The 570,709-nt window shown below is 39.3% G+C and overlaps 4 protein-coding genes across 5 annotated transcripts; 2 read left to right on the top strand and 2 right to left on the bottom strand.

Moving 5' to 3' along the window:
• Positions 1–39,124: 39,124 nt before the first annotated feature.
• On the bottom strand, positions 39,125–67,288 carry SLC15A4 (solute carrier family 15 member 4). The gene is made up of 8 exons (XM_009813056.2): positions 66,719–67,288; positions 58,229–58,524; positions 57,207–57,375; positions 56,024–56,101; positions 53,938–54,106; positions 49,483–49,638; positions 43,929–44,087; positions 39,125–40,542 (listed from the first exon to the last, which is right to left on the bottom strand). Exons 1-8 carry the CDS (start codon positions 67,286–67,288, stop codon positions 40,394–40,396), a joined length of 1,746 nt encoding a protein of 581 aa, XP_009811358.2. The 3' UTR covers positions 39,125–40,393.
• A 4,547-nt stretch (positions 67,289–71,835) lies between these two features.
• On the top strand, positions 71,836–125,147 carry GLT1D1 (glycosyltransferase 1 domain containing 1). 2 transcript variants are annotated; one of them, XM_059827462.1, is made up of 12 exons: positions 71,836–71,903; positions 79,640–79,788; positions 83,052–83,157; positions 87,069–87,120; positions 92,011–92,047; positions 93,261–93,317; positions 102,626–102,721; positions 103,796–103,845; positions 110,073–110,116; positions 111,618–111,738; positions 117,930–118,028; positions 124,978–125,147. In XM_059827462.1, exons 1-12 carry the CDS (start codon positions 71,836–71,838, stop codon positions 125,122–125,124), a joined length of 1,026 nt encoding a protein of 341 aa, XP_059683445.1. In that variant the 3' UTR covers positions 125,125–125,147. The 2 variants fall into 2 exon arrangements, with proteins under 2 accessions (XP_059683445.1, XP_059683446.1); XM_059827463.1 differs by lacking the exons at positions 92,011–92,047; positions 93,261–93,317; positions 102,626–102,721; positions 103,796–103,845.
• Positions 125,148–152,920: 27,773 nt separating this feature from the next.
• On the bottom strand, positions 152,921–417,723 carry LOC104260665 (transmembrane protein 132D). The gene is made up of 9 exons (XM_009816453.2): positions 417,645–417,723; positions 354,713–355,601; positions 309,114–309,260; positions 249,077–249,260; positions 194,643–194,786; positions 160,327–160,532; positions 158,931–159,204; positions 156,995–157,186; positions 152,921–154,102 (listed from the first exon to the last, which is right to left on the bottom strand). The coding sequence occupies exons 1-9, from the start codon at positions 417,721–417,723 to the stop codon at positions 152,921–152,923; spliced, it is 3,297 nt and encodes a 1,098-aa protein (XP_009814755.1).
• Positions 417,724–539,295: 121,572 nt separating this feature from the next.
• Positions 539,296–541,053, top strand: FZD10 (frizzled class receptor 10). The gene has a single exon (XM_009817997.2). The coding sequence runs from the start codon at positions 539,296–539,298 to the stop codon at positions 541,051–541,053; it is 1,758 nt and encodes a 585-aa protein (XP_009816299.2).
• The last annotated feature ends 29,656 nt before the right edge of the window (positions 541,054–570,709 follow it).

Below are 570,709 nucleotides of genomic sequence, written 5' to 3'. Positions count from 1 at the left end.
AAGTTCCCATGTTTCACCAAGGGAAGAAGGTGCTGTTTTGTGTTAGCTTTTAGAAGTAACAACCGATGGGAGTGCCCCACGGGTGCGTTTTAAGTGTACCTGGAACTAAGACCGTCACAGGCCAAATATGTACAGCCTGGGTTTGGGGTTTTTTTGCCAAGTCCATGAATTCATAATTTCGTTCTGTAATTTTCTGTTTATTCTAATGTCACCAGCTCTCATCAAGCTCTGAAAGCTAGAAGAAGAATGGACAGAAAGACACTGATTGTCCCCAAACTTTTATTTCCTTGTACTGGAAGAGCTGGCCTCTGGACAACTGTTGGAAGGGAGGGAAATATTGCTGAAGCAAGATCAAGAAATATCTGGAGCTATTTTATAGATTCTTTTTGCCATTGGACCAGCTGAGACTGAAAATTTTAGACTAGATTGTAAAGCTGATGTTTTGAATAAAAAAATACAAAACCAGTAATAAATCTGAAGCAAATACAAAATAGAGTCGCAGATTCGTTATGTAAACTGGCTGAACTGTGTTGACTCAGTGCCAGTTATGCTAAGGGAGGACGCAGATCAAAATCCGTACAATGAGGAAACCACTGTCATCTAAAACCTTTTGTAACTGAAAGGAAGGTGGTATATCCAGCCTTTTGGAAAGCAGTATTATGTCCTGACTGTTAGCCAGAAGCACTTGCATTGTCCTGTCTTTACCCATGTATTTCTTTTTTTTTATTACTAAACTCAGTAGTTTGGTTTTTTCACTTGGACAAAATCAATCCTGCCACCCAGTAACATAGATGGACGTTTTAACAAGATATGCCTAGTATGCATTGTAGACTGAAAGAATGTAATATTTATTTATACATGTTATACGAATTGTAATTAAAATGCTTTACATGGCTTGACAAATTAACCTCTCTTTTCTGAGGAGCGGGGGCTCCTTCTGTCATTTCTGCGTTGGAGTACTGCATCCACTGCCTAACAGCTGAAACAAAATTTAAGCTGCTTTCTGAAGAGAGGAGAATAGAGTTGTATGAAAGTTTTTCACTGCTCTGACCCTTCTTTTGTGAACCGCTTCCCCTTCCCACCCAACATGTGGTGATGATGATGGATGGCAGGAGAAGACAGCAGTCAGGCACAGTTCATGGCAGTGTCGCTATTCATCTTGTTCATCTTCATGCCTACCATCAGCACGAACAACTCCAGCACTTTTGCTTCTGATGTGTGCAACTTTTGTGCAGCCCAGTCATAATTAATTATGTTGCTTCTCTGATTGATACAGTAGGTTCAGATGGAAGCAAGTTTCGCTGAATCACAACTGACATATACAAAGCACCCTGTATCCCAGAGGACCCCAAGCTACTTTACAAGCTAAGCACAGTGATGCATCAGCCACACCTCAGGGATCAGTATATCTTCCTGGGAAAACACAGGTGTCTCTGAGGTGAAAAAGGCATTCACAGCACAGAGCTGCAAAATACAACAGCAGAGGAACAAGAAAGATAGGATGGAGTAAAAATAATCCACCATGGTAGCACAGAATATAATTGTTCAAAGTGAATTTTTAAGAAGGCTGTTAATGTGCTGAACAGCTCCTGTTCCAGCACATATGAAGAATGGCATCTCCAGTAACCCAGTGCTCCCGAGCACTTGCTGGTGTACTGGTACAGCACTGCCTGGAGAGGAAAGGGCTAATTACTAAATCACTGTTTCTAGTCCAGGCACCCTGACTTTGCTCTTTGCTTTTGGCAGCCGAGGCTTTATAGGATCAGAAAAGGGTATCTCCATCTAACATAAACAGTTGGCTAATGAGAGAAAACCTTGTGAGGAGAATTCATCTTGCTCTGTATTTTCATGATGACATGTGCGTGTCTTTGCTGGTCTTGCTATCTCACCACGTTGTCTAAGAAAAGTACTCCACAGTGAATGAAAACATTATTCCTAATTCGCCTCCTCTCCAAAAGCTCAAGTCCTTTTTTCCAGAAAGAAAAACATGTCTTCATTGAAATTAAAAGGGGGGGGGAATCAAAGTTTCTCATGAGAAGCTATTCTGCAATTCCTTTTCAAAAACAGTGATGCAAATTTTTTTTGAAAGACGCACTCCTGTATTAATGCAACTCAGATTTGATTCAACATTCCCAAAGAGGAGCAGAGCTCTTCTGTTATGAATAGGAAAATTATAGCTTATTCATTGTTTCAGTATTCATTGAAATAATCACCATATTTTGCTTTTTGTTTATTGACGGCATGTATAGTTCTCTGTTGTCTGTAGATTCAGACTTAGGCAGTTTGTTTGAAATAATTACCCTTTGGAAAAATTATTTTTAGTATACAGTGATGATCATGTGGCATTGGCCAATACACATTTGATGCCTCCTTGGGAGCAAGATTTCACTGACGATTAGCCATGTGTCAGGTTTCAGTGACAGTATTTTGTCATTATATTTAAATTAGAAATAATAGTCTCTGTACAGAGTCCCTCAGAGGCTTGCACACATAGAGTCCATTGACTGCAGCCTGTAACACTGGGTTGGATGCTTGCCATTCACAAATACAACATTTTACACACGCTGCAGATTACCATGGGCATTTGTTACAGTTCTGACTTACTCTTTATCTTGTCTGTGCTATAATAATCACTTTGCGAATCCTGGTAATCACGTACAACTGCCAACAGGAGCACGTGCATGGCCAAAGGGAGAGGCTTAAGCAGCAGTTTCTTAAGTGCTGCAAGACTCGGGCAGTCACTGCAGCCACTTTCCCAAAGCAAATTAAATGGCAATGTAACATACCTGAAGCACATAAAATGGTTTTCGCTGGTGTTTTTTTTTACTAATACATGCCTGTTGTTGATGTCTTTTAGTTCCTGAGTTATCAACTAATGGACTTCAGCTAACCTCCACATTGGCAGCATGGTGGGGTTTTAAAGCTGTAAGAGGAAGACACCTGACGTACTGCCTATCGTAATATGACATCGTACTATAGTGAAGAAGAAGAACCACTGCTGCAGGTTCTGTACCATGTATATGATAGTAGTTGAAATCTGGAAAATACATTCAGACAGGGCATGATGTGTTTAGCAACAGGCCCACCTGACGCAAGGCCTGTGATGGTTGGGGGGAAGAGGACTCAGGAAGCCTCTCCAGTCCCAAGCTCCTGTTTCAACTATTTTGTTAGTGACAACTACAGCATTTCTGTCTAGATCCACACCTGTAAACCTGTGCGTTGCCATTGAAGCCATCTGGTAGAGCCATGCTAATTGATAGCAGCTAGGAGCCTGGACTTTTGTTTTAATATATATGAGAAGTCCCTGACTGTTTAGGAAGAGTTTTAAAGCTGCTTTGCCACGTGATAGAACTGAATTTGTGTGCTTCCCAGGATAAGGGGTTTGTTTTCCCCTGCTGTGAAAGTGGGAAGAGAGAAGGCTACCAGGAGTGCTCTGGAGACTTGGGCAGATGGGGCAATGCTTGCCTCTCCTGGCACAGCCTGCTCTCTTCCTCAGCAGCGGGAATTGTTTCGTTTGTCTTGATATTTCCTTTACCAACACCTGCCAGCCTGGCTCTTCAGAGTGTTGCTTCGAAAAGAGCAGGGAGCGCGTCTCCTGCTGCTCGCAGCAGCCTGCTGCTGTACGTACCTGCTGCTGTACGTACCTGCTGCCGTACGTAGCTGCTGCCTAGGTCTGGGCTGGCTGAGCTGCAGGGGGGCTTGCTTGCTTTCCTGGAAATCTTGGCACTGTGCTTCTCCCTACTCTTTGTAGGTCTTAAGCCCAGAGGAAGCTTAGAAGAAGCCATTGATTTTGGCTCCTGTAACTCGTGGCTGAACAGGAGCATGTCTTCAAAATCGCATGGTCTTTGCAAAGGAAGACAGGCTGTATTTGAAGAGACAACAGAGGGAATTAGAAAAAGGGAAAAACTCAAACTCAGCCCTGCCCTCACATTTAATTTTTCTGAAGCTACAGAACATGGTGCTTCAGAGACAGAGGCAGATACTGAAATTTTTCAATTTATCTTCCACTGACCAAAAATTCCGTCAAAGCCCAATTCTGAGTGAGCCACCATAAATGATCATCTCAGTGGGGAGGAAACCACTGGGCTGTGAAATATCATTTATTTGAGAAATTCACATTGGGTCAAATGCTAGGATTTACATTTCTTAAGCTTTGCTGTGCTGCAGTTACAAAGGCACTGGGATCGGGCGCAGAGAGCTGCTCTGAACATCACTCTTGGCAACGTGCCTTACTTGCCAGATGAGGGAATCCATGAGTGCCAGGGGTGCGTGGCTGCAAAGATAACACGCTGCAAGGTACATTTTTCTGTCAAGGAGCCAAGATGGAAATTCATTAATAATAATTTGCACTTAGAGGAGAGCCTTTCATCTGAGAAGCTCAGTGACTTCCAGTTGTTGGTAAAGGATAGAAACGTGAGCAGGCTGAAGGGGCTCTGTTTTCTCAAATGAGACCGTGCCGGGTGAACACGTTCCCCTTCCCGAGGCCCAGGAGCCCAGCTGTACCTGTGCGAGGGCTGGGCCTGTCTGCTGGAGGGGGGTAATTAGTGAAATCACCTGGTGCAGTCAGTAACGAGGAGCCCAGCCCGCCGGGGGAGAGGAGAGCATTCGGGTTGTTGCAGAAGAAGGTCGAGCACTGCGTGAAAGCCGTGCTGCGGGTGGGGTGGTGCTCTGTGTGGTGAGAGGCAGCTGTGGGATGGGAGAACAGCGCTTGCAAGAGAAGGGAGCGGGTGAAGGTGAGAGAAGAAGTGAAGCTCTCCTGTTGCTGTGAGGCTGCTGGCACAGAATGGACCTTGGTGGAAAAAGTGAGTCCTGCTTTGGTTTTGGTGGGTTTTGCTTGGGTTTTTTGGTATTTTATTACTGGATTGTGTTTGGGGGGAAGGAGAAAACTTATTACTTCCTTAGGTGTCCCAGGTTTGGGAATCAACAAGAGAAACTGTGTTGTTCATGCCTTACCTTTGGCAAGAGGAAGGCCACTGCTGGTGGAATAAGATGCAGTTTGTCTGCTACATGTGCATGGGAACACCTCATAGTGCAAAGTCAACATGGTACATCCTGGATCAGATGCTGGATCCTGAATCCTTGTGGTATGGCTTAACTGCTAGGAAGTCCATATTCCTTCAACCAGCGAGCACGCTGGCTTGTCCTCAGCTTCTAGAAATACTTTGACGTTGATTAAATTTGAAAGATGACCTGAAAAAAGCTCTCGCTTTTGGAAAGCAGGGATGCAATTAGTTCATGGTGCTACACCCAGCTTGCTGGGCTGGAAATAGGACAGTGACCCCCAATGCTTGCACATATATTTCTTCTTTCCTTCTTGCCAAGCTCCAAGACCAAGTAGCTGTAGCAGCAGGAGTGTTGCTCTGTTTTTAAAGACTCGTAAGCTGCATTTCAGTGCTTAAAAATAAGCTGTCAGCAAAGAGGCAGCAGCAGACAGGCGTAGTGATGCAAATTACCAAGTAACTCCTGCTCTTGATTACTTACTTTTGGACAAACTCACACCCATTCTTCTTATGTTTATGCTAGGGAGGGGTTAAAGCTCTGTGTGAAGCGAAGGTGTCAAAGCCAGCCATGAGCACCCTGGAGACAGTATGTCTGATGCTCAGCTGAGCCATATCAAGTTGCAAAGAGACCCTGTACAAATCATCCCCTTGGCTGCTATCGGGCACGTTGCAGCCAATCGTGCATCTTTCTGGAGGTGCAGTAGCATGTTTGGAGATAGTTGGTAATGTTGGGGGTGTCCCTTTATTTTCTCCTCACGCCTGTATCTGAAAGTTTTTCAGCTAGGCAGTTTCCAGCATGCTGTATGGCTGTTTAGGGTGGTGAGCACAGGGGACACTGAAGTACCTCTGCTCTGGCTGCTGGAGCAGCTTCTCAACCCTCCTGAGCCTTGTGCTGCGAGGGTCAAATTTGATCCCCTGAATTCAAATAATGTGAGTAGCAACTGAATTCCTGGAAGCCACAATTTAGGTTGGAATACTTCATAAACAGATTGCAGCACTGTAATTACCTGGACGCTTCTGTCTGGCTACGAACGCAGGGTAGGAGGGAAGTCTTACAGAAGGCTTTTGGTAGCTTTGCCACTGTCTCGCACGTGGCCTAATGGAAGAGGCACCTGGCTGAGAAATGCCTGTTCTGCCATCGGCCGTATCAAACTCTGCTCATTCACTGCTTGTTTCTTTTGCTGTTGGATATTTTAAGCTGCCATCTAGCTTCCTGGCAGAGCTGATTTAACTTTCAGCAATGAAAAGCCACTGGCACAAATTCACGTTATTCAGGTGGACTGTGAGGAGAGGGAAGGTGGAAAGAGATGTGGACAGTTTATGTTGCAGAACTGAAGAATGAGACCAAAGTCCCATGAGAGAAAAGATAAAGACTTAAGTCATAAGAAAGCAATCCTAGCCTTCATAGTTTGCTTTCTGTGGTGTATGTATGGAGCACAAGTCTTATGAGGAGCAGCTGAGGGAGCTGGGGTTGTTCAGTCTGCAGAAGAGGAGGCTGAGGGGAGACCTCATCGCTCTCTACAACTGCCTGAAAGGGGGTTGCAGAGAGGTGGGTGTTGGTCTCTTCTCCCAAGTGACTAGTGGTAGAACAAGAGGAAATGGCCTCAAGTTGCGCCAGGGGAGGTTCAGACTGGATATTAGGAAAATTTCTTTCCTGAGAGAGTGGTGAAGCATTGGAAGAGGCTGCCCAGGGAGGTGGTGGAGTCACCATCACTGGAGGTGTTCAAGGAACGTGTGGACGAGGCATTGTGGGACATGGTTTAATGGGCATGGTGGTTTTAGTTGATGGTTGGGCTTGATGATCTTACAGGTCTTTTCCAACCTTAGTGATTCTGTGATTCTGTATAATATCCCTGACTGTTGTAGTCTTTCCTGGTTTTGGGGTGATAATTTTCCTGGTTTGGGGCTAAGATCGATGCAATCCCCCTAAGGCTTAGGATGGCTACGTTGCCTGGCTCTCATTACATGGAGTGGGAGCAGCACAGCAGGTACCAGAGCCTCCACTCTGACAATCTGTGCTAACACCTGAGCAACTGTGTGATGAACAGTACTGTTGGTAAGGGCTGTCCATATAATTGATAATCTGGCTCTATGTGATAGTGACTTATTCTGGGGGCAGGTCATAATTGTATGTTTTCTGATGGTGGGGAAGACTTTGGTTCCCAAACAGCGTTGTGCAGCTTATAAGGCTGCGGGTGGACAGCTGCACAGCAGGCAGAAAGCCCCATTCGAGACAGACAGGCACCCAAAATGCTGTGTAGCTAATGATTGTCACTTCAGTGTCATCTAGTAACAATTGCTATAGGAGCAGAATTATCTGGAGACTCTTCTTTGGTTATGATGACACTATACATCTTATAAAACTGAGCTGAGGTTACCATAATGATGAGACTCTATTAATTTAACATGATATTGCTACAGGGCCTTTTCATGGGTTGTCTGAGAAGATTAATATTCTTTAACAGAATCACTTTGGCAAATCAAGTCACCATTTCCCATTCTTCTACTCCACCCCTGCGTTTTGGAATCTGCCATGTACTTTTTCCATAGTGCCTCTAGGTTCGTCAGACCACATCCATCAGCATGGCATGAGTTTTACACGCTTTTTTAAAGCACCCCAGTGATGTCATCTTTGATTTGTAGGGCATTGCGTCTTACTGTTTCAAAGCCTACTATTACAAAAATAAAATGCAAGATCATGTTGGGGAAGAGGGAAATGAGCAGATAACTGACAACTTCAGGGCTTTTTGGAAACTCACCAAGCAGACTAAAATGGAAGTTTCCCCTAAATGCAGAGCAAAAGGGGTTTTTTCCCAACTGGGAAGAAACAACCGTTACAAATCCAGACGCCTTTGCCATACAGGGAGTGCTGTTCTTCACGGCCCTACCCGTGACTACCAGAACTGTGCAGCATTATTTGTAGACCTGCACTTTCCCTCGGGTAGTGCCGATGGGACCCAGGTAGCTACAGTCGGGTACGTGTGAGTGAGGGTTTTGTTGCTGCGTGAGTTGCAGGTGGCTCTGAGGAGATAAGGGAACCTGGGTGTCTGTGCCCTGACTTCAGCTCCCCACGAGGCTGCCCTGGTTCCTGCTCTCTGAACAAAAGCCTGTGGACTCTGGTGATACAAGGTGGCATTGGCCTGACACTTGTGACTGAAGGGAAGATTCCTAGACATGTGCTAATGAGATAGCCAGTTCATCTCAAGTGGGAAGGAATTAAACATTTATGAGAATGAGTGTGTCACTCTGTAGAAGTGGCTGGAGCAAATTATCACCTGTGATAATGTGCGATTGTGAGTGAGTGCTGTGGTTCGTCGTAGCAATGAATAGTTACAAAGTCTAGCGTTTCCCATTAAGTTTCGCAGCTTCATGTTTGCACGGATGTCTGAGTACAGACCTCTTGTAATACAGGTCTTTGGAGAGCCCCCCATGTTTCGGGTTCCTTCCTGGCAGTCCTTCAGTAGCATCATCTGTCCATGAAGTAATTGCTGTAGTAGCGCTTGTATTTATTCAGCTGCTACCTGTAAAGGGAGCAGATCAAAACATAACTCTTCTGTTTAGAAAAGGCTAAAGACACAGAGGCTTTTTGTTTTTCCCTCCCTCTCTACCTCCAATGTGAACAAGCTGGACTAAAAAAATCTAGTCTCGTTAAACTGAGGTAGCTGGAAGTGCAAGGCTAAAAATGCAGATGTCCAGGGCCTCTTCTCAGCGCCATTCTGTTCACCAGAGCAGGTGTGGGGATGTCCCACAGTTTTTCAGTGACCCAAGGATTGCCATGGTGAGCTCTTCCGGCTACTGCAGCTTCTGGGATGCAGGACCTGTGGAGCTCCCATGCCGTTGCCTCAGCCCACATGTAGGCCATGGCCATCTGCCCAGTATTTAAATATTCCTGTAGTCATCTGGTCCCTAAGTAGGTTGACATACATTGCGTGGACCTGTAGCAACTTAATATTCCCAGTTGCATAAGCTACTGGGGAGTGGTGGGGAGGAGAAAGTGAAAGTGTGTGTGGAAAGGGCAGAAGGAGGAGAGAAAGCCTGTATGTATTCCCAGCTTTTGGTGTGTCTTATTTTAGTTCAGTATTTTTAATACCCTAGTTTAAATTGCCCTTAGCTTTGGATTTATGAACCAGGTTATGCTTTGATAAAATAACCAGTCCTATGTACTTACAGGTTTTATTAAAAAGATGAGCAAATAAATACAAAATGAAACAGGCATATTGCTAAACTAATCCAGTACAATTTCACTAAACTACCAGAATAATATAATGCAGCAATCAAAGGCTGTGATTAAAACTGAATCCATAAATCAGTGGATTCAAATGAACAATTCACCAAATTAAACCAGCAGGTAATCAAATTCGATGATAGGGTTGATGCTAAGAGGAATTGCTCTGTGTTGGTCTCATCAGAAAAACATATGGAGAAGCCAAATCCTTTCAACAGATGATATAAACCAGTGCTTTGGCCAGTACAGTCCTTCAGCTGGTGAAGGGCATAAGCACATGGGAAGTAAGTGCAGATGGGATGTTAAATTAAATCCTACCCAGGGATGCACCTCAGTGCAGACAAATGCAGAAAATAGATTTGCATGTATATCTTGCATGAAATTCTCAGCACCTGCAGCAAATGCATGGCCTCTTTGGGTCTTGTTCTCTTTTCCCAGTCCTGCTCTTTTACCTTCAGTACCACTGAATCTTCCAGCAGACTTGCTCTGGAGACAGTGACTGCGTTGCAGGCAACCCTGTTTCTCTTTAGACCTCTTGGTGGCTGAGAAAGGGGGAATTTCACAGCCTGGTGTTCCCTTCTGAGGTACTGCTACTAAACATGTGAATGCCAATCTCTACTACGGACCCATTTGTAGCAGAAAGGGGTGTATATGGGGGAGGGAGGAGAGCCCGAGACCATTATGCTCTGTGGCGTCTTGAGGTATCACGATAATGCTTGGAGAAGTTTGGGGAGAGATGAGGTGGCTATTTCCCACCTCCCCTGCTTCTAGACGGGTGTCTGTGTGAAGCAGTATCCTGCATTGCCAGCGTGATCCTTCGGTGGCACAGCGAAGGCAATAATAAATGACCCTTTTACTCCACAAAACCTGCTCAGTTAGCAGTAGGCATATGTTCTCTCAGAAATACTCTGATAGCAGCATGAGGGCAGAGAGGGGGAGGCCAGCCAGGAAGCTTGATGACAGCCTTCTAGCTGAGGTAATGGACATAAAAATCTCCATATGCTGAGAAGTCGTTTTAAGAAAAAGTATTAATCTAATTAGCCCATTTGTCTCTTCTCCCATCAAGCATCTTTCTAACGACAGTAATTTCCTGCCTTAAATTAGGGAACTAATACAGGTAATGTCATAACTTGTGTTTTGGTGTTATTAGAACAAGTTGTCTTGCTCTTTAGAATAAATTCACTTCAAATTCTGTCTGCAAATTTGTCCACTTTCTGTCTGTATGGGCTAGGGAATTTTATTGCGCTAAGCTGGCGTAGTGAACGCTAGATTCAGAAACAAATCTATGGCCCTTTAGTAGGAAGGTCAAAATAATAACCAAAATAATCATTAATTTCAAAACAGAACCTTCATTGGAAAGCAGGAATTCACTTACAGGTAATGCAGGAATGGCCCCAGGGAAAAGCAGTCGCATGGCGGTGGCACACAAGCAGCTGCATTTGTATGTTTAAATGAAAATGGATGGCTGAACAAGGCTTGATGTGATGTTGGTTCTAAAAAGGCCTCCAAGTATCCTTGCTAGCAATTTCCCATCAGAGCCCCGTGGCTTAATTAGACAAATTTAATTAGTTCAGTTTCATGCAGCATTGCTAATCTGCAAGAACTGGAAATTCCTGAATCTCTCTTGGATATTGGTGACACAATGGTTAAAAATGCAATTTGAAGGCTTTTGGAGATCCCTCATTAATGTGGAGCTGTAGAAAATGCCTCTCTTCAGCCTTGGGCTGTTAGTCAAAATTTGGGTGCATTAGGAACGCTGCTGAACACTACAGAAGAGCAAGGGTTATTTTAGATGTGAAGTCTTTCACTTACAAGTGCCTGAATCCTTTGGTTTAAATGAGAACTTGGTGTTCCTGGATTCAAGGATGTGATCTAGTAGAAGATGGTTAAAATCATGCCAAGTATCCCATTCTGAGTCAGTAAAATTCAGCTCCAGAAAATCTTGATCCTTTAGCTTGTCTCTTTGAGGTCTCCATCTAGCAGAAATATTAGCAATTACCGGCAGAAAATCTTCAAGCCGAAAGAGATGGACTCATTTGGCATTGTGCAGTGCCCCTTAGGACTAGGCACTGTCTGTCCTGGGCTTCCATCCAGAGGTTTCGTCATTATGATGTTTATGAAGAAAAATTCTAATGCATCTATTAAAAGAAAAAGATAGCTCTAAGATTTCAAGGTTAAATAAAACCGAGCTGATAGTGAGGAAGACCAGGAGGTGGTGTATTCCTAAATAGCTAAGAAGAAATTTCTCAGGAACGTACGTGCTAACCTGATATCGTAAAGGGAAGCTACCTGGGCAGAAATCTTGGCCAGGATTGCAAGAGGTGATGAGCTGCTTAACCAGATGTCACCAGCACTGTGAGACTGCTCTGTACATAAATGCAGGCATGCAGTACCATCTGCCAGAAGATGGCACTCCAAGTATGGCATGCTACATATTTTGGAGTCCTATCTGCTTGCTCCTAATCTATTGGGTAATAGCTTATGCACATGCAGACCTGGAGCTGAGGCATTCTGTAAAATCAACACAGCCTAAGGTTTTGTAAGCAGCTACATCCTTATGCCTAAAAGGGGTCTGTGGTCCAGGAAAAGAGGGTGGTTTTCTTTCTGCAAACAAGAAGTCACTGCTGAAACCCTTATCTTGGTGAGCTGCAAGCTCTCTTGAGAGACTCCAGGTTTTGTTGCACAATTCTAGCATCGCTATGTATCTCTTGGGGTGAGGGATCTGCCCTTGGATAGCACAGTTCCACTGCAGTGGAATTCCTCTGGCTGCAAATACAGATACGGTTTTGTCCATCTTTATAGCTGCACCTTGACTATAACAAGCATACCAGCTTTGGGACCTCCTGGAATAACTGAGTGTGTGGGGGCAGAAATAGAGTGTTTTTCTGAATGAATAACATCTTAAAAAAGAAGAAGGAAAGTGTAATTATGATGGAGGTGTGTCACACTTAAGGTGGAGCTGATGCTCTTAGCAGCAAGAAAACATTACCAACTTCACAATGTGTCTTGTCAGTAGAAAAATTACTTTTAAGGAGGGGGCAGGTAGGCAGAAACCTGCAGAAGTGTTCTCTCTGCTTCTGTATCACTGTTTGATGTAAAGAACATCAGAAAAGCTTCTGTTAGTTGCTAATGATCTCTGTAGAGTGCAAATAGTTTTGTGAAAGTAGCAGTTTTCAGGCTGTGGACTCTCTGTGTGTCCATACCTGACTGAGAACGTGAGTTGTGAACAAGGAGAGAAATAGGGCAGGGACTAACAGCAGGTGAGGTCCTCAGGGAGTTACTGGTGGCCATGTGGGTCCTGTTGCCCCAGGGTTACCATGCTGCTGCTCCTCACGCTTACGATGTGGCATAGGCTATTCTGCATGACACCCCATTGTAAATTGGGTCTCTTCAATCATATTTCTATCCACAGATAAAGCTATAGCAAAGTCAGCTAACGCTGAGGAAATGCCACCCCCCCACCTTCTTTCTTTATTCTTCCATTGGGCTGCTCGCGTCCCTTCCCAGGAGTGCACTCCTCTCGCCCTGCTCCGGTTGTGCTTCTACCTATGAGCATGACCTAAGGGAACTTTAACTATAGCGGAAGAGGAGGCTGCAGGGTGTCTCCTCCCTCTTGTACACCCCAAGTGTTTGAATAAATAGTGCACAGCTGTGGTGTACCTTGCTGCACTGTGAGCACTCCTGTCAGACAAAGGCAGCTCTGTAGCATCCTGCTAGGGCAGGGCTGAGGGTAAGCAGTTAAGGGAAAACATTATGTAGCGCTTGGGAGATGAGGATTGGGTATTGTGCATAGATTTCCGTACAAAATCTCCTATTGCTATGTTTTAAACATGCGATGGAGTGGAGCCTGAAGTGGTGGCTGGGGCATGACTGTATCAGTGGGTGTTTTTCAATGACAATAGAAATCAGAATGTGAAGGACGTACACCCCACTCAGCAGCAGAGCATCAGTTCCCCTCCTTGATCCATGGCTGTGAGCAATCTAGGAGATGGGGTACCAACTTTCATACCAAATGTTTTCCTGGGGAATGCTCCAGGAGTAACTGATCCTTTCAGCTGCCATCTTGCAGAGTAAGCAATAAAAGGTTCTAACACAGATGCCTCTTCCCTCCTCAGCAACCCCCCCCCACGTTGTTATTCCTTTCCTGTCTTGCATTGTGGTCTATTCACGCAGAATTTCCTTAAGCTAAAAGCACATAAAGTTTGTGAGCAGTGGAAGAGTTACTTTTGCTTTGCAAGTACAATAAAATCTTTCTCTTTTCCCCTCAGCATCAGAGTTGTAGTTAAGGGGAATAAGTTAATCTTTTCATACCAGGGCGATAAAGGAACTGTGAGGTCCTTCCAGAGCTCATCTTTGGTCACTTGGGTGAGCACAGCCGTGCAGTATTTACAACCCAGAAAATGCCACATCTGCACTTCTCTCCCTCATCATTTACCAGCAGATGCTTCCATTGTGCTTAAGCCCAAATATTAATTATTCTTTTTTTCCTTCTGTCCTTCCTTCAGCACTTGGGGAAATAATCCCATTGCTATGATGTTGGCATGCTTTAATTTTCCTATCTGGAAACCATTCTTCTGGGGCTGAAGTTAAGAAAACAAAATGACAACCTGTGGCCTCAGATTTAGTATTGCTAATACTGATTCCACAGATATCCTTTTATCACGCTATTGAGCTAAATGAAATTACAGAAGGCTAGTGAGCAGCCTTGGTTCATTCTGATTCCCATGCTCTGCTCTTGATTATGGATTAAAGACAGGTCAAGTGGCTCATTTAAATGAGTAGCTGGTGAGGCTGGGACCTGTGAAGGACAAAGGAGGTTGGCTTAAGCCAGAAAAAGCATTAAGTTCCCCAATTATGATTCTGGAAGTCCTCTCCAGATCCAGGCACACCCACTGAAGAATCCCAAGAGGGGTAATCCATCCAAGTAACTGATTCAGCCTACTGCAAAGTTAATGTGGGTCTGTGAACGTCAATATTTTTTTTTTTATCTCTGCTTGGTTTAGCTAAATGCTGCCAGAGTCCAGATTTCTGCCTTGGATTATACCAAGGGTAAGATGGTCTTGTGTGCTAGTGGATGGGGAACAGCCTTGGACTATAAATGCATACGTATAAACACATGCCTCAACACAAATCCACCCATTGCCCTCTCAGGAGTGCTAAGAGGCAGCATTGAAGAGCCCCGGCAGACTGAAATACCTCCCCAAGCTTGTGAGAGAGCCCAGTTGCTATTTGGGGGATCCTGATGTGGCTGAGTCCCCAGGAATCCCTGGCTGCTCTCCAAGCCACTGCACCAGGATGACAGCCGAAATGTAGGTATCATTGCCTCTTAATTCATCAACGAGTCTACCTCTGATCATAGACCTCGGGCTTCCCCTTATGCTTATGCACTTCCTACAACTTATTAAGGTCTTAATGGATTGCATGGTCATCAAGCTGCAATGTGCCACCTTATTGGAGTGGCTTGTGTTGGCTTCTCTTACTGTGTTTTTGGGTGGATCTGGGATAGTTCTGCTGCCTCTGGTGAGGGTTTGGGAGTAGGGAGCTCTTCTGTGGTCCTTGAGGAGAAATAGTCGTTCTTAGGCTCCATGAAAGTAACGCTGATATCAATTATATCTGGATGCTCCTGAGCTGGAGGAGTAAGGTAGAAACAGTTCCTTCCCCAGTTAGCTCTTTCCACTCAAAATTGAGCAGATTGAAGTACAACTTAAACTGAAGTAATGGTAAAAACACACCCCTGGGTTATCAAGGATTTGTCAGATTTAAGCTAGAGAAGAGCATGAGCTTCTGCTAGTTTTCTGCTTGGTAGAAGGACAAAAGTGATCAAAGGCAGAGAGCTCTGCTCTGTCATTACAGCTGAAGCTTTATCTGTGTCACTGATGACCCATGACTTCCCTGCAGGTTCACAGCCCCTTAGTCCTCCTTAAACAACCATTTGGTCTAATGGATGGCTTTATTTTAAGAGCATATGTGACTGTGTATTCTGAACTCTGTGTGATGATTTTCCTACAAATAATCCAAGTATCTGGGTGGGCTTTTTCTTTTGGTACTGGGCCTCTAGCAGCATTCCAGCCCTCATGTTCCATACAGAACAAACCTTGGAAAAAGCAAAGTGAGATGCTGTGTTACAGAGAAAGGTAAGGGAAGATCTGAAAAAGAGGCAAATAAGAAGTGGGGGGTGGGGGGGAACAAACAAATGTAAAAGAAATACCATGACCTTTTCAGAAAGACTGATTTGTGATCAGTCTTCTGAAGTTTGATTGCCACTTTTGATACTCCTCAGTTGCATTTCCTATTCTTAACTTGATGTATGTCCATCATCTGATCTCTGCCCCAGCTGCTAAGGTATCTTTTCTCCTTTTTCCTGACTCTGCTCTGAATAATTTTAGATATTTATTCTCTTTAAAAACTTCTGGGATTTGGTTTTTGAATATAGATGTTGGCCAAAACATTCAGATCCTGAATGCCATTTGGGTGGAAGTCTCACTGGTGCCAGTGCTGTCTGCAGCCTCTCTGACACATCCCCCATGAAACCAGCCTCGGGGACAGTTCTTGTGATGTTCAGTCACTTTGTGAAGCTCATTATGCCACTTTATCCCCATACTCAGCTCTTAGTTTGATCTTGTCCACAGCATCTCTTGGGGCATTTCAAAGGGCCTCATTGCAGGCAGGATTATTCAGCCAGTGCCTGTAGATAATGGAACATGAAGGCTGGGGCCTGAGCACTGATGCATTTGTCTGGCTCCTTCCTTCTGCTCTCACCTCACCAGGCTCTCTTCGATTGCCTTTGTCGCTGTGTCGGTCTCTTCTGTGTACCTCTGCGCTGGACACTGCCTATCATTACTTTCACAGAGGGTCATAACTCTCCATCTCTGCTGTGTTCAGAAAGCTTGCAGCAGTGTAAAGAAAACCTGTCTACTTCTTCTAGTGCCCCGTCACATGCACGCTTAACTCAGCTGAGCTCAAAGGGTGGCATATGCTAAGTACATCTGCAGTGGACGTACAACAAGATCTATTAGGCCCAGGAGAAAGCCATGCATCATGTAAGAGATGAGGTAATAAATTTAAAGTGATCCAGGGGCCCACGTAGCAAAAAAAACCCAATGCTTTTTAGAAATTTTTTAAATTCCATAATTTTCCCAGGAATGATTTGAAATCTTGCTCTGTCCTTATTGTTGTATACAAAGTATTATTAGAACATGGTTTCAATCACTCTTGCAAGCAGAAATTAGAGTCCTAAATCACCCATCACTTCCATATTTTACTTGGAAATATGAGAAACCTCTCTTTCCAACTTGAGAATTGTTACAACTACAAAGCTGCCTTGTGCCATTAATATGGTGTTTTGGTGAACCTGCAGAGTTTTCCTTAAGTCTTGCATATGACTTTTATGGACGTATACTATCACTTATTTAATTGGGCAATGTTTTTTATCATCATGTACAATAAATACCAAACTTTGCTATTGTCTTCACTGCTCAGGCTATCAAAGGGAAGCCTTAACCTGAACATGCAGTAAGTGTAGTGGGGTTCCCTCTTTCCTCACTCATAAAAGCAGAAAACTTGGCAAAGCTTAGTAGCAGAGCACAGTAGGTGTAGAGGGAGGGCTGCTTTTGGAGAATGATTCTATTGCATTTAGTAATCAAGACAGAAAGGGAAGAGTCAAATACTCAGTCCCTCAAATCCCCAGGGTAAATCTCCTGCTGAAAGCTTTGTTCTACTGTTTGTTGCCACAACTCTGTGCGTACACAAATATTATACTGGGGTTTGTTTCATTTTATGTTATAAATACTTGCAAAGTGAAAATGGAAAATATTGGCAGCTAAAGGGGAAACAACTTTATGGATAAAATAGATGGTGTGTTGTTCATCATGTAGGTATTAGCTTAATTATTGTGCAAGTGCGTCTGAAAAGAATTGTAGAACAATCTGCTGTCGTAAAGTAGATTAATTTCTGTACTGGAAGTTCCATACTGTCTTTTTTAAATCACTTGCGGTGAATTAGGTAATAGAAGTAAAGCAACAGTTTGTCTAAAGGTATAATTCTCCTTGATGAAGCTTCGTCAGTAAGTGCCTTCTTGAATCTGGTTTGGCTTGCATTTAAAATATTTGTGAATGAAAAATGCCTGCCTCAAACCAAAGCTTTGAATAAGACAACAACTGTTTGGGAAGAGTTCTGGTTTTTCTAAAACTGGAGGTTTTGAAACTCTTTAATGTGTAGCAAGGGGCTAGAATGACAGCGTAAGTTTCTGGAGAGGTTCCATGCAGCAGGTGAATGCTTTAGGGTTGATTCTGGTTTTATTGTTCTATGTTATTTTCTTATTTTTTGTTTAGTCTTTAGGGATCTCTGATGGTTCAGGCAGTGGATGCGCTTGTAGAGTCCTTGGGCAGCTCCGGCTCGTGCTGTTCTAGTCTAGCATGACTGCTGTACCTGGGAGCCATCTCCTTGGAAAGGATGCCGGTGGATGCCTAGGGGTACGCACGGGAGGAAAGCTTTTCCCAGAGAGGTTGTTGCAGAAGCAGGAAAGCTCGAGGGGAGGCAGGCAGCTCCCCTGCTGCTTCTAATAATAAGACAAAGCACAGAGGAGAAGAAAGGGGTTTTGATCATGTTTTCTGCCTCTGCAGGATTTGAAGGTCTTTAACAAGTTGACAGATATCCGTGGAAGTCACTTTCCTGTGGCTTCAGGAAGAATCTGGACCTCCCTGTGAAGTCTTAATCACAGGACTGACCTTCTCAGAGGAAAACAGATACCACAGAGGGCAGGCGGGGGTATGGGTCTGCCAACTCTGACCCTCCTTCAGTTTGGTCTCATACTTGGTATCAAAGAGTGTCTGTATAATGCTCAGCCAGCCAAAGATGCAAAAGTCTTATAATTAGATGGGCAGAAAACATCCTCTGTTAAGAGACTGCCACCTCACCTGGCGTGAGCTGCTGTGCTCTCGAGCTGAAAATGGAGCAGCCAACACCGCACATCTGAACTGTGGTGGTGACAAGGGAGAGCATTAAACACTGAGCATCGGTCCGGGTCTGTGCCTGCCCGCTGCCCTCCGAACACAGCCCGTGCCTGGCTGTGCGGGATGTTTGTGCAAATAGGGCAGAGCTGCGGGGGGGTTACTTTGGCTCAATCCCCCCGAGGTCAGGAGAGTTTTGATTTGGCTGATGTGACCCACTACTGACTCCCAGCCTTGCTCGTGCTCAGCTCCCTCTCGGCAGTTGTGAGAGCTCTGCCCCAGCGAAGGGACGGCAGATGCGATATCTGCGACCAGGCTTTGCCTTCACTGTGGACTTCTGTATCTCCAGGTAGCCTTGTGTCATGCTCAGCCTAGTCTGAGTTTCAATTTCGGCTAGCCAGAAACACTTGTATTAGGTGCTTTAAAACACTGAAAAAGTTCATTAAATAGCATAAAAAGCTGACTGTTTGCTCCCTTTAAAACGAAGGGAAACCGAGGCTAAGGTACAAAATTACTTTCCTCGGCAGCAGATGGTCCAGAGCTCCTCCAGGGTAAGGGGGCATGCCTGGTCCCTGTGCCATCTCCATATGCCTTGAGCAACACTGCCTCTTGGTGTGAAAACATGTTTGGGTTCCTGTGGCTGACCTAGAGCAAAATGACTTTACAGAATGTGCAGCAGTACCTACCGAACGTATTTTTACTGCGAAATACTCCCAGGTTCAGCCACTGAACAACTCCATCTAATCAGAAGACCTCTCCTTTCTCCTCCCCACCTGAGAGTGTCTTCTGAAAGTTTACTGCCACAATAATTCTGCTTTCTGTCACAGAGGGTTCACTGTGCCATAAAAATGACTGCTTCCATTGTACGTGTGTATTTCTCCGACACAGATACTTACTCAGCCCCGCAGGGCCAGCCTCGTTTCCCAGCTTTGAAGCATCGTCTTCTGTCTCCTTCATACATCATCACCAGCAATGCACAGATATTAATAAAATTCAGACGGAGAGAATTATTATTGTTGGTTATGTCAAGTAAATTTAAATGGTTTTCCCTCTTTGGTAAATCACACCCGGCAGTCTTATTTCATAAGTTATGCTGACTCCCTGGGACGGGAAGGTTGTGACTAACAGCTGTTGTTTTTACAAAGTGACTTGCCTTGGCTGGAGGAAAACAAAGATAAACATAATGTGATTTGCGGAGGCTTGTCAAATGGGGCCATCTAAATCCCAGTGATAAACGCGGGCCCTTTACTGGTTTGTGACCAACAGGAGCTTTTTGTACTGTCAAGTTCAGCTCCTGCTTTGGAGAAAGCAGCTTCCTCTCATCCGAGAGCCCCTGTAAGTGGCATCAGATGCATGTATTGAATTAAATCCCAAGGCTTTGATTTTGGAGGTAGCTCCATCTTTTAGGAGATGGAAAGCAGATTGCGAGTGGCTTGCAGGAGGGTGCCTGGTACCGAGCGAAGCAAAGCCTTGTTTGGAACTCGTCTAGGGCCCTGGGGAGGACGAGGAGAGGAGAGCTGCTGCTTGGTGCTCTCTGAGACCGTGGGGGGGGCAGCCTCCCCAGGCGTGGCGGCTCCACAGTTTTCTGTCGGGTGGGCTGTTTGAATTTCAATTCAAGTCTAGGCTGTGTCTTTAAAAGAACATCTGGTGGGCATCTAGGGCCACCGAAGGTAAGACAACCTTATTCGTTCAAATACACTGCCTGGCCCTGAGTTGTACTGAATTCCCAGGAGGTTATTTCTGTCGTAAAGTATTTAACAAAAGAAAATGCAAATTACAACAAAAGCAGCAATAGGAGCTTCCAGGCACTTCTCTCAAACAATCATTTCACCTGTTGTCTGGGTGTTCCACAAAGCACCGTTTCCACCCAGCAGACTCCTGCCCTTCCCCATTCCCTCTCACAGCCTTTCTTGTATGCACCAACCCTTGCAATGCCCAGCCGCTGGTTGGGTTTTTCCCTCTGCGTGCCTAGCATAATGTACAACAGTCTTCACTGAGATCTGATGCTGACAAGCCCAGAGCACCTTTTGGCCTCTGAACTCAAGGGAGCTCTCGTGGCCGGCTGCCTGCTCGCTGTCCAGAGAATGCTGCCAGCATCGGGAAGTGCAGACCTGGGTGCTCATCTCGCTGTCGGTGCTTCGGGCTCCCGTGAGGTCTGGAGAAGCTGGTGATCCGTGCTCCTCGCCCAAGGCCTCTCTCTTTCACGCCTATTTGCCTCAAGCAGCTCTAACAGCACCTTTTGCTCTGCCACCATCGTTTCATTAGGTAGTAACAAGCCATCCAGGCACTTGAGCTGGAGACTTTGACACTCAAATTGTTTCAATGGTAAACTTGTTCCTGCACAAGAGCTTGTTGCCATCAAAGCTTCTTGTAAACAGTCTTGGTAATTACAGCTCTCTACAGCTGACTGAATTTTCTGCTTGACATGCTGATGGCCTTAAAAATTAGGAAAGAAAACAACTGCTAGAAAGCTAAAAAGCTGCTTTCTAAAGCTCCAGCATGTCCTACAGCTTGTTGGTAGGGTTGTATTAGTAATTCAGTTTTGTTTGTCACTCGCTGACCAAACCGAATAGTTAGGTGGCTGGCCAAGGGGATTTTACCTGGGGTGAGTCAAAAACTACTTCATCCTCCCCTCATCCATCCCACTAAAACAAGTCCACTGTTCGTTGTTTGGTTTGCCTTTTCTGATGTGAAATAAACTATTAAATTTCCTCTTCTTTAAACTAAGACCATTCCTAAGCACACCTATTGTTTTGATACAGATTTTTATCCCCCAGGCCCTAGTTCAAATGGCTTTAGATTATTTTTTTTAACCGTATCCTTTGGATGGTGGCTCTTCAGAAGAGATGTCTCAAACCACCTGAACAGAGGTTGATTTGCAGAATGTGACCAGGCAGATTTCTAGCTTGTGCAAGACTATTCTCCATTTGTTTCCCAAGCGAAGCTGGACTTACCCTTTTGCTTAAAAAGAAAAAAAAAATCCCCTTCCTCTCCCAAATCTGCACTTAAAATCACATTGTGTTGTTTGGTCTCAGCAAGTTGGCCCATCTCAAGCTTTGTGCCTTTTAACGTAGGGTTAAGTTGGTTTGCGGGAAGGAAATTTCATGATGTAGAGCACGGTGTGTTTAGACGGTGCATAGAGTCGTAGCTGCTCTCCTCGAGCACTCACACTCCAGCGTGTGACACTGCTAACCTTGGAGAGGGATTACATTAAGGCATGTTGCTTTTGTGCTGAATACTGTTTTGACAAAAGCGTCCCCCAAAAGCAGACAATAGCTGTGTTAAATATTCAGGCTTGTAAAGTGGAAGAGAAGATAGAGAACTCATAAATCTTGTGACTGGGGTGAGAGGGAAAGGCATGCGCCTGAGGACTGCTCCTGATTAACAGCTCAAACCCGAAGTACCCACTCAAAATGTTATGGTGACTCCCCTTTTATTTCAGCACCTGCTCTGAGCAGCAGCAATGCAGTCAGCCAAGTGGAAGACTTAACTGAGCTTCATTTCTGAACTGTTCCCCAAGAGGAGGGGAAACTCTCAGCAAGGTGACAGCAGAGTGGGAGCTCGTAGTGCTGCTGCACATCTCCGTGATTAATAGTGCACTGCAATTTCAAGAGCTGTCAAGCAAGCACCTCTTGCCTCCACTAAAAACCAGTGTTTAAATAGGGCTTCTTGCTGTCAGTGTTCCTGAGCTTATTTGGTATTCAAGGATGCAAAGAGGACCATAAATAATTTGATATTCATACTGACAACTCTAGGCACTGCCATAGCCCCAATTTCAACAATGTAATGGACAGTATGTTATCTCATAATGTGTTTTGAGATCAGAGCTGATTTAAAGGTTATTCATCCTGGGAGAAATTATGCTGTAATTGAATTTATCTTGCATTTATCTATTCAAGGAAACATAACTGCAGTTTAAGGGAGAAAAATACATCAAAGAGCTAAATTTTTATTATCAGTTTGTATAAAAGATACAAATTATTCCAACAACCTTCCTCCACTGAGCTGTGTTATTTGCTGCATAATCGAAGTCCAGACTGGAAAATAGAGACTTTTTTCAGCAGATAAAGCTCTACACCTTTAACTCAAAGGATAGCTGAAGATGATAGTGGGGCAAAGCAGCACAGAGCATGGAAATAATCAGGTTTATGTAAAATGAATTAGAAAGTAGCTGTCTAGGGTTTAAGGGAAAAAGAAACGTTCAGCTGTGAAACATGGAAACAGAGCTATAGCATCCCCACCTTGTGAAGCAGGAGCTAATGCGCTTGTTGGGGGAAATGGGTAGATGGTAACTCCTGTCCCTGTTAGTTGGCCAGGACTGGAAGAAGTCCTTATTCAGGTTAACAGATGGGGAAAGAGCATGTGAGAGGCCACTGACTTCTGAGAGTCGTGTCCCAGGGCTGCTGGTAACCAGTCTGTGCTCCCTCCAGGGCATGCACAGTCTCCCAAGCGTGGTGGCCCAGAAATGGAGCAAGAAGTGATGCTCGAGTATGTCGTCCACTCTTGGCAAGCACAGCAGCATGTGGCAGCAGTGGAGCAAAGCTCTCCTTCTAGGGCATCTCTGAGTACTTGACCGAAGTCAATGCAACGAGCGTAGTGGAGTGAGAAGGGTGAAGCGACAGGACCAAGGACACACAGCAAACTTGGGGCAAAGCTGAAGCTGGAAGGCAGGAACAGGCAGCGCGTGCAGTGCCAGGCTGCACGCCGCTTCAGTAGCTTTGAGTTGTTGGATTTGCACAGAGGTGCCTATGGCACACGTCTTTCCAGAAGCTCCCCAAGCCCTGGCTCTGCTGTTTTCCCACAGTGGCCAAACCTGGGCTTTTGCTTGGGAGCCCTGGCAAGTGGCTCGGGGGAAACGGGAGGGTGCCCTTCGGGGTACGGCACTGTCCTGGCAGTTTCTCGGGGGCTGTTTCAGCGCATCTAGCTTTAAGGCTTCACACACGGGACTTTCAGAGCACATACAGACAATGTTGAAAAATACTGCGGAAGAATTAGACATCGTTCCCATGACCAGATTATCCCAACAAGCTATTTTTAAAGGGAAGATTGCCTTTAACTGATCAAAACACTCCTGAATGTGGGTCTCTATATCTTGGCTTCCTTGCGCAAATACTGCATTTTGATAAAGGGAAAAGAATTAATTTATCTCTGAGATATCAAATTTTATGCTAAATTTCAGCCAGATGGTACAGAAAACGGCTGAGAGATTATAGCCCCCAAACCAGGCTTTAAATAGAAATGATAAGTTGCTATAAAGCTGCCACTAGCACTGTTCTAACAATGGAAGAGTTATTTCCCTCATTCACTTTCCTGTTCCTTATTATTTATCTTCCTGTTCTTCATTATCCATGTCGTTTCACCTCTTTGCTCGTTACATCAGAGGGAAGGACTCTAGCCTTAGAGAGCCTCAAGAGCAGCAGAATTTCATGCTTTGCTTTAAAGTTTTCTTCAAAGCTTATCTTTTACTTAACAAAAATATTCTGGAAGATGCAGCAACCTGGGACGTTGTGCATCAGATTTGCTCCGGTACCAGGGAAAAAGCTGCTTGGATGGTCTTGGTGGCACTAGCCCTGCCCGTTGCATCGAAGTTGCTTGTTTCTGGAAACCTGCAGCCTTTTGGGTTTGCTCTGGCCTTTGAAATTCTCCCTGCTTGGGAGACTGGCCGTGAGCTGCTGGACACAGAGCAGGCAGGGACTGCAGCCCCTGGGCAGGGCATCTGGTTTTGGGTGCTCCCTCTTCTCCTTTCCCCTCATGCTCCCTTTAATCCAGACTCTTTTCAGGACCGCACATGAGCGCAGTCTGTATGACACCCTGCCCTTCTGGGAGCCTCTTCTGTCCTGGCCCCATCCTGCTGCTCCTGCCAGGGAACCAGCTACTCACATTGTTCAGTCTGGAGAAGAGGAGGCTGAGGGGAGACCTCATCGTTCTCTATAATTACCTGAAAGGGGGTTGCAGAGAGGTGGGTGTTGGTCTCTTCTCCCAAGTGACTAGTGGTAGAACAAGAGCAAATGGCCTCAAGTTGCGCCAGGGGAGGTTCAGGCTGGATATTAGGAAAATTTCTTTCCTGAGAGAGTGGTGAAGCATTGGAACAGGCTGCCCAGGGAGGTGGTGGAGTCACCATCACTGGAGGTGTTCAAGGAACGTGTGGACGAGGCATTGTGGGACATGGCTTAATGGGCATGGTGGTTTTAGTTGATGGTTGGGCTTGATGATCTTACAGGTCTTTTGCAACCTTAGTGATTCTGTGATTTAGCTCTCCGTGGGTGTCCCCTGCCCCAGTGCAGGCTGCTCAGCCCCTCTGAGAGGCCAAGCTATTGTGCTGTGGGGTTCCTCACTTGCTTCCCTCCTTTCCTTCATCCTACTGAGGATTATTTGTAGGCCAGCCTGTGCTTCATGTGTTCAAGTCCCACTCTAAAACTGACTGTGGGACAGTAACACTCTTCTCAAAGTATTTTTTTTTTTTTTTTAAAGCAGCCCTCCAGCAAAATATTTATTCTCTCGGAGAGCTTCCACAGCCTGAAGTGTTTGCACAAGCACTGAATGTTATTTTAGTGGCACTTGAGCACAGTCATTGTTTGGACAGTACCAAAAAAAACCCAGCAGCCTGAGTGATGCTTACACACAGAGCGGGCAGAGCAAGCCCGCTGTTTGTCCTCTGTATTCAGGGATGCTCCCTGGTGAGGCTTTTACCTTTGTTAAGACAGACACTATGAAAATGAAGTGTCCTGAAAAATCCCAGCTTTGGGAGGTTTTCTGCTCCTCAGAGATAATAAAGCAAATAGATGGCGGAGCAGCCAGCAGTCCTATGAGTAACCTGCCCCTCCTTCAGCGTTCGTTCGTGGGGCTGAGCACCGAGAGGTGTATTCAGAGTTAAGGAGTCCCCCGGGCACAGGCTTGGGGATGTGCGGGGAGAGGAGGAAGGGCAGGGAGCACTAGGCAGAGGTCTAGGAGAGCTGGCTTGAATTGCCTATCTTCCTCCAAGCTTTCTAGGTGATCTGGGCAAATTATTTACCCCCTTGGGTTCTTCACATGGGATGTAGCTATGGTATGTGCTGTCTGACGTGCCTGTTTGGATGAAAAGTGACTGATTAGGTTATGGGCTTGTACAAGGTCAAGCACAACGGGACCCTTTATTCCCAGTCTTAGGCTTGAAGCTGGGGGGGGGGGTAGGTGGTGGAGCTGAGTCTTGCCAAACTGCCCGACCAAGCCCTGTTGCCTGCTTGGAGGTCGTGGTACTCTGCTAATACATGGTTTTCCTTGCCAGCTTAGGTTACCCCATGCTCATGTCCTCACTTCTGCTCTTGAGCCTTGCCCCTCTTAGCGCAGAGAAAGGAGCAATAGGGAGGATGAAATGCAGAGAAGATCTGACCTCATGTTAGCAGGAGCGTAGGCTGATCCTTTTGAATGTTTAAATTAATTTCTTCCCAAAAGAGAGCAGTTTAGGTCTCCACTTCGGAAGGTCTGCCCCTGTTCCCTGGGGGATAATTGACAGAGACAGGAACGTGCCCACCCAGGTTTCCTGGAGGGAGCAAAACGGGATCCTGTGTAAATCTGGGGACCACAGGCTTCCCCGAATCAGGCTGCTTGTCTCTGTTTTCCTTGTGATACAGTCTGTGATTGCTGTGTCACGGCTATGAATGGTGCAAGTGGAGTATGCACAGGTGAAGTCTAGGCTTTGTTTTAACTGGGAGAAAAACATTCATCTAGCTCTTTACTTGTACGCATTGGATCAGTTAAAAATTCCAGGATACTGGGAGTTAAGGAATTGGCTGAACTGTACTTGTGCCGCCGGTGGAGCTCAATAGTCCCCCAACCTTTATGTTTTGCGAACAACCTTTCCAATATTATTCAATAAAATAGCTTTCAAATTTAATGCATCTTTGCTTCTAGATGACCATAAACTCTAAAAGCACGCCCAAAGCCCAGATGATTTTTAATATTTTAAACACATGCATTTTCATGTCTTAGTTCCACGAGTTTCTGCCTTGTCTGTTGTGTCCCTTCAGGTGACAGCAGCACTCAGCTTTGCTTCATGGTTCTCGCACCTTCACATGAAGCACAGCGTAGCATAGCTGACAAGCAAGAAATAGAGAAGCAAATGCATTGGCTGATACAGAGTAGAGCTGGAAAATCAGTTTGATGGAAAACAAAAGGAGAAAACCTCTCGGTATAATAAAATTTACTAGTGGCTAAGCAGTTATCACCTGAGCTGCCCTGGGGGAAAACAAAGTTTGATTTCCCAGCTGGAAAATTTCACTATGATGTTAGTGAAGGGTTTAGGTGGAAACAACTGGGGGGAGGGAGAACATATTTCCTTCAAATGCTTCCTAATATACAGATAGTGGACTGATAGCAGTGCCTCACTCAGATTTTTTTCTTGAATTTCATGAAGTCTGGAAAGACCCCTCCTGGGAGCAGAAGCTGCCTTTGCTCGTTGAATGGTGCAGCTGTGCAGAAAGTGGTGTTCTGGCCCTGGGAATGGAATAGCAAATGGAATAGGTAGGACAGCGTAATCGGTGCAAGTCTGTAATTTAAGTATGACCCTTAAGGGAAAGCTGGATCCCCTCCTTATGACTGAAAAAAGGCAAGGAGAGGAGGATTGAACTACTCAGGAGCAGTTCAGGAGGCCCCTGAAGACGCTGCACTTCCCATGGCAGTTGATCCATTCTGGCCACCTACAAGTGGGGTGCTGCTCCCCCAAGTGTGTAAATGAGAGGTGTTCATAGCACACAGGATTGAAGTCCAAAGAAAGCCTTGCCACAAACAAACAAAACCAGAAGATGTCTTATAGCTGGTTTTTCTGGAGGGCCTGAAGCATCCAAAATACAGACAGGGTTCCCTGGCAAAAGCCAGCAGACACCACTGTGGCTGGCACTGGGAGAGGGTGGGCTCACCTAACCTGGTTAAGTGCCTGGAGCTGGATCCGTGCAGGCTCAGAAGGCAGTTAACGTGCCAGGAGGGTGAGCGCTAAACGTGAGCAGGATGGCAGTCGCTGTCTCTGCGTGGTGGCTGGCTCCTCGGAGTGCGTCAGTGGTCCCAGGCTTGGTGTTTGGCTGGGGAGACGGCACAAATGCAGATCGTCACACAGGGTGTACTGGAGTGGCACCTGAAGGGTAACAGGAAAATGCGATTCGCAAGGGGGAAAGCAAACTGAGTGTCAGGAGAAGATAACACCAGGCCAGGCTTTGACTTACGTTCATTCACAGAGGGGAGGCTTTTCCCCCTGCCAAATCTGGCTAAGGACCATTGTCGCGTGGGCTACGGGGAGGGTTTTGGGCTGGATTCCCTGGCACAAAGAAAGTTATTCAGAGCACGTATGCTCTGGACTTGGCTGTTTGGTGTGGAAATCCTATAAAGTCATGTGTGCTGCCACACCATGGCCTTATCCCTATTTCTAATCTACTAAACCATGCAATACCCTAGTACTATATGCTCAGTCTTGCCTCTTTGCAGCTGAAGGTTGAAATTCTCACGGCTGAGACACATCTGATACACAACTGATGGTGCTGAGTGTACGTAACGTGTGTGGTGTAATATGCAGTTGTAAGCTGTGGGCTGGAGAGTGCAGAGACTTCTGTACTCTAGTTTTGGATGAGAAGAGAGTGTAAAAGAGGTTTCGGCGGCTAGTGAGGTGCTGCGGTCCATGGTTAGGCTTCGGTTTCCAGCAGGGTATGAAAAAGCTTTAATTGCTATAAGAATTTCGCATGTGGTATGCTAATTATTTATTTGTCTCTTATTTTGCTACACTTAGAAAAGAAACACAATAATTACCTAAGCCTGTGATTAGCGTTTACATGAAGAAGTCTTGAATCTGACAAGACGTTGATTCTATTCTAATTCTTAGTTTAATCCCTTAAAATGAAGACTCTCAAGGTGCATTAACATGTTAATGAATTGAAGAGAGCCTCAAAATGCCCCGTCAGGTAAATCAGAATCATTACACTCATTATACAAATGGGGGGAGCTGAGGCACAGATAATTGCCACGGATTTGTTATTTGACCTCGAAAAAGTAATGTCAGGGACTGAATTGAGGTCATCCCCACCCCTCCCGCTCCCCGGAGGCGCAGCGGTGACCTCCAGACGATGCTGCACTGCGAGGGCCCCTCCGCGCAGCTTGTGTTTTCATGCCTTGGCAGGTAAACCTCTCGATGGGTTGTGGAGTGACTTCCCCAATCCATGCTAATAACACAAAGTCACTAATTTCTGTAGTTACAGCGCTATTTCCATGGTGACAGCAAGAGGAACTGTAGAAGGGAGCAAAAAGTTGGGCTGAACAAAGGTTTGAGACTCTTCCATCAGCGCTACTATTGTTTTGAGGAGATCTCTAACAGACGAGTCAGGAACGTGCTAAGCACTGAACAAGCAGAAATCCTGAAGTGTCTTTTATTTCTCCCTGGACATGCATTTGGCTTACAGAATGATGAGAGAGTGCTGGCGGAGAGGGAAGCAATGCCACTTAACACAAAAGACAGCTGAACTGTTTGCCAGTTTTGTTTTTGTAGGCATCACCGCAATAAAGGGTGAGCTCGCAGAGGGGCTGATCCCTGAGAAAGGCTATAAATATGAGTTACCTTTTAATTGTGAGCAACTGTGGTGGACCCGAAAGAGAGGGGATGGATGGGGGAAAGGGCAACAGTTCCCTTCTGTCCTGAAACGCTTCATCCCTCAGTGCCGCTTGGAACGGGCTGGAAGCAAAGGCTGGGGTACGGCTGCAGGCAGCCTGGGCCGGTTTTCCCGCGTAGCGGTAAGAGCTCTGAAGCAGCAGCCTGCTGGGTCACAACGTCAGGTTCAAATCCAGCCGATAGGAATTGGTGGCAGTAAGTTAAACCTCTCTCGCACCCTGGTGAAGGCCCACAGGGTGCCGGCTGCGTGCAGACCTCGGACCCATTCTCCTCCGGCGCTGGGAGCCTGAGCTTGGAAGAGTGCCACTGCTGGCAGCAGAAGGGGAGTTCAGAGGTGGATTTGCCCAATGACAAGGTGTTGGCCTGAAGAGGTGTTACTTTATCTCAGTTCATGCATGACCAGAATTCAGTTGATTTTATTTAAGAAAAAGCAGTAGTGGAATGAGTGGGCATTTTCTAATACCATTTGAACCTGCCGTCTATTTTAGTTTGTATCTCATGCCAACAACGATGGCTCAGTTGTAACTGTCAGCCTCTCAGTAGATAGTCGCTTTACTAGGCTCACTATAAACAAATCGATTTTAAATCCTGGCGACCAGGGGCAAATCTCTATAAAATATCTGGAGCTGGGCAAATGCCTCAGCCAGTCTTTTCCTCCCCTCTGTAAATTGCACTTGAGCACAGCTCTGGCTGTGCTCACATCACTTTTGTGTTCTCTTCCCACGGATGCTCTAGTTTTGTTTTTTTGCTGGCACATACAGGGCTCTTAAGTGGGCGTAAGGAAATGTTAATATGAAGTGAAGTGTTTTTCTTTCATGCCTGTCCCTGAGCTCCCAGCCTCCATCAGAACTGGATGAAAAATGACTAAAAATGTTCATCTGCCTGCCTGCTCCCCATGCGCTTCCCCGCGGTGGATATGAAGCATTACCAAAACTGCTGTGATTTCAACAAAGCTTAAGGGAAAGCAAATCACTGTATTTCTCCAACACTACCTCATTTCCCACAGTAAAAAAAAAAAAAAAAAACCACCACAAACCCAAACCCACCCTAAAACAGCTTCCTCATCCCAAAACTTTTTATTTTTCCTCCCCCCCCCCTCCCCATATGTTGAGGAGACCCGGGAGTTCTGACTACCGCAGCAGCAGCCAACTGCAGGGACTGCAAGCTGAACTCCGGTGCCTGAGATGGTGCCTCTGCTCCTTATGGTCTGGCATTTGACATCTGGAAGGGTTTCAGCAGTAATAACCTTTTTTTTTGTGAGCAGACCTTTTGCTTTTCAGGTACATGAGCAGTCAGGCAGTTTCAGTCTCAGTTTCCCATCTGCAAAAAAACCCTTTTAAACAAAGAATCTGTCTCTACTGCATAAACCTGAGTTGTACAAAAGAAGACTTAATACGATGTGCCTCTCGCTTAAAATAGCTGGTAGCATCCTACTCCTACTAGAGATGGAAGGACTAAGAAAGAGCAGGTCTGGCGCTCTGTTAATCTAGACTTGCTTTAAACATCCCAGGCACGTGGATCTCTTGGGAGCCCACGCCATCCTGGCAGAGGCATGGGCAAGTCCTGTCTCCGTGCTCTGCCTCACCGCATGCCATTACCCAGATGTCATTCTGTGGCCAGATGCTCTCTCTTGCTAGAGTTGCCCCGTGCTTAGCACACACATTAAAAGTTCCTTTCTCGGCGAGCCCTTAGCTGATCTCTGCGGGTGGAGCGGAATAAACTCTAAGCAAACCCACAAGGTACGCCCCTTGTACGCAGCGCTGCTGCTCTCTCTGCGTGGAGGGTTGCTAACACTGGGTCTGCTCAAAGCACTGGTGCTGGTTGCAGTGGCTGAGGGCTGTGTCCCCTTCTCCCACACTGCTGTTCACTCCTCTTCCTTTGCAAGGTGCAATTTCCAGGTGCCCTTTCACAGAATGGGGAGCAGGGAGGACTCAGGAGGTGGGTGGGCACACGCAGGACAGCCAGGGACTGTTAATACCACCTGTCCTTGACTGCTTGTACCTGCAGCCAGTCTGTATCTCTAAATTTTATTTCACAGGCACATTTTAAATTGCTACATGTATTTGAAAAGCGGACAATAGGGTTCTTTGCCTGCCAGGGACACGAATCAGGTCAGGGAAGTGAGGATAATGAAATATTGTTTAATATACTGCAATAGACACAGCAGATGTTTAACTTTCTTTCAATAAAAATCACTTTATCATTTTATTAAGTTCAGGGATGAATTAGTCTCTTCTTCAGAAGGCAGAAGAAAATACATCTATTGTACCAAAAATTAAAGAGGAAATTGAAGGAGGATGTTATCATGGCATATTTTCCCACTACATAGTCTGTCGGACTGAGTGATGTAGTAGCACAATTTTAATTAGAGGCAGCTCCTGCCGAGTCTTACTCATATGCGCAAAACTAAACAAAATTAATTTGAACCCCAAATTAGTAATCATTTCCAAGAAACATGAAGAGCAGGCTCCTGGATTTAGCATATATTAACTGCTGAGAAGTCATGTAAGGTTTTTTAGAACTTTTCTGGCGTACACACAGGCAGGCAGGCAGGCACGCTACATGTATGGACGTACGTAGGTAAGACCACTTATTTTGGTGATAGTTAAGAGTAGATAAACTCCCATTGATAGCCAGCTGCTGTCTTGGGTATGGAAATTTCTAAGAATGAGGGCAATGTAGAATCTGCAGATTATGTCATATTTTCTTTCACTACGGCAGAAGGAGACACCAGACTGCATTGTTTGGTGCTTGGGAGCACTTTTTCTTCCTTGCTCAGTTGGGTTCACTGTGTTGGTCAGATAATGCTGACTGTGAACATGAACCCCCACTAACCTCAACTTTCCATGGCTTGTTCAAAGAACTGATTAGGATGGCAGCCTCTAGGAAGCCACAAAACATGCTGGGCTTTGGGGTCACAAGTACCCTACTATAAAAAATGAAGCAAACCCTTGTTTACAGGATCAGGACCCAAACTCTGGAACACATCCATAAGGGACAAATCTCTTGCTTTAACTGCATCAACATACAGAGTTTTGCTTCAGAAAGCTGCAAGCTGGAGATGAGCTGAAACTATTATATTTTCAAGATGCTCCAAGTGCTTTTCTCACTCTGTGGAGTGTGTTTTGAAGCCTTCCGCTTTTACTTCAAAAGGCTATTTGACCACATTCCAGTTTGACATCCTTATAAAAAAAAATATTTGAAGTGTTCCAGCAATATGAGAGTGCTTTGCAAAGCACACAGCTATTTTAAATTATTGTAGTACTTTATGCTTTAGTAAGTACTTGAATTTGGACAGTTTTGTATCATGTAGAACAATTTTATAACATTAGAGATCATAAAATTTGATGAGTTGGAATTTAGAAATGATGATTGTGGACATGCACAATATAATTTTTGAAATTATTAAACTTTTGAGAACCTGTAACAGCGTCACTGACAGGCTTTACCCACCCTCCTCCGTGGTTCCTGGGCTCAGTTAACAGCTGTAAATGATATTAGACCACTACACAACTGAAGTGTAGGCTGCCATGAGACAGTAAAGAGGGGAAGAATTGTAAAGGTTCAACTACCAAGATTCAAGTCTGTTGAAACAGGACTTAAGTGCTTCTCTAGACTTTTAGTATCTGTTTGGCTTCTCTACACTGCAAAAATGCTTTAAAATTCCCAGTTCTCCTTATTTTATGGTGTAATCACTTGTCTGTGCTGACTTGCTGTGTTGACCCTTTAGGCTCAGAGACAAGACTGAATTGCAGCACTTAAACAAGTTACGGCATGTCTGTTGAGCTCTTGTCAGTAGTTACAGGAGGGCTCTCAGCCTGCCCTCCGTGCGATCTGATACAATGAAAAGGATACTTGCAGTACAGGGGAGAGGTCTGGGTTTGGTTATGTTGCTTCACAACTGGGAGAGTAAAATTACGTGCAATTAGCAGGGGCTCAGCTGGTGACCACTGAATTGTCAGAGGTGACTCAAATATGTCTCTAAGCTCTTCTTTGTACTGTGACTGCTTTTCTCATTTAAATTAATCCAGATAAAAACCGCTAAAACTGGTAAGACTGGTAGTCCATACAGAATAAGTATCAATATGAGGAGTGAACACAGAACAGCTATTGACAGACTAATAGTCTAGATACGCTCCTAGATATCTGCCATTGTAGACAATCCTCAGCATAAGCTATTTAGACCTTTACTTTATGACTACTCCCTCTACTTCTTTCTTGAGCACAGTGCAGATTTACTACTTCAAGCATTGATTTTATCAATGCTAAATCACAGCAGAGACCTTCTGCACCATCATATCCAAACAACCTCCTAAGGAATTTTTTTCATTCTAGCTTCACGTTTGATGGATGAGACAGACCAGAGGTGTAGCCCAATGGCCTGTGATTCCCATCACTATTTAACTTACAAATCTAAGGTTTTGTATTTGAATAAAAGTTATTTTTATAATCTGTGTAGCTCATGCTGTACACTAATAATTACCATAACAAGGGGTTGTGTAATCTACAGCGGTAAGAGAAGGCAGGTATAACTAATCATGTAACATGACCATTACTGGGTTATACCTCATTGTAGGGAAAAAAAGCCTAACTATTATCTGTATTATCTGTTAGCACCAATGTTAAAGTAAACCAAAGCATGGCCAGTAATTTGTGCATCTTCTGCAGTGCAGCTCTGACAGCCCTGTGGAAGTATCTCTGTAGGATTTTCATGTAGCAACAGTGAAGAAATTAAAAGATGCGGTAATAATGCATTAATTTTAAAGCTACTCACCTTTTAACTATATACGACATTGTAAAAGCTTGGGTTACAGCAGAGATCTCTTCTGCTGCTTTTATTCTACTTTTTTCTGCCATTTTAAGTAACTTAATTCTTACAGTGCTTGTGCTGTGCCTACAAGCAGAGAACACCTGGTTCATGTTTCCGAGTTCTGCCTTTGAGGTGAAATGTCTGCTGTTTCAGAGTAATCATCTGCCTCCCTTCAGTCCTTCAGGCTTTTACCTAGAAATATTTAGGTTGTTACTAATTCATTTTGGGAAGAATCAAGATGAAATTTATCAACTCTTAAATTGCAGGCTGCAGCATCTAGAAGGATCTTTTTCATGCCAAACAGGTGTAAAAGATACACAACCAGCTTATTTCAGCCAGGCTAGTCTGCAGGGTTTCAGACCTTCAGAAATCCAACCTTTTGAAACACCTTCTTCAGGCTTTTATGCCTCAAGACCTATTTGCACAAGATAGAAGTGGAAGGCATTTCTCTGCCGTGAGCTGGAATGACATGGTCCCATCCCTCAGCTCTTGTTCCACCTAAACCTACAAACAGAGCCCCCACAGAGGATCACTTGTCTGTTTCTTTAATTACTTGGAAGCGAAGGTGAAGGGCACATTCCCTCTCCTACCCCAAGAACTCTAATCTCAGACCCAGACTATCACCTCTCATCATAAACTGTCTGCCATAACATTGCACTGCTTCTAGTGTCTTCTGTGCCAGCTGGGGGACAGAGGCAGCAGAGACAGCAAAAACGACCACCACCAATGATTTTTGTAAAGTAACAGTTAATTGAATCCCTTCCATCAGTGACATCTAACACAATACTCAATTCTGCATTAAAAATCTAGGAAATTTTGGGACACCTACCAAAACCCACATTATTTCTTTTAATTTGTGATGAGCTGACAGATATTTAGATGGTACAGAGGTTATCAATCAGTAATGGCTTAGGAAACAAGCAGAACAATTCCTGGTGTTTAACATAAGAGCAATACTGGAATTTGCTGAAGTCAATGAGGGCACTCACATTTATCCAGCCAAGAGCTCAATGTTGGGGTATGATTGTTATTGTGAAATCATACAGAGTCATCAAGCTGTTGAGTACTTTACTGACAATATGTTACACTGGAATAAAAAAAAAAAAAGATAAAATGTCTAACTTCACTATTAGAAATGCTTTATTAGCATGGCTTTACCTTTTAAACCTCCAAATAAGATAGTCATCCCTAGTCTTCAGACAATTTTCTAACGTGACAGAAAAAAATGCACCTCCTCCAAATATATGGACAAAGCTAGAAAGAGAAGTGATCGTATCTGTTGTAACATCACATGAAGGTGTGCATCTGTACATCTGCTTTATACCATCCGTTGCCTGACTGCTTTCCATTTTCTATCTATTACCCTTCTCCCTAGAGGTGGCAGGGTGTCAGGAATTGAGGGGATAAAGCTTATCAAATGCTTGGGACATCTTTCAAAGGCAAGAATAAGAACTTAAATGTAAAGTTGCACTTCACAGGCGTCACTAGGATCTCGCTCATGTTCCTTGGCTCCAGAATTACTGCAATTGTATTATCCTCCACCTAGCTGCGAGCGGGATGAAACTCACTTCAAAGTCTGCCAACGTGTCCTCTTAATTATTTCACTCTAGGACATTAATCCAGATTTTCCTATGCAGGATATTAAATTGCCGCACAACATTAGGAAGTTGTGCTTTAACTCTGGATGACTTGGACAAAGTTCTAAAATGTGAAATTAATTAATGGAACCCTTCCCCACATTTTAATTATTGCAGCATCTGCATAGCAATCTGCCTAAAACTTGGAACTATACACCAGCCCTTAGCATCATCTCCCTCAAGCCCCTTCATGCTAACTCTGAGCAGAACATTGCTCTTCACAGATGTTTAGTTTGCAGACTAGTAGTTTATAGCATCTTGCCTGACAGTAAAGCTATTTGTCATTATGATCAAGTTAATAGTTATAATTACTTAAATATGCTGTAGTAATTTTCGCGTTGATACACAGTATTAACCAGTTTCCATAGCTACAGCAGACAGAACAATTCAAGACCTTAGGGTCTCCTGAGAGTTCACGCCAAGAGAAAACTACTCTTGAAAAGGTGATGGGAAGAGAGTGTGATGTGCAGCATTAGATGTGCAGAGATAGTCAAGTATATTTCACAGCTTTCAGAAAGCGTGTTATCTGTTTGAAGTTCCATCTTCAAAAGCCTTAGCAATATTTACCTTGTTTTCCCTTGTTCATTAAAGTGGTCTATTTCCTGTCAAAAGTGATTTATGGACTCTGTTGTATCACTAAATCTCATTACTGACTAACACTTCCAAGTAAGGGAGATCAGAAGTCTTATCAGTAAAATACTGTACGGTAGCTATGCACCAAAGGAGGAATACAGTATTGGAGTATGTCTACACTGCAGTCGCAGTGTGCCTGCAGTTTGTGTGGCCTAGAGCTAAGACTGCTGGTTGGACCTGCTGACATGTACTGTCATCTGCTCTGAGGCAGCAGAGCCAGCCAAGGATCACCCACACCAACCTGTGCCGTAGTTCTTCCAATCGGTATCTAGCGAGCTCAGGACCGTCTACAGAAAAGGCAGTCACAGCTCAGCTGAGCATAGACAGTCCTTCCACTAAAGGACATCCATTAATGTTACGTACGTATTTTGAACTTACTCGCTGTAGGAGAATGTCCTGATAAAGGAAACAGGTTTAAGAAAGATAATAAAAAATACATATAAGGGAATAAAGAATTAAGCAAAGAATGGAAAGAAAAGTAAGCTTTCACCCTTCAGGGTATAAATTATCCACTTACACTTCCCAGTTCTTTCTGTTCTGATCATTCCTCAATACGCTAGGTTATTTTACCTCCTTTTTCAAGCATTACTACAGCCACTGGCAGACTGAAGTTAGGGGGATGGATTGTAATTAATTCCCAATTCCGTGCTTGTAAAAGTGTAATGTTTTCCATCCTTCTTTATGATCTTTTAAGTCAAGTCCAACAGACTGTAGGTTAGAGATTACTAGTCACGTAGTAAGGCTCATTTGAAAAACACTGTAAGTGGAGCCAATTACTACATAACTAGGTTTTGACAACTATTCTTTCTACTGACTTACGGAACAAAATCTATGCTGTGAATACTGTAATGGAAAAATTAATTCCAAGAGGGAAAGGACTGTTAAACCATATTGTGTACACGACATGAAAAAACAGCCAACAGCCAGATTATATTAACTGTCACTAGGCAGTCTTGACTGAAAATACTGTTCATTGCTATTCTGAACTTCGTGCTACCTGGAGCAAAGTGTCTATTTACATACTTACCGTTTAATAGCTTCTGACTGTAGTTCTCTTCCCTATTCTTTCACTGCAGTTACATCCTTGCTCTGGGGCCAGCGGGTACCATGCTCTCAGGTATCTGCATTATTCCACCAGCAGCATTGGGTGTTGGTCTACAAATTCTCCGCTTCCTCAGAAACGAATCCGCATCTCAAACTATTGACTGTTCAAATAGAAAGCACTGTAATCTGTTTCCCCAGAGGGCTTGTCTGCAGTAACATAACTTGCCCTGCATATAAACAAAATCACTAGGATAACATTTTTCAAAAAGCAATTTCAAATACAAAAAAAAATGTTAAGAACTTCATGCATCTTTTAATACAGGTTTATTGTTAAGCTGAAACCTTGTCTGCCAACTGTCAGCCCTCAGCAACTTCTGTTAAAAAACCAAAAACACCCAAACAAAACAAAAAACTCAGAGCTGACTAGAGACTTAAGGGAAATGCTGATGGATGCCTCAACTACTGTAATTAAACTCACTCTGGAGGTTTAAATAAGCAGAATAAATGAAAAGACAACCCCCTTTTCTGAGCAGGGATATTCAGTACAGACTATAGACACAAAGGCATGAGAAAACAGGTCATGCTGTACTCTTGAAAGATCCACAATTATATGACCAATGCATCCACTTAGAATCTCAAAGGAAACACAGGGTCCCAGGCAGCTATTCTTCATAGATGATAGGAGTATAGCTTGCATTGGCATTATAAGGTAGATGCTTATTCTTTTCATGATTCTTTATGAGTAAAAGTAATGAATTTTAATCAGATACCTGCTCTCGTGGTGAACAAGTTCTTACTTTTCAATGTTGTGCTTTGATTGTAAGACACCTGGAAAGTCAGAGGCTTTGAAACGTCCATTGGGGTGACCCCTGTCAGATCTTTCTATTGCAATGGAACAATCTAAGAAGTGAACGTAACTAAATTCAAACTGTACACTTCAAGGCATTTCATTAATGAGGTGCAGTGCTCAGTCACAAAGTTAATTGATTAGTCTTATTTCTGTGACTGGAGAGGAAACACTGAAAGATAAGATGGGGAAGAAGAATCAGCTAAGCCTTTGAGTCACAAAAAGGCCTCATCCCTTTGATGAGAAGTGTCAGATTAATCTTCATAAATGGTCATAATTACTTGTGCCTGGAGCTCAGCCAAGTCATTCCAAATAAAAATTAAATTATACAACTGATTGCGTGTTCAGTCTCATCTCCAGAGTGTTAGAACCACCACAGCCCTACAGAAACATGCAGACATTTACTGTATGCTTGTAACAGGGTAAAAGACATTTGCCTAAATATTGAGTAGGCTAGCCTAGTATTTATTGATTATCTTTTTCTTTAAATAATAGTTTCACTAAAGCTTGCCTGCACAGACTGTCACAGTTACTGTTAGACACCTAGTTTCTTTGGTAATCTGCAGATTACTTTCATTAAACTCAGTTTTAACTATAATCAGCAGACCCATATCAGATGGGGAATTTATGCAGGTCATTGAAAAATTTTAGATCTTGGGGAAAAAATAGTGCAATTAATGAAGTTCACTTACCAGAAAATGGATAAGTACACAGACGCCAAAGCTGATGTCATCTAACACCACAAGCAAGACTCCTCTTGGAGGTTCTGAGAATAGTACTAGTCCTTCAGAAGAAGGAACACTTCAGAAAGCAAAATCTTCATAAATCTAGTAGAATACTACTTACTCAGCACAACCCAGTTATCTCCTGTGATTATATATGCTTTGGAAATGAATGAAATGAAATAAACATGAAACACTACAGATTCATCCCCATGTCAGAAGTGCGTAAGTGAAACAGCATACATTCAAGAAAAGAAAGAAAATATTTGGTCCCTATATGTTCCTTATGCAGCTTATACCATCTTAATATTAAGCTTTTTTAGCTGGTTATTCCAGAAACACAGCATATGGAGCTTTTAAAACAAAGTTAGAAAAGGAAACTAGCTTTTCCTCGTATGAGATGTTGCTTACTTCTTTTCTTTAGTTATTCCAATTTTAAATCATACTAAGTAATGCAATAGCTGAAGCATCTACACTGATTTATCTTGGCAAAGACAGGACAGCTTGCATACTGCTATATTATCTGACAAACTCATAGGATGCCAGTGTGCATTTAGAAATCTAATAAATATCATGCTACTGTATATTTAGGAAATAAAGGCTAAAGAACAAAAGTATTTGTTGTATAATTTTATTCACCTAGAAACAAAGGGTCAAAAGTCACAGCATGGAAGTTCATTTTATTTTGTAAACTCATTAAAAAGATGTCCATGTACAAAAGAAGGACATTTTAACAACGTAAATGCAGACAAAGGAAACTATAAAAATTCAACACATTAATAAAAAGTTGAGTTTTAATTTTCCTTCTGCATAATTGCTTGCATCTTCCATACCAGTCTGCACACAATCTTAAGTACAATTGTTAGAATCATTAAAATTCAAGAGGCTGAACATAAAACCATTTGCTCTGCTATAGGAATGTGTTGCTGAAAGATACAAACCCTGTAGCATGTTAGCTAGAAGTAAGACACAAGACTGAAGAAACTGGCTGAAAGGCTTCTAAATTGTTATTGCGCATTCATCTTCTGAGAATTCAATCTGTTTTCTTTCTGCAAATATTTAGAATATTCCTTAGGGAAGTAACAGCGCTGGACTGAACAGTGCTTTGTCAAAAGATGTATGTTTCCATATTGCCCCAATACATCTAATGCAGATTCAAAAATAAAAACATTTCTGAAGTAAAACTGTTTCAGTCCCAACAAGTGTTCACTGTGCACCAAAAATTACAGCAGCTGTATGACAAGCTACTGTGACGTATAATTCAGTCTTCAGTATTGGATATTCTTGACTGCAAGTTTGGACTTGAATCCTTGAGACATTGCCAGTAAAAGGTCAATTATAAAACTACATTTCTTTTTAATCTGAGCTAATCTGCAACTTAATTCGTCCCTGTTTCTCCCTCAAAAATGACTCTCAGGACTGAAAATTTATTCTTCTAACCACTACTTGAGGTTTCTGTAACATGTTTTCTTTCCTGTGTCCTCAGCGTAGGCTTGAGACTGTTGAGTGTCCTCTAGACCCACTGTTCTTCACCAAGCGGAGTTTTTCAGTCAGGAACAAGCCATGTCACATGTGACTTGTTATACTCAATTTCCAAATGTAAGCATCCCAACTTTCGAAAGGTAAGTAAACATCTCACGATTAACAAAGAGCAACTTGAATGCCTAGAGTTAATACACTTCCAAGATTTGTGTTTGTCCTCTGCCAGGACGTAGTGCAAGAAATGAGCCCCGCCAACATAAGGCACTTACCTACGTTACACGGGAGGGGGCAGGGGCAAGAACTCTTGTAACATGCAACTCTACTAAGAGTCTCACTGGCGAAAACATATGATCTCGCAGACTCAGGATGCACTGCCACTTCATTGTGTGCTGCTATAATAAAGTCTGCTCTTTAACAGATATCATATCCTCCCATTGGCAGCCACTTCATTAATCTTCGATTTTTGATGATCATATTTCACAGAAACAATAAGGAAAAGCAAGAGGGTTGCTCCTTGGATAGCAGCCAGCAAAAAAAAATAATAGTTTAATTGGCAGCCATTAATATTACCTAGAAAGAATTGGGGAGAAAAAAAATAAACATTAATAAAGATTATACAAATAAAAATGTCAATCCCTTCAAGCTTAAGTAGTGAAGACTTTTCTGCAAAACATGGGCAAAACCAAACCAAATCACATTTCCATCTGGCAGCATAGTTTCATTTTTAATTATCCAGAACAAAAGATGGAACTTCTGAGGAAAATGCACACAGTACAAGGATTGCTTTCTTTTGTGCTTCAATGCCTTAAACCAAGTAATGTCCCTGCAGAAGCTGATATGCTGTTACTGCATGATTTCTTTCTTACAAAAAACTGCTGGAAGCTCCTCCTACCACTGTAAAGAACTTTGTGCAATCAAAGACTACGTGCATATAGCAGTGGGCATGGTTCGCTAGAGTCAAAACAATTTTTAAAGGCTAATAGCCTAATAATCTTCCTTTCTTCCCTCTGCCCTCTCACCCCCCCCCCCCCTTTTTCTTTTAAGTCTGGTTTCTTATACTGCTAAATTGCAATGCTTTGCTGACTTCAGATAAAACAGCTAAAAACCTCAATGTGTATTTTCATATATGATTTACTTTCTTCATAATGTAAGTAATAGAGACCACTTATCAATTTTTGAGGAGACAACTCATTTCAAAAGCAAAAAAAGAAAACACCCCTATGCTGTGGCTACTAAATGGACTTGAAAAATAAATTTCTGCAAATAAAGCCCTGGACTGTAAACTGTTCACAAACAGCTCCCAATGAAATGCAGCATTCAAGATCGAAGCAAAGCTACACGCAGACAGGCTAGTAACTTAAAGCCTTTACCGTCTTCACTAGATAGGCTTTTAAAGAGCCTGAAGAATACAGTGACATGATAAGGCTTTAGTCAAGGAAAAAAAAAAGTCTTATGTTTTACAGCTTTAATTAAAACAGGTAAAAGTATGATCTTTTTGTACTATATATACTAGAGAGTCCTCTCCAGCAGCCTTTTCAGCCCTGCTTAACGCTATATGGTCTCTCTGCATCTGGAGGCCTGTACCTCCCTTCTCTGCTCAGTCAAAGATAAAATAAAAAGAATCAAAAAATGAATGCTATTAAGGAAAAAGTCTGGCAACTCTGTAGATATAAAGAAAGCAATTACTGAGATTTTCTCTCAGCCTTCTTTTGGAACAAGTTTAGAATTCATGAAACCATACATGGTTTCTTTTTGGTTCAATTCACCTTTGACACTCCCTCAAAGTTGTTATAAATTAGTGATTTGTACCACATTAAATAATGTTAAATTAAGAAAGCTCACTGCTAAAACATTATTCCTCTATTAAGAAATGTGCACTAGCTATTGCTGTACTTCCAAGAACAATATATTGTGGCTCATTTCCAACATGCCACATGAGCCACAGCCAATTGGACCATTATGATTAGCAAAAAGGTTAGAGAGAGTAAAAGTAGTGACGTATACATCGATCCTAACAAGCTGTTCATGCAGCATGCCTATAAATGTTCAGATTAAATTACTTTAATTACTGAAACTTAAGATTCAATTAAATGAACTTATAATAAAAAGCAATAAAATTAAACGGAGTCTTTCCTTGACATTTAAAATACAATATACATGTGAATCTCCATTTCAAGAGCAGACGTGTTTAAAGAGTAGTAATTATCCTTTATGAGATGGGATATTAAACCCATGAAAACTCAGTTTTTGTCAGAGAAATAACAGTCATTTCAACGGCAGCAATCAACACTGAAGTGCCAGCAGAGAGTGAACTTTCTCAGTAGATTTTGGAGGCAGTCAGTTACCTCAAATGATATCATGAGTTAGCATAAATAGCAGAAACTTGGTGCACATCCTTATAGTTATTATACAGCATCTAATGAAAAATTCAGAAGTCATTCATTCATAAAGACTCCTCCTTACAGTTCCTACCTTGGAAGACCTAAGTAAATTTTAGCTGTGAATTTGACAACTTTCAATAATGTTATACCAAATGAAAATTGAGTTATAAACAGTTACTGATATAAACAGTTAAAACAGTAGCTACTATGGATGCTACAAATCAAAATCACCCACTGAGCGCTTCAACCTTGAGCCAGACATATAGCTGCTGAGAAGGCACGATTAAGTATCGAGTCTTTGGACTAAGAAAGGTAGAAATATCCACTTCTGACAGCTGTCCAAAGGACAATCCACTGAGCTGAGCAGCTTATTCAAAACAGATGACCAATGAGTCATTAAAGGTAACATCTTCCAGTTCTAGCCAACTCTGGATATATTTAGCACAACCTAAATATTTTACAGAGAGAATATAAGGCACTGTCTTCTCTTAGGCTGCTTCAGAAAACAAAGGCAAGAGGCTAAAAAAGCGCCACCAAATATCACATACATTAATTTGTATGAAATTATTATCCTCCTATTGAGTCCTTATCAACTGAATTATCGCTATATAGAATTGCAGATGAAGATGCTCTTCTAATTTTGAAATTGACTGGGGAAAAAAAGTCTCATTGTGATTAAATTTTCATTTGGTGAGGACACTTCTATAAAGTTAAGGCTACTTGTCATCTTTTGCAGTTTTTTCAAGAACAACTTCTTATAAACCAAAGATGACAACTTGTGGCATATGTACTGTTCCAGACAACATTACTTTTTGGTAGCATGCAAATCAAGCTTAAATGGCAAATCCTCTCATACCAAATTTAAAGTTAGTTTAGGCTGCACTTTTAAGCCATCCATACACAGTAGGTCTAGCATACGTTTTAAGAACTTTTCATGCTCCTTCTGTTGGAACTAATTAGCCCATTGATGATGGTATGATTTTCTGAAATTCCCAAGGTGCCACCTACTGGTGCCAATAATTATTTTTAACTTCAACTGGCAATACAAAGCAGATGATATGTTGGACTTTTTTAAGAGTATTAATAGCTAGCAGACAGAAACGCAAAATTAACTCATGGTAATTTCGATGAAGTCTCTTGAAACTAGGAAGCTGAATAATCACTAAGAGAGAGATGGGTACATTTTACTCCCCATAACCGCAGAAAGTAATTTCAGTACTTTACACCAAATATATTCTTCTTCCACACATAATTTAAATATTTTTTACTAAAATACAAAAATTTATAAGTAATTTCGAGTGATGAAATGCAGTAACAGCTGAGTAGGTACTTAACAGGCCTTACAGAGGTAAAATACTACATGCGTATTTCCCATGCTTTCCTTAGGGCAATGTATCATTTTGCAGAGTCACATTACTTCAAGATGAACTTTGTCTTTAACAAAACAGTAGGAAATTTTATATTTTTAAAATAACAACTGTGCTAAGACTCAACAGTTCCACATGCTTGATGCTTAACTGCTTCTGAAGGAAGCCTTCTACTTTACAGGCTATGAATACACTGAAAATAACTTACCAAAATCCGTGTGATTACTCATCCAGCCAATTTCTTTAATAGACACCAGTGCCAACAATCCAGAGCCAACAAATGATCCAATCCCCGAAAAGAAAAAAAACAGCCCCATAATAGCACTCTGCATAGATTTGGGAGCAGCTGAATAGGCAAACTCTAGACCTGTATTAAAAGATTTAAAAAAATGCTATTAGAAGACCTAAGAAACAATAGCAGTTAATTCTAGCTTAGTGTTACAGAAGTTACAGATGTATACTACTTCTGGTATGTTGAAGACTTAGAACTAGCCTTGGATTTCAAGAGACAGGGAATTGATGGAGTCAATCCCTATCAGCTCCCAGTTCCCTCTAATTGCTTTATGAACCCTGTTAAAGGTCATCAATATATCAACCCATTAAACGGACAACATTTGAGACACACACTGTGATCTTGTTAATATTACGTCTGTGAAATCAAGACATCTTCTGAGGCAGCATATTCATTTTTCTGTCTAAAATTATCCTCAAAGAAATTTATTAAACTAACTCTAACCTGGTGAGTTCCACGTTCCCCATTTCATTTGTTTCTATATTGCCTATCTGTTGTGCAGTATTTACAAAGCACATGGCATTCCCTGCTGACAAAAAAGTACTCAGGGACTGAAGGTCACTCTTGCATTGACCATGAACATTTATTATTTCTCACAGACTCAGCGTCTGTATCTCTGAATGTGCAGACAGAGAAATTAATTGTAGCTGGGAAGGCAGTAATTAGTTTTAATTTAATTTTGATCTAGAATTCTCCAAACTCATTGCTTGCTGGCCTATTCTTTTTAAGGCTTGTAGAAACGGGACTTCAACATCAAACTATCTTTACTCAAATTTCAACCAAGAAAATCAAGAAAAACATATCAGTGACATCAATTTGAAAATCTGTGCTGCTGAATTTTAGTGCCAGCAGAACACACTGGGTTAGGCTCTGCCTTGCAAAGACTAATGCCCATGATTAACTCTCCTTTTTAGAATAATACTCCCGTCAAAAATCAAATGGGATTATTCACAAGAGACAGTCAAATACATTCTTTGCAGAGCTTTTTCTCTGACAGGTGAAATGCTTGTTTCAAAACAGTCTGCTTCATACTGAAAATTAATGCTACCTCTTCTAACATTTTTCTTGGCAAAGAGAGCATTATAGGCCTGAAAACGGCGCAAATCTTATGTCTTACATAATAAAGGTATTCTTTATTTTCACCATTTGACTTTTGTTACTCCAGACAGAGTTTAATAGAAATACACTGGCATTTCTTTTCAAGAAAAGGCTTAACACTTCAAGCCAGGTAGGTCAATTTGCTTGTTGTGAGGGAGGAACTTCGTTCTTGTACAAGAAACAGAACTATATGTTCTCACTGATCTAATAGCATTCTGTACTGCCACCTGAGAAATCTCGGATAACCAACCCACTGCTTCTCTTCTCCTTTGCAAAACATGTTAGAATGGCCCAAAAGCAACCTGTCTGTGATTCTAGAAGGGAACTGAAACATTCTTCATGCAACTTGGCTGTGTGGGTTCCTGTAAATTCAAACCGTAACAAGAGAATCGCTAGAGAGATGGAGAGACATCTGCAAACGGGGAAGGGGGGGTGGGGTGGGTGGGAATGAAATTATATTTATTTTGCAAATTAAAAGCTCGAAATTTTTTTCTAGGCTTTGCCACTAATATAACAATTCAGATTTTTCAAGGAGTATTTATCTGGCCAATCTCACTTAAAGAAAAAAAAGTAGACTACTCTCGGGATACAGTAGCTTGTTTTTTAACCTCTTGTGAAGTTATCATAGCTGCCACAAGTTTCCAGAGTATCAGTCACATTTTGGTCACCAGGCTACACTCTGTACAAGTTGAGCTCAAGTATATCACATAAAAGGATCTGCCCATTCCTTCTCTTGTTCATTTTACAGATATACTGGATGCCAAGTGTAACTGCTGGAAAAAGATCTCAAGACTCAAACCAAAAACCAAAATGGGTGTAACATGATGCACTTCTTGCAACAAAATAAGGCACGTTTCTAAACTTGAATAATGTTTCCAGCAACCCTAATACTTAATCTGGCATAAAGAATATAAAATCTTTTCTTTGCCTTCAGCAGTATTTTTGCCTGCTGGCAGCCATTGATAACAATTTCATGCTACCTCAAACAAGCAGTTTTGAAATTAAACCCTCTAGTTGGTGTTGTCATGTGAGATTACAATTCCCAGTTAAATAAGGGTGCTTTAAGAGGATTGACAGAATAATACAAAAGATTAAGGCAATGTGTGTCATCTTTTTAAGGGTACCTCAAGTGTAACTGATGTGGCTTATTAAGAATATGCTTAGTTTTACAGTAAAAAAAGCCAAACTTATGTTCCTGTTCTTATGATATTTAGTCCCCTTTTGTTCACAGTAAACATTTCCAAATCATTACAGTTTTGTAGCCATTAACACTTTGCTTATTTTAAAGCTGACTTTCATAGCACAATAGATGCCTTTATCAACTTTTAATATCAAATTGGTAAGTATACTCTATTAAGTCTTGAAAGGCCTTCTTAAAGATACTAAGAATTCAGTTTAGATAACGATCAGACGGCAGGGAAAAAAACTTTGTAAAACAAATCAAATGAAAGTGTAATACACAAAGCAATTAAGATCTGCATAGAATTTCTGGTTCGAAGAGAAACATTTGCATTTTTCCTAACATTGACCATCAGTTTTTTAAGTTATAAAACTGTTGGTACAGATCCAGCAAGTGCAGAACAGGAGGGTATTCACATAAGAACAGTGTAAGCCTTAAAGACTTTACTTCTCATGAAGCCGCCCACTAAAGCAGTTGAAAAAAACAACTCTCAGTTTGGAGTTCAGCAAAAAGAGAATGCATGAAGTCCTTGACCTTTCCACAAGCCGCAGATAGTTTTGTTATTTTTAACTTGCAAACACCTATAAACCAGTAACAGTGACTGACAGAGAAACAAAAACGTGTAAGAGGGAAGAAACTTATTTATTTTTGCACGAACCCTTGCATTTCTGCTAAGTCATCTGTTTATCTGAGCTCAGATTTAATTGGCACAATCCCTAAAGTTGTAACTAAAGGTAAGTAATTAATTTTACACTTTTGATGAAAATGCTAAATACAGCCTTAGGTTTATTAAGTAACTCAATTAAGCAAGACTTCCATCTTCAGATTTTTATGTGTGAGGATTTGTGATGGCTACTATTCACACTTAATTAAATGTACTGTAATATAGGACAGCAGTGAGTATGCAGATATGTCCTCTAGCAAAGAATAAATACTGATTGCACTGCTAATACATACTTTCCTTTTAAGGATCTAAAGTGTTTAGCATCTTGGGTCTTCGTGTGCTTTAAAGATAATGAACCATCCCCACATCTTACCAGTTGTTTATTGAAGAAAATTAGTTCAAGGACTTGCCTATACATCACTGGGGGTGGTGGTGGTGTGTGTGCAGAAACCACACGAGGAACCAGGAATGGGACCCTTATCAGATACCAGACAATGACCTCAGCCCTTCAGCCATTTGACACTTACAGGTGCATTTGCAATACTGACCCCTGCGGTACAAAAAGTGAAGAACTAGGATTTCAGCTGGTGCAATCCAGTAGGCCCTTATGTCCAAATCTTGTGTTTACTGTCATGAGAGTTTGTACCAGGTGCTGGTTTGCAGGTACATGCCGTGCATGCATAGAGCTAACTGTTTGTTGGAGCACCCTGCATTCACACTGCAAATGGGACACTCTCAACAATAACCTGGTGTGAGGCATCAACCTACCACCCACCAGGAAGGAAAGAGTACACTAGTGGTGCATTTGAATGCATACTGCAAAACTACAAATACACACAAGACAAAGCCATATCTAAAAAGAATTCCTCCAACACACTAAATAACTAAGGTAGTGTTTAATACGTGATGGGTATGTCTAATTCTTCCAGTCACATGAAATCCCACGCCAGACAGCAGGAAGAAAAGCTTAGAGCAAATGAGCAGACAGAAAAAAACCAGAAAACAAGCCCCACATTTTCTTTTACTTGCCAAGCAATCCAACCACCTTGTTTTATTTCCTAACAACCGTGATGACAGTAGAACACATGTAATCAGAAACCCGATGGAGTAGAAGTTCTCTGTTCCAGTACAAGGGGAACAAATGGGCCATGTGACAGCTGGGGCTACCACCAGCACGATCTTAGAGAATTAGAGAATCTCATTTTAACACACTGTGCTTGCCCAGCATGAGGAATGAAAGTAACCTCCTACAGGGGAAATGAAACCAGGAAATTCTGTCATAAGGAATCGAAGAAAAAGGGCTGTATGTAATGCCAGTTTGAATGGATGATCTTCAAAGTTCAATACTCTGAAACAGTATTTCAACACATTAATAAGTAACTACAGTTAAGCAAATACTAAATGATTTGTAAAATCAATTCACTGGAGGAGTTCCAATATATTACCATCAGGTAGCTCGGCAATTCTGCTAAAGTAGTACTGGAAAGGTTACTGTTACTGGCAACTAAGCATTGCTCCCAATCACTAGATATGTAACGACTACGCTAAGAGATTCACAACAGCATTTCACTTGTTTAATCATAGTAGACCAGTGTTAGGCATACCACAGTGACAACAGATAAATCGCATGTGCTTTCTTCCTGCTAATGAGCCCTACATGCATATGAAACAGACCAGAAAATAAGCTTTTATAGTCCTATTCACCCTCTCCTCCCACTTCACTTTCAGCTTAAAAATCAATATGATCACACAGCTGTCCACTACATCACACAGAACAGTATTAAGAAGTTTAAGGTCTCTTGCATTTGTTCAAGAAAGGCAAGATTTGAACAGTGTTTCAGTTTGCCAAGTATCATATTGAAGTACTAAAACAACTATAGAAAAACTGATCTATAAATAAAACAGATAAAGCTGTATAAAAAAATAGCTACTTCATTATTAATATTAAAAAACCCTAGTTTAAATTGAGTGTCACATAACTTTTCTTATTTCAGAGATGTAAAAACCCAAGTAACATTAATTTAAACTGGTGATAAATCTTTCTAAAGATGGTTTATTTCTTCCTTTTCCCCTCAGAAAGGTGTTTCCACTTACTAATTGACTCTCTAAACTGCGAGCTCAGTTTTTAAGCCAAAAAAATTACAAGGCACAAATTTTATTTGCAACACAGAGGAATATTCAGAGGAAACAATACTGCATTAATACTATTCTTTAAAATACAATATTGAAAGAGTATATTGTTTTCCATTAAGGCTTGCAAATATCCAGTGCTAACTGGATGACACGCAAATATTTCAATGTTGCTCTGCTTGAAATTCAGTCTTGAAAACATATTCTTATATAGCCAATTTTCAAATGTGAAAGACAATTGTGTGCTTTGCCACTTACATTAAGTTATATTTTATAATATTGTCTTTGGGAACATTAGAGCTTATTTATAATGATTTGAGAAGTAAATATTTCTTTTCTAAGAATCCACCATTTATGATAGATATGAAAGCAGATTCAAAACACACAAAGACTCTTACCTGCTATACTTGCAAATATTTCACTGAATCCAATCAGCACATATTGAGGAATCTGCCACCATATTGGCAAATCTGCAGCATGGTATGTAACATTTCCAATTGTCTGATTAATTGTTTTAACCTTTACAATTTTCAGTCTGTTGCTTTCCAGAATTCCTACATGGAGGGGGTGAAAAAAAGATTGACCTAAGATATAAACACTGTTTCTTCATATTAAGAATTAAATTAGGATTCAGTCCTGCATTGCAATTACAAATTATAGAATAGGAATATGTATTTCCTTATTTCCTAACATAAAGCATTTCAGACTACTGTTGTTATTGTTATTTCAAGACATACAGTTCTTCTGCCATAGAATTAGTGATTATATTCTTATTCAGTAGCAATAATTATACAGATACTTAACCCTTTTCCAGACAGATTAGCTGAGAGCTTTCTCATGAAAACTATGTTGGTTTTTTTGAAAAGACAATCTCGTTTTCACAAACTACTACTTTGCAGTGTTGAACCATTGCATCTGCCTCCATAGTATTATTAAATTAGAAACCATTTTGCTTATTGAAATGGCTACACTAGTCCTGCAGAGCTATGAAAACCCTCTGTGAATACGATCATGACATTTATATGACACTTATCATCCCAAGAGATCCAAAAGCTCATTAGAGCTTGATTTACAAACAATACACTGCATAGAAAGCACTTCATGTATAATGAAAAATAGACATGATAGTGTAAGATATAACAATTTTTAGCTTGCTCAACACAACAGTTTAGAGTAGAAAGTGAATATCAAATAATGCCATAGGGTTTTTGTTGAAGATGCCCAGATTAAAGGATTTGCCTCACTGTTACATAAAATGCACAGAATAGCTAATAGTTAATAAAACTCCCTGCTTCACCTAGAAAGGACCTGTACAAAAGAACTCTCAATATCCTTGGAAATAAGGTGGATTTATTCATCACCAATTCAGAGGAGCAAGGCTGAGTCAATGACACTACTTCCTATAATACATGTTATACACATGGCCTCCCAGTTAGTGCCTGTCCGTTTCGGTCTCTTTCTACTTCTTAAGCCAAGATCTGACCTAATCTCAGGGCACAAAATATCACTCCTGTTACAAAAAAAAAGTTGTACAAGGTTTAGATGACAGATGCAATGCTTCATGGATATCATATCATGTACAAGTGATTACATCTGCTTCCTCACTTCTAGCTTTTTCTTTCCTAGAGGCAGCCAAAGGATGACATGGACATTTAATACGACGTTGACTGAAGCTATTCGCAGCACTTTTCATATAAACAAGCACAAGCAATTTCTAATGCACAATATAATATGTGTTCTCCTGTTTCTTCCCAAATTTGTGACATACAAACCTCGAGGGGGCCAACCAGATCACCATCTCTCTGCTAAGTGACAGGGTTCCAAGGGAAATGACTGATGTCCGCCAAAACCACCTCATACCACAACATGCAGTTTCTTATTGGTCGTGGTCATGGCAAGAGACCCAAGCTGGGCAGAAAGCACGAGGAAAGTTCCCTGTAGTCTATAAGTGAGGCCATAACTAAACAAGAAGTTCTAGAAATCACATGCTTAAGGATAACATTGTATTTCATTATTGTAGGGGGTTAGAGCCAGAGCTCTGAAAACCAGACTGAGGGAACACACATTAACAAGTGACTTACAAAGTGCTTTGAAAAGGATGGAAAGTTGCATTTGTATAGCCCATGTTTATTCATTCATACCAGTTCAGAATCTATTCAAGTACAAAATCTCGCAACAGCTTACAGTCCAATCTTCAGAGACACAAGAGTTGTAGAGGGAAAACAGGTTAGAATTACTCAAGTTTGTTTAAATACTGCCTTGAGGTCCCAAAATATTTCTTAAAAAGAGTGTTTTCCTTCATAACATCTGTTTTTGAGTTAAAGACTGTTCTGAACTTAGTATTTCTTAGTGCTAGGCCACCACATTTTCTCTACCTTCCTCAGTCCTTTTTAGGTGACCACTTCCCCGTCTTATTTTTAAGTATCTCTCCTTAGCTCTTCAGCCACCTCAGTGCCCTCTGAACTATGAAGAGCGGATGTAATTAAAATAAAGCTGGATTTCTTGATGTCTTGGTTTTAATATAGGTGACAAACATTTTAGAGTGGAACTTGATTAAAATGTAAACAAAGCAGTACAGTCAACTAAGAGCTTAGGCATAATTTCATACATATACATTCAACACAAAATTGTTGCACCTCAAAACATCCAGTGATCCTTAATGTGTTTGATACTCTTCTCAACATAAGCAGATTTAGGAGGCATTTAGCCACATAGGAGCATAACTCAATATACCAAACTTTGCCATAAATTTATCTTCAAAGCCGAGTACTTCAGAATCTATCTTTCTTAGACTTTGACAGACAAGCTTCAAGTTTAATCTTGCAGTTTTAGTAGTTAAAAGAATCTTATGTTCTTGCTATAATTGTTTAAACTCTATAAATGAAGTAGACTTTCCAGTTGAATAACCTTAAATACTGCTGCTCAGAATTTACGGTAAAATGCATGAAGCAGAGCAGATGTTCATTAAATCTAATCAGTTGTATTCTCACACAGTTTACAAGATATTTAAAATAATCTAAACAATCTAATAGACAGCCTAAGTAGTGTCCACAACTAATGCCAGTTAGATAAGTAAGTTAAAATAGAAATATGGCACAAACAAATCATTACGATAATATCTTAACTTGCAATCTTGGAAGTAACATCTTCATATGTTTAAGATTTTAATCAGTATCTCTCTCTAAGGCAGAAATGGTTGGAAGCAATGTTGTATTTTAAGAATATTAAAATACGGCTTCTATAAATATAAATTAATGAGAAAATAAAAATTTTATGAAACATATAAACCAACAGAAGCTTTCCACCCTGCTAGAAATAAACAGAGTTTCCTATGCCCTAAATTTGTCACAGCTGAAGGTCTTAAATTCATGTTATGATGAAGAGATGTTAAGTTACTCCAAAAGGTTAAACTTTCCAACCAGACTGCAGAAAACCACACAAAGAATTCACCTTCTCAGTTTCTACTGTGGAAGAGCTAGGGGAGGATCAAACCAACAAAATCATGCATTACATTTGTAGGCGAATAGAAAACAAGAAGGCATTTGAAATTTTTAAGAATTCTGCTATATGAAACCATTCCCCAACTCAGCTATCATACCTCAATATACTTTTTTCCCCCAGTACTAATAAAGACAGATATTGCTGGTTTTGAATTCACTTATATGTGAGCCACCAGGTTCTATTTAAAAAGCTGACATTTAACTGTTTTACATCATCTGCTTTTGCTGGTTGCAGTGTCCTAAAGTAACATGGAATAAGAGAAACATTCCTATTGTAAGTTTAAGTGACTTTGCTTTAAGAACTTTACTTGCCCACATGCAAAGTGACCTTGGCCTACTAAGGTAATTATCTCTCTCACTGAAAGAAATCTTAATAGCCGTATAAAGTGTCCCTCTCTCTAAAATATAGGAGATTACAAGTGCTGAAATTAATTTATTTAATGCTATAATGCTTTATCAATATGTTCATTCCAGTGATACTAGATGAAGGCTATAGGTTCTATGAAGCATTACTCAGAGATGTTCAGTTCCACATCAGCAGTGCTTAACAACTTTAAATCATCTCAAAAGCAGCTGATTTATGGTTCGAACGGAGTTGCCATCTTTTTACTTTCATGCTATAGCTAAGCTATTTTACACTACAGTAATTCCCAAACATTAGGGAATATTAAGATAGGGGAGAAAAAACCCAAAGCGGGAGGAAACTCTTGTTCAACCATAACCTAACTTTATTATTTCAGATAAAGGGAAAGGATTTTAGGTAAAATTTCACTTTTTTAATACTTGGAAGTCAGACTATATGAAGGAACATACTTATTTCTGAACTAGTTTGTTTTTCAGGATAAATAAATTTTCAACTTCAAGATAAATTAATAAATCAGACAACACAGACTTCCACAATACCATAAAGTTTATTTTAGGAGGACTAACAGCCTTATATTCAAACACCGGACACTTTGTTCAGGCAACCCAAACACTGATCATGAAGCTAAGGCATTTGTTGAGAAAATACGGTCAGAAAACAAATAGTTCTCTTCTACCAAGCATACTAGAAAGTAGCACTGTATGTGAAAACCTTAACTAACAAGTTGGTTTTAAAAGGTATACTCGAAGTCTATTTCAGGCAGGAAAAATGGTCTAATTTTATTGCAAATGTTCAAAACAGTTTAGTAAGTTTTTGGATAAAATCTCTTTCATTGTGGGAAATGCATCCATGCAGTTGCATTCTAACTACCCCATGAAAAAGACTTCTGAACAATCTTGAATTAAAGATTCACAAAGTTTTAAAAAAAATGCTGTTCCAAGTAGCTGAATAACTAACTATGTAAGTAGATCTCAAAGTTGTTTTCTTACCTGCAGCAAACGCAGAACACATTACAAAGAACATTCCAACTGCAATCCTCTTCAGTGAGGATGGGAGCAAGCCATTCCTCTTTAAAATTGGGTCCACCAATTTATCTTTTAAGGGTATTAGGATCAGAATAAGCACTGCATCAAACATAGTCAACCAGGCTGCTGGAAACTGAAAGGATAGATGACTTAAGTTAGCAATTTTGTACTTAAGGGTTGATTTTTACTATTATTTTATGAAGGAAAATATATTTTTAATGGAACACTGAGATCCAAAATAAACCACAGTGCACTGAGAGAGACTGTGAAAAGAAAAATAAGAGTGTGTAAAAGTGGAGGAAAACACTCAGCTATTCAAGTTTTCATTTAATTTGGCAGTTTGTAATTCTGTTAGCTCAAAAGCACAAATGATTCCTCATCATAGTAACTCCTAACAGTATTGCATATTCTCACTTTCAAGATGCATCTCCAGCTGTGCTGAGGTGGGTGTTGGGTTTGGGGTTTTTTTGGGGGGTGGGAGCAGGGTGGGGGTGTAGGAGCTTTCCACTGGGACTGAACACCATCAAGTGTTCAAAGCAAAAATGCTCTTTTCACAAAAGCAAATAGTACTGCACATAGTTCCAAAGAAAATGAGGAATAAGAAAATTACTAGGCAGATGAAAAGAGCACTCTAAGAAAACAAAATGTAGAACTCAGCAAATATGTTTTGCAAAGGATTTTTTATAAGGTTTCTAAGTTTCAGAGGGCTCATATTTTAGGTCATTACTCTGAATTAATTTTTGTTAAAACAAAAGTTAACTATCTAACTAAAACTATATGAATTCCTTTTGAAAGATGAGATGGCCATTAGCATTATCGCAACATCTGAGTTTTTCTGCATAGATCCTGAAATACATTTAATGAAAAAAATCACTATCCTGTGGGAGTTTTTCTGCTGTTAAGATTGTTTTAGTCATAGAACACCTGCCTGAGGAATGATTGATTGTGCAACTCAAATCTAGTAAACAAAATTGTGCAGATTATTTAAATGAATACACCCCAAGATATATTTTTAAAAGCATTCGAAGTCAGTATTAATGGCACACAAGTCAGTAAGTGATTTAATGCAAGTAAATAGTCCTTACTATTATGCTTCCAGGGATATACTCTAGTCTGACAGAATTAAACTTTTTTTCTACTTCAGTCATGAAAAATATTTAATAGCCAGGTTCTGTAAATCTTCTATTATTAGGCTTATAACTTTCAGAAATATGCCACAGAACAGTAGAAACAGAGTTTTACTAATGTAATACAAAATTCAATTAAAATTAAGTTACACTTGTTAAATGAACAAAGAGTATGGCGCAATACATGCATTCTTTCTCATTTGCAAGATTCAGTAATTGACAATAAGATTCCTGTCTGGATGAATGAGACAATTTCTACCAATCTTAATAATATTTAGCATCTGTTCTGAGCTAACAAACCAAGACAGTACAGGAAGATTTATAAACATGTTCTGGTTTGGGGATATTTTTTAAAATTGCATTTAGAACAGTGTGATACTGTACCATGCATTGCACTGACTCCGACACAAAATACAAGCACTGCTTGATCTATGTGTTTCTGATGCAGATTCAGGTTTTGATACTAAACTGTTTCTGTGTGTGTGGAAACTCAAGGTTAGAATAGATGAATATTTTTCTAGAGATTATCCAGGATGACCAAGGGGCCTGTGACAATCTAAAGCTACGGCCACAGTAACAGAGGAAGAGAACCGGATTCCCTTAAGGCTACAAATCTCAACCACTGCAAGTATCTCAAAAACCCAAGCCCTCAGCCTCTAACACAGTGTGGGCATGCACCTCTCATTGCAGGTAGAACCCTATTTCACTGATTAGTTGTAATCACTCCAGTATGGCTGAGACGATGACAAACTGCAAAACCAAGAGTTAGCAGAACACGAACCTTTAGTTCTTCGTAATCAAAGCAGCAGTTTGCACCTTCGCAGGCGTTTGTACCAAGAGCACCAAGTCTTTGACTGACATCAAGCCGTTTCCATATTCGGCTTTGTCAAAATCTCCAACTAGCATTAGCGTATGAAGCTTACCGTATGAATTGAGTTGGTGTCATTTGATATTTCAGGAATTTTCAGATGGAGACTTTGCAATACATATGTTGTCTGCATCTAGCATTAGGAAAGATGAGTTGAGATTATTTGGATAAAGAGTACTGAGAGCAAGGTGTTTTTAAATTTTTAATAATTAACAAAGATTATACTAGAGGTAAAGTGCTAATATAGCAAAACAAAAAGAATTACTGTTAGAACATTGCAAGATTTTTTTAACCCTTACATTTATTTTTACTAAAAGCACAAAGAGTGATTAATGTGACTTTAAAAACAATTTCTGCATATTCTTCCCCCAAAACATATTTGCTATCCTAATTCATCTCAGTAAGACCACAAAGGAACCAGAAAGGAGGGGGGTTGGACTAGATGATTTCCAGAGGTCCCTTCCAACCCCTATCATTCTGTGAATTAATTAAAATGAAATCTAGACCACTTACCCTGACCTATCTGAATCAACTGCAAGATGAAACAGAGCACAATATTTAAGATATGTTAATTTGTACAACTGCTAGTGTTAACTATCATTTTAATGATTCTATTTTCTATTATTAAGTCAAAATATTATTTGAAAGTATTCTTAGTAGCCATTTTTCATCTCTCAACTTCAGGCTAAGTTTCATATTTATGAAAGAGCCCCCAGAAAAATGTGAAATTAGATATTTTGGCATACTGGTAAGCTAATACAGCTTTCCACAACAATTTTATCTAGCAAATAAAAAGACTCAGAAGAAGCTACCATCATGCAGTATTATTTTTGCTAACATAATATTAAAATGATTCCTGAGATGCAACCCCAGGTGTGTGAAAGACAAGTAGTTAACATTATTGAACACACGGGTATTAAACAAGTCAACCTGTCAATACCAGAGTTCTGAAAAATCCTCTTCAATATTCCTCTTCTTTAAAAATCACAGCTACTGAATGCTAACTGTAAGTAAAGCTTATAGAACAGTTTCCCCCCAAAAGCTTTTGTGTGTTTGCTCCAGGTGGTAATTTTCAGACAGGAGTTAGGTTTATAACACAGGCTCAGAACTGCAACTTAATGCTAGTGCCCCAAGACCTTTCAAATGCAACTGGGAGAAGAGGAAGTTATGGCCCTTAAATTAGAAATTATGTTTTTTAGACATGTAAAATAAAAATGTAACCATTTGGAACTACTCACTTGAAAATACACTGTCCAGTAAGGTATTAAAGCCAAAAAGACAGGGATAATCTTGACGAGAGCTTTCACATCTTCTACTTTATCTTCTCTGAATGGGCCCCCATGAGACAGCTTGGCCATCTCAAACAGGCTTTGCTTGCGAGGTTGCTGAAGTATGCCCTGGCCTCCGCTTTTGAAAAGAATTTGAAACTTTTAGTTAAACAACAACAAAAACTGACATAACTGGCAATCTTGTGACACTTCCTTTCATTACAAAAAGCTCATGCATTTCCAAAATAAGTTACTCATGTAAGTTACAGCAAAACAACTAGGCCAGAATGGATCACCAGGAGGTGAAAGCACAAGCTGAAAACTTCCATTACAAAGGTTTTCTTATTTCCCATCCTCCCCCCCACGCATAAATAACTGGCACTGCAATATGCAGAACTTAAGAAACAGTATCACAAACCCCATGTTGTTCTAATTCATCAAATTGTTTTGCAATCTGAATACATGAAAACCCATTGCAGAGGAGGTACCTGACATCTCTTACCATCAGTGACTAAATTCAGCCACCAGTATTCCATGGCCATCTCCTAAGAGTGGAATAACCATTTGGAAAGCAAAAAGCCAGTACACATTTTGGCTGCCCATGAAGCCACTTACAATATTAAATGTAGATGATAGTGTTTTTCAAATCAGAAGGCATCCCATAAAGATATCTAAGCAGAGAAGAAAGTTCACTAATGCTTAAAAGCAGCATACTTAGGTTACATTTTCAGAAACTCTGAACTGGCAAAACATAGCATTCAATTGAAAACAGCAGATTTGATCTTGCAGCATGGAGTGATCTCAAAATGTGCCACTCTCATCCCAGAAAATATCTCCAGGACTCCAATTTTCCAGTTCCAGTTCTCAAAGCAAAACTGCATATTCTAGTGTATTCTCTAGTGTGACTTACTGCCAGATAGTTTGAACTAACTACTTCCAACTCTTAGGCTGATTCACTGAATTCAGACTATACAAAAGAGCTCATTACAAACCTATTAGTTGAATGTTCCACATGTCTCTTCCTTGAGCAACAAGAATATGCGAGAATTTTAAACATGTCTGTGAAAGCACTACCATCAGGCGGTTTTGTGATGAAGAAACTCTGACCACATAAGAAAACCATGAATGAAATCCCAATGCAAACTGTTGGGATACTATATCCAATAACAAAGCTCACATTCTGTTGAATGTATGCAATGCCTCCCAGAGAGAGAATAGCTCCCAAATTAATGCTCCAATAAAACCAATTAAAAAATCTTCTTGTGGCTTCTGGACCCCGATCTTTGACCTGGAAAAGATTAAAAACAAGTCATTCAATTTCTGAAGAAAATTAAGCCTGTTTATTAGAATTCAATCAAGTTCAATGCACTGAAGAGTTTAGGTTTAATTCAGAGTCATACTAAAATGATTGAAGTGTTTTGGGTTTAGCATGATATTTGATGAAATGACACCTTACTGAGCTACCCTATTATATCAGTGACCTTCTAGAAGTTCAGCATAGGGATAAAAAAGCCATACAATACTAAACTACATAGCTTCCCCATAGAGGCCGTTATTATTTCTACTGCACTGTCTCTCATTTGGTCATTTCTCTAGACAAAGCTCACTCAGATTAATGTCCCGTAGTCCACAGAAGTTGAAATAACTATCTCTTTAGTCAAAAAGAAGTTAAGCTACCTAAAAATTCATGTATTAGTAGTATTGCAACAATTGCTTCTTCCAACTGTATAGACATAACTGTTAACCATATTCCATTTTCTAAGCCTCAAATGACTACTTGGTAATTAAAGCACAAATTTAAATTTTAACACAGTCCTAATGACTCTCATCAGAACATAAATTGAAGACTTGCCGTTCTGACCTTTAAAAAAAAAATATTAAATTTGGGTTGCCTGAGGTGTCACAAGGCCCCAGTAAACATTTATCCGTCTATTAAGTCAGCACTGTTCCCAGTGCTATTTTTCTGCTTGAAGCTCTCAATGTCTCTCCAGTGAAAGTGAAGACATTCCTGGTTTATAGAATTATCCTGTTCAGTTTTCAACCGTCACTCTTTATTCTGTATTGCCTACCATAAGTAACCCCAGGTTTTGTAATTAAATCACAGGAACCCAGCATTGCTCATAAGATGTGATGTAAGAGAAATTATGCAAGTTAAAATTTGAAACACATTAAAAAGATCAACTAGTCTGTAGAAGAATTCATAATACCATATTTGTCACTGTTTTATGACTGAAAGGCCATTAACAGTGACTAGCAAGATGTGCCATGCACCAGTCTTGCTAAGTCAGTTGTTTTTGATTTCTAATTGCAAGTTTCCCTTCCTCATTTGCCAGATCTTCAAACGATCTGTGTTTAGTTTGCAATATGAAAAGCAAGCTATGTCTTGAAATAAGTCTTTAACATTGTCAGTTCTGATTTACAGATTCAAGTTTCTCAGTGGTGCACAAACCCATCTGTATCACTTAACCAAGCCTAACAAAAGAAATATTAAGGCATCTATACCTATGCACAGTTAATAGCATTGTTAGGCATTCAGGTAGGTCTGTTAGTATGTCAAATACAATCTTGCAGCATAAACCCATGAAATTCTTCCTTTCCAGTTTCAACTTGGTACTCATTTCTTAATTTTAACAGTCATCACCTGCAGTAGTGTATCAAGCTATGAATTCCTTCTAAACCCCAAATGGCAGCAGGATATTAGCAAACAATTACATTGTAAACACCGTGCTCCAACTTATGTAAAGAGTTAGCAATCTATTTTATGAAATTTCCATTTCTTCATCATAAAGTCTCAGTTCTCTTACAATTTCTGCAAGGTAAATGATGTCCCATCCTCCCTCTTACAAATGACCTTGCTTACATCTATTCAAAGAGAAGCTGGGAGATGAAAGCAAACTTTGATACAGGTAAGAACAGGGCAACCACAGCGCGATGCTTCTATCAAGTATTATCCCAGCCTCCAACCATTAGCTCCTGAGAAACTTCCTGAACCAAGGATGGCTTCTATCTATTTAATAAACACAGCAGATGTCCTCTCCATGAACTTGTCCAGCCTGCCTCTGAACCCAGATCAGCTTTTAGAATCCATAATATCCTATGGCAAAGAGCTCCCCAGCTAATTACATGGTGGGAAGAACCACTTCCATTTGTCCATTTTGAACCTGTCCTGTACTAGCCTCACTTGTTTTACCTAGTTCCAGGAAACAGCAGAAGACAGCTGAGCTTTATCCATCCCTGGTCCATTTCTGCCTCTCTTCCCTGATCATTATTTCCACCAACCACTGCCACATCTTCCTTCTAGCTGCCTTTTCAGAGATAGGAAGTTGTAGACTGTTTCATGATTCCTTGCATGGAAACTACTGACCATGTCTGTGGCCCTTCCCTGAAACCTTCTTCTCCATCTCCAGTATCCTTTTTGAAACAGAGTGACCAAAAAGGAATGCAATGCTCAAGGGACAGACTTACAATGAAAAGAATCCATTTTCTGCTTCCTTATCAAAGTATATATACGCACGAAAAATCACATGACAGCCACATCCAAAATGCCACTATGGCATTTTATTGACAAACCTTAATAACTTAATAAAAATCACACTGAACTAGGTGGTGGAATATCTTGTCAAAGTGGAAGAGCTATGAAGATGTCTTACCAAAACCAGAAAACACAGTAGAGTTAAAAGGCAATCCTTGTAGTTCCTTTCAAACATCACACTGCCCAAAATATTAGCTATATTACATTTACAGCAGACTACTCAAAGTTTCCCCCAGCTGGCTATTACTTGAGCTGTGTGACAGCACAAAATAGATTGGTTTATTCTCTTCATAAGTAGATACTATGTTTTAATAAGAAGAAAACCATGTCAGAATTTTATTATTTTTATCAAGGACAAGTATTTTTCACAAAACTGCAAGAATTCTCCTTTTCCCCCTCATTCCTGTATTATTTTCAATCACGCAAGCAGGAAGAAAAATCTATCACTCCCTCTGCTCAATTTCATCTGTGCTCAAGCATAGCAGCACTGTCCTTGTGGTACCAGCACCACCAGCTTCATTATATTCTTAACATCCTACCAGCAACTGCAGCAGGAAAATGATGCACGTAAACGGCACAAGCATGGTGTGGGTCCTGGATCGAATCTGTCCTGTGGGCTAAGGGTTCCACAGCCCTGCACTGAAAGTCAAAATAGGTACGTTTAAAAGATTTTGCCCCCATCACAACAAAACAGCTTAAAAACAGTAGTAGTGCCTAAAAGGTATGAAAAAAGTCACCTTCTTAGATTTACCATGTTTTAGTCAAACTCCTTACAACAGGAAAATGCAAACAATATCAGCGAAATGCCATGGCTAGAGTGCAAGGCTTCCTATCACTGAACAAAAACACTGTAGTAAATCTGTTTCAAAGGTGCCCTGACTCGAATGAACGTTAGCAAGTATCTAATACACACAATTTATTTGCTCTAGGTAACATGTTGCTTTGCAAATGAACTCAGATTCGGACATTTTCCACAGAATATACCAGTATTGGACAGCTGTCACTTATTTAGATCAATTCCCACTGCAAAATATCCAGGTCTGAGTCTCCAGTTCATTGTTCTGCATTCTTCAAACCTTTCACACCTTTTTTCCCTACTAAATGGGATAGCACATCATTCTCCAAGAACACTAAGGAACAATCCAGTAGTGCTTCCACTGCAATAAAAATACAGAATGACCTACTGTACCATACAAGGAGCATTCCAATTGCCCTAAGTTTTCCTCTTTTAAAGTATAGGGCAAATTTTAATTAAAAAAGAAACCCACAAAAAAACCCCACCCACCCTCCAAAAAACAAACAAAAAAACCCACCAAAAAAACCCCACCAACACAGAAATTAAGGAAATGAGCAACTCTAAGTGTTCTGGCCACAGCTGTTTTGTTGGTCATTGCCCACATGTGAATGCTGCCTGCATTCAGGTGTGCCTCTAAAGAGGATATAAAACAATCTTGCTACTTTCAAGACATCTAACATAACTTTTGCAAAAGAAAAATCTAACCTAACACTTGATTTTCCTACAGTCCAAAAGGTGTTTTTCTTGATATATCTGATAACTATCCTTTATATATAGTTAATTCAAAGGCAGAAAGAAAAACACAGTGACTTTCTGAGTTTTCTAACTGGGACCTACACAGCACCGGATTCAAAATAGTAAAGGAGTAGTTCTCAAAATCAAAATTTCTAATACAAAAGACTTGTATCAGACTGACTATGGTCAGATGAGACGTAATTACGACCACAGTTTTCATGATAAAGAATCCTGAGTGCCTGGAACACTACGTTATGTGAATTGTGTAATCATTGGGTTATTTACAGCCACTTTCAGCAGAGGACATATCAGCTGTGTAACTCTGCACTGCAATACTCTAAACTCATTTATACCCTAACTGAGATAAGGTTAACATCTTACAATCCAAACAAAATTTTAAAGGCAACTAAAACAAAGACAGAAAGAGTAACTGAGATCTTTAGTTTACAACACCTGATGAAAAGTCATTACAAATATCTGACCTACAGCAACTTCCACAGCACAGCTGACCTTAATGTTAATACTTAGACCTCATTTTGACTGAGAAGAAAGACGATCACTTGCTGAATTATCCCTCCCCTGGATTTTCCAACACCAACATCTTTCCTAGGAGATGATCTAAATAAATAAACCAAAGCAGTTCGTACAGCTTGAAACCAAAGATATTGCACAGCTCAAATATTAAGATTCTATTAGATTCTCCTGCTTTTTATGTAAAGAGCCAGGAATCTACACAAGCATCATTGCTTCTCCATAGTTCCTGTGTTTAGATGCTTTGCCACAAAGTAATTTCCTAGCTCTCTACAGCTAGGTCAGTTTCAAGGAAATGGTTATCCACAGGATTTCTTATTTTTGCCGCAGCTAGTGCCTGTCTGGTGCCTACCATTGCACTGTGACATCTGATTTCTGACATCATCTGCAAATGATCTCAAGTATTTCCTAAACCCCAACATTTCAGAGTTCCAGTATGTCATAACCTTCCCTCTCCCTCTTCACATCATGATAGAGCCAAAGCTATGACCTCCTATTTGACTCACATAAAGGAAAAAGAAGATTATTTAAAAGTTACTGACATTAGCAGTTTTCATTTGCTCCTGCAATCGACTGATAGTCACAAGCAACAAATGTAACAAAAACCCCCAAACTTATGCCAACTATGTGAGCAGTCACACACCAGAGCAAGGATGAAAACATAGAAGCTTGCCCTTTTCCTTAGCCCACAAAAGAAAGAGCAATGACAACAGTTTTCTGCAGTCAAATTTACTCTTACAGAATTCTGACCTTCTAATCCATCACTACAGGCACCAATTATTCTTTGAGAGCATCTGGAGAGAGCTCAGTACCAGAGCTATACAGTACTACTCAGTTGCTACATAATTTCAAATTTTTATACTAAAATTTGGCCAGTCCACATTTAAAGTCTGCTTCCTCTCACTAGTGTCATATCTATTCTGTTTCTGTTGGAAACAGAAACAAATTAGTACTGCCCATGTGAATGCCACAACTTCAGTTTTCAAACCGTCATCTGCAGAGCCTTAGATGTCCACAGTCTCCTAAGGAGCTCAACAACAACAACAAAGCAACCTGAAGTTAGTGACCTTGAATTCTTTATACATTGTCCCCCACCCTTCCCCAGCGGCTGGAAAATCTAAGTTCTACAAATAAATAAATAAAGGTTGAAAATCACTCTAAAGCCATCTTTAGACCAGCAATTTCCAATAGCGTCCTGCCTCTGGTGATGCTACTGTGACAACAATGGTTTTAGCAAAGCTAGAAGATTTTGGCAGGTTATGGACTGATAGATTTAATGACTACGATGGTAATTCAGAACGAAGATATACTGTAGGTTAAAACTAGCATCTCTAATCACCATAACCCCAAACCAGATTAATCTATAATTAGAATAACGATTATAGCTGATACAGGATCAGCAGTCTACTACTAATGTTGGCTTCAATGTTGAAGCTAAACCAGCTTTCACAATCATGAGGGATAGTCACATTGTGTCCTAACTACAGAAAAGTCACAAACTGCTGCATAGAACGGGAAGTGACTGCAAAACACTCACACTTAAAAAGGGAACTGGAAAGTGCCAGGTTATACGTATCACATGATTATAAACACTATTCTGAGAACCATCAGTTCAGATTTAGACCTGTATGATGAATCAGTCTGCAACTTCTAGAAAAACGGCTCTTATATATAAACACAGTGAAGTAAAGCTGGTCTATACCTAGTTCGCAGGAACTGATTTTTTGCTAAGCTGACTGGCAAAAGTAACTCAATACTAAGTCTACTTATTCACTTGTGACTGTACTTCTAAAAGCATCCATTTAACAGAAATTAAGAAATTACATCTTTTTAACTTCAGAGGAAAATTAATATTGGAATTTAGCTTCCAATTTTCCACAAAGTGATTCTTTTCTTCTAAATAAAAAAATCCTCATGATATTTGGGCTCTTCACCCAAATTATAGATGATATGTTAAAAATGTAATATTTACATGGCAATTTTTAAGAGATCTGCAATGAAATGTAATTAACAATATCTGAAAGGTGGTTCATGTCAGCTAAAGTACACGATATACAATTCATATTTTCCTTTGTTTGGTATTCAAGGGAAAGAGGACAAATCTTATCAGCACACGTCCAGCCAAAACATGTTTGCATTGTATTCGGGCTTCCCAAGAATGCGACTCTGGGAGACAGACTTTATTCTCAGCAATATGTATCCATCCACCCAGCAGTTTGCTACATTCCTATGCAGGGAGAAGGCACCCAAGAGGGCCCAAAACTGCACAACAAGGTAAGTGGCATGCTGTAATGTATTTAACAATAGATAAGCCAGAAAGACAGAGAAAGGGAAAAACGCAGTCCTCGGCAGAGCTCTACTGATTATTATGAACCAGAAAGGAGTATTTCTTTTGCTTCACCCTACATAAATCACTGTGAATTATCTGCAAACCTAGCCAAAAACTGCCTTCCATGAAATCCTGTGGGGAAAGCCTTTAAAAAAATCCAGCTACAGCTAAACAGCTACACTTCCATTGGCAATGGTTCTCCTTTTGCTCTGTTCCTGCCATTATTTATCTCTCATATTTAATGTTCATAAAGTGTTCTGGGGATAAGCAGTCAGTTTTGAAAAACACCTTACAAGATAAAGTCATATTAAAGCTATTTCACTTGATGGGCTCACGCTGGCTTAAACAGAACCAATACACCAGGGAGACACAATCGTAGGCTATAATAATGTTTTACATTTATATACTGCCTTTCACCCAGAACTGCAGAATTTATAATATATGAAATGCCAAAGAATGACAAATGTAAACTGCACAAGAGAGAACAGAGGTATGTTTGGCAAAGATATTGTGGCAGGTCCTACCTCTCACAAAGAATTTCATGGCATTTCTGACACCTGCACTAACCAGAACTCAATGGGCCAGTGAACTGACATGCAATGGGATCAGAGGTATTTTCCTTGCTTTCTCATCAAGAGTGGTTTGGTTAGAAAAGCTGCTCAGTATCTAAGCATCCGCAACTTTCAATTTGTAAAGCAGAAATTATACTCCAATTCAACATCCACAGTCAGCATGCTACCTTAGCATAAGATTGTAAAAAAATACATGCAACAGTGCATTCCAGTTGATACTAAACTACGAGCTGTCTCTGATATTTTCTGTAAAGCCACTTGGTTCTGCAGTGATGATCCAATGAATGATATCACTGAAGTGGATCTGAGTAAGGTCATTCAACAGGACATGTTATGAGAACAGCCCAGGTAATACATTTACCATGTTGAGAACACCCTTCCACCCATTATCTGGCACAACATTAGCCTGCACAAAAATATCACTCAACTCAAGGGCACAGTGCAGCACACAGAGGATACCTAAAGTCTAAAAAAATGTTTGTTCTCGATCCTTCATTTATCACAGCATGATAAAGGCCTCTGACCAGTGCCCTAGAAGGCCCATGCTATCCTTGTCAAAGCTAAAATGTGTATCAGATATTTCACCTGATGAGCTCTGAGGTCAAATTAACTGGGTACAAACTCCACAATGGAGGAAAGTTAACAATCCACTTAATGGCCATTAAGTATTCAAACCAACTCCTCAAGATGCTGATGGCTTAGCCAAATCAGGTACCACACGTAAAGCAGGGCTACCAGGAAACCGAGGGTCAGACACCATACAGACACCAAAATTACATCTAACAGGATACAACTTAGCAGCTTGTGTTACACAGGGAAAAAAGCTGGATGATCTGATTCCCTCTGAGACTTAACACCTACAGCAACGTGAATCAGTAGGTGCACTGTCCATCCCACCAAGGCAAGCCCCCCTGCATGACTGACAACCATCCCCTGGTTCAGATCAGCACCCACAAATGATTCGGCAGCTGCCAAATAATACTTGACCTGGTCCGCCCCAAAAGGAGTGATGTTGGCCTTGACTGACCCGACGCCCAGCCCCACGAGGACCAGTCCGACGAAGGTGGCGGTGGCACAGTAGCGGGTGGCTCCCACCTGGGAGCAAGGCGCCATGGTGGCGTTGGCCGCTGGAGAGGAGCAGTTCTCTACGGGGAACAAGGGGATGTCCCCGCAGAGGCCCTGGCGCGTGTGAGGTGCGGCGATGACAGGGAAGGCCAGCATGCCCAGCAGGTAGAGTGCCATGCTGAGCAGGATGGTGCCAAACTTGCCCAGGAGGGCGTCAGCCAACCAGCCACCGAAAGGCGACACCAGGTAGGTGATGCCCATGAAGAGCAGCAGGGCCTGGCTGGCCTGGGCACCCTCCCAGCCGTAGGGAGGCCCGTTGAGGAACAGCACCAGGTTGGAGGTGATGCCGTAGAAGGCCACTCGCTCCAGCAGCTCGGCCAGCAGCACGGCGGCGCAGGCCAACCGCCGCCCGTGGAAAGCGCTGCTCGCTGCCCGCCCGCGCTCCCCGCTGCTCAGCAAGGGGCTGTGCTCGCTCGGCTGGGCCTCCTCCATGACGGTGCCTCCTTCGCGGACCCGCCGCGCTTCCCGGCCCACCCGGAGGAAACTTCGCCGCTGTCGCGCGGCAGGGCCCGGCCCGGCCCGCCCACGCGGCGGACGACACGTCGCCATTGGCTGAGGGCGCCGTCGCTCCGCCGGCAGCGCCGTCACGTGGGCGGCTGGGACGCAGGGAGAGGCGGCTGAGCCGAGACGGGGCGGGGCTAGCGGGGGCGGGGGACGGGACGGGACATGGCGGACCGGAAGCTGCGGGGTGTGTCCGTTCGGAGGTAGCGGCTGTGAGGGGATCCGGGGCCGGGCGCCCGGGCCGAGCAGGCCGCGGGGCATCTCCTCAGCGCTGAGACTGAGCCGAGCCGGGGGCTGGTCACACCCCCGGGAGCTTCACCGGGGAAGGGAGGTGGCAGCATTCTCCCCGCAGGTTTTCCCTCGCCGCTTTCATTTGGATGCCAGGAGGGGTAAAGAGGGCGAAGGGGGGAGGCTGCATCAGGGAAAATTGATTTTATGGTTATTTCGTGCGTTAGGTCAGGCTGGGAATTACATTTGAGGCATTAACTGGAGCTGTGTGACTTTATTAACCACACAGGTTCAGCGCTGGCTTCCATGAGAGCCCTCATTTTCTCCTTAGGTTTACCCAGCAGTAACGACAGGGAAATAAAAATGCCATTTGTTCCCTGCTTCGCTTCTCAGTCGGAGAAGCAAAAGCGAGGATTGTCCCGGTAAAGTGGCCATCCTGAGAAAAACCATGAATGTGCATTCTAAACGACTGCTTTTGCCCACGTTACGCAGCTACTGGTAATGCAGCAGGAGCTGCGCTGCCATTACGGACCCCGCAGGGTGGGCGAGCGGCGGCTGGGCCTTGGTGTTCGCGGTTAGGTTTATCTGAGGTTACCTGCAGTAATCGTATGTCATAAGTACATGTGGAGAACGGAGGCTCGGATTTGAATGGAACAAAGTGCATGATTAAAATGAGAAAACATAAATTAGTGGTTGCAAGATCGGGGCCCTAAGATGTTCTTTTGTTCCACCATCACGTATGTTGAGGTAAAGGTCATGAAAGTATGTTATTGTCTTCAACAGCAGATCTTAAAGTCATATTTTTTTAGCCACGAGAAAGTGGGGAAGATACTCCTGGTTGTGTGTTTTCAATGCAAAAGGTAAATTGTTTGACATCATATAGTTACACCCAACATCTAGGTGTGACTTAAAGTTTTTGGAACAGCGTTGGTAATTGAGCAAGCAATGCTTGTAAAAGTAAATACATTCATTTAATGATGGGCCTTTGTAAATAACATGCCCTAAAAATGACTCATTAAATATATTTGCTCTCTTAACTAGTTAAATTTCATGACAAAGGACAATGAGGAAAATGCAAGTAGTTGTACAGAGATCTCTTTTCGTGAACTACTGTAACATGACTGATTCTGTAATTTAAAAAAATTACATTTCAGCTTTGCCCAGCTTAATACAGTATATCATATCAATTGTGATTACATTTTCTAAGGGGTCTAGTAGTATTTGCTAGAGACTACAAAGTAATTAAGCAGTCTTTGTGTTATTGTGTGTTTTAATATATGCAGATATCACATTCTGGGCCCTTCATAATTTACCTTTGTGAGCGGGGTGAGATTTTTATCTTGGCCTACCCAACCACTGTTACAAACACCTAGCAATGCTGAATACTATTTGAAATGTACATTTTATAACATTATTTAAATCTTCAGGTATTGAGAAGTAGGTACTCTCGCTAAAATTCAAAAGCTACTGTTACAACCTGAACATTCTCTCTGGAAGTACAGCAGCTTCAGGAAGGTGATTTTTAATTTTCCTCTGAACAAGAATGCTTAGCTACATTATTATTTAAAACTTCATTAAGATACATCCATGACCCTTTCCTCAAATACAATGAATGCATCTATGTATATACAGTGAAACATTAGTTCATGTACATGTTTTCAAAGACACAGCAATACTTAATGCTGCAAAGACTTGCAGATTTTTAATTTTGTCAGTCAAGGCCTATATAGCATAAAAACCAAAGTTACCATAAATAGTAATAAAATGTTAAGACCTCTTTGACTGTTTCCTTTATTTCTTCTTTATTTTCCAGATGACTGGTTAAATTTCCTCGTTTGTTTCATGGAGCAGGCCTTGTCTTACTTGGATGTTTGCATTTTTGTCTTTTTTGTGTTGTTACATGCTAAATGCGCTGGATAGCTATTGTCTGGTTTTAGAGCTAGCAGCAGTGAAAAGTTACAATGGCCAAGCTATTTGTAATTAGGTATCTCATGCAACTACCAAAACCGCAGCTTCCTTTTAACCCAAAACATGACTTCTGAGCATCGTCACATACCCTGCTTTAGGCTGTGCAACTAGGGGATGTCCCCATTCTGGATTACGTAGGCTGTTTTAGGTACAGGGCTGCAGCAACAGGGGAAGGTGTGTTTCTTGGCTGGCACACACGCTGCCAACTTTTTGTGGTGTGATGCAGCTGGATGAGCTGCGTTGTGTGTGGGAGATCTTGGAAGCAGAAGGAGGGTCTGCTGGGAAAGGATATAGAGTAGCAATGTATCAAGAGACTGAAGGGCAGCTGCATAAGCTTCATTCAGTCCGTGGAATACATTACAGGTCTGTTAGACTGATGGCTGGGCAGCAGTGACTAACAGAGATGGCTGGTGCTAGATTTGAGGGTGGTAAATGCTCTCAAAAGCCCAAATATGTTTCATATAGGCCACTTACAGTGAAACAAACTTTAAGGCTAGAATCCTGGCTGGGTTGACAGAAGCCCTCTAAATTTCAGTGGGGCTGGGATTTCATGCCAGAAATGCTTTTTAAAATGGTGATGAAAATAGCTTGGTGCTGCCTACCCTTAAATTAGCATTTATGCTATTTTTAGCATTTATGCAACATTTATTGCTCTTCTAAGTTGTAGCTATCTTTTTTAGTTTAGATGGAGTTTAAAATGGTCTGAATAATGTTGTGCTGAATTATTTCTAAGTGGTTACTCAGTGAGATGCAGACAGTTGAACATAGATCTGCAGCATGAAGACCCATTAGCATAACGCGAGCCAGCCTGCCAAAATGCTTACAATTCACCAGAATACGCTCCAATATATATCTTTATCACTTCTAAATCCTCAGTTCCTGAATACCTGTCATCCTCAGAGATTCACACAAGTTATTTGAAGAACTACTATTTTAACAATTCTTAAATTTAAGAGCATTTCTATGTATGCAGCATATTTTTCTCCCTCTACCTGACATTGAGACTTGAAGAGTAATTTAAGCCACAATAAACAGGCACTGCAGTTTGCAGTCTACCTTTCCCTGTCTCCTACAGCCTTGGGGAAACATAAGCGTCTCTCTGGTGAATTACATCAGGGAACCAGACCATGTTGTAAGTATACAAGCAAAAAAGTGAGTTTTCTGTTAGATCATGCCCTCCTTCTCATCTGTCTCATGGCCACAAATGTCCTGCACATGTGCTCAATGTTTTTACAAAAGATTCAATCAAGTTCAAGGCTGTGAATATCTACAGTCAGCCACCTGACCTCTATCAGTCTCCCAACAGACTGCCTAAACTGGCCTCCCAGTCTTCCTGCCTGCTGCCCCACCCATCTGATCTTAGCTGCTTACTCCCTTTCTGGTTATAATTGAGCTTTATCCTGAAGCCTGGCTTGATACTTTGGGATACAGTTTTCTTGGTCCTGAGTTCAGGCTCTTCCTTTTTCTCTTTTCTGCTTTGTTGTATCTTTGGATTCTGCCTGCTGTGGAGGCTGTGATTTCCCACCAGAGCTTTCCCCTGGTCTTAGAACCCTTTGGCTCTGCTTCATCGTATGGCCGTCCTGACATTTAGTGTGGTCTTTGACCGTCCCGTTGCCTTGTTCTTTGGACTAGCGCATTCCTCTGGCTTTTCTGGTTGTTGGCATCTGATCCACAATTAGTTTTTTCTCCATTCCTGCACTGAATATGAACCACCTTCATCTTGGGAGACACATGGCGACTGTGGTATAGCTGAGGAACTGCCTCAGGAGATGGTAGCTGACACAACCGTTCCCTGATGCTCTTCTCAAGAGGTCTCTTGCGCGACCAACAATGTAAGACTTGGAGTACGTCATCTTTGTGACTGTTCAATGGAAATACGTAGCACTATTTAGAGGTGGGGGGAAGGGACCCAAACCTCCTGGCACGAGACCGGGCGCTTGGCTCTGTAGTCAAGTGCCCTCTGACCAGGGACACCTGGCAGGTGCGCAGCCGTCCCCTCAGCAGACGGGTCCTGCCACCCTGAGGGCCGCGCTCAGCCCTCGCGGGTAGGCCGGAGCCACCCAACGCAGGGCTTCGCGGGGGGCCCGGGGCGGCCCGGGCTGCGCGGCCTTCCCGCCCCCCTGACCGCGGCGGCGGGCGGGCCGGGGCTGCGGCAGGTGGCACACCCGCTCCGCGGCGCTGTTTCCGGGAGGCCGCGGGGCCGCGGCAGGTGAAGAAGGCGGCGGCCGCGGCGCTGCCCCTCAGTGAGGTGGCTCCCGCCCGGGCGGACAGGAGGGGCCGCTATGAGGCTGCTCTTGCTGGCGTGCCTCCGAGCGCAGACTGGCAACGCGACCACCGCGGCCAGGATACAGTAAGTGTCCCCCGGCCCCGCCATGCGAGGGGAGAGGGGATCCCCGCTGCCTGCTATCCTATCCCGCTGCCTGCCTGCTTACCCCTCGGGATCCTCGCCACCGCTCCTGCCTGCGCTCCCCGCTCATCGGCGTGCTGGAGGGGAGGCGGGGTCGGCCCCCCCTCCCCTCACGCTGAGGCCGCCGCAGCCCTCCCCGGCGGGCAGAGGGGGCTCCGCGGCGGGGGCCGGTGCCGCGGACCCATCGCGGGGCTGGGCCAGGGGGCGGCGGGGGCCGTCCGCCATACGCTGCCCCCGTTGGCGCACGGAGGCGGTGTCTCTCCCACCTCAGCCGCGTGGGTGGCTGGCGCCGGGGGTGTGTGAGGGCGACGGCGGCCGAGCGCCGAGGCAGGCCCGCTCTGACAGCGCTGGGGAGGGATCCGCCGCTTGCAGGGGAGCCGGGGCCTGCTGGCTGTGGGGCCGAACCCGGGGCCGGGGGGGGGCGGCCCCCGCTGCGGCTCTGTCTGGGCAACGTGTCCCTCTTTGCCGTACTACTGGGGAGTAAGGGAGAGGGGAGGCTGAGAGGTTCTCCCTCCCAAAAAAACCCCAAACCCAAAAAACCAAACAAAAAGCCTTTCTGCTCAGGGCAGTGCTGGCACAGGAGCAGTTCACACTGCAGGGTGACCCGAGCTCGCAAGCCAAGAGCGGAGGTCCCCTCACCAGCCGCCCCACTGAGCCCTTGCACAACCGGGGTTAGTCAGTGGTGGATTTCCTAAGGGCTCCCTGCTTTGAGAAATACCCAGAATAAGATGAGAAGTCAATGCGAAGAGCAGTAGGCTCTGGGAGCTCTGAAATAAGGGTCCATACAGAAGCTCTCCTAGAGCAGCAGTTCTGCAAGAGCCACTCCAGTTGATGCCCTTGCTGTGGGGATTCAACGGGCAGCTCTCATGGCGGTTATGGACATGAATCTGTAGAGCTTTGAAATTGTTTGGACTAACAGAACTGCATAAATACTTAATATCCTTAATGTCCCTATTTAACTTTTTCTATCACGTGGAAAAAGGATGTGGCTGACAGCATTTCTGAGGGCTTTGCTGTGCATGTGAGCTTTGTTTTTTTTTAAAAAGCCGCTATAAAAATGAAACAATTTCTGAATGGTTTTGTCCATTGAGGCCCGAAATAAGGACTCGCTTGCTTCTTACCTGTCAGTCTCATCCACAGTTTAGTTGTTTTTCTCAGGATGAATCTCTTAGGATAGCCTTCTGCTGTTACAATTTTTCCCTGACCTTGATCTGCATATTACCACACTTTTAATGTTACGCATAGAAATAGTCCTCTGACATGAAGTTTTCACACTAGTTGTGTCATACCAAGTTCAGTCTTAGATTTGTACAGGGCTACTGTATTGTGTAAGATAGCGGTAGAACATACCTGCTGCCTCATGTCAGTCACCCAGGCATTGAAGATGTAAAGCAAGTGGAACGTAAAGACCAGAGGAAGCTGAAGTTTTCCGTATTTTAAAAGAATAATTATTAATAAAATGTTGAGCTAAACCAAATAGGTTCTTATGTTTATAATACACTTTTTTTAACCTGTACATGTCAGCACAGAGTTCATGTATAGTGGTTTTGCTTTTTGCTTTTCCTTTCATCTGTAATCTTTTGCTCTCACTGGATAATATAAAAGTAGTTATGCTTGGGGAGGTCTATGCTCATTCTTTCTCCATAAGATTATTTCTTCAACCTTTTCAAATTAAATACTCACTTAGATTCATATTCCATTGCAAAATGAGGAAAGTCAGACAAACATTTAGACCGTGGAGCTGTTCAGAGGTAATCTAGTGGAAAGCTGGTTTTGCATTATTTCTAGTTAAACTAAGCCTGAATAAGCTGGACAGACAAATGTCCACACATGATTTCAGATTGTCTTTTAACTAAACTGAGATTGATTGTGATCATGTGAATATACTGCATCAAGACACAGGGGGTTAGCAAGGTGCCTTTACGTGAGTCACGGTAACCAGCAATTTTGGTTAGCCTTCTCCAGCTGTGACTCGTGCACGGTGGCCTAAGCTAATGTTTTAGTATGAAAAAGGGCGTAGACTTGGTGAGATGCAACAGCTCAGTTGACAGATGATTTAACATATTACCGTGTTAACGCAATCGTCTGCAGCTATGTGAACACATCTGCAGTGATCTGTGTAGAGTACACCAACTTGCTTTAGCATCCTGTTGCTTTATAGGCATACCTTACACAAAGTGGATGCTGCTTTCTCATGCACAGAGACCTTCAAACAGAAAGAAAATAATAAGTGAAAGCTCAATTTAATTCACATTCACAATAAAGGTGGATAAAGGATCCTAACAGAAATAGCGTTTGAGAGTCAGTAACTTATGTCATGTTCAGTTGCTATCTTATCACCTACCATAAATGTTCTTTATAGTAATAATATAAACAAGCCTGTTTAGGAAAAAAAGTCTGATCAGGAAAAAAGGTAAAGAGAATTAGCTAGCAATTAAATCCGTATTCCCGCCAAAAGGCTAGTCAACGAGACAGCTATCACTAAAACCATCCTACGCAGATACTTCCATCTAATACTGGTTTTCTTAAGACTTTATGCCATTTAGGAAAAAAAAAAAATGTGTACGGCCAAAGGCTTGGGCATGTCACTTCTTGCACTAACTGCCATACCTGAGCTTAAGTGCATACAGTAACCTTTGTAGCGTATGTGTTAATATACAGACAATATATATTCGAATTAATGTTTGGCTTCAGTTGTATCTGCGTTCATGCTTACGAATTTATTCGTTCGGTCTTTTTTTTATATTGAACCATGGCACCTTTGGTTAAGTATAAATGAAACAATGAAGTTGTCTGCAGGTTGGACACTTGCCAGCATAGATTAATTTTATGGCTTAATATCACTGGGTATACTATATTTATGATATTACAGCTGTTCCTATAAGTGCTTCAACTTTTCGTAAATAAGATATTAATTTCCTGAGTTTAAAGTAATTGGTAACAAAGATATCAGAATCTAATTTGGCTAGAAATCAGCTTGCTAAAACAAGTGATACAATGAATGTGCTGTGGGCCTTATTTGTATTGGTGTGCATAATCTTCAATCACCTTAAAAAATATAAGCAATGAGAAGAGAATAAAACACTAAGCAAAAGTCTTTGGTTAGGCTGCTATTCTTCAGCCTTAGAAATGAGATCAAAGAGGGTGTTAGGAAAGAAAATAAATGAATCTTCTCTGCCCCGTGAAACATTCTGTTCATCTTTTATTACTTGGCGTAGTAAGGAGGAATAGAAATCTTGAATTAGTTGGTTAATTAGAAAGATTTAGATATGTCAATATGTAAATATCTTCTGGAGAAGGAGAGATTGTTTCAGTGCTCATTTGAAATGGAACAGTTGAAATAGCTGTTCTGTAAATCTCCAGGTAATCAACTGGAACAGAATTAAAGCCACAAATTCAATAATGCTTATCATTCCTCTTTACAATTACTTTTTCAGCTTAGACATTTATTGGAGTAATTGTGAGCCCCAACTTTTCTTCTATTTGGTCTTACCCTATCTGCCACCATTAAAATCACACAGAAGAGCACTCGTACAGCAGGAGATCCTCTTCTCTTCATGGTAGATCATAAGAGGTCTTTTACCTGCCTGCGTCGGTTTCCACAGGTGCTGGTAAGTTCCTGCTGTTATTTGCATGGCCGTTCCCAGAGCAGGACAGCTGCAAGGCAGGCGTTCATCTTGCACCTTTGGAACTGAGATGCAATCATTTACATGGCCTGCACTTGATGTATGCTGGATCCCAAAATGTTTTGCACAGCTAGACCTATTTATAGGGCAGGATTAGGCTTTGCAGAGTTATTTTGTCCTTCCAAAGGACTGACTTCAGAACATGGAGACAGAAGGATTCTCTTCCCATTTTCGCTCATGTTTTGAATTTCTGTTCTTACTCACAATGGATTTTATTAATATTTCATTCAAGCCAACACAAATTGTCTGTGTTGTTTAAAGGAGAAGTTTGAGAGACAAAATGACAAATACTTTCCTTTATGAAGTATGAAAAAAATTAAGACTATTTACAAAGAAAACAGGGAAGATGAAGCAGGGTTTCAACTCTTGTAATTCCATCAACTTCAGTGAGAATTGCAAATATACAGCTATGGCTTAGTTTCAGAACAGGCAGTGGAAGTGACTCTGCTCTCTCAATAAGCTTTGAGTTGTGCTGTATAGATTTAACAATGGTTGATGCGTAGCTGCTTTACAGAATAGACAGCCTAAGGAAAGACATAATTAATATTTTTGGATGGAGCCTATTTTGTGCAGTTCAAAAAGTGTCCGTGTATCTACCTACCAGGAACTTTTTTGAAATCAAAACATTCTTTGTCTGCAAGTAAGGCCATTGAAATATCAGTAGAGAATTAGAACATAAATGTTTTTGAGTTTGAAAACTATAGCACCTTAGAAGTAAGTGTACTTTTAACTCGCTTGTATCTTAGCTTCAGCCATGCTGTGTTTGGAACTATAAAACTGTTTCTGTATGTGAAGACCTGTGAACTGCTGATTTGAATTGAAGGAGGGAAGACTGCCAGCCTGGATAAGTGAGAAGTAGTGATCAATAATGTAGGAAATAAACATTGTAAAACATCACCTGGTATTTCATAGCATTAGAGAAAAATGTTTTTCTACAGAAATCTTTAATAAAGTGAAAACATGTCAGAAAAGGATTGTACCTTTTAGCAATATCCCTTTGCATACAGTATAGATCCAGAGCAGACGTTTATAAGTTTCACTTATAAGCCTCATGATTTCCAAAGAGTGTAAAAAATATATATAAAAAAAGGTGAATTCCCTGAATACTAAAATTAGTGGGGCTGGGAAATATTTTGTCCAATATTCAGATGTGTATACATATCACAGTGTAAGTAGTGACTTATATAATGTACCCTAAGAAATGGTCTTTCAAACTTAGTAAATGACTGAAGTTTTCCCTGTTTGATTACTTCCTAGCAAAACAGCCAAAATCTGGAATCTGACAGCCAAACTCCATTTTAGAAATATTATGCTCCCCAGATAGCATCATTGGCTTCCATGAGAGTTTTGGTAGAAGGGATAGATGTGGCAGAGCAAGGCAAATTCTGGATGCAAGCAATAATCACTGGTAGTTAAGATAGGTACTTGGAAATTTATCTACCACATACAAAACTGTGATGGAGAGAAAATGTAGCCTTGAGATTTAGCATTTTCAGTGTTGTCTTAGATTCACAGACAGCAGGAGACATGTTCATTTTTATTTTTCATTCAGAAAGTATTTGTTTATGAAATGGCAAAATAATGTGAATACACAGTTGCCAGGAGGAGAAAAGATATGGGTAATGCATCTCTTCTGTCTTGGCTCGATTCAGGGACATCTGTGATTTCATAGACAGATCAGCCTTCAAAAAAATATCTCCTGTAATAGCTTTGCAGCACCCTCTTATCATGTTCCTTGATAACAGCATATGTGTGAAAATCATAGTCTGCTTTTTTTTGGTTATAAAGATGAAAAGTCATTTAGAAAATATAAAAATATCACTGTAAATTTCAGTATTTAAATACTACCCAATAACTCTACTTCTATGCACATGTATTTCCATATATGCATAATCTGAATCTTGTGACTAATCATATTGAATTTAATGGTATGTTTATGGGATTAAGGCCTCTTTACATCTGGGAATTCAAATTATTCTGGGAATAATTTGATAATTTTTCCTTCTTGAGCTGTATGCAAATTTTTTACATGCTCCTGAGTCATTATGTGTAGAAAAAAAATTGGAATAATAGAAGTAATCCACGATTTATGAGCCTTTGGAACACTTGAGGGAGTCCCCCTCTATTTACTGCAGAAACAGCTGTCATTCAGCTGTGAGATTTGGAGGTGTGGAAACTGTGGAGGAAAGAAAAAGTATTAATCCCTAGTATATATATAAAAAAAAAGACAGTTTAGATCGAAATTCCTAGCCGAGTTTCTTGATTCCTGATGTCCTGAGAGAGTTATTTTCACATTAATTGTAATATGCAAACATACTGCTTGTACATGATAGAGATTTATGGTAATTGGAATACTGATGGGAAAAAATTCTTTTAGACTATTTAATGAGCACCTGTGAAATTATGGAATGTATGCACGAGCATCCCGAGTATTTGCCCAAGAGAATTTTCTTTCCACAGCTGTGAGATTTGGGCATCATTATTTAGATATAAATTGAGAACCTCTTTCAAAAGGCAAGCAGGTACTTGGTACAAGTTCATGGGACGACTGATGTAAATAATTGCTCAACAGTGTAAATATGGAGCTTACAATCTGGCTGTATTTTATTATTTATTAGTATTTATTATAATTTATTGGTGTTGTTTCAAACGGTGAAGTTAAAAGTAAAATGAGTTTCTTTTTAGAATAAGGAAGAAATACAGCACCATATGTTGTGCCAATGGAGCTCTGTCTGATATAGTGCTAATACATTCCTTCCAAGGCCTCAAGACATTTTACAACATTTTTAGCACCCATTTCTGCAGTAATGACTAACTTCTGTAGGACAGAAAATTACATTCCTTGGGAGGATATGAAATGATCAGGAAAAGAAAGAGCCAACATTATCCAAGAAGCTATTGAGTTAGCAGGATTTTAATGCCAGAACAATTAATATGCTATGAGAAATAAATCAACTGGAACAATATGTAATAAGCAGAAAACCTTCTTGTGGTCTTTTTGTAACGCTGAAAATGTAAACACAGATATAATATGCTAGTTTCTATCAAAACATGGATTTTCTCTTGCATGTTTTTTGGCTGATGTCATTGGAAACATTGATAACTGATTCTGGTTTTGGTGGGAGGAGTTATGAGCCTAGTGTATGAAAGAAAAGACTAAACCAAAGCTCGTTGAAATGCCTAAAGTAAAGCTCCCTATAATCAATCAGTTTCTCAACTTCGGCAGTCTTTTAATCACTGTTTTAATATGAGGAACCACTGTATATAAAGATGAATGAGTAAGCTGACACTAGAATAGGTGGGTTTTGTTGTTGGGGCTTTTTTTCTTTTTAGCAACTGAGATTTTAAAAAAGACTGTGAAAGTATTTGTGATTACTTTTGTGTAGTTTTTTTCTTATACTTCAATTATGCTATGCCTGTTTTACAAGCGGGTAACTAAACCCACAATCAAACAGAAAGGGAATACTATTTCAACTCTCCAGTTTTATTTAGGTATTCATTTTTTTGCATGTTCTGTATTTTTAATAGCATTGATTAGCTGGACGTATTTTTCTTCACTCTGTGGCCATTCTCCAGAACAAGGATCTGAGAAACTCTAAGACCAAGGTCTAACACACTCAATTCAAAAGGAGTCTTTTCAGCATGTTAAGCTGAAGCTCAGTCAGGAAAGATCCTGATCATACTTCATTTCTGCTGGTTTCTAAAGGTGGTGTTGATACTTTGTAGGCTTGGGCGTTCAAACAGATGCAGATAATGTTGCTTGGCAGTGTGACTGTGGCTTCACAATGGTGAAGGTACCAAATATTTTCCAGGAAAAAAAAGCCCGTTGTAAATAGCTCCATGGTTGTTTGAACAAAATTAGCATAAAGGTGAATGTCGGAGCAAAAATTGTTAAGGAAAAACATTTTGATTAAGCTTATTTAATATACTGGCATGCCTACAACATTAATGGTATCTTTTTTTATTCTTTTTCTATTTGTTCCGATAATGAAGGAATCATCTTCATGCTGCAGGTCATGTCTGTGTTCTTAAAGATGCTTTCATGTATGAAAGTCCAACTGAAATAGCAAATCTAACCTCCACAGAAAAGTTTGATGCAGCCCTGGCCATTCATCTTTATAAAGGAGGCAGACTTCTGCAAGGTAATTCTTTTTCTTTTTTGCAATAAAAATGCCTCTTAAAAAGGCACTGAAAGGGAAGAGAATGAATGCAAACAGTTATAAATGGCTATAAATGTATAAACCCATACGTAATGCAGTTATTCTGTTTATCCACTTCAACAAATTTTCAGAAATGCTGAAAATCTTTCTCTGCGGGAGATCTGATCCAGAGAGGAGAGAACTAAATAAATGTACTTTTAAAGCACATAGTGCATTTCATAATTAAGTACTTTAACTACATTAAGATAAGAGCATTATATTAACATTAAGATACTTTCAGCAAATGTGTTCTTTCAGAGGACAATGGCTTGGCTAAGTATAGCTGAGGTCAAATAGAAGAAAGCAGAGAGGCTAATTTGATTTTTCTGCTCAAAAATGAGTGAGGGTGTTTTGGACATGAAATAACTTTGAGCTGTCGTTCATGCCAGCTAAACTGTAGGAGACAGGATGTTATCAGACCAGTAATAAAATTTTCTATTGTATCTAGCCATGTAGAACAAAATTTAGCCCGCCATTAATGATACACTTGAAGCACTGGGTTTCAAAATTACAGACACTGTCACCTACTGAAATTGCAAGTGTGTATCCATTTTTGAGATCTCATTCGTATTGTACAAGTCTATTCACTTGGACAAAGGTACATAATTTGATACTTTCATCAGATGTCAGTGTAAGTTGTGTTGTGCTAGTTTTCAGACTTTAGAAGTCCCCCCACAATTTGTGTTGGTGGGTTTTCAGAAAGCCTGAATTATTATGTCTGGCATGCCTGTGTATCTTTTGTTACAATGGAGCTCTGATTTCAGTAGGGATCCTAGAATACAAATAAAAAATAATTCTGTAAGATGATCTCTGCTAACATATGTATTAAGACTTCTCTTGGTGGACTATAGACATGATTGTTTTTGTGACAAGACCTAGAATTGTTTTGGAGGAGGCTTATGGAAGGTCTTAGAACTATCTCTTTTTTTGCTAAGGAACAAAAAATACGGTTGGATTTTAAATGTTTACTGTAAAACTTATTGCAGTTTTGACTTGCATAGCATTGCCCGAATGCTGTTGCTATTAGCTTTTCAAAATCCCAAGTGACCTACAAAGCTTGATACTTGAATGATTTACAAAAGCTCAGTAATTTAAATTAGTCAGATTCACACTGTTCCAAAAAGCATCTGCAATAACTGAAAGAAAAATAAAACAGAAATCTGTGAAAAGCAAGACAGTAAGTAGCATGATTGCTGGGATGATCCTAATTGAAGTGTAAAAGTTATTGTAGACTTCTTGGAGGAAAAAAGTGATTCAGAGGACATTCCTGATTCTTGTAACATTTAATCTTTCCATACCCTATAGTAAGAAATACCTTAAAGAAATTTACTGATTACAGTCATACTACCATTAGTACCATGCTACCAATCTTTTGGGCCTCATCCTGGAAACTTTGTTTACATGATTGGGGATGTAGGATCAGCACATGTAATAGATGACATAATATTTACTTTTTTATTTATTAGAAAGGCAATACATATTTTATATTGTATTGCAGAAAGTCAGTCTCTTGAAGATTAGTGCTGTGGTGCTTTGATAGTGCACATTAATTCTCTTCACCTACAAACATTAGAGTATAATATCTAAAAATGCCAAGGAAAGTCTTTAAGTAGATGGAATGGCAATTAGTCTTTCATTCTTTTTGTTTGTTCTTTCATTTAGTAATGAGGAAATTAGCAATGCTAATAAATCCTCATCTTACAGCTCACTTAATTTTCAAATATAAATATGAAACATATAGTATGTTTTCTGTCTTTATCAACATATTTATTTTTTTCCCCATTTGCTTTAAGAGTTCCTTATTTGCTCGGTTTTAACCATGAATTTGAATTATGAGAGTTCACTGAATTTAAGCTTATAGGTTTCCCCCCACCCGCTAAGATACTGTGGGTAGCTGTAGAAAGTGTCACCAATAGTTTTCACAGCCATGAACATTCAAGGTCAGTTATATTGTCTCTCAAAAGGAAGAACCTCCATCAACACAGTAGCCTCTAGCACTCTGCTCATTGGTCCACTGCTGAGGACAGTATTGTCTACTGAGTCCTTGATCCCTCTCCCTTCCCATCCGATAGCAAAAGGGAAAAAACAAAGCATGTTTTCTGCCTTTTTTGATACACAGTGTGTAGTGGCAATACAACCTAACTGCTTATTATTGTTCACAGTCAGAAGGAAACCTTGGCTTCATCTGTTACAGCTAACAGAAATCTGCAAAATCCACAAAATTGGTCACTTAGACAGGTTTTGTAGGCTGTCTTACTGGAGACTGCTTCTTTTGCAAAGCTGCAGTCCCATTTAGAATTTACTATGTTCTGCATGTAGTAATTAGCCACCATGAGGTTGTTATTTGTTAGCTTAATGTGGTGTAAAACTGACCACTTAATCGTTTTCAGTGCTGAAACAATCAACAGCAAACATTACTGTCTGCTATCTTGATTAGTTTAAGAGGAGAACATTACTGGTAACTTATCAGTTACTAAAAATAACCTGACTCCAAGAAAAGAAATACTATTAGAACGGAATCTTACGCTACTATTGGCTTTTGTATTTTCATCTAATTAGTCTTTGGCCTTGTCCATCCATGTAAGTCCAGCCACTGTTAGCATAGAAGCGCTCCTCTACCCTGTTTTGGTGGCTTTACCCTTACGCAAATATGAATTTATTCTGATGCTGTGTATCAAAACTAGGCTTTTACCAGAGTGTGCAGACACCACCAGGATATATATGCTTTTGTTGATACTTTAAAATTTGAATGTTGATAAGGTCTTGTGCACAGACTGTCCCGCAGCCAACAGGTAGGTGCCGGGGACCAAACTTTGCAATACTACATCTTATTAAAATGTGAATAACATTTAAAATATATATGCTGTTTGGTGGGCTGCCAAGTGTAGAAACTAATTGATTGTTTTTACTAAGCATGGAAAAGGCAAAGAAAATCTCATAGCTACACAACAGATTGACATGCTGTGAAAGTGCATAGTTATCGGTTATAGTTATTTTTTAGTTATAGTTATTATTTAGTATAGTTATTGGTTATTTTTTTGGTGCCAAAACCGTAAAAATTCAAGTTCCTTCAGGTTTCTTTTTCAAAGGCTTTTGCTTACATATGTGATACAGTATTACCAATATACTTTTTCACTCTTAATGTCCCCTTCTAGTCATTACCTTGACATGTTGGTCAACTTCTCATCGTAATCATTGCTTTGCAGGTAGCAGAATTCCTTTTGGAATCATCTTTGGTGGGACAGATATAAATGAAGATATCAGATTTGAAGAGAAACATCGGGTAATGGGAGCAGTGCTAGGAGAAGCCAGGTAAAAGCATGTGTGGAAGGTTTATGACAGGAAATGGCATTTTTGTAATGGCAGATCTTTTAGGAACTGTTCCATAAATGCTTGGAATCACTGGGCGATGTGTAGGCCAGTGGACAAAGGATAGACTACTTGAAATCCCTATGATCTCTGCATATTAGGTGAATTGACAAGGGAGTATTTTCAGGGTGTTTTAAAGTTCGGAAAAGTTTCAGTGACATGTCAGTGTAGTCATCAAATGCAGTCCAAGAATTGATCATAAATCAGAGAAAATGACTAAAAACCAAAAAATTTTTGCAGCATTTCTCATTGTCTCAATATCCCCAGAAAAGAAGTTTTCTTCTGCTTGATCCAAAGTTTTGTTGACTTCAGCAGCATTTGATCATGTCCATGGTGGGCCGTTAAGCCCTTTTCTTATTGGAAACGAAAGCATTTTATGTATGTAAAGCTTCCAATGGATGAAATTAATTTAATAGATAGCTTAAGTCTTATCAAGATAGAGGCTAAGGTTGTCCCTTCATGTGTAGCCAGCGTAATAGCTCACTGATGGCAGGGATGGCTCTACTGCTACCTCACTTCCTCTCCTTCTCCTTTCTCTTGCTTGCGGCTGTGTGATCCACCCTTCCTTGTGCCAGGATTGGACTGCTTTCTGAGCAGGTTTAACTTGCTAAATGGCATAAAATTGGCTTTTTTTTTTTTTTTTCCCCTGGGTTAGTTTTCTACCCCTTTAATAAGAAAAGTCAGCTTGTGGAAGGATATGACAAGGGTGTCTTTTTGGTGGCAGTAAGTTGCTACGGCAGGTTACTTAGCCTCATGGAACTATATTTTGCCTGAGCTTCTGGTGACTTGCGTACTCTGAAGAGTCATCCCTCCAGAATTGAGCTCTGCATAAACAAAGGGGTCCGGAGTATATGAGGTGAGATAAAATTTAAGCATCTGGAACATCTTATCGAATCCAGTGCACACTTACTCTAGGAGAGCTTAAATACCTTGCTGAACAGAGCTTGCTCAGGATACTATCTCTGTTCATTCATCACAGCATTCTAGCTAAGACAGGTAACTACCGCAGCTCAGATATGGCAGTATGGATTTTGGTTCATGTTAGCAATGGGGAAATGCATACAGAATCTGCAGCAGGCTTGTATCTAGTGGTTTTATCTTTGCTAATACCACTATATGTTCTGGCTATTATTAGCTAACTTAACACTGGCATAGATACGCTGTTCTGTCTATAGTGCCCTATAAAGTGCGGTAGGTAAACAGATTTTAAAGACAGCACTTAATCACGCTCACTGAAAAATCATTAGGGCGTGTTGTTACATTTTAGTGTGACTTGTAGTTGAAAAGCAGCTTAAAGCCCCATTCAAGACAAAATTTATATACTTGTTTACTCTTGTTATCAAATAATCAGAAGTTATTCTTTAAATAGGTTTGAAGGAAGAGAAAAAAGATATCTAATGTGTCAGTTAAATTTCAGCACTGTGCAAAATGAGAAGTACATAAAAACAATCTCTGAGTGTGTCTGTTTGATCCGGTTCTGTGTTTAAAATATGATCTGTCACAAACATAGCTACTATAGCTTACGCAAAAACTGTGCTTTACTGGATGTTTTTTTAATGATAATTAAGTTAGGAACTTGAAGTATAGTTTAGTAGCTTGGATTTCCTAGGATGTTTCAAAATATATTACTGCATCCTTATGCAGTTCATAATATTTTCTCTGCTACAGGAAAAGTAATTCAGTTTTCTAAAAGTTACTCTGAATGGATCTCTTCTCCAGTATTATCACTAGTATTATTCATTGCATAGTTATTAAAAGAAATATTGATTTTTTTTTCTTTATTGATTTCAGGGTTCTAAGCAGAAAGTATCATGAATTGTAGATTACTTGTCCAGTACAATATACCACCACATTCCAGAAAACAAAGTATTGAACACTGTCTAGCTTTGTAATGAGTGTTTCATTTTTAATCAAATTCCTCTAAATGGTGGTTGTACTCCTCTAGGGTATTTTTTTCTATTGAACAGTATTTTGTAGACTTAGGAGCAACAGTTTTTTCTGCTTGTTAATGTGATGTATTGAAAGTATAATTGCAAAAACTGGAAAGGGAGCATGCGCAACTTGACAAAACAAGCATTTGCGAAGGCTTTAATAACCTTAAAGCTGTCAAGTTGTATGTGTGAAATTAATTCTAGTACCATAAAGCAGATACTACAAAACAGATGTATGGGAATAAGGTTTGTTTCAACAAACAAAAATAGGAGTTATAATTCAGCATTTATGTGACTTCTAATGAATGACTGTGATTTCATGTCCTCAAATTATAACGTCTCCAATGGAAAAGCACTATTCTGGTTGTGACTTAGCAATGTGCTTCGTCTCTAACCACTGAGAAGTCATAGGGTTGTCTCAGGACAGAAACAATACATTAATTTTATGAAAAATAAACACAGAATCATAAGTGTAATATGTGATAACCTCTGTTTTATATTCAATATCTATAAAAGCAATTTAAAAAAAAGGAATTTTGCTGAGCAGACACATTATGTCTCATACAAAGGAGGCCTTCAAACATTTCTGTTCCACAGGACTGATAGTCTTCAGAAATGGTCCCATTTGTGGTTCCAGTTAACACTAATGTTCCATTTAAGAACAGTCAAAGCATGTGTTTATATTTCATCACAACTTAAAAGCTACATTAAAGCACAGCATGTTCTTAAGATCTCTTCTGAACAGGGATGCTTTATTAACTCTGACTCCATAAAAAAATCATATGACTTCTTGGTATTACACCAAGCTCCCAGTAAGAATAACTTGTTTATCTAGTATGTCAGAAATCAGACTTCTGTGGCTGAAGTCTCTCTGTAATGAGACACACAAAAATGAAAACTGTTCATATCAGTGTGGCTTTTAAATGGTCTCTGACATAACTCTTCTGTTACGTCAAATGGTAGTGTACTACATACATTTCTCAAAGGCACATAAGTAGAAGTCCAGATGAGCCATTGTAAACAGCCGTAAGAGAAAAAGTGGAAGTAAGCTTGGGAACAGAATTCTCTTCTCCCTCCCAGATGAAAACCCTAGCCATTAAGTTATTCAAGTACACTTTTGTTTGCTTGTTCTTACTTTGGCACTATGTTTTATATACATTACAGAGGAGTAGTAGATGGTGTTCATATATTGTTCTACAGTTTATTCATTTAAACGCCCTTCTCATAACAAAGAAAATTCTTAACCAGAGAACAGTCAAAATGCCCTTCTGTCAGCATTATGTCTGGCTAGTGTAACGGTCTCTTTGCCTGAAAAGATGACTGTGGTGAATCTCATTTCTGGGCACCCAATTCTTCCCTATTTATTGTAAAAGAATATCAGGTGTCTTAACTCAGCACCGCAAATTTCGTCTCCACTGCAGGCACCTAACATTCAGAGCTACAGAGCTGAGTGTCCCAAGTCTGTGAGATTCCAGAGTTGAAGCCCAGTCACTGGATCACAACAATAGTATGAAACTAACTGGACTTAAGATCCCTACTTACCTAGCTTTCTGGTTGCGAAGAGGGCTATTGCAACTTGCAATGATGTAGAAACAGGAAATGCTAACTCATTACTGCAGCTGTGTATATTAATCTAGACAAACTGTGGGATGTTCCCATTATTTGGGTTTTCTCTTACTTCAGGAAATCTTCACTTTAACTCCCCAAGAGCTCTAAGTTGTAAAGCCTGAAGAGATATCATTTGTTTAATCAGTGTTTTCTGGTAAAACAAATAGAAAGCCTGCTTTCTGTCTTTCCATCTATAATCATTTTTGTAAGCCTCTGCTCTTTGTTCTTACAAAGATTTTTTCTGAAGTGCTTTTCTGTTTTTATGTTTAAACACTTTAAGCAGATGATCCCAACTATTTTTATCCATTTAACTAGGTTTGCAGTGGCTTTCACGGTGAAAATGAAGGAACTGGCAGCAGCAGAGTGGGTATGTTTACATGATGATGGTGATGCTTATAGTATTAGCAACTATGCATCCTTCTAAAATGTTTTCTAAATAGTGCTAGAGAATTGCAATAATCTTCATATTCTCTATTCCTGTTTTTCCTTTCAGAGAAAGCATTTCATATTTATGTACTTTGACAGGTCAAATAGATCTGGCATTTAAAAGCTGTTTAGTATTTGAAAAGGGTGTACAGCAGTCTAGGAAGTGCTCCTCTGTAACATTTAAAACTAATCATTGCTGTTGTTATCGAGTCTCTCCTTATGCCATGTGCATATATTGTTTCTTTTTGCATCATTTAATAAACTTTATGTTGCCAAAATTTCACTGAACAGCTTTCCTTACAATAAAGAATTTGGGAGAATAATTTGAAAATACTTGTTTTGTCAACACTGGAAATAGAATGAACTTCTTAAGGTGAACTGCAGAGGTAAAATTGAAGTTATGCTAAGCCCAGCAATATGTGATATACAGCCCTGTTGATCAGGCCTTGAGGGATATGTAGCATATAAATAGCACTTAACTTTCTTAAAACTCATCTCTCCTTCTGAAAACAAAATGAAACACACTGTGCTGAATAGTACATGGAAAAATACTGAATAAAATTATTTTCATCCAACAGTATAGTGGTTAAATACATTTGGCAATATATATGAAGGAGATCATTTAGCCAGCAAAGAACTGTGAGTAATAGTGGTTCATTCTCTTTCTCTTCATTTAGTAGGTACCATTGCATCTACTGTATTGCAAGTCTACTTCAGACATTCAGTGCAATTATTTTTAGTATCTGATGCTCCTGTTTGAAAATAGACTGGGTCAACATTGTCACCCTTACATGGTTGAGTAGATCGCAGACTGCCAGTGGAGAAAATTGAGACAAATCCTTGAAGCAGACAGTGCTCAATCCTGGTTTCTGAAGAACTGAGGAAGACCATAAAGAGCTGCCAGTCATTTGAGTACAAGGAGTGCTTTTGCATAGTGTCAGACTGCACTGGTGACCTGTGAAAGACTCCACACCAGGCAGCAGGGCTTGCTGATCTAGCTTGTTAGCCCAGATGATGTTCTGTGCAAGGTTAGCTTTCCAACTAACTTGTTGGCTAAAGACTTGTACTGGATCACAGCGAACTGCAATGAGCACCAGATCCAGTGAAGGGTCAGCAGTAACTATTTGGCTGACAGTAAGGGGCAACGCACTGGGATAAAAAGAGCAAGGCAGGACCACCCTCTTCCAGCTGCAGTGAGCTGTTAACTCCACTCATCTCATCTTGTGAAACATCAGCTGAAGCTGAATAATAAATGCAAGAAGTAGAAACTAACTGCTTGGTATCTCTTCAGTTCTCATTTGCATCATAATATAATCATTAATACACCCTTGCCTAAAAAAAATAATCACTTAGAGTGGAGCTTGTACAACAGAACAATTTAATATTCAATACTTTGTTTCAGCATGAATTGATTTATCTATTTGCATTAAAAGACATAGGATCTGGTATTTACATTACAAATAAAACTTGGTTTTAATAGTTACTACAGTGAAGTTCATGATTGATAAACATGAAAGAACACAGCTTCTGTCATAGGTCTTATGCAAGAAAAAGACAAAAGTAACAGAGTATAAGGAGGAGAAACAAACTTGAACTTTGAAATCCTTTTGAAATCAGCACTTCAAATGTTTTTAAGTACTTAACTTTGATTGATTTTACCTAAACACCTTTGTGCTCCGGGCCTGTGAGATTCACTCAGTGTTTTGGAGAAGGTCTGTGGCAGACAGGGAATTGGAGGCAAGTCTGTCAAGTGCTAAACTGAAATACCACCTGCTGACCTGTGTCTTAAATGCTGGGGTTTTGCGTTCTTTTTCTAGGTGTATCTTCATATAAAGGGTGGGAGCAAATGCCACACATTTACTTTCAAACAGTGAAGAATAGGATTACATCTTTCTATACCTGGGTCACAGAATATTAACACTTTTTACAAACTAATTCACACTAATGTGAACTGCATTATTCCTCTAATGTGTGCTTTGTTAGTTAGACAGTCAATTAAGAATTTAAATTACGAACATGTAAGCAATTGCACTGTGGTCAAGGGCTGTATCTTCCAACAAATTCTTTTCTATTACATTGGATAAATTATCTTTAATTATGAAGTACGTAATACAGCATTTGTAATAATCTGTATTGCAAATGAGTTTGAAATACTGTAAAAGATCTTGTGCTTACAGTCAGTGTTTTATTTCAGTAGTGTAAAACTGGTGCATAAGAATTACCTAAGCCAGTTTTATTAGCATTCAATTTCATTTTTCCGTTCTCCTCAAGACCATTTAAAATAAAGAACATAACAGAAAATTGATCTATAAAGTGTGAATACATCTGTAAACCCTGTTAGAAAGTATTCCTGCTATTTTCTTCTTGATGATCCAAGCCCAGGCAGGATTATATTTACTCACTGTAAGCCATTAGAGGTCCAGCAGAGGATGAAACCAGATGCTTAACTTAAGCTTTTTTTTGAAACTTAGTGGTTTTAGGGAACTAAAAACCTATCTCCTTCACCACCAGACTTTGAGGCAGAACTGTCAGCTGTGTCAGCTGTGGAGACAAGGCTGGCTTAAGCTGCCTTCTGCCCCATCTGCTTTTTTCCACCTTCTGTTTTGCTGCATCTATGTCCTAGCACTGAATTTCAGCTATTCCACTTGTCCTGCAGTTTTCAATTCTGAACTTGGCCTACAGCTTGCAATGCCATCTCCATTGTTTGCAAGGCTTTTTTTATGATTGGAAAATCTGATATAACTATAATGCTATTTATTCATAGGTAAGACAAGGACCAAGAAATGTTAAGTAATAAAATAACGTATTAAACCATTTTTTCTTATTTTAAAATGCTTTGAACACAAAAGTTCATATAGCTTTTGAAAGATAAAGTCCATAGAATATCCTTAGTCTTCCACTGTAGCAAAAACTGTGTTATTTTTCCCCCACTTCATTTATGTGTGGATTTGCTGCTTGTTCATGTGGTTTTTGTGACGTCTCATTCTCAGAAACCACCTCCTTCCCATCTGTGAACCGCTTGTTGATTATTCACTTATTTATGACCTCTTTTATGTCCACTTCTTTTTCCAGTTAATTTTTAATAACTAAAATAGGCACTTACAACTGGGCAGTGGACTGGAGGGGCAGTCACATAGGAGTGATAGGGGAAAACCAAAATGTTTGCAAGTAAAAAAAAAAAAATCACTTCCTTGGCTTCTTATTTCCTGAGCTGACTGGTTCAGGAATTGCTTGCTTTACAGTTTATTTCTGCATTAATTCTTTTTCTCCTTATACAAGTTCTCTTCCTGCCTTCAAGTCATTATCCTGCAGGTGTGATTTTACAGTCTGCCAAGGATGAGGTGGGAATGGGAAGGGAGAAGGGAAGACTAATACGCAGCTTGACATGATACACTGGTATACGTGATGCTCTGCCTTGGTTAACTCTGCCTATATTTTTCCAACAACTTTCCACGTTAAGAGGCAAGTCTGCATAGCAATACTTAGCTTGAAGAGTTCAGCAGTGTATCAGCAGTGTATCCCACCATTCAAAAGTGGAATGGTTGGAGGGGCAATCTAGTAGTCCTTTTTCCATCTGCATTTTAGAAAGAGCCATGGCAGGCAAATAGTCAGTGACTCAGAGAGTCACAGCCTGTTAGGACTGTGACTCTCTGACTCTCTACGTAATGAAATTGGCACTGAAAAGGAGGCAAGATTTATTTTCAAGATAGGAAGGACTGCTGCTCTAAAGAAGGTTGTTCATTTCTGGATGCTATGGTGCTAAATTAAGCAATAGCATTAGTGGAACTGCTTGAAAGAATATAATTTCAGACTGAAACGTTCAAGGTAATAGTGAGCAAATCTATTGCAGACTACAGCAGTTGAGTAATACCTTCCTTAGCTTACTCCTTTACAGGCATTGCAACCGGTGTTTGTGAAACAACTAGGAATTGTCTGAACAGAAAGCTTTGCACAAACACTTTGAGCTCAAAAAACTCTGCTTGTTTGCTGGGGAGTGGTGGTGTTTGTTTTTTGGTTTTGGGGGTTTTTTTCAGTGTGGACAGATCCCAAGAATATTTTGATGTTTTTGTGAAGAAAATGTATTCCACAAATTCATGGTTGGAGTTATAGAAAGATACTGAAATAAGAACTTGGTTATTTAATAATCTAAATTAAATAACTAGCATAGTAGCACTTCAAGAGTAACTTTGGAAATGTAGTAATTACCTCTTTTACAATAGCTATTTTAAAATAATTTCTTATGCAATTTTTATTTGGGAATATTCTGCAATAACTACTGCTGGCCACTTTTCCTGTATAGACAAATCTACATATATTTGACAGCAATTTTTGAAAAGGTTGCATGTAAATGGGGTTTGTTCATGCCTGATGTGCTTAAAAATTCTATTGTGAATAAATGTAAACTGTGGTTTCAAAACCAGCTATAATTTTTCTTTCAAGACTAGCATTTTTTGGGAACTAAGGCTGTTCTGTAGCTGAAAATGTTTTTATTATAGGGAAATATTTTACTTTTCTATGCAATAAGCAGATTAATGATTATGAGAAAGGATATAGAGATAAACTAAAAAATATGTTTGTACTAACTTGGTGTTAATTGCAAAATTGATTCATTGATACTGTAAATGTTCATAGTAAATGTAATTTAAATTGCTGACTGTTGGCTTTTGGTGTTACTTAAATGTGTCTTTCTAATAGTCTGGTTTGAATTTTAATAGTCAAAAGAAAATCACACTGATGTGCATTTTGTTATACTAGTTGGGTTTTTTTGAAGATTGAACAGATCTTTTATGGTGAACTATGAAAGTTACTTTTCTTCTCCTTCTTTTTAAAGCCAGATGCTAGGAAGAAAATATATGTCCAAACTCAAGGTGAGAGTTTTGAAATATTGACTAAGGCATTCAATTTATTTGAATCGTGTTTAGTACCTGTATGTTTACGTACCTACCTTCTTTGCCCTGGAAATATTTTGCTGAAGTGGGTGTGGGGTTTGAAGTCCTGGCTCCACTGAAGTTGAGCTTTTTGCCATTGACTGTAATTGAGGCAGTATTTTAGTCTTTTAGCCTAAATTTTCAACTCATTTGGTGGTTTTAAAAAAAATGTTTTCCCACATACCTTACAGCAGGAATCTGAAAGATAAGGTAACATCGAGCTTTCTCCAAAGCATACAGAAGTTAGTAGCCTAGGAGTAGACCCTCAGTCTGATTTTGCACAAGATTCTGAATGATTATTCTCTGAAGCTCCAAATTCCTTTAAATGCTTTAAGTTGAGTTCCCAGAATAATGACACCCAACAAGTATCTAATCCAAAGTGTATGACTTAAGTGAGTAGTCTAGGGAACACTCAACTCAGCATTTTAGATGTGATTACTTTATCTACAGCTCCTGATTTTATTTGGCTAAAAATAACTGTCTACAGATTCCAAAAGTCATTCCATTTTGTACATTTCACTTTCAAAGAAAATAAAACTATTTTCAAAACTGTTATGTTGAAATAACTCATTGTGAGGTCTATTTAGCCCATATTTAGTCTATATTTAAGCCCTTTGTGAGGTAGTAGTTAACTAAGAGATTAAATAAATTAATAAAATAGTTTCATTAGTAAAATAATTACTCTTTAACATAAGACAAACAAAGTAAATTAATATTCAGTTTAGATTAATATTTAATGTTGATATAAATTTAATTTACTTTCTTTGCCTTATGTTAAGGACTTGGTTCTAAACTGACCTGTATCTGTTTTGGAATAATATGCTCCCTCACGTGATATTATCTCATATGTAGATCTTAAAAGGCCAAGTTTAGCATGATGTAAGTGAGCTTAATTCCCTGGGTTGCTAAAGAAGTTCATACACTGTGTGATTGTGCAAAATTTTCAGTTGAATTTCAATCTGATGACTATGGAAGGATTGTGCAGACAACCTGACATTGCTGGGAAGAGAAAAGCTTGTTATGGGAATAGCTGTGTATGGAATTCAGTATGCTTGACAGAAATACTGTTTTCTTAGGGCAAGACTTCTAGAACCATAGTTCAGCCATCCAGGGACCAATCAAACATGTTGTGTTTCCCTTTTTTTCAATACAGGAATTAAGACTACACCCAGTGAAACATTTGACTGGTACAGATTTCTACAAAATGCAGGTAAAAGTCACTTTTTTTTTGTATTCACTATATTTATTCTTAGTAGATGTCAATGATGAAAGAAATTTAGAATGTGAAGGTTAACTGATTATGGAATAAAATGACTTAGTGATATGAAAAATGAAAAACTTTCAGTATTAGATTCAGGCAGAATATTGATCAGATTAGTCTGGTTAGTAAACTATCCAGACTGCCTCCAGATTTCTGGTCTGTCCAGGGCTGAATTGCAACAAAAGATAAAATGGTCATGACATATGGTCAATGTCCCTTAGCAGGTAAGTTAAATCAAAGCACCAATATCTGAGCATGCTGTGCTTTACAGCTGTGCGATAGAAACTGTGGATGTCTCTTGCAGAAGAGCAGGTGAGGTGAAGAAGGGAAGTATGTGTTGATGTTTTATTATTTGGTCTTGATCTAGAGCCTGTCTCTGCTTTCACCAAAGTAATGACATGTAAGGGAGATGACCTAATTTAAAGTCACCTGACCTTGGCAATGCTTTAATTGCTACAGCTGCCTTTCCGCAAAAGAAGAATGTTTAGGCATTTTACTGGGTTAAAAATATTTCAATATTATATTCATCAATCTGATCTCTGATAGTACAGCTGTTCCCTCTGTTACAAATGAATCTTCACTAGTGAACTGCTTTATTACATCAGTAAATGTGTGCCATTATTCAAAACTGGTGTCCAATTTTAAATTGAGAATTGTGAGGTTATTTTGTTCTCAGTAAATCACGGCACACAAGCACAGCATCACTAAGATTAATAATTTTCTGAAGTGAAATGATTTGTCACTTGCTAGCACAGCCTTAGTGTTGATTTGATCTCATGTCCAACCATTTTATGATTAAAAGAGCAGCCAACAGATTGAGGAGGGGGAAGCTCCCCCTAAAGTGCATTTCATCTAATATATTAAAGACAGTTTTTTGCCTAATGCGAACTAATGCAAAAGTGCAAAATAATTCATAATGTACATGAAAAGCAAACTAAAATGTGACTCTAACATCTGTGCCTGTTAAATAATAACTTGAAAACTGGCATCAGATTATTCAGTATTTTTTTTATGACTGTTTCATCTCATTTATCTTATCAGTCTTGTCTCTATGTCTGTCTCTGGTGACAGCTTACAATTTCCACTTCTTTTAATATTACACATGGAGGCAGGTTTTTTGGTTGTACCTTTGCGCCTACCACAGAGTAATGAGGAGTTCCCACTGAATTGCTTTTCTGGGGATTTGCAGTTTCAAAGTGTTTAAAATTCTACTAAACTTGGAGCAATCAGTGGAAAACTATCAAAAATAGAAGGCAGTTTTGCTCAGAAGAATACGATTTTGATAACGTAGGCTTGCACAATGAAGTGCACTTGAAAAGATCCCTAGCTTTTATGCAGATAAAGATGTCCGATCTCGTTCACCTCGTGGCATTTATGATCCTTTTTTTTTTTTTAAAAAAGACTTTTTTCATGAAGTTCTATTCCATATCTAAAAGCATTTCATGATTTTTGTGGGAAATATTTTTCCATGTAACTCTTGCCTGTATCTTTAGCAGTATCCTTGAACATTTGTAAATTCAGGTTTCCCAGGACTGAATGTAAAGAAATAGCACATGCCCTGCGATGCAAATTATAATACATTTGAGGTGTCAATGTTAAACATCCTCGGTGATCAGGCCATACATTGTCAAGTTATTCTTTAAAATGTAATAAACTCTTCAGAATATTTCAAGACTTTTTTTAATAGAACAGACTTCTTATGAATATTCTTTGTACTGATTTTTTTCAGTCATAGAAATGCCTTAACATTTGACTCATGTTGAATATAACACCAGTACCTAAATAGTCTCTTTAAATAAGTGTAATGGCTTCAAAAAGAGTTTAATAGTAGATCTAAATGAATGGCAGAATGCATCAAATAAATTTTACTGTGGGAGACTTCTCCTCACCCCAGCTCCCAGAATGTGAATGGTACTAAACCAAAAGCTAAGGAATCCCAGCTTTTTGTACATTTCATTTGATAGTTTGGGTTACTAACATAAATAGCAATTGCCTAATACAAACTGAAGCAGTGCTGGGAAGGGTTTTTTATTGTTATTATGGGTGCAATACAATCTCAGTACAAAAATCATGGAATTAGTATTTTTTTTGTAGTTTCAGCAGCAGACTTGAGAGTTACAGAGGTGATGTTTGTGTAGTGTTAGTGTGCTAGCTCCTAGCTGCAGTATTTTCAGTGGCTGGCTGTTAAGACATTGGCTAAATCTACAAAAAAAGAGCTTTTAAAGTTAATTTGCATTCTGGTTAACAGTCAGCTTCACAGTGTTTGTCTTACGTGGATGAGAGACTATAAACAACAGTAGCCAAACCAAAAAGCTGAACCAAGTGCAGATTTCAACACAGACTTCAAGAAGACAATGTTTTCAGTATACTTAGTAACTCAGACTATTCAGGGAAGTACTACAGCCTGTGTCAGTCTGGAGGTCAGACCAAATGGTCCAAATGTTTTTCTCTGACCTTATAATACAGGAATCCATATACAGCATAATCACAATTTTAGATGCCTGTCTGTAGACTTGAGAGAAGCAATGAAAGTTCAGGCTTTTGCTGAAAACTGATTAGCAGAAAATGGCACGACAGTCTAAGTAGATGTGAAAACGGAGACTGATACTTTCTAACAAAGTAGCTCAAGGATGGAGCATAGCTACTTAAGATCACAGACAGGCTTGATGTCATCATACCATGATGAAAGGCTCCTTTTGATTTCAGTGGAACATGTCTGAAGCTTGTAAGATGTAAACCCTAATAAACACTTAGACATCATGTGATTAGAAGACACAGATAACTAACAAAGTCTATACTAATGAACTGAGAAAGCTCGTCTACCCAACAGATCAGACTAAAAACTGGTTTCCTGGAAGGTGACAGAGAACCATAGGATCAGATGCTTATTGCACTATCAAATAAAATATGCAATATACTTTTGTAGTTTGATTTTTCTACTCTCAGATAATTTCTGCTTCATAGCATGTCTATTTTCAGAGCTTGAAAAGTTTACATAACCTGTCATGACACAGACAGGGTTTTACAGAGGCATTATATTTTCCTAAAGCTATGCTGGAAAAAAAGCCCCACATAAGAAAAATTAAATAGTAAAAGTTTGTGCAGATATATAGCTTACCATAGAAATAATGATATGATAACAGCAGTAGACTGTATTCCCCCACAGATCTGAAATCATAGAGCTTTTTTGTTCTCTAATCTGTCAGAAACAATGAGAAATGGGAAAAAAGAATTGCTGGAGAATTTTGCAGTCTAATTTTTCTGGATTAGTAGCTTGCCCCTGGAAGATAACAGGTTCATTTAACTTCTGTTGTCTTCACAAACATATCAGCGACTCTAGCAACTATTCACTCTTGAATATGAATAGCTGTATAAACACTTTGAATATAGTTATTACCTCCACTTCCCCTTAATTTCTAAGAAACAAATTGCTTTGTAAAATAAAAGCTCAACTTCATAAAACATTAATAAATGTTTGAGATCTGCAGGTGGTTAAGTATGTTGCTGAAATAAGGCCTAATTGGGATAATAATTGTCAAAGTTCTGTGTCATCAGTGACTTCAATTAAAGAAACTTCAGAGTCAGTATAAAGTAAGACAGCTTCTTGAAGCTGTAATGCAGTAGGAAGCTACCATGTCAAACAAGCTGGAGAACTTGGCTGGTCTGAGCAACTTATTTTTAATAGTTGACTTGTGAAAGAGACACAAAATCAAACTTTTGGTGCCAAGAGACTAAAAGAGCTAATGTATAGTTTTTCTGCTGTGTGTAGGGAGATGAATGTAAAGAGTAACTATGAATTGCAAGATTTAGAGTATCAAAAATACATGCCAGAGTTGGACAAATTTATCTATGCTGCAAACTCAAGAAAATAAAATAACCATCTTAGAGACTGAAATCTCAGGAATAAACCTGTGGATTTCCCTTTCTAGGAGATCAGTTAATACCTTCAGATGCATAGGAGATGGATAGATGAACAATTCTCAAGAGGAGTAAAAGACCTGCTGTGGTTCAAAGTGAACAGAAAGGAAAATGAGAAAGGTCATTCACCCTCACCATCTTGTCATGGCTTAGATTTTGTTTCTGAACAAAACCAAAAATGGATGACTAAGCCCAAATAATATGGACTTGGTATTGTTCTATAAAGGTCTGTAGAACACAACAGTGAACTTGAAATCAGGGATTGGAAAATTAATCTTAAAATCTTTGATCATCCTTGACCTAATATTAATAAGAAATGTTTTGACTGCAGACTGGTTTTTTATGTTACTGGGCAATCTTTGTATGCTAAATTATAACCTATGAGTCCAATATTGATATACTTGATAAAATATACTTAACCTCTAGTACAAATTGGATTTTAAGCTGTGAAGGAATGAAGGCATTTTAAGAACTCTGTCTTTGTGAGGTTGTTGGTTCAGGTCCAGAATAGTAACTTTCAATGAAAAATCGCATTGTTTCTTTTTACATTTTTCTCCTCTCTAGAGATTTCAAAAACACCCTACAAAAGCACAGTAAAGACTTTTAAATAAGAAAAACATTTTTATTTTCTTTATTTGAGCAAGTGGTGAGAAAATTGCTCACTTAAGATGTTCTCAAACTGCTTCTTTACCTCTCAACAAGCTAACACTTGATGTTACTCATTCACTTAAAGGCCTGCAGCTTTTCAGTAAGATTAAAGATTTGCAGTAATGTATTTATTTTTACTGTACAGCTATGATTACTACATTTTTTCCCTGATAGTACCTAGAGGGATGGAGTTAAATGAATCGGTTCTTTCAAAATCTGTTTAGATAACACTTTTACCTATTCTTGCCTTTCTTAGAAAAACAATGTCCTTACTAATGCTTCAGAAATTGTTCACGCTTTTGTGTTAGCTGCCTGTGTTCTGTCTTGCAACTGAAGACCTCAAAACAGTTTACCAAAAGTTAAACCCAGTGCCATTGCTTCATGTCAAGCAATTATTAAACCTGCTTGCAGATGAATGGGTAAGTCTAGATGAATAAGTCTAGATTTGAGAAACTTTCTCACACGGAATCACAGCCAGCAGGAGAAAATGAATCCTGAGTATTAATCACATTTCATCTATTAGCCAATATATTTTGTGCCAGGTTCCAATACTATCAACAAATACACTGGCACAGCAGTTGGGTACCCTTTTGATCGTGCAGTTGCACTCTGAAATTTTAAGTGCCAGTGCTACATTGCTGTATTTCAATTTTGAGCAGCATAATACCACTTCTGCTCCGTCATGAAAAAGGAGTTGCATGACTGTGGGAGTTCCATGTCAGTCTTAATCTTCCTCTGTGTCTGTCTCATTTCAGCTCACCTGTGGTTCATTTGTTACCATCCCCGTGGTCCTGTGTGGCATATCAGGACAGCATACTGTCAAGCTGATGAGAGGAATGAGTTTTCATAATCCTGTCAATCACTGTTCTTGTTTTGACCTCTCACATCTTGCTAAACAGGTGACTGGCTAAGCAGGCTCAAGACTAGCTGGGGCCAATGTGCAGCTGTTTTTTATAGATAAAGCCAATGTAACAGATCAGACTACAGCCGTAGACAAATACTGACAATGCATGTTTAAAGGAGCATCTCTTACTGACATTAAACAATTATTTTTGACACTGAAGGAGACGTTGATTACAGTGGCAAGACTTGACTTGCATTTAGCATATAGTGATTCGGAAGGACGGCTGGAAAACATGTGCCATGCAGGTTTATTTTTACTGCCCGTGATTATGTACAAATCCTTCCATTTTGTGTTTTCTTTGGAAGCAAACAGAAGGATGCATGAGCTAACAGATAATGAAGGACAGTGTGCTGTTTCAAATCTTTGCTTTTGTAACAGTAACAGAAATGGGGAAAAACAGACACAAGCATTTTTTTGTTATTTGGGTGTTTGCATGTCATTCAAACAAGATAGGGACACAGTGAATGTATCAAAAGAGCAGATCAGTTGATTGTGCCATATTGATGTATTTCCATTTCAGAACTGAATCACACACAGCGGTAGTATCTTATTACGGATTAAGTAGCCTATCTGGGAAAGGCAGAATGATAGCAAAAAATTCACGTACTGAAAGTCTTGTTTAAGCTCAAGGAAAAAGAAAAAATGTCTTATTTGAAATACCAGTTTTCACCCAGCTGATGGCTGTAGCTGGTAAAGGCAGCTATTGCAGTTATTCTCTTAATATGTTCCCCTTTTCAGCATTCTTGTGAGGACAAAGCATACTAAAATGATTGCTTTCTTGTACAAATGGCTACCTTTTTTTTTTTTTCCCCACAGCAGGGGTGCTAGCAAGGCTTGAGAAAGCAACAGGTGGGAAAAAACTGTTGCAGGCATTATCTTGATGGGTGAATTTAACCATTTTCGGTGAATGAGCAGAAAGCTAACAACATTCACAAGTGCTGCTGAAGTTTGCACTTAAGTAGACAGGGAATGAGTAAACTCCCAGCACTAAACAGCGGCAGCGATGTGCTGCTAATGCAATCTTCTCAGGAATGTCTATGCTTCTAAGTGGATTGAGTGGGGAAAGTCTGCCTGTAAAAATGAATTAGGTGATGACTAAGATCTACAGCATACAATAAAATAAACCTACAACTGATTCTCACTTCACTAAATTGAATGGCAGGGGCAAATCCTTTTTTGACTAGCCCTTCTATGACAGTTTTTAGAAATGCCATGTAGGATCCAGTCTGTAGTCCAGTGTACCCAATATCTGCTATTTCAGAGAAAAGTGCATAAAATTTCATGATAGACAAGTAAGGCTTTGTAAAGGTGCATGAAGGGGATAGTCTGCAGTGAGAGTTTGAGCTTGTGAATAATAATAAAGGTCAAATAAGTGGGCTGTTTTCATTAATAAATATTATTTTAGGTAATCTCGTTAGTGAAATAATTAGACTGTTATTGATGAGATTCTTGGGAGAAGCACCTTTAAATGCCACAGGAACTGAATGGCAAAATCCAGATTACAAAGTACAGGTACTGTCTGTAGGGCCAGTTTCCTTTTTCTCTTTTAGGTTAAGGTTTTCATCCAGGGAGCAGAATGGCAGTCAGAACTGCGTAGAATCGGTCTATTCGGGCTTTTCATTATCGGAGCACTTTAAACCCTTATCTAATAAAATGGGAAGATTGAAAGCTGTAAGGTAGAAACAAAAAGATGTTAAGAGATAAAAAGAAGCAGTTATTTCAAGCATAGTTAGTGTTGATTAGTGTACTGTCACATCAAAGTGCAATAATTCTATAGTCTCTATGTGAGAACAGGAAGACCTGGTTTCTGACTGAGCTTTCAGCGCTAACTTTAAGTTTATTGCAAAATAGCCAGAGCTGAACATCGATAGGTGGGAGTTCATAATTTAAAATGAATATTTGTGCCATATGGATAGTTAAAATGCAATCTGAATTTTGCTGACACTTTCTAGTAATTTGTTTTCTGTGAGTTTATGTAATGAATTGAAATGACTCCTGCATGTCTTAAAAACAAACAGTATTAATGGCCCATTGCACCAGAAGAATCACTTTTTCAATCCAAATGTTTGTGTATTATAAATTAAAAATTATTTCTTGGTCCAATAACCACTACAATATTACTTACCGTGTCTGCTGCAGCCACTCTTGACAACTCAAGCTGTTTAAGTTAAGTGAAACAGACTCAATAATGAACCCTGTAACAGGGAGCATTAAAAGTCCCTGAACTGGATTTTAATTTCAAAAGCAATAGCATTTGAGTACGTTGTGAATCACCACTCTTTTGATTCTCCCTCTCCCACAAAATAGAGGTTTGATGCAGAGCTCATGTTAATCCAGTTCCTTGACATGAGGGGAGATATTCCTGGCATATTTCTTCCAGGGCCTGGAGCAGACCCTGCAGTTAAGTTATACAACACTGTGAGGAAATGTCAGCTGGTACTAAGGTTGAGTGACCTTAAATTACAGATTGCAGCAATTCAGTGATGCTGTATAAGCAGCTGAGTTGTTCCTGCAACTGGTGGCAAGTGGAAGGGAAAGGGAGGAGGAGGAGGCCTCAGAGAAGGGAGCTCTGCAATGTTCAGCAGCAGCAGACCACCATGCCACCACAGCTGTCCTGCTGCTTTCCTCTGCTAATCATAAATCCCACAGACAGTCATTCTGACCATGCAGCATAGCCCTCCTGGTAGCTATGTGACATAGCTCCCGCGTGGGACCCATGCATTAATGTCCCACAAACAGCCTGCTGCTGAAGAGCAGCAGTTTGATGCTCCTTGTTGAACTGCCTAGTGTTAGATAATACATGTCATCCATCCTTGCCATGAGCTCAATAAATAGGTGAATGGAAGGACAGCAAACTGATTTGTTCAGTATGGTAAATCAAACATGAACATTTCAACCCCTCTAGTGTTTATTAAATTATGTTGTTGTTATGTGTGTTCATTCAGCAATTTGTGAATTATGTTGTTTTATCATAAACACATTTTACCAAAGTTCATCACATAGTGACCCTTCTCCAGAAGTATGTTCTGAATTAATTGTGCTGTCATAGAGCCAATGGCAACTTCAATATCATACATCAGATCTTCTTTTTCTACTATAGCCTACAAAATTATTTTTATGGGTTGTTGCTGTGTATTTGCAAGAGAGATTTTCAATGTTAAAAACTCCCATGTTGAGATTTTTTCCCAAATTATTTTTCATTTGTGTTTCTTAGCAATAAGGTTAAAATAAATGCTTTGCAATAGTTCAACTTCTAGTTAATTATTCTGTAGCAGTGCTGGCATATTAGGGATAGATAACTATGGGACATTTACCTGATCTTTTATAACAAAGAGTGTCAGATCAAAAGCTCTAATCCCTACAGCCTTTGATTAACTAAACCTCACAATATCCTTGAAACAGGTGTTGAGTTATTATATGGATGCAATTTTTTTCTTCTTATGCTTAGAAAAATTGAGAAACGCTCTGATTTGTATAGTTGCCTTGTCAGTCAAAGCTGGGTTCTGGTGTTCAAGAATACTGGCCACCAGCCATTTCTCCAAATCCTGCACATTCACTGCCTCTGGAAATAAACTCCTGTGCCCTATAAAATTATGTGCATGATTAAGTTCTCCACTGAGTTGATTTGAGGATTGATGTGAGAGCAAGAAACAGAGGGAACAATAATGGGAATTATTCAGAAGCCACCCTATTACTGCTTTTACCACTTTATGTGCTCATTCATGAAACAATTTGGAGTATTCAGCTTTTTTATCTGCATTCAGACTTTTCAAATTATTTGTTACAGACGTTCCTACAGATACAGGCAGTTTACATATGTTTCTTTTGATATGCGGACTTCGAAGAGTCAAAGACCCTCTGTATTTAATAGATGCATTTTCAGGTAGGTACCTGCTATTTGAATACCCTTGTTTTGTCCCTGGGTTCAGATGCATTTCTTTTAATGTTTCTAAATGTGGCATAAACTGTTTTATTCATTGCAGAAAACTTCATAATATATTTACATTTAAAAAAAGAAATGCTCATGTAACCATTGATCTGTTCAACACATTATTTCTGTACTGCGTCTTTTCCAGCCTGCTGGGAATAACAGAGCACTAAAATCAAAGCAATATTTGATGATTTTACTTGCTGGGAAAACTATTTTGCTGTTACATACAATATTAATGGAAGACAAAGGAAGAGTTCACCTACTTCAAAATAACTTTTTTATCTTACCGTCCTGTGGCTGTTACACTGATTTGCATGTGTGCTAATTAATATCACTGAAGTTACAAGCAAATTTTACCACCCATTGTTATGGCTCAACACTGTAAACTAGGCTGCAGTTTTCTCGTAGTCACGTAGGTGAATGTTTTGCCAAGTTCTGTTTGTGTCTGTAAAAGGTTCAGGTATTCCAAGCTGGAATTTTAGCCTCCATTGTTCAGCTTACTTTTATAAGCCTTTACCACCTTGTGATGCTTAGTAACAAAGGTAGTTTGTTAAAGTCAAGTAACTGGTTTTGTTCTATTCTGGTATTGAAGGAGCAGCAGATTTCTCTTGTGCATATAACTGAGTATTAATTGCAATGGTTGCAATTGTTTCCACATGTTCCTTTACACTGGAAAAAAATCAAATAATTTTGTCTTAGTGGCCAGAGTCACTTTGTTATATAGAGCATTTTTCTCTTGAGATGATTCAATATCTCATCTTAGTTAAATAACCCTTGAATCATAAGAGGTTGCATGAAGCAGAAATGCTAAATACTAACTTTCAGATATGCTAATCATTTGAATTCTGAGGAGTAATGTGAGGGCTGAGCATGAAATCTGGTACACATTCAGTCTTTTAAGTAGTAATACAATATTTGCCTAATTCTTCTTTATTCATGCAGCTATTTACATTGATTTCAGTGGAAGAATTAAATTAAAAATTATTAATTTTGATTAATAAAAAAGATGTTCCTCTTCTGTTTTAGATTGGCACAGAAAGGATCCCAGTGTCCATCTGGGCATAATTGGACCTGCAGTAAGTTGTTGTTGTACTTTTTATTTTATTTGTATGTTTATTCCTAAATACTTCCGTTTACTTGCATCTGAATATCGCAGTAATTCTTTCCAAACTGAACCTGAGTCAGCGGACTTCTAACTGTTACAGAGATAAGAAGGTACAAGCCTAGAAGTTGTAAAGGCGCTTCACAACAGGTTTAAACTGTGGAACTGGAAGCGATTCCAGTGCTCGGGCTTCCAAAGTTCAGAGTTCTGCTATCAGCTAAAAGGCCTCCTCACTCAGCATGCATTGCAAAATGCATGTTGCATTGCAAAAGGGAAAGCAGCTAAGAGGGTTTTTCTAAGAGGATATGCACTGAGGTAGTCCCACTCTGTTCAGTTAGGTTTTTATTAACGCAGACTGTCATCAATAGCACTAAAATAGTTTACAGCAGCTGTAGATTTGTTTTACATATACTTTTGTTTAGAAGACTTGGGCTAGTTTGATAAAGGATATTTGTAGCTGGATTGCTATAATTTTATGTCTAGCTCAAGCACATGACTTGATAATGCTATTAATCTATTATGGTCCCTTAGAACAAAGCATTTAATGTTTCATTTGACTACAGAAACAACTTTTGAAGATAAAAAGTATCAAAATATTTGGAGTCTAATATTGGCTTCTGTTTTTGTACCTGTGGGATAGTACAAAATTTTTTAGAGAATCAGAAATTACTAAAAATGTGAACTCTTGCAAATAAAATGTTGGACATGCCTATTTCAATGTGAATAATTTATAAATGAACCCATCAAATATTTTGAAAGGCAAGAGTTGCCATCTAGAAGAATTTTTTTTAGCAGGTATTGTTAATGAGGATTTTTAATACTGTGAAGGTGATATCAGATGCTCATTATCCCTGTTCTTACATCTTCTGTTCACGTGGAGGATTGCGTCGTTGTTCCATTCCATTCTGAGTTTGATGCCATTTCTGGTAGTCTCAATTTGTACACAATTAACACTTGTCAGCAGGTGCAAAATGATGTTAGGTTTCTGTCTGACACCAGACAGCAAGGACAGAGTTTGAGCTGACAAAATTGGTGAAGTCTGTTTCACATTTAGAATCTGAGTGCACTAAAGCCTGGGATACAGGTATCTGGGAGGGAAAGTGGGGTTGAATAAAATAAATAAATAATATCAGAAACTGAGTTGTTCTTGTATGTCCATGTCTCACTAGCACAGTATTTGCTGTGGGACAGATCTTCAAAAGTAGCGACTACACTGTAAATTGGTGAGGGAGAGGGGGAAAGATGCCTCTGAGCCACCGAAGTGCTTCTCCTAATTCTGCGCAAAACGAGGTTCATTCCCACAGCTTCCTACAGCCCTGCGTAGGGACGAGGTGGAGCTGCAGGGAGACTCTCCTGCTTCTTCTGCTTCTAGTATGTTGCCTATGTCAAGAGAACATACTTTACGCTAAACTAAGAAAACTAGTTGCAGGACTTTTGAAAAAGAAATCTGCTGTGCTACACATATATCCATAGTAGCAGAAGTCTTGAAAAGGCAGCCTGTAGCCTTAATCTAACCAGTAGAAAAGGTATGAGTAGGCAGCTCTGTCATATGAAACAAACTCTTGCTGATGCTGAAAGGGTATGAAAAGCTTCCCAGTTTCATCTGGGTAATGTGTTTGTGTCCCTCTATAAGTCTCATCTCTGATTCATCTTCACATGAGCCTGAAAACTTGCAGGCAGTCTGTTTTATAAGAAAATAAATAGAATCTGAATGGGCAAATCAGAACTATTTTTCTATTTTCTCATTCAGTTTTGTTCTTTGGGACATAGGATTTTATTTTTTAAAGCTGTTTTTGCATTTTTATTTTATCTGCATTTTTTTTCCACACTAATACACAAAATTATTTGGAAGTGAACTCATGTGGAAGGCAAATCTAGAGCAGGTGTAATGAAGCTGTGCTTTAGAATCAAAAGATGCACTTGCTGCCTCCAGTGAGGATTTGAAACATTTTAGTTGTCTTTTTAAATTTGCTTCATTTTACAGTAAGCAACCAGAAATAACCCTCTGGCAGTGCTTAGGTGGGATCAAGGACCGAACCTCCTTAAAACATTTAAAAACATATTTCTCCCATAATACTAAAATACTACTAAAAGACAAAAATAAATTTCAGGTCTATTGGTATTTAGCTGTACTTTTCTTATTCATGTTACTTCTCAAACCACAAATCTTAAGCAAATCGGAGCCATTAGCTGTGAAGCAAGTGATGTTTATTGTGAATATTAAAAAACCACATATTAAGATTGTGTTAATTAAGAATATAAAGAGCAAAGGCCCCCACACTATTTTCTGCTTTGCTTCCATAAGATTATAACATTTTCCCTGCATTTTCTATGCATGATTGTCTCAAATGGTGCAATCTAATTAATGTTGCAGGATTGGGTTCTGTATAATGTGAAACTTCTAGCATTTATCTCCTCTTCCAGTTTTCCTTTTGTTTGTTTCTATAATGAAATTTGAAACAATAGCTAATTTTTAGTGGCTCTATATTCCAAGAATAGAAGCTTACGAAACTTTTAAAAAGTTAAGACGACAAAACTTGCGTTCAGCTGTTGGGTAACCTGTTGAAGCCCACTTTGTACTCTGTGTGTAATTCTTAACTGTTCTTATAGACAGTACAGAATATTGCTGTGTTTGTAATATGATGATTTTCCATTAACACCTATTTTTCCTCTGTCCAACTTCTTTCCATGCCTATTGAGACAGTTTTAGTTGAATAACTGCCTCCACAGATAGAGGGACCTATCGGGTCATGTAGCCCATCTATTTATAATGGATAGGCTGTTATCTACTCTATGTTTTCTGGGCTACTCCTAAAATGAAGCAGCTGTTGACACAACTAAACTAATGAGCTAGAGGAAGTCTAATAACCTGCTCCAGAATATCCTAGAGCACAGTAATTAGGAAAATCAGATAGGAGACAAAGATACAATTTCACATTCTTTAGCCTGCTGAGAAATATGAAATTCTCCCAGCTACATCCTGAATAAGTGTCCTACTCCCTGAGATATTTTTTAAAAGGTAAGAGCTACTGCTACCATTAAGCTGACAACTCTTTTAAACCTTTATTTGCTTGTTCTTCAAGAAAAACTCCCTGCAAATGAAACTTTTGTTAGTAATGTTGAAATGAGCTGTTCCAAATTTCTTGAAAAGGCTCTATATTTTTTTCTAGACCTTAAGTTTTGTTAATTTAGATCCTGGTTGCCAAATTGTTTCAGCTGAATTAAAACTATATATTTTACAAGTTGTTAATTGTCCCAAATTGCAGTAGTAGAGCTACAGGTTAAGCCAGAAGACATTGAATTTCCTTAAGCATTTCGTATATGGAAAAGATGATGTAGAATGGCCAAGTTTAGTATGTTTGCAAGGATCTTGTATTTCTGGTGCATTTGCTGCAAGCAAATTGAATTGCATTGCAGACAACAGTTGTGTTTTCAGTTGTAGGGGAAGCTCAGTCTTGCTGAAGCCTATTCAACAACTGATCAGATAAAAATTGTAATGTGAGGTCACTGCTGCTGTGAATGAAGCTAATTCCTTTCACAGTGATGCTGCCAAAACCTCACAAACCTGAGCAATTGAGCAAATTCTTCCTATCCATATTGAATATGCTTGCAGATAGAGCTTTTCACTCTTTATTACTCTGGGTCATATTCTGACAGAACTTTAAATGTACTAAGAACTATTTTTCCCTACAAAGTCTAGAGGGACGCAGTAGTCCCAGCATTATAATGAAGGTGTTTCTGGACCATTGCTTCTGTCTGAGTTAATTTTTATATGACAGCGATTTAATATAGTGTGTTTATAGAAGATTTCCTAGATTTTGATCATGCTAGGCCCTGTGCTTAACAGGCACCTTCATCTTTGTGCAGCATTTGATCTGTGACTTTCTGCAGTGTCAAACATGTCTCAGATGTTTCTTTGCCTGTCAGCAGAGTAGAGCTTCCCGAGTAGCATATCTGGTCCTGTGAGGTGTGATTTCTTACTGTGTGCCCACTCCCCTTTCCCTGTGTCGTCTTATCTCATCTGTTCTGATAGAAACTATCCATGCAACGCAAGCTGCCTTCCTGTGATCTCTGCTAAATTGATGAAACGTGCAGCTCTCTGAAGGCTCTTCCTCTGGATGGATGATGTTTTAACAAAAGGTGATAGGTAACTGATGATCGTATTTGCCTGCTACATTGATAGGTAAAAAAATGTGGCAACACTCTACCCGTGGAAGAACTGGATCATGGAGGCATTTTGAGTGGAAGTAACATACTTTTCTTTTCAGTAGCTTTTTCTGAGACTATGCTAAATTGCTAGGCATCCTGCCATAGTCAGTTGGCTTTAGAAGCATTCACATCTTTTAAGTGCATTTCCAATTTACTGAACAGCTTATGTTGTATCTAATTTCTGTTATATTGAGCCTGTGGTTAGATAACTGTGCCCCCTCAAGTTCCTAAATGTAGCTCAGGGGGATCACTTCTCTAAGTCATTGCTACACCCATCCTGAAAGTAATAGTTTAACTGAATTCTCATATTCAGGCCAGGCTTCTTGGAATATCTACCAGTAGAAGAATACAGCTTAAAGGATTGTTCTGTTTATGAGGCAGATGGCAATTTCTTGGCTTCCACAGAAGTAGATGGGATAGAAATTAATATCTTACAAATTTTATGAGTTACAGGTTGTAGTTTTTCTCATCCTTCTAAGGGAAGAAGAGCAAAAGACCATATCCCACTGCTCATTAAATGAGTTGCAAGTACTCCATTGACTTTAACGGAAACAGAGTATAGTTCCTCATGAGAGGAACTCAGCATCAAAATAGTACTTTGTGGAGAAAACTGAAAAGATATGTATATAGAAATAGCAATTGTGAAGTTCAGTATGAAATATCTGAGGAACCTGTGACATGACATACTGGTTTAGTGCATGGATATGTATCATACTCTGTCGCCAGGATCAGGTAGTGCTTCGGGAAAGGGCACTTGATTTTCCCCCATGCTGTTCCCAAAAATACTTTCTTAAGCAGTTATGCAAGCCTTTTATTTCTTGCATTAGTAGGAACTCACTCCTTAGTGCAAAAGTGATTCACTTGAAACTTTTAATTTATGAAGCCCTGTTTTCATGAAATAATTCGTGTTGTGTTCAAAGTACACAATCATAGTTATAAAATAAATTCTGGCTTTTTTCCAAAAGAGTTTTCTAATATGCTTTGTGAGTGTTCTCTGTCTCATAATGTGAAACAAAAAACCTAAAAAAAATATTAACATGCATTAAAAAAAAAGCCATGTTGTTCCCAGTACTTACAACTGCTGCATGCTGTGCAAGCTATCATAAATTAATCTAATATAGTCAGTCAGCCTTAATAAAAAAAGTCTAGTTCTGTTCTTCATGTCTAGTTAAGGATTTCCAAGTTCTGTTTATTTCTTTTAATCATGTTAAATGAAAACAGCAGACATAGTTAAGTTTTGTAAATAAACCTGCTGGAGTTAATTGCCCAGCTTAGACAACTTTTTAATAACTCTAGCATGCCTTCATGTTAGACTATATTTTAGAATTTCATGTTTATTACTTTTCAAACAAATGTTTCTGTCAGTGCCTAACATCTGTCTGACTGTCTCAGTTTACATGTGGATTGCTTCCTGTGTTAACTAAAGCCTGCAAAGTTCCTTTCCTTCCTCACATTGGTTACTCCATACATAAAGGGACAGAGAATTGCTTGGCACATCAGTGCATTGTTCCTCACTTAGGCAGTAAGTTGTCAAATGGGTCATTTGAATCATGTTAGCCTTAGCAGAGTCATCTGAAAACAGTCATTCATGTTAAATAGATCTAGCTCTAATTAGAACCTGCAGCCAGAGGGATGTCAGGGAGAAGAAGTGGAACCTCCCCTTCTGACAGTAGCCCAAAGCTACACTGCATTAGAGTAGTCACTTAAAGGTTTAGAGTGGAGTAGTCAATTCACGCTCTGCTATACTGTGCACTCACCCCCCTAGCTGGATATTCTAAGCGTCAATCACTCACGAGAGCATTTGTCTGAAGAGTCAAATGTAACTACTAAGTTACAGATCTGTGGTATGATTTGAAAGCTCAGCACATTCATACATTTAAATATTTTAGTTAAAAATACACTAAAATTTAATATTCTTTTTCTGGGTATTTCAACCATATGCTATAGTGCTAAAGTAGTGCCGTATACCTGTGTGTGTATATTCTTTTCTAGGTTGATCCACTTTTTACAAATGAAGTTAAGGAAAAAGTTAAAAGGTAAGAAGTTAATGTTAAGCCTTTTATCTGCTCCAAGTGAAAGCAGTTGGCTTACTAGCTTTTTAAATCATGTGTGTAAATGCTCTTTTGTATATACAAGTGAACGTACATGCACAACTGTCTTTATGACAAACAAATGTGTACTGATTATTTGGCATGTAACATTTTCAGACTAGGTATTCTACACAATTTTAGAATAACCAGTAGATCTCTTCATGTTTTGTGTTAAATCACATCTGATTTAGTGTGATTTATATTTATTATTCTTTTGGGTCTTTTCATTCTTTCTTTCATCCTGGCTTCTGCAATATTTTGGATGCTTGCTGTTGGTGGGTAAATGAGTAGATGGACAAGATGACCCTCTATAGCTTTTTTCTGTCCCTAGTTTATATGCTTCCTGATTGAAGGATATAAATGTTAGAGAAACAAGATTTTTTTGTGTGTCTGCAGAACCTAGAGTTGTCTGACTTGAATAGAACAACCATATTACCTCTGATTGATAATATCTGATAATAGAATCTGCATAAAATATGTTTTGCAGTTCCATTTTTGGAGCAAGAGATAATGTTTTTTGTTTCCTATCAGGTTATTCATGGGAAACATGAATCCTGTAATCATGCATTTATACTCCAGTTGGTATAGTTGTTTATCTCTACAGAAGCTGGATGTTACTGCACAATCGAAAAAGCAAAGTTTAACAAAGTCTAGCTGACAGGGAGCTGACCTTCATGTCAAATGCACTTGTGTTTCCATCTGGCTTAGTGATCTCATGTTGAGGTTAGAGAGGCAAGAGCAGGCTCATCAAGGGGAGGAGATGCTGGCTTTTCAAAACTGTTCACCAGTCTTAAAGATCTCATTCACTTCATCTGAGACTGAACACCTAATTACTGTATTTTTCCACCCTTCACCCTTGACTTGATTGACTTTCATTAATCTGAGGAAGACGAGGACAGTAGAAATGTAACCCTTCAGAACAGAAGAGTGCTTATAATAAAAGAGGAAGCGGAAGAGATCTTTCGGAACGACATTCCATCCCCAAATTCAGCATCTGAAAAGTCAGCATCTCCTGCAGTTGACCATTCTGATGATCACGCTCCATTTCCCCAAGTATTTAAACTGTGTGTTTTTCATAAATCTCTGCATGCATCCTCCCTATATTACACAAGTTCTTTAGAGCAAAATTGCACCCCTATCCACTGAACTCAGCTCCTTCATTTATGACACTGAATCTGGTTAACAAAGCATGGTGTTAAGTGATCAACTATATAACTTTGGAACAACAGACAATGAAGTGGCAGATAGCAATGAGTTTATAACTGCATTTATAGATAGAAAGCTAACAAAAACATGGTGAAGTGGCTTGCCCATCGCCAAGCGATTGTTAGCATCAGAACCATGCCTGAATTGCTCTGACCACCTTCCATCATTGTCCTAAGTTTTAGGAAGAATTGTTAGAGCGTGTTCTTAGGAGGTGTCCTATTTGTGTGCATTTTATTTCTAGGGCACCTGGAGTACATTTATTAAAGGAGATGCCACAAGATGACCTTCATGCTGCTATGAAAAGGTGCTTTGCTGTGGTGAACAGCTCCATTTCAGAGGGGATGTCTGCTGCAATTCTGGAGGTAATTGCGTCTTAGCAGTAAGGTTTTTCAGTGAGGTTACAGTGAATCTGAAATCACCTTTTATCACTGGAAATGTGTGTCAACATTTTATGTCCATGTTTCAAAGCTAGTGAAGACAAAACTAAAATATTTCTTTTTGCAAGTGTTAGTAATTAAGGTTTTCTTCCCTTGAACTGACAGTTTTTTATGCTTTGTCTATTTATTTTTTAAAGGACAGAATGTAATTTTATCAATCCTGTTAAATTAACAATACAGACTTGAGATACAAGAATCATTCTGATTTACTGGGGTTGTCACTATTCTTGATTCAACATCCACTTCCTTATAATGTTGCTAGAATAGACTTTCATTTATTTATACATCCTTTCAAAAAGCAATCTAAGAGCTGTATTTGGTTATTTAATTCTGAAATGATTAATGAATGAATGACACGCTCAGTTAATTTTTTCGCCGTCAGTATTGAAAATTAATAACCAGGTTTATTTCATACCTGTCAAAGTAGGGCGCTGCTTAATATCAAATGCTTTCTAGGAAAAATATAAATGTACTTAAAGTGGAAGCTCTTTGGGCAGATGCCTTTTACTATTCCATTTTTTTTGGTGGCTGCTGAATGTTAGTTCATGATGGTCTCAGAAGATCACAGAAACTATTACATGATTTGTGTTAATGAATCTCCTATTTCTGTTTCTAATGAGTAATCACATGCTGCATTTCCAGCATGCTTTTCTTCCACACATCTGAAAATCCTGCATAAGTAAGAACTAAGTGAGCATTGTAAGAATTATGAAAGTTAGGTGATGGTAAGATAGCAAATGTGTATTGCCTTTCTGAAATGCCAACGCTCAGAAGTGGAAGCAGATGCTGTTTCACAGCAACAATACTCTATAAACAACAATTACTACAGACTGTGACATTTCCAAACTTACCAGTGTGGCAGGCTAGACAAATTTTGTATGTTCGGTAGTTGAGATGAAATGGAGTGTACCAGCACAGTACACAGCCACAACTAAGTCAGTGACTTGGAGAAGTAAAAGTTAAGTAACTGTCACCTCCTCCTCACCAGTTACATGTTCCCTTCAGGACTACTCACATAACAGTTGACCAAAACCCAATCTGATTTATTTCCTGAGAGTGTCACTGAGTTAGAGAAAGGGAAGAAAAAGGGGGGAAAAAAGCAAACCAGAAAGACTGCTAAGAGACACAGCATCTGCAACAGAAGTGCAAGTGTGCTTGGCCTGATACAAATTGTTATGCAAACTCAGGACTGATGGGACAATTGGTATAGTTCTCCCCCAAATTTTCCCATCAGATCTTAGCAGTTAAAAGGCATTTTCCTTAGCTTTTATCAGGAGAGCGAGCAATCTTCTAAGTTTAGTGTCTTAACAAATATGTGGTAACTCAAAGCAAAAAGATAATGCCAGTTTAATTCAGAGGTAATGTTGAGCCTGCTTCAGGAATTACTGATTTTTGCTTGGAGTTTATCATGGAAGTCATGTAACAGGGATAAAAAGAGCTGGCATGCTTTCAGAAGCCTGAGCATGCTAGTTCAGGTGCATATTGGTTACAGGCAAATGAGTTACCAATTACAGGTGCAAAGTGAAATCTTGCATTATAGGAAGGAAAGTCCAATAGACGTGGCACAGGTGTTGTGAGACAACAGCTCCGGTCCCAGCTGAGTCAGGATTTTCTACAATCAGAATTAGGTCTTCAGTCATCTCTTGAGAAACTACCTGAAGCTTGCCCTTTTTAGTACCTCAGACCTGTTTGAATTCTTCTTCTAAAGTTATAAGGGGTTTGGTATTGTGTATCTGTTTACTAGACAGTTGTACAGTGGGATTTGATGACATGCTTATAAAATATCCTACTGTAAAAATCTCTCTCAGACGAAGTGTCAATCTAATAAAGTCAAATCCCTGCTTGAGATGGCCAGCAGTAGGAAGGGCCATCTGTTAAGATCTTGTTAAATTAATAAGGCAGAAAACTATGTGTAAAAATCTTTTGGTCCTAGGCTGGAGATAACATCTTGCTTGAATTTGCAAATGCAACTTTCATTCTCTTGAAAGTTCAAAATTTAACAAGGTAATGAATCTGTAAACAGTATTTTAGTATGAGATAACTATATAATAGATAAATGAGATAAATGTATAATCATATCTATTTCAACCTGCCTTAAGCTATGAAAGAACTAGAAGCCATAATGAATTACTTTGTTATCTAGTATTGATATCTCAGAGATTTTGCCATAATTGATCTATTTTCTGTTTGGCATCTAAAGAAGAGAAAACAAGCATTATAGCAAGTGTTTAAAATACATCTCTTCCTCAGAAAGTTCAGGAGTTCTGCGTGTTCCTGGGCACGTGATGGTGAAAAAGGCACTACTACTGGAAAATTTCATAGGTTTTCTATAGAGTTGGTAAGAAAAAGGTTTTGACTCCAGCACCATTTCATCAAGTTACTTTTCCTGTGCTCTCAAGAGTATTCTAACTGTTGTAAAAATCAGTAGATTGTTATGCTTTTTTGAAAAAAAAAAAGCCAATTTAAAAAAAATCATCATAGAAAAGGAAGATGGCCAGACTCTGTTCTGCTGTAAGGCAAAATCCAGTCTTAGACAACATGTGAAGTACAGGCCTAGTAGTTTGGAATATAAGCCATAGCAAACTATAAAAATAAAAAAATAAAAATGAAGGGATGTTGTAGAGCAGTAAAATTGAAGAGGGGCCAACAAAAAGATGCACAGGCTGGGAGGAAGAAAATGAGGGACAATCCAGAAGACAGAATAGTAAATAAAACCTGTGTTTTACTCTATAAGCTTTATACTGCTGGTTAGAAATGCTTATTGTGTAACATACTTCCAAAGCTGAAATTTACACACTGAATCCTTCTGAAATAGCATTAAAACACATTTGCAGTCAGAATAATGTAACAAAACAGATGGCCAATGGACTAAAATGTTATTTTATGCTATTATTTGTGGAACCTAGGTCAGTAAATTATACATATTTTCAACAACGCAAATGATTCTTTTTACTGCTTAAAAATAGACTATCTAAATTAAATTCTAAGCCACTTCATGCAGTAATTATTTACATCCCAATCCATTTGTTTAAGGCTAGCTGGTATAAAGCCAGCCCCTCATCTTACGTATTTGGCCATCTGTTCCGTCTTTCAGTAGCTATAATTCATTGGTACCTATGTGTTTTGGGACCTGAAAGTTTTCTTATGTAGCAGTTACTGCCCTCCCAACTCTATGAGACAGAACAAATGTCTTTCCCTTTAGAGTTTAGAAATTACAGAAAATGAAATATAAACTTAGTGATCAACTTGAATGAATCATCAGCTATGTGGCATTCAGAAATAGAAGTGAATGAACATATCTTGTCACAATTTTTTTTTAAGACTGTGCGCTACAGTCCAATCGAAACTGTGGTACAGCAATACTATGCCAGCCAATGCACCCATACCATTAGGTACAGTCCAACACAGAACTGCCACAGGGCACTCTTATACATGTTGGACGATTACTATCAATGTACAGCCCAACGGCACAGTGTCCACTATTCACAGCATCTGACATGCTCAAATCCAAACTCCCCTCTGTCTTGCAGGTGACTCTTTGTGGTGATAATGGCACTTCCAACAGCCAGTCCTGGGGTAGTTGTGCTGTGTTTTGTGTGTTTTCTTCTTTCATTCTTTCTTTCTTTCTGTTTTTTTTTTTTAATGGTGCTTTTACCCTTGAACTGACAATCGCTTGTTTTGAAAGCAGCCAGACCTGAAATACTCTTACAGTTTTGGTTTTTAAAAGGAGAAATACACTGAGGTGAGGAAAGGGCCTTAGGCAAGTGCCAGTGAACGCTGACACACTTCACTGCCACTATCAACTCTTGGTTTTCAGTTCAGAAGTTCAAGTAAAGTATCTTCATTCCCTGCTCATTGAACGTGTTTGGGTGAGATCAACAGCCAGCAGGCTGCACAGAAGGGCATTTAAGCCTGTCGATAGGAAGGGCTGAAAAAGAGCTGAATCAGAAATTCTGCTTCTCTTTGAGATATTGGTGCTTCTGTGGGAACCCTGTGTTAGGTCTATAGTTGGGTAATTAGAGCCAAAAGTAACTTCCTCGACCTGCAGACTCAAAACCTGTCAGGCAGAGTGGGGCACCAGTATCTCTCATTTCCTGGGTCAACTTCGAAGTTCTATGAACTTTGCTGTACTGATAAGTAGATACCGTTATCGTATGTAAATCTACCTCTGGAAGACAGATTTGTTTTGATTACAGTGAAGTCAGAGCAAATGACAAAATAATTTGTGGATGACCAAAAACTCTATTTCCTCTCACCAAAATGACTTTTTTTTCATTTTTAAAAAAGCTGTATCTCAACAAATTTAGACACTTAGATAAATTCACGAATCTGGTCTGTAGTTTTTATATTTCCCATTTATTTGTCATGGTTTGTATTCACTTCATTAATCTATTTGTCTGAATTACCTCCAGATGACCCAATAGTTTCTGATACACAATGTAGAACAGGTTATTTCATTAAGGGTTATTATTATTTTTAGAGTTAACTGCTGCAAAGCAGATGTTTGTGCCAGAAGGGCTATAGAATTTCTATGTCCAGAGTAAATTCATCTGCAGTGGTGATTTAAACAGTGTTTCTCTTGGATATTTCAAGCTATTAAGACAGTTTGGTAAGTCACAGCAGTCCCTCACTGTTCAAAACTTAATTGGTTCTGTATGTTATCAGCCAGGGTATTTTTGTCTTCAGTTTTGTCCGAACTATAAAAAAAGCATGGTTTTCTCCTTGGAGTTTTGTTTTCTTGCTATGTAGACTGAAGGAAAATTGCTCCCCATCCCGGACTGTAATGACAGTAATTAAAAATGCATTCACTCTGAAGTGACAGGGAATCAGTATGAAACAGATTGAAGATTTGGGGAAGTGAATTTCTTTCTTGTTTGAGACTGTGATAATTATACAATGAGTTTTTCTGGTTTCACAGTCAGTGCATCTCAAGACTTCCAAATTCTTCAAGAGTAATTAAAGCTTCAGGTCAGGATATGCATGAGTAACAGAGTTGAGTGGCCAGGGTTTGCACACTAGTTATTTCAAAATCTAAGCCATATTTTTTAAAGTTGCTGGGCATTTGGTCTCTTGGAAGTGGTTTACTAGCTTTGAACGGATGCTGTGCTGTGTCTCTGCTCCCGATTCTGCAAGCAACCTGCAATGCTACCATGTTGAGACTCCACACTTCCTTTCCTTTTTATATGTATATGCATGCATGCACACATACACATACATAGAAATAAATGAATAAATACATCAAGCAACCAGCCCATAATTTATGTGGAATCAAATCGTACTTCTTCACATGTATTCCTTGGTCTCTGAGGAGTCCCATACCAATAGCTTTGTAGATAATAAGTTTTGAAAGCATAATGTGTTCTGAAAGCATAACCTTTCCTCTACCCTCCTTGGTGTAGTTCAGTCAGAAGCTGCATCACTGCATACTCTGCTGCATTCCCGGAATACTCAAAGTACAAGACACGCTATCGCAACAGATGCTGTCAAAAGGAAAAACTCCTTCCAGAGACCTCCGTGACCAGTAGGAATCAGGACTGAGGAGAAGGAGCCAAGTGATTTCCATGGTCACCTTCACTGTCGTTGAACTGCCTACATCTCTCCAGTTCTGCACATGTTGTAGAAAATCTGTCAAAAGTGTGTTTTAATGGACAAGAGAACAGATACTTTGTTGGGGAGAACTGGCTTTTTGTGCTATGAACTAATCTTCTCATCTATGTACAATAACAGTAGGAGTTACAGTGACAACCTTTGACTTGAACCTTAATTTTATCCTCTTAAAGCCTGCCATATGTGAGGAGCTTCCAATGGGAAACAAACTGCATACTTTGAGGTGGAAAAGAAAAAGGATGAAACAGCTATCCATAGACTTTCTGGATTGATCGCTTCTGATAATATGTTCAAAGTTACAACACTAACAAAAATATAAACAAAATATTTCAGAGAAGTTCCATATAGGAGATCACCTTAGACATGGTGTTTTTCAACTAAAAGATTGGAGAGATGGGAAAGAAGTTTGGTTTCTTGTTTCTGCTTTTCATTTTAAAATTGTCATCATTAACATCTCAAAATCCCTGAATCCTGATAAACTGCTGTTTCCTTTCTCTATATTCCTCTAGGCAATGGATTTAGATATCCCAGTGCTGGCAAGGAACATTCCTGGGAATGCAGCGATAATAAACCATAAGGAAACAGGACTGCTATTTTCAGATCCCCAGGTAAGAAAACAACAGATCCTTAGACCTTTCCCTTCCAAAGGTTAGGTTTATTTTCCATTACATGCTTGTGTCTATCTGGAAACTTGGCTTTTACTTTCAGCAGTTTTTCTCTGATTCTCCTGAAAACCTGGGTATTAGACTGCCTTTCTTGATGCTCGGCTGTTGTCTCGCATTCACTTTGCAGTTCACTAAACTTTTACTAGGTGTCATCCTTGCTGAATGTTTGTCTAGCCTGTGCTGCTTTAGAGCCTGCCATCTGAATGGGGCTCGGTTCTCATCAACTTGTTGCGCTTTGGTTTTGAAGGTTCCATAAGCAAACCCTGGAAGAGTTGCTATGTGTATGTCATATTTCCCTTCAAGTAATAACTGAAATATGAACTCATATCAGACAAGCAGTAGCTAACCGAAAGAGTTAGCTGAAGTTGAGCCTGAAGTTTTAGATAATAGACTATCTATAATTTCTAGCAGTAGGTGTTAATATAAAGCTTTATTAGGTCCAAGATATTGATCGGTCAGAAAATAATTAATGACTCAAATTAAGCAAAGTGTTAGAATGTAGTTTCTGAGAAGATAAGTAAGAATGGGGAGAGAGGGAACACTAGCTATATTTAAATGCTGGAAATGTTTGTTTCAGTATATTTTCCTGCATTATGGCTTTGCTGTTGCGTATTCATATATGTTGTGGAAGATGACTTTCAGACACAGATTCTCTTAGCGTTTTTATCCAAGTCAAGATTAAATAAAACCCTACTAGAATAGTCCATTAGAGTATTCTGCAAAGTAGAAAATGTATCATATTTATTAACTTTGTGGAGTGTGTGACTAATGCATCCTATTAAGTTGTGAGTCAGGAAGGTGAGTTCTCTTGGTTAGTTTTGGAGGGGTTTTTTAATAGAAAAATTCTTGCAGCTCATGGTTTGTTTTTTGGTTTTCTTTTTTTTTTCTGGAATATTCAATATTTCCAATGGTTTCTACAAAAAACCTTCTTTTTTTAACTTCTGGAATTTATTTTGTTGTGGAAGTATTCCCCCTTCTTGCAATATCCCTTGGAAATGAGGTACTTCCAGGCTAGTGGCAACTGAGTTGTAAAGCTCTTTGTAAAATTATTTGTACATGTATTCTCTGCAAAAAGCCCATTGACTTCCATATGCTTCTTCAAAACTTCAAGGGTATATGATCATGTTGAACATACAGACTGATGGCTCTCCTGATATTAATTCTGATACATTCTGTTGTTTCCCCTCAACATGCCGGTTACATTTGGCTTGGAATTCAAATACATTATTCATACCAGACCCAATTAGCTTCATCATACATCTTTGTAAGAAGCCTCTTCTGTGTTCTCTAAGCATCCTACATTCCAAGTGTTCATTTGGAATTCAAGATCAATTAAAAATATGCTATATATTTCCTCACTTAGAGGAAAGTGAAATTTTAAGCACAGAAGTAGTCCCAGTGGCATCAGTGACTCTGTACAAATATCTAAAGACTTTCTTTTAAATCAGAACTAGAGTCACAGGCTGTAAATTGTCTAGAACACTATATTCTTAGTTTATATAAACTCCTTCTGTCTGAGCTCCCTCCTCTGCAATGTGCTGTGCCAAAGATCAGAACCCCCCCTACTCTGCTGCTGCTGCTTGTTGACCCCCTTTTTGCTCTTACTCTATCTCAGTAGTACACAGAATCTCAATTTCAAGTGAAGATGGTAACTTGCATTACCATATTAGCTATCATACTCCTAGGTAATATTTGTACTGGAATCAGTAATGTTTGTGCAGTTACCTTATCTTAAAAAGGAAAGTAATATCCCTGCTTTCTCTGTAAAACAACAATTGTATCTCATTTAATAAAAGCCCTTTTATACTTTCATTGATGTCAAACTACCAAAGTTTGCAAATGGGTCAAGAAAATATTTGTTTGCAGGATAATACTCTAATCCCACTGCAGGGTTGTTGAAAAACTTTTTTCTTGCAGAGATGGGCTTAGAATGCCAATCATCATCACTCATGGTTTCAAAGATAAAGTAACCATTTACTCTTGTTCCTTATCTCCCCAAACCATATCAAATACAGTTTTTAAAACACTGTACACAGTCTGTCAGAGGTTGAGAGTTATATTAGATCAAAGAAATGAGATTAAGTTAGAACACTTACAGTTTCAAGGTATTCCTCATATTTTTATTGATGGAAGAAGGAACAGTCTGCCCATGGCACTTTGAATACTGCCTTAGAAGATTCAGTCTGACAATAGGGATGGGAAAACATGTGTTCTGGTAAGTTTTCTGGGTTTTTGTTACTCTGATTACTTTGACATCTTAAGCATCTGGTAAACTGTTTTCTGCTGTAACCTCAGTTGGATCAGTTTAGTTAGGGAAAATGCTTTTAATCATACAGAAAGATTAGTACTGTATTCAGGTGCTTGGGAAAGTCTGTCTCTGTCTTGAAGAATCTGGGCCACCAAAGATTTTTAAGCAAATGTCAAAGAAATTTTCATTGCTAAGTTTAGTGGATCCTATCTGGTTGTGATGATACAGACTGTATCATAGATCAAGAGTAGAAAGCATTGCTTATTTTCAAGTTGTTACTGATCTGGGGAAGGAAAGCTTTACAGTACGGTTAGTTTAGATAGGAGCAATTGTGTCTGGTCTGTGGACTGTCTTATCTTTTGAAAGCGATATTAGAGGGATATAAATTGACCATTACACAATGAAAATTGTTTTAAATTGTGAGTGCTGTTGCTTTTCTTCTTTTATTCTTGCTGAAAGTGAGCTTTTATGGCTTACAGGAAAGTAGAAAATTTTGTGCATAATTGTAGTCACTGTTAACCATTTGCACATAGGCTGAGGCTTCATGCCTGGAAATAACAAAAGCCTTGCCAATCACTGAAGACAATACTCAGATGGAAACAGTTAATGTAAAAGTGAAAGCTAAGAAACGTTTTGTCCTTGATACTACATCATCTGTGCACATTACTTCTAAATTGTGGTTTGATCCTGCCGCTGCTTGAATTTGCAAGTTTATGGAATATTTGACACTAAGTTAATGGGACCAGAAATAATAAAATAAGTAAGAGGTAAGAATAGCCAGCGGCTTTTGGGCAATAAATAATGCAAAACCATGTTAAAAGGGGAGACACAAAGAGTTACCTAGCATCCTAAGTTCCAAAATTATATGTTCAGCATCTGTAAAAGCTCCCAGAAGGAGCTAAATAATCAGAAGGAGGTAAATAAACTTCAAAGCCAGTAAGGGAGGGGCTAAGCATAAACAGAGTTTGAGAGAGAGCGGGACCTGGAAAGACTACTGTTAGCAGAGACGAATTTTGAAGTGGTAGGAGGGAAATGCAGCTCAGCTGAGTACAGGCAGCAATACACTGAAGGTACATTGGTCTCCTCTGCCAAACGTAGGTCAATGCCATTTGTACCAGGGCTTCAAGCCAGAATATAGCCGAAGTTTTTAGACCTTTGAACCTTCACACTGAAAGACTAATTTGCAATTTTTGGCAGTGCCAGCAACCACTGTTTGTACTCCCCTAGAAATACTGGCCCGTTGCCCTATGAAGTACACAGATGTGCCAGCTAACTTCTGAGCTTTGCCTGCCACTAGGTAGATCTGTCGCTATTCTAAATTTACGTCTGGCGTTTGCCTTCCCTGGGGTGATTCTCTGTTGTTTAAGAATCATGTTCTTTTATCTGCTGAAGCTGATATGAAATGGTTTAATTGCAGACTTGCTTTCATTATATAAATAATGTATTAACCATGCATCTTATTTTCATTATGCGTGAGCTGTGGCACCGGTGTAATTCTCGTAATTGAAGGAATATTCATTCTTTTTACTCAGTGCACTCATTTTCTAGCTTTATCTCCCAGATACCTGGATTTCTGGGTCTCTGAAAAATATTATACAGAATTTCTTTTAGGTACTATATAGAGAAGCTGACATTTTCTTTAAAGATGATTGGTCAATTTACCAGAAAAAATGTATTATAGATGTTGCTGTTGAAAAATGCCTGTGTTTGAAATGAGTACTACCCATAAAAAGGGCACGTGTAATATCAGTTCTGGATGTACATAAGATGATCTTCTCCCCTGTGTTTTCTGGGTTGTGACTAACTACTGAGGTTCAACTTTTACACTGTGTTTTTCTGTGACATGTATAGTAATTATATCCATTTCTGTATGTGGATAAAAGGCTTATGAGAAATATGGATGTTCCCCAAGTAGTAAGTTAGCGTTCATATCACCTTCATTTTGGCTGCTGAAGTGCATACCCTTATGTTTGATAATTGAAAAGTAATTTGTGAATTTTGCCCCTCTCACCAAAAGTGAAGGTTATTTCACATCTACAACAAAATATGAGAGTGCACAAATATTTGTGCAAATATCACTTGCACAAATACAGTATAACAGCTGATAAAGAGACATGTTATCACACCATAAGTAGTTTGTGTATCATAAACTTCTAGAAAAGAAAAATTAAATGCTAGGTTTGCTGAAAGAGCTCTGAGTTCTGAATGTCTGCATTCTGCAAGTGGGAGCCCATGCTTTAGACTTAACACAAAACTACAACTGAAATGCAAGTCAGTTGGAGTTAAGGGAGACACCTGAAAAATGAAGTTATTGCTTTCTAAAGCTGAGCATCCAAAACTGAAAACAAGCTAAGCCAGCTGCTCGAAGGGTGTGAGGCAAAACCCAGATAAGTCATAGTGAATCTTCCCATTGGCTTCCAGTCAGACTCTAAGTGACTTGTAGGCGGTCACATTTGATTAGTAGAAGAAGTAGGGGTAAAGCTGAGAAGTCCTTATTCTCCATCTCCTGGCATTTTTCCGTTTGCTATTTCTCCCTCCTGCAGTTTCTCAACTTTTATGCTTTGGACTCAGTTTGGCATTTTCCTGAAATTATCCCCAGCATTAATTATTGTAACTGTGAGTAAGGATCTCATTTCTTCTATCACTTATGTGTTTCCAAGTTTTTGTCCTCTATAGCCACATTTTAAAAGAACACTAATAGGACTACCTGTCAAGAAATGTTACATTGCAGCTTCTGTTCTTAGGTAATTTACATAAATTATTTTTAAACATTACTTTAACTAAAATCCTCCACAGGAGCATAAAATTAAAGTTGGAATGTAGTTCAGTTGGAACAGTATTTATTACTGTGATTATACAGGCAATTGGATGAAGGCAGTGTAAGTCATGTAAGACTTTCCCACCTTCCCTGTTCTGTATTCTTGGCAGATACGGAGGAAGGAAAAGAACATGTCTCTAAAGTTGGAGTCATTGGCTGTATCTGCAGTGTCTGATAGATGCAGCCTCAGGGTACTCTCTAGACCAGACTCACCTATCTTTAGGGACAGCCTCTCAAGCAGTCAGAAAACACCCTCTTTAGACCACATGGGTCCCAAGTAAGGAACTGAATACACCAGGTAGATTAGCACATACCTGAAGGCAAGGTAGTTGTGGATGGATAACAGGCTGGATGCGAAGCATGTGGCCCTCATGGCTATTCCAGAGGCCCCTCTTTCAGTGCTCTGTGGACAGAGCAAAGATTACAAGCAGTACTGATTTTATGTAAAATAAGAGGTTACTGTTAATATGCATGTATGAAAATCATCTTATTCTATTACCTCGTTGCAAACCTTTCCAAAAGAACTGATAGACTATTTAAATTTCATGGCAGTGATGCATATATTGATAGTTTGTCTTGTCAGTGAGAGTCAAAGCAGTGATTATAACATGTTCAATGTGATTTCACATATCAGTGTTTCCCAGGGGTCACATTATAGTTATGTATTATGCATAGCCATCACTTGCATTACAACAGCAACAGTGATTCTGTGGTAACCAAAGATTTTATATCTGTGTATGTATCCATATACACTGCATACCTAGGTTTTCAAGTATAGTTTGCTAGTTAACCTAGTGTTGATATGAACTCTGGTCTTATTTGAGATATTTCCTTTCATAGCTGACAGACTGTGTAAATAACGTTATCTCCTTCTGCCATCCTTTTTGTCCCCCATGTCCCTATGCGCTGATCTTCACTACCAATTGTGTAGTAATGTATTGTCTTAATTTTCCATTGACACGATAGCTATCTGCTTTTCTGAGCTGAACCAAGACACTATTTTGCAAAGATATGAGTACATGTGTAATCAAACTGAAGTATTGGAAGTTGTCCCTTTATAGAAAATTAGACCAGCTGCTCAGAATAGATTAGTTCAGACATCAAATCTCCTTTCACATGTTTGAAGTTCACAATTTCTTTTCCCTAGAACTATATTAGAGTGGTAGAGGAGCAGACAAAAGAATAGTTGTAATCTGCAAGATCTGATATTTTGCCCAGTGAAGTTAAAGGAAATTCGTATATGGCTTTTTTGCAGAGCTTGTTGAGCTAACACTGCTGTATCTGTAACTGCCCAGGTGCAAGTACTCTGGAAGAGCTTGTTGCTGCATGCCTGCTCGTATCTTTATACTGTGACTATATTTATGTAGTGAGTTTTTTAGTCTTACCATAAAATTAACTAAAGATGTCACAGTAGCAATGAGATATAAGTTTAGCTGAACTGAGATCAATCAATCTGATGCCAGCTGTCCTCCATGCAGGAAACCAGGTGAATTATTTAATTTATAACCAGCCTGGTTTCTAACACTTCGGTAGGCAAACAATGTTGTGTCATTAAATTTGTTGCCTGTATTTGCCCTAACAGTCTTGGGATTTTCTTTGATTTAAAATGTCTTGGTGGGCTGCATAAAATAATATAGAAAGCAATTATTTATTGATCATTGTTTATAAATAAACTATACCTGACCTTGAAAAATGACTGTGAACAGCTTCATATATTGGCTCACAGTTGAAGTGCTTTACCGAAATCAAGATACGGGTACAAGTTATTTCAGTATCATTAGAAGTTCAAGGAACTTTTAATTTATTATTTTCTTTATCTTTTTTAGGAGTTTGTTGTGCTGTCCAAGAGTTTGATGAATGACCCCATTATGGAAAGAGAAATTGTAGCAAGGGCCAAAGACTACGTGAAGAAACATCATTCATGGGAAAGTGAAAGAAAAGCCTATCAGAATTTTGTCCTAAGATTTCAGTGAATTGCAAGAAATACTACCGCTGATACCCAGCAGTCTGTGTAGAGCACTTTAATGATGGATATGTAATTAGATTTGGGTTTCTCTTGGTTTCTTTTTAGAAGAGGTAGTAAGACATGCATTATTATTCTATTCAAACATACCAACATCACAGGAGTTGCCTGCTACTTCAAACTATCAAATTTACCTAATTCAGCACACTGTCTCTAGTGTACCAATTCATCACAGACCAGTATCATTTTGTAAGATCACACAAGAGAAATATACTCCTTGAGCCGACACAAAATTTTTGTTGTTGTACGGTCTCCAAGGGAGGATGATTTCTTGTACACAGTGGAGCACTCCACCACATAGCGCTTACATCAAATGTTCTGATCATGCTGCATCCTAACCAAGCTGCAATAGCAGTTTTCTTTCCAGTTATACAAATCTGAGTGTATTCAGGTACATGTGACATGCACCTATATGTTCATAAAGCCAATATTAGTTATATATACAGAGTATAAAATTATTAAGATGAAAGCTTTCTTAAGACTGAAAGATCAACATGTCTTTTGACTGCATAATGATCAGGGGACCAAAGAGCAAATGTAGTGTTGATGCTTGGGGGAAGTGAGGAGTATAGGTCATGTGTTGTACTGCCCTCTAAGTACTTGAATTGCTTTCACATGAGCTGATATGACCAAACAGTCCTATGCCTGCATTTTCTCTTGGGTCCTGGGACTAGAGCAGGAAGGTTGGCACAGCACCCGACAGCTGTAGATGGCTTCAGATTCCAGAACTGCACAGTGCTGCCCACAGCAGCCAGACATGCTTGCAGACAGAGATGATTTGTTACATAAACTACCTCTTAGTTTGCCAGTCTTTTGGTACCTCTGTGATTTACTTATTTACTAAAAGATTTATGAGAGCTTTAAAAAAGGGTGAAGGGGGGGAAAAAAGGTGTTTTCAATTTACTAGCTATTTTGGTACTGTTCGTTCTCATTTGTGGCTTTCAGGATATATTGCAATATACTGCAGCAGGCTATTTTAAAGTGAGACTTATCTGTGCTAATCATTCCTGCCAGCCCAGTGATTATGGACATATATTTGAATCCACAATTGGTCATCAAAGCACTTGTATTTATAGAAAAAAAAGAGGGTCATATTTTTAACTACTTGTTATTGGGAAACTCTGATTTGTATAGGCTTGATCCTGCCTCCATGAGAACTAGTGAGAGGTTTTCTGTTGATTTGAATGGTTGTTGTATCAGACTTTTCTTTGTAGTAATGAAGTTCGCTGTGTATTTTAAGCTTTCCTCTTTATTTTTGATGTTTTGCAACTGTTGGGACAGTAAACAAGAAAGTAATTTGAATGTCGTATATTGACTTCTCCAAAACTTTCCCCCACTTTTATTGTAATGGGCTGCTGCTCAGCATTGCCTTTGATAACGCAATCCCCGAGGGCAGAACTGGCCTGATTTCAAATACAAGAATTGCTGTGCTCCCTTCTGAGCACATTTTTCCTAAATATTTCTGGTGCATCCTTTGACATGCTGGGATGTAAGTACATCTGCGCTAGTTCTCAGTTTAAAAGCCACCAGCCAACATCTACCACAGAACATTTTCTAAACCTGCAACTGAATCAGCCTGTTGGGTTTTCCCTGCTGTTCTTGAGGACGAGCTGTATTTCTCTGGACATCTCCTTTACCAATGAGTAGTGAGGCTTCTCGTGGGATTGCAGTGTCTCTTTTGGCCACAGCAAAATATATACTAAAGGAGGAGCCCCTACAACATGGATTTTCAGCATGACGTATGTGGTATGGGACCTTTATAGGCAATAGAAAAAAAAAAAAAGACCGTTTATAGCGAACTGAGATGACTGCAGGGAGTCCTGTTCCCTCAAAACATCTTCTCACAGCTCTCCTCTGCCAGTGTGTCTCTGATAATCTGCTTGTTTGGCTTTGATCCTTAGCCATTCCCCCACCCCTCTTCCTATAGTACCAGTTGTCTTCTGAGAAATACAGATTATTAAAAACAAATAAACAAATACATAATCTGGGAGAGAAATCTAAGCATTGAGCTAATGGTAAATGATTAGTAATAGTAATGATTAGAAAGATTTTTCTAAAGCGTGATGTGTTTATTGCCAAGCTTCAAGCAACTAAATACATTGATCTGGAATTTGCACTATTTTCAGCAAAACAAAACATGTGCAAGTGAGAAATTCTGCTAGACCCTCAGAATGTAATTAACATATGATTTTTCAGGCTGTATTTAATCTATAAATATGAAATCTGCATCTGGGAAACAGCATGTTCATTTGCATGTGATAACCACACCGGGGCACAAACAACCCTTCTGCAATATATGCATTAAGCAAAAAAAAAAAGAAAACAACCAAAATAGTGGTGAGATCAGCCCTCAGGACTGTTTTACAGTCATCAAACGAGGCAGCGTTCATCAATCAAGGGCATTCAGCTTTGGTATCATTTATCACGTGGGCTTCTGTTCTGCAACATGAAGCCTGTCTATTAAGGCTAAAAGGTTGGGGCAACAACTGCTAGGGATTTCATCACAATAAATTGCAATTGAATTTATGTTTTAGATTTCATCCAGCCTTATGTTCCAGGCCCATAAATATTCAATGAGTCTTGTAAGTCCTTGTAAAGAAAATACTAGACCCCATGCAAGCAATTTTAGGCATAATTATCTTTCAAGCAACTTCACTCAAAGGTTTTTATATTTAAGAATAATCCTTTTGTTGTCCTGCAGCCCTAATTACAGTATTTATCTTCCCCCTTCAAAGCCCCATTTCTTATCCTAGCAGCTTTTTAAGCAAGGCACACCTCATTGGGATACAGATACAGCTCCAAAAATAGCACTTGTTCTGTTTGCAGGAAAAACCTGCATTGTGCATTTACCCCACGGCTAATTCTGTATTTCAGGACCTTGAAATGTACTGTTAATTAATCCAATTACGTGCATTTAATTTTGCAATTAATTCTGCCATTGAATCCACGGGAACTGAATGAAAGCAGTGGACCTGTAAAAGGGGTACTACTATGTTATATTGTTTCTTGGCATGATTACTTCAGAAGTGGAGACAATTTGGTAGTGTGTGGCAAAACCCAGCTAGAGCCTGTGGTGTGTGGAATGAGAGCTTCCTGAATTAGGATTTCAATTTAAGTAGCCCTAAAGCATACATATTCCAACTTTTAGAGTTAGTTTCTACATTCCCCTTACAGATTTAACCAGTGTATGCCCTAAGAACACTGATCGTCAGTTAAGTCTTCCCATTTTTGTCTGCTCCCAGGCAAAAAGTTACTGTTGGCTTAAACCAGCAAGGATTTACCAGCTCCCACCTCTGCAGTCTTGGCTCTGTTCTTCTCCCCAGCAAGTGGAGCCAACGCTGCACTCCCCTCCTCTGCTTCCGCCCTGCCGGGGGAGCATTGACAGGCAACTGGTCTTACCCCTTACAAAGGGTCTTGGTAGGAAGTAAGGGGGTCTTCTCTTCCTAGAGTGAACACAAAATTTGTCAGACTCTTGTCCTTTGCCAACAGCGCAATCAACAGCTGGCTCTGAACAGCAGCCTTTGGAAAACAGATTGTACTGATCTGGACTAGCTTATCATAGCAATAACCAGAGCGCCTTACAGGTGGACTATACAACGTGTCTGGGGGGAAATAATGTAGTTTGATAGAATTGGGGAAAGGATTTAGATACATATCTCTCAGGATTTAAAGAAAACAAAAGTCAAACTTTTCTCTTTGGACTCATGACAGCTCATTTTAGAAATGACTTCAGAAGACGTGAATGAAACAGAACAGTGGAAGAAGGAACTGGAGTATGGCTATGGCTGTAAGGATATTAGCATATTCTTTCAGTATTTTAGAAAAGGCCATATCTGGGCAGACTTAGCTCCAAAAATAATTAGTGACGTGGCATTCAGAGCATTAACATTTTAAATTCAGCTTTTGCACACGGCAAAAGTTGACTGTTAAAATAGTTATCATCAGGGATGCCAAGGTTTGCAGGACTTCTACATGTTCAGCCATGATCGCTTTGGTACCCTGGCTCAGTCAACGGATTAATTCAGAGCCCTTTGGGATGCCACCTGCAATCTGATGCTGACCATTGTGATTGCAAGGTCTAACAGAACCTCAGAGCTCCAAATTAGCAAAAGGTAGTTACTTGGTGATCTCAGGGAAATTAGTTTTGGTGTTTTGCAATTAACCTACTTGACACATCAGAACTTAAAGACAACCATCAAAAGAAAATGTTAAAGTATACATATTGGAAGATTTTAAAGTATTTGTGTTCCTATATAGTTTATCATCAACTTAGCCTGAATGTTAAGCAATCCAAACTTCTGCACATACTACCTTCATGTTTAACGCATGCACGAGTACTTCAGTCTTCTTTTTCCACGTATTTTCTCCTGTCTATTAGGCTCATAACCTGTTCTGTCCCTTTCTCCCCTCAGTCTTTTTAATCTTTCGGTCAAGAGCTGTTCCCCATGAAAATAAAGAAACAGTTTTGTCAAAGGCTTGTCAGAGGAGATGGGTGCTTCCATGTGGAAATCAATCATTTAATGGCTCAGTGGGATCTGAGCTTTTTTTTTTTTCATTAAGTTGTCCAAAGTGATTTCATGACTCCAGAATTTATTTTGCTTCCACCCTCCTCTGTCTGGTTGGTCCAAGCCCAGTTGCTTTAATGTTTGAAGCTTAAACCCCATATAAGCACAGGTCTCTACAGCCTGAGCTGCAATTGCTTGGTATCTCCTTGCACATGTCCCAGTATTCCTAGGTGCCACGGGTACCTTTAATTCTGCCAGATATAGCCAAAGGAAAGTCTGGATCTTCCAAAGTCTTAATTGCATTTAGAATTTTAGAGTAAAGGATCTGCTATAAAGAAAAGACTTATGGTCACCAACATAAGAGCAAATGCTAAGAGAAAGCCAAGATTTTTGATTTTTTAAAAACAATTACATTTTCTAAAGGGGGTGGAAAATTTTTATGTGCAATTTAATCCCCTTTAAATAAACCATATTTTCATTAAGTAACTCTTCCATGTCATTCCTGTGACATCTAATTTTAGGTATTAAATATTGCGGGCACTTGAAATCTCTCATCCTTTCCAAAAATGTAGACCAGCATTTGTTTTGTCCAGTGCTTAAAAAATTATTTTAGAAATTCATTTCCTCTAGAGCATTACCATTAAGCTAATTTAAAACATTTGTTTAAAATTAAACGATACATTTTAATAAGAACAGCAGAGAACATCTGGTTAGTGAGGAATCAAAGTTGCGAACACCTGACCTGAAACAGCATTTAAAACACTGCTGCAGCACCCTTTAACCCTTCCTACTCCAAAAGCAAGCCATATCACCTCTTTTACACTATATTAGTATGCTTCTTACATTGCAATTTCAATTCTTGTGTACTTCAGCACAAATCTTCTTCAGACATAAGTCCAGCTATAACTATGACCTTGCTAGATAGAGGTCACTTACTTCATTTGTCCAATTCAATCAAGTTATATCAAGCGTTGAAACTAAATGCGCCTGTACTGCTTCAAAAATTAATCCCTGCCATTGAAAAGTTGCGCTGTTATTTTAGGGGCTTTAATGAAGTTAAATGAGTTACGGAATCTTTAATTTAACTTGAGTAATATATCAAAAGCTTATATGCTTGGAGCATGGCCTTCGCCATCCCTTACACCTCCTAGCTTCTTTCCCAGCTTTTTTTTTCCTTCTAAAAATATGTTTAAGGAAGAAGTCACCTGAAATCACATTAAAATATATATATAAATTCCTGCTTAACTTGTACAAGTGTTCACACCTTGCATCTCCCACTGCGGTGCATGCCCGAGTCACCTAAATAATTGTCTTGCTTTCCAGAGGTAGTGCTTACCCGTACCCTTCAGCACTAGGGCTCGGTGCTTTTGAGGAGGGAGGAGGCTGCAGGCTATCTGTCTGGCTTTTAGCACAACCGTGTTCTAGTCTACAGTAGAAATAATAAATACTATTGGCTCTACAATCCCTATTCATGTACCTGCTATAATCCAGCAACAACAGTTATTTGAAGAGCAAGGCAAGGCTGTAAAGGTAACACACTCCAACGAAGTAGTAATGTTCTCAAATATTGGTACGAAATATCAGCACTTCAGTCCCTATTTAGACGTCGACTGCTGCATTCAGAGAGTCAGACTGTGACACTGTCGTGGCATTACCTCTCGCTCCCTAAACAGCATCAGCAGCTGTTGGATTGCAAGGTGCTATCTAATGTGAACAAAGGCATTAAAGGCTGGCTCACACTTTGTAATGTGGTTTTAAAATAAGTTTGTCTTGGCCAAGTATTAGTGACATTATAGCTATTTACAGACTGCACTGCAAGTCAGGAAAAAAGGTTGCATCTTTTTCAGTACGAAATTATAGCAAAGTAAGAGGCAATGGGGAAATTTAATAACCATTTGTTGGAATAGGAGAACATTAGTATTACATGTTCTAAATATCCATCATCTTTTAATACCGTTTCACTCTCTTTTTGATCTCAGTATGACCCTAGTAATGATTCTGTTCTGAACAGGTTTAAAGTCTGTCACAAAGCCTGTAGCTCATCTTCAGTTTTGTATTTACCGTTTCTTACTGATTACATCGCTTACTGTTGTAGCCTTGGGAAACGCTCCAAGGCATCCCTGGAGTATTATGCATCTAGTTACCTAGGGCATCTTCCATCCTTCCATCCTTCTTAGTTACTTTTCTGTAGCTTAATGAGATCATTTTTCTATCCCCTCCACTCTTAAAACTTTTGTCCATGCATGTCATTTGTTTGACTAAAACATCAGGATGTGTTTAAGCTTGCAGGGGGGAAGTCTCCCAGCCATCATTGTTAAGGTAACATTGTTCCACGCTGAAGCTACTTCTGCCCTTTTATCCCACCGCTTGCCAAGCTCGGATTTTGCCAACAGGCAGCTCTACAGCAGGATCCAGTCACCTCACCCAGCTCGGACATGGGATGCCCTTTGCAGCCCGGAGCAGAGGGCACTTTGTACTGCTGAGAAGTGGGAGCTATAGACATGCCCGTGGATGTACAGGGAAAACCATAAATTAAATGGGAAAGTCATCCAAAGCAGAAATAAAAGAAGAGGTGCACCGTCAACCCTTCTCTCTGCTAAGCAGGGGAAGCTTTGAAGGATTATTACTGATATCTTTCAAGAAGTTTGCATTTGTTTTGAGGATAAGGAGAAGACCAATTCTGTGAACTATAATTCCCTTCTCCTGCAGGTTAGACTGCACGCCAAGGACTTTTTTTTGTTTTTCCTTAAAAGAAAAGTGTCTTTTAGACAATTTGTTCTGTGAGGCTAGGATCTCCTGATGACTGATGGCTGCACATGCCTCTACAGGTCGCTCTAGGAGCTCCAGCCTGCTAATATTGTTGTAGCACCCGCTCAATTTTTGCCAGTGCGATGCAACATCGTTCTAAATGTCACGTCAAGAGACAACGGAGCAGGCAGGGGAGTGGAACTATAGTGTGGAAGGGAACATATCACACAGCATGTCATTCACTGGGCTAGAATAAATCCTCCAGTCCTGGACTGTGATCGCTCTGCAGCCCAGTGAACCACAGTGGTGGGATTTTTGTTGGGGCTGAATGCAAATGCTTGTTCATAAGGGCAGGTTGAGACTGCTGAGGCTAACTGCTTTCATCCCATTGAAACAGTTTCATCATACAGCTGACCGCTCTGTGAGATCCCAGCTTCATCAGGCTTTAAATGGAAGGACCAGTCTAACAGACTGAGTCTCTATCGTCACTGCACTCCTACCTCATGCTGCTAACACGTGTAAAGTTAAATCCCATTTTTAAACAGGAAGAATTTATTCTCAGGTCTGTAGCTTTTAAGCAGCAGTCATTAATTCTCGTGGACAGCTCCTATTTATGTGTCTTGTTTAAAGTCTCTAGTCCCAGCCCCAGGCAGTTAATTGAACCAGTACATTAAAAGCCATGTAATGGAGAAGTTCAGCTGGCATATGTAGAGCCAATGGGCAGCGCAGGGGAAAATGGGAAGGTTTCACGCAACGCTGACCTATCTCAGAAGAGGCCAAATTCCTGAATATAAATTTCCGAGGCAAAGACAGTTGAGGGTGATGTGCCTGAGCCAGTCTGGCAAGAAGGGGCAGTGGTAGGTTGCAGTTGGTGCCAGTGATGGACACACACAGCAGCTCAGCTGGAGAGAGAGAACAAGTGCTTATCCTGCCTGCAAAGAAACAAGCGGAGGCAATCTTGGATCCATGGAAGAGAAATGAATCCTCAGCAGGGGAATTTCTGCATGAAGACAAATAGTCGGGAACTGATTTCCTCCTAAGTACTTTATGGCTAGCAAGATTAATCTCACCTTTATGTGAGGATCTCATAAATACAGAAAACTATTTGTCCAGATTTCCTTTATGGTCAGTGGAGAGTCCAGACCTCATCAAAACGATAGTTCATCAAGTCAACCTTAGGTGAGGATGATCCACCCACTGAAGGTATTTGTCTCCATTGAGTGAGACCTTTCCGACACCCACATCTCAGTAAGCTAAATTCCACCCCAAATTCAGGTACCAACTTTCCGACAAGGGTTTGGGACTGGAGGTTATAGACAAACACCTGAAGGAGGAGCCACAAGAAACAGATTCCCTGGAAGCGAGAAAGGTCTCCAAGCCCTTGTGATCTGTGCAGGCGAAAGCAATATCCTGCACGTGTGGTGTGTGCAGGGTCATTGCCATGTGTGCCCCGTTGGGGCAGCAGTGGAACCAGCTGCAAATATCTCTGAGTTTCTCTTGATGTAGACTGGGCAGCTGCGTGGTACAGGGACACAGCCATTCTGATGGCAGATGCAAGAGAAGAGCAGGCAACGCTCTGCGTCCACCCAGTGAACGCAGCTACAGATCACAAACAATAGACGTGTTCCCCAGGCTTTAGCCACAGTCCAACATGCATTTTTCCCATCAACCATACTTTGTTTCTATGTTACTAATTTTTTCTGGTTTTATATACATTTAAAACTATTAATAAATGCATCATTTTTGCTATAACATTTGGGGAAGGAAAGGATTTGATTGGTTTTTAAAAATTAAAAATATGTAACTTTTATTTGAAGAAAAGTTTGTTTCCTGAATCACAGCAAACCAGGTTTCTACTTTAAGCAAAGAAAACATGATGGCTTGTTCTCAAATCCCACAGAAACCTGTATCCATCCTTAGCTTTGCACAGTGCAGGTGTGTAAGAGTCAGTATATATTTACTGGGACCTTCCTAAAGTGTCACACTGGATCATCTGGTGTAAAATGCATTCCTGCTCCACTACAGTTGTCACACAAACAAATAACATGTGCATGCAAGGACTTCCATTAATGTGTCCTGATATTGGAAGATTTCCGGAAAGACAGAAATTTAATCATGGGAAGCGAAAAAAAATGAAAGCCCGGAGATGAAGCAGGCACTTTTGTGATGCTCTTTCAGAAGCTGTCACATAATATAGATGCTATTCACCCCAGCATCTTCTCAGTTTTGCCTGTAAATGCATGTCTCCTTGTTCCCATCTATTTGTGCTAAGGCTAAAAGTCCCCCTGAGCACTATAATTATCTCCATCAGAAATGTCAGAAGAGTTTACAGCTGAAGTAGGTGTCTGCCCACAACAGGAAAATCAGGTACACCCTCATGTATGTTGGGGAGGTATTAAAATCAAGGTGCTGCACACATTTTTCAGAGAAAGATTTGGGAACCTGGCTGTACTAGTGGGAGAGGTTTGTGTAGCATCTCCACTTCAGAAAATAAGAGAAAATAAGTCATATTATCCCTCTAGGCTTTAACTTCAAGCCATTAAAGATTGAGCAGGATGATAAACTTATTTTCAATAAAACCTTGTTGCTTCATCTGTTGGAAGGGAGAAAAGTAGATATAGATGCAATAATGAGGATACGCTGGTGATGCTTTCCCTGCTTTTCCCTTTGTTTCTTGACAGTTTTCCCTGCAACACATTCCAGGGTTAGAACCTCTCTGCCTGGTCGTCTGAAATAAATGAGGTTTTACTTTTAAGGAGAAAAGTCAACTTTTCTTATGCCAGTGTTAAAATTCAATTACATTATGGTTTATGCATGACTGAGTATCCATATACACAAGAAGCGAAAACTACATTTTCAACAACATATGTCACCTGGCAGTATCTTGTCAAGAAATGTAAAAAACCCCATTATTAAAGAGGATAAGCCTTGCAACGACATTTTGGAAGGACACTAATGGTTTAGACCTTGAGTTCAGATTTGGAGAATGCAGAATACCAAATAGATGGCAGGCTACAAGTAGCTTTCATGTGTTTCTTTGCTACGGGGCACTAGGGCCTGATTTTCAGTGACATTCCCATCGCCCACTGAATCTATCAAGAAAATTGGCTGTGCGGTACACCTCTGAAATCAGACCTTCCTGTCATAAACTGGGCGCGCAACACTAACTGCTGCTTTAAAACTGAGGATTTTAAATATTCCATCTCTTTAGTTCCCCTGTATTTTTCAGGCCAACAGAAAATTCAGAGAAAGAAAAGAGCTGTCGTGACGAGTGCATTGTCATTTATTTGTGACAACACTTGGCACGTAACCCCAGAGCGAAAGGCTCCGTCTCTGGCCTCGGATACACCGACTGCCTCCATGGAGTGGGGGATAGCTGTGGGCTGATACAAAAGCTGCAAGTGCCCATTTACAGAGGAAGCAGATTAACACTCTAAGCCACCGAATAATTTCCATTGTATATATATGCAACTGCGTGAGCAAAATACCCATGTTTTGCTGCATATTATGCTCCATTATTTTTGAATACAATAGTTCTCTTGGTAGTAGTACTAAATGAATGGTAAGTTCATTTCATCTGAAAGACTAAACAAACAAACACTAACAATGAGAATAAATCAGATTGCTGCAGTACTTTCAAGTAGCTGGTAAAAATAATATTTTAATCAAATAACTCAGCTGTAACCACCATGAACTACTGAGAAGGTTAGGGCTGGGGCTCAGTATTCTAGAGAGAAAACACACCAAATTATTCAAAACACGGAATTTCATCCCCACTGCTTGACTCACATTAAAAGCAGAAGATGGCAGTCGGAGTTTCTATCCCTACTACCAAGTTGAAGCCACCAACAAAACAAAGGTTAATGGAATATTCTGAAAGACAAGCCATTTATCAAGAAAATGCAATGCTCTATAAAAATAACTATGGCCAGACTGGAGCGGTTTACTCCAAAACAAAGACTTTTTTTTGGGTTTATTTTGGTTTACTCCAAAATGAGGAATAAGCCCACATTTAAGACTCCGGAGTAGTGTTGGTGAGATGTGAGTTCAGTTCTCAGCTGCAGCACGGGCTGCCTGGTGTGGCCAAGCTCGCACAGGAGATGACTGCCCCTATTTCATGGGAATGCTGTGAGGCAAGAGTAATGGGAAAGTCTGAGCTGCTCAAATACAGTGGTGCTGAAAACCAGAGTGAACGCTGCAGGTAACACCATTCGGATGTGCTCTGGGGTAGCTAAAATTAGACTTCAGCGCTGAAGGATTTAGCACTCACTGAAGTCTGTGGGAATCATACTTCAATGAACTCTGTGTCAGGCCTTTTCATGGGCAATGAGCAATATATAGTTTGAAACATATTCTCAGTTAACCTCAGTGAAATGAGAAATAACGTGACTGCAGTCTGTGCACTTGCATCAGATTAAAACCAGTCCTTCACGTGCCTTAGATGTAGCATAGTTCCTGTTCAAAGGAATTAGAGCTCAGTAAGAGCCCACAACATTATTTTTTGCCTTTTCTTCTACACACAGCCTTACCCAGAGACTGCCAGATTACTTTTTTGAGACCAAAAGAAAGCACCATGGTCATCTAATTCAAACTCCTGCAGAGCAGACACCTCCTGACTTCCTACGCCCAGCCTGGTGGCAGCACCTGAACCAGAACATTGCTTCCAGAAAAACATCTAAAGACGCAAGCGATGAACCTGTTGCAATCCTTGGTGACTTGTTCCCTCACCATGAGAAACTTGTTACTGGTCTGCATTTGTACAGCTACAGCTTTATACCCTGATGGTCATGTCTTTGCTGTGGATTAAAGAGTCTGTTGAAATTTGTGTTCACCACGTAAGTACTTAGGGGTTGTGATCAAAGCACCACATAAGCTCCCTTTGATACATGACATGGATTGCGCTCTTTGACACTCTCACTATGAGATGTTTTCCAATGTTTTAATCATTCCCCTCTCTGAATCCTCTCCAGTTTCTGACTCAGCGTGATTGGGAGGCAACGGCTGGAGCAAAGAGGAAGATAAAGTCCTACACTTCTGAAAACGTTTCACCTCTAACTCTCTTTTGCTGCCCAATACCTGCTGGAGGCTGAAAATTCAGCACAGCCATGCAGACTAGAGTGGCCTGTTGAGGACATCAGCTTTAGCAGCTATCCAAGGGTCGGACACCCACTCTGCCTCTGCTTCCCGAGATGCGGTCTGAGCTCCGGCACTACCAGATGGGGCTGTCAGCCAGCTCATAGCTCCATGCACGTTCATCAGCTCCACTTTCCAGGCAGCTACTTGGGACCGAGTTCTCTCTCCAGTTCATCGGTGCTTGGCCACCAACCTGGACATTGCAGCTCCAAAACCAAGAGGGGAATTGGATCCCCAACAGGTTTTAAGAACACAAACCCTTTACGTCTGTGTCCAAGACGCAAAGCCCTGCTCTGCGCCTTTGGAAGCCGGATCCACAGCAGAGGTGGCACACAGGCATGTTGTCAGAGACCTTTTAAGCCTGTTTAGAGACCTGAAATCTTTGCTAATCTGATACTAACTAGACTAAAACCAAACAAAAGGACACAGTAATAAAAGCCAATTTTGATTGTGGATGTCAGCACAGTGTTAGAGGGTACTACTAACAGTGATGATGGCTATAGCTTTAGAGGTAAAAAAGGATAAAACCAGCAACCATCTTGATAGTCATTAAAAAAAAAGACGACAGACTTAATAAAATGGTGTTTGCTGGGCAAGAGACCAGTTGAAAGTGTTGCACTTTGCTGCAGTAATGGAAAGAGCCTATTCCCCAAATCAAACTGCCTTGCAACTGAAACAGGCATTTGTAATTAAAAGAAAAACTAGCAGGAAAAGCTGTTGCCAGTGCTGCATGGCTGCTTTCCCCCCACCATTAGGCTGCTCACGCTCACAGCCTCACTGGAGGGCCCTGCCCTGGGACGGGCTTTGGCTGTGCCCCCCCGCCTGCCCCCAGCCTGGCCCAGCCCGGGGGTGCTGCCCGTGCTCGTCCTGTGTCTCTCACAGCCCGGTCCGGAGAAAAATCAAACCCACTTTCCTCTCTCTGCCTCAACATGCAAAGACGTCGCAGGGGTGCCGGGGCTGCAGGAACAGCTGGTTGCTGCTGTGGTGGCGGCTTGGAGCACTCGGATGAGAGATGCTCCGGGCACAAATCAGCACGATCACAGCTCGGTGAGGATGAAAACAGCGTCTGCAGCTGCACCGGCTCGGGAGAGCCAGGGAGCCCGAGCGAAATGTGTGAGAAAACAGGTTCCTCACTGGGGAACTGACACCTTCCTCGCTGCGCCGGCACGCACCCTGCGCCCCGCTCGGATGGCCTCGGCTCAGGGCTGCGTTACCTGGGGGTTTTGTTGGTTTGTTTGTTTCCTGCAGTGATAAATACTGCTGGGAAGGGTCTATGCCCATGATATTATTGTTTCCCTCCCTTCTGTCCCATGAGGCATCCGTAGGTCTTGCTTAGAAATGGGTGTGCACGTAAGTACGGCCAGTGCCAGGCAGCCTGCGGGAAGGCAGCTGCAAAATGGGGCCAGCCGTGACACAGCTCACAAGGCTTTAAAAAACCAAGTAGTTACCATACAGAAATAGTGTATATACAAAAAATTAGAAAAGACTTCATCTGTCACTAGAGTAATTAAAATGTCACCACAGGAAAAAGCTCTGTGGACTATTACTCTGTATTGACTTTGATGGGAAAGAGTGTTTCTATGACTGATAAATCAGGAGCGGGCTTTTGTCCCATGAACCTCTGCTTTCCGGTAAGATCTTTAATTGACTTCTACATAAAGATTATGAATGACACAAAAACTGGTTTATGCTGCAGCCAGTGAAGTGGTCTTTTTTCTCTTCCACACCAAATACTTAAATGTCAATCTATTAACGTACCAAATTGCCCATGGGAACTCGGGCTGCCTTTGGAGGCTGGGAGTGCAGGCTGGGTTCCTTACTAGCCCCTGCCTGGTCCCTCTAGGGTAATTTAAACTGAAGTAAACTAACATGTGGATGATTAATTCACTTACCAAAAAAGCATAAAATAGTAGTTTTAATCACCCACCTCTATTATTTCCACCAGAAAAAGTTAATTTGACCAGTTGCAAATGAAGCCTTTTGAGTCCAGCTTTACCTAATTAAGCTTATTTAAAAGGCAAAAAAACCCCCAACTATCCAAAATGTTACAGAAAAATTCTCATAAGAAATTCCCCAAAGCAAAGCATTTTATTTTATATTGAATATTCATTTCTATAAGCAAAAAATTAAAACCCAACCAACCACACAGCAAATCAAGACTTCATGAGCTGAAACTTGCCCTGCTTTGCACAGCTGTAACCACACCTGGGCCAGCCTGCCTCTCGCATTTTGCTGCCTCATGCAGCTCAGGAGCTCAGACCTGATAGCAACAGATATGATTAAAGAAAGGACCAAAAACCAGGTGGAAATTATTACTGCCTTGCTCTGTCTTGGCACCACATGTAAAAGCAGCTGGGATCATGTCAGACTCCCCCAAACACATGGCACGAGATGCTGAAACATCTCTATTAAGAGAAGTGAAACGCACCAGCAGCCTCCAAAAAAATGGACAAGAAACCCTGAGATGGTTTCCTGTATTGTATTTATCACATCATAGTAGTTAGAGGTCCAAAGGAGATCAGGGCCCCCTCTCCAGCCCTTGCAGGGAGAGGCTCTCTGTTTTATTGTCAGCGCTGTCCTCCCAGAGCTGTCCCCAGCGAGAGCTGCCAGTGACCACTGAACCAGCGGTGCCAGCCAGGCACAGCTTCCAGGGGACTCTATGAAAAAGGCAAGCCCCAAGCCCCTTCTTCTAGCTAGTGAAAACCTGGCACCACCAAGAAGGCAAATAATTAACAATAACCTTTAAAAGGAATTTGCTGTTAATAACTTGTTTCCAAAAAACTGTCCCAGCCTCTTGACTAAATGCAATCAATGAATCAACACACACGGTTCAGATATCAGCCGCGCTCTGCATTTAGGGGCAAATATAATCTAAACAGCCAAATAATCATGCTACTTTCTCAATACATACAAAATTTATGGTCACTGCAATATTTCAGCAAAGGCACTTTTTGAAGGAGGAACGGGCCGCAGAGCGATTAGGATGAAAAAGAGTTTTGGCTGCCTTTGGCTCAGCGGCTCTCATCTGTCACAGAAGGATATTTATGCTGCTGCAGAAAGCCTGCGTTGAAAGGCTGGGAGGAGAGCACGCACCCCCGGCGATTGGGTGTTGCAGTGGCCAGGAGCGTCTTTGCAGTGCCAAAAATGCACATGTGGAAATGACAAGATTTTATTAGTTCTGCTATCACAGAAAATAATAAATAAACAAGTCTTCACCTCTCCCATCACCACAGTTCGTTCTTTCTGTCTCGTATCTACCATAGTTGGCCCAAAGGTTGTAAGTATATTGCATAAAGCGGTTCCTTTTGGTCTGCCCTAAGGTCTCCTCCGCTCTGTGGCTCCTGCTCGAGACCTACTGGCTTAGTTCCTACAGGAGTTCAGAGTCTGACTCCTCCGCTCCAGCTCTTGACTTCCAGGGACAGGCCAAGAAAGCATATTCTCCAGGAGTAAAATTATAGCTAGTTGTTTCTAATTCATGGAGACCTAGACTTTCCTCCACATTACTGTTTAGTTTCTAGTCCAAACAAGTGCGTAACTCTCCTCGGGTATTTTGGCTTCGGATGATGAACAGCAAAGATAAATATAAGGGCAAATAGGTGAAACCTAATATCTGTTTATGTATGTTGGGTAAACTTAGGACCAGCTCTATTACTCCAATAAGCTTAACTATGTACTTAAAATGAAAAGCATGTGTGGCTGCAGAGCCAGAGGCTAAGCTGGAGGCACAGTTCACTCCTGAGTGTCCCGGCCAAGACAATGCTCAAGGCACCACCACAGCCCCATGGATCCAATATATTTATTTGTTGGTGGTGGTTTTTTATTTATTGCTTTTTATTCAGACAACCACCCACAGAAGTCTAGACTCCAATTCCCAAACGGCCGACACACACTCCATCAACTGTGGACGTCCCCAGAGCCACAATGTTCTGACATTCTAATGTTAAATTGCCAGAAAGCGTTTTCTGTGGCATAATTCGAGGAGCAGGATGAGCTTCTCCGCAGCACAGCTGGGCTTCATGGAGGCTCCTGCCCATCACTCTCTCCTCTTATGTGGACTGAACACTTCTTAGCCCTGAAAAGTTTTGGCTTAATTGACTGCTCTGACCTAATCTTTTCAGAATTATTTTGCTTTTATTTCATCACTTCTCTGAGCTGCTGCTGCTGCTTTACACTACCACGCTGCTGACAACTGCATGGTTTCCAGCGGCCCCCCAGACTGCGGGCAGGACTCCTCGCAGAGTGACAGGAGCTCCAAAAACCTGTGAGATCTGATTACTTGGGTCTTGCCCACACCAGAAGTGATGCCACTTGTGACAGATACGGCCGTGCCATCCCCCCAGTGCGAACACAGACTGGAATAAGGGCACTTCATACCCATACAGGGTTATTCCCATATGGGAAAGGAAATCATTTAGTGGTGTAAGGCCTTATAACCTTATACTTGTTCACAACAGGGACTGAAGAGCTGAGAACACATTGTGCATTCCTCCAAAGCTAAACCAGTGTAGCCAGCACCCCGCAGCTGAGTAAAACGCTGCTGATTAGGCTTGACACTATTAGGTTCCCACGTACCACCATCAGACCCCCAGTCTCTGGAAGATGACGTTGGGTGATGCTTTGCTGCTCCCCAGTGTGTTCAGTCTACACCTATGAAGCCCCTCCAGAAGTCTGCAAGTCTTCGTCCTTTCAGAAGTAAGTGCTGGGGCAGCTGGCGGTGTATGGGGAGGTGTATGGGGAGAGCTTGGAGGAAAGGGAAGGACACAGGTCATCTTGTGAACCTGCTTAAAAGGTAGCCAAACGGCAAGTGCAGGGGAGCCCTTATGCCTTCGCATCTTAAATACCGCGTGGACTATTGTGATGAGGAGGCACCTGTGAAGAATTGCAGTGGCTTCATTTTCTGAGCTCCGTTGTACAAAACTCATTTCTTTAACATCCATCCTGCTCACTGGAGAGTTTGAACTGCTGAGCCAAAGCCTACCCCTTCCCTTGGAGCAATTTGCAAGCCACACCTGGGAGGAAAGCTCCCTGACATCCCTGGCAGCTCTGACAAATTCTGCGGTGCCAGGAAAACAGCAGGCCCTGAGTAAAATGGAGAGGCTGTGTTACACCAGTCCCCCCTCAGATCACAAGCACTTGGAACATTAACAAGTTAAAAAAAGTGTTTCATGAGTCTGGTCTATGAAAACATCTGAAAACACTGAAAAAGGTGAGAGACTGTAGTTCATTTTTCAGTGCCAGTAAACAGGTGTTTATATATCCTGTCTTCTTCTGCATAGCCACACACTGTCTGTGAAGCTGTATGTTTTTTCTTTGTTCAAGACTTAATTGTGCTGATTATTTCCTTCCCATATCTACTACCCACAAATGATGTGTTTCAAGCCAGTTGTACTCTTTTTTGGGGGAGGAAGGAGAAAGGGAGGGAATCCTGAGATCAGTAAGTCAAGTTAAATAATTCATAGCTAGCCCCTTTTATAGAAAACAAGTCTATTGCCCCACTCCCCACACCCCATATTGTTGTTGTTCTATTATCTCTATGAGCCAGGCATTGGCAAGGAGATGGAAAAAGAAATGACAGGACATTGTAAGAGAATTTAATGAAGTGGCTCCAAATATTGTATCAAAATAAATGAAGTGAATAATGCAAGAGCTCATTCCAGGTCCCTTCTACAACAATAACTATTGTGTGAGTAGCACATCTGAGGAGATGGGGATGGATGGATAAATACAAAGGTGCCACTCCAGCACATTACAGGGCAGGGAACAATGGGCAGCCTGAATTGTTATATTTAATTTCAGTAATGTGTTGAGTCTAGACACTTGGGAAGAAAATAGCAGGTAGTAAAAGAGGAGGAGGAGGAATTATCAGCCTTTCTGATCTCACTTAACTATTTTGCTTCTGCTCAGGATGGAGGAAAATGGGCTGATTGCATGCCAGCATCCTTGAACTCCTGCGTGAGCCCACCGTGCGTTTTGAGTACCTTGACGACAGCCATCAGCAAGCAGAGCTGCTGGCCTCCCGCTATGAGGAAGACATTCACTTGGCACTTCCACTCACAAATTAGCTGCCTTTTATTAAAAATATATGCAATAGCATGCAATAGAAATGGCCCCGAGCCAGAACATTCGGGGCTGCCTCTGCAAAGCTCTGACCTGGAGACTGCTGGGGGCCCAGCTCCAGCAGCGGACACACTGGCCTTATCTTCAGCCCTGAACCTGCCGTGGGTTCGGTTCAATGGACCACCGGGTTTGCCAGCACTCACGGCTGCACTCAGCAGAGGCCTCAGAGCTTGGCATGGAAGCAGGGGTCCTTGCTAGGGCTTTTGCAAATGTGGCTGCTTATTCACATCCCCTTGATGACACAGGGGGAATCATCCGCCTTGGTTTGTGCAGTTGCCAGATAGGGACCTTTATTTGGATGCAGAACCAAGCACAAGGATTCAGACATTGACAGGTTACCTATTCTCAAATTACTGTGCTTTCCTGTCACTGTCAATAGCTAGGGGACACTTACTATTCTCTGGCTCTTTGCAAAATACCATTTTATTTCCTCTTTATGAAGAATCATTCACACTAGTACTACCTTTCTGGGAACAGCATTGAGCACTCAGGTAATGCACAGTGCTGTCAACAAAGCTTTTGTTCAAGCGCCTTTTAGCCCTGTCCCTGCACCTTTTAACGTTGGCCCTGTAAGAGACTTCCCAGCTGTTCCCACCTGGGCAGAGGGACACAGCCATTAACACGGCAGCACCTTTCCGCCGAGGCCACTGGCGCAGGAGCACCGCGCTGCTGGCGACCAGGAGTCGGGGCGCAGCGAGTTCCTACCAGCTGTGACAGCCAGAAGCAGTGACGGTGGGGAATCGGCAGCAAAAGCCATTACAACTGTTACCTTTGCTTGTAAACGCTCCGTGTGCCTCTGCCCTGATTTTGTCTGACTACCTGTGTTCCCTGTAGGGCTGGCAGAGAGAAGATGGGCGGTTGGCACCTACTCGTCCCCTCCCAGCTCTGCCACCCACGGCAGGCTCAGCGGGCATCCTTCCCTCCGCGGGAGACGGATCCTGCACCCATCAGTGCTGCCCATCAAGGCCCTCCTAACCCAATTGCAATTCGCTGGCAGCTTTACTTGCAAATTCCCTCTCTGCACAGCTCATGCTAAGAACCTTAATATTCCTGCAGATTCAGAAAGGGGATTTCCAACAAGCATTAGGAAAATTAAACTTCTCAAGAGCTGTCTCAATCTGACAAGCTATTTCTGGCTCTTCAAAGTACGGTAAGTGAAAATATTAAAATGGGGGATGGGAAAGTTGTAAGCAAATGATGAATTAAGGCTAGAAACGAGGCCAGCATGAGTCTACTTTGCATATACATAAGGCATACATATATGTAGATATACACACACAGAGAAATATATGAATATGTATTGTTTAAGACTTCCTGCTGCCTTATAATAGAAAATTATAATCTCCCACCCTTTGCTTCCATCCAAAGCCAAAACAGCAGATAACACTAATGAGTGGGGCATTTCCCTCAGAGACTCGTGCTTTGCAACCGCATTAAACACTCCCAAGCCCCCACCCTCTCGGGTAGCAGATTGGGAGCTCGTGATTAAACCAGCAACTTTTCACCGAGGCCGTTTACTCTGCTGACTCCAGCCCCGGCTCCGCAGAGGCAGGCGGGAGGCGGGTGAGACACCGCCCGGGCCCTTCCCAGGCTGAGCTGGGGACACCGGGCTCACCGCAAACCCTACCAGAGACCGCACCGCTCCTCACAGCTCTGCTTTCAGGGCTAGGCTGGGTGCTCTGCAGTACACAGACAGGCTCTTTACAGCAGAAGGAGCTCACGAAGCCCAGAAATGGCAGTGTCTATGACTGTTCCCCTTCCCAACAGGCCAGGCTACAAAATGCCTGCCGTGTCCCAGCTTAGCTAAGTCCCCCGTCGCTCCTTTCTCCCCCTCGCTGCTGCTTTCTCCTTTTCCATCCCCTACAGCGCTCCCAAGCCTACAGCCCAAATGGAGGAGAGGCTGTTCATAGCCCAGGCCATTGCCGGGGGGTGAGGAGCTGAACCAGGCTGTCAAGACACGAGGGTGTGACTCCGAAGGAGGCGAGGGTGATGCTATTTTTTTAGGAGCAACAGAGTGGCATAATTTAGCTGTTAGCTAAATTTCTGAGCTCTGGCACGGCTCTTGCTCCAAAACCTTGACATTCCCTCTGGTTTAAGGCCTGATTCGAGTAACGGTGCTCGGCTTGTCTGTCTGTCCTCCCTCTCTGCTGCTGCTTTGCAGCAATCACACCCAGTAGCCTCACAAATCATATTAAAATCAGGTTAGAAGAACATCCTCTTCAATTACAGTCCCCCATCACTGGTGCTTTTGGAGTGGGGGACACCAGCTCCGTACTAGACCAGGGGACAAAACAATTAGAAGAGCTTATTAAAATCCTATTCTCTTCAGGGGCCAGTGTGATTGTGTGAGGGCTATGTGGTGCGCTGAAAAAAGTCTTTCTGAGCTTGCACTCGCAGCCTGCCAAAAATGCCTCTTCAGCTGTATGAATTGGTCTTGCAAAAGACACCTTATTGAGTGCTGTATTAAAGCTACAGTCAAGGCTGCGTAGAGAGCTAGGTACAGAGCTAGATCTGATCAATACTTGGGATTTTTCAATATTACGAAATATTTTGCGTTAAGACATGCCAGCCTGATACTATTTATTTAAGGGAGAAATACAAAAGGGGCTGATATGACCTTGGTATCCTGTCTGGCAGAACAGACGGGAATGCCAAACACTAAGAGCAAAGCTATTGATTAGGCCTGAGAGGGAGGGCTGACAAAAGCAAGCTGTAAAAGGTTATTAATGGCAGAGAGGAGCAAAGTGATTTGGGTTTTTGGCTTGATGACAACAGGATGGAAAATAAGTGTCCACAGTCAATCGGACAAAGGATTTGCTGGAGAAACAGGGAGCCACGAGATGCGTTTGTACTGATGGGACAATCCCACCAGGAGCAGAGCATGTGGATACAGATTGTCCTTTCAGGGAGCACCCCAGGAGCATCTGGGGCAGCAGCAACATCGCCTTCCACCAAAGACCATGGCCCTGCTGTGCAGCAGTGCAGGTAGAGCACAGTCCTGCAGACTTTAGTCTGAGCAAACAATCCAGAACGTGCAACAGAGAAAGCAGAGGCACATAGATTATCAGTGCTAGGAGAAGAAGTAAAGCTCCTGGGGACCTAGTCTAGCAGTCTAGCACCTGCTGTTAAGCCCACACTTTTCTATTAATTCCCAGTGAGATCCCTAAGAGCTTGGACAGCCCTGAATGCTCACACAGGCAGAGGTAGGTGGTGATACCTGTCAGTTCTGCAGTGGGGCCTCATGGCATAGCACAAGGGTGGAAGAAGGGGTGGTCTGCTCAGAGGAACTTCTGATTTTGATGGCTCACTGAAAGGAGGTTGCTCTGTGCTTGGCAGCTGACCATTGCCACGCAGGGATGCAGCTGGGCTCCCAGGACCAGCTCCTGGCCTCTGTATAAGCAGGCTGAGATACAAACATGCAGGAGCAGATGGGGGATAAGCTGCAGTGAAAATCCACTGGACCTATGCTTCTGCTGAAGGCGGCTGGACATATCCAGTGTGTGCTAAGCCAAACAGTGCTAATGGAGAGTATAGCCCCCTTACCCTACCCTTATTTCTCTTCCACTCCATTCATCTATGCTTACTGAGCACAGTAAAATGTTGAAAATGGGACTCTCAGTCATCTTTGCAGTCTCCTGTCATCAGGGCTGAGCAATAAAGCTCTTTGGATTGGTTTTTAGGTCATTAATATATTAACTGACTGTAGGAAGCTCTAATTTAATTACGAGGAACAAAGGTCTGAACATGAATAAGCAAAGCCCCTGTTACACATCAAAGCCACAGCTTTCTGGTGCTGGTAATATTGGTTTGAGTTCTGTCAGGTACCACGGAATTCAGCTATCAAATAGCTAATATCCAGCCACCGGCAGCATGCCGGCACAGCATCAGTTGGAGCTAGAGAAGCGTTTGTGCTTGCAGAAGGGGAAAATGCAACAGGAGGCCTCGTCTGCACCCACCGAAACAAGAGAGTTCTGGTAGGTGGTGCAAACAGACACGGTTCAGGCCTGAACGTGTCCCTCCAGGCTCTGGGGGCTGTTTTAAGGAGATAGATGCAGGAATTTGTCGTATGCAATCTACCAGCCATCTTTACAATGTGACAGGAATTTCTTAATGAGCATTGGCAGTACATACAAACAGAGTAGCAGAGCTGCTTCTCTAGCCATTAATATTACATATGCGGGCTGCTTAATTTGCTGTTCCGCACAGAGCCGGAGCAGGAAGCCTGCATAATGAAGGACTTGTTGACAGAGGTCTTCATATCAAATCAGCAAAAAGGTAGAAAACGAGCCAGTTTCAGGCATACTTGCCTGACTCATGTTACCTCGGCCCTTCTAACACTCCTGATTACGGGCACAATGTACCTGGTGCTCTGCTTTTCTCAGGCCCTTACTGCTGCCACTTTTGAACTTCATCTATTAAAGCTTTCACCAAGGAGCCAAACAGCACAATAATACTAATTTCACAGGAAAGAGGCATTACTTATGCATGAGGAAGATGATGGCCGTTGGAGACCAAGCACCCATTCAGAAAGGTGCTTAAACACATGCCTGGTGTTAAGCCCATAAGCAGCTCCTCCTGTGAGTTTTCAAACACTGAGAAATTAACTGGGAGCAGAACACAAAGCCTATCTCCTTAGCACTTTGCAAGTGATATCCTGACTTGGTTTAGAGCTCTCTTGGTCTCCTACCCGACCCCAGGAGGCAGTTCGTTCTGGGGCCAGCCATGCTAGTGAAGAAAGGTTAGTCCTGCTCCCCTGTGCGGGGAGCTCAGGTCGGCACCGTGTAACTCTTCTGCAGGACACAAGCCTCCCCTACTTCAGACAGGTACGTTATCTTGTGTACTTCTGGTAGTGTGGGCTGGTAGTAACATGGAACTGATTTTATGTAGTAGGCATTGTACTATAGGCAATGAGGTGTGTCGCTGCCGTGCTCTAACGCTGGGCATGGTTAGGGTATGGTACTATAATAAACATGTAGAAATATGTGACAGAGTTCCTGGGCTTTCAAGACCTAAATAAATTAATTTCTGAGAGCTTTTCTTAAAATACTTGAGGCATTTTCTAAACGCAACTTTTGGCAGTGATAGCTCCTCGCCCGAGTTAATTCCTCAGTGATGCTTACTGGACTTTACTTGATCAATACATACGTGAGTCCAGCCGACGCTCTCTCCTAAGTGACACATGTGAAAGACTCTTCTAAGTTGTAGTACACGAGTCCTTTAGCTTTTGCTAAGTATCTACCACAAAGAAGCAGCCCCCCAGACCACAGGGGAATGACAGCAGGCAGTCTTGGAGAAGCTGAACATACACAGAGCTGAACTAAAGTGTCTCCAGTGTGCTCATTTCATTTACATCTCATTCATTATGGAAACGAGGTGTGAAAGTAGTTTCTAGAGCTACTTAGTGCAGGCTGCATATCGATTTAATACTTATTCTGGTTTTTCAAGTCACTTACCTCCATAGAACTCTTGTTCCAAACCAATTATTTAGTTGCATTGCTCAGACTTTTAATTCACTGGTGTATTAATGCAGCTTGGTCTAAACCGCTATATATTTAAGACTGCTGAAGAAGAAGCCCTTAAAATGAAAGAAGACAGTAAAGAACCAGCTTACCTGATTTATAGGACCATCAAGTTTCTACTCATTGTATTTATGCATGAAGTGTCTAAAAAAAACTAAACTGCATCAGACACATTTCTTTTGTTAACATGCCTGTTCCAGTCTATCAGTCCAGCTACTCACATGAAAAGAGACTCAAACATGAAAATAAGGAGGCAACTGGGAAAAAAAAAAAGTAATTGGTAACACTCACAGGAGACTACTTGCTCTCAGTTGGGCTCTTTATCAGGCATAAGAGATTGCCAATGGGAGCCGCAGCTGCAAAATGTTATGTGTATGCAGCATCTGAACACCATCACTGCTTTTATGATGGAGAACAGAATTTAGCCCCCTTCATCTGCCAAATGGCATTCTCATCCGATTGCCTGAAACACAAGCTTTCCCCTTGAGATGCTCCATGGTGCAGAAGCTCTCACTTAAAAGTCTGGTCCCTGTGCTGTGAGAAAAGTGAATATACACAAACACCGCCCCCCAGCAGACAGATACATACATACATACAAAAATCTCTACAGGAAATTGATTTATTCTGCTATTAGCAGATTAATTAAGAGCATTTGCTTGCATACAGATGGCCCCAATTCACTCTGGCTTCTCCTTGAGCAGAGCTCAGGATCCTGCCCAGTGCCTGCGATACGTTAAAGGCTGTGTGGGGGAGTGATATCTCTTTCTGGTTTTACCATAGATTTCCTGTGTTACTTTGGGCAAATCACTTAACCTTGGTGTTCTCCATGTCAGGAAGGAATCCACCTAGCTCAGAGCACTTTGAGATCTATGGACATCTATGCTCTATTAGAGCATTCTAAATACTAGGTACTATTTATAGTATTGCCCTATGGATAATAGCAAGCTACAGCTGTTAGAGACAGCAGGGACCTCTGAGCAAGCAGAAAGGCATAAATCTGAATGTCAGTATCCTTAGCATTGTAGCTGGCGGCTGTTTTGTCCTAGGAGAACATTTCAGTGGTTTGTGCTACCAGATGAACTTGCTGTTAGTTCTTCATGTTCCCCGGAGGCAGCTAACACAGAAATCTGGATTCACCATAGCAGCTCATTGGTAAAGCAATTCTGACAGCCTGCTCCCAGCGTGGCTTGTATCTGCTCTTTCCGAAGGAGAAAGATTGGCCATGCAGTGTCACTTTTGCAAGGCAACCTTGCACGCATGCACACATCTGATCTGCACAGACTGCTAGCTGAGATTTGGCCACTTTCACCCTCACCTCCACATTACTAAGGGTAAATCTCTGTGGACACAATGTAGTGATGTGTAAAAAGTACCCAAAATAGCTCCAGAGTTGGAGGCAAGACTGTGGGGGCTAGAAGACTGCTGAACCTGCCAGGAGGCTGCAGTGCTTTGCTACGGCACCAAAGCTGCTCCCCTCACCTGAGCGCTCATCCAGAGCTAGTCTGGGCCCTGCACTGTGCTGTCCTCACTGTTGCGCTTCGTCCTTGACCTTGCATAGGACCGAGTAATCCAGGCCTTGATGAGAGGTGCTGAAAGAAAGCAAAAACCATCTGATGCACAAGTATTGATCCCCAAAGTTTTGGGCGCATTTGCCCTATTTACACCAATTTACTCTCTTAAAATTGTCTTCAAAGGCATTTAGCCAAATGTGGATCTTCCCAAGAGCACCAAAATCAGAAACTCACATATCAGGCTTTCAGGCTAGAAATACGCATGTGGATTTATTTGCAAATAGTTTCAAATCTTAGAAGGGTGACTTGGTGCAAATACATTTGTAGCATAACATGTTGTTGATGTTATATCTTCTCCCCCCAACACTGCACAATGTAAAACTTTGTGACTAGATTGTGCCAAGAGCCTTAATTCACCATTTCATCAAAGGACATGTCTCCATATTGCTGCCAGTCTCTTTTAGGGTAAACATTCTGACAGTGAAAGGAAAGAGGCGTTCAGAGTAGGAAAAAAGATGAAGCCACTAAAATGCAAATTTTATTCACAGTTGGCATGTTTATAAATATATATATTACATTCTTACAATCTACAGTACATTCTAAATATAGAGGGGTTCAATCTAAGTGTTTGTGGGAGGGCGGGCGTGTATTAAACTGAGCAACCTAGATTCAATGACAGAAAGAGACTTAATAATAAAAGGAGGGCAAGGACTCACTCTGGAAAATAAAGGAAAACTTGAAATATAAGCTGGATTTTGGTTAGTGCTTTGGCACTTTGCCACTGGTCATTGGAGACTGCTTTTGGACCTCACAAAAAATGTCATGGTTTTAGGGCTGGAGGGCACATTGGATTCAAAGGGTAATCACTGAAATCCTACCATATGTACATCCTTATCAGAGGAAAACAAAAGATAATCATCACCTCTGGGAGAAACAAATGTTATCTACTGAGTTTAGCTGTTCGGGTTTCAGTGTTGAATGCGCAGCACTTCTCCGTGACCTGCAAGTGCCCTCTAAACGTGCTGACCAGGGATCTAAAGAAGCATCAGCAGAAGGAACTGAACAACCTGACCTCTCCCGGAGAAGGGGACGGACAAAGAGGCAGTTACTGTTGGTGTCTGAGTTCAGCACAAGTTACACTTACCCAAGAGAGAGTGGCCAACTTTGGTAAATGACAGCATATAAAGCAAGTACCAGCATGGTACCAACAGTGTCTGTGCTTGGCAAGAGCACACCGTGGAGATGCGAGTGTGCATGGAAGGGAAAGAAGAAACCACACGCTTCCAAAGTTGACTGATGCTAGTAAGTGCCCTCAGGATCCCAGATGGGGAGCGCTCCAAGGAAATGGCTGGGAATACGATTGTGAAACAGGACAATCAAATAAAGTGGTCTTTTAAAAATAGCTTGTTCTCTCAAACTTTCCAAAACAGACCTTCCTTTATATGAGCGATATTGTCAGTATAGATAATATCTTCTCCTATTTTACAAATTAAGAAATACTGAAAATTGGCTGGCAAAGTTTATTACCTTGGCATCTACTTAAAAAGAGAGTTTCAGTTTTAACTGTATATGTGTATCCATTCTCAGTGCTTGGGAGGCAAACATGCTGGTTTGTAAACAGCCCAGTTACTCCTTTTTCCCCTCGAGATTCTTTGGAAACTCATGACTTTTCAGCTCTGGGAGCTGCTTTGCTCACACTGTTGGTTTTTGTCAGCTTTAAATTAATGTTCTTGGATGGATATTCTCTGCATGTGGCTTGAATGACGTGCTCTCTTCGTGGATCTATTTATTCTGAGACCAATTTTTTGCTTTTAACCAAAGCTTGCAATATTGAACAGAAGAGCTGTGCGAACTTTGTAATATCCAAACTGCACTGGAGTTTGTTATAGTTATTGATTTCCTGGGAAAGCTCAGAGAATGAGACCGTATTGTTTTGCTAAGTTTTTTTTTCATGTTACCATGCATCAAAAAACCACACACATCTCTCACTTCCATCTCTGAGCACAGAGAAGACTTGAATTTTAAGAGCTGTCCAGGATCTCTGCTCTCCCAGCTGCTTTTGGGTGGCTTCTTGGGGCTCCATTGAGTTATCATCCATCATCTGATTCTTGTTATCAATACAACATTTTGCCCCACTACCCAAAATTAAAGGCAGAAGGTGAGTGAAAAACAAATGAACAAAAAAAACAAACAAAAAAGTCTTTTGTGTCTCATTACACATTTTCATGTAATCTCTCCATATAGTTTTTAAGTTCTTTGCACTCCCCCAGGTCCATATCCTGGCAGACCCATTTAATATCATCCTCACTACTCATCAAGATTGAGTTGACAGTTGGACACCCATCATCAGAGGAGATGGTGGTAAAGGTGGTGAATTTAACCCGTTTCCTCTTAGAGGTAGGAGAAGTAGTTGGTTCACTTTTCTGTTCTTTCCCCTCAGTGAATGTGGACTCAGTAGACCTAAAAGATTGTCCATTAGTATTTTTAGCGGCATTTGTGTTGAGGAGATATTTGCTCTCTTCATAGTCCACTCCTCTGTCAATGGCTGTGATACGTTCGTCTTGTTGGGATGAGAAATTTATGTGATTCTCCAGAAGTTCTGTCCTGTTGCTCAGCCCAACCCAGTCATGAGAGTGGCTCATACCTTCTTGCTCTTCAAAGGGAACTTGTTTGTTTCTGTACTTCAAAGCAAAAGTGACACAATTGATAAGGAAGACCAGAATTGCCAGGCAAAAGACTCCCAGAAGAGCATACATTCCTATCTCCAGATCGCTGAGTCCCCTAGGGGTCTGGACTAGGTCATTCTCTTCCAAGTCTCCGTTGCTTCTTGGCAGATCCACCTGTGCAGGGAAGCTCGTGAAGTCTATCGGGATGTTCTGCAGATGACTGTCATCATCCAGGAGGCTTTCCCTGTCTTCTTTTTTACTTAGAATAGACCTTTGAGTGGTGGTTCCTTTGCCTTGCTCATGGCCCATTGAGGAGCTGTAATACTGGCCATCTAGTCCAGCTCTTTCCTGCAAAGTGCTTTTCTGACGCCGGTCACTGGCGTGATTTTCTAGGTGGACACCAGCACCCCTGTGTTTACTGTCACTGATGTTAGGGTTGGCATCACTCTGCCCAAACTTGACTTTAATGCTACCACTTCCAACTGCTAGGATGCTCTTTCTTTTGGATTTCTGGCATGATTCACTGATCACCATCTCCACCTTCACCAGTGTCCCCTGGCCTTCTGTCTCGGCAGCAATCACAGGCCACTTGAATTTGGGGTCATGGTGAATGGAGACCACCTTCTCATCCAGAGATGTAGCTGACAAGGAGAAGTCTTTGGAGTCATAAATATCCAGGGGCATGACAGATCCATCACTGAACTGGATCCAGCAGCTGATGGCTGCTTCCTATAATACATAAAACAAATATACCCACACTCAGAATAAACATCAAGGGAAATATGTTCTGTTCTGGTCTTTTCCCTCCTCCTCACAAGATCCATATACCATTTATAACCAAAAAAGAAATAAAAAGGGATAGCAATAAAATTAATATCTTGCCAAGATGTGAAGAGAAATACTAGTTTAAAACACTCATCGATAATAAGATTTGTTTCCCCAAAGGTGCTTAAAAGAGCTGTATCCCCGGGGCTCTGCAGAATCTACTTCAGCACCATAATAAATTGCATGTCAGAAAGCATTGCCGGTGAGTGAGATCATTTACTGTTGTACATTTAAATGAAAAAAAAAAAAAAATTACATTTTTTCTGAACAGCTTAAAATACAAAGTCTCCTCTTGTTACACACAACACATGTTTAAAAATACCTCATATAACAAGTAGGTCCGTACATGGCTCCATACCATCAGTTCTTGATTTTTGTCTCTCAAATTAAATACGCGTTTTGTACAAGCAGAGGAAAACAATCAGTTGCTTCTTTAGGAAATGGCCAGGGTAATTTTCATACTTGTTAGCAATTAAAAGCAAGACAATAATGAAGTTTAATCTCGTGTCACAGCAATGCAGATTGTATACTTCAGAGTGCATGGAGGCTTCTTGCATGTAAATGGGTCAGACCTGAGTGCTAATTCCGTACTTGCACCTGTGTGATGGTGCAGCATTCCTGGGAACTTTGATGTTTGGCTTCTAACCTGAAACATTTTAAAGTATTCTTAGATTTCAGAAACCCCCATTTCTGAAAATTAGGTCCTCCAAGGGCTCTCAGATGGCTAACAAAAAATGTTGAGCTACCCGAAAAAGTCTTGGCATTCACACACGAATCATTTACAGACAAAATTCAGATTGCTCTCCTGGAATCTAATTCCTGCTTCTGATGGCCTGACTTGCTCTGTTTTGGCTGGGATATTTGCACCTTATTAGACACTGGAGAATCCACACCAGAAGGACTCCTGGCTTGATGAGTAGATTCTTTGGTGTTTAAAATGACGTGAGCTTTTGTCTGGTAAGAGTTGGGATCATCCTGCTCTGGGGGAGCGCTTGACAGACAAACACCCAACCAAAAGATTAATAACCGTACTTGCCGAAAGCGCGATTATAAAAGTCTTGTTTCTTTAAATAAGCAGTTTTTCAAACAGATGGTATTTGCATTCTGACTCAACATATATACAGAGAATAAATATTTATCATTATCTTTTATATTGTTTCTAGTACATAGTCATTCACCTGTTCAGATCATGGAGAATAAGCTTCCAGTCTTTTGGGATTGTATCGTGCATAATCTACTGGCCTGATTCTGAAATCCTTACAGCCATAAAGCTCCCCATGCTTCAGTGGGAGATTTGCTTCTGTCTCTATTTCAGGACAGAGCCCTAAGACTTTGCTGACACTGTCATAAATCCCAGCTTTGTGTTTATTAATCTTTGGATGTTTCTTGAAGACCACATAGAATTTATGTCATCAGCTCTCATCCTCCCACTGTGTTGCTTAAACCTGCATAATCATTTAATAATTTTGCATTGCTTTGCTTGTAGGGATTGTGCTCTGAAAATCATGTAATAAGCAACGGAAGAAATCAGATGCCTTTCAAAACGGAGTCAGTCCTTGAAGGGTGGAAGGTGCACAGCTTCCTCGCTGGTTTAATACTGAGCCAATGTTGTTCTGACTGTACTCCTGCATCCGGAGAGGGACTCATCCAGACTCCATTTCTGGGAACTGAAATGTCAGTGCTGGGCAGCATATTGGGACTAAATGCCATCAGCCCCAGCTTTTGGGCTGGTTTCAAGGTAGTTTGTTTAACTCCCCATGTCAGCACTGGATTAGCTCACTGGCTTTATTTCTAGCTGCCTGGCATTGACTTCTTAACTCCTGGAAGACTATGGGAGCCTGGTTTTTATCACCCTATAAAGACAGCAGTTCTGCATTATTTCTCATCCTGCATCCCAAGGATAAGACCCTATGATGAATTAAAGCATCTCAACAGTTGGCCAGATTTCAAATGTGCATGTCACGATCATTTACCTTTAAAGCCCAGAACTTGTTTAAGCATTAAGGGCCAGTGCATCCTTGGTGTAAGTCCCAGACTGATGGATTTGGGTTGAAAAAAAAGTTTACATTTCAAACGTAGACAGAAGCACAAGGACAAATGTCAAGCAGGGACTGATGGGAACATGGCAAAGTCCAAAAGCCCTTGGTAACTGTTGGTTCCATAATACAGGGACTAAGAATAACAGGGGAAAAAGAGTTCGTTTATGAAATCATGAATCAGGAAATGAGTCAGTGATGCTGATTCATATTCTGGTAATGAATCAGAATGAAAGGGATGTTCCCCAACTTCTTAAAATGCTCACAGAGAGTAACTAAAGGAAGAAGAGTTTGGCATAATGCGAAACACTTTCTTATTTCGAGATGGACTTAAAGGGTTGATTTGGATACCTGTGGTGGGAGGCTGAACTTGGCAACCTAGTTGGCAATATGTCCTGTGACCTAGCAGGTGCTGGATGGGACAGAAAGGGGGGGTGTGTGTCTCTGTGTGTGTGTAAACGGACTTCTGTTGCTTAATTATGACACATCACTGAGTTGCAGGTGTTATTTATGGGATGCAGCCATGACAGATGGGGTATGCCTGTTTGTTGACTGGGGTTGTTTAGACAGTGCCATTTTTGTGACATCTTTGTTTTTCTCTTAGGGCACCTGGTGGCCTTCAGAAAAAAGTGCCCATAAGAAAAATATTTTATTTGCCTATTATTGATAAAAAACTGCTTGACTCCATCAGCTTGTAATGTCGGGTATAGTGAATCAGAGCCATGTCCTTCCACAACCCAGTACATGTGGGCAATAGTACCTGCTTTGGAGACTGGAGCAGCTCTTGTGCTACTGCTGTAGCAAAGATGGCCTTGTTGCTTCCTGGACTGAGCTGCAGAGAAAGTGACAATCCAGTCACCAGCTGCACTCCCAGGTCAGTTATTGTCACCTTCTCATCCAGAACTGTCACTGTCTTCTCGGCCAAGATAGCATCTGAAAGGGGGGACAATATCTGAAAAGAGAAATCAAAGTTAGCAACAACCATTTTGCATAGCACCGAGCAAAATGGTTACACGGAGCTACTGTGATACAGGTAAGTGATATTTATGTTAATGGGCAGAATTACTCTTACAAGACCAACACTATTAAAATATGATTAAAAAATCTCTAGTCACATTTCGTAACTCTTCTGCAATAATAGGGTGCTTATAACATCTTCTACCAATGTAATTGTAATCAGCTATGCCATTCACCTCTGCGATGTTAACCACATCTGTTTCAGATCTATTAACTATTTGTAAATGTAATCTTTATGTGAAATGCAATTATTTTATTAATGATCATGTTTTTAGGTAGCATATATATAATGCAATCTGTAGGTTTATATAAAATCCATTGAATAAATAACATTTATTTCTATCCTATAGAAAGAAAGCTAATAACCATTCATGGTACTGTATACAAAATTGACAGAGAATACTTGTTTTGGTTAAAAAGATGTGCATGGAGGTCAGTGCACTGATACGTGACATCCAAAGATGCTCATTAGCAAGCAAGTTGAATTTAATGATCCATATAGGGTACAAAGCATTTTTGAAGCAGTTTCTAAGAGGTATTCTTTAAATATAACTTGCTCTCAGCTTTTTTCCCCTTGGATTTTTCTTTCCACAGTTTCATATGCATTTGTTGGAGCATTGTAAGTCCCAGAGCTTGGAAAGTCATTCAGAAAATCTTTACAGATTTTACAGAAAGTCAAAAATCTCGAATCCCATTTCTCCAGCCCTGACAACCTGTGTTATCAACAGGGGTGGTTGTTGTTTTCTGGTTTGACAGTTTGGGATGACCAGCATGTTTGGAGAGCTAGATTTTTTTTTTTCCTGTTCCAGTGCTTGTTAACATGTTTTCTACTTTGTAGTACCACTGGATTAATATCTATGTCTCTCTCTCTTTTTTTTTTCTTTTCTTTTCTTCTGGGACCTCATTTTCTAGGCCACTATTTCCCTGCACAGCAGGAAGAACTATATGTGAAAAGCTGCCAATGACATGATGCATAGGTTTAGGTGAGTTACTTCAGAGTGGCGACACTAAGGCACAGCCACATATACAGTGGTATTTATAGGCCCTATTCTTGGCCATGTTGGCTGAAACGATGAAGATAATCTGCACCCCTGGAGAAAATAGCTTAGTTGTCACTAATCAGTCAGTCTCCTAACATCATTCTAGAAGTGCCAATTATTATTATTGCTTTGTACATATTCTGAAATATACCCTAACATTCATATTTTGTTACACACTCCTTGAGCTTTCAAGGCATGCAGGGATTTGATGCCATGGGACTTCTATTCCAGTCTCAGTTCCTCAACCAGCACTAGTTAATTTTTACTTTACCCTTTGGTCTATCAGTGTAGGCTTTGAGAAGACTGAGCTATTTCACCACTTGCATGCGTTGTGATAGCCCATATACTGGCTCCAGGTTCAAAAAAGCCTTAGACAAGAATAATCAGAAACAGCCTTCAAATACAGGTTGGACTAAATTCACTAAAATTGCAATCTACATTACTTTGGGGTGCAAGATAAGAAGAGAAAACCATCTCTTCTGTGTCATCTAGTCCTTGCTGCAATTCTGCTCCATTCAAAAATTCACGGCTCCAATTTCTGTTGCTAATGCAAGAAGCTGCTGTACACCTCATCAGCACCTCAGTTCCCAAGGTGGTGGGTTAATGGAGGAAAAGGAGTAAGTAATTAATTTTCCCTACCTGAATTGTCGTCATTCCAAGCTCCTGCCCAATCAAAACCTGTCCGTCCTGCAGCTTAGCGATTCTTGGCTCCTCCACCTGCATGAAGTCACTCACCAGGTCAGTGATGTCAATCTGCCAGTCAGAACCCAGTAAATAGCTCAGCTGGCCGCCGGGGTCTGAGGCTTCAGCTACAAATTGCGTGAGGACTCGCACCATAGCGTGTTGGTACTGAAGGGCGCAGCCTCTTCCCTTACGTTCATCCTCTTCTTCATCGTCACTGTCCCTGGCTGGTCTGGTAGGACACCAAGAATAAAAAATTAATTTAAACTGGTGCTGGGAGAGCTTGCAGCAGGGGAGCTATTGCTGACATAAGTCTGCAGCCTAGTTGCTGGAACAAGGGGCCTTTGCCCGCTTTCGTTGCTCTGCTGAGGCTGCTTCCTTCAGTGCATTTCTGAAATCAGTCAGATTCCCCCACTTTCATCCTCTTTCCCTTGCTCACAACTGAGACCTCCAGGCTGCCTATGTCTTCAAAGAATCACCAACTGGCCTGCTAGCTTTGCTACCACATTGTCCTCTCCAAATATCTTTCCTTATTTTCCATGTTAAGTCTTTACTTTCAGGACCTTCACACTTTTCTCTTTCTGGATCTTTCCATTAACATCTTTGTGTTGCCATGGAAGTCTCCCCTGTCTGCACCTACATACACATCCCTTTCTGCGTGGCATTCAGGTTGAAATCACATCTCCATCAAAACCCCCATCTCTTTGCTGTGATACGACCAGAAACATGGTGATAAATGATGTCTTCATAGTAGATGGAAATAGCAAGTACCTACTTTACCAATTTGTTCTTCTGGTTCTTAAGAACACTGACAACAGATACAGACAGTCCAGATCTGCCTACATGCATCCTCTGTCCTGTCACTCACATGCCACTGACCTGTGGGCACAGACAGTATCTTTAAAGCCCTAGTGTATCAGTGTCCTGGAACACTGATGAGTGCCACTGGACCCTGCAGTGATATGAAACAAGTATGTACTAATTGCGACCATTAACAATGAATAAATTTACTGGCAGAACCTGTGAACCAGGCTGGAGACTGACCAGCCTTGCAAGAGCTGGTCCTTGTTGGTGTCTTCCTGCTGCCCCATGACTGATCCTGCCTAACTTAATCAGTTGGCTCTTTCCATCTCAATCACCAGCACTATAAAAGGAAATTGATTTCCAATGTAGGATCATGCAACCTGCAGTTTCCATTTCCCTCATACGTCCAGCCTATTGAATAAATATCTGGTGACCTTCAAATTTACACCGGAATTGCATTAAGGCCAAATGAGCATGTTCAGATCCACTGGCCCTGACAGGTCTTTGGCAAGTGCGCAGCCCAGAATGAACATCCTCTAATGAAACCTACCTCTTATTAGAGATGATGGGGACTCTCCACCCCTTGATCTGATTTAGTTCTGTGTCAGAGACCTCTATCTGCAGCGGGAGACGAGGAACCCAGACTGTCATTTCTAAAGGGGCACTCAGATGCTGGTAAGTAAAATTAACTATGACATTCACTTTGCCTTTCATTTCCTTCCCATTGACAAAGACATAGTCACATCTGTCAGAAACCTGAAAAAAGGAGAAAGAAAAAAAAAAAAATTAATGAGTCTCTTCACAAATTGTAAAGTACACCACATGCTGGGAAAGTGAGTGGGAGGAAGAGAAAGGATAGGTTTAAACTAGCTCCAGGTTCAGAAGACAACTAGGAATAACAAGAAAGGTGCCTGGTGTGCCCTTAATAGCCTGTATAATTTGGCATCATTTTAACAGACAGACTCTTTCTTCTATAAACATCTCCAGTATAATCTAAGATAAAAGATGAGCTTCTTTCTGTCCTTAATTCCCACTCCAACACTAGGATAGTCCTAGTATAACGGCACCGAAAGAGGATTCTTCTCTCCCCAAAGCTCAGTCAGACTCTACTATCCTCCTCCTCTACTTTGTGTGCAGCTCGAGGAATACCACACACCTGCAGGGAGGAATATACATAATTGAGCAGGGGACAAATTTTTCTAGTCCACCCCAAACTGGGACAAAGGGTTCTTCAGGAGTCCCGTTACAGGTGCCAGGACATGAGGTGGTCACATCAACCAAAAACTGATCACAGGGAAGAGCTCACTGATGCCCGATGGTGTTCTTTGGGGCTAAACAGCTTCACCTCTGTTGCAAGCCTGATCAAGGTCTTACACAATGTTCTACTCAAGCTAGTCCTGATGTCACTTTATTTATTACCTGCAGCTCTGGACATCAATACTGCTGAGAGTTACTAAATCTCACTCATGCGATTTAGCAGCTATTGCAGGGATCTAGGTGAGCTGACAGGACCTGTTCATTACAGCTAGTTAAAATATATGGGTAAATGTACACGTCAAATAATTTATTAACTACCACTTTACCGTGCTGATGATGTGAAGGAATGATCTATTAAAACCCTGAACTCTTTTCACAATCCATTACCAGCCAGACCTTCTATTCCATTCTGTAGATGTATTTAATATTTCTGACTCCAGAATGCATGGTCTCATCCTCATCTGAATTTAATGCCATTTTCTACTTTTCTGTTTAAATGCTAAATGAATTTATATTGTATTTAAATATCACCAGCTTTTGTAGGATAATTTGCATTCCTAATATTATTATCTTTAAACAACAACAATCCCCCTTACAGACAGATCCATAGCAAATCCATTTCCATCCTTGCTTGTCTGAGCCTAGGTAACGTATCAAAAAAGGTTATCACGCCTCTCGCAATGCCTGTCTTGCAAGCGATGTCTGTTTTAAGGTCAAAATCTTATAGTTGACATTGGTTTCAGCAGGAAAATAAGGAGTTTATTTACAGGCAGAGTTATGTTTTTCGGGATATTCTCCTGTTAGCATGTTTTACACTAGCTCTTAGCGGCTCCTGTGAGGATCCAATCTCATTGTGCTGCACAGCAAAAAAAACCCAGTTGCTGCCAAAAAACCCTCAAAGCACGGGAGTATGCAAGGCAAGGGAAGGACCTTGCAGCAGGCAGCTGAGCACAGATGAGTCCTGGCTCCAGCTGGGGCCTGTGTCACTAATGTAATACCCACTTCACCATAATGCTGATCCAAGCTGGCCTGCGCTGAGGAAGATGAGACTCTGCAAAACTCTGGGAGAAGCTTCATGTGAGCCTGCAGAAATGGCTGTAGGGAAGGCTGGAGGCATAAGCACGTTCCCCATCTGGGAGCAGCATGTCCGGGCAGCAGCAAGAGAGCAGATGTTATTCTTGCATCGTTGCAGAAGGCTCACTAATGTAAGTGTAATATTTTCAGGGTAAGAACGACATCATGCTTCCTACCTGCAACGTCTAATAGCCTGTCCGACAGGCGGGAAGTCAGGAGACCTTCAGGCAGTGCCTGGTACGTCTCCTCCTTCTCCCACCCCATGGGGTACCTTGCTTCTCTAAGTGGAATTTGGCTATTCCTTGCTGGCACTGCACTTATCCCTGTTACCTTTTTGTATTTTAAGTGCTGTTCTCAAACCAGACAACTCTCCTAACGCGCTAAAAAGCTCTGTCTGCTGCTTTTTACCTTTCCTCTTTTCCCTGGGATGCCAGCGAGGAGAAAAAACTGGGCAGAGTCTCAAAGTGCTGATTTCCACCTGAGAGGCAACAGATCAAAGCTGAAGACAAAGTGGCCCCAAGGAAAACATTCAGCCCGGGAGCTGATTGCCCTGAGGTCCTTCACTTGTCTTTGTGCACTGCAGGTTGGACAACACAAGTCAACCACCCCAAGACAAGGATTTTCTGTAGCAGAGCATGGGGCCAGGTAATAGCTTTCAGCACGACTCCCTCACCACCTCTGCTTCCAGCTAGCAACACCTCATGTTCGTGAATCTTAGCTAATTAACGTATTAGGCAATTAAATGTCCCCATGGGTGATCAACCTAGGGCTGAAACCATTTCTCAGTGATTTAAGGTAACAGGTAAACTTCTGTGACTTGCAGCACAGAAATCACAGTTGAGGGATGTTTCCAAACCACCGCAGTGTCCTCTGCAGAGCAGAGTGCTGAGCTGCTGGAGCCCTGCTCCCCAGGAGACCTCTCCTGCCCCCCTGCACGTCCTCTGCTCCGCACTTGCAACAGGGCTTCTAGCTGGGAACCTGCCAAACATCCTTCCACCGGAGGGCTGGAACAAGGCTGAGACTCTCCCAGGCAATAGAGGTAACTGCTGAATTGTGCTAGTAAGAGATGGGAATCAGATTCTCAAATTTTAAATTCATTAATGCTCAAGCAATAGCAAGAGACAGAAAATTTGGCAGCTAAACAGACTTCAGTTCCAACTTTATCAGGGGTTATTAGAGAGAGTTAAAAAAAGAATCCAACCCTAAAAAACTACTATATGAATGACTAAATAAATACCATGACCTTGTGCTTTCAAGACTATGATTTATAAAACAAACTGATGGTCAGGAAAAGAATGACTAGGCTTGGGATACCCGCCTTCTCCTGTTTCCCTTTCTGTAAGTGAAGACGGCAACAACTATGAGCTCATTCAGTTCCCAGCCAGCCCTTCACCGTTTGAATGAATAAGCATCACTGTTCTGCTGCAGTTTGCATGCAGTCCTAACAGAGCAACATCAAAACATGGTGCAAAGTACAGTACATTTTCATAAATCAGGCCAGGACATTCAGAAACAGGTCATCAATAGAAAGGCAGATTAGCCATGCCTGTGTTACTGCAGACACATCCGAACCATTCATCTTCCAGCACAAGAGACAGACTAAAAAGATGTAGAGAAAGAAGAAAAATCAAGCTTCTCTGTCTCTTTTGAGACTGAGTTTTCTAAGCTGTCTGTTGGAAATGAGTGACTATTTTGTGAAATGAGTTTGATGGGACTCAGCTGAGCCTCTGCAGGACATGAGCGAAGAGCCGTCAAACGCAGCTCAGCAGCCGGCAGCCTCCGGGCAGTCCCCGCGGCTGACACAGGCGGAGGGAGCGACCGGGTCCCCCCTCGCACGGCTTCTCCACGGTAATGTTGATGGGGACAGCACAGAGAAGCTTCTGCTGCCACTGCCTTTTCTGAACCTGCATGTCTCCTTTTCAAACTGTAATGGATTTCAATTCCTCAGTCTGTCAAGCAGCTCCTTTTCTTTAGCGTTAATTCATATAAACAGCCTTTAACTACCAATGCTCCTTCCTGTACTACAGTTCTTGCCTTACACGCCTCGCCACACACAAGAGAAATAGCTGTGGTTCAAGTTTATTAAATGCATGAATGGAGCGACTGCACATACCCTCGGATACGTGTGCGTGAGTGTGCGAACGAGAAGGTCTGTACTAAATCAACAAACAGCTTCCTGACTGTTAGTTAGTAAGGGAATGATGAGGTCGCAAAAGCTTTGTCCCAAAGCAGATAGATTTCAGAAAACTATTAAACACATTATAAAATGCAATAGGACCCATAAAGGGGCTGGAGCAAGGTGAGCAATTTGCAGGGAAAACCAATTTGTTGTATTTCCAAAATCCGGGGACTCCCACCCATATCTCTTTTTCCTTTCCTCCTGCCTTTGAGTTTTGCTATCTCAGGGATGGTGACTCCAGTTGTCAGTAAAGGTGACAAGGGCTCAAGAGAGAAAGAGAAGATTTTCTTTTACTGCTAATGTACTGCTGGAATACATCTCTGTGTTGTGGCCACTGTAATTCAAGGACATTATAATGCCATTAAACCCTTCTGGTGCTGTGCTCCCTTGCTAAAGCCTTTCTGGGCTTTGTGTCACAGGAGCTTTTCACACAACTACGCTGAGCTGCCTTCCATTAATTAAGGGAGGCTGTACTTAGTGCTCACAAGATGCTCCAGAAATTCTCTCAATACAGGGGACTTTCATCTCTTGAGGGAACTGGAGTTTGAATGGCTTTTTTGGGCGTGAACTTGGTAGGTTATAAAAGTGCTTTGGGTTTCGTTTCGCCCCTGCAGCTCCACCTCTCTTTCTTACATCGGTGAACAACTAAGACAGCTTCCTCTGAGCCACACATATCTAATCTCCGTGCGCCAGGGCAGCAGAGGTCAGAGGTCCCTTATTGCCAGCACAGCACAGAATTAGAAATTAGATTTCTAAGTGCGCCATGTACATACCAAACACGTGGCTTCTGGCAAGCTGGATGTCGAGTTCAATCACCAGTGCTACAAAATGTGCAGAGTGGAATATTTCAAATGTGCTCAGCATTGCATTTCATTTAAACCCCCAGTCCTATTGTCAGAAATGGGAACAGAGTTAAGGGACTGCTGCTTCCTGCCACAGAATCCTCACTGTAAACATGCATTCCTCAGCCCCACGTACAGCTCTGTACATTGGGTGCCCCAAACCTCTGCCCAAAATTCAGCTGGTAGCCTTGCAACTGTGAAAGTGATGCTGCTGTGTCACTTTAACACAGGACTGTTTCCTTGGCGAACAAATACTGACCAGAAAAGGAGGGGGATATTGTGGGTCCAAGGCACTTCTTTTTTATGTTTACTTTAAAAGCCTGTTTGTGTTATTTGAAAAGAAGTCAGCACTCTCCTTCAAAACACCCCATATTCTGTATGCTCTTCAGGTGTGATCACAAGCAAGGGAAATCAGTTTTTATTAATTTCTCTTATTGTGTTTCACAGTTTGCAAGACTCTCTGTGGAAGAAAACACTAAGCCCTTTGAAGCCTTGTAGCAGCAGGACTTCAGCCAGCCTGGGAGAAACACGGATAGAAGCAATAAGGCCCCTCACAAATCATACGTGATCCCTATTACACTAACCTCCTGCATCCAGTTCTCCAGTGAAAAGGGTTCCCATCCCTTTCCGAAAAGGATTTCACTGCTTTTCCCATTAGCCTTTTGCAGAAGCTGTCTATGGCGGACACAAATTTGTGTGGCTGACTGTTCCTTTGGTCCCATAAACTCCGTGCTAGATTTGGGCTGAAGAGAATCCAAAGATCTAATGGGAGGGAGGGAAAGGGGAATGTACATTATAATTCCCAGAAGAGGTACCCAGCATTTCACTGTTAGCTCTCAGAAGTAGCTGTAACAGTCTGTCCCCACCTCATTATCATTATTAAATTCCCACGGGATAACAGTAAAACCCTCACAGGAAACTGCTTTTCTGCTACAGTAATTCTGTTGGAACACTTACGAAGTCACAGCTAATAAGTCTTTGAAAATAAGATGTACCTAGAGCAGTTCTGGTTTAGACATTTCAAGGGTAGACAATTACGAAAGTAAGTCACTGATATTTCCACATAAAATCTGTGTTTTGGAAACACTCTGGGACACTGTCCCCGATCCATGCTTCTGTAAGTGATCCTTCCCCCATACAAGCACTCTCCATTTATAATACATACTTCAAACACAGCCCTGCCACCTTTGCAAGCTCATGGGATCTCTTCTCATTTAGCACTGCACACATTTGCCTTGGTCTGCCCGCATAAATGGCGATATTCAGTAACGTAAGGTATGTTAATGAGTCCTGCCTAAATCATCGCTGTCAGAAGAAGAATGGGGGAGTCTCTTATAACCATTAAAAATGAATGAGGAGGGAAATAAATAAGCAAAAGCAGCTCATTTGAGCTATAAAAGACTCCAGAACACAAGCTGTGTACCAAGGTACAAAAGGATGAGGCCATTATTAGCTCTGTAAGTCACTTATAAATGACTCGGGGGAGGCGGAGTCACCTTTAATCACCCGCGCTTAACCTGTGGTGTTGGGAGTGAGATTCGTTACTGTGATAACTGAATCCAGCCTGAAATTATTCAAGGCAGAGATAAATGACTATAACGAAGAAGCAGCACCGGGGTAGATGAGCCCTAAGCCCACTATATGTCTAGAGAAGGGACCTGTCCCAGCCTGGGGTTCTGTGAGGACCCTGAGGGTAAGAAAGGACTGTCCTCAGATCTGATGGCAGCAGCAGATCTGTTAATCACCCTGGATGCTGCTGGAGTTAGGAACAACCACTGAACAGCTGCTCATGAGCAATAATTAAAGCACCTCCTGTGCTGCAGAGAAGAGAAAGAGGTTGGTTTTTTTTCCAGAAAGAAACAGTAACGGCAAATGGGTATCACATCAAGTTTAGGGATGCTCTTCCTGTTCCTCAGTTACTCAGAGACTCGCACGTTCAGCAGGGTTAACGTCCCAAGCCAGGCTGCTCTACAGCTGCCGAAAGAAGAATGACTTGGCTTGAACCCTGGCAATTGGATTCCAGACAGATTTTAAATCTAGCATCACCTTGACAGCTTTCCCCATTTGGGGGGATTTACACTGCATAAGGTCTGTGAGTATTGGAATATCTGCCAAAATCTGAAAATACCCTTTCAAAGTTGGTAAATGATGAGCTGTGTTCACAGGGCTTCATACCTCATCATTCCTTTATATCTGGTTCTCCGCTCTGTGCAGTGAGGTTGTGCCTTTTTCAGAGGAGGTGCCAAGTGACACATCTGAGCTCTGCAGATTCGGAAAAACCAGAGGGTTCTCGGAGCTTTGAAGGTCCACACCTTCAAAGTGTCCACACTTTTCTGCAGTGGTTTTCCTATTGATACCAAAAAATACTGCAATCCACAACTTTATCTGCTTTTTTACCCAGAGACAAACATCTTCCTTAGTTTCTAAGGGTCTTAAGAACTTGTTCCCTGCCAGGCATCTCTGTAGTATCATGATAGAAGCACACCTAGCACTGCTCCAGAGGATGTTCAGCAATAAATCGATACTAGCAGATACCTGTGCAAATGAAAAACGTTTTTTACTGCACTAATCCACCCAAAGCACATTATAGAGCATATTGATTAAGAGAACTCTGATACCAATTAATTTCTAAGAAATTTTTTAGTTTGTTCTACAGCTTTGTGGCAAACATCAATATATTATCCTCAGCAAAATATACCTGAGTGAAATATGCAATGGCACATTTTAAAATTCTGGGCAAACATCCAATTCTAGCTGCAAGTTTAATACTTCTGTTATGAACGTTATGGATCTGACACAATGTTTGCAGTGCGTTGGTGTAACTAACTGGAAAATCCCCTCATTAAAAGTCTCTCCTCAGGAATCACCTTTTGGTTTTTTAAATCAAGATTTGACGTGTAAGATTTCGATGGATTTTTCCCTTCAATGTTGCTTTTGCACCCATTTCCACTACTAAGAACAGTCAAATGTATCTCTATGCAGTGGATTTGCACAGAATCTATACGTTTTTCAAGGGCAGAGTGAGAGAAGAGCTGGTGACACACAGTCACCCGCGGACACATTGTGAAACCCCCAGACACACCGTCCTCACCCCTGATTCAGTATCTGCAGTCTGTAAAGCGCTTCTTCCTTGTCCCCGCTGAGCCACTGTGCTCAGGACGGCCAGGAGCCACCCGAGGGTGACGTGTTTCCGGGGCTGAGCAGCCCCTTTCCCACGGGACTGGCAGTGGAGCTGCCTGGAGGATGGATGCTTCATACCAGGAGGGCTTTCAGGACACCTACATTTGGTTTCATTTTTGGGTCATGAAATTCGGTTTCATTTCGATTTCAAATGATTAAAATTATGTAAAAATACTGTCACATGAAGGAAAAAGTTATTTTAAAATGAAAAATCAAAACATTTCATTTTGGAAATGTCAAAACAAGATGTTTCTTTGACACAACGGGAACCTGCTAACGTCCTTTTCTTCCTTTTTCTGTCAGAGATGAAATTCCAGAGAAATTAGCATAATTTCATGAAGCTGTTTTATAGAACTACAAATTCTGACAGAATATATTCTGCCAAATTTTCCCCGATAAACCGTAATCAACTGAGGCCACAAATCAAAACAAAACCATCACAATGAAACTCTGCTCAATTAAAATCCAATCACATGAAATCTGGAGTACCTTTAGCGCAATGAATAGTGCTATTCTCATTTGCAGGAAGGAATGTAAAGGCACAGAACAACCTTTCCGAAAGCCTGGGATTCATTCCCAATTCCATCACACGCTTAGTAGATGACTGTGTAATTTATTGAGATCCATACTCTCAAGGATATTGAAGTGTTAACTCCCACTGAACTCAAGGGGAGCTTGGTGATTAAATCCCTTTAAGAATCTGGGTTTTAATCTCCCTTTGATGTATTTGTAAAATGAGGATACCATCCCCTTGTTTTACAGGGATTTTGCAAAGCTTAATCTATAAGGAACAAGAAAGAGCTCAGGTGCTAGGGTTACACAAGTACATCTTTCTGTTGCTTAAAATTTATCTGTAGTTAGAGGACAGTCCTTCACTTTTTCCCCCCGCACCAGCAGTCCGTCACAGCCACACCGAGGACACGATACAGTTCTGTGGGACGTGGCGTAGGGTGAAACTGTGTCCCTGGCAAGCAGGCAATGGGAAGAGAAATCAAATGGCTTCATTCACTCCTGCTGTTCTCCACTCCTTTTGCTGCTATGGCCATCCCTCATTTGCTGTTGGCTAGGCTGCAATCCCTGCTTTCCAGCTGGAAAAGGAAGGTGGTGACTTCCTGCCCACCTGCTGCTCTTGATATTCAGTGAGCGGCGATCCTGCCAGCACAGGATAAGCAAAAGAATGAGACGGCTTCAGTGTCTGCTCCTCTAAATCAGCAGGACACGGGAATGTCAGCACTGTCACGTAGGAGAGCTTTCGACAGGCAAGTACTGTCTGACAACTAGCCAGAGAGCTGCTGGACTCAGCCCACCACCTCGTGCTTTAGATTTTAGAAGCCACAACTGTTTGTAATGAATGTGACAACACTTTCTTGCCTATGTTAATTAAGTTCCATCTTCCTATTTCTCTCTTGATCTGAAAACCACATGCACTCACTACAGTCATCCAAGTAAAGTGGGAGAAGAATGATAAACACATCCAGTACCCCAAGCTTTTTATTACTAAACTGAGAACGGCATTTCTCCCCTCCTTCCAGTAAAGCTTAAAGAGGAGTAATGACAATAGAACAACTTCGCTTCACACTCATGAGAAGAGACGAGACACAGGCTGCTTGTTCGTCTCCGGGTAATAAATACCTGACTTCCAAGTGAAGCAGAGCTGATGAAAAATGTGACAAATTGGATGGGCTAAAGACTAAAACCACGCTGTAAAGGGGATGGTTGGTCTTCTATGCTGGGGAGAGGAAGATAATCGAGATGCACACAGCCTGAAATAGCCTGTTCTAAGGGCTGCCCATACGGTATGCGAGACCGCCCTCTCCTTTGGGAGCAGCTGAGAGGAAAATGGGCAGAAATGTGGGCAATACAGATCTGACTGAACATACAGGAAGGCAAAGCATTTCAAATAACTCCCATATTCTCCCAGGGCAGCTGAGGGACCTTAGGAGATGCTGAATCTCCCCAAATGCAAAAAGGGCAAGCAAAGGAGCACTGGCAGTGCCGGTGCGGGGCAATCCCACTGCTGCCTGGCTCTCCCAGCAGGCTGGGGCTGGAGCACTCCCGACAGCACACCAACACATTGAGTCAGGCCCAGACTGTGAAACTAAACAACCGACAGCATTAACTTGCGGTCAGTAACTTTGATTTTGTCTATAGTTATCACAACAATAAAACTAAGTGTGCAAAACATCTAATTGGTATATCCAGGATACTTCATACTCCCCTTGCCTGTAGGAAACTAAAATCTCTGCCAACTCCTTTCTGTTCCACAGGCGATCCAGCATACAATTCAGCTGAAGGCATCCAATTTTTTTTCACTGTATTTCTTTCATTCACAAATGGCCAAAAAAATTTCTATTGGCTACCATAATACTTATTGATTTTACACTGCTTTGTACTATATTAAGCAACAAATCTATATTTGGATGAATTTACCAGGTATGTGCTTTATGCCCTCATATGCTGACCACAGAAAGTATGCGTGTCATTCGCAGTTGCCTGCTAGAACAACAAACATATAGCTGGAAGATGAATGCTAAAAGAAATGTTTTACTTGAATGCTGGTTGTTCTATACAAAAGCAAAAGGTCCTTTTAAAAAAAGATTTCCCCACATGGAAAAGAGATTTCTCATCTGTGCCACCCAGGGAGAGCACAGCCTCCCAAAATGTCCCTTCTTTTTGCAGCAAGCTGTGAGCTTGTCGTCCCACAGAGACCAAGGCTCCTCCTTGTCTCATAAGCTGGAGATGTGCTGGTAGAACAGCTGGGCTATAACACCAACTGTTTACTACATCTTTCCTAACTGGGGAAATTTTTCTTACATACACGCTCAAGTCCTTGGTTAGTCCCAAACGAACACCTCTCTGAACCCTCCCTCCCTGTTTGGGGTGAGTGCACCAGGGATCCACCACGGAGGATCCCACATCCTGCTTTGCTGGGCCCTGCAACAGGTTACTCCTCAGGGAGGCATGGTTTGTCTGCAATGTGGAGATCATTCCCCTTCGATAATCACCAAATCCAAACACTTCTTCCTCCTAAAAATGTTTCTTTAACATATTGTAGCAGCACTTCATAGTCACAGAGGAGATGAGACCCCCAATACCCAGCTAGTGATGTTCCCTTCACAAGGCTCTTATGACATCTAACCAAGGCAGGAAAACAGACTTTTATTTACTGTTTGAGGTAAAGAGCTGAATCACACAGAGATCAAACCACATGCCTAAGGCTTCACAGAACATTTGTGATCCAGCCAAGAAATGAATCCGAAAATCCCAGGGCTCTCCTACCACAGTGCCCTGTTATTCAAAGCCAGGGCAGACCCTGGTCTCGCACCCAGGAGTTCCCTCGAACCCCACTCCCTGTGGGAGCACCATGCTATTGCTGTTGGCACACACACTGCTGCCACCTTCACGGCTTCTTGTGGCTTCAGTAGCCATGGCAGCTTTTTTTTTGGAGGGTGATACCCATGCAGTATAAGCACACAGGCAGATGTAGGGATTGGACTGTCTGAATCTCTGCAATATTTGCATAGTACAGTATTTCCAGTGGCTATGTTGAGTGTTCTTTTTTGGCACTGCCATCACATATATTACAATTATGTTAACAAGCCTGTCTTTCTAAAGAACTCCTGGTTTTTTCTTCATTGCCCTGAGACACACTTCCAGTCATTTCTCATCTATCCTTACCAGGTCATTTTTGATATATTGTAGCCGTGCAAAGGAGAGCTTTACTTTACGAGCAAATTCAAATGACTATTGCATATATGCTGCTCTTGAAGGTGTAGGTGAGATGGAAGTGAAGCATGCATGATGTGCTGAGTAGCGTGCATTGCAGCTCCTCCGCACGGCCTGCTGCACAGACAGTGTAAGATCCCACGACTAGGCAAGCTATGTGATTTAGCTCCCCTATTTCAGATTGAGCTCCTAATTCAGGAGGTCCCTAGCGCAATTCTCAAAGTGTCAGCCAAGATGACAGTTGTTACAAATAGGTCTTTTAAACAACCCCTGAAAAGAAATCCCTACCTCTCCAGATGACTAGTTTCTGCCCTGAAATGTGAGCACTAAAGGCCACTGAAAGTCACTGTCCACCTACAAAAAATTCATACTGTATTCTGAGATTTGTATCTGTTACTCAGAACTGAGAACACAGTATGATTCAACACTGCCTCCAATTAAATTTATTTTTTCTCTGTTAGAAAAAATAAGATTGTCTTTTAAAGGGTTTTCATAATTGTATGGAAAATTACTAGAAAACTAAAAAAATTAATAAAATATAAATATTCTTTTGCATCAACTGATGCAAAAGTAATTTTCACCCTTATTATGGCTTTAAGCATGACTGATATGAAACTTGCCTTTGGTTCGGTCCAGTAAAGAGAGAGAAATAGAAAAGCCAGCTTAAAATACATTTTCTTTAAGGCTATAAGAGAAATGTAAATCCTTATAGACCATTTTTGACTTCTAAACTAGTTAGAAAAAGGCACTGGGCTGATACATTCTCTGCCTCCTTGTAATCACTCATCTTTCATCTCCATCACTGCATTGCAGACTGGAAGCATTGCTATTTTTTTGACAACATTCTCATTTTTCCAGCTTCCAAGAAATCTCTAGACAGGGATTGTCAGTTCTAATTATGCAGCTCGTGCTGCAGCGACAGGTGGTTACCAAAGACTCAAAAATGACACTTTGACTTTTGCAAATGGATTACAAAGTTTGGCCCTGTTCTTGACAAAAACAACCATAAAGGAGGGAAGACAGGAGGGTGGTGAAGTCACATGGAACTGGGAAGACCTGGTTATGTTGGCTTCTCTGCCAAGCCTTCCCGAACGCATGTGTGCAAGGTGCACCTGGGCTGACTATGGACATGCCAATCCTCAAGCTGGTAGATCTACAACATATCTACAACAAACAGAAATTTACAACATATCTAACCAGTTGAGCACTAAAAGCAATAGAGTTATGTATGTGTGGTGCTATGCCCACATAAATTAGCTCCATACCTTCCTCCATAGAGTACAGCATTAGGTAGACTCACTAGCTTGGGCGTCTCTGTGCCATAGACCATGGCATACCACAAACATCACAGGCATGTCACATCTCTAGCCCTCCAGCAACAAATTGGATTGGATGCCTAAGGATCCAGTCTTTAGTAGAGCCATTGTCCATCCATTAAGTGGAGACAATAGCACTTTCTACTTCACAGGACAACCTTAATGTTTGGAGCATTAAGGATGCAATATTTCTGCCCAAGGATTTCATCCAATCCTCAGACTTTTCTCTGACTCTGGTAAGCTTTGATCCTATCCTAAAGGACCAGCACTTCTGCCCTCAAACAAGAAGTGTCCTGCTCTTCTAATTTCTTCCCAAAGAAGAAATTGGGATTATACATTATACAATTATGGGTTATACATAAATTTTAATTAGGGACACCACTGAGAACTGATCTGACCTAAGCCAAGTATGAGACCAGACCTCCACAGACTTAAAGGAGGTGAAAGCCGCACAGAAGTGAATGAAAAGACCCTGCAGTGAGAAGAGAATGCCAAGATGAAAGGAGAGGAGTTTGAACTCTTCAGTGCTCTCAGACTTCAGTATCCCAAAAGCACAGATCTGCAGGCATCTCCTTGAGTTACACCATGTCTCAGCTGGTACATAATAGAACAATGACCAAATGCTGCTGAAGTTACTTGTGCAACTTAGACAACATCCTGAGCAAGGGCATTGCATTTCAGTCACTCCAACACAGGGAAAAGGAGATGAAATATGCTTAGCAATGGCAGGCTTTAGAAGTTAGAGCTACAAGGACAGAGATTTCCATCTTGGTAATGGGATGACTTCAAAGAGTCTTAAAGATTCAGTCCTTTTTCTGATAACGAGTTCGCACAGGCAAAGTCTAGTTCTATTCCTCTGGCAAGTATTCAGATATCCAACATCACTACTTAAAATAAAAAGGAAAAGACTGTTACAATATACATACACTCATGCATGCATGCCAGGCTCCCGAAAGTTGGCCAACACCTTGCAGTGACTGAAGAAAAATAATGCAACAGCAAAGCACGAAAAATTTCTCAGAGACCTATGCCTTTTTAAGCCAAAAATCACTTGCAGAGAAGCATATATAAGCAGGATTGTGCTCCATCAGCAAAGCAGCAGCCATAATACACAAGTGCCAGATGAAAGCTGGCATCAGCCAACATGGACAGGCTGAAATGCCAGAGGATGTTTTCCAAACTACACTCTCAGTAAAAGTGACTGCAAAGTTTGTATTGAAACGGAGAGAGCATCCTTCCCCACTAGAGTTGTGGGCTAGGATGCCCAGCAATGAGGGGATTTCTGTCCTCATTTGACCCACTAACACAACCTTCTCTTTCTCCAGTTGCCTATTTCTGGACAACTGAAGAGAAATGAGTTTCCACGCTGGACTGCAAAATGGTATATGGCTGTGAGCTCGTCACCCCTCACATTAGTAAGTTGTGACACACAAAGGTCAGACTGTGACCATGTTTGCATGAGTTGCAGCAGATTGTCATGGCTGGAGGGCTCGCTGCCTGATACACTTGTTTTTAACAAACTCCTCTCTGCAGCTTGCTTGTTATCAACCAACCTCCAGGCAGGGCTGTCTGTCCTTTTCCCCTCTGCTAGGTACGTGCTCTCTTTGCACTCATTTAAGGAAGATGTCAAGCTCATAATGCCTATAGGTTTCCTTTTAATGGGGAAACAGCAATGAACCAAGGGGTGGGTGCATGTGTGCGTGCACGTGCGCACATGCACATGTACACAAGGCCGAAGCTGGGAACAGGACAATAGTGATCCTGGCATTCCCAAGTATTCAACAGACTGCGTAGCAGTGCTGTTTCCATCAGGCTTAAAGGAAAATATCATCATCATTCTAACATGCCTCCCACCATCTGCAAACACCGCTGCTACTAATGCTTACCTTTCATTTTACATCTCTCAACAAGCCCCTTGCGGTGGTGCTGAGCTTAAACCCAGGCTCCTCCAGCATCTCTCTGGGGACAGAAATAATCCAAAACCACTTGCTCCCCACCGTGAACAAAGGTCATTATTTTGACAAATTAGTTAAATCTCTCTCAGTCAGCAACAATGACCCTGAATTATTCAGCATGCATCTGTCTTTTCCCCTTACAAAAATGGCCTGTAAAGCAATAAGTGTATTTCACTCGAACCACTTCTTTAAAGATGTAAGACAGTTTGGGTTTACTCCAATGCCCCTTGAAGTCAATGGGAGCCTTTCATTTAATTTTCATTTAATTAATTTCATTAAATTTGCAGATGATGCCAAGCTGGGAGGGGTTTTAAGTGCTTTGGAGAACAGGATTAGAATTCAAAATGATCTTGATAGTGTAGAAAATTGTCTGAAATAAATAGATGCAATTCAGGAAAGGTAAGAGCAAAGTATAAATTTGGATTAAAACAATCAAATACAGGATGGGGAAAGATTGGCCTGGTGACAGCAGTGAAGAAAAGGATCTGAACTAGAGAGGAACAGAAACTCTCCAACTCTAGGGATCACTGAGGACTGGAACATGACAGAATTACCATCTGCAGTAATTTTTAAGATCTGCTTAGACAAATGACTGTCAGGAATGTTTTTCCTAGCTGGACATGTTGTTCCTTTCAGCTCAGTTTGAAGATTTCAGTGATTTTTAAGCCATATATCCAGATATGTGATGTACAACTTCTTGTTTCTGTTGTCCATGCATACTACCTACCTGAAATGCGGGTTTTCTGGGTAAAAAGGGAGGCAAGTATTTCATCTTTGTTCCTCAGGTTCAATACTGATCACAAAAGCAAAAGCACATCTTGTACTAGAAAATGTATTTTGCACACTAACAGACAGAACAATGCAACTCATGTGAAAGCTACTACTTAAAGCTCTTCTGAACTTCTAGACAGAAGACAAAAGCAGACTGCAGCGTTCAGCACCCTTTCAATGACCTGGAGTGAACTGAAGTCTTTGTAGCAACAGAATTTATGTTGCTAGAATGCAATTAAATAAGTCTGCAGTGCACAAAGTAAATGTTATTTCGTACTTTCTTCTCTCCTTATAAGATGTGATAAAATGCTAAATATGTTATTCTCACCTGTGTTTATATCAATAATGGTGATAACTTACATTACTTCATGAAGCGTTCTGATGAGCAAGACAAGCCATTGCCTGAAAATTGATTGCATTTCATTAAATCAAGAAAATTTAAGGAAAAAGCGTATTAAAACGATGGGAGCAGAGGCATCCTATTTTCCTCATACACTTAAACAAAGCCCTGATTTAGGACCGGTTAAATTACTATGGATCAATATTGTTTCATTTCCATGTCTCTTTCTTTGCACAGTCTAATAAAATAACAACAACAATGGTCATGATGATGAACATTTTATATTCGAACTATTCCTATTATCTAATAGTGTCTCAGCATTTTGCAAAAAAATCTCCCAACAACACTTTGTAAAGCACATCATAGTGAAGTCTCAGTGTTTAGGACACAAGTGTGTGTCTGTGTGTGCATTTTTTCATAGAAATACTTATTTATATAGTATAGATATATATATCGCGCAAATGAAGGAATGAAATGTTTACGTAGCTTCCCCATGGTCACAAAGTGCTGGGGAATGCTATCTGCAAATGCCATCTGGGGCTAGAAATGAAGCCTCATTACTCTAAGGTTTGAGAATAATCAACCAAACCATGAAAATAGCTGTACTTAGCATAAACAGGAAAGCCAGGCCAGAAACTATTTCCTCTCGCAGGCATATTCTAGAAAAATTTATGAAACAAAAACCACACTCATGGAATGGATAGAAGTCCAGGTGAGGACTGAAGAGACACAATTTCTATTTCATCTCTGCCATTTGACCTCATAAAAGGTTTTGTTTTCTGCTCATTTTGTTCACTCCTTAATGTTTTATTCATAGCTGTTCAGATTGTCACAGGACAGTCTCTGATACGGAACTGCAGTTCCTGGTCATTGAGACTCAGTGCTGATGGGAGATGTAGGTGCTATCATAATAAAAATACAAATGTACTGAGACAGTAATAAACACGGTAAGAGCAAATGTCTGTCTCGTGTCTATGGCTCTTGCAACACAGAAGACAAGAGGCCATATATATAGGATTTAGGCTATGATGTGCTTGGGGCTAATAGTCATCAAAGCAAAGATATGCTTAAGATATGCTCAGGGTCAGTATAAGATTAGAAAAACATTGGCTTTTCTCACCATAACCAAAAAGAATGCCAGATTGTGCTCTAGGTCTCAACCTGTCATCCCTATTGCAGCTAATGGCGTTACATGGCAGCGCAGTCAAGGTGCCATTTGGCCTTCAAGTGAAAAGCAGTTGATCTTGCTGCTAACCTGAGCCTACAGTTCCCCTGAGCTTCCTTTCACTTTCAAAGAAATGACAAGAGGAACACTTTCAATAAAATATTTCAGGAGCTGGTTTCAGTGAGGATGGGGAACCGAAGGTGGAGGATAATTTGAAGGCATTTTGTAAGATTTCAGCTGCTTGTTCCCCATTGACTCAGATGGGAGTCATGCTGCTTTGATCTTCCAAATGCTTTCACACTCCTTCCTTCCTGACAAGCACTCATATCATGTATCTATTTACTGTTAAATCAAGTTAAGTCTTGAACCTTGATATCCGAACTATCTTCAGACAACCAGGAAGAAAGAATAGCCAGATTATGGGAAAGAGACTCCATCTGCAAGTATACTACCCTGCCGTATTGACACGTCCTGCATGTTCTCAGTGTTTAGGAATTGATGGTGTTAATAACAAAGTTGCATAACTGATCAAGACGCCCTGGTGAAGCTGTATTTCATGTGAAGGCACCAGGGTGCAGAAGCTACAGGAAGGAGCAGGCGTGGGTCTGTGTACTCAGTAGCTGGAGCTCTTCCAGCAGACTCCTATTTAAAGCCTATGATGAACTCTGGACGCTTAATGGCAGAACTGTGCCAGTTAGCAGCTTGTCTCTCCCAGCACAGGCTGGAAGAAGCAGAGCAGCTCCATGCATGCATTCTAGATACAGGCAACAAAGACACAGAGGAAAACAGATGAAGCCATGAGGAAGTCTCTTAATCTGGATTTGGCCTTGTAATTGGTCTAATTAGTCAGCAAGGATGGTCTAATTAGTCAGCAAAATCTTCCAGATTCACATCGCAGTGCTGGGATTGTTAAGGACACTAGAAGGACTTGGGTGCTGAGGTCCCAAATGATCAGAAGTGAACATCAAATTTTGCTAGTTCATGCTGAAAATCCCTCTGTGGATATCAGGATTACACCACAGACAAAGGATGGGCAACTACTCTTGTGTATCTCTAATTCATTACATGTTTTCAAGTCAGAGGTGTAAGAGAGGGACTTTAGAATACCAGGATTTGCACCAAGTTCTGCAGTATCCTGCAGAGATGTGCATCTCCTTTCAAATACAGGTCTTCCTACCTCCAAAGAAACATTTATGAAAACATATAACAGAATTGTCAAGCAGCAGCTTCACTTGCTCCTGCAGTGCTTAGAGACATGATACACCTTCACTACTCCCTGAAAGAGTAGCTGCTGATACTCACATATGAGCTGGTAGAAATGAGCCTTCTAAAATAAAAGATCTCCCCTTGAAAATAGCACGCATGGTATAAGGGAGCGGAAAGGGGAATTAGCTAAGTTTTACATTCAGTTATTGTTATTTATTTGAACGAGGCAGGTGATGGAGCCTTAGTCCTGGACCATCTCCTCTTCTGCTACAAATCAGACAAATACACGGCCACAAGCCTAAGACCAGTCAATTTTTACAGCAAGCCTGAGGCATTGACTCCTCTTCCTTGACTCACTCATGTCTAAGTAAGCTCAGAATCAGACCAGACACATCAGTGCAGGAGATACAGACTGTTTTCCCAAAAGCAGTGCTTCCACAAGTACTACCACAGCACCCGCTAATCTTTAGCAATTACCTTTGCAGGTACAGCTCAGAGGGGAGGAAGAAAGCTGGCAAGAAAAGTGCATTTCAAGAGGCTGGTGCTTTTTAGCTCGGCTACTACTGCCCACATTTGTGAATTATGTTAGAGAGGTCCGAGTCCCTTGCATACACCTACATGAAAGAGCAGAGCCATTTTCCTTACTTTTTAGCAGAATGCTAGGATGACTTTTTTCCCTAAGCTTAAGAAATTCCCAGGAAGATGAGTGGAGCAGTTTTTATAGGGAGGCTCTTCAGGAACTGCTAGTTCAAGAGTCAGGTGGATATGTGGGTGTCTCACTTCTTTACAGGGCACGCAAGCGATATGACAGCACAGCCTGTCAGATCTTCTCTCGCATTTCACAGATACACTTGCTCTTTTATAAAGACCTCATGGCCAAAACCCAGCAACACTCATGTATTTAGTGTCGATGCTGTGCCAGACATACTCAGCCTTTAGTGCTTCACTTATGCTAATGCACAAGTCCCCCGCATAAGCGTACCCTGGCCTACATTGCAGGCACCTGGAGCGGCTGGGCAGCTGCGCTCTGTCCTCTTGGTTTCCAGACAATGTGAACAAACTGGACAGCTCAACTGTATGCAAAGTTCCCTGGAAAAAAGTAGATATTAATGCCAAGCTCTCAGCAGAGCGAGCTGGCAGGAGCTCACTCTGGTTTTATCCTTCACACTCATCAGTGGGCTGAGCAGACAACTGATGACAAGGGCTAAATATTACTGCAATTGTACCGAGCTTAACATGGTACCGCAATTTCAGCTGCTCATGGACTTACCTTTTTATTTAAAACAGAGCAGGGACTGGGCTCATTCGGTATCCCTGTGCTCGCTAATCATGCACTTGTCATTGTGGCTTCGAAGTGGCAGATTGCAAGGTTTGCTGGTGTCCTGTCCCTCTCCTCCCTTTTCCTGCTGGAAGCCCACCTGTGCCATCACTCAGTTGCGCTCAACTTCAATACGTACTATGAAAAAGGTTGCGTATATCTGATGATTGCCACTCATCCTTTCCTAGGGAGAGCAAGACTGAGAAAGAGGGAGCACTTCTTTGTGTGGGATGGCATTCAGCGGGCTCCACAGAGCCTTCTGAACTTCTCCAAGAAATATTTGCTGCGAGATTTTTAGGTGAGTTATTAAACTCCCCATTTCCCCCTCAGGCGAGTAAGGGTTGTCTGCCTCAGGAAGATGCTATGAGACACTTGCTAATACTATTCAGAATTTTTTTCAGAAGCAGAGGTGATCCTCACCATGCAAAATCATGTCACAAAAAGAGAAAAGCTGATTACAGGATACGTATAGTTCCTCCCTGCGCTCTTCTCTGCTGTGTCTCACCGTATCTCTGAGTACGTATGTGTGTATTTCAGTGGTCTGAGATACAACAGTTAAGAAGAGGTTCCCTAATACTTTTTCTTTGTTTGAAAAGCAGGACTCCATATAATGGAGGGAGGAAGAAAATGAAAGATGTGATATTTACAACAGAACTGCAGAACAGATTGCTGCAAAATCTCAGTGTGTAGATATTCATGCCTATAGGACTGCTGGGGACCAAGCTGCATTTCAAACTTGTTGGCTTCCATGTTTTTCTGCATAAAGCAGTACTAAAAAAGAGTTGTTCTATCACCCTCAGATATTGAGAGGAGATCTTAGCACAGTTTTATCTGGATCTTTGAGCCTTCTTCCCTCAGACATGTGCAGACAAGGGAGATTTTAGTTTCTTTGCACTTATAGATGGATATGTGTGAATCCTGAAAGGCTGTCACAAGCTAAAATAAATCTTTCCATATTAGCAGACACTTAGATGGAGACGTCACTCACATGGCATCTGTGTCTGTCCTACCTGCTTTTTATGTACAAAACACCATCCACAGAAGTAGCCTGGCCAACTCATTTCACCAAGAGTGCTTTCTTCCAAATCCTCACAGCTGGCTAGCATGTAAACATTGCTATTTGGCTCTTTGGATCACAACAATTTCTCATTCCCATATCTACTTGTAAATCTTCCAACAAAGTTTATAAGCAAAGACAGTTTTCCAATGGATCAGTGTAAGCTTCTTCCTCTTTTGCCCAACTTCTTAATAGACTGTGTACAGAAGCAGCATGTTCCCTTGTAATGTTATTTCTCATACAATTTTAAAGTTCATCTACTTTAAGTAAATCTGGCTGTTTCAGCTAAAAGTTGTGTAGCCTTAGGGATTCTTTACCAGATGAGCAGATGATCTGTTTAACACCTTGAGTTTCTGACTTTCATATCTTTCATTAAATCCATCTCCCTTTCATGATTTATATTTATGCCAATGCCCAATTCTATTACAACTCTCTCTTCTGCTTTCTCAATTTCCTCTATTATTCTTTTTTGGGGTCTATAATATAATTTCAGTGGCTAACTCATAGGCTGTCACTTCACATTTATGAACTGAAACATGAATGTGCATTATTACTTTATTTTTATGAAAATCCATGACAACTAATGCACTGATTCAATTTCTACCAAGAATCTTTATGTTTGGTTTCAAGATATCTGGCCTCTAACCTCCATCCTCCAAACAAACTTTTACATATTGGGATCATTACGGTTCTTTTGTCTCCCTGTCCCAATGACTTCAGAAGCTATAATGGATTTAGGCGGGAGTTTAATTAGAAAGTGCTCTTTTCTGTATTTCAGGCTACATTTCGTGTGAATGGCAAAAATATGATTCTAACAAATTAAAGACTTGATGTAACCTCCACAAAGCCCCAGGCTAGCTAGATAAGTGTTTAGTGGAACAGACGATTAGACAGCGGGAGATCATAGTGGTGCCCCATTCCCTAGGAAGCTGGTATTCATTTTATACTGGTTTATATCTTTATAACAAAACCACTCTCAGTAGTTTGCCTCTGTTTTACCATGGTACCAATGCAGGCAGAATCAGATTATTTTCAGCAGTTTTTTTCCTTATTTTCCTTCTTTGATGAGCAGAGCGTATCTCCGAGTATCCTCAGAGATATGCTCAGGTCGGTCTCGGTCCCCCAGCTCTGGCCCACCTGCAGTCCTGTCATGCAGTAAAGAAGCAGGGAAACACATGAGGCTTTTCCACTTACAGATGACAGGACTGGTCACTGCAGTGTCAGCTTCTGACAAAAGAGCCAAGTTGGGGGTGTTCCCTGGAAAAGAAAACATACCAAACTCCAGAAAAGCCTGCCCGAGTGACAGGCTCATTATGATTTAGCTCATTAAAATGTAGGGCAGCCCTGAAGCACCCATGAAATCTGCTAGCAGCAAACTGATCTGCACAGGGACTAGGTTCCAGAAGACATAAATGTGCCTCTTTTAATTCCAACCTGTGCACTGCAGTTACCAGGTGGGTCTGAACAGAGGACTTTGCATTGAAAGCCTTTTCAAAAGGAAAATGTAATGATAGCTGAGTAAGTCTGACAATTCAGCAGACTTTTATATACTTACTTACTAGAGCTGGCTGGTGGATGAGAGTTTTTCTACTTTTGGGTTGGAGGACATCACTTGCTTACTGCCAGACCTTGCCAGGGATAGTTCAGATTTCATCCTCATCATGCACTTAAACCGATCTCTTGAGTTATATTTTCCAACGTGTGCTTGACTCCCATTAGACTATACAAGCTCAGTGACCTTAAATCACATTGAAAACTTCAGCCTTACAATCAAGTTGTTTTTCTAAACCTTCCTTGGATCCTTTCACTAAACAAAAATAGACTAAATGACAGATCAGACAAAGCTAATTATTACCACATCTGGGGATATCCATTGTAAAATAAGGGGCAGTTTCTGGCCCTAAGGGATTGACGTCGTCTTGACATATTATACCACCCTCTGGCAAAAGTATATGATTAAACATAATTGTTTAAACTAGAAGTTTGTAAACAGCTGATCATTTTACCCTTGACAGTGTGTAAAGCCGATAACTCATCCTTTGCTGATGATTGAGTGGGAAAGAGACCAAGACCCTTCCACTGTGGATCTCCTCTCTGCCAGCACAAGAACAGATTATTTCTTTATTTGTTTCCTGTGCTGTTGAGTGAAAGAAGTCCTCTCCCAGCTAATGTGCTTCTGGGATCATCTTCATTCATGTCCCTGAGTAATTTCTGGTTTATCTTTTCTACAATTTTTCTGTGTTGGGCACACTTTATGACATTTAACGTCTCATTTTATGTGCTCTGTTTTCTCAGAGCCTCAACAGCAACAAACCAACCAACCAGCCCATGAAGAAAGCTCTTATCAGTAATTAGCCCTGCTGGAGACCAGACGATAACTGTCGGATCTCGATACTAAAAAGTACAGGATGAGTACAGCTTTCCTAGCAGCCTGAGCTCCAAAGAAATAAATATCAATGAACGCAGCCCACCTGAATCTACTTAGAGGAGAGAGAGCGGGAGATGAGATTAGACACACACATTGTTTAACCTGGGAACAAAGGGCAGAATTTGGAAATCTACTTGTCAAGGTGTCTTCAAAAATTACTATAGTACATAAAACTGCATTGCCAGAGGGGCTGTTTCTTATCCCGTCTGCAGGCCTGTGTGAAATCCTTGTGATGGAATTCTCAGCCCTAGGGTAACAGTTGCTTTCAAGATTTGTTACAAGCCTGAAACTTAGCTCAGCTTCATCAAAATGTGTGAAGAACTTTCAAGGAAACATGGGCTGACTTACGGCTATGGTACTGAAACAGCTAAAATTGGCTTTGGCTGATCTTTGCTTTCAGCATTAAGCTGATGCCAAACTAAACCATCCAGTGATGGTGAGAGCTGTGCTTAGACACAAAAAAATTTCCCAATAAGGACTGGACTTTCTCTTCCCTTCAATCAAATATAGTGCAGAGCAAGCCCGTTAACTACACTGGGCTAACTCTGGATTTTCAGTGGCAGAAATGGGATCCAATCAGAAATTGTACATGCGCCTGTGAGACTGGCCCTGATTTTTTCTTTTAGTGATGGTCAAGTGCAATTAATCTAATGCTTACAGACAATGCATAAAATGTAGTTTAGTACACATCCATTGTGCCTTTAGATGCCTCATCACCAGGGCAAATGATACTTTCCTTCATTACTGAAGTTTCACTTCTCCCTCTCTGGCTTTTAGTAGAATGAAATGGAGCATGTGATGGAACATCAGTTCATAGGTTTCATTTTGGTATCAGCTCCAGGTCTGCACAAAATATCAAACACTACAACAGCTTTTCACATGCTCACAAATGCTAAAAGAAATTGCTGAAGGCACTCAAATCCTGAAGTCTAAAGAACATGCCCTAAATTTACTCAAACAAAAACCCTTTACAGTTGCAAAATAATTACCTGTTTGCAAATTATCAGGTTATTTTAATAGTTATTTTATGGAAGAGATTATATAAGTTGGGATAAAATATCAGCTTTCTGTAATACCCACCTGCTCTAAATACACAGTTATACTTGTAAGTAAAATTGAAGAGCATTTAAGGCCAGTTTTTTGTAGGTGCTTAGGTTTCTAATTCCCAATTAAATTAATTGGATTTGAATGCCTAAATAGCTTCAGAAATCAGGCTTATCATCCAATAACCAGTTAAACAAGGCAATGCTGCAAAATAAGGCTGAAACAGGAAAGCTGTTCAGCATTTCTATGGGTAGCTGATGTTGGGAAAATAATAGCGCTAATGTCTCCTACAAACAAATACAACACCCATGCCACAGTCTTAGAAAAGGCAATAGACCAGATCCTCTCGCATGTGTAAAGTATGAGAACTATTACAGATAATTATTTTTGATAGCAAACTGGACTCAGATAGCTCCTTGTATTCTGACAACTCAAAGCACTTTTCAGATGTGTTTCACTGTTTACCTTCTCATGCTCTTGGAAATCCTTCAGAAGTACTACCTCAATTTTATAAGTAACTGCAAAGAGAACAAGTAAATGGGTAGCCAAAAGTCACAATGGAAAACCAGGAAAGAGCTGAGAGTGCAAGTCAGGACTATACTGCCCTTGACAGAATGAAACAACACAAAACATACTCATTCTAAGCTACTTAAGGATAGCAACATTTTTTATTTGATTATGCCACACCAAAAACATCTCTGGAAAAAGATGAATTGGCCTTTCATAGGATACATGTGCTCTGCCCAAGCTTACCTAGCTCCCTAAGTTGAAGTTGAGCACTTCCGCAAATCTTAAATAAGGAACTGCAGGATCCAGACATGCAGCCAATGGTGCTTATGAGACATTAGGATACCACTAGGTATTTTATTGTCTCGAAGCTTTCAGAAAAGGTTAGCAATGGGACTGATATAAGAAGGCTAAAAACTGACAACCCAAAGGGTAAGTAAGGGCAGAAACACAGAGAAAAATATTTAAGATGCGGCAAGCACAGAAAAATAGCAAAAGCGGCAGCAACAGACAGTATGGAACAGCTGGATAGCCACTACAGAAGAACCGCAGGAGGAGTGAGAGATGAGGCTGAGTTAAGATGATGAGTGGACTGGATATCACGAGCTGAATGTTAGTAACAACAGCAGCTAACAAAGCCAAGCACTGGAGAGAGAAGTCTATCCACAGGTGGACACATCACCTCCCATACATTGTCTTTAGATTCTTTTTCCTGCACATATCTGGAAGGGAAAAGAGACATGAAAAGCTACTCCGTGGATATAGGTGTTTCACCGTTACAGCTGTAGCAAGACATTGATCTGCAAGATTCCTTCCTGAATTTAGAATTGCTCTGACTGTGCTCCGAAATTCAAGTATCGCTGTCCATGGTACCAAAGGGAACTGCTCACCCTCTAGATTGGTGTCTCCATTTCTTCTCTCCTTATTAATCAATCCTTGGTTTGGTAAATAGTGAGCATGATTATCTGCCCAAAACAGAATAGAAAAATAATTTGAAAAGTAACCTATTTCAGTGGATGAGCCACGAAAGTCTGAAACTTACCTTGCCTAAGTCAATTCATTTAGCTAATGGCCTGACGTACATTGTCCTTGCCTTTTAAGCTTCAGGCAAAAAGGGTTACATGCTTGCCTCAACGAGGTCCTAGAAAGTAATGCAAAATGGACCAGACGGTGGACAAAAGGGAAGAAATCTTCAGTCAGCAGACCTGCACAGACTCTGTTACATAAGAAATCTGGAAATATTTCTAAATTCTTACTCAGCCACTAATATTTTATCATGACAGTAATTTTTATGTGCTGTGATTAAGGTAAATTTAACAGGAGTGCTTCCTAAAGAGTCTGTGCTCTGTCCTAGCTAGGGTTATGTATATTATTAACAATCATAATGATGATGCTTAGATATTACATTTTATGCAAAGATCTCAAAGCGTTTTTCAAGGATTTAGTATTAATGCTCTTTATCTGTCAAGGTAATTCAGAACCATTATACATCTTTTGTATGTGTCTATGCTGAGACAGATCAAACAAATGACACGCCAAAGATCACAATAGCACACTGGTGTCACAGCTGAAAACATATCTCAGAGCCCACACTGTAACTAGCACATTTCAGTGCAGCATCTGAAAACCCACCCAATGGGTTATCCAATCTTATTAAGGCAAAGGCAAATTAAATGAAAATCGAAAGTCATACACTGTATGCAGGCTGAGCTCTTATTAGCATCTGTAATGTCTAAAAACCCAACCCAGGTTTAACTACTAGAGCATACTTCTTTTCTTCATTGAAGATGAAGAAGAGCGAACTGAACATGATTACAGGTCCTGGGGTCATTATGTCCTTTTGACCTCTTGGCCTTCCTAACACTTGTAGACTCTTTTTTTTCCTTCATATATGTACATCCTAAATAAGCTCCTTGTTCTTTCAGTTGCCCCTGAGAACTCTAGGAGTCCTCCAAGTACCCCATAGCCAATATTGAAGATAGTTCAGATCTGACCAGCAGTTTCTCTACTAACTCCAGATCACCAGCCTCATCTTCAGCTAATATTAATCAATATAGTACTGATACAGTCACGGGATCTAAGCATATTTAAATCAGCTGAAAATATCTTGTCACGTGTATTTTTATTTTAATAAGACCAATCGCTTTTATAGCTAATACAGTATCTGGACAGTCCTGCAAAGGATCAGCAAAAGCAAAGTCATTTAGTGGCTATGCTGTATCTGATATGTCCAGAAAAATCCTAAATTGGGCTGAGAAGAAAGTCATTTATATGGCATATTGTAACTTTTTACTGTGTGGTATCAAAGCAACACAGAGTTTTGTGTCGTGATCTGGAGGATGGCTTAGAGCAGGCACAAAGAACTATAAATATGACATCTTCTAAAAGAAAGTGGCAGACGGTCACTAGAACTGAAGAACACAAAGAGTTTTAAATCTCAAGGGAACTTTTTAAGAGAAAGAATCACAACTCATAATGATTAATGCAAGTTCCTGTTTTGGAGACAGGTGCTATTGGATGATCTGAGCCCAATTTAGCTTTTGTTTATATCACTGTAACATCACGTGCTTCAGTGTATGCACTGGTGGCTTAGCGAAGTGGAAGAAAGAAGAGAAATCATTTCCCTTTGTCTGTTCCTTACTTCCTCGGCACATTTTTTCTAGAGATGAACCAATCTCTTTTCATTGAGATGATGGAGCACTTCTCAATACTGGGAGAGAGTATACAATGAATTGGGTTTTGAAAGCAGCTAAAAAAAGTAAGGCCCCTAACCCCTTTTGAAAGGCAAGGTGATTTTGACATTCCCATATGGGTATCTTTCGCTGTACAAATCTGACACTCAGAAATAGGTGAGCCACTTGGAAGATGATCTTTACGATAATTCCTGAGCATCTTCACTGGGGGGATTCACAGGCACAGGGCCAGGATAAGCCTTTTAGATGGGTGGTATCAGACTAATTATGTGACAGCATGGGAATGCCTGTGCAAAGCCATAATTTCACATGTCATTTAAGAGAATACACAATAGAAAGAAGCACTCCTGGCCACCTCTCACCCTCAGCTACTGATTCCCACTCTGATGTCACTTCTTTCCCAGTGCTGGCACAAGCATCGTGAGCATCTGAAATGAACTCAGTCAGGGAGCAGAGCAGGCAGACAGTTCGTTCACAAAAAAAAAAAATATTTGATTAATTTTCACTCAGCTGCACTCATGGCCAGCAGAAAGACAGGGATGGCAGCTCAATATTAGTTTTAAACAGTCACAGAATTGCACCTTAGCAATTGTTTAACGCATTAGGGACATTCATTGGCCCCTTTTGGGTTCAGCAAATTATAAATCTGCTCACTCAGATCCCCTTTTGGCATCACTGTTTGGATATTCTTTAGATTTTGCCTCATTCGTTTTAAGGATATAGACATATTCCTCCCAATAAAGGAACAGAAATAGCCACAGAAAGAAAGAGATTATCATCCATGGCTCTGAAAGAACACATATTCTTTCCCATTAAGCACAAAAAGACAGATTTCTGGGTATCTTCTGTAGAATTCTGAGGAAGTCTCAATTCAGGAATTATTTGGACTTTTCCATTACAGACAAGTTTTGTATCTTATAAGCTTACAGCCTTTCATAAATATAAAAAACCTGTAGTCAACAGCAACTGTAGCAATCACACCGGGATTTTCAGTATGGAAGATTACAAAAAGGAAAACAACTCCACAAAAACCTTGTTACTTCTCGAGTTTCACATCAGAATGATGAATTGGCAGAATATGAAAGAGACAAATCCAGTAACTTCAACAGCTTTAGTTCAGTTTCAGATGATTCCTGGGAGATGTGGGACTGTTATATTGGTTCTACATTCAGAACTCATTTTTGCCGTGTCTGCTCTTCATACCAGAGAGAGATTAAAATTGTTCCTGCTCCCTTTATAACCAACATCAACAGCACATGGACTGAACTCAACAGTCATTATCACAACTTTTATTTTTGATAGTGCATTTTTCTGAGTTTGTCCTGTCTCCTGATTACTAGAGCAGATCAGAAAAAGTATTTTCGTTTTCACCGTTGTTTCATCCTAAGGTGAAAAGTTCAGAAAGATTTTGATGTCAGGAATACTGAAACTGAGTTAAAATGACAGGTCATGATTTCGTCATTTTCTATCAAAATGAAATGTTTAGACATTGCAGAAAATAAAAACATCCATTTGCTGACTTAAATCAAATGTTTGTCTCAAGACAGATCAAAATTATTTGGGATGGAATAAGGCAGTTCAGTTGGAGAGAGAAAGCACATTATATTGTGGAAAACCATGGCATGAACTTGATCTCACTGAACCTTCAAGGCAGAGATTTATTTTTCCATTATAAAATTCAGCCCTGAACAACCACATTCCATTCAATCTAGACAAAATCCCATTTGATGATGGGAAAGTATTTTCTTTGATATCATTCAACAAACTATGCTGATTACATCTGTTTTTTTCTTCTCTTTGGGTCCTCTGAGCCCTGAGTGACCAAAACCCATGCGACAACCTGAATGTGATATTGCACATTCTGGTTAGCTAGTTTAACAGATCGCTGCTTCTGAAACAGGGTCTTGCTCTTCCTCACTCTTCCCCCTCTCCCACTTTGCTTTGCCCCCACTGCAGGATGCTTTCTCCTCCCCCTGTCCTTCTCCCTCCACTAATTCACTGGAGCACGCACCAGGAAAGGGTGAATACTTGGCTTCCGCCTTCTGACTAGGTGAGCTGTTAGACTCAATCAAGCCATAACATGCACCTCAAATCACTCTTAGCTTGGCTTAAACTTGAGGGATCACAGGGAAATAGGGATTCTTCATACTCTCTTGTTTTAACTTTTTGCGTATCTTTGCAGTACCTTCATTTTGGGGCCCCATGCCTTTGACCTGCAGGCGCGAGTGTTTTCTTTTCCAGTTGAAAGATGGAACTGGAAACTTGTGTAATCACATGCATCCAAGAATGTGTTGTAAAAAGAATATCAAATGGCCTGCCATAGCAATATGCTTGTGAAATCTGCAGCACTGGAACTGCCAATGCTAAACTAAGGAGCAGATAAAATCCTGGACTCGATCATCTTCTCCCTTTGTTTTTTAACTCTGTCACTCCACTGATTTTAGAAGAATTCAACTTTTCCCTGAAGTGCACCAGTGTAAGGAAGAAAAGAAACAGCTGTTAAAAGTTTAATGTTTTAAAACGTTGTCTGCTCCAGGCTATTTTAAATGCTCTGACACTTCAGTTTTTGTGAAGTCTGTCACTTGAATAAAAAGAAGTTATTTTGCCACTGATAAAACCACACTAAGTGTTATTGAAAGATTTATTAGTCTGCAGTAATATTTTACAAAGTGCCAAGTGCATTGTTCTCCCCTCTAATACAGTCCAAAGCAAACAGAACAAAGCAACTACCAGCCCTTCGCCCGAGCAGCAATAACTCCCGACTATATAGCTGTGGCTGGAGCAGTCTGGCTTTGCAGCCCTACAGTCGCTTGGGAAAGAGCAAGCAGGGATAAAACATTACTGCTTCACTCCTCATGCAAAGCCAGAAAGATGAGACTTTGCCAAGGACAAGCACAAATGCCAGGCAATCATCCCACCAGCCAGACCCGGTTGTAGAGGTTTGGGAAATGGGAATTTAGAGCAAGAGGCACCCTGCAACATCCTGCATAGCCCCTGCACGGGGGACACAGCCCCATGGGTCTGTGGTAGGTCCTAGGTTGTGCAAAGGATATCAGTAGTAACAACCCTCCTTTCACTCCTTCTGCCCCCAGAGTTTGCTTGTAACACAGACAAAAGTTAGCATGCCTGCCCTCCCGTTTGCATCCTTACCTGAGATCTAAGAAAAGTACAAGATGTTCTGGAAGGAAATAAGCTAAAGGTATTTAGTTAGAAAAGCATGTAATTTGGATAACACACAGATTTGGAATGGAGTCTTCTACAAAATAGACAGTGTAGTATAAAAAAGGGCCAAAGAAACTCTATGCTGCTTCCAGTATTAGCACCATTCACTGTATGACTTCTGGCAAGTGGCTTCTGGACAGAGCTGAGAATACATTGCAATTTTTAGTTAACTGATCAGACAAAATGAATCTAAAGGTGTTCTCATTTTAGGGCAACCAAAATGCAGCTTTTCAATTAACTCATCAAATTGAAAACCCAGAGCATTGGAAAGTGTTGCTTTGGAGACTTTTAGGCTTTGTTGAGCCTTGAAAAAATGGTCATTTTGAAATGAAAATGTCTTTTCAAAATGAAAGATTAAAAGATGCTGATTTTACCTCTCTCCTCTCCTCATTCTTGATTTAAACGATTTTGGGAATTGGATCCATATTAACAACTCACCAAAAAAAAGTCTGCTCACAAATCACTCTTTTCCATGAGGGCAGTAGAAGTTTTACCATCTACTTCAATGGTCAGAACTTCTTTACAGCACTTTGCAGTTCTCACCTTAGCTTCCTCATTTGTGAAACAGAGTCTATAACATGCCTCCATTTTTTGGCATGGTTACCTTGTCATGGTGGGCTAAATAATTTCAGACAATCATTTGTCAATAACAATATTGTTTTAATGGACTAAATTCTATCCTGACTCATTCAACCAAGTTCAAGCAGATGCAGTTTTACAGAAAACAAGTCAGTGCAGAATTTGGTCTAGCTCTTTAAAGTTCTTTGAAGTCCCAGATGAAAGAAGTGAGTAATAAATGTGGCCCCTGAAACTAAACGAAGAATGTGGTATCCTCATTCTGCAGGGAAAACGAGCTTAAACTCATCATTAATCAACACAAAAAAAATAGGAATAAAAGCTAAGCCACAAAGACGTAATCAATCTGTTACATGCTACATGACAGATGCATTGAAAAACAGCAGCAGTAAAGACACAAAGAAATGTAATCTTAATCTTTGTATTTCAACGGGCATTTTAAGCAGACTTTTTCTTCCATTTTATATTCACTACTCTAATGCCCAGAGAACAGAAACTCTAATTACTGTTGCATGCTGAAGGCTGGCCAGTAATTATGTATCTTTATCTTCATTAGATAAGATGTCTGTGAATAAGGCTTGGTCTGAAACAGAGCAGGTAAACTGAAAACTCAGAGACACATTTTCAATTAAGAGCTCAGTTTAAACTGGCGACACATTTTAACGCTGCTGAAACCTGCCTCCCTACTGCAGAGGAGTGGACTCTAGTGGGATGTTTGCAGAAGCCCAGAATGTCTTGATCTCTGATGAGTGATCTCCTGTTTTGACACAGGGCCTAACATTAGCATCTTTGTGCAATGGTATATATCTGAATAATATTAAGCACACAAACCTTTATTGGTATATTTATGTACTTACAATTAATGATAGATATACACTTAAGCAGTACTACCACTTCAACCTCTTTGCCAGGGTTAGAGCTGAGCATATTGTATACTATGAACTGTTGCAGATTCATATCAGCCAAAACCATTTCACAAATATCCAATGAGCATGCCAAATCAATCGGATAAATGAAAACTTAGGGAAACAACACTGATTTTTAAAATATCTTATGAATTATATATTTGCTTTCAAATTCTTTTTTCCAGTTCTATGAAAAAAATTAAAAAATTAGTTAGTGAGTGAATTAGTGAGTGAAGACTTAGTCCATTAACTTCCACAACACAAGACAAAGACCACAAACAATTTCCTTCTGTTTTTAAACTTAAATTCAGTCCCACAGTTTGCTATATTTGGCAGATATACCACATTCAAAAGGGCTCCATAGAAGCAAAAAAAAAGTCTCTATTAAGACAGCCAGAAAGGCACATTTAATCAGAAAATAGCAGCATGGTAGCTATTCAGATAAAGAGAAACCCTGAGTAGATTCTAAAAGGGAAACATAAAAAATGCTGGACTTATAAATTGCTTGGGTTCATCTTGTGTATAAGAAATTATCATGAAGAAATTACTTAAAACAAGCCTAATGAGTGTAAACATAGCAATTTTTCAACAACAACAAAAAAATCTGTTTAGAGAAAGCTCAAGAAAGATCATTTAAACCCATACCCAGCTCTATTCTTCAATTACCCTGCTCCAAGTTGTCACTCCCTCCGTGACATGAAGTTACTAAACTTGTAGGTACGTCTCAAACTCCCAACAGTTTCCCATACGACAGTAACAACCAAGTACCTGCACCCATCTTTGCCTATAAAGGCAAAAACTGTCCCCTAGGAAGAGTCTTTTTCAGCTAACGGGGCCCAGGGAGCTTGGCTTTGGAGCTAGCCACCACCCTCAGCTGTTTGAATCCAAATGAAAGTGAACTAAGGTAACGGGGGAATGCTTAGCATTCCAGTCAGCTGTAGGCTAAGGCAAATTTCACAAAGGCCAAGTCCTCAATGTGGTGCAGTTCACAAAAGTTAATGGGATAACAGTGATTTCCAGCAGCTGGAGGGGTGGCCTGTAGTATTTGTAATCATTTTGTGACATGCTGGTTATGTTAAAAAGATCCAATTTTAACTTTTCTTTGTAGCCATGTCTCTCGTTTCCTCTTCTGAAGTGACAACCACGGGTAAGTTTGTGAAAAGATAAATGCTGCTGTAGACAAGCCAACATTTCTGTCACCATGCTCAAATACTTTCCACCATTCCTCCAACAATCACCACTGTTGACTGTGTCCTTCCACTACCACTAATGTGTGTTAACCATTAACCAAGCTGAGCAGGAATATGCAGGACTTCTTACAAGCTTTTAGTAGTAATATTGGTACAAGCTGAAAGCCTTCAAGAAGCAGCAATTTTCTTGAGGGTCCAGTCTGACCCTAAGATTTCAGTAATAAAAAGGCACTTAAAGGCATTCCTGCAAGCTCTCTCCTCACCACTGCCTAGGAAAGTACACACTGTGAGACAAAACCAAGTGTAGCAGTATATTATTGCCTGCCATTTATCTTTCAAGGAAGCTGAGGCTGTAGAGCTGTTGTACAGAGCAAATCCACTAGTCAAGTGTCTTATCCAGTATCTCCCAGTCTGGCAGGCAACATGTTTCCTGTGAGACAGCCTAGTAGCAATTATGACCAAAGAAAATTCCACATTTAAAGCTAATGTTGTTTGCAATACACTACTGGGTCAGTACCAAGACACCTGAACTTTGAGTCATAGAGCTCCTGTTCCAATGTGGCAAACCAACTTCACAGGAATAACCTCCTCCCTCTAGAATATCAGCTGACAACTGCCCTGACCCTGCACAGCCCATGTAGCTGAAAAGCAAAAGGCAAAGGCAGAGTGAACTCTGAGAATACTTCAAAAGTGGGAAGTGACAGACAATTCCAAATATTTGACATGCAGGGTAGAAAATGTGTGATTTTCTGTTTGGTTTATTGCTCTATTGAACCAACCGATACATAGCAGCAATAATAAACCTTTGTCTTTCAGCAGTAGAACAGTTAAGAAGGTGAAAGAACGTGCTATGTTAGAAAACACCACTGTTTTGCAGGGCCTCTGCCTTTGTGCAATGGAGCATTATGGTCCTACCTTAATGACATCTTCATCTGATGATCTGCACTCCACAGATTCCAGAAGATCAGTCACAGTCCCATCATCTTCCACAGAGATCACTTTGACAGGGACAGCCACTGTTTTCCCAGTGAGAATAGCTGTATTCAGGATCTCTGCTTCCTAAGAGACCAAAAAAGTGCGTTTAGTTAATATATTTTGGTATTGCTTCATTAGTACCACCTATATTCAGCTTTAATTTCTAAGATTGTTTCTAAGATTGTTCTAATTCAATATTCTAAGATTGACTATAATTTCTAAGATTATTAATTACTTTTTCTATTCCAAGAACTGTTCCAAGTGCAGTGGGAAGAAAAGACAAATTTCCTCCCTTTAATCCTGGAACCGAACTCCCAGTTCTTATTCAGGGCTGTTAAGACATTTGTCATGCCTTAATTGCTATTTCATGAATGCTCATCAAGTGTCAGAGCAACCTAACACCCGAGGAATGACCCTGCACCACATAAACAAGATGTACCTTCCATCTAGCAATACTGAAATCTCCATCTCGAGGAGCTCACTAGTGATTATGCTGATCACATAAAAATAACGTCTTCAAGTCTTGCTGTTTTACCCAAAAACCCTTTTCCAAGAGGTTTTCTACAAATACCAAAATTCTATGACACTATGGGACAAATGCTGTCAACATTTAGACCAACATATAACTGTTAGGGAACAAGTTTGGACTGAGGACAGTCAGAGATCCGCTTTGCCCCAAATCTCCTGGGTGATCTTTTCTGCAAAAAGCGCACTTTCTAACTGCCAGCCTGTGGACAGCCTGCACGGGGGTAATAACGGCTACAAAAGCCACCTGGTAGCACATTAAACCATCTGGCACGCAGGGTGTGCTCCAGCACGGCCCCTGACTGGGCGTTCGGTTGGACGCTCAGGCTGGCCCTGCGTATGGAAGCAGCTCTAGTCTTAGAGGCAGGCTTCAGGCGGCTCTTCGGGATGCAGTGTTGGCAGAGTCAACAACGCACAGCCTGTAAAATGGGCTAGCAGCACTGTCTCTCATGACAGATAAGATTTGGTTTCCCCTGCTCTGCCTCCTAGGGAATTAAAGAGTGACACCATTCTGGTCCTGCATAAATGACTATATGTACCACAGGACTGTGGGGAATCAGACCCTCGTCAGGTTTTCTAGGATTTACGCTGGCTTTTGTCGGGCAATGGTGGGCAAGCACTTGTTCACATCTGTTTCTTTACCTTCTAATGAGGCTCGTGCAAAACCATCCTCTCCCAAAAAGGAAGGATGCTGAGAAGGGCCTGGGTTCACTGCAAAGTGAGCTCTGCAGTGACCTGTGTCCCTGGTATGTCATTGTTGTGATGATTATTGCAAAATGCATTCCTTCTGTTTGATTTGTCACTTCTAATTTAAAAGTGCTGAGTTCTGATTGTATGAAGAACACGAGACCAAGCAGCACTCTCAGCTACCTGGGTGTCACATCAGTCTCGCACAGCAGCTATCACTGACTTGTGCTAAGAAACACAGAGGGCACAAATTGGTGCCTGAATTCCTCCGCTCCTAATTGCAAGATACTGCTCATTCCTGGAAAGGTCTCTGAGCTTTTCAGAACCGTGCCTGAGAATCATGGACTATGCTGTAGAACAAGAGGCTCTTGGTTTCAGCTGGCTCTTGTGAAATAAAGGCTTCCAAAGCCCCCAAGTGCTGACTTCTCATTATCTAAATAGCACACGCTATGAGCTCTGAGACTGACCTGATTTTACTTGTGGAAGACAACAAAGTGGGAGACTGAAACCAAGTTACCAGAAGATGATGACTCCCCCTATCGCCTTTTGGGCTAAAGAGGAGAAGCTGGGATTTCTCTCGTCTAAAGGATACGGATCAAAAAGACCTTTTCCTATTACTTAAAGAAACAGAGACACTTTATTCAGACTCAAAGCAATATTTAAAGAAAGCAAGAAAAAAACCTCCTGGTCTTTTGATAGCTGCTTTGCTAAAGTTTCCCCATCCTCACCATGATCTTTAGGGGAGGGTGAAATAGGATTTCACAAAAAGAGAACTTAAGAAGAAAATCCTCTCCCTCCCTCAGCACAAAAGCCCTTCAGGTATTTTGAAATTATAATTCACACAGAGGTGAGAATATCTGCCTGTACTGTAAGGCCCTTCTGTCTTGAGTGCACATTTGTTCTCAGTAAAGAATATATTATTCAAGCAACTGGGATCTCAGAAAGATTTGCAATTAGATTTCCAGGTTCTTTTATTTTTTTCAGATCTGGGCTTTGCAGCAAAGTTACTGCATGCAGGTTATTTAGATACTTTTGCCACTCTCCTATAGGCTCCACAGACCTGCAAACAGGGGCAGCTTGACAGAACAAGCGCTATTAAGCATCCACAGTAATTACAGAATCCAGGCATTAGGTCCTAATTTTGCAAACACTTGGGCATGAATCTCATTTCATTGGGACCATTTGAGGCCATACCACATGCCTAGCTACTTGCATCTTGTACCAGGCTGAGAAGACCTGCTCCCCCAAGCAGGGATGGCCTTATTCCTCCAGCTGATACATTACAGTATGACCCTTGCAATTATTTTATAAAGCGAAGGGAAGTTTAATAACCAAGCCTTTGAAACAGTGTGATTAATGAGGTCTGCTTACCAAAGGCAAATGTAATTTCCCCTGGCAAGAGCTAGTAACTGAGAATGATCCTCACAAGCTTCAAGAATTTCTTTCTTTTGAGTTTCTGAATTTTCCAAGTGCTGGTTTTGGATACTCTGAATACAGTCTGCATCCTAATATACCTGGCACCTGCCACTTTATGGAAAGACATGTAAAAACAGGCTGCGTGGTACTCAGCTATTTCACTGTCACTACCCTCTTTTTCTTCTCAGCTACCTTCTAAAAGCATGTCCATAGCACATCTAACCCACAGGGAATTTCTGCACGTCCAGAGTCTCAGCTGGCTTCAAAGCTCAGTGACATGGTCTCAGGTCCCGCCCCGGAGCTTTCTGTCTGAGGCTACAGTCCGACAGATCTGCACTTAACCCAGTTGTGTGAATGATCGCAATGACTTTCATGAAAGTACTTAAATGCAAGGAGATGAGCGTGTTCATACCTGATTCTAAGGTAAGGAAGCAAATTCATATGTTGTCTCTATCCAAAATCAAAGATTCCAGATTCAAAGTTTTGTAGTTTTTGTCTGTATCCATGTTCTAGATCCACGTTCAGAAGCAAAGTGTTTCCAGAACTGTGCATAGTCCGTATCAGTACAATGTGCAGCATGGGACAGTATTGCTGATTCTTAGACAGTCATAAAAATCATAAATCATACAAATCTCCAAAACAATATCTGTCCCCTCCCTCTGCAAAAGAAATGAAGGAGGTTGGGGGGCAAGAAGTAATGCCTGGAGTTCACAGAAATGTCTGTGGCGATCTTCTGACTTTCTATCAACATCTACTTGCCCATTCCCAGGAAAACAAATCCACCCAATACCTCTCTAAAGCAAAAGAAGGGCAAAGCAAGCTGGCAATGGCCCGAAGCTCTGCTAATCTACACTAGAACAACTGAGCTGTATATTCTGTTTGCAGAGTTTTCAGCACCTCTACATGTGTGGACTTGGAGGATGATTTCTTTAGGCACCTGGTTTGCATCTCACCCTTGAAGATAGAGGCATAATAACCATTTACACCAATTTACACAGCAGGGGCAGAGCAAAATGCTTCTTCAAGTCATTTGTTTAATGGCTAGAAAGGGCTTAATGTTCCCCTGGTGAAAGCATATAAAAATTATTTCATTTTGAGGAAACAAATATGATACTTATTTAGCTATACGGAGATTTATGGTTTAGAGTCTCAGCATGTAAAAGCTATAAATCTAAACAGTTACTAATTTAAAAGTGTTACTTTTTGCTGCTTACGTGATAAAGGAATCTTCTGAAGATGTATTATGTTCTTTACCCATAACTAACATAGATTATAGGAGATATGATGTCAGGGCATTGCAAGATGGGGATAGTTATGCTTTTGCAAAGCTATAGCCAAATATTCTAACAGCTAAAAGTTGATTCCCTAAGCAGCTATTAAAAAGATGCTGAACTTTCTCTAACTATTACGTAGCATATCTCTATAATTCACAAACACTGATCCCCCCAAATAATGAAATTAAATAATAAGATTAAATGATAATCAGAGAAAACCATTTTTCTCCATGTAATAGAAATGGAAGACCAGGTAATCTTTATTCTGAAATTGCTACCACATTAAAAAAATAGTAATACTTTTAAAGAAGATTCTGGAGTGAGCGTTCTTTGCCTACTGAAGAGATTCATATTAAATAACTGAGCATATTAAGCCCTCCAGCAGAAACATATTCAGAAGATGTACACAGTAAGCATCTATTTAAGTAGAAATGCAGAAGTGAATACCTATTAGTTTTTTCAATTTTAATTGGTAGCTTCCCTGCCACTTAATTTCCCTTCGGATATCGTTTGCCTTATAATTCCTGAGGTGAAAGAAAGGACTTTAACAATATCTTTATAAATCTTAAGGAATTTTTTTTCTTCCCCTAGTTCTCTCTGTGTACACAATATTTCCTAATGTTTGTATTAATAATGAATTTTAAAATAAATAAATACGTGACTAACTCATGCTTAGCTTTGAGGCTCCATATCAAATTTATGTAACAAAGAAAAATTGGGTACTCACTGTCAGCATTCTTTTCCAAAAGCATTTTAGCATGATTCAACACAGCATTTTAATGCCGAATCCCCGTTACCCTGACAAACCTCACCACACTACAAGCAGCAGTGAGCAAGGCACCAGCTTGTTTTCAAAAAAGACCTGCAGACCTGTTTTTTCAAAATAACTTGGACTGATCTGCAGCTCATACCCTTCAGGAGAAGTACTTGTCCTACTACAATACACAAGGAAAAAAGTATTAAAAAGTCCTCACAACACTAAAATACACGTTCTATAAGCACAGCAGACCTCCAGTTACATTTTTTATTATAGTAGTGGAATATATTTTTGCAGGCTAAATATCTAACTTTTAAAATCAAGCAAGTTCCTTTTTGTTTTCAATAGGTATCTTGGCTTTTGGGTTTACTATGTACAGACTGCGATAGGGAAGAGAATAAAATGATCATTGAAATCTCCTGAAGTCCAGGGCACACCACCCAATGAGAACAAACAGCTGCCTGAAAATCCATCCCATTTGGCACTCATTAATATCCTCCATTTTCCTCTTTTTTTAAATTTTCTATTAACCAGCCTGCAGAGCATTAACCCAGGGTTCCACCTTGAATCTTTTCACCGTCTATTTAAAAGAGGTCTAGATTTTGCTCCTCTTCAGCTAGCAGCCTTCTTATTCATATCAGGGAATCCATGCTTCAGTCATGCATAACTAATTTCAAATCTTATTTAGCATCAAGTCTCAGAATTAAGAAGCTAAGTGACAGCTGTTTAATTAACTCCTTAAGCTGATTAGAAAGCATTACAGAAATCCCCCCAAGGAAGAGTTTATAACTGTCAAGAGAGCCTAAGGCCATGTTAATGCTTCTGTTTAAATTTAGTAAGCTTCTAAACCGATAAAGTCTAAATGCTTAACATCCTCATGGATGTGGTCAAATTCAGCTTTTTTCCTCATGTTACCACTGCAAGGATAGGAAACAAAACCAACAACATAGAAGGGATTTGAAAAGTCAGAAAGCAGCACGCAGTTGAAAAGTCAGAAAGCTGAACAATACGGCAAATAGACGCACCTCTCCAGAGGAGCTGCTGAGAGTTCACACCGTCTGACACTCGATTATACTGGATTAGTACTCAACGCTGGAGCAAAGCTGAGCTTGCACCTTAAGTGCAGAGTCATCTCCCAGCTTCTGGCTGCAAGCACAAAGGTTTGTTCATTCGTTCTTAAAACTTAAATCCACCTTTAACGATAAGATTATGGCAGCTGAAGTACAAGTTTCGGAAGCAGCTGGTGGGGCTAGATACATGATGGCGCAGAGGAACTGAAAATGCTCCAAAGCAAATTTCTTTGGTTGTAGTACATTATTGTCAGCTCTGAGCTGGCAAACAGCTTGAGTTTAGTCCTAAAATATCATAGTACTTGGTCTAAAAGCTTGAAATAAATAAAATACAATCCCAATTTCTTTATTTGCCCTGTGGTTTCCAACCCTTTAGGATGCACTGAAAAAAAAAATTGAAAAATTAGCTGTAATTCTTCTGTGTCCAAAGGAATAAAGGAACTGGGACCAGAAAGAACAGAAAATAATTTGTGAGGCCTTCAATAGAAATGGAAGAGTTGCAAGTACAAGTTGAAATACCACAAGTGTGAGAAACGATGGTGAAACCTGAATGCAAAAATGTGAACAGACTGACATGAACTTCAAAGTTAGCTGTTTGGTTTAACGTGTGCACCTTTTGTGGTGCAGAGTGAAATCCAAAGTCACTGGGAATGGGATAGAGGGGGGGGATATAAAAGAAAATTAATCACATTTAATTTAAGCACTTGCTACTTAATCAGTTTCCTTTTTTCCTCAGTACAGGCAAGAGATCCCCACAATCAAATGTGCTGACACGGGGTTAAAAAGGAGCATAAACAGAAACCCAAATGCATGTTTCTCTGGATATATCTACCTACCTGCTGACTCCGAGTCTTCCACACAGCTGCTAGAGACTGAAAAACGGATTTATTTTTTTTTAATAGCAAAATGTGATTGCAAAACCATTGGTAAGAAAGAAATGGGTGGCACAATCAAAGCCTGAACATATTTTTCATTCCTCCTTTTTCAGTCTGCGATTCCTTGAAAGGGTGGACTGCCATGCAGTGGGGGGTGGCTCTCCTCCAGCCACTCCCTCACTCCTCCTCCACTGGGGCAGGATCAGCGCTCACGGAGTGAGCAGATTTGGCAAGGATGAGCAGTGAAAGAAAGCCGCATACACACATAAAGCACAGCAATCACAATTTTCCAGTTAAAAACAGAGAACAGCCAATGGCTGGATTGTGCTGTAGGGAAAAAACCAACCTGGGATAATCACCGAGACTGTCTGCCCTTCCTACTGTCACACACGAGGCGTTCAGGAAAAATACCTAATGATATTTAACCTGAGAGTTAACTTTTGCAAAGCCTTTTAGCTATTTTATATTCTTACTAACAAACTTTAATCTCTGTATAGATAGCATCTATCCCTGCTAAGTTTGGTGGGGGGGAAGAAAAGCTAAATACATGACAGTGCTGTGGGTAGTAAATAGGGAGAGAAGGAGCAAAGTAACAGGTAGGTGGTTACAAAGGAAAAGTGGCATCATTAATAAGATGACCAGCAGTGAGAGGTCTCTCATTTCACACCCTGTGATGTTCAGTAAAAAGCTCAAGAAGGAAAGAAATGCATCTTAGTCAGGCGCAAAATCCAGGTGCTACTGTACCTGCCTTGGGGAAGCGAAGCGGCCATTCAGGCCGGGAAGTTCCCATGTTTCACATTTGTATGTTGTTACAACTAGGCAATCCCGGCTTGTGGGTGCTGCCTATTACTGCGGGAGGCAATTCCACATCTTTAAGTGATGAAAAAGCCAGGAAATAATTCACCTCACTCCGAGGGAGAGAAAAATGCCTTTGCCTGTTGTGTCCCTTTTCCTTACCTTTGTCTGTCGCATGTGTCTAGACTGGAATCACCTCAAAACAGGGATTTTATTTTTTTTGGTATTGTGCAGCATCCAGTCCACAGTCCAGATCTGAGGACAAGCTGCTGAACCAACTAACAATACGTAACAGTCTTCTTAAAGGTGAAACACGGCAAGCAAGCGCACAACAGATGCAAGAACAAAGTAGGGGTGATAGGACATCGCCTCTGTTTTTGGTGCTGTTAGTTACAGCCCTGCTGCTGCTGGGGTAAAGGCATGCAAGGTTTTAATGTATTTAACAGTGACTTTACAGAGCAGAAGTGTGTCATTTTAAGCCTGCATTTTCTGCTAAGGATTTCTGGGAGCAGGCAGAACTACCTAGAGAGGGCGACGAACTAGTTAGCAACGGGACAGTTTGTGACGTTACCAGTAAGCTACCCAAGCTGTGCTGGATCTCAGAGAGCCGAGGAGTCAAATCCTCCCATGAGGGTTCACTTTTTTCTAGCCATAGAGCAAATGCAACTTTTAATTTGCCTCAGGTTTAAGATGACAAAGTCCCTTTAATGCTTTGATGACTAACAGTCAGGAATTGTGTTAGCTTTCTCTTGGCAAGTCCTCCTTTGGTGGTTTGCAGTGCTAAGTAGGCTACCATGATCCCAGGAATCTGTCATGTACGTTGTCCGTTTGTCAAAGTCAGAGAGCTATGAAGTCTGCGAATTGTCAGGCTGCGGCTCTTCAGAGAAATTGCTAATTAATTCACAGGCTCCAAACTGTAACTCCGTGAAGCCGCGTGTGCATGCTTGATTTTGGTCGCTAGACAGACTGCTTTGGCTGACAATCAACAAGGTTTGCTCTTAAAAGCAAACAAACAAGCAAACTTGGGGAGGATTTCTTCTTTGCTTTTCCTAAGCAGGCTATCAGCCCTTTTAGATGTCGTCGCAGGAGGGAAAGGCATGTCTGATTGTCAAAGGGAGACCTTTCAGAAAAGCCGAGCTGGGAGATCTGGCCTAAGGTACACGAATACACTGTGTCTGATGCCTCTGAATTGCTGAGACCGGGGAGACTGGTAGGGACATGTCATGCGAAATTAGCTAAACCCAATCAAAATTTCACACACGGGGTCAGTATCTCAGCTCCCGGATTGATGTGCCAGCGTGAAGGCTCTTTTGATTCTCAGGCCTGCAGTTAGGAAGCCTAATGCAGAGGTTTGGTGCCTGCAGGGGTTTTGGAGCTCTGTAAGGGGTGGACTATGGGATGTGATGTAGGGATTTCCAGCAACAAAATGAAAGCTCTAGGATATCACTTCAAAGAAAAGACGCCAATGAGACTCTAGCAATGCAATTTAGCAGAGCAAATATTTGGTGCGATGTGTAGCAGAGCCAGAAGGGCTGGGGTGAAACTGGCTGAAACAGCTTCGCTTTCATGGAGGGAAGCATTAAAAATCCCAAAACAAATCACTGGCCTGGTTTAATATTTTTTTCCCTTCTCTTTCAACAGCTTGCTGCTGTCATTCCCAGGCTGTAATCTGAGCTGCACATGAATCCTTCCCATCTTCCACACTGTGCTAACCCCCTGCACTCGGTGGTCTAAAGGGAATACTAAGGGACACGGCCAGGGAGCCCTTTCCCCATCTGCCATACAGATCCTTGGGGCCTGGCCAACAAGAAGCAGATTAGAGCAGCCCTTGGGATGCAGAAATATCCAGCAGACAAATTTGACAGGTCCTTTTCTGTCATTCTCTGCTTTCCAGAGCCAGACAGGGAGGAAATCTGCATACTTCCCTGCCTGCACACTCTGCTCCTCTCCCCCTCCTGCGGCCACTGCTGTCCCCGGGGCGGGTGACCGGGCAGGGACAGGGCTCTGTGCCACCAGGGACTCCCTCCTGCCCCGGTCCTCAGTGCCCGCTCTGGCCACAACCACATTTCTGCCCTGTCACGGCCAGCAAATGACAAGCTGAAAGAGAGCTGAGGCTGGGAAGGGTGGGAGACGGGGAGTGGGAAGGAATCGAGGCAGAGACAGGGGAAGGGGACAGGAAAGGAGGGGGACTCTGACAGTTTCTCCAGCGAAGGCTAGCTGCTGACTAACGAGAAGCACTGTCCCACTTCACTTTGTTAAAGGGTACAGGACTTTGCAAATTTCTATATAATACGGTACACGTAGCAAACGTTGCAATGGATGCTGGGCACAGCCGGTAATTGAAGCTGTTGTTATAGCGGTGAGACCTCCCTGTTCACATACGCTGCTCTCATACTCCATTATCTGTTCTCTCCCTCCTGCATAATCACACGTGGGATGAAGCCTGTTTCTGCACTGACCAGAACTATTGGTACTGTAGATTAGGAATGCATAAACAAGTCAATGATCACAGTAGCTACATCAACTTCCTCAGAAAAATATTTCTAAGTGCTTATCACAGAGGTATAAATGATGTGGCTTTACGCTCCTGGGGAACAAGGTTTCTGTAAAAGGCTTCCCCAGACTCAGGCTGTGCGGGAATCAGGTCCCATCAGAGTCCTCCGAGATACGCAAAACAGATGGAAGAAAAGGAGATTTATTTTCTGAATAAGTTTAGATTTTTCTATTCTTTTATCAATGAACAAATTCACACTTGAAAACAACTTCAGTATCATCTTGTAATGGGTGATGATACATCTGCTGGGGTCTGTCTGTCGGTGCTTTATGCGGAGTTTTGTTGGTACTTTGAAGTGTGAAGCGTTCGATTATTTTCACATACCAAACTATTGCCATGAGATTGCCTTGGTGAGTCACGTTTCCTTTGCCAGCCACATGTTTACACTGACCTACCTGAAGCCTAATTGATGTGGGCAGAGGCGGAGATTCAACCTTCCTTATTATCCCTCCGCTGCTGGCTTGCCAAGCACTGCCTTAATCTCCAGCACCAAACACACAGCATCTACTTAGTCTTTTGAACTTGAGGATCTCCATAACCCAGGCACACAATGCAAATGCCTCATTTCGCCTCAAAGTCTGTGACGTTTTTGCTCCATCTTACCTAGCTGCTCTATTACCGCCTACAATTTTCCCAGCTTTTAATGTCTACCAGTCAGCTCTCTCACCAGCACATCCGTGCTTTTCCCCATGACACCTGCAGAGCTAGTTACTTTACAACCCCTTTACAATTCAGCTGTGCCATAGTGAGTACGGAATGCTGCAAGTGTCAGACATGTTTGTTCCTCTCCTCCCGTCTCTCACAACTTTGGTTTAACTCCGTGAGGTCAAGCAAGACCTGTCAGCAAAACAGGTAAATCAAGGTGCGCATATGGTGTTTATAGATATATAGAGAGATTCAGTTCCCTCCATGTCTACAAAGTACCTTTCAGAGAGGAAAGCCATTTAGCATTTTCTACAGTAACAACAATCCTAACACCTTTATCAACTCTGACTTGATTTTCACATCATTTTAAAAGTTCTGCTACCAGCCTTGCAGTTTTCCAGAGGCGAAAGCTGAGAAGCAATAAGGTTAGGAGAGCTGCCCAAGCCTCCTCACGGAGCCGCTGGCAAAGCCAGGACAATCCCTGGAGCTCTGCCATCCCATTTCCCCTGCTGCACATGGAAAATCCTGATAGCGACATAGATGATGTACAAAGCATGGTGGGAAGACAACGAGAAAAAGAAGCAGTGACAAAGAGAAAAAAGCAGATTTGCAAGGATGAAATCTGCCCCAACATGGCAATTAGTATAAGCTCCCATGGCAGAGCCAGAGAGCAAGGACTGAACTAGCTTTTCACATTTCTAAAGAGAAGAAAGAGGTTTATGTTCTCCTGGTCACTGTGAAAGGGAGAAGTGACTAAGTTGCCTATTCCAAAGTTTCCTTATATGTTGGCCTTGTAGTTTTTGTAGCACATTCATATTTAGGAATGTCAAGCAATAAGCAGCCTGAGCTAAATTGGGACCATCACAGGGGCACTGGAAACCTGCCTCAAAACCAAAAATTCATTCATGAGCAGACTAACGGCAGAGCAGCGGGGAAGCCTGCAGCCAACGGGCTCTGCTGGGTTAGTAATTAGCTCTTCATTTGAACTTGTAACAGAAACACAAAAATAAACAAAAGGGACATTCAGAAAAAATATGCTGTTCCAGCTCCCATATGGCAAATGGGGCCAAAGTCTGCTCTGAGACATGTGACCATGACCTTCATGAGGACACCATGATGCCCAGGGCAGAATTTGGGTCACAGTAAGTCCTTACATAAGGATGCTGGTCCCTGCCTGTAGTGGCTGCAGAGGTTGTACCCTCATGCCATCGTGGGTAAACTCATCCATTCGCTGTGGCACGCCATGTGTTGAGAAGGGCATTAACACTGTATGTCTAGGAACAAAAGTGGGCAAATGCCATTTATTCACATGTACCTTTGGTTATAACACTGCCATCTCTACAGCTGAGGAACCCAAAATTTCATCTCTTCACATTTGCTCTTGGTAAGGAAATTTGGATTAATTTTTTTTTCGTATGCAACAAAAATTTTATTTCCAAAAAACTCCGTAGTCAGAAGTCCTATACCCATAAATATATTTTGGTGCCTGGATTTCAGTGGCACTACTGGTTTAGGACTTCTTCTGTGTGATTAGCCTGTGACAACAACTACTGCCAGATTCTTTGCAGATATAAATGGGTGCAACTTTGTTTATCTGGCAGATATGACAAGAAATTAACCCATACATTTATTTCCCCAGCCATACATGAATTCTATAGTACAGGCCAGCACAAGAATGTGAAGGAAGATAGAATATTTTTAGGGCTGATGAAGTAGGCAGAGAAAGAAAGTAGTGAGCCCGCAAGCTCTGCTTTGATCATTTAGCCTTTGCAGATTTGTGACAAATTGTTTTTTCTGCATGAATCTGAACTGATACAGATTTACATGAGTAGTTAAAAAGTAATACCAGTTGGGAAAGAAAATCCCTAATAGCACCACAGAAAAGCAATAAACTTTAAGAAGCGGTTAGACAGACAGAAGAATGATCAGAAAAGCTTCACAATAGAAAAAAATTAATAACAGAGAAAAAGAGTGGTTGGACACTTGTAAAGCTGGTTGTGGCAGGCTGAAAGCAGGGAATCCAAAAAGCCATTAGAAAAAAAGACATGAAGAGTCTTGTAATAATATCCTGGGGAACATGCATGCTGCCGATTCAATGCCTTTAAGACTATATCGTACATTCTGCAACAATTGTTTAATGTCTAGTCCTTCTGGAATGATTGGTAGAGATCTTACGTTAGTGTCAGCCCAACATCCTCAAGGAAATAAATCTCGACTTGACATCAAATTACATATTTTGTACCCAGGACATCTGAAGTATTTTCCTAATCTGATGTATATAGAGATCTGTATCCAATAATTCTTCTAATGTCAGTGCAAGAGTAACAGCTTCCTTTTCTTCCTTCAGCTTCTTCTCATTTTAAATATGAGAAAAAAAAATCGTATAAATAAAGCACTGTATTAAGAACTAGTCATTCTATAATGATGATGAAGTTGTGAACCTTAGCAGTTCTAGGCTGCAACGCTCACGCTGATAATAAATGCTGTTATTTATAGTGTTACATGACTACATGGGAGGCTGTTTCCAAGGTCAGACATCTAGAAAGGACTGGGACTCATACTGTATCTGATGACTTCAACAGCAAAATTCTCACTGATTTTAATGACTGTAAACCTGATGACTAACAGATCATCTATCTTACTGTGATACGATAGTCCATAACCTTAACCAAACGCAACTAAGTATCTCAAGGTCCTAGCCTTTTTTTGCAAATTTTGAAAATTAAGAACGGTACGCTTGAGGAATGAGTTTTTTCCAGGTAACTCGTTCAGAGGTAAGCTTACAGTTAGGAAGGAAGGGGAAGGTACAGAGCCTTTTATCGATAGTTTATAAAGCACTTGATCTGATAAATAACTGCCTCCAGACGCCAACATTGAGCCTTATGTGACCATTTATCACCTTGTTACCAGCTATACAGACTGCCTCTAGACATTTACTCCTGCAGGAGCCAAGTTGATAAACGGTTGCAGTAGGCTGGGTACTGGTTTGTGACAAGCTTATTTATTGGGTTAAAAAAGAAGAAGAAAATCTTTAGATGACAGCAATAAAAAAAAAATCTTCAAGTTGCCACCAGACACATAGGACTGAAATAATCTGACTTTTGCTTTTCTTTACTTAGGTTTTCCTGTTTGTTCAAAATTTACTACAAGCTAGGGGCCCTGCAGCCAAAAGCTGCACAAAGCTCCCCACCTAACTTGATAAGGTGACAGTTTTGCTCAACAAAAGCCTGTTTTGAAGAACCAGAGTTAGTGTGATGGCTTGCACTGACTTCAGTGAGATCTGGTTTGAGCTGATTTGGTAACTTATCAGTGGTTAGATGGTAAGCACAATCTCCCCATCATTCAATGTTTCTTTTATGCCTTTCTGCTTTCTCCATTAGGAATTTCCCCCAGTGCCCCCAGCATTTCAACTCCCTCTTCACAAAAAGCAAATCATCCTTTTTGCTTTCCCTCTCTAACCTCCTTTGATTATTCGCTCTTCATGGCTAGGACAATTGAGAAGGGCCCCAAAAGGGATAAAAAGGTGATGCAAGAAAAAAAGATGACTGAGAGAGGCTACAAGAGAGACCACGGGATGATCAGTGGTCTCGTGACAGGGAAACAAGACCAGAGATTCATAGTCTCACATAACAAAAGGGAAAACTCTCAGATGGCAGGGCTCAAAACAAACAGAAGATGATGTTTTTCCACATAATGTAGCTGAATCATGAAATTCATTGCCACAGAAAAGAGGACTGTTTGCATGGATTGATCTCCATTGCAATTTAAAGAGCAATTAAATAAATTAAGGGAACAAAGAACTAGATTGCACTTCTAGATCACAAACATGCTGAGTTGCATACCCTTGAAAGCAGTTTGCTCTTATATCATTCCCATGGCATCTGCTATCAGCCACTGTTGGACATGGGGAAATGGATCAGAAAAATCTTTGGCCTTAGCCACTGTGATTCTCTAGATAGAAACAGAACTCTATTTACTGTAACCGTAGTTTAAAAGCAGAATTAAAACCTCGTCCCATATGGTTGTTCATCTATTGTCCTGCTTTCAGGGACTTGTTTTATAGATAGACTTGAAGAATTGTATTGGTTAATGGAATGGATTTTGGCATTAGTGGAAAATATAAGTCCTCAATATCAAATATTACATTATTCCTGATTAATTCTTTTATGGGCTTGGACTTGCAACTGGTTTAATACTCCTGGATAATTACTTCTATTATAGCTATGTCTTTGATTTTTAATTAACTGTTCAAAGTTTCTCTTTCAAATCTAATATTACCTTTGTTAACACTGACAACTCTCTGTTCAGAGATTCTGTTCATATTAAACTCTGATGCTCAGACCTTAAAGTCTGCTTTTTCCACATCTGTGTGAACAGATTCCATATGAGGCTTATTTATTCTACATAATCATCTACAAAAATACTGTCTTCGGTATCCTGAACACTGCTGTCTGCCAAATAACCCCATTCTCTTAGTACTACTGCTCTCACATCACCTCATCTAACTCACATGACTCCCCTGATACTAATTTGGTTGGTCATTTCAGTAATTAGTCTCCTGATTTTCAGCTACTTCACTGAAACTACTGACACGGTTTAAGTTAGGACATGCACAGAGCTTCATCTTTTACTGGGAGTGAGAACTTCATTCCTCTTTCTGACTAATGAAAATCTGGAATACCTATCTCTACAATACTTTATGATTATACTGAGATAATGAATGATACTGATACAATGATATGTGTATGATGACTTTCTTTTTGTTCTCTCTGGCCAGAAAGAAGCCTCTCTTGCAAGAGGCTTTATGAGAAAAAATACCAATAACCTATTGACTATGTCTCTTCGGGAGCAGATGAGTTTTTGACCAGGCTGTGTGCTGGCTGTAGCGGCATCACACATTTGTTGCAAGACCACTGGACAAAACAAATCACAACATTTTCAAACTTGTGTGCCATTACTCACCTAAATCCGTATTTACAGACCTAATTAAATGACTTTACTCCATTAAAATTCAATACAAGTGAGCTGCCTGGGATTTGCATGCTGAGCATTTTCAGTGATCAGGCTCCTTATAATTCAGAGCCTGGATATGAATTTAGGTGCCATACTTGAACCATTCACATTAGAATTTGAACCTAGCTTTGAAAATGTCAGTTCTTCTACTTTAACTTCCTTGTAATTAGATTCACATTTGCCTATGGAAAGAGGATATTGACAGTACTTACAAACTCCCTTGAAATCATTGTTTGGATAAAGGGTGAGACACAGTATGTAAAATGCAAAGTGCCAGCATCACTTTACAAACTATCGCATTGTGACAAATAGATGGAATTTTGCATTTTTAAAACCCATACCCTTTTTATGTTTTAGGGATTCTTTGAAGTCTTCTTTATCTTGCACGTTTTCCTCCTCCAGCCGCCAGTCATCCTGACCATAGCACCTCTGCCACCAATCACTCTTATTTCTAGAGCAGCTGGCAGGGTGACCCAGAGCTCTCCTTTTATCTCGGGGCTCAAGCACACCCCACAGTGCTCCCAGTCACAACCAGCCAGCAACGAGGATCCGAGTCTTGAATAATCATCTGCCATTTGACAACTTGTTTCACTACTGCAGCATGACCAAAGTAGCTTCACATGAGAGGCACATGTCACTCCCTCTAACACAGATGGGTCTGATACCACCCAACACAGCTGCTCTGACACAGGCTGCCATCCTTCCAGCCTGAAGCTGAATAGTCCCTGCAGAATCTCTAAAGCTGTCTTTCAAGGATTTTCTGTTTTTAGCATGTATGCATACCTATTTTGACTCCAAAATATACAAAATCTCCTATTAATTAGTGTGTGGCTTAGTGGATAATGTTGGTAAGGCTACCTATAATAAAATATTTTTTTTTTTTCCGTACCTAACATTTTTACAAAGGTTAATCTTAAAGTATTGGACACTCTCCTGTTTGACCTGCTAGCTAAATGCCAACTGTATGGAGCAAAAGGACCCAACTGGCACCTCATCTTTTGCGTTCATTATATTCAGCTCTACTTAATTTGGAAGGTTTTCCATACTAATTGTTAGGCCTTTCAGAGGACTGGGATTATACTGAAGGTTTTTTGCCTGAATTACATTAAATGGTATAGATTTTGATTTTAGGGAGGATGAATTCACATTTTTTTAATCAATGTCATGTGCTGGGATTTTCCAATCTATTTTGCTGTTTATGACACCATGTCTCTTACAGATGAGACTCAGAAAAAGTTTAAGGAATAGGGCAGCAATTATCAAGCGTGTAACCAGAGGAAGGAAAGGTGACCTAGACTCCTGCTTCAGACACATATGCCCTGAAAGGCCTGAAGAACAGCTATGAAGTCTAACTAAGCTTCTCACATTCCCTGTCTTTAGCAAAAGGATCATCATCCTCTGGCCTTGTAGGGTATTAGGTAACCGTAATGCAATTCACTAACTACTGTGATGAGGCACATCTAAAAAAAAAATACATGAAAAAGTAAGTGTGTGGCTGCTAATGATAGTCAATTCTCACAAAAACTAAAGAATTTCTGAGCGTGCATAAAGAGCTGGCAGAATTTCTAGAGATTTTGAAGCTTTCCACTATTTTTCCATTAGGATTCTCAAAGGAGTTCAACTGAGAATCAAAAACTTTGCAGAAAAACATAAAAAAAATGAAAACACCAGAATGATGTGCTGCTGTTCTACCTCCACTGGTTGGCACCTCAAGGAACTAAGATCAGGAATGTCAGGTCTCAAGCTGTGCCCTGATTCTGCCCAGTCACTGAGCTGCTTCTGCGTCCCAGAGAAAAGGATGCTACAACTTATTCCATGGTTAACAAAACCAAGAAAATAGCGCTTAAGAAAATAATTACATTGTGCTTGAGGAAATATGGAAATAACCATGAGCTGCTGCATTTAACAGATTTTTTGAAATTAAATTATTTGTATTCAAATATGTGCAAAACCAATGATCATTTTCAGTTTTGATCATCTCAGCCTGTTCTTTGGGGAAATTAATTTAATGCTCTGGGTGTAAACATTCTTTCAAAACGCTTACCGTAAAGCAATGTTTTCTTCCTGCTCTCCTCAGCACCAGAGCAATTTTCAAAGCGTTCCCATTGATAACACAAACAAAACAGATAGACCACCTCATCAGGAGGCCCAGAAATTACAATCAGAGAAGTAATACTTAAATACAATTTAATCTATATTCACACCATCACCTGTTTTTTTCCAGGCCATATGGGGTGGTGTGCAGAGACTTGAAGTAGGAATAGATATATTTGTGATTGCTAAAGACTACAAGCAGCCATGCAGCAGCTTTAGACAGAAGGTGGTTTGCAAAGCTACCTTCCCAGACCAAAGTGAAAGCAAAGATCAGTGTCAGAAGCTCATTTACAATCAACTGATGTAATCTATTTCTAATTAAGTCAGAGGGACAAAGCATTTAAAGTCTACTAACACTGGTAACACCCTACCCGAACTTTGTATCAGCTCTAGGTGGAGTATATTTAACGTCCTTTCAGAGAGTGCTGTTCAAAGAGGAGGGGATGTTTGTATTGGAAATGGACGTCTCTGAAAGCTGGCCACAATGAATGCCGGAGCTGAGCTTTGTTTCCTTGCAGGTGGAATGAATCTCACAAAATATCTCCACATGCTACAACGTGCAAAAGTGACAGTTGTAGTTGGAGCAGCATCATGGTAGAGGTTAGATGGGGCATTTTGTTCATGACTCCAGCCCCAGCACACTGACAAGAATATTTCAGCAGGTGCATGGTAATTCAGAGAATGGGGGAATTAAAACCTTGTGGTTTGGGATTTAGACAAGAAGCCATGAATCTGATGTTCCTGCTGGGAAAGGGAGAAACATCAGCCGAGGATGGATGGCAGTGCACAGGCAGAGCTGAAGCCTGGGAGAACTTTCTCCCGTAGAAGCTAGCAGGATCAGAGTTTTATGCTACTAGACTGTGAAATAGGAACACAACACACCTTCCCCAAGGAATGCGAGTGCTGGCTGCCACAGCCCTCCCCCTCTCCTGCTTCTCAGCCCCTGTGCTGACCATTTGGCCCTGCTAAGCCAGCAGAGGTAAGTGCATTTTATTAGGTTAGTTTTCTGCAGACTTAGCTGAAATGGCTCAGCTTTGGGTCTGATGAGTGCTGAGCCACCAGACAGGATGGGATGGGATGGAGATTCCTGACCAAGATGGCCAGGGAGGCACTGAGCAGTTAAATTAGTTTAAGGTGCCTCGGAAGAGCCGCCTGCAGAGAAATAGGAAGAAATACCCAAGCACTGATACATCCTCTGAAGTGCTCACCACCAGCTCAGCACATCTCCACCTCCAAACTAGGTTCATGATTGCCTAGCCCTTCCCTTCGCTAGACGAGGGGTCTAAGGAGGCTGAAACAGGACCTTTGCAGGGAAATAGGGCCAGGCCGTGTCCTGTCCACCTTTGATCTTCAGAAAAGAAGACAGAGAGTGGAAGTTGAACTTCTGCCTTTCCCATGTATCACAGGAGGACTTAATTTCCTTCCTAGCTGGTCTCTGATGTCCAGAATTATCAATATCAATATCCTCATTCATCTTCCTTCATTTTCCTTCAATTCCTTCTGTAATTGCTTGGGGATATCAAGTGCTGCCAACACTGGGGTCATTATTAACCCTAGGCAAAATGTGCATTGGAAGACCACAAATCTTAATTCTTGCCTTGTTACCATAGTTACACCTGACTAAGAGGTGACACCTGAACTCTGCCTTCAAGCTCTAAGTAACTGATGACTGACGAAGAATTAAAGAATCTCAGAAAATGAAATTACAGCATTTGAAGAAGAAAAGGGCAAGCACACTCACGGTAAAAACTTAAAAATTTAAGGTCATGCTATCAATTTCTATAAACACCTTGTCAGCACCCTGCCTATTCAGATCCGATGAGATTCTTGCCAGCTCTTGATCATAGTATCATGATACTGTGTAATTGCATATTGAGAAGTTCTGCCTTTGATCACAATGAGCATAGCTATTAGAGACGTTATATACATTGCACTCCGACTAGTCTTATTCTGATTTTTTTTCCTGTGAAATGAACAGTTCCAAAATATGCATCTCAACTCACGTAACTTTTCCACTATCACAGAATAAACAGAAAATATACATGAATCGATTTTAAATCTGACAGAATGATTAATACTGGTACTTACATCCCCAGATTTCCTCATCTGTCAAAATATTAGTGCAATTCCTATAATACCACAGATGTGTAACTGCTGGGATTGAACACAAAGTTACTGCTAAAAGTTACTTGAAAACTTAAGAGAGCAGTTCTGCGTGTAGATTCACTATTTGGCAGTATAAATGATTGTTACTCTCTTTGACAATAATTTTAAAGTTCTGGCATTTTTAAAAACACATGTTATTATTTGAACATGTTTTAAAGAAGGGTCTACAGTGCATTTGCCTGAAAGCAGTGCTTTTTAAGTAATGTTGGGGCAAGAGGCAGACGGGAAGAAAAAGTTACTTCATGCTTTGCTGGTCTTGTTTGACGGCTATTGTTAGAGAAAACCTACAGACTCTCAAACCAGCAGACTGTGCCCGAAGATGTGCTCAGCTCACTGTGTGTTTCTATCCCAGATGCTGCTCTGAGTGCTAAAAAAAGTGACAGCCCTCATATGTGCTTTATCACCTTTTTATATTCACAGTCCCATTTTAAAGTTAAGATTCCTGGTATGGGCTTTCTGAACCGGTAGAGTAGGATTTTACCTCTGCTAAGGTAAGAGATCTAAGACTTTAGATTAATGAGTAGAACTCGCTTTACAAATCCACAGGTCTTAAATCCTATCTCCAGAAGTCATACAAAGGTATTAATCCTCTTGATTTTCATTAAAATGGCACTAAACCCCAAGGGATGTGTTTTAGTGACAAAACACATAATGTCTGTGTTGTGAAATTTTACAGCTTGTGGAGTAGGATGTTGAGGTTGACAAAGATTTTTTCCTCTATGTTACACAGTTGAATTAAATGAGCGTTAACTAAAGCATGCCAGAAACCAGGATTTAGATTAATCTGAGCACAATCACTGTCTGTCACTCAGTCTCCACTCTCTTTTTAGGTGTGACATATGTTACTTCTCTATTGTCATAGAGTGTTTCAAGCTAGACTAGACCTGAATTTCCCAATTTCTTTGTCTCCTGTCTTTTTCCCACACAAACCAACCAGTCTCCTGGGTTTCTGAGGTGCGTCTCAGTCTCTCACTTTACTATTCTAACGTTCAAGAAGATGAGTAGGAGGAACTTACTCAAGTCCCAGATAAATTAGTCTGGTAGACATGTGACCCTAGCAATTTCAGAGGAGTTCTCCTTGTACACTGTAGGAGGTTAGAGCTGAAACCTAGAAAGTCTATTCTGCACAGATTCACATTCCATTATAGAGCAGGTCTTTTACAACATGCCTTACAGGGCAAACATGGATGCAACAAATCTGAAAAGCCAACATGTCAATCTAGACCCAGGGTGTTCTTTTTTTTTGATAGCTTTCAAGGCCATTTACTATAAATCTGTGAAAAGAGAGCTACTTACAGGTCTGGGATTTATGAACGTGCTGCCTATTTGTGCTCTGTCTTTTGTCAACAGCATTAAGATTTGCAGTTTGCACTGAATTATCCAATGACCTAAATCCTAGCAAGCTATCAAAATCTGTTTCCTAGATAAAGTCATGGTAGAGTTTGATACATTTATCAGTGCCAGGCACACAGCAGTGCTTACAAGCATGGCTATTCCTCAAGTCTTCTTCAAAAGCAGACAAAAGGGAGGTACAAATGAATTACAACCTATTCACTTCAATGGTTTAAAATAATTATCAACCATTGGAAACACAATAATACAATTCCTGCCTCCTGATTTCACACAAACTCCTGAGTAGAATGAGGCACTGTTTATTTAACTAAAGTAAAGCATCCAAGTCTTATGCTGACAGCTCCAGACTGATTTATTGTTCTTCCATTACGCTAAATACTTGGGATAGATCATGCGTCATTATACAAAATATAATCCATTACCATTCAGCTGAGTAAGACTTGATAAGGGAGAGACAGAGGGTTTGCTAATTGTCAATATAGCCTCATGGTGACACACTCTTTCAGCATCAGGGCTCAAATATTTGACATGGGAAACTTCTCTGTCTTCACTTTTCTCCAACATCAGAAGAATCTTGCTGAAGCCACAGAAAGTCAAATGGGAGTTGGAAGGACATGAATTTTTAAATTTATACAGCTCCTTTCTAACCCAGAGTGCTCTGTAGATCGTAGTCCTGATCTCACAGGACATTTTCAAGAAAAACTCCTACCAGTCATGTCTTGCTAGGTCGGCTTGCTAGGTAGGCTGCCTTGCCAGAATAAGGACCAAAGTGTTGTGAATACAGCAAACAGATCAACTGGGCATAGAATTTTTTCATACTCTCCAACTGCGATGTATTCACAGAATCACAACGGTTGGAAATGACCTGTAAGATTAGCAAGTCCAACCATCAGCCAACCCCACCATGCCCATTAAACCATGTCCCACAATGCCTCGTCCACACGTTCCTTGAACACCTCCAGTGATGGTGACTCCACTACTTCCCTGGGCAGCCTGTTCCAGTGTTTCACCACTCTCTCAGTAAAGAAATTTTTCCTAATATCCAGCCTAAACCTCTCCTGGGGCAACTTGAGGCCATTTCCCCTTGTCCTGTCACTAGTCACTTGGGAGAAGAGACCAACACCTGCCTCTCTGCAACCCCCTTTCAGGTAATTGTAGAGACGAATAAGGGATAAGCTTTGCTTTCAGTTATTTTCTAAACTGGCAGAGGAACGTGTGTGAGGGTCACTACAATAACCAACAAAATTGCTACCAAACTACAGATCTCCTACACTAAAAAGTACAGCCATGTTCTCTAACACCAGCACCAACAGACTTATATCATGTATAGGTCAGGCCCAGAAGAAGGCGTCTACTACACATTCACCAGTAGACTGCACAACTGGGTGGAGGACTTGGTTCACCTTGTAGTGATGGCAAGGGAGAATAAAGTCTCCTTTCCTGAACCTCCAGTCTTCAGTCTCTTTGAATTCAACAGGAGCTTGAATCCTGACTCAGACAGTCTACTTGATACCAGCACCTAAGTTTCCCTGATACCATGTCTTCCCCTGATATCCAACTGCTCTCCCATGGCCTGCCCTCAAAATTCAACAGTAAAGACACCTCAGCGGGGTGACAGATTATGGCTTTGGATAGTGAGAAAGGCTCCAACTTTAGAGCTCAGTTTGGAGCTATAGAAGCAAAGAAACAGAAATGGTTCCAGCATGCATGACAAAGGGGAAACCAAAATGAGACAGGCACATCCCTGTAGTGATATTAAGAGACTCCTCATATATTTTTCTCTTTCTGGCCAAATGCAATCTATATTATAAAAGGCTCCCACCATCTGAGACCCTGGGAATGTCCATCTGGTAGCAATGCAGGCACTGCTGAGCAGACAGAGCACTACTAAAGCCTTCAACAGATATAGCCTATTAAAGTAAAGCCACCAAAACTCCACTCAGACTTCCTGAGAGACATCGGACTGAAGGCTGCAGGGTACTTTGGGATTTATGGGTAGAACCTGAGGCTTTCAGAGAGGTCAAAGAGCAAAGCTTCAAGTCATAAAAATATCCCTCTCTCATCAGCCTCAGGGAAGGATTGTCACCCAGGCAGAGGAAATGGAAGGAAAGGAGGAGATTTTATTGAAAAAAATCCTACACTGAGAATTTAAGTTTTTTAAGTGCCTGTGAGAGATTCTGAACAGCATTTGGAGCTTTCTAAACTCTAAAGTCTGCCTTAAGCTAGGTTTATGTTGCATGAACTTTTGCTTTCAAATTCATTATTATTATGAAAGATACAACATGAACATAATAAATTATTGTGGTATTAAAGCACATTTTACAGCATCATCTTGCGTGCTGTTTCCTTTAATGCTCTACTTACATGACATGGAGGGATTTGCCCTGAAACTGCATTAGGATGGATAGAATTCAATAGTATAGCCCAAACCATTTCTTTTTTTTCTTTTATCTCTGACCAATTCCTAAAAGCCAAAATACTGTGAAGGATACAATTTCAGTTCTGAAATACAGAGATGTCAATGTTGGCTTGCTACTTGGTGGAAAGGTGTTTTGAACTGGAGGGAATCTGGTACTAAAGCTCCTGGCTCTGCTTTTATTCCAGGGCCTTTGGTTCATGCTTGAAATAGTGCCCCTACAGAATCAAAGCAGAAGCACAGGTTAAGAAGTGGGCAAAAAGGTACTGAAGAGAAGAAGATGCCTGTACAGTGGAAAGAAACTGATAAATTGGACCTTGGCCAGAACGATCCTTTGGATCCAAGATTTCGTCACCCCTCTGCTTTGTACATTGAGAACAGCGGGAGCTGGGGCTGGCTGAATTCCCTGCTAAGGGGTGTGCTGTCCTTCTCAAGACAATCCCCTGGACGTAACTGCTGTAAGCTATTGAATCTATCAGCTGTCATTTTAGCTGTGATCCCTGTAGCAGCTCATTTAGCACAGAGCCAAAATAGGGCTTATTCTGCACCATTTGTTTAGCAGTCTTATAAACCATAATTAGGCAAACTTCTGAGTGCTCCCGGGATGCAATAAGCATTATGATTTCCCTCCTCAGTACAGGTCTCTTGATTCAAGAGAGAACCTTTATTAAGGTGATCACAGTTAGAGGGAAGAAACCTTCCAGCTCATGTGAACGCAGACTTCAAACTGTATTCAAATGGATACCTCATGGCTCTGGTGCCCAGGTAATGCAGGAACGATGAACTATGTTTTGTATTCAAGCTGCAGTTTAAATGAGATGTCTAAAACCACTGTGACCTGTATGTTTATTGGAAAAAGAAGAAAGGAGGAAGAAACTGAGTGTGAGATTTTCAGACACTTTATTGGTGCCTCAGTGATTATGGTGATCCATATCTAACCAGTAATGCATCCCACTGCAAAGTGGGATGAACAGATGAACAGAGCAGTCCTGAAGCTGACATAAAACTAGTCTGGGGCACTACTCTCTCCACTTAACAGATAATTTTTGAACTCCAGCTTGAAGGGCTGTGCAAAATAATTCAGCTTCTTGAAAGCACCAAGCAGAATTTTGGTGTCCAAAGATATTAAATTTCTTTTGATTCTTAGTGTCCTCTTTTTTTTCTTTTTTAAGAGGGAAATAGAATGTAATTTTCTAGGAATACAATTATGAAATTGTGTAGCATGCCCATAATGTACAATAATAATACACAACATCAGATAACAGAAAGACTGAGCAGTCCATACACATTTTGTAATAAATGTGTTTTGGATCCTAGTTAGTATATGTTGCTACAGACTCCTTGATCCCCCCTGCTACTCCCCATAATTAATCTATCTCTGATTGCTGTAATGGTCCCTATAGACAGCCAAATTGTTTTGGTTAACTTGCAGCATGTACATTATTTTTTCATTTGTGACTGTTTCAATTAGCCATGTCATCTATTTCTGAAAGCGTTTTACTTTTAAATAATTAGGGCTTACCCAAGAGGTTAGCACAAAAAAGTATTTGAAATGCTAATCCAGCATCTCAGTCAAAACTGTTCAGTCAAATTTAAATCCTATTGTTTCTTAAATATATTGTAAAATATGATCGTGTCCACAGCATACTGATAACCTCTGTGCAATACGAAGAAAGAGGCCAATGTATTACATGTGATGGTTATTAAATGGAAATGCTGACAGACCCTTAAATACGCTGAGACTGGGCACACTGATTTAATGACAGCAATAACGGGCAGGTGGGCTGAGCATTCCTGCTGAGATTAGATCCTGAGCAGCAAACAGTCTTTTGAAACTGTTTTTAACACAATCTGTACACAGGACCAGGCTGTGCATTACAGAAAAAAAAGCATCTTTTCATGTTAACTTTATCAGCCAGGCCTCTTACAACCTTGTTACCAACGTATATATATTTTTAATGCCATAATGATTGGATTTTTTTTGGAACATATTTCTTTTTCTGTGTACATTCAAATTCAGAAAAGAGGAAGAAATCTGTTGCTTTGGTGCAACTGTGTCTTATCTCTGGAGTTACATGCTTTTGCTGTTTTTCTTCATAGATTTCATGCATTTGGGCCCAATTCAGTAAAACACATGCTCAGCCTAAACAGCTAGATCCACTGAAAATTTGCTGAAATAAAGCAGCTGTGTTAAAGCTTTATTCTATGCCACATACCTAGTCACTATTGTGCTTTTTGCCAAAATTTAATTAAGAAGTTACACTTTATGGCTCACTCGTTTGGATGGCAGCAAGTCTGTGAATTACTCTTCTACCACTCCCAGGAAGGCACCACGTGGTGCAGGAGCCAATTTCAAAGGCTCGAGCTCGGAACCAGATGGAGACACAACTGTGTGTGTCTGTAATGTTTCCCTGTTTCTGAACCTACAAGTTTTATTTCCACACAGTGAAACCAGCCAGAGAGATTTCATCTCCTCCGTTACACTACTCTTGAAGGGCACAAGATTTGATACCTGTCTTTTACTTGGGCGTGATTTACAATGTCCATTACCCAGTGGTGTTCTTTTTCTCACCTACAGGTTCCTTGGGGTTTTACCTATGGATTCAACCTGAATCCAAGCAGGATCTTGCCTTCATATACACATTTCTCCCTAGCTGTTCTTGCTAGTGATGGGTTAGTACTGTAATCCACTGCTCTTCTGAAACAAGTAGGTCTTAATTTGCCTTTTTTTCTATTTTTTCTCAGCTGCTTTGGAGTCCAGACCTCACTCCCACTCCTCAGCCTCGTGGATCCTCAGAAAGGTTTTCACTCATTCTCAAATTAATTCAATAGACTTTAGAGCAGAACTGCTAGCTGGGACAGACAGTGAAGTGCTCTCCGCTCCCTGGGTCAATTGCTGAGAGTTTACACTCTGCAACATGACTTTGACACAAACATGTCCACTCTATACTGAGAAAGACAGATTTCCAAACTGATATGTAGATCACCGAAGAGACTGGTTTAATCTGGCTGACTCCCATAGCTCTACCTACCACTGCCAAGCCACTGAAGATGCTATCCTTAACCATGGTAGGGACCACACTGAAAGGACAAAACCGCTTAGGCATTCATGCTCCCACACAGCCGGAAAAGAAAGCAACTGAAGAAAAGCACAGCATTAGATTTACTTTTCCTGGCCTTTTCACATTTAATTCAACTACTAATCATTGTTGCACCGATTAGCCTACGATGACCCATCTGCAGCTCACTGTTATGTAAAGCAACCTGCAATCAGACCCTTGGTTGATTACAGCAGGCAATCAGCTGGCCCAAGACTGATCTCTTGGCCTGAATTAAAGTTAACTCATCCTGGAGATTCCAAGCTTTGTTCACTGGGATAATTATCCAAGGCAAAATGCACTTGAAAGCATGTTGAGAAAGAAAAGTTTATCAATAATACGTAGTTTTGCATTCATAATAGCTCTGTGATTATTTTTGGTTTTCTCACCCTAGAGACAGGTGATGGATACAGAACTATTCCTAAATGCCAAAACCAAAGGCACTTTGTAAGTTCACTCTGAATACTGAACTGGTTTCATCCATATTCTGCAGAATCTAGTGCCAAACCCTGCTCTTGGGTACCTAAAAGAATGGCAAAACCCAAAATCACTCATTTTCCATAGGGCAGGAATAATTCCTGTAGTGGGGGCACTCAGCTCTGCAGAAGCAGAGGGCTGGGGAAGGTGACCATTTGGGGCACCTGCTTTATACTCCTCACTCCTGCTTCTGCAGTCTCTGGTGGAAATTGAGGTAAAATTGCTGAGCTTTTCATTGTGGAAAGGTCTGCTCTCTTCTAAAGGCATGTTTTTCTATAAGAACCAGTAGATTCTGCTGTCATAATATAGTACTATTTGAATTTATCTCCCTCCACACACCTGGTATGCCTTCATCCTACCCCACTTATTTTTACAGTGTTACACAGAGAGGTTACTGCTATAAAAAGGTGCTCCCAATAGAGGGCAAAGAAAAACTATAATCACGCTGCAGTCTCTCTTCATCACCATGGTTATTGTTGTTTCAGATTTGCAGGTGCTAAAGGTTTGTCCATGGGGGATATATAAGAACTGAAAAACAGCAGCAGAACATTTGACTTCCACATACATGCTTCAGGGTCAGATTGTTACTTTTGCACTCAGAACAAAAAAATCAGGCATCAAGGAGTCACTTCTGGAAAGGGTGAAGATTTCAGAGGTCTGCTCTATCACTGTGTTTTGGGAGTGTGTTCTTGGGGTGGATTGATTGAAGATGAAGGGAGGTTCTTTATCTCACCGTAATACCATTTACGGTGCAACATGTCCAAGAACTAGCTCAGGATGTGGGTGAACCATTGTCAACAGCAGTAGCAATCAGAAGAGTTGCTAGGAAGAATCTGTAACAGTAATTCAACAGATATGTATTTCTTATTTACATCACAGCATTTTCCATAGCAGGGAACTGGTCTCTTAGCGCTAGACCCAAACAAAGAGGAGGAAAAGAGGTATTGTTTAGGGGCCCAGAGAAGACTATAACTAGGAGCATTAGGATTAAAGTGGGCAATGGAAAACATAAACTAAACGTGGGGAAATGTTTCCTAACAAGCACCTGACTGTAAAACCCCAATGTGAAAGCAGAGAAGTCCCAGCTGTCTCTCGCATGGCAGCATAGACTAGATATTTAAGATCATACAGAATAGAAAAAAATCATTTAAGGCTCTGGTCCACTGCCTGTATTTTCCTTATGGGCTTCTAAAGCACTAAAATATGCCCCAAAATCTATTGCAAATGATTCTGTAATTGTGCCACAAGCATGGAACAAATATTGTCGATATTTTTCAGGCCTAAAAGCTTAGATACAATTACACAGCTGTAGCCTTTGAAGATAACATAGCTCATGGAAAGAAAGTCCACCTAAAAAAGGTTTTCTGGCTACCGTTCACATGTGAAAGGATGTAAACCTCGGCAAGTTTATGAACAGCAGCTGGCTTGGAAATGCTTTTTGCATTCTGTCCTTTTCACAAAGTGCACACATGTAAATATGATCCCATTTATCAAGCACACCCACAACCAAACTGCATGACTTCATAAAGGACACGTTAGAGTTATCTTCTGTCATCAGATCATTTCATTGTATTTGAAGTTAAGTACGTTAATGTATCTTGAATTAATTTTCTTGGTGTTAAAGTGCAAACTGGGCTAATAAAAGTGACACATTGACTTTTTCCAGAGAATGATGTTCAGCTTACGGAGAATGGCAGCATAAATGAAAATTAGCCGCAAGACAATGTTAATTACGTTTTATCCATTAGTAGGAGGGTAATTGAACCACTCATTTTCCCTGCAAAGAAAATCCTTCTGGCTTCATAAAGGGAAAGTATGTATTTAATGTGCTAATTAAAGTCTAAGAATGTAAAAATATGCAATAGAAAGAAAAGCAAAATGCAGGTAATATATATCTATAGTATACTGCAATGACCATCTTGGACATACTACGTGTTATTGCTCTCTTGCTGTGCTTAGAGGGGCTTCAAAACACATGACAGAGAACTCAAACAACTATCTGAAGAAGCAGTCAAGTATTACTGACATGAACATGAAATATCCTTAAAGACATTTATTGAAACTGAAACCAAGTAAACACTATATGCATAGCTGACAGTAATAGTACTATTAGAACTAATACTACTAATAGTCATAATACCAATTACAGAAAGTGGTCTCTGCTAATTTTAAAATCTTCCCATTCATTTCTATGAGATCTGTATGTGGCTGAAAGGTTAGTATTTACTTATTCTTAGATGAAAAATACCCCCCAAACCCTCAAGGGCATATGGGTTAAGTCTGGCCAATCACTTGAAATAAGTAGGGAGCCCATTCTTTTTCAGTAGCTATAATCAAGTGTTCTGATATCTATTAATAATTACATTAATAGTTTGATTTTTGATAAATGAAGGCTACATCAATAAAAGTATGTTTTGATTGCTTGACTGCTGGAAAGTTCTTGCTGTATCGCTATGACATCTTATTGCCTTTGGACCTTCCATGGCTAAATAGAAAGATTTTGAGTTCTGAATATTAAGCTGTTGTATGAAATTTGTGTTCCTCTATCAACAAGCTCTAACTTCTTTCCAGCACTGCCCATTATCTATCCTGGACTTCACTCCACTGAGGTACTGGAGAAAGAGAAACATTTTTGTCTTGGAATTTTTCAAAGGAAAGAAGTACTTTGAAGCTGCTCAGAGTTTGGAAAGATATAATAAGATTTGGGTGACATGTTTCAAGGAGAATTGACAGATAAAGTTATCAAATACTCATGCTAACAGCTAAACGTTACTGCAGTTTATCAGATCTATAATCACTGCACCTACGCATACAGACAGACATGCACATTCCCTATCAGTGTTACAAAGAACATATATTACAAGATACAGAATTTTAGTGTCAGAAAATATAGCTGACAAATTATTTTTCTGTTATCCACACCAGCAGCAATTGGACATCCTTAGTACAGCCTGGGTCAGAATCAGTGAGATGTTGAGTGAAAGTATATGATAAACCAGAACACTTGAACAAGAACCTCATCGTTATTTTGATGTATTGTCATCTTCTCTACTGTTGTTGAAGTCAATAAATTAGATAAGTGCAACCAGTCTTGGGTTGATGAAATCTGCTTGTGTACAAATACCACAAAGGAATCCCACAAGCACCATGCTGTCATTTTCATCAACCAGAACAAGCATAGGTGGGACAAGATGTAGCTGCAGATAATATTATGGAGCATGTGCCCACTGGGCTCAATAGAATCTAGATCAGATCCTTGAACGTACTGACCCCAGGAGCAGCATCTGGGCAGACTTATAGTGAATTCAGAATTCCTTCTTCTGCAAAAGCCAAAAATACATTCCCCTATCCAAAAATAATAATTTTAAAATCAACCTTTATCATAATATTACCATGAGCATTGAAAAGGATTATCTTATTACAAAAATGAAATGACTTAAATTTACCCTCATTATTGTTTCCCAGGGAAAAAAAGAGGCTTTTTTTATTTCATTGTGAATGAAGCTGCTATTTGCATTTAAATTAAGACGTCTGAAGAAGAGCTAGAAAGTTAGGTTTTTCCTTTTGAGGATGAGATTTCATTTCATTTCAGTATTCTCCTATAATGCAAACCTAACTCCACTTTCTGCTTCATTAAATAGTCAATCACAAGCTGCTTTCCAAAAATTGTCATAGAGAGCGAGACACTCTGATTATTCCCAGTTGAGGTTTTCTAATGATGGTAACAATATAGTGTTGGTACCCCCTAAAAATCTGACATCAACAAATAAATGAGGCATTTCGATATTTGCTGTATAGCACGGATTTTTTTTTGATTGACTTATCATAATTGGTGCATTTCAACAATCTACTTTCTTAATACTCCGATCAGAAACAGGCTTGTATCAAAGGAACCGTTTACAAGCTGTTCCAAAAGAAACATTCTGAACAGCATATAGACACATTCCAGTGTTAAAGACACTGTTATGGAAAACAGGTAGAATACCCAACACCACACCACTGACCTCTGCAGGAAATTTGCCTTATACCTAAATAGGAAGGAAGATGCCATGGAATGGGACTTCCGTCCCACATTAAACTTCCATACCAAGTGATATCCGGATTGTATTTCGAGCACTCAAATCTGGCTTCATATATGGGGGGAAAAGGAGACCACTTTCAGACATGGCACCTCTCATAGGCTATAGGCAAAATTTATGTTACTGAGTAACAGGTAGTGAAAAAGCCAAGGACTTGACAATGTCATCCGAAATTTTCATTGTTGCCTACATTCGAGAGCAGAGGTAAGTTTTAGCAAGAAAAGACAAGAAGAGAAAAGTAAAAGGTGAGGTTAAAAGGAAAGTTTACCAGTGAGCAGGGAAGTAGAAAGCAAGGCAAGGGCTGTTTTTATGAACCAGCCTGGATGGGCAAAAATTTAAATCTTCTATGGAAGTATTAAAATATTAGCTGAAACTGGGATGGGAAACATCTCCTTTTCATTTTTCCTCTCCTCACACTGAAAGGGGAGGCAGGACTGATGGCAAAATATTTTTTGTATTAAAGGTCCTTTTAAGTTTAAATGATGCACCTTAGACAGTGGCGATTAGAAATGGTCATCTTTGCAAAAGAAGATTAGCTTATCTCACGCAGTGAGATGAAAATTAACGCAAGACAATACCTTCACAGCCTGATCTGTAATAAGGAAGGCCTCTATTTACCCCATTATACCCTTAATAGAAGAGAAGAACTGGCCAACTCACTTATCTGGCCACCTTACAAAGTAAGAAAGATGGTTTGAGATAGGCAGTGAAACTGGCAGCAGTAGGGCAGCAGTTGTTGATTGAAATGTTCATCAAACTGAACAAATCTAACAAGATCTTGAGCCTTGCTGGAGGTGGGATGGCATCAAATCATACCGGTGGGAGTCAGCGGTTTAAAAAATCGATCTCTTTTAGTCTACCACCTGGCTCCAGCTGATTTGTTTCACTCAAGTCTCAGGCTAGTTCTCATTAGCTCAGTAGAGTCTAATATACAGATCCAGTGGTCAATAAAGATAAAAGGTTGATGCCCAAATTAATATATGGGACACCTGATTATAGTTAGAGATTTTAGGCAGATTATCTATGCTCCATGTCTATGTTCTGAAAAACACAATGTGCCTTTCAGTTGTAACTATACATGGCACAGTTTCTAAAGCTATTTTATCAGCTATTTGCTGAATACACAGTGAATAAAATAAAACCATTTATTTTATTATGGTAGGCATCTCATTTAAATGATTTTCAAGAATAATAATTTTAAACTAAGCAGTAAATGTTCCCAAGAAAATTCCTTTTAATGCAGAAGTGCAGGAATATTTTAGTTAGCTAAACCAAGAGAAAATAAAAACTTAACATAAGAGACAAGCAAGAAGCTGCAGAAAACAAAGGGAATTCTAAGGATGAAATTCTTCTGTCAAATGTATTCACGCACAGCCATCAAAGTCAATGGGAATTCTGCGTGCATATTCAAGGACCGAATTTGGTCTAAAGGGATAATTTTTCAAAGGATGCTGGTTTTTTTGCCTTGCACCCAGCATTTGCATAGGCTCATCACTGTTTGCAAAATGGGTACCTGTGCCCTTAAACAGGTATTGCAGAGTGTAATTACCTGTTCTGCCTGCATAAAATGTAGGATTTTGTTGGTGCAGTCTTTCAATATGGTCCATTTAAGAACATTGAGAGAGAATAGTGTACCTATCAATATACTCTAGAAATGGCTTTCACATGCTCTGAATCCTCCAATCTATTCTCCAGCTATGCTCAAGAGAAACATTCCCCACATTCATTTTTGCTTTTTAAAATAAAGATGCAAAGAGGTATATTTAAACAATAACGATGTTTTCAGGTCACAGTTCATGCCCTCCAAGAGTCTTCAATACATGCATTTGCTTTTGTATATGCCAAACAGCACTGACTGGTTGTACTAAACTCTGCATTGCTTCACTAATCAAATTCTTTGCAGCCAAACTCCATTTGTAACCCTTTAATGACATCCCACAAGTATTGTTACAGAAACCTCATCTACAAAAATGCCAATTCCAGAAGATCTGTTGCCAGTTCTGACTACAAGTACCTGAAAACATAATTAAAGCTGATTATAAAAACTATGCATGCAGTAGGATTTGGTTTATAATTGAAAACAGATATAACGATCCAAATTATTAAAAAAATGAGAAGAAATACTCTGCAAATCAATAACAATATCTACATGTTGAGATATTTAGGAGGTACGAACAGGAGCAGTAAAACTCAAACTCCTATGAGAGGAAGACTCTATTAAATACCTCACTAGTGCACGAATAGCGTATAAGCTTTTTAAGGGACAAGGCACCAGCAACAGTTTTGCCTCTGGTGAGCAATTGCAGCCAGAGCTACCAAGATATAACTTATAAATATCTTTTTATTCCCTTTTCTACTCACTAGCACTCTCTGGATATACCTGGATGAAACTAACAGGTGACTGGAGGTCTTCTCCTTTCGCTGTATCTTCTAGGTCTCTCGGTGTCACTACAGGCAAATGCATTTCTTTCCTTGGCCGTCCCCTTCCCCTCCTCACGTTACCTTTCTCTTTTAGTTGTGACTCAGTAGCAAACCTTTCTCAAGCCAAGGTTGGATTACAGTTTTTGTGCTTTGCAGACATATTCAGAGAAATATTAAGTAGTACTGTTTCTCCTGATTTTTTCTTAGCAATAGTAATAAAAATGCACCAAATATACAGACACTTTTGAAGCTAAATTCATGTTTCCATATGGAATGCCACTGGCAAGAAACAGCATAAAGGACACTCCCAGGAGAAGAAAAATAACTGACTTCAATCTTTTAAAATAATTTTCTTCTTCCATCTAACACATTCAGCCTCTACTAATTATATAGCTACAATTTTCTTGCATACTGAAAACCACATTTTTATCCATTTACTAAGTTTTACAGATAAAGGCAATGGAAAAGCTGTGGTCATTATCTGTCATTCAGATGTCTTTAACAGCAGTTTTCATCAGATTCAGTGATGCTCACTGCAGATAAGTTAGCCATGGTTATAAAAATCAAGCTATGCAATCCTCTTAAAACGCTAAAGTAAAGAACACTTATAGGTAGAAAAAAAGTACCAAATATATTTATAACTTCCATGTTCCGTGCTAAATGCCATGATTCTTAAGTGCTCTTTCTGGTCCTGCTTCTTACCTCGAAAATTTGAATCTTGCAAAACCCAACCATACAAAAGTATAGCCCTTAAACAGATTAGAACAGAACATTTCAGTTGGAAGGGACCTACAACAATCATCTAGTCCAAATTCCTTATTGAGAGCTATAAAGAAGCTTTGCAAAATATTTAATGTGACTTCATAATGTAGTTGTGAATAAGTCAACTTACTTTTTCATAGTGAGGGTCAATGGAAGATGGAGGGAATTTGCCATCCCTTTAGTATAACCGGTTTTCCCAGCAAGACTCCGATGCCATTGATCACTACACCAGGAAATAAGTCATACACACATCCTCCAAAAGCAGAAAATTCACAACTGAACAAACTACAGAGTGGAAGAAGGACAAGCGATCTGTTGAGGGTATGGTAGCTATGCGGGTTTGGTGATTGTGAGGGAGGACCGACTGACCTAGGCTGAGCTGAAATGGGGCTCCGGAGCCCATGGGTGTGGGGGGAGTCCCCAGGAAACACCAGTCAGGGCCATTAAGACCTGTTACTACTACCCCAAGGGTCCTAACAGACAGTCCCATTCAGTTCTTCCAGAGAGTCAAGAGTACCAAGAAATTAAAAAAATAAAGCAACACAAAATAAGGTGGGGCCTCTTTCCCAGGTTTGGCAAGTTCCTTGAAGGCTGTTTATTAAACACCTGTAGCTGTACCTGCAGACAGGCACATCCTTTCTGTGTCCGGCTGGCGCAGAAAGGCAACAAATCACTCGAAACTCTGAAAAGGTGCGAGAGGGAGTTCAGGTAAGTGCTAACCCCTGTCTGTCTGTTCCAATTCATTTCTTCAGCGCAGACAATTTACAAATGGAACATTATTTTTAATTCATTTTGAAGATCACCTGATGATCTTTTCGCATCCTTCTACACCAATATCCAGGACAGAAGTAGCGTATCATTTTCTTCACATAAACACTCATGAAATGGGAATGATTCTGACTCGAGTACAAGTGAGACAAAAAGCAAGCTGATAGCCTGCCTATAGATACGTTCAGGTGGAAGAACAAGTCAGTAGGCCTGTGGCTTAGAGCTCTTATACTGATACCTTTATTAATAAACTCATTTTTGTTTCTTTCCAGTGAATTCTGAAAATCAGTCCTTTTCTCTAATGCCTCGTGAACAGCTTAGAGGAGGGCAGCTGCAAGTAATTTGTGCAGACATAAAGAATTGTAGTCACATAGTAGTACAGCTCCTGTGGATCTCTTCTTACATAAATAATTACATTTGCTCAATGGTGGGGATTTTTCCAACAATATGAACCGTTTACGCAAGCAGAAATGTTCTCTTTGGCTTTCTCTCCTGAGTTTCAACCAAAAGGCAGAGAGTGTATGCGGAAAGAGAATCAGACAGACATAAAAAGAAGCAACAAAACAAAAGCTGCTCTTTGGCCACAAAGAGATCTATCTTTCTTTAAATAAAACCAATTGGAGCCCATTAACAGGAAGTTTTAGCCCGTCACAGCCTTCAAAGGTACAGTGACAAGGTAAAGTGCTCGCTGGACCAACGCTTGTTTTCCACAGCAGTTTTTCTTAGGTTGACATTTGAAGTTCCTTGTCAAATGTCTGAAATGACACGCAAAACTGCAGCCCAAACAAAAGCTGCTGGTCTAATATCTTCCATGGTTTTGGGCAGCATCAGCCTGTATTTAACCACCAGCCACACGTACCCTGAAATCACATAAAGCTTTTTCTACCTATATCCAACAAAATGGGGACAGATTCCTGAAATGTTTTTTGGTCTTAAATAGGAAAGAGGAATGTGAAAGTCTTTTCAAGACCCCCCCACCCTGGGTGGGAATTTGGGGGGGGAGGAGGATGACCAGTGCTACCAGCTGCTTCCCGAGGTGCCAGGCTGGTGCTCTCTCATCCCATCTCCCAAATGGGCTGGTGTTCCCCTGGCAGCTCACTTCTGCGTAGCCACGTTGTACGATATCCAAGCCACGTCTGCCAATATCCAAGTGGAAAGAAAGGAAAGGGTCAGAAAGTGTTTACCGTGTTGGGGAGCTGTGCACATGGCATTAGAGAGAGTCTCCCAGACTAAGAATTCCACCTTGGGATACAATTAAAATACTGCTAGTGTAACCGTCATTAAAATTAGTAAGATGTATCAAAGATTACAGAAGTGCTGTCTGCTGGATAGTTCTTAAGTAAATGTAACATTAGGTTCTGTTAAGTTCCTCTAAGCACTTATTGCAAGCATTCTTCAATGTTTCTTAGTATTAAGGTTTTTAAAAACAGGAAGTAAGTTAAAAGCTTTCTTCGAGCTATTTGTCCATGAAGCAAGTCTTGATTAATCCACTTAAGGAAAAAAGAAAAAAAAAAAAAGAAGAGAGGAGATAAGAGCCCAGTGGCAGATATTTCTAAATGTCAGCTTGTTAACAGAGCATACATCAGCTACTGTCGCATTCCCACCCTTCCTTTTCCTTGCTCCCACCCTAAGTCCTTTCTGTGCATTAATTACCATTACTGAAGGAATTACGCAATACGCACTTTCGAGTGCATGTAGTGACTTTTGACAGGGCATGACCAGGCATCCTTTCCTCTATCAGGAATAGTGCAAAACAGACAAGCAGAAGAAAGCAACAGAGAAGACATTCACAGGTATACTGCAAACGCCGGAGTGGGATGAAGTTACACCCACTGAAGCAAAGGGCAGTGGGAGAACAGCCATGAAGTTAAAACAATTGGGTTGTTCAGCTCATCAGAGCATCCGAATTCTTCTCCCCTGTTTTCAGCATTTGCAAAATTTCCACGAGCGGAATTCTGACTGCTTGACAAATGTTATTTGACTAAAACGGGTATTGCTTCAGAAGAAAGGAACAAAACCCCCACGGTATCCTTGTTACACAAGTGGGGAAGTGGATGCACAGAAGGGTCAGCTGGCTTTAGAACTTCAGAGTTCTTTTCCCTTCCATTTTTTCAATTATCTAATTGGTCTCGTCTAAAACCTGTGACTATCAAAAGTTTCAGGTAGTTTCTCATGTAGACTGAGTACAACCACATGATTGGGTTAATGTCTACATAATGGTGACACTGTTCAATTTACGTTTGATTACTTTTTATGCCTTACTAATCACCAACCTCCAGAGGAGGGATTGATAAAAGGGACTTCAAGGAGACATCTTGTTACAAGGAAGATAACAAGGCTGGCAAGAAGGATGCCACTGGCATGAAGTCAGCAGAATCCACAGTAACTGGGGTAAAGGCAGCAAGGGGAGATCACGACCACTGACTCAATTGAAGGTCTATGCAAATTGCACCCCCCACACTTGACAAGAGCATGCGTGCTGATTTACACGGCAAGCGAAGCTAATTTAAATATAACATACCAATAGCAAGCAATATGGTGATCACTAACCAACGAATGTAAATTTGGGTGGGTTTTCCATTGTTTTTGCTAACCAGGTAACAGGATAAATACGTTATAATTCCTTCGTGTGGTGTGCTAGCTTTGTGGAATTACTCCCTAGCACCCATCTTTGCGCAAACATGAAATAACAAATATCTTGGCTCTGGGTGTAAGATTGGCCTATTGCACACCATGTACTGGACCCCGCTTGTGGGACAACAGTTTCAGAGATAGCATGCTGCTCTTTTTATGCTATTAAATCCATGTCACTTGTAATTTGAGTTTTATATGTTACAGCATTGTTGTGACTGCATATAAATATCCTGGTTATTTTAAGGGTAAATTTGTTGCTACTTTCTCCACGACTGTCCAATGTTAGGATTATGAAGTACAGACCTGCACAACACCCGTCTGCCAGATACACTGCTCAACAGTACAAAAAGTAGCAAGAAGATCCTATTACAGCACTACCAGCAAAAATCACATCACAGAATCACAAAGGTTGGAAAAGACCTGTAAAATCATCAAGTCCAACCATCAACCCAACCCCACCATGCCCACTAAACTATGTCCCACAATGCCACGTCCACACATTCCTTGAACACCTCCAGTGATGGTGACTCCACCACCTCCCTGGGCAGCCTGTTCCAATGCTTCACCACGCCCTCAGAAAAGACATTTTTCCTAATATCCAGCCTAAACCTCCCCTGGGGCAACTTGAGGCCATTTCCTCTTGTCCTGTCACTAGTCACTTGGGAGAAGAGACCATGGCTGTGTCTGTATACAGCCAAACTGCTTTTTAATGACATAGCTGCCTTCTCACCTGGGCAAATAGCAAAAGGAGCCTTTGTTTTGTTAATCTACAAGCATCTATAGACATAAACAAATAGCCCGTGTATCTACAGACATCTTACAACAATGTGCTGCTGATTTACTAACAGTTTGGCTAGTTGTTAAGTCTTTTTTTAGGAGATTCATGACATAAGCAGCAAGAATTCTTACAATTAAGGTCTGCTCAACAAAGTCCTTATTGGAAAGGGAACCAAAACACTATTATAAACTCATAGAAGTTTAAAGTGCCTCCACACTGGACACTCCAGAAAGTAACAAGAAGTTCTGTAAATCCAAAAGGGATATAAATAGAAAATGAGCCCACGATCAGAGCACCACCACCTGCTGCATGCCGGAGATAGCAAGGTGGGCGATCTTGTTCTTGACAGTATTGGATGAAACCCAGCTCACGAAGGAGCAAGGGCACTTCTTGGCCAGCCAGATGTTGCAGAGGTGATGGCTGCCCAGCTGTTTACGCAAGCATGCAGGACCATTCAGTGTAGCAATCATATTAAGGGGTGGATTGCTAGCAATAGAAAAGCAGAAAAAACCTGGCTATCAGGTTGCACAATGCCCAGAGGGAATTTACTACAGTGATGAAATCAGGTCAGCTCTCAAGGTCTCTAGAAGAGTGCTGGCTTCTGTTTTATTCAGACTCTGCTTGTAACAGGGCAGGGAAAGGTGATAGAGCTCCAGAGAGAAACCTCAGTGCCCCTGAAAAATGGCAAATGCAAGAAAAACTATTTCAGTTCTTCCCTTATTCTAGAATTTTCTGCGTTTCTCTGCAGATTACATTCTTCATTGATGTCCCCGTGCAATTTTATCAAGAGAAACAGAAAAGCATATCCTCTTACCTTAATCTTCTGGAGTCTTCTGAACTATGAGAATCCATTAGAGACATGTACAAGGCAGTAAAATCTGCCTCCTCAATCTCCTAAGAGATCCCTGATGATGCTTCCTCCTATTTTGTTAATCTGGATTATTGGGTTGTACAGAAGTGAAAGAAAAGGATTTGCGCAGAGGTTTCCCAATCTTTTCCAGTTATTAGCCCAGTTCTTTATGACTTGCAGTCCCAAATATTAACAAAACCTCAATTTCTATAAGGCTCAACCTCACTGTCAGCTGCTGGGATGCCAGAAATTGGCATCTCGGTCTGCACTACAGAGCCACTGCTTTCCTCTGCCTCCAGTAATTTGGCTGAGTTTATCCTGGAAGAAGAATCACTTCTTCTAGCTGGAAACCCTTTCTCTTTTTTTAACCTTATTGCACTTTTAAATAGAAATGTCACAAAAACAGGCTAACTTGGAAGATCTTCCTCCTAAAATGAAAAAGGTAAAATTCATGCCTGGTGACTAATCGTATTGTTTTCCTTTCATAGTACAGATACTAGCAGACAATACAGAACAGCCTTGTGTTGGACCAGGATAAGGGCAACAAGAGTGATCTGAGCACATGGATTTTTCAAAAGCAAGACAAAAAAAATTGTCAGACTGGATATTGTCACATTTCCATGTCAGACAATGAGAAAAAGTGGAACCTACTTTGAAGGACTGAAGCTTTGGCTTTTTTTTTTCCTCCCATGTAAGTTTATTGCTCAGAATCCTAGTGACATGTTCTGTTCACCAAGTCTCATAATTACAATGTCCTAAATTACTTCCTTCAAGCCCCCTTGCACAAACTGAGCAGGCAGACAATCTCCATTACTTGAGCTTGCTTATATATCATTCTTAGCATTATATTGTAACCCAGCATACCCAACTGAAATCAGAGCCATGCTGTTATGGACACTATACATGAATAATATATTTAAAGCATTCTCTGCCTCAGAAAGCATACTATTTAATAAGGCTGTGGAGACACATGGAAAGGAAAACAGAAGCAAGGAAAGGAAACATCTTTACACTCACAGAATAGTCCATCTATATTCTGGCTAAATAACAACAATACACTTTCTCATTCTTTATGTACATCTTCCCGGTTTAATATGGAAAAGGTACCTTAGAAACAAAGATAACTGGAACTATTTTTTTTCTTTCTCCTAAAGAGCTTCCACTCATTTGATAGAAGCCGGGGGAACACAGACTGGGGCTGGGATGGAGAGAAAGCTGAGAATTGCTTCAGAAAGTCAAGTTAAAAAAATAAATCTAAGTTCTTTACAATAAGAAATTAATGAATGATTTAACAGACCACAGAACAAGACATGCCCCTGAACTACAAAATTTGACACTAGTTTTTACTGCATCTGCTCAACCAAGTCCCCAAAGTAGGATAGCTTTGGTTTTCTTGGATGCCAGCTGCACTACAGATCTATTCTTTCCTGGGTTTGTTTATAACAAAATTAGATGTATACTTTTACATATTTTTACATATGTTCAGGGTTTTTTTGTCTCTGTTATAAATGTTGAAATGCTTTGTTTTTCCCTTCATGTCTAAGCTTTTTACTTTTTTTAGTGGTTCCTGTTAACACCAAATCAGCAAAGAGCTATATACATATATTAGATTGTACCCAGTTATGACAAGGAAACTTAACTCCACTTTCTGACATCTTTTTAAGATCAAAGAGAAAATACATATGTAAAAACAACACACCTTTATTCCACTGAAACAGAGAGAATTATTTTAAAATTCAAAGGTAATTTGCCTCACAAATATTACAAGCAGAATTTGGGATTTTTAGTATGACTTCCAATGAAAAGACTTATCACTATAGTGCATTGCTGTTCTTTATGAAACTGCACTACTTCTCTATACAGTTTAACAATTATTAGTTTTTACCCCTGGTTTGAATATTTGAAAGTCCTGCAATCTATTTCCAAATTGTCAGGACTGATTTTCATGCAAGGTATAGAGTGGTTGAAACACTTCCTTTCACACTGTTTGGAGCTGACGGGTTTAGGAAATGGAGGTTTAGCACTGCAGAAAAAAGTCACTTTGAACTGTAACTACTGTATCTCCAGGGTAGTAATTTTGCAGAATCCTTCTCCAGGGTGGTGATTCTGTTATTTTATGATAGAACTACTAGTAAGTGGTATGAAAAAGAACCTGATTATTTTTTTTATTTCACATTTACATTTCTTATATGCCTTCAATTTAGTCTCTTTAAATGTCAAGCTTTTTTTAAACGAACACTTTTCACATTCTGATGTTGTTGGTTTTTTTGTATTCTCCTCACAATTAGAAATTACATCAGTGATTATAAAATGTTAGGTACTCTGAAATCTCAGCTATACTGATTTCCTATTTTAGTTTTTTTCCCTCATCCCTTCTTTAAAGGTCACAATAAAAATGAAACTAACGTCCCTTTATAAATTTATTTTCTCTGCATTCAGTAAACATTAAATTGTGAGATCTTAATTCTGGGTGATTTGGGTCCATGTCCTCTACCTTCAAGCAAGTCTCTGCCATCCATCTTCCAAGGTGAATAGGAGCACTCTCCTGGAGGCCATGTGTTCACACGGCTCCACCTGAAAATATCCCTCTGCACAGTCCACAGACTAAATTTCTCCCTAGGCACAGTGTAAGGTGCCTTACATCAAGAAGAGCCTCAGGAGGTACGATGTATGACTCAGACATCCATCTGAATCACAGTCTGCTCTGCTTTATCCCTTCCTGTCTAAACAAAATTATTTCCCCCCCTGAGCCCCTCGTTTGCTGTTTGCTATCCCACACAGAAAGCCACTCCAACAGCCAGCGTGAGAGAAAGGAGAAAGAGGAGGTACAAGACCAAAGACCTCCTTGTACATATGCTTTCAGGTTCAGAAACATCCTGCACATCAACCCAGTTTGTCAAATTCATTTTGCACAGCCCCAAAGCAACGCAAAACAAAAATAACAAAATCACCACAAAGGCAACACGTCCACTGCTGCGTGCCCCGGTCCCTGCTCTTGGAGAGGACCGGCCAGAGCAGAGCGTTTTTCCACCCAGCTCAGCCGTCCGTGCCCTGCCCACGTCCGCGCATGGCAAAAGCTTAAGCTTCCCTCCAGACCTTTCAGGCTGTTGCCAATGTTTGTTCCTGAAGCTGTCATTTCAGGAGCCACGCTGCCTGAAGTGGTTTCTGCCTCCACCTTTTTAACCACTCCTTTGATTGTGCCACTGTTGATTTTGTATGGGTAGGTGAGGAAGCAAACTGGGGAATCGAGCTGGGTTCAGAATGACCCAAGGAAAAAGAAGAATGGTTGTTTTTAGCCAAGCTCAGGTCCTCAGCCCAGCTCCGCAGCAGCTGCATAGGCATTTGTACTAACCCCGTTGAGAGTGGCGTGGGGGAGAAGAGGAGTAAGCGTTGCTTGATTTAGCAATGCCACTGAAAAACATTACCCTCAGCTGATCAGGAACCTGTCCTCGGTTTGCTGTCTGCCTCCTGTGAACGCAGCAGCTTTCAGGCCCAATGGATAATCAGTCCCTCACAAGGTGAGTCAAAGCTGCACACAAAGCCAGTGGCCATTTCTTCTGAATCCTGGCCCAGTGTTTAATCCATTGTCCCTCATCCTCTTTCTGGCATCCTGCCTCTGAGGACATCTCACATAGAAAAAAGAATTCTTGTTACCACTGGCTGGTAATTAAAAGAAGGACGGAAAAGTCAGAGAATAATTCTCTTAATTGACTACTCTTCTTAGTACTTGTAATCTAGAGGAAATCTAATTAATTCTACATGAAGAACGACTATTCTGTAGTGAAGTGTAATTCCTGATCTCTGGGGCTTCAGCTTACCAGTTGTCAAATTATCCAATTACACACTTGTTAAAATCCATTTTGGGGAGATTTTCATGGCTCGTAAATAAATAATTTCAAAAGCTATAATTCTCAAAAGAAAAAAAAAAAAAGAAAAAAGGGAGGCCCCCAACTGCCAAGTGGTACCTCAAAATCACAAAACACATCTAAAAATAATGTCAAGAAGCTGAAAAGAGTGATGCCCGCCTGCTTTGCTCAAGCAGCACCACAGTGGCGATGGATCTATTTCAGTAGGGAGAAATTTGCTGCTTCTTTTTCAGCTATGTTTTATTCAAATTACTAATCTGAAGGGAACCAATTAAGGCATCATCCCTTTCATTATGCCAAAAGGGAAAAATCTTTTCATAACCACACCAGTTAAGAGGTGAGATGGCAGCGGAGGCTGTAGCCCAAGCCGAGGATACTGACGCAGTGGAGCGAGGCCAGGGCAGGGCCACCACGCTGGTCGAGGGCTGGAGCACATAATGCACAGAGAGGTGAAGAGACCTGTTCAGCCTTAAGAAGAGAAGAAACAGGAGACCTTACTGCTTTCCACAGCTACCCTGTCAGAGGAACCAGAGAAGATGAAAACAGAGTGTTCTCAGACTTGTATGGCAATAGGGCGAGAGGCACAAGTTAGAACACGGGAAATTCCACTTAGACATGGAAAAACAGATTACCATGAGGGTGATCAAATACTGAAAGAGTTTATCCTGAGAGATTGTGGGCTCTCCATTGTTGGAGGTGTTTAGGATCCAAGTGGACACAGCCCAGAGCAACCAGCTCTCTGAGCAGGGCATTGGACTAGCCAAGGTCTGGAGCTCTCTCCAACCTCAGCTGCTCTGTGATTCTAACAACTCTTCAGAAAGATTCTCTGATTTAAAAGGGGAGGTGGGGGGACGGGGATGACACATGACACTTCAATGAATATATATTTGAAGGAATGTTCTTAAATTGGTGTAAAATCTGGATCCTGGTGTTTTCATAGAATAAAACTTTCTGTGATCTTTGGTATTTCAGTGAAAACAATTTAGCAATCAGAATTAAAGATTGTTTTGCAATATTTACTACCATGCTGTATGGCAGCGTTGTGTTACAAAATCCTGTGAGTGAAACTTGACATGAAACAAAGGAGGAACAGAAGGCAGTAATCTGTTTTCCATAAACCCAATCTGACTGTATTTCAATAAAATTAAGCAAACAACATGCCCGGTTTTTTAAACAAAAAAAATTTTGAATTTTCTTTAATATTAATTGAGTCTGATTAACATAAAGTTATAAAAATATTGGGAAAATAATCCATATTAGGTGGTGCAATATTTTCAGTGATCACTGGTGATTCTGGGCACTCACTGTGAGACCTCTTAAGACATCCTGACTTTAAAATCATTCAAAGCACTTACCTACTGAAAATGAGGTCCCTCTCAGCTGGCTGAAACAGGGGTGTAGAAAAATGATCAAATTATCAAATATTTGTGAGACTTTCCCTCTACAAACTTGATTCACCACCAAATTATTTCTGTTTTAAACTCGTAACATTTTAAATACCAATGGCTTTACAGCAGTGTGAAAATGGGCCAGGACTTCTAAATCCTGTGTCCATCGAAGCAGGGACAAGTTCTGGGTGAAACTTGCTCCAAATTCAGATGTGCCATGTTTTTAGGGTCCTTCTACAATTCATAGCACCACGCAGCTTCAGAGCAACACAGAAAGACTGTCAGGGCTGAAGGATTTCAACCCAGTTCAACTGCAAGCGTCTAATCAAGAAAAACGTATGTAACTCGCACTTAAGAAAGAACAGCAGCAGTTATGCAAAGCTATTTTTCTTAGGCTTTAATTCGTAAGAAAAATATCTTTGTATTTGTTCCTGCTTCTCTAGGGAACCCAATATTCGATGTTCCACATCAAATTGTGTGGCTGTCAGCAGCTTTGCCAGCAGCCAGTCCAAGCCCTCATTACTCATTCCCCCACTCAGACAAAAACTGGGTGACTGTTGCTTTCTATTATTACAGGTGATTGCAGTATTAGTCAGCTAGCAACTGCAGCTCCAGATACAAAACCAAGATTTCTAACCTCTTTTCTTAAACAACAGCAACATCATCAAGATCTTTTTCCATGAGTCTGTAGTAACCTTTGTCAGAAAAAGAATTGGATTAAACTGGAAGACCTGCTTGATGGTTTTCACTGCTTGGGAATTTAAGTAGCAAAACGTCTGCATTGATGTTGCAATGAACACAGTTACTGTTTTATTGCATGCTCGACAGGTCAATGAAATGTCTAATTGTAAAGGGAAAGAGCTATTGCTTGTTATTTCAAGTGTTAAGAACCCCAGGGTTGTCATTAATTCTGGAAGGGAAAAATCCAAAGAATATTGCATTTGTTGGATTCTGGAGAGAAGGCATCTTTGATTGCCAAGTGCTTGTATTATTTTCTCATTTCATTCTCTGTATACAAAACAAAATGCTATGTGCTAGTGACTCACGCGTCTGCCAGTTTGTTGGTAGTTAGACAACAGAAGCCTGCTAGAGCAAGGCCAATGTTTAGCATAACAGTAATAATAATAGCAAGTTGAAGACCAAGCCAAGCCATTTTTAACAGGCAATTCTAATTGGAAAATGAACCCTATACATTAGCCCCCTTGCAACTGAGTATATTCACTTATTGAACACAGTCAAGTAGGAATACCAGAACTGTCACACCCGACGACAGCTGTCAACTACTCAGCTGCCTGGTCCACCCTTTGGGCACAGGTAGGTGTCAATATCACATGCCCTGCAAAAGCATAAATGATTGATATCTACATACGGGAAAAATGTCTTGTAGCTTCAGATACCTGTGATTCAATTAGTTTCTGAAGCATAACAGATTATTATGTGTTTACTGGATGAAACATTTTCTTCCGTTAAATGTACAGGCCTATTACAGTTATTAGAATGTGAAATAGAATCTAATCTGACTCGTGCATCACAAAAAGACTGATTAACAAGCTTTTGAATACAAAGTCCTTCCTGCCAAAGTTGCCTGAACCACAGAGAACCAATCCAGAGAGCGATCCAGGCAAACCTGTGAGACCGACAGTAAGACATCCTGTTCCTCTGAACTCATACAACAATATTCCAGAATTAGCCTAGGGACAGATCTTTTTTTTTATTGTTGTCAATAACGACCCTGAAACAAGATGAAACAGACTACTACTGAAATTTGCTAACGGTATCAGTTTGGGAGCCATTGTCAGTACAGAAGTTTGAACTATTAAATAAGAATGACCAGATAAAAACAAAGATTCAGGAAAAAGAGAAGGAATGAAATGCAGTAACACACAGCACAAAGTTCAATCATGAGGACTGACAGCAAGAATTTCAGCCATCAGGTAAGGGGTCTTCAGCTCAAAACAACAGAGCAAAAGAAAGATCTGGATATAATATTCAAACAAAGGGTCAATGTATACCACTGTACACCCCACCCCCCCAATCAACTCAACAAAAACTAACAACAAGAAGAACCAAACCCATGCATGTATCAGTTGAGATGGAGAAAAACCATTTCCAGGGGATAAACACTTAGACAACAATGACAGGGGACATTACCTGGTATCCTGTAGGCATCTTGGATATCTATTTTCAAGAAAGATCAATTAAAATCTGGACTGGTAGTTGCCAGGAGAGAATGGAAAGTCTGTTTTGTGAGATGAAATTGTAAGACCTTGACCTACCTGATTTTAAGAAGCAATAGTATATACTTATGAAAAGAAAATGGTTGCTTGAAATATCACGATGATCCAAAGGTTTCTCCCTTTCCCATGAGTAGATTTCATCTGTGATTCACTAACGTAATTTTGATTTAAAAGGTTCCTCTTCAGAAATGGGTAACATTTTAATTAAATATTTGAAAACTTGCTGAATATTGTAATTGCAGTTTAAAAGCTATAATTAGAAAGGTAAAAGCTTTTAACTACTATCTAGACATCTTTTTCATAAAGCTGACTGTCAATGTAAGTGTCTAGAAATATTGACTCTTAAAGCTGAGCAAGGCAGCTGATTCTGGCTGATGTGATCCTGCACTTCTTGGCTGCTAGGCAGAACCCAGGTCAGTCAGCCATCAGCAGATCCTCCCTGTAATCAATTTGTTCATCTATATCATACAGACAAGATGGAGACTCACATTTCAGTTCTCCCGCAGAAAAGCATTGATTTCATCCAAAAGCATCCTAATCGTCAGCTGAAGATGGTAGAGAGAAGGCTGTAACAGCCTCCAATATCCTATTCCACCACCCCAGGACGGGCCCCCAGTGTGCTCCTGAGCAGCTCCCAGTAGAAAACAGCAGCACTCTGCCAACATGAGGAGTGGCAAAGCACCAGAGGCACAAGAGGGGACCTGAGGAAGAGGCAGGGACAGCCATGCCATCTTTAGAGCTACATGTGGACTGTAAGCTCCAACAATGACGGCACTTGCACAACTAGGTCTGTGCTCCAGGGACCATGATCCACCCATCACATCTTCTGTAATGGGGAAGAAGAGCCAAGCTGAAACCTTGGTCTAGGAGTAGGCAATCTGGTTGACTTCAGGGGGAAATTCAGCGCACTGCCCACCTCCATCCCTCTTCTGTAAGAAGGGTCCAATATTTTCTTGATGTTTTTATCATTAGTCTTCTCTGCTTGGCTTCTGAGTTCTTCAGGGTGAGGCTATAATTAAATATGTGTTTGTGCAGCACTGAGCACTCTGGTAGCTAAGTCTGAGCTACATAGCCAGTCTCTAACAGAACATAAACAGCACTAGCTAAAAATTAAATGTTTCAGATACATATATTTATAAGGGCATTAATACCCTAAGCATTTTTAAAATCCAGCAGTGACTGGCACTGCCATGACAGCTGATTCCTGTAATTATTAGGAGTAATTTTAATATGGAAAAGCTTCCTATATAATAGATAGCTTCTTTGCTGCAGCAATTTATTTTATTTATTTATTTGGTCTATTTATCCATCTTCTTATGCAGATGGTATGTAGAAAAGTTTACTTCCTGACAACATTTTTGTTAAATTTTTATAAAGAACATCAGGAGCAAGTTGAAACAATAAATTATCTAAAAGGTATAATGTTAAACTGGTGTTCAGGTTTTGGATACAATTTATTTAATATGACTGCCATAAGTATAACTTCTCACAAGCCAAAATGGCTCTAATGGGTCTGAGGACAGGAGCATTTTCATCTGCAATGGGAGAATGGGTTTACAGTCAATGTTGCTTTGGCAACTGTGCTAGGATGTACCAAAACAGACCTTTTAACAAAATATCATCTTAAATATGAAGTTTGTTACATGCTATGCATTATAAAATATTTTTGTTCAAGAAATAAAGACAACATTTACTTTTTACAGCTAGTTTATTAACCTGATCTAATATTCCACTTTGTTTCATACAATAGCAGCTGCGGTGACACAAACATTGCGAAAATGGTTGTGCTGGTTTAAAAGCTTATTTTGCTCCAACACTACCAGTGACCCTCTCCTAGAGATTACTAGCCTCGTAAGTCACCCAAGATGAAGGATAACGTGATCCTTCTCCCTAACAGCTCACCCAAATTTGTTTAAACCACCTTCATTTGCAGCTTAAAAATAGGTCCGTTCAATCTGCAGCTTTCCTCTGCAAGAGCAGACCTGAGTGTGTGTGTGTTTCCAAGAGGAGGGACAGCTTGCCAAGTTGGGACTGCTCGGTAGGGTCAGATGAGTAGAAGTCATTCTTCGCCTTCACTACAACCTGTTTGTTGCAAAGTAATGAGCTGGACTTTGGTCACTGACTCCATTTAAGCCTGTCATAAATCAGGAGTCTCTTCTCAGAATTTTTTTCTACATTTGATTTAAATCTCTCTCTGCCTCACACCTCACTTGACTGTCTTGGAGGCCGATGTTGCAGTGCTTGAGGACAATAAATAATGGGCCAAAACCAGAGAGATAATGGAAGCTCAGCTGCTGACACAAGTCTGTAATTCACTGTTCGCCATCCACCTTTGCCTGCTAAAATAGGGCTGGTAAGGATGGAAGGTTGTCTTAGGAGTTCTTGCCTCTGCCAAGCAGACTGCAACCTCACCACTGTACCATTAATCAAGTTTCAAATCCCATCCCTTCTTCCTGTCCATTTCAATTCTCTAATAATAAGGTTAATTTTTAGGTTGATGCTGCGTAGCTTATAAACATACCTAAGAGTTGTCCCAGTGTATTCAGTAAGAAGGAAAGACAGGCACTCCATGAACATCTGGGCATAAAACTCACCAAGCCCCAGACCGGAGCTGAGTTTGATAAAGACTGAAGGGAGCCTGTCCTGCCAGTCCCTGGTATGGTGAAACCTGCTTATTCAGCCCTAGTGCCGGGCAAGCTGTCCTGCCTGCCAGCAAGTCTGAGATTCTCTGGGCAGCAACAAAGCTGAATTATTGACTCCAAAATATTAATATCATGAGGTAATCCAGGGCTCCTCAGCCACTGTCCCCATGACTCTGCAGTACTCAAGGATTGCTGCTCTAGAAGGCAAAACTTTTCTGCTCTGTCCTAGTTGTACAGATCATGCGAGGCAGTCTATTATAGCTGGCATTAAGATCAGTTCACCTGTAAGGGCTGGGGAGTCTCTCAAGAAAGCAATCCAGATTCACAGACTTTTTCTACACAAGGGTGCTCATCATCCAACTACCTGGCTTCTTTATCAGCTTCATATGTCCTACCACCACCTGAAACATCCATATCTTTAAACCTAATAATGCCTTGAACATCAGGGCAACTACATTTGTGTGAGCCAGGCTGACTCTAATACTGACTTGCTGATTTATAAATTTAACACACGTATGTGGACCACAATTTATCAAAAATTGAAGGTCAGGAACCTGCAACCTTTTCAAGAAATTTCTGAAGGGACATTGTGCATCCTGCATATATTTTTTATGTATTCTAGGAGAAAGTAAAGTTAACACAATATATTTTCTAGTCAAAGGACTACTCTAATAAGGGATTTATCAGCCCTAGGACCAACATCTCCCCCTATGAGATTTATGAAACAGGTGTTTTGCCCTGATTCCTTATCAGATTATTAAATAAAGGAAGGGCACAGATAGAACAGGTTTAGGGCATGTAGGTAGGTAAGACAGGTGATTTACACATTCAGAGCTGGTTCAATTAAGAACCAGCCCAGGTATTCTATTATTCATTATTTTTATTATTTACAAAACACATTTCAACTTATCCATTTACCAGCATGTCATATTTACCCTCTGCCTTTCTCAGTAGGGATTATCTTGTATGTACACAGATGGCTAGAGAGCTCGTCTGTCTCTCATCCTCACCTAATCATTAAGGTTCAACAAAAGGTGAACACCAGAATTATGAAAGAGCTGACAGAATGTTTAAAAAGCAACAATAATCAATAGCAGCAAATGTATTATTTGAATGATTAAACCTGTGCCATTCATCACCTAACAAAATGAGAGTGAAATAAAATAGGGAAGAAACACCAGAAAGAAGTAAAATAGGAATTAGAAGCTGATTCTTTAGGATGCCAATGAAAAATAATGTCATATTCTAGAATATTCAGGCATATTATTCTCACTGGCTGTCACATTGCATCATGGGTCCTCAACTCAAAAAAACCTCAGCAGTTTAGCTTGTTCAAGACAGTTAATGAACAAATGAACCATATGCCTTTTTAATACCGTATTTCAAAGGTCTTAAGAGGTGCTAGGGTTTCTGTCTCAAAGGATACCCTATTACAGGTGAATGTTAAGAGAATGATGTTGAAAGAGAATTAATATGTATGTTAGTTGACAACAAACAGAGAACGCTTTTGCTTCTTCACTATTTACTTGTGGTTTTAGTTTTTTTTTTTTAAGTGCCAAATTGTCAATAATTACCATGGAGTAATCCTCTGGCATTCCTTGTCCAGAATTCTCCATCCAGAATAAAGCACTCTTTGTTTCTATAATTCCTCTACCGATCAACATGTTCTTAAGACCTCACTTCTCCATTTCCCTGGCCACACACTACCTGGAGACACAGCCCTTGCAGTGAGAAAGCTGGCAGGGAAACAGGGAGAGTTTTGAATAGTGCCCATGCAAGAAATGCACCAATTACAGTGGAAACTGTGCTGGTGAAGAACATTATACCATAGAAATATCTGCCTCTTCCATAGGGTTTAGTAGATGTTTTAGTTTCTGTCAACAAGGCAAGACATTGCTATGTGGCTCTAAGAGCCACTGCAAAGCAATCATGGTAAAAGGCCAGTAATTTTTTATAACCCTGGATAAATATCTTTGCCTGTATTTCATCAGGCTTAAGGGAAAGGATCATGCATTGCAAATAGTCAAACAGGTGCTCACAGGTTCTTACAATGTTCTCAAATTAAAAGTCTTCTCCCATGCTATTCCCATTCTGCTACCAAGGGCTGACCGGGGTCCCACGCACAGCTTACCAAGATGGGTTCTGTTATACTTTAAAATTAGAAAAGGTGTTATTAAAGTGTCAGAAATACCAGCCTTTATGGTACCCGTACATCCATAAAATACACCCTACAGCTTTTCTCATCAATATCCTTGAGTGCTCTACTGTGACTTTTGTTGCCATTCCATTATTGGTGTAGAGCCCTGCAGAGGTCTCAAAAGCTGGAATGTTAATATGCCATAGGAAAAAAAAATGCACTGGAGAAAGGTAAGATGACTGCAGCAAGTGTCCTAATAACTTCAGCAGAAGGCAGGCATTTCCAGCGTGTCCTGACACTGATATACACATTTAAGTCTTTCCATTGCAGCATTTTGTAACTGAAGAAAAGGAAAGAGGAAGCTCTAAATTGTCCATTCTTCTGCTTTGCAACTTACAAATCCATAATAGCTAGCAGAAAAGACTACAGAAAACAAAGATGGTGCAGAGGTGCTATGTGCTAATCTACTAGAAAAGCAAAGGTCTGCCTAATGTTAAAGCAGTAAAATTGTTCTTTTAAAAAATGAACCTGTAATTGAAATATTCAACAGCATTTCTGTTTAGTGCTTCTAAACATGAAATTACATGTTTCACTAAGAAGCCCAGCAAAACTCATCCAAATTAACCCCAGTCTCCAGAAACGGAGAAATAATATAACACTTTGTTTTCATTGTGGTTCTTCCTAAATGGAAGAGTAGAATTTATTTATTTTTTAATTTTAAATTTGTAAATTACAAACTGGCTTTGCTAAGATCATGGAAATCTGAAGTACCAAACTAATCTAAGTTACATCTCTTGAAATGTCTGCACCTGAATCATCATTTCCTAAGCACAAAGTGAAGTACTACAAAGATTTGGAGATTTGTGATACCCCAGAGTTTCTTCCCTGACACTCCAGTTAATGCAAAGAAGGTTAAAACTATTCCCAGTCTGTCAGTAATTAGGGGACCCTGCCATTTATCTTTCCTTTTTCTCTTATCCATTATCCCAACACTTGTTGCCTTGTAAAATGCCACCTACTGATAAGTTTATAGCCTTCATGTGACCATGGAGCATAGAACTTTGTGCTTCTGGAAAATGGGCTTTTTTCATCTTTTAATGGAAATGAAGAAAGTGAGTTGATTTGTAGCAACTGCAAGGAGAATCTATCTTTGTTCTTATGAGCTATTTTCTGCCACTATGTCACTTGATACTAAAGTGATCACGGGCGGGCATGTATGAGAAGAACTAGCATTTTCTGCAACCGTTGGAACCACTAGGAAAGAAATCTGTTGTCTTTTCCTTAAGGGATGGAGCGAATAAAACCCCCCACATCTCAGGTTATGTAAATCAGATGATCTCTACAGCCTTAACCCTCCATATTCCAGAACTGTTGTGGCTGCACATCAGGGTCCCATCTGCAGACCTGAAAGCCTCTTACCAACAAACCAGCAGAGATCACCCACCGCTCAACAGCGGGAACTAGCCCATGAAAACAGTCATGCAAAACAAAAGAATTAGATATACAACTCCGATTTGTTAGGTGGCCACAATTCCAGATGGAGAGAGCTGTTTCAACTGGGATATACAACTTGGTAATGAAAGCATGAGCCATTTCAAAAGAAAAGTAATATTTTTTTGTGAAATAAAGAATCACATCATCTGAGTAGTTCTGAAGTTGGTAAATAACAGTAAAAGCCATTATCAGTTCTGTGATAGAGAACACCTTCAGCCTTGAACAATGGCATAATTAACTGGTTATCACTAGGCAATCATCCAGATTACATTTTTTTAAATGCTCTGAGATTGATTTTTGGTTTTCCCTCAGTGCTAAATAATAATGTGTCAATATTTTCTAATAGATTGTCTAAGAATAAAACTGGGGCACAGCCAGACCTTAAACAAGTATATTTCAGCCCTAATGATGAAGAAATGTGAAGGGGAGAGAAGAAGAAACACACAAAATTTCTGTTTGCACTTGGAATTTGGGTATCTAACAGGTTTTTTAGGTGAGACCAAGGCTAAAGAATCAGGTATTTTTCAAGCCCTATAGTTTGCACTGTGAGGGTGAGGCAACCCATTTGAATGCATTTATGTAGAACAGACAGTTAGTTATGTACTGCATTTTGTGTTCCCCAGGTAATTAAAAATTACTCAGAAGTCACACTGTGACTTTTATTTCTCTTCTCACTCTTAAATGAATATGGAGTCAGAATTCAAAAATTGAAAAAATTGTGATTCGGGAAGTCCTTAAACACTAGACCGAATGTAAGAGTACTCGTGATTCAAGTAAGACATATACCACATTGAACTGAGTGTCCAAGTATACCACAACAAGAGGGAGTTCTGAATACTGGAAATGTCATGAACTCAGCTTCTGCCTCCAAGAAGTCAGTGTATTGGTCAAAGACAGCATGACTGGGCCTTCCATGGGAAGCTATGGTTTCCCCTCATGAGGTTTCACTGCTGAATGAAGCAAGCTTCAGAAGTTAGTATCTGTTCCTCAAAGTGCTGAAACTTTCTGTCCCCCTGCCCCTTTCAGCAGATCATTTGCATCTGTCAGACACTAGAGTTGTAGAGCGGTATTAAAAACTTGCAGAATGCCAGAAGATTTCTTACCATAGCCAAAGGGAGAACTCCTACCAGGTCCTTCTGGCTTACGTAGATCTTGGAGATTCCTAGATCAGATGTTGTATCTCCAGGATATTCTACCTGCCATGTGATGAGCTGGGTCCCAGGTAGGTCAGTTAGGTCTTCAATTTCAAAATCAATCTGCATGATTTCAGAAGAAGGACCATCCGCACTGCAAGAAAGAAAAAAGAAAGGTTCCATTCACATGACTGATAAGCCGGCAATATAATTGCTTTTGTATGACTAAAACATTGGATTAAGGCTCTTCCAAAGAGACAATTTGGTGGGATAATGGATTTAATAACAAATTAAACATTTGCACTTGTTTTAAGATTTCAGGGTATTTCCCATACATCCAAGTGGCTTAGTAACACTCTGTGACGTGGATCACTAAGCACCGCTCCATTTTACAGGTGGAGAAACAAAACCAAATCAAGGTAAATCTAGGCTAAAGCTACAGCCTAAAAATCCTCACCCCAAGGCTCTCCCTTTAACAAATACATTGTATTTCCTCCCTGTTAAAGCAACACACAAACAACTCTAAAGGGAATCACTCCTTGAAATGAGAAAGCACTGCATTAAAAGTATTTTCTGCTTTTTAAAAAGGGAGGCGTGGAAGAGAGGTCAAAGCTCAGGATGGGGTCCGTGAACCAGGGCAGCAGGGAGCAGAGGACTGGAAAACTTGGAATTAATTTTTGGCTATACTGCTAGCTTGCTGTGAATGTCTGTCTGAACCACCTTTTGTCCTTTGCTAAACTAGGAATTACACATAATTTAGCTTGTTGCAAGAGAGGAGAATTACAAAATTGGATTATTTAATATTGGCCAATCCTGGCAGGATCGTAGAGTGAAAAACACTAAAAAAGAACAGAGTTACTAAATGTGATTCTCCAGGATACTCTGGCAACATTGGGGTTACTGATTCCTTATCAGTGCTACTTTGTCTTTACGTGCTGTCCTTCATAAGGTTACATGGTTCACATAAGTGAATACCATAAAGCAGAAATGTAAAGAGGGAAAATTAGAAAGGGGCTCATTAGTGCAATTCCTACAAAGCTTGTTAGAAAATCAGCTACTGTATAGAAAGCAATGCAGTGAAGTTTCTATTGTGTATCTTGGCAAGGTGTCCAGTGGCATTTATAGAGACAAGAAAATATTCAATATACTGTAAAGCAGTTGAGGAATGCAGAATTTCTTAGCAGTGCAGAAATCCAGGGGACATTGAGAATGACAGTCCTTTTACTTCTGAAGCACTGAAGGCTGAACAGATCATCATAGTTTGTGCAGAGGTGAAAGGGAAGAGCAGAATTTCTTTCAGTGGGATAGCACTCAAGGAGAGAAAGAATGGCACAGCACTGAAGTGTCACAAGCCACTTACGTTGGAGAATGCAGCTAGAAGAAACAGGAAACATTTTGGCAACTGATTAGAGAGTTGCAGAATGTGCCCAAAACCCAGCAGGTTTTCCTGGCTGATGTGGAAAAGGAGCTAAAACTAGGCGTATTTTTTATGAAGACCAGTTACAACAACCACCCCAGTTTGGGATTCTTCCCAAAATACTCAGAGATTTTTATCATGCTGGCTAAATCCAATGCTTTATCCAAAGCTACTGCTTGAAGAGTTTAATCTGATAATCTTTAAGGTTTGGATTTCAATGGATGCATTGAGCTCTTGCTATCCTAGATGGAATTTAAAAGGAGCCTCTGTGTTTCCAAAATGGAACTCATTGTGTGCAATTTCTCATTTTTTTCATGTCAGGAAAAAAAAAGAGCACAATTTCTAAACTAGCACTGGATGCAGTCTTATTTCATGCTGACCTAGGTAGGATCAGAAAGCTGTTTTATGCAGCTGTGACTATTGAAACTCAGTTACCTTAATTGTACGAGCAGGAACAAGCAATACATTGCCTATAAATACCTGGCACTGATCCTGTTTTGTACAGTATGTTCTATCACAGTTTCTGTGTTTAAAGAACTAATTGAATCTTCATATAATGAACCTTGGTTTTGTGATTCTGTTCAGGGTGCCTTCCTTTATTTTTGCATTGGTGTCTGCTACTACCACTCAGCAGCTTTGCAGAATTGGTGCTGTCACCAGCAATGTGTCCTGTAAGAGCAGTGAGGGACTGCTGCACAGGAGGGGACTGCAGGGCAGAATACCACAGAAAAACCAAATGACTGTCAAAAAAGGCAATCAGCTTAAACTTTTCCAGGTATGTTGGGGATTAGGAGAAAAGGAGAAAAGTGATTAGGATATAGTTTCCCTTCCAAAGGAGCGAGGAAAAGACGTCAAGAGAACTTGAACTACAGCTCCCATATGGCACAACTACAGTAACCCCAAAATAATGGAAATATTTTCTCTTCATTTCTACTTTAAAGCAGGTATTTTAACAAAGTATTTCTTGTAGCAAAAAACCCCCCCACTTTGCTACCAAATGTGATTTTGATAGAAATTATTTGAACTAGTTCCTCTTAAAAATACTAAACACCTCCAAATGATAAGATTACAAAGCACCTCAAAAATCAATAAGAATCTCATTACTGCTACTAAAGATGTAGGAAAAAAAATGTGAAAGTATTGCATGACCTATGATCAGACCCAGGCTGTCAGCACCAGATCAGGAACTTTTGTTTAATTACTTTACTCATCACTTACTATGAGGATTCTTCCATGTGCAAGTCCCATGGATCTGTGTCCCCAATTTACAGCCTTTCTAAGCAGTATTTAGCGATTTAAATCTTTCAATAGAGATGTAAGTGAAAAAGTTACCCTTCAGAAAATACAGTTAAAAAATGTAAAAGGAGAAATTTGGACAAATAGTGTTCATTCACAGAGTTCAGTCACATAAAAATATTTGTGGCTTTTCTTTTAAAGTCAAGGCTGCTTGGTACAATAGGAATATTTCTATTGCTACTTAAAATGATGCACTGCCTAATCCTCCTCAAGGTAGGCATACACTTTATGGTCACTATAATGCAACAGCATGTTGGCAGCTTGTCTTTGCTGCCGCTAAACCCATTATTGCTATCAAGAGTACAGCAACAGTGTCAGTTACAATATGGGAGGCTACACGATTAGAAAGTTTAGGATGGACAACCCCAAAGGTTCACACAGCACTCCAAGCCGAGTTGAAGAGTGGTCAAAGCAAAACAGTTCGTGGTGCTAATTTAAAGTCAAATCCTTCACATGGGGTTTTGCTGTTTAAAGTTGAGAGTTAAACTGTAATGGAATTTGCTGTAGTGCCAATAAACTCTCCTCGTGAACAGAGCCCTGCTGAGCGTGTGCCATGTAGACACATTTTTAAAGGGTCTCAGCCCAATCTGAAGACAAGGAGGACAGGGGGGAAAAAAAAAAAAGAAAACTTCATTGGTCTTTCCTCCTGTCAGCCAGGACAGCACCGGCATGTTTGTACTGTATTTCTTATTCTGACTTTTATTTCCTGTCTAACAAACGATCAAGCAGCTCTGACAAATTAAGAATAATGGGAAACTGTCCTGTCTCTAGGGGAGTATTTCCTCCTCCACAGAGCCATTCTGCACCTGCTTCTTCTGACACATCCCTGACTGAGGCAAAGTTGTTTTTAAAAATCCCTCTTCTGCCCTTTCAACCTGGGAGTCCTTTTAAATCCGAGAGGCTGGTATCAAGGCCCTTGGCCAGTTGCTAACACCGTGCCATTATGCCAAGTTTCTTTAGAGAAAGAACCAGCCACTCTTCTGGGTCTCTAGGGATGGTATGCCCTGCAAGACACAATTTTCAAGAAGAGACCCTGTAAATCCACGAATAGCTACTGGATGCTGGCAGTGTTAGTCAATTCAAGTATCCCATTCCTGATTTCACCAGCTGTGGTATCGGCTTCAATCTTTATATAATGCTTACAAAACAAGATTCATTCTGAACCTACTAAAACAACCAGGCATGTAATGTTTCTCATAATACAACATATAAAGTTTTATCACTGTCTTTAGAAGGCTATAACGGACACAAGAAGCCTAAAGCCACGAATATGCTAAATAAGATGTATCATCAGAATGTTAATGGAAGAGCCTTGGGGAGAAGAGAGAAAGAAGGTAATCTTTATTCTTTTCTAGCCCCACACAGGTACCTAGGTCTCCAGCACATCTCTCACAGGGTATTGAAAGAGTCTGCAGCCTGAAATGCTGGACAGGCCAGGCTGAGATGTGAAACAGCAGTGCTCAGAAAGGAAGAAATGTTCCCAGGGATAACGGAAAAGCTTTCTAGCATGAGAGAAGGGAGACAGCAGCACAACTGACCCCATGAGACCTGAAGGAGTTTGTGAAAACCATTATCTCCATTTAACAGGAGAGAAAATTAAACTGAAATTATTTTCCCATAAAAAGAGGGATAAGATGATTTATATACCACAAAGTGTATCCAATGATTTATACACAGAAATCAGAGAATCGTAGAATCGTATAGGTTGGAAAAGACCTTTAAGATCATCAAGTCCAACTGTAAACCTAACACTGCTAAGTCCACCACTAAACCATGTCCCTCAGCACCTCATCCACACGTCTTTTAAATACCTCCAGGGATGGTGACTCAACCGCTTCCCTGGGCAGCCTGTTCCAATGCCTGACAGCCCTTTCAGTGAAGAAATTTTTCCTAATATCCAGCCTAAACCTCCCCTGGCACAACTTGTGGCCATTTCCCCTTGTCCTGTCACTAGTCACTTGGGAGAAGAGGCCAACACCCACCTCTCTGCAACCCCCTTTCAGGTAGTTGTAGAGAGCGATGAGGTCTCCCCTCAGCCTCCTCTTCTCCAGACTGAACAACCCCAGTTCCCTCAGCCGCTCCTCATCAGACTTGTGCTCCAGACCCCTCACCAGGTCCGTCGCCCTTCTCTGGACATGCTCCAGCACCTCAATGTCCTTCTTGTAGTGAGGGGCCCAAAACTGAACACAGTATTCGAGGTGTGGCCTCACCAGCGCTGAGTACAGAGGCACGATCACCTCCCTGCTCCTGCTGGCCACACTGTTTCTGATACAGGCCAGGATGCCATTGGCCTTCTTGGCCACCTGGGCACACTGCTGGCTCATATTCAGTGGAATAAGGTGACATTTCATGAAGGAAGTGATTTAAAAATAAGTACAAATCTTTGGGCGAAGGTAAGATAATATGCTATGTTGCTGTACCAGATAAAAACACCATGCTAGCTATTTCCAGCTCTATCAGTTGGGTTGCAGAAAGGTTTTAAGGCTTGCTGTCATCTGTCCTGACACTGCACAGAGCTGGCAGTGGCAATATGTGTTATATATAACTTCCTCCTTGTGTGGTAGGAAATAATATAAAACCATATCAGATGTAGAATAAAGGCATAACAAAGAGCAGTGGAAACAAAGCATTGCCATTTTGTAACAAAACTCCACAATTTTCTGAAACAATTGATTTCTGATATAGGTTTTCTTTTAAAAGTTTTTCTATGGTATTTTCTTCAGAACTTAAACAATTTCACTAGATGCAGTTTTACAAACCTTTTTGCCCATCCCTTTTGGAATTGCAAGCCATTACTCCTAATATTATCACTAAAGAGTACTTGTTTCCTAACCAAACATGAGGAGGTCAAAGGCAATTCAAAGGAGCACTAGAGAATCAGCCTTTCCTTCGAGATATTTGCTTTTCTCTACCTCCTCCCCTTCGGCTTAATAATCTCTCCCCAACCCTAGAGTTCCCCTACAGCGCACAAGCGTTACTCTTAGGCTCCTCTATAGCAGCATATCCCTAACAGTGCCAGAAGTCTGTGGACTTTATCCATTTTGCAATGCTACTGAAAGCATGCAGCTGGGTAACATATCGCCTTCCCTCTAAATAGATTTTGGGTGAGGGAAAAAAAGGAAGAGGAAACTAGAAGAAATTAAGAAAAAAAAAAAATCACAGAGAGAAAAATGACTTCTTGCAGAAGAATGTGAGAGATAAAAAAGTAAAAAATGAACCTCTGTGAAATGTAGATAAAAGGAGAATGATAGAAAAATAAACAAGGAGGCTCTGGAGTCCATAGGTGCTTTGCGGGAAACACCTAAAAAATCCAGATGAATGGGAAACAGAGCTAGTGTAGAGAATAGCCAAAAAAAAGAAAACAAAGGTTCAAACTTTCTTCTCAATTGAGTCAATCTTTCCACCAATATTTAAAGTAGTCAGGAAAGGATCCTGATAGTCCTTTAGTTTATCTTCACACCAAGAAAAGATCGCCTGTCTAGTCTTCACTGAATTCTTAACAAATACCTATAACTCTGGTTTCAGAAAAGAGCATAATTTTATTTGTGGGGTTCTTTTTTTTTGTTTTAAGCAACCTTTACATGAGAGTCAAACTGTTGTGGCAGGGGGACACATTTGCATTCCTCTCCATCTTTGCTAGAGAGATAGAGATCACATCTTTTCTGCATAAACAGGTACTTGCAATGCAATAAACCTACTTCTGCTTGGCATGTTTGAAAGCATCCTAGAAATTACATGTACATGATGTGTAAGTAAAAAATGTGGGATCACTGGCAAGGAGACCACAGTACTGACATTTGAGGAATTAAAAGCACAGAAAGAGAAAGAAACACCATGTGTTATGGTAGGCTAATTTATTCGGGCTTTTCTTTGGTGCTCATCACTAGACAATAAGCCATTGCTTTGGAAATGCTGATAACTTCTTCCCATTCAGCCAGTGGTGATTTAAAAATCCCTCTGCAAGAGATGATGATGGGTGTAAACTTCACATCCACATTTAATCTCTTTTTTATGTGTTTTTTGTGTCTTTTATTTTTAACTTCAGCAATCAAACCATGCTACCTTTAGGTTTCCTGTGCAGGTCTACCCTAAAACAATGCACACAAACGTGTTTGCTTCAGGCAAGATTTGAACTCTTCGATACAATATGGGAACACAAAGCTGAGAAAAGGGTTCCACTACTGATGTGTAATCTTTGGAAGCTTTACGTCTCCAGGCTGGGTTCTTTTACCAGTCTCACATGTACAAAAACCGTAAGCTAAAACCCCTTAAAATAATCTTACAGGCAAAGAGACTTTTCTTTATTTTAATCAATCTGATTGTCTTTTCCTTCTGGTTTCTGAGCCAGAGTGCAATCAATGAATATTTTCCAGCTTTTTTGAAAAAGCTTTTATACAGAAAAAAAATTGCAGAATTTCAGTGAACTATTTTATTCCTACAACTAGGATTTAGGTAAAAATCAAATATTACAAGATTTGACATTAAACATAACAAGTTAACAGCATGATATTGCCTTTCACCAGCTGAGGAGCTGGCTCGGCTCCAGAATGGGAGCTCAACATATCCAATGCTTGATCTCCCAAATCCATTCAGTAGGTATGAATCTAGCTGGTGAGGCTAGTAGGATTTCCACCCCTCTTTTGCAGTTGCAAATAAAATGCCTGAGTTTACCCAAAAAAGTTAGAATTTTATTAAAACAAAACTAAATAATATGGTTCAATACCTGCATTGCCTGTTGCCAGCAAACTGGTATATATATACACTATATGCATCAGTCCCTGGTCCCAGTCTAAACAAGTACCAGCAAGAAAGGAAGAAATATTTTAAACAGGGAAGTGAGGCACACGGCTTGGGGCTCTGACCTTCCCAAGGTCAGAGAGGATATTCTACAAAACCAGTATCTGTAGAATCTAGCCTACTGCATTACAGCAAAGATCATTATTCACCATTGATATATCAAGATAAGGTGATACATAGAGCAGTATATCAAAATTTAATTTTATTCATTGTCATCTTACTATTAAAAATTCAGTGATGGGTAAGCTGAAAAGTCATTTTTCTTCAGGAATCAGTGTATGAAGTGAACCAACTAGCAAGAAAAATCACAAAAAAAATAGTCTGCTAATCATGTAATAAAGTTATTTAAAAAAATTGATCCATCTCTCTGGAGCATGACATCAGCAGTGCTGGTTGAGAAATATTTGCTGAATTATTTATTTGACTTTTTTTTGCTATTTCAAATAAATTATTCACTATACAATTTTCCAGCTGTTGATAGCACTTTTCCCAAATAACTCAAACCATTCAAAAGTGGGTAAAAATTAGCAAACCTTTTAATATAATAAAATTTAAAACATAATTTCCCACCAAGCCACAATTTCAGTTCAGAACCATCATTCTGAGCATCTCTTGACATAGTAAATCCAGTAATCATTTACCACATTATGCTAAGGGAATGGTAAATCAACATTGACTTTATTACATCCAGTCTAATAATCATTCAGTAAATTATTCAACACAGTAGTCAGTAAACATCAAGTGCTTTTGAAGTAGCCCAACAGAAAAACCGCGGTTACTATGCAGGTGGGACTGAATTGCAGGGCTAAGAAAACAGTTTTACTGACAGTACAATGTCTAAGAAAACACTGCAAATACATTGTCAATCTGGGCTTCTCTACCTGTTGTTTTTTATTGTCCTCAGTATAAAACCAACAATAAATATAACATAACTCACATATAAGTGTGATAAAACCGCAAAAGAGGAAACCAAGCACAAATGACCATCGTTAATTGGTAAAGTTTCCACAGGATCCATCTAAGGCTCAGACTACACTGTACGAGACAACTGCAGAAAGTGATGATTGTTGTCTTAACTGACAAAAGCAAAAAATAGGAGAAAGATAACATAATAGTCATTTTACACGTCGGAAAACCAAGTACAAAGGCCTCAATTAAATAACACTTCAGTACACATGGAAGTGATGTCTTGACTCGATATCCTCGGTTTGCCCAGGTCTGGCAGCACTATAGGAATTTGGCTTTTACACCATGACCCCCAGACCTAAGCCTTTAGATCAATACTGGTCTTGAGTGCTCCTAAAAAAAGCCTTAGATATTTCATTCACATTACAATTTCCCAGACTGTTAACATTGTCACTATCACCTCGCTATCACTGTCTCCTGAAAATGAAGGAAACCTTTTGCTGAATGAGAGGAGTCGCACAAACCTAACACCGATCAGCAGGGAATGACACCCAGTGTTTTCATACCGAAAAATTACAGGGCCAGTGCTGCAAATATTTGCTGTTGAGTAATCCCAGTGTACTAAATCATGACATCAAGCACTGTGCTCAGTACACTACCCTGCAGCAAAATTCCTTCCTCATCCTACAAATATTTATCCACCTAAAAACCCTTATATACATGAACAGCAAATTTATACTTGTGCATAAAATATATGTGGGATTAGACTCGCTGAATTCAGGTTAAGTCTTTTTTAGTAATTATTTATCACTGAAAGGCAACCATCTAGACCAAGTTATCTGCAAATGTGCTGTACAAGAAAGCTTCCCTTGAGTTCAAGAATTTTGTTTAAAAAAGACAATAGGGCTTTGTTCCTATGATGACCACACACAAGCCCAAGGGAAGTCCTTGGCTCACGTGGATGTATGTGCCCATGCAGGAGGCATATGCTGTGCCTGAGACCTCGCTCAATACCCTGTTGCACAACCAGCCCAATTACAGGTAGGCAAAATTGAGTTGAACAAAGAGATAATCCAGTCATTGACTCGAGTCTTATGAGGTCCACCCCTCCGCAAAAGGGAACACTCAGAATATGTAAAAACAGCCTTAATTCTGTCTTCTACAGAGTGCCTATCACAGGGTCTACAACAGCATTTTCCAGGCCATGATGATAGTCCCGGACAGAAGCAATCAAAGGGTCTGTGAAGTGCTGAAGAGTAAAAATCTTACTCCCCTAACTCCACCTGTTATTTCCTTTCATGATTGCATGCTCTTGCTCATCTTCTGAAATACACACCTAATAAATCTCTTCTATAAACTAACCATGGCTGCCATTGATACAGTGTTTATTTTATTTTTCTAGCAAATGTAATATATTTAAAAGGTTCAAGCAAGGAATCATCAGCCTGAACATGTTGAGAAACTGATCTAAAAGGTACTTCTAGAGCAAGTCTCCCCGAGAAGCGATACTTCACCAGGCTAAGTTACTATTTTCACATTCACATCAAAGATGCAGCATTTTGCTGCTTTATGATCCATGCTTCATACATCAGCAGCTCTCCTTGATGCCCAACTTTGTCATTTAACTTTGGAATCCAAAATTATTTTAAAATTATCTCCCTATCTCCTTTTTGAAATTTAATTGTAGCCTTAAATCCAGAGTCGAAGATCCAGTATCTTAGCACGTAGCTCCATTCATGTCTCCAAGGTGAGATCTATAACATACCTTTTTTCATGCCTTGCTTATTAGTGTCCACACTGGTTCAACAAATGCAATTATATATAAAAGCAGCATTACATTTCACAAGACTCAAGGCCTCAATATATTTCAATATTAGTGGCTGCTTTGGAGGGATCTGCCAAGGCATATCCAATATATAAGATTAGTATCCTCAACTATAGGAACTTCCTCTGCTGTGAACTATTCAGCAAGTATTTCTGCTGAACTCATACATCTTGCAAAAGTGTGAAGTTCTTTTCACCTAAAAAAAAATTATGTTTTCTTTATCCAAAGTTCAGTTTCTGCCAAGTCTAGAATTAAAAAACAAATGCTTTCCAGCTTCCTTAATATTAAAATAAAAGCTTCCAGAATGTCTTTTCTTTCTTATTTTTGAGCAATAACATGAAAAATAAACCTAAGAGAGAATATATACATTGCATCCCCTCCCACTCCCCCCGCTTTTGAAAGAGCTTTATGCTGAAATATATTCTTAAATTAGAAACTTATAGGGTAATCTTGGTTGGAAGGGACCTCTGAAAGCCATCCGGTCTAACGCCTTTCTCAAAGCAGGGCCAATTTCAGTGTTGGATTAAGTTTGAATGGTTTAAATTTGCTCACATGGTTTTCCAAAGAGCCATATTATTTAGAGTCCTTTTTGTGATCTTATGGAAATACTGGGCTAGCCTGAGCGCTTAGACCTGCACTTCATATACTAACACCCATGCGTAAGGGACACAGGAAGGCAGAAGAGCCAAGTCTTTTCTTCCATCAGCTCTTAAAGATTTGAAACTTGGCCATGACCAAGTAACTAGAAGTCATCTTGATGTCTGTTAGGCTTCTGTTCTCTTCCACCACAAGTGATTTTACAAACTATTCTCTCCAAGTTTAATTGAAAGACATTGTTAATATGCAATGATAAGAAAGCTCTTTTCACAAACAAATTCTTATGCTGAAAATAATGAATCTGAAGACATGCTTAGAAAGGTGACGTCAAGAGACTACATTTACTAAAACCTGAAAATTAAATAAGACCATGCTCTGCCAGGCTATTTCCAAGACTGTCTGTCCTACAGCAAAACAGTATCTGATCACCAGCACTAAATGGAAAACTGCCACCTCTGCTTTTCATCCATTCACCTTCACAATCCCATTTGCTAGCTGCACAGCACTTGGCAGCTTCAGCACAACCAAGCGCCTTAAAACACAGCATCTATTTCATCAATGTCATTAGTATCTGCTGTACTATAAGGGGAAACGAGACCCTCACGAAAACAAGCATACAATACAGGAAAGGGCCTAAAGACCTGATTGATAATATAAATATTAAAAGTTTAGTAAATTATATAACTATTTGGGGAACTATATGGACAGACAGAAAGCCATGTTGTTCTCTACCAATTTTTATCAACTGAAGTGCATATGCAAATGTTGATCTCTGTTTTGTGTATTATACATGTTAAAGTTGGCAGTATGGAACAGATATCTGTGGGCATACACTGCAGTATGTACATTTGTTTTGCTTTATCAACATATTTCAACCTTCACCTCGTAGGCTAAGACATACACTCCTTAAAACACTTTGGCTGCAACAATCAAGATGCAGCACCCCTTCCCTGCTCCAGCTATGGCACAGTTTTAGTATTTGAGCAGATGCTGCCCCTCCGTACACCTTGGGATAATCTGATAGCCATGATGAAATCATACAGACAGGATGATGATACAGGTCCGCAGCTGAGTCCTAGACCCTGTCAAATCAAATCATAGTTTTTGATGTACTTGTGACACTAAAAATAGTGTGAGTTCAAAAGCTCACGGAACTCATGTTCTCATTAGCATGAACTGTTCCATTAAGTCAAGCAGTGTCATCATTTTGGGTCTCATTGCATCCAGTGTTGACGCACCTGACTTTTCACCACTTTGAGCCTGAGTCTGATGTGCACCTGAGCTCAGAAGGATTGGCGAGATATAGGGGGAGATTATGTCCTGGCAATCCTTGGATACTCTCTGAGGAATTACAATGAAGAAAACAGTAAGGGCAAGTTATGATTGTGGCTATTATGCTGCAGAGAATTTTCCAATAGAAGGTGTACTGAGACCAGCAAACTATCCCCAAGGTAGATAACAGCAACAATTTGCACTGAGTTATGCATGTGAGTACACTCAGTTACCATCCTTTGGTGAGGTCTACCTTTTCAATCTGACCATCAGCAATCGCTTATCAAGTAATCCTAATCTTATTTATGCAAATGGTCCAGGAGCTGCTAAAGCAAACACAAAGACCAGCTGTCCATGTGAAAGCTATGATCATTCATTCTAGATGAAAAAATTTCAGCACAGGAAGGAAGACAGAGCTGCATTTATGTGCTGGTCTGGACAAGAAGAGACCTTGGTCCATATGGATAGTTTCCTGCTACTGCAACCACATCATATAATCTCTTCATAAACCTATCAAGCTCCATTTTAAAAGCAGTTAGGGATTTTAAATCCCTATTTCCCTGAAAGGCTCTTCCAGAACCTGATTATTCTAATGGTTAAAACAGTCAGAGGAGCCACCCTGGCTGGAACTGAAGCCTTCTATGAGCCATCTTTCTGAGCGACCAGCCCATAGCACACTCCAGACGTTGAAATGGATAGTATGGCCAAATGCAGATCCACTTCCTACAACAAGTGCTCATAGCAAAACATTAAATAACTCTGCAGACCTTCTGGAAACATGTAATGGCTGATAATAGCTCCCTCATTCAAAATTATTCCTTCCACGTTTCTGTGTCCTCAAATCACCTCCAGCCAAACAACTCCTTCTCTACCCTAATACAGCTGTAAACAAAATAATTACATTTCTGCAGATAAACTTAAGTGGACTTTAAATATTCACTGATCTAAGTAGGCAGGCTGAGAAATGGTAGGTTCTCACTACCTTATCTACATTCTGTCAGAATGCGACTTTCCAAAAGTAAAGTACTCTTTCAGTAAAAATAATAATACCATCAACCTAATAACTAGAAAACTGGAGGAGAGAGAAAAACAGACATGGCATGAATTAGGGAAATGCTTCATGAAATAGTAAGGAAATGTGCTGGTATGAATAAGAAATATCACCTAACAAGAGTGAGGATCTCATACCATCAGCTTATGTGATGGACTTATCACATCACATAAGCTTCCTTACTATGTGGCAAACTTCCATCTAATGTAATTTGGGCTTTAAAGCCACTTTTATTCATATGTTTGAAGATACTAATCTTGGATCTTAAAAGAAGATTCTGTGGGAAACAAGCACCAACTGTGGGGGCTGAGCAGCGCACAAATTGCATTGCTTCTACTTGTAAGAATCTCAGGACCGTACTTAGAAATCTTTATCATTGACAACAGAAAGATGTACATCTAGCCCTTTAAAAAGACATATTGATTTTATTGAACTGGAGGCAAGGGAAGAGAGACCCTAATTATTATAATTATGAATTCAGTAATGCTAGTAATCATTAATAGTTTCAACAGGTTCATAAATCATTCACATAATGGGGAAAAGCAGTAAGTGAAAATCAATTTCTACTCAGAGGCATTGCAAAATTTGCCACCCTTATTGAAATTTGTGAATCAGATTTCCCTTCATGAATAGCAGAGCTTCACAAGAAGATGACAATGAGATCGGAGGTGAAAAAGTTGTGTATCAAAACAAAAGTAGGATTTCATTTCACGGCAGACACTTAGATTGCTTGAATTATTGACTCTTGTTTTATACTCTTACTTCTATTGCACTATAGGTTCATGGTCCAATGTTCAGTCTTTAATGTCTTACCTGAATGTAAACTCTCTTTTGTGAAACCATTGTAAATATACACATGCTAACATGAAACCCTTGCAAACATACACACTACTCTTCTTTCACTGCAATGGAAAGTCCTCAGGGGGGTACTAGCTGATACACACAATCACCAAAAAATGTAGACTCAAAATATCTCCTCCAAGCAAGCAAGATGGAAAATTCGGATAGGCAACATACTTCAAACCTCATAACTATCATGATTCTTGGAATATGTATGGAGAAATCCAACAGGCGGCTGTTATGAGTAATAAAAGCAACCAAATGACATGAAGAATTAAAAAGTAGCAGTGCCAAAATTATCTCTACAGTCTATGAATATAAACAGATTTTTAGGCATGGTTTTCCTTTTGCTTTACTCAAGATGCTTGACTTTAGTTATGCTTTCATTGCACAGCAGGATAAGGTACAAATAAGAGCCACAACGATTGAAGGAAATGGACAAGTTTTTCTAAAAACAGTAGAAGAACCAATCTGCCAGATTTTCAGAGGGCCTGAATGTGCAATATTTGAAGTAACATCAAGAAGAGCAGAAGGCAGGTTGGGGATTTTCTGAAAAAAATCAGTAGGTGAGGTTTAAAAGGCAGAAGAAACAGAAAGTGCTAACTTTCCACAAATATTTCAAGGATTTAAGCGTCAAGGAGAGAAAATTGCTAGAGCAGGTAGGCAGGAGAGTATAATTAGAAACAACAGGAAATATAGACCAAACTGAAAGCAAAAGGACAGTGGAAGAGTCTCAAAAGGAAATGGCAAACACAATAACTGGAGGGGTTTAAAATTAGATAGGATAAAATGCTTAGAAAGAAATATTTTTTGCAGTGGCAGATATGGCTGTAACAAGCCTTTTTTGTTTTTTGCCTAGTTCCTTAATAAGGAAAGGATTATGCAATCAGTGTATCTGTGTGTCTGTCATTCCCTCTAGTAACATTAGACCAATTTCAACAAAACTAGGTAGAAGGATAGAAGTTAAGAATTATTAAGCTTTTTGGAAGCAGCCAGATAGCAGAAGAGAAGAGACCAAGTGATTAGCCCCTCTTGACAGAAAAGATGCAGTACACTCCCTAAGAATCCATGTACACACTCATTCCTAAGAAGTAAACATATAGAAACCGGGCTTCTGTCTTTTGGCTGCTCACTGAAATATGCCTTAGCTTTTATGGCTCCCTGATTTTCTTTAAAGTTCCAGTTCAGAAGTTGACCCCTGCTCAGCAAACCACTGAAGCAAGCTCTTTCAGCCTTCTGGGACTCAATCTCATTTTGTAAGTTAAGCATATGTGTAAGTACTCTGCTAAATAGGAATGAATTTAAATACTCTGCTGAGCTAGGCTCTCATTTATCAGCAAAATCACCAGTTCAACTCAGTAAATTCACAAAATTATATGTGGAGAGAATTACTCCTGACCCTTGTTCAATGCTGCATGGAAATGACCCCTACAGGAATACAGAACCCTTGAAACAGGTCTCCCACATAATTAAGAGCATGACCTGCACTTTTGCTCCCAGACATTCTGACTGCATAAGGAAAGCAGCAAACCAAAGTTCATAATGTTATCATGAACAAATGAGTCTTCCTCTCACTACTAAGCTTCTCAGCATAGAGTACGTTTGGTATCCGATGGGTTGCTTATGATCATTAGCACAATTATTTAAAATAAATTTAATTTTACAATAAATTTTTACAATAAATTTATTTACAATAAATTTAAAAGGCAATATGATTATTTTCTATATCACAGCATCCTAGGACACAGAATGAATAGCAGTAACTCTGAAACCTAAGGAAGGGAAAAGAATCAAGTCTTTTTCATGGTAAAACCATGCAGTAATATGAATTAATTATATTTCTCTTTGACAATTACAAAAGAAAAAGAGCTACCAAATATGTCTCTATCTCTTATTTCCTTATCTAATAATTTAGAACTCTTACTGTTTGTTCACAAAAGAAGCATCATGTTCTGCAAACTTTGTGGAGATGTAAAACAAGAAGAAACAAAATCACTTCTAAATCTCTGGTGCACACTTTTCCAACACTAAGGAACAAAACGTTCTCAAATATGAATCAGTCAAAGATCGACACCAAAGTTTTTACATAAATGTGAGAAGTGGCAGATGAATTGTGTGGAGAAAAGACGAAGTAGAAACAACTTGGAAGTCATTTGTGTAAGAAAGGGAAATGAAGAGGATTGAAATAGTTAGCAGTTCCATAGCAGGTACTTCTCCCATAGGTATGAAAATAGTGTCATCTCCTTCAGTATTGATGAGTGCAAATTAAAGTGTGCTCCTATTTTCAGAAAGCTGTATGTTGAAAATATGCTGATCCTTTGGCTCTTCTCATCTACCTCACAAAATACAGCCAAATTCATAGTTGATGGAAAGAGAAACTTCCACTTCTTCTAGACTACTGCTGAAGTTCCAGGTGAAATTCACTATCAGAACTGGACTGAATTAAGTGGATCCCACAGCAGTGGGAACCGTCCCAAGCAGGGATACAACAGGAGCAGCCGCAGAGTCATGAAATATTGCTGTTGACATAAAGCACCGAACTGAGAACACAGGAGACGCCCGGCTCTGTCACTCCTCTTGTGAGTGACCCTGTGCAAGCTACTTCACCACTCTTCGCTATAGTTTTCTGACATTCTGAATATGGGTCAGGGCTTTGAGATTTGTCAGTGAAAATTCTTCATAACAGGCCAGAAAGAAGAGCTCAGGGCTAAATCAGGATTTTCAAAAAAACAAATCTTGATCATCGAGATGCTACAAAAGCAGAACCTCATCCTTTTACATTAATAGATTAGACTTGTTTGCAGTACATCCAGAGTGGAATACCTTGAAGAATGGTCAGTTTTTCTATATCACACCATCCTAGTCTCCATGAGCTGCAAAGCCCTTGGTAGTCCATAAAAGAGTTAGATTTCAAAAACTGAGTTCTTTTCTAGCTACATTATTCCACTCCATTGCATTCAAACGTGTAATATGTCACTGGAAAAATGGCCTTCTTGTCAGTCTTTAAAATAAAGATATTAAGTCCTCCATTAGTTTGTTTTGAAGCCCTTCAAATCTGGGGACTCTTTAGGTGGTAATTCTGGTCTTCACCAATGCAGTGGAGGGGAAGAGAAATGATGAAAAAGAAAAGCAGTAGCTGATGATGCAGTTTTCTAAAGGACCGCAGAGCTAAGTTGTCTATTTAAAGAAGAAAATTTCAGTGGCACATCATTTTATAACTAGATTAGGTTAGTAGCACTGACTTACAGTATCAGCTACACCAGCTCCCCCTAAAACTACAACAGCTGTGCTTCGCATTTGTAGACAATACAAAGCCCCAGTGCTGTGAATGCTGCTGGCTTTATGAAGATATATATCATATTGATCTGGCTGAAGCAAGCCCAGCAAGGAGTCTGTGCCAATTTGATGTCCTTTCCTTCCTTCAGTTAGCATACATCGCTCATGGAGGCACGCCATAATACACAGCGACACACGCAGAACAGACAGAGCAGAAGAAAGCTTTCAAAGCATTTCAGCTCTTCCTTATAAAACACAAATACAGGACACTGAATTCAGTCACAGCACAGTTTCCAATGTTTGACAATACAATCCACTCTCTGCAACTGAAATATTTATTCAGGCACAATTACCATATAAGATTAATATTTAAATCAAGGGTAATTTGTTTTCATTATTACTCTTATTTCTTTTTAAACAGCAGTTAGGATTATAAACTGAATTAGATGATTTATTCTTAAAATGGATCTTTAACATTCTGAGTTTATTAACACCAGTCTGAAATGCTCAGCCATTGATCAAACTCTGTGTTTTCCAGAGTGATGGCTTGAAAAATACCCTAGCCCCTGAGCTCTGGATTTTACAGCCATTACTGTCAATTATACACCCCACTGTGGGAGCAAAAGAAATCTTCATACATGCCAGCTGCAGCCTTATCCCTGAATTTTGCAGAGGCAATTGTTATTTCAAACACTGAAGGGGGGAGAGAGGGAAAGAAGGAAAAAGAACAAGTTAGCCATAATGCAGGCAATTGAGATTCTACCCATATGTTTGAAGACCTTGACATATGATTTTGAGATATTTTTAGACAATACATTTTAATAGTTGTAATAATAACCATAACACTGATGTCTCTCTAGTCTTTTTCATGCAGAGATAAGTATTTTATGAAGATGCAGCTATAGCAATAGGCGTTTCACACGTTACAAAAACTAGAAAACACAGGAGTGCGGTGACTTGAACAAGATGATTTTGGGGACCGCTGCAGCCTGCAGCGGAGCACGGTGCAGCACACAGACCCCTGAGCTGCTGGTGACAGTCTACCTCAGGGGTGGAAGCAGCGTAGGCACACGAGAGCGTGCCTGCCTGGCACCTCACTAGCACCGCTGTGTTACTTTGGAGACAGAAGTTAGTAGCTCCGCATGGTGCTCTGCTGATCTATCAGCTTGACTGCTGCTAGCCTGCACAGCAATTCATTTGATGGAATAGAGGTGCCAGAGCAGATTACTAGAAGAGGGAGGAAAAGAGGTAAATCCCAGTCCCTGGCTGAAACAAATGGGAGTTTTACCATTTCAATGAGGATGCAGTTTCCACTGTAAAAGTCTTGACTCCCTGGACTATTGTCATATCCATCAGACCACGCTGCAGTGGCATTCAGGATGAAGTTTGAACTCACTGTCACCCTAAAGAAAAGCAGGTCTCACACCCTGTGATTCCATCCCAGCTCTTCGTATTCTGACACAATATTCTTGAGTCATTTCCAGACATAAAACACACATCATGGCAATTCCACATAACTCCTCCCTTTGTCTTCTCTCCTCATACCTCAATGCTAATTATCTATTAATTTGCATCACTTCAAACAAGCAAATACTTTTTTGCAAGTTTGCCTGCCTGCTTTAAGTGAGGAAGGGGCTCAACTGGAGATCAGTGGAAATATTCTGGCACGAAGCTGAATAAAGCTCTAGTGGCTTATACCTAAGATTATCCTGTCCCTTGCCACTATCTCTTCTCCCCTTTCCAGCTGTCTTTTCTACCGGAAGGCTTTTCTAAGATTATGCAGTAAGTTTTTGTCCAAGTGGAAGGACAGATAATCAGAAACCTCCTTGGAGCTCCTGAACTCCATCAGGTTTGTGCTAAGTCCAGTCAACACTTCCAAATGCTGCAGGGCTCGCTGCAGCTGCTGGGAAACAATGCAAAAGGCAAAACTGTCAGCCTGACTTTTCATTCTAGAGCCTTAGATGAACGAAGTACCTCAACAACTGGGGTAACATGACAATCTCTGACACAACTTATCTCTAATTATCTACTGAAAGTAAAATAGATACAGCTTGGAAGACTGAAAAAAGAAAAGCAGAAATTAATAGTAGAGGCTGGCTATTAAGGTACTCAGCTGTTATCAGCATGTTATCTCACGTCTCCCGATCTCTTGGTTCATGTACTGACATAGTGACGTTTCTTTCCAATCCTACACAAACATTTCAGAAAAGGCCCTTTATGCCACCTGAGCGAAGAATGGGAATTATCTCTAGCTTTAAAAATTTCTGCAGAATGCATAAACCCCCCCTTGTTCTTCATTCCTACTTGCAATAGCTGACATCAGATCGGGACTGAAACCAGGGGAAAATCAAGATTCACTCCATTTCTATGAAGAACTCAGGTGGCCCAGAGAGTCTGTTTATTTTTCTGTGCTGGTGGCTGGATCACTCATCTATCAAGATGCAAAGCCTCTTAATTTCCACTGAAATGTACAACTCAAGTGTACTTAACACAGCAGATAAATAAGACTTTTTTAAAAGCTTAGATTTTAAGCAAGTCCTCCTATAAATACACTAGCATCAAAGACTTCAGGTTATGAGTTGTATATATAGCTTAATAGATCAACATGCAGGATACTGCTACTGTATAAAATCTACACTCCCTTTCAAGGTGCAATTGATAGTGTATTTACTAACAGCTCATAAAATGAGCAAATATCTTTTCTCCAAATAAGAGGTGGAAAATCTCCTATATCCACTCAGCTCAATTCTAAATACCACAGTCAGCACTGAGTGAACAGCACGTTAGGAATGAGACTGACCTGCTGAGGTGGCACCACTACTTTAAAGGATTATATTCTTTCACAGAGAGAACGCGTGACACTGCACAGGACAGGCAGATGGGAACTCGACTTCCTTTACACCCTCTGCTGATGATGTTAAGAACCTCATATGGGAACTTCCACAAGTTACATGTGCATAGTGTAGAAAAGTTAGTGAAAACAGACAAGAAAATTCCTTTGTGGCTTAAGCAACTGTTTTCTGCTAGCTTCTGCTGAAAAAAGCACAGACACAGCTTAAAGAAAAATAAAAACCAGATAAAGGCACAACCAAGTTATACTTAGGGAAGACTTGACTTTAAATGGACATAAAAAAATTACACTAATAAATGTTGTTTTGATATTTTGACAAAGTGGAATATTGAAAGACGGAAAAAGAAACCTGGTGATGATGAGAAGTCCATAATGTAGCAGAAAATGCTCATATTTGGTCACAGATTTTAGCCAAAGAAGATACCAGCTCCAGCAGGGTTCAACTGCTGTTGTATTCAGCATCAGGAATACATAAAAAGGAGGTCAAAATACATCACATGAGCTGACTGGCTTGCTGAGCATTAGGACCTTCAGAGGGCAATTTTACAACCTTTGACGCTTTCAATTTTAAAGAGCAATTAGCTTCAATTTTAGTCTAGTGCAGTGAGAGATGAGAGAAATTGTTAGACAAGTGTTATGCAACTACCATTTATCTATATGTGAAAAAAGGAAATAAGACAGCGTTAGGAAACCCGAACATTTAGATCAAGATATTGTTTGAAAACATTTTAATGAAACATCATAAGAGTCACCATAATCATTATAGTATTTGCAACTTGTATCTGTTCCTTTTAGTTTATAGCATGAATGTAGGACATGTTTTCAGACCCTGTTTTATGCTGGGATCACCCTGTCCACCAGAGGTTAGTTCCTGCCCCAAGCCTTCCAGTTGGGTGGCCCATCCTCAGAGATAAGCCTAGAGTATGACTGTTCAGTTTTCTGTTATTCTTAGTTCCTTTTACAACAGGTAAAGTGGTAAACCATTGTTCAAAAGCCTAAAAATACCCTGGATTCTTCTGGAATGGTAAAATGTTAGCCCTAGCCTAAGATGCCAAAAGAAACAACATATTCAGAGCTGCAGATGAAAAAGAAAGTTGTTTAAAAAGGATAAATTATATGTAAGAACTTGGATAGATCTTGTGTCTGAGGAGTGGAGGTGACTTAAGCAATCTTATTACATCTAGGACCCAGGTTTACATTTCAACTGAAATTCTAGAAGGTAAGTATTCCATCTGGTAAATATTTCTATCCTCCAAAATGCTTTTGTCTTTAACCCGTGTTGTATTGCACCTTGGGGCAAGCTTAGACCAAGCCTTTGCAAAGTGAATTTCTTCCTTCTGCGTTCAAGGGCACAGAGGGACAGCACACACCCACTGTCCTCTGAGGCTACCACTTTTCTGGATACAGTTGGTACATCCTAAAGCACTGCATTATACAGGTTGCTGATGAATAAGATCTACAGTGTCCAAAATAATTTTCTGCTGTAGTCCTAGCCAGACTGGAGTCTGAAGGGCTGACTGCAAGCTGGAAATGTATAGTTCATGTATATGACCTACTTTTGTAGGGCCACAGCCTGGAAGATGCTCAAGGCATACTGTGCAGTGGCAGTTTCCTTACTGCTTCTTTGTACACTCGTCACAGACTACAAGATCCAATATTGTTGTAAAATGCCAGTTGCTGCACAAAGAGCTTACAGTATAACTAAGATTTTGGACTGTAGCAAGACTGTGGGAGACAGGAATACTAAATTCTGGATTGCTAGTTAGACACAACACAAGAGGCCCTCTACTCACCAGAGTGCATTTGCTCTTAAGAAAGACAGTAGTAGTGCTCTTCAAAATCAAAAAACAACCCAAGGCCTCTCCAGTGATGATGGCAATCTCTTCTACTTAGTGCCATCTCTACTACAGCAGACCAGGTAGCTGAAGGCTGCCCAGGATGTAAAGCCATAAACAGGTAAACGTGATTTGGAGAGTTCTCCTGATACTGCTGTATCCGAAGATTCTCCCTACAGATCGTCAAAGTCCTTCCAGAACTGGCCAGGAAAGTGCTCCTGCCAGGACCAGTATACACAAGTGGTTTCTTTGGCCTCTCGGACACACTCTGCAGCAGCATACGCTGTATTCACGATGCAAAAGCTGCTGAAAGACAGCACTGATTTTTAGTGGCATTGATAGCAAGGATGTGTGGATATATTTGGGATCCAGCTACAACCTTTATTAAAATCTTCTTGCCCCATGCCCACCTCAAATATTTATCTTGACAAAATGGAATCCATCTCCAAGTCATTTCTGCTGTGGGGGCTGGCATAGTTAAACCACAAAACATGCTCATCATACAGCTCTAATGTATACTGACCCATCCTGTCTCAGCAAAGTCTTTTTCAGAGACTGTTCTGCCATGCCGTGAAACAATATGACTCAGCTTGTATATATAAACTCTGTACCCATCCTCCCCTTTCCCATTAAACCCTATTCAGTTGTCTGTTTAGATTTTACTTTGTGACATCCTCATAGTTCAGAATATTTTAAAAGCACCTAATATATTATTGGTATCTCAGAAAGCAAAGAATAATGGTACCTGGAATTGATTTTAAATGATAACCTTAAGGTGAAGCCTCATCCTCTGGTTATCCAACCCCTGAAAGCACGGATTGCACACTCAAGTTTGAAGAATGCACGGCTTTCATACATACATGAACATACACAGGTCTTTGACTTCACTTTTTGATATAACCTCACGCTAAAAAATCCTGTGGAATTTATTAACATTCTTGCCTTCGCTTTTCTATTTTTCTCTCTTCGCTGATTCTAAAACCATTCAGGTATAAGAAACATTATTTGTTTCAGTTTCAAGGCTTGATTTTTGTGTGCTCTTAGCTTCTCAAGAGCTATTGCAAAACTCTTGGAGGCTCTTTAATCCCCTTCAGAGCTGCTGGTAAGAACAGATGAGCGTTAAATCTGAATGCCTTTAAAATATTGCTTGTGGGTTTGCAGAAGGAATTTTGCTGCAGGCCTTGAGGGTCATACGCCTGCCACATGCTTCTGTGTGCTTTTCCCTGTACTTAATATTTTGCTGTTGCCTCACAGAGAATTGGAAGAGGAAAGAAAAAAAAAAAGCCTTATAATTTATAGGAAATGTATATACTACATGTTGCTAGGAGGAAATGTCAAGAGAGAAAAATAAATGCTTTCTGACAATTGCTAGTCATTTTGTGCCAGCAGCTAAACAACATGAGAGCTATGCTTTCCCTCCCTGAATACAAGAGCACACTGTAGATGAATCACTCCACTGAATTATCACTTTCAATAATTTGTGGTGGTAAATTGTCACTGACATCACAAAAACAATGTGTAACCTTCAGATTTTATTAACAGTGAAACATTGCTGAACTGCACTGTGCTAAACAGTACCCTGTGTAAAGCTTATAATGTGCCTGATGTCTTGGCCTCTCAGCATGTGTCAAACTACGAACGCTGAGCTGAAGTCGCAGTCTCTTAAGATTCACTTATTTTTATAAAATGCATGATTTTTTATTACTAGCACAACATGAAATGTCACTCCAAATTATATGAACTAAATGGCAACCGGGAAAGTATCAGCACATGCACGTTTGGTAACCTAGTCAGTTGTTTGCAACAGGCTCTTGCAATATTTGCCCCAGGTATTCATGGGTGCTAAACCTCAGGGAGGCACGGATATCTACAGAGCGCTCCGTGTCTCACCGGTGTATACTCAGCATGGGTCACAGAAGTTCTGGTTCGTTGGATGAAGAAGTCTGTCCCTCTGAAACCTGCAGTGTATCCTGCCACTTCTCCCTCTCAAGAACTGAGAGCAACTGGAAACCTCTCCACAGAGGACAAAGTCCTTAAGTTCAGCTGTCAACTCTTTTGTGAGGCACTCCTATTACATACAGGGGCCTTCAACATCACTGGGCTTCTAAACTTGACCATCCTAGGCACAGCAGATGTGGGGGGGTTTGTTTTCCAAGCATTTTCAGGAGGACTGAAATCAAGGTAAAAGTTCCTGATAGTAAGGTAATTTTATTTACTTACTTACTTATAGGGAAAAACACAGATTCACTGTCAAGTGCCATATCTTAAAAATAGTCTAATAGTTTGACGAATGATAGAAAAGAATTAATATAAAAGCAAAGAGCAACATAACATTTAGGCACGTAAGATGTTCCACAGCATGCTCCACACCGGGATGCTTTTTGCCATATCCTGAAAAAATAAGTGCAATATTTGCCACAGACTAGACTAGAAGCTTCTGTTAGTCCTATGTTGAGCTTCCTTCAAGACATGATCCTTTCCTGGGAGATCCATAGCAGGTATGCCAGCCTGCAGATGGTTTGCTTGTAAATGGATTGGGAACATATCTTTTTTCCTACCTTGTCTCTTTAATAAGCTAAGTTAATAAACATCTTATGTGAAAGGATATGAGCAAGGCAAGTTCAATGCTGAATGACAATTAAGCAGCATGAGCACATCCATGCACACAGAAGGAGTGCAGATTCTTCTATAAGCAATCCTATTGTGGACTTTTCCTTACTTTATAAGAGGAATTACTTCCACCTTGCGGGTGAAGCTCCAGATCAATCTTCCTCAAGCCTCTTTTGAAATAACACCACCACATGTGGCACATTTCCTGCTGTGCAACTATTTTCTTTCCTAGATCCCTGCAAGGAAGCAATGTGATGCTCCCAAACAGACTGCTGAGACTACCCAGAGGGAACATTCTCAGTGCTTAACTGTTGAGAAAAATATCCCCAAAAGAGACACTGCTCTCAGTTAGTCACAGAATGAAACTTATAAAACAGTCACCAGGAGACTGAAACGGACGGTAGAAATCCAGGATGGTCGTAGGTAACACATAACCACCTTTTTACAAACCCTCAATGAATCCTTCTTCTTCATAGCTGGGCTTTTGCAGAGTGTACGTATAATGAGGGCACAGTTAGAAGAGCAGCTCATGCAGCAGCGTGTCTACCTTCTGTCAGAGTTGCACAGACTACAGTCATCAAGCAAGAAATCAGTAAATGATGCAGCCCTTTAAATTACATTCTCATTTTTGTGTCCAAAATGCAATTACACATTAATACCTACTACAATGTGGAATATTAAGACAGATAATTGTAACCTGAGGTCCCTTCTTTCTCATCAACCACAAAAAAAGGTTAACTGGTTGCCAGCTGTCAGCCTTAAAGTTGCAGAGGTATTTTTAAATTTATAGTATTTCCCTCAATAAAGTACACTGGGGTTTTGGGCTTGGTCATGGAGGTTTTTTGTTGTTTTTTGTTTTTACACAGGCACAACAGCCAAGAAATGCCAAATCTACATGAGAAACCACTCTTTTCTTAGCATGGTAATGCCATATGAGACTTGATTTTTGTGACATTTTGTACAAGCAAAGCCTCTACATAAGCACAGTTAAGCTTTCAAAAAATGTTTTTTCAGTACAGCGATTTCATTGTGGGAAGAGTTTTAAGCCATGTGGGACAGAGCAGTCTGTCTGCTTAACCTATATCTACCTCACCACACAGCGGTAGCAGCAAACCTTGGCAGTGCAAAGTGGGCCTCAGGTCCTAATGTCCAGGATCGGTTCAGGTCGGGAACCAAAAGGAAGAGACAAAAAAGAAAGAAGCAAATAGAATTTGCTGCTTCCCAGCAAGACTTCACCACCTGTCAGAGCAAAGTGATGTGTAAGTGCCTACAAGTCTATGCCAATCATTCTTGTTGCTGTAGAAAAAAAGTTTTATTATTAACACTCTCTGGAAGGAGGTCAAGTGTTCACTATTTAGACTTGTTCATGTGCCAGCGAAGGGGAAGCGTAAGCACTCTGCAGTGATGAGGTGCCAAGTTTGCTTTCGCCTCCATAAGGAAGGGGAAATCATGTCTAAGTAGAGGAATGTAAGTCAGCAGAAATGGGTTCTGCTCCAGGTCCCGCCATGGACCTCCTGCATCACCTTCAACAAATTACCTGGTGGCAAATTCTTTCCCACTTGCTATGCAGCGAAGCCCCAAGACAGCAAAGATTTTAAGCAAGTATTTAAGCCACGTAAATAGTTTCAATTTAAGATGACATTAATGCACAAAATAGTTTAAAATTACATGCTTAAACCTATCTCCGCTTAAAAAAGCACATACCTATGATTAAGCACATTTTCATGTTGGAGTTGTGTGTAACAAGCCTAAGAGCGTGACTGCGCTGAAGCTAGGCTGAGCCGACGGAAGTCAAAAAAGACTTACATGACTAGATACAGCAACTAGTGAACTGTCTGCATCTCGGTATTTCTGTGTGCAAAACAGGGCAATGTCTGATGCTACCCCAGAAGAGGAGGTAAGGCACTGGTTGTTGATTGTGATGTAGACTAGGACTGGGAAAACCTAAATGCAACTCCCTGCCTCATCTCAGGGTGACATTACAAGAGACACAATGTTGGGGCTGCCTGTCAACTCAGATCACTGGAATGATCACTATCAGTACCCCTTTTCTTGAGAGTTCCTGTGACTCTCTTCCCAGAGCGGCTGCACGGAGCTGTGCCAGCAGTCTTGACTGCAGCCTGAGAAGAAGCATCAGTGAGAAGAAATTCAGGCCAACCTCCCAGCCAAACCTAGCGTGCCCTGGCTCCTTGCAGCCAAAATCTTTCTGCTCCTGCAAGCCTCTAGGCATTGGTTCATGATACAAGTTTTTACTTTGGGTAGCAAAAATAAAAGTTGCCAAAAATGGGTTATTTTTAACCTGGATCAGTTCACTGACTGGGTGCTCAGCACAGTACCTCCGTGAAATGGGAGTGGGGGAGAGAGGCTGGTCCCAGCACAGTGTGGGTACAAATAGCTGGGTAAGAAGTGGGAATTCCTCAAGCCTACAATGCTGCTGAAGGCTACGTATCATAAAAATACACATCCAAGTCTCTCTTCTAAAGCAAGGACAATAACATTTCTCATTTCCTGGCGTAGAAGAATGCCACAGGGAAACATGCTACAGGTTTGGAGGCATTCAGATCCAATGGTGCATCCTTGTTACCAGGTGAGAAGGTGGAATGATTTATACCAGGGCTTACTACAAATCTTAGCTGTGCTGAAATAATAGTGTGTCATATATACAGTCCTTACCAGAATCTACAGGCAAATTAAAAAGTGCCCCACTGCAATTACCGGGGAGAGAGAAAGGAAGCACTGAAAAATATCTTTCAAACTCGTAAGGGCCAACAGAGGTAGACTGGAGAAAATTTATCCTCACAAGCAGTAAAAAATCACCATGATAGAAAAAGGACATCATCAGAGAAGGCTCCTACCAGCTGATGTACTGAGAGGATAGGATGCTGAAGCCAACTTTTAGAAAATGTAATGAGTACCACATAATCACATTTTCACAAGCAATATGTAGGAAGTCTGCAAAACAGTTTACAGCTCTTACCTCCTGCAGCAGCTGTACACTAGAGGGAACTATGCCTCCTAATTTCCCGTTTGCGATAGCCCATTAAGGATCATGGAAGAACGAGACAAACTGGGCACATAAGATGAAGACTTTAATGGAACATACAACCCTATGATACCCAAAGAGCTTCCTTTAACTAGTCTCTGCTGTCTCCATCACCATAACGATAGCATTACAAGCATATTTTTTCTAGAATGCTGCATTTAAAATAATTTTAAAATCACATGCTTAATTTCTTGTCCACAAGTACAAAATATAATTGGTTAATTTAATCTATTCTATAATTCATTAGATCTGAGTTCTATCTGTGCTGTGGGCCACTGCCTTGCACTTCAGAAACAATTTTTGTCCTTGAAAATGGAGCCAGTAACTGAACAATGAATATGGATTCCTGAAAAGCTAATATTAGAGGCTCAGTATTCAAAGTAGAAGTGTTTTAAAAGGGGCATTAAATCTAGGAATCTGTAGATCAGCAATCTTGGGGTCTGCTTTAAGTCACTACATCATTCTGCTAATAAATCAATAAATCCTAGATTTCCTGTGACAGTGCACAAATCATGGAGTCTTTCTGGGCCTCATCTCCCCATTTCTACTTCCCTACCTGACAAAGACGTTAGGTGTTAACCACACGAAACATTATGCGGTGTTCAGATAATCTGATAACAAGGAACAGACAGGGTGTGTGAAAAAGAAAAACTCCAGTACAGGAAACTCACTCTTTTAACAGAAATGCAAATGTACGATGGGAAATTAGAAAGACTAATTAGCATTGCACTGACACATCTACACTGCTTCTGGACCCGGCATTAACTCATTCAGCACTAACTCAACTACCTTTTTATCTCAAGGGACAGTTATGCCATGTGGGACTGAGCCAGCGTAGTCTCTATTTTCCATAGGCGTCCTTCACAATTAAGTCCCCGGTTGGGCCTCCAAATCCTTATTGCAATGAGAACAACAAGAGTGATGGGGGAAGCTGGATCCTCCTCTGACATTCACATTTCAAAGCTGTTTAAAATCCAATATTCTACCTGAAGAAGGAATATTTTCCATATACCCTTGTCAGCTGTTCTTTAGCATCACTCTGCCGTGGCTGTGATGATGTGTAAAATGCCCTCATGCCCTTCTTTACCTGCTGTCTGGTTTCAATCTTCTTTGGAATTAATAAATATCACTTCTGAGCTCCTTATCTTTTAAAGGATTTATGATAAAAACTGTTTCCATCCACACACAGAAACACAAGAGTAAGTAAAGCCCAGCAAGAAACATTAAAGGAGTATCAGGAGATCAGGAGCTGAAGCAGATGGCTGAGCATAAGCATTTGAATTTCTAGCTAAGACAATGAGAATTTATGTTCGTGGCAAAGGACATGTTTTACAATTTTTTTAATATTTCAAATATTAATACCTCCTTTATCAGGGTCAAGGTCCAAGTGGCGGGGTGGAAAGTATGTATTAGCACAGACACAGTGTTCAAGCTGCTGAAGTTGCAGACAGGAGTCTAGTGCTATTTACAAAAGTAGACCAGCAGACTCCTCACCTAACTCCCGCTGACATGTACCAAGGATGGGAATCAATAGTGCGCAGGGACAACTGTTAAGCCTTTTAAGATAAAGACTATGTACCTGAGAGTTTGACAGTAAAGCAGGAGGAGCAGTAGAGTATTCTCCAGGTGGCTTTGGTGGAGATACCTGGAGTTTCACAGTTAACTTCTAAGCACAGAATTACTACGAATTATATTGGCAGGTGGAATATATTCATCCTTAGGTTTGTTAGCTCTCTCAGGCTCTAGATCAATCTCTCAACAAAGTACATCCATTTGCTTTTCTGTTTAGGTTGATGAGGTATTAGAAGTATGACTTGTAAGGAAAAATACTACAATGGTCTAGAAATGCTCTAAATCAGATGAGATTCATATTTGGTTGTTACTAGTTGCTAAAAGCCAAGTTTTATCTTTGTTCACAAAATCTATTCACATACAGAAAAAAGTTCATAGATAATATAATTATTTAAAATTAAGACTTTTTTCCTTAAACTGATTAAAAACATATTCTTAAAACAATCCTCATAAATACTTCAGCACAGCAGATAAAAATGAATATGCCTGCATGATACCATATAGTAAAAATTCACAAATGAGGCTGCAAAAATAGCAAATAACCACAAAACACATAAACCAGTGATGACTTCATGAAATTCCACTGTCTGAGGTGAACATTTTGCTCTGCAGAAAAGGATTGCAAACTGCTGCAAAAAGCATTCAAAATCACTGCAATATATATGTCAAGAAATAAATTACTCTGAAGTTTGCTGCCCTGCCCTGGTTTAAAGAGTTACATAAATCAGCAGATTTCTCACTTCCACTAAAATACTAATTAAAATAAAGCAAGAAGAACATTATCATTTTCCATGGAAAACTTGCCCTGGCCTCAGAGAGTTGCAATATTTCACAAAGCACAGTGACAATGCATATTGGAATTCACTAAGGCAATAAAACAAGGTATTACAGCTGTTCTCAAATAGAAAAAGCAATCCAGCCTTCAGGGCGCCTGCTCACCGGTGGACATCTCTATGCACTGAGGGGTAAAATACTCTTTCACCACCAAAGAGACACTTTCCCTGACTTTTCCCACATTTTACAGGCAATCTTCCAAGTCTGTTAATAATTTACAGAGATTCCCTATATGATTATTCCTTGCAGTTCCCCTCACAGAGAACTCCTATAGCACAGCACAGCAGCTGGCGTGGCTCAGGTGGCATAAACAGATACAGAAAGGTATGTATGAAGCACATTCAAGCCCACACCAAAGCTGTCCCGAGGAATCGGAGAGCTACCACCACCAAGTCAAAAGTCCATTCCATTGGCTGTGCTGAGCTGGGACTTGTTTTCCAGTTGAAGTACATTACAGGTTTGATCCAAAGTCCTCTGGGTTCAAGGAAAGACACCAGTGGGCTTTTGCTCAGGGTTGTGAAGGTTAACAAGTAATAGAGAAAGGAATGGAAATACCTTACGATTCCTTTGTAGGACTGAAATCTCTTCCTGTGTTACCCGGTAGAGATGTCCCCCTTATGTCATTGCCAGAATGCTCCCATCACCTTTTCCTTTCCTGACTTGCTTTGCATTCCTTTGTGGTTCACCTTTGACTCTCTCAATTAAGTTTATTCCTGTCTATCATCACATTCGTTTGCAAAAATCCGCAAAACGTCAGAAGTCAAGGAAATGTAAAAACATGAACTCGAAGGAGAGGAAGGAAATCGATGCTTTTGTATCAAAAGTCAACTTGCCCATTTCAAAAAGCACTCTGCTGGATTTTATACTTTGAAAGAAGCTATGGCCCTCGGCTCAGATGTGTACTCAGATCTGATATCTCCACTGCTGAAACAGCACAAAATCGACAATGTGGAACATTCAGCTACAGCACTTCTGCTCCGGGGCTCAGGAGCATGTTGGGACCACAGCAAAGATTCCCAGTCTGCAAAAGCTCTCAGTATTTCATACGAAAAAGCTGTTTCTCTAAAATCCCTCTTTAAAGCAGGGCTAAGTACCAAACACAAAAGGGTAGGAAAAACTCAGCAGACATATACATGCAAGCCACTACATCTACATTGAATCTAACCAGGCACAGAAGCTACATATGCTGTGTATGTTCACATTATACACACCGGCTGACCAAAGTTGTACTTTATATATCACATACGAGTAACAGTTGGCAAATCACAGGTGTGCTACAGCATCTGGTGTGTATTTTAACTCATAGGAAGAAGATGGATGATACAATATAAAGGGAATGTATAAAGCCTAAATTCAGTTTGAAGATATGCTATAATGACTATTGTAAAAGTCAGGTATTCTAGCAAACTAGGAATTACAATGAAATATTACAAGAGCTAACCATACTGCTCAATAGCATTAACTCAACACCATGGGCATTTGTAAAGAGACTTGAGGCTCCAGAGTCCCAGTTTGCTAAAATGCTAAACAGAAGAAGCAGCTCTGCTTCTACCAAGACCTCTTTTATTTGTACTGTACCCATTTAATGAAGCATGAATTTTAATTTAGACTGACACTTGTATATATTTTTGGATTTGATTTTTGCATCTTTTGTACACAACTCAATTTCCAAGCTAGGAGATGTGTTACAGGGTGCTAAACCATGCACATTAAAAACCACTTTTTCATGTGAACTGTCACATAGCACATGTACAAAAGTTCATCCAAAGCAAGAGGCCACTAGCACAGAAAACTGGTCTACCTGTGGGTGCAAAGGTTACTTCAAATATAAGATCTGCCAGTTCTTTAAACTTTATTGACATAAGTATTTGCCAAAATAGCAAGATTTTCAAGGTTACTTCTGTCTGTCTGCTGCACACACATCTGAGGTACATAAATCTTTGTAATAAATAAATAGAGTGTTTGGACAGTACAACTTCATTATGAAGTTATCTAGAAATGATTGAAGTACACTTTGATCATAAATATACAGCAGAAGCAGCCAAGCGTTCGCTTGGAAAGTAATAAGTATCATGTGGGAGACAGACTTTTGGAGAATTCATACATACTTTTCCGCATTTCCTTGGTCCCTATGCAGCTTTAAAGGGGAGACAGACGCATGGGATGGAAGGGAAAATAAATACTTCTATAGTTTACAAACCTAGCCTGTCCTCTGCAGCACTTCATTTCCTTGTTATTTATTTTAAGGCAAATAATAACCTAATAAGTGACGGATAAATATGATAAAGCCAAAGCTAAATTTAACACCAAATACTGTCATTCACTACAGCAAGATTAGAAGCAGAGCAAAGCATCTGATGAATGCTGCTGAAAAAAGCTTTCTCATCAACAGGTGCTCCCAGGAGGTTGCCCAAGTGACATAGTTAACTCAGTTCTGCACTACTGGACATACACATACTTAATTATTCATTTTTTCAGCAGAGGTCACACAGAACATGATATAGGCACCAGACTGGTGTGGTAGCAAACACAGTGCAACAGATGGTTTCTGACCCCAGGAGCTTACAATGTGATTATCAAAGAACAGAGCAAGACTGTACACGGACAATTAGGGAAGCACAGGGATGATACAGGGTAGGGCGAGAGGTATGGGTCTGGACAGACCCACAAGCTACATAAGCTGTTGGTGAGCTTAGAGAGTTTTTAAGGTGAGGCTTTAAGGAGAATGAGGATATAACTTTGCAACATTCCCAGGAATTTGTTTAATATCTGAAGAATAATCTAAGAGAAAACCTAAAAACAGCTTCTAAAAACTTAAGTGCTCACAACGAGATGGCCTCATTAGCCAAATAAACAGCAATGGCTCTCCCAAAGTAGGTAACGGTGAAAACAGGTCTGGGAATATCTTTTAAAACTCTGATTTAGCTCTTATAATTAAATGGGTTCTGAGCCCGTTTGAAACTTTAGGTCCTTTAAATACCATCACACTGAATAATGTCCAGTGCTTATAACCGGTTACACTGAATATGGAATTACAACAGAAAAAGTACCTGTTTAGGTATACCGCATCTGCTAGCTGGTTTTTTTTCTCTTCACTTTATTAATGCCATTTAGACTTAAATAAGCGTATGATATCAACTTTTTTCCTGTTCAGAATCTCAACTAGATGCAAGACAGATCCTCTGCCCACAATTCAGAAACACTTTCAGATGCAACACACGGTGACATATCATTTCCTGATCCATTGGAGAGTTACTCAAGTCCTCTGCTATATTATGTGCTCTCTTTGCTATCAAAGCAAACATTTGGGTTTACATCATGACAGTATTAAACCAAAATACACTGGACGACCATGTTATATTGTTAAAGGTTCGTGATTTCTTTTTCTTACAGTAATAAAATACTTGGAAAACCTAAGATGAAAAGTGGTACAAATGGGTTCGGAATTAATATTGCTGTGTAAAATAATAACCTAGTTTTCATTGATAACAATTAATTAAATGACCCCTGTTGTCTAATTTACCTAAAGGTATGGACATAAAGTATCCTTTCACCTCTGGATCGTGAAAGTCCACTCCACAATTCACATCTTGCCTTTCCACTCCCATATTTAGTCACCTCGATTGATACTGGGGTAGTCCAGAGCTCAGCAGCAAGCTCTGAGGTTAGGGACTGGTTTTGTAGAGCCAGTGTGGATCAGGGTTTGCGCAGCACACACTGAGCAGGGGTTTACACAGGAAGTTACACGTGAAGGACCCAAATGATGAAGCTCCCACCGGGAAATATGCAACATGAATAAGACTGGAAAAAATCTAAGTCAATAAGCCAGTTAAGAAAGCCTAGAATAAATTTGTCATAGAATTATTTTATTGCGACCGTGGCACGACACTCTCCATAGACTCTCCATCCTCTTCTTATAACATTATGCATAAGTTAGCCTCTGCACGTTCCTAATTTCCGGGCACTCAAGTAAATGACAAATAATGAATATATTACCAGTATTATTGTTTTATATGTTACAGTGGTGGCAAAAGCTGAGCACTAGTGATTAAATGTAGGAAATTAAAAGCTGCTGTCAACAGTTTCTTTCTCTCTCTAAAGGTTTTATTTCTTCACCATACTTGCTCTTGTTGCTTTAAGCAGGAAAAATGCTGTGGCAGTGATTTCTTTATTAGAAATGTCAATAGGGTCTGCCAAACTTTAATCAGCTCGCTTGGCTGTTAGACCAGACTGGCATAAACTTTCTTTATGAAATAAATGCCTGCCTTATTGAGCTTACTATTAAAATACTGCAAATACCCCCAATATGTTAAATGCAGCATTATCTATCTATCAGTTTGAATCTAAAATATGTTAATCCCCAGAGGTGGAAAACTACTGCTGTCAAAGATTTCAGCCAGTGCTGAAATTTAAACACTCTTCTTGCTCAATTTTTAAATAATTGTGGGCAAGATTTTTTCCCCCCTTCTATGTTTATACATTTAAAACTCCTATGTCCACTAATTCAAAACCAGCTGTAGGTAACCTGCCATGCAGCAGCCTCTGAGAACAGCTGAGAAAGCTGTCACTTCACAACTTTGAAGTTGACTGATCCGCTTTCTTACTGTGATCCCAGAGGTATTAATTCCTCAGTGAGAAAGTCTGCCACAATAGTCTGGTCTAATACTTGACAGATTTATCTCCTATTGGTCACTCCGGAACCAGATAAGAAATAGGGAGAAAATTTTCTTCTCTTTGTTCTGTATTACCACTGCTGAACTGCAGTGAAAGGAGAAACTGGAGAAAGCATGGAAAAAAGGGAGAAAGATTTCAATTCCATTTGGTCAAGATTGTTAAAGAAGCTAAAGATATACATGCCTGACTCGGGACACCGTGACTGAACTTTTTATTCCCCCACCATGCCCCGAAGACAGTCTTCAAGCATTTCTGAAAATCTCAGTTTAGTTTCTAATTTGCAAAATTCCAATTTGATGCAACCAAAAACCCCACTCACCTTAGAATAGCTTTGTCTCATTTCTTATAAAACCCTACATTATTATAGTACTCCAAGGCTGCCTGCTGGCACTAGTCTCAGCAGCAGTACAATCCAAAGCATGTGTAAGTCTAGGGAAGCCTATTGACTTAGCTGGTGTTTTATCCAGCCTTTCTGTAAATTACTGTTATCCTATTAAGCAATAGATGTCCAATGACTTACTTTAGCTAAAGATGCTTAACAGTATCTCTTGACATAAAGTCATCATAGCCATGATTCCATAGCTTGCATTTTATACTTGTTCGTTTTTCAATTTGTCCCCATCTTAACTTGAAACATGCTCTTAAACTCACCCCTCCCATGGATTAATTTTAAATAAATTTTCAAGAAAGTATCATTGCCGGATTTCAAGCAAGTGTTCAAGTCCTCCTGATGCCAGTAAGCATTAAGATTAGACTTAAATACTTCAGTGAATCAGGAGCTAGGGAAGGGATATAATGTGTGTTGTAGGTTGGCCTTATAGAGGTAGGTTATAGCAGTATAGAAGATAGCAGTATAGTAATTACGCAAAATCCACAGTTCTAAAACTTCCTGTGGAGCAAAATGAGGTCTGTCTTCTTGCCTAACCATATCAGTCCGTGATGCTCTGTGAAGGGCATTCACTCTTCTTTCTTTAGCTTTACCATAGTTTTATCTATTGCCTACAAGATGAATATTAGTTACACTGACTGATCTCCCACCTCCTCTTGTGTTGCAGCAAGAGTAATCAAGAGGAGACTAAGTATGTGCATACTAATGAAACGCAACTAAATAAATGGTGCCAATGCTAACTGAAGTGATATGGTTTTCTATCCAAAGCCCCATAAAATATTTCAAAAAAAAAGAACAGAAGCCCCAACACCTTGTGAGGCTTTCAATTTCTTTAAAACAAAACAACAGGGGCAGAGAGAAAGAAGTTGTGAATTTTACCATATAAAATTTATTGTTTGAGACTGGGTTCTTTGAGGTTGAGCTAAAAGAAGGAAATGCCATCTTTCAGCCTTGGTATATTCTTCCTAGCTACTCATTTCCTGCAAGACATTAAGAAGGAATCATGACAGATGACTCCTCTGCACTAACAGTTTGGCCCAGTTTTGCAGCAGAGATCAGAAAATTTATTGGATTTTGCCTGAAAAAGAGACAGCATATAATAACCCTTGTCTAGGAAGGATAAATAACATGCTGAGTGGAGGTAGAAAAGCACCTTATCTGTTAATTGTAAGGAAAACTGTAACATCAATATAGATATAACAGACCAGTCAAAGCAAGGTCCAAATTTCTGTTCAGGTGTGAGCAATGAAACAGTGCCCATTTCCAAGAAAGAGGTTACTCCTGTCATTTAGCATGTGAACAATGCACTGCTGGTTAGTCCTCTCTCCCACATTTTCATTGTGTGGCTGTTTAATTTGTGTAACGACTTTTCTCTATTGTCTGCAGTGGTAGAAGCTAAAGCATCTCATGGAACTCAGGTGTGTTGATTCCTTGTTCCCTGGCATGTGCCAGAGCACTGAGTTACCTACTTCTTTGTACTTGGGTTTTACAGAGAACTACTACCTGTTTCAGGCAGCCAGTTGCAGGGCAGGGTGGGGGAAGAAGGAATAAAAAAATAATCTCAATTCTTGTAAAATCTTACTCTCTTTGTTCGAAGCAACCGAAAGAGTAACATCTCCCTACCTCCACTGTTTCCTCTTCTTTCACTCACTCCCCAAAGAACCTCCAAACTCCAGTGCAGCTGAATAATTGTGTTCCAAAACCCACAAATTCAAGAGCACTGCTTGTCTCCACTGCTTGAGACTCCATTTAGCAATTTTCCACAGCAGAGGAGTAGTTTAGTTCTTCCAATACAACTCTGCTAGCCCTGAAGCAAAGGAACTGCTATTGGTGGCCCCCAGAAAAGAGATGCTCTGAGAGTGAACTGATTGCCCAAGGGATAGGTAGCGTCACATTAAGTCACAACACGCTTTTCATATCATGTTACAAATTGACATTTTATTGTGGCTCATTCAATACTAAGTTCTCTAAACCAAATAGGGAACAGGAGAAAACATGAAGAATATACCACCAGAGCCATCAAAGAGCTTCCAACGCATATAAGAACGTGACAACATAAGTGCCTACATCAGCAGTATATTTGCATTAAGACCTTGCAAAACCTCCTGCAATTTTGGACAGGCAGAAAATGAGCACAAAGCTCCCAGTGAGAATATGCACACTGAATTAATTCATTAAATGTTGTTTCTCTGACCAAAAAATGTTCAAATGTTTTAATCTAATGCATCTAATATAGTTAATTACCTGACAAGGAATTTGGATACTGCCCCGAGAGAAGAGGAAATAGAATGTTCTAAATAAGACATGACTGTAAATGGGGTGGAAATCACAACTTCCCTTACGTATAAAAGATGTTTCCTTCACTAGGATCTATCTAAGAGAAGTGGGAAATTGTATAAATTCTAAATTAACCACTGGAGGCTATTCACACTGTCCTTTAAATAAAATTACACACCCACTCAAAGCTTTGGCAAACAAATTAATGTTACAAGTGAACACAGCAAAGTAGTTTTAGAAGAGCTTTGTGTCTTGATCTACACAGAAGAAGGGGTTTTGGTTGGGTTTTGGGGGAAGGGGGGCAACTTTTTCCTATTCCAAAATCACAATTGGGGGGGGGGGGGAATCAGACTAACTAAGGTTTTCCTGGCGTTTTTAACTTTAACGCCAACATTTAACATTTAGCATTTAAATTAAGTTTAGTAAAAATTGACTGTATGATTAAAGCCACACAAGGAGCTGAATGCATATACATTTTTTCAGGTACATGCTAAATGCAGTTTCCACTTGCAAATTACACTAATCACAAAAATCAAAGCAACTGCACTACCATTGATCCAAAGACTATGTGTGCCAAAACTGAACGGCCATTAATATAGTGACAATGATGATTAAGTAAAGAAAACATTTTAACTATTCTGTTTGTTCAATCATTCTGGGATGTAAAGCTGACCAAAGATAAACCAAATTAATTTAACAATAGCACTAATTACTCTTTTTGAAATGGAAAATTCCTGCATGCACAATAGTCTTCCAAATTTTATGTCTTAATTCCTACTAACTGTGAGGTGGCATGAAATAATTCGTTTGACCCAGCTGCTGTTATTAAATTAATTACACATCTAGTTTCTATTAAAGGGAGTTAGGGAAGAATAAACAGATTCAATATGAATACCCTAACAAATAAAAAGGTATTAAAAAGGTAGGTGCACTTTTTCAGCTTCTGGGAAATAAAGGATCACTTTCCAAAGTGTTGCTTGCAGAACTTGGCCCCTAAGTTTGGGCCATGTCTTGATACCAGTCTATTACAGGGTCAAAGAAATACAGAATAGGATCTGTGACAGACAAAAATGCTTGTTACTAAATTATTCCAAGCAAACAAAGAAACTCAGGGAATCATCTGTTGGTTTGACTCTAGGGAACAAAAATAACAGGCAAGGCAAACCAGTCCATTAGTTAGATTTCCCACACAGAACAAGACAAGAAAAACGCTGCACCGGCTGCTGAGACACATTAACAGTTATCAAAACCATCTGTATTTTTGGCAGTGCCAGCACCTATATCATAAAATGTCCTCTCTCTCATTTCAAGTTTGCATAAAACAAAATTCAACAATGTCATGTTTTTTTAAATTTCGTATTTCATTATGTTACAAGCAATCTTTCATTCATTTGCCTACACTAACATGGCCTTTACTTAAACACTCTCTCCAGATAACAAGCACTAACCATTTTTGTTAGGTAATGTTTTCCCTTCGTTTCAGACCTTTTCCATCTCTTCCATTGTTTATTGACAGAGGAAACCAATTTCAAGGTAGACAGCAATACTGAACTGAATATATTTTTGCATTTTGTGCGTGTTTTTTTTCTTTCGTGTCTTCCCCAAAGTATGTATTTGTCCAGCTATGGTCTAAAGATAGCAAGAGGGCAGGGCCTTTTTTGATTTTTTGAATAACACTAAAAATATACTTTAATACAGAAATCTTGTTGTGGTTATATCTTTGGCAAGACTCCATCACAAAGTAATAAGATTCAGTTTCACAATCCTTGTTCAAGCAAATTCACAATCAGACCCAAAGAGAACAAGACACCAAAGTCTTTCATACTTTATACTTAACTGTGTTTGTTCAATAAACGAGGACTCCCAAGTCAGCAAGGTAGCACCCACATCAATAACAGAGGGCCTTGTCTGCACAAACCTCTCAACCACATTCCTCTCTGAACTCTGCTTTTTCCCTCTTAGTCTACTAAATGCATAGACATCTTCGACTATATTTATAGAACGTATAGCAACAGATCTACATATGTAAAAAATATGATAAACTAACATTGCCCACTCTCAGCTATGGGGGACTCAGTAAACTTTCCTAATCATAAGCAACAAGAACAACCAGATGGTTCTGATCTTTTTTAACCTATTTTTCCCATGAAAATAATCTTCCAGAGGCAAATTGTCAGTCCATTTATCTGTCAGTCCCATCCTGACAGCGTCAGTGTCAATTCAACAAGAGATGTTGCCCACTTGTTTTGCTTCTGATGAGGGAACATGGGAAGGAGCCAGGAATTCTGGAAGGAAGAGGGGAGGGTGCTGGGAATGTATAATACTAGCAGCACTGCAGAAGGGCATGAGAATGAAAAAAACTGTAGGACACAAATCCATAACAAACCAAGTTTCTGAAGTTCTGCTGCTTAGAGAAGGACCAGTTTCCTTTTCAGAGGGACAGTAAGCCACTATGCTGTCACAGTTCTGACCTTAAACATTATGTGTGAATCATTCTACCGGACGTGATTATCTGAGATGGAAAAAGTCAAATTAATGATTTTTCAATCCCAGAACCTACATTAGCATGCATTTTTGCTAATATAATACAAAACATGCTATTTGGATGTCACCAATTTATTACTTCTATATTCACCTGGGAATAAAAAGTTAAAAAGTTCATTCTTTCCTGCTGTCCATTTCTCATTTAACTAGTAATGTGATTCCCCCCCCCAGTAACACTTTATTAGCTATACTTTCCTGTTCTCCAGATGAATGAGAAATAGCACTGAACCAAATTTACTAGCTATCAACAAAACCACATTTTCTATTCCATTTTGGGGAATACTTTTCAACTAGTTCTCTTTCTCACTCTTCCCTTCCTAAGGCAAGTGTTTGGGAAAGTTCGTTTTATAGGCTTCTTTTCCAGTCAGACATATTAATCACGTGGAATGTCTCAATTTCTGCTGGATCTTCTTTTATTTAGTTTTTATGATCCTTTAAAAGAGTTTGAATGTTACCTTGTAAAACAAGAATTCGTTATTGCCAGGATGGCTATTATACTTTCTGGCTCATGTGTTTTGGTAGAAATTTGACAAAGGCACAGACAATATACGACAAGTTCTATTCCAGTAACCCATTAGAACTGGTACAGGAAATTTCCTCTTAATCTCATAGGCAAACTATTTTGCAAAGTATTTGTGCAAAATGCCTTATCATTCAACTTGGCATGTTGACATCTGCACAGCATTTGAACCAGAACAACTTTTGATCTCTGCCTTTCAACCTAAGACTGAAGATATTTTATACTCCCACCCCTTTCAGTATGCTTAGTCTCCATGGAGACTAGAGGACTATCACTTTTTTTTTTTTAATTAACACCATGGCCATATGCCACTTGAGTGCAAATGCAGTGAAATTTTCATGGGCTTTCCACTCCATTTCAGTAGGATTATAGGTCAGTGAACCTTGAACAGGGAAAGCTAAATACAGTGCCCCCGATAGACTATAAAAGCAAAGTTAATATGCCTAAGGAAAAGATTCAGTGAAAACCAATAGTTAAGTGCAGGACTGTTACACTTGGTACAGAACAACGTCCGCTATATCTTATATACGTTTTTCATCAGCCTTCCATCCAAGGTTTTCAAAAGCTTTTTTTTTATACACCAAGCATGCAATGCTTAATATCACCTCAGTCTTAGGAGCTAGACAGTATTATTGTCCCCACTCTTACATGTGAAAAAACCTAAGCCATGAATGTATCATATCACTTATCTAAGGTCACACCGAGTGCGATGCTGCTAACTTCCAGCTGCTGCTGGCAGGGCCCATATCCATTGACCTGCTGTGTTCTCAGCACCCTCACTACTTACTGCAGCTCCTCCTCTCCTTCTGGCACTCACGTAGGATTTTCAGCAAGCCATTTTGGTGAACTAACAGAATATTTCTATAATGTTGGTTTCTTGCAGTTTAGAAGCCTGAAGTAGCTTCCCTGTAAGGTCAGGGCACAAAGGAAAAGCAGGAGGGGAAGGAAGGTGCTCCCCCCTTCAGTAGGCACAGCCATTAGCTCAGCCGAACTGTGACACCACGTCCTCATGGCAGAGCCAAGCTCGGCGTCCAAGTCCCAGCCTCTTTCTACTACTCTTAGCTACTACATCTAGTTCTACAATCCACTGCACTACTCCTATACATCTGACCAGTCATTTTCTTTCCTAAACATTCTGGTTTTCCTCAAGAATTATTATTTAGCTACCTACACACTCACCCATACAGCCAGCCCCAAATGATCAGTGCTATTCTTTAGATGAGAGTCGCACCTACAGAGACCAATCAATCAATAATCTTGTAAGATCCATGTATCACATTATAAGACATCTGTGCCTTGAAGAGCTTGCAATTTTAATATGGCAGACAATGAATAGGCAGATTATCATGCACCACCCCTCCCCTGTTACAAATCTGCAGTTGAGGCACGTAATTTCTTAACTAAAAAAAGCTCTAAATAAGTTGTGGACACTGTGTGACTTGCATCACACACAACCATGTTAAGTTATCTATGTTACAAATACATTAATATTTACATTTGGTAACTGAATATATACAATCAAAATAACATAGCTCAGCCAATACCTCTTTTTTGCATTGGAAATAATTATGTTCAGCAAGCTTTCTGACAACAGTATATACAAGGAATTAATTTTCCTTTAAAACAACCTGCCTTCTCTGACTGATGCAGTGGGAACAGCATACGACACTGACTGCTGTCCCAAAATACCTCACAAGAGTCCACAGTTGCTGTGGGCCAGCAGTCTTTTGTTATCATCTTGCATTCTTCTTTTTCAATATTTTTTTTTTTTCAATAAAAGAACACATGAAAGAGTAAAAGCTAACAGTCTTGGCTCAATACCTTTTGTGAAATGAACTAAGAAAAATTTGGAATTAAAAATCACATTTTAATGAAAGACCCCGACACCAAAACATGTTCCTCCTCTCTGTCCTCCTTAACATGTTAATTGGGGTTCTACTCTCAAGTGCTTGCAGGGATGTGCAGAGGAAAAGCTATTGACTATGTGATTTTGAAGAGGGATGAGGTGATAGAGCTTTGCTTTGTATACAGTATGTGAATCAACCAAGGATCCATACAGAAGAAGCAACGGGGCTGATCAATCTTTATTCCTAGACAATCAAGCAAAGCTGCATCTTCAAGTCCCTTTACTGACAAATCATAAAATGATGGTATTGATCTCAATGCCTAAATTTGTAGTTTTGACAATAAAAGCAATTTGTTTAGGGAGGGAAATAGCTGTATGAGGTGAATGCATGTGGTTTATTAACTTTCAGAAATAATTCTTCTGAGCAATAATGTGAAAGGTTAGACAGAACTTTTTAACCTTGAAGATTTGACTTCCATTTTCCCTACTAAAACATTTTCTTCTTGAGAAAATTTATATTTTAGATTTTGGAGTCAAAGAGAGGCAGTAAGGTGTGCCTCCATGCCACAGCTAAATGCTTGTATGCTCTTCAAAGTGAACACTGTTACGTTCATCGTAGTTCAGGTGGAACCGTGGGGTTCAGACAATATCAGCCTCTGAAGGGCTCATTCTGCCTTATCCAGCCCTTTCCCTTGCTGTAAAGCAGAATCAAGCACTGCTGTTATACCCGACAGGCATGTCACCAACCCCAATGCTTCTCAAACTCCAGATAGATCATCTGCTGTCACGGTCTGAGTCGGCAGCATTTTGCACCCTCCTGAGAAACTGAGGGAGGAGCAAAGCAATTCCCTGAGTGGAGGTGTAAGCAAGAAACTTCCTCACCTCAGAGGAACAGGCGCTGGTAATTACCACTGCTTGTCCTAACGCCGCACAACTCCTCTGCCCTGAACCTCTTCATCCGGGGGCCTCTGGGGTGACCCACTACATGTGCTTTGGCCCATGTCAGCTAAGACCGGTGGCTGTCCTTAAAGCAACGTGCTTTGACTGGACCTGTATCTTTTCACAGTTGGATTGTATTGAACCATGTTTTACCAGCTCTCAGCTTTGAGTGTGCTACAGGGAGAGAGATATTTGTAAGTAAGCCTAATTCATGGAAAAATGAAGAGAGGATAAAAAGAGCAGCTGGACAGAGTACTGAAGGTGTTATCCAGATCAGGATGCAGCTGTAGCTCCTTGTTAAGCAGCCAGGTAGATTCAGCCCTTGGAATTGGGAGCATTAGACTATAGCACTCACATTCTCATGTAGTGGACAATATAGGCCAGCTCTAGTGGAGAAGACAACCCTCTAAACAAACCCGTACTGACACCGAACAGGAGAGCCAAGAGCGATGGAAATGTCTCCCTTGCATTCCAGCGAAAGGGAATTTTTACATCTGGCTTCCAGGGCCACGGTTTTTAGCTTTTTCCCAGCTCCCCATGGTGAACAGTGTACCTCACTGCCTGGCATCATAGGCCTGTGGTCACAGGTCTCAGCTAAGACACAACTCCTCATAAGAAGGGCTACAGTTTGCCATGCCTGCGTGGAGTCTGCCATGACAAGGCAGATCTCTGGACCCACTGTACAACACGCTGTAGCGGCTCCAAAGGCACGTGCCCCCCTGAGCTCCCACAGGCATCTGGTGGTTGCTTCCATGACTGTTCATCTACCCAGTTCCTTGTCTCCAGCCTTCCCAGCTGTGCTTGGGGAAAATAACGCTACTGCAGGATTCCCTAGGACTATTTGCATTCCAGCAGAGCTTACTTGGCTTAGGAAGGGATCCTGGTCATAAAAAGCCTAGAATATTTGGGAGCACTTAAATTAAAACAGAAATGTAATTACTATTATTCTAGGTCATAGGCTACACTCACATAAATGTAAAAGCTAAACCGTAGTTTCTACCCAAGAGCCCAGCTTTACTTTTCTAGCTTCACATCATTCACATTTCGGTTAGGCTTGTGCAGCATTTTAGGCTGATAACTCCCCCTTCCTCCTTTTAGAATACATCAAAGTGGAACCTTTACTGAACTCCAAATCCAGCCTATCTTATTTTTGACAAAGGGCCCTTTCAACATTACAACACACTGTCAATTGTTATGCACTGAAGCCAGGTCTGCACTACAGAGGCAAGATTTTCTGGAAATTACAAAAGCATGAAAAAGAAGCGGCTCCATGAGGATGCAGCAAGTAAAAGGTAGTTTCCTATAGAGCTCTGTCTCACACTTGATTGACTCTCGTGTCTAAGAAAGTGCAAGCTCTTATTGAAGATTTTTCCATAATTGGCTATTGATAAGAATTCAGCTGCCCGGGGGCTCTCTAATGTCTTTTTCCTCTACTGTCTGCCAATTTTCATGAAACATAAGAATATAACCATCTTTGAGTCAGCTATACTGCTGCCGAATTTAAAACACACATGCACAAGCAGCATGGTAGCATAAGGCTCATTTCCTTGGAAAACCTGGCTAAAATCCCCCTTTTTCCCCAAAGAAAAAACAATGACATTCAGGAAAAATTGTCCTAGCTATAGTTACTTGCTTTATTTACTTCATTAAAAATGACAAATGTATTCTTGAGTTAGCACATGTATAGTACTGCTAGCTGTATTTATAACATAAATAAGCATAAATTCTTTACTTTGGAAAAAACCATCATACACCTATTATCAGCAATGGATCTGCACAGCATGCTAAGGTACCTGAATATATATATTCGCCTGTTGACATCTCTCTAAAACAGGAGGAATATTATAATGTTAAAAATAGAAAGCATGAATATTGTTGACATGTAAACAAAAAGGAAAGTAATATCCACAGAATGCAGAAACAGTATTTAAATTAAGACCTAATGTAACTACAGAAAAAATCTCGTATTTTAGGAGAAAAAAGCTTGAAATATTAACTTGACATCTTTATGCACATTCATTGAGATGTGGTTAACACAGGACAAATTTAAGGTGAATTTAATCTATGATATATTGAAATTGCAATCGCCTAATACTGCATAGATAGATGTAACTTAATTTGAATTATTTATTATTCATAGAAATAATTCTTAAGGCTTGATGCGCAGCTGTACTAATTTCTTTCCAAATTTTTACCCAGGCCTCTGGGGGAAAAAAGCCGCAAAAGTTGTATGCACTTCTTGCAAGTATGTCACATTTTTTCCTTGAAAGTTTCTGGACTGTTCCGAATCCTCACATCTCTAGGCTCAAGTTTTGTTGAAGACTGTGGGAATTCAAGCTGCTTATGGTCAGTACCTTCACATCTGCTTAATACCTCTCCGAGCAACCCTTTGCAATGACACTTGCTTCTACTGTAACAAAAAAAGATGCAGATTCTTGCATACCTACAATAATGTTAAATCCTTCCCAAGTACTATCCATAAAAAAATCAAAAGCATTATATTACTGTCTTAATTCTTTTTTCTAGGCCTATACTACATGAAAGATCTCCCTCTGCTTTCCTTTTCTCCAGCAACACCTTCCTCTAAAGTAACAGCACCTCTTAACAGAGCACATGCCTCTGTTAGCTTTAATGTCTTAGTTTTGTGACAATTAAGGAAGAGATATTCAGCAGAATAAATTAAAACTTGACATAGTAGACTGTTTGAAGTGTCCTTTAATCTTCTGGATGATTTTAAAAGTTCAGCTGGTTATTTCATTTAGAGATCAGACCAAAGCAACTCTCTCCTTCCCCTCCTGCTTTTCCTCTTGTAAAATAACTGTGACAGCCTAGAGAAATATTGTCTATCTTGGTTCCAGCCACTGCCCTGAAGGTGTAAAGCTATAGGTGAGTTCAATACAGCTTGTTTCACTGCTAATTTCAGAGGGCATGTAGAGCACCTTGTTCCCCTGGCTTAACAGACAAATTGACTTTCTAATTTTAGAACAGGAGAGTTCTGCACACTCACAGGCAAAAAATGCTACTTTTACGATAGATTTAAATACAGATTTTTGCTTTTTAAAACCATAGCATCCAAGTGACTCAGAATTTGCCTTGAAAAATGGTATTTAGGTATGTTGCCCCACAGCCAGATGTTTAAACAACAATCTTCAGATTGCTCGTTCCTTGACTGTTTCAAATAGCTCTGGTTAACCTTCCTTACAGCACAGCACACTGTAGCTGGTAATTGCCCTGATTTTAGAGGAAGACAGCAGGCAGGTCTTAACAGCCTGTCTACTTTCACTGGAAGATGAGTGCCTCACAGCTTGGCCCGGAGGTTCATGGATGCTGTGGGACTGAACCTGACACCCACCCGCATCATGATGAACTCTCTCTCCTGTACTATCAGGAAAGCAGCGTTCCCTTCCTTCCCACTAACCTACTGCCCAATTTCCCTCTCTGGCAGTGTTCTGGCAACACTTTGTTAGTGCCCACTACACGTTTGCCCTGATAACATCCCACCTGTGACCCAGCTCTGCAGAAAAGGTAAATACAAAAAGAGAGAACCGAACATCGGCTCAAACACACACAATTTTGCTCTGCTCACAGGTGAGTGAACGGCCACATCTCTGCCTTAGTTCCCAGGAATCCCTTTCTTTGGCACCTCAGCTAAAAGGAAGACTCCTAAAGAGGGAGAAAGGCAGATCACCCATAGCTCCAATGCTACGGAACCAGGCAACTCGTCCAAGCAACAGAGTTATCAACATCCATTGGTAAAATATTTCAACTGTTACTACCAGAATTTTTAGCAGGATTTACAGACTAATCTAACTGGCAATTTAGAAAAACAAATGCATTTATTAAAACTCCATTAAAAGAATGTTAGGGTTGCAAATCAAGCAATGTAATTTAGCCCTTCCTGTGTTTGCATTTTAAGGATCTTCATAATACACATAGTGCTTTTTCTCTTTGTCTTCATCTAAACACTTGCTTTCTTTACCCTGCCCCTAGCACAATTCTTCCTTCTCCACTTTCAAAAGTGCCATTTATTGTATTTTTTTTGTTATGGAAAAATAAATACTGAGTCTCTCAAGCGAAAGGGAGACGAGAGCGTCATCTTTCACCCCAGTTGGCCAGCAGATCTATATACACAGGATTGTGCTTGCCAGTAGATAATTCCCCTACCCAAGAGTTGTTTTCACCTGTCTGATAATTGCACATTCTTTATAACTTAATTCTTCTATAATGTCTATGTTTCTGATGGAAGCACCTGGATTATCATTAGCAGTTCATTAGGACTTCCGCAATGTGTTTTCAAGTTGTGATTACAAATTGTAGAGTAAAATCTTATTTGTGGTTTATCCAAGAAGCAAAAGAAACATTTCTTTTCATAAATAAGATTAATCCCTTAAATCCCTGAACAGGAGGTATTTTACTAGAGAGTTACATAAGCATAATGAGAATGCCAAAACTAGAAACCTAAAGTAAAAGAGCAAAAATACTGCCTTTTACGAAACAATTGCCACCATCTCAAAGGTTTGATGGGAAGGCTGCATTTCTGAAACTGTGCATTTATCCCCATGCACTAGAGACAGCTAAATCCTTCATCATTTGCTGCTTAGAGCCACTGCAAACAAAATTTATTTTCATGTCATTTATGAGAACAAAGTCTTGATTTTTGAATAAATAACAATTTTTCATCAAGGCATTGTAATTCTCTTTGAGACTCCTCTTAAGGACTAAGTCAGGGATTTAACTCACTAAAATACATAAAACAAACGTAGAATACACCCAACAACCCCTTTCTTCCACAGAATTCTTGGTATTGAATGGGCCTAAAATCAAACCTGATTCAATCTATTAGAACTGAAAAAGAATTGCAATATAGACAGTACGTATGCACTGAGTGTGTATGTGTATCTCTAACATAAAACAGAGATATCAGTGAGGGTATGGGAATATATTATTTGTGGTTTTGATATCTACAAAAATAATTAAGACCATTCAAAATCATTTGTTGCACAGTCGTCCAATTCAGTAGCTGACAATCTTGCCAAAAATGAAGCTACTGAGATATAAATTTGCATGTCAGGGGTGTGTCTAGATTTAAACTTTTGGGGAAAACCAAGTTAAAATTGTAGCCATTTAGCCACATGCAGTAGAGTTTAGGAGAACAGCATTCTCTGTTCATATTAAAAGATGTTTAGAATTGGAAATAAACATTAAAAAATAGAAGAACATTATGATGGTTTTTATGCTTTCAAGCAAGGACTCAAAAATTAGGAAGGGACGTATCGCTTGCATATTTGGATAAACTTTGGATTTTGCATCCAAAATGCAAAACTGCACTTTGTTTTCCCTATAAAAAAATCTGCCCACATTTTTCCAAACTGTAAGTCTCTGGGTGGGGGGAAGAAGTTATTTTGAAAAACACATCATATAGAGCCTTGTCAGAGTTTGTCTGCCAAATTCTTCTCTGCCCATAATCCTATGGAAAAAGTGCCATGTGTTCATGTAAGTAAAATTGTTTTTAATGAATATGCATGAAAGATTAATCCCAAGATGTCCTAATTTCTGCAACTTTTGAAAGCTTCTCTGTTATGGATGTTGACAAATGCATAATGTATGTACAACATATATAACACAATGTACATACATGATATTTATTAATTCTGTGATAAGCTTAATATTTTATTATAGTCTTTTGTTCTCTTCTATACCTTTTGCTTTCCTTGCCTTAACTACTTCATACAAAGATCTGCATGTGTCTGTAAGAAAATTAATTGCTTCAAAAATTAACAGGAAAATGCATCTCAGCGGAAACACTTCATAATCGATCTGTTTCCAGGTACAATATTTGCCACTTAGGAATAGATTAATTGGATTGAAAATTATTCAAGCTAATTATTCTCTTTCTAGTATAAGATTAAAAGTAAGATTCAAATAAACTGAAAACAAAGAAGTTCTACTCAACACTTTGCATTCTTCTGAGCTCACGGTGATACGCCATGTATGATACGATACAGTCCTATTTTCTAACGTGCTGCTCGTTCTGTGACCAGGGCTTGCTGAATGAGCATGCAGCACTGTGTTGCAGTCAAGCTGGCCCATTTATCTCCACATGGCACTACTCTGTGCCACATAGACATGTATTTCCTGGTCTCTTGGTATGATGGCCTTCATCTTTAATATGGGATAAGAGCACATCTGCACTTGCCAATGTTGCTATAAACAAACCTATGGAGAATCTGGTCCATTACGGTATAGCTGAAATGGGAATTATGTAAATTTCAGAAACAGATGCTTTGCAATTGATTTTACAGTTGATTTAGAAAGGCAGTGTAAGAAATAGAAGATGAAAGTAATATAGTCTCACTTTCAGCAGTATAAATTGAATAGCTATCCTGTTCCACAATGCCCATGCTGAAGTTCACAAAACTAGGATTTAGGAGACCTTCCAGTGAATAAAGACTTTAAAAAAAGATAATATCTTGTCAACATCGAAGGTATTCTACAAGTATTTCAGCTAAAGCTGAGGAAAAGACAGGCATGCATTCTTGCAATAAGCCAGAGAAAAATTTATGTCAAGAAGGGATGGAGACAGTAGTCATCCATTCAGCTAATTGCACATTTGAAAATTAGCTTCAGGTAATCCCTGAAACTAAGAATAATATTAACACATTTACATAAGCACAGGCAATCCCTCAACTACCACCCTGACAATGAATTTCAGCCACAGAGGCATCACAGCCAACTAATCCCTTCATCTTTGTATCGTCAACATAAGTGCAGAATAAGTGGTAGACAGGCTCTTTATCGGATGGTTACATTTGCTGCTGGGTTGTGACTTTGCATCGTGACTAGCCTAGGCTGGTCTCGTATCAGTTGCAGAACAGCAGAGCTGTCAGTTACTCAAATTTTAAAGTGTACCTAATACGAAATCATATTTATACTCCTTGCATGGAAAAGCTCTCAGGGTTCCCGAGTAACAACTGGAAGCACACTCTAATGATTCCTGTACTTTTCCAAAGAATCATGCAACGAGCCAGTCTTCCTGGCTCCTTTATTTGCCATAGAAGCTATAGCCTGGTTCCCCACTCCTACACGCTCTAAAATGTAGTTTAGTCTAACTTCTTATGTAACATCTTTTCTGCGCATTCCTATGCTCAATTTTGTGTCAAACTATCATATATAAAACACATGATTCATAAACTTACACAACGAGGCTGGATTTAAAATTGAAAGATTCAGATTTTAACAGAGGTGCAAATTGAAAGTCTATTGAACATTAAAACAGTTCTATATAACACTAAAGTTTTATATTTCAGATTACACCTTAGGCTGGAAAACATTTGCAGAAGATGGAGTGTGTTGGTAGAGGTGGAAGTACTGCCTGTTGTTGCAGGTTACCATGCAGGGAGAGGAATGAATCACATTACACACTTCTTTCATGCAACCCAAAATATCCAGTGTTCACACAGACAGCTCTGCCTGTGGAATCTTACACCTCAGTTTTCTGTCCTGTTGCTGATTTTTACATATGTGTGTGTGTGTGTATGTATGGTGGAATCAATGATGTTCACAAAGACAAGGCATCTTATTATCCTAACAAAGCCCAATTTCTTCTATTGGTATGGAAGTCAATAGAAACTCTTCAAAAAGAGGTCTAAGACACACTACCGGTTCCAGAGAACTCTATATAAACTCCTGGGAGGGAAGGTTTTTCCTGACCAGAAAAAAAGAAAGCAGCCTTTGGTGCAAGTTGACTCTCAAGGGACTAGCTGACACATGAGGAAAAGATCTCTGCTTAATTCCTGCTCTGTCACACTTCCCACATGACCTGGGGCAAGTTATTAAGGCTTGTGCAGTTACAGGGGATCATAAAACAATGCACCACTGACTTTTGCATTGTCTTAGTGATTAGCTTAGTGCAGCTCCCTGCTCAGTGTATTGCCTTATGTGGAGCTCATCCTAAGCCTAGCTATGTAACCCCATTTCACTGCATGCACATAAACCCTAACAGGTGATGTCGTGTATTAGTGTCAGAACTGCCCTTAAAGTTTATCCCATGTCCTCCAAGCCCTATCTTACCCGATTAGAGGTGGTTAAAAGGCCAAGAGGTGACCAAAGTGAAATAATTAGAGGATGAGTTATAGCTGCATCATCAGTTCATATAAGCCACCCATAAATCTTTACTATTGCAATCCTAGATTGTTCATGTCATCAATAAATCTATACATTAAGAGTTGAAGCCATAAAATAACTCAAATGCCCAGTGAACTTCAGCCTTGTACTTGCAGTTGGAATTTACTTAGGATTAGTTTTACAATTTATATGGATGCTAGATTGTACTACATAATTCTGTTAACCTTCTGATCCACACACTTCACTGTATGTTGACCTATATGTGATAGCTAGATTTAATAACTTTTTTTCATCCAGAAAATGGGAATCCCCATGCCTCAGCAGCAACAGGTATATTTTCAGCCTCAGCTCATATTTTAAGTCATCCACTCACTTTCCAACTCTCCCAGTAATTAGTATTACTTCTTACAAGATTTCCTCCAAGGAAAAGAAAATCAACAGCACCATTAGAGATGCTTTCATAAGACACACTTTCACATTTAGTATTAGATTTTTAATAGACAGGAGATTACTCACTTGCCATCTCTTTTGTAATAGGTAGCAAACTGTTTTTGTCCCACTGGAATTGTTATTTTGAGCTTTGGGGCTACTAAAGGTTTAAGGACTACAGTGCTAAGTACCACAAACAGAGCAAGCATGATGATGATGAATCTTTAAGGTTCTTAAGGGAAATCATTACTCCTCAAGTTTAAAATTATATTTATCACACTGGATAACACAAGGGTAAAAATAAAGACACTAAATATGTATGAGGTTATCCAGACAATTGGAAATGTCCTTTAGCTACTTCAAGACCATACAGAAAGAATCACAGAATGACAGGGGTTGGAAGGGACCCCTGGAGATCATCTAGTCCAACCGCCCCACCAGAGTAGGTTCACCTAGAGCAGACTGCATGGGAATGCATCCAGGCGAGTTTTGAATATCTCCAGAGAAGGAGACTCCACAGGTAGCAGAAATTCCTGTAGAACACCTGCATATCACCCAAGGAGAAAGACAGAAGAAAGGACAAAGAAACCAATGTATCTGTGAATGATTTGCCCTCTCTGTAAATTACTTCTGTCAGCAAATTACTTAGACTTAGACTGTTTCCCTCAAATTATTTGATTCCCAGTTCTGCATGCCAAGAACTCTCAATGAAAGGGGATTAAACACCTAACATTATTTATTGTTTGCAGACTTTACAGAGACAGATCATTTAATCTGAAAAATTACAGTATCTTCAGAAGACTCCCTCTAGACAACTCCTGGCATTTTAGCAAAGTCATGCTGAACATTGTGCTATAGAACCTAATTTTACAGAAGGCACTATATATCAAAGAAAACAAGCCTGATTACCAGCATATCATATACAACTCTGTGTCTTGAGAACTACTTGAAATGCCAAAAATGTAGCTCTGCCTTCTCCCATGTAAGCATCACAATACAGGCTCTAGTTACATGAGCACAGGAATCATCAGAGTTTCTCCCAGGACTTCTCAGGTTCATTCAACGAACCTCCACCTTTTGACCTATCACAATAACTGTTGATGAAGATAGCACACCCTTTTCTCGAATTCCTAGCTAAGCTCATGAACAAGGGAATACTGAGTACGTGTTATACATTAAATTTTGGTATCATCAGGGAATGCCACATATGCAGTACTGAGTGGATCCTTGCTTTCCATTCTTACTTTTGTATGTAAAATAAAAATCAATACAATTTAATCCAAAAATACAAACGGGATAAAACCCCCTGCTTTCAGATGAGCTAGGACAGGAAATTAAATTCATCCCTCCTTACAAGCATGCTTCCTGCAGCCAAAATTCCTTCTGTTCAAAGCTCTACACTGGGGTCACAGCTGACATAAGTTGGGAGAGGTTATCCTGACACTAACATATGTGAAACATGAAACAATTTCTCAGGTTGTCTTCTGCTGTGACATTGTAGAGGATACAGAATTTCTTTCCAGGGTTTGTGGATGTACAGAGGTGGACAGCCTGGAATGGACAGAAGAGTTGGATGAAGCATCTATACTGAAGATGGTGGACAGACAGTGAATGGCACTGGCCTGTGACCAGTTAGGCCATTAGGACACAAGTCTGCAGTCACTACTGTCTGCAATTACTCATTGGACTTATTTTCCACCTGGGATAGACTGTCACAAAAGCAGAGCAAAATAGAATAATGCACTAGAAAATGACCACAGATTCTAAGACAAATTAGACCTAGCACAAAACCCTCTCAAATTAACGTGTCTTTATCAGTTTATTGTATTTTCTCATAATTTTTATTATTATTCCTACACATGTAATGAGAGCTGACAGTTGATAACTCCAGTTCTCCTTGAGGTGTGTAGTGAGCTGGCATAACTGTGACAGTGATCCCAAATCTCTGCTTCAAGAATTCAAGTCCTAGAAAATCTGCAGACTGGGTTGCCACTGAAAAAGGTGGCCCTCTGTCCCTGAGCCCTTTCAACCCCAGTGCAACCTCTAGAAGCTAAGGGTGCGATAAGTACCAGATGAAAGCTTCAGTTACTCTTTTCAGTTACATTTAGCTAGGGCAGGAGTGGTAAAGATCAGGAGAAAACAGTCAACATATCAATGTATTCTGGAAACATGAAGCACTATTTTAAAGGACATTCTTCACCCCTCATTGCTAAAACTATACAAAGCAACGATCAGCTGCACTGCAGTAAATCCTGCCTCTGCCCTAAAACTTTTTGGCATATTCTTATTCTTTGCACTTGACCACAAAGTAGAATAAAAGCCCTTATATTATGTCTGTGCTTATCATGCACCTTTCTAAAGAGGTGGTGTCTGACTTTTTCCCATTCAGCACAAAAAAATCCTACAGGTGATGGAGGGATACCACAGTGATATAAAAAAGTACAGGCACTACTGATAATCTCCTTTATTTTCCTGACTATTCAGTCCTGTTGTGAACTGTTAAGTCATGTCAAGGTACGTTTTAGGGGTACTTCACCTTTACCACTTTCCTTAAGATGCTATGCATGTAGCAATGATGTAGCTCTGAATATCACCAGCTGCATGCCGTCTGGATATGGTAAACGCTATATAACTGTACTTTAGTATTTCAAAAGGATAATCCCTGAATAAGGGAATTTTTTTTTTTTTTTAACTGCTTCAAAAGACGCAGTCAGCAATTCAATGCTAATTGTCACTTTTCTTGGTTCCAATAACATTATGCTTACAAACAAAAGAACACAGGGACAGCCTTCCTTTCTAAAGGAGAACCCTAAAATTCAGCTGAGATTAAAGGGAATCTTCTTCGTAATGACAGCTGAATTGCCCTGTGGTATCTCCTCCTTGTAAATGTCAGAGATATAGCAACAGAGTCCACCTCTAAGATGCCAGAAGACTATCTACATGCCTTTGAAGTGCTTTCCTGGAATCTTTTTGTTTTTAAATGAATGAGTCTCAAACAAACAAACAGGTGAAAAAGTTGGCTAATAATGCCTTTTTCTAATAGTTGTTGGTTAATATTTCATCTCTTTTCTTTTGATTTGCTGCAAGATGATAACCATAAACATTTTTTCTAGTATATTAGCATTGAGTAGGATGATTTAAAGAGAGATCCTGCATTTCTATATAAATAAAATAGTTTTCTTTTTAAAAATGAAAAAAGTGGGGCAGCATGTAAAAGAATGATGCACTGAGGCTTGGTTCATACAAATTTATTTTGCCTCAACATCTCAGAGAGTTTTCTCTCAGAGGACACATTTAAGTTTTAAAATGAGAAATAGAAGTTTGTGACTAATTGCTTTCAAAGAGTGGAATGTAAACATGACTTCTGAGATGTTTAGTACTTTCACATCATCACAACATATAAACTCTTAGAAGCCTAGAGGTTTCAAATAATACAGGAAGGTAAAACAAAACCCGAATGGCACACAGTATGAAACTCTAAATCTACCCAGGATAGACACATTTACAGCTGATCATTACCTATATGCCTCAGAAATATAAATGGAGTTAAACTCATGTTAATTTGATTCTGAAATACCAATTATATCTGCCCAACAATACATATCTTAACGTATTATATCAGCATCAATGATGCTGAGTGAATAGGCAGGTTTTTTTAGGGCTGAATAATTATTCTCAGAAAGTAATTTTGGAATTACATAAAAGATATCTCCCTTCTCCCTTCCCTACTGCTCCCCCCCCCCCCCCCCAAATAAAAATAGTATTAAAAAAGAACAGGAGAAATATTTTTTGCTCAGAATTCACATATCGATTTATCTTTTGAAGAAAAAGAAATATTCATATAATCTCTTGGGTTGCCATAAAAATACTCAAACATACAGACTAACCCAACACTTTGCCTACCCTGCCTGTCCAGCTTTTTTAATATCACACCTGAATATACCCATCTGAAAGCATGTATGATTTCTACAGTCGTCTTCTTGCTTTTGTTTCATCACGATAAACGGAAGCTCATGTGATTCACACACGATGTGATGGGACAAAATACACTGGAAATTATGTTTGCTACATCACTCATCTTTCCTGTAATTCCACTGAGTAGAAAATTTTCTTTCCAAGCAATAATACACCTCTAGTTGATAAAGTCATGTGAGCACATGAACAGCAAGGAAAAAAAAGCAGTGGTGATGTAAAACATAAAACTACTTTTATGAAGCATTTTGATGAACACCAGCAAGAGACATAGTGTAATTATTGTGGCTATTAGGCTGTTATTTATGTCAAATTTGTTGCTTTTGTTGCTTCAGAAGCATTTTAGGATTATAGCACTCTTGAGAGTCTATCAAATGTACTGGTAGATGCAACAAGTAAGAGAATGAGGCAATAGCTCACTGCTGTTACAGCATGAAAACTAAATGTTAAATAACTAGATTTGAAAATGAGAAATATAGGGCACTAAGGAATGGTATAAATGTGATAAAAAGAAAGCATTGTGTAGGAAAATCAAAGGCAACACTGCCATGTGTTTTCCTGTCCCCTGTTATTACCTAGTATCGACTTAATTTCTTGTATTATAAAAGCGTTAAGAAAACTAAGCATCGACATATAGTATGATGAAAAAATGAGACATGCAGGAACAAATGAGGGATGTAGCCCAGAAAATACTGTCATTGTCTCTTACTGTGTCAATATTATCACAGACTGATTCAGTCACTCATAGTTCAAAATGAAAATAACTTTCTCTACCAATAACAAGACCAGCATCTGGTTTCAGGCAGCGTAAGCCCTTAACTCCTTCAATGCTATAGAACTGTAACCCAAAAGTGCCAGCAGAAAAGTATCAAAAGAAATGTTCTCTTTGTAACATTTCCAACAATAAGCATAGGGAAAAGGAAACTGCCGAGGAAGCTTAGGCATGATAGTGTTCAAATACATTTGGAGATAAGGCAGTAAAACGGTCATATCCAGACATTAAGGTTCTATTCAGAGATGGCCAAGCTTTGTCTATAACTATTTTGCACTTGCTTGGATCAATGGCCTCATTCCTGCCATAAGCACAGAGAACAATTATCTATTCTCCCATGGAATAACAAACATTTGTACCCAAAAATATAAACAGGAATAAAATATTTTAAGAGGATCATGACACCTATTAGTATCATATCCTAACATCTTGCTTAATGTCTCTGCAGCAGCTATGGATCCAGGAAAGTGCTATCAATCATGTTTTGCAGAAGAGGAAATTCCAATAAATCTGCATCTTTAACCACCTCAATGATTTTACATACCCATGCTTCCAGTCCAACAGGAAACACAGAACAACAGACAGGAATCCAGATCTTCCACTTTTGGCTATTCTTCTTCTCAATCATCTCTAGCACAGCAGAGATGCTCAATTTCAGGCACGATGAGAAACAGTACTAATCCAAGAAAGCATTCTGAAAAAACAGTACTCCTTTAATCTCATCTTTTTATTCTATTCACATCATTACATGAGGAATTAAGAAAAAGAAGGATCAGCCAACTTCCAAAGGAAATAAGTAAAGGGTGGCACATATTAAGATGTATATCCCTGATTCAATCAGTGTTTAGGTGTTTCCCAAGTCACATTTCTGAGCCACTGGTTAATTCCCGTCACACCATATTCTATTTGGGTTTTTGGTCATCTACATGACAATGGAGGGATGAAAGACAGTTGCTTCACAGAGAGGAACAGAAGTGCTGTACAGATCCTACAAGTAGTAAGCACATCTAATAATCTCATGGGTCAGGATTTAGAGTGTTACAAAATTATTATTACCTGAGGATGAAATCAGAAGAATTAGGGAGAACTTTATAATTGCTTCACCATTAATCTAGAACACTGTAGCAAGCCCATAATAAGCAAGGCACTGAGAACTTCAAATCATATTTGACAGATGGGCTTAATTAGTTATTCTCATACAGAGTCATAATATTTGCTGTTAATATTCATTCTAAAACACCCTGCTGGCTGTGATAATATTTGTATGTTAATCCTGTTACGATAAGCATTCGGTGCCAAAACCTCTCCAAATAAAATGACTGATGTATGTCAAACTTCGATGAAATGCTCAGGCATCCTGGTTAAGTTTGTCACTTGCACAAGTGACTCCTTAATCTGTGAAATTACACCTGTTACAGTAAGTTGGCTTTATTAACACTATTTTCTGATCCGTGTAAAACTATCAGAAACACAAAGGTATTGAATCTTTAGTTAATTAACATTGCCACCTTTGCATTCATGTGATCAGATCTCTGGTTTTTAAGAGTAATTAAACAATATGCAAACAGAGTTTGTTGAATTTCTAAACGAACTACGGAGGCAAACAATTTGGTAAGAGACATCAATATTTAGCTGGTATCCATTGTGCATATTTAGTGACATCAAACGCGTCTAGATAAGGAAAAAATTGTTTCCCCAAAAATATTGAGCACACTCTCTTTCCCCATATAATGTTTGATCTTAGTTCTTAAAATGAATAGCAAAACAGGTAAGACTAAATTTAATGAGGAAAAGAAAATACTGAACAACACATTGCAAATATTTTACATTTGTTTACAAGCAATGAGGAAGAAGTTCTCAAAAGTGAGAAAACCACAAAATCTCAACTGGGAACTCAGATGGAATAAGTCAAACCAGAAGTTATACGAGAGTTACACATATACCTTGCCTTCACTTGATTTCTTTTCCAGTAAAATCTAATATGTATATGAGCTCACACTTCTTTTAATAAACATGAAGCAATGCTTATACTCAGCATGTGAAAGTACACAGAATCCACAACCACTGCATGAAAGGTGACATAATAATTTATTTTTTTGTGTACAAGGGGTCATTTTGAAGGCTTGCCGCTGAATGATGAATAGTGAAGGGAAATAAGTTGCCAAGCTTCAATTCACCCATGAGGTTGCATTATATTTTCCTGATGAGGAAGAGGTATCAGGCAAATGCACTGTATCGACCCAACAAGATAAAGTGTGATGGAAAACTCATCGTTGAAATAATCTTTGGTTTTGATCCAATGCCCATTTCAGTCAATGAAAATATTAACATTGTTTTCAAATAGCTTTGAACTGGGATTTTAAAGAATCTGTCTGACAGATTGTGCTAGACAGTAGGAAGCTCTGACCTTGGCATAAACACACATTGCTTCTTTGACCAATAAAATTCAATCAGGTACGAGACAATATACGGTTTAGATGAGAAAATTCATGATACTATAGCAGAGAAAATATGTAGAATCTAAGTTACAATAAGGAGAAAGTTATTTATGTCATGATTACGAAGGGAAATTCTTCCCTTCCTCTTTTTTCGTATACCCAGATTACAAAGACATGGAATTTCCTAGTTATTAGGCTCAGAGGGTATTTATTTAAAAATTCTAAACCACATAATAAATCCCCAAAGCCTATAAGATTTTGTAAAATTTCAGAAGTAAATCACAGCACAGAACTTCCATGTTATACGGCAAGTTTTCTAACAGCAATGCCAAACACAATACATATGCAAGCAGTCAGATCCTTATAAATATGCACTTGACATACTGTTCCAGAAACAATGAACAAGCAGCAGCAAATGATATAAAAATATATTCATTAAATCTATCAGTTGTGATTAGAAAAGGAACATCCACCTGCCAGATGAAGGCTGTTTAGGACAGGTCAGTGTCCAATCTAAGTTGTTACACAGTGGGAATGGAAAATGGAAAATCTATTCCCTTCTGCTGATGAAAAATTCATATAAATCTCACTAATAAAAATGTGGATGTGATACCAGAGTACATTTTAGTTTCCTCTGGATAAAAAAAAACCTAAAAAAACCCAACCCACCAAAAAAACCCCAAGCAAAAATAAATAAAAAAAAAAAACCAAAAGCCCCATCACAAACAACCCTATAATTACCCCCTGCTATAACGGCTGGCAGCAAATAATTTGAAGAAATTAAACTAGTTGTTAAACTAAACAACCAAATTCTAAGATACGAAATATGTGAAAACAATATTTCCTGCTAGTTTTAACTTTGAGTATTAGGACTGAACAACATTTTGTTCAAAGCGTATGTGGCAGAATTAGCAATGCGCTACAAAATAAAGACAGCCACAGTTTTTCCAAAAGCATTTTCATCGTGCACTATAATAAAACTTATTACAATCATGGCAAAATGCTTTGAAAAGGAAAACCAAACGTTAGTTATTAAAAGATAGACTGCTGGAAATGACCTACCTGTTTTCAGAGGCAGCAGATTTCCTCTGGCAAACAATAACAGCTGGTGCATATTTCCCGGTATAATCCACGCTCTCTCTGATGTCCCATAAGTACGGGCTGCTGGCTCTTACACTGAAAACGTTCACACCTTTCTTCACCTTTGCCCTAGGAGGAACAAGAGGATATTTCACCAATTAGATACAAAATGTCAGCTTGATCTGTTACTTATTTCTTCATTACTTTCTCATTACTGCCCCACAGAAAATGCTACCGCTCATTAGAGTTCAACAGTATTACAAGGAAAAGAGTTGAGAGAATTAATTAAGAATCCCATATTTTGAAGAAATGACATCAGGATAGAAATCTTATTGAAATAATGGTAATTACAGCTTTAGGCATAGCTAAATTGCAGAGTAGATATGTTCTGGAGCACACTCAGTTTTGTCCCAAGAAGTAGTCAGTGGTGTTGTGGCTTATATCTGGAGTGAGGAGCTGACAACCATTGCTAGGTCTCATATTACAAGAAAAATCTACATTTTCTCCCCCCCCGCCCCAATTACTCAAAGACGACAGTTCTTATCTTTGCTCCCATTTTCATCACCTGAGTCCACAACATTTCTTCATTTTCTTTTAATACTGTTAGGTTTAACTGTTCTATCACCTCTGATCCTAAAAATACTTAGAAATATTCTTATTTTTCCAAAAAGCAAGGGGTTTCTTGGGAAGTCTGTTTCTACGTATGAGGTTAAACAACAGGAAAAGCTGGATGACAAAACGTTACAGTCATGACAACTGGACTGGCTCCTTCTGAGAAGTACTTTCTGGTTCCCATGTGTTAGCACTATATTTGTTTTGAATACCCAGTGGAGAAGAGGAACAATGTATATGTATTTTTTACATATCTATTTTACTTCCTCTTAGCAAGTGTTGTAATCCCCAATTTCTTCTCTCCCTTTCTTTAACTAAATAGCTAAATAGGTATCTTAAGGCACTACTGAATTAGTCCGCAGCTACATAACGTTGGCCAATTTACTGAATTTGGATTTTCTGGTCGTGTTAACTTTTGGTTTCTGAACATGTTTACAAAAACCAAAAAGTCCATTGTGGTCAAACAGCCTCATATATGAGCTGTCAGGAAATCACAGTTTAATGATATTTGCTTAAAATCTCATACACAAAATCCATTCAGTGTTATGGGAAGTTCTCAATTCTGGGCAAAAAACCAAAAAGGTATGTGATTTTTTGTATAAACAGCTGCTGCCATGCAGAGATGTTAATATCAGTAAAACAAGCACTACCAGCTCTGCCTCCGCATGAAATTACTTGTGAAATCTTTGAAGGACAACATCCACACAGATGTTTTCAGAATAAAAAGCCAAAGGATTCCTTCAACTGTCTTGGACAAAAAGGGTTAGATCTCATTTGTTCTACCACTAACTCAACAGCAGTGGCTGTAATTTCCTTAGCACACCTGGAAGGATTAATACACAAAGGATGCCAATTTGTGCTCAAGTTCTTCTATGCTAATTTCACAAAATGTATTTTAATAGGTGCAGTTACTGCTCCTAGACCACAAACATACCTCAGGGCAAAAGATCAATGGTCAAAGAGTGGAAATCAAACTGCATTCCTGGCATCTTAGAGATAGAGAGGGAGACACTCAAAGGCCAGACAATCTGGATGAAACATTTTTCAGCATATGTCAGCACTAGCTATTCCTAGTGACCAGCATCTGGTCCCGCCTTTCTGTTCCACCTCAAGAAAGGAAAGCTGCTGGGCGTCAACTAAGACCAAGGAGAGAAAAATTATTCCCACTTCACAGGGAAATAAGGGTGGTTCAGATCTTTCCAAGTTAAGCTGGCTATGATTAGGAAACTCATACCCACCCTTCTAGCTCTCTAATGTGCTAGCTGGCTCTCCAGTAGTTGATCATAGCTGGTGAGAGGGTGCCGATGTGGGATACCTGAGCTCATGGACTTGAAAAGGCAACTGTCTTGATGGAGCCAACCCAACTGTGCTTAGCTCTAACAGCCAGAGACTGCTTGCAAGGCTGCAAGTGAGCAGCTGGCTTAATTTCACAAAGCCACATATGCCTTGAGCTTGTGCTCTAAGGTTGGCCCCTCAGGTTTGCTGCGTAGATGTAATAAACCCCTGGTGCAGCACACAGTATGTTTGATCAGTAACCGATTGCTGCCCCCACAGTCTGCACATGCCAATGAGTATAGCTAAGATTTCTACTTGTCATGGAGCCTCCCTGGGACATGTACAGGAGCACTGATCCTGTTGGGAGACATTTGGGAGTCCTGGACAAAGATATTAAAGCCCTCGAATTCTCCTGGACAACATTTGGGGCGGGGGGCGATGCAGGAAAAGGTACATGTCCTGGAAACCCAAACAGTAGCCTTACATAAAAGCAACCATTTTCCCATGACTGGAGGTTAAGAGCACTTATGTTATAATTGCTACTTAAAAACACACAACAGATGACATTAACTATATAACAGCTATGTTTTTATACGTTTTATTAATGAAACTAGTAGGGGATCAAGAAAAAAGCCTTAGAGCATAGCATATTCTACCTTGCTCTGCTGGCACATACGCAATAGCTTTACCGCAATCGAGAAAGCTGTCCAGGGTCTCAGTACTGTGAAGTAAACAGCCACACACTGAAAACCGAGGAAATTTCTCACTCATATTTTAAAAAGCATTAAAAAACAGATTAGAAGAAGTGTACAAACACAGACATGTAACAGATACCATTGTCTTATTTTCTGTCTGGATTCTTTTAAATGCCAGTCATAAGATAAACCAGAAAAAATGGACACAAAATGAGTAAGACAAGCTGAGTTTGTTTATCCTTGACGTTGACTTTCTCCAGCGACAAACTACCATCCTGCCCTGATTTCTAGTATTTCAAAACAAATGCAGATCCTTGTGTACACTCCTTGGGGTAATTGCAGTCTATGGATCAGGATTTCCTAGAAGAGTTTTTGATAAGGTCTAATTTAGTCATCTATTAAAAGCCCCAAACCCCTAATTTTGCTGAAAATTAACAAGAAGATTGTTGTTTTCTACAGAATTAGAGGTTAGGAACTCTTTTTGAAGAATCAGTTAAGTATACTTCTATAATTAGCACAAAAGCTTCAATTCCACGATCCCAGGAAATGCTTTTTCATCCAGAATGTCTCGATGCTGTGTTTGCCACTGTTGGGGAATTGCAGAATATTATTCACCCGATTTACAATGGCAGTAGCACTTTGCAATTACCAAAGAATGACCTGGATGAAACAGGGCTAATAATAACTGAAGGTATGTTATTTGTCAACAGATAAAACTGAAGATACCTGAGGTGAAAACACTATGACTGCTGTCAGGGCTCAATTACTTTCTTGCAAATCTGCTTTATTGAATTGCCTGGCTGTCACAGGGCAAGCTGGGTCTTCGACCCTTCAGCTGCTCTTGAGACAGCCTCTCGGTTCAGCCACAGTTCAGCCTACTAAGTTTTCTCAAATGCAATACGCAAAAAGGCATTTGACAAAGCTGTTTCACATATTTGCTCACAGGTAACAATCTAAGTGCGACAGATTGTATGTTTGCTTAAAACACTGCGGCTGGGCAGCAGAAAGTAAAGTTGTTTGAGTATTTTGTGCTCATCACTTCACTTTGGGCCAGATTCTACTTTGGAAAAGGAGGGGGAAAGAAAAGACTTATTAAACATTTCAGTCATGGTTCATTTTGTTTGGGGTTTGTTTTTTGGGGTTTTTTTCCAAGCAAGGAACCCATCCAACTAAACACTTTCATAGGTGTTTCTATAGGCTATTATTTACCTCTGGATCACTGCTCACAGTGCAGCACATCGGTTACCGAGACTTGTAAGTAGCTCACCCCTTGCACCAAATCAATCACGGCAAACAAAGCCCTTGGGAGTCCCTCAATGCCTGAAAACCCGTCAGTGCTGACAGGGTACAAATCAAGGGAAGGGAGAAAGAAAAAAAAACATAAAAGGAACTCCCAGAATCAATACATCACACCTGAAATCAAGGAAATACATTTTCTAAGTACATAACAATGGTGATTCCCAATTCTATCTCATGACCCACTAAATACTCTATTTACTCTAGTGATAAAAGAGGCTTCAACTCGACCAATTAAAATGCAGGCAATGTCCTTTCTCCTTTATCGAAGTGTCTGTTTTAGCATCTCCCAGTTTTTGCAGTTTACAACCAGTTAGCACTTAGCTTTCAGCCCATGTCATTACTGCAGGCTGGTAATGGCTGTGAAATTGTTACTTAAGTGTTGTATAAAGTGGAACAGCTGGCTGGTGAGAAATAACAGCATTATATATATAGCACGTGTGCTGCTAAGTGCCGTGGTACAATGTCAACAAAGTGTCTGGTTTGAAGCACCACAGGGAAGGGAAGGGGAAGAGAGGGAGAGCAAGCACACACACAAATTCACCCTCAAGACGTGCAAGAGATGAAAGACAAGGAGCATGCAGAAGCCACAGATATCCTGCCACAGGCAGGACTCCCCTCTCCATATTTTACTCCTGACAGTGTCCCTCATGCAGCATACACATATCACACATCCCTCCATTCCAAAACAAAGTACAAATAAACAGAGAATCTAACCCCTAAACAGCTCTAAAGAAAGATGTTTTAGACCCATGACATTGAATCTAGTTTTCTATTACTGTGAGAGCTCAGGGCAAAGATCTGTGGGAACCTTTCATGCTCCTTCCAAGAAAGTGAACTACTTTCAACATCAAAAGAAGAAAAAGAAAAGGGAGGCTGCTAACACAGGTGCTACCACTGGTTATCATCTTGTTACCAGTGGCGACTAGAAGGTGGCAGATAAATTGTCTGCAGAGGGTACATTTTTGTGAGCTTCTAGGCACCTGACAGACATCGCAGTGGGCTCTGAATTTGCCTTGTCACCATATCTCCCCAAAGCACTTCAGAAATAACTTGAGGGGGTTTCTATTTCTGTTTATCTTTAGTGCTTTTTTTTTTGCCCAGAGCCTAATCTTGACCCAGCAAGAGAGAGAGACCAAAGCAGCATTTAGCTGTGCAGGATGATGGCAGTCTTCACTTTACTAATATGCACCACCTTTTGCACTGTGACAACAGTAATAGGTGTGGGAGAGGCTCTTCCCCCACCCGTCCATTTGAAACCAAAGACAAGCAAAATGTGAGTGGAAACGGACCTGACCATAGCTCCTCACGTCATAAGACAAAGAAATCAGGTCTGTTTCCACTCACTGGAAAGTCTAATGCCCCAATCTAAGAGAGCAGCAAAATTCTCCCTGCAAGAAACCCTGAACGTAAACGTGTAAATACCCAATATATGTCATTGCCCAGAGCCCATTTTTGCTGATGGCTATGCCACAGATTGCTCTTCCCAATGACATCACCTCTTGATTCAACAATTTACAGCTGCTGGAGGTGGAAACATCTAGTTTGTATTTCCTGGGGCTCCACTGATGCTAGCTTCAAAGAGGCTGAAGAACTAAAGTAGCCATCCTCCAGAGTCTAACCATGGGCTGACAGACCTCACCAGGGTCTTTCTGAAGACCAGAGTTAAATGTCATATCTTGAGAATCAGGTAAGTACACGACTGGATGCTACCATGGGATCTAAAACCTAGACAGCAGTTTTGGCATGACTAAGCTGGGGAACTATTCAAACAATTCCCAGGTAGCTGTCTCTTGCTGGCAAGTCAGTAAGAGCAGAAAGGTCACTGTCTCAAAAGCTAACACTGACTACACTAAACGCAGTCATCCTCTACAGTATCTGAGGTCATTCTGTTGCTGCACATTGCATAAATGAGACCATTTTGGTACCAGAACACTTCAGTCTGACATTTCCATCTTGATGTTTCACCTCCTGCAACCAACCTCCTCCCCTCCCAGAGCCTTGGTTCTACTAAGCAATCCCAGGACCACGTCTATTCTCCTTTTCAAGCACAGAAAAAGGAATATGTGTTACCACTCACCATCATTCCTCAGACTATTGCCAATTTTTTTTTTGTTTTGGTTAGTCTCAACAGGTTCAGAGAGATGATCTAGAACCAAGGGAAAAAATATAGTTTATGCTGTCTTCCTGGGATCCTTACACAGCAGTGACCCATTTCTTATCTTACACTGCGTCTGCTGCATCTGCAGCTCTCTGTGCTTAAAGAATCATATTAAAATGCACTGAAACATCAGATAGCAATGGAAAACAGCAACAAGTTTTCTGCCTTTACTTCAGGACAGGCTTCTTTTTCATTTTGGAGTACCAAAATTAAAGACAAGACAGGTAAGACAAGTTTGTGAATACCAGAAAAACTAGTAAGCTAATGAATAGCACTGGAATGAGAATTAAGTATGTTAGTTAGAGAGCACAACAGACATAACAAAAGTAAAAGAGGGTGAAGCATGGAGCCAAGCTTCCCTGTGAAAGCAAAAACCAGAGGTAATTCGGTGGACGGCAGGTCCCTTTGTCTTTCCAGTCTCCCTGAAAATCCGTATTTGGGGCAGAGTCTCCACCTGTTTGAGAAGTCCTCAATAGATTAGAGCTTCTTGGTATCGGAAGCCACCAATTCTTCCACCTCAGCTAGTGCTGGAACTTGTGTTACTCCGGGGGACCTTGTAGCAAATGAGGAATCAGAGTAAACATTTTTAGTGTAAGTGTCCCAGTCACTTCCTTTTGCAAAAGCTTTTTTTTCCTATTGACTTCTAAAGACTGACCCGGACACATTTCTTACATAAACAGAGCTGATCAAATTAACCACTCCACAGTGCAAGGAGGACTGGTTGGAATGTGTGTTCCCAGCATTTCCACTTCTAATTTTATGTACAACATTAGAGTGATGCTAAATTTATACGCTTTAAGGCCATGCTCCTCTTTTGCCTCCCTCTGCAGTTTCATTGCTTTTTATGGCTGAAGCTAATATAGACCAGAATTTGAGCCTGAAAGAGATTCATCTCTTTGAACATCAGTCAAAAATAAAATGTGTCTGTCATTGAGAAAACAGGCAGAACTCAGCCTGTTTTTGTTAGACTTAAGGTTTATTTGTAGTGAGTGGATGAAAACCAGACGTACAAAAGCTTTCTGGATTTGTATCTATCACGAACCCCTGAAGAAAAAAAGACCATTAAAAAAAAAATTTCCCTATCAGGAGCAAGCCTTCATAGTTGAAACTCTTTCAATGGAAGGAACTGTATTTGAGAAGGGTCCATTTAAACAAACTGGTTTAGAACTGACTAAACAAAATTGCAGCTTTCTCAGTGCAAAAGGAATGACATATCACAAAAAGTAGGTTATGTAGTAAGACACTTCATACTACCCATCTGAACATCTAGCTTTTAATTTCATAACCAATTTTGGCATGGCTTATAAAAGGTAGGATTTGGATGCCAGGATTTAATGTACAGAGTTGGCTTCTGTAAGGCTTTTTCTGTTTTGTTTTCCCCATTGAATTCTTCATGTACTAACCAGTGTTGCCAGTTGTTTTCAAAGAAGATGCCTCGAAGTTTCTTCAGATTACACTAATAGTTTCACTGATTGAAAATCCACAGCAGAAGAGAATCGGGAGTCCCTGGGATGCTGATGGAGTTAGAATAATTTATGGAGAGCGGTCTAGCACAACATAAGCTATTTAAAGCTGTATAATATACCCACAAACTCTTATTAAGGTCTGTGGTTTTCAGCCCTGTGAGACAGAAACCAGTTATCATTATGCATCACCACGAAAGCAGATTAAAATTAAATCAATCTGTTTATCTATGGGCTTGCAATGCAGCTTTTCCAAAGCATTACATGTTCTCCATCTAATTAACATTTCAGAAGGAAAAACCATTCTACCCAGACACTAAACCACCCTCATTCAAATAGAGATATTACAAAAATACAGCACAGGTAGATTTATAACAAAATTTAATTAGTGAAAGGACACAAGACCTACTTAGGCTTCAAAAGTTGAATTGTGCTTACCAAGAGTGAAATAAAATAGATCTCTCTGTTATATGTATCTCTTGGACTTGACAAAAATGCCTGTTGCACTTGCACTTTATGTGCATGTACACAGTTACATATATACGTATACATGCATGGATTACACACAGATTTAAATTTTATTCCTCTGGCTTTCAGAATGAAAGTCCTTATTAAAAACATGTTTTGCAAGATGTAAAATGCACAAGTCTCTGGAGAATTAAAATGATAGAACGCATACAAATGAATTTAAAGCAGAAACAAATACAGAGTTTGTATCTCTGACCTCTAGTCACTTACTAAACCGTCCAGGAGAGGGCCCGATCCTCAGTGGGAACCAGAACCCTTCATGCCCTGCAGAACCGGATCTTTCAGTTTTAGAAAGACCCTGAATTAGAGCTCAGGAAGCAAACCTTTGGAGTTATGCAAGTAGTAAGAACAGTACTGCGCCTCCCCAGGGACCCCAGCAGCAGTCATCTTGGGACTCCCAACATGAAGGAGAAGTCAGAAACGGATTTTTCATAAACTCTCTGTCAGCCAGCGGTCTGGCTGGTGCACCCTTCTGCTAATTTCATCTTGTGGACTGTACATGATGTCAAATAAATGGCAAGGCAGTGAGAAAGAGGAAAATAGCAGCATTGTAACCTGAAGCAACACCACAAAAAAGTATGCTACTAGCAGGCAAAATCTCAGTAATACGATAGATAAGACACCACTGTCACAACTGACAATGTTACTGTTAGTGATGTTCTAAGGAGGTATTATCACAGAATCACTAAGGTTGGAAAAGACCCGTAAGATTATCAAGTCCCACCATCAACTAACACTACCATGCCTATTAAACCATGTCCCACAATGCCTCGTCCACACGTTCCTTGAACACCTCCAGTGATGGTGACTCCACCACCTCCCTGGGCAGCGTGTTCCAGTGTTTCACCACTCTCTCAGTAAAGAAATTTTTCCTAATATCCAGTCTTACCATGTTAAGGGACAAGCTGGTACCCCTGCCCATAGCCATATCTCAATACAAATTATGAAACAAGCACAGAGATTTTTAAGAGGAGATACTGTCTTAAGATTGATAGAGGTCAAGGTGAGGAGGTAATCCATGATCTCTTTTTACCCCAAACTACTTAGCAGATGTAGCGTTGCAACATAACACTGACTCACTGTCACCAATTCCAGCTGTATGGCACTGTTTCCTACAGGAATGGATAATTGGGCAATAATGAGCAACAATACTAAACAAAACAAAATATTTATATATTCAAGGGTGTGAAGGAAGGTGTTTGTTTACAGAAATGAAAGACAAGGATAAATAGTGCTGCCTGCTGATTTAAAGTGCTTGGGAACCCTGTGGACTGTTTCCAACTACTGTTTCCAAAATAAATGCAAAAATATGATGTAGGGTCTGAAATATATCTTTCTAAACCGCTTGTAAAAAGAAAACAATGCAATGCATCCCTTCCTTTCCTGGCCAAACATCAGCAAAGCTGCTAACAGCACAGCCTGTGCAACCAACAGTTTTTAAAATTAGACTTAGATTTAAGAAAGGATAAGGAAAAACAAAGCACAGTACGGGGGACTCTGTGCAGTGAAAATAGAGTGCCATTTGCCCCATTTCACAGCTGACAAAAATGGTAGGAAGCAGCTACTATACCACAACAAGCACATGAGTGAAGTTGATTGTGAGCAACCCCCAGAGAACCATCTAGACCACAAGATGAGTGTAACGAAGGATTACCCAGTTATCCATTGCAGGTGGAGCAAAACAGAGCATAGAACAACAAAACATTTTTTTAAGTGCTGTAGGGACATTTATATGTGTGCTTTTATGTACGTGTACATACATTTTTATGCTCAGTGGACAAGCAACACGTGCAGAAATTTTCTGGACTCAGATTGGCTGAGACCATTAGGAGCACAGTGAATAAAGACAACGAGGCTGGTGAACCATGCAGTATGACTCTTCTAAAACAAACAGTTGCAGAAGTAGAAATAGAGCTATATATTCTCCACATAAACCGAGAAGCAATGGGGTTGGTAAGACTATTATTTTGGCTTTATTTGCAAAGCAGTGTCTGGTGCAGGACCTTTTTGTTTTGAAGTCACACAGTAAGACAACTGTTGAGGGATGCAGATACTACTCCAGAGCCATGATCTGGCTAATCACCTTTTTGCAAGGTTTGAATGGAGGGATGCTGCTAGCAATCAAAACTACAAGAATTTTGACTTATCAAGTAGATCAACAGCCACTGCCCAAACTCCCTTCAATGTGACTACTAGCTGCCTGATGTTCAGTGAGAAACAGTGCACACCTTAAAGCAAATGCTTTAAGGCTGAGCCTAAAATGTATCAGCAATCTCAATAATATGAAAAATGCAGATAGCACATTTATCTCAAAAGAATCTCCAAAAATGTTCCTGTCCTCTCCCTTGGACAGACCGAACTGCACAAATGCTTTGTGAGCCTAATGCTCCTCCCAGTGAGAGCTCACCTCCTGCAGCCCCAGTGCTTGACACTCAATCTGCCCTCTCCGTTCTTCGTGGTGACACCTTGAAACTCATGGCAGTCTCGGTGAAGGGTTTGGTCCTTGGAGGTTATCTAAATTAAGTCCTTTATTTGAAAGTTTATTTCAAACTTCATAAGCAGGACAGTTCTGAGGTATTTCCAAATCACATCCTAATGCAAAATGAAACGGCAATATCACTGAGCAACAAAAGAGAAGATTACCTTGATGGTGCTAACGAAGACCGATCAGTGAAAATGAGTTAGCACTGTTCCCTAGCAACTTCTCACAGCTGCAGATAAAATCATTTTCTGGACATCACAGAAACTGTGAATACTTACTTCTCTTATACAGGAATTCTCTGATCCATTGCCTATGCGCAGCCCCCTCTAGGAGGTAAGACAGGAGCAATTTACAGCAAGCTGTACCATTACATTAACTTGTCTGAAAATCTGTAAAAAGACCCATGGATCCATATGTGCTGTGTTTGTCCTTCATTCAATGACATGTATGTCAGATGTTCAAAGAATAGCATCAGAAAGACAGAAACCAGCATATAACGATCCTCACTGCAAAAATCCTCAGCCTGCAAACCCTTTTTCATAAAGGTGTTCCCTCACTCATGGGAGCAATTCCACTGATTCCTGATGACATTACTTAAGGTTTACAGAATCAGGTCTACAGAAAAGAAAATTTAAAGTAAGTGTATAAATAATGGGTTCAGATTCTTTAATAGAGAAAAAAAGCCTGCATTTCTCCGAAAAGTTGCTATTGGCATAAAATAGGTATTCACTAAGCAATTCAATAGGATTTTTTGTTATATACATAGAATCTCAGGCTGAACACTATACATCTATACTGACATATTTAACCACCTTTCAGTTATCTGCACGAGTGGCTACCAAAGCCACATTTGCTAAATAATAGCAAGGAGTTCTGCTGCAGGCAAACCCTAATAGCTCACTGAAGCCACTGATGCAGAAGGGAGTTCAATTAATACAAAAATGACACTGCCCAAAATTATTCCGTGTCCTTAATGTAGGGTACATGCAACGTTGTCTGTATCCAGCTGCAGCAGTTAGCCCTAGTGCATGTCAGAGCACAGCTTCAGTTATGATTTTAATACTGCAAGAGCCATAGAAGAGAGCTTGGCTGATCCAAGCAAGCAGAAGCAGAGATCACTTGGAATTACACAAAACCCTCCCTGTCAATTGCTCTCCAAGACAGAGCTATTTTGCAGGAACACAAAGGCAGCTGGTAATCCTCTCCACATATAAAACCTGAAAAACTAATAATTGCACCTCCTTTCAGCCTCAAATTTCATGCATTTCCTTGGACTGTTTTATTCTATTTGTGCGTTTTAATATAAGAAAGATGAGATGGAGTTAGAGACTTCTCATCACAACATACCATTGTTCTAACAATCCTACTTGTGGAATTCAAATGTGAGAACTCCCAATGTCCACCTATTGGCGCTCGAAGTTAAATGTCATAAAACAGAATATGGGAGCTTAAAACATGGACTGAGCAAGAATTACAGTGCACATACATTTTTATTTTATTTTAAAACTTTGAAGTTTTAGACATCAGGTTTAATGTGTCACACTTTTTGGAAGCAGATTGCTCTTTTGAAAATAGAGGTTTTAAAAAGTTTTCGTGAGCTGACATACAGAAATCTCACTTGTGGCAATGACTGACATTTTTTACTTCTGCAGCAAAAGCCCAGCAGCAATCAGTCAAAAACGTTAACACTCTAAATAATTTGCCACTTTTTAAAATCCTCTAAAGCAGAAGTGACCACGTTGTTTCTGAAAGGAAAAAAGTAGTATCCCTGGCTACCAGCTGGTAGGACAAAATCCGCTAAGAAATACGAGCTGTTTTATCAGGCAACAAAAACATCAACACAATGAATAAAATGGCTAGATGATAAGGTGCTGAGAGTGATGGAATACATGGAGGCTGAGGAAACCATGAGGGAGAGAGAAAAATTGCAGAAAGGGAGCCCAGGAAAATAACTTAAACCATAAGTTTATCAGACATTGACTTTCCCTCATTCTTTAAACTACAAGAAATGTGAGCTATAGTTTCAGAAATCCCCATGCTCCTACTAGACAGTAAGGATTTTACAACACAGTGTAACACTACCATTCAGCATGGGAAACACATATGGTTGTAGTAAGAAGGAAATTAATAGTCTGCCCAGGGATTAAGGCATCGCTCAGACCCAGTAAATCCCAGCACCGGTTTGCTTAGCTTTGCCTCTGATCAGTGAACTCCTGTGCTCCCACCAAGTGGATGCGCACTCATAAACTCAAACCGGTTTGTGGGGGTTTGACAGTTTTGATAGACTTGCGGTCAAAATTCATGTTCAAAAAGGATTCTCAGTTTCAGCCATGTGGAACACCCCTCTCCTGACTGTCCACTGAAGGAAGCCTGGGCCGTGCACTGTCCCCTCCGAGTCTGGGTCTGCAGACCAGACGGGAGCTACGACACACTCCAGCTACACCCCGATCAGACCTCAGAGAGCACGTCATCAGTTTAAACACATTCAGGGCTGGTGTAGACCTGGCACCCAAACTTAAGCCACTTGCCTCTCTGGCGTGGGGCTGCTGCAGCCCTCAAGCACCCTGAGACACTGCAGCTTGCCTATTTAAGTTACAGCAGACCTTCCTGCAGACTTCAGCACAGAGGGTACAATTCACCCCTTTCCCTCGACACATGCCATGCACTGCCTTTACTACCAGAGTTTGTGAGGGAGTCTTGAACTGTCTGTAGTGCAACAGGAGACTATTTATACAGTGAAATGATACTGAGGACACTGTGTCTATGCTATAGGAGATTCAGTGGCTGTACCTGCTGCAGTCCTAGCCTGGTTCTGTGGTTTGATGTTCCTTTAGCTGCTGGAGTGCATTTGGTGACAGCATCTTCTGGTTTAGCTTAATCGGAAAGGAGTTTAACTTGTGTACTTCACAACTGCTCTGTATTATGAATCAAAGCACAGTAGGTGATGATAAATAAGAGACTCACTCTGAAAGTATGCTTAGGATGCAAACTGAACACAAAAGATTATGTGCCAATGGACACCGTAGGAAGGTAAAGAGTTAAAAATCTCTTAGCAAAAACTGGAGGTGACTGAATATTACCCTTAAAAAAAAAAAAATCACTTTTCCAAATAAGATGCCAGTAGCAGCAGAGGCCTCTGAATACCCCAACTCCCCTTTCTGAGCCATGGTCTTTGGTTGAAGATTTGTCTTCATAGTAATTGCTTTGAGACATTCAGTATGTTCCATTCCCATGAAAGTCACTGTAGAAGCCACAACCTAGCTCTGTGACCCACTGAAACATCACAGGCAGTTGAGGTTGACAGGCAGTTGACAGAATACGTGTTGGTATTTCATAACTGGGTTAAAAATCACAGTATTGAAAAACCTGCAAAACCTAATTGAGCTTTCTAACACAATAGACAGAAGTTTACACTAGATTTATATTTGTTTGAGACTCACATAAAAACCCCGCAGATGACAATAGGGCAACGGAGCCACGCTGACTTGAAAGGAAAATATCCTCATCCATGGGATCCCTGATACAACACAGTTCTCTGAAGATTTCTAGTGCAAGAGCAGAGCTGACCCATCCCCACTTAGCTTTTCGATCAAGGTATTTCTAGGCAATTGGTGAAAAGTAAAGTCACAGATACCACTCACCTTTTAGACTGTTTTAGGTGTTTTAATGAGTTTAAGGCAGGGGAAAGGTAGACATCTGTTTCATAAAGAACATTTTTCCAGCTGCAGCCAGAATTTCTCTGGCACAAAATGTACACACAGTGCTATCATTCCGAAAATCACACTATTTTATTCCCAAATTGCAGAGAGGTAAATGATGAATCAATAAACATGGCAATAAAGAATTTGGTCCACAGTTCATTCAACCGCATTGAAATTAGCACTTCACGAGCCATTTTGCACACAGATTCTTTATACAGAAAGTTTTCTTTGAAGACCTATTTCAAGTCCACAATCAAGGTAGCTCTGCGTGCGTTACACTGTACTGCATATTCCTTTGAACAACTGCCTTTGCAACTCGAGGCAGTCTGTAGAGAGACTAATTAAACAACAGTCCCTGCCATCACAGGTTCTACTGTGAGAAAACTGGTGATGAAATGACACACGTGCTGCAAGCAAAGAGCACAATCGAGCCATGAAACGACCATGCATGCCAAAGGGTTAGGGGAGGGAGTGACAATTCAAGCATTTAAATCTATTCCTTATCAGTGTGCTCTAGTGGGGTGTGTAGAAAGAGCCCTGAGACTGGGGACTCCGAGGTGACAGCAGAAGCTCAATGAGGGGCGGGGGAAACAAAGACGTTGTAGCACAGACTGTTATAAAAAGAAAAAGGCAAGTGTCAGTCTCCTCTCTGTGGCTACAAAGGTTCCCTTGGAACTGCCTTTCTAGGTGAGGAAATACGGAAAAAAACAGTATAACATATGTTATTAATAAAACAACCTTTCCTGTTGGCTGAGGTGCTGGCTGCTGCTAACAGATCGATGAAAAATATCTTTTTTTCTGTTGATGTATTGCTTTCACTTAAGAGATAGAAAACAAATGTATTTAAAAAAAGATGCTCAGGGTAAATATTTTGGTAATCTCAGTCACAAACCTGTCGTATTATAAGGATTACAGTCCATTAGGATTGCATAAGATTCATGGCAAAGCTTGTAATTCAGCTATATCTCAATGACAAAACCCTCCTATTGTGTTTTAGGAATCACTATTTGCTAATATCGCAAACATCACCAGGAGCTGCTTGTCGTAACAGAACTAGTTTGGGGAAAGATGGCATAAATCCACTAATCACTACATGTAACACATCCTATTCTTTGCCCAGTCCATGGGGATGGGGAGTCTGTGAGTCGCCTCCTTTGGAGAGGCTGTTTCCTGAGCACAACACCCTGACACCTCATCTTCTTTGTCTTGGAAGTTCCTCACTCAAATGTTGAAAACAAATGTTGGTATCTGCTAGAATAGCAGCCATCATGGGCACACTGGGTCCCTCGTGCAAGATCTGGCACGCAGCACAATTCCCTGCATAGAACAGAGTCAAGCAAGGTATTCCCAAGGGAGGAAGAGAGTTGTGGGTACAAGGGGCAATAAAACAGCCCCAAGGTTTTGCTAAATAAAGAAATTTTTCCTCTTCCAAAAGTATCTGCCTGGAAGTCAGGGAGTGACTGCTAGAGGAGATTTACTAAAACGGTACACACTAAAAAAAAAATATTAATCTGACAGGCCCTTCTGAAGGATAATTTGAAGACCTTCCCTCTAGGAGACCCTGTTTCTGACAGAGCTATCACTATACATATGTATGCACTGCAACAGTGTAGGAGGATACACTAATTAACTTTCACTCCACCTGGCCAAAAAATCCATTCTGAAGAAAAGAAAAGCCATGAACAGCATTAGAGAGTCAAATACTAGGTAGTGCTGTTAGCAAATCCTACTTGTATTAGCAGGTAGGCAATAGCTCTGGTATATACAATTAGAATGAATTATCTGACGTCAAATATTCATTAAGTTTGTCCTTGAAGCAGAGCAAAGTTAGACCGAAATTTGGAAAGTGGGTCACTCAGTATGATACTATGTGTAGGAGGCATTATCATATTTGGTTATGCATTGACTGATCAGTGCCATAACACTGTCTTGAGATGTGCTCTGCTCTGAACAAGGGGTTAATTAAACAGAAGCTAAATGCTACTGATATTGGTGGTGCAGGAAAATACTATTATCTGGTAAAAACCAAAGATGGCTAAATGCAACATTACACAAAACAGAAATTCATAGTGAAATATAATTTAAAGAAAGAGAATCCAATTTAAAATAAGATTTTAGCCCATTATGTCAATAATTCATATTCATCCCCTTCAAAGTTGAAAAGAAACCTGGCCTTCAAAATGTTATTTGCAACATATACTCAAACTAATGATAATACAGCAATAAGGTAGATTCACATTTTCAAATGTTCATTAAATTCCCAACACTGCTGAGAAGCATACCTACTTACCCCATGATATACTAGGATATTTTTAGTTCTGAATAATTGGACTTAAACAAACATGAGAAAGAGACAAAAAAAGAACTAAGAATTCAGAATTTTCTGGATTTTACTCATGCTCAGAGACTGAGGACATGTACTCCATGTGGATTTTAAAAAGCTCTTCTGCACCCCCTCTCCAAATTGCTACGTCTATGCAAATTGCCAGCTCTCATCTACACTGTCTGATTTGAACAAAATTGTGTGTAAGTCAGTTCAGAATTAATTCAAGCAAGATACTGGAAATGTTCCTCTTACCAGTTTCATGTTCTGTGAAGTCACTTAGAAAGCAAAGGAACTTCAAGTCCCATCAGGACATTGTACTTCCAAAGGTCAAAAATGAAGTTTCATCAAGCCAATAGTAAAAGAAAGAAAACTCATCAGCCTTAGGTGGGTATTTAAGAGCTAGGTGGCCTTCCTTTTGACTCACATACACTGGCTCTGCTCCTGGAACCACTTTACCCTGCAGTCATGACACAGTGTTTTTTGAATGGCATCATAGCAGAGACTTTCCCCTCAGCTGGAACAGAAGGAGGAGAGAAAATGAGCTCTGCTATCCTCAGTATGCCATGTTCCTATAACGGTATTATCACTTGCTTTTGGGAGAGAAATGGAGAAACCGGGATCACTTCACCATAGCCCATGGTATGCCAAGTAAGCGATTATTACAGTGCCATAAAGCAGGGTGCCAGCAAGGCTTTAGGAAAGAGAACACTTCTGTACCACTCCTTTGAAAGAAATATCTACAGGAAAAAAAATTATTATCTGTACCATTCTGTGCAAAGCAAGTGCCAAAGAACCTTTGGGTGAGACCACGCCCCAGAAATAGACTAGTTACTAGCAGGTCTCTTCTCTTGCCGCACGCTTGATAGAAAAAAGTGGAGTCCATAAGTTGGACTATAGTGTTGTGGTGTTCAAAATTCAGAAATGGTATTTTCTTCAAAAGATGCTACAAGCTCACTGTTCTTCTCAAAATCGGGTCTTGATTGTCTTTCATAGAAATATACTCCAGAATGAGACACGCAGGATGATCGTTCGCATTTGCAAACGTGTGTCTCTAATTCAGCTTCTCACAGGTAAGATCGCAGAACATAGTTTAGATGAAACCCCTGCACCCACAAAGTTTATTCAGTTTTACACCAACCTTCAAGTTTTGTAATGCATTCCTTGTAGTTTTTCAGGGAGTATCCAAATCCTGTTTCCCTAAACATAGAAAACTACTATTTTTGTGTGTTCTTGCCTGCTCAGACAATTGCAAGCTTCGTTCTCATTTTTATCCCTGAGGAGCTCTCCATACCATCTCCATTCCGCGTTTGTAATTTCTTGTCTCTCTTTTCTGGTCTCTTCCTTTCATCATTCACTGAATAAAAATATGGTATTTATTTATAATCAAGGAACCTCTTAGCCCATTAATTTCTTTCTGGCTTCCTTAGAAATCCCTTCAGAGATTTTGGCTGTTGCCATTGACACAAACCGATGCTGCTTCAGAACTCTGCTAGCTTGCGATGAGAAATAGCCCCTTGCAAAATAAGATCTTAGACCAGAAGAACAGAAAAAGGCTTTTACTCAAGAATACTGTATTGTAAAGCTGACATTGCTGTTGCTAGAAAACTGCCCGTTCTTTTCATTGGCCACTGAAGATAGCTCAGGTTCATTGCATGTAAGTTTATTTTAAGACACTGGTGGAACAGCAGTATATTGCAAAGCTGAATTAAATCACATGGATTTGCTCAGCAAGATGTATTTGGAAATCAAAAGGTGTAATATACATATTTGCTCCTGTTCTGCACAATAAATTATTTATTATGCCTGTTTCTCATTTCAAGATTCCTATACAGGTAGTTAAAAAAATGTGAAATGATTTATTCAAGGTTGGGAACACTCACAGCATCCATAATATATCTCAAAATAAGCCATGTTGCTTCCAAAAGGTACTTCATTTTCACCAGTAGTTTTGAGACATCTATAAAACTTCTGAACAATTTAATAAATCTTCTCAGAAACAGATGTGTATAATTGATCTTATAAGTTTCCCATGGAAACAGGAGGCACCATTCATTTTTTAAACCCTGAGAGGTACCATGTCTATTAGCTTTCCTAAGGGACTAGAGCTTCCAAAAATTCACTCATTTAAATAAAAATTTTGCACTTCGGTTTGCTTTTGCCCAACTACTTTTCCACCCTTAGCTCACCTCCTGAAGACACTGATCTATCCTTGCTGTTTCTGCAGTTCTCTTTTCAGGAGAACGTTTCTGGCAGTTCTGTATCTTCAGAGCTACGGGATGTTTTTAAGGCCTTTGTGTTCAATGAACATGTTCAGAGGCTGTCTCCACTACGTACTCCAGAGAGAAGGACCTGTTCTAATGCTGTTGCCCAAATCTTTCTTGCATTGTTACCAGACCATTAAAGATAGAACTTTACCATGTAGTTACTAATTACTGCTTATTAAAGATAAGTACCATTTTTGACAATGCAAGGTAGTACATAATTTAGATAAGATAAAAAGAAGGGGGCACTTAGTATACACAAAGGAATGTAGAAGAGATGGCACTACATATATTATGAATAAGCATATTATTATCCCAAAATTATTGTCACTGCACTAAGTTAATCTTTCTCATTATAAACTTATTTTTAGGTTCCCTATCACTAAATAGAAAAACTCTAGTTTTGAGTTCTGCCTGAAACAGACTATTTATTAATATCAGAATATGAATAACATCTATGTAAGACTAATTTTAATTCTGCCATATAAGTAGAAGGTTTTTGAAATTCCAAGGATATCTGGTATGTAGTTTCTTTGTGTTACTGCAATGTATTTGATCAGCTTGAGCTCCACCTAGTCTGATTTGTTACTGAGGTTTATACTGCAGTAGCCCACAGACTATAATTATGAAGAGTGCCATTGTTGATAACATTTTCCAGGTTGCCTCTGTTAAATAGTAGACTACACATTCATACATTATTCTAAATTATTTTTGAAATCTTTGAAAATATTTTGCATTTTAAACGGATATATTGAAAGAATGTATTCATTTATGAATACTTTTATAGATTAAAAAAAGGCCAAGGGAATCATCCTTAGGGAATATGTCCTCACATCAGGAATTCATCCCTTTCTGTTTGTTACTTTTGACCCCTGGAAGACATCAGCCACATGGACAAAGGAAACCTAGTGTATGCAGTTCTTCACTGAACGGGGTCCTACAAATGCTGGCTATATGACAACCAGAGTAGTCGGGTTTATGGCTATGCAGTCCTTTGTCGGTAACATTCAAAACCAGAAAGCACCTGTACAAATAACCACTCCCAACTACACAGTCTCCACTCCAAGATGTACCTTTCCCACAACGCAATTTCAGGAGCTTCTAGACACCATGGGAATGCAGCACCATTAGCAAACAGGATCTAGGCTACAAAGTCACTCAGGTGCTGGAAAGCACTCTAAAAGCATTACCCATGAATTAAAAAGAAAAAAGAAGTCCCAAACCTATAATCTAAACAAAACACATTCAGGTGCCAAACCCGTATCATATCCCTTTCTGCATCCAGCTGCAGTCTACCCTAATGACTTTCATTTGCAAAATTTGTGTGACTGGAGCAGAATGAGGTCTCATTTTCTACCTCGGTGCAACACCATTTTTTCTCTTCCTGAGACTGTATTAAGATATGAGACAATCCGTTCTTTTGGCTTAGTAATTTCAGTTATCAGCTTCAAAGAAATACACAGCAATCCTGACGTATCTGAAATGATGTCCATTTTATTAGGATTGGAATAAATATATTAAGTGTCTTCTGCCATTGTTTATTTCTATTTTTTGACTTCAAGCCAACCTTTCCCTATGAACCACAAAGATTTAGTGGTTGCTTGCTGAGTTTTGTATGGCAGCTGGCCAGGTTTTCATTACCCCAATCAGCTGAGAACATATTCTTCAAAGATTAAATCATTGTATCACAGGAGCATTATACCCAGCCTCTGTTTTTATGCAGGCTAAGCCAAAGAGAAGTCCAACATCTGAACAACTCACTTCTGTTTCATCCTATAAAATATTGATTGCCAATAAGAGGAAAGAAGAGACAGTATACTATAAGGTACATGAAAGAATTTTCTGTAAATCTGAAACCTTTAAACTATAATGACTGTAAAGGAAAGGTAATACATCTCTTAAGGATTTTGAATTCTGTCTCCTATACTCTGTTACTGGACAAATCTGAATCTAAACGGCTGTTCTCTTAATACCCACAGGATATGAATGGCCCAGCTGAGTTTACAACAGTAATAAAGAACAGACTTTCAAACTGAGTGTGGACTGATGTATACAGCAGAGTGAAAAATAAACACACTAAAGCTGCTACATAATTGTCAAGCATATGGTTAAGCTATGATTTTATTTAGAAAACAGACTGTAAGAGTGATGACAGATGAGGGTATGTTGGTCAGTCATAAATAAGAGTATTCTAATAGGAACTGGGCTTGTTACTGATCATATGCTGCCACACAGATTTAGTGAGATCTAATCACTTAGAAAATATGGCTTCTTAAATACATGTTGCAGCTCATTTTCAGTGTTAGGTTGCTCAGCTGAAAAGTCCATGAGCACTACTACACCTAGCTTCTAAGACAGTGGTGGTGGAGTTACATTTAGGGACTCAATTTGACATCCTATTTCCTCATAAAAGGATAGAATTACTCCCTTAAGAATGGCTTTCACAGCACCTAGAGCTCTGCATAGAGATGACTAAACCAGACAAAAGGAAATACTGAAGACAATCTGAAATCCTTTTTCTGACCCAGATTGCTCTACGGCACTTAGATAGGCATCAGTAGCTATGTCAAAACCAAGAGACCAGGGAGCACTTTCAACCTCCTACTTCTGGGAGCTCCATCTGCACTTGAATTTCTTCTGGAGAGAAGAAAGATTTAGATACAAAGACCCAGATACATACTAGCTCACTCCGGTGACTGCTTCTGCAAAGAAGGAAAACCAGGTGTGTGATTGGGAAGGAAACCACAGCATGCTCCAGCCAGGATCCTAAACACTCAGTGATGCACATATTGAGATTAGATACAGTTTATGCTGGCAATCCTTTATATACAATGATCCACCTGCAGTGGAGAGGTGCATACATAACCCCCTGGTTCATGCACCCCTTTTACTGGGCAATTGCTCCAGCAACTCTGGTATTTTCTGGGAGCGAGTGGGAACAGCGCCACCATCACTATTGGTGGCTCTGAACACACAGCTTGTCTCACGAACTTTGTGCTGAAACCAGCTTCATCAAAGCATTATTTCTTCTGTTCTGAGTGCATTATCTACCCAAAGACTTTCTTAGACTGTAAATCCCATATCAGGCAGAAAATAACCCAAGAGCAGTTGAGTCAACAGTTCAGGTCTCTTAATAATGATCAGAAATACTGCGACCACAGAACTCAAAACATTTATAGTTTATAATTCCTCCTGCCATTTCATATTGGTTCCAGAAGTTACTGCCAAAAAAATTAAGCTGGATCACTTATTGTGGTTTCCGTGCCCCCCCCCGCAAAATCAAAAAGGTTATAGTTCAGAGCATATGCAAAAGCTGCATGTCATGTGCCAAAGTAACTTTATGTTTTTAAACTCTAGGTAACTATGAACTTGCTGGTAGCTATGAAGTTAAGTAAGGGGATTTTGGATTTCTACCTGAATCTTGGTGCTCATGTATTCCTGAGACCCGGCCAACCCCTCTGTTCAGGATTGCTTTGTTTGTACTTGTTGTAACACAGCTCATTTCCAAAGAGCAGAGAAAATCAAATAATGCTACAGAAGTGGAAATATTCACACATGACTTTATGAGGAGACATAAAAATTAGGCGATTGGAGTGTATGAGCTGTCTAAGAGGACATACAGCAATTTGTGAAGGTAACTTTTTAAGAGCAAAAAGACACTGGTAAAAATGAATCCGCTGCACAACCCTCCTGCATAGCAAAGAAACAATGCCATGAAGCCCCAGACACCTCCTCACCCTTCCCTGCAGCAGTTATTACTCAACCATCAGTAAGTGCCTGCCAAAGCCTTTCACTGCTGAGCCCGACACACCTGCCCCTGCCGTATAATGCTCCATGGGACTTTCATTCATTTCCAGGGTTCAAATTGAAGTGATGTCTGTGACTTTTCTTTTGTATTTTCAAAGCTAGGAAGGAATTTCACACCTTTTAGAATGTCACTCAGCCCCAGGTAGAACACTGCAGTCCCCAGAAATGTCTGCAAAAGCAAATTATAACCTCTCTTTTCCTTAACCCCTCATGGAAGTAGCTTCAAGGTGAGGAAACATGACTTGAAAGTAGTAGCATTGCTGTTTTAGCACCAACTGGCTTGTCATTAAAACCTTAGGCACCTAAAGATGCAAACAAGTCTCAAGAGGAATTTATTTACAAATACTCTGAAGCAAATTATCCATTAAACTGCCTTGGAATATCATGCACAGCCCTAATTATGCTAGATTATATAACCAGGCACGGATGGGTGGCAAAAGAAAACACTACAGTATGAGGACTGCTTGGGGAATAAGCCAAACCACAACTTGTCCAACTGGAAGAGAAGCTACAGCCCAGTGTTGTAAATATGTGCAATGTCAGCGCCATAGCAGCGAGGCATCTCTCAAATATAAAACTCATTTTGACAGCACTGCAATCAACATTGGTCTTTCAGCAGTCACAGACATTGAAAGCTGGTGCTCAGGTTTCAGCCAAATCAGAGTTTCTCTTGCCAGTGGAAGCCCTAATGCTTTTCAGTTGGTGGGGATCCCCCACCCCCCAGCTGCTACGCAGGAGATCCATCCTTCTTACACCAGCTTGCTGTGGGGCCAGGCTTGATGCTAACACATGCACCATCCATGCTTAGTGCAATGAGAAAAAAGATACTCAGGGTTACAAAGTTCTGGGTGGGAATGGGTCCAGCTCTGCCCAGTGTAAGACCCGCTCATGCCTAGCCCCAAACCTACACTAAGGCTAATGCATCCCCCAGGCACAGGGCTGCTTTCGGAAGAAGTCTTCTCTTGGAGAGCATTCCTGAGCCCCACTGTCTGCACATTATAACTCTATCCTTGTTCTCAGGACCACAACCCTAGGAAAAAGCAGTTATTATTCAAATTCACTTTGGAAGAATACATACAGTTGTTAACAGCAGCTTATCGGTTCACATCTGAGCTCTGCTGAAATATTTCAGCCCATGGAAGAAAAACAAAATGTCAAAAAATGGTGGCACTCTTAATGAAAACATATACTATGAAATACAATATATACGGTTGTATTTATTCCCAGCTCCAGCTCAAACCGCTACAGTTAATTGTTCCAAATGGCTTTAACACCAGCAGTCTTGCCTAGCACAGTTAGGGAACCAGACGGCTCACTTCTAGGTTGTCTGTTTGTTGCTGTTCTCTTACCATTTTTTGCCTTTTATCATTGTTATCAAATTTGACACTAATGAACTTTTCTGCATTTTTTTTTCTTGTTTTACATGTTGCTTCTTTTGTGTACAAGCTCAGGGGCTTGTGAGGGTCAGAAACAGATGGTTGCATACTTTCTGTATCAACCAGAAAGCACTGCCTGCTCTTTCAACATTTTTGCCTGTGTGGCACAGATAGTATTAAAAGCCTGTCATTGTTGCGACACATGTTGGATCACAGGTGGATCAAATGCCAAATTTTGGTTATGAACACAGTTATGCATTCAAAGCAGCGTTTTCCAATTGGTATTCGCAGGGTACTGAAAATGGCCGCATAAGTTGCATTTCTTTGTTTGGTTCCACTGTAAGAGCAAGAGAAGCTACACAGAAATCTGTCACTGGCCCACACTAAGATGTCTCAGTGTGTGGTACGTACCTATTACTGAAAACAATTACACAAGAGAGCACACAAACAACTGATAATTACTAGGTTTTAAATGCCCATTAGGTTAAGTATTCTTGAAAGTATATTCATCTGGCATCACATTTGCATTCTGATGGCAGATGAGAGAAATTGGATATTAAATCTATTGGTTCCCTTAGAGGGCAAACAGAGCAAAAGAGTCTATTAAATCACAAAAGGAGAAAAAAATTCCTAGCTATTCCCTACGTATTTTCTGACCTATCTTCAAAACCTGCTAGTGTGTTTAATATACCAAACAGGGATGGATGTTTAAGGCATCCTAGTATCACATAAAAGGAAAATAATCAACTCTCCTGTTGACTTGACACTGGGCAATTTATCCTTACACTTCTTTATTCCTTCAGCTCACCTGACTGCAAAATGGAGTCAGAGATTTTTGTAAAAGACTATGAAACCTGAAGATAAAATGAGTCTTATAAATGTAAAAGTCCTTTTTATCTATTTTTTTTTTTTTGGCTTAGCATTTATTTTTGTTCTAAGCAATACAAGATATCCGATAATCCCACACTACTCATTTCTGGTTCTTCCTAACACATTTAGCAGTGTAATCATTAGGGTCTCGCAAAAAGCATCTTCTAGTTCGACTACCAAGGGCCTAAAAGTTTCTTGTCAGCACCTCTATGAATGAATTATATGCTCCATACACACAGGTCTTTTTTTTCAAGTGACATCCAGATCCATCAGGAGACATCTCTGACATGGTTTCAAAGTTAGTGGTACTTGACTTTCATATGGTATTGCAGTCACCTATGGAAACAAATACCCCATCAGTAACAAGCTTGTGACATGAATGAATTACCAAATCCTCTTCCTCTTCATGGAGATGTCAATCACCCACAGACTGTGACAGTGCCAATGACGCACAAAAGGGCATGCATCACATTTAAGCTGTTTGTTTCAAGCTTGAACAAAATGCCTCACTAGAGCAGATAGCTTTTGTTTTAGCTGAGCTGCCTCTCCAGGCTCCAGCAAATCCACTTCAGCTTCTAGAAAAAGCCAGATCTATTATAATATGTAGTTGAGAATTTTGCCATAATTATGAAAGATTTTGCAAATACTGCCTTAAGAAACAAATGTACAGTCAATCTCACAGTGCCTCTCAGAAAGAGAAACATAAAAAAGCATGTTGCACCCAATAAGGTTCTGTCTTACAAGACCATTGCAAAATATGCGAAGTGCCATGTCTTACATTTTTTTCCTAAGACAACTATAGGGAAAAAACAAAACAAACTAACACTGAGTTTATTCAGAAGCAGTTATTCCAAACAAAGACTGCTGACACGGAGTACATTATAGTGTCTGGCTGGTCTGAAAACACAGAAAAATACATGAATGCAAGCAGAGGGGGCACAAAACATCCAGAAGGATTATCTCCATGTTCAAATGCACTCATTCAAGTTTAAAGGCTAAAGCGAAAGACTGTCCACTAGATAATGACTTAATAAATTGCTTACGGCTTTGAGTAGCCACTGGAAGCATCTTTCACTGCATTTAGATGTAGTTTTGAAATAAATTCTAGAGGGATTCTAGACACCTGTTATGGATAAATGGCTGTAGAAAATTCAGTCTATTCAAAATGGCCAGTACTCCTACACTCCTAATAACAAGCAAGCGCCAGTTACCTGTGCAATCCTACACACTCATGACAGATTTTCAGGTTACACAGCTGAAACATCTGCAAGGTCATCCACGCTACAGTGTTGGAGATGGACAAATATTAGGTGCCAGTGCTGTTAGTTGCAGGCCCTGGAGATAATGTTCTTTTTATGTTCTCAAGATTTATACCAAAGTAACCTTGCTCTATCATAACAACTCCTGACACACACACCACAAGGGTTTCTTCTGGAGATACCTGTAAGTCTGTTATTCTTTGTTGCACTTGCATAATAGACCAGTGCCACAACTGGAGTAAACCAGCTCGTTTTCATTGACTACATAGCAATGGGCACCACACTAAGTCTCAAGAAAACCTTTGTTTTGTTCCCAACTCTCAGACAGCCTGGCTCAGAGACCACAAAGCTCAAGTCAGCCTCCCTATACTTCCAATTCTCCATCTGTAAATACAGATGGTAACATTGACTGTTATATAGGTGCATCAGCATCTGTAAATGAAAGTACTGCATCAGAGCTTATTGTTATAGTTATTGTTGAAGTAGGCTGGTTTACAGCAGGTATTACGTTTTTGGGTTTGTTTTTAATCAAATGGATAAATGATAATACACAGTAAAAAAGAGAACACATTAAGTACATTATAAGTGGAACACAGCAAAGGAGGATGAGATCAGCTCTGAGTAGGCTGCTGTCCTATGTGAACCTTCCATTTGTTTATTATTTATCAAAGAAACAGCACTTAGTCCCATATTCAAAGTGCCTGAGAATACTCAGTACAAAAGCGTTGGTAACTCACTCCTCTTGAAATTATTCTGAGCCACTAGAGTCATAATTACACTGTCATAATGAAGAGGAAAGAAAAACCCTTCTAACAACTAAATTCTTGTTGTAAATTGCATTATGAAAGTGGTAATTCCCTCTGAAGTAGGCATTATCATGTCTTACTGCCCACGTCAGTTCATTATGGTGCCTCTGCTACCCCAGTGCAGCCTTCGCTTAGTAAATGAATGTTTTGGGATGATATTGCCAACTTGGGACTTATTACTTAATTGAATATGGAAACATTTAGGCCATTAGCATACATTTAGAAGTGTCTTATTTCACAGATGTTAATTTATCTTGGGGAATGCCCTTCTTCCCTCCTCCTTTTCTTCTTTCAATTCTTTTCCTGCAGCTAACTTATTTATTCAATTAGGTCCTAGTCCATCCATTTGCAAGCCTGTGGTGAACAGCTTGCTCTTTTAAAACATTCCTGAACTGACATTTGGAGTCTATTTTCAAAAAAACATTGAACAGCCAAGCTCTTCCTATCTTCCATCACAGCTGAAAAGTATCACCAACTCTAGATGACTGAGAAAGTCTAAACCTGTTCAGCTAAATAATGAGATTTTTCAGGTATTCCAAATTGGTTTATTTGCCTAATTATTACAAGATTTCAAAGCCATGCGCAAAGCATTTCTCCACAGATATCTGGCTTAGAGAAATTTTAACTGAAGGCTAATATATTCCCTCTATCAAAAGGGTCAAGAAGCTAGAATAATACGATGAAGGAAATTCCCCCATTCCCTCATTATAAACATATATTGGAAAACCTGCAATAAATTAATGAAACTTGCCAACATGTACAGGATCCTGCACATCCTGAAGTAAGTTCCCAGTCATGACAGATGTGTGAAGTCCTAGGGTTTGGTTTCTTTATCATGTTTCAGCAAAGGTTGAACATCTGTATGGTCACAAACAAGTTGCTAGGAAGCCCCGCTCTCCATTTGACACACTGTGCATGAAAACTATTGAGGGTCTCCAAAAGCCTAAGAGACTGCAGATCACCAGAGCAAGATGTGTTCGATACAATGATTTCCTGGACATATTTCTAGCAGCACAAGCTACCTCAACTGTGTCATCTGTTTAGAGCTCAGACAGCACAAAACTCTCTGACCATTCCTTAGGCAGCAAGTAGTAAAATATTGAATGCTTCAGTAAAACAAAGTTGTTCATGCATCCAGTTCTGCATCAGGCCTGTATCTGTAAAATCTCTTTAAAAAAATAAAGAATATGATGCCAATATTCAAAAGCATGAAGTAATTGAAATGCTTGCACCCTAAGATTTCACGCACCCTGACTCATCCCTGTGCCAGTTCCAAATCACGAAACTTGATTAGTGAGTGTGTATAGATATTTGCACAGGTCATCTCAGTTTGCTTCCATGAATTTATAAGCGTGCAACAAAACCAGCACATTGATGTTGGCACGTGCTATGATATGCTATCCCAAACAAAGTTATTCCTCTGAAACTACCTGCTTTCTATTGATTTCAGGCCACCACTATACTGTGTAGGGAGCAGCATTGCCACCCAGTTTTGAATTCCACCCGTGACTCTGAGGCATAGCAAGTTACAGCTGGTTCCCAAAACATTGTGCTATTGCAAGTCTTCTACAACTCCTGTGAACAGCACTTCTTTGAAGTGAATCTATTTCTGAAAAATGCTAGAAATTGCACTAGTTACAGTCTTTCCAGACTGACACTGGAAAAAGCCTTCCCCTGTAAGGCACCCACTGGCTGTTTGGCCTGGAGGTTGAGCATCCTGTCTTGGCTCCTTCCTTCTCCCTCCCCCCCAGCTCACCTTGGCCCTCAGAACATCACCCTTGTAGTACTGAATTTGGCACTTGTCAGAATACTTGAATGCTTGGCAAAAAGAGCTGCTTTCTGCTTCTCCAGCATCTGCATTAGAGATGGAAATGATGCTGGAGGAGAGACAGTATTATCACAAAAAGGTGTTTTAGTCAAAGGGAGCCAGGATATATGAAAGAGGCAAATACAATAGCTGCTTTTGCTGAAAACCTGTTACAAGTTTATATTGTTCCTTTCAGCATCTTTGATGTTTATTCTCTACATTGTGGCTCCTTTCTCTCTTAGCAATGCACATACCTATAGCTTACCTTCCTCCCCCTTCCATTGTAAGCAGTGGAAGGCCTATTTAAACATCTCTCTGAACTACAGCGGTAATGTTGAAAATTGACTTTCCCCTTCTGGGTTTGAATTTGTCCACAAACTATCGCTTCAGCTGGTGGCAACTGACATTTTTCTTTCAGGTTTTACAGATTGCTCCAACCTACAGACTGGCAAAGCAATTACTGTCTCCACAAAATCTAGATCACAGGCACATTTTAGAAAGGGTATTTTAACATAGAATTTTTTTTTTAATTTTACATTGATAAATCAAAGTCAATTAGCATTTCTAGTTGCAGAGAAAGAAAAAAAAGACTTCATACATGAACTCTAAAAGTTCAGGAACTAGAGGCAAGCAATCCTATGCCTTAAATAAAATAATAAACAAAGTAAGCAAGCAAAAACCCACCAGATGATTTAAAGCCATTTTCAGTATCTGTTAGCTTGAGTAATGAATACTTAAAATAGGCTATTCCTCAAAAAGACGACAATCCTTAAACCCAAACACTTCAGGGCTTTTAGGTATTAGATCCAAAGATTTGTAAGGAGATATCTTTTTGTTGCTAAGCCTTTATAAAGCATGTTGCACCAAAGTCCACAGGACAAAGTTGAGGACGCAATGGGAAGACCACAATTAAAAAAAGTAGGAAAATATAGTTTCCCTACATTACTTAGGCACAGTCATCTTTTCTTCTCACATCAGATAAACGCACACATAGGTAAGTCACAGAGAACCACTGAAGTAGCTACATAATATTTTGTGATCCAGATCCTCAGATTTAACCACAAGAGAACACAGCAATTTGCACAGGCTGAGGATTTTCTGCCCAGTACAGCTGTTATGGTACCAAATCCACTGCATTGTCCTCGTTAGAGCATGGGAAGAATGCCCCTTTGTTTTTGAAGAACATGAGAATGCAGAAGTTTTTACTCAAAGAGCATTTAACAAAAAATAACTAATGCAAACAAAATAATACTCAGATTTGGACACAGGCTCCAAATATGTCTGCTTCTACCAAAATACTGAAAACAAACTCTATACTGACAATAACTCTGTACTTAATGCTATCAAATATATACCCATAAACTTATCACTAATCATATGTTTCAGTAGCGAAGCTTCTAAAAATATCTACAGTGAAGTATATACCGTACTAAGGGTTCAAGAGTTATTAATTTGGGCAATGATGCCAGGTATCTTGTCTCAGGGTGTGCAGTTTTTTAATATCCTAAAGGCCATACTTCCTGTGTTGACAGCCAGTGTTTAGTTTCATCATTTTAAATTAACTGTTACAGATTTAAATCAGATTATATCTATTATAATACACTCCTGATCAATTACTTTGTGCAATGGAATATCTGCCATAGGCTATTATTATTGATATTCTTTGTGATGGAGTTAAGTAAATCAGCCAGCATAGACATTGATTTTGTAATAGTAGCTCCGCTTTCCTCCATCCATTCTCATAGGATTTCCATGCCACAGGAAATAGGCGTTGACATGGCAGCCAGAAAAAAAGACATGGGAAACACATTGCAGAGCAATAGGTTGGGAAAGGCCACTGAAATGTAGACAAGATAGAGAGGTCCAAAGCAAGTATACTGTAAGAGATGCAGTTAGTAAGATGAGTCGTGCTGGGCTCACTGTAGGCTTCAGGGTATTATGCTGTGAAGTGAAATACTACTTAGGCTTGTAAACAGGACAGCAGGATGGGCTCCATGCAGGACTAGGAGACAAACTCTTGCCAGTGCGCAAACTGACTTCAGGAGAAAGGAGTGCTCAGGTCAGCACCGCTCTCCTACTTAGAGCAGCATTCTGGCTACGCTAGTGATAAGAATGAGATAAGGGCCTCAGAGGATACAGTGGAACCATCTCACAACAAAAAGGCAAGAAGGTTAGAGGGGGTTTTTTCTACAAAAAATTACCTTTTTTATTAAGTAAGGCTTTGCTGAATGTGGAAAAGTAGAAACAAAAGCTGTTGACAAGTCTGGGGTTTAGCAGCTTTCAGCTAAAGATGTCAGATTTTTGCTTGCCAAAACACTGATGGGAAATGGTGGGGGGAGGAGGGGGTGGAGAGTGGATCTGCATTTTCTGCTTTTTTTTTAAAACCAAAAATTGAATTTTTTGTTCTGCTGTTGAATTTTTCATCAGGAAAATAATATCTGATTAAGTTTTCCTAGAAGGCCTAGGAACCAATCATGTTCTCAGAACAAAGGAAAATAAAACAACGCGATGAACAGGAAAGGCAATTGCCTCAGGCGTAACATTGGACAAAGCTGGAAAGCACAAAGGAGCAATAGATACTAGCAACAATAAAACTGTATAAATAAGCTCAGGGAGAAAATATACAGGTTATTGGCTTGAAAGTAGTTAACGTTGAGAACACATGAAGATATCATTCCCAGCAGTGGTGGTGGCAGGAATAGTGGAACAGGAAGACATCTTACTGACCCTGCTTGCCTTATGGCTGGCAACACAGCAACAAGGAAAAGGGAGAGAAAACTGATCTGAAAAGCGACTGATGCTGTGGAAACAGGAGAAGGAAGAGGAAGCAGTCCCCCAGGGAGCAGAGCAGGCAGATTGAAATGAAACATCTCTACTTGAGGTCTGCCGGCACAAAGATTGTCCCCAGCTCCCTCAGATCCTGGGGTATTTCAAAGCCAAATGAACACCTGCAGAGGAAGCAGTGCTCTGGGACCACACTGCTGTACCAGGTTAACACCCCACATCCATCTGGTTGAAGAAGTGCTATTGGCAGAGGATGTCCGGGCAGGACGCTTGGGGAGGTGAGCTTCCAACATCGCTAATGGGGAAGAGCTATAGAGGATATGTTAAGCGGATAATCATAGTTTCAAATGGTACTCATTTTTGTTTGATTTTTGCCACTGTTCCTTGTAGAGTGAAGTTGAGGGTTCACTCATGTACTGTATTTTAACAATGAGCAAGAAGAGATGGGTGGATTTTATGATTTTTGCAGACATGAAAGATCTTTTGTTTGGAAAGTTAATAATATCCATGAATAAGTGGAATTTGATAAAGTAACAAGACAATTTCTTAAAATATACCATGGCTTTACATAGATATTACAAGGATGTGTCAGATCTGTTTCTTTAGAAGTAATAAATTCAAAAACTAAAAGGGCTTAGATTTGCCATTAGAAATGTGAAACTAACGTTACATTTATTTGTAATCAAAAATGCACTTTGAGATTGCCTGAAGCATTTCATATGCATGTGTTCATTCTGGGTAACTGTTACCCTTAAAAAAGTGAATGCAACACTGTGAAAAGGAAAAATATTTCAATAACTTCAAACCAAAGAAGTTACTTCCCCCCCATGTAATGTCTTTTATTCCTCAATGCACCTTACCTTTATTTTAAAAAGTATTTTGAAATTAAAAAAAAATCATTACCTGGATGAAATTTCATGTTTTATATTAGTCTATTAGAGGAAGAGAAAGGAAGTTCATTGATCCAAAGTTTTTACAAGAATGTTCTACATATTTGACCACCAAGATTAAGATGAAAAGAGAGCAATAGCCAGATAGTCTTATGTAAAGATATACATAATCGGGCACCAACAAGAATATAGCAAGAGCATACCAGCCGCAGCATCCAGCTCCTAAACTTGCCAGTAGTAACTAGGAAAGTACAAGAAACTAGAATGGACATGTTCATTGCAACAACCAGACCTGGCAGAGGTATTCTTAACAGACAGTTGGAAGGCTGATAAAATACTTCTGTAACTTTTTGCTACTGTGTGACTTCATGTAGTGACTGGGGCACATCAGACCTAGAAAGTTTCTACTGGGTTTTGCAGAAGCCTTGCTTTAGAAATAGACATCCAAAGCAGCCATGAACTCAGCATTGTGACAGTCTCTGAACTTTTTCAAGGGGCACATTTCCCTGTCCACAACAACAGAAAGAAACTGTTTTACTCTCAAGGAAATGGGAGGCAGATGGGCAGTGACCCACTGTTAGGGCTGTCCCTGACTCCAAGCTCAGAGGAGGCATTGGTGTGAGGTGTATAATCCCCTGGTCCTGATAAAACAACAAGAAATCCTTGCACAGATCAAACAGCATTAGGCAGAGTGTGCGCACAGCAAAACGCTCTGTGTGTTATCTCAAAACACAATGTTTGATGCTTCTTTATCTGTGTTAACACACCTTGAAGTCACGCTGTTCCCAGTACGATGCCCTCACCCAAACCCTTCTTCCCGTTAGCTTCACTTTATCAGTCAGTTGGGGATTTAAGTACATCACAGTGACATCTCCAACTATTAGGTGAAAGTGTGATGGATGACAGGAGCAGCACCTGCAAGCAAGGCGGCTCACACCTTGTCAGTGCCAATCACACTTACCATCTGTCTTCCATTTATCTAGCACAGACCTGACAGCCTTCTTTCATATTGTTTCATTTCTTACCACAAAGGAGCCTCTAATGTTTTCTCCATTGAGAATTGAGAAGTTCTATGGGAAGAAAATAAAACTCAAAGACATTGATTCCAGAAATTTACCTTGTAGTACCCCAAATCTCCCCGCTCCTAAAAAACCCCCAAAAACAACAAACCAAAAAACTAAAATGAACCAACCCATATTTCCCAGCTATAACCAAGTTAAGCTGATTTCTGCTAATGTTCTTCATCTCCCTAAGGCAAAGTGTTATATTGAAAAAATAGTTTTCCCTAACTAAATCTCCCAGCGTCTCCATAATGTAGCACGACCAATAATTCTGAAGTAGTGGATCAGCAATACAGTAGTTCCATAGCTGCACCATTTGGGATTGCACACAAAATATGCTCTTGATATGCATGTCAGTCTACTTTACATTTTTTCTGTTGTGATGGAGTTTTTATAGTTGTATGATTCAGACATCCCTTTCACTCAGATGGTTAGATCATGCCCACTGAAAAAGACAGAATCCCTAGGAAACATGGAGCCCAGATTCACTGTGTCCTTTCCTTAGGCTTACCTATGTCAAGAAGGTTGACTGCAACCGTGTCAGGCAGGTTCTCTTTCTGTCCTCCTGGGATAAAAGCAGAACCTTGGTGTTAAGAAGATAATGTGTTACTATATCCAAATGAAAGGCTGACTCCTGGGATGGACCGAGTGACTCAAGTCCTGCTGTTTCCTCTATCAGGAAAACACCCAGCAGGAGTTGGTATTACTTAGATGGATTAAATGGGGTTCATTGGAGGCTGAAGATTACATTGAACTCCAAGGACCAACCCATGAAAGAGTGCTCCTTATTCCACATTCAGAGTAATAAACAGGCAAAAGCAGCTCCTAGAGTGATTTATACTGACCTGGCTTTACTGTCCCTGAAGAAGATCCACCTACTCTTGTCCACAGGTGTTTAAGCTATCAAGCTTCCTGTTGCAAAAGACTCTTCTTCAAGGCCTACAAGGCAAGCTGCCTATGCAAAACGCATATGTGCATTAACAAACACACGGATTGCTTTGGAACAGGACTAGGAAAGGGACAGGAGAACAGTCCAAACACACAGAGAACTCGTGGTTGGAGCACTCAATGGAATGATGCAGAAAAACCTTCACTGCCATCATTAGCCATAGCTTAGGATACAGGATGCGGAACATGGACTAAGTGTTGAATCACATTTTATACTCTTCCCAATTGAAGCTAAGAGTCAGTGGGGTAAACTCTAACTGTAGTCTACATGTTAAACTTGAGTTTCATTGCCTGCTTTTTCTGAATGAGAAAAAAAATAATTCCTAGGAAAATAAAGCTTCAGCGTCAAAGAGCTCCCCTTACTGTAATGTTTCTTTATTATCAAGTGATTAGGAGACGAACAGTAGGCAGAGCCCTTTCAGCAGGACAAGCAAAATAAAGCTACCCAGGCTATAACTGCATGGATAGAACTGTGACCACACAAGCCCACTGACTCCTGGGAGTACATGTGTACGCAGCAGCAGAGAGACTATCTAGAGCAAGCAACACAGTTACCCCAGTATTTGTTAGCAGAACCTCAATGTACTGATCACACAGCTTCACCTTTATAGATGGTCCAGCCAGCTGTGCTTACTCCTTGCAAAGGCTGGGAGTCAGTCTTTGTTCTGCATGTATGGACAGAAGGGTAGTAGGCCTTGGAGCATGACTGTAGCTCTCAGGTACCTCTGCAATGCAATAAACCGTAATAATAACAGTCAGCTGTAAAGACTACTCATGTGAGTAATGGCTTGCTTGATCCATCTCTCAGTTTTTTGACACCTACTCGGTCAACGTGACTTTGATTCTCAAGGCAGAGGATCTTAACTGGAATAATTTTAGCAGAAAGAACTATTTTCTTCTTAATATAATCTGCCAGTACAACACGAGGTAATAGAGTGCCCTAGAAGTCAATAGTTCTTAAGTACTTGTCTCCATACTGCTACTGACAATTTTGGGGCCATTAGCAAGTCACTTATAAATGCAGGAAAGCTATTTTCCCCATCTAGAAGATGGGGAAAATTATATTTGCTTGACTACCTCATAAACAGGGTATGAAAGTTAATTCATACTTGTACAGTATGCTGAACACAGCAGAAAAAAGAAAAATATCAGTTTGAGAGTGAAGCCTTTTACCAGCCAGTAGCATAGGTGTGATTTCATCTTAGGACTACATTAGAAAGGCCATCACTGTACAAGCTTATATTAGGAAATAACGTAACACAATGAAACAACAAAGACACAAGGTTGTCATCCTCTTAGGTGGCAGTACGTAACTCCTGTTTACCTCAATGTCTCACTTACCCAGTTTATGTCACTGAATACAAGCTGAACTGAAATGCCAGCCCAGGAGACCATCAAGAGTGATTCACCTTGTTAAAGGCCACCTTTACAAAAAAGCCAAACCAAGCTACGAGGCCTGGAAACCTTGCGGATACTGTAAAGCTTGCTGTTAAAAGCTCAAGGCACTGCTAAATAGTGTCAGGCATTGTTGCCTTTCCTAAACAGTCACTTTGCCTCTAGTCTATGTAAAAAAGGCTCAGACTGCTGTGTCTTTTATCCTCTTTTCCCTCTGAAGGACTAGACAGGTTCTAAGTTCTCAAATTTCCTTAGCACCAGAAGCTGTCTTTTGGTCATTCCTTACATTTTGCCAAAGACATTTTACCAAACTTTGGCTAGGGAGAGAGGCAAGAAAGATCAGATCTCCTGAAGTTACCTTAAATGCACTTCTTAATGCCTTCTAAAATTCAGAGTCATATTCAGCCACTAACATAAAATACATGAATTCTAGAAGTTGCTAGAATCAGATGTAGACTTCCTGATCTGCTAAGGTCATATTGCCAAAAGAAACTTCCTTTTGCCTATGGTACCATCTCTTGTTGAAGAGATTATAGTACAGGGTCCAAAGAAGTGACAAGGCAGGGGAAACAACGCAACCTGGGGAGTTAATGCTTGCTAAGGGACTGTGTATTTCCAGTTCAGTAGCCTTTTATAATACCACTGGACAAGATCATGACCTGGTGACCATCAGTTAGGTAACCAACTCAGTGATCTGGGGTGTTTTTTAAAATTGAAGAAATAACCATCAATGGAAATTTTTACATTCCCTACCCTGTTCTTTGCATGGAGAAAGAACCCAGGAAAAATATTAAATTCATTTTTTACATCAAGACTGAGGAATGGAACAGCTGAAATTTAGAGGCTGTAATTCAAAAGAATTAGAGGGATTTTTTTAATTTTTTTAATTCCTCTTCTCTCCTTAGTTTTAAATTGGCCAAAGTAGACTACAAGATCAGTTAAAAGAGGAGGGGGGGGGGGGGAAAGTCAGTTATGTATGTCATGGAGAAGAGATTTTAGGAGTTGTTTAAACCAGAATGTGGAAGGAGATGTTTAAGTGACAGAACAAACAAAGCTATAGAAGAAGGAAGTGAAAAATGCACATTAGGATTGTTTTCAACCTGGCAGAAGAGGTACAAATTCATGGTTGGGATACCATGAAACAGCCACATAATCTAAGGCCTAGAGAAAAGCCCATCTCGTTACCAAGTTTTATGTGGCTGGTAACCTTCCTGATCACCACTTATTGCCTGATTATTTCTAATACTAAAATATGATTTAGTTCAGCACTAAGAATAAAATTTGATTTAGTTCAGCACTAGAAGAGCACACAAGCAATTTGATAAAATGTCAGTCTTGTTCAAATTTTCTTGCTGTATAAATTGAGTGCTAATGATCTTGACTCTGCTACCCTCATGTATTTATGCAGCCTTTTTCATGTTTGATGGATTGTTATTGATCAATTGTTAGATAAAACAACAAATAAGAGGAGTTCATGTAACCTAAACTCTAGAGGCTTTTTAGGAAAAGTTTTCCCAATTGTCAATGAGCATTGTTTATTCACTACCACAGTTTCACACTAGTCACTATATTCCCACAATATAGTGGGAAAGAAGACATTAAAAATACCATAGATGGACCACAAACCCTTTCAACAGTTTATAAAAATAGTACCTACTTATCTCTGACCCCCAAGTTTAGTTTACAAATGCAGAAATATCATAGATACAGTTTATACAAAAATCTCACCTTTCTCACACTATCAGAGTTCTACAAGTTTCCAGTACAACCTTCAGTCATTTCCTACAAATAATGGTATTTCATATTTTTTACTTCTTTCCTCCGGAAATCTGGTGATAGACTTTGACAGTGAAACCGAAAACTATATATAGGTTAGGATAGTGTACACCAACTTCACAGTAAAAAAAAAAATCATGACACTTGTTGCTGCTAGTGAAACTAAACTGGATTTCCTCCAAATGAAAAGATTTTCCAATAGCCACTCACTCAGCAGCAACAGCTAAAAAAATTTTTAAGGCCACAATGCTACGATCATGGAAGAATATGAGAAACAAAAGCAGGATTCTTTAACTGGAAAACCAGTCCTAATCTCTCCCACTTAAGAGTTTATTCTCCTTCACAATTTTTAATGTTGATTGAGAAGATACATACACCAAAAGGAACACACTATAAAATGTTAAATAATTCAGGACTGTTTAAATTCATTGCTGATAGGATATATTTCTCTCAAATACAAATAGAATTCAAACCAATAAGCAAATCAAACATTATTGCAGAAGTGAGCTAGCAGATGACCTGGGGGGTTTGGTGGTTTATAACTGTCCTTTGTATTTATTGAATATCTCCTAACCAAAGATCTCAGATTACTTCATTCATCTCAGAGAAGTAGCACATTTCACCAAGATAGATATTACTAATTTCTTCTTAGCAGATGGGGAAAGCAAAGACTAGGACTTCATTTTTCAAAACCTGTGGCTACACGTATTTTTTTTATCCCAAATTTCCTTTGGCTGCAGCTGTGATGCCCAAAGGTTCTCCTGTCTTTCAATCCACCATGCACCAGCAGGCTCACCACTGGCCCTATCACCTTGTAGGCCACAGTTTGAGAGTCCTCTGAAAGAATTTCAGAGCTCAGCATAAAACACAACGATTTCAACACTGGACGCAAAGGAAACCAGAATTTTCGTTTGATGAACTCCAGTGCCTAACTTAAAAGGATTTAACTTTGAAGATAGCATGTAGACATCTACACAGATGAAGCCAGTGGGAAATATCGAAGAGGAATGTCTACTTCAAGGCCCACATTTTAGCAGATGCCACTTGGAAGGCAACACATACAGCATTGAGGAGCACGCACTACCTCATAGGCTATTAGGTTACTTTTATATCCTGCATGCCGGGGCAAACGGATAGGATCCTGGTGGACTGCTCACTTGAACTCAGACAACTAAATTCTATTTAAGTATGATTCTGGAGCATCATAAGGTCTTAGACTTCCATGTCACAATGAAGAGTCTATGACAGAGCTAGAAATAGCAAAGCTCGTCTCCCAGCTTCCAATCACTTCTGTCAATCACAAGGTTTTCTTTCTTCTCTTGGAGTTTATTTTTCCACTCCAGCAGCATCTCTTAAATGCATTAGGTCACATATATAAAGGAAAAAGCAGAGCTAAGCAGACAGCACAATTAACTAATTTTCTTTATTTAGATCTTCATACAAAACCATTCAAATTTCTGGCAATAAAATGCCTGTGAAAAGGTCCTCTCTTCAAAACACATAGTTCCCATACCCCTTTGCACTCCTACACGTCCTCTACTGCACAATATGTGTTCTCATTTCTTACCATCATCTCCCATGCTTGCAATGAGGTCATCATACCCTATAATATAAACTTAGCTGATCTCAGCAGGGAAGAAAGCACATTCCCAGGAAAGAGAAAAGAGTGAAAGTCCCAGGTAAGTAGGAGAGCAAAAAAGAACCATTTGCAAAGTGTGCATTTTGCATATAAATCTACCTGCCATAGGAGAGCAAAACAGTAAGAGCACTTTCACACTGCAGACACTTGTATCAGCCTACTGGAAGCTCACTTCAAGCCTAACCCTGGAGCACCTTGGGCTGCAGCAGTGGTGGGTGAACTTTCTCCCCTCAGATGTCACCCAACAGAGCACACAGCTGCCAGGAAGCCACATCCCTGTGTTGAGCCAATGTGTGAGCAACTCTGCAGAAATCCTGTGAATGTACGGGGCTTATAAAGCCTAAAAAGCTCTGCCTTATTACATGGCCATATCAAAATTCCTGTTACCAACAACCAGTTCTTACCAACCCTTTCTGGGGACCTCAGCCCTTAAATGCAAGTTTACACCATGAAACTCCATTACCAGAGGACACAAGTGTAGGAATTACAATAAGGCAGCACATGCTGTAGGCTGTACTGGAGGGACAGGTGAAGCTATTGGATGCTCAGTGAGAAGTCTAATTACTCCTATGTTTCTGCTGCAGATACTTCTGGCAAAGAAGATGAACTGGGGCGGGGAAGAAAACCCAAACAAAACCACAGTGGAGTTGGGCTTCACCTGATAATCAAAGCATAGAGCCCTCCCCTCATATGCTACACATTAGAGAAAAGGACATGCAACAATAGCAACACAAACTACGTTGCAGCTTAAAATGAAAACAGAATCCACTTCTCGTAAGTGGGAGCAGCATTAGATCCTGGATCTCTCCCTGCGCACGGGGATGCTTCATGCTGCCCTATCTGACACTGGCACACTATGCCACACCATCAGTTTCTGGCAAAGTCCACATGACAGTGTGAAGATGGATGCAACACAAAGGCACATTTCCTAATGTCCTGGTAAACTCTGGTATCCCACATTCCATTTCAGAATGAAGAAATGAAAAGAATGTTTTTCTGTATTTGTCAGGAAAAAAAAAAAATCAGATTTGGGAAACCAGAGGATCTAAAATCATCAGTTGCTGCCAGAACTTCCTTTACTTCATTAAGGGTCATAACTGTATATGATTTAGCACACAGGATTCGCTAAGTACAATTATAAACTGAATAGTTTAAAAAAAAGCTACAACTTGTTTCACTCATGAATATATCTATGCCTGACACTAAGTACCATAAGGCAATTCCATCTTTATCATTTCTTTGTTGATTCATCTCCAGGAAGAGGAAAACAAATTTAAAAGGTTGCAAGCAGAGGGTATCAAGGCTGTCAACTTTAAAACAAAAAGCAAGGTTATCTTTATTAGGGTCAGCAGAAACATGCTAATAAAAAAGAACTGTATCTACATTGTAGATTCAGAAAACTCATGTTCCTAAGTTTGGAAAACCATGGCATCCCTGCATATAAATTGTAATGTATGTAACATAGCGCAGTGTTAATAACCAGCAGTAATTTGGGCTTGCAGCAAACAGGAATTATAATTGCATAACACCAGAAGCTTTGAAACATTAACTACTGAAAGCATTTTGAAGGACTGACATGAAATAATACTTTATATGTTTACCATTCTCAGCAAAAAAACTTCAGATAAATATTTCCTTTCAATTTCAGTTTCCAGTTTAGATATCTTGAAATTTGAAGAAAAACAGTAAAACAAAATAGGCTAGAATGTTTTCCACAAACTTCAGGGATCTTTCAACACCTTTTGATGGGAAGGATAAGAGTCCTCAGCCTTCTCTGGTCATCAGCATGCAAAAAGATGACAAAACAGTGTCTGAGACTGCATAGGCTGTATGTCCAGGGCTGGTCAGCGTTAAGGGACTTTGAGGTTTGCCTTTGATCACAGACCCATGGCTGTGGGCTCTACAGCAGCTTTCTTTGGGCTAGGATGCACGACACTATTTGTTCCTCTGCACACAACCCTCCCATGTGGCCAGTTACAAAGAATACAATGAATAATTAATTTGCATTCAAAGGGAGAGAAGATAATAGGACATAGGCACAGTACATTCAATCACTTATTGTATAAAGGCATTTAATACTGCTTCACTGGGAAGATATAATTGCTTGTTGCTTGTCTACAGCATGTCGTCTTCAAATAATTGTTGATATTAGCAGTGATAAAATGGCTTCAGAGAGATTAAGCAACTTGGCCAAGACCAAAGAGGAAGCAAGTGTGTGAATTAAGCTGAGAAATGTGATTTCTTAAGGCTCAGTGCTCCAGTCCAAGCTTACAACCTGGTGCTTACAACAGTATTCCTTATTTATTCATCATTTATGTTTTATCTCCTTCCTTCCCTTCCTTCTAACTCTCACACCCATAGAGAGTCAATACTAATATTTTTAGTTTCTCAGGTTCATTAAAAAATAAACCCTAGAACTTGGCTCTTATGGTCCAACTCTTTCACAAAATTAAAAACAGTCCCTCAGTTTCACATTCACTACTCTAAATCTTCCACTGCACAGAACAGCAGTATGAGAAAAAACCCCAAGGGTACCTTTCCCAATATATTTTAGTATTTAGCAGTTTCTAGAAGGTTCCCCTTAAAGACAATTTCCTATTAGAAAGGGGGTTATTTTAAAATAGAGTTTATTTTAAACATAATTGTTATGAAACAAAAAATATTCAGTAGTGATGAGTAATTTTTGACTTTTGGTTGTTTTGCATGGCTGTTTCTTCTTTTTTTGACCTGTATATCCTATATTTTCCATCTGTTCAAGCCATGATTTCCAGTCCATTGGAGCAAAAGCAATGGTAAAAGCATTTTGCCAGCAGCCCTTGGCCTCACTTTATGAATACAGTTCCAAGTCTTGCTGCCACTCAAGGTAGAACTTCTAAAAATAAGGGAATGTTTAAAAATAAAAATTAATACAATTTTCTCATAAAGGAGTTGGGGGGGGGGGGCGGCAAAGTGGAAGGGGCCTTTTCTTTTATCAGAGAGGAGATGAGAGTGAGAAGAGACCAGATAGATTCAGCACACACTGGCTTTATTGAAATTTACAGTATAGGAGCAGAAACCATAAAGACCAATATCCATTACAGTGCACAACAGCCACCAACACAGCACTTTTTGTCCCAAAGAGCAGTACCGCCATTGTAATCAGAGGACACAGCAAGAAAGTAGTCACTATTCCCAGAATTGCCAGGTTAGAGAAGGGGAAAGGAGAAGGAGGCAGATTAACTGGCTCGCTTGAAGTCACCCTGGAAGTTTATGGATTATTGGGTACTGAATCTGTGTCTGCAAGAAGAAATCTGATGTCTTCATTATATGACAACAGCTGGCAGTGCTAACCATATTAGCCTCTCGATTAACCAGATGCAACAGATACCCATAGAATTCATTTATGGTCTTCACAAACCAAAGATCTAGCAAAGTTTTCCCTAAACCCTTGGGAATCTCTTCCAGACCTTGGAACCCCAAAGTTGGAAACAGCCAGGAGTTTGTTAGAGCTAAGTCCCACTTCCGAAGCAGCCTGTCAAAAAATCAGTCTGGTGAAACAAGGCGTCTTGAAACATGTTACTTTCTCTATAGCCCTTAGAGGTAACCTGACCACATAGTAGGTTTTAATGTGTAATCCTGCATTTTCCCCATCTAGTTGATATTGCATAACAGGCATAGGTTTTTTTTTTGTTTAGAAATATAAAAACTGGCTGTCAGTTGGTGAAAATCCATACATTGTATGGGAAAAAGGGATCATTTGGAAAATACAGAGGGACCTTTTGTGTAACAGCTGAGGCCACAGACTGCTCTTCCTCTCCCCAAACTGCATTTTTTTTCCTTAGACTCACCATTTCTGTCTCAGTGGACAAGGTCTGTTATCCTTTCCTATGTATTATGATCAATCATTTTTTTGATTATTTACACAAATAGGTCACTCCTGCTCCTTTTTGCTCCATCTCAACTGACAGGATGGAGGACCTTTTACATGTCTGTTCATGCCCTCATGTTTACATGTTCTAACAGGATGAAGTTTCTTGCAATCTACACTGAGACAGTGTCTGTACCTCTACAAACTAAGAGAATTTAAAGTTTTAGAGACTTAAAACTCCATCAGGTCACAGACGAGATCTCTGATGGCTTTTACACAATGCCAGCTGGAGAGCTTGTTCTGAAATCAGAACAGGCAGCTTATTACAAATACAGTCATTTGTTTAGTTGACCATGTCAAAAGAGAACCTATATAGTATAATCAGAGAACATAGAATGGTTTGGGTTTGAATGTACCTTTAAAGATCATTTAGTTACGGATAATGGATATACTAGACTGACGTAAGATTTTCAATCCTGAAATAGGGCCTTATTTTAGTCAAAGGCTACTTCAATATCTAATCACTTAGAGCGACATTTACTCCTAAAGAGAGGGCCATAAAAGAAGTGTTAGCATCTTGTCTGACACTGGCATTATAGGAGAACCCAATGTAAAAAAAGAATTTAAGCCAAAGCACTTTATCAAGCTCAATTTTTGCTCTTACCTGGTAGTTGCTCTTTCCTCTTCCAGCAGAAGATGTGTATAAATTAGTAACCACCAAAAACTGATTTAGCTATGTACATGTCATGGAGGGATGAATGCAGAACATAAACACTACAATTCTGACTGAGAAAACAACCAAACAAAAGCTCAGACATGCTGTAGCTAGATCAAAGACAGACAGGTAATGGTACTTTAGAAGCACAGTAGAACAGATATTATAACTACTCCGATATTGAAGCAGATTATAGTCTGAAAGTCAGTTACTGTTAGAAAAAGCAGGTCAAGAGAAATCAAAACTCACGAAAGTGACATGAGTAACAGCAAGCTGTTACCGAAGTTTGTTTTTAAAAGGTAACAGCAAACTGATGTTTTTGAAGAAGAAAATGCCATTTTTCATTTTGAACTGATATTTGCTATTTATTTTTAGCTCTTTTTTCATGTTTTATGATACCTTAGATCTTAAAATAAAAAGCCAAAATTCAAACACATTGTTTCCTTTGTCTTCCAGAAAATTAATTTTAGAAGCATTCATTTATAAGTTCAGTTGTTCAGTTTTCATCCCAATTTAAACAAAGCAAGATTTTTGAAAAGTCTTACAAACCTACATATAATATAATTATCATGGTTATAATTAGCTCCACTTTTAACTGATCACAGCTCATGGAAATAGAGATGCTTTGAAGTGAGATTTCTAAGACACTGCATTTACAGAGTAAAAACAACGAAAGGTTTTTACCTTAGTTCTCTCTTAGATAGAAAAGGTTTTAAATGTTTATATTTAAAGCAAATTTTCAAATGTAATAGAAGTCTCCATGCATGTCTGAAGTAATATCCCTTTAAAGTCATTAGTATACAGAAAGACAGAAAGGCATCCCTGAACTCTTACTGTGAGGAACTCAGATTGGCTGCCTTGAAATTAGTCACTCAGGAAACAACTTAAATCTTAGGCAGATTGACTCAGACATTGAAAACCTGATATCGAAAGGAGAGCACGTAGCCTACTAGTGTTTGGCCTCTACCAGATGAAGAGGAAATAACTGTCCTCAAGTCAGCAACCAAGTGCTGTGGTTATGCAGTTTATATATCACACACTTGTAAAGGAAAAATGACCTGATTTTATGGCAAACCACTTCCCCCAAGAAATCCCACACAAAACTCCCTGGGGATAAGAAAAAAAAATAAAAGTAAAAATCATGAGACTTACTAGCTTGAGCCCTCACTACTAGATCAGTGGAGTCAAATATGACTTACTTCAAATATGACTGGCACTTAACGTTACATTCAAAAAACAACCACTACCACCCTCAGGTATTTTTCATTTTCAGAAATGGTTTTGGTATATCGATAATAGTTAGGAATCTCAAACATCCTATAAAACAGAACCAGGCTTACAACAAGTTTGGGGGAGATGTTTAAGCATATAAATCCTACTTAGATGCTTAATTCTTGCTCAATTCCTATAAATACCTTTGCGGATTTGAGCTTTACTAATCTTAACACGAGTTCAATGAGAGATTAGGAGCACTGTAAACTCCAGCTCAGGAGACTTTAAATGTTATCTCCTATTAGCACATGGATAGGTCCCAGCTCTACTATTTTGATTTTTATAAGTAGTACTCAAAGGACAGCTTCAAGAAAAGGCCTTTCTCACTCAAAGAGATCACATCTCAGACAATTCGTACGATATTAGACTGAACAATAGGAGAAACGTTGAGTCAGCCAACTGCAATACAATTTCTGTAGAGCACCAGTTGAAGGACTGTTAGGCAATTCATACGTAAGAAAGTGACTTCCCATACCAAGAACAAAGAAACACAAAAATAAGGTACCAAAGAAAGACAAAACAGCCTTACCTCAGTGTGAACTGATCTTCTGTTGAATTTTTAGCAACAGATACAAGGAAAGTCAAAATGTCACCTTGCTTGACAGTCTTTGGTGTGTACTGGATGGCAATATTATTATCCAATCTCATTTCATTTAAGGAAGGGACAGCATGTGTCTGGTAAAGGAAAACACTTCCAATCCTCTGCAAGGGAGGTCCCGACTCATCAATGTCATTGCGTCCTGGTCGGATCCCATTATTTTTCCTTACATCCTCCTTGGTGCATTCCCCTTTCTCATCTCCTGGTTGTATGGCATAGTAAAGCTCCACTGGGCTCCCTTCAGACTGATCCATTGGTTTCTTACGGCCAGCAACAACCGTTGGAGGGTTAAACCAGCTTGGCAGGAGCTCCAGCTCTGCCACACACAACCCCAGATCCCCTTGCAATCTGCAGCTGCCTCTGACTTCCCGCGTCTCTCGGAAGGCAAACACCCGCAGGCAGGGCAGCCGTTCCGTGGTGCTATAGTCATCCCAGTCCCTGCCCACGATGTAGAACAGGACCTGGACTTTGGGCTTGCTCAGGTAAATTTTGTCACTCATTATGAAGGCCTTAAGTTTCCAATTAAAGGAGAACTTGTTAGTAGATCCAAATGGATTTGAAGACAACATTAAGTCCTGGGGCACTACTTGTTCAATGGAAAAGGGTCCATAACTGGCATTTAACACAGGTGGCCTCTTGGATTTGTAGATCAGAAAGGATTCCACTCGGGACTGCAAGCTGGAATTTCTCATAATATCCTGGTTGGCTTCCTTAAGAAAGAAGGAAACATCCGCATTGTGGATATGATAGGTCACAGGCAAGTAAGTTGGAAGTAAAGAAAATCTCTGTATACTCTCCAGGATCCCTCGACTCTCAGTCACTGTTGAAAGGAAAGGAGAGTTTAAGAGATCAGACCTTCAAGTCATACTGTGATATAACCTTGCTGACTTTACTGAGGGGATTGACAGTGCCTAGGTAGATGATGATTTATCTAGTTAGCTTGGAAAACAATACGTTATGATATGTTTTACATGGCAGCTAGATTAAAAGAAGTAGTTTGTGTAGGTTTACCAACACCAAAGGTCACATCTTCACTTGCAATATACATTTATTATTGGAGAGCAAAATTACCCAGTCAGCATCTGCAACATAAGATCGCTGCACAGGCACACTTAAAAAAGGAATTTGATCACCAAAGCAAGCTACACCTGTACAGGAAACCAATGCAATTATTTTACATCAAATGCTGCACATGGACTTAGTTCACTTCAACCTTCTCTCCAGCACTCTCAAGCAATACATGGACTTCAAGGCGTTTCCTGCACAAGGTTGAATTTCACTTTAAGAATAGTTAGCACAATAACAATTTACACAAAAGCTCCTGTACAACATTCTGGTACCAGAGGATTTCTAAAGGAGGTTTATTTACATCCAATTTATAGCCTCTTCTATTTCACTTCCTCTATGAAAAGAGGGTTTTTTCCTGTAAATAACTATCAGGATTCATGCCACTGTTGTCGCCTAACCCTACATTGTTCCTTAATACAACTGCATTATCTGCAGGCTGTACATCACTGCACACTGAAAGAACATTTTCAATGACACTGAGCCTCTCTTACTGCAAGCTATCTATTTTAACTGTGTCATCAAGCAATTACCTGAGGCAGGCTATCATATTAAAGAATAAGCTTTCCATCCTTTCTAGGAACTGTCAGTCCCAAAGAGCAAAGACATACACTGTTAAAAAATACAGTTGCATATAAAATATGACCTTTCCTGTTTGAACATCTGGCCTTCATGCTTATGTCTTCACATTCTAATTGTGAAATAGATTGCATTTTTTTCCATAGCAAATTCAAATCCTTACCCTTATTCAGAAAAGTGACAAAGGGTTACCACAGACAGCATTCAAAGGCAACTCAGTTTCCCAAGCTGTAGTCTACAAATGCTTTATTAGTCCTTATTTTTTGTTTGGCATCTGACCTAAATATTTATTTGCCCATCAACTACTGTGGTGGCCTAAACTGATGTCAATTACTCCTAGCCACCAATCTACCATTTATGTACTGCAATTCATTGCAAATCCTAGAACAGAAGAGGCTCGTTGTCTTCAAATCCTATGGGAAGGTATTGTTAATTCCTAAAAGCCTCTGATTTCAGACCGCAAATGTCCACCAAAAACAATCTGGAAAATGCCTCTCACAGTAACCATCATTTTATCTACCTACAGGGCGCATAACCTGAAAGGGGAATTTGCCTTTGCAGGAGAGGAAGCCCCCCGACGCTACCCATAACCAGCATGTCAGTCAAGGCACCTCCACAGCAAAGCAATTAATGCAGGAGATCTCACTCTGCCATAGACTTTGTCCAATCTCAGACAAGTCACTTTTCCTGTGCTGCTGTTCTATGTCCAACAACTAAGGGTATTACTATTTATTTCCCCTCACCCTTTGTCTGTGTAGACTGCAAATGCAACAGATTTATCTTACTATTTATATAAGAGTATCACCTAAAATAACAAGGCTGTGATCTCAGTTAAGGTCTCCAGGCACTAACGTAATGCAAAACAATAAACTGGAAAACTAGAACAAAGAACTTTCTATATGGAAAAGCAAATCCAGCTGGCTATTAAAAACAAAAAAACAAACCAAAACACAAACAAGCCCTAGATAAGGGGGGCAATCATTCAACTGTAAGACAGAACAAATCTCAGAATGAAAGAGGCCATGAAGAAAGGATTGCAGAGAAGAGTTTCACGGTTTTGGAAATCTTGAAAAACCAGAATTCCTCTCCCAATAAACAATTAAAATAAAACCTTACTTTTAAAAGTTTGATTAATGTCAACTCTTAAACCCCATCTGGAATTAGAAATAAATTCTATCTGAAGAATCAGGAAAATGGCCTCAGCACACATTACCATATGATACTAAATTGCAACAGCAATAAAAGGCTGAAGTCCCATGAGCCCTAGAGGTGGAAAATTCAGCTAAGATCTTGTTTGACTTTAGAGGAAGTCACGCCCAAAGCTTTTCTGATTGCTTTTAATCAAGAGTAAACTGCAGAGATTCTTTGCACACAAGAACACCCTTTATTTTAGACTTAGTCTTTTCAGCATTCAGCTCCCACTCTCTCTCCAGATATTCATTGAGAGCAGATGAAGTTTTTAAAGACCTTTTTCTAGATAATCCACCAACAAAGATTCCTAACAACTCTAAATGGCTTTGCTAGTACTTAGAGTTGCAGGGATGCATCTCTCCTATCCAGCCCTGAGGCGAAATCTGTTCTGCTGTTGTACTCCTCAGATCACCCAGCCCATAACATCGTTCCTCCATCTAATGTCCCATTTATAAATTCCACACTCATTTTGTACTCCTCCCAACAGCTTGGCAAAGCACCATTAAACACAGTGAGGCATCAAGGAAGAAACTTAGAGAGAGGAAAAAAGCTCAGGGTATTCAATTTTTTATTTCCCTTATTTTGATTGCAGCTCCCTCCCTTGCATTCCACAGGGACAAATACATTATTTTTATATTAAAACTAACAGAGTGTTTCGCTTCATAATTTTTTAATCATTTATTTTAGTGCTTAATTATCTAAGGGATTAAAAATCTTCCCCCTGTATTCCCCATCTCCACAGGACAACGTTCCTCAGAGTTTGTAAATCAATGACTCTTCAGAATAGGAGAGCAACACAGATTTAAAAAAAAAAACACACACAAACCAGAAGGTGAACTGCCTATTAAAAAATGGAAGCAATCTCACCAGATAGAGCGGGATCCATTGGTTTTTAAATTTTTGGGCAATGGCAAACTGGTCTGCTTGCTGTTGCACTTCCCTCTACCATCAAGCTCTGGACGTGCACTGAATATGAATTGGCTTATGCTGGAAGCTGACAGCAGCTTTCCAAACAGCCAAAGGCCAAAAATTCAAACAATTTTACACTTTTATCTGGGGAGAGTTATAATCAGCACAAACAGAAAAAAAAATATCTCAAAAACTACACTGAGCTCTGCAGTACCATCTGGATTTTGACCGTGAAAGTTTATTAAGGATTCTGAAGGATAGGAAATTAAAAACAAAAACAACTATCATCATCCTTAATTGCAACCATGACTATTTTCGTAAAAATTATGCACATTTTTACAGAGGCAGAATTGCAGAAGATTACAATTTTGTCTGTTATTGGATGAGACCCAACATAAAAGTGGAGTTTTAAAGATTTAAGTCATATCATCTACCTTAAATATTACATCAGATCTACACCATCATAATCAAAATTCCACAGGAATAACCCACCTGAATAACACAAGAATCACACAGTGAATTTCTCAGTTTAAGTACGTCAAACAAAATAAAGGATGGGTAACTGAAGTGCTGTTAAGAAAACAATATCAAGACAAAAAATATACAGTTAAATTCAGGAACTGCAATTTATCTTTACTGTACCACTATATCTGAAGGCTTGTCTACATGGGGAACTGGGCAGTAGAATAAGCAAGTGTAAGAGTGCAGCACATTAACTAACCTTACTAGTTCTCTGTGTGGATGTACGGCATGCTCTGTGTCAATAGGAAAAGCAGTGGTACCAGATTAAAACAAACTTTGAGGATTTTAATCTACCCATATAAGGATAGATTCCTACAATCCACAGAGATCTGCTCAACTTTGAAATGATTAGTTGTGACAAGCTGCAACATCAGTTTATCTTAAGCTGAAACATTGCAGAGGAAAAAACAGATTCTTCCAGAGGACCACAGCAAGTGATGCCTCACAGCGCTACCGAATCTCGAGGGGCTGACCCTCCACTGGAGTACACTGCTTCACTGCAAGGTCTGGTGAAGACAATCTACTGCAACTGCAGAGTGGTGTTACAGCATTCTGGATTCAGGAGATGATCCCCAACAGTTTGAAGCAAACCAATAAAATCTAATTTTGATGCTGTGCTTATGCCAGGAGCTATTATTTCTCAATTCCTTACAACTACATCTGTATTTGACCTCTCATGCTGTGACTAGTTTGTTGAGGAATTCAATCAGTGGCCACCTGGGAAGAGATGCTGTAGTAGGGTGGTTTTCTTTCCTCACTCTTTAGTAAATCTTCCCCTGACTGACACTGTTTAAAAATTACTTGTCATTGATGGAAGAAGCAAATTCTTTGCAGGTCAGTGAATTTGAAAAAATCCGAGAAAAAGGCAGCATATTCAGTCTCCTCCTGTACAGCCAAAGCTTGCGCATAGGATGAACATGACATTGTAAACATAGTGCATTTACCTTCCAAAAGGTCATACTGCTTTCTTCATTAGGCTATTAATTTTGTACTGCAGTCTGGCTAAAAATCTTAAATCTTTATTTCTTTAATGTCACGTAACAGCAGCTCTCAGTCAATGACAAAAACACTATCCATAGCTCAGTTTTACTGCAAAGTTATTGACCATGGCTTCAGAAAATTGAAGAAATCTGCCAGACCACTAACTTCATTCTATATTGCCAGATCCTTGGGAATTAATTGCCCTATCAGTTACTTTATTTTTAAAACTGTTCAATCCATGATCATCCAGCATTCATGAGAAATAAAACACTCTTCCAATCAATTATATAATGCTACTATTTAAAAAAAAAAATTGCCTTTTTCTTGTAGCTTGAAGGGAACAACTACTTCTGAAAATTGCCTTACCAGCTGCAAGCTGGGACTGGTAATGCAAGAGATGAAGTTTGTTGCTGTATCTTGGGGACTGAGATAATTGGTTCTTTACAATCTGGCCAGAAGTTTTACCTTCTTAGTTTCAACTGTTCTCCTTGAATCTTCTGAACACTTTTGCTCTCCTAGGTTTGTTACGCATTGGAATTTTTTTTAGCCAAAATCTCTAGGGGGTGGGGGGGGGAAATCTGGTAGTGTGATCTATTTCCAGATCTGGAAACTAATGTCACAAGGATGTCTGTTCCAATAAAACTTCATGCTCACTTTTGGAAAATAAAGACATTTCAGTCTTAACCTAGCTAAGTGGCCAAATCCATTAATGCTTAAAGGTGAGGCAGTTTAAAGCTAAGCTATAAACATAGTGAATACCATCCCCAGGTGTATCTCAGTCAGTTTTTAACAGAGGTATGATCTACTCCACCAGTATACGTCACTTACTATGGACAGAGTCAATTAAGACTGTGTTACATGAATATCCGAGTAGGATCATTTCTATGTTATAGGATTTGTTGGTTGCTTGTCATGTTCCTTCCTTAGGTTCAAGCATCCTTCTGCGCAGCCTTTACGCATAGACAAAACTGGAGCTTTCCAAGGATGACTTACTGTGTTCCCTCTTTTGCCAGTCTTGTGGCAGCTTCAATTTGCTTAAAGCAGTTAGCACTGCATTTTCAAGCTTTTCATTAAGTGTTTTACTGAGGTTTTACTAAGGTTTACTGAGAACAGCTTTATGATGCAGTGACAAACTCAGACAGAAAAGAAGATCTCAGACAGAAAGAAAGGCAAGACAGGCTTTGTGGCAGTTGCTCATTGTAGTTGTTTAGAAGCAATGAAGTTGTTCATTGCTTCTACTTTGCAGTGGTGCTCAACAGAAGTCCAGACAGAGGGAGCACTGTAGACAGAGAACAGCACAGCACCGTAGGCTGTAAAGAACATCGATAGCTCAGATGCATTGGAGGGCAACAAATGAAACCTACAGGAAGAAACACACTGCACCACACAACCAAAAACCTGCAAACCCACCCAGGATCTTACTGCAGACGATTTTCTTTGAAACCATTTTCACACAGCCACACACCTAATCTGTACAGTAACAGAGTCAGGAAAGTATTTTAATGACTTGATGCCATAAACACATGAATCTATCCCACAGATATCCACATTGAAAACTGCATGCTGGAATTATACCCTGACAAGAAATCAAACCAAAAACTGCAGGATTAATTTTCTGTTAGGTTATACTACGCATTCAAAAGTGAACTGTTTGGTATCCAGTTGGACAGGCTAGCTTTCTTCCCTAGTTAGCATCTCATTTTAGCATTGATTGTGGAATTTAATTATATTATTAGATCTTTATTACTTCTGCGACCAGAAGCCTTAAGCAAAAACCAGACTTCAACAGAATGAGCATTTGCCTGAAAGACTCTGTAATTCAAGTTAATAGACAAGGTTTTAAGAACTGGAAACTGATGCCAAAAGAGCAACAGAATTTACCAAAGCCATAAAACCAGCATGCATTCAGGGCTAGCAATCAGTCATAAATCACCAAATTCCTCTCTGTAGTCAGTATTTGACATGAACATTCCAAAAACATTTTCAACAGCGATTTTTTTATAAAACCTGAAAACGTAAGGACGGTTGAGGAATAAATCAGACAGATTTCCACTACTTTGTCACATCAGCCAAAAAGAGAAAACTCTTGTTCAACATCTCTGCCACAAACAGACAACAGAGGAAGCTGAGCCATCACATCTCTAGCACAGAGATACAGTGTGATGGTGAGCTCCTGCCTACACTTCACAGGAACAGTGCAACAAGTTTGCTTATAGTGAATAGGAGCTATTTCTTACAACTAAGTATTTCCTTATGAAGACATTATTATACATAAAAATGTTTAGTGATCACATTATTCTTTACACAGCTGTGTACCACATAAGGCTGAGATAACAATTGATGCATTACTATCACTATTCACACTAGAGGACTGACTTTCCCATCATTCTACATCTACTTGCTTGGAAGAGGAGTATCAGCCTCTACCTTCCATACCAGTACAGAAATAAAAGAATCCAGCCTATATGGCAGAAGGAACCCTAATCTTTCCTCCTAGTGTTGTCACACCATCAGAGAACAGTTTCCAAAAAAAAAAATCTCATGCTTTCAGTAACAAACACCATCATTCTAAAGGGCAAGTACCAGCAGAACAGCGATAAGGCTAAATCAATGTGTCACAAATAGGAAAACAAAAATAGAATGCTGGAACCCAAGAGTCATGCATTTATCTGTAGCAAAACAAAAAGAAAAATGGCTTCAAAGCCAAAAGTCACCAATTTCTTTTTAAGTCCTCTCCTTATTAGCACTTCAGACTGTTCTGCCTGCTTCATTTTATAACTTTCTCTGTAACTGTTTCATCCTTGGGAAATTATTCTTCTCAGAGAACAACGCTGTTCCCAACCTGCCAACAACCCCCTCTCTCCCCAAGTTATTACAACTCTTGTTCCAGTTCTGCATGTTTGTGCAGAACTTGTTACAAAGCAAGGGCAAGATTACTTGAACATCAAGGCCACAGACTATGTAGAACAGCTTCTTTGTAAAAAGAATTTTAAAGAAGTTGGAGTATTGTTAGAGAGTGCAACATACCTTAAGACAGTCACAAAGTAGATGCTGAATAAAGCAAATTAAACTTTGCACAGATGCAAAGCATCATTTCTGAGAGGAATACCCACTTGCAAATTATTCTTTTTATAAAAGCTATCAAGCATTACTACTGCAGTCAGAAACAGAAAGAATTTTTAGGTGCCAAGTCCTGCAAGGAAGGAAGTACTCTGACACAATATGCTTAAACTTCATGAGAACATTCCTGTGCAGAAAGACAAGTCAGTTAACACTTTGCTGAAATAGAGGCTGGACTCCTTTGCAAGAGGCAATGTTAGAGCCTGCCCATCAAAGCGTGTCTTAACCACTTTTGCTTCTGTGTTATCAATCCTGCTAGATTGCTTCTCTTGAGCAATCTTGTAGTCCATCTTGCAATTTCTCTATTAACTCCACAAAGAAGTTTCCATGATCTGAGTGGGAAAGGAAAGAAAACCTCCTAATGAAACACAGTATGACATTCATCCCAGAAGGGTCTCCAAATGCAATGCTGAATCAGAAAACAAGAAACACATCTGCAGAGCAATCCTCAATTAAGAAATCTACTCTATCTTCAGTGGCTCACATCAAAGAATTGTCAAGTCAAGGGTTTCAAGGACTCTGGCTCAAGCTTCTGATTTTACCTAAAGGGGGGCAGTAAATCTGGATGATAGACTTTGTACCTACTATCACTGTATCCCAGATCAAGTACACACTGTCAAGTGTGTGATTGGACTATTCAACTGCTGTGACCATGACAGTGTTATTTATGTTGTCAATGAGATGTTACTACAATGACTTACATTGTGTGGAGACACCACATAATCTCTTTCACACAGGAACTCCAAGTTTGATTTTGCAGAAAAATTTAGAAGTTACATTCAGAAAATGGTCTTCTAGGAAGGGAGCTCTTGCTCCACCAGACAAAGCAACTGGCACCACAGAAACAATCCTCAGTCTTAATATGAGCCACTATCTGATGCTTCAAAAGCAGAGCAATAAACTAAAACCAAAATAAATCTACCAATTTCACAAGCCTGCCTGTCAGGAACTCCTGGTGGACTGCCATAAAGATAAATCTCAAAGTTGAATCATGACATCAAAGGATTTCCATGCCTCCATGTCCGGAGCGAGAGCAGGCATCTGATCTTGGCATGCATAACCCTATATGCATGACTCCAAGGATCATTAAATGTCATATACTCATCCAGCACTTTTCGTACTTCAACCCTGTTATTTGACTTGATGGGCTGAAAGTGCTCATCCTTGATACACACTCACATATGCAGCTTGTACTCCCAGTTGCTGTATCAATCCAGGAATCTCACTTGCCTTAATGGGCCTGATTATCAGTCAGATAAGGTCTTTTTGACAACAGCGCTATAGTCTGATGACACAATATTTTCTTTGTATATCCCACTTTACTGAAGTTTGAAGAAACTTTTGTAAATTAATCATTGATATCAGGACAGACTAGACCTCACCATTCATTAGGAGAGAGATGAACAATACTGAAGTTATTTTATTATTCACATTGACAGACAGGTAAAGAAATCATTTAAATAAAAGGGCCCCAGAGGAACACATACACCTTCATATTACCAAGTGATACAAAAATGATCAGAGAAAGATCATATAACAAAGGCAAGCTCCCACCTGAAAAGGCAGCAAAGTAATAACTACAGAGAAAAGTATTAAGATAAAAGGATATGGCATCATTTCACACAAGATCTGATGCCAGCCTGAACATGAAAGGGCAAAGCAGTGATGGGCACCACAAAGTTTACCGTAAGAAAAACAGGAAAAAACCCAAACCCACAGTTATGTTAACTACTGGGGGATAGGGAAAGAGTGACTAGGAAAATTTTTCTGACACTCCTGATGCAAAACATCAATAATCACATAGAGGGCTGTCCCCAATCCATCAGCTGCACGTGATGCAAGGAGTAAAAGGTACTAGACATGATAAGATGCATCACTCCCTTGAGCGTGCCATTGCTTACAGCAAACAGTGAGCTTTCATCACTAACTCGCTAGGCCATCTTGACACACACCATCTCTTGGCCTTTTTTGCAATTTTGATGCATTTATTTAATAAACCATAAAAAGATAGACTCTCTCTTTAATGAAAATAGTACTAGACTACGTGCTATCCGCTTATGGCTCAAGGCACCCTAATGGTGAAACAAGTAAGAGACAAGAGCTTCCGTGTCTAACGTACTGAAAGATTTCTCAGGCTTTCAATGGTAATAGTTTGTGTCTCCCTTTCTGTCCCTCCTCCCCTCCTGTGCCTCTACTTGCAGAGGAAGAAAGAAATGATGAAGATTTCAAAGATTTAAAAGAACAAAACAAAAACAAGCACATCCCACACACGCCAAACCCCAAAATCCTCACAAACTTCGAAAGCTGAAATTCTTGCCAGGATTATCTTGACTTAAATACTTTTTCTACTGTAATTATGTTTGAGATTCAATAAAAGGAAAGTAAGGCTGGGTAGTGGGGGAGTGCAGAGTGCCAGGAGTCCAACATCAATTGTCAAATTCCTCATGACAGAGACAGAAATACAGGACTGTGCATGGAACAACCTTATACTGCTTAAACAGACTCTACTCAGACAATCAGAAGTCGATCAGGTTCTGCCTCAAACGTCTGGAAAATTCCCCCTTCATTTTCTGCAAGGATAGCAGGGACTGTGTGGAGGCTGCAGTTCTGCTACCAGGCCATTATTGATGGGAGAAAAAAAATTCTAAGCATTAAATTAACACCTGACTCAGCAAAAGTAATAGGCCAGTTCCTGCTGCCGGCCTTTTATGAGACAAGCCATGTCTATATACCCTAATCCAATTCCAGCGGAATGTCAACTGCAGTACAAAAGCATTTATGGCCGCTGGCTGATCATTCTCCTCCTCCAGAGTATTTTTTTTTAAATTTGTTTTAAATTTGTTAATCCATATAGTGCCTCTACATCTTGCTGTAGGCTCTGTGCCTAACACTGAATTTGTACAACCGACAATTACAATATTGATCTTCTATTGCTACATTTACTAACAAGATAAAAAGATTTTTTTTTTTGAAGTCTTATTTAAATAATACCAGAATGCTAGAATATGCAGTAAATTTCCAGGAATGTCAATAAAACTAGCAAAATTTCACTAAATACATACCCATTTTACATTCATTAGAGAAATTGCAACTTAAAAATATTTGAGTGTGTTCTCAGAAGGAAGTGAAGATATTAATGGGTATTTGTACCTGAAAAGTCTAAAAATTGGAGGGCATCATAGAATATGTATATACACACATGTACACAGACAAGCATGCATACAAGAAGGAATCTGACTCCGGCAGCACAGCACACAGCCAGAGCTAATTAACACTGCTGCTTGGGCATTTCTTTTCTTCACTACGGTATCTGGTATAGACACACTATGAACATGGGAATGCAGAGTGTCCTGAATCTTTTCAGACTTGAAATACCTTTGAAAGTCTGACTTACTGTTCTACAGGGCTGTGAATTATTATTATTTTTTAAAAACAAAGCCAGTTTGCAATTTGACAGTTTATTTTGTAATGAAATATTTTGCCTCTTTAGAAAGATATTTTACAGATACGTGGCATATTACTATATCTTTAAAATTCTTCCTGTTCTTGTTCTGGAAATAACCCAGTGTGCTATTCTCTCAACTTTCTCAAAAGTGTAATAGACAGAAGAGTTAAGAGAACTGAAATTATAATTTTATAGCTCCATAATTTTTTTTCCCTATCCAGGCAAACTCCAAAGGGCATGAAGTCCTGAATTTACCTAGTATTCACTTAACTAAATCGAGGGAAATTTCTTTGCTCATGCAAATCTCTAAAGTCTTATTCAGAAACTGATTCCACCTTTTCAAATCATCCTCTTTCTCTTCCTCCTCATACCTATTTAAAAGTGGTATCTAGATAAGCTGATACTGATACAGATGTTACAGTGTTTGACACTCTGTAAACACCTAAAAATAGATAAGTCTCCAATGTTTTCTTTGGGAGTTTGTTCTGTCAATTTTGAGCCAGTTTCACATCTCCTCGCAGATTCTAAAGGTCATATTAAAACCTGCCTCAGCTAAATACCTTGTTTTCTTGAAGCCTGACTAGAAATCACAATGTTATACCTGGGTGTCACAGAATCCTCAGAGAAGGATGCCATGAGACATGGAGCCAAGGACTCTGGCTATTTAATTGCAGGAAAGTTCCTCCTGGAGGATGTTTGAAATTCAGCAGCAATAAAGACTGCAGGGGAGCTGTACAAGTAGCACCAAGAGCTCAAGATTATTTTCCCCTACCCTGCAATTATCTTGGATACTTAAAAATCTCTGGCACTTGGACATGAATAGTTTTGCATTCTAGTCCCACTGAGAAGCTTTGAACAAAAGATTTCAGAAGCACTGGAGAAAAACATACAATAGAAAGCTCAGGAACAATAATCCTACGTTTAAAACAAATTACAGATATACTTTCTACCAAGCAGGTCTTCACACATACAAAGAGCACAAATGGAAGCCCCTGTCACAGCCAGCTCTTAGAGGCTGGTTCTCTGAGCATTCAAAACAATTATCCTCGTGAGTGTCTCAGTGCACATTTGCACATGTGAATCCTTATGCACATATGAAACAGTTTAATTTTTAGTGTCTATGTTTGTGTGTAGTTAATATGTTTGCTTGTAGTAGGATTTGCTCTTAAGTTGTATGTTAAGTCTGTACCAAATGGATTTTACAATTTTATAATGGACTGATGATTCACATCACTCCTTCTAAATAACAGATTAAAAGATGAAGTTCTCTAATTGAATGTCTACAGAATTAAAAGCAGTAACTACTAGGTGGATCAAGACAGATGGTAGGATTTGTCTGCAAGCAGAAAACCAGCAGAAAGGCATTACCTTATTTAAGTTGCAATTTGAACATCCACTGGCCACTGCATTTTATTCAGTAGGGCTAATTTATAGAACTGATGCCGCAGTTTGGTATATTCTACTCTAAATCTGTGCGAATAACTGATTTTTCAGCTGCCCAGCTAAACTGATAAAAATAAAAACCAAAAACAATTCTCTCAGGTCAATCTAAAGTGAAACTCCTTTTTTTCACCCCATCACTTCAAAAGGGAAGCAAAAAAAAAAATCTAATAAAACCTTAATAAAGAATTACATTACCCTCTAAAAGTTAAAAAGAAAAAAATTTAAAGCCTCCAACCTTTCTTCTCAAACTCCATCTTAATTTCTGAATATTACTTTCACAGGAAAGCTATTTTGCATCTCCATTTTAATCCACAGCCTTTCTACTAAACTGGTATGTAAAAGAGGTACTGGAATTTTTTTTAACTTAGTACATGTGTAATAAAGGCAGGTCATTTAAAGCTTGTCATTAACCATCCATTGGAAAGCATTCCTGAACATGCTAGCTACCTCTCGTTGTCCTATTTGGATAATAATCAAATCACTGGATAAATGGAATAAATAGTTGAGCAAATATTTCTATGCCTAGTTACCATGATCCACAAATCACTACCAACTCTTGTGTTATTACGTAACAAAGATAATGATTAAACGTGTATTTGGAAGACAACAAATACATAATTAAGACCAAACAGAAAAGTACCGATTACTTCATCTAATTTATGTTAGTATTTCTTATTTTACAAATTAAGCTAAGCTTCTTTACATGTCTATGCACGCAGTCTACAAATATGTTAAGACCCCTTTCCTGGTCCCTGAAAAATGGTTTGAGTTGTTCAAACAAATCACAGAAGATACAGGAATAAATCAACCAAGACAAACCACTGAAAGTGAAGGAAAGCAAAAGCATTAAAATGACATATTAGAAGTGTTCTCCCAAATTACATATGGTTCACAGAGGTGCCACATGTAAAATTTAAGACTTTAGGGCTTTAAACTGTATAAATAGCAAGTAGCATTACTGATACCATAGTTACTGAAAGTGAAGAACTTCAAACACCTTAAGTAATTTTGATACCTTACTATTCCACCTGAAGAAGGAAGACAGATCAGGTTCATCGGTAATATCTTGGGAGGAGACACATGTAATAGGCGAAGAATCTTACATACCATACAGAAATAGGAGAAATGTTCCCAATAAAAAGTTCATCAGATAAAGTGCACACACCACCCCATGCGAATTAGCAGTGCAAGCAGATTGCGTGCTAAAAAAGTTATATAGCTGGTCCTTTTAGGTTGATATGTCTCTGCTGCATGCGCAGCTCCTTCCTCAGCACCAAATAACGAAATTCTGTCTAGTTGTTACTGCAGTACAAGCTAAAAAGTGAATACTTTATACCTGGAGCATCTCAGCATTTTTATTAGCATTTTTCTGCCTGTTGCTTCCCGAAATCACCTAAAAATCCACTATTACCTTGTACCGTGACCACATCAGGACCTACAGGCTAATTCTGAACAGCGGTTGGACACTGTGCAAGGAAGCACACTGCAATTACCATCACCAGCAATTACCATCACCAGCTCTAAGTGTGGAACAGGTAACTGCCTGAGAAGACTTCCGTACCATATGCAAGTATTTCAAATATGGCATGAAACAAACCCCTTCTCTCTCACATTAGCTAAAGATTTCAGATTGGTTTATTTGCATAGTAACTATGTTTTTGTTTTGGGAGGGGGCTGTTGTTTTCATTGTTGTTGTTGCTTTTTTTCATTTTGTTTTTTGAAGTACTGAATCTGCCAGGATGTTTCAAATTATTTACATTTAAGGGGGTGCATAACTATAATATGCACTTAGTTTCAGCTTTACTTTCAGAAAAGAGGATTCTTCTTGCTTCCTCAACAAAGCACAATGCGATCTCTGTTTAGAAGCATGCGTAATTCCATAGGCTGAATAACTGAAGGCAGCAATATATCACCTTTTTCTGTAGATACAAAAATAGTCAACTCCCACCCTTGTTCATACAGAAACATCCCTCAGGGCTTACGCCCTCCGGTTTCTTTCAGCCTTTTTAAAGGTCGTGGTCTGACATTTCAACAGTGTTAGAAGTCATTGTCTTCCTTTCTATATGTGCGTCCCTGCTTAAGCATTATTCCCTTCTAGTCACAAGGCCCAAGGCAACAAATTACTTTTTTGTAAGAAGACTAGAACTGGTAACTGCACTGGGAGACTGATTAAAAATAAGTCAAGGCAGCTCAGCTAAAACAACACTAGATGGAAAGGGGTTACACACAAAACCAACAATCCTCAGGAAACATGAAATTAAAATAGAAGATGCACCTTTTTCCCCCCCCCCACTTACATTGAAAAACAAACCAAAAGATTAAGTCAGCCTCATTCACAGACCAGAGTAGCTCAGCACTTTTCTGTAACAGCAAGTAACATATTACCAGTTACCATTTCAATTTAGTTAGAATTCTCCTCTCTCCACTAAAGTATGACGAAAGAATAAAAAAAAAAATAAAAAAACCCAACAACTTACTTTCTTTTTAAACAGGATTTACAGCTTTTGCATAACCCCGTGTCCTTTCAAAGCCATTGTAACTAGTAAGTGAAAACACCAGATAGCACCAACCGCTCTTTAAAAGAAGAGGGGGACTGAGGGGAGGAACTCTAATTAGAACCCACACCAGGGGATGGTTTGGCTAATTGCATGACTTAGCAAAACCCCAAGGCTGCTCTAGGTTAAATTAGTTTGTGAGAGCCTTTTACAAGCTTTTATGCTCTTACAGTGCTCAGAATACCATGCGCTCCAGTAATGCCTTTCCTGATAACACTATCTGTCTGGAGTTATTCATCAGAAAATCTCCTATGAGAAAATTCTTTGGAAGTGTCTACCTCCTTACTGAAACACTCAAATAGTACTAAATGGCCACAGCAACCAGAAAGTCAGGGAGTCACCTTACCAAATTCTTCTGAAAGCATTTTAAAAGTCCTATCAGGTAAGAGAGTTGGGGGAGGTGGGGGGCTTTTTATTTTTTGATTGAAGGAAAAATTGCAGAAAGGTTGTTCTCTGAGACTTTCTGCAGCTGTAATTAGGGAGTGTATCAATATGTTGCCAATTAGCTTAATTGGTGTGCAGGCTGATTGAGACCTGAGTAGGAAAAGTTTCTCATTACTTAAGGTGGGGAAGAAAGAAGAAATGAAGTCCAAAAATTCTCACAAGTTTGCTAAGAGGAAAAGTAGCAGAGGAAGTATTTGACAGCTGCTCATGATGAAGTAACAGTTCTCTAAGTATTTGAAGAGAGTAAGCTCTTTGAAGAATGGTTTCAGCTGTACCTCACTAAATCCCATACTAAGTGCTAGAATAATCATGATTTTCAGCTGGCTCTACTATGATTTCATCAGAAGACCAGTCAGAAAAGAAAAAGAAAAAAAATTGTGGTCCTTTTGGTATTAGCTAAAGCTCTGGTATGAATTGTAAAGACATTCAGCTTCATCAGGACAGATACAAGAGCTGCAATCTTAGGCACCGTGTACCTTCCAGTACCAGCAGTAGATGGCTCAGATATGGGACCACGGGAGTTCTAACACTGCCCAATGGCTATTAATTCTGGAGTGACAGACAATTAAAAGGCTACAGTAAAGTAGTGGAGAAGTATTTACGTTGCCTTTAAAATTAATTTAATTCTGTGATTCTGTAATTCCATAAGTTTCACCAATAAGGCAAATGTCGGATACATTCTTCTCTTCAGTGAGCACTGTAGATTTGCTGAGCATCAACTCCTGGGGTATGTATGTACATATATATGCACAAACAGTCCTATCATAAATGTGCTAAGTAATACACAGAATTAAATCACTATCCAAACTGTAATTCTGCACAGAAGAAGAAATCCAAAACTGGTGCTATCATTCTGTCTTATCTACATGAAGATCAGTCTGCTTTTTGTTAGTACAGACTGTTAAAAGTAAAGCAAAGTACAACTCCCTTAATTATATAGCTTTTAAAGTTACATGTCCTGCCTCTGACTTTATTGAGAAGAGATTTCAGTGCCATGCATCTTGGCTGTGGTTAAATTTATTCCAAGGAAGCCAAGAGTGAATCCACTAACTCAGTAAGGCTTACTTGGCATAGGGAACATCAATGTCAGACAAGCAGAACGTTAGAGCTGACAGTGCTCCATGATCACACTCAGAGTCTATTTTTCCACAGCTTAAACTATTCTTATTAGTTCTGTTCTGATATAAGTGCAGCTCCAAACAATGGAATTTTTCTGGGATTGCCCACATGTTTGATCTTTGTATCTCAAGAGAATGTAAGAAATTTCATCTCAAACCAAATCTGCATTTTTTTTAAATCTCAGACCTAAAACTATGGCCAAACACAGTCAAGATCCAGAAACAAACAACTCCTCTTTGCTTCAACTTTAACTAGGATGGCCTCTTACCCTTAGTATTCTGCATTCGTAAGAAGTCAGTGAACTAAAAGAAAACAATGTCTGAAGACAAAGAATCTAATCAAAGCTACAAACCATGTCTCATGCATAGTGTCTCTTGACCAAAATACAGCTCAATTGACACCCGTCGCTTCAAGTACTTAATGATTTTCAGTATTTTCTACTGCAGATCAATTAGCTCATCATTGTACTATGGTAAGATTAAGTTTAAGTAAAGTTGTTATCCTGTGTTCGTTAACCTATATGCAAGTTTAGTCTCTGACCAATTTCCAGTGTGCAGGTATTAGTAGCATGCATTACTGATCAAAGACAGACGGTAACCTTTAAAAAATCAAGGTTGGAAAAAACCTTTAAGATCATCAAGTCCAACCGTTAACCTAACCCTGCTAAGTCCACCACTGAACCATGTCCGTAAGCGCCTCATCCACATGTCTTTTAAATACCTCCAGGGATGGTGACTCAACCACCTCCCTGGGCAACCCGTTCCAATTCTTGACAACCCTTTCAGTGAAGAAGTTTTTCCTAATATCCAATCTAAACCTCCCTTGGCACAACTTGTGGCCATTTCTTCTCGTCCTATCGCTTGTCACTTGGGAGAAGAGACCAGCACCCACCTCTCTACAACCCCCTTTCAGGTAGTTGTAGAGAACGATGAGGTCTCCCCTCAGCCTCCTCTTCTCCAGGCTAAACAACCCCACCTAAGAAGAGTTAATACAAACTTAAGGCTTACAATGTTTCCTTCATGACAGTGTTGCAATAATCTGTTGAAGTAGCATGTTTTCATGCCAACAATATTTCTATAAATAAAGTTGAAGGAAAATACAATAAAAATCAAGCTATGTATTCCTATACCCCAATGAAGACTTTATATTAATGGAAAAAATAAAATCATAGTAAATTTATTTACAGCCCTCATACCCAAAGGTCACATATATCCTACTCAGATATACACCATAGTTCTTACCAGATACAGGCATGGAAACAACCCTATTAAGAGCAGAAGAGCACTTATTAATGCATAGCACACATTTCTGTCTGTTAGTAAAACTGAAATGAAAAGAACTAAAGAAGGTAAATGTATCACAATTAGGTGGAAGAATAATAAATGTCCTCCTTACATTATTTTAATAACCATCTGAAAACTTTATATCGCTCAATTCAGCACGAAATTTTGGAGGGGCTGTTGGAATTTTGACCTTTCTCGACAGTGTTACTTTCTTGATCAAAGTGTGAGCATTAACTGGTAACTACTCCCATCCGTACGAATAATGTCCATTTTAAAGCTTCGGCTGCAGTTTAACACCTAATTTGAATTACTGTCTCAGAAAAGAGTAGATTCAGCACATCTCATTTATGTGCTTTTCTAAACAGGAGGCAGCCATACAATATAATTTAGTGTATACAGGAGTTTGTTAATAGAGAAACTATGCACTGAGTAGCTTTTCCTCAGAAGGTTTCTGTAGCTTGAAATCTGAGCACTTAATACAGTAGAAGAATTTAATTTTCTGGGGCACAGTTTCTCACTGACACAGGTGCTCTTACAGGCGAATTTACAGTGTCCATTATCTTCTCAAATAGGAAGCACAAGAAATGACCGTGCAAGAAAAGACGTTATAAAAGACCTCACTTAATCTGAGATTTGTGGGAGCAGGGCTCCAGTTTAAACATCAAAAGCTAAGTTCAAAGTCCAAATGAAATAGGATCTGCAGATGCTAGTATGTAACTCCAGGAGCTGCCCTGCCCGTTTAGACAAATCATGATTGGAATTCTTACACAGTCATTACATGGCACCATTTATCTTGCTTAGTGTCTCTGAATAATGGAGAGGACACAGACATTGACAGACTACAGAAGATTCATTACCTCGGCCACTGAGGAGGGGAGTTAAGAACAAACAGAACGCTTTTCATCTCACTTTGACAGAACGGCAGGGGAATAAGTAAAACATGGTCAATACACTCCTGGGAATACCTGACTGTTGGTTTACCAAGAAGTAAGCACACTTTTTGACTTAGGCTGGAAAAGCAGCTCTTAATTGGAATCAGATTGTGACCACCACACTCACAAAGTAGGGAACTCACAAAGTAGGGACTTTGTGTTGTAGTTCAACAGATGTCAGCCAGGCCACTTGAGAAGTAAGGTACCAGTCTATTCTGATTTCTTCACAGTTCAGTGGTATTTTCCTCTCTTTTGGGCATTAAGAACCTTTCAACTTTACCCATGGGGATGAAGTGTGCTAGACACTGATGCAAGTCCTCTCTTTACCCCAAGAGCCTGCACGTCATGGACAATCAACGTAAAATTCCCCCTGTCAAGCTTGGCAAAGGATTTCACCTGTGGAATAGGAGCATGAGTCAGAGCTCTCTCTGATATGTTCCTCAGGAGGCCTTCACTCATCATTGGGGATGTGCTTATTTCCAAACAGTTCAGAGCTGTTACTTTCGATCTGTTGTTTTATGATAGGAAGATGTGTCAAGATACAAACAATATCGCAAATCAAGACACAATCTCTGTGTAAAGGAAGTACAACCTAAAGGAGTTGTGACTTCATAATGTTGAGACACAAGTTAATAAGTAGTAGCAAGATACATGATGGCTGAATTTCATTGGATTAAAAGGACATGGTAGAATTCAGGCCAAAACTGAGATGTTAGCTCCATTTACTTCACCAGGGAGCAAAACACGGAACATGATGGAAACATTGTGAGCAATGGGATTGTGCAGATTTGTGGTCCTTACTCAGATGACCAGAACAAGACGATTCATCAGGAAAGAGCTAAGCAATAGCTATAGTATTTAAAATGAAATGCACAATGTACAGCAAAGTGTTGATTCCACATAACCAGCAAAGACAGTAGAAACACCTTTATAGCTGGAATCACTGCACAGAGATGCAAGATTGTTTCTGTTGAAGTTGGCATCCTGTTATTTGCATGCTTGACTTCCTTTCCTGGTCCATACAGATCTCCATAACCGCACAGATGTACAACTACTACTGCTGAAACCAGCTAGCTGGGCAGGTTCACAGAAGCTCAGCCTGAACTGGCTGACATAACCACATACTGGGAGGTCCTGTTCAAAGGTGTAATGGAGTTGGTAACTTAAGGATACCTGAGAAGAAGAATTAAAGGCAGGACTTGGAGGTCCTAATAGAAGTGTCCCAAGAAACAACAGGATGAGGAAAAAGCTTTAACTGAGGTTTCTCTCGTCCCTGTTTAAGCTACTAATAAAGGGACACCACAATGAAATAGGCATCTTAGGCTAAGACATGGTGTATGTAAACTGCATTAATTTGCACATAATGGTAGTACGCAAAACATTTACAAGCACATATACTCACTGAACCAAGAGGAATCCACAGTTTTAGAAAGGAATAGTTAAAGCCAAAAGCTAACATAGTTTCCAAAGCACATGTGTGGAAGCACCCTTACAGCAGTAGATTCAGTCTTGAAAATGATCAGCTGCAGCTTTCTTTAATGATCCCCTAAGTAAAGAAGCCCCTGAATGCTGGTAAATGCCCTCCTGGGTGGGGATACTCACTCTGACTGCTTGAAACAGGACAAATTACTCTGTTAGCTGTGTATAGTGCTTAGGAAGTTTGAGTCCCTGTCACAGATTCTGCTGTTGCTAGCACTCCACCATGGAAACCAAGGCTAATTAACAAAGAAAGCAAGAGCCAGAGCATATTTAAAGGTGTACAGGTAGATAAATATACTTTCTACATGCTGGAAAAATTCAAGAGATTAAAAGGATAAAACCCACCATAAGCCAGCATGCAGTGGCAATCTGTCAAAGGTGCTCTGACTTCATTATCGCCTCCAAAGTGGTGGTCTCCTATTGTGCTTCAGCCATGAACGTAGCACAGGGAGATTTCAAAGCAGGTTACATAAAACATTGTCTTGGCAAAGATCCATGGTTTTATGCTCTGAACCATCTTTCATGCTATGTTTGATTTCACTGTACCATTCTGATTTTAACAATGCCATGGATAATAAATGAACATGTTTCACAACCTGGTAAGATAACCAAAATGCCAGCATCTACCTAATGAGCCTTATAATTGAGCTGCAATGAATTTTATGCAGTGCTGTCTAACTTGAATGGTGCAAGGGGCACTGGAAAGATATTTAAGAGGGAACAGTTCTAACACCTCAGTTTTCAAAAGAAGGGATAAAAATCATCTCTAGTTTACTCACACAGTTGTTATTCCTGACAGCATTCAGTTTAAGCCAATGAGATTAGTCATGTGAGTAAATTTGTCACAGAAATAAGGCTGCAGAAATAAGCCCTGAAAAGTAAAGGTGACGATATTTAGAAATTGTGCAGTATGTAGCTGAAACTGTGTAACACTTTCCTGTGAAGAATTGGTTTACTCTAACATGACATGAAAGCCTGGGAGTTCTGAAAAAGCTAATATCCATTATTAAAAATATTTTCTCCTGATCAGGATTGGGGCATAAAAGCAAGAAAAGTCAAGTCTCTATTCTTTTGCTTGTTTTCTCTGTCTATTTGATGAACATTACCTCATTTGGATTTCAACTGGAAAAGCAATTAAAAATGAAATTAGGTCAGCAAAATCAAATAAATACTTTTAGATCTCCTAACTTGCTGACAAACTTTTTAAAAAGGGGAACAGCAGATGACAACTAAAAAATAACGTGCTTTCACACGAAATGTTACTTGAAGTAAAATACATTAAATTCAAACACCTGAGACCACTTGTGTGAGTACTCAGCATATTCTGAAATACATTTAAAGACATAGGAATAAACAGTGGAATGTTCTGTATTTACTAATGCAAGAGTAAATAAAAATAATAAAAATAACCACAACAAAAAAAACCCCCACTTTTCACGATGTTTTGCCCAAGAGGTTCCTATAGCCATTTTCCAAAAAAGGTATCGAGACAAGATTTTCAGCTTCTAATCACCCATAGCTACAGATACATTTTCAGGAAAATGCAGTTTGTATCTGAAAATATTTCAAAACTTCATGAAAATGCTTGACACGCAGGTCTGCAGCACTTCTTGGTGGATTTTCAGGAGAGGTTAACACAAGAGGATAAGGGATGCTGTGCAACTACACAAATGGGACCAGCACACTCTGTGCTGATCGGTGCTAATGGGTAGCTCCAGTTCTTACTCTTTTCTCCAAGCCACTGCAGTGGTACGTCCCTAGGTGGGATTAACCCATGTTAAGCAATGGAGTCTTGAAAATATTTTGTATTTTTAAAAATACTACCAAATACTAAAACCTTAGCCTGGTAGATATTGGCTTAGATTTCAGAGCATATTCCTACATGGATACTTTTCTGCATTAGATTTTTATTACTTTCATTTTTTTTAATTGAGACTGCATACTGCTGGATTGCCACATAAACCCCCCAATTCAGGAGGCTGCAAAAACGTGCCACTAAGGACGATGATTAACATCATGGTTTTCTTGTTTACACAAATCAGGATTGGAGGATTGGCCTCAAGTTGTGCCAGGGGAGGTTTAGATTGGATATTAGGAAAAGTTTCTTCACTGAAAGGGTTGTCAGGCATTGGAATGGGCTGCCCAGGGAGGTGGTTGAGTCGCCATCCCTGGAGGTATTTAAAAGATGTGTGGATGAGGCGCTTAGGGATATTGTTTAGTGGTGGACTTAGCGGTGTTAAGTTAATGGTTGGACATGATAATCTGAAAGGTTTTTTCCAACCTAAACAATTCTGATTCTAAAAAATTTTGTTGCTTCAAGCTTTCTGTATAATATTTCTTGTATTAAGAGTGTGTGGCTACAAAAGCTGAACAGAAACCAGTAATTTCACTTCATAGGAGTTTGTGTCAATATTGTATCTGGGTCTACTATACCATAGGAATTTCATATTATCAAAGGATTTCAAAGAAAGGCTGGATGAAACTCAATTTTATGCAACCATGTGTGGTTTTGACACATGCAATCAAAAAATAGTCTGATCCAAATCTCCACGCAGCCAATTAAAAAAGGCTCCAAAGGACTTCATCATCTTCAGATCAGCTTCCTTGTCTAGATTTTGTACCGTGATACAAGCCAAGACAGCAACTGATTGTCACAGAAGTACTTTATATATTCACTGCTTTACAGAGAACTTCCATGGTGCCAAACTGTGGCATCAATAAGAATCACATAGCTAAGCTGATCCAGGAATAAGAGAGGCAAACCCAGTAATTGTTATGACAGGCATACTCTGAGCTCTGTTGGGATTGCATCTGAAATAAAGGCTTTGTGTTTCCATTGCCTAAGGAATGAATTGTGCCTTACTGCCAGGAGTCTTATTTTATACCAGCAAAATATTCAAATATTGGGATCAGGTAATCAAGTGACTTACATATACCTCAACTTTCCCAGTACACATACTAAAAAAAAACCAAAATCTTCCCACTGACACTATCTGTTATGTTATCAAGAAGTTCCATTCCTGCAGTTTATGAACAGAATACAGTTGGCTTTACTCAGCTCTCCTACTTTTTACAAGCCTGATGCTTGTACAACCTGGCAGCTTTTTAGCTCAATCATATAAACGTCTTAATACCCTGCATCGATCTGGAATCAACACAGTTGCCAACACATGGATAAAAAGCATCTAGAGAATTTGTTGGTTGTTATTTCAAGCTGTTTATTATTCCTTGAGGACTCATACAAACACTCAGAACTATCATGCCTACATTAATACTGCTCTCCTACACCTCTGGGTACAGTAACACTGTACATTAAAGATGCTTTAGAAAATTGTTTGTGAGTTGATATTGCACTGGGATTACTTTGTACGGTCTGCAGCTTTGCACTAAATAAATACTGGAAAACCACATTCTGTGAAGTAGGCAGTTTGAACTCAGTCTGGCCTTTGGAACACAGTTAAGAATAAAAATAAAGCATTGATATTTACCAAGCTATATTTTAAATCTTGGATTTGGCAGACCTGTGATTAATAAAGACGCAGGGAATATTAGTAATGTTGTGCTTGGAGACTAGCACTGGAAAACAATGGTTCACAGCTAGTGAAGGAGCATTTTGTGAGCTGTTCTTGTTGCCCGTATGCAGGCAGATATCCCCATTTTTATCACTATGGTGTAGCATGACAAAGAATTATGAAAAAAGCTACTATAAGGAAAGAGAGCAAAATGAGATGCAAGCATCAGGGAAAGCGCAAGTGAGAGCATCCAAACACTCCTTGCTGGACTACCTCCGATCTAGTGGAAGACCATCAGCCACTATTACACAAATAAGTTTAAGTCACACAATCACACAATCAGAAAAATCCTATTAAGTGGAACAGACTCTTTTGCCAATAGGAAAAACAGGAGCAAGGGTGGGAGCAAGAATGAATCAAAATGTCCAAATCAGTCCTAATTCCATTACTACCATCAAAAATAATTTCATGCTGAAATGGGGCTATAAGGAAAATCTATTGTACTCATTTTTCAAGACAAATCTCAAGACAAATTAGTACAGTCATAAAGCAAGTTACATTTTATATAAAAGTATTTAGTACTACACAAACTTGAATAAATACAACTTTACAGCTTTGCTGATGGGTATTTAAGTAGATAAAATTTCCACTGGTGACCTGAGCAACTGAGTGAAAAATTCAGTTCCCCTTGGTCAAGCAAGCAGTCAGTGACACTTTGTAAGTCCCAGCCTCTTGTCTCAAAAAACACTTACACTCATTCTCCTACACCAGGTTTCCTCCAAGCTACAGCTGTGAAATCACCAACTGGATAAAAGAAGCTTTCTTTGTGCTTCTAATGAAGACCCTTTAAACAACAACAAAGTCATTAAAAATCTTAATAAAGTTTAGATAGAACCCAGTAGAAGTAACCACATCAAGTTGAGAGCAGGCAGTTTTCTTGGGTGCTGCAGAACTGCTAAAATACACTTTACTTAAGACATTGCTCTCTTTTAAGTACATGATTTCAGCAGTGCTTCCAGAATTTCAGGAAGAAAGCAATTTGTTGCTCATTCAAGTCAGCATCTCCAGGTATCTTTCTTAGAACAAAGTTCTAATTCAACTGAAGCAGAAAGAGATTGAAGTTGCAAGTTTAGGCTTTCATTGGATGCTAATGATAAGAAATCTTTTTCTCTTATCATTATCTAATCAACCACTTATATGTTCTGTAGCACAATCATGAGACACAGGGATTATCCCAATGTTCACCTTCTCAACTTGCTTACTTCTGAAAACCACAAAGACACTTTCCATGGTCCAGATGGACATGCACTCCTAAGACAAGTCACTGAGACTTAAGTGTCATTCCTCAGTCCAAACACATAAAAAATACTGAATTAATTGCAAGACTCCTAAGGGAATGTAACTGCAAAATTCCTAAACCTAAAGGATGAGGCTAAAAGAGCTTTTCACAGGTTTTCTTAGGAATGTTAAGCTTTTTTCCTTAGAAATGTTAAACTTCATCCAAATGGAGTTTAAAAAAATAAAAGAACAAAAAAACTTTAAATAGTCTAACACATACTGATTTACTGTGATCTGCAAAAGCAAATATCATTATTATTACTGATGATAATAGTTTTAAAACTATGTGCAGTTGGGAACACATAAAATGCCTCCTATATTTGGAATGAAAACAATACGGAATTCAAATTATCAGCTATATAATATCTGAAACGGAACTTCTTTATTACCAATTCTAGCTAGTATCACATAATCTATGATACAATTATATAACACATTATATAAACCACACAACTGGAGTCTATAAATTATGATTGTCAAAAGCCAAGAAAAGCATGCAGTTGGCAGTAACATTAGAGTTTTGTATTATCAGCTACAGTTCATGATGCAAAATATCTTACTTCATCTCAGAATTGTCTAAGTCTCATCTGTTCCAGTTCCTTGAGAAAAAGACAACCAAAGACCTCTTAGGAACCTTTTAAAGCAATCTACTTTTTAGCTACTCTTGCTCCTTCCGAATGACTCTCTCCTAGTTCTTTCCCACACACTTCTTAGAATTTTAAGTAATCAATTTAATAAACTCCCCATTCAGTCTAATATGCAAGTGCCCTACTTATTAGCACTGGAATTTGCTGACTGCATCTTTGTAAATATCCTGAATAATTCTTGAACTCCTGTAATATGGTGTCCCCAGCCAAATCAATTTGAAACCTAAAGCCAATCTAAAGACAACAGCAGTTTGTTGTTTTGTAATGCACCTTCCCCCAAGTGAGAAGCATACTTACTGTGAACAAAGTGCATATAGAAAATTCACTGGCTGGACAAGGCAAAATACTTTATAAAAAGTCAGCAAAAGATTTCATTCAAAAGAACTTGGGTCTTTTGGCTTGGGCATCAATTTTCGATAGTGATTAACTGAAGCTGTAAGATCCAAAACTGATTTCACATTCCAAACCCAGAATCTTTCATTTAAAGTTTTTTAAGTGCTCAGATTAGAGTTTTTGACTATAACGCATTATACTGATTGCTTATTATTTTCTATATCCATCCTATCTCCATATTACATTATATATGCATGAACCCACACAGTAAGTAGAGAGAGACTATATCTACATGTCTATCTAGACTATTATTAATCATATAAAAGGGGAAATGAAAATAATTTGCCAGATGTTATTAAAATGTCCAAGTCATTTTATCACCTAGCAAAGAATAAAGAAGCTACTATGTGGTTGTTAACATACAGTAGAAGGAAAATTACTGCTTCAGGTATGGAAAATGTTGTAGTCCCAAGCCTTTGGAAAGTTGTCCCAAGCCCTTAGAAAGTCAGTTTGCCAATAAAATTGTTGGAGAACTGAATATTAAGGATTATATCCAACATTTCTTCTATACTTCATCTAACCCAGCATTATTAACAAGAAAACTCAATGCCTTGAGCAAGCAGATCACCAAAGAACGTAATACAACAGTGTTAATTCGCCCGATGACAATACTTAACGTTAAGCATTTGAAAGAATTTTGCAGTACCAGTTAGCTCTTTGAAGCAATGAAGTATTAGATCCAGTTTTAAGATCTGGAGGCAAAGCAGGCATCTGTCTTATAAATAAATCAGGTATAGTGTGCAGCAATTCCTGTGGCTTATACTAGATCTCTGTCTAGTATAAGGGTCAAATCTTACTTGACTTTTATGACACTGAGACTGTTTCCAAATAAAGTCTTTTGTGACCATCAATCCATTTGCCCTGGAGGTAAATCTAGATGACTGAAAGGTTTTCCATAGAGGTGTCTGGAAAAGTGATTTTATATTAGCTTTCACTTCCTGGCCATAGATTATATTTTTAAAATCTTTAGTATCTCTGTTTCATAACAGATTTCCCATTGCCCATTCATGGGTGGATATTTTACACCTGTAATATATATCACTTTCATGTATTTAAATTTCAGTATACTATTTGAGAGAGTCCACAGCAAGACACAATCAAATTAGCTTCATCTGTCTGCAGGACCTACTGTAGACCAAGCTGTAAAAAAAAAAAAAAAAATCAGCAATTTCAACAAATATGCATGTTAATTAAAAGAGCCTTTTCTTCTCCCCCTCGATAAATGAAGATTTTTTTGCAGTTATTTATCACACTTTAAAGAGCTAAAGTTGCAATAGGGTTAGTAATAAATTAAATGGAAAAATTCTGGAAACCCAAGGCACAGTCTCCAAAAAGTATGAGCAAAAACATGCTGCAAAATTACTCTTAAGTTGCATGTGTATTCACATGGGTAGTAACACCAAAAAGTAAATACCTGAAGCACTCTTCCCTAACCCCCAGGCAATTATTTGCATAGGCTGAAACTAAACGTTAAGCAATCAGTTAAAGGAGAACAAATTAGCCTGTTTGTCTTTAATACTCATGCATCATAGCCCTTTTGCACTCCCAAAATTTCTTCATAATTTTTCTCCAAAATATTCTTCCATAACTTTCCAGACATGCAGGGAATGGAGAGGGCCAATACTGCTGTCTACAGATCTCACACATAAATCTGGGATGACAGACTGTTAGCCAGAACTCCTACTCTTCTTCCGATTCCTCCTCAAAATCTCCCATTTCTTTTTGTTAATACTCCTATACCCTTTTGCAGTCACTTATAATTGTGCATGTTTCATTTCAACTGCAACTTCCTAATCTTAGAGAACATGCCTTATCTATGTTTGCAAAGCACAGCATAAATTAACAGTATTATATACATTTTGCTAATAATAATAACTAATATTTACCCAGCAGAGCCGAAGCTCAGATACAATGTTCAATTTCAGAAAGGTCCTGCTATTTTACCAGAACCCCAGTGGGTTGACTCAAGGGCAAATACGCTAGAAAACTTGTTCAGGATCTTAACATAAGCAAATCTTTGGTCAAGATGAAATCCCAGACTACTCATAACTGTGAGCATGGCGGTTATCCCCCACAAGATACAAAAATATGTATGCAGGACTGCGGTGGGCTGTCCATGGCCAGCTGCCAGACGCCCACCCAGCCACTCTCTCACTTCCCCTCCTCAACAGGATGGTGGAGAAAATACGATGAAAAAGCTCATGGATTGAGATAAAGACAGGGAGGTCACTTACTCATTACTGTCAGCGGCAAAACAGACTGCCCTTGGGGAAAAATAATTTAATTTATTGGCAATTAAAATAGATTTGGATAGTGAGAAACAGAGACAAATTACAACACCTTCCTCACCCCCACCCTCTTTCCAGGCACAACTTCACACCTTCATTCATACAAGCAAGTTTCTGTGTTTCTACTTTTCCCCTTCATAACCCCTAACATCATATGGGTGGGTATTCAAGCACTCAATCTTGGTGACTAAGGGAAACATTTTAAAACAAAGTTAATATAATGGACTTACATCTCCCCTATTTTCTTCCAAAAAGCTAATCATACTGCTGTTAAGTGTAGGATAATTTCTAACTGTTCAAGCATATAAAAAAAGAAAAAAGAAAAAAAAGCACTTTTGCAGTATTCAGAGGTATATACTAAAGGAAACAAATGGCACAATTAATATTTGTGATGGGCTTCTATAGACTTCTTCAATACTGCATTTTTTGACTCAGTCTTATAATCTTGCAAAGGAGAATATAGATTTGTGGTGACGTTTACTCCATAGTAACCATGTATTATAATAACATGCATTGAAGGAGACTAGGTAAGTTGCCTCAATGCTTTAGATTAAATAAGAAAAATCATGGCAGGCACTGGAATAGCTTTACCATCTTAGAGGTCACTTCTCCAACTATGCGTCACTATGGAGAAAGATGTCCTTTCACATAAAGATACGCAAAAGTAAAATATGTTCATTGCAAAAATGTTGTACAGCTCTTCTCCAATCAGTCACCCATTAGCTCTGGCTCAGCAATTCTTTTCTCAGGAGGGAAAAATTGGAGCTGGAGTTAAAAGAAAACACCCGTTTTATCATTCTTTCATAACCTCAGAAGAAATAGGTGCCAAGAGAATAATTTTTTTCCTGATTTTGTCACAATATGCTTTTGCATCGTTAGAATGGCTCAAAAATACTGCTGGAATTAAGAAATGAGCCTGAAGTGAAAGCTTCTGTGAGTGAAGCTGAGCAACTGAAACACACTACACTTGTAGTCTGCATGTAAAATGCATCTAAAAATGGTATTATCGTATTACATTGCTTGTTTTTTTAGAGGCAGACTGGCCTCTCACTGAAAATTTGTGGAGGGAGAGAAGGAGATATCCATATTTATGCAAGACCTATACGAAAGATGTGATATATAGGTCTTCTTGATTCTCCCATAGCTTGGGTGTCATGCAGCTTTTATTCTTATGTGCAGAGACATAAGAATGATCTAAATGCAGATAAAGATCCAATTCAGGGAAGCAGCAGAAGGTAAGATATTAGGGTCAAGTCCTCAGCACAGCTCCAGAGATTTTGTTGACTTTACCAGCAGTAGAGCATTCTACAAAAACTGGGGAACTCTATTAGATGAGCCTGAGAAGGAAATAGATACTTGGAGTAGATATCTGTACTGCCTGTAATTTCAAGTTTGCAGATATCTTTCACATTGTTTCTTGTCTACACAGACCAGAAATAAAGTCAATAACTAAACAATATAATCGGACTTTATTTGAGGATGCTGAAGGCATTATAATAAATATTGTTGTTCCAACAAACTTTGCAGAAAAATAAATAACAAGGAGTCAGACTGACAACATAGATTTTCATTGCCCTTCTTGAATTTCTCCTTCCACTGAAAAACATCAAAGAAAAAAAACACAAACAAAGCAATTGCAGCTGTAATGTTTCAATCTGCACTTACAAGCTTAAGAGTTAATACGTCTCATAACTGTAGTCTCAGCCTGTTTTTCTCCTGTCTCAGAAAGAAGGAATTGTAATAACTTGCACAGAAATATTAAAGATTCCTTTTTATTTGTCTTTAGAGATAAACCTTAAAGACTTAAATATGTTCAAGGTTTCCTCCACGACCACAGAAATGTGAAGTTGTTTCAATAAATGAAAGTGGGATTCATAGCTAAATCCGTAACTTCTCAAAAGCACTAAATACCATGAGACTGATTATTCTACCAAGCAATCCTTCAAATGCAGAATATAACCATACTTTTAATCTTACCTATCAGTATTACTACACAAAATTTTCAAGGCTTTGAGAGTAGGGTATTCATGACAGCCTTCGGTAGAATGGGAAGAAATGCTGTGCTCATGCATGAATGATCACAGCTGTTAGAAGGGATTTTCTGTTTGAGAAGGAAGTATGCATGATACACAGATGGACAAAGTGTGTCTGCTCTGCAAGAGATTCCACAACCCAAATAATATTGCACAGAAAAGGAAACATACATTCAGATCAACCACCCTCCCTCAGAGGGCCTTTAAGGAAGAAAAACCTGGAGAAAAATCTTCTCAAAGTGGAAGTACAATGAATGGTGGGAGGGAGACATTCTCCACAGTCTCACAGGGAAACAAAAGGAAAGACAAATGTGAGAGAGAGATGTGATTCGGAGCTGTGCTGTCTCGATCTCACTAATACCCCACTCTGCCAGGAGCAGTAAACTTATGAACTAATGGTTTCAGCATATTCTGTAGCAGCTTTCCAATGGCTGAAGTTTCATAGATATTGGTACCTACATGAGGTGGATGAAAGCCAATTCACATTTATCTACCTATGCTGCAATCATGCCTTTATTTGTAGCTTCAATGTATCACAAATCCAACAAAAACCCCATACCTAGCAATAACAGTGAAGACTGAAGTATTCCACATACATCAGTGCAAGGAGCATAATCTTCTAATATATTATGAATACTTCTTATTTGTTTTGGTTTGGGTTTTTTGCCTCATAATTCTCTTCCTAATAGAACTGGAGCTACCAGAAAAGAATCACTGGCAAGTTTCTCCACATTTAAATACACACATATGGAAACAGACAACACATCTATTAAGAACAACGTATGTAAAAGTGCTTGCCACATCCCCTACACGATAAAAAGGTAATCTTCATGAAGAAATGTGCCACATATTTGTTTCTATTAATGTTAATAACTTGCTAACTAATGATAAGTGTATGATAATTTATTCTAAGTGAAATGAAGTGTGCCCTAAAGACAGACTATGCAAATGAAAGCTTCTGCTCACACACGTTTAGTGCATGTACATTAATAACCACATATCTTGACTGCAGTGAAAACGATTGTATGATATGTTAAGGCAGATCAGGATGGAAGAATACAAAGTAGCGTTCTTTAAAATGCTGTGCAAGCCCTAAAGTCTGCCATGCTACCATTCCCAATGTTTCAAGGCCTACAAATGCAAAACATAAATTATTTCTTCCTCTCTTAACAAACATATTTTCCAACTTATAATGACATGCTTTTTAAAAGCTTTATACCTTCAAGGTTTTGCAGAATGCATGAGGTCAGTCCTCTTTCCTTGCAAATGGTGATGAGGACTCCATGAGAGGGTAAGTGGCCACGACTAGCTGTGTTTCTTACCTAACAGAGCCATGAATGAAAACATATGCTCTTGTTCATCTTTGGTTTCATTGCTCTAATGCTGTTATTTGTATTCTGGAAATATTTGTCACCACTGAGACAAAGATGTCACTGTGCAAACACATAGTCATTGTCTGTATATCTTCCATGATACCCTAGCTCAACACATTCCTCCTCAGGCTTTTTTTGTTGTATTAAAAAAAGGCAAGGTGGCTTACGCTGTTATGTTTGGGATGTCTCCCAAATTCATGCATGAGGAGCAAAAGGTAACTAGAAAATTTCCTTCATTCTCAGTAAAATTCCAGGACATCTTCACTCACCCATCAGAACCCTTCCAGCACAGCAGACTTAGGAGATATGGAAAACTGAACCCATAACTACCATCCAATAAACTCCACAATGTTTCTTTCCACAGACAATCATACACGGAGAGGTGATGCCATCTCTCCTTATGCTGAGTAGCATCCAATGGCCTTTGGCATTGTTCAACACAAGGATGTCAGAATACCTCTTGTCTGTGCAATTACCCTTCCTACAATAAAGATTTCTGAAACACTGGAAAGCAAACACAAGACTGAAGTTATTTCCTTTCCCTAAAGATATATAAATGGGCAAGGCCATGTCAGTGAAATTTAAGTTTAAATTTGGAATGAAGTGAGGGTAGCACAGCTGTCATGAAGCAAGCTGTATCTATTGAAGTTATTTTCAAAATCAAAAATAACCTTCGCACCCCAGCCACGTTTGTCGTCTCCCTCCTTCCCTTTTCCTTCTGTGTACCTACACCCAGACACACTTGCATAGAGCAAAATGGCTAGGTGTGAAACAGCACAAAACACAGGGGGAAAATTTAAAGGCAAAATTTCATTAAACAAAATGTATAGAATTTATATGGCTCTTTTTCCTCTTGTACACTCATTTCAGTGTATAGTGAGAATCCGTTGACTTTTCTCTTGAGATTTGTAAGCACAAGTTTCTTCCCAAACAGAGACAGACCTTGTCATTAATATTGCATTTCTTTGGGAGAGACTGGGTAACATTAAATTCTGCATAAATTATGTAATGCTCTGGCCTATACAAAGTGAAGACTAAGTTCTGAAGAAGGTCAAAAGCCATCAGTAACAGTCAGGTCTCCATTTTTGCCATAGACTATCTCTGATGGTCATCCTCAGTCTTCTGATCATAGAATCATTTAGGTAGAAAAGACCATCGAGTCCAACTGTTAACCTAACACTGCCAAGCCCACCACTAAACCACGTTTCTAAGTGCCACATCTACACATCTTTTAAATACCTCCAGGGATGGTGACCCAACCACTTCCCTGGGCAGCCTGTTCCGATGATTGACAACACTTTTTGTGAAGAAAACTTTCCTAATAGCCAATCTAAACCTCCCCTGGCACAACTTGAGGCCGTTTCCTCTTGTTCTGATGTTCCTGTAATGTCCTTTGTCCCATCATGTTACATTCTCAATTTACTACTTGCTTGGATCAAGGTCTTATTTTGGCAAAGCTTAGTCCTGCTCCTACCAAAGTCCACAGCAAATCTTCAATGGAAACAGAAGCAAATCTGCACAGCCACAGGCTTTCAGAACCCAGGACACAGTCTGATGGTTTTCTTCTGCCCTGCTCATGTCCTCTCCACATTAAACTGTTGAAATCCATATCTGAATGAGAAAGATCATCATCTACCATTCTTCAGAGATTAGATCACTGACCCATAAATTTACTTCTGCCACTTGGCCAAGCTTTAGTGAAAACTCAGCAGGAGAGAGCTGCTTTAACAACCAAACTTACAAAATTCTTAGCAAAGAATTGTCTCTTTACTTCATGTAATTAATTCCTTGACCGCTACAGAAGGATACTCTGAGTGAAAACACACTCCCAGACTGTAATGATTATGCTAATCTAGTGAAGAGAAAAGATGTGTTGTGTATTAATCAAAGTCCTGAGCTCAATTTCTCATTGTTCTTGGACTAAGTGATCAATATAGCAACACTCACTTGCCACAAGTACAGAAGGACTCTACTAGGATTTTACATTTATCTTGTGCTTGTGAATGAAATGCAACTGATGAAGGTCCATCATATAAAAAAGTTAAAAGTGGCATTTTAGGGAAAAATTACATTGTCAGAAGGTACAAAGTAGACAGTCAAATGGGTCTTTCACCTCCACTCCCTATAGAGTATCATTTATTCTAAAAACCACAAGAAATGAATCAAATATCTTTGGGGAAGGTTCTTTCTTCATCTCCTAAAGAGCATTTGGACACTGTTTCTATAAACAAAGACATATATTCCCTTTCTCTTCTCTACTGTAACTTGTATTCTCAGAATTCCAGAGTTATTACTGTATTACCCAATAGGAACACACAGCAAAAAGTATGATGTACCCATCAGGCACTAAATACGGTACTAATCCTATAGGTAACGTGCATGCCTGTGTTGATCTCCTGTGTTGTCATCCTGGGATAGTAAAATATTATTACTGCTGTATGGCATCCTCTCTCTGGCTAGCCTTATGCAAACAGCTGGCTGCACTAAGCAGTTCAAATTTCAAATTATTAAGAACATGGTCTTAACAAACCCTTGTGACTTATATACACAAACATAAGACGGAAAAGTGACTATAAAACAAAACAAAAAGACAAGGGCTAACTAGCAAAGAAAGTACTAGTTCTAAAGCATGATGCCTGATTTTGCTTGGAGTATTTTTCTCTTCATAAAATTAATTTCAAACTCCAGAATCCCAACATAGATTTTGAATACCATTTCTTAGTTTATTTAAGTTACTCCACAGACTTCTGCTACAGAAGGCTTTACCCAGTACTCGGTTTCCAACAGGCTGTAACCAGAAAAGCCAGTCACATACTGATTTGAAGAATGTTGTCAAAAGGACAGCTAGGCGACCACAGACAAGTGGGACTTAGTAATGGTCTCAAGGCTGTGTACATGTGCTGTAACAGACAGAATTCATAGAAGTTAGGGAGCAATCCCAGCAACCTGTAAAGCTAGTTTTACTCCATGAAAAAAAGAACAGAACATTGAAACTTTCTTCTGATGAAACTGATTTCAAAATAGTTGCACCAAGAGTAATTTTCAACTGTTAGTTCCAGTCTATATGAATAAGGGACTTTATTCTGAAATCCCTTTCTAGGTATTTCAAAACATAAGAGGCCAATGAAAAGTATTGCAAAATTCACTATTTCCCTATTTGAGGCTATGTCATTAGAAAACAAACTGCATCATAAAAGTAGCTTATATGCACATTGAAATTCATATTCCTAGAGCAGCTGGAAACTATCCCTAGTTCACATGAAGCTATGTTAGATCATTTAACCACACAAACCAGAGTAAATTCAATGTGACTAAGTAAAACACATCTAAGTAGGGATTTACATCCCCCTGCCTATGCGCCCGTGTGTGACTGGTCATTGCTTTCAGGTTCAGGTTCAGACTAACAGCATCTCTCAGCAAACCCTTGCCCAGCCCTCTCCTGCCTACAGGAAGGGGAAGGGCATAATTTTCATCACCGCAGAGGCCCTGCTGTGTCTGTTCTCTCTCTCAGCCATCTTTCAGTCTCTGAAAGATACAGGACTACTTTATCTTCATCCTGCTTGTCACACAAATGGATCCCATCATAACATAGACAGGAAGGATTTACAGTACTCTACAACTTGCTATGTAGGTTAATAGCTCATTTTACCTCCCACTATACATGAGACTCCCATTAGTACTAATAACTCATAAGGAATAGACAAATGCCTTCCAAAAATCTGAATGAGTTATCATCTTCAAAAGCTTCTTTTGTTAGCAGTAAATCTCTAGGTATTTTTTCCTAATACAGTGTATAAAGATCAATAATTATTATACTCTAACCAGCAGGAAATAAGACTTACGCAGCCAGTCTTGTAAATATAGCCATTAAAAAACTAATTAAAGGAACTATTAATAAATCCATCCAAATTTATTTCAACTTTTCTAAAGAATAAGGAAATCACACAAAAGAAAAATCTGCTTTGAACATTATGTTAGCTTGCAGAGCAGATGAGTGAACAGTAGAAAAAGTTCCTTTACAATTGTGGCCAATGTATTTTATTTCTTTCCCATTTATGCACACAAAATATTCTTTAACCACTACAGTGGCTGAACAGAATGGAGAAACAAATGCTGAAGTCAGGCTGGCTTTCCCTTCTACTCACCTGAGCAGAAACACTGAAATTGATTGGATTTTTTTGCAGCTCCAAGTGACTAGTGTGAATAGGCTCTCCAGGATCAAGAGTCAGATTCTGAACTGGTATAAACTGACACAGAGTGATGTATTTCTTTCATCAGTTAACTCTAATGGTGAGAAATGACCACACTAAATCTCTCAGGACTCAGTTTTGTATTGCATCTTCATTCCAAAAAGCCCTCCAAGAAATTTTTCAGTTCTTCTTTGAGGAAGAATAATCTCCTTGGACTCAATCCAGAATTTACTGAAGACATTAGTTTAGTATCGTTGGATCAAATTTTTCTAAAGTATCTTTTGAAGATATCTCAAGAATGTTTTTAGGAAATAATTGTATAAGAATGTCTTTAGTTACAGACGTTTTTGCAAATTTTCCATTCTTAGGATGTGTTACTGTCTCAGTAATTCTTCAATTTTATGTGAGCAACAGAACTTAAGCAGCTTTTATTGTAATTAATTTTAACAAGAAAGCTACCTGTATTTAAAACTGCTTGTTATCTGGTATAGTTAGTTATTTCATACATTGGCACATTTCCTGAAAAATAATTTTTAAAACATCTGGTTTTTTTAATGAGTGATAAATAATATTACCTTAACAAAGATATTTTCCCCCAAATAGGAATTTCAGATTCCTAGTTTTGATACATCAAAAAGGTGAAAACATAAGACAAGGAACTGAAATGCAAAGTTTTCTTAAGGTAATTTTTAAAGTGGGGAACAAAACAGATGCCAGCTTCTAAAGAAAAGATCCTAGACAGGCTTACCATATTAGGAAGTAAAACCAGGCAAAGCACATGTATCAGATCTATGTGCTGTGAAAGCAGAAGTGACTCTAATTAGAAAGTTTCTCCTCCTGTCAAAATCAAAGGGGATAAATTCTGTTTCCTGTTAAAGCAAAGTAAATCCATAGTAATTCCCCAGAAACTGCTCTGTCTTTACATCAAGGTAACAAGTAGCTGAATTTAGTCAGGGTTCTTGAATATCAGATGAAAATTAAGCTCCACAAGTGCTACCTACCCACATAGAGCGCCCTATTTTATAAAAGGTATGGCATGGTTTAATCAGTAGAGAACAATGACATAGGCTAAAATATAATTTGTATATTGTTAATAAAACTTCAGAAGCGTATGGTTCATTAAATGTTCGCAGAATGCCTGGTGCACTCAAGGGGTGAAAGCAGACTGTGACACAGATTGGAACATTAAACCTGGACAGATTCAATTTTTGGATTTAGGCAAATCAAAAGCATATGCAGAATTTATTTTTTAAGGGTTCTTTCCATTCTTCCCCTCATTTACATTATAGTCTGAAGCATAAGTGCTAAAGAATTTGTCTTTTACCCCTTGTAAGTGGTCTATAACTTCACAGCAAACTTGGAATATTTAGTCCTATCTGAGAAACATGAAACAGGCACAGAATGGTCTCATGCCACCTGCAAATGAGAAAGTCAAGTAAAATTTACAGTTCAGAGAGGCAAAACACCAAAAGCTTTGGGAAAGGCTAATTTAATACATCTGTCATATACAATTACACAGTCAACTGTAATCCAAAACATCTATTTTTTTCCTCTTCAGACATAAAAGAGCCAATTGCCCAGGCTCAGAATTAAACATCTGTTTCACAAAACAAAGATATTAACCTCCAAGATTTTTTATGAATCAATAAAATTCAGTCATTCAGGACTGCTCAGTAACTGTTGTTTTCTCCACCACACAAATTGCTACAGCCAATTCCCCAGCATAAACCACCACAGTGATTGAGCTTTAAAGGTAGTGGGTGGGCCATTATTAATACAGGGATACAGATGCTTCTTTTACTAATACAATATATTTATTAAAAAAGTTTTTGCTGCTGTTTCTGTTATCAGATACATAGATGAAACTAAGTATGTAGACATGAGAGAATCAAGTACAGTAAAAGAAACAAACACAACTGGTAGCTTTAAATTTTGGAAAACATACAAATCATATTTCCATGTTAATCACAAGGCTTTTAAGTGGTATAACAATTATTACATTGTTTTAATTCTTATCTATCCTTAGTACATACAAACCAGTCACGAATAAAACAGGATGCAGTCCAAAACATGACTTTTATTCTTTAAAATAAGCCTTCACAATTTTGGAAATAAAACCTACAATCCATACTTACTGGACTTTATTCAGGCCATTCAGCAGCAAAAAGAATGGTAAATTTCCTAAGAGCAGGCCAAATTCAGACCCAAGTGCTGCAATGTAAATCCAAGGTGATTGAATGACACCTGGAGCAGAAGCCAGTCTACTCAAGCTGTGCCAGTTTTCTTCTCACACCTGTGGGTTTTTATTGTCCAGGGTGCTGAAGACAGCCTAGTGCATTCTCGGTTCTAGCAGCTCCCCAAGCGTGGACCTTATGTTTCAAAAATCTGGTCTTCCTCTTCCTGATGCTGTTTTGTTGCAGAACACATTAACTATTTTAGTCTGGTGACGTGGGAACACTGAGTTTCTCTTTCTTCCAAATTTTCCTAGACACCAAACCAATGAAGTACAAGCAGTTGTAATGCGTTCTTCAACAACTCAGCTCAGCAAAAACAGCAACCAAAGGTAGTAGTTAATGTAACAACAGCAAACACAAGACCAGCAAATAAGCTTTAACACAGGCTGCAACATCATAAATCAAGCTCTATTTTGAACTTTGTCTTTGTAGTAGGTTGCAGATCTGAAATTCTCACTCACATTTGTTTAATCTTGCAACATATTATGCCACAAGGAATTTGCTTGCATAAGCAATGTTCAAATAAAGAAAGCTTTCCCTGGAGGCTTTAACTAAAATGTGCACAGCACCTTAGTTGATATTTCCACTGATTACCAAGCTGTCCAAACTCATAGAGATTTGACAGTAAAAACACATATTCGACTTCTCAGTCTTTCAGGAATTACATGAACATAGATTTACACCAAAATGCCGAAGGACATCAGCATTGGAAATTGTTCTGCAATGTGAGCGGGTCAGCTCCTAAACCATACACCTGAGAACAATATTTCTCTGGCCTAAGCCTGTTTATCATGGACTTCAGTGTGAATTTTGAAGCCTGTTAAGTTACTGTGAATTAGAAGATGGAAAGTCTTGGAGTGACTCTACTAAACCATCAAAATTAATCTATACCACTCTCTAAGCAGAAACAGCATCTTCTCTTCTCCAAAGGATCGAGGATTAATTCAATTACAAAACACGTAATTACAATGCTTTTTTGTTAGTTCTCCTTAAAGAAATTCACAATTTAGTAGAGATTTTCCAAAAATATACCTTGCATTTCTAAAATTCTGCTTATAATATATTTAAACAGGCATTATGTTAGCTACCTCAGATTCCCCTATTAACCCTTAAATTAAGGGGATGTAGACACAAAATGAAAAGCAGATTTTGATTACAAACATATCTTTACATCTTATACTCATGCCATAGTAGACAACTGCAGCACAAGTACCAATTAGCTCCTCAAAAGTAGAATTAATAGTCCTTAAACTAGATGCATGTTCCAGAAATCAAAACTGCAGGAAAGCGGTTTAACCCAACAGAGAGAAAAGGGAGTAGGATTCTAGAAAATCTGTACTCTAGTCCCAAATCTCTCCCTTCTTTTGGACAAAACATGCTGTAAAATTGCTTTGCAAAGTGGTTTGAAATCACCTGATCAAAAACATCATGTAAGAGTAAGGCTCTATTCCACTGAATTATAAATGTTGGAATTAAATCTCCTCTCTTTTAATTGGCATAACCCAAAGGTAATTCCAGTAAAAGGTATGTTTCCTTTTTGCATCACAGTAACAAAAAAAAATGGCCTTAGTATATAAAAGGGGTGACTCCTACTGGCTTCAGCTGACTGGTATGCTAGACTCTTTGTGAGCATCTTCTAACATAAAATAGAGTAGGTAGCACAAGGGAAATCTCTTGAGAAAAATCGACAGCTGCATTTCCTCCTGAATATCTTTTTCTCATCAAAATAGAAGCAAGGTATTCGACCAAAATATGAACTTTCATCTGGAAAAATTACAGAACAGGCCTCCAGAAAGTCTGTGTATTTTAATAGGATCATTAGATGGTTTTCTCCTCAAATTTTCCTAAGTAAAGTTATCAAAAGGTTAGAATTCGAGGCCAAATTCCCTTGAGAAGAAAAATAAATCTACCAGAATAGTTACAAACACATCCCATGGATTAAAGGTTATATAAAAAGCCAATGGGTCAGAAATACCCCTTTTCCTCCTATCCCTCCACAATACTATCTAATTAGATTGAATGCCTTTTTATTTCATTCAGTGCAGAGAATTTCTGAAATCCCAGTTTAATCAAGCCTGAGTCCTACTACTCCTCTGAGGCCCCATTTTCTTCAAAGCCATAAACTTCAGCCAAGGTTCTGTTAACTTTACACTCTTTTTTTTTTCCCCTTGAATTAATAATAAGCAAAATCCAATAGTATTCCAGTGTCTCACCTACTCTTTATTAAAACACTTAATTTCTGATTTCTTAAAAGAATCTTCTTTATGCCAAGACCTCTCTCATATGTTACTGAAAAAAGAAAACATTTAGAATAGATGAGCACTATGAGGATGTTGAAGAGGGTGTCAGACACTAGGAATGTAGCTCCATGCTCTAATCTATTGTATCCAACCACAAGCAGGTGTTCACATGAGTAGTTTAAAGAAGGCTGGGCTGCTTCTTTGTAGGAATGGAATACTGGATATTGTGCAGAGTAGCTGCAAATGTGGAATTAATTCATTGTTGATTTTTCATCCACCTATCATTTCTTGGTTTATGCATCCACTGAAAGCTCTCAGGTCTGCACAGCTCTGAAGTCGGTAGACTCCTACCTCCCTGTACTGGTCACAGTATAAAGAGCATGGGTGAGGCATCCAGAAGGAACTGTGCTGTATGAAACCCCAAAGAAGTTGTGGCTATGGATGCAGACGGCTGTCCACAGACACAGTTCCTCTCTAAAATCAACCATAATCATTGTGGTATCAAATAAAACCAAATGGGTTTTTTTAGGGCTAGACCATGCTGATATGGATTCAGAGGAGGAGAAACAATTTCATATGTGATCTCAGACAGGGACTGTACTCAACTCCAAGGGGAAGATAAACACATTTCTTAGTAGGGGTTTTCATGGGAAATAACTATCCAGAAAGAACCACCATGGCACTATTTTCAACAGTGCCAGATAAGGGGGCCTGACAAGGGGATCCTTCGGTTCCTAAAGTACTGTACAATCAGTGTTTTGTCCAACTAAAAAGCCTTAAGTCTTTGGCATGCTTGTTTCTTAAGGGTAAAAACAAGAGTCATTACAAAGCTGTTTAGTTTAGATTACTCCTGCAAATGCTATAGCAACAAGACCCCTGATGCAGCTGGAGAAACCACTTTGAGGATCTGTACATCTCACAGCCTGTTCTCACACGCAAGCACTGCTCTGAAGGAGGTAGTCCAGCAGGTGCTCCAGCGATACCATTCCAAAGGAGCCCAGGAACCATGCAAAAGTAGGCATTTGTTCCTTAAAATAAAACTGAGGGCCAAGTTATGATTTTTAACTGTGGCTGTGTAACCCCAAAGATGTTAGTAGGTTGAAATCCGACCTAATATAATTAATTGTAATCCAAATAACATTACAGCTATTTACATGATAGCTGCCTCTGGCTAAAAGAGGGACTGATCTGTATAAAGTCCTATTTGTCAGTGTCACAGAAGGGCTTGGATATGAGCTGATTTTGATGCATTAAAAGGGCATCAATACTGGGCACTAGAAATCACAGAATCACTAAGGTTGGAAAAGACCTGTAAGATCATCAAGTCCAACCATCAGCCAACACCACTATGCCCATTAAACCATGTCCCACAGTGCCACGTCCACACATTCCTTGAATGCCTCCAGTGATGGTGACTCCACCACCTCCCTGGGCAGCCTGTTCCAGTGTTTCACCACTCTCTCAGTAACGAAATTTTTCCTAATATCCAGCCTAAACCTCCCCTGGCACAACTTGAGGCCATTTCCTCTTGTCCTCTTAACCTAGCAGAGAAGGACCCTTATCAAAGCAAAACAGGACCTGTTTAACTGGAAACCAGAAAAACTCAAACTGGAAATCATGTGCTTTTAATCACCAAGGTGACACTCAACAGGAACAAGCTCTGCCTCTCTTTAAAGGTGACCAAAACAAAAGCACGTCTGATTTTGTAGGCTCCTTTTTAAATGTACAATACTGGACTCAGTACAAAGGTAAAGCAATGAATAAAAGACTAATTACATGTTTGAAATTATAAATGGAGAGACTAGATGGTCTTATAGGCCACTCTGTCCAGAAAATTAGTAAAGTTATAAATTTAGTTGCTAGCTTTAAGCCTTTAACTCCGGACAACGATGTCACAAACCAGTATGTATCCAGAGCAGGAAAACAAAACCGGAAACTTAACAAAACCACACCCAGCAACATTAATATGCTGTAAGGAGGCTATGAAGGTGTTATGTTACCTTCCAAAAATCTCTCTTGACATCATTTTCTTTTTCCACTTTTTTTCTGCTCCTCCCTTCCCCCTCAGATAAATAAATAAAACTTCTAGAGGTCTTTCTCATGGTAACTATGGAGTTACTTACACAAGCAGCCTCCCAAGGAGAATTGCCTCTGAACAAGATGCCCACTAGATATTCCAGGGAAAGTCATGAGGGAAATAAATATTGAATTATTCTGATGTTTTAAATCATGTCTTAGTAGCCAATGTCTCTGAAATGGTACATAATGAGCTCACCTGCCTGTAGCTTGTAAGAACATTAAAAAAAAATAGAAGCCTGTACATTTCTTAATAATAGAAAAAAGATTTTTCTAAAAACTGGAAGTTTGGTCAGCTTGGAAACATGTCTGATTTAACAGAATGCTTTGAATACCATTATCAGAAAGCAAAATTAAGAAAACCAAGGACATCCCTGCTTCTGAGAGCATCCACCTGCAGAAAGTGGATATCCTAATAGGAAAGCAGATATTGTGATATTAACCAGCTCTGAAACAATGTAAAAAGAACTTAATTTTAGGAAGCAGATATGGACTGGACTGTGCATACAAGAAGTATGAAAGCTTTTTTTGGGAATGATAAAAAACTATCTTGCAAGACAGCAGTCATTTATGTAATCCTGAGGAAAGGAGAATGCAGTTCAATTCTAAAATCAATGAAAGTCTTAAGAACAATTCAATCAATGCGATCCTGCTTGGAAAGGACATCAGGACTTGCTGATGTTCAGTCCCTTCATGTTGCCTCATAGAAATCAGGAAAAGGGAAGGCTGATTTGGCATAGATGCGGTTCCCTGCCTCCCCGCTCCCCCCTGAAATTTCTAATCCTCTAATCCATTCTTATCCTTCTAACACTAAACTCCCGCTGCATACTTCCACCACATTTCCTAGGATTTTTTTTTCATAATCTCATCAATATCACTATTAGGAGGTTATTTTCTTCCATTTCAGGTTAAGACACACAACACAACACCTGGTATTTCTCTTGCTTTGAGAACTTTAAAGGGATATAAATGTATTTTGGTGCTTCTTTTTAACTTTTTTTTTCACATCTTCGAAACCTCAAGTGTGGTGCCAAGCTGAGGGGTACACGATATGAAGGAATCCGTAGCTCTCCACAAAAGTCAGTAAATACAGGCAAAAGGAATATTACTGGAAGCAACTTCCTGCAGGTAACAGGGGTAACATGAACTTGTAATATAGGAGATAAAAGAGATATAAGCTGATGTCTCAAAATTTAACTGTTCATGGACATTAATACCTTTCAGACTAACAATTCACTGCTGTGAGTAGAGAGATTTTGATTAGCATTCATACAAAAATCTGAGTGTTATAATAATGGCCCTAGCTGGTGGTGCTATAGAGCCATTCCTTCAGACAGACAGTGTGGGGAGCTTGAAAAATATCCAGTCTGATGGACAAACCTCTACACATTTCATTTTGGCTGCTTGCACCCTGTTGATAAGCGCAGTTTTGTAGATGATGCTAGGGAGGCTGGCTCACAGTCCCTGATCATAGCTCATTAGGTTCCTCATAGACTTGAGAAAACACCGCACTTTATGAAGTTGACAGACTAATGGGTAATGCACTTGCTCATCTATTCTTTATTGAATTCATGCTGTTAACGCATTGCTCCACCTTTTCCAAAACAAGAAAGAGCTTGCAGCATCAACAATGCACTGTTTTGTGGCTTATGACAGGACTGAGCTAACAAATTAAGAAGGCACAGATGCTGGAAACAATCAGCTGCTGTGCAAAAGCTAAACAAGTCTTCAGGTATTGTATCTATTCCAAGCACTTACCTAAAATTTGGGTACTTTATGTGTATAAGTAATACAAGACTTACTGGCCCATGTTAGCCATTATTCTACTATAATTTCTCTTTCAATTATGACAAGTCAGTTTCTGCCATCCTGTGCATTTTGTGGGGGTTCCTGTTGAGTAAGACTTTGCAAAAAGTATGACTAAGGGAGACTGAATCTGTCCTTAAAGCAGTAAAACATTTTATTTTAATGGAATTTTTCTTCTTGGTGAATTCTAGCAGAAGAACTGGACTTGTCACTTAACCAAAGCTGAGCATGAGTGTGTCACTTCATTCATATAACATTTCAAAAATCACATAATGGACAATGCATGTATTTGGTTTTACTTCTACCCACTCCAATTCATTTTTCAAGAATAATGGGAGGAAGAAGTCTTGGTCATACTGAAGTCAATGACTGAATTTGTAGAGCTAGGATTCTATCTCACATATTGCACTCTGTATAAGAAAACATGAAAATAGCATCTGTCTTCAGAAAGTCATCAGAAGACGTCAGGAAAGCCTCCAAAACCTTCAGAGTGTCATCGTACATTTAAAGATTATATGAGGCTGTCAGGTTTAGAGGAATGTTTGGGTGAGGGACTGGAGAAGTGAAAGGGCTTCGTAATAAGAACACTGACTGTTGTAGAAAAGTTCTGTCATCAGTTCAAGTCTTTCAGCAAAACTCAGACTTGGCTCTAACATCTAAAAATGTGAAAAAATGTGATAACTGTAAAATTAGTTCAAGATAGTTTTAAAACAATCTTAAGTTCTATATTTTGGACATTAGGAGTTTGGAGCGAATTGTGGACTTTAATGTATTAGTGACTGATCTGATAGTGACTTTGAATTTCAAGACAAAGAAATTCTGCCCGCAGAAGATAACACCGTGAAATTGAATATATACAGTGGAACAGAAATTCTGAATTAAAAACAAAAGTATGCTGCTATGTACAATGAAAACAGTAGTATAATTTCAAATTATTCTGGGGTTTTCATATACTGGCATCCTACTGTACTGCCTGTTTTGTCTCCTATTTTCAGGCATTTAAAATTTGTATCAGAAGATGGTTTATATATCCTAACAGCTCACTGCATTTCTTAAAGATCAGCCTGAAGAGACAAATACAGAATAAAATAGCAAAACAGAGGCTGCACTTCTTTCTTAGCTTTAAGTCAAAGAACTGCTTAAATAAAATAGTCTGCTAAGTATGAGATCACTCCCTTCTCTAAATGAAGCAAATTAAAGCCAAAATTTAAAAGACCTCTTCATCAACTTTTGTTGTAATATTAATAGTTCTTAATACCACGTCAGCCTCCTTAAACTCCAGCTGAGATTCTGTCCACTGAGCTAGGAGCTGTACTAAAGTTTTCAAAAGAGTCAAGGCCTAGATTTTCTAGTTCTCTGCTTCTTCAATTAGTGCATGAGGGTTCACAAGCATTCAACTTTCACCATTTCCCTCGGTGACATTTCTGGATGGACTTTGAAGAAAGCACACGTCAATGCTGAGAGTGGCCGAAAATCTCTCCACTCATTTTGGTGCTTAAATTTAAAACCAAATGCTTCTAAAAATCTAGCCTTCATCTACAGAGTGAAGAAATATAACCTCTAAACAGATGTATTAATGCAGTTTTGTTATCTTAAAAGAAAGAAAAAAAATCAACCAAGATAAGAACAGTTCCTGCCTCACATATTCACTAAATATTATATGCTTCCATGTTTTATTTTCATTATGTGGAAACAAAGGAGGTTTTCATTAAAAAAAGGTGGCTACCATAAGCCAGAATTGGAAAGCAAAAAGCCTTAAGCAGTTCTTTTGAGGATTTCACAATGTCTGACAATTTCAATCTATTAGGTATCTTTCTGCCCACAGAGATCACGATTAGCCAGTAAACTTGCCCTTTCAATTCATTCAAAGCTGTTACTTCAATCTATTCCATCTGTGCTCTCTGAACCTTTCATTTCCAATAGGTTCAGACTAATTCAGAGCAGTCAAGGAGGCTAACATCTACCTTTCTTTCACATCCTCAGGGCTGCATGCTGACATCTTACAAGAATTTAGAAATAAATATAATACCACTTCTTTCACACAACAAAATCATTTATTAGAATTCCGTTAAGGAAGTACACAGGTATAATCAGGAATTGGTCCAATACTCAAACAACCATTTGCCCCCATGGTGGTCTAACCATTCCACTGTAATAAAATAAAACACTCCTGTGAGCTTACAGACTTTGACCTAAAAGCTGGATGCCTTAAGAATCAAGATGGTCATAATTTTTAAAAGATTGCAACTCTGATGCAGATTCGTAAGCATTTGTAACAGTCCTTACATCTTGATACACACAAACTAATAGCAGTGGTACTTGTGACAGATTTACAATTCCCAGATGGCATTTGTCTACTACTATGTACATTCTGCCAGTGGAAGAGAAAACGGGGGTCGGAAACAGGAAGCCTACGCAAGATATGATGAGCCATTAAGACTTACCAATTTAGTCACAGCACTAGTTCATAAGGAAAGAAAAAAACCAAGTGACTAAGAACTGGGAACTGCCTGGGTGATAGGCAGATGTGAGAGATCTCATACAATAGTAGCCTGTAATGCTTAGTACAGAACTGAAAGCCAAAAAGAAAATGCTAGGCTGGCCCAGATCCATGATTATGCAAGGAGGATGCTCAGCTTTTTGGAAATGGTTGCAATAGCAGCCATTGGTGATAGCTGAAAATGACCACAGCTATGCAACTGGGGCAAAGAAATAAAATCCAAATTTCCTCCTGGAAATTCCTGTGTCTTATGTCTTCACTATCATACTGCAGCCTCTATCATCACTGCTACAGAATTCAGCTACTCAGAATTAATTTGACTGGATCAAGAATAAAAAGAATTTTCCAAAAAACTTTCAACTTAGTCATCAAAATACTCAGCATACGGGTAAGTAGTATACACTTCAGGTTGGAGTATTATAGCTGAATCCAAAAAGTATAAAGTATAGTGATCACCACGTTATCAACAACAGTGGGACACTTTCCGTCCCATTCAAAAATTTCAGCCAAGCCATGAAAAGGAATTTACTGAGGGAGAACTGAGACTGATAGTATTTATTATATAAAACTATCATATCTTTGTCTAACCTGGATGGCTTTACCTTGGTCATCATTAAATATTACTATTATACTTTTATTTTAAAAGTGTTGCTGTTTTGTAGATGGAATGGGAAGTTCCTTTGGTAAGGCTTATCAGCTGAAAATGGCAATTACAAATATATCAAGTGATCACTGTCAAACATTTTTCCATTTTGACTGGTTTCCATGCCATACCATAAGCTTGAACAGCTGATTTCCATAATCATGATTTTTTTCTACAAGGGAATGAGAATTAAAGGGCCTGGGAACAGATATTACTGAAACAAAGCGTAATTGCAGGCTACTGAGGCACACACTCCTCAGCCCTTCTTCATCTCAGGTCTGGTGAGCATGTGGCCTCAGGGTGAGATTATTCACAGTCCCATATCTTTTGGAAAGCTTTTCTTTTTGGTGGGCTAGTTTTCCATCAGATCAGGGAGCTGAACCACTTCAATAGGCAACTGCGGTATTTGGTGTCTCCAAAAAAACCCCTAACCTATATAAATGAGAAAAAAAGATGAGTTTTCAGCTGGATCAGTCAGCTCTCTGCACGGTTCATTACTCAACTGCATAAACGCCAACACCATACAAGAAAGAGACTGCAGCAGCCCCAACTGAGGCTGACTGAGCCTACTGAGGAGCCATACCATCCGTGCTCATTTTCAGATCAGATTCAGCCTAGTAAAGAATGATTACGAATTTTCTTCTTACAGCTTACAGTCTAGATTTAAGTGAACAAAATTCAACACCCAAAATACACGAAAGCACCGCTGTTCAACTACTGTGCTAGCACTATACCTGCAAAATACATTTTTTTAATTTCCAGGAAAGGTCTGTCATAACCATTTCCCACAGCCAAATTATAAAAATTCTGCACATTTCTCCTGTAAAGCTAGACCTTGACTCCAAAAATTTGTTGTTCCTTGCTGTGTTTTCACAGCACTTAGCACAGTTTTCATTGCAATATAAAATAGTATGTCATTTCATTATTTCTTTCTCTTAAGTTGCATGGTATCTGTAGTACCACATAATGCATCATTTCTCTGTTACCAGCACATTTGATGACTACTCGTCCAGGGCAGAAGGCAAGTTCTATTGCAAGAGCCGTGCAATCTACTTCAGTTGAGAAGGAAACAGAATACTTTTCAATATCACCTTTTGCCAGCACGTAAAGGAAGGACACCGAGGGCATTTGCAAAGTGTAAGTGCTTCCATTATGCAAAGGAAAGAATGCCGACAAAAAGCCTTTAGTACTGGAAAAAGAGGTGAGAATTAAGAAGCTCGCATGAATTAGAAAATATTTTGCTGCAAAACCAAAAGGAGTTATTTTCAACTACCGAATATAAAGAAGTAACTGAGCATCAGTTATTTTAGTTTTCCTTTCAGGTGGGTGAAATAAAGTACAAACCATTTCACATGAGATTATTATGAAAACAAGCAAAAATCTGTATCTTGGCTGTTTATGACTTGAATTTATCATAGGCAAAATTAAGATTTATTTATTCCATGAAAAATTATGGTAGCTCAATATTTGTTTTACTCTGAAACTAAAGTTAAAATTTCAGTTGTCCCCCACCAAGATTGTTCCACTGATTTAAAAATTCCAGAGCATTTCACTTGTTTTGCTGAACAAAGCAAAGCTGCTTTTCCAGTTTTTCAGTATTAGACTGCATGGTAGATGCCTGATTCCCCATTCCCCTGTATCAGTTAAGTTCTTTAGCCAGAACACATCTGCAAGAAGCACTTACAGTGATTTTGGGAACCACCTCAGAAAAACAGCTCTGACCCCTGGCTATTTTGTGTTGAAGGGATTAGTTCTCTTAGTTCAAACTGCTTTAACTAATGTGAGGGCAATTCTGTAGTTTGGTAGGATACCAGTTTTATAGGATAAGGTCAAATATATGTGTAACTTGCCCCTGGGCTATAGTATAGGCTTGTGTGAGGGAATCTGAGGACCTTAGACCTCCTGGGACCATTCTGGTGATGGGCATTGTCTATGCACATACTATCCGCCTGAAGCAGGCCACAGAGCACAGGAAGCAGGTATTCTGATTCTCTTTATTATGCAGTCTTCACAATCCCATTCTTCACTGTCGGTTCTTACTCTGCAGAGTAGTAGAACAGAATATAGAGTTTGATCTTCATTTCTTCTTCTTCTTGTCTTCCAACTTTTATAAATTTCTTCTTGTTTGCCCTCAATCTTAATTTTCTGGGCTCCCAGCCTAGGTTTCCAATTTTTTTCTGATAACTCCTATAGGTCAGTACTACAAGTTCAATGTAATCTCAAAATCTAAGATTATATAGTCTGTTTTCCTCCACAATTCCTTCTGTTCATCTCAGCACTAAAAACAAGACTTGGACTTGCAATTGGAAGGAAAACAGTAATGGCACTGACCTATACTTAAGGAGGCAAGAGAAAGTGCAAGAACTATGGAGGAATTCACTTACTGAATGTCTGAGAGAAACGTTTATTCAGTCATTGGAGAAGAAAATGAAGAGGTACTGGGAAGCAGCATTTGCAAAGGACCAGTCAGATTTAGACCGGGACGAATACAATAGATCAGCTATTCCTAAGACAGATGTCAAAGCAGCATAAAACATAACTGAAACTGCTACAATAATTCCATAGGTTCCAGATGAGATTTTGATAGTGCCTGTCTGTCAGAAGAAGATAAAACAAGTGCGAGAATGTATAGTTTCTCTGACAAATTGATCAAACTGGCAGCAAACATCTGCAACCAGTCAAAGACCATACCCGAGAGGCTGAGGGAATGGTGCAGTGTCACCACAGATATGAAGACTAGGATGGCTACTAGTCTCAGGTTGAAGACACAAATGAGAATGTACTTATTAGGAAAAAAATGATGGGCTTTAGCACTCCACAGTATGAACTGAAACACTAGAAAAGTCCTGTTACACCATATAACATCCTGCAATGCTCTCTTTGCATTTTGGGGAGAATTTTTATTCGTCCCTTGATCGTCACTGTCCCCCAACAACCTTCCAGATAGAAGTTGTAGGCCGTAAAGACTTAAGGTTTGACAGAACTAATTACCTGAGAGATTATCCTATGTCCTACTGCAACAGCTAAAATCATCCAAGGTCTGTGAATGCTCCCCCCTGCACCTAAAGGCAGTTACTATGAGGACATCTCTGTGAGGGATCTTCAGTTTTGAATTCACTGTTCCTGATTTAGACTGCCAAGCCCGGATTTGTTAGCACTGCAAATATGCTGCCAAATTCATAACTCTTTTCTGAAGCTGATGAAAAGAAAACAGTTGAAAAGAATCTCTTCATGAACCATCCTTTTTATTATTATTGATGCAATTTGATTATTTGATGAGAACCTATAATGCATACGAAGACATTCTAAACATCAAGACTACAAATACCATAACAAAGGTCTGCTATATATAGTATTCTCCACTTACAAGCATTTCTCTTTTTTCAGGGTCTGATCCAAACTGCATGCATAATTCTGATAGGAATAGACGAAAGGATGAAAGGAGCATATGACTGCTTAGAAATAGAAAGAAAACAAACAAATAAATGCTTCAACAGTGATTATTGTACCATTACTCTGATCTATTGCTACTCAGATAAAGTCTAAATAAAAAGGCAAGAAAAACACGGCTGATGCTGATATAGGTATTTTAAACTACTGCTGCAGAAACAGCAGGGAACATATACAGCAATAAATGGGGAAAGGGAAAAGGGAAAAAACAGGTAACAGCAGCAGCAGCAAACAACTGGGTAAGGATCACAGATCTTAGGTATTTACCTTAGTTAGCATTTCATCCATTACACAAATGAAGCATTAACAAAAATAAAGAGAAAGGAGGACTGAGATAACCACTCAAAATATCAGCCTGCTGGATAGCATTTGGGAAATACCGTTTTAATTCTCAAGGGAATTCATAGTGACATTTGCTTTATATTTTTTCTAACCTGAAATTGGATCCATTAAATTCAGTCTGAATTCTGGACCTCGAGAAGCTGGTCGATTTCAAAAGACAGCAAGTCCAAAGAAATCTACAAGGATGCAAACATGAGAACATGAAGGGAACCTGCACTTGGATGCAGTATTGCTTAGACGGTCCACAAGCTTTCAACCAAACTAGCCAGAAAATGTAAGAAAACCTGCAAACAGCAAAGATTCACATAATTTGAAAACTTCATATGCACAGCTCTGCTGTTGACCATTTATTAAATTATGATGGAACCATCTGTTTCTTCAGCTGCAAAGAAGGGATCTTGCCAATTTTCTCACAAATGGTACCACCATGTGCATATTCCACAGGTTAAAAATGCTAAATGTCTGTATTGCACAAAAGGTTCCAAAGCTAAGGACTGCTGTGAATGGTTCTTTCCTATGAAGGCATTGCACATCTCAGAATATACTGAAAAGCTGCCTTAGCGTTGTTTTCTATTCACTCAAAATGCCACAGTAGCAGGGAAGATATTGTTTTTCTTGGGGACCCCAGAAACAGGTATTCTCAAGTAAATAGGCAGCTAGAAATAGAGGTTCAAATATATTGTACTGGCTCCCTTCAAGATCTACAAACCAGCACTAGTGCTGTATAGGGCAAAGAAACCCATGCTTCAGATGGAAACCTTCATCTCGGCTGGAGGTCAAACTCCATGTAATTTAGAAAAAAGAACTTAAAGACTAAAGAATAGGATTGTGTCTGATTCTCTGTGTGTTCTTATCAAGTCAGCTCAGAAGTTCAGAAGAATCCATTTACTTTGACTGTTTCAATTTTCATGTCCCATCAATAACAGAAGAGACTAGCCAAAAGTTTCTTTCACCAGTCCATCTCATCATTACCGCTACCCACTATGTTTGCAACTTAGTAATGTGAAGGAGCTTAAAGTAGACCCCAAAGACTTGAAGGGGCAGAGACGGAATGAAATATTTCTAAGATCTGTACCATCTGCCAAAAAAACCCATTTTTTCATTGTAAGTGGTTTGTTGCATTATTGATACAGATATTCAAAATCTTTTCTTTAATAGTTTAGTAACATGGATTATAACAGAAAGAAATATAAAAACATCTTTATGACATCTTTTATGAGAAGCTTTTTACATTCCCTTTATCATGTTGCTGTTTGAAAAGGTTTAGATAGCTTATTATTTGTAACATCATGGGATGGGATCTACTTAAGTTCTTGGAATTTTTTAATCACACAGATGCTTTCATTATATCTTTATTTTTTTCCCTTACCCTACTCTTCTTTTCTATTCTTACAGGCCTCTGAGTTGCTCATGTTGTCCAGCGATCAGGACAATCAGAATGCCACATTACAATTTCTAACTCAGCCACTAGTAATTAATTATTTTAATGTGGTAAAAATGTACATTCTCATCTGAGAAGAGGGGCAGATGCTATATAAACAGCAAGTAGAACAGATCTTGCTCTCAACAACTTGTATTCTGAGCAGACAAGACAGTTTAAAAGGGAAAGGGAAAGCAGAGAACTGAAGGGATTTTCCAAAAGTTACAGAAAGCCAAGGGGTACCCTGACTCCTAAATCACCTTCGTGAACCACTACATTCCCCAGCTTTCATAAAGAAAAGAACTCCAACAAGGTAAAATGATTGAATTTCTGTAAAAGGATAATAATACCTGACTAAAAAATGGGACAGGAAACAATACTTTATAAGGTCATTTAATAAAAAATAATTTAGTACTATTAGAAGACCATTCCAAGCTATTGGTCATTTTTCTATTTTAAAGTCTATCAAACAGAGATAATTCTGCCTCCGCAAAATATCAAAACACTGTGTAATCCTCAATTTTGTTGGAGAAGCCAATGTTCATGGATAGCTTTTCTGAAGAGATTTTAGGTTTTTTTAAAAATACAGAGCATGCTGTCAGGGCTGTAGTACAGGCTGGCTCAGTGGAAACCCATTAAAACCACTTTACTGGGCAGATGGTGTCAAAGAGTCAGAAGTATATAACAGAATCCTACTGTGCACAAGTGTTCAGTATGCAAGAAATCATCTCTTATCAGACAACTGCTGCAGGGGACACAGTCAACCACAAAGGAGACAGCAGAGCAGAGCTAAAGTCATGATAGCCTTACAACTGTTTGCCCAATAATATGGAAAAGGATATAGCATAAGAGAACCTTAACTGATAAACCCTGAGTAAACAAGGGAAGATCTATGGAGAGCATCATATCAAGCTTTCAAAAGCAATACATTGCTTTTATTGTTACTCACTGAAGGTGGAACTGCTCTTTGTCATTAAGAGGAATATCACAACTCAGAAAAACTAAAATAAGATTTGAAAAGTGTCCACTAAATTTTGGATCCCCATCTTTTCACACCCTGATTTACAGGATTGCTGAGCAGTTGTCATTTCAGCACGATTTCTAAGAATGGGTAAAAGAAACTCATTACAGACATCTGGAAATTGTGGCCTTGCCACCACAGTCTAGAAGATGACAAATTTCAATTAGTCATGTATAAGATGTGCACTAGCATGCTAATAGATTATGAGACACTCCTTTTGCATATGTTCCTTTTCCACTCTTTTCTACAGAAGGTAGGCCAAGTTTTTCTAGTGTTTTCATATGAGCCTAATTCTGTAGGCGAGCTTAACACCTAACAAAGCAGCTAACTCTGAGTTAAACAGATGCTATGATCTGAGTTAAATAGATCCTAAACAGAATAGACACAGTGAAAATTAGTGTAAATGGGACAGATTAGTAAAAACAATTAAAGTGTTCATCGTATGCTTCTTACAGAGAAACAAAGTGTGGTAATAAACCTACAGAGTGTGTATGCACCTGTTTCCTCCACTGGGCAGAATTAGGATTGCTCAGTCTGCCCCAAGTCCCATATTATTGACCACATAATGATACCCTTCTTCAGCTCAAGAGGTATAGGCTTGTGAACCTGAGCAAACTAGATCCTATTTTTATTTCTGAAAATGTGCTAAAGATGACAGGAGGGTAACTGCTGATACATGGTGTTTTTACACATTTATTACACTGAGGAGTTTTGTCAGAGCTGAATAGTTCCTTCAAGAGCAGCTCAAAACACATCCACTGAAACAACATCAAGACCTCCTTCATACCAGAAAAACCTGACAATATACCCTATATTGCTAAGAGCAATGTAGAAAGTTAAATGTAAGAATTTGCCATGCATAGACAAGAAAACTAACTACCCAATGTGTACTACCAAATTAAAATTAACCAAGCAAGACTGATTACATTAACACAGAGATGCAAAACTCTGAAGGATAAATACAGATATATTTCAACTGTAGGCACATGCAAATCACCACTGTTTTCTTCTCTTGAAGACAAATGGAATGAGTCACCATGGCTCAGTAGAAAATGGAGTAGAAAATTACGTGCTAATCCAGGATCTTTGATAAGTGAGTGGATTGAAGACTAAATGGTATTGTTTCCTTTCTTATATTATGAATTGGATTAATATTCAGTGACACTATTGGCCAGTTATCTCTGCCAGATTTGGATTCCTCCTCTTGTACAATGAATTTACATAAAGTACACTGAAGACATAAAATGCACACTTCTAAAAATATAAATACAAAGCAAGTAAGTGGTGTTGAGAGCCAATGAAATTCAAGGTTCTGAGATCACTTAGCATTAGATGAGACTAAAATCTCTGACTCGGAGGATTTTTTTAGCATGCAAGATGTGCAGCCTCATCTGTGTGAATATCTGGACATCCACCTTGTTCCTCAGCAAGAGATCTGCAGACTGCCTGCTCAACAGTCTGCCTACCTTGAAAGGAAAGAGATGAAAAGGCATGCTGTAGAGCATCCTGGTTCAGCTGGAGAGGACGCTTCTTCTGTTACTCCTTAGTCTATCTTGTAGAGTTGTATACACCAAGAGTAAAGAGTGTGTTGACATCTTTCCACACTTCTGCTTGGCGTGCTCATTATTATTACCCTGCTACTTTTTTCCACATAACTAGCTAACTCATTTATTTTGCTCTTTTTATAGGATCTATGTTATTCAATATCCTTCCACCTTCTCATGTTTTACAGTTTACATGGTCATTTTTACATGTGTTTTTATTTTGCTTGCTTTAGCTGCAAAACGGCAAACTAATGAGGCCCATTGCATTCCACCAAGGAGAAGAAGAGCTATTAAGATTAAAAGACACCATTAGCAGAAAAGCAAATGAGTATAAAATGGTATTGAATAAATTAAGGCTGGAAAATAGTTACTAACTATTCCCATAGCAAATTTCTGGCACACCTTATCCAAACCATCTTACACGGCATTGTGACAAAAGTCTTTATTTACAAATAAAAATCCAAATAACTAAACAAACCAAATCAATTCAAAGTAACTTCAAAAACAGAGCTAGATGGGCCTGTGAGAAGGTGAAGTGACTGTAGGAGGAGGGAAGAGGCCTTCTATTTTGTAAATTTGGGGAAACGTGGCATCAACATAGATCCAGCCACTACCAACCATTTCTACATGGTCTGTACAAGAAACAAAAATGTGTGCATTTTGCTGAGCAACTTTCAGGGAGACAATCGCCTGCAACACAGAAAACTGCCTCCAGAAACCTTAATTAAAAAAACCAAGACTGAGGGTGTAAGAACAAGCAAACATCCTCTGTGAGTACAGCAAAAGCCTTTTAGGAAGTTAATTGACCCTACAGTGCAGATGCCGTTAAGTGACCGGCAGACTACTCCTACTCCTACGCTGCTTCACTGAACCACTACTCAATGTTGATTTAAGTAAACCTATGCTGCAGTGGATTAGAAACACTCACACCATCAGCGATCACGTCTGAAGTACCAAGGCAATACCAAACAGTTCAGAGAAATACTTCAAATTACTACAGTTTGTCTCACTACAGTGGGTTTTCTCAACCCTTTTAAGGACAAGACCCATCTAATGTTTTGAAAGAAATCCAGACCATCTTACACAGTATTGTCACAAAGGTCTTTGTTTACAACCAAACACAAATTGGGATGCACTCTGAAAGCGTCCTTGTTACTTCTATTTCCTGCCCTTGTTTTTTTCTAGCTTGCATGCATAAGGTTTCTGGCACTGGTTTCACAACACTGCTCAGATGTTCTATGAATCACCACTGGTGTGTGGGCCACAGGCTGAAAAATACCACTCCAGAAAACTCTGTCTACACTCTGAATTAAAGCCTACTAAAGGCAATGAAACCCCATATACTGACTTTAATGGACTCTGGATCACACGCACTGTGGATCAATAGATGGCTATAATATCTTGTATCGCAGAGCTGGGAGTTATATCATCCTCTAGGTCAAGTTTAAGTCACACTGTTAAAGTAGAAAGTGGAAGCTTGCATAGATTCTACATAGGCTGTACCTCTTTGGAGGATGAAGATTTTCAATCCATTAGCTCTGTGGGGCCATCAGACTAACACCTTACACTGGAATTAAGTCTATTCAATAAAAGAAGAAATCAAGGACATGAAGAAGCCAATCCTCATTCTACAGTTAATTTTCCCCCTATGGAGGAGGGTGAAGTAGCCTAACATCCTCAAATATGTACTTTAAATCTGCTCATAATAATTAGTGTTATCTAAATGTCTCTGAACTATTTAAAATCCACTTCATTTTGAACTGCCATTAATAATGCAGCAGGCAATATTACAAAGACTGGTGAAAATCAAATAATTTAATGTAACACTTTATAAACCAAACCTGAGATGAATCTCAGCTGCCTCTCCAGCTTCTCTGCAATCAATCTGTCTGGAGTCATGTTTATGTATCCTAGGATCTGTGATAGACTGCCACTAGACTTGGCATCCACAACAACCTCAGGAGGTTGATTTAATGCGAATGCAGCATGAAAAATCAGATTATCTTTTGATTCTCTCTTTTATTAAATAAAACTGATCTTTATTGAATAAAGCTGCTTTTATTAATATCTAAAACATTGGTTGGTGTCACAGAGCTCACCAGTCCTATGGAACTAATAAAAGAAAAGACAGAAGTAAAAAATGAGAACATTACAGGGTAATATTAGAAACCAAATCACATTAAGCCAGTATTGCAGCTGACAAATAAAACGTGGGTCTAGCTGTAAAATTTTTTAGTTTAGTCTGAATTTATTATTTTTACTGAAAGAAAAGAAATCAGAATGGGGCTTCTCCCAGAAGTACACTGTGACAAGAAACACAGTAAGAGCAAAAAAAGTGCAACTTAGCTTCCCCTTCCCTTGTATAATGTCTCAAACGACTGTGAGTTCAATGCAGCTGGGACAAAGTACAAAAACTTTGGGTTTATGGGAACAGACTGAACCTTCGGCTAGAAAGATTTCCTTTATCTTTTGTGTTTTTAAGAAAACTTCTTGGGTTTCTGCACATAGGCAAAGCTTACAAGAAAAACTCCTACTGACCACACCTGTACTTTATGCTCATCTAAGTAGTGATCATGTGAAATCAGCATTGTATTGATTGCACAGCTAGAGCCACAGATGCCTATGATGAGTCTGTCCACAAGCAATATCAGCACTTTTACTTTGAGAAAAAGAATGTGTCCCTCATCATCACAATCAAAATCTGTCAACATGAACTGAAATTCAACCCTGAACTCCTGTCTAGTCACCACCAAGAAGGAGAGGGAAAAAAAAAGAATACATATCTTCAATCAAATAAAACAGTCTTCAATTTTAATCCCTTATACAGCACTATTTTCCATTACTAATATACTACCAACGTTCCAGAGTAACGAACTCCAAAGGAAGCAGTGCTGAAACACAGGTTGTTGCACTCCTCAGCTTTTCCGTTTCCATGTGTCTACTTATATTATGTCCACAGTGCATTTCAATGTCAGTGGAAGATCCTGCACATAAAGATCTTCAGAAATCGCCCACAGCCTTCTGGAAGATAGAACATAACTAACAAGAGCAGCTGTGTAGTTCTTTGTACACCACTACCCCCACTGAAGCCAGTGGATGCACAAGGGAGATTAAAAGTGAAGGAAAGTGGCTTCCTATACAACTACAATTCACAAAGATGTAATCCACTGAAATCATCAGTGAAGTGTTTTGGCAATATGGACAGAATGACATATTCTGATACTAAGTATCATCATGGAATCAGTAAAATTGCATAGAGAAAGCCAAAGATAGAGTTTGTCCATAATGATACAAAAAAATCTACAGTATAAGATTCAATAGAAATCAAGAGGGTTCAAGGAATACTATAACATAGATAATTCCAACAGAAACAGAGGAAATTTAAATCCAAATATCCAGATACTTCTCTCCTATAATGTAACCAAAACTAAATGTTTGGGGATTTGGTTTCTGGGAGATTTCCCCCCCACACACACTCTTGTAACAGGAGATCGGCATCACTGCAAATGTACTATCCACATCTCTAGCCTATGGGGAACACTCTTAGGGGTATACAAGGTAATCCTGCCTAATACAGTTGCCAAGCCTCCACGTTTATAAAAACTGAGAGAAAAAGAAAATCAAAACAGCAGCTATGTGGCCTGAGATCTCATTAGAAAGCAACTTGAGGGAAGATTTCAGCCCAGGATGACAGAGAAGAACATGGAATGCTCAGCAGAATGCAGGCAGAAAAAGTCACTAAAATATTGCCTTGTTTTGTTACTGTCAACTTAGACCTGAAATTTGAAATTAATTAAATCAGGTTTTTTATCTGACAAAAAACATTCATAATGCAAAAGGCTCCTCAATCTTAAGTCTCACTATATACAACCTAAAATTGTTCAGCGTCTTACAGGAGATGCTCAGTTCATTATAGACTTAAGTCAAGCATGGAACCTGGTATTCAAGTAAAGTATTAAAGTTTTTATTTTAGTCCAATGAAGCTAATGAGAGATTTTTCCCTTAAACAAGGGAACAAAATGCCCACATTATTGTGCCTGTTGTATTAGTCTGTGTTTTCATTAGCGTCGGCTGGGCTTGGTTATTTTTTAATTGAAGATTTCTGAAGAATTTTTTTTCCTTAGTTGATACCAAAAAGCAAAATGCCCAACTGATGAAGGGTAAGTGTTGTCTCCGTAGGACTGACTCAAGAAAACTCCTAGTTGAAGACAAAGCTGTGAAATGCAACTGGCCCCATAACTACCGTTACATAGCCTTATCATCTCTGTCCTTTGTCTCTATATATATGTACACAAACATACATATATAATTAGACTGACAATATATTAAAATACATGGATTATATCATCAGTGACAAATTGTTCTGATAAGAACATGAAGCTCATTATTGAAAACAACATTTCATTTCTCAGGCTGGAGCTATTTTCTGCATTTACAAGATAAAAGCAAAGCAAAACCACAATAGTATTCTCAAGTCTTCAACATTAATACCCGAAAGATTTGGAAACTGTGCAGTAAAAAGGTGTGTTGCCATGGTTCTGAGTAATCAGCAACAGACCTATACACAATAGACAGCTGATTGCTGTTGCATGTTAAGAGATTTTTTTATCTCTTTAGGAAAACTTTGTCATCATGTCATAAATGAGAGAGTTTTTCTATTAGCAACAGAAAGGCATCAAAGAAACATGCCTTGTAGTAGTAATCAAGTCTGACTATTTTTTTTTATTTTAATCTTCTTACAGGCCAGGAGGAAGGAATCAACCTTTTACATTATCAAGTTTATACTGTAGATCTCTGGAACACTCTGGTCTTTTTAGGGTGTACTAAGGTATGGTAGTACAGATGGAGTCTGTAACCAAGTATGGAAATAGACAATTACATTAGAGATAGATATCTGTATTACTAAACAGCAAAGAGTCCCAGCAATCACGCAGTAGTATATTGGATATCTGAAGTGCAAAATAAATAGCACAGACAATACAAGTAATTCTAATGGGATCTTGTGTATCTGGTTTCAAGACATATCAGATTTAATGAGGCTTCACGATCACAACACATAAAAAATCTTACTCATCAGTTTTTATAGCATTTTTTCCCACCTAAGAGACCTCCTTTCCAAGTCCAATTTTCTGCCTATGTTTATCTTTCAAAGGAGATGTAAGCAACATTTAAGAATAAAATCATATATGAATGTTATAATTGCTGAGCTGGCAATAAAACAAACACCGTACTCTGTAGGACTGAAATGCCACTTATACTCCAATCTTGGAATAAGCTGCAATCTCAGTCAAACACTATGTTAATGCAGTGTTAAGGCTGAAACACACCAAAAAATAGGAGATGAAAAAGTTAATATTCTTACTGCATTTTTAGCCTATCCAAAGTACTGATGTTGCTTATAATAAAATACATAATTTACAGTCTAGCTGGGAAATCAAAAGCTACTGGTGTGCAATCTGAATGAAGCAATCTTTTGAAAAGACTCAGACTTCCAATCCCTGCTGCTAATGCATTTCCAATTGCAACTTTAAAACTGTACTTATGTAGGCACTGCATCTAGGTAACATTTGAGGAGACATAATTTTGTTCCTTTCTCTCTTAACCTGTTCTAAGGGAAAAAGGAGAAGTTAATTTGATACAGGGAATCACCACAGAAATACATAGCTGTGTATTTTGGCTTCTGTCAGTAAGTTCAGTTCTGGTACAGGGTAATTAGTAAAAATAACTCAAGAAAAAAGTGCTGATATCTGGAAGTGTAAAGAGATGTTAAGAATAACCAATACCTTTTTTAAATAGTGATGTCTATAAGCAGAACTCTTTATCAGTATGTTTGCAAAATCATAGATTAAATGCATATGCTGCTATTCCTCTCTGAAGACTAACCACATGTGAAATTTAGTTTTGTTTTCCTGCCAAAATATAGCTGTTGTTGCACAATGTCTTCTCAGTAGAAATGTGTATTTCTCCTGATTTATATTCCACAGGAATGCTCAGAATCATCTGAATTAATTACTGCAAAAATGCATTCACCTTTTGGCTGAGGCCATCGATGAAAACTTTAAGTTCAAAGGAGGACTTAAATGCACACAAAAATGTCTGCATTGTCTATATGCTGGTTTTCTGATTCTCACTGTAAACACACACGAGGGCAACAAGAAGATATCACTGAGTCATCTGAAGTCATGCTGTCAGGACATTCAAACTCTATTCAGCATGCAGAATATCAGACACCTAGTTCAGGCTCTCATCAAAGCTTTTAAACATTTCAGCAAGCATGTATTTCTCTGGTCCAGTAAAATATTGCCAGCCAGTCTGAGATACAGGATTTTTAATTTGAAAAATTACATAGAAGATAACGGTGGGGCAGCTTAACTCCGATAGCTTATACCCCTGAAGATTTCAAATTTCCAGATAACAAACCCTTTGCAGTCCAAAGCTGTCTGGGTACCAGCTCAGCTCATGACCAGCATCTACTACATGATCAAAAGTATAATAGGCAGGTAACAAATGCCTCAGTAAATGGGTAGACTGTTTGTCATAGTCAACCAAGAAAAAATGTTGCCACTCAGGATCTCCTGTCATGATATCTTTGTTTTTGACTAGCACATGACTCTCCCCAAGCCTTTCAGTCATGAATTGTGGGTATCAACATTCAAGGCATTACAGAGAGAAGGGACAGAGGCTGTGTATGCAAAATAAACACGAAACAAGATGCAATGAAACAGACAGAGGAGATTGAGCCTTACCTTTGGAAAAAACTGCTGCCAGGCTCAAAAGGAGAGGTGACAACAGATGCCCCATATTGCTAATCCCAGAAGTGCACATCCTAGGGTTTGTGGAGAAGTTAGGGCTCAGTTTCACACACTTTGTAGTCAAAATAAAAATCGGTCAACTGGAGAGGCTGCATTTTCAGAAAAGGTCATCTGGAGAGCGCAAAAGGCATTTCCTTCGGCGAGAGGACTTACTTCTTTAGCTTTAACCCTCCCCTTTCCTCCCTGCTTTCTTCAAAACAGATGATGCTGTGAAAGAAAACCCCTCTCCTCTCAGTAAATAAACAGGAACCAGTTCTGGTTAAAATCTCAGTCCGAGCCCCAGTTGCCTGAGGCAGGCAAGCAGCCCCCTACCCCACACACCCCCGAGCCGGCAGGTCAGGCGCGCCGGGCAGGGGCTGCGGGGCTCCGCGCCGCGCACTGCTGGGCTGCGCTTCACAAAGCCCGTGCCCACATCCCGCTGGAAAAGCACGTCCGCTCCCCGGGCGTCACCAAAGTTTTCCCTTAGGTGATGCTGATCAGCCCAGAAATCATCCAGACACGGAGGCAGGGTTTTTGTTGTTGCGTTCTCGCTCTTTCTTTTTTTTTTTTTTAAGTTCTCAGTTTCCTCATTGACTTGTTTGACTTTCTGCAAGAGAGGGAGGGGGCGAGCGCGGCTCCCTCCAGAAGGTCATTGCCACAGATGTGCTTACTGCTGTCGGGGCCGGCGGGCGCAGCGGCCGCGGCCGGCGGGGACCTGCGGCCCCAGCGGATGCTGCTCGGCTTGAGACCGTACCGGGGCGCCGGCCCCGGCCCGCCCGCCTGCCCGCCTCCTCCGGCCCCGGCCCATCCTACGCGTGCCGCGCTTGCTATTTACAGAGACAGAGATTTAAGCCGGGAGGTGTCGCGAAAAATAACAAAAAGAGGAGGGAAACAAATAAATAAATAAGCAGACGACCCAAGCCCCGCCTCGCACCAGGCAGCCCGGCAGCCCCAATCCCCGGGCAGCGGGGCGCGGAGCAGGGCGGAGCGGGGCGGGGCTGCCTGGCCCGGCCCCGGCCTCCCCGGCCGCGGAGGAGGCGAGCCCCGCTGCCGTCCGGCGCTCCCCGGGGCTGGTGCCCGGCCGTGGCTCACCTTCCGCAGGGCCGGGCAGGGCGGCTCCGCGGGTACGGGCGGAGAGAGGCACCCCTGGCGGCGCCGGTCCGGGGGGGACGGAGCCGCTCCGTGCCGGGGTGTCACAGCCGGCCGCCCCCAAAGCCTGCTTGCAGGGACGACCCCACGCAGCGGATGGACAGTCCCGCCGTGCCGCGCCGGAGAGGCTCCCACAGCCCCGCGGCCGCGGTGCCAAGAGGGGAGCCGCAGCCCGCGGTGCCCCAGGCCGGCCCCGGGGCCGGCACAAGCCTCGCTGCTCCCGGCACCCAAACAAACCACATCCCTCCGGCTGCCAGAGCGACGAAGCACGCCGCTTTGGCATGTGTACACTGCTGCACGTGGTTAGGTTTTGGCTCCTTCCCTCATCCAAATGTATCGTGTATGCAGCTCTCCCTAAGCCACTGAAACAGTCGTGAGCCAAACGAAGCGTGGTGCAGCCGGAATGGGGAAATAACGGGAAGACTGCATCGTAAAATACTTCGTACATATTGCAAGAACAGCAGGAAAATACCTACATTTGGTCTAAATAGTGTTCAAAAGTGCTGGGGGAAAAATAACCTACCTCAGGTTTTCCATTACAGAAGTTATCAATGCGAGAACCATTCTGCTAAGCCAACCCTTTGGTCAAGCTTAATAATGAGATTTATATTATCCTTGGCAGATAGAATGGCAGCAAAATGCAATTTACCACACACCAAATAAAAAAAAAAAAAAGTAGCTACAAGAACTTCTAGCCGCTTTGTTCCTTCATGAAGCACATGTTTGGGAGAAATAAAAACATTCTTTTTATATTAACAACCACAACGCTGAAGCTTTAAAATAGGTCTATCAAAATAAACTTTGAAACTGTACACTTTCTGTTTGCCAACACTGAGAAATACATGATCAACCATGCAATGAGAAAAGGCTGTATTTTGTGTGATATTGTGAATTCATTTTAGAAGTTCACATCAGTTTCAGAAGTATTACCAATCCCAGAAAGGTTCCCCAGATCTGAAATGAAGCGTACCTCTAGAACTGGCATTATGTCTGAAACATAGATGTACCATCTCAGAACATCCACTACCTGAAAGAAGGTAACAAGTTGTCATTGACATGATACATAGCATGGTGTGGGCAAAACCTTACAGTGTTGTCCAAGACAGGAGAACTATTATAAAGTAATACTCTATCCAAGATAAAACAATCGTCATCTGGAGGAGGAAGCAATGCCCAGCTTCATTCAGTAGGCGGGTGAAATATGCCAGCATAATATACCGGTTAATCAGTATTCTGATGGATAAGGAGAAGCCTCATATTCACTTTACTTCTCTTTACTTTTACAGTTTCTGGCCCTGTGGCCGGTACTTGGCTTTTGCTTTTTGTTATTTTGTGCAACATTTGGAGATGTTTGGTATGTACAGTTTTACTGTCTTCCAGTCATTCAGGGGTAACTAGATGAAAGAATGGCAGAAACAGTTACAGAATTCCAGAGTGAGACGGAGTTTTAATGCTAGTCATATTACATTTGCAAGATTAAGTTCTTTCCCTTCTTCTTTCCATTTTTTTGCAACATAGTTGTTGAAACAGCAGACTTAGAAGCACTTATGTAATTTTCCAGCAAAAGTACAGAAACTAGGGAACATAGGATCCTTTATCCAAGTCCAAAATGATGCTAGTCACTGAACAGATTAATTTCCAAATTTGGTCTTGTGGAAAAAAAAAATTAATCTAGGCTATTATTTTTTCCTTAATGTTTTTAAAACTCAGTCTGAAAGGTCTCTAACTAATTATTAAATTTTATGCACCAATACCCTTTTCACTCCAAAGCGCTCTGCAGACATTTTACTTTTAGTAGGTAGTAATGGACACATAATATTTTCTCAACATCCTCCTCCTCCTCCTCCACCACCATGTTATCCCCATGAACCACCTTTGGGTCTCAAGCCTTCTCAAAGCCAACACACTCACAAATAAACTGTTGCCTCCAGTGCCTTCAGAAATGAGTAAGTGTACTCATTTCTTCCATGTGCCCTGCACAGAAATAATCTTCCCTTTCCTTCCACGGATATTTTACTGAAGTGACAGCTGAAGGTTAGGCCATTTGCCAAATTTCACTCTGCAGAGTGGATGTCCCAATTCTAGTTTCTTCCTATGAGTGCAGGTGACAACACTTCAACTGTACAAACTGTAGCCTGGCCATTTAACACTTTTGTGATGAAAACCTTTCCTAGACATCGTTCATGGAAAATCACATCAATTCATACTACTCAGTAATGAGAAAACATCTTCCTGTTTTATTAGCAGTATGTTATTTTGGCAAGTATGCCTAATCTTTTCCGGGTAATTAACACAACTAATTGTGAAGGAAGAACTGGCTTTAGGAAAACACGGGAGAATGAAGAGACCTGCATCCCCATAACCTATGGCTAACTGTAAAGGTAGAAAACTGATTAATCTGCACCCAACAAGTTAATGAGAAAATCCATCATTACCCTGAGACTTCTTGTTTCATCTTCAGTGTGATATATCAACTGATATATATAATCTGCTATGTGTAATTAAAATTGCTAATTGTTCTAATCAGTTTATCAATTCACATTTTTGAGTTGGGGTTTTTTTGAGACAGTAATGTTCCCTCATTGACAGGCTAGAAGTGAAAGTCTGGGAGAAGCCCTATTGACACAGCAAAGAACAGCAGACTAGAGAAAAGATTGTAGCCAGGTGAACTAGAAAAAATGTGCCTCTGCCCAATATTCCACACTCCTTTATATATGTGTGTATATATATAAAGACGTGGAAATACAGAATGTGTCCAGTGATCTGAAAGCAAACAATTCATTTCAAAAGCCAATTGCATTCTAACAATTCTCAGTGCCCACAGACCTGGAGCAGCAGAGCATATCACTGAGTCTTTTAAACCAAGCCGTTACACATTTTTCTCCAAAAATATTTTTCACTTTCCATTAAACTGAGAGAAAAATCCTGGCACTGCTGAAGTCAGTGCATACTTTACCATTGATTTTTAGAGAGACAGATTTTTGCTGCTATTTTTTTTCCCCTACATTTCTTGAAGATTGCACAGAGGTCACTGAAATGGATTATCTGGGTTTGTTACTGCACAACATCCAAAATAAGGAGCAATTAGAATCGTAGATTCAGAAGATGAAAAGGAATCAACATGATCAGTTTGACCTCCCAGCAATTTTATACAATTTAATGTGTGGTCTTCAAAACATCTAGTAGTCATGAAGCAGCAGGTGTACTGTGACTGCCATTCATAAGGCAAAACATAACTTGTTCCACTGTTATTTTATGTTTCTATCACTCATTTTTTCATCATATCTATCTGCGGTCTTTTCTCTCTGGGTAATGCAGGGTCTTTGGGGAAGGGACTTCTTTGTTGCATGTGTATGCTACATCTTGGCCAGCTGAGTCACAGTCAGCAGCTGAAGTCTTTTTGTGACGCTCCCACATAAATAATATGAAAATCAGAATGAGATAATGGGAGGTGCCGCAAAGACCAAACTAAGTCACACTCTTCAATTTCATTTTAATTTCTCGATCTTACCCTTTTGACATTACCCAGCACTTAGATTTTTGTTTCGGTGACAGCAGGATGAAGCATTGAATCTTTGTTAATTTGTTTAAAACTAATTCTCATCTGTTCACTCATTCAGGAAAATAAAAAATAAAATCACTTGGTTTGCTTATAATGCTTCTGTTGTATAAGAAAAGCAGATTCAGTTCAAAATCCTCACCAGGCTGAAATAAAAATCTATTTGACAGCTTGTAGTTCTACTGTCAATGGTAATACTCCTTGGAGTGCCTATCTCTTTAATGATCAAACACTAACCTTAGTGGTGAATAGTATTCCTATCAGACTACTTTATGTTGCTGGGCTTGCTGTCAGTTCACAATAGCTGAAAAAGTAGATGATGTCAGTCAGAGTTTTCACTCTCCTTTACTTGTTTCCAATGAAAACTCAGAAATAGCTTAGTTCCAAATGTGTTCTAAAAGTGACAAAGGACCTTATCACAACACAGCTAGGCTGTTATCAGCCAAATCAGCAGCACTCTAATAGACAAAAAGTGTATCTAAGAGGACTTTTTTATTTGAATTAATGAGCTAATATATTAACCTGCTTCATCTGATGGCAGGATCTTAAAAGCTGCTTTGGCTGCAAGTTACTGTACCCACAGTACAATAAAGTGCAATTATTTATATGGACCAAATCTTCTAAAATGCAGCAGCCAGCTTAAATGAAAGTTCAATAAATAAACTACCCAGTATGTGTGCACATCAGGAAAAAAAATCACTATAGGAAGAAATATATATATCTATCTCATGAGAAAATTAATAGGTACAAACAAAATTCCTTCTTTCTGGGTGGGTTGAACTCAAGCCTCCATAGCAGTGAAATGCTGTGTATTAGTACTAGTACTTGCAAGTTACAACAGGTGAAGCGACCTAAATGGCTGGAATGTGTGTAAGTGTTAACATGCAACAGTGTCCAATCTGAAATCTGATAACATTCTCAGTGGTGTAAATTTGGAAACTGACAGTGGTTTTTAGGAGCAGATAACATGAAAGAACACAGGATGTTACTGTGACTGTTCTGAGATGTAACTAAAGACAAGTTGACATGATGCCTTACAAGCAAAGAGGGCAAAGCCCATTTAAAACTACTATGGAGATGATGAAAACATTTGCCTGCAGGCACTGCCAGCTTCCTTTTTTTTTTTTTTGGAATATCTTTGTTTATATCAAATGAAAATGAGTAGAGGAATGGGACAGATCAAAAGTCTGTGTAGCCTGCTATGCTATCTCTCATAGTGGCCAAAAGCAGATGCATAAGGAAGAATGTAAGAACAAGGCTGATACACCTAATAATTCCCTTGAACACTCTCTCAGCCTTCAATACCTGAGCCAGAGGTGGTCTCTATGTATTTGGAAACCCTCAACAATTTTTTATAGGTCCCTTCTTGAACCCATATTAACTTTGGACACCAATATCTTGGTTCACAAGACAAGGATCTCCACAGCCTAACTACACCTTACATGCAGAACCATTACCCACAACCCTCACTGCCCACTCTGCACCCAAGAACTCCTGACCTTTACTATATGCTAGTTTTGTTTTGTTTTAAGAAGGAGTAGGAGTCAGCTATCATCCCTGAAAAGCCTACGGTGTTTTCAATAAGAACCAGAAATAGAATCTTTGCTTTATAAGAAAGTGCTTATCTTTATACAGACGGAATAAAAAACTTCTGATCAAAACACCCCAGCATGTGGTGTATACAAAAAAAATTATTTTCCATCTTCCCTGCTGAATTTCATCCCAAGACTTTTTCTGCATTTAATTAATAAGCTACTATAGATAGTGATTTGTATTATCTACAGAGGGGGTTTTATTCATTATTTAGACTTTCAATTTTAATGGAAAAAAATACTGAAAATACATCAATATTATTAAACAGGATTTAAAAATGCAACTTCTATGCTTAATCAACTAACAATTTTTTGTATAAGTGTCATTAGATACGCTAATTATATTTTTGTAACACAATACTGTGAGTAGGGGCCAGATCTTCAGTGATTAGAAATTTTCTTTGAGAACCAGTTCATGTTCTGTGCCCAACATATCTTAGAATCCAGGAGCTTGGTCCTGCAAAAACTCTCAGGTACAGCATTTATTAGTGCCACATGCTGATTATTGTGAGTTAGATTTAAGAGGTGTGTAGTTTCCCGAGATCTAGTGAAATATGGGTATAATAATTTATAGGTTGACTGTAGGTTAGTATGAAAAGAAACACAATACTGCTCAAGAATTTGGAAGAAATGAGAAATCAAAATACACAAAGAGTAACAGCTCTGAACAGTTTGTGATCTTTCATAAACATATCTTTGTAAACACATATGGTGTCTACTTGTGTGTATACATTCGACCTTAAAACAGTTGCCTGTTTGGCAGTGCAAATATTACTAAACTTCATAGCAAAATAGGCTTGTTGCTACAACAAAAAACAACCATGCTTTTCACCAGATGCTTGTTAATGATGGAGTGCTAGTGACCCCTAGTGCTATATTTATTCTGTGAGGCTTGATACAACATCTAAGACTCATTACAGGAGGCGCAACACATCATCTCATCTAAAATTAAAGAAGAATTGGCATCTACTGAAATAAATGATAGAAGTGTGAAGATGAGGAAATAGTAATACAAAGACATTAGAACAAAAAGTAGAACTTCCAATTTGTAAAGTTTTCTATATACAGTTGTCAAAGAATAGAGTCAGTACAGTCCCTTGAAGCATGCTGACTGACCATATTTGCTTAATATGGTTTCAAAAAGAATGGGATTTCTTCAATTAGCTAAGCCAATGCTGTTTTGAAGAACATAGAAAATATTTTTCTGGTTCCCTTCCTGGATCTATATTGGCTATTCAAAAATTATTGTTCCCCAAAATATTGGCAATGTTTTTCTGAAATACTTTTGTCTGCATACTGGATTTTACATATTTTATATCATGCTGTATATTAAGGGTTGATCTATGAAGTGTAAGTCTTTAACAGATTTTTAATGAAGGATAAACTATTGTTATGTATGATGGGTACTGCTATCTGCTTATAGGTAATACCCAACACTGAAGTGCTTATTACAATTTTTAGTATTATATCCGTGTTGTAATGCTATTAGAGTTTAATAATTTATTGGCTCTTTATAAACTATTTATGAATGGAAGATTAAAATAAGTGTAGCAAAATTAGTAGTTATATAGAGCCAAATTCAAACCTACTGTATAAGAAAAAATAGCTTTTAACACCAAATCTATTTTTGCTAATGTCATTCTTTCCATACAATAAGAGAGGAATAACATAAACACATCAAGAGGAAAAATCTTTGTAATAAATACAGAAGCTTGTAAGATTTAAAGGTAATTTCCGTAAAGACATTTAAAATTAAACAGTTCCCTTCTTCTGTATTTTTGGTTGGGTGGGTTTTTTTGGGGGGTGAGGGGGTGGTGTTTAAGATATGTGGTACAGACCTACATACCTCTTCCTGCTCTAGCCTCACTTAGATTAGAAATATTAGACATAACCAGGGTGGGTGGGTTTTGCAGGAAGTTTTAAAGAATTTATAGTGGCACTTGCATTTAAGTTTAACATATTGTTGTGGTTAATCTTTAGCAAAGGTATGACTGACACTTTGGAGAGGGTTTCACTTCACTAAATTGTCGTGACTGCAAACTGTTTACTGAATTGGAGTGCTTGAGACGTATTCAGTTTCACTAATTCTCCAGGCCTCATAACCATTATTTTTTGCACAGAAAATGCTTGATCAGCAATGTGGAATAAACAGGAGGTAGAAGAATTCATTACATGTATAATACACATATTTACTTTTCAAGACTTTCTTGAAGCAGGCAGATATTGCACACAGTTCAACTACAGTCACACACTGAAATATTTGCCTTTTTTTCCAAACCCCTCATTCTTATCACAGATGGGAGAGCATATGGTAGGAAGCCCTTATAGTATATTGGAAACAGCTTCCACGTTATAGTAGATTTCTTATTGAAACTGCGGAGTCACTAAGTGGGAGGAAGCAACCAATGATACCTAGAATATTTTAACCTTCTCGCTGTAAACATTGGCTGTCCTTGCAGTTGGAGCTGCTGGAGAAGGAAATTGGGGAGGAGAAAATTACACTAGCTCCATGAACGTGTGGCAAAAAGCCAACTATGAAAACAAGATTCTGTTAAAAAGATACAAAATTACATGCAAAATTGGAAAACTGAGGGATTAGAACCTGCAATGGATTTACAGTAGCAAGTTTGCAACAAAATGTAAAAGGAGATAATAAAATGGTTTAGATTAACAAAAAGCTTGATTTTTTAATGGCTTAATCCTAAACCAGGTTCATTAGGAACTACGTTATGACGCTTAAAATACCACCTGACCGGAGTTGCTGGCATTTGGTCTGAGAACACTGCTCTTCTAATTAGCAGTCCCCAACCCCCAGAAGCGGCACAAGTTTGCTGGCTGTTACATTTGTGTTCATAAAAGCTGCACAGCAACTCCAAGAGCCTACTAAAACCCATCTGGGGGAAGTGAAAGTTTGGTTTTCTTTTTCAGTTTCTACTGGGAAAATGGGATGTAAACTTTTAAATACATTGAACTGAGTTGATACTGCACTCTAGAGTGTCATAGGAGAAACAGTCCTGCCATGCAGGCTGGCTGATAGAGAACAGGCAAAGGAAGTAGTCAAACTATCATTTTCTTGAGGCACCAGACAACATAGATTAATATCAAGTCAACTTAAAAAAGCACAAACCAGTACATTGATGAGTTAGCTTGACCCTCTATCGTCCAAAATAGTTTGGTTTTATTATTCCTCAGGACAAAATCACGTAGGAAAAAAGTCTTTGCCAAAGAAAATCTTTCATATATAAACAAAAAGTTTCCAAATAATCAATTAAACACCAGTCTGATATCTTATTGGAAACAGCTTGTTGCTCTGTAATTAGAGGCCTTCCCACAGCTGCCATCCAGCTAAAATGCATCAGAAAAAGCGTAGGAACAACACTGACTATTCTTTCATTGGGCTGAACAATGTTAATTCTACCGTATACTTGCATCTGCAAATTCCCTCCCTCCACATAGCTTGTGTTTTCATGATTTGGGCTGTCAACCGGGATGTTATTCGTGTACTTACACACCCAGAGGCTTGAAAACTGTAGCATTTTGTATAGTGTTAACTACAAAATAAAAAAAAAAAATTTGCTTATATTCTCATAACACTGAAAGATATCTATGACTATTTTAGCCACCGAACCTTGAGTAAGTTTTTTATTTTGGAATATAAAGCTGCAGCTATCCAGAATGCTAGTCTATCCATTACCCATCCTGTTTCAACCTGTACGAGACCAGTAAGGGATGCCTAGGCTCAAGGTCAACACAGTGACTAAGTGCAGACCAAAACTCTCTGTGAAGTGCCATCATTCTGAATACTATTGTAAGTTCACTATATTTTGGGGGAGTACTAACCTGAATGTTGTCACCTTTCAAGTCACTTTTGTTCCACCAAGGTCAGCCATAACTGATAGAAGCTGCTTGCAGTTTAGTTGATTTGTGCTTCTTGATATGCACAGGCCCTGGTCCTGGACGTAACAGCCTTGCCTTTGCTGCTGCTGCTGCAAACCAGCCATTCTCCAGCCAGTCCTCCATTGCAAAGGTTCCTGGGGTCTCACCTGTAGCCTGCTGGTCCCTTAGGCTCAGAAGCATCTAGTTTTAATAGAATCTGGATTACTTCTCTGAAACCTTGATTCTAACTAACATGTGAGGGTATTAAGTCCATGCAAATGCCCAGTCATGCTGTAATATGAGCACAAAAAGAAAATCCTCTGAAAATATAACAGACTGAGTTCTCGGCTACCAGCTCAGAGTCTACTAAGGGCAAACACACAGCTCAGCACCTTAGTGGCTAAGGTCATTAACAACCAGTTTTTCCTGAGGTTAATGAACAGAAGCAAACATCTTCTGTAGAGTTAATGCTCCCAGGAAATGCCCTGAGTCATGATCATTACCACAATTTACATTCGGTATAAATGCTTTCCATTCAATTTATAGCATTTTCTACCTCATCATGTCAGAATGGCTTACAAATATAACGGCATTCTTATTTCTACATCTTAAGATGGAAATTTGAAACAAAATGGGAAATGAAGTAACACTGCTAGATCATGAAGTATTGTAGTACACTTAGAAGCAAAACCTGGATTTTCTTAGTTATATCTAATCCTGAGAGGTTTTTCAGAAAGTCTATTGTGCCATGTTCTCATTTCTCCAATTAGCTTTATATGTGCACTGACGCTATGCAGAAGACAAGTTCAGTTTCACAAAGGTTTTTACATTTGATTCACTCTGTAAAAAGCTTTTCTTTCTGTATCAACTTTTATAACAAACACAAAAATGAAATAAAAACTAAGCCATTACAAACGGAAGGACAAAAACATTTCATCACCATAGGCTCAACTATTTTTCCTAGTATTCTTCCAAAACAAGATTCCAGCTAAATTGACCAAATCTCATGACAGATTTTTGTATCAGCATAACTAAATACGGTTCCCTCTATATTTCCCTGACCAGTGTGAATGGCAGTATGATGCCTGTAAGCAGATAAAGTGCAAAGGGATGAATATGGGGGAAAAAAGATACTTTAAGAGTAAATATACCCTGATAGACACTAGCTCTTCACACTTGACAGACAGATATTAGAGTCATTGTAGTTTTTTTTAAAATATCAGCTCTGTGCTCACCAGTAGTCCAAAAGGTACGTAGGAATTTAGGAATGCTTATGAGTAAATGATGCTGTAATCACAATAGTGTAAAGACGTGAGGAAGACAAGGCATAGGGGTAGAGGCAACATTTGTCTAACTCTGAGAAGTAGACAAAGATTCAGGTAATTAGTTTTCTCTTCAGACTCGAAGCACAGATTTCTAAGTTAAATAGAAGTTAAGATCAGCATCTCTGTATGTTAATAGACACACTTATCAGTTATACCTGAAAAAAGATAAATGCTACATGTGTAATTAGAAGAAAATATTAGTAAGAAGAGAGGAGATGGCATGGTTATTCCTATAGAAAATGTAGGTAATTTATTAAAAAAATTACAAAAGAAATAGAGAATAAAGTTAAAGCTATCATATAAATGCACAACATACCTCTTAAATGCTACATTCAATTCTTGACATTGCCTCAAAAACACATAGGGAAGACACAAGAGAGTCACAAGAAGGGAAAGCAAGATCATGTGAGGTGTGAAATAACTTCCCAACAAAAATAAATAGAATAGGACTCGATCTTAAAAACAAAAGTACTGAAGGGGGCATGACAGAGACTATACAAATACATGAATGGTTTAAAGGAAATGCATGGGAAATTACTGTTAATTTTTTCCTCACAATATGAGAACTTAAGGAAAAAAAACACAAAGGAAGATCTCTTTCAGACAGAGAAAGATAAGCTGTTGCCAAAGTCATTGCCACAAGAATTTGCGGAGGCCAAAAATAAAAACCAGTTCAAACAAGAAAATGGACAAAATTTGTCCATTTATTTCTGTGGTCAAATTCATAGAGAATATGTCCAAAGGTGGCTATTAAACATGGTCTTCAAGTTTTCAAGCCGCTGAAGCTGAGAGAATATAAAACCTCAGGGGAAGAAAGTTATATTATAGCCCAGTTAATGTATTTCTACCCAAGTATCTGCCGCTAGCCAGTGTTACAAAGAGGAACTCTCCACTTAAAAAAAAGACCCAAAACCATAAAAACACCAACCAAAAAAACATGATAGGTATTTTGTTGATGTGAATATATTACCTAGTAGTGAAAGCAAATGATTGGAAATTAGGAAGCTTGGATTATATTTTCAGCTTTTCCCCAATTTTGCTAGATGATCTTAAACAGGCTAACTAAATATTAAATTTCTGTTTACCCCATTATGAAAAAGTAATATGTACCTTCTGACACTTGTTTGCAAATATTAATTAATTAATTACATGCGTATAAGGATTTACCAGAATGTAATACATTACATTAACATAGTGCTGTCAGAGTCTCACTAACCTCGTAGTTTCACTGTCAATCTCACACATAGTTATGTGAAAGTTACAAGTAAATATAAGCACATAAAGACCCTGTTTCACAGACTAAAGTATTTCTTGGGGTAAATCTAACTGTACAGTTGCTCTGATTGTAAATTTTGCTTATTCAATCTTTCTTGCCACAGACAAGATGTCACTAGTATCTTTGCCTCTCTCCTTCAGATAAATCTTCAAAAGTTAACATTACCTTCTCAATAAAATCTTCCAATTTGCAACCTATTTCTGCCAAACTGGGCAGAATTTCTTCACTGCCATTAGGGCAAGGACTTACAGCATGCAAAGAGTACAGGATGAAACCCATAGATTTTACTTTGCAGACATATAGGAGCTGTTCATGATAGAAGCTCCTGCCAACATCTGCTTTCTTTGAAGACTTCCACTGACTTCAAAATTGAATACATTTTCACAGGGCCAAAAACAAAAGGCTGTATTTCTATTATTAGCTCCATTTTTTGAATGTAGAATTCCTATGAAAAATCTCATAAATTGGACTTATTATTACAGATATTTTAGACAAAGAGTGGTCTTTATGACAAACGAATTGAACGTACATATCGTTGCACTGACTGTAAGGAAGGGGACAGACAGTGACTGTACTTTGTCATGTTGGCATGACTCAATTTATCTAAAGCCTTCAGCCATTTAAAAGAGATTAGGACAAGTTATGATTTATTTCTAGCATTTTCAGAAACCTGCCAAAAAGACTTAAATGATGTAGCAAATGATCTGATAACTCTTGTAAAAGCTCCATGAAGATCCATAGGAGGTAAAGTATGGAAAGATATTTCTTGTCTGTTAGGAAGATCAACTAGAACACTCAACTCCTTCAGGTCACAGGAGAAACAGCATTATTAAGTCTATAGCACATTCACTATCTTTCTTTGGGATGCAGTCTTTGAGCATCAGTGAAATATACTCAATATCGTCTCACTTTCATCGCTCAGGCACATTAAAAACAGTAGGGCAATTGAGAGACGTGACTGTCAGAAGTGCCAGGATTCAATCTGTCCTCTGTAGTTCTAATTGTGTGACACCTTTAAAGGGCCTGTGGTTTTTTTAAAAAGCCAGTAGAGGTAAGGTGCTGATATACACACGAGTTGCCATACTGTTACAGAACATCTCGAAACACAAGGTCAAAAACAAGTGAAAAAGAATGGAAAGAATGTAAAGAAGATACTTTGTAACAAATGCACCTGGTATTTAGATATATTACAGGTAAGAACTGTCTCCACTAACTAGCAATAACAATTAACACAAGAACGAATTTTAGAAAAGTAGACTAGAGTGCCAAAATAGTGCCCTAAAGTTAACTTGCCTTATTATAATGTGAAAACCCCACCTCCTAGCTAGAAAATGCCCCCAACCCAAATAAACCCCCTACTCTCTGGGCATGCATAGTGAATTAGAAGAGAACTGTATCTTTAAGATGAAGTAAGAAAAGTACTAACTGATAGTTAATTAAGGGGTAGGACCAGTAGGCATAACTAACTTTATTAACTGTTCTAAATACCTGTTATGCTTTTAACCCAGTGTGCATGTTAGGAGAAGAAATCCCCCATACACCCAGCACTGCAATAAACCAATGTCGGCTTCCTAAACTATCATTTGGTTTGGACAGTTTTCTTCATTACAATTTTCGGTAACAATATGATCACTGATACTTTTCCATAAGCATACTACAAGCATAGTAGTACAAGTACAACAACCTACTACATTTCTGGCAGAGTCTCACTTGTATATAACCATTTTTACTTCCTCACCTGTCTGAAGCTTGTTTTCCAGTAAAAAGAAAAGACCAAGCGCTTTCTAGAACAGGGAGAAATAAGTCTTGTCTAATACAATCTTTACAGGAAGCAGGAAGAAGTTAATTAGCCCTCTTATAAGTAATTAAACCTTTAGCAGGATACGCGATTGTCTGTGTGTGAGAAATCCTGCCATGAGTGAGGAATCATTTCCAGCTGCCTGCTCTCCCTGAGATTTTAAAGGCTGCCAAACCTCACCTAGCAACAGCTCTGAACCGCTGACCTTCCCAAAGTCATGACTGGGTAGGGCTGAGCTAGTCAATGCCCTAATTAGTTACAGCTGCTCATAGTTCATCAGCTGTAGGCAATCAGGTGCAGATGAGCCTAGTTAATCTGTGAAGTAAACAGGTACAGTGGGGTTAGACAAAGAATAGGACTTTGCTAAGTAGGCATAGTGTGGCCATTTGGGGCTGGAAGGACTGGCAATCAGAGTCACTGCTAGTGTTTTGATTGTTTCCAAAACACACTCATAAGTAAAGCCAAAATCCCAGGGAAAAGTTTTTCTGTGCTTAGTTTGACATTACAGCTAAATTCCCCCTTTTCTGGATTGTGGCTAGTGAACCACACCGGACCACAATACAATAAGAGGTGACCTTCAAGAGATGAATAAAAGAATAATAATTTCCATTATATACTCCCAGTAAGAACATTGAAGAAGTACTCAAAGCCATCGTGAAAATTCCACAAACATGAGACTGACTAATATTAGTGTAGTTATATGCAAAAAGCTTTTTTGCACCAATTACAATCAACTATTGCAACAAAGTCTTAGAAAAAACACGTTTCATTCTGATGTTCACAGAACTATTTGGGTTGTTTTCTACTTTGACCTAGTGTTTTTGATTTTCACAAGAAATCCATCCAATAAAAGACTGAGTAAGATGGTTATATGAGCTTTATCCATTTCAAATGAAGGATAAAAAGTAAAAGGGAGGAGCCTGACTCAGCTTCTACTTCTATCTTTCTTGCTTTCTATTGGGGAAACTATCCTTACCACCTCACCTCTCCCAGGAGAGATGGAAGAAAAGTGACATACAACAAATCACTGCTTGAAAAAATCATTTTTCATTTATAGCCCACAGAGTCTACAGCCAAGTCGAGTATACTGATGCCACTGTATTTGCCTGTATTTTAAAAGGTCACATGGAAGGGTAAGATGTCAAACATTATATCCCAATACCTACACAGAAAATTATATATGAAGTTAGTATATAAGAATAGTGAGAAATGCTTAAAAAAAGACCTTTAAAGTGTCTCCCCTCTTACATCATCTCTATCCTAAATGTCCAGATGTGGATAAAGTTTTAGAGGGGCAGAGCAAATAAATTGATCCTTCCTCTTCTGGAGCTGGGGTCTTACTGGTGTTAAATATAAAAAAGGTGGTAGGGGGAACAGCAGAGTAACCCCTCATTTTATATTCTGCAGAACTGATACTGTTTCTAACATTATTTTATAGCTACTAAGCAGGCTATATAAAAAGCTTAAGGAGTATAAATAAATTTTTGTCTTTCTGAAGTGTTTTATCTTCCAAAATCATTACTTCATCAGTTTTACAAAGAAATTAGTTGGCCTTGTTTTTTAAAAGAGAATTCTTTCATTACTTGGGTTTAAGCACTTCACCTGATTCTCATCTAACTTATATCAGTTTATATCATTAAAACATTATTAACTTCAAAAGTCTGGCTTGTGATTTGCACAAGGAGAAAAATGTAATCTCTTACATTTTTGGGTAAGCATCAAAAGACTTTTTGGTCAGGAGAATTGCCAAAAAAAAAAAAAAAAGAGTTGCTGTTAATTGATCACCTTAATTTGTAAGAATAGTTATGTATAGATCTTGTCACAGAGTTTGTTTTCATGGATCTCCAAAAATAAGCAAGGTGTATCCCAGGATTAGAGCAAATGTAATCTTTATCTCAAAATCACATAAATCTAGATTTAACACTGAATTACATAACTGGCAACATGCAGCAAACATCTAGGTCTAGCCTGAACAAGTCTGGAATAATTTTCAATGACAATTAAAAATTACATTTTTCTATGAAGAGTATGAAACTGTAGTGACTCAAATCTAGTGGTTAAGGCACTCAGCTGGGAGGGAATAAGGAGTCTCTTTCTCAGGTTAATTTTATATTAAACACTCAACAGTAATTAGATAAGCAGTACCTGGACTCTCCATTCTCAGTTAGATGCCCCAAGCACTACAGGACAGTTAAGCTCTTTTTTGTTTCCTCTCCTTCCAGACTCATGTGTTTTTCATTCTTTGTTGTGCTATGACTTAGCTTCAAAAGGAAGGACAGCCTATAGCTGGAGATGTGGGTGTCAGTCCCCTTAAACCTGGGGAAAATTAGGCCCTTTATGGGGTCTTGTCCACAGAACCTGTCTGGGAAAAACCCAGAAAATCCTTTTCCTATCCCATAGGCTTATGTTTCAACCACAAGATTAACTGCTGACTTCAAATTTCTGAGACACTCAATTTCTATCACGCAGCTGATCTTCTTGCTTATCAATATCAGCTTAACTTTCCTAAGAGAAGTATAAGCTTTGGATATGCTCTTAGCATTTGTTTAATCCTTAAGAAGTTATTCTATGCCATTGCAACCTTCTAACTCTTGTTTTAAGGTCAAGAATTTGAACTCTCTACTTCTATAATGAACATCAGCTCATATAGGCGGTTACATGCAGGTCAGAAAGATTTTTATGTGCATAGCTGATCATCAGTGGGAGTGAGGACATTCGTAATCTGAGACTAGTTGATTTTCTAATCTGTGATTTAGAAAGCAAATTAAGTCTTAAATTATGTCCAGCATCATTTCAAGTTATTTTATACTCAGAAGCTTAAACTGACATTAGTCAGGCTAGTGCCACCATTACATAGTAAGTAATAATCTCAGCAATGCATGTTTAGGTGATCTAATCAAACAGTATCAATTAGGACATGTAATTAATGCAATTCATATTATTTTATCTGAAGTGATGCTATAATAGGAATGAACAGAATTTTTCTTTGCTTTCTGTGCTGCTGAGAATCTCGTAGTCATGTAGTCCGAGGCCAGGGCAATTTTGCTTATTGGACTATTTATATAAAGTAATAGCTATTCTGTCACTACCTCATTTTTTAAGTTTACAGAGTTTAACAATCCTTTCCCAGTACCCATTTCATGTGCAGAAATAAAGCTCTCCTCCTGGAACATTATTGCCAGCTTTTAATAGCCACATTTAATCTTTGTTTAACAAGTAGTATTCCAGAAAAATTTACAAGCACTTGTCAGAAAATATTGCAGGATCTTGTTACATTATTAGAGTTTTATATTGATTAAACACATGGTCAGTAAAAGGTGTAATAAAACAGCTGTCATTATAAAATGGAGCCCACAAGGTAAGCCACATACTTTTGCAATTTTTATTTTGTTTAAGACCAGCTGATTTCACTTTCATTTATTTGTTCTACCCACCCTACATGAGCTTAGTACAACATTTTAACTTAAGAATGTGGCATAGTGTTGTAATAACTCTTACGCTGCAGGACACTAAGAGGCATCGTGCTTAGCAAAAACTACAACATTTGAAACAAGTATTGGTCCTGTTCATGAAGTCTGTTAAAAACATCACTGGATTAAATATTAAACCACAACATAGTACTTTAGATTATGCTAAACTTTGTAAGTGGTCTGATCAGGAAAATGGGCTATTATGTCATTCAAATAACGTCACAATACGTTTTCTTTCTAAAGTCATTGCAGTTAATAATAGAAATCAAAGCTGTGCACTCCTCAAAGGGGGTTATTAGCCTATCAAAAGAATGAAGTAAACCAAACAGCATAAATAGTTAACAGACACATCCATTCCATCTAGTTAAAGATGAAAATAAAGAAACTATTTGTCATTTAAGGACACAAATTATGTACGCTATGCACATTAAGCAGCTAAGCTATTCAATTAAATGTGCCATTAATAAATAATTTAAATTATTTTGCCTATGTTAGCTAAACAACACTTGCATTATAGGAATTAAGAACCTTCATATTAGCAAAAGAAAAAATAATTGTAATCCCAGACTGTACAAGAAAGTAATGTGTTTTAGTGGCAAAGGCAATGGTATGAGATATGCTTCTCTACCCATATGATCTTTAGCATGGGAGTTGCCAGGGGCCATGTCCAGATAAAATCAAATGCAAATCAGATGGCATGCCAGGCCACCATCCACCAAAGAATTACGAATTTTAAATCTGTATCTTTTCATTCCAATGAGCATTTGTGGCTGCTTTTTCATGTAAACTAAGACTGCATGTCGATAAAGGCTTGGTGCAGACTTGAGGTATGTTTTTCTTCCCGTTTATCTGCTCCTAATAGAGCTGCACCCCATTCAAACATTAGTTACTCAGGAAAAAGCATTGCCTTATTACACCCTTTGTTTCTTCATTAACTCCATCCAAGTGACCTCCTGAGTGTTGTAAAAGCTTATAATCTATTTTGTAACTGAATGAAAGTGAAACCAGACAGCAGACTGCATACAAAAACTCAAGTCAGCGCTTTGATCCTTCCAAAACAAAGCAAATTTGAGCACTCCAGGATTTAACTGTGTGTTAAGACTAAAAGTACAAATTTGATTATCCACTCTATGGTTGATGGGAGCAAGCAGTTCCAAATCAATGCTATTAGAAAAGGCTACAAGAAAATGTAATATTCCCTCCCAAGACTTTCCCCTCTTGTATTCAACATCTAGAAGAATCCTCGTATGTTTTGTTCTGAAGTATTTACTTAAAGATGAAAAGCCTAAAATGTAAAAAATCCTCCACCCTGATTAGAACAGTAGTTTAAATCTCATTATTTCATATATCTGTGAAGATCTACTCTAAAACAAATCTTCTATTCATTTGGTAATCTGAGGGACTTTTAACTACTCTACTGAAAGAACCAGTTTCAAAGAAATTGAGAAAATACACACAAATCAGTTTTAACAAATAAAGCACTAGCAACTGCTCGTAATCAACCATGCTTAGGAACTGTGGTTATTTCAGGATCACACACAAAAATGGCTAGGGATAGAATCTGGTCACAGAAAATATCCTGTTCAACTTCTTTTAAGATAGTGATCTTACAAAGATGTAAATGAAAGCAGATTTTGGCCTGTAGCACATACTTGCATGCAGACATAACTTCATAGGATAAGCTGTTAGACTGGAGGATGAAAAATCTTTTTGCTTAACTGAACTGGAAATGATACCATGTGCATAAAGTAGCTATTTATAGATTACATTTCCTTTTCAAGTTGTTTGGTGACATTTTTAATTCACAGAAGCTATAACATTAACTGTAAATATAAATAAGAGCAATGTTGCTATGATAACAAGAACTCTTGGCCTATAGCTCACTTATACATTCTGTTATGCCTCTGCAGGGAATTAAGCACTTCTTTTCCAGCTATTTATTTTGATTTCTTAATCCTCAGTATCCTTGGCAGAAAAACTGAGAGAAAAGAACAGAAAGGGCATGGAGGGTTGCAGTTAATCCAAATACGAGGAGGATTGTTTCTGTTATTTATTGTTCATTGCAATAACAAAATTTTGTAAAGCTAGGACAAAAGGAATTATTCTTGCTGCGTACCTTTTGTCTTCTAAATATTATGGAAGCAAAAATGGAAAATCATTTAATGTGTGATAGATTGTAGACATCTTTGATTGAAGCACTTACGGATTTATAGGTTTAGATATAGACATCATTGGTGAATTTATATTGAACCCTGTATCATGTGAAAAAGTTGGGATTCTGACGAGATTTAGTTCTTCTGATTTCATAGAACTAGTATTTTAAATTAAATGGACCATCATCTGTATAAAATATGTCCTACAACAGATATTAGTTCTACTGTCATGTTTCACTTTGCAGTTCTGTTCATCGTAAATAAATGAGGCAGTACATTTCATTTGCAGTATCTGTAACTGGACTAAAAAATCAGTCATTTTCTGCACGGTTTAGAGAGGAATCTGGTAATAGTCTAACAAAGCAAGTAAGAAATCTTTGTGAGACTTTGACATCTCCATAACAATCCATTTATTTTTAAGAATTAATGTGATAGTATTTAGCCAAAACTTAGGATCTCCACTATAACTCTTATTAGAACCACCATTCCTTTTGCACCACACACATCAAAGAGAAAAAATGATTGACTTTTGCAGCCTTTTATTTACACTTTTCTGAATTATAGTTAATTTCTACCTTGAGGCACTCACTGAGAGAATAAAATTGCTCTCACAGAAGAACCTTATTTTATATAAGGAAACCGCAATTTGCAAACTTTGTACAGTACCTCTGACATAGCAATAGTTGCAGTAGTTGTAGCTAATCTGTTTTCATGTATTGTGGAAAATAAGTACAAGAAACATCAAAATAAAGTCTAAAAAAGCCCATTGTGCATTGATATTCTGCAAATTGGGGATTTAGTGTGTATTTCTATCATGTAGACTGGCCATCGCTGAAGTAAAATCTTTTATGAGATCCAGGCAGATAATGCAGAAAGCAGTCAAACAAAATAATTAACTGTTACTACAGTCTTTGTCTTTGTGACCCATATATTATTAATCAATTTAATTGTAGCAGTGCATAGGGCCTTAGCCATAACTAGCACTCCATTGTACAGATTGTGGCATAAATGTAGAACAAATGAATTGTATTTTAAATATCAAACACTTGCAGTAAGTTGCTCCAGGATGGAGTCAAGGCATAAACATATTGCCTGATGCATTTGGTGAGGTGTTTTGGTTTTTTTTTTTTCTTTTTTAGAAACCAGCAGAACCTTCGAAGTAACCAGAGATAAGAGATCAGTGTGTGAATACCTGGATGGGCTGGGAGTGCTTCCAGTTCCCATGGATGTCAAACCACATCCTTTGCTATGCACTACAGGTATAGCTGAACACACGGCATAGCAGAGGCTCTGTTACACTAAGAGACAAGAATCCTGGAACTGCTATAGATGCAGAATCTTCAACAAATAGGAGTGTCTAACTCGGCATGAGTTAGACAGCTATTAACTGTCTTTGTAGATGCTGCATTAAATCTGAGATTGTCTATTCTATAAAAGGAGATATCCACTGGCATTTTGGTACCGAAGTCTACATGCTTTACAATTGCTGGGGCATTACTCCCTTGACCTTAGGAAAAAAGGAGGGGTAACTATTGAGGTTGCAGAAGTTGTTTCAGTCTTGAACCTGTAACAGTTGCAAAACACAGCTGATTGGCAGGCCAAAGGTGGAGAGAAGAAACATTTTTTTGCTCTAGTGTTGGAGATAAGTGCTGAAGCTCAGCACTAAATCCAGGATTTAGTCTTCAGTCACAGGGTATACATATGCTGGTATGAAATGCTGGTCTGCCTCTGGAAGACAATGACTGTGTGTTGCTACTGCCCGATTCACAAAAAATGATTTGTTATGAGCAAATTTGGTACCACCAACAAGCCAAAAACTCTGGTGATAAGAAAAGCTTGGTTGTGCTGGTTTTCAAGCAAGATACATGGGAATAAGAACAATCAAAGTCTACCCTAGCTAGCAAAAAAATCAGCTTGCAACTGGCAAAAGAAGTCTGAAGAATAAACAGGACCTGTACAGCTTTTCTGAGCTGCATGAAGCTGTCTGCTACCAGGAGGAAGATAATTCATCATGATAAAAACAAACATCCATTTTAAACTTGCTTGGCAATGAGGATGTTCTTATTTGCATAATGATGGTTATTTGAATGTGATGAGAATTTGCCTGAGCGAGACTCAAGCTCAAACACATTCAGATCTGATACAGTCTGTACAATTTTCTCAAGGATTGCAATTTAATACTATTTATCTAATGAAAGAAAAATAAATATTGGCTGTAACATCCCATTATGCTTGAGAGCTGGTTTTAAATTACACTTGAATAAAGTAACTGAGTGTGGGATGTTTGCATTTCCTCAGGGAAAGGTAACACTTCCCAAAATGGTGAAAAATACCATCCTTTTCCGAGTAGCCTCTATCTCAATAATAGGACTGCAGGGATAGTACTGACAAAGTGGGGCTTATTGCACTTTCAACATTGAATATCAGCAATAGATGCAATGAACCAAACAGCATTTCACCAATATAAAACAATATCAAAGAGTCCTAAAGCCAAGTTGCAAAAAAAAGACTTAGAATATTTACAGACTTGTAAATAATCATTGACAATGTTTATATTAGAAATGACACACAGATTTGAACAAAGAGGGGCACTGGTCATTGTACTCCATTACTCCATTAGTAAGGAGAGCTATGGTTGGGACATTATTTAGTATGTTCGGAGAGTTCCTATTAGCTCCGATACAGGCATTTCTGGGTTGGAACCAGCTGTTATGCAGATGACCAGAAGAGACAATTTCCTGTCAGGTTTATGTATATTCATATGTAATTGTGAAAAAAGATCTGTCTATATAGAGGGAAATAATACCACAGTTACAAATATCTTCAAATTTTATACGTTCATCTGATCCAGACATTGTGACAGCCTCTATTACACAGGACAATCTCCAATTTTATTTCTGAACACTCCTAAAACCTTGGTGAGGTACAATTCCAAATCAGAAGTTTGCCATTCAAATTCCATATCAAGTACAAGAATTTTTTGCTATTTTATTTAGGAAAACCTCTACATTTTTTCAGGATGTTGGATGCCACCTCTAGTGAGAATTAAAAGACTTTCAAAATTTTCAAAAGCATGTCACAATGGGAAGCACAGACATGGATAAACTGGTGTTGAATGTGTAGTCACTTTGCAATAGACATACCTACATAAGTCCACCAAATCAAGCCAGCATCTGGCTCTCGGTAATTTCAGATGTCAAAGTGTTTTTAACAAGGATGCAATTTTCTGATTGCAGAGCCATATATCTGTCTTGCCAAACCTTAAACTGAATTCAGTGCTGCAGATGCTGTGGATAATTAACTAGCAAATCCATCCATGTGAGAGTATTTTATTTGTGTCTTCAAAGGAATAAGAAAAAATTATGCCTAAGCTTAGTTCAAAGCTGATCCTGCTCCTATTAAACTCTATGGGTTTCTTTGCTGCTGAAGTTAACCTAAAATTACTTAATTGTTCTAATTATGCCTTGAACAAGACTGTCAAGAAAGCTTTGTTCTTGTAAAACAATTGAACCACCTGAAACTATAAACTTGAGAAGCTAATAATGCATCTCTAAAACAGAAAAGGATACAAACTGGTATTTTTATCGCAATTCTAATAAAGTGTTATTTATAAAGTTAGACAAATTCACTAAGCGGATATTTTTTAAAAATTTTTTTTATGATGGCTTGCTCTTCTTCTGAACTTCATGAACTTCCACTATAATCTTCCACTGTGAATCCAGCACATCACAGAAGCATCTACAGCTCTGATTAAAATCCCCAAAACTTTAATGGAAAGTTGCCACCCATTTCAACATGCATTGACTGAAGTTGCCATCCTTCCATATGTAAATGTTCTGGCTCCTTCCCTTACAGCTAGGGTTCTCTGTTACTTTTATGATAACCTAGTTCATCAAAGTCAGCAAGCAGGTGATTAATAAAGACAATTACAAACCCAGTTCACATTTCAGAGAATTAATTTGCAAAACGTGGCATTATCATCTAATACATAAACTAGTTTGGCATTATATAAATCCACTTAGTCAACTCAAGCACATTTAAAAAAAGACGACAAATTTCTTAACATCTAGTGCCTCAATACACTAATTTTTTTGCCTAAGCTGAGCCCATTGGCTTTCTCCACCATGGTGTGCAGAGTTCATGGCTTTGATGGCAATTAAATTTCAGGAAGACATTTTGCTCAGTTTTTACAGTTCAGTAGCGCCGTTATTAAGGTCATTATCCTTGCCATTACCGCTAGAACAGTTGAAGGAAACGGAATTTCATTCATGCAACTTGATAAATTGTTTCATTAAAAAGAAGGGGATAAACAAAGAAGAATTCTTCTTCTCATAGTGGCACGCCAAACAGAATGCCTTGCTCAAAAGTCTGAACATGAGTGTTGGGAACATCTGAAACTACAGTTTCAGTTAACGTGATGAAATAAAAGTGATTGGAACCATAGAGTGGGTTAGCACAGTTAAATAATAATTTAATAGGACAGCCTTACCTGTCTGGAAAGTAGCTTGTGAGTTCATCTGTTTATTTATTTATTTAGTCACACACGAATGGCCAGTCTGCACTTACAGGAACATCAGCCCCCATTCGCACTGTGACCCATTTTAAAGCTGGAACTTTAATGTTTCCCACAACATTTTTGCTGGAGAACATATACATTACCTGTCTCTTGCTACCTCCTAACATCCCCTATTGCAACCCTAGCAGCATACCCTAGACTTACCATGAAAAATACTTAGAAAAAAGTATTTAATATAAACCTCCAAACTATACGGAATCTACTAAAAGCCAAGTGTAAAAAGTACTCAATTTGCCAAATTATCTCAGCACCTCAAATATACTTTATCAACTGCTAAACTATTTTCTTACATGCTCATGTAAGACAGAAGAAATAAGTCAGTTTTACTGCCCTTCACTTTGAAAATATCAACTCTAAAATAAATTTCAGAGAGCATTAGGAGCTCCTGAATACTAGAGAGCTGCCTTGGGAAGAATAAGTGGTATAAAGAACTTCAAAGGAAACAGGAAATCGTTGTTAAATGAAGCACTTATACCATTGTTACTAAATGGCCAAAATCTGAGCAGTGGCACTACTTGGAGCTTCAGCTATTTGTGTATTCAGGAGTTTGCTGGATTCTACAGGCTTCCAGAACTGAATTTGAAAGTAGCTCATCTTTGTCTAATGGCAACAGGCCTGGATCCTAGCTGATTTAAATTGGTCCAGCTGCATAGACTTCAGTAGAGCTATACCGATTTACACCAACTAAGCATCTGTCCACTTTGTCTCCTTAAGGATGCAATTCCCAGCTGTGCAGGTAGCCAGCCACATGCTGACTTGAATAGGCATTTCTCCCACCCATTCAGCATTTTTGTTTTCATATATAGAATCGTAGAATCATTTAGGATAGAAAGGACCTTTAAGATCATCGAGTCCAACAGTTAACCTAACACTGCCAAGTCCACCACTGAACCATGCCCCTAAGCACCACATCTAAATGTCTTTTGAGTACCTCCAGGGATGGCAACTCAATCACTTCCCTAGGCAGCCTGTTCCAATGCTTGACAACCCTTTCGGTGAAGAAATTTTTCCTAATATCCAACCTAAACCTCCCCTGGTGAGGGGGAGCATTTCCTCTTGTCCTGTTGCTTGTTAGCTGGGAGAAGAGACCAACACCCACCTCTCTACAACCTCCTTTCAGGTAGTTGTAGAGAGTGATAATGTCTCCCCCGAGCCTCCTTTTCTCCAGGCTAAACAAGCCCAGTTCCCTCAGCCTCTCCTCATAAGACCTGTGCTCTAGATCCTTCACCAGCTTCGTTGCAGCAACTTAATGTCTTTCTCATAGTGAGGGGGCCCAAAACTGAACAGAGTATTCGAGGTGCGGCCTCCTCACCAGTGCTAAGTACAGGGGGACAATCACTTCTCTAGTCGAGCTGGCCACATTATTTCTTAATATACTTAAATATTCCTTCCACCTGAACTGTAGTTTTACCTCTCCTGTGTTTTCATGTGGCAATTTTTTGTATTTAGGACTCTAATACCAGTACTACAGATTTACATTCCATTTGGTAATCAGACCCATAACCTAGATACTATCTTTAACTTTGAGTTCAAGTCTTCCAGTCGAGGCTTCCTGCTAACTTTTCTCAGGGTATAAACAAACTATCACAGGAACAATTAGGGGGAATAAAGGGATAAACTACCATACACTTACTAGAGGGTAAAGGAGGCAACACACATCATATTTGTCTATGGTTATGGTTAGACTATATGGTTAATGGAAGTCATGGCATGCATAGATAATACAATAAAACAAAGAGTTTAAATATCTGGCAATGTTATCTGCCAGTATCAATCAGTCATCATAATTTTAAACTTTTCATAGCAATGCAATTACTGAACCACGTGGATTTACTGTTCCACCAGGAACTAGATGAAATATGGATAGATAAGAAATTAATCTGAATGGCATTTATGTCTTTACAGAGATTCACAAATAAACAAAACAAGGATCTGTTCATGCTGTGTAGGGAGAAGTTAATCTGCATTCTCCCTTCCTCCATAGCTGTTGTTCAGTATATGATAGTTGCACAGAAATAGGAAAGAAGATAAAGCTCCTGATGAAGACTTAGAAGATAAAGATCTAATTCCTAATTTTGCACAAGACATTTAAACTATCTTATGTTTAACTTTCCCATCAGTGAAGTGGGGGACTTCCATATTTCATAATCAAATTACAAAGATAAAACTAATAAGCAGTAGTGTATACAGGTAGCTGACTTGGCCTGGCTGTATTTTTCTATGGATTTCTTGTGTGCAAGACAAAAAATATGGAGTGTTGGGTTTGGTAGACCTCATGCTGTACCCATAGCTCGTGTGGAATTGACCTTGAATGCAGAATTTACTGTATTCAAGGTCGTTTGCACAAATGCAATAGTCCCAATGAATCCCATACCTGTTGAAGCTCTCGTACATCCAAAAATAGAAAATTTTTCTGTACATTTTGTATACATGCTTTTTTACAAACTTCACAGTCATATTTATGTTTATGTCTAGTGTTTGCCTATGCTCTAATAAATACAGGTATCAAAACTACCTCACTCATACTAACATATTTTTCATGTGACATACAAGTTAAAACATTTAAAATGAGGCTAAAGGTCAATTTTAGTGACATAAATACCTCCAGCATCCTAGCAATTTACCCTCTACCATTTCTCATCTGTCTTTTACAATCAGGTCTCTCTAGCCTTCTAAGCAACCTACTCCCCTGACATCCGAATCAAACATTAAATAGTGTTTCAACAGACTATTTTCCCATGAGATTTTTTTAAAGAGCAAATTTTTATTTAATTTGGCATGCCTCTCAAATTTTCTGTTGTAATTCACTTCCATTTTCCTCATAGACTTATAACAGAATGACTATGATGGATCATGCTAATTTTGTGCGAGTCTTTACAATAGAAGAAAAGATAAGCCAAGTAAGGCTTTTTGTATTTCCCTAAACATAATACTGCTTAACACAGAAGGAAGAAAGTAATGCTTGCCAGAAGGTTTCAGAGAATGAAATCAAATGCTTCAGGTCATTATCTTCAATAATGGTCAATGCTTGCCCAACTTTTTTTAAAATTTCACAGATACAGTGAAAGAGCAAAAATGGCTGATGATGTCTTTTGTGTCATATTTTTACAGAAGTGTCTGTTTTCAATGAGAGCAAGAGTTACGATGACAAGTCAAGAGACCTTTGTAGGAAGATACCACATCAGAGCAACAGTGCTTTAGATGAAGCCTGCTAATTAATTCTGTTATCAGAGAAACTGTCACACCATCAAGGATTCATTGAAGTCCTACATGTGGAGATAGCAAGACTGTTAACAAGACACCTTGTGCTTCCCCAGATGTTCATGTTACAGAGTTCCATCGTTAGGCAGAATGAGTTCTGTGCTTATTAGCACAAAAGACAGCAATCAGCTGAAACCCTCAGCACAATCTGGAAAGAAACTGATGTCTCTCTGTAAAGCCAGATGGAAACAGTTTAGACCAAACAGATCTGAGTTTGTTCAGGCTGGTAAATAATGTGCTCAAAGAACATTCATTTTTGGGTCTTGTTTGATAATTTGAAACTTTTTTCTACAAGGGGTTAGTGTTCTTCATTTAGATGCAATATATCTACACAGGAAAAGAAAACTACACGTCCATTCTAATAGAACTACACCAGTAATCAAATACACAGCTATTCCAGTTTTCCCAGATCATAGTTTTAAGCAAATAACAATTTCCTACTTCGCTAGCATATTAAATTTCCAGATCAATCCGAGGACACTATGTATCCAAAGAAGGGACTACTTATTCTCTGCTTTTTCAGATTTCTGTATGTGTCTGTCAAAGTAATTATTGATCATCTAAAATTATTTGGTCTGCATATAAGAAAGCTTGAGATTAAACATTGTAGCTGCTACATTTGAGTAGGATATGATCACTAACTTATTTCTTTCCATGGCAGAAAAATTGAGCACTGCTCTTTGGACAAATAATATTTAACATGGTGCTTTCCAAGCTTAATGGGGTTGTTGTTTGGGGTTTTTTGTCAGCAATTAGTGATAGTTTCAGAGTTGATTTGTAGGCTGGAAAAATAAGGATTTAATACTGCTGCAAAGGGAGATAAACTTCTTTTCTGATAACCTGTTATCTTCATGGCAGTTTCCTAAATATTTATTACTGGTCTTGCTTAAAACAATAAACTGTATAAGTTTTACTTAATAGAAAACTGAAAATACAAATGAGCCTTCTCTGAGACTGGTATGAATTCCATAGAATTCTGAAGAAGTTTGTGCAGCCAAAGATCAGGTATAATGCAAGAACGCAAAGAGAAAGGTTTTTGCCTGCTTTATAAAAAGCAATGATAACACTTACATACCTACCTTTAAAAGAGCTATTACAGTGTGGACTGCTTTGTTCATTCAGGCCAGCAATGCAGATATGTTTGTGGCATGTTTATTACACTTCTGATCCCAACAGAAATTTTGTTGCCATTCAAAAATAAGTAATAGATTATTATTTGTGTGTTACAGTCCAGATGAATCAAAGCTACATGGAGATGAAGGTCATGATTACTTTAAACTGACTGTCTTAAATAGAAGGTTGTGTTGTCTTCCATAAAGTAACCCTATCAACAAATCTTCCAAGATGCCAGCAGCATAATTATACATAAAGATCACACACCCTGGTAGAGTCAGGAGGTAAATCATTAGGCTGCAATAGGGAAGCAATCTTCTGCATGATTAGTAAGATTTATTTGGTGTGGGAATGTGATAATACAGCTGTGCATAATCTTCCATTGTTTTACCATGTACACATACCTTACTCAAGTATTTACTCCTGGTCCAAATAGGTATCCCTGGAGGATAGGTAACTGATCAATTTACATAAAGGTCCAAATTGAAATGTGAATCATTCTTCACAACCTTATAAAACTCCTAGAGCTAGATGAAAACTTTACAGAAGTCTTCCCTCAGTACAATGCTTAAGATCCTCAGACTTCCCCAATATGCCAAAATTAATGACTTAATTTGAAGCATTTTAACTTTGAATTTTATTTGCCTAAATTCAATAGCATTTATATTAAGAAGGGTTTCATTATGTTTTTCCTGAACATTTCATAATTTAGCATGAGATCTCACACATCAGTCTTTATAGTACAAATAGCTTTCAGCTCCTAAGAAAACTAGTAATTGGTAAATATTACTTTAACTGCAAGACTCTACCACTGCCTTAGTGCTTCATAGCAGTTTGAAGTGACAGAGAACTACCATTTGTTCATATCTGGTACCACATGGCAAAAAAGTGGGAAAACCCAAAGGTAATCAAACTCTGAGAACATTAACAAATATAGTCATAAATATACAAAATTAATTCCATAGAATATTGACAGTTTTTAATATATAAATATAGTCCCTTGAGAATTTAAAGAATTGATATCCTGAAATTTCAAAGAAGCCAGGTGCTAAAAGACAGTATTAGACTCCTGCATGTGTTGGAGGGATTCCACATTATGGTGAATACTTAGGCAAAACAGTAAGAAGAACTGAATGTATTTCTACTGACTCACCTTGGGTTACATTTATTGATGGGATACTTTCCTTCAGTGCACAGCTTTAGAAAACCAAATATCAATTATTTTGAGGGATCAAGAAATTTAATAGATGTGTATGATCCTGAAAGGTGTTCTTTAATTTAAGACAGCATCACGTCAATGAAAAATTTGTGGTAGCATACATGGATTTTCACTGTGGCCAAACGATATCCTGCCATTGAACAAGAAATTCAGAGTTCATTATCAAAATACATCATACTGATTGAAAAAGCAGCTGGCTGATAACGTTGCCTGAAGGCATTAAATTAATCAGAAAGGCAAGTGGGCTTAACTGTGTTCACAGACACATAGCTGGAATACAGTTTGAAACAAAACAAGGATTTGAAAAGCAATTGGTAAAATAAATCCATCTTCTATACTAAAATTTACTGCTGTTGGCTGCATCTCACAACTTCATATCAAGCTATTTCTTCCTACATGCTATGCAATTTATAATTCTTTTCCTGAGTGAAAATAAAATTTTTTTCTTTGTAGGTAAATACTGTCATTCCGATAGATATGCTCTTACTGTTTGTATCTCTTCTTTCTGAAGTTCCAATATAAATAAGTTCCCCTCATTACACCTAGAGAAATTCCACTGTGATTCTAGCCTCACTGGAATGTCACAAATGCTGAAACAGGCCACTGGAGGATTTGAGGTACCAACTGGAAGTTCTGATGTCCCTGATTCTCATCTGAACTTAGAATTTGTGGTGAGTTGACCCTGGCTGGATGCCAGATGCCCACCAAAGCTGCTGTATCTCTCCCCCTCCTCAACTGGACACAGGAGAGAAAAATATAATGAAAAGCTCATGAGTCGATATAAGGACAGGGAGATCACTCACAAATTACAGGGAATGGGGGTTGCAGTCAGTTCATCATACATTGTTTCTGCTGCTCCTTCCTCCTCACGCTCTTCCTGTGCTCCAGCGTGAGGTCCCTCCCACGGGACACAGTTTGCTGTGGGGTTAGCTTTACTGCTACAGTTTGGATCTTGAGTGACATTGTAACACAAATAATAATAACCTGATTTAAGATTTTTATTTAGAATATTTTACAAAAATATTTGCCTGCTTTCCAAACAGGAAATAATGGTTCTGTTTCAGAAAATTTTTTGATATTTCAAAATGTAAGACATTGACAGTGGTAAGGAAATGATCACAGCAGCATTTCTGCATAATGAAGCAAAGTGTAACAGTTTGACTCTGTTGGGTTATAATTCACTGAAGCAGCTATAGATATAAAATTACTAGGCATTTTGTGGTAGCTTTTCCTTTCCTCACACTGGTTTATTTTTGCTCTGGGAATGCAGTATATTGGTGGCAATTTATATGCTAATGAATAAAGTGGTATATAAATTGTTTAACTGCATATTAATGAAGAATGAGGGAGTGTAAGTTATGATGCCTTTATGCAGTGGAGAGAGAAACATTTTCTCATCAACTGTTGATATGTAGTTCTTGGACTGTTCTCTAAATTAAAATTCCCACAAGTTGAGTAGAAGTAAGGGAAACTATGGAAACAAGATAGGTCTAAACTTAAACTGAATTGACGTCTTGGTGACTAAGATCTGATCAGAAATGCTTACTGAAAAATAGGACTAGCTGGCCTTGGCTCAACCATTCACAAACCAGATCTTGGGCCTTAAATCTTTCAAGCTAGAGTTGCTGATAACAATTTGCTGCTTCTTTGTTCAACTGTTCTATCTGTGCTTGCTGGACAGTTAAAAATAAAAAAAAATTGCTCTGTAATCTTGGTCTCAAAATATTCACTAAGAGACTAATTAGGAATATTGCTCAGGAAATGTCTTTGATTACTGTTTGCATTAATATAGCATCTAAAGTTAATGTACCAAGAGCCCATTGTATTGGGTGTTATACACAGAAGAAAATAAATGGTTATGCCTGAGAGAACAGCTTACAAATGATCATGACCCTTTCGTGAAGCAGTGTATTTTGTCTCCTCATTCCCTACAGCACTGGAAGGCTCTATTAAAGCAGCTACCATCTACTCTCTAATCTGTGTTTAAAAACTGAACCTCTGTGAGCAGGTCTTTGTCACACAAAGTTGTCCATGGGCAACTGAACAAGCAGCATCCAACACAGCACTGGAATGGGGAATAGTAAGAATTGCAGCAGTTCAGTCACAGCACTGTGTTAAGATAACTATACAGCTTTCTCTTCCAGGCACTCCGTAATGTGAGTATAAGAGCTCAAGCCTTCATAGGTTAGTACTACCTAAGGAGATTCCACAGAATCTTCTGTTGCATAATGCAAATTCATCTCATGCCTCCTGTGCTTCAAATTCGTTTAGGGAAAATGGTGCACTTTCTGACATCCCTTGGAAACAAAACCAAATCTCCTCTCTTTCCCTGCAGCAGAATATCAAGGTTATTTCCCTCACATAGGTCCCACAGTACAGCATTCCCGAAATAAAAGCACTTTATGCTACAGAACACAGCTACATGGGGCTGGCAGCATACAGAGATTTAGGGGTTGAAGAAGCTCAAGGATTTGATGGCACCATCTCCGCTGATTACACAGGGGGAATGCCTGATATGACAGTTATCTCTGCAGTGCTTTGATTTGGTGCACCTCTAGCAATCATTTCTCACTGAGCTTAAGAAAGCATGCATTTAAACTTGTATTTACTATTTAATTATTAATATTGTGATTATTTAACTGTTAATAATTAATTTACCCTCACTCTTACAAAACAATTCTTTCATCAAGAATCAAATCCAGTTCTTTTTGCAAATTTAGATGTTCTGATAAGCAACAATAAAAAGCTAGTATCTACATATCATTTTTCATGAAAGAATCATGTAGCCAAGAAACTAAGGCCCATACTAGGCCATGCTCAGTGACACATTTCGTGCAGGAATGGTGTAACCTTATTATTTTCTCATTTATTTTCTCAGTGCATGGGACAGTCTCTCAACCGGTGCTAATCAGTTCCACTGCCAGATTCTACTATATAGCTTAATGTCCCTTTCTTTTACTTTACACAATACATTAGGTACTTGAACTAGGTTTTCACACATCCTGCAGAAAAGGATTTTAGGACAGTATTTCAAGACAACAGCCAAAGTTACACTTTTCAACAAGCATAAGCCTGGAGTGTACTACCACAATGAATATTTCTGCATATGCCGGGTTGCCTTTCTTGGGGGTAACTGAAATCCCCAAGTTTTATGATTTTATTATTATGGTTGAATTCAGTAGGACTGATTCAGTCATGTCTCATACACAGGGAGATGATGAGAACTTGAGTATTTTGCTGTTGAGCAGAGGGGTTTATTCACGTGGCAGTATTTTAAGATAGCTCATCCATTATACAAGGAAAAAAATATTGTATTCATATTAAGTAATTTTTAGAACCTGGTTGAGGTTCTAGTATCACAAGATCTGTTAAGGTAACTAGATGGCATTACTTGTTGTACTACTGCCAAAAAAAATCTGAGCATCTTTTCTCAATCACTTTAATTCAGAGAACTGGTGCCTTTGTTGTCAATCACTCTTACACTCATTGACAAAAAAGTCCAACACAGATGCTAGGACACTCAGTGAATCTCTGCTAAACTCTACCAGCTAACCCTGCTTTTCTCTCCTAATATTGAAACCTGCACTACAGTAAATATATGACTTCAGACACTTATTGTACAAACTAAAAAGGAAGGCTTTAGCAGTGTGAGTGTGTCGAATTTTTAAGGAAGCTTATGGGGAAACTATTTTATTTGGAAAAGGAATATGCTAATTCTTTGCTTTAAAGAGTTCTAGATTAGTCTGGAGAGATGGTAACTGGTTAGGAAATAAAAAATAAAACAAAATAACATTTTTCCTTCTGTTATTTTCCCAATTAATTCAACACATGCTTTGAATAAACCCTTTCTTGACAACTCTTATCACTTAATTTCAAGGGGTTTTCTGTATATTAAAATAAAAAAACCTAAAAGTTGGTTAATACATCTGCCTTCTCCAAGGTAGGACATATAGATCATTCATGACAGATATTTGCCCAATCTCTTCTTGTGGTCCTCTAATGACGAACACTATGTATAGCGTCATATAACCTCCCCGGACAATTAGTTCCAGAGCATTAATTCTACTACCATGTTAGTCACCAGAAAAAGACATTTAAGTCTCTTTGCTGCCATTTTTTTCCATTTTATCTTTTTCTCTTCTTCCTAGGCATGAAGAGATTATCTTCTTTGTCTCTGCAGCAGCAAAAAAGCATGACCTAATGTGTTCACTTGTTTGTAAGGACTGGTCTTGACTCCAGACTGTCACTGAAAATTTTTACCTTATTTTTCATTGCTATTATAAGTCACTTCTCAATGTATAACTATTTTCTCTCTCATCCACTGCCTTGCCCAAGACTTAACTAATCTTTTGGCCATGACACTCACACACTTAGTTCCTGTCTCATAATACTTCACAACTAAGTCTCATGTTTATGGACTGCAACAGTTTACTGACCCCACCTTTACAACACCAAATGCCAGAGAACTCTAGTTCTAACTTTGATATGATTCCTATTGCAATTACAAGTACTCAAATTGTTATCTTAACAAATGGCAATATTAAACCCTAAGACATGCAGAAAATGTGAGTTTTCCTAATTAAAGATTATAGTAATAGAATCCTCTGTCAACTTCTACTCATTAGGCAACAACCTAGAAAAACCTGAAAAAACAGGAACCTAATCTGTAATTGAATTGAATATGTCCTTCAAAAAGGCAATGACAAGTTTCATGAACTGTTAATTGAAATGAAATCTCTATGCGGAAAAAAGATAAGGAAAGAAGAATGTGATGATTAAGATAGCTTGAAGAAGGTATCTTTCTTTACTAAAAGTTCAGTGCCAGAAATCTGAGGGCTGCATATTAAGTCCCTTGGTTAGATCATGGGTAACAGAAAGGTTAATGATCTTCCAAAGCATGCTTTTATTTGTGGCAAAATAACAGTATGATTTCCAAGTATTGGACTTCTTTCATACTAATAATAAATCACTTTTCAAAAAGATAAAGTTAGTTGGAAATAATTTGGATTCTAGAATACTAGGTATATATTTCATATTTCTCCTGATATGACAGACAACTTTGAGTGAAGTAATAAATGGAGAGGGGTTTGTGGGTTTTTTTGCAGTGCTTTTGCACCCTGGTTTCTGTTAATACAGTTGGAATCCTGAAATTTGTATGTTAAATATAATTATTATTCTCTCTCAAGACTGAGATAGTTGGAAAGTGTTTCATTTATGCTACACATCAAGAGAAAATGCAAATACCCTAGAAAAGAATTACATATCATCTTGTGACATACAATGACAATTGTATTGTTGGTTAGCTGTTATTTTATAATGACATGACTGCATTTTTTTTCCAGAGAAACATCCACAGGAAAAAGCAGCGAACATGTAACTGAAGCTATAAGATCTGTATACGATGTATAAAATAAAGAAAATGTTATCAAAATAGCATTTCAAACTGTTTCCTATTTCTTCTTCCTCTTTACATTTCTCCCATTTGTTTATTTTTCCTTCACTTAAAAGGGAAAATGAGTTTGTGGACTTAATGGGGAGTTAGGACCAAAGTTTTGCCCCAGGCTTCAAATGAATATCAGGAAACCCTACATGTCCTGCAAGACTGTTTATATTTCGGAAGAAGACTGACTTCATCCTCTCATGTGCAGCCGGGCTAATACAAATGTATTAAATAAATATTTACCAGTAACAGAACCAATGCAGGGACGTATTAAGCATGTTTAGATTAAAAGAATGAATAATCCCGTATGACAGGATTACTCCTTACTTCAACCTAAGAACATTCGTAGCAGCTTTGCATAACTTCACAGTTGATAAAATATATCCTATATGGCCTTTATACTTGTTCTGGCTTTTGAAAGCTCTAAAAAGCAGTATTTTTGAGGACTGGAGAAAAGAGTGGGTACCATGGGAGCACTAGCATCTTCTATCATGAAGGCAGATTTTTCTAAAACAGGATTTGGGTATCTAAAGTACATTTTCTGCCTTTTGCCAGTATATCTGGATTGAACATCTTCCTTGCACTCAGTTTTGAATCTGCCTCTTTGCTCAGAAAATGGTGCACAAAGGCTTCTTAGTCACTGCTAAACTAAATCAGAAAAGACGACCCTTTTATCCAATACCGATTCAAATGCTTTCCGCTGCCTTTAAATATAATCCCTCATCATGCTGGTTCACTCTGACATCAGTTTCATTAAATGACCTGACATTTTCTTTGCTTCAGTTTATATCTGTTTTCTCGCTGAACACTTACTACCAACCATTTAAAAGGAGAATACATTGTGAAACACCACTGGAAATTTGTTGGCTAATTATTAATATATTTTTAAAACTCAGGTCCCAGTTCATTTCAGTTTTTCATTATTTAAGCATATTTTAATGACTGGATAACTAATGGCAACCCTATCAAGTGATTTGTCACCTGTATATATTCTTCGGCGAAAGATAGACAGTAAGAATTTTATCTGTGACTGACATTATTAAAAAATACTATTCTTAACATGTAACATGCCAAAGTGTCAGATAACTGTAGTTATTCCCTCTAGGTGAAGATTTAATACCTTATTCCAAATATCATGTTTTATTTTATCTATACTAAATTCTAACAGCTTGGGCATGTATTAGTTACACACATCTTTATTATTTGTGACTCACAGTTTACAAGATTCACACCTCTTTCCAACCTTCTGCTATTCTGATTTCTATATTACGCCAGGTGACAGGCATCTCTGGAAATCTGGAGTAACCTGAGAGAGAATTACATGTAAAAATCAGTATCCTTCAATTGAAAATGGAAAAGTCTGCTCCTAAATCCAAGTGTTAGCATCGCATCTAGGTAACAGATGTAGGATGTGGAGAATCAGAAAATAATGAGTAGAGTGCCAGACTGTGTGACACATCACATGCACGAAATAGCTGCAGTTTGAAGAACTGTACAGACAAAAATTATGGCCCTAGTGATGAAGACTTTTTCCTGAACAAGTGAGCAATAGGTCTTTCTCTACAGGTGACAGGTCAGAGACTATCTGCAGGGTAGCTTGTGAAAAGAAAAGCTTAACGTACTGTGCCAATTTTTTCAGTAAGTGCTACTTAAATTTTTTTTTAAATTGTTGTTTGCTGAAAGTATGCAAAATTTAGGTAAGAGATGAAGCAATGTTTTCACCTCTTGTTTTTTACTGTTTGGAGAAATCAATCAAGCTCTAAGGAGTTTATATCTGCGTTATAAGCAGAAATATCACATTTGTAAATCAACACAGCTTCATTAATTGTATGAAACAATTCAAACTAGTACAACAGAAAAGCTTGTGCAAACTTAGAATTAGTATCTGAAAAAAACTTTCCCTAGAAAAAAAGTATTTTCCATGTCAATTTTTCTAGCTATCTTTCTGTATGATCTTCCACCACCTTCACATGCTTAAGATATTCACTAAAATTAAAGGCACTGGCAGGTCAACAAGGGCTAGTAGACTTTTACTGAAGAGTTAGTGAAGTCGTCTGCTACTGGAACAAAAATTTTGTAAATCCAACTCGACATTATTTCCTTGTTGGTATTTCTAAAGAAGATAGGGGACATGATTTGATGATAACTTTACTACTTGAATTGAGCTTTTCAAATCATCTTTTGAAAGCAGAACAAATGACTAATTTGTTAGTGATAAAGTCTACCTTATGTGTGAGTCTACCTTATGTGGGCTTGGGATACTATTTCCCATTTAATAACTTACATAAACTGTTGTGGGCTTTTTGGTTTTTGGTTATTGGGTTTTTTATTTCAGCAATAGGAAGATGGACCACTGAACTTCTGAAAATCTACGTTCTTTGGCCTGAGACATAACACAAGTACAATCTAAATAATCGTTAATTGGGCTAGAAAGCTAAAAGAAAATTGTAGGTCATTTTCTCAGTGGAAGAAAATATTAGCTGTTAATTGTTCTGGTTCACACTCCAGTGGGGAAAAATACTTCCTAACCTATACTATTAGGCAGAACATGTATACAACATTGGTGCTGTTATTCCGTCCTGACTGTTAAACAAAGAATGAGGTATTCTTCTTTGCCTCAATGTAACAGAGCAAGCTCTGTAATTACACTGTAGAGGACATACAGTTAATTTGATTCTAATGAAACTCCTTTGATTCTCCTGGAATGACTGCTAATTTTGGTAGGTATAGTTAAAAAGCGTACTTATTTTTGTGACTGAAAGCAGGAGTTACAATACAGTCTCCCAGAAAATATGCTTAGGGAGAGAATGTAATTTCACTATCTTAAATCGGGGGGGATGGGGCTGGTGTGGGGTGTGGAGAATGTTTGAAAGTGGAGCACAATTTCTTAATAATTCTTGTGATAGCCATGAAATTATTGGGTCACAGCTGTATGGTACTGCAGGTATGCAAATGTCTTGAACTGCTTGTGGTAGCTTGAATGGCAATTTGTATGGTGTTCAATGCTGAATACTTGAGGACTGGTAGGCTTGGGATGAGGGGCAAAGGGGACCAACAAGTTAGTCTTTTGACTTCTATGCCCTGTGGTCTGATTCAAAGAAACAAAAGCCAAGAGTGGTAATTTCAACCCAGCTACTGGTTTGGCTATCTGAACTTATCCAGTTGTTAGCAATTCATTGTCTCTGTGCTATCAAGAACACACCCAAGTTTGTTCAGATAAAATTGTCATTAGTTTCATGGAAGGCTCAAGACTTCAAGATTTGGTTAAATGAGAAGCATCAGCCACTAGAGCTATCACCTTTCACAAGCAGTGTCTGCAGGCAATTTATTTAGATTACAGATTATTAACACCAGGTATGAAGATTCTTCAGCTTGCTCCTACAAGGAGTGAGCTAGCTCAGACTTCAATACCTAGTAAGCATGGCTATGAAATTTCCAGGATTAGCTTAGCTCTGGAAGCAACACAGACATGTTAGCAAAGCACTGTCTGCACAGAGCTGGCTATTGAGGAAATAATGCAGAAAGCTCTAGTAACAGTCAAACTACAGCTCAAACACTTCCAATGCAGCTCATTCAACCTAGATTTGAGGATGTTCTTCACTGAATCCTACAAATCAACTAAGACCAAAATCAGTGAGGAAGAAAGTGCTATTTAGGCTACTGCATCAATCAAGTTTTTGTGATATAGCTTATTTGCACAATCATCTTCCTAGTTAACTGCATCTGTACATTTGTATCACTTGTATTCTTTTAAATGAGAATACAGCATAGGGAAGAACTGGGAACATTTCTGTTCAACTATAAAAGTGAATCATAATTCACATTTCTGATTAGGTCTGTTCTGCCCAGGTGCTTGGCCTGTTGTTGCTTTTTATCTCAATCAAACCCAAAGAAGGTATGGTGGAAGTTTGCCAGAAACACAAGGCACATAACAGAATCTGTTTAGGGAAGTCTAAAGTGAGGTCAAATAGAAGCAGAGCACAGTTAATTAAGAAGTACTCCCAAATGCTGGGGAAAATTGCTGCTGCAGGCCTTGGGGCAGTTCCCTAGCAGCAATCAGAATAAGAAAGGGGTATCACTATCACTCCTTCACTTGCTGTTGCTTCATGCCAAGTGAAGACTTCAAAGTATGATTTTGGTGAGGAGTAAACACAGCCTGGTTTTGCAAGGTTTATTTAGCTCAGTTGAATTATTTTGCCTTTGAAACACGAAAGAGTTCTTAGCTGCAGAATTATTAGGTAACTTCTCTCAACTTCAGCTGAGTATATTAAACGACAAAAAACCCAAAAAAGCTATGTTTTACAAAGAATGAAAATGACTAAATAGAAAGAACTTGAATCCTAACCACACAAAGTATCCCAATTCACCTTCAAGACCAGCTCCATCTTCTCATTGAAAAGTCATAGAAATACAGTTTTCAGGGAAAGAAAAAGTTTTAATAGCAGCCATCACAAGCCACTAATCTAAATCAAAACACTATGCTGCTGTCAAGCTCATAATCATAGGAAGTCTTACGGGGTATTCCAGTGATTTTTTTTTTTTGTCAGGCAAATGCTTCAGGGAACAAAACAGCAACAACAGTTAAGTACTGAATACTTTTCATTTGACTTAACATGAAAAAGGCACTTCAGCTAAAAAACTGCAGAAAGTAGATGACACCCCCTTCATGAAGGCAAAGTAACAAAAGCCTGGGAAGGACCTTTACTGCATGGTAAAAGGGCACACTGGTCCTAGTTTAACTAATCAGAATAAATTCCATATAATTTTGCATCCGCATCTCTTGGACATATTACAGCATAATCTATATCAACAATGTGAACTTTAAAAAAATTAAGCTTGAATTCCACAGCCTTTAACTCCAATGCTTTCAAACATATATCCCTGCGTGTATGTCAAGAATAACAATCTGAGTTCAATTCCTTGTGGATATAAAAGCAAACCAGGCTTAAAGCAGTAGATTTGTGCAAGCAGTACATGAACAATTAGCCCTTCCCTCTTTCAATGCTATTTTCCCTTCTTTAAAATACAGATAATGGGCATCATCTCAAATACCTTCATTACTTAGGTGCAATATGTAATATTTTTTCACCTGAAAAGCCTACACAGTTTATTAAGCCTAAGACACGCCAAAGAATTTTTATCGTCCAGAAGGAAAAAACACAGGCATGTAAGCAAGAATAGTAATAAAAGCCACACTACTACATTTACTAGCTCTTTAGAAGCAAAAAAAAAAAAGAAATTTGTCAGAAAGTGATACTGTTTCTTTGCCCAAACTGAATGCAAAACGGTAGTGAGATTTACAGAGGCTGAACTTTGGTCTTACAGAAAACCGAGGGTTACCAACAGAAAGGAAGTATGGATTTGATTTTTTATATCATCACATTATCAATTCATAAATTATGTCTTGATAGATTCCATTTAATAAATCTCATCATTTTAACTATCCTTTTAAAGGAAAAGAAAGAAAAAGCAATGTTCTCCTCTGAAATTTATAACAGAAAAAAGTAATATATTAGGCTTTAAATTTCATTTCATCTCTAACCTCTGGGACAAAAACAATTATGAAAATATTTACTCATATGAATATTCCTGCTAAATCTAATGCCTAAAATTAACCCAAATGTTTTCAACATGAGGGTTTTTATTGGGACCTAAATGTATGCAAGCAAAGCTAAGATGAAATTTGTTCATGTCTTAAGCTCCAGCCCTTTGCATGGAAATAGGCTTGAGCATTAACTGGAAAATGAAAGGGATGAGGGAAGGTATGCAGCTAATGTAATGATGAACCCAGGAGATTTTATAATGCCAATGAACTGAAATACTTTCAGACAAATTGACTGAAATCTTAACTGCATATTCAATTATGGATAACAGAGTGTGTAACAAACACTTAGGAGTTACAGTGTATTTGAAGCTATTACCTTTAATTATGTCTCAGAAGTCTATTCCACTGCAGTGACTTTCTGGAGAAAAAAATATTTCAAACTTTTCCCCCAAAACAAAAGCAGGATCAACAATCCAGATACTGTGGAGGATTTTTTCCTTTTCAAATGTGTGTGCTTGGGATTTTTTCCAAGAAAAATTATCTGCAAAATAGTTCATTTTAATAGTTAAATAGTTCAGTTTAAGGATGTGAAAAAAGTCTGCTACTCTGAGAAGTTAAATTCTGACCTTTTTCTCTATGATGTGAGGTCCACCTCAGTCAGCAATTACACAGCTAAAAAATATCATGCTGAGAGAAAACCAATTTTCCATGTGTTTTTGTAAATGAGATCAGATAAGTCTAATTCCTTCTGTCAGAAGAATACATCATGGATTTCTAGGGATCAGCATAACTGTGGCTGAGCAGAGAGGGTAATCAGTCTTTTAGAAAATGAGGGTAGTGATAGGATGAGGGGTACTGGTTTTAAACTGAAAAAGGGTAGATTTAGACTAGGTATTAGGAAGAAATTCTTTACTGTGAGGGTAGTGAAGCACTGGAACAGGTTGCCCAAAGAAGTAGTGGATGCCCCCTCCCTGGAAGTGTTCAAGGCCAGGTTGGACAGGGCTTTGAGCAACCTGGTCTAACAAAATGTGTCCCTGTCCATGGTGGGGGGTTGGAACTAGATGATCCTTAAGGTCCCTTCCAACCCAAACCATTCCATGAGTCTACAGTAAGTGGCATGAGTTCTCTTCTCAGTCAAGGCTCTTTCACCTTCATGTAAATTTTAGTGGATGGGGGGCTAGAAATGAATGTCAGCTACCTGTTTGATGTTTGAAATCAATAGTAACTTCAGCAAAACCACCAAAATAGAAAGGGGGAAGGCAGACAAAAAATACAGGGACAGTACAGAATAATTTATTAATAAGGGAACTAACAAAAGAACAGGCCAAGAAGAAACAAGCGCTTATAGCCAACTCTCTTCCCTTCCTTTAATATGGGTGGGCTGAAACTCTGTCTTTGCCATGTTTCATTGATAGACCAACAGTGACATAGATGTAGTGACATTCTTGATCTCTGTGTACATAAAGTAGCAATTTTGCAGCATTTGCTGAAGATGGGAAAGGAAAAAGGAAGAAAAATCACTTTACCTAATTAAATGGTTATGTTGTTCCATCCACTGTCACACTAGAAAGACTTTTAGCATATACTGGGCAAGACACCTATGCTGTCACAACAAATATGGCAAAAATACATTGTTACTGTCAGCTTTCAAGAGAAGTCAAACTAATGAGGGAGCTGCAGGGTCTTTTGACTGTATTGTCAAATATCCAATGCTTCTGCTGTACCAGAACTTTTTCATGCTGCTGCATATTTTTATCTTATATTTTGTTCTCTCCTATAGAAAGGAAGAAGCACTGATGGCATAAAGCATTTTTCATGTTTACACTGCATATTAACGGATGTGCAGAAGATACAAAGATGCAAAAAATTCCCCTCCTTATTCCTTGTCAGAAACTACCTTAACACTACTATCTCATTCCTTGTCAGATCATTCAGCTGTCCTTTTTGCTTATTGTTTAACCTAAGCTGCATCAGATGATTCTCTTGTTTTCCTTCCTACCCTATTATGTCTCTGTATCCTGGTGAATTTGTGTGCCAATGTTTTTCTGTGCACATTATGAGTTTTCCAAAGAATTAATGTGTTTTTTAAATTTGTCAAGCTTTAGTTGAAATCATGAATATCCAAGTTCTGAAAATATATGGATACCTTCAAAATTGTAAATCTGTATGTGCTACCAAATTGCTTCAAGCTCCCATTCTCCTTTCAGGGATGAGAACTTCAGCTACACAATGACAGCATATTTGCCTGATACACTCTCTGGCTTTCAACAAAGACCGTTCTGTATTTTGGAAGACAGGAACATGAATATCATGTAAGCAAGGAGAACTCAAGCTATAAACAGTCAAGACTATTGGTGGTTTCATTCCCCTTGGATACAGCCAAAACTTGTTTGTTTAAATCACAGGTTCCCAGGAAGGAGAGAGAGAACCAGCTTTACTTGTCACAGATCAAATCTCAAGAGCTACTTAGTGAACTAGAAAGGTACATAAGCCCTGCCAGTTCTGCACCCTATTCAGTTTTATCATCATGAAATCTACGGATATCCAAACACAGACAGTTAAACATTGTTAATTTCACTTTTCTTTGTTAAGTTGTAGGTTGAATAATTGAAGTTGAGCATCCATTAAATCTGATCTCTTCAGTTTATACAGTGGAGGAGAAAAAACACCTATTTTCATGTTTTACAACTTCAGTTGTGAACCAGTTATCATGAGTTTGTCTTGTATTGCAAAAAGACAATCCACAAAAAGACACTGTCACTTTAATACAGACTCCTGAATTACTGCACTGTGCCACAAGATTTATAATCCCTGTTATCAACTAAATTTAATAGCATCTTGACAAGTGTCCTAGATCACACAGTTATAGCACTATTTGTCATCTGTTGTCTTTAAATGGCATAGCACCCAGATACTGCAGGGCCTTAAGCATTTTGCTTGTTGTTAAAAAGACTATTAAAACTTTGGTGGCATTAACAAAGCCATGAATCTTGATTTCAGTTAGCATGGTTCAGCTGTTGGGCCACAGGCTGAACCTGGCCCATGGGACACTTCAATCTCAGGACACCTCATCCCTGTCACAGTCCTGACCAGGGGGTGGAAAGCTCAATGCTATGTGTGCACTCATACCTTTCAGCTGGTTTTCACATCAGTACAGTGCATCAGCGCAGTTTCATCAGTTTGGTTCTGATAAAGTTGGATCCTCTTTATAGACTTCCTCACAATTTTACAACAAATGGTAAGCATGTATTGCATCACAGGTAAGTCTACCATTGTCTGTTTTATAATTATATAACAAGAAAAGTTCTACCCCAATATGAGCAAAATTCTTACATGGTACAGCCTGTATTATTTTATGGTCTGTTAAACAGTTTAAGTGAAATATTTATCTAGCTTGTGGTATGGCTAATCTTTAGCATGCAACTCCAACAGCAAATTCAAGTAACTTTACAAAAAACAGAACTGGGATAATGTGATGCTCAGTACAATGCTAGGTTCCAGCTGTAAGGGATATGCCCCAAACAAACCCCATCATTAGTTCAAACCCCAAGACAAGCACAGGTTAAGATGGACAGAAGGAGTACAACAGTCATTTTCTCAGCATCATTAAGAATAGCCATCTTGCTTCTGGCAGACTGGTCTAGTTTTCCTCCTCCACAAGGCCTGCTCACTGCTTTAATCTCTATTCTCCTTACCACAGCCCCCCAGGGTCACAGCACCTTGCCAACCTCCTTCAAGCACCAGCCAAGTTATGTACTCACAGCCCAGAAGGGGATGGCCTAAGCGGGGGGTTCCCAGCACCTCTGCCACAATCTCATACCTCTGCCCTTCTCATACTACCTGTGAGGGAAGAGAGGCAAGGCAGCACCCACCTGCGCTACAGACACTTCCTAAGATAATAGGATGCTTTCAGCCTAGCATCCCCCTCCAGGTCCCACCTTTACCTCACAACACAGCCCCACCACTTCTTTCCCTCCCTCCCCTCAGGGGAACCGCAGCTCAGCCCAAGCACCCCAGGCACTGCCCACGAACAGGGACTGCACCGGGGGAAGCTCGTCTGACTTTCCTCCCTAGCACTTCCCCACCTTCTAGCTGTTCCATGAGCCCCTCAGTACCGTCCGCCCCAGCGGCAGCCCCACATCGCTGCCCTCACCCACCCGTACTCCCGAGGCAGCCCCGTGAGGAGCGGAGACACGAGGAACCACCGAGAGCCGCCACAACCTGAAAAAGCGGCAGTGTCGCCTCCACCGGCTAAAAAGCCGGCGGGGGCAGTCAGCAGCCAATCAGGGCTCGGCAGGTGAGATAAAAGGACTGGGCGGGAGGCTGTGTAGCTCAGTGCTGGGCGGGAGGAAAGAGGAGCGTGGGGCGGGAAAGCCGAGCGTGAGGCGGGAAAGCCTTGCCGTGCCGTCTGCGCTGCCCTGGCGGTGGCTGTCCGGTCGCTGTGGTAATAACTGTAGGTCGTGTGTGATGAGAACCTCTGGTAGTGTTTTTTAGCTCTGCTGTGAGCAGCTTGCTCTGGCCTAGGGGTGTGCTTCTCCCTGGTGCAGCTAAGAAGGAGACCTCCCTAGCTGGCTGGGCACTAGAGGTAGCCACAGGTACCCTGTGGTGTTCCTCAGGGTTGTGGCTTCAGTACCTGTGTCCTCCCTGCTCCAATAAACAAGGATCCTCTTTGTGGAAGCGGAGGGTGTAGTGCTTGAGGTAACCCAGAACAGCAGGCTTTCCAGTCCAATTTGCCTTCATCAGGCAGCAGCCCTCTCCACCTGTGCTGAGTAGGCAGGAGGAAGGAAATTTTTCTTCCATATGTCTCTGTGTAATGTGAACAGGAAAGACAGGGCTCGCTTCATTCCCCATGTGTGGTGAAGCTGGTCCAGCAGTCAGTGTGGGGCCTGTTGGTCTGTAATGGTCTGCCCTTACTCCACAGCAGGGAAAATTGTGATTAAATTGTTGTCCTGTCATGTTTAGGCTCCATTTGTCTTTAAAAGGGTAGTCTGGCCTGTTGGTAGAGTCACAGTTTATGGTACTAGTTCAGTTTCTTCTTTGCCAAAAAAAGTTTTCAAGTAAAAGGAGGGAAACTTTCATTTTTCTGTTTCTCCTTCTTCTGTGACATTGCAGCAGGTTTTTTATTGTTTTTGTTGGTATGCTAAGGCTTTCTTCCTGAGTTTACCTAGGTAATTGACATGTTTTCAGATCTATTTTTAACAAGATGTGATGTAAGCATCTCAGAAAAGAAGGTTGTACTAGAGTGGGTGATGTGAAAATAGCATGAAACTTTAAAGTTTTATCCTTTTCTTCAAAAGTGTGTAGCTACTACCCTGAAAAATCTCTTAACAGACAACATCTTTAAGATATGGCTTGCTACTATACACGCAAGTACAATAGAAATAAAAAGCTCCAGCAATCCTATGTGTTTGTGTTTAGACTGCTGGCATGGCAGACAATTGGTATGTGTTATGCAACAGTAAGGTCTGGACTCAAAACTTAAGGCCTTCTGACAAATAATTTTCACCTGACTTGCAATCATGCTATTTAGTCATATAGTGTATGTAAGTGATAAAACATTCCCCACTGAGTTAACTTCCTGAGGGCAGTTTATTATAGTAATCATCTGTAGGTCAAACAAGTCCTCAACCAACTTTAGGAAGTTGACCTTCTTTGATTCTAGAGTTGCAACCCTAATTAATTCCTATTTCTGCTTAATAAGGTTTTTACAGCTGATAACTGTATCTAGTTAGTGTGCTGCTTGCCAGTACTGCAAATGAGCAAATTAAGCATAATGCTTCTTTCTAAGTAATTGCCATTTAATCCTGATTTTTAAAAAAGCGGTAGCACTGATGATTAGAAAAAAGTTTTAATTTTGTTAATACTAAGTTATCTTTCTGCGAAATAAATCATACAGTACACTTGTGTACTTCATGATGTTTTATGTCTCTGTATGGTAGCTGTTAAAGCACTAATATGTTAACAAAAATAAAATCTGCCCTTATTGAAATTGAGATAAAACTTGCTGTTGATCTCTTTGGGCTCAAGATTTCACCAGAGAAGTTTTCAGAAGTGGTCAACCATGGGTAAAAGCAGCCAAACCATCTTGTCTTGCCTGGTAAAATGTGTATTTGCATCAAATGGAATGCAGAAAATACTAGGAAATGCTCTCCCATATGTCACTGTTAAAGCTGAGTAATCCAATAATCTAGAAAGTATCTAATAATCTTAAATGGTTTCTTATTCCTTCCTTTTTGGAACAACTCTATCATCAATATGTATTTCTCCCTCAGCCTCTAATATATGGAAATGTCAATAATCCCTTGCTCTCTAGAATGCATCAAGTACTTTCATATTGCATTCAGGTTCATAAAAGTGCACTTGAGCTGATAAACAACAGCTGTAAAACAGGTTGTGGTGAATTGGAACAAAAGGTGATTTTTCCTTATTGACCCAAAGGTTTTCAAGCAGTAGGCCTAGCTTCTTAGACTTCAGCTTTTGTCAATGAAGTTTTGGAAACTGATTATCATGATGAATTTTAATTTTAAAGTTTGTTTAGAAAAAGAATAGATCTGATCCCAAATAATAGACAATCTGTTGTTTAACTGACCTCTTTGTTTTGAAGTCTTTTGCTGTTTAAGACAAATGAAGCAGATACCTCTGCTTGTTCTTCCCCTATGCTTAGTACTGTTAGATATGCATAGAATAAGATTAATATTAAAAGGAAAATCAACTATTCTTATGTTGTCTCCTCTGCACCTATAAGACAGTGGTAAGAGGCTATAGGTGAGTTTGGAGTTCTAATTTCCCCCAAATAAATAATGAAATCAGATGTGTTAAGCTTACTCTTGCTATTTGGGGTTTGGCTTCAAGTGTCAGAACATAAGGTTTTCCTTTCCTTGGGATATCTTCTAAGAATAATGCTTTCCTTTGAGGAAATATTTTTGACTTTGTATGTCAAAAAATACATGAGCAGTAAATGTTTTGTGCTTCATGTCCTAAAATAGCTTTGTACTTTCTTTCAGACACTTGCCACTAGTTGGTAAGTTGCCGCTATCATAACAGTTTATTTCAAAATGAATAAATTAGAGTAGTCAGGACATAAGCAGTGCATAGATTGGTGTGGGAATGCGATGTTTCCTTTCCAGCATTTCTTCCAGAAAACTCACCAGAATACTTTGTCATGCATGCTTCCTGCTCTTGTAGATGCAGGAGGTACCAGATCTTTATTAATTATAAATTAACTTAAGTTTCCAGGAGCATTTTGGAAATATTAGTTAATCCTCACTATTCTATGGGGTTGCAGGAAGGGCACTCAAAAGTAAAATGGCTTGCCCTGTGCTATAGAGTAAACAAGTTGCTGCACACTGACTTGACTAACCAGTAGTACAGTTGCCAGTAGTACAGAAACACTGAAAGTAATAACTAGAGTCTTAATGTGCTTTATTGGGCATAAATGGAAAGAGTGCTGAAGCCCCTCTGTGATATGGATCAGTGCAAGGCACAGGCAAATTCCTGCTTGAATTGGAATTGAGATACACAACGCTTATTTGAACTATGAAACATGAACAGTGATACCTCCTTGCATAACACTCACACAAAAGATGTATCATTACTTTTTTACTTAGTATCATTTAAGCAACTTTTTTAAGAAATTTAAGTCTCAGTTGTCAAGAAACAGGTTTTTGTATGCCCCAATTTGCAAATAGGCAGTTCCAGATGAAAACAAATAGTTGGCATTTTAATGATAAATCTCTACGTGTAACTTTTCGTTACCAGTAAATAATGACATTTTTGCTGTTGGCTGTATCCTGCAGAGCAGGATCTATAAAAATTGTGATCCATCATTCTGCTTTGTATGTGCATGTATCTCTTTACTTGAAAGCAGTTTATTAGAAATTAAAACTTAAATCTTCTTGCAGTAGTATTAAAGGCTGTGTAGAAATCTATACTGTACAATTTGGAGGCAAATTATGTTGGATTTGTGTGGGTATAAGTGGTTACACCAAAGTGTAAAACACTGGCGAACCAAAAGCTTAAGTTTATTTCCTTAGGATTTAATGCTGAGGGTTTAGTGGACTTACAGAAAGTCATTCACTGGATTTCCCTTTGAAGAACCTCTGTCAAATTTCTGCTTGCAGGCTCCTTCTACAAGGATCTGATGTTTGAGATGTCAGAGCCAAATATCACCTAGTTCTCTAAGGTAATGTCTGAGGGCCATAAAAAATGAGGGTCTGTGGGGATAACATGCCTGTGATCAACAGACAAGACAGTTTAGCAAAGGTGATTGGCTGTAACTGATCCTGGCTGTAGATAAGAATTTAAATTGCAATGTTGCAATTTATTTCTGTTTATCTCATAAGTAGTTAACTCTTAGCTGCTTTTAAATACCCAGAGAACATTCTCATGGCCTTACTGGAAAACTGTATTTGGTATTAATGTACAAGTTCAAGTATGAAATAATGCAAAAAAAATGATTTTAAAAATGTAAAATAATTGCTGAATCACTTCTGTTTATTAATGTCTCTATTTGGTTTTCTGATTAAAATGTCACAAGAACTTTAATGCTTTGTTGCCTTTTATTTGAGCACACATTATTTTATCTGGTAGTGTTTTCAATTATACAGATGTGGTCTTGTATTAATTTGGGTATCTCACTTCAGCAATTAAAAGAAAGCCTCTTTTCTGTTCTTCTTAATAGCCCTTCTGAGTCTGCCTTTATTTCTGATGCAATTATTCTGGTTTTTGACATGCACAAATCTGATTTTCCATTCTAGCCAATACAGCATTGCCTATGTGAATTTAAAGCCTGATTCTATATTCAGAGCTTAAAAAAAATATATATTTTGTGTGAGAACTGCCTTAAGTGCTTCTTTGTCATTTGAACAGGAAGAGACCTGCATGTATTATTACTTACATGAGACTTTTTGAATGTGTGACTTGCACAAATTTATTTTGCTGCATCTACAGTTGTATATTCATGAATTGGAACAGCATTAAAATGAGACTGAGAAGAAGCCAGAATGCAGGATACCTCCATAAGCCCATTGCCAAACTTATTGGTGGAAAATGGCAACTGTAAATATCACTGACAGTGAGGCTTCCTTAATGCTTATGGCAGTACTTTAGCCTTGGTTTAAGATGCCTCTGGTATTTAATCCCAAGTGTTTTGTACTCTTCTACAAGGAATATTAATAAATGGTAGCTATTTACTAAATAAAATGTTTGTCAGATTTTATCCAAAAAGAGTAACCAAGTAAATAACAATATTTGTCTGTTATTCCCAATGGGAAAAATCAATCTAGTGAAGGGATTGCAAATTGGGAAATCTGAATATCCAGATTCCTGATTGTGGCTGATACTGGTCTGCTGTGCAGCCTTGAATAGGACAAAAGGAACAACATTTAGAAATTCTGAATTTACACCAATTGTTACAATCACAGGTGCGTGTCACTTTTTAAAAAGTATCAAGAGTTTGAGTTTGTTTATTCCTCATCTAGAAAATAGGTGTAATACTACTGGCATGCCTTACAAGAGTTTTTCAAGGCTGTGCAAGATTCTCTTGTATCAACTAGACATGCAGTTGGGATAACTCCCTGGCTTTTCTTCCAAAACCAATGAACCCTCCCCCCCAAACAAATGGAAAAAAGGAATGATGGGAGATTTACTTTCTCTGATCTAACAATTAAATTTGCTTGTTTATCACTTTAGAAACATAAAGGATATTAATTTTTAACTTTTTCTCTTATAGAAGCATTCCTAGAAGTACAAGAGAAGTAAAAATGTTTTCAAACTTCTATTGAAAGGTAAGAGATGATCTTACCAAAATGCTCTTTACATATTTAACAGCTTTTGGAGATGGTCCTATCTCTTTCACCTGCTTAAATAACACATGCAAGAAACCAGGATTTGGATTAGCCATCAATATCTGTGCCAACTCTCTGCCTAAAAACAATGTAGAACATCTGGTATTTCTGACCTTCAGCCTAAGAAAGGCTTCTGGAAGAGAGAGGAAAAAATCTGGCATCTATCATGTTGCCTATCACTTTTTTCCTTGTAAAAATACTCTTAAGGGTCTTTTCAGAAATAGTTTTCTAATAGTGACCAATATGTTGGCATTTCAAAGTCATATTTGCTTTTTCTACCAAACCAGCTGGGTGGTTGAATAAACAAATTTCATTATCTTAAAAGGGTTTTAGTTTTCTAGTAAATATTTATTTTCTATAAATGATAAAAGCTTGAACTCTTATGTTATTAGGAAAGAACTATGCATGCAACATTTGTCACTCAGTTGGAAAGTACAAAGCTTTAGCAGCACCCTAAATCATTGTTAAAAATAAGGTTGCTTTGCACTTTACTGGTTTATATAGTGATGGATACTAACAAATAACCTGCTGTCACTGAAATTTGCAGTGCCAAAGTCCATCAGGAAAGGAGACAAAGCCCTTGGCCCTGGATGTGTTATTTTAGTTTGTTCTTAGAAAGAAAGACTCTGAAATAGGTATTTGCTTTTGCCTGTCTCTGCAGTTCAGTCCCAAAAGAATCTAGAAGAATAGAATGATTTTGCTGAATATTTGCTAAAGATAAATTTATTATGGAAGGGCTTTGAGTATCACACTGCTGTTTAGTACATAAATTCCTGGAATAAAGGTAAAAGGGCAAGTGAGAAGATTGAGATCACTGTTGTCTGGCAAATCTTCAGACTAATAATAGCATACTGTCTTAATACACTCTTATTGTTGATGCTCGTGTCATTATATAGTCTTTCTAGATAGGTTGACAAAGCATTATCAGCAAAAAAGATCTTGTGCACCAAATGACTGAATTGCACATGTTAAGAGTGACTTTATGGTTCTGTTCTGTATGAGTTATGTCTTTCTCCTTCCCTGCTCCATAGAGGAAATGAGTCTGGTTTTGCTGTTAAAGGAAAAATAGCTGCTTCAGCACAGGGACAGGCCAAGATGCCAGCTGTTACACAGGTGTACTCCTTACAGCTACATCTGAAACATCAGTGTTTGCTGGTTACCACTGACCCTCCCTTTCTGTGGGATTTTCTCTAGGATCTTTAGTTGGAGGGGTGGGTTGCATTTTTTTCCTCTGAAGTTGAAATGGGCTTTTGTCTGATCATTCCATATGTTGCATATTCTGGACCATCCTCATCACAGATGTTCCTCTCCATGCATTAAAACTGGGTTTCAGCTCATTCGGCTTCAGCACTTGACTTTAAAAGGCAAACAAATCAAATCCCTTTCTTGAGGGTATAATGCATCATTTTCCCCTCTTTGACTGTGTATTATTTTCTTTTACATCTGATCACATCATCAAAATCTAACTTCCTGCATCTGTGTTGGCTAATTAGTGCCTTGGCTTTAAACCTCCCCCTATCAAAAATATACATTTTTTGAACTAGTCAGTATTTTTATTTATTTTATACAAAGTGTTCTGAGCACATTTAATGAAAAGAGTACTGATTTCTCTAAATTGGACACACCAAAGAGTGAAAAGATTATGGGATGCAGAAGCAAATAAACCAATGACTTGGAAAAAAAAAGTAGTGCTTCAGTGGCAGCAACTAGTCAGGTTGGACCAAGTGTAGTGAGAGATTTAAAAATCAAAATCACTTTTGCTCAAAGCATGTGAGAACTGTTAATGATTTGGCTTTAAACCTTTTTGAAAATGCTGTTTCCCAGAGATTAAGAGACCAACAAAAAAAACCCAAGGGAATGAAACTATTTTGTAGACTCATGACCAGACAACAGATGTATCTTTATTTGGTGTACTTGGCTAAAACTCCACTAATCTAAGCATGGTATATCAGATAGGCCAGTCTCATTTTCTTCAGTCTAAAATAATTTGGTAAGTTAGAATATTTCTTTTTGATGGCATAAGTATACTGGCTTTATAAACAGGTTTTTGTGTTGCTATCAGATGTATCTAATGAGTTGCAAGGTGTATTCATTCAGTTTAATAAGTGGAAAAGCTATGTGATAGATTTGAAACAAATTAGTGTTAAGTATATGCTGTCATCTACTGGTCATCCCATGCAATCTTGGTTCCTACATACAGCTTTTATGTCAGTCTTACTGGAGGAATAGGGGGTCGGCTGGAAGATAGCTTCTTTGCAACTGTCTTGATTGCTTTATTTCTTCTAGGTGATTAGAGGTGAAAAAATAACTGGCCAATTATATGAACAGATACTTTTTTTTCAGGCTTCAAACAAGCACTGGGTTGGGGTGGGAGGAAATGAAGGGCCACTGTGATGGGAGTAAACCTTCAGAAATAACGTTTAGTCCTGTCTTCTGATTTTTTTACATTAATCAGGAATTGGAGGTGAGTGGTAAATTCAGGTACTATGTATTCTGTGTATACAGAGGTGATTTGATTTCACCCAAAATGAGAACTGCTTTCCAGCAAAGTTGATTGTTTTAAACCCATGTTCAAATGTTCTTTGCTTGCATTTCTTGTTTGGTCATGAACCTCAATGCCCAAAGTTATGTCTGCAAGAGCTCACACTCCTTTTGCATATTAAGCAATGTGATTACATCTGGTTTTAATTGTAATACTTTTGATATGCTAAATAGAAACCTATAAGTAGTAAAAAAATAAATGTCCCTGCTACAGGACAACATAGCAGGTGATCAACTGATGTGTTCTTGGGGAAATCAGGCTATCTGCAGAGAATATAACTTCATCTGTCTCCATGGAAAACAATAGAGCACAGAGTTGTTGGGCAGAACCTATTACTGAGCCTTTACTGGAAGAGGGGGGGAAAAGAAATGTTAATCAACTCTTGACTAGAAAAGTACATCTAAATCTCATCAACTGGAGGAAGTCAAACCCTGACAAATGAGGATTTCCTAAATGAACTGCTCAAAATGATAATCATAAATAGCTAGGCTTGCTTTATGAACATCGGTTAAATGAAGATTTGAGACACCTTTTCTCCTATGCTCTAATTCTATAACAGCAGTTGGAAAGGCAGCTTGGACAAGGTAGGATTTTTAGGGTCCAGGAGATGATTTCTATGCTCCTATTTTTTCTTACTGTTTTTTCATGCACATGTAGACTTTTATCTGTTTCTCCCTTTTTTGAGGAATGAAGACTACTAAAATTTTGAGTCCTGGTAATATTTCTATTATACTTTCTCTTACAGTTAACAGAATTAATTGTTTGAAGAGCTACTTGCTTCTCTTTGTTCCATATCAACATAACCAGGGATCCATTTCAGCCATAAAAGCAGAAACAAAAGCAAGTGTGTGAGGAATCAAATGCTAATTACAGTTTGGAAGAATGGGGAAGGAAGTTGTGAGGTGTAGAATTGTGGTTCTTGGTGATGCCAAGATATGCTTGTGTAGCTTCACATTTTCTTATGGTACATGTCATAGTTTGTTACTAGCAGAATACTGGAAGCTGGCACTGTTAATCAGATCTCTGTATTTTCTAACAGTATGTATCGTACTACTTAACAACACAGTTGCTTTAACAATAGCTAGAAACCTGCTATGAATAAAAAGACAATGCTTTTGCTCTGTGAGAAATTTTAAGTGCAGTTCCTAATGCTGTATCATTAAAACCCTAAAGGATGAAGAATAGACAAATATTTAAGTATATTTCCACATTCACTTTTTCTGAGAACTTTGTGCAAATCTGTCTGGGACAAAACTCTTCCAGACCACAGCTGTAGTTCAGTCTTAGTGGGGCCAGAATATATTCACATATTACAGGCTGGTGTTTGGAGCAATGTTACAGACCATGTTGTTCTGGTGTCTGACTAGCTTTTGAATGATTGTAGTCTTGGTCATGAGGAAAACCTGTATTGCACTGATAAAAATTGGTAAGAATTCTCCTGTGTAACAATGTTGTAATCACAGGCAAATTGAAGACAAATGACTAGGGTGGGGAAATACATCTAAAGAATATGAAGGTCTTCCACAATGACAAGCAGAGTGTTTTCCATGTTCTTACTCTCCTTCATGGCATTACTCACACAATCTTTTTTGGGGTAAATATTGTGTGATATTACATCAAGGTTTGGAATAGTTTTTCATCACCAAACAGAACCTTCTGTGATTGCTTAGCCTACATAACTTGTGTACTGTATTTATTTTACTACCTTCAATAGCAAATATTCTGTCCACTAAGCAAGTGTAAATGCACAACTCTAATTAGACCTTCATGTCTGAAAACCAACATGAGTACAACAGTTCTAATTTTACTGCATACATGCTGTAAAATCATATCAAATTACTGGGTCTTAATAAAAAGCAAGGCAGTATCTCTTTTTGATAATGTATCTCAAAGTATCTTTGCTCTGGATTTTTGAACATGACACTTCTGAGTATGTAAATGTCACAATAGAATAAGCTTTTTCAAAACATCTGCCTGTAAAGGAATATGCACAAAATTACTTTTCTAGAGCAAAAAAGAACAGGCAGAACTTGATTTTTATATTCTGCTGCCCTTTTCTGTTTGAGCAAATCATACTTGTTGCTCAGCTGCAAGGTTGTTTAATTTCCAGTTTAATTTTTGCCAGGATGTCTGAAAACATTGTTCTAGATGTGGGTGTAGATCCTAATACTTAAATTCCAGACATCAGAAGGTTTCTACTGTACTGAAGCCAGCCGAATTCTATATCAAATTTCCAAATTTACTTCTGACTTTGTTACATTTTCAGTAAAGATGGTCCTGATGGAAGTACTGCAGGCATTTTAACCATGATTCTTCTGAATGTGATTCTGAACTCACAACTAATGGCAGAAGAAAAGATCAGAAGAGGTCAGAAGAAACAAGTGTTAGGATTTTGGTTTTCAAAGCCACATGGTGGAGTTAGACTTTCTGGAAGTTAATGGGACTTGGCAGATGGCCCAAATTCAAAAACTTCAGATAAAGTGCCAGAGGCCTGTGTAATCCAGGACTGCCACTGGTTGAGCTGCAGCTATGCTATAGTTGTGGAGAACAGTGTAAAAAAAAAAAAGGAATCTAGTGTAAACAAGGCCTTTGGGAGCAAGATCTGTAACTCCTCCCAGGCCCCTTTTGTGACCTTGGGGACAATGGGTGGGTGCTTTGAACAGGCACAGTGGTAACTCACAGCAGGGCTTGAACTGAGGCTATTTAGGAGTTTCTGCAGTAAAGATTAAGTGGTAGACAAATTCCTGTACTTAGCTGACTAAGGAAAGGAGATGAGATGCAGACATTGTTAACTGAAATGAATGGAATTGGCAAGAGTGTGCTTAATGGCAAACTTGTCTTTACCAATGAAAGTAACTTAAATGTAATACAGGTATATAAAATGATCAGTGATTTTTTTTTTCCAATCACAGCATCTTTTGCAAAATATTTGATTGATGACTTAGTTTTTATTTACTTTTTTCCTAGCTTGCTAATAGTTATGACCTAATATATTGAAAATAAATTTTATGTAGAAATACTGAAATTGAAATGGCCTGTGGTGAACATCAAGCTAAATCTGTTGGCATTATGAATTACATCATGCATTTTCTTTTCATCTGCTAGTATACCACCTAGTAGATAGAAATATACTTCAGATTGAGTCAAATGAAGCCTGTAGCTTGGGTCTTAATCTATTAATATTCAATAAAGATAATACAAATTGACTTCCTACCATTTTGAAGAGAATAGTAAGTTTTAACAGACCTAAATTGGGTCAGGATTTCAGCTCAGGATAGGTCTTGTTGCTTTTATTGTTTTATCTTGAGTACTTGGTCAGTTATACTTAAATCTTTTGTGATACCTTCCTGTTGACTGTAGATTTTGATCAACATGGTTTTATTACTGTCTCGCATTAAGGAGAGAAAATGTTTTCACTCATTTCTTTGTAGAATCAACTCTTTATTTTTAAAATGCAAGGCTGAATGATTTGGTTTGTTTGCTAGGCACAGATTGAATTATGACCCAAGTTTGTTACCTAGGGGTAGAGCTGAGATTGGCACCACCTTGTTTACCCCTACAATCAGTACACAAATTCCGGTGCCCTTCCTCAGTGGAAAGATTATCTTGGATTCAGTTTGGGAAGAAGTATTCCATAACTTAGGCATGCCCCATCAGCCTACCAAGATGTCATCGCTCAGATTTCTGCCTGAAAATGCAGCCTTTCTTAAATAACACAGCTGAAAGATAAATGAATGGGGAATAATTTAGTGAGATTAGACAGACAGGACTTTGGATACTTATCAAACTTCTGCAATGCCTTATCTGAGCAAGGAAGAATTGCGAAGTTCAGAAATGCCAGGATCATTAATCAGCCCTTTGATGTTGAAGTGATGTGATATAATGTTCATAGCTTGTAGAATATAGAATTTTGGTTGCCTGGGTCTGCCAATCTATTTTGTCTGGTTCAGCCTTGTTGTAAAATTCAGGGAATTAAAGTAACTGAATTCATTGTTCTATGAATATGATTTCCAAAATACCACATAAAACAAGATAACAGGAAAGGATATATGATTGGAGTACTTTTTATGCAAATTACATAGATAATTTGTCCTTTGGCATTAGCTGAGCTGAATGTGTATCTCTGCCATGGAAGTCTGAAGCTGCTGTAAGTCATGGGGCCTAACCTACTGCCTATTGAAAACAATTGGAGATTAGAGGACTCCCAACTGACTTTGTGGAAGGATAGGATTTTTTTACTCCCATCAAAATGGCAAAAGCTCCTGTAGTTTTGTTAGTGTTGGGTCACATTAAATATTGTTGAATAAAACTGAGACCAACCCTGTGTTGTACATAATGGCAGATGCCCACTAGTGAGGCAAAAGTAGGAGAGGTGTCCTGGCTTGTTTTTAAGAAATACAGTAGAGAAAGATCTAGATGAGTTAGATAGTTCTGTGGATAACATGCCATCTCTGGATATTCTTGTTTAAGCCACTATTCATCCTTTAAACAAGCATGAAGATTAATTTGGAGGGTGGAGGAGGCACCACAAAGGTGTCTATTTCTTATATTCCCTCTGCAATTTGAACACAGACCACTGTCAGATATCAGAATAGTGACAACATGTAAACCACACATCTAATTTTGTCAGTTTTTCCCTCTTTGATGAAGCAAGAGGACTTGAATTTTACAGAATTTTTCTCAAAAATGAAATGCAGTTATGAGTCAAGATATAAAATAAGATTTCTTACTAAGGCACCTGGTCTAGTGGAAGGTGTCCCTGCCCATAGCAGGGGGATTGGAGCTAGATGGTTTTTAAGGTTCCTTCCAAACTATTCTGTTTCACAGGAAAATGATAATGTGATAGTATGATATCTGCCAAAGGTATTAGTACTAGGAGAAAACATTGGTTAAACTCAAACCTATTATCTGCATGAGAATGCAACTGTTTAAGCTTCCTCTGTCCTAAATGTTTTAGCTAAGCAGAACTGGTCACCTCACACATGTGTAAGAAAATTCATAAACAATTAGAAATAGCCAAGGGTGTCTCAGTGTTAAGTAGTTAGTACTTTGCAAAATCAGTATTCAAAACCATTTTTGCCCACTGCAGTTCTTCAATTTCCATCATATAAGTTTAAAAATTTTAAACAAACCTGGTCTGTAATTGGAAGAGCTTCCTGGAGTATTTTTATTCAGATTATGTCAATTAGCAGCATTTCCACATCAGCTTGCCCAAGTCCTCAGGGATATCCAGAAATTGGAGGAGAGTCTTAGTTCACCTGTTTTTAACATATTTTAAAAAAACATGCAGTCTTTAATATGCTTCCCCTTTCAGCAATGCACATGGTGCAAGACAAGTGTGTGTCCAGAGCCCATGCTAAACTTGCCCAAAACTCTCACTATTAATAGTGATGCTCTTTCAATTACTTCCTTGGTTCCCTTGACAATATTTGAATTTTTGACACAGAAGATTTGAAGAGACTAATAAAAAACCCTGAAACAAACAGTGAAGGCTGTTTAAAGATCTGTTTAAGTGAAGTTAGATTCTGAATGAACCATTGTGTGGAGTAATGCTGCTGGAAAGCAAAAAAGCGATGGACTTTATAAAAGCTATCTTTTTGCTGCACAGTGTTCTTCAGTATCTGCTAAAGCACCAGGAGGTAATAGGCTTGTGCAGGTTAGCTTGTGATGAGGCAGGTGCAGGTGTTGCTTAATGCTTCAAGAACTGTTCGAAAAGCTTTTAAATGGAGGACTTCACCAGTCATTCGTACTGGCTAGGAAGTGTATTCCATGTTACAAAAATAACAAAAGCTTCATTCCTGCAATGTTAGGGCCCTAATTTCACATGAGTCATACTCATGGAAAAGTAAGACTGGTAAGAATTTTAAGATTAATCAAGGCAAGTTCAGCTATATTGTGTAATTACAGTAAATGTTTGCTTGAGTATCTCTGAAGCAAAAAATAGTTGACTACTGTTTAGTTAGTGATGTATTACAGCCCCACAGAATTGCTACAGTAGTCCATTGTTCTCCATCCTGTATTACTGATTGAAGATACACCTTTTTAATGTACCCAAACAGTCATAATTTTTAACAAATATTGAAAAAATCCCCAAGTCTTGCACAGACAGGAATGCATGTTGTCAGTGTAGAATTTGAAATATAATTGCTTTTTTCCTTCTCTAAATGTGCTTGACAGGTGAGATAATAGATATATATAAAAAAATCTTTTGGTATGTGTGTGTAGTTGCTTCTCAAGAATAAAGTCTAGCCAAAATCTCACTGAGATCAGTGCTGGGTAACAGTTTTATCTATACGAAGATATCAGTTCCAAATCTGAAGCTCTGAAATATCTTCGGAAGATCAGGATGCGCAGTAACGTGGAGAGACCAGGATTTGGTGCAAAGCCAAATTCTTTGTGCATGCCAACCTCACAGTCGCACTTCTTACGGAAAGACGTATTTAAATGCTGACATCTAGTGGCGCTATAGCACAAGATATAATTCAACTGGTCACCTATATTTTTCTAAAGGAGTGTTGAAAGGGCTGGACCATGCTTTTTAGCGCTGCAGCTAGGTAATAAGCTTTGTTTTTAAAACTGCAGTTTCTTTCAGTCTTCGTTCTTTACTTGTAGAGGCTTTTGTAGTGCCTAGTTTTAAAATAATTCTCAATTGCATGTTTGTAACTTATCTCAACATAATGTAGTCTCAATACTCTGCAAAAGAAAATATTTTCATCTTCATGCGAGTTTAACATCTGAGTGTACATGGTTATCTAACTTGAATGCAGTAAAAAGGAATGGTTATTAAATTGTTTTATGCAGAAATAGAATGGTGTTATATAGAAAGCATGAAAAGCTTGCAGCCCTGACTGAATCATTGTGTTCCAAGATACCGAGACAGAATCTTCAAGTCTAGTTCAGAGAAGTACGTTAAGAATTTCCATTGGCTTTCCAAAAGCACTACTGACAATATATTAATTTGTTATTTTGTCAACCATTAGTGCTAATACTTAAAAACCAATTGGACAAATTTACAGAGGAAACAATTACCAAGAACTGTTAAATTGAAGCATGTTTACTAGTTTGGAAGCTTCTGGAGTCACAAATTTTTTGGAAGCTGGTGAAGTATTCTGAGAAGTATCAGTATCCTTTGCCTTGTTCTTATGCCTTTGCTGGGATCATGACTGGAGGCAGGGTGCTGGGCTACTGTACCTTTGATATGACCTAATAAATCATTCTTTATGGTTAAGGGAATAATATTTTTGGTTTTTAAGTCATAGCATCCCTAACTAAGTATCACAACTATCTTTTGCCATTTTGTTGCTTTTAGTGACCTAATTTGATTTGTGTGTCACATTTTAGATGTACTTTGCAGTTCTATCTAATGATTAAACATCTAGAAAATGCCCCAATATAGAGAAATACAAAAGATAGTGCTACATTCTAAATGCCACATAAATCCATGTTTCCTGGCATGCATGGGCTGCCGATTTAAAAATTGTCTGATGTGATTAACCATTTTCTTCATCTGTATTCTGTCACTTGTATTATGTCAGTTTAATTTCCTTCTTTGGAAAAAGATCAATGGAAAAAGGAAATACAGAGAATGTGAAGATGCCCCCTTTAGCATTTAATGCTGTTGTGTGCAGAATCTCAGCTAGCTAAAACTGAAAAAAACATTCGCTATTTTTCAAGATTAAATACTGTAACATTTTAGGCCTGAATGGTGCCAAAATCAGGCACCTCAGCCTCTACCTGTTTTCATTATATAATTTTGCAGAGATTTTAGATCTGTTGCTGCACTATCAGAAGGGGTGTCAGCCACCTGTATTCCTTGATGTTTAAAGGCCTTAATCCACTCTGTTATGCACTGTTCCAGAGCAATGACACATGATCTTACAGCAGTCCTGTGTTTGCCAGCTTTTGGAAGTATTTGGTGTTATCTTAAAGCAAAATGAGCCATGATTTCTGTTGGTATGACTACATATATTACATTAGTTTTCCCAACTTGGATCCCAGCTGCAACTAAACTGCATTTTTATTTGAAACTGGTTTTAGTGAATAACCTAGATCTGGAAATAACAAAACACTTTGTGAAGTTGTATTGTTGGAAGAGGATGGTCTTAAAAATTCATGATGCAAGATTTTTAGTGTACAAATAACATTTTGTTTTTAAATGAGCTCTATCTTCTCTGTTGCTTAATACTATTTCAGTTTTCCTCCAATATTGAATCTAAATTGTCTACCAGATAAGATCCGCAATTGCATTACACAATTACAATTAGATGTCAGACCATGATTAGTTTAATTCGTCTGTGATCAAAAGGGCAAAAAAAAATGTAGGTAGAAAGGGCTGAATCTTCCAATTAACTGTGCACTAGTCATTGCAATTGACATTAGAGGCAGTAGAAATAACAACCCTATTTCTGTAGTATTTTCCTTACAGATAACAAACTATAGCAGGAAAGGTGGAAACCAAAGTGCAGTGAAGGTGTTTACATCCCATTTTATGCAAAGTATGGAATTGCATCTCCTGTTCAGAATAGTCTGCTGTGTCATATACCCCCTGACACCCTTGCTATGTATATCTTTATAAAGGTCCTATGAAGGTAGTCAGTACTGGTTTTTCCATGTCCAATGGATTGAAAGTGAAATGAGGAATTCAGATAAGTATATAGAATGTAGTCACTTCTAGGGTTAAAGAGCCAGATGATATTTTTGGACTAAATGATAACTAAATACAACTCTGCAACATCAATGATCAAAGCAACCTCCAACTAAATAAATTCTTTTTTGTTGCAAGCAGGTTCTTTTGGCTAATCCTGTTGCAGTACATACATGAGGCCACGAGGTAGAGCTACATACAATGATTAGAATCAGGTTTTGTGCTATGCAAACTTTCAAGGGGTTTAGTCACAGTTGTGGCAAGTATATTTGAGAATGACTTTTCACTGTCTGAAGTAATGTGAAATAAGAGCTGTATACTTGTTAGGGGAGAGATTTTCCTTTTCCTTTGTAGTTGAAAAAGTGAAAAGGTGAAAAAGAACATGCATGGATACCATTTGGTCACCAAAGCTGAAATAGACTGCAGTTTCAAAAAATAATGCCAGGGTGTTTTTTACTAGCATGAGAGAAATACTTGTGACCACTCAGAGACTTATATTGGCATAGTATTTAAGATAGTCTCTAAAAGATTCAGGTTCCAGTTCCTGCCCTAAGATTGAGTATTTTACATTTAAGATAGATTGTTCTCCTAATAACTAAGCTGTTAGAGGTTAGGTCATTGCTTGATTCTGACTTCAGAAACTTTCCTAAAATATTTTTGCACCAAACAAAAAAAATGACTTAGTGATTGAGGTAATATTTTTATTAGGCACAATATATCTAATGACATGATATGCTAAGAAAACAGTTTGTCCTTTCAAGAATGCAAGTGTTTCTTCAGAGCTATTTCACAGCTGTGGGCTTGTAGGCCAAAAAGCTTGCATGCTCTTCCCTAATGTGCTTGTATCATTAGGGCTATCACAGGTATGACATATTATAACTATTTCTTAATTAATACGTATTTTGGAAGAGTTTTGTTGGTTTTGCATTAAATATTTCACCAAACTTTATGAAGTCTAATATGATTAACATTGGGTCCCCCTGTTGCAGTTTGTCTTTCTTTTACATTTGTCTTCTCCTCTGTCTCATGTCATCTTCATCTAAAACATCAATATATGTCTCTTCTCTCCCGGAATGCAACTGTTTCTCAGAAAGAAAAAAATTTATTTCCCTTATACCTAGGTGCTATGTAGTGTATATTCTGAGTTTGATCTTGAATGCTGCACAACATGTAACAGTATATGCAGTGTTTATGTGGCAAGGCAGCTCTGAATTTGTTGCTATAGAATATGAAATGTCGTATGAATATGTTCTCTTCCCTTCAGTCAGCTTAATGCATATGTGGCATTCCAGAGCAAGATATCTTTACATTTTGGTAGCCTATTATGGTGATGTAGTGCCTCTGAGAACATTCTTACGCATAAGGTGGATAGCCTGATTTGTTATGGAAGCCGTGCACCTGTAACATATTTGTGGTTGCATCCACAATGTGATAAGCATAGTTTTGACGCTAAGGAGTTTATAGTCATGATAACTGAGATTTCTTTGTTACTCTGAAAATGATGGCATGGGTACTGACAACAAATATGTGGTTTAATGACCTGAAGTAGTTCAGGTGGTGTTGTGCTCCAGTTATTATATCTTGTTATTTCAGTAGAGGAATGACAGTTAACAAGAGTTCTGTTATAGGACTGTATGTGCTTTCTCCAGATTAGGTCAAATTTATGTTATATGTAACATGGACTGTCATTTTTTCATCATGTGCCTACATCTAGTTTTGGTTCATGTACACATAGTTCTTCAGGGTTTTCAAGTTGAAACAAACGAATAAATATATTGCATATACTACCCAGCATAAGCTTTTGATACTGAACCACCATTAATCTGTCTAGTATCTAGCAGCCTATAAGTGCAGCCCGCAGGTTTGGCAGTTTTAGCCATTTTAGAGCGCTGAAAGAGTAGTCTGCCATGAAATACGTTGAAAAAGCAATTTATAGTGCTCAATTCCAGTATGAAGCAAATTGTGGAGAAATGAGTTTTGCAAATTTCAGTGCGATGTGCTGTTTCTGTACTTTCTCTCGGAGCAATTTTTGGTATAGAAGGAAAGTTTCTCTGTTATATAGGAGTGGTTGAGGAAACAAATTATAATTATCTTGAGGTAAGAGAAAAATGGTACACCTCACTTCCAAAATGCAAATGATGCAGAGATTCTCTGACTAGAGAACTGATGCAGTTTTGCTCATGTAGTCAGTGTGGTGTATGAGGAGCACAGTTTGAGACTGACATAGTTCAGAGACCAAAGGATCTTCAAATACATAAGATTGGCAAAGAGAAAGGGATTAGGCTCTTCTTTTTGACCTCTACAGACAGGTTGAGTAGTAACAAGCGTGGGTTGCAGCACAAAGTATCCAAGTCAGACATTAAGAAACACTTCCTCTGATGGAAGTAGAATGAAGCATTGAAATAGATTTCCTGTGATGAAAATGCAGTGTCTCCAGTGTTAAAGGTCTTTAAGTGCAGGTAGATAAATATTTGTCTGTCTGGAGTGACATAAGTAGAGCTGATCTTGCAATAGAGCAAAGGACCTAGATGACCCCTGTGGTTTCTTCCAGCCATAATACTTTGTGGAGGTTTTTCTGCACAGATTCCAGCCAGGCTTCACCTGATTAAGTGGAAATGACCTTTCCTTGCAACTTTGGTGTTCAGTTTCTTAAGAGTTTGTTAGTGTAATCACTCATGTATGCAAAGCAAGAAGTTCAAGGGCTTTTGTGGTTTCTCATCCCTCTTGCATTCCAAGCATGTGCTTGCCTTAAACTTGATGGACTTTGTCCGCATCCTTTCCCTGCTTTCTAGTTCCCAGCTCCTATTAGTCTTAATGCTTTTCATTTGCTGTATCTGGCACACACTAGTCCTTTTTATCAAAGGACTTTCACACCTGAGGCCTCCAGTCACATACTTGCAGTAAAGTAACAGCTTAAAAGCAAATCCTTTTAAATCCTGAGGCCAAACACCGTAACAAACATATCTTCTCAAGGGATCAATTTCCAAATGTGCTTTTGAACCTAAGTCCCAGCAGGCATTTGGCTTTAAGTGTGTTATGGTGCTTTATTTATTTATTTATTGTAGAGCCATCCCCCCTCCATTGTTCCCATCTCAAGATGCGCTATTTAAACCTGTAGCTCTGGTGAATTCTACCATTGAAGTGTAGATTAGCAGAGTGCTGCTGGGTGATGAAACATTGCAGGACAAAAAGACATATCAATAAAATCTTATGAGAAAGTGTCAGTTACAGGGAGAATGTATATCTCTTGTTTCAAGAGGGTGAGAGAAGGTAAACCATGGGTTTGAATCAACATTTCTTTGCAAATGTGCTATATATGGGGCAAGGCGCTCTGGCTGTGGCAGTTTGAAGGACTTTTTAAAAAACATGAGTGATCTTTGTGAAATATTGTGCAAGATGTGCTATAAACTACTTCAAGGTGTGGAATAGGTCTTATATAGTGCAGTTACACCTGAGATATTTTTTAAATGGTAGTGTCTGGATTCTGCAGGTCAGTTTGCAAACTGGTACCTGAAAAATATACCACATACCACTTAGGAGACAGCATGTTTCATTGTGTGTAAAATTACTATTTGTACTTGCTGATTAATATTAGCAATTTCAAGGGCCTGTTCAGACATGCAATTTGCAATTAGTTGATGACTTCTGTATTCTCTGTGGGTATTATTGCTTGGGACATTTAGGCCTATGTGAGCTCAATGGTAGGTTGTTTATATAATATCACAGTTGTTTCAATCCATGCTGAGTATTGCCAAACTATAAAACAGGACCAACCCCACATACAGGAGCACAGTTCCCTGAGGACAGGGCTATGTACTAGGTAAGGCTTGATTTTAATCTTGCTCTTGTCAGCTGTATCTGCTGACAGTTCATTTTCAGGTGACTACGTACTATAATACCATCACTCACATTCTTTTCCTTTCTCTCAATTAAGCACAGTCACGTTAGGTTGTTATTCTTGTTTGAGGAAAGATATCGAGTAATCATAATGTGAAGTCTTAAATAAAAAATCGTTGCACGGTTTCTTCTTTTTTGGATCTTTTTATGCCTTGCAAATTGGAGCCACTCCAGAACTGCAGTATTTGCTCACTTTCTCTTATTCTAGTAAATCTATCTTTTCCTTCTTTTTCTCTCTCACTTTTAAAAGAGGGTTTGTTTTTACATGCTGTGGGACTTAAAGTACTAAGCAATCTCAGTTCTCCCCCTTTCCCTGAAAATTCCTTTATTCTCATTTTACTGAGAAGAGAAAGGGGGATTGTCAATAGAGACAAAAGCTAGAAAGTCCAGTTCTGTAATTCTATGTAAATCTATCCCTCCAAATACCACTTTTCCATTCACCTTAAATACCCTTTGACACTTTCCAGACCCCTGACATAATTTTGTTACTCTGTGTCCTGTTGTTCCCTGGCTTGATGGAGGTGAGTGTCAGGTGAAAATCTGGGACTTATCTTCAGTACATTGTAAGACCAAAATAGTCCTTAAGATTTTTTTCTAGTTCAACTCTTATTCACACATGCAAATATCTAGCTCAGTTTATCTGATGCTTTAAATTCAAGCTAGTAAGTCTGTTGAAGAGAGAAGTTGAAGCTTTGATTGCAATGGATGCTTGATGTAATTGGCTCTCAGCAATTCAAGTTACCCAGCTTATAAAATGTTAATTTAGCTTCTCTTTGCAGACCAACATTTTTCAGTTTGGTTATTCTTACACAAAATACAACAGTTTGAAATATGTTATTTCAAGAAAGTAACTCAAGTTAACAGTTATAGTGAATAAAAGTGCAGTAATTCATCAAGACATTGAACTGAAGAAAAGCAGCAATTCTAAAGCTAAATATAACTCTTAATATAATGACATAATACTTTTATAGGGCTTCATACTTTTATGAAGTTTTTTAACAAAAGAAGGAAAACAGAAAAAAATGCTTAAAGCTAAATATGCCACAAACAATATCATGAGCCAGAACCCTGTCTAAATTTTTGCCATGTTGAAGGTTACCTAAATGAGGCATGTAAATAAAAAAAAGTACAAGAGTGATTATTTATTCCAAGTCTTTTGCACCAAAATAGGATGACTGTAGTTCAATCTTTTCTTCTTAAGAATCAGAACCCCAAAGGCAATCTAATGTAGCCTAAAGCAACAGATTCATAATATTAATATCCATATGCTCCATTTCAGCTAAGTACCCCCTGGCAATCTGGTAATCCTCCCTGATTCTGAAAGTTACATATAAGTCTGTAGATATGAAAACTAATATAAATTGAATCTGTAACAGAATAGAACAGATTGTAACTAAGTTGAAAGCACGTCCTTTGGGCAGAGTCAGCAGAGGGGATCTCTGTGGGATATTGAAATGTAAATTAGTTGTAACACATAAAGTCTATTGTGTCATTAATTTGTTTGATAGAGTTTAGATGTATATGTTAGTATACATCATTCCCCCCTGTTTCATCCCTTAATCTAGTCTGCATTTGGTAAAAATGATAATGAATGCAGTTTTATGTAGCCTCATATTCATTACAATATGCAGTAGATAGATTTCCTGTAAGAATACAGGTCTAGCCGTGAGTGAAAGCCTTTGGCCTCTTCTACACTGTAATTCAGATCATAGTTCCAGTACAGGTTGTGTCCAGATCTTGATACAAAATAGCTTTGTACTATCCTAATAAACACAACCAAGCTATATCATAGGAAATATGCTACTTTGCTGTCTTGTGTCAAAGATGTCATAAACACATGGGATTTCTACTCTTTTGGTCTGTTCATTTTTATTCTTTTGGTCTTGTCAAGCAGTATGAGCATGTCCCTAGAGAAGACATCTTCCCTGTGTATCTTTCAAGTAGAAGAGTTTCATTATTCCCTTTTTGCAGATTAAGATTTTTTTGAAGCTGCAACTAAGAAAGGTAAATTTTGAAACAAGTTAAATGCCAAACTCACTGAAATCAGTGAAAGAATAAAGCCTTCTAGCTGCTACTGGCTATCTTTCTCTGAAAAACATTAATCCTACAAAAAGCCTGTGAAAATGTAAATAAAAATATCACTGTGTAAATTGTACAATCAGCTGAAAGGGGTTACATATTCAAAGCTTTGTATTTCCAAAACTACTGAAAAACCTTTGGACTCTGGTAGAGGAAGACCATCTGCAAAAGTGTGTATACTTTTCAGGTCCTTAAACATTCCTGGTGTTATCAAACTTGCTACACATTTGCAGGTCAATTCTGCAACATATAGATATTTCCCTACTCATTCCGGTGGTCATTTGTGAATTTGAGAGTTTTGAAAAGCTTATATATTGCCAGTAGAAGTAGTGTTAAGGTAGATTATCAGCAAACTTGCAGTTCATCTGTAAAAGTGATGGGGCTGACATGCATGAGCATAGGTACTTGAACATTCTTTGTCCCCTGTGTTTTTGTTTTAATTTTCTTTATATTCCCATTCTTCCAGCAGCCTGTGCATATAAAAGCTGTAAAAGTATGAATTTGCTCTCAGAACTTTGTCCCAAGACTGTATTTCCTTGATTCATTCAGTGTTTCAAGAGAGAAGTAGGATTTTTTTAAATGCCCAAGATGTTTCTGGAAGAGACACAGGAATGTATTTAAGAAGTGTTTCTCTTAGCTTCCAGTGAGCATCTGCTGTAACTCACCTAGGATGAGTTTCACTGAGTGTTACCTTCCACTAAATGGAGAGAGCTAGGAAAGTCATGTTAAATATATATTGCTTTTCATCATTAAGTAATTGTGGCCACACAGGGGCAGTGTTATCAGTCTAACATTCGCTAAAGCTGAAGTATACATCCCACGGTGGATACTGACACATGAATTATTTTTACAAGATTAATTTAAAAATAATGATAAAAAGATGTATCTAATATTTTTCCTTTCTTAAATTTCTTACTATCCATAAAGCTAAATATAGCTTGGAGAATTCCATCTAACAACACTCAAGCATACAAATGCCATTGCAGTTAGGGATATAAATGCCAAACAGACTTCCATTAAATAAAAACATAGAGTATAAATCTCGAAAGATCAATCTCCTATCAGTGAATTTGAAAATACTGTACTCTCCTGTGAGGTGTTAGTGACGTGATTTCAGATAAAGTCGGTGTAAATTAGATATCTAATAATACAGCCAAACATGCCTTTAATCCATATTTTGTGTTGATAGCCTAGTTCACAGATTTCTTAGATTAGGAGCTCATCTTCTTATCTTTTTAGATAACTAATAGCATGGTCCTTTTAACAAGGTAAGTTCTTATCTTGCTCAGATGGCATTCTCAGGGCTGTATCGCCCCTTCTGCCCTAAACTATTGAGTTTAATGTCATTGTATTTATAATGATGCTCCCTGCCCTTATCCCACATTCCTTTTCCTGCTGTCCTTTCTTTGATGTAGCTCATTTTGTTGTCGTACAGACTATATGCCAAATGTTCATTCAGTGATGATTATTTTAGATCAAGGGTTATTTTCCATTGGCCTTGTTAAAAAAGATAGTAGGGGTATATTTTTTTGTTGGTTCCACTGCAAAAGTAGCCGTAAAGAAGCAGAAAGAGGGGTATTCTGTGAATCATAGCACTTTTCTTGTTCACCTGCTCTTATCAATGAGTTTAAAGACAAAGTCAGAAAGACAAATAGAAAACAGGTTTGTTGGAGTTTTTTTGTTGATGTTGGGTTTTTTGAACTTTTAATGAAGACATGGTATGACAAAACGAACTAATTTAATCACTGAAAAGGTCAGCAGGCATTCACAGGAGCCCAGGAACTTCATATGGTTTGACTTTATTAGGCAGATTTTTAAGTTTCTTTCAGGAACTTTCACCTCTTTCTTTGCTAGCATTTTCTTTGCTCCATACTGACTTACTTTTTTCTTTTAAATTGTCTAGCTGATCAACATAATTAGGTTAAACCTGTTTTAGCTGCTTTGTTGTCAGAAATTATGAAATGACCATGGGCCCATACGTATTTTCTAGTCAGCAGATCCGATAAAAGATACTACTTCTCCCTGCAAACCTTGCATTCAGTGCTGTTTTGTGGTGATTACAATTTGGGCAGAATTGTGAACAAGTCAACAAAAACTTAGCTGTGAGAAAGCAATGTTACATGACTGTGTATTGAGAAGTATCCATTTATATGCTCTCTTTCCTAGTATTATGTATTTTAATGTTTGTTTATATGTTAATATTAGCTATAATATCAACAGTTCTCTTGTTTGCCCTACCTTTCAACCAGGAAGCCTTCTAGTGTAGGCCAACCAGTCAGCATACCCACAATTTGGAACGAATGAGAGCTCATGCTACCACTGGCCCTTTAGTGAAAAGGGCATGCAGGGAATCCAGAGAAATGGATACTCTGCTGGTGATACAATAAAAAAGAATGGCAAGCAATATAGAGTATAAGGAGAAGAGCTCGAGTTACTGTGGTGGGTGCATATGAAACCATTTTTAGTACAAATATCCTCTGTGTCTTCTCCCACATCCATCCAGCAACTGTGCTTCACTGAATACTAATAATATGTAATAACAATTTCAGCCAGGCACAAACAAGTATTCTCTCCTTATAAAATAGAAGGAATGTATTTCTAATATTTAGGAATTATATCCTATTATATCAATCAGGGAGCAGTCGCCCTGCTCACCTTTAGAAAGAAATGTTTCTGTTTAAATTTGTGGTGGGTTGACCTTGGCTAGATGCCAGGTGTCCACCAAAGCTGCTCTATCACTCCCCTTCCTCAGCTGTAGAGGGGAGAGAAAAATATAATGACAAGCTTGTGGGTCAAGATAAGGACAGGGAGAGACCATTCACTAATTACAGGCATGGGCAGAACAGACTGGACTTGGGGGGAAAAAAAAAGTTAATTTAATTTATTACCAATCAAATCAGAGTAGGATAATGAGAAATAAAAACAAATCTTAAAAACACCTTCCTCCCTCCCTTCTTGCCAGGCTTAACTTTGCTCCCAATTTTCTCTATCTCCTCCCCCCAGGTGGCACAGGGGGATGGGGAATGGGAGCTGTGGCCAGTTTATCACACATTGTCTGCTGCTCCTTCCTCCTCACTGGGAGGACTCCTCACACTCTTCCCCTGTTCCAGCATGCGGTCCCTCCCACGGGAGACAGTTCTCTATGAACTTCTCCAATGCTAGTCCTTCCCATGGGCTACAGTTCTTCACAAACTGCTCCAGTGTACGTGCCCCATGGGATCACAAGTCCTGCCAGCAAACCTGCTCCAGCGTGGGCTTCTCTCTTCATGGGGCCACAGGTCCTGCCAGGAGCCTGCGCCAGCATGGGCTTCCCACAGGGTCACAGCCTCCTTCAGGCATCCACTTGCTCCAGCGTGGGGTCCCCCACGGGCTGCGGGTGGATATCTGCTCCACCGTGGACCTCCATGGGCTGCAGGGGCACAGCCTGCCTCACCATGGTCTTCACCACGGGCTGCAGGGCAATCTCTGCTCTGGTGCCAGGAGCCTCTCCTCCCCTCCTTCACCAACCTTGGTGTCTGCAGAGTTGTTTCTCTCATGTATTCCCACTCCTCTCTCCACTGCTGTTGCACAGGGCTTTTTTTCCCCACCCTTCTGAAATATGTTATCACTGAGGCGCTACCACTGTCACTGATGGGCTCGGCCTTGGCCAGCGGTGGGTCCTCCTTGCAGCCAGCTGGCATTGGCCCTATTGGACATAGGGGAAGCTTCTAGCAGCTTCTCACAGAAGCCATCCCTGTAGCCCCCGCTGCTACCAAAACCTTGCCATGCAAACCCAATAAAAAATTATAATCCTTTAGAAACTTAGGAACAACTGAAAACAGGAAATTAGAATGGAAATCATTCCAAACTTAGTGGTACAATGTATCAGAACCTCAATTATGGTTCTGATTAGCAAAGTTGTATTGAAGTCATTGAGCTGTATCTAGTTACCACTGATAAGACTGTAGCTTCAAATGCTGATGGATTAAATCCAGCCTCCATGGCACTGGCTCAATAATTACTGTCAATTTATAGTATTGATACCAATATTAGCAGCTCCTAGGGTCCTCAGTTAGGGATGAGGAGACAGTGCTGATTAGACACCTTGGAATATGTTTTTTAAGCTACAGTTTCAGAATTTAATTTGATACGAGATCAATCAAAAGAGAAATCACATACTTTTTAAAAAAAATAGACTGCAATAGTGTCTGAGAGATGGAGAAGAAACTACAGAACTACGATGCATACCGAGCCTGCAGGAAAGGAAGATCACTTACCTCTAGCTGCTGAATGGCATTAAGGTGTCACAATGCCTGTGGTAAGCTGCTCAGAACCAGGGAAAGGAGCCAGAAGCTTTGCCACCTTTTGATTTCTCCATTTTTTATATACCATCCATTTATGTTAGTCCTAGGTTACTTTGATTGGAATCAGAAGCTGCCTTGTGAATAGTGTAGATATCGTGTATAGAAACATGTTTAGCTTTTCTTCACACGTACAGCAGTATCCACATTCCTCAAGAAATCCTCTAATTCAGAGAAATCTTGCAGTAACATCTAGACTTAGTAGAAAGCACTTCACATCCTTTAAATTATTTTACCTTCAGTATATAAAATAAATCTAATTTTAAAAACCTACATTTCTTTTCAGACACAGTTCCTTGGTACAAAATCTCTGTATGTGGAAAGCAAGGGTTAGGTTTACTGCACCTACTTGACTCCTGTTTGATTTACTGAGCATTCCTTAGTGCTGTATAGAGCCAAATAAAGGGCTAAATTATTGCAGCTCCGTTGTGGAAGAGCAAGAGGCAAAAAAAAAATCTGTGAAGAGAATCAGGACAGCTATATTCTTGACCTCAACTTTATTACTTTCTTGATTTTTTTTAAATTTTATTTAAGTACATAATCCTTCTTGTATTTATTATCCTCTCTAATATGATGTGCCATAAGGATGTGTGCAGTGTAAGTAGTCCTTGCTTTTAGATTTTCTAGAACAACATAGAAGCAGAAAATAAGCTAAGATAGTAAAGTTGCTTGACTGGCTGCATTTTAAGCCCACTTTATGTTGTAGTGTAGAATAAACAAAAGGTAAGAATATCCTGAGAAAGAGAATGTTACTGTCTTGTCAGAGAGAGAGGATATTTGTGGGTTGGTATGGGAAGCTGATATTGCTGTCATTTTGTGGTGAAATGTAGGATTTCTATTTCAATTATTATCCATCTTCAAGGATGATTAAGGAAAAACAAAAGTGAAAATGAAGCCCGAAGCTTTTACTTGATTCTCTTATCAGTTGGTGGTTTCTGTGTGACTTGCTTCTGAATGGCTGGCCCCATTGCTGAAGATGCCTAGGATGGTCAGAATTTTAGTACTGATGAGACCACTCTCTCTCTCCCTGCCTTAGTATTTACATAATTGTGTCACCTGATCTCTATCTCTCTTTTAAAGAGAGTTTAAGAAGTTCTGATATTATCATACATGGGAAAGCTATACAACAGCATAGACAGCGTACTAGGAAATAATTTCACATCATCTTGGCTTTAGATGGGATATAGCCATTTTGCAGGAAAAGCTCTGTTAAAATGTTCCTGGCACAGAGTTGTATTTATTTCTAACCTTCCTACAAACTATTGAGCTGTTCTCTAAAACATATATGAAAATAGCTTCTCCTAATGTTTTTCTTAAACCTTTGGAGAGCTGTGCACACAATTAACTTCTTAGCACTCTTTACCTGGATTTGGTTTCAGTCATTCCACCTGGCTGTTTGTACTAAATACAGTAATTCCAAACAGAGGTTGTTTCTTTCATGTTTTCAAAATGCGCAGTATATGATCCTCACCTGCTTCACCTGGGTTCCGCAGAGTAGAATGCAGTGCCTGTAACTTCCTGGATGAATGGTGCAATTGTAGAAAAGCAAAGTATTGGGATCCTTAGAGCAATGTTGTGGCAGCAGGTACAACCTCCGCTGGATGTCAGGAACCAGGATTTCTGTTCCTGATTCAGCCTGCTAAGTAATCTTGGGCAAATCACTCTTTATCTCTTTCTGCCTCTGTACCTCCAAATATTTGGCTGCTATTTAGATTAAAGAAGGTAGTAAGAGGGAGGTCGCGCTACGCTAGGAATAATTATCACAGAATAAGCGTGCTACTTTCTAGAAGGTAATAGCCTCAGAAAGACATTTTCAAGAATTATTAGAGAAGCTGGTTGTTGACTATAATTAAAACTATGACTGTTTCTGTCTCAGAACAATTAAAGTCTAAATAGGCACACAAAAGGGAATATGGTGGAAGTAGAGGAATAAAGCAGTCTATTTCAACGCTCACAGCAAGTCAGTGCTAATAAGGATTCTTGTTTCCCCATCTTCATCAGCTGCTCATAAATGTGTTTTCTGCTGGACTACCTAGCTACTTCGGGTCACATTCTGTCTTAATAATAATGTGTAACGGTATAATATAACATATTTACTTGGTCCTCTAGAGAAACTACTACAAAAAGTATCTTTAAAAATATTTTAATTTACCTTTGGCTTCCTTTGTTCTCTACTTACTAAATATTGTTCATTAAAATATGTAAAGACTACTTAACACCTTTTATCTGAGAATACCAAGGGATGTGATAAACATAAATTAAACTGCAAATCACACCTGATAAGTAGCTGATAATTATCCCAGTTTTATAGCTGGGAAAATAAAGCAGGGATGGAGTTGTTTAATTTCCAAGTTTTTCTCTGACTGGTTTGTTTGGCATGACAGCTGAGTGTTGAGCCCTGAAATTCTGACTGGTTTTATGCTAATGCCATACTTCTGAGAGGAGGCAGTGCTCTTCCATAATATGACGTAACACACAATATAAAGCATGCAAAAGCATTATTGAAGATATGGCTAATGTCGGGCTGTAGGTAGACTTCAGAAACTTGTGCATAATGTAACAGATTAAAAATTAATAGAAGTGTTTCAGCTGGCGTGATAACCTGTTACACACAAATATAGTGGGATATAGGCTTTTGTTAGAGGCTTAATGACACATCAGACTTTGCACTGGTCTGTAAAATAACTTCAGCTTCAGATAAGGAGCTCAAGGCATAGTGCTTAATCACTGACCATTCACAATTATATCTGCTTTGGCAGTTTATGTAAAGATAGTCTTGCTTCTTGCATTGGTTCATAGAAGTGTCTTTAGGAATGAAAACTGTGTTGGAAAAAACACTATCGCAAAGAACTAATTTGTGTTTAAGTTATTTCTACATACTGTATTTTGACCATGACCATTTTTGCGTTAACTTACTTAAAAATACAAAATATTATAAAAAAATAAGATTACCAAAGATGTTTGGGAATGTTTGAATGTTACAACCCCAGTTGCTTCAATCTTTGTTCTTACTGCCAAAGGAAGGGTGCATGATTGAGAGAATGGAAGAAATTAAGGAAAAGTGAGCATAACTGTCTTTTCTGCTGTAAAACACTACCGGAGGATGGGGTATTTTATGTTCCTTTTTCCAGTGAAGATTAAATCTTTGGAAATGTGAGCTGTACTCCAGGTCTTGAAATGAAGGAAGGACAAAGAGGATAAAGGTAGGAAAAAAAAAACCTGAAAACTTGCTAAAATACGTTTAACTGTAAATTTAATGTGTGAATTTAAATAACTACTTCATTGTATTCAGCACAACTTTTGGCTTTATTTTCAAATCCAGTTAAGAAGCAGCATGAAATTCAGTATTTAGTTGTTCTGTTCTTGGGGTAACTCTCCTGCTTTTCGCTAACTTCATGCTAAAGCATCTAGAGTAGATCTAAAATTTTCCCTCCATGAATCAGGATGAAAATCTGAAACCTTAAACTTCTTCAGAATGGTAATCTAAAGCACTGAAAGAAATCTGAAGAACTAAACGTTCACATGACATCAATTACTATTTAAGGATTATAGTTACATCCATGCAAGCCTTAATGAAATCAGTGGAGGTTCCTTGGAACATTATTTTGCTCTTTGGAGTAGAATACCACTGTATTTGGCCATGGTTACAAGTCCATACATGAATCCTGCAACTTCAATACAGATCAAATTGATTTTGCCAGTCTGGGTAATGACCCTGAACAGACTTAAATGTGTAATGTAAAATAACCCTGCCAGTCTAGGAGAGGCCTTTTGCTGCTGCTCATCTAGAAACAAGGACACAGTGTGTACTGTTAAATAACAAAAAAACCTTCTACAAGTTACAGCCTCCCAGCATGCTAGACAGCTCTGGGGCACTGTCTCTGTGACAAACAAGCACAAAAAGGTTCTTAACTGTGCCTCCTCATGCATCACTGTTATACGTGGGCCGCAAGAGTCTCTCAGAAGTATATCCAGAGCCTACAGGAGGTTACAAACAGTGGCTGGATGGGGGGAGCTGCTAGAATGTTTGCTGAGCTGGCAGCTTTAATTTTGCACCTGAACTGTAGCTGAATTGGAACCATTTCTGTTTCACAAGCTAAACTTTGTGAGTCCAAAGTGGATTTATTCCAAACCATAACTAGAGGCTATTATAAGTCACGTTTTTTCTGACAAGCCTGAAAACTATCACTTCTGTATTTTTTATCACACCCCAAAATGTAAACCAGTGGAAACAGGCTGGTTTTCCCTTTACCATTTTTCTGAGTTTCAGATTAATTTTCAGACTGAAATAGAATTGATAGGACATGCCTAGGATCTGCTACTGGAGAAGCTCTGAATCAGCTTTCCTCTACTTTGGAGTATACGTTCCTTTATTTATACCAACTGTATTTGTGCAGCCGACTGTCCAATGACCAGAAATAAAGAAAACTCTTGTCTAAGTGTATCCGAATTCTGATGCCACTATGAGGCCTAGTACAAAATAAGGTATTGGAAGTCTTCAATGTACCATACCCAGTCTCAGTTCCAAAGCAGTTATTGTTTTTCTATAGATCCTCAGTTAACCCATTGCTTGGGGAGATCAGCTATTCCATACTAGATTCTGTAGTGCACGTATACAAAGGAAAATTTGAAGTTCCTACCCCAGAAACATATGGCTTCTGTAATGTTTCATGTTTACTAACATATGTGGGAAAAATTCAAGGCTGGGGTTCAAAGTCTCTCTATTAAAAGAGACTGAGCATCTAAATCTCCTTGTCTGCTTTGAAAAATATCTTCAATATAGTTTGTTACACACCCCATCAAATCATGCTTTCCTTACTCCTTTAAATAAGCCATTTATTTCAATACCAGTAAAAGTCAGATTAGATAAACAAGGATATAATTCTTTATGCTATATAAATTGCATAACATGTAATAAACATTACCTGTCATGAGATGCTCGTTTGTGATATTTGCTAGAAGCCCATATATTGCTATTTCCATTCCATTGTGATCTGAAAGACTAGACAGTGCTCAAAGCACAGCCCTGAGCAAGAATTGCACAAACTGCATCCCCCTCCCTCAGAAGGCCCCATGATTCAAACACATCCCTCTGAGTCACTATTCCCTCCCTGCTTTTCTGCTCCTCTTAGGACATAGCAATTTCCCTGCTGGTCTGTGCTAGTTACAGATTACAACGCTTAATGCACACATGCTGGTTGACCTGTACTGGCCATTGAGAGAGAGGTGAACATGACAGTTAAAAAAAAAAAAAAAGGCTTTTTCTTTTAACTTCTCCCAGCTGACTTACTCTGTCCCCACAATATAGGTAGACTTAAAGTCTATGATTCTAAGGTAGGATCCTGTATTACAGTATATAGGCCCCATCTCTGTCTTGAGATAGTCTGGGTTTTGGGTGATTTATGCTTATAAAGAAACATACTCTTTACACCTCTTCAGTGTTATTTTCTGTACATGAATCTCCAACCGGAAGCAGTTATTCCTTGGACGACTCCCGTTGATTGATAGGAGTTTGAAGAATAGAGGGATACATGAAGTAAACTTTTGCTGCTTATCAAACTAATGGCAATTTTGTGCATCTGTGACATTTAATAGGTGCAGGTCTGTTGTCATGTTCACATGTATTATACAAAACCTAAACTTGGATCAACAATAGCAGGTGTAGAATCCCAGCTTATGCATTCTTTTTCTAAAATTGATGTAGGCATTTCCAAAAGTTTATTGCAAAGTTGCATCCACTTTGAGAAAAGCATATTTTAAAAAAATCAAGAGATAAAATGAGAATTCCAGGCAATTTCAAGTCATAATAGATCGTCAGTTCAGTACAATCCTGGTTTTGTATCGATCTCTTCATACTGACTAATCAAAACAAGGTAAGATAAAAATGCTTCCTGTTTTACTTCCTAGTTCCTGTAACAAAAAAAGATTCTAGAAAATTACTCAAGGCTGAAGTCCCAATTATAAAAGTACTGAATTGTCAAAGCAATAACTTGAGTTATTCTTGCTCCCCTTCCCCCATTCCTCCTCCTCCAGGAACAGCAGCCCCTTCCAGCTGCCTGATATTGTGTAAAAAAGCCAGGGTCATGTAGATGTCACTTCTTTGCTGTGTTACTTAGCTTCTTTGCACGCTCCTTGAGGTTGCTAGGGTTTGGCATTTGGATTTTACCAATGTGCTAATTACAGAGGAATTTGAGTATCTCCAGCAGACGGCTTTCTGATGGATTTCATTGTTGCAGCTGTGATATGTAATCATTGTAAGATTTACCTTTGTAAATCCATGGAAAGTCCATCTCTTTATCAGTCTGTATGCTAGGTGGAATACCCTGAATTGTGACCTTTTAAAAAAATTACTAATGGACAATGTGAAACTCCCCACTAGAAAATGATGACATCTTGAAAGTTAGACTTTCACGTGAAATACTTTAGTGGAGTCTGAAATACTGTACAGATTCTAGTGGGTGAGATCAAAATTCAGTCCCATGGCCATCTTTCAAAGTTTTAGAAAGTAATAAAAGGCTTTTCTTAGCTCTGTTTTAATTTTCTCAAATATCTTGGGTTTTTTAAATCTCTGTACATGGATTTATGGATTATGCTGGAACTGCATTTGTTCAGCTGAGAGCTTAATCAAATGCACTGTTTACTAGTGCAGTTTATAGGATTTCTTCCTTCCCTTTTTTTGGATTCTCCATCTTCTCTATGTTCTTGTGAAATGAGCTATATCGAGTAATTGTTCAGATCTTACATGCACCTGAAAGCAGCACTGCAAAGCACCTCCTCATGCTTTGGACCCTGGCTACAATGATCTTGACACTAAATAACAGTGCATATATAGACCCTGGTAGCCTGTGACTCTCCATCCTTTCCACATTGGGAAGAGTCAGTAAACTTTACAAAAAGCAGGGCTAAGGGGTTCTTAACAAATTTGAAACAGGAACCATTTATTTCTACCTTCAGCACAGCAGCCAGCACAAATCCTTTCCCAATTCACACCCCTTGTGGGATTTTCAGAGTACGTGCTTCACTTAGCATTGGCTGTAACATTTTAAGAGATTACATATCAAAATTTTTGTTTTGATCACTCTAAAAAGCATGTCTCCATAATTATATGGTAACGTGCTTTTTGCTTAATAGTAAATTTTTACATTTTTTACTTTTTTTAAAGAGAAAGTACAAGAAGGATTCTATAAAGCCCATGAGTTTTTTGTAAAAGTAAATGTATTTCATTAATAGGCTTCAGGTCTATAAAGCCTTGTACATGTGCTTCATTTTGCTTGCAAGTGATTTCGAGGTGATTACCCTCATCAGTGAAGTTCAATATATGTCAGGTGCACAAATCTGAAATGGTTTTCTTAGCTTTTTTATTGAATCTATGAGAGACTGGAGTTTTTGCAATAAAAGTTTTTAAGAAAATGTCCACAAACCTGGCTCCAATCTTTGCAAAAACTCCTGTCAAATTCAAAATAAGCTATTCTTCACCATATCTAAATACCAGATGCAGTAGCTTCAGGATCAGACTCTTGTCAGCAGGAAACATTGCTGTCCCATAGACACTATTAGCAGTGTTCATGAATGTACATGTTAGAAGATTAAATTTTCTTGGCAAGCAAGGTAGCCCAGGGGTTAAAAAGATGTCTCTCAAAACATCTGCATGCTGGTGTCCTTCAAGTTTTAGCATGCTATCTTCAGGATTATGCCACAGATTAAAGAGTTTTATTTTACCATCAAAGTTCTATAACTAGACTCTCTTGGAAAAGGAAACATGATCTGTTTTGCTGACTGCTCTGGGGGATTTCTTCTTCTTTTCAGGGGTTTGAAAATTAATGTTCTTTGACATTCACTTTAAATTGACACTTGATATCCAGTAAATCAAAATAAAAATGCAAATTTGATCTGTGGAAATCAAGACTAGTTTAATGTTTACTATCCTAATGCAAATTAGATTTCTATTCCTGTCTACAGAGTGACAATTTCAGAGGTATTACTAATGTGTATGTTGACATCCTACAAAGTAGAACAAGATTTTGGCTAACAAGAGTGTTTATTTAATGCCTGTCAGTTCATACATATAGCAAATCTTCTATGCATTATTAGTTTAATTTCCCTTCTGTTTCACTATGTGAAACTGTAAGATTTATATTCTTATGACAAAACTTTTCCCTGTAGTGAGAAAAATACAATGTATGTTGACGTATCTGATACATCTTTCTTTAATTAATGACTTCATAACTTCTTAAATTTTCCATCTAGCCAGAAGCAAAATTTTAAGACTGATATTATAGTTTATTTATTTTTTTAATAAGAGAAAGGCTAGTCATAAGTTTAAGCATCTAGACTGTGAATTGAAGAAGTGGCAGAAATTTCCACAAGCAAGTTGTGGAGATCTTGGCAAACTGTTGTACCTCTTCTCTGTATCTTCATACGCCATTCATCCATACGCTCTACCTTCAGTTCTACATCTGCAGCCTGACTGTCCAACTTGCAGGTAAATGGAATCACTGGTATTGAGCTGCTCAAACAGCTCTGAACAGATTCTACCCTAGAAGGGCTTGTTAGACTGTGTGTGATATGCAGATGCACTGATTCTGTTGTCAGCTCAGATCTCCATTCATGTGAGGCTGGGCCCAAGCTAATAAATCTACTCTGATATTAAGACAGTTTAGGTGTGCCTGTGCCGTGTATCTGGAACAAGAAGCTTTGGGAAGCTTGTTGTAGATACATCTGAGCTGGCTTTGTGCATTTGCATGGCACTATGCCCAAGCTTGTAAACTTTCCTGGAAACAGCCATACCGAGGGGCTGTGTACAACACACAGACTGGCCTTTTGAGAACTTACTGGGGTCTGGAAGCAGTATGGTACTGGTATTTCCATTATCTGGAATATCATAACCACTCATTGCTCTGAATATGGAGAGTATATTTTATTCAGATTGCAGACTCCTCTGGAGTGAGACACTGTATATTCTGGCAGTGCATCATAATATAGTAATGCAACAGGTCCCGAATATGCAATGGGCCAATGTGCTATTGTAATCCAGCTAGTATTTTAGAAAGACCTTTTTCATATATTTGCACTACAATTAAAGTTATGAAAATAATGGTAATAACAGAATTCCTTGAGGGTAAACAAGTAAAACAGGATTTGCCTTGTTAATAAGGAGTTAAAAAAAAAAAAAAACAAAACAAACCCAAACCAAAAACCCAAACAAAAAAACCCACCCAAAAACAAGAAGGAAGAAAATATTGTGTGGTAAAAACTTTAGCAGTGTGTTCTGCTATGAAAAAGTATGCTTGAGAATACATTTGTTTAAAACCAAGCATATAAATATCACATTTGTGATACACAGAGATATGCGAGTTTGTGCAGGACATTTTGACATATTAATATTTTCTGTGCTGGCACCAAAACGACCATTTGCTGATCCAGATCTCGGACAAATTTAGAAAATGTGCAATTAAAAAGGGTGTGTGATGGGGGGAAGGAGGTAGAATTGCTGGAGTGGAATCACTCTTATTGAGGTTGCTAACCTACTTTTGAAAGGTGGAGTAATTTACTGCTGTACCATGGCCATCAGCTCATTAATGAAGCTAGAAGAACAAACTATAAAGACTTCAAAAAAGATAACGTGGTAGAGTTCCTTCCCTGTTACCACGAACTGAGAAGGAACAACTCTTTACAGTGAAGAAAGAGCAAACGTGCAGCCTTGTGAGATCTGTGATGGAGCAATATATGAGATATATCAGTACCATATCATCCATGAAGGCTGCTGAGAACGCACAGGATTGGCATTTTCTGGTTGGACTATACACACTATAATATTTAGTTATTGCTGTAAGTTGTGCCTCAGTACACAGACCATACCCTCATTTATATATCACTGTCCTTTCCTGAGAATTGCCTATACTGTTATAAAGCATAGTAAGAAAGGTTTAATATGATGAAATTATTTTGCCTTGGATGCTGCATGCATTCTGTTAAGCAGAGGTCTCTGTGAATCAGATATAAGTTGTTTCTAATATATGAACTGGATCTTCAATGAGAGTAGCTCGCTGCAGCTTTGAAGTCAGTGGAGCTAAGATAGTTTGCACCAGCTAAGGATTTGGTTCTGTACACTAGGAATAGACATTGAGGTGATTGCTGATATATTTGAACTGCGAGAGTACTGCCTGCTTACCTAAGAGGCCTGTAGGTATAGGTTTTATCGTACAAGTTAGAGAGGAGAGAATCTCATTTTATATACAAATAGTGAAAAATATCAAGTAGTATTGAATATTGACAGCAGGAAATGTTTTGTTGTAGAGGAATGCAGTGAAAAGAAAGGGGCCTAAGTGCATCACCTATTGATTGATATGGATAAACTACTGGCAAGGTGGAAAATTGTGTGCCAGTCTGTTAGTGGACATGGTAAATTAAGTGGCACTAAGCAAAATTGGAAAGTAAATACTTGGAAACTCCTGGTAACTGAATGGTTCTTTTGGATAGATGAATAGCCCCACCTAAAAACAGTCCCTATCACTCCATATTTCATTCATCAAATGCAAGTTCTGTTGATAAAATTCTATGCAGAACAATCTAACGCCAGAAAGACATAGAAAATTATGTAAGAGGTCTTCCCTTGATTTATTTTTAACTTAAGCCAAAAACACAGGTTTGATTCTGTGTGTTGATTTAAGTGGGTGTGTATTATCTTCAGACAGGTCGAGTGACATTTGTAAAGGGTGCAAGTACAAACTGGATGTCTCAATCCAGCAAAACCATGGATGCAATAGCTAGGCATGTGGTGGCATGCACAGTGCTCTACCTGATGAGCAAAAGGGGAGAGTGCTTCTTGAACCAAAACCAACAGGTATATCTGTATTCTGAGAACAGCCGGTAGGGTGTGAAACAGTAAAAGAATGGGCACACATCAGGGTTTATGAATGTAGCCCATCCGACTAACAGAGTAAGAGTAAATTAAAGCATGGACACTCAAGGTCATAGGAAAGTATATGTTCAATGATGTACAGGTACAATTTATTAGTTTATTTTTAGATTGTTGTAATATATTTTCTATTCTCAAGGGTCTCTAGATTTTAGAAATGTGGAGATACAAGAAGTATCCAAGGAGGTGTTGCCTTTATCTCTCAAGAAGCGTTTGTGTGCCCATACAGTTGCTGGATACTCTAACCTAATCGACAGAGCTAGACTCATCTGGAAAAGTTTTGGTCTCACTGCAAGCCAGGAATGGTAATTTCTTGACTGTGGAGCTCTTTCAAGGTCACAAATGCTCCATCCTAACACTGTGGAGTATCAAACCTTCCTTTCCTATCTGTGGTTGAAAGAGGAAGCATGATCTTTGCTAAGAATATGTAGGTTTACCCGTGGGGTTTGTGAGACTGTCTTTTGCTGCTGAAATGGAAATAATCATTAGGACAGCATTTCTATTTCTAATACCTTGGGAAAGAAGGACCATGAGAGTCAACACAGACAACAGGATTAGAAGAATAAAATTAAACACTCTTCTGAATTGCTGTAGTTGAGCTTTACTTGACTATTGAGAGGATAAAGCAGATATCTAATCCAAATAATTCACTATTCACTGCACCTACATCAAAATTTTTCTCCCACCTTGTACTACTTTCTATTTGCTTTATTTTGTACTGTATCCCAATCGTTATGGTCTGGGCTTCAAGGGGCTCTATACACCTCCTTCTAGAGTTCAAATTTTGTTGAGGATAAAGGTTTTTGTAATAAAAAATATATAACTGTTCCCCAATGATAAAACAGCAAGAACTCAGGCCATCAATCCTTCTTTGGTTCTTGTAATAGCTTTTCCATTTAGTTAAATGCTATTTTATTCTTTGTAAACATATAGTTCATCCATTGAACAAAGACTTGGTTCACCTTAAGTCTGCAGATGCTTTGCCTCCTTCATATTCATCCAGGGTCTAAAACTGACAGAATTTAACCCGAACAGTGTAAGAGGAAAGCCAAGGTCACAGAACAAAATATAGGAATGTTTTAATAAAAAAATTTAAATCCTGGGATGAAATCTTTAGGGGGGGAAAAAAAAGAAAAAAAAGTGAGAGCCTCTTCTTCCCACCCCAAACAAATAACAGTACTTTATCTGTGCCTCATTCGTCTCCCCCACAGGCTATGGAATTCATGTACTTCACTGAAGTCAAAGAAAATTGCAGATTACATGTGGAGATCAAATAGCAACAGACAGATATGTGTAAAATCCATTATCATAACTGAACTTGGGAGCTACTGGACATGTTGGTTGCCCGTCCTCCCCATTCCAGTAGCACCTCTAAATTCTTCCCATTCTCCAGAACTGTTTCTTATTCTGCAGGAAGTATGAGGCACGTAAATTACTCTCCCCATTTTTGAGAAGGAATAGAGATGCTAAAAAGATATTTTCACTGCCAGAGTTTCTCTCACCAGGGAGTGAGATAGACTGCAACTATACCAGCTTAACCATGTTATTAAATTATACAAAAATGATATAGAAATATATTTCAATAACTGGCAAGGTAATCAGAAACACGTTTTGGGAGCTATTTCTAACTATTTTCACTGGAAATTTCAGGGCATCTTTTGCTTGTTTTGCAATCTGTACATAATAGTTAATTATGTATGCTTTTAAATGGACAAACTGAGAAGGATATGGGATTTATGTGAAATTCCACAGCAGACTAATAGGGGAGATCATGACTTCAAATTATGCTAGCCGTTGACTAAGGCCCCATAAGTAGTTTAGTGTAGCTTATAGAGCTCTGTGACAATCATTGCCCTATGATGCACAATATTCTGCAGATAAAATTTATATTTCTGTAACTTGACACAGCACCTGTGTTCTTCAGTAGAGTAGCTGGCATTTACTTCCATACACTCATATTGTTGCACGTTTTAGAAAAAGTTGAAGGTTAAAATAAACCCCAGAAATAATACTGGTTTCAATAATGAAATATAATTGTTTGCACTACAAAATCCATAGCATGGAGCAGTGCAATTTGTCAGGGTGGTAATGGGACAGCTACAATAGCAGCTCACGCCAAATGGCATTAATGGACAGATTCTGATATGTGGTGGCTACTGTTAATTTTCTATTACAGATTTTCAGTACCTTTTAACTTCTTACACTTTCCCTTGGCTGTAATTTAAGGACTATTGTTCATGATAACTAGGTCCAAATTTTTCTTATGTTTGCAGGAAAACAAAATACACAGTTAGAGATACACTAATTTTTTATGTTGTGTGTGTTCTGATAGGCTTTATTTTCTAAAATACTGCTTTCCAGGCATTGTTTTCTTTAAACCCTCTCTTGTGGGTGGGCAATTCCAGGGGTTATCACCTTCCCTTTTCTTGCTATCCTCTAAGTGGTACTTTCTTTGCCTTGGGCAGTGCAACAACTATGCTCTGCTCTACTTGTCATGTCCCATTTGCTGCCACCCAAATCAAAAGCAAGTGGTTTGGCACATCTCTGAGACAGCTTTTTTTAAAAAAACAACCTTCCAAGGACATAACTAGACACAGTGCCATTCCTGGGAACCAGGCTGCGTTTCAAAGCCCATTTGCTTTATTTTATGTGCTGCTTCCTGTTCTTTTCACATTCTCCTCTCTTTTGTCTTTTAAGCCTGAACTGTAGAGATTCTCAGGGACAGATTATAACTTTCCTCCCAGGTGAGATCAAAGAGGGTCTGTTAGAGGCCCGGTTGTCTCTTCTTCACTTAAAAAAAAAATTAAAAAGCAAACTTTCCACATCTGCTAGAGCCAGCACAGATGTACATACATTGTAGTATGTTAGAGGATTTAAGGTAACTTTCTGAAGCTGTTTTCAACACATTCCCCTGCCCTTGATAGTATATTTTAAAGGATCTAAATACAGAATCTGAGTTTATGGATTAAGGCAGAAGAATCAATGGGGTAGGCTCCTGAATTCTTTATTTCCAGCTGCTGTGTTCCTGTTGAGATACCGAAGTACATGGCCAAACTGAGATCTGATTCATTACAAAATAGGCAATTCAATGTAACTTCTAAAAAGTGTTCACTGATTTTGGAAATTCCACTGTTAAATTCAGAGTAATATCTCAGTAAGTGTTACCTGGGAAAAACAGAGTTTTATAACTGCTTTCCTGAAAGTGTTGTCCCATTTTCCCCTTTCTGTCACTTTTTATTTCAAAATTTGAAGATTTTCAGTGTCAAGGTCAGCTCTTTTAGTTAGGAGTAGGTAATGGATGTAGGAACTGCTCATTATCAGAACCTCCATACAAAATTGATCTATTTCTCCTATTTATCATTTTTCACCTTTTCCCACTGCCATTTTCCTTTTTTTCTTTCCTTTCCTTTCAGCATTCTGGATTTGTATGATTTATTTTGGTTCCATATGGAATAATTTCCTCCTCAGCAACCAGCTCTGACCCACTGTCGCACAAATGTCACACACCAATAAGGCTGAATTAGCGGTTTCTAGTCCCAAATGGAGTAATCGGAAGCATACAGTTGTTTGTGCTGAAATAGGCTTGTGTCACTAAAGACATAATTTATGACAACTATGGCAATAGTTAAAAGGAGGGGAAAATATGGTCACTGGATATGGAGATCACTGCAGAGTCTGTAGATTGTTTTTGTACAGGAAAGAGGAACGGGAGATGGCAAAACTCTGACCTTACTGTCAGCATAAGAGCTTAGCAGGACAGAAGGCATGGAGACTGAGCTGAGATTAAGGGAACCTTCAGGGGAGAGATTGAGGAAGGGAAGAAAAAATGAAGTAAGAGATGTAATTTTGCCCCTACACAGAGCCTTGAAAAAGTATTTGATTTTAGTGCAGAGGAAAATGCAATTGAATGAAAGGATTGGAGAAGGTGGGAAAAGACACAATCAGAACAGCAGGAGCTTAAGAAAGCAATAAAGTCTCAAGGTGGCTTGAGTTGAGGAGGGCAGAGGAGGTGGCTACAGTGCTATATTTATTCCTTCCCTGTCATTAGAGGTCATGTGTGTATGTAATGTCATTTCTCTTAGAGCTTTTTTCAAATAACCATCCTTTGCTAGTAGCATTTGTATGACTTCCACATAAGATCAATAACAAAAACACGTTCCTGCTGGACTTCATAAAATCTCAGGAATGTCTCCTTTGGAAGGGTCAAAACTCTGCTGGGGAAAGACAGGATAGGAGTTTAGTTTAGATTTTTTTGTTCTGCTGTTACGCTATGTGAGTGCAGCAGCATAAAGGGTGTTAGTTTGGTGACTGAAATTCTGGAGATGAAAGGAGTTCTTCCTCCTATGTATGCCACTTCATTGATAAATTTTTAATTTTTATTAGCATTTTGCTTGGTTGTCCACTTCCAGAAGGGCAAAACATAGATAAGGCCAGAAGAAGTTACAGAAATTCTAAGGAAATTCGTCCAGTTCTGGAGAAAATTGTTATAGCAGCTGAGAAGTACCATTGAGGTGGTGGTAATTGTGGTGTGTATTGTGTTACCTAAGAATATTCTATGAAAACCTTTTTGTCATGCTGGAGGCTTCGTCTAGGGTAGCAGACTTCATAGCCACAGTTCAGCCAATACAGCAAATCATGGTAGCTGTGATATAGACTGGATACTGGTATTTTTCCACTATGTTACCAAAATGTTTATGAGAAAACTGCAAATTATAGCTTCAAGGCTTGCAAATGAACATGATGCTTTGAAGGAAAATGTACTGTGTGAATTCTTTGCTCCAATTTATACTCCCTCCCTTCCCCTTCAGGTTTGGACTCCTGCAGTTCTTCGTTTGAGACTTCTTTAGCACATTGTACCTCAGACTGCATCAGACAGTTACTTCAAAGTTTTCTTTTGTGAACTACACTAGATTTGTTTGTTTGTTTGTTCTGCAGCCAAATGCAAAACCTTCTCCAGCTGAGGCGAGTTTAACCGAGGATCATCCTCCTGAACCTTTCACTGAGATTCTGAAATTGTGCACTTCTGTACATGGGGAATAAGAGGTGAGACAGCACAAAAGATTGTTATATACTGGTTTTGCTTGGCATCTGACAGAAATTGAGTATTATTTCATTGAATATTGAGTTGCTTAATCGGTGTATCCTGTCAGTCTGAAATGGCAAAGGATTATGCCGTGCATGGCATGAGTATCCTCAGTTGCAGCATCTACCTTGATGTGCCCCAAAGCTTCCCTGTAGAATACCTGTGGTAACTACTTAAATACACTTCTGGCTAATCTGCTAGTGAGTTGGGCAGGGATCAGCATCATATAAGTTCTGGGAGAGACTGTAGAAAAGCCAGTTTTACTTGTCTTCTGGATGAAGCTGATAGAATATAGATGCATTTTGCTCTGTTTCTGAATTTCTTTGAATTCTTACCTGTATAAAGGTAGTAGGATTTGCTCTGTGTATACCTGAGAACAGAATTTGGATTCATAACTTTTTAGACATGCATCTAGAACTTTTCCCCTGATATTAGTTTGTGAGACTGCTTTTACCATCTTACGCAGTACTCCTTACATTAGGTCTCCATGTGGCTGGTTATTAGTGAGATGATGATTCATGGAGAAGACGTCCCTGGGGAGCCTGGGATTTCCAAGTGGGTGGTCTCACAACAGCCAGAAGAAAACAACTATTACCTGTATGTCCTACTGGCATGTTTCCACTTACGTGAACATAATCGTTCAAGCACAGAAAGACATTTCAGCACAGTTCCCCTGAGTCTAGGGTGCTGCACTAGGACTAGTCTTGTTAGCACATCAGCTTCTGTAGCCAATAGCAAACATGGGAATAGTGCAGCCGCTATTGCTATTTCCCTTTGGTCTCTTAGAACATGAGATCAGGTACTCAATTACAGCTGGACTGACTGGAAAGTAGCGTTTGACACAAGTCCAGCCTGAAACGGGTTGTTCATGCTGTTCTGCAAAAACGTGTTTTTGCAGCATCTATTTTTAATAAAATGAAAATTTATATTTATTCAAAATGTTGGATGTTATAGTCAGAATAAAAGAAATCTGTATGAGAATGTAAGTAAAGGAAAGGCACTTATCAAAAGAAGCTCAGTATGAAAGGAACTGTAATTTCAATTGCCATTGATACTCATTACTAAACTAGTGATAAACTCATCTGTTCAGGAAATAAATGTCAATGTACTTTTGTAATTTAAATGAGAACTTGTAATATGGAAAATATGCTTCCCGTTCAGATCCTTGAAGGTTTGCTTTGAAATGGGAGTCCCCTGTGATGTCTATTTCATTTTCTTTTATTGTTAAAATGTTGTGTCACTGATGACATTTCTGCTGAATGCTGCCCAATTATAACATTGAACATCTGCACAGGGACATTATATATTCCCAGGGGGATTATGGGAAACAAGCACATTGGTAAACAAAAGAGTAACTGAAATTCTTTGCAGGAAATTTAGTCACTTTGTTGGCTGCCAAAGGTTGAGGCTTACTAACAAAACATTTTTGCCTTTTATAGATAGATCAAACATTAAGGGAAAGAAAGCTTTTATAATAAATACAAAGAAAAAGTTGTGGTTTGCAGTGTACTTTTAAAAATAATTTTCATGGGTGAGTGGGTGTTGGGGGGGCAAATTGCTTTGATTTAAAATATGTGTTTGTAATATCATTACTACCACCATATAGGGCAACTTTTAATTTATTCTTTCTGTGCAGTAAATGAAAATCTACTAAAAAGCCCAGGATCACATAAGATAATATATAGATGTAAATGTCATGTATTCAGTCTAAAGTTAAACCATATTATCGTGGTGCCAAGGTTCTGGATATTTAACAATTCAGTTGATGTTTTAATTCCAATTATGGCTTTTGTGGTCAGACACTGAAATGATTATGCACAAAATTCCCATCCAAGTCGGTGGGAATCTCATGTGTGCAAGTTTTGCAGGCTCGGGGCCATAACCACATGCAGGCTATTTCCAGTGCAGCTTTCACCAGAATCCTTTGCATTCAGACCGTTGCAAGGGAGAAGCGAGGAAACAGGTGGTGCCTCTCTGGCTCCCACGGCTATTTGGCCTGGGGGTAAGAGTACAGAGATAAGGCAAGCCTATAGGCCAGCCAGTCCATGCTGCAGGGACCTTTGAATATTCTGAAAGATTTCTGCTGTCATGGCAGGATTTCATCTGCCTGGCAGTGACTGTCTATTGGTGCTATCCTCAGCCCACCTCTTCTCCTTCATTGTTTTGTCACTTCAGCTTCAGACACCTCTCCCAATCTTCCTTCTGTTCTATCACTTCCCTCTGTTTTCCTTTGTCTTTCCATCTAGTTTGTTCCCTATTAATTGACCACACCAGAAAACCTTGAAAATCTAACTTGCTATCTGCTGCATCATACAGTGATATACACTTAAATGATATATGTGTTTTCATAATCTATGTGTTGTGTCTGTTTTGACTGTAAGAGTGGAAGAATAGAAGCTGCCGACCACTACTTAGGGCAGTGGGATCAATTCTTGCTTGGTCATTAGGGGCTGCGTGAACAAACCTGAATCACACTTATCTACAGTAAAAGCCTGGTACTTCCAAGAATTTATGTGTTTCCATTCATATTTTTTTTAATATTTGTTTGTTAGATTAAACAATAGCTTGCTCCTACCCTGGCAATATTTCAAAGTTTGAATTAAACTAATTAATTTCTTTCAGTGACTTTCAATCTTTCAATGATCTGCAACAGTTGTCCAAAATGCTACAATTTAAAGTGTTACTGGAATGTTTAGACTGCTGCTGTGGAATGTTGTTCTTTATTTCTTACTTATTAATTTTTATGAGGGATATAGCCGTTAAAATGGGTGGGAGGGATTCTGTCACACAGGAATTATTCTATTTTTTCTTAATGGATAAGTATTGAATGTCTCTTTTATTTTGATTTATCTCAATATTATATATGTCTGCAGTTCTCCCTCCCTTTCTGCCACAAAATAAATAGTCTTGCTGTTGAAATGAGAGAAAGTATCTTTCTCTGTCTTCAAAATAGACTTAAAAATACCTGCTTGACCTATGGGTTTTAAGACAGCTTGAAGTTGTGGTTAACACAAGCCCCCCTGCTGAGATCAAAGTCTGGCCCCATCCCACCGAAACACCGCTGTCAGTACCTTGTTGTTAGGCAAAAAGTAAGAGAGTGTTCCCCTCTGCTGTGGCAAAGCAGTGTTTATTTGATCTTGGTCCTCTTCTGAATAATTTTGCTAAACCTAATTGCTCTTGATGTTTTACCCAGTACATCATGGGCTTTTTCAGAAGTAGTAGGGTGAAGCATTAGAATACAGTAAGGACCACTTCAAATATCTCTCATCAAGGCAAAGAGCTCTAGATAGATTACTGCAGATCAATCTGTATAAACCCTGAATAAACACTGAAGATCTTTTAAGCTAAAATGTACTTTAAAAACCCCTTATGTTATGAAAGGTGAAATACTCTCTAACTATTAAGAGAATTATCATGTGAAAAGAGGTAGAGAGGTCTGTTTAATTCACTGGTTCCTGTCAATTTGTGATGAAACAAAACATATGATGAAATCCTTTCCAGTATCTTTATTGCCATACATTAAGATTTTATGTTACCAAAATGTAGACTTCCTGTACATCAAATGCCAACCCTGTACCTAAATGAGCTATGGTCTAACATGAATGATGCTGTTGCTGCTGTGTATTGCTTGAGTGAAATCAAGAAACTTGACTTTTACTGATAATCATCGCGAATGACTCTGAAGTGGACTGTGACATTTGGTTGCTACTCACACTTCTGCTGGCATGCAAATGACTTACAAACTTTGCTGCACATACATATGGTTTCAGGGTGAAACCATAAATGAGAATGACAGCCTGCGGTTGTTTTTCAAGTAGAAATCTCCTCTGAAATCAGAAAATGTATGTGCACTTCACTGATGCTGTATCATACTGAATGATCATACATTGGGTGATAAGCAAGGGTGATTTGTAATGCCTCCCTTAACTGTGAGACGGGAGTATTTGGGAAATGTGGGTCCTCCTCCAAAGTTCATTGCTGGTTTGATGAATGACATAATCTCTGTACTTTATGTCATACAGTTATTTAAAATCTTTTCTTCATGACACTTAAGACACCTCTGTTCATTTCACGTGTATATTTGTGCATGTGCTTGTATCGAGCATGACGTTCCCATGAATCAGGGTCTGAATGCAGGAGGGTGCTTTAGGCATATGCAGAACACAGAGTGGCAGGTGGCAGATTGTCTCCCTTGGGCAAGAGGACACCAGCTGCTCAAGCACCATTTGTTTCCTCCTTTCTATTACTTTTGCTGTAATCAAACAAGCTGTTAAGTTAGGTGTATATAGAGGAGTTGATAACGTTTGGGGAGGAGAGTGATCCGGAGGCCATCTCTGCAGCAGCAGTGCCACTTGTCAGCCCCATATTTTAGCAGCTGCAGGAGTAAAACCACCACTAGTAAGTGCTTTTGGTTCCACCTCACACCCTTTCCCTCCTTGAGATAGAAGCGGGCTCATCCCCTTCCTTTCTCTTTCCTTCTCAGGAAGGCATTAGATGGCAGCAGCCAAGAGTATGGAAGAAAGAGTAGGGCCTGCTTTGAGGTCAACTTCAGTTATCTCTCCATTCACCTATACAAAGCCATTTGAAACACACTTGGCCCTTCAGCCTTCTTACTTAACTTTCCCAGAATGCCACTTCTCACCCCTGGCTTTAATTTTCTCCCCCCGTTCTCTCGCTTTACATCATAGAGCTGCCTCCTTTTCCCCCTTTCTCCAGCCCTCAGCTGGTTAGTTAGCTGGCTAGCGTTGCCAGCTTTCCTACTCTCCTAAAGACATTTCTACTGTAACTATGTGTTGCTTCATTAATAATGTGATGCTCTGGACCACAGAATTCTGTTTCGTTTGCTTAATCTGATCTGCTTGCAGTTTGGTCTCCGTCTGTGTATGCTGTTGGCTGTGCCTAGGGAGAGTCACTTACACGGAGCTGAATGGGATACTGGGCTAGATGGACCTTAATTCTGAACCAATACAGCTGCTTGGATTTTGTGCTGTGTTCAGAGGCTGCAGCAGCAGTAGATCTGTTGCTGCTTTGTGACCTAGGGGGAAAAGAAAACTCTTCCCTGCACTAAGCCTGTCTACTTAATGAGTAAAGGAATTCAGATCAATAAAAGAAAATAGCAGCAGATCTAGAGGAATTCCCTAGGGCCAGATGCATCATGCTCAGTCCTTGTACAGTAATTTGCTTCTGTGCAGTTCAAGAAGAGCTTTTCCACCAGTTCTGGACGCTGAACCTGGTTCTTAAGTGGCTTTTTTTCAAGGGCTAATTTTAGCTTGGAAGATTGGAATTCCTCCACTCCTTCCATAATCACAGGTGGCAAATAGGCTGCTCTCAGCCATGAATCAGAGCAGGAGCTTCTTAGGTTGAAGTTTGCTAGTCCTCTCTACTGCTCAATGCACAAGCTCTGGACTTACCCTCCGTACAGGACTGAATTTTGTTTTGAGACAATGAAGCGATCCCTCCTGGTACACGCTTGTGAATTTCACCTTCCCATTTTATTTGATAGGAGATTTATAAAGACAGAGCTCCTCTAGTCATCATCCTTGGCATTTATTTCAACATTAGATAGAATTTGTGATTAAAATCATGACTCTGATATATTAAACGAAAGTTCAGTGTGAAAAAAAGCTTTATCTTGTAAGTGTTACGACAAGTTGCTTTATTTCTAGGTTTTTCAAAGCTCCTCCCAAAAAACTTTTTAGTTTAAAGGCTTTAAATTCAAAACATTTATTAATAATGCAAAGGGCTGCCTGTCACTCAAAAGCTATAAAGAAACTCTGAAATTAAAGTGCAATGGTTTCTTCATCAAAGCATTAAAAAAATATAACTTTGGTACAAGCCTTGGTGGTGCTTTGCTTTGTTTGTAAGCCCACTTAAAAATAAATCCATATCATAGTCAGTCCTCAACACACAAATTTGCAGTCTGTCTCAGTTGGTCACTACTAACCTGGGTGGTACAAAGTACTAAATTTTAAAATTTCTGGATTCTACTTCCAGTTATGTAATTGATTTGTATGTGATTTTCAAGAAATCAATTATGTCCAGCTTTTTTAAAAGTCCTCAATTTTTTGTGCTTTAAAATTTGAGGTATCTGCAGAGAAACATCTGAAAACCTGTAGCTTCCGCAGAGTTTTTAAAGACTGAACATTTTACTGTTTTTGAAACTGATGCTTCTGAAAAATACCACGCTTGATCTGTATGTAAAATGGGCATTGTAGCCAAAGAGCAGTAAAATGTATCTAACTCAATATCTATTAAGTTGTTTGAGGATCTTTGAGCAAGGTGAGCACTGAAGTGCACAGTGTAATTCAGCCTTGTTAGTACACTTGCTGATCAGCTGCCTTCCCCTGAGAGTCATTAAGATAGTTACTGAGAGCACTTGTTAGTGTCAGATTACAAGAAAACAATGTTAAGGCAACCTCAAAAAAAAGGTGGCTGACAAAATATTTTCCTTTGGTGGAAATGAGCATCAAATTACATTTCACTACTATTTGTTTGCTTTGGAAAGGGGGGCTAGGGATTTTCACCTTGTCCTTAGGGCAGCAATTTGCTCACCTTACACTTCCTAGTACTGAAAACATTTGTTCAGATTACTGTGTTTTCATTTGATTTGTTCTGTTGTTTATACAGAGGTTGCTTTTCAGTAAAATCCAATATAATTATTGACACAATTTGTTCTGCTCTATAGCTTATATTAAACTGGCTGGAACATACAGTAGAAATTTGGTTCTCTTACTTGCTTTAGGTCACTAAAACTCCTGTTCAAAGTCAGTTAACCCAATAGACATAGCAAGGCTGTGATTACAGAACCTCCAAATGCAGTATTTGGAAATGGATCTAAATGTGCTTAACTGACTCGAGGCTTCTCAGCAAAATAAATGCAATTTTATTTTATGGCAGTGGCAAGTTACATTGTAGGGGACGGAAAGAAGGGAGGTCTGGGAAGGGTCAGGCAAGGAAGCTGGAAAAGGTCTGTAGAGGTCTGAGGGAGCTGTGGGGTTGCAGGTGATCCCCAAGAATAAGTTAGGTGGGAATCCTGAGGGATCAGTTAGGTTTGAGGAAAGATTTTTGTGGGTGGAATCAGGCAGATTTTGGGGAGATTAGGACTGCAGGAATTTGAACAGAGAGGGATCAATGGAACTTGTCAGAAAAGGGCAAGGCTGACTGTTGCTCTCTGATACCAGAAGCAAGCCCTGTGAAAAAGCCCTCAGCAACAGTAAGCCTCGCAGTCTGTGATCTATTACGGGAGTGGGAGACTTCCTTTTCCCAATAAGGAAAAGCCTCTGAGAGCCGGAGCACTGGTCAAAGCTCTTCTGTTGTTGGTCTGATGTTAATATTGATTCCTTTTGGTACTGCTGTCTTCTGAGGCACTAAGTCTGGAAATTTTGCTAAGCATAGAAAAATGCAAAGATATACTAAAATAATAATGTTTATATGTATTTGAAGACCAATTTCCAAACAACTAAACACAATATTTTGGCATTGTATTGAAAATATAGTACCTTTTTAGAGGGATTCTTGAATTATAAAGTGGTTGATTTTTTTTTATAATTAATTCTGCAGTGACATCTTCCTTGCTGTCATCAGTATAACTTGTCCCCTTCCATATTACACAAAATGCACTGCCTGGAATCTGCAGTTATAAATTTGTACTCTTCTGCTGTGGGTTTCAAATACTTCTTATCTAAGTAGAAATTTTGCATCTTAGATGATGTCATGGGAGTTTCTGAAGATTACTTTAAATAGCTTTGTTCCCAGGAAGAGATTGTGAAGATTTTTGGGATAAACGAAAACAGCAACAAAACAAAAAAACAAAAAAATGCCAAATGAACCAAACCCCCCAAACCTGCAAACACATAGCATTTTACAACATTGCACAAATATTCAGAATTTGAGATTTATATTTTATTATTTTTTTCCAGAATATCCTTATTATACACAAGTTTAGGGCATATTCTTAGTCTGCTGCATAAACTGGGTAGTGGAGAGGATTCTCCTTGCAGCATTTCAGTCAAACAGTCACATCACTCTGAAGTCATGGAACTATAGAACCAACATTTTTACATTTATAATCACATTCAAGAAGTACATAAGATTTTGAAGTATTTTGCACTTTTTTCTTTTTTTTTTTTTTTTTTACTATTAACTGATTTTTATTTTCTTTGAATTAATTTGTTGAGCAGTTTGTCACAACAGGGGCATTCCAGCTGTGTCCAGTTCCTTGGGCACATAGCAGTCTTAGCTCACTTACTGTCCCCTCACCCCATGACCCAGTTTTCATGAATTAGGAACCCAGGTGCAAATGTTGGGAGGAAGCTGTGGTACGTGGTCCTTAGTTCTGGATGATCAAGAAACCAGGATGCACCTTAGAGTGTGTTTTGTATATGGACAAAGGAACTGATCAAATCCACATGCTTTCGTTCTGGATTGGATTTGAAACTACTTTCCCATCCAAAAAACCTTTCATATTTTTCTGAATATATGTAATGTAAGCCCCAGTTATCTCCATTTCTTTTGACATTTTAAAATTCTGACTGGCTCAGTGGCCAAATTTCCAGCCAATCCCCAAGGTAGAATGAAAACTCTCTAGTAGATGTATGGTCACTACAAGAATAGCTCATGACTACCTTGATTTGGAGAGGATAATTTTTGAGGTCTAAAGTTCATTTTAATTTACATAGTGCTCTTGTTAATATTTAGTAGAGGTTATCTTTTTAATCATAAGAATGCATCATAGGTATCACACACTATGTCAGACATATCACTGGGATTTTATTATGATATAACTAAATTCAAATGCTGTGACACTTTTCTTATAATTCTGTTGAAGACAGTGACATAAAATCTCTTTAAGAACTGCTGACAGTGTCTATTCTTTTGGTCCAGCAATGGTTAAAACTCTTACCTGTCACTTTGTGACGACATTTTTTAATTTGTGACTCTATTTGTGACCTAGGATCATTGAAACATTATCTGCAAGAACAGTGGAAATCCTCAAAATGAATTTCCAGCACCAGGCTTCCTGTTTACATTGTTCAGGGGTAGTTACAGATTGTTAACATGTAGTTGCTGTTCATGGTTAATGATACAATTAAGTCATCTCTGTGCAGTTCTCAGCCATTTAAAACTGTCATAAAATAACCTAAATAATAGGATGATCAAAGTAATATAGCCGACTCTGCATGATAGTGTGACTGCAGCATTTTGAGCCATTACTGTAGACTACTATAAATATATTCAGAATAGTACAAAAGAGATGTTCAGGTTACAAAAACTGTAGTTCAGACCAGGATAGAATCATAAAATAAAGTAAATATTCATCTGTGCTTGCTCTCCTTGAATATTCCCATAAACTTAGTATAATATGCCTAATTCTCAGTAAACAGGCACCCAGCATTTTTTTGAGAATCAGCATTCATTAAAGCATCACAAATCAAGCATACAAAAATGGAGATATCCAGAATAATTAGAAAGCCTTTGTTCTTTTTTTTTTTCTTCCTTGCAGTTTGATACTTAAGGCAGGTGATTTCTGATTTCTTTGTGAGGGCTATGATATATATGCTTTGCTGGGTCTGGATGATTTCAGAAAGTAGTGTTTCATTTTCCATGAAAAGCTTTTAGTTGTCATTGCACCGAGTGTTGCATAAGTCGAGGATAAATCAAACTAATATATTTTAAAAACTAAGCATTAGAAGGTTTTATAGTTTAAAAGAAATCACAACAAAGCATGAGTGCTGACTTTTTATCACCTCTCCTTTGAGACCCAGTTTATTTCATCATTGATGTGAAGCATGTAGTACAAAACAAGATGACCTGTTTTCATCCTTGGTATAATGCCACTAAAGTAAAAAGCCTTATGCCAGGAATGAATGTGTCCCTATGTAAAAAAGGTCTTCACTCTTCCCAAGAGAAGACTGAAACTGGGTTCTGTCTGTTTTCATCAACTCTCTTTATCTCACATCAAGGGTAGCTGATTGAACACAAGGAATTCCTAATATGAGTCACTTGTCATTCAGGCTCGTCTGGTTGAGGATACAGTGTTTCTAGCTTTCTTTGGCAAAGTGAAAATTACCTTGTTTAGCAGGCCCAGAGACTGAAGGTAAAGTTGGCAAGTGACTCACATGTGCTCAGTTTCTGTACGTGACAAATAATACTGAAGTGGTTTTGAGGTGTGAATATAAATAAATCTTAATTATGGTGTTTTCTTCTAAATTTATTTGTAGTATTGGGATGAGTCTTCCACGCTTCATTCAGGGAACACTCCAAACTTGACTGCAATACATACCAGGAATAACAGAAAACATAACACAGCTTTTAGATTTTAGCTGATCATTTAATGCTGAAGGGATTTTTGATTGGCATGTACTCCAGAACAGTATTCACCATATAGATCTCTCACCACATAAATTATAGTTATTTTCTCACATGAGCTAGCCACTAAAGTGATAGGTATTAAAATGTTTCCTCACTAGCTTTCATGTATATAACCATTTTATACCTATTTTACATTACAGCAGAGTTTGCTCCTCAAACTAAGTGGAGTTCTTGTAGCTTTCTCTGGATCTTATAAAGATCTTACAAAGATTCTTTGAATGTGACTTACAGGCAAACTTTTACTTTCATTTCTAGCCATTGGTAGTAGAAATATTCAGTAGAGGCAGAGCGCGCCCTTTTTTTTTAATGGCAAGTGAAGCAAGAGGCAGGAAATATCTAACATGGTTGCAGTCATTTTCCTTGCCACTTTTCCATCATTTTCATTTCTCAATATAGTGAGAACCCTTCCAAAACCCTCTGAAAAAAGCTGCCACTGCTGCTTGCTATAATCGGACACTGTCCGAAAGGGACATTGGTTAAAGTTAGTTGGTAGGAAAAACTTTCAAAATGTTCACTATTGTAATTTATTCCAAGTTGAGTTCAGGCATTTAGGGGGAAAATAAGTTATCTAAATCCACTTGGGATGATAAACCCTCTAAATTTGTAAAAGATCTGAATAATTTTTATGTTTTCCTTGAGAACAGCATTTGAAAGAGCAGATGTGAAGGTCGTTATCTTAATGACACCACTGAAGTCTGGGCAGTCACAGAGGCTTTCTCACATAGTCAAACTGTCTTGGGAGAATCTAATTTGCTGTTGAGGTATAATACCAAACAAATGCTTTTCATTAAGGAGCTGCATGAAACAGTATCAGTCTAACAAGAGGACTAGGCCTTTGAAATGTAAACAAAGTAGCTCCTCAAGGTAACATCCATTGCCTTTAATTGAATCTGCCTTGAAAACAGCAGTTTCCTTGGCAGAAGAAAACAAACTTTTACTGGCACACTGCTTCACCCCTCCAGCTTTTACCTTACCAAATTTGGTATCAAGGGAGAAAGATGTAAGAAAATGAATACTTTTTTCTAAGTGTTATAAAACCTTATACTGCTATCACAACATTTGAGTTTAGCTTAATGGTGGCAAGATTTTAATATAAGGATCTGAACTGCAGCAGTCTTCTGTTTGAATATAGACTATGGGTGTTTGCACTTTGCTGAGCACATCTTGGACCCTGCACAGCATTTGCTAGGAAGCAAGTCCAAACTTCTGGCATGCTGCTTTATCTTGGAAAGTTATGGTTTTATAGCCCATGCATGTACCTCCAGTAAAGCCCTGAGGTTATTCAAGTGAGGAAGACACCGCAGGACTCGTGATTTTTCCGCTTTGTGACAGTCTGAGGCTTTACTATCAACAAGTATTCAATCCCTGATATATGACCCTATATTTACGAGGATTTTTCTGTACAACCACAACTATACAGTTGTAAAAAGAACCAAGCCCGAGTACCTATACAAAATTATTTTACAAGGTTCTGTCTGTGCCTTATGACACAGAGGTACAGACACTAAAAGCTAGGGATGAATTCAATATAATTCTGAAGACATGGTTTCCCCCACTGTTACACGTATTTTGTGTTCCCTTCTTCTCTGTATTGGTGCCAAAGCAGGTGCAAGGGCTGACAGTGGGCAGTGTGTTTCCTTGGTTCTATGACATGCAGAAACCGAGTCAGCTTCTGAAAACATGAAAATTTTCTCACTGACCGCATTAACTTGTGCCCCAGCAAAACTGTTTCCTTTGTGTATATGACCACCACTATCCATGATTTCTGGACTACTTCTAATAGGTCACATGTATCTGGATCTCCTACAACAGCATACGGTCAGCTACACCTGTTGATGAAACCCTCAAAGTGGGAAATATTCTTTTTGGGTGCTTATGGCACTGTGCTGCTTATGGACAACCACAGCTAAGAACACACTTATAGGGTAATACGAGATTAACCATTTCTTTAAACTGGAATATAATGGATGATCTATTAGAGTAGGCAGAAGTAAGAACAAACACTCAAGTTCAACCACCTGAACAAGTGAAAAGAGATCCATGGGCTACCATTCAGACAGAATAAAGTATCCAACATAGAAAAAAACATATGCAAACTTCAAATAACATAAATGCAAAAGGATGCAATTCAAGGAGGGTGTTCATATTTTTATTTTTGTATATATACAACTAGTTGTGCAAATGTAATAATGTTGCTATTTGCAGATAACATTACTGCCATATTTCTCACCATCACAGTTATAACACAGTTGACTTCCAGATATTCTCTCTCCTCTCTTCCTTTGGACTAGTATAATAAAGTACAGTAGAATCATGACATGAAAATGCATTTGTTGCAATGAAATTAAACAACTTAGTTATAGAAAAAGAAAAAACATCATTTTGGATCTGGAGACATGGTTAGTGGGTTTTTAAGTCTTATCTGTGTGGACGTTGTTATAGGGATGGAAAGAGCATTTTATTCAATTCTGGTTCTCCTAATGAAAGTTCAAGTAATAGGACTTTTTTCTCACTGCGAGTCGTCAAGACAGTCCGCTGCACAGTACTTCTGTTTCAGAGCCTGGAAACTGTAGGGGAGGGCCAAAAAATAAAGAGATTCCCTATAGACATTAATAAGCTATGGTTATAAACCACCAGACTCAACTCTTAAATTCCGTGATCAGTAACTGCCATGCATTAACACATAGTTCATTAACTGCTTGTAATTTGAACTTGAATGTAAAAGAATGTATACATTTCCACAATGCAGTCTGCTGCATGCACAGTGTCTGCTCCATTTCGGGTGTTAGAGACTCACAATACAAAAGCAGAATTTCAGACTAGCCAGAGAAGTCACTGATTATGACAGTTATTGTCTTCAAGAACATCAGAATATCATATTATCCACCATCATGCTATGAAGATTTTTTGACAGAAATGCAGTTACTTAGAGGAATTCTCTGCTAACAACTTGATCCGAAGCCCAGTGAAGTCAATGGAGATGGATTTTAGAAGGGGCCATCAGGTAGTAAAGAGGAATCAATCACTACACTTGTCTGCACTGTTCAACAATGTTGGTTGGGAATCCCAACTCTTTTCCTTCCCAGGTTCTCCTGGCTTCTAATTTTTTGCCTTTTTAAGCTTTGATTTTTTTTATTGCACTTCTCCAGCATCATAACACAAGTTTCAGTGAAAATATAAACATTTGTGTTGGCAGACATGTTCCTTCACTAATGCAGTCATCAAAGAAACACACCGTTTTGTAGAAGGGATTAGAGACAATTGGAGGTAAAAGATTCTGTAATGACTATATTAATTTATCTTAGAAAAGAAAGTCTGCTAAATTTACAAGTCATGAAATGCAAAACATCACACTCTAGGAAATCAGCTGTAGTGTAAAAAAGACTGCATAAGAGATTTAGCATCTCATAGCAAAATGTCATTTATGGTTGGGATGTATTATGGAAAATGGGAAAACAACTCATCATGGTAAAGTGTGTTTTCCTAGTCATTACGAAGAAATGTTCAGCTAAGTAGAAGTGGTCTAGTATTAGCATAGACTTTCACTACATATTCTAGTAAACTTATTTGTCTGCCCAGCAGTTTTAATGAGCAGCAGCACCTTAAAAATTTCTGATTCTTTTTGTCCTGAAAAGTGTTATTTTCTACATTTTTGGGGGTAAAAGCTTGCTTTACTTTTTGAGAATAATCACTAAAGTCAGTGAAGAGCCTTCCAAAGTGCATTAAATAAGATTTAAACCTGCAGTGAGGATATTTCTGGAATGTAATTTCCAAGTCTAGTCTCAGCAACTGGAACTTTTTCTTTTGTGGGGATTTTTATTCAGTGTGCAGTAAATGCAGCTCCAAGCCTTGGTGAAGAATGTGTTTTGACTAATTTTATTTTTATGGGTGTCAGTTAAGAATACCATGTGTCTTGATGTCAGAAGCTGTTTCTTTGTACTTTGTGGCCTTGCGGTTAGCAGCTTGTCAAACTAGGGGGTGTTTTTTTCTGTTTGAGTTATGTCTAATGTTTATTGGAGATTTTACACCTGGACCATGAAAGCTCCCTAACAAATGCAGATCTGATTTCAAGTGCAACATCCTCAGGATTTCTGTTTGATTCTTAGGCTTCTGTGTAAGCAATAGAAGGGCACATGCCAAACCTGACGATGAATTCAAAATGCAAACTATCTAGAACTAAACCCAAATCTCCATACATGTAATAGGAAAGGATTTTCCTAGCATTTTCTTTCTTCTCACTGACATGGTTTACATCCTGTTATGTGTGTGAATGTGCTTTTCCTTTCCTTTGAGTATGCGAAGTCTTGGTACCAATTTGCTACTTTCTGGTAGCCTCATACTAAACCCAAGAGCTATCCTGAACAGAATGGAAAGACAGTTTATGGAATGTGATTTAAAGCTGAAACTTAAACTGAAAGTGAAAGAAAATGCTTGCTGTGTCTGTCTCATATTTGTACGCGAAGGGACTTCCTTGGACCATTGCCTGTGTTCTGATGGGCATCTTGCTTTGGCTGGGAATTTAAACAGTGAAAGTCTGCAGAAAACAGAAGGTTCTTAGAGGAAGGAAAGAAATAAAATTACTGAACATCCACAGCACTATGGGAAGTATTGCACAGGCACATCTGCCTAGCTGGGAGAGCAAAAACAAATAGAACCTGGATTCCGTGCTGAAAGCTGGTGTAGCTTTGAGGGTAAACTGAACTGCTGCTGGTCCAGATCTTTTCTACATGAACAGTTTAGATTGATTTCTGATGAAGAAATATTTGCATCATTTGTGTTTCCTTCTTATGCTTGCACTGCACGTTGACTACCTGTTTACTGGGCGGGAAGGCAACACAGGATAACTTGTACTGTAGGTGTGTATGCTCAGCAATTTGCAGGCCATTATATGGGGTACTAGTATTGTCACAGTCAAAAAGATAACCCTACAGTAAAGCCTCAGAACATAGCAACCCCATGTACCTTCAAATGTTGGGTAAATTCTGGTGTAGTATTCCTGGAACTAATAAGTGGAACTCCAGTTATGAACCAAAATACTTCTATGGTATGTTCTGCATAAGTGGTGGGGGAAGGGGGAGATGATCAAAGGAGATGATGATCAAGGATCTTATTCCTTTGCCTTATCTAGTTCTTGTTGCTACATAAATAATGCAAATATAAGTGCAGTCACAGGGATCCCAGTCTTCCCTCAGCTATGAATATATTCTAATAGATTTAGTCAATTATAACAAAGAGACAAAAATGTCAGAATCCTTTATTTATTGTAGTGGAGCTTCTACAACAATTAAACAACTCCAATAAACCTAAATTCTTCTTTGAAAGATTTGTTGTGTGAATACCAAGCTTTGTACCATTCTGGGACATGAATTAAAACCATCCGTTAGGCAGTAGCATTGCTGGATAGGAATGGGAAGGTGGGCAGCTTGAAAAGAAAGAACAAAGTCATAGTTCCAGTGGCTTTAATTTGTTAAAGATCTTGTTAGGGCTATAAAACTTTACCAGGTACTGTAGTCTCTTAGTTTAAGGAGGGAGGTCTGGTCTGGTCACTTCTTACCAAGCTGTTGTTTCAATTCCCAGCCTTGAGGTTTATAGGCTGTCATGTATTGAGCTATTCCTGAACCGTGAGTTTATTGAATATTTTGAGAGTTTGAGGTTGCCTTTCCCCTCCTTCCTGCCTTAGATTATTAGTAGCTATTTGAACCTGAAACAGTTCCACCAAATCTTTAGCAGCATTTTGTATATTCTTTTGGAAGAGAGAAAAGGTTTTGTTTTGGTTTTCTTCCATGCCATAATTCAAAAGAACAAAGCAGTCAGGAAGCATAACATTTTTTGCTTCTTCTAAGCACCATCTCCTTCTAATAATATGCTTAATATCTCTAGCATTCATCAAAGGATTATTTAAAAGAAACAGAGCCTGTAGGTGTGATACTAATTATATATGTGAAGATGGATGTTATGCTAGGGCTAAGTGTCTGGCTTACTGGCGATGAATGCAAGAGGGTAAGGCAAAGCCAAGGCCACACCAGGAAGACTTCTGTTTTGCATCTCAACTTGCTCTTTGGCAATTACACTCCCGAAGTCCACAAACAGACATTTGTCATATTCTTAAACTGACATATATAGGGTCTGAATTAGAGGTAGTTCAAGTAAATGAAGAGACTATCATTTCAGCAAGCTTTGGATCAAGCCCAGAAGCACAACTCACTGCAGAGACAGGTATAACACTGAGTCAAATGTAGTCTTTCCGATTCATAAAAATATATGTATTTGCACAAGGACTGATGCAGAGAAACAGGGTGACAGGGCTAGCTGCCTAGCAATTTACCTTTTTTGGATAAATTTTCCCATTAAATATCTCTTAAAGAGCATTCTCCCAAGAGCAATGACCGCAACTGTTAATAGCACCCAGTGAAGCAGGTCTGTGTTTTGGCTCCTTTCGGTAACATGGATAAGGAGACCTGCAGTGAGTATGCAAAATACAGCAAGTGCCTTTTAGCCAGAATGAGTATCCTTTGGTCTCAGTAATGGAAGAGCTTGCAAGTTGCTTCTTACTCCTGAGAAAAAAAGCTTTTTGAGTTTTCCAGGAACTCTTACAAGTTTCTTGAATACAGTTCACAGCCAGTTAGAGCAATTGGAAAGATAAATTGCAGAGAATTGATGAAAAAAAAATTTAGCAACCTCAGAGAAGTTTGTATCTGGCCTTTGGAGGGCAGTGAATGGATGTGTTTTCCAAAATTCATGCCTTCTGTAACTACACTAACTTCAGAGAAGTTATAAAAAAAGTGAGTTTGACCCATTGTACTGAGATTGGAATTAGATACCTTAAGCTGCCGCTCCCGTTCCCTTATCACCTGTGTGTAAAGAATTTGACAGTCTGTATTTTAAAGTATTATTAATAGGATTTTTAAATTACACTTGTGCTTGAATGAACTAAGTGCTTCCACATGACAAATTGATATGAATGGTTTTAATAAACAGAAAATGAGAAATAGGTTCATCTGTCCCTGGGGGCTTAGCTGGTTCCATTCATTCTTCTTATTAGATCTTGTTTGCATGGCACTGTTGTTTGCATTGATGGATTACTTGCCTTAGCCCATAAACCTGGGTGGGTTTCTCCTGTGCTACCATTTCATAAGGCAGTGAGATCTCAGGCTCAAAGAAGTATCTCCACTAATAAGGAAGATTAATAGATGTGGACTAAAACTTTCCTTGGCTACAGTAAGCCAATTCTCAAGGGAGACTGGACAGCAACAGATGAGTCAGAATTGTTACAGCTTAGACTGTATTTTGTCAGTATAAAATGCTCCTAGCTAATTCATTTGGCAAGAGATTAGAAGCTAAACAAAATGAAGTCCACACTTTTTTTCTTTCCCTCTTTTAAAAAACCCCACAACTGTAATATCAGCTAAATATTAATAAAATCAAACTGAACTATAGAAACAAGAACAAGCATTCTTCTTTTCTTTCCCCTGTTACAGATAACCCCTACTACATAATAGCAGGCTTTTGTTTGGAATAAGTGCTGTAAAGTTTATGACCTGTGTCAGCAAGCATTCATCAAAAGAGTCAAGAAGGGATGTGTCTATTCTCTGCTTTACCTTTGACAGAGCATTTTTATAAACGCTTGTTCTAGAATCGGAAGAAAGATTCTGCAGGAATACCTGGGACAAGTAGAAATAGGGCCATTATGGTAACTATAGTATTTCACTATTTTGATATGGAAAAGCAAAATGGGAAGTAAATAACCAAACTGATGATAAAACTATATTTACTTCAATAACCTAAAGTATCATCTAATTGAATTTCAAGTCGAATTTTTAATAAAGCTAAAGCCAAGGACAGTGAAAACATTAAAAGCATTAGACTAAATTCTAGAGTCTGGGACTGAACAAAATTAGGGTTGCTGGAGCAACTTCCCACTTATGTCATGGACTTTGAATAACTGCTGACTTTTTAATATATTCTGTTTTAGAGACAGAGTATTAGAGGGATCCCATTTCTCATGGTGAAATTCTCCACTGTGCATCACTTTGACATTACTTAAAGGGCTTAAGTGATGCACAGACCTTGGTCAGGCCCTTACAGAAAGATGATCTTAATTTATAGTAGATGAATTATGCCTGAACTCAAGCAGTCTGTTTTAGATAATGAATTACATCATTTGGACTCTCCTGTCACATCAGGGTAGATGCATAGCTGCGTCATTACACTATATGATGAAGTATCCCACCCAACTGAATGAGCCAATGCTGATTACAAAGGAGGAAGATATACCGTAATGACCTCAGATTGTCTAAATATTGATTGGATTAATGCAACTGATGGTAAATTGAGTGTAACTAAGGAAACTATTTAGATTATTTAAATCTTATCCATAGCTTAAGATAAAGTCACCAATCTTCCTACAGGTCATCAAAGATAACTATCTATCCTAAACCAGGCATCATAGATAGAAATTCTTGTTTCTGTATAATGGAGCTCATCCGTAGCCTGTAAGGGTAGCTGAACGCTCTGCTCTTTTGGATCTGCCACTCACCCTTAAGGTGTGGTCTCACTGTAGGGTCCAAAGTTGCATTTGAACATGACCTCTGCAGCTACAAAGTCCTGACTCCATGTAAGTCAGCAGGAGTTTTGATGTTGATTTCCGTGAAAGCAGATTTGGCCTTTTTTGTCTGAAATGCTAGCATCCCAGTTTCTCAGAAGGCTCCTACTTGTGGAGGCTTACAGCATGTCGCTAAACACTTCCCTTGGGTTTGCTCCTTTATTATGCTTGGATGAAGCATCATTGAATGCTATGAAATCCGAAATTTAATATTTTACACTCGCAACATACTCATTATATAAGGGGCCATTTAATGAAGCAAGAGGCAAAAAAGTGAGTATCAGGCAGACTGAAAATAAGTAGCTTGAAATCATAATCATTGTGAGTATGTACTTTGATATTGGAGTGGTAGTTTGCCAACCAATGTAGTGGAATGGCATAATGGAAAAGATGACAACATCAAGATTGTTGTGACAATGTCTGATTGTTATTTGTGTGCAATTTAAGGAGTAACCTAATCTTCTGTGCTAACACACATCAAAGAAACAAGAAATCAGTATTGCCAGAGAGGGCAGTTTTATAATTTCCAGACTGTCATTCTTATAATACAATTCTTGTACAAGCTATCATTAATTTCGTGTGTAAAGTACATACTCAGTGCAGCTCATTTGCCTTCTCTTCACAACTTTTTCTCCACTAACCTTCTTTATATCCCTCAGTTTCATGTTCTTTATCTGTGTATCACCTATAGTTGAAGGATGTTATGTGACACAATTGCATTAAACCTATGTAAAGAAATGTACTTCAGTTAATATATGGTAAGATAAATAAGATTGTTCTTTCATAGTTATGTCTGTGTAAGATAAGGCAGTGACCAACTATTTTCAAAACATTGTCCCGCCCTTTTTAAATGATATTTACCAGTTTAAAGCTGCAAACCACTTTAATAAGCAGGACATAATCAATCCCAGACTAGCAAGAACTTACAAGTATCTACAAGTAGTTTACCCATACCAAAAGACCCTGTAGGCATTTCAGTGCCCAATACATGTGCACTTAGATATCTATTTATAAAACACACATGGTTGTACATATGTTATATGCATATACATTATAGTATTTAGGTAAACACTTAATTCAGTTTGCCTTTTTACTATTGATGTTATATATAAATCTGTGTCCAAAACCAGGCTTTCCATGGATAAAGCCTATGCAATCCACTTACAGAGTTAAAAAAGAACTTATCAAACTAAAGAGGACTAGCCATGGTTTTAAAAGGATGTACTGTATGAGTGTCTGAAGTAATGTGTATGTACATAGACACTGAAAAATATTTCTGTCTTACAAACACATACAAATAAAAGCACACATGTATACACACATATATATACACACATATTGCTTTATGTATCCACACTCACAGGCCACTATTTGAGAATGTGCCAATTCCAGAAGCAATACTAGCTTAATGTTATGCACTGTTTTGGTGTTAAAAACCTGTAAATATTGTTCGGATTGATTTTTAAGACGACTGAATGTCCTGATCCAGTTCACAGCATGATCCCAGCTGTGTTAGCAAAACTGATGGAATGCGCACCTAGCCTGGGAGCAACAACACGCAGCAGAGGCTCCTTTGGAGGGAAGGTAGGTACGTGTTAAGTCAGTATTGCTGCTGGAGACAGTGTATCCTCAAACCACAGCCTTGGAGATACATACATATGCTTTAAAGTACAACCTTTCTTTTGCATATAATAAGGGAATTCTGACAGCGTATTGGCACACCCACTAGGAACAAAGCTTAAACAGGCACTGTCAGCTGCCCCAGGGCATTACATAAGAATAAAAGATCGAAAGGTGTGCTGTGGAGATGATTCATATACCTGAGGCTTAGACCAGGTGCTCTGCAATTAACTGCATTAACCTGCAGCTGGAGTGAGTTCAGAGTGAAGGTTAGCTATTCTCAGTTCAATTGGTTTAAAATCTGTACTGGGGATTATATTCAGTTATTTATATGGCTGGGGTTTTTGTTGGTTTTTTTGGCTTTTTCTTTTTTTTTTTCCTCCTGTCTGGCTCTGCTGAGTGTTGTCTGTATGTTGAGCTCTAATAATATTTAATGCAGAGTATACAGGAATTCTCCTTCTAAAGTTAGAGGGAGGAACGACAAAATGACATTTAAAGCTAGGATGACATTTATTTTGGAATATCCACTGACTTGGGGTAGGTGGAGAGAGATACATGGCTTTGAAAAGCAGAATGCTTACAGGGATAACCCTTTTTCAGTTTTGCAGAACATGGCACGGCTTAAAAAAATGTGCCTGCCTTAGCACATGGACAGACTACATGATCTCTTTTGAAATCTGCACAGGATCTTTTTACCCGCTGGGTTTAATTTCAGAATCCAGTGCAGTCATTAAAGAAAATAAAATTATGTTTGTTCTTTCATCTGGAGCACAGAGCAGTATCAATTTTTCATTCCCTCCTCCTTTGCATTCCCCTTTCCAAAAAAAGATGTATAGATGGAGGAATTCACCCTATAGCTCCCCTAAAATTTCTGATCTTCAGCAGCTGCTTTGAATTGATTCTGTATACTTGGTTGCCTAATGTGTGCAACATGTAACACTGTTTCTGTGCTCTTGAACATGAGATTGCCAAAACTGGACTAGTATGTGTACTGAACTTGCAATCAATCTAAAAAGGTCTATCTATATCTTCCCAAATGTCTGCATTTTCTGATCACTCTCTCATGAAGTAATAGTATATTCCAGCACTGCAATGTCTGAGCACTTCCCATTCACTAACATCAAGCAGAATATTCTTCATTTAAAGACAGGGAAAACACAAAGTTAGACAATGGGCTTGTGTACACAGAGGCATTTTCCAGTAATATTATATCATTAAACCATACTATTGTCTGTGCAGTACCCTATGCAGACACAAGTATTTCAGAGTAAGCGGGTCTTTTCTCCCACCTTATTTCAATATAATATAATATAATATAATATAATATAATATAATATAATATAAAATAATATAATATAATATAATATAATATAATATAATATAATATAATATAATATAATATAATATAATATAATATAATATAATATAATAATAATATAGGGGGATATACGAACATCTGTGAATGATCTAAATGTAACACTTCCTCATTGCATGTCATACTGGTATAACTTCACTGTATAGGAGAGCTTTATGTGGCTTACTCTGTACCATGCTGCCAGTTTGTGGGCTTGAGCCAGATTGATTCTCAGTTTAATGCTTTAACATTTCTATCAAATTCCTGCTTTGACATGGGAAATACAGCCTTGTCAGGTTATGTATGATGAGTTGGGTTCCAGAATAAAAGAAGAGATTGGATTTTGTGACATGGGGGTGGATTGTGGTTTAAGCTGTGAGTGAATGTGAGGCTGTCATAGACAACACACACTCTGGCCCAAAACACAGCCTAAGCAGGTCTCTCTTGTCCTGCAGACGGACATCCTAGATTAGAGATTCTGCCAACCAGCTACGATTAGTTTTTAGTGTGATCAGATGAGAGAAAGACTGTACTACAAACACACCAGCTGTGGCTTTTGGACAGAACCAACTTTTATATGTGACCTTTATGCTAATTTTGTGAAATTTGACATGCTTGCCTTAACTACTAGATCAGTCTCTCTTGTGCCTCTTGCTTGCGACGTACACAAAATATCTCTTTTTTGTGATCTGGCATAATAAATAGCATTCTGAACAATGGTATTTAAATTTCTCACTTTTCATGCTTGCTTTAGAGAACGTGTGATTGCCATCACACACTTAAAATTAAAATGCCAGATGGAGAATGTCCAAGAGCAACATACAGCAGTGATTAAACCTGTATCATCCATTCCTGGTACCTAAGAATATAAGAATGTAGAATAGATATGCAGGTCAGACCAAAAGTCCGTCTAGCACGATATCCTCTCTCTGACAGTGGCCTCTAGCAGATGCCCAGGGAAGAGTGTAAGAATGGGTAAAACACAAAGCTATTGTGGAATAGGTACTTCCTCAATGTATCATACTATATATTGGGGAATATCATATACCTATCATACACGTATGGGAAACTTTGAATTACCAGATTTTAGTTCAGATCCATCATAGAAGCATAACTGCATCATGGAAGTCAGATTTCTTTTAGCCCAAACTGCTGGTTACTCCTTCTAGCACTAGCGAAATTCAAGTAGGTACTGATTTATTCTGGTATAGGTGCAGATAAAATTTAGGCCCCAAACCATTTACACAGTAATTCTCTGGAATTCTCTGCCCATATCCTGAAGAATTATCACATAACACTAGGGGTGAAAAACAAGGACAAATATAGTTGAAAATAGAATTTACATAAAACAAGGAGGAGGAGCAAAGCACAGACAAACCCACCCTAGTGTGGGCCAGTGCCATGATAGAAATGGGCCACAACAGCTATAGTTTTGAAGAATTATGTAATTGGAAAGACAATGACTGCTTCCACTGGAGAGCACAACAAAGTCTTTGCTTCCAATAATACCAGGATTTGGCCCTTACAGTGGTGGTTATCCACTTGAAAAAGAAAACATGATGCAATTTCATACTGCAGCAGTGTATGTACTCTGGCCTGCTTTACACTGGTCAATTCAGCTGACAGTGGCCAGCAAAGTTCACAGTGTCACTGTTGAAGCCCTGCACTTTTACAGCTCCACTCATGCAAAGCTTTAGTATGCTCAGGCAGCTCCCCATTTACACTGATTCTTTTTAAGCATGCTTAACCAAAAGAGCTGAATTTTGTTCTATATGCTGAAGGCTAGTTGCTGAGTTTGCAAGGCAGGAGCAAGCAGTAGTAAATTAGGAAATTTGCTTGGTACACACCTGTACTCCACTGATGCAGAATGCACATGGATTTGCTGCATGGCTGCAGTAGTTGGAGAAATCCTTGATTGTCTGTAAAAAGCTGTTCCCTAACGTTGACATTCAGTGACTTTCAGTAGCATACTCTGCTTTCTTCACTTTGCTTAGCAAGAAGTACACACCAGGCAGCACACTAGCAACTGTCCAGCACTAAATTAATGCGCAGTTTCCAGGGTATACTCTCCATTTTGGCATCAGCAACAAAGAGTCCACTGTTGCAAGGAAACAAGATAGCCAATTCTATATGAACCATGCATGCCATATGTGCCTTTCAGACCTGGCTTTGGAGTGCTGTCCGGTGAATGACAGGTGTTGGTAAACATCTGAGAAAGAAAAAGATTACTCTAATCTAGGAGAAGGAGCAGGGTTTGAATTAGAAAACTAAAATTTAATTTCTTACTGTGCTCTTCTTTCAGTTTCTGTTGCAGGGTACACATTTTGTATCACATTTTATCTTTCTTTATATTGATTAAAAAAGGGCTTACCTACAATACCACACAAGGATTTTAAAAGCATTCATTAATTCACAGTTGCGAAACACTGGGAGACACAGGTCTCTACTATAGTCAGTTTCAAAAGGCTCTGATGAAGAGAATTGAACTTGAGACAGGAAGGCAACTTATGTTAGGATTGTTTTCTACATGCTAAGAGGGCTGATATATCAGGCTATGTTTTTATTACAGTGGTCTATATCAAGCATAAGAGAAGGTACTTTGCAGGTTTCCAAACTGATTTTTTTTCAAATTTTTTTTTAAATAATGTTAGAGTAAAAATTTCGAAAGACATAATGTGATAAATCAAAGAAAATCAGTCTAGTATTAGGAAAGTAACGCACCTTCTGAAAAATTATTTGAAAACCTTTATTCAGAACTTCAGAAAAGGGTGTTACTGTGGCTGCCACCACCTCTACTGTGAAGTACAATACGATATAACATGTGGTGCTATAAAGGAACTCTGTTGGACAAAAGGGCCTGAGAGATCTTTACCATTTACTTAATGAACGTGTAAGAATCCTGGTATCCTCTGCAGCGGGCAAAGAAGCTGGCCTAGGCTTCTCTGGCTCACATGGAGACGCGTCAAAGACAAGGGCAAAGGGAGGACACGTCAGAAAGCTACTGCATTTCAGCTGTTGTAATGCTCTCAGGGGCTGAGGTTGGGCCAGAATGGCCCTTGCATTAGGTCGTAAATCACTTTCCAACTCTCTTCCAACATGCTTTTGTCCCTCCTCCAAGGATTACTGCTATTAATTTGACATTTAGGTAGGTAGATAAAACTGGGTCAAGGACTGTTAAAGGTTAAAATTGATACTGTTATTAAATCATCCATCTAAAAATTACCTTAAGACAACAGTATAAGTTAGAGATGGTGAAAAGACATGAGGGTTCACATGAGGAGGTCTGGAATTTTAGCCTACGTCCCAAACTAGAAAATCATCTTAAATGCATTAAATAGATCGCTTACACAAGTTCACCACTACATTAGTTTTCCCTGCATGACAGTTTAGAGACTACTGATAAAACTCTAAAATCGTTCTCATCTTTTATGGGACAAACATATAGGCATTATGAAGTGAGGCACTGTGGAAGTATAAACTAGTCTTCTGAAGTGAAAAAGACCATAGAAATAATACCAGAATAATGAATGGTTTTGGAAGATATAGGATGAAGAGAACTGACTTGTCTATTTCATCCCAACTCTCTGCTGCTGAACAATTGATGAAAGACAATGCCATCTTCTTATGGAATAGGGATATTGCAAAAAGCATGTAAGAGAATTAAAGAGTGTAGCCGTCACTGGTTTTCATTTTCAAGTTTTGTAGGTCAAAGCTTCTAGGTTTGGGTTTGGTGGGTTTTTTTAATTATTATACCAAGTCCAAGAAGTGTAGAAGTCTGATTTTCAGATTTTTTGTTTGTTTCTGGATAAGTGCATCATCTTCATGATTTCTTGAATCTGGCCAGTTACAGAAGTACCAAAAGAATATGTAATCCTATTTATTACCATCTACCTACACAAGTCTGGTGACCTTTACAAAGGTTTAAACAACACTTCAATGTAGAAAGTGCTGCAAAAGTATCAAAAACTAAGAATTAAGATGCTGAAAAAAGATTACTTAAGTAAGATAGGACATGAGTGGTGGACACAGAATGACACTGTGTGGCATCGTTGAGGCTCTTAAATCCTGGGGTTGAGGATGAAAACAACGCTTCATGTCAAAGCACCAGGGATCTCCACCTCATGTTTGCTTACCCTGGCAGGTCTCCGATAAACCTCATTCCCTTTCTGATTGCATATTCTAAATCTTTATTTCTGGCCTGTCCCCAGTCTGTTATGAATATTAAAGGATGGGTACAGAAGCTGGAATGTGACTACTTCAACAGTTATAGGCAGTTGGAAATTATCTTTTACATCAATGCCCACAGGCCATTTCTTTCACCACCAAAACAAGTAGTGAACATGAAAAAAGATTAAGCCTCCAACAACCTCCATCCTCAAACTTGTCCTATAGCTACATTACCCTTTTTTTAGAGATTTTATGCCTGAAAAGTATAAGTCTGTCTGGCAACCTTCACAAGAAAGCCTAATTTCACAACATTGCTCATCAAGTTTTCACATGAGCAAAGTAGAGTACACTCTCAAATAGATGGACTTCAGTATATTTCTTTGGAAGTTCATGAATGATATTTAGTATTAGGGGAATAGATCTTGACATCCTCTACTACAGCAGTAATAAATGCATTTATTACCATCATTTTACTCCTGAAAGTCCCTGCCCAAACCGGAGGTGCCAAAATGCTTAAGGTACTGCATAGGCAATTAAAAGATGCAGTATTAGTGAGAAACCTGAATTGAATGATATTCAGGAGATCAGATGCATAGCCAGCAGGAGGACTGCAGTATTGCAGAAGTTCACTAGTAGAGAAGGGCAATTTCCACAAGATTATTGCCTAGGTATGAAGGCTCTTGGTGGACTGAGGAAAGCCAGACACAACATCTTTCATCTGCTGCAAGCTCAAGTAAAATAGGATAACATCCATATGTCAGAAATACTGCCATATACTTCAGATTGCTTTCATCTACCCCGTCATCTTTCCATTACCTAGACGCTAATTTAGAGAGGCACTGAAACTACAACTGGGAGCTGCAGGCACTGAAAGTGTCTTTCAGAATCTTCCAGACGAACAAATATAAAACTATTTTATCCGTTCTCTGCAAGCTAGATGCCGCAAATATTTGTACTGGAATTTTATTGGAAAGATACTTTAGTGATGCTTTACAAAACAGCATGAGGAGCAAAGATTCTTCTGTAGCAGGGTGGTTCATTTTTTCTTAAACTAGAGAAGATTAAGGGATGGAGATTATCACTTTTCTCCTTTTGCACCATCCAGGTAGTACACAAGTAATATAGGTTATATAAACTAGTGCCCAGAACTGGGAGTTCCTAGAATCTGGTTCATGTGCCTGCAATGCCTGATGCCACAAGTGCAGCAATAGACCCACGAGACCCAAAAGACAGCTTGCTTGGGATCTTACTACTCCTGTCTATTGTTAGCTGCTTGCATTTGTATTTGTGGAGGGGTACATACTCATACCTGAATGAAACAGTTTTGAAAAGATTGGTTTTATCTTGAAAAGTGAGAGGGGAGAAGTTACGGATGGAAAATAAGGGAGGAAGTGACTACAAGAGAACTAATTAATCCTCACTATCACATGCAGTTTTCACTACGTTTATGCCTTTATGAGGCTAGATTTGGCTGCAAGATATGCAAATAGTGCATGCAAAAAGAACGATGAATGAAGTTTATCGAATGGTGTATATGGGAAAAGAAAATCTATGTGCATTTTCTTTTTTACTAGGCCTGTCCTTGTTTTCAATCTCTATAGAAATCTCTCCTGTGGCCTGTGCCTTAAAATGATAATATCCCTGTAATATTAGAGTATAAGTGAAAAGAATATTCTCCAACCTTTATGTAATTTTAGAATTATTGGGTTTATTTCTGACTGGGAATCTTTTTTATTCTGCTTTGCCTTTAGTTTTTTTGTTGTTTTTGTTCCTAAGAGGAGAAAAATACTGTATCTTTAAATTAGGAGTAGCTGAATAATGAATCTTGGGCAGTGAAAAGGCTAATGTGCTGTGGAAGAGAAGGAGTTTAATCTAATTTAGTTGGAGGGTGTCTGTCTGTGGTGTTGTTTTCTGGACTGTGGGAATAGAGGAGGGAAGCTGCCCCAGTGAATGGTTCCTCCCGAGCCAGAATCAGTGGGGAGTCCCTTAGATGCCACTGATCCGAAGCCAGGCCATGAAAAGGGGATTAAAGAAATGTTCTGATTTGCAATTCACACTAAAGCACCCCGTCGAACCTTTGGTAATATTTCAAACCACATTTCAAGGGAAGTGCCCTTAAAATAGCCAGCTAAATTGTATTAGAGCAATACTATACAACCCACTCATCCATTTATGATTTGTTTTTGTTTTTAATTCTTTTAACTGTTGTTGGTGGTGGCTTTCTAAGGTAATTAAAACTTTTGTGCATTGTGAATATTCGCACTTGCATGGGAATATTTCTCAGTATGCCTGTCCTATTAGGCAGACATGTTTATTTAACTATCGGAAGAAAACTACAAAGATTCTGTGGCTAGGAAAAAATAAGCCTATTTGGTTTAAAAAGTAAACATTTTTCTGCATGCCATTTAATTTTATGAATATCTAGTGGCAGTTCAGTAAGAAAGACAGGCTTATGAAATTGCTAAAATAGTTATCAGCTTTCTTTTTTCGTGTGTGATCTTTTTTTTTTTCTTTTACAGTTCCTCCTTTTGTATGGCTAACGTTTTTTTAAATATATACGTTAGAATTTGTTACCAGAATGAAACATGTATCAGATGTAAGCAGTTAAAAAGCATCTGAATGAATGAATACAAATATAGATGAGGGTAGGATTATTGAGTGGGACTAACATTAAACTGTCCTCTGTTTTTTGTGTGATAAACAGCTGGCGAAAAATATGAAACCTGAGAAACAGTTATAGCTACAGACTTCTTAAACATAAGACTGTCAGTATCAGTTCAAGTTCTGTCATAACACACTATTGTTAGTCATAAGTAATTTAGACTATTTGACTAATAATCTTTAATGTATTAATTAACTCTTCAACTCCCCAAGCCTATAATTTCATTTCTCTTTACTGCTGAAGTGTCAGAACATTTTATCTCAAACGGATTATTTGTTTTCTTTAATCCCATTTCAGAAAACCTTGCCTAGCACTGTAATTTCCATTGACTCTAACATGTATAGAATAGATGCAACTTTGATTTTCACCATTACCCATATCAAAGAATTTTCTTACACTGTCGCTGCAATAGATTACAGAGCAATAACTTTGCCATTGCAGGGGTGAGGAGTGGTGGTGTCTTTTTTCTTGTCTTGTTTATAGTTTGCTTTACCTACAAAACATTTAGTTATGGTTTGAATTATGACGTGCCTTATTAAATATCCAGGTTTTTTAATCTTTTGCTTATTGGACGGAAGAAGAGCTGGACTTTAAGATACAGATGATTCCTCTGCACATTTTTGGGAAGTGGGGAGATGGATAGCTAGAGGGAGAAATGCATCTTTCCTGTGAGTTGGCACATTATTTGAAATCATGTTTAATTATAAAGTTTCATTAAAAATCTTTTGCTTAAAATTTTAGAAGCCTAATAAGATTTCCATTAATTTAAACATATCACTATTCCCACAACGGCCCAAATGCTTTCTTTTTCCTCTTTCATCCATGGTTAAATATGTAAATAAAATGTCTAAAGTCATTCTTCAAAGAAGACAAAAGAAAAAAGAGCTGAGGGAAAAGACAGCCATAAAATTCCTCCCAATTCTCCATAACATTTGCCAGAGGGGGGCCAACTCCTAGCCAGGGCCTAGCAGCAGGGGTGCCTGGCTGCTCCATAGAATCACACATCTCAAATCCCACACACAGGAGAGAAAAATAAAATAAAATATCTTTTCAGCTGGAGCCATCAAAAGGCTCTTTTCATTTATTAGTTACAGAGGTATCTTCCAGTTGCTGATTTCTCAGCGCTCTCATTTTTCTATAATAATGTTCTATTTGTTAGTTTCACTGACTCAAGCTCGTTGAATGGGAGATACCCCTAGATAGCTCTTTAAAAATATAGAAAGTGAAATAAATGATCTAAAGTGGGATGCATTGGCTAAAATAATGGCTAGAAAAACAGGGCTGATTTAAATTGGCACATAAAAAATCAATTAAGACAAACACAACTGCAAAGGTTGGGGGTTCCCCCCCTTCCTTCCTCACTTTCATTTGTATTTCTTTTTGCCTCTTAGGAGAAAAATATTGCTATCAGTGCTATAGAAGAAAACAGGCCATGTTTTATTTCATGTATTTTTTCTAGATTAATGTGAATGGTGATATAATATGCTTTTCAAAACTACTTGTTGGGGGGAAAAAAAAAAAGAAAAACAAGCTCCCAAACCATCAAGTTGAACAAAACAAATATTCAATATGTTCATCTTGCACATTATTTAAATTCCACTTTTTATTATTATTTAAATTCTACTTTTTAAAGTAGAATTTACTTGTCCCTTGTAAAAGCTTTCCCCACACTTCCCTACTACCCCCAACTGAGCTCTCTAGAAGAGGAATCAGGATGCATACAAATACTAAGAAAACAGGCTTAGTTTAACGAAGAATGGAAATGCCCCAACACACACTCTCTTTCACACATGTACATACACACAGATACACTAAAATAAATAAAGCTTTTTTTGCACATAACACTGCCTGCTTTTGTAACATTCCCTAAGGAATCTGAAAGTGCCCAAGTAAAGGTCAGCCTCTAAGACCAATACTTTATACGTATAATCTCCTCGATACACTGAAAAACCACAAAAAGAAGGACCACTGTTTTAAAACATTTTTATGATGGCTTTTACTTCCAGGCAAAAACTAGCCACATCTTCAGGGTTTTCAAAGACAAACATTAGCCCTGGTTTGTTGTCCTTGCTTGGATCCATTTCACCCTTATCACAATTGAGGAAGCCAACAGTTTCCTTTCTAGGGCCTGGTGGGGTATTAACTCTGACCCTGTGGGATTTGGTAGTTTCCAGGAGAATCTGTGTTCATTTCGATAAGAAACAGGCACTAATGGAGAGGAGCCCAGTTTATGTGGGCAAGCATGAATGAAGAGAAAGAGAGATTTTCCTTCTTCATTAATATGTTCACTAAAACTAAGTTCAAAGGAGGAAAAGAAAAAAAAAAGTAGAGCTGATCTTCTGACTTCTGATCACAGCTCTCCTTTTTGGTCTGTAAAATTGTGAATTATAGTTTGGCTTGGGATTTAACTTCCTCCTTCTAGCTCTGACAGACCAATAAGCAAAATAAATCTCAAAGCTTAACTTAAAAAGTAAACACAACTCACTTTAGAATGATCTCTGTCTCCAAAATCTGTAAGTGTATTTTCTACAGTGGATGAAGTAACTTTCCCAAGGGTAAGTCTCTAGTCCTCTTAGGGTTTCTTACTTAAGGAAAAGAAAAAAAAAAAAGGCAAGCTACTTTTCGAGTGATGCCATACTGTGATTAAAAACATAATCAGGTACTTTTTCAGCAATCCTGCCTGTCCTGTTCATTTAGGAATTCGAGACAAAGCACGACATTTGAAAACAGCTGAGATTCCAGGCTGAAAGCAACCATATTTTATGACCCTGGCAGCGAAGAGTTTATAGCACTCACCATAAAATGCATCCTCCTCCCCACATCCTCCCTGCTAAAGCATTGCCCCCCCTCCAATAAAGCAGTCAAGGAGGCACCACCTTCAACCCTCTCGTTAGGAGACACGAAGTCTGAAGCACTCGCTCTCCCTGGCTTCCTACCTGAGCGAGGGGGGTTAGGCTGACGCCTTCTAGAGAAAAGATCTTGTTAAACTTTCGAGGGAGGGCAACGGGAGGGGAAGGAGAAAGGAAGGAAAGACAGAAGGAGAGAGAAACAAATGGGGCTTTTTCTAATCTGGGCTGATCAAGGAAAACCTGTAGGGGTCCTTAAGGAGGTTTCAAGGCGTTCCGAGTGATTGGAAAGTAATCACCGTGTCAGCTTCACCTTTCTCATGCAAAGTGGATGTCGTATGCAAGGCGGATCCTGCACAGGTTTTTATTTTTTTTTTATTCTATCCTTGGACTCAACCGCCCCCTAAAAACCCCAGCTGCTCCAGCCCCAGGAGTTCCTGCTAATGCGGGGGGAGCGGAGCAGGCACACAGACAACACACACACGAGCCAGCCCTGCTCGGCAGAGCGCAGGAGAGCCGACCTATTGCAAACCCAGACCAGAGGGCGGCGAGAAGCGGGGCGGGGGGGTGGATTTTTCAGGCCCCCCTCTTCAGTGGCTTAGCTATTTCCTCCTCCTTTATTCTGCACTCGGAGAAACCAATCCCCACCTCTCGGCAAGAAACTACGGAGCTGTGACCCGTTCTAGGCAGAGGAAATTCCCTGGAGGAACCCGCTGCACCAAAAAGCCGCCCGGGACATGTGCAAGTTGGAGCAGTGATCGCTCGGATCTGCCCAGACCCAAACTATTCCGGCGCCGCTCTGCCTGTGCTTCGAGGGAGCAGCAGCGGGGAGGAGGAGGAAGAGGAGGAGGAAGGGTGGTGGAAAGACGGATCGCAAAAGTGGAAGCCCGGGGAAAAGAAAGTTGCCGGGCTCCCCGCAGTAAGTTTTGCGCATCTGTGGATTGGGGGTACTTCTTCTCTTCCCGGTTGTTTGCGAAGTTGCCCGCCCACCTCCCCGCGCTGCCGGCGGGGCCGATGCTGAGCAGCGCGGGGCGCTGAGCGGCGCGGGCGCTGCCCGCGGCCGCGGCCCGGGCTATGCCGACCTGCGTGCCGCCGTCCCCCGCCGCCGAGCTCCCTCGCGAAGGTCGGGGGCGATGCTGCCCCGGGCCGGAGCCGTGCGGCCGCTGAAGTGACTGCCGCCTCCCCCTCGCTCCCCGCCCCGCACGCCCCCAGCGCCAGGCGCCCGCGGGAGGGAGCCGCGCTCCGGCCGCACGCGTGGCTGCCTGCGCCGCTGCGGCCGCCACAATGGGGCCAGCGCCGAGGAACTCGGTGCGGACTCTGCTGGTGCTCTGCTGGCTGACCTGCTTCTGCGCGGGGATAAGCTCCATAGACACTGACCGCCCCGGCGACGGGAGGTGCCAGCCGATAGAAATCCCCATGTGCAAGGATATAGGGTACAACATGACGAGGATGCCGAACCTGATGGGACATGAAAACCAAAGGGAAGCTGCCATTCAGCTGCACGAGTTTGCCCCCTTGGTGGAGTACGGTTGCCACAGCCATCTGAAATTTTTCCTCTGCTCCCTCTATGCCCCTATGTGCACAGAGCAGGTTTCTACACCAATCCCAGCCTGCAGGGTTATGTGTGAGCAGGCGAGGCTGAAATGCTCTCCTATTATGGAGCAGTTCAATTTTAAATGGCCAGACTCCTTAGACTGCAGCAAACTGCCCAACAAGAATGACCCCAATTACCTGTGCATGGAAGCCCCCAACAACGGGTCAGATGAGCCACCCAGAGGATCCAGCATGCTGCCACCCATGTTTCGTCCACAGAGGCCCAGCAGTGGCCACGATCTGCAGCAGCATAAGGACAGCCTCAGCAGAACCTCCTGTGAAAATCCTGGCAAGTTCCACCATGTGGAAAAGAGTGCTTCTTGCGCGCCGCTCTGCACTCCAGGGGTTGATGTTTACTGGAGCAAGGATGACAAACAATTCGCTGTCATTTGGATTGCCATCTGGTCCATTCTGTGCTTCTTCTCCAGTGCTTTTACTGTACTCACTTTTCTGATAGATCCTCAACGTTTCAAGTACCCCGAGAGGCCCATTATCTTCCTCTCAATGTGCTACTGTGTCTACTCGGTGGGGTACATTATTCGCCTCTTTTCAGGTGCTGAAAGTATTGCCTGTGATAGGGACAGCGGCCAACTCTATGTCATCCAGGAGGGACTGGAGAGCACTGGCTGCACCATTGTGTTCCTGGTTCTGTATTACTTTGGTATGGCAAGTTCCTTGTGGTGGGTAATCTTGACTTTAACTTGGTTTCTAGCAGCTGGGAAAAAATGGGGGCATGAAGCAATTGAAGCAAACAGTAGCTACTTTCATTTGGCAGCATGGGCCATTCCGGCTGTGAAGACCATAATGATCCTAGTTATGCGAAGGGTGGCTGGAGATGAGCTGACAGGGTTGTGCTATGTTGGAAGCATGGATGTGAATGCCTTGACGGGGTTTGTACTCATTCCTTTGGCTTGTTATCTAATCATTGGCACTTCTTTTATTCTTTCTGGTTTTGTGGCCCTTTTTCATATCAGGAGGGTCATGAAAACAGGTGGAGAAAATACCGACAAGTTGGAGAAACTTATGGTCAGGATTGGTGTCTTCTCAGTCTTGTATACAGTGCCTGCAACTTGTGTGATAGCTTGCTATTTTTATGAAAGACTTAATATGGACTATTGGAAAATTGTGGCAACTCAACAGAAATGCAAGATGAACAATCAGACTAAAAATTTAGACTGCATGATGAATAACTCTATTCCAGCAGTAGAAATTTTTATGGTCAAAATTTTTATGTTATTAGTTGTGGGCATTACTAGTGGTATGTGGATCTGGACTTCCAAGACTCTTCAGTCCTGGCAAAATGTTTGTAGTCGACGATTAAAGAAGAGAAGTAGGAGAAAACCTGCAAGTGTTATTACAAGTAGCGGAATCTACAAAAAACCTCAACATCCACAGAAAACTCACCTTGCAAAATATGAATCGACATTACAACCACCCACTTGTGTGTGACCAGGTTTTAGAAAAGACTATATCTCACCTTACAGACTTACAAATGTCCACAGTAGCAGTCAGAAATTAGAAAACAAATGGTGCTTTTTTTGTCAAAGGACAGTTTAATATCTCAAGGCAAAAAATGTATCATGCTGAATTCAGGACCTGGTGAAATACTGAAGGTAAATGTACTTACGGAAAGGTTTTCAGTGAAAGAAATATTGTGAATTAAAACAGTCTCTTCTGTTACTAATTTGTAGTTAAATGCAGCCCTCAGATTTTTTTTTTTTTTAGAGAAAAAAAAACCAAAACACCCTATTTAACTTTTTCATGTAGCTGAGCTGGATTTCCTACAGGTTTCTGAGTAACAAGGTATAGTCAAGTTTTATGGAGCAATGATTTTATTTTAAAAGTGCCCAAGTGAGCATTGTCTCTTTAGGGAAACTAATATCCCAAAGAGGCCTCTCCTCAGTAAGTATGCTATCTGTGAAAGCAACTTCCGCGCTAACTTTAAAATAAGAGAAATCCTTTACAACTTATCTCAGCCTAGTGGGTTTGGAGTCCCTAAAAATAGGTTCAATCTATAATGCTCACCAATATTCTTTCACTAAAAGAGAAACTTCCTGCACCAGACACAAACTTTGTGAATAAGAATAATGTGCAATACATTTTTTTTCTTACCATGACATGAAAAGAGAAACAAGTATTTTGCTGTACATAAAGACAACAAAAGAAGTCTCTTAACAAAAGAACTAAGAGGTCTAGTCCTCAGAAACCCTTTAGTGTTACATTTTGTGGCTTTTTAATGGAAATCAAGCCAATGTTATACACGTTTGGACTGATTTGTGCAAAAAAAAAGGGGGGGGATCAATTCAAAGAGACCCAAAGGGCTTATTGACTCTTTCTATTGTTAAACAAATTCTCACTATGAATAGATCAAGAAGCACTAGATTCTGCAAAGGGAAGCTTTGTATAGAGTGATGCTCTTTACTGTGCTGGGGGTGCACAGTTTTGTGCTGTATATATTTGTAATATACAATTATTTTTCATGCTCCACTATTTTATTAAAAATAAAATATGTTCTTTAGTTTGATAATTTTGTGTGTTCTAAACTTTCTCTGATGTGCTTTGTGGTTAATAAACTTGTTTTCTCAATTATTTGATAAAAGCACACTTTGAATATAATAGTTGTTGTTATACTTGCCTGCAAGTATAACGCAGATAGAACAATCACTTACTCAAAAGAAATTGCGAGTTGGAATTAAATAAAAGGATTTTGAAGTTGCATCTTTCCGTGAGCCCTCTGCAAGTGAGAAAACTGAATGGGACGAAGCTTTAGTGATGTAAAAAAGCTGCAGTGATGTAGAGTAGTACCATGTTTACAAAGCGCTGAGATTACAACAATGATCCTTGGTTAACACCCCTTGAAAATTTGCATAGGGTATGTTCAGCATGTGAAAGATAGCTGGCTCACTCCAGCGCAGTTTGAATACAATTCAGTCTCTACTCTTCAGGGATTTTTCTTCCCTTCTAACACTGCCGAAAGTATTGCTATTATTTGGGAAAAAACACGGGGAAGATCGCGATAAAGAGGGGAAATTTAAATATAGAATTTGAATACTGCTTTAGGAAAGCTGTCTGATAAAGTTAAAATTGTAAATGCATTTTCAAAAAGTTTTTGGTGGAGCATGTTTTCGTATGAACCTGAAGTTTTCCATGCAGTTAACTAACAGGCTCTGCGATCACCTGGTGAGATAGTAATACAACCTCTCTTTCTCACACAGGCTGTTCTGCCCTTTATCAGGTATCACATCATAGAAACGAGAGAGGTCTTAACGGACTTCGGTAGAGTGAGGATCCCTGGGACAGTCATCTTGTGGCTAGGAACTTTATAAAAAAGGATCTTTTTTAGTGGCCTGGGTTTTCAAGTAATCTGTGCAGTGCTACAGATGAATTTTTGTCTTCGTGTGGTCTTTTTAAAAGTTTCTAGCCATGCCTAGGAACTTGAATGACAAAAATGATGTTGCAGGTATTATTACCTTTATGTCTAAATATGCAAAGCAGCTTTCAATACAAAATTTATCTTTTGGGGAAAGAGGAAATATATTTTTCCTCCTTTGTGCCTATGTGCCACTGTCTGATACACAGCTTTTAGATGCCCTGGAAGTTAATCCTGTCAGAGCCCACCCTGCTGGAACCAAAGTAGGACATTGCACTAAACAAATCCACTTCTGAAACTACTGAATTAATGCCTTTACATCTGTATGTGTTCTAGTTAAGATCAATTACATTAGATCCTAAGGAATACAAAGTTTTAAAATAACCTGTGTATTGCAAATTGCTACAGGAATCCTTCAAATATGTGTTTTGTTATTGTGCATGTCACCTTGCCAGTAACGTATCTGCTTCACGCGAACTTCATCTCTGACGTAAAGGTCAGTGCTGGTTTTACGAGTGACAGATTTGTTTAGGGAATGGTTTCAGGCTTCAATCTAAAGTACATTAGCCACTGAAATAAACATCTCACCATTTTTGTAGACTATAGAAAATTATTTGCTTTCATTGCTGGTCATGTATTTTTACAGTCTGCTACTGGGATTCTGGAAGAGGAAAAAAAAAAGAAAGGTGTTCAGCAGTGGCTGAATTCCTGCTGCCATTCTGAGTTTAATCAGTTGTCAGCTTCGGCCCTTCGTTGTCACCAGAGCAGAACTGCAAGTTCTTCTATGAAAATGCCAAATATGAGTGCTTGGTTAGATGCATCATGTTACACACAGATTCTTGCTAAACTGTAAACTAAGAACTTAGATTTTATTTCAGCTTTGCAGTTATTCAGCAATATTTTTTTTTTTTTTTTACTCGTAAGCAAACTAGATTCTTCAAGTATGTAATGAGGCTGATTTCAAAGCATCACTACTAATGTACTGTAAATGCAGCAGAGTATAAAGATTGTCTTTAAGGACACCTTAAGAATGAATTAATTCAGAAATTGTACTTCTTACTATCCCATAACTCCTAACAGTCTTAACAGTTTAATATTGAAGTTGAGTTGCTACTTCAGGAATTGGAAGCTTACAACTGTTAAGGGAAAGTGATATACTTATTTTCACAACATTTCAGTGATTTAATATAACATTATTAATAATTTAACAGATAATTTTATTCTTGTCTTAGAAGTCTGCACATTAGTTAAATTATGATGATAATAATACCAAAAAGTCTTTATGAAAATATCACCAAAATATTCTATATTAAACTTCTTCACTTTTCACAGTAATTTTATATTTTATTAAAATCATGCTCATACTTCTATTTGTTAAATTTTATAGGATTTTTCTCTAGGTACTGTCAAGGCCTCTTGGGTATTTGCTTATCAGTAGACTTTTGAGAAACGTATCTATATGTGGATATAATAACAATTCAGTCACTCCATAGCAAACTTACTGAGGAAGGAATGCAAGTCCAGAATGTCCTTCTGGAAAGGATATTTTATCACAGTCCAGTGGCATTTATCAGATAAAAATATCTCCAAAAAATTCATTCTGTTAGTGTATACACACACTGTAAACCAAGAATCAGACGTTTGCCACAGGCTTGTGTACGAGTGCTCTGTTCTCTCCCGTCGGAGCTGTAGGTTACCCATGAGGGTAGAAATTGTCTCAAACTGTGTAGGTTATGATGATGCAGATTCATATGTTAGGGCCAGGTTGAAGAAAGCATAAAGTTCTTTTCTTTTTGGCAAGGGTAGCTTGGTAGAGTATTTTTGTTTACTGAAGAGAGATTAATGAGGTAAGAGTCAGCAGGGAAAAATTGGGATTCAGAAAAAATCCCACAAAATTCTATTTACAATAATATAAGTCTTGTTTCTCAGTGAAATGTTGATGCTTCTTATAAATAGAAACAAAATTAAGTTCAGTAGTTTCAAGGTTTGGTTTTAGGTGTGACGTATTAGGACACTTTGAACAGTACAGTGCAAGCACCATGGTTGAAAGGATGTGAGGAGCTCAGTCAAGGAATGTTCAGATCTCTTATCAGATTTTTTCCAAAGTAACATTTCACATGTATGTTATTATGAAGCCATTATTCACATATGGCTGTCATCCTATGGCTTCAAACTATATGAAAAGCCCAGTAACAACAATGTCTGTAACATACACCCTTCTTATTTTAACACTTGAAATCCATGGCTTCAAGGGGATAGTTCTGTAATGATGGGATATTATGTGCTCAGGTGGTCTTTTGATGACAGGTGGTCTCCAACAACAGATGGCCTCAAAGGAGGAACTTCAGTGCATTTTAGTTTAAAACATTTACACATTTCTTTAAAAAAATTTGAAATGTTATCCTTGTGTAATGTTCTTAAGTATTTTAGACAGAGTAGCCAAGTTATTAACACTGACAGATGATAAATCAGGGCATCCTTTTAAAGGTGGGTGATGGTGATTATGTGGTCTTGGAGCTTGCTTTGATCAGAAGTGACAGGCCTGTAAGGTCTGTGCCACTCAATCCCCCCTGAAGGGAGATCAGCACCTGTTTGCACTTTGAGGCTCCTATACCTCCCACTGCCTTCCAGCACTATTTCATCTTTTTTAACACACTTGATGTTGATTGGCTTTAAGCAAAGTCATTATTCATTTACAAAACACTCCTTGATGGAGCTTACTCCAAACTGTATTTCAGTAGCAGTGTTTGTGCTGCTACAGTTAAGGTTGTATCAACATTCCCATTACAAAAGCTTTATTTTCAGTGAGCCACAAGTTAAAATCAGCCTGGGTGCTAATATTAACCTGGTTTCGGTTTTTTGTCCAAAGTGTAGTATGTATTGTCCATGAATCTGTTCAGCTTGAGCTTTCTGTATCTTTACATGTTTATCTAGAAGAGACATATGATCAGGTTTGTGAAACAAACAGATCCTGGTTTGGTAGATCAGATTTTAGCTTAATAAATACTGTTCCAAATAGCTTGGTCTTACTGTAATGGCTATTTCTAGAAAAGAGCACAAAACAAGGCTTTGACTTCACCAAGGGCCACGTGACAAATCACAGAAATGAGTCTCCACTGATTATTTAATGTTATATGTGCAGGACTTTGGTATGGACTTGCCAATCTAGATGCAAATACACACTGCAGTCAGCGGTATCTCATTAGTTAATTCTAGTGTGTCTGAGAACAGATGTGGTTCGTGCCTGTCTGGTTTGGGAGCCCAATTCTGCTTTTCCTGTAGTAGCAAAGTCAAAGCTTTGGGGAGTTGTACATCAAAGGCAGGACTGAGTGATCATTGTGTATATTTGTAAGGCATTGTTTAAAAAGGAATTCCTTCAATTTGTTGTCACTAGTTTCTTCCTTCTATTCTTCAAGATCTCCTCATAGATCTGCACCACTGAAAGCAATGGGTGTCCAACTAATTCCAGTGCATGCTTTGAATCAAACTTCCTACCTCAGGGAAAGCATATGCTACAGGAAAAGTAATTATTTTGACTTTTTTTTTTTTCCCCACATCAGAGCATTTTTTTGAAAGTCCTGATATGACATAAATTCATGATATGGAAAAAAAATCAGTGAGTGAAATTATTTCAGTTATATTTTGAAAATGTGCTGCTATGTTAGAATGGACAAGGTATAGTATGTTGCAAAACCAAGTGTCATTTCAAACTGAAATTCAGAAATATTGGATGTTGATAATGTTGGAATGGAGTGGAATTTTTATTTTTTTTTTAGTTTATTTAGGCTTTTTGAGAACACTGCACTTATAATTATTGCAGAATGCTCAGTATTAATAAATCTGCAGGATACTGCTGGCAGGATACCCCATCAAAAATTCTTTAGTCAGTTTACATCTTTGTTCATGAGTCTATCTTTTCCAAGGGGCTTGGACCTATAGTATCAATGGGAGCTAATGATGAGCAGCAACATTTTGAGTGGAGCCCACAATGTGCTCCTTGTTTCCTCCTTTCTTCACTGATCAGCACTTCTGTTCCCCTTCCCCTCTCTTCCACTGCTGATCAGTCTTTCATCATCTGCATGTGACTTGCTTTTCTTACCCTCCTCTCAAGTGATCCCATCCTTTTAGTCTCTAATCTGCCCACACACAGCTTTCTGTGATACTGGCCAGTAGCTATGACTGCTTTGAGCTTTTTTGTTCGACATAAACGAAAAGATATTTCAAAACTTGTGTTTTATCTTTCTTTTTGGATAAGGACTACGGTAAGAAACAGAGGTTCAAAGTTCTGAGCTACCAAAGGTGCTGATGAACACAGGTGACTGTCAAGAAGAGACTGCCAGTTCTGAGCAGGTGCCTTAAACTTCAAAATACTCTTTTGTTGAAGACAAACATTGTTTGGTTCTGTCTTGTATATTTGTTATTTGATATTTCCTTTATCTGAGACTAATATCTATCTGTGTGAAATAATAAACAGGAAAGGGAGAAAGAACATTTGATCAATTGATAAAACAGGAAAAAAAAAAAACGCCTTGCACTCAAAAGCTTGTAGCCTGAGGAGAGGTTTGTATGCCTCAAAGCTTGCAAGTTTTTCCCAGTTATACCCAGCTGGTCTAATAGAAACACCCTATCTGCCTTCAGCCTATCTTTCTCATACCTTTAGTTCCTCACAGCTATAGCAATGCTACACTTACAACTACATTACAAATAACAATGATGAGACTGATTTTGACCTTCACGGTTCTTTAACTTTAAACAAATTTTAAAACTGGACTCTGATCACTACAATAATTTGATAACATTGGAAGTCATGGTATTGAAATACGGACCTTTGATATGCTTTCAGTTATACCATTTTTCTTCTTTTTAAGATTTTAGTGAATCTGGTCAAAATATTTTTATTTCATATTGTCAGCATTTTGTCTTGTAAATTGATTTTTAAAGAAAGGACAGATTTCTACTAGTTTTTAGGCTTTTTAATTAATGTAGGTGTTGGGGGATTTTTGAATCCTGTCATCTTTTTTCTTTTTAAAATTACATAAAAGAACCTTTTTTGTTCTTTAGGATACTGATTTTAGTAATGAGATATGACAGTTTCCCTAGACTTCTCATCCTTTTGCATCAATCTCAATGCAGTCTTTCAGTTTCTTCAATAAGCCTTTCGTGTTTGACATAAGACATGTTGGTAGCATTTTCATAAGTTATTCATTGACAATTAGTAGAGAATAAAAACCAAGCTACATGTCTACATATGATTTTTCTGCTAACTTAACTTGATCAATTTGAAACCAGATTAAAAAAACTACTTAATTAAGTTGATGCAATTGCCGGTGTAGGCATGGTGTTAAGTATAAAGGTAATTTTAAGGACAGAGCATTGGACCAAGCAGGGTAAATCTGAACTGTGGGGTCTGGAAGATCAAGTCTCACTTTAGATGGTTTTGAGCTTGCAAATCTTTTAAGGTGTTTTTGGTAATTTCCCTCTTAGAAATTTTAGCAATTGAATTGAAGCATAATGTGAGGACCATAAGCATAATGCAATAGTACCATTCTACTGTATCCTTATGACATTTTAAGGTAATAGGTACAGCCCACTTATGCAACAGCACTACTGCTGAGTTTGGATTTATATTCACAAACACAGCTCCCAGATTATCTAAGCTTTATGCCTTCTTTATGATAGCGGTAAAATTACTTTGCACAAGAGTGGCTGTTACAAACACTGTTGTGGTTAAGAAGGGACAGAAAAAAACCTTTTCCCACAACTTCAAGTCAGCTCAAGCCAGTGTTTTTGTGGGGCTATCTAAAACTTAGCTTGCTCTTTCCTCTGTGCTCTTTTATATCTGTACAGCTCAGCTCTTTTGAATTCCAGTGGCATGGGACAGACCAGTATATATATTTTGTTAGTTCTAGGCCAATCATAACCAAAGAATCATCCAGAAAATTTAATTCTCAAGGGTGATCCTGTGTTTCAGCTGACTTTCAACTTAGCTAGTCTGGAGCAGTACTGAAGTGCTTGAAATCTTCACTAAAACACATATCCAAAACTTTTGAAGTGTACTGACTGCTACTTATAACACCATCCATAGACAGTGCAAACTATACTGCTACACAGTATTTGGGAATTGTCTTACAAAGAAGTAGCTGCAATCCTGGGTAGTATTTTTTGCTTTGTTTCAGTTCTGCTACTGAGATAGGAACATAAATAGTGGACCAAATTTTATGTTTCTTTTCACACTCTGTAATAGCTCTTCAAGAACCTCCTTTGTATACCTAACAAGGACAACTGCGTGAAAGAGACTTCTGAATCTTGAATGCTGTAGAGTTGTCTTTGATAGCAAATTTCACAATAAGGTAAACACTGACTGAGTGTATCTATATGGAGTGAGTCGAGACTTTGGAAATTGTGAATTTCTGCAAAAAACAAGAGAAAGAAAATTGAGCATAGGTAGTAAGTAGGCTAAAGATACTGAGAATGGAACCATGGGAGAGGAGGAAGGAAGGCACAAACTGCCTCAAGGGAGTTGTCATTATGTAAGTCCTAAAGCTAGAGATACACAAACTCAACTGCTTGTTTTTTGCACATTAATATAATCTGGTTCCCAGGAGCTTTGGTTTCCATTGTACTGCTCTGACCCACTACTCACAGATACAGAAATGACATTCACAGATTTTGATTCCATGATTCCCTGCTTATCGTATATAAGTGTAGCAATCTTTACAGTGGAATCTGATTATCTAATTTTATGCACAGTATTTTACACAATTAGAAGGGAAGAGTATTACAGTGTTACATCTTTTGATAAACTGAAGTTGTCAATGTATGGGTTTTGAAACAAATTACAATTTGGTGACAAGAGAAGGTTTGAAGAATAATCAAATGCAGAACTCCAGCCATTACTGGTTTTGTTAATTAGCTTATCTGGGGCAACAGGTTCTCCTGCATGTTGCTTTGAAATTTCCACCCTTAGAGCCCACATAGTTTGGACTGGGAAGGGGTGTATTATGCAGCTCTTTGATCAGTTTTGAAAATTTCTCAAAGCCCTTCATTTGCAGGATATGATAAAACCTTAAAGACAGAAAAAGGTACGTTCTTTACTCCTTTTTTAAAAATCTAAATTTGCCTTCATATGGACTGTTGATGGTTAGTGACCTCTGAACAAGGTACTTAATGAAACAGATTCTGCTTTTATTAAGTAGTACAGGAAACACCAATGAGACTGGGGGATTGCCACAGTTAAAGAATAAAGCGGAGATCAGCCTAAGAATGGCTGGACTGCATCCAAGTGTTTGTTTATTTCAGCCCTTGATAATCAGAAGCCGCCCTCTTCTGTGTATGCACATATTGGAAACACGAAGAAATGGAACAACTGTGAGTTTGTCTTCCCTTCCTCAGACCACCATCATCCACAGGGTTTCAGGCATGACACAAATAACACCAAAACAGAATCACAGCCAGAGTGAGTACTCAGTGGATCATATACTCTCTGACAAAAAAGCAGATTCAATTTATCTGTAAATGTTATGCGTTTCCTAGAAAAATTAAATTCTGAAAGCAATAATTTAGAAGTTACTTTGAGAACTCAAGCTTCTGTTTCCATTGTACAAATTCTGCACTCAAGTCTCTGCCTGATGAAACTTCCATGTGGAGCCCAGAACTAATGGTTTTCTTTTTAACTTGGGAATCATAAAGCTCAAAAGGGCTGAAAACGTCATAGTGACCTTTTTGTGAAACTTGTTGAAAAGTTGTGACATGGGTTTGCAGCTTTCATCTCTGCACTGCAACCCGTGCAGATTGCGGAGCGCCACTGTGCAGTGTAGGCATGCCCATGCTCACTTTAACGCCAGTCAGGAACACAGCTCAGGTCCTGTGATGTCCGATCCTGTGGTGAATCCTATAGCACCTAATCCACATTCCCATGCCCATGGAAGAACTCCTGTTTCCAGACTGAAGAGAACCATCCCTTTTTTTCCCTTTATCACTCACAGTAGCAGTGCAGGTTTTAAATATCAGCACTGGCAGTGACAGTTTTTGGGTTTGTGTATACTTTTGTACTAGTTTGAAGTAATTTTGAGGTAGAAGCTGTTGCAGTTTGGCAACCCCTGTTAATGTCCCTCTCCTGCAAGAAATCTCCATTTGACTGCAAGTTCCCACCTTCTTGTGTTAATGATCACTGTTCAGCTGGGTATTTAAAGCATCAAAGAGCTGCTGTTTGAAATGCAACCTTAAGCAAACTATCCATGTCTACAGCAGAACTCAGAATGCAGGAGACTGACATTCTGGTTCCTTGTTTGATGTGTTTAACACAACAGACATATCTACAACTTGGCATTTAAAAACATCAACAAAAACAAACAAGTTAGTTTCATTTACATAACAAAAAGTTCCTTGGACTTGCAGGGAGGTTCCTTTGAAATGCACAATTGTTTCTGTCACTGATGGGAGAGGGATCTGTCTAGTCTGGAGCTCAACCTCTTGTTTCATATACACACACCAAAAGGCAAAATTTCAGTAAATGAAAACTATTCCTTCCATATGCCAGGGCATTTGAAAAAAAAAAAAAAACAAACAAAAAAACCCGCAAAACAAAACCAAAACTGCAAGGGCTCTACCATTATATATTTTTCCTAAAGTAGTCTTTTCAAAGCAGTGATCCAGTGCAAGATTTGCAACTGATTCTAACAACTACAGAATCAGTTTGTGACTGATGTAGAAGGCTACAATTCGTAATATGGTTCCAGTAAAAACCCTAGGTCACTACAATGGGTGATTCATGACTTGTTTTTTCATTATATCCATTCAAAAACATACAGTACTCAAATAGTTGTAGTCTGTGAGTAGTTTAGTAAATGTATATGACAAAATATCCCTTTCTATCACCATAATCTGACAATACATAAAACTGTCACCATGAGAATATTGAGTACGTTGATATTTCAAATCAGTAAATCATATTTCAAGGCAGGTTTAATCTTTTGGATTTGTACTTTAAATGTACAAGCAGCACTTCAAGAAACTATGTAGTGAGTTTTTTCTTTTCCTTTTTTTACAATGAAGGTCTCCCTAAATTATCTCTTTTTATTCTGATTATTTGCAGAAGTAATTTCTGAAAACAACAAAAGCAATCAGCAAAGCAAATTCCCAAGCTACTGAGAGCAGTTCATGTCAGGAAAGGAATGGTTGGTTTCTATTTGTTTTCTGTTTCCCATAGGATGAGTGACATATGATTAACATGTTACTGGTATATCTCAGATGTCTGATGAAAAAGAAATGCTAGTACAGTAAAAGTGACAGTAAAGTAATCCCTTAAAATATATTGTGGCACTCTATAGTGCAGAACATAACAAGCTGGGCCCTTGAGTAGGGCCCAGAACCATGAAGCAGTAACTAAAATAAATGCTCAGAATTTCATGAATTTGAGTCTGCTATCTTAGATCTTTACATGGCTTCAGTTAGTGTAATATCTGATCACCTCAAACTATAATGTTTGTTAATCTAAATATTAACACCAAAGCTATATCATCCTATTACAGATAGTGAACTGAAACGCAACAGAGTGTAGACAAGTTGTTCCCAGCTAGTGAGGCATGAACATGTTAAAAGGGAGGCACAGCTGAATCGCTGCAGGCACTGCGGAGCAGCTGACTCACACAGGGATGGAGGGGTAAATTACCCCCAGTCAGCTGAGCTGGGAGCCACAGTTTTAGATACAGCATCAACAATACCTTACATCTGCATGAAACAGTGGTTCCCACAGGTGCTGTGGAAGAGGTGATTTGGGAACACAGCAGGAGCAGAGTGTCACTGTCTTTCAGGAACAAGTTAGAGCTGACTGATGGTATCTGGCCCGTGTGCTCCCAGTTCCAGAAAATTCATGAAGCCACTAGACTTGTTGTCTCTCATGGGGCAAGCTGATACCTTGGCAGGGCTCCCCTATCCTCCTGGATTCCTGTGGGTAATGAGGAACCAGCTTCTTTGTATAAGGGCAAGACTGATATCTTGCCTCTGTGCTGGCTCTTTCATCTTCATAAATTCAGTGAGAACAAAACCTTGAATTACCAGTCTAAAACGTAGGAGTGAAGCTAAGGCAGAGCAAGAGAAGGGATATGGCTTTTGAAGGGGAGTCTGAATGGTAGAAGGTTGGAAGAGAGTGGAGCTTGATATATTGAAGATATGTGAATGACTGGTGACTTACTGAATTATCATATTTTATAAAATACAACACATTATTGGGTGCCTAAAATTTTATTTTCTTATTTTATAAACATTCATAAAAATATCTGTGATGAGGTTCCGGGAGCAATCAAAACTTCGTATCATGGGCAATGAAGATAGCAGATAGCTCTTCCTGTGACAATGTGATTGCAACGTACTACACTAGCATCCCCAGTTTAGCACTTCATGGAGCACCTCAGCTTCAGATGTTACAATATAACCTTTGATTATTGATAATTTATTCTGCTAGTGTATAGTTACTGTATAGTCAAGAGATTCGTCATTACAGTCACTCCTTTTTGCTGGAGAAGTTTGATTCATCTGCCAAAATCTAGCATTTTCCACAGATAATCTAAGAAATCATCCTCAGGAATTTAAGACTTACAGTTTTCATTAGTTCATTTTGTATATATCGGCAAGATGGTAGCTCTAGAACCGAGTTCAGAACTGCAAAAAGACAGGAAAAGTATCCCACACTCCCCTCAGAAAATGCTTGTAGAAATTTCTGAGAAAGGGTGGGAAAGAAAAGGTGTAGGATTATTTCCAAAATATTGGAGCAGACTGGACCTATCATGGTTGTCACTGCAGACAGAAATCAAGTATTCTCTGAAAATTTCATAGAAAAAGTGGTGAAAAACAGAGATGGTGAACAAATAGTCTTCATTGCAAGAACAGGACATGTTGTTTTCAGAGCCATTTCACAGGCAGCAAAGATAGTAGCCGATCTGCTGCGCTAGAGTCCATGCTCTGTCCAGCTCCTAAAAGTCAGATAAATACAAAAGAGATTTGAGGCATGTGATTCCATCAGCACAGTGAATCATTCTCGTGAAGAAAAGAATAAATTATAAGATAATTTTACAAATTCTATTCTAGCTCTTGTTCCCTAAATAGGAATCTTTAAAACATGTTGAAAAGGATGTGACCACAGTCTACTTTATTGCAGTGCCTGTAAAAATGCTGTAGGTCACTTGAGTTTTTTTTTTAAACTAAGTTCTCTTTGTTCATGATCCTGGCACAGTCTGGGATTGGTCACTACGCTTTGATAGTGCCTGTGCCAGTCAGAAACAGGGCTGATGCAATTACTGGAAAAGCATCTTTTCCTGTCAGTTAGGAATTTTGTCAGTGAGGAAAAGGAAAAAATGGCCTATGTTTCTATTTTTCCTTTAAACTGCTCCACCTATTAATTAGGCCACACACCCTCAGCGAGTATAGTATGGAGAAGAAAGACTGGCCTCAGTGATCTTAATAACTGCAAAAACCGGTATGTCTATTATACTTTGGCTTCAGCAGATGAATAACATTCATGGACCCAGGAAATGTAGAACACCTAGAGAAAGCTCAACTTATATTTAGGAGGAACGAATAAGTAAAAGGGCCTTATCTCTAGGGATTTACCAGTTATCACTGTGGTTTGAATTGCATAAGGGTAGGAGGGGAATGATGCCCCTGTCCACCCATCAGTCTCCACCCATGGCAGCATAGTACTAAAGGAATGTTAGGCATGAGAGATAATTAAAAGCATTGTAATAACTGTACAGAATGTGTCACCCTTGCCTGCAGCTTCACCATCATCTCAATTCACACCCTACCCCTTTCTTTTTGCTCCACCCAAGCTTTGGTTTCCTTCACCCACTCATGACTTTTGTGCTATCTTTCCATGCCGGCTGAAAGGGCCTCCCACTTTCTGTTGCCTTTCCTCCAGAATAATAACTGGTCTGTTCATCACTGCATTGCTGTATACATAATGACCAAATTCGTGAAGTTACCAAACACTGATTGAATCAATATCAGCCATAATCAATATTCTTATCTATTAAAAACTGACCAATATACATGCAGGTAGGATAGAAGCCAGGCTACAAGTACATGATACAAGATGAGCAAAACCAAAAGAAATAGGCATACTATTAGTGAGGAAATATGGGCCTCAGCTGGTCTATCTCCTACGCTGAGATGACGTTCATGCTGATCCTGTTACAGGGGGCAGGATAGATGTGACTGGTTTATGACATGGATATCCACATCGTGCTCAGAATATGTGACTTGAAGCCAAGGAAATCAATTCCTGTGGAATCAGCACTTGTTCAGTAATAGTCCACTTGTCTGCCTTGTCTTTTTCCAGTACACTGTGCCTTACTAACAAATGAACAGGTTAAAAAAAGGAGAGTGCCACAGAAGACAAAAGGCTGGATTCCTAGCTAAACTAGGAACTCAACTGCTAAAGGATTCCTCTGGTGAGCTATAGGCTTTAAGAGAGCAATTACAGTTTTAGGTGGGCCATATAATTTATCAGAAGTGAGTGCAGATTTCTACTTTGAATACCCAGTTTTTGAGATTAAATGCATCAGCTTGAGTAAATCAAGGCCAATCAGTTCTTGGCAAAGCTTTAATCAATAATGGACCATACAGAATGATCATACATTTTAAAGTTGATGGGACAGATTCTGTTCTTTCTGATAGCAGTATCATTGAGAAGTAATCCCATCAGCTTCAACAAGGTACATAGATGCATTCTATGATAACTGAGGATGGTCTTTGAAAGTACTCTCATAAACTATGTATGTGCCTTTTCTCTTAACTCCTTTTCCCAGTTAGATGCTGTTAAAAAGCAGGCATTGTTTTCCATTGTGAAGCTCTGAAGGTAAAGAAGAGGTAAAATGAAATGAGCTCAGTAAGTGTGTGGAAGAGATCATAGCTTAGGCGGGAATCTTGAGGAAGATATTTCACCTGGTGTTTTAAGTCACAAGCATTTGATTTCAGCTATGCCCAATGGATTTGAAAAGCTGCTTGAACTCTGCTTCGTTTCATGTTTATTTTTTACAAACACCATGGTGTATGGATTCTCACTAGCTAACTGTAAGAGACACAAAGGATGTTTTCCATTTTGACGTATAATTTGATTACTTTTTTTCCTCAGGGGTAATCAAAACTCACTGAAAAACACATTATTTTGTTATTATTACTTTTTAATTTGGCCTGTTCTGACTATTTTAAAACCATGAGTATTAAATTTTGTTGGTTTGCCTTTTGGTTTTTTTTTTTGGGGGGGGGGGGGCGGGGCTAGCTCTTACAAAAGAAATTCCCCTCCTACCCAAACTAAAATTTCATCACATCTTTCTGACAACAATGTGCCTAAAAGCTCTGGTGCTTTCTTTCTTTTTCTGAAAATGGAATGGAGTGGAAATATTGTCATCTTCAGGGTGTACAATGTGAACTCTATTTCTTACTTTTTTTTTCCTCTCTAGTTCATCACAACTAAGCTCTATGGAAAGCCCAAAATTTCTTTTTGCATCATGCTTCTAAACCCCCTTTTCTATCTTTCTCTGAAGCACTGGAGTTTGCCCACAGCTTGAGGGTGGATTTGGCAAGTGGTATTAAACTCTTACAAATGCCTGGTTGATGAGTCTTGCTCACACACCCAGAGTTAGGCTGATTGCCTGATTTGGGGTCAGGAAAGACGGAATTTTCTCTCAGGTCAGACTGGAAGAGATCATTGAGTTTTTTTAGATTTTTTTTTCTTTCTCATGTAGTGTGCAACAAACACTGGAGTAATCTAACAAATACAGTGCTTAGCCAAGGCATAAATCACTGGTAATGTACTTCATCTTTTCTATCCTCTTTCTAATAGTTATTATTATTGTGTCCCTCAGTCTTTTACTTCAGGTCTAAACTTCGCTATGTGATGGTGGGAAGTGTCTGTGATAGGTAGGGAGTAGCAAGTTTGTGGACCCTTCTGGAGGAGCACCGATTGCATGGCTGTCCCTGACTGAGGGATCCTGGTCTTGATGATTCAGATGCTCTTTTCTAGTAACAAGCTCCTATGAGAAGGAAAAAACTGTTGGAAACAAATACTGAACAATTGGTCTGTTTATCTTTGAATTAAAAAGAGGTATTTTGCAGATATAATCTGTTGTTTTTAAACTCAGATGATCTAGAATTTAACAGAGAGGGGGAGAGATTCTGGGTCAGTACTAAGTTTTGTCCTACAGTAGAAATCTTCAGAATTCCATCCTTTCTGATATTTGTAAACATGGCAATATCAGTATCTGTTCCTGCAGATGACTAGTTCCCAAGTGAGAATGACTAATTCCATTTAACTGCCTACTCAGGTTATCGTGTGACACAACAGAATCAACAGGTGACTCAGCCTATATAAGGATGCAGAAACCTCTAGGGCCTCTGTCCTTTGATTTAATTACTAGATCTCAGTGAAAGTACAGGACACAATTATGAAGGCTGTAGGTACCACAAAAATGCAAATTGAAGTACGAAGATTGCCTAGTTACATATGCAAGCAGGTAATTTAGTTGGTAATTGCCCCAATTACAAATTCAGATGGAAGCATTTGTAGATGCAAGAAGAATGTTTACATTTCTTTTCTTTGAAAATTTTGAACTCTGTGTACAATCTTACAGATACCCAAAATACTGGTGAAGCCTTGGCACATGTTCTGTCTTCTGTGAGATTTTTTCTGCTTCTGCAATTTTATAGATCGTTTCTCGCACAGAATTATGTGCTGCAAAGTGCATTTTCTGGATCTCCAAGAATGAACATTGACCTCATTCTAGGGAATATCACTTATTTTTTTCTGTTCACTTTCTGTACGACATAGATTCCTTTTGGGCCTTGATGGATTAAGAAAGCAATGTCTCTTCTTTTCATCATTCTTAATAATGGATAATAAAAATACTCAGCATCATCTATGTTCTCTTCTAAGAAGCTGAGCACTTCACATAAGTATTTGCTAAACAAGATTTTTCTATCAGTTCACTTTTTTTTGGTTTTATCCACACTAAAACTTCCTCTGCCAGGTGATTTCTCAATTCATGTAGCATTATGTAGTCCACATAAATAATATTGGTTTTCAACCATATTAAAAAAAAAAAAGATACAGAGGTAACCAAAGCATATTCAACTAATGCAAAGCTTCACTGATTTTGTAGGAGATTCTCCAATATTCATCACCTGAACATTTCACTCCAAAATATTTAAATGAATTTTTCATGTGGTTTACTTTGAAAGTAGACACTTACAAATTGCATAGAGTCTTCTGCTTTTTTTCTGGCTCATTGATTTCCACAGTAAACGCACCAGTTGCTCAGTTAAATAATGCTTTTTTAGCTGCGAGTCCTCCACATTCAACTTGGATTGTAAGAGCTAGGCAGGATTCTCTCCATTTTGTGCATCATCACTGTAATTAAAATCTCATATGCAAGATTATACTTTTAGTAATAGCCCTGTATTACATTGATCTCATCAAGACTTGAAAGGTTCTTTTGCAATTAATGATTTTGCACAGGTGTAAACAATTGTCCTGTGATGGACAGAAAGATGACAACTCTGACATTACTTAGGTAGGGTGGCCAAAACAGAAATTATGAGCTAACTGATTTCATTTCCTCTTTTTTTTTTTTTAAACTGGAGTATTGATTTCATTTTGTTGGGTTTTTTTTAAACCAGAATGCTAATTGTGGGGTTTGGTTTTTTTAGCTCTTACAAAGGAAACTCCCCTCCTATCCTACTTACAATCTCAACACTGCTTTCTGACAACAGTTTGCCTGTAAACTTTGATGCTTTCTTTCCTTTTGTTATCCTCACCAACATTTGGGTGTACAACTTGAAATCTGGTTTTGCCTTGTTTTTTCTCTGTAGATCATCACATTCAAGCTGCACGGAAAGGCTTGATTTTCTGCTTGCAAAACGCATCTAAAATCCTTCTTTTCTTCCCTATATACATGGGAAATGCAGATTCCTTATATTGTATCTTAGGAGGTATCATCTTTTTCTGCCCATACCAATGAATTCCATCTTATCTCAATTTTATCATCAGCACATTACTGCAGAGATTATCTTCCTGATTTCTTGGTTGGATTGTGTTGTGGCATGATCTGCTTTTGGCTTGCCTTTACAAGGTGCACCTTCTCCACCACTTCAAATACTTACAAGGCTCTTTGTGGATTTCATTACCTAAACTCTTTCACACGCTAGCTAGGTGTCATATCCACACTACTCCTTTTGATGTCACCTTTATCACTTAATTATTATTTTTCAGTTAACCTCCTTTGCTTTTTTAGTATTACCTCTGTGGACAGGTGGCGCGCCTCTTAAACATCTCCTAAGTAATTGCATTGTAATCCCTGAAATACCTTTTAAAAAGTCTACTCTGCTGTGATGTCTATACAAAAATAGCATTGGTAAACATCTGATGTAACATGATTGCTTCTTGTTGAGCTGAGCAATATCAATGACCAGATTCCATCTGTTTTTCCTGCCCAGCATCTTCCATAAACTCTCTGGAGAAAGAACCCCCAGTTCATTTGTATGTATTGGGGCATTGCAAAGTGGATTTTGATCCATCATCAAGGCTCCCTAGCATAACTGCAATGAAAATAATACATTATTATAATTATTTAGGGTAATTGTGTGACAACTGGCATTGTGTTTGGTAAGCTGGGTAATCAAATCTTCTGCTTCAGGATATCAGCTGATTGCCACTTTGGTTGGGAAAGAATTACTGTATCACTTGTAAGCAGCCTTACAAAACCAGTCAGGTGCATTCTTTCTTTTTGCCTCCCTCTAAAGCATTTGTTGTGCTTCTGAGTCATAATCACACTCCACCACATTAAATGCTTTTTCATAAGTGACAGCCTGTAATAGCTCTTCCCCTATTGTCCCAACCTAGGCCCCATTCAACCCTATAGCAGTTTTAAAAATGCTTTGAAAATCCCACCCTTTGTCACCTGACTTTAATCCTGTTCATCTATATGGTAACAAACCCTTAGATATGATTCAGGTATAAACTATGAAAATTTGTAAAAATGCTCACAGCTGCATGAGTCTTAAGGTTTTGTTCCCTCTTGATTAAATATTTGGGGTTTTTGCTTAGCATTCATTAATGCCAAAAGAGCCTTTGATCTTTCTTCCACTAGGGCGTGGAATCTGCCTCTTGTTAGCCAGTACCAAGGCTAAACAGGTACTGAATTACTTTTGATTACACAGCTAAACCTCTTTAACAGAAGAAAGATATTTTGTTTACTTATCTATATCCGTAATAACAGTCAGGTGCATCAGAAGCTTGTGGAGAGACTGTACAATGAAAGCCTTCACCTAATTAATCAAAATTCGATGCTTTTTTTTGTTTTTCAAAGTATAAACTTCTTACAGAGCACGGTCAATACAGCTTCTTAAGGTGGAAGGCTAGGCATTCTGAATAGAGAGATCCATGGTTAAGGGAGAGCCACTAATTTACTACAAGCATAAAACAATTCAAGAAAACAACTAATAGGAAGTATTTCCTGCCTTTGTGGAGCCACAGATGTGAGCTGGAAGGCTCTGAGTCAAGCTCTATTGAAACAAGCTCTTTCTCAAGTGCTATAGATAGGAAATGCTTCTTTTTAATGTCTGGTTTAATAAGAGAAGGGGACAAATGGAGAAAAGAGAAGAAAAATATAGAAATGGAACAGGAAAGAAAGGAAAGTGAGAAGGGGAGAAAGAAACCAAAACCAGGACCTGATCTGATTACCTTTACAGTTTTGCTCTGCATTTTCTCTTCAGCCTGAATTTGGCACAGCAGAAAGTGATGTTCTTTTTGAGATGGTGGCTCCTGAGGGGAACTGCAGCACAAGACAGGTTTTTAAGGTTTTAGGCACAATGAAGTGCTATAGTGCTGTGTGTTGCGATGCATATGCCCCCTTGCTTAGACCTTACTTTCTACACTAAGGCCTTAGTCTCTCTCTGTCCCAGTTTCTACGTTTGAAATTGGGATGACATTACTGTTCATCCCCATTGGAGAGAGACAGGGGGAATTACATTCATTAAAGGATGTGAGGATCCTATTACTATGGTAATGGAGACCATATAAATACACAGAAGAGACAGAAAAGCTATTCTATGGTAAGAAGTTGGCCATTCTAATTTTAAGTGTTAAAGGCTAGACAAAACTGTAGAAAAGGTTTCAGACCCATGTTTAACTTGTTATACTGAGGAAATAAGGTATATATTCACAATGTTTATCTGTTCCCTCCTTATATTCCTGTTCACGCTGACAGCTAATTTTCACTAAACTTAAAAGAAGGGTGGAGATCTGAAGAACTTTAATTCCCACATGTTTCAGGAGTTCAGCAGTCAGAGAGTAGAAGGCAGGGAAGGTTCTGCTCTCATACACTCAGTTTAGGCAGCCTGGTAGTGCGGGCATATCTCATGGCCTAGCAGTACATACATACCAGTTGGTTAAGCAGTGCAAATGTAGATTCATGCCTGTCAAAGCTTTTCCTATTTCTTGCTCATCCAGGAGGGCAAACAAAGGTAGCCGGGAATGTGGGAGAAAGCTGTTGTGGGGAATCACAAAGGCAATGAGAGAAAATAGGGTGTATTATGGAAAAGGATTTAAGGCATGGCTTAGTTCAGTAGTGGGAGGATCACTGGAGATATTGCAAGGGTTGAAGTAGTTTCTACCTAGAGGTATTGTCCCTGGTGACAGAGGGAGGCAATATGGAGACAGGCATAAGGCTTGCTTTTTGTTCATTCTGGAAAAAAGGGGAAAACACAAGACAGAAAACTGGTTTTGCCTTTTTTTTTTCCTATGAGAACATTAACATCAGAAGAAAAAAATCAAGAAGGATAACAAACCAAAAAGTAAGGGACAGATATTGTAGATCTCTACAGTAATTTGATAATTTATCTGTACTTTTCAATATTCAACAAATTCCAAGCTCTTATTAACTCTAAAGTCAGCTTTGTTACCAAAGAGCAGCTGTTACAATGTAAACACACCTGCTTCTGTGTTAGCCTCACCATGGTCTAAATTAAAGAATTAGACAAAGCAAACCCACAAAAATGGAGACATGGCCATCTTTTATCCCTTTCACCTAAGTTATAAATGAACTTCAAAGTCTAATTAAAACAATTTAAATACTAACATGATTAAGCACATGTGATTTCATTTCATTTTTCCTTTAGTTAAAATGAGGTTATTAATGCAAAGGAATTCTATTACTTTGACCTCTGAGTTAAAATCAGAAAAGTTAGAAAATCCTAGTGTTAACATAATATAGCCTATGAACTCAAGCTTTGCTTTTGAGATAGCTCTCTTTTCATGCAATTCTGCTGGAGACAGGGTAGTTTCAGCTGTTTACAGGTAAAATGTTTCTGTTTGTGGAAGAAGTTGTATTATTAAGCTCCACTGTCTGCACTGAGGTAGAACAGTCTCTACTCAGCTATACATCTAGAGAGGCAAGTGCAAGCAAGCAAACCGTAAGTACAGTGGGATACCACTGAAGACAAATGTATTTGAACCCTACCTCCTCCTGCTGCCCAGGAAGAGAAGCTGCACATCTGGGTTATGCCTGAGATGAGGGAGATTAAGTTTCTGCGAGTGCTGGAGAGGAGGGGAGGCCAGAGATGGAGCTGGACGGTAAAATGGCAGAGGCCCAAAATGGCTGTGTTTGTATGGATTGTTTAGCAGGCTTCTGATCCTTACTGGCAAACATCACTTTAAACTGTTTTGATTAATCTGTTTCCTATATCATTCTAAAAATAGTCAGCAAGTTACATATTAAAGTATGTGTGATGTACCTGCCTTGCTGTCATGCACGAACATGTATTTCACAAATGCAGCCTGGGTGAAAGAATAAGCGAATGGACCGTTCTGAGAGCAGAGGTTCAAAAGGTTTTCTGCTTGTAACACTGTAAAGTACTTGGAAAGTAATTAATGACCTACCCACTCTGATAGAGGAAGTCTGAGTCCCCAGGGGGATTAATCTTCGGTTTTCTGATCATACTCTGAAACCGGGACAGGGCCACTCTCTCCTTGCAAAATAGTCTGAAAGTACTGAGCGCCTGTCCAGTCCATCCCATTTCAAATATGAATCAGATGCTTTTCGGATATATGAGCTCTAAGGATTAAATGTTGCTTTGCCCAAAATAATTTAGCACAGAGAAGTGATACCAATGGAGGCATACGCCTCTTTCCTACCCTCCCTGCATTTCTTGTCAGCATTTTCAAATAGGTCCCCTGCAACACTCAACAATTATGATGCCAGGAATGATTAATATTTGGGTTTATTTATTCTTGTATTGTTTGCACTACATAGAGGCTTACTGTGTCACAGACAGAATAAATGAAATCCGCCTGTATGGGATGATTAACCTATACAATTAAAGCCACTCAAGAAGCTGAGATCATCCATTCTGACACAGCCACTCTGTCTCACACACACGCACTTACACAGCAAAAAGGACCTTTAGCTTACCAGGGGACAAAGCTTCGTATCACATCTAGGAGGCCCCATTCAAAATCCAAGAAGAAGATGCTATCTAAATTCCTGAGACTTTCAAGCTAGTTTGTTGGATGCTATGGATGCAAAAAGCCCTTTGATGATACAGTCACTCGACTGAGGGGAAGGGAACAGCAGCTCTTGAGTTACTTGCATGTTCTTCAAACAAGGCTTTCTTTTTTTTTGCCTCCGCATACTGTTAGCCTGTGGTTCCATGTCCCGTTAGAACAGATTGAAGAAATTCTCATTCCTGCTTATTCTTGGACCCTTTATTCTTTTCTTCTGAATTAGTGCTTTATTTTGGTTATGTCCCAAAGCAGAACTGTGACATTTTCTGGTTTAAAAATAGTAACTGAGCAAAAAGTAGAAGCAAGGTTCGGTTTTTGTTGGTTTTGCTTTCAAAACTGATACAAGGCCTGGTACAGAGTACAACCACCCAAACACTGAATCAGGAAAATGGAGCAGATGGTAATCTGTGACAAACATGCAGAAATGAGCGGCTGTTGGAAGGGAAACCAGGAATCTCTTTTGCTGGACTTGTGGCCAGTGGAATAGTAACACAGACTCATGCATGGCCTTATACTGCCATGTTTGTGAGTTGTCCCCTTTAGGCTACTTTAGTACACTAGACTTTTTAGCTAACAATTTTAAGAGTTGTTTCAATGGACCATTACCATTGTGACCTTCTGCTACAGTGAATAGCTGTGAACAATACACCAATAATTCAGGAGCAAGAATCTTAAGGAAATAAAAAGGTTGAGGATAGGGGTTGTAGAAGGGCAAGTAAGGAAGTAGGTGACCTGAAAAAATAAAGGGGAGTAGGGTCATTATGGATCAGAAATAAAGTGAGTAAACAGAATAGCTTTCATTCAAATTTTACATACATTTACCTTCCCCTTTCTTTACACAGTTACAGATATATAGATAGAGATATATTTAGCTCTCCTGCTGCCACTCATATTGTAGCAGTACCTCTGAGTTTCAGTTCTGGCTCAAGAGATCTCTGTGCTAACATAGACCAAAAAGACTGTCCCTGCCCTAAATAACTTTTTCTGACTAGTACAATCTGATACTAGCAGGGCTTTGCAGCTACAAGAATCAGCTGTAAAAGGATGTTAAATCTAGGCCACTGCAAAGGAATCTAGTGAAATAAGGGGAGGGATGGAAAAGGAAGGAAAGAAAGTGAAACAGTAAAGATTGTCACTGGGAAAATATGTTCCACTTTTGAGGGGTTTTTTTTCATGTACTCCATTCAGAAAAGGGCACAGGTGAAGATGAAATACTATAAATCACATCACAAAAAATGGCAACATGACAATGTGAAAAAACCCAGCCAAATGGTTTGTGAGACAATCACTGTAGCAATACTGGGAGATGTCAGCACTCCAGACATAAGTGTTCATTTAGAGTAGGGTATAATTAAAGGCAGAATTTGTCCTACCTGAGAGAGGGAATAAAGTAAGTGAGTGTACCAAAACCTGCTGTCCTACACATTGATGGAAGGACAAAACAAAATTTGGCACCAACAGTCTCTGATGTTTGAAAATTACTGAAAGTGTAATGATAAGAGCAAATGTTAAGGAACGCCTAAACAATTTGACTGAGGGGTGTGATATACCTCATTATGCAATGGTAGGTAATGACTTAATCCAAGCATGCTTTGAAAACAATTACAGATCTGTTACTCTGACTTGAGCACTAGAAGGTCTTGTGGAAAAGCCCAAGTGCAAATTTTAGAGCAATGCAAAGGTTTTGTTTGTGCAGCTAGGTCAGGTAGAGCAATGTATTGGCTAATGTAAATTTTTCTAGGTTAGAAGACATTCAAGGAGATAGTATAATATACAGTGGTAATGATATAAATTGTCTAAGGGATTAGAAAGATAATTAGGACAAGACTGAAACACTCACTGCCAGATGACATGCCGTGCCCAGGACCCAGTCCTTCACAGACTGTTCTGACAGCCTAATGCAGGTCTCCACCTGGTGCATCACTCTTTGGCACAGTCACACTGCAGTAATAGTACCACGACAGTCACTGATCTGAGTTGCTGAATCCCCACATTGCAGAAGAGGCTATCCTCTGGATCAGTCACTGTATATGGCTGTAAAATAAAAATACTCATTATTTTTCTAGCTCAGATGCAGTTCCTGTCTGCTGGCAAAACTCAGTGCAGCTTAATTGAGTGGGGTGGTATCAGCAAGGAAATGAACTTCTGATAACTTAGTTGAAGCAGAATATTTATATTTACCAGATTTTACTGGTACATCAGTAGGAACTGGAGTTTCCAGGTGACCTAAAGGAGAGCTTGTTGGCCCAAGAGCACATCCATATTTTTCCTCCAGCTGTATCGAATACTCTAATAGTGCAAATTTTAAAGCAATGCAGAAGTTTTGCTTGCACAGCTAAGCTAGGTCAGGTACAGCAATGTATTGGCTAATGTAAATTTTTACATTATTCTAATACTTTTCTAATACTCTAATAGTATTAGATACTATCTCTTCCCGCGAACCAGGTCTCTCCATACACTGTGAGGACACTGCAGAGCTCTATTGCTATTGCACTGAGTGCAAGCAAATACTGGTGTAAGTTATTAACTGTCACTTTCAATTCAACCTGACAAGAATGAGTTAATGGAGGAGCTCCATTACAATGGTAGACAGGAAAATAAAAGCCACACTGAATCTACTTTTCTTGTCTCCCTTGTTTTCAAAGACAGTGCTACGGGCATAACACAGAATGCCCTGTTCATTCATTTGCTGATAATGCTTCTCCCTTTGGGGGTGAGACACAGCTACTTCATGGATATAGAGTAACTTATTCAACCACAAAGAGAAACCTCTTCCTTCCTTTAAACTGTTCTCAGACTACCAAAGCAGCTACTGATGATGACCTACATATTGCTGGCTACTTTTCTCACTAATAGCAATTGAAAAATGGAGATAACAATCTTGTTTTTTCAAGTGTGTAAGATCTTATTGCTTTCATTCTTGTTTCTGTTATATTTGCCAAGTAAAACTAAGGGTTATGTTGTACTGGGTGAGTCTACACCAGAGAATTTTAGAAAATGCTTGACCTGGGGTATGATCTCTGTATTTATAGTTATAAATACAAATTAGCAGGTTTAGTAAGCCAGACAGAGAGCATAGGACAAAGCTGGTCTTCAGTTTCACCAGTGGAAATGTAGAAATCTTGCATTCAGACCAAGAAGTTCACTATGAAATGGAATAACTAAGAGAAGGCTTTTGCCTACTAGTTAAGCTTGGATGAAATCAGAGGTTTTTGTTGCAGTTTCGCTGTGCTGATTTTAAATCACATAGACCCATGGCAGATGATATGCATGGTTCCTCTCTGACACCTTTCCAAATTTCAGTCACAGATTGTACTGTAAAGTATTTGAGGAGTGGCTGTGTCTTAGACCACTGTCCTGCAAAAGTGCCTGCATATATTTTATATTTAAGATTTAAATAGTCCTTCAAGAGACTTGAGAGAAATTTCTTACATGTTTAAAGTTGAGTATATGTGCAAGAATTTGGAAGTGTGTATGTGTATTAGTTGGCATATGCATGTTTTTCTTCTGCACCCATGGGATTTTGTGTTGTAAAGTGAGGGTTTAGACAGTCAACTTTTCTACACATACTTAGATTTAACTACAATTGCAGTATGGCAAATGGCATAGCAATATAGTGCAAGAATGAGTACGTATTGTTTTGGAAGTTTTCTTCATGCCTCTTACTCCAAATGTTTCTTTTGAAATCTAATTTCTTTAATGGCAGCTAATTCCACAAAAATGCTAGCAAAGTGTTGGGAATATACACTTACACACTAGACATGATCAAATACAATATGTTTCCTCATCTTCATGCTCTGTCCCCTGTATGTTGTAAGAATAGTTGCCAATCCCAAATCTTCCTCCATTGTTACAATGTTGGAGCACCTTGACAACAGCTTTTCTTTTCTAATACCTAACAGATCAAGAAAAATCCTTGGAAGATCACCATCCTCTTTGACTTTTTTCTTTATACTGTCTTGTATTTTTAGCTGATATCCATAAAGATAATGTATTTATGTCTTTAAGCCTTTCTGCTCATCTTTATGAAGAAGTTACACCCATGCACATCTGCTGAGCCATTAAGTCAGCATCATGCATAGTGTTAGAAGTACTACCTACACCAGTTGCTGCAGGTGGTTCTTACATTTCAAAGACTGTCTGACAGGACTTCTTAACAATTGCCCTTCAATTTCCAGCTAAAACTAATTTTCGTCTTGCAGTTCATTCTGAGGCGCAGCCCACTGGAGGTTTTTTACTGGGGCAATGTGTGTTCAAAAACTTGAAAAAGCATGAATTCTTTTGAAAGTAGCAACACCCCTCATCCCCTTTAGAAGTAAGTACATGTAGATTCAAAGATATGTGCTTCTTAAACTCTCTTTAGTCCCATTTTTCCCTTCCAAGTTGCTCTTGATTTTGCCTCTTTGTTGCTAATTCCTCCCCTCTCCCTTTAGTACTGTCCCTGATTTATATGTCAGTGCTGAGTGCATCTGATCAAAACATGGCAAAGTTGCTGGTTCAGCACTCGCAGCAGGGGATGGGAGAAATGGGCTATGTCTAATCCTACTTTGTAATCGCTGTCACAATGCTGTGACGCTGCCAGTTGGCAAGTAGGAGCAACAGCGGAATTTGGAGGAGATAATGACAGGTGCTCATAGTGCATCTAGGACAGCACGTGCTGGAAAACAAGTTTTTTAACTAAGCTGCTTAGAATTTAAAATAAAAAGCACATTGGTTTCAAACAACAAACTACTATTAAAGACTGTGCAAGATATTGCATGTGGCAGGAAAACTGAGCAGGCTCCAGAGCAATGTCTGTGTATGTGATTGTACTAAATTATTTCTATATTCAGTTCTGCTTAGAATGAAGTAGCTCTAAGAAGCTCAGCTAGGTAGGGTGGTGGTTTTTTTAACTTCAGCCTAAGAAAATTTTGTGGGAGGAGTCACTTTGGAAAGGTGGGAAAGCCTTTACCCTCAGGTTGCCTCAGTAAGAAGCTCCTGCTGTGATACTTGAAAGCCCAATAGACATGTCTGAATTTATAATACACTCTTGAAGTATTCATTCATAATCCTGTAGGGATTTTCAAAGCCACAAAGAGGATGTATTTCTTTTAACTGGCTACAGGGAAAATATTAGTTCCTGCTGTAATAAACAAATAGTCTATTTTGGTGCAAGAGAAAAAAACTGAAAAGTCAGAGCAAAGAAAGGGGAACAGTTCTGACACTCTTGGAACTTTCTGTTTTTCTAAAATATGTGATACCCCATGAACTACTTCTATTTTCTCCTCATTCTTTACTCCCTGAAACTTCACTGTTATAACCTAGTGCTCCACTAGTGTAAATCAAAGTCGCTGTATTCATACCAGGCAAACTCTTTAGCCAGACTACTGTACAATTATAAGAAAGGGAATACTAAACTATAAAAAATATGGGGGAGGGGAGCTATTTTTCCCTTGGATCATTTGTCTCCCCAATCTCCAGGCATATCACAAGAGAGAATATGTGGCATTGCACCTCTGCTTCCTGCAGCCACTTCCGTCTGCTTCCCCAGTTTTGTATGGGCTTATGCAGGCAAAGTAATTATGGTCAGCAGACACAGGCCTCCAAGACGATGGGCCAGAATGGTGACGAGCAGAGGCTGCGAGAAGCAGATTCCTTACACAATGGGATTCTGTTGCCATAAGATTACAACTGAGTTTCTGTTGCTGAAAATAAAAATAATTGGCCATTTTTAATCACTCTGTCAATTCCTAACTCGTGTCAGCAAAGTCCTCCTGCAGACTTTTACGTCTTTTGCAGCACGCTGGGACAAGCCCTAATATACATAATGGATGTTGGGACTGAAGTAGTATATATCCTTTGTGCTTCATGTGCACATGAAGTGAATTTCATAAATGAGCACAGTCCCCCACTAGAAGGTGGGGTGGCTGCAAACTTTACGCTGCTACTGCTGAAATTGCCTATATATATTCAGTGGGACTTTACCCTTCTGACTGTTGGCCCCACGCCTTCAACAACCCTGCAGTGGAAGTGAGATGTAACAAAAAGTGCTCTTAGTTAACAAAAGTCTACACCTTTACTACCAACTCATACCATCATTCTGAAAGAGGGGCCCTATCCCGTTCATATTTATTTTGATTTCTTTGTGAATGATGTGATTTGCTTTTAGATACAGAGAAGGAGCCAAATTTAAATTTGTTCTTATACTTCTCTTATTTATCTATTCTAGATCATTTCATATACTTCTTAATCTATACTTTAGATAAGGCATGACATCTACTTAAGTTTAGCCAACTATAGCAACCCAGGATAGGAAATTAGAAAAAACAGTTTATCTAAGTGAAACTACAAGGAAGCTTTAAGCAGGCACAGTGTAACTTCATCCATTTTGATGACGAGAATCCAAAAAGATTCACTCAGAAGAGAGTGCACAGCACCTCTGTTCCTACTGAAAGTGCCAACGAATCCTCTGATGACCGTATGTGATCAGGACCAAGTTGAACTTGTTATGTCACCACATTTCCTGTAGCACAAGTTGGTTTTGCTAGAAGTCTGTTAATCCAGTATGGAGTCAATCCAGCTTTGTTAAGCTTGTGAAATCAGAGCCCGAGGTGGAATAGATGCAGATCGTCCTATTTGCCCACATCAGAGATCCTTCACAAGATACCTATCTAAGAGAAGATACTGGAGAGAGAATTAACTTACTTGAATAACTAGTGGTTTTAACTGCTCTGAATTACAAAAGGTTTCCCTGAAGAAGGGAAATCAAGTTTCCCTGGATGACCATGCTTTAATTATACATCAGTACAGGGACAACATTCTTATTGTTGTGTTGTAATTTTACATTCTGTCAGGCTTAATGAATTAACATGCACTGCAGCCCAGTGTGAGGGCTTACAAACAAATATATTGTAGTTACCAAAATAAATGTGACATTATAAAAGCTTGGGGCAGCAGAGGGGAAATTGGTGGACTAAGCTGAGCCTCCTTATCAACAGAGGACAAGGTTTGTTAAATTGACAGTAAATAAAAAAGCACCCAGAAACCAGGTAAACGGCTGAACTGCAGACTGCAGTGTAAGCACTTCAAATTCACCAAGGCAAATTCACTTTGCCATCTGAACCTCCCATCGCCCAATCTTCTCTTACCTTATTTAGAAGCTGAGTAACAGCAGGGTCTTATCTTGGGAAGTCACTCTCAGC

The sequence above is a fragment of the Gavia stellata genome, chromosome 21, assembly GCF_030936135.1.
Source record: "Gavia stellata isolate bGavSte3 chromosome 21, bGavSte3.hap2, whole genome shotgun sequence".
In the NCBI taxonomy this organism is placed as follows: domain Eukaryota; kingdom Metazoa; phylum Chordata; class Aves; order Gaviiformes; family Gaviidae; genus Gavia; species Gavia stellata.
The sequence above is the reverse complement of the archived record's forward strand: the minus strand, read 5'-3'. Positions and strand labels throughout refer to the sequence as shown.

Bases quoted from the DNA above. Each gene is read 5' to 3' on its own strand.
- SLC15A4 (XM_009813056.2), bottom strand. From the start codon at position 67,288: ATGGAGGAGGCCCAGCCGAGCGAGCACAGCCCCTTGCTGAGCAGCGGG. The intron at 56,102-57,206 runs GTGAGTAGTTCC...TCCTAATGCTAG, and splicing joins ACTGGACAGTGTATTTTCAA to ATGCAGACAACATATGTATT. The intron at 44,088-49,482 runs GTAAGAGTCTTT...CTTTTAATACAG, and splicing joins AATATTTGCAAGTATAGCAG to GTCTAGAGTTTGCCTATTCA.
- GLT1D1 (XM_059827462.1), top strand. From the start codon at position 71,836: ATGAGGCTGCTCTTGCTGGCGTGCCTCCGAGCGCAGACTGGCAACGCG. The intron at 83,158-87,068 runs GTAAAAGCATGT...CCATTTAACTAG, and splicing joins GCAGTGCTAGGAGAAGCCAG to GTTTGCAGTGGCTTTCACGG. The intron at 102,722-103,795 runs GTAGGTACCTGC...CTTCTGTTTTAG, and splicing joins TTTAATAGATGCATTTTCAG to ATTGGCACAGAAAGGATCCC.
- FZD10 (XM_009817997.2), top strand. From the start codon at position 539,296: ATGGGGCCAGCGCCGAGGAACTCGGTGCGGACTCTGCTGGTGCTCTGC.
- LOC104260665 (XM_009816453.2), bottom strand. From the start codon at position 417,723: ATGTGCACTTCTGGGATTAGCAATATGGGGCATCTGTTGTCACCTCTC. The intron at 309,261-354,712 runs GTAAGGCTGTTT...TGTTCCTCCTAG, and splicing joins GAAGATCAGTTCACACTGAG to GGCAAAGGTGAAGAAAGGTG. The intron at 159,205-160,326 runs GTAGGTTTCATT...GTGTCCTACCAG, and splicing joins CCCATCATCTCTAATAAGAG to ACCAGCCAGGGACAGTGACG.